Source organism: Argiope bruennichi, chromosome 1 (genome assembly GCF_947563725.1).
Source record: "Argiope bruennichi chromosome 1, qqArgBrue1.1, whole genome shotgun sequence".
Classification (NCBI taxonomy): domain Eukaryota; kingdom Metazoa; phylum Arthropoda; class Arachnida; order Araneae; family Araneidae; genus Argiope; species Argiope bruennichi.
This window is the reverse complement of record NC_079151.1, coordinates 30,163,715-30,703,883: the sequence shown is the minus strand read 5'-3', so window position 1 is coordinate 30,703,883 and position 540,169 is coordinate 30,163,715. Positions and strand designations below refer to the sequence as shown.

The window sequence follows — 540,169 nt, the reverse complement described above, 5'->3', positions numbered from 1 at the left end:
ACTGTTTACTTTGCAGTATACATAGTATAGAGAAAGTATTGTAATTAACAAAAAATTGGAACTCGAGATTTTGACGAATCTCCAAATATTAAATCTCTTTAAGATCGAAAAACACATTTCTGAAATGATGCCTGCCAATCTGTCTATGACAAAGATAACTCAAAAAGGGTTTGAGCTAGGTGGATGAAATTTGGTATATAACCAAATTTGTGGTTTTCCATTAAGTTTTGTGGGCCACGGTGACCTGGTGGTAAGTTCTCGGCTCATGAGCCGTAAGGTTTCAGGTTCAAAACCCGATTCCACCGAAGAACAGCCGTGTAAGGGGGTCTGTTGCACGTTAAATCCGCCAGGGTCGAACGTCCTCTCGCTGGTGTGGTGTGGAGAGGGTCAGCTCAGGTGTCATTCTCATCATCTGACCACGGTTCGGAATTATGAGGTCCGTCCCAAAATAGGCCTAATATTGTATATAGACGTTAATATAACTAAACTAAACTAAACTATATTTTGTATGAAATACATTTGCAAGAAGTTTGACTGTCTGATTGTTCGAATCCATTTAAATTCGATATCTACGAAACGCTAAGAGCTAGGTATATAAAATTTGGTACACTAATACTAATCTAATTTTGAACCAAATGTATCAAAAGGGTGACCATATTTCTGCCTGTAAACACAATAATTCGGTATCAATAAAATAAGATAGATGAAATTCGGTATATTGTCTTTTGACTACAACTGTAACTCCGTGTCAAATTTTGATACCAATCGTCTGGGAAAATGGCACCCAAAAGATTCAGTCAATTCTAATTCAGTCTAAAATTGAATTTCTTTTTATTATCTAGAAAACTATCACAATGAATAGTTTCCATAACATTGTAATGAATCATCACCTAAGAGTGAAGAATGACTTTCAGTTTTTAAGCTGGGAAGTAAGATTGCGTCATTTCATATTTAATGACTGAATTTGCTTAAGTAAATTTTGCTTAAAATTATAAAGCAATTTTATTAATTTACACCCTTTTACTAGTTTCTCTTTGCAAACAAATTTCCATTTCACCCTCAAAATAGGCTTAAAAGTCAAAGATGGTTTCGGTGGGTAAATTCCTTACTTTGTCTTGCCCAACAGCCATTCGGTGATAGCAATGGCCATAGATATGGGGAAATGAGAAAGCATTATGTTCTGTCTATTCACCCTTTTTGATAATTTTTTCTACGTTTTCTACATTTTACACGAAAGTAATGGCATTGAAATAACTCGCAAAAACAGTATAGGAAATATGTAATTTGCACTGATGTTTATTTTGAAAGTTTTTTACTCAAAGGATAGTTTCTATCTCTATTAATAACGAAGGAGAATGTATGTGCCTGCGTTTTTTTTTTTTTTTTTTTCTATAGACGAATGGATCTAGAACTACAGAATTTTGTACAAATATATTTTGAAGAGTAAGAATGTGCACTTTGGTGAGCCTTATTTGAAACTTTAATTAAATGTAAATTAATTAAAAATCAAAAATGTATTAATTAAATTTAAATTCATTAAAAATCAGAAATTTTACATTTTTCTTAGAAAACTCCATAAATATGATAACACAAATTTTTTTTGACAATAATGAAAAATTTAAAATATTGCCTTTTTGACGTTAGCAATTTAGTTGCAGTTCAATCTTGGATTTTTACAATTATTTAATATATATATATATATATATATATATATATATATATATATATATATATATATATATATATATATATATATATATATATATATTCATAATTGTCGGCTGTAAATTTCATTACTGTCATGTTATTTAGCTCGCTCTCATTGCACCGCCAAATATTTAATCATGTGTTTTCTTCCATTGTTGAAAGCTTAGAACAAAAGATTCTATTTTTTATCTGTGCAATTTATATGAGGAATCAGAAAGTGAAGTTACATAACAACAAAAGACAAGAAGCAATTAGAAAAATTAAAATTTTTGTTATTGGTATGATACTTTGGGATTGTACTCTATGACGACTGATTAGATCACAGTAATTAGTACAAGGCTGCAAGTTATTTTAATAACAAAGTTTTAATTTCTCACCCATTTGATGGCTTAAAAGATTTTGTTGAAGAACATCAAGGAGAGCATAGGAAATTAAATTCAAATTAATTGTATAATCCCAGCGATAATAATAATAACAATAAATAGAGCAGAGCAAGTCGACAATGAAGATAAATCTGAGAAACCAAATCTCTGAAAAATATCTCTTTCCTGAATAAAATAAAATAATCAAATTTAACTGCAGCGCTTAGAACCAAAAGAATAATTTGAAAAGCATGATAATCATATGCATGGAATTCACAACAAAGCGCATTCCGATTCAATGTTAATTTCGAATTATCATAAAAATGTCGTAAAAGGCCTTCGCAAAATGCGGTGGTGGCAAAAGCACTTTTCATCTTTTTTTGAGACTGCAATTTATTTCTTTTATGCATAAGCAGCAGTGGGAAAAAAACAAACAAACTAGTGTTTGCTCTTTTGTTTCGGAACAAACCTCTGAACAAATATTCAGTATCCCTTCTGTTTGAATTAACCATATTGATTACTGCAGGCAAACATCGAAAAAAACTTTCCCAATTCTAAAATCTCACAAGTTAACACAAATTTCTGATTTAATGCTGTTTCTAATACAATTATACCAGCATAGCCATTATTTAAAAATGGAATTAGAAAAATAGGAAAGTTGGGTAAAACTAATTATAGTCACCGAGTTATAATTTTTTGATGCGGAAATTATCTTAAGCAAATGTTGAATATTCATGATTCAGTTATTTGAATAGTATTTTTGATTTCTTTCAATTTTATTTTAAAAGGCAGATAACATTATTACAAATTAGTTGCGGAGGAAGATGGCTTTTTTTTTGTAATACATTTTTTTGGTTCATAATTTATGATATGCTAAACAGAATTAACACTTGCGCTTATTAAATAAGTAGTAGCTTTACTGTTCAGCGTATTTCCTAAACGATGATTCAAATAGAGGAAAATATTTGTTGAGTAATTGATTAACTTAATATTATTAGAATCATTCTTTATTCAGAGCTATTTTTTCATTAAAAAAGAAAACTTAGTTTTGCTTAAAATTAATCCAGTTAGTTTATTTAATGCCTAAACCTATTTCATTACTAGCTGCCTTTGGCAACCATTTGGCTTGTCGGGATTAATGGCTGCTAAATGCTGGCGTAGGGGTAGTGCGCCTTCCCCGTGATTTGGGCGTCCTGGGTTCGAGTCTCGGTTCGGGCATGGGTGTTCTTCATCTGTGTTCTATCTGTGAGGTGTGTGAATGTGCCCCTCTGTAAAAAGGGGTTGTGCAAGCGAATGTGTGAGTTTTATCTTCATATGAGCTAGAAGTCAGACTTCTGCCCTCGGGTGCTCAGGGGTCTTTACCCTCAAAAGCTACTACACCCCCTTTCTGTGGTAACGCGGACACGACATCATCATCATCATCAATGGCTGCTAAATATTACAATTAAATATTTATTATAACTTAGTGTTTATAATTTTCTCAGCAAAATACTTTTTTAAATCAAAATTCATTAGATATATTATTTAAGAATATCACACCGTTCTTTTCATTATATTATGCATTTCTCAATTTTTATTTTTACCTTTTTATGTATCTAATTACATCACAGAAAAAAGCTGAAGATTTAAAAATGGACGCGTTTTATAAATTTTTCACCATTGCTTGATGCTGAAATTAAACCTAATTATAAATTTAACAAAATCTCAATTTTTTAAAAACGTGCTTTATACTAAAACTTACTCATCATGAAAAACCAGCCGGAATGGTCTCCACCAAACTTTCTCACATACTCTTTAGTCAAAAGTGTTAATTCCAGAAAACGCTTTGCATGGCATTGGCATATAATAGTTACGAAATATTAACCTTTGGCGTGAATTTAGCATTTTCACTGAATTTATAGTGTGATAAAATTTGAATTTTTTGAAGGTTCTTCCTCACAGATTGAAACAAAAATTTGACACAAAACTATACTTGCAGTCAGCCCAATCCAAATTCTATAAATTTAAGTCATTGTGTTTTATGTTATAGTATTTACATGTTTCTGAAAGTAAAGACCAAAACACGTCAACCCCTTGTTGGATTTGGCACAAAATTTCATGTCTACGCTAGAGATGTTAAATCTAAATACCTAATTTTATCTATCTAGCTCTCTACATGTTAACTCATAATCGAACAATGGCATTATTTCTTCTGTTTCTCGGTGAACGTGATATCTTAAAAAAGCTTTGAGCTAATGAAGGAATTGTAGTGTATAACCTTTACACCAAATTGGTTGATTTCTACCAAATTTTGAGCAAACTCCGCTCGGAGGAAGTCTGTCTGTACGGTTGTTCAAACATAATTTAAAACGATAACTACGAAATGAGGAGATCTAGATAGACAAAGTTCGATACATGGAATTATCATCTATAGTCTATAGATATCTTTCAAATTTTGAGCCAAATCGAACAAAGAGTTGACCGTCTGTTGGTCCGTACTTTCAGAAGCATGTAAATACGATAATTCAAAAACACATTGACTTTAAATATATCGAGATTGGTGTGTGATTTTATGACTGCAACGGTAGCTTTGTGCCAAATTTTTATTTCAAAGAGTAAGCCAAAACGTGTTTAAAATACAAATTCGATCTTCTGATACTATTAACCGCATGCCAAGGATTATTCGCCCAAAACTTCGCCAAAGATGATACGATAGATTTAATAAAAATATTAAATTCACCCCAAAGGTTAATATTTTGTAACTATTATATGCCAGTGCCATGCAAGGCGTTTTCTGCCTTATTAAAGATCCACATTCTTTAACACGTTTAACAATAATAACACTTTTTTTAGAGTATGGGGAATAGTTTTGGGGAAACAAAGTGGGAATAGAAAATGACTTAGCTTAACCCTTTAAAGGGCCATTTTTTTTCTAGTCATATTATGTTAAAATATTTTTAGGCTTGAAATTAGAATAAGAAACGGGATTCATTTAGCTTATTAGATAAATTCAATTTGATTCATTAATTCATTTGGTTCATTAATAATGAAGTAACAAATCAAGACACATCATTTTGTGTGAGATAAAGAACTGAAGACTCTAAGTTTCTGTCTTTCTAAAAAAATTTGTCAGAACTGATGCCGACCTACATAATTTCATACAAAGATTGATAAATTTGGTGGGAAGCATACTTCCCACGGCCCTATAAAGGGTTAAAGTATCAAGTTTTGATTCAAATATCGATTCTCTCTTGAAGGAAAATAATAAAAAAAATCGGTTTTTATTGCACTATTTTATATGCATAGTTAGAAGGACTTAATTTCTAGTTTAGATAAGAGATAATCCGCAAAAAAAAAAAAAAAAAAAAAAAAAAAAAACCTATTGTCTTAGAGAAATGAAATTTAGCCAAATCCTTCGTCTATGTGACATATTTATTTGATTAAAGTTTCCGTATGTTAAGCTATGCATGTTTTGAAGCTATTTTGGATGAACCAAGTAATTATGAACCGTGACCAGATGACGAGGTACGACATCATTACCGATTCTCCTTCTGAGCTCTTCGAACTATATCAGCGTAAAGAACGTTTGGTTCTTGATAACGCTAATCAAGTCATTATAGATGTTTCTTGGAATTGAGCCTTGGTCGTATTGGAAAACAGCTACGATCAAGATCCTTTAATACCGAAACTGAAAATCTACTATATGACAAAATATCAAATTTTTCTCTAAAACAAATTTAATCAGCAGTTGATCAAATGAATAACTACACAATAGTATTTTTTAATTAAAACCTCTGTAAAAAATACTATATTTCTAAAAGAGTCATTTGACAAAAACATTTAATTTAATTACCTATTTCTGAGATAGGTGACAATAATTTAGATATGAATCTCGTTATTTAATAATAATGAAATCAATAGAAGGTTACAAATAATTTTATTTGTTTTTACTTTCTCATGTAAAATATATTTAAAGATAAAATATTGTAATCATAAAAAAAAGTCTATCTCGAGATTATTATGATCTTATTATTTTAGATATTCACGATATCCAACCAAGCGAGAGTAGAATCGCTGAAACTTTCTTGCATAATTCTTAATAAATATGTTATCACTTATCCTTCTTGAGTAAAAACTGATTACCTTGAGGAAAATCGTTAATGTCGCGATACTTAGATTTTTATTGTCAGAGCCCCGCACGTGAGCGTTTTATGATTCCTAATGTGGTGAAAAAAACGTGTGTGCATTTTAAAAACCTTTTTGTTGAAGCCAAAAGAGCTACAATTGAAGTATAAAAAAAAATCAAATCTCATTTATTTAAGACATTGAGTTTTTGAGTTATCATTTTTATATGCATGTAAGTGAATGGATTGACAGACAGACAACGTTTTGACGGATTTTGGTTCAAAATTCGGTATGAATCTATAGATGCTAAAGACGTATACCACATTTTACCCTTCCAGCTCTTTATGTTTTATAATTATTTTGAACTCAAACAGAGCGCAAAATTCATGCGATGGATTTGATTTAAAATGTCTGAATGATAGAAGTCTTCAAATTTAATTTAAAGATCCTATACCAAATTTCATTCGTCTAGTTCAAAGCATTTTTAAATTATGCAGTTAACAGACGCTGTGGCAGACAAACATGATTCCAAAAGTATGTTTTTCGGAGTCAGTGAGGACCGAAACGTGCAGATTTGTCAAAACCTCGAATTCGAGGTATTATTCATGATTATAGCATTTTTTTTTCTGCATACGAGAAAGTAAAAGTAAAATAATAATAATAATAATAACTCTTCAATCTTTTAAAATTATGACAGGTTGTTCATATTTCTAAAATTTCATAATTTCTTATAAAAAATGAGGACAACTTCAAATTAAGCAGATAAACATTTTATCGAACAAATATCTGAATAGTTAGATTTATAATTGAAGTAAATACAATTAAATTGCTTCCTAACTTCAAATAGGAAAACAATCAATCATGATTATCAAAAATTAGGATTTTTACTAAGAAATTAATTTTATTTTTACTTTTAAAATCTTCCATTAGTTGTAGAAATTTCTTTTCCCTTTCTCTTTTTCCCCCTAGATATTTTGATTGCAGAATTCTCGATTTATTTCAAAATGTACTACATACTTTCCATTTCCCATTTCTACGTATATTCAAATCATTTTCTTCCTCTTTATCTCATTACATAGCTTATCTGCAGTTGAATAACTTGATTTGACTGTATCCTCACGTACTTCGAAATGAAGTTACGACGACATTTCTGTAGAATTTCGAATAATTTATTATTATTTTTTTCCTTCACGAGCCTCAAGCAATCTTTCGATTTTTTTTTCTTCTTTTCCCATCCATCTTAGGCCCAACACAACAATTAGATTTCGAAGAAATAATAGATTTATTTTTTGCCCCCAAGAAAAAACATTTTTTCCTCGTTTTTATTTTTATATATATAAAAAAATCAGCGTTTTCTCTTCTGATAATTAGATTCTCTTCCGCAATGTCACCGCTTTGTGCTTCTTCGTAAGTTCCATTACGGAAATGGATCTGGATGCGTTGTCGAATGAAGTTTTTGCCTCGTCGGAAAAGAGCGGGAATTTCTAGTTCGCTCTAAATTTGAATAATTATATCGCATTTTTAAAAATGGTTTAATTAGGCAATAAATAATTTAATGGTTGGAGTGACATTCCTGAGAAAGATGACGCTTAATTAAAACTCAGATTTTTTTTTTTTAAATCCGATATTTTATAACAGTTTTGACAGTAAATGAGATCTCATTAAACATCAAATATCATTGTTAAGAAAAGATAACAAGTAATTGAAAGAGATTTTTACTTTCTCGTATACGTAGTATAGAGAAAGTATTGTAATCGATAGTAATCAACAAAAGATTCAAACTCGAGATATTGAAAAAAAAAAAAAAAAAAAAGCCACGTTTTAGACTTCCTTGAGTTCGAAAAATATATTTTTGCAAGATGTCTGTCTCTGCAGTTTTGTGTCGAATTTGGCGAAAGCTCATCTAAAACAGAAATTCGATTTTCAGATACTCTTAACCGCCTGCCGGGATGAATGACCAAGGATTATACATTAGATTGAATAAAAAGGGTATATTCTAGCCAAAGGTTAATATTCCATAATTATTGCACGCCAGTGCAATGAATAACATAGTTCGCTGAGTTTAGTTTAGTTTAGTTACATTAAATTCCCATTGTAAAGCAACACTAGGGCTATTTTGGGACGGACCTCGTCATTTTGAACCGTGTCAGATGACGAAGACGACACCCGAGCTGGTACCCCCCTCTCCGCACCACACCACACCACCGGGAGGACGTTTGGCTCTGACAGATATAATGTGCAACAGACCCCCTTACAAGACGATTCTTCGGTGGAATCGGGTCTCGAATCGGCAACCTTACGGTTCACGAGCCGAGACCTTACCACCAGGCCACCGCGGCCCCATTGTTCGCTGGGATAGCATTTTCATTAGAGAATATGCTAGAACGTTTTGAGGAGACAACCTTTTCTTTTTTTTCACTTTTTGCTTCCTCGTTTGAGAATTATTCAAAGAGAAAGTAATTATAATCATTCAAACTCGTGTGTTTAATAAATCCCTTCGGTTCAGACATCCTTCATTTTGGTAATCGTATCTTTGCAATTATGTATGTATTTCTGTGAATATGATTTTGAATTATCATATTCACAGACATGCTAGACAGATGGAATTTGGCATGCTGTCTTTACATGAAGTATTGTAAATTTCTATCAAATTTTGATCGAAATCCATTCACAGGAAATCTATCTGTCCAAGTATAAAGTTTCATAATAACAAAACCCCAAAGAGTTGGATGAGTAAAATTTGATGCTGAAATTTAGCATCTGAAGTGTACATTTTTATTAAATTTTGAACTAAAACCATCAAGGGATTGACCGTCTGTTAATTTATACTTTTCGCAGGAATGTAAACGTCATAACTGAAAAATGTTACGACTTTGAAACCGATAGTAAAAGAACCAAATTAAATTGAAGCCAAAAATAAAAATCTGAACACTCGATGGGTTTATGTTCTCGTCTAGGGAAAAAAAGGGGTAGCACCTTTATTATCGGATGGTCGCAATATTTATTACTCAAACCTGCATTGCATGGTGTGGCAATTTGATTACTCTCATTTATTTCCATTTAAAAGTTTCACATGACTGTTCCAAGGAGCAAACATGAGTGTTTTAAAATCCTTTTTCAAATGCTTTCTGAAAACATTTGTAAAAAAGACCAAAATTAGAAATATATATTAAGTTAACAGCCAAAGAATCAAAAAGAAAGATTAAATGAATCCGGCCCGAAGACTTTCTCAAGGGTCACCCTCATCAAGTTTGATGACGATGCATTATGACGAAACGTGGTAGGCGGATATAGCTTTAAACGTGGATAAATTAAATTTTAGTTTAGTTTAACGAAATGCATCTACAATAGCACGTTTTAACCTCAAGTAGTTTTCTTCAGAATTGTACTTTCAATTTGTAAGTATTTTGGCTTGTGTTTATATTACTTTTTTGGTTCTATTTTCATGTATCTTGTGGTTTGATTTGATGTGGTCTTATTTGGATTGTTTTTTGCTGGTGTTTTTACTTGTTTTAATCTTGTGATACTAATTTATCTCCAAAACCTCAATTTTCTGGGATTTTCGGGTCACGAGGGGTCAGTTTGTTGGACGAAAGTCAGACCCCTCACAGAAAAAATCCCTGGTCTGAATCCTTGCCTGAGGGTGACCCTTGAGAAAGTCTTCGGGCCGGATTCATTTAATCTTTCTTTTTGATTCTTTGGCTGTTAACTTAATATTTATTTCTAATTTTGGTTAAGTTCATTTGTGTTTTAGTTGTAGCAGCATTAGCGCTCTCTAAATACAATGCATATTTTATATTTAATTATATAGATTCAGAAAAATTATATAGGTGTTTTTGCACATTGTTTATTTATGGATTGATAGTTTCTTATTCGTAAAAAAGACCGATTTATGGAAAGAACGGTACTGGAATTAGATTTAAACTGGAAACTTAAAGAAATACCGAGATGGCTATCGTGTGAAAAGTTCTATCATTAAAAATGTTATTAAGATATATATATATATATTTTGCATTGTAAAAATATATATAGGTTACCAGCTGGAGTAGTCTCACCAAAACTTTCTCGCAGGATCTCTTATAAACTTATCATGTCAAAAAAGTAGTCTTTTCAAAATTTTCTCGCATGATCTCAAATAAACTTATCATGTCAAATAAGTAGTCTTTCCAAAATTTTCTCGCATGATCTCTAATAAACTTATGTCAAAAAAGTAGTCCAATCGACACTTTCTCGCATGATCTCTAATAAACTTATCATGTCTAAAAAGTAGTCCATTCAAAACTTTCTCGCATGATCTCTAATAAACTTATCATGCCAAAGAATGCCTAGCATAGCACTGGCATTTAATAATTACTAAATACCAACTTTTGCCATGAATTTAGCATTTTTACTGAATCTATCGTGTCATTCTTGGAGAGTTATTTGGCGATAAATCCCTGGCATGGGTTTAATAGTATTAAAAAAAAAATCTAATTTGGGTTTAATCTAATTTGTGTTAGTGTTTTAACTCATCAATTTTTATACATTGAAGTTATTCCATTTTTAATTTATCGCATTTAGATGCCTCTGAATCTATAGACCTACAGATAATCAACCCTTTGTTGGATTTGGCTCAAAATTTGAAAAGTTGTCTAGATTATAGTTGTTATTTCCGTGTATCGAGTTTTATCTAACGTTCTCTCTTCGTTCTGTAGTTATCGTGTTAAATTATATGCAAATAGTCAGACCGATGCACTTCTTATGAACAAATATTATTCTTAACTTGATAGAAATCTGCAAATTTGTTGTAAAGGCCGTATACGAAATTTCAGCCGTCTAGCTCAAAGCGTTTTTGAGTTATCTTTGTCACAAAGAGAGAGACGGACATTTTCCAAAAACGTGTGTTTCGAATTCAGGCAGTCTGAAACGTGGAGAATAGTCACAATCTCGAACTCTTGACGATTACTATACTTTCTCTATATTACTTATACGAAAAAATAAAAAAGGGAAATCATTTTTATTACATAATTGTTATAATATGATTTCTGCCTACTATGATATTGTTTAAGTCATAACGTAGGTATATGGCATGATTTAACTTTAAAAAAATTATTTTAACTTTAAAACTTTAAAAGAATTAAAAAATCGTTCATTCTATAACTAAGATCTTAATATTTGTTAATAAAGATTACATTAAAAATAACACAAAAACCTGGCATTGTAAATTGTGAAGTGGGAAAGGGGCAATATAACTTGTATTGTTTATGGGCTACCTACACTGTTGAATCTAAGTCTGCTATTGCTGCCACCACTATTTTAAAATTTCCCTACGATGGTTGCTTGCCTCATGAAGTTCTTCAAATAATTACCAGGCCAGGATGGAAAGAATCAAAGCGATACTCATCCAGTTTTCCACAAATTCATTACCATCAGATAGCCGCTACTGTTGGCTCAACACGTCGTAGGAGCCAAGCTCCTTCCAAAACTGCCATAAACGGCAAGACACGGTTCGCAAGAAACTGCCTATCCTGCCGTTATTAAATGCCAGTCCTTTTGATAATAAATAAGAAATATTACGGACAGGCATCGCTTTATCGTCGATTGCATGCGATTTCGAGGAGCCTTCTCGTAAAAATCTGCAACACACCCCTTCCAGAGGGATTGTTCCGCAGCCAATGGACGCACGCGCCTCGATTCACGAATGTGTTCCGACCCTAGGTGGGTTCTGGAAGGGAGGGCTAAAAGATTTATGAAAGCGCACTAAAGTTTAAGCGTAGGGGGAGGGTTGTTCTGAGAAGGAATGGATGCTCTTAACTCAAGTGGGTAGTTCATCAAGAGATGTGAAGGAGGAAGGACGCATGGCTTCCTTGTTTATTTATTTTATGAAGCATGCAGATTGTGATGGGTGTACTTTTTAAAAACTTACATTATTTAGAGATTCGATCACCAGATTTTGATGAATTCCTGCGATTATTTTCCTAGAGTTTTAAAAACACACCTCTATTTGTGCTGTCTGTCTATCAATCTTCTTACGAACGCGTTAACTTAAGAAATACAAGTTAGATAAATGAAATTTGCTATGCGATTTTGCTACCAAAAATTATAGATAAGCCTCTCAACCTCACTTCTGAAGTGCTCCCCCGGTGGGAGTCAGCATAGGGCTAATTCAAGCTCAGGAAAAACATATGAAAAGTGCCGAGTAAAATTAATTTTGAAATACAGGGTGCAGCAGGAAAAAAATTACAATACAATTTAGTGTAAGATAACATGCAGTTAAGTGTGCGAAAGCGTGTTCATTTGCTTTTGTTATTTGACAGTTGTACAGTTTCCAATTAGAGGAAATACCCTCATGTAAATAAAAAATAAATGCGTGTAAACTTATTTTATGCAATGAAAAAAAAAAAAAATCGAAGCAGAACATCTTAAAAAAAAAATAAATGAAAATCTAACACTAAAACTAATTTTGAATTTCAATTACTTTTTATTTCACATGCGCGTTGACATAAAGGAACTGATATAAAATACAGAAGAAAAAAAAAATAGACACCAGTTTAATTAAGATGGAAAACATCTTAAATGTGGGTTGCATCGAGCTTTAAAAACAAGATTCATTCAATTTTTTTTTTTTTTTTTCAAAAACTCAGATTAAAAAAAGGGAGAGACCAGAATTACCCTAGAATGGAAGACTAGGATGCATTTTCGAGGACAAATTCCTTTTTACTACAGCGATTAAAGTACTAAAATAAAGTGGAGGGGGGCGGGCGGAGAGGGAGAGGTATGAAATCAGTTTCCGACGTGGGGGGTAAAACGACTCTGCTACGAAGGAATAAAACGACGTACGTTATGGGGTGGGAGGCGTTAACGAGTTTTTCCACCTTTAAACTGAGTTCCATCGATTGAGCAGCCGATAATTGAAAGCGTCAGGAACAGACCGTAACCACATGCAACCATAGCGAGCCACCAACAGCTTGTTTTATTTATTTTTCTTGACTTCCTTTTTTTTCCATTCCCCCCTTTTCCCGGCGAGTACAAGCGAATCCGCGAACGTGACAATTCGCCGCCAACCCCCTCTATCCTCCTTGGAGCAGTACCATATCGTTTGGCATGGTACGCCTCTGCATTTTCATCAGTGAAAGCGGTTCGTCTTTTTTTATGGTAATTTTTCCATTTTCTTTTTTTCCCCCTTCTTCTTCAGCGAGTCCTAATTGAAACCTGATAATCGGATTTTCTGTCGGATTTGCTCATTATAGAATTTTTGCTCCAACCGCTTGTGGATTTTCGTCGAATGCATTCCAAGTTTATTTTTTTCATTTGAACGATGCGATCACGGAAATGTAAAGTGTCTCGAACGAGATTCGAAACTTTTGACAGGGTGGTCAATAGTTTTGATGGCAAAGGGATCAAGAAATTAATAACTCCTTCTTTCTTGTCTTTTATTTTAAGAACTCCCGCTAGGAAATGATGCGAAGCAGTGTGCTTTCGGTTCTTGATTAGATTCAATTGATTTGGAGAGATGGATTGTTCTTGGAATTAGTTAATTTACATTCGTGATGAGGAAGAGCACCTTTTTATAATTAAATTTTCATTCTTGCTCGTATTCAATGGGTAGGTTTTACAGAATTGATTTCAAGACGACCCATTGAATAACTGACATTTGACGTCATTCAATGGGTTACATTCAATATTATTCAATTAATATTTGATTTTATTTAATTTTCATTTTGAAAGCCCTAACGGATAAGTTCTTACATTCTAGTATACGAAATTCATGAAGAGCAAATACTGTAATCTTCAAAAAATCTGAATTGAGGTTTTAACAAATATATATATTTTTAGACCTTCCATTGATCAAAAAAATGTCGGTTTGTGAAAACGACAACTCAAAAACATTTTCATCTAGGCAGATGAAGTTGGTTATATAGTTGTGGTGAAAGCTTATAATCCAGTTAACAACTACGCTACGCGAGCAATTGCTTTTGCATTGTGGTCATGTTACTGGGCTGCAAACCATAAGGTCCCAAGTTCTATCCTCGCCCATACCAATTCGCCACATAGTAATAACACCAAATTTGTAAATGCTAATGAAACTTTGAACAAAACACATTCAGAAAAAGTCTATCTGTCTATCCGAAAGCAGGTAATTTGACATTAAAAATGAAGACCCACCAGTTAAAATTTCGTATACAAATTTAGCATCTAAAGTATAGATTTGTAAAAAAATTTGAATAAAATCTTAAGGGTCTACTGTTTGTCGGTCCATACACAAAAACATAACGAAATAGAAAATTCGAACTCTGGAAGTAAAAACTGAGCACTCGTGGCGTTTACGACTTATTTAAAAGTTCAAAATATACTTTCAGAGAGACAGTATCTTCTGGTATTTTTACTCCTTTGTATAGAAAATTAGAAGTCAGAGAACTGCAATTGTCAAATATTTGATGAATCACGATGTATTAGATTTCTCTGAATCAATATATATATATACGAGTTCAAAAGATAGTTCAAAGTTGTAGAGTGTTTATTAAATTAATAAAAAGACCTTCGTAATTTTATGATCTGACGAGGTGAGAGGTCGAACTTTCTGGAAATTTAGCCTTCTTTCAAGAACTATTTTCGCCAACCATAAAGTCAATGTATTTTTAAAACATGCATTTGGTGCCAAATTTCGTCGCCACTTTTCTCAATTTGTATTCTCAATTTTCTTGATTATTATCCAGTTTAGATAATTTTCTCTGGCTTAATTTGCAAAATTCTTTTATAACTGAAAATAAGTAGTAGATGGAAGAAAGTGGAAATTAGAATTTGTTTATAGCTAGTTCTTGTAAATGTAACAGTAATCAGCGGAATAATACAAATAATGACTCTCAATACGATCATAAGGATTCTGGATTTAAAACTGATGACGGAATCGGAACATAACAAGACTTTTGAAATTAAATGTATCTTTATATTAAGTAAATATTTCTTATTAGTACATTTCTGATTAAATATTCGCGAAGAGAAATGTACTTGAGTTGAGTATACCACCCCTCAAACGTAATATATGCAAAAAAAAAAAAAAAAAAAAAAAAAAAAAAAGAAAAAAAAAAGAAAAAGAGAGAGATGTTGGAGTAAGAGGATTTGGATATCATAGTCATATTCAGTTGATGCAAAAATTTTAGTGAGATAGAAGTCGGAAGTGCAATAATTGAAATTTTTTATGCCATCAACAGCCAACTAGCATTAAAATGCGCTGCGAAAAGAGACTGGTTTTGAATTCTAAAAAAATAATCCTGTCAAAATTTCTTGTCAGAAAATTCGAACATGAGAATTTAACTAACCTACAGGATTCGGAATCATGCCTGTCTGCTGTATGATTGTCTGTCTGTGAGCACGTTAACTCAGAAACGCTTAGAGCTAGAAGAATGAGTTGAATATGGAGTTTGTGGTGTGCGAGGATAGAACCTGGGACCTTGTGCTTCGCAGCCCAGTAACATGACCACAATACAAAAGCAATTGCTCGTGTAGCGTAGCTGTTAACTGGTTTATAAGCTTTTCACCACAGATGGTGCGAACCACAAGTTAAAACCAAATTGTAGATTTCTATCAATTTTTAACGCCATCCATTCGGAGGGAGTCTGTTCGGTTATTCAAAAATAAATGAATATGATAACTACAAAAAACTACTTTGTTATACAGGTTTAAATCCTTATGGAATTTTGAATCAAAATTGTTAAGGAAGTGATTGTTTGTTGGTCTGAACTTCCACATGCAAGTAAACGCAATAAGACAGAAATATAATGACTTCAATGGTATGTGATTCTATGACTATAATTATAGTTCTGTCTCAAATTTCGTTTTTTCGAAAAAAAAAAAAAAAAAAAAGACTCAAAATACAGATTCTATTTCCTGCCACTTGTATATTTACCAGGTGCCAGCGATTCATCTCTGAAAGTCGCGCGATGCCGAAGTCCTGGCATAGGGGTAGCACTTCCTCACAGTGATCTGGGCGTCCCGGGTTCGAGTCCCGGTTTGAACATGGTTGTTCTTCCGTTGTTTTATCTGTGAGATGTGTGAATGTGTCCTCCTGTAAAAAGGAGTTGTGCTAGCGAATGAGTGGTGCGTGAGTAGCAAAGTCGTAACTCTTTGCCCTAGTTGGAGCTACTATAAAAACAAGAGACGCTCCCCCTCAGGCTTAAATCGGCTGTCTTCGAACAGTCCGTGGCAAGTGCCATAAGAAACAACAACAAGTCGCGCGATAGAATCACATCAATTTCGTAACTACTGTTCACCAAATGGCATATGGTTAATAATACACAAGTTTTATATGAATAATACATTTAAACTACAAAGCACACAACTCTCATTTGGAGGAACTCTGAAAATAATAATAAGAGTACTTGTGGCATTCATTGCCTTATTTAACCGCTTAACTGCTTTGCCCGAGTGCCATACGTGCATCGATTTATCGAATTTTGATAGTTGTAAGCAAAAAATAAACCATTCATAACGATTATAATTCGATATTAAAATTACTTCGAATACATAGATAAGTCAAGTATTCAATGGATTTCCATTTGAAACAAAATAAGAAAATATTCCCAAAATAGAGGATGTCACCTTATTAGAGAGTATGCGAGAAAGATTTAAGGAAACCACTCCTGCTGATTTATAATGTCATTAACCCTCTAAGGGTTCCACACGTATTTCGACGTAGCCCCATAGATGTCTTTAAAGTGCACCGCACGGATTTTAACGTAGGGTAACGAACGATGCAGATTCGTTTTGCACTGAAAATCACGTAGGGGTGTTACTGCACCGCAGATGGTGTCGACGTATTTTAACGTATTTCTTTCCCCCTACCAGTTTCGACATCTTGATGAATTGGAGGGGAGACAACACAATGAAGTTTTACGGCCATTTAAGGAAGTCACAGGATCTGAGAGTCCGAAGATTCCTTTAGGCATAGGGCATTGTGATGGTGCCGGCGTTATGGAGGAATGAGGGGTGAAAAAGGAAAGGGCTCGCCCAAGAAAAGAGGAACAGGAATTTTTAACCAATTGTGTCTCCCATAATGGCTCTATGTGAACTTAAATTTAAATTGCATTTTGTCTCAATAGTTTTTGTTTGATATCGATAGGGATAGGATTTCTTTGATCTAAGCGTTGCCTCAAAGTTCCATTGAGTTATTTTTTTCTTAATGCAATTTTATGCTTACTTGTGATTAAACATCACATTGAAGTACTAGCAACTCGAAAGGGATATATTTGAAAAATTGCCATCAATATATAGTTAAAATATTAAATATATTTTTCATTCTTAGTTCAACTGTTATTATGATTCAAATTTATATTTTTATGCTAATCTATACCTCCAATTATTTTTCACGAAGTAAACAGATGCAAATGAATTTTGCGTTTTTAAGCAGTCTAAATTTCACAGAATATAATAAAATATATTATTATATTGTTTCTCTTATCTTGTAAAAATTTGGAATAATGTGTCATTTTTTATAATGCGACTCCTTTTCAAAGTTTTTTTTAAAGAACTGAATAGAATAATTTCATTCAAATTCATAAAAGAAACAAAAACATTTTTTTAAGAATTATGTCTATTCAGAAAATTATTAATATTTAGTCTTAATATACCTTGATGTAGATGAAAGCAAATAGTAAAATAAATTTAATTCAGGGTTTGATTTATTTTGTTAGGAATATTAAGAAACGAATCGCATTGTAAAAGTCTTAACATTGTAAACTATCTGAAGATATTTTTTCAACAGTTTATCAAAGAAGATATATTTCTTAGATAAAATTATAGATCTCTAAAACACTTCTAAAAAAATAAGTAGGTAGTTCAAAAATTCTGTTCTTATTTTACAAGTCTTTGAAGCAGTATTTTTTTTTTTTTTTTGTAGATAAGTTAATGAGCATTCTTCAATATAGAATAAAATCTGAGTGGATAAATGAGATAACTTTTGGTGAATCTTGTGCTAAGTGCAGAATGAGTTTTAACTATACGTTTTTAAGGATGTTCTAATACAAAATGGTGCAGATAAATTCCTGAATGGTGCATGGATAATAAATTATTTTTGAATATTCTAAAGCTTAGCATTCATAGTTATACCTTGAAATCACAACCTGCTATTTTCTCCTATCAAATAAATGACTTTGCATTACTTTATTCAGATTTTGTTACTGATGCTGGTGTTACTTATGGAAGAAAACTTCATAAACTGCACACTAATGCAGGATCGACCTTAAAGGTTGTTGGGCCCAAACAGGAAAACAATTATTATTATTAAAAGCAATCCAAAGTTTACAATCAAGGTAAAGATCAATGGTAGCATCAGCATTCTTACTTTTTCCTATTCATCTGCTTATGCAGTGTAGCGCTATCCATATTTCTTAGCACATTTTGAATAGAATCAAGTATGAATTTGGTGCGTCTTCCTATCCTTTCAGACTGGAGTAAAAATTCGACACATTCGCAATAACGATATCAAACCAACTCACCAAACTTCATTTATCTATATTGTATGTGTGCGTGTGATTTCAAATAATTATTTAAACACTCATGTGTAATAAATCCTTTGTCAGAATACATTTAAAAAAATTAATACAAATCTACATTTTGATAAAATTGCATGATACATTTAATTTATCTCGATGCTTCCGTTTTGGGATATCATGAACATGCATACATGACTTTTACATACAGATTTCTCATCAGTCAGTTTATCTAATATTTGAAGATAAAATTACATATAAATTAATTACAATTAATTATAGAAAGGTTGCTATATGTTGATTTACGATAAAGAAAGAAATCGTTTCTCAAATTCTTTGACTGGAATGATTCCTAGTGAATGCTCAGCCTTTTTAACCTAAGCTATTGAAAGGGGAGGTTAAAAAAAGTTAATAAAGGGTTTTAAAGGGTTGAAAAAAGGGATTAAGTCATATCCAGTATGCTATATTAAACTGAAATTTGAGAAACAATTGTTTATTTTTTAAACCAATTATATAAATAATATTGTCAATCATATATTAATTTTCCTTTTATATGAGGGCTAATGACTATTGATATATCATCAATGATCACCTATCATATATATATATATATATATATTCAGTTGATACGTCTATGGCGGAATTACTTCCAAAACCTTTTGGTATTCTACTTGCCCCAGTCATTCGACCAAATCTGTCAATTTATATTTCATAATAAAACCATTGGCCATTAGATATATCATCAATGATCGTCTGCTCTATATAATTTTTCAATTTCGAAAGAAGAAAAAAACGCCTTTTTTTAATGTATTTTCATTTTGAAATAAATAAATTCTTTCTTTCCACTATTTGACTGCATGATTCATCAACAATTCAATCAAGTTTATTAATTTTTTCTACCGCTTGGAGATATATTTGATAAATTATAAAAATAAAGTATCAAGCGTTGTGGATGAGTACAATTTGTTTCAAACATTTTTTTTTTTTTTTTTTTTTTGTAACCATGTTTCTTTGCGCGCTGGGGAACGTGAATACAGAATTTCTGCGAAACATGCGAATAACTTTGTATAATAAATTTTACGAAAATCAGTTCTGTGATACTTGAAGTTTATAAATATTTTACTGAAGCAGATATGTATTGTAATGCTTAAAACTAGTTAAATGAATATTATAATTCGGTATAACTATACTGCATAATATTTTAATTATTCTAATAATTTATATATTAAAAATTTTCTGTTCTTTATATAATATATATTATAAAGTGACAAAAGAAAGCGACAGGAATTTGAGGTTGAGTTTTGAGGTTGAAATGGATTTCTCTTCATGATTCCTCTATGAGCTTATACTGCGGCCATGAATTTATACTTTTGTTTCTTTTGCTTGGCTCCTTTTTAGTATTGGTTTCTATATATGTATTTCCTCTTTAAAAAATTAAAATTACAGAATTTGTGTATTTTAGTAATGCGTTTATTATTCTTGTTGTCACGTGAAGTATTTCCTTTTAAAATATTTTCATTCTATTACTTTTTTTAATGGATTTTGCTGTTGAATTCTGTTCATAATTGTCCTTATTGTGAGGATATGGAAACAACGCAAGAATAAGCAACACATTGAAAATATTTAAAAAGTATATCAACTTTTTTTTATTGAAATGGCTGTTATTTAATTATATAAAGTTTTTATAAAGTAAAATGCGTTTTCCTGTATTAAATCCAACATCCTACACAACTGTGAAAAAGATTTCAATTTTTGGTTAGTTCTTTTGGAAGTTATCAAGAAGTACAGTAAGTAAAATGTTCTGTTGAGTAAAATGTTGAGTTGAGTAAAATGTTCGGTCTGTAGAAAAACGGCGGCCCAAACTCATAGCGACACGGGTGGCATTTGAATCCGTATAGTGTGAGACGAGCCTTAGGGCCACACGGATGGTTAATCGCGAGATGGTCTTTCTGATTTAAAGGGGGGGGGGATCCATAAATCAATGGAATAGCTTACAAATTAGAAAGTAACTGCTTTATAAAGGCTTTTTTTTTATCAAGATTTAATTTGATAAGTTTGTGAAATTAAGTCAGTAGATGTAATCGTTTAAACACTATTATTAATTTTCGACAAAAAATATGATTAAAAACTAAAATCAACTTTTGATAATAATATGACGTGATGTTCTAAGACTGGGCATATTTTGTAAGTATCAAATTTCGAGAATCTGTGAATTATTCTTTTCAATAACGAAATACAAAGAGTGATTATTTAGTTATGGTAAAAGATAGCTTCATACTTAATGAACTAAGGTATGCGATTAATATATTCCTTCTAATATTGAATGTGTTTATTTACTAAATGCGATCTTCAGATTTATTTTGAATTGCTCTGAATAATCATATCATAAATCACCATAGCACTCATGACATAAATCATCATAAAACAGATTTCAAAACAAACATCATAATATTGATTTATTTAGAGGAAATAACAGGAGATGTAAATGTTATTTATGATTTCCAGGTATGTTAATTGTTGTAATATAATTTAGAATACGGTTTATTAAGTTATAATCAAAATAAGAAGTGTTTACGTCCTACGCGTAACTACTAAACCTTTTTTTACTAATTAAAAAAAAAAAGAAAGAAAAGAAAAAAACTTTATTTTTGTGTATTTCAAAACCGATTCAAGGCTACTGTCAATGATTCTGGATACAAGGCTACTTTCATAAATGAAAGTAATTGCTTACACCGGTAATTACTTCAAAATAAGGAACCAGTTACCTCTTACGCTGGTTTTCTAGAGTTTTCACACTATGCTGTCAAATATTTGTAAAATTTATACATCCCAATTTCACTGAAATACGAATATCACTATTTCTTCACTAAATCCATTTACTTATATAGTTTGATATTTTTACAATGTCTATGGAGGTAATCAGCAAAAGTAAAAACTTTTCTAGTAAGCAATTAAAACTTCCAAACTTTGTTTCAAATACAGTTCTAAGACATAAAATTTCTTAATTCAATTGTGGAATTGTTGCGGTTCCTACCAAAGCAAGACGCTTATTCTTTTATTGAATCCATCGTCATGAATTATTGTTAAAAAAAATGTTTTCGGTGATTGTTATCTTCACTCCTAGCGATCATTAGAAAGAGAAAGAAAATGGAATGTTGCAAAGATACGTTAATGCAACATATGCTTTACAAGTTTAATTTTACATATTTAAATCATCAATTACTTTTCCACAGTAAATTTTATAAAAATATGTAAGCACAATTGAAACTTTTGTCATTTAAATTTTTTTTTGATAAAACTAGCAGAAATAGCAATGAATAAATAGTGTTTTCTTTTTTAGAATGCACGAAAATTAGAAAATTATTACGTCCATTGTATTTTTTTAAAGAACATCATAAATGTATCGAAATTTACGAGGAATGAAATACTCCTGTATAATATTTTAAAAGAATCATTTGTTTGTTCCTTTGAATATTTTTGAAGATAGCAATTTCCTTGAATATGCACACAAAATAGTGAAAAAGGTGGGGAAAAAATAGCAAAAAAAAAGTCGATAATTTTAATAAATTTCTAAAACATTTTAAAATCAATAGAACAGTCTATAATTTCAAAAATAAATTTTAAATAAGGTCAATTAATCTGCATTTACCCTGATATATTTGATGAGGTTTTAATTGAAATTTTCATTATTTTGAAACATTTAAAAGCGAATATGCCATTATTTTTCAATAAAAAAATGTTTAAAAAAAGTATTGAACTTTAAAAAAATTGATGTGATATATTTTAGAGCCTGGGTCATTAATACATAAATAGCAAATCATATGGCTCTAGATTTGTATATTTTTTAAGCTACTCAATCAATTTGCTGATTTGCATATTTTATTATAATAGAAGATAATGCTATTTTAATGATAAATCGGTTTTATATTGTTATTTATACACATCTGATTGACATAACTATTTGTGATTAGTCCTAATTTTAGACAAATGCTATTCAAATATTGATTACTCAGTAAAAAATATTACAATGATTTATTTGAAAGAATAATAAAGGAATATGAATGGAATTTGAATCCTCATTAATTACTTATTTTATATATATATATATATATATATATATATATATATATATATATATATATATATATATAGTGAGACCGATGAGAGTTTCTGTGCTTAAAATACCTAGCAAAAATTAAGAGAAAACCCTTCTGTTTATATTTGCTCTGTACAACTTTTTACAGAGCGATATTATCTACTATCGGGGTTAAAAAGCAACAAAACTGGATCCCCATACACTATTCCTAGAAACCATCTGACTTTTCTAGCCATAAACGAAAGCTATAAGATCTGCCATGAATGAGCGGTAATTTGCGCATACCCCAGGGTTTGTAGACCACCCGTGAAGAAGAAGAGGGGAAAGAAAAAAGTGCTCGCGCTTGCTGTACATTTCTTTAGGAAAACCGAAACGATTGTGAGAGAGAATACTAGTCAAGTTTAGTTCCCTTTTTAGAAGTTTCAGACGTAGAATGAAAACGCTCAGAGGGTTAATATAATGAGTTTATCTACATAAAAATAAAAATATTCATTGCTAAGTATTATCATTTGTTTGTGAAAGCATTTATTTGAATTCCTTCTTCAATATTTCTGTAATAATTACGTATCATTGAAATGAAATGTTCTCCTATATTGATAGAAGTCATTAAACCGAGTATGAAAACCAAACGCTTTTCGTATTCGTAACGAAAAAGTATTTAACAATAACAAGTAACGAAGTTGGATGCTGATAAAATTTTATAGCTGTTGGAAAACGAATTTAAGCAGTTAAACAAAAGCCTTCTAAATAAGACTTAAACTAATGAAATTAAAAATGGAACTAAAAGAAGATATCATATTTCTCTATAAGGCTGACGCATCCAATGAACGCATTCACAGTTTGGCACTTAATCATGATTACGCTGAGGGATTCCTTTTTATCTGCTCACGCGATGCACAGCCATTGCCATTCAGTTATTCCCAATACCTGGCCAAACAATCTCCATCTCTCATTGCTAAGCCTCATTCATTTATTTACGCAGTTTCAGCTTGTTTAAACAACAATCCGTGAACTTCTAATGATGGCAGTTAGCGCGGAGTAGAACAAGTCGTAATTAATTAATTTTCGGGAGTACCTTTGTATGTGTTTTGTAATTGACTTATTACCTGGAGGAATGGAGGAACGCAAAGCTCAGGGCAAAACCGAAGGGATTGCTCGCTCTCATTATCTTCAGCTGCGAAATCAACCTTTCCTTTCAGCCGCTGTAATTAACTGCTGCGTGGTGCATTCTCTTATTGTTGACTGCGCAGAGCTTGATAAGGCGTATAAAAGACCTCCGTCTGTTTATCGGAACGGAATCTCGATTTCCTGTCGTGCAAGATAAGCTAAAGGGTGGTCCCTGCAAAGTGATTTTGTAATGTTTAATAGCTTTGCAAGAATTAATCAGATGAATTAAAATTTACATAAGGTGTGTAGCTTAGATTTGGGGAATAAAACTCTTTTACAATAATGATTAGACCGTAAGGAGCAATTTGTTCGCTAATGCTTTTGTTTATTATCCTGAGGCCAAGGTATTGCGAGTTTGATTACAATCTTACAACACACACACACACACACACACACACACACACACACACACACACACACACACACACACACACACACACACACACACACACACACACACACACACACACACACACACACACACACACACGCACACACACACACACAATCTTAATCTAATTTAAATCCTAATTAATTTATCCTATTTAGCCCATATTAACATCATTCTAAAACGTTCCCTTCTTTGCAATTTATTGCAATTATTTAATTAATTTTAACATGCGCACAAGAAAACTGATGACTTCAGCATTTTCTCACGCTCCGAGCGAAAGGATAAAAATCCTTAATTCTTAAAACATTCTTTTAAAGATATCTAAGATTCCCTTTATTAAGTCTACACGTGTTCAAGAAATCCCTATCAAAATCTCATAGTAAAATCACTGAAGGGAAAAATTGGTCATGTTGTAGGCGTACGAATCGCTTATCGTTCCTTTCCTGCACAAATTATGCCTCCCGAATGAAATACATCTAAGTTAAATTTTAAAAGTTTCTTCTTTTCGGCTACGCATCTACAGAATTATGTTATATAGCTTTTTTTTGTAAGTTCAATGTAAAAAGTATTATATCACACTAGCCGCATCTCACATACAAAAAAGGGAATTGATGAAAATTACATTTAAATTAACTTCGAAACGTTGACTAAAACCGGAGAAAAATCTTGTGATAATGAAAGTGATGTAATTCTAAAGCCAATTTCTTTTTGTTTAAATATAATAATTGTGCAGTGATTTTGTTCAGAATTTATGGCGGAAAAAAAAACTGAAATCTCCCCCCCCCATTTCAACGCCTAAGAGCGGCGCAGAAACATTTTAATAGTGCAAGTAATTTTTTTGCCTGCCTTTTTTGAACTTTTTTGAATTTTTTTGAACATGCCTGATAAATATCGTTTCAATCCCTCAAGGGGTATTGAATTGTATAAAATTCAAACAAAGAAGAAAGCAAGTAAGCAATTATATATATATATATATATATATATATATATATATATATATATATATATATATATATATATATATATATTGTTGTTGTTGTCGTGTCCATGGAAATGCAAAAATTAAGGAAAGAAAGTCTTAGATATTATCAAAGGTCCGGAGGACCACGGCCACCAGCTTTGGTGCTTCAGGACTGTAAAGGGTCTCCCGAAGTGATCCATCAGCGGTAACAAGTCAAGTTTTAAGATAACTACTATAATAGATGGGCACTCGAAGATGTTTCTCGGTGTGAGCAGAGTTTCCGGGCAGTTGTTGAATATAGGTTTTTGTCCCATCAGTGAAATAACAATCAGTGATTAAAGGCTTCCTAGAGGGAATGATTTATAAGTCTACATCTGGCCATCGCGTTCGCATCTGCAAATGTGATGGTGGAACTAAGTTGGACAAGATTTCGTGTCTCTTTGTCCAAAGTATCCGCACACTCATTATCCTCGATGTTTACATGTGCGGGTATCCATTGCAGGACACAAGACTTCCTTTTACAATGCGGTTGATTAAGTCATTTATAGTAGAGGTGATGTTTGTGTCTCCGTTTCCAATGGCCTTAGAGGCCATTGGAAACGGAGTCTGAGAAAATAACCAACCCCTCAGCAAGGTGCATAGCTTGAGAATTAGGTAAAAAAGGGTTTCTTTGATTGTCAAAAGTTTGCTGGTGAAGTTGGAAGCAATCCATACCTCGGGGGAACTTCTAATCTCTAGAGGGTGAGTCCGCAGGTGGCGGATAGGGGGATGTCTCTCCAATGGTTTGCCATTGGGTGGTAGGAGGGAAATAAAATACCTTCCGCAGACCAACAGGTAGAAGTCCAATCTCTCTGAGGCAATGACAAACCTCTTTCTATGGATAGTGCAATAAATGTTACCACATCCGGGGTAGTTGACGAGCCAGGAGCTGCAGTCCGGGGCACTCGCTAGAAATATGTTACAAGGACCTTGAATATTTTGCAATTGAACATATATTATATTAGATTTACAGTATAATGCTTGAACTCTCATATAATGCTAATGCATATATTCTGTTGCTCAAACTTATGAAAAAATTTCATTCTCGGTCAATTATATCCAGAATCACATCATGCATAACGTTACCGAAAATCTCCGAAATATGACCTTGAATTTTACGAGGAATAGTTCAATAATTATAGTAATCAAACGGCGCTTTATTTTACCGAAAAGTATGAATGTGCACGCAACAAAACGTTAGCCGAAATGTAAACAGAATCAACACCTGTAATAAACAGAAGCATACGACTAACAAAACGGTAAGAAATAACCGTAACAGCCCAAAGTGCTCAAACAGAACTCGTAGGAGAGATAATTCGTTCAACTATTCACGCCTCTCGAATTATCTTTTATTCTAAACTGACAAATTCTCAGCTTTGTCACTCGTCTTTTTATAGCTTCTGAGACAGAGTACAAAAAATTCTAGAAGCATTATTGTAACTCATTCCAATTATTCTAACAATGGAGCTATCACGAAGACTCTTGTAATTTCTGGAATCTTCGATTTTATCACAAAAATCGCCAAATGATCGCCAAGGCCGAGCATTCATTCAGCATCCACCAAAAGATTTTTCTTAATCAGAAGATTAATTGCTCTGGGAAGTAATATTGCAGATCGTAACAATATTTAAAGATATGAGGATATTAAAACTATACATATAGCAGCTATAATATATATAATAAGATTTCCTAAATATAAATCATCCCAAAGTGATCTAAAATGGAATATTATAGATTTAAAAATAGCTTAATAATGAGTATATATATTTTCCCCTCGTATATAACGTAATACTTGCCAGTTCAAATCATTTCAAAGTTATTCTAATTATCGTGTCCAAGATAATATGGATCATGTTGGTGGAAAATTCTCTGGTGCCTTAACGGTCGAGTTTAAATCATAATAAGGAGTCTTTTATTTAATTACATTTTGTCTCCTTCTAAGAAAAGTATTAACAGTTTTGAAACATCCTGTATGCGCTATTTTATGTATTTGATGATTTTATAAAACAATGTATATGTTCATTACGTTAATGAAATACATTGTATTGAAAAAACGAAAAGCAGGTGTTTTTTTGTTTTTATAGGTATCATCTTCTACAATGCTCCATTCCTCTTTCTGTCATAGATCCCATCCCCACACACTTACAATACATTCATTAATTTTTAATTAACAACCAAAATATTCACTAGAAATAATTTATATGGCAGAACAACGTTTACCGGGTCAGCTAGTATATATATATATATATATATATATATATGATCAGTGCAGAAATTTTTCTAATGTCATGAGAACCATTGCAATAGGTAGTCTTCCTATAAGGAATCTACCTAAAATGCTTTTAATGGCAGACTCAATATTTATTGCATTAAATACAACAAGATATAGAATATTATATAGAAGATGATGATATTTCTAATAAATATTACTAAACATAATTTCAAATATGAGTAAAATTTACTATTGACATCCCCTAAAAATCAATGGTTTCCGCATTTAGTGACTTGCTTTGCATTTAACATCCCTTACAAGCCCATATAACACGCCTTTAATATTAGTAGAGAAAAAAAAGGAAATGTTATTAAAAGGCTTAATTTCAGAGCATTCCAATTATATGCTGTTGTTGAAGTGTGAAGTCCGTCATGTATCTATTATGGCTATTTACTTTTTGAAATAATTAGATACTCAGTGAAATAGATGATCAATTATTTAAGAAATAACTAGTGATTTTGTGAAACAAATTATGCATGCTGATAACATAAAAAGTTAAAATATTAGGTTAAAATTATAACAAGAGATATTTAACCAAATCTCTATTTGTAATTTAGACACACTGATGTGGGAATGCTTAAATATTTAAGATACCTTCTACTTGTTTTGGAAAATTTCAAGATGCAGTCGTTTTCCCGTATTATGGGTAAAACGAAACTGAAAACTGCTATTGTGATGATGCAACTAGATAAGAATATACACACATTTAATTCAAAATTAATTTTGCGGATGCTTCAAGTGGAATAATTCTTCAAGCGAAAGCAAAGTTTTTAGTTGAAATCACAGTTCAAAGACAAAGGAATGCTTAACAAGTCTGGAAAGTACAGATTCCACAATGCGAACACTATTTCCTGAATTCCAAAATCCCTTTGAACCCCGGCAGTCTATCATTCTCTGAACAGATGATAATAGCTTTGCAGAGCGAAAGAACGAATTGTTTCCAGCTCTGACAAAAGGGAAGTATTGAGGGGTGGGAAAGATGAAGCCGCAAACGTTCCCCCACTTTATGTATCGTTTGTGAGTTTTATTCGAAATAAGCAACTGCCTCTGACATTCCTCCTCCCCTTTGGCGGTTGTGGTTAAAGAGAAAGCTACTCTATTAATAGAGGCGGAGGAAATATGGACGAAATAAAGGATCGTTTGGTGTTCTCTTTTAATACGTCCCCTCCTCCCTCCCAGATAGATGTCGCAGACGATCTTTTGGTCGAGAGCCAGGCTACGTAGAAACGTGACTATTTCGAGAACGCTTACATTCATGACGTGTCTCCGGGATGAAAGTAAAGGGTTCGTCACTCATGTGGGCATGATTGCTGTTTATAGTGATACAATATTGCAATATAGACCCTAGGGGGAAACTTGAGATTTCACTTTAATCGCAGTCAGCAATGTCTAATCATAGAAAATGAAATTTAAAATAGGCTTAGGATGATAATACCGATGAAAAGTTTCGACATCGCTTGGTATGAAAAGACGTATTTTCAAGACTTTGAAATTGCTTCAGATTGATTGTTAGGAGCATCAAGTTAGAGCTTTATGGAAGCAAACATACAAGGGACAATCATTTCAGAATATTCATTTTGAGATAACGGGAGTTTTCGAAAAGTATTGAAATATTAATGTATTATAGTTTAAATGAAACTTTTAGATATAGCTTCGTATGAAAAGGCAGAATCTTAGGACTTCAAAATGATTTCAATTTAATTGCTATAGAGGTTAGACACCAAGTTAGAGCTTTAGAGATGCAATTACGTAGTAGAAAATCACATCCAGAATATGCATTTCGTAACATGACCATTTTAGAAAAGCAGAAAAATTTTCAGTTGCTGTATAGTCATAAAATCAATCATTGCATTATAAATACTCTAATGCAGATGATTGGAGTGACAAATTGCACACGATAAGCATAATTTTCAAAAAGTAATAAAAGATATCAGTAAACTGTTACTTAATTTTCAATAAAATAGTCCAATAAGTGTTCATCTATAGCCATATGTGTATCATTATTAAACTGTCCTGAAATGCAGTTGAACAGTTAATAGATTAATGCGAGCATTAATCTATTTCGGATAAAATTAGACTATTAATTTATATTAAATCCTTTGATAATATTTGCATTGTGTATATAGAGACAACCAGTTTGAAGAATTTTCATGTATTTTGCAGATATCGGAAAACTTATTATTTTTTTATTACAAATACGTTTTTATAAATATAAATCATCTCTGTATTTATTATTATCTATATTAAATATTTTAATGATATATGTAGATGGTGGGTTAGCCATTCAGGCACAATAAGCAAGTCTGAGCTAACTGAATTTATTTTTTATAAACGTATATATATATATATATATATATATATACAAAAGTATTAGAATCAAGTTAATAGGAAAAACAAAAATCAAATAAAAATTAAACCAAAAAAATTATTAAAAAAATATTAAAAAAAGAAGAATCCGGCCTGAAGACTTTTTCAAGGGTCACCCTCAGGCAGGGATTCAAATAAAGGGATTTTTTCTGTGAGGACATACAGACATAAGTCTAATAATGATTCCTCGTGACCCGAAAATCCCCTGAAATTATGCTCAAGAGATATACCATTTTAACAGAAAGGAAATACAAAATAACAAATTAGAAAAAAATAACCACAAAGTAAAAATACAATAAAAACAATAACAATAAAAACAAAAACAGCATTAAAATTAAAATTAAAAACGAAAAGGCCAGAACATACCATCCAACAGTCCAAGGAAACTTTAAACAATCGATTGTGATTTCCTGTTTTTAAAAAGGTTAACGGTAAATTATGTAAACAGAGGTAGGCACCCAGCGCCATCTATTGAGTGATCCAATATGCAAGTAAAGTTCTATTTTTATTTAAGCCAAAGGATTAATCCCAAACCATACCTTGTTTAATTAAAAAATTGACATTACAGTAATTTCTAGGAAAATCAGGAAAGTTGTATAGCCATAATATCTATGAAGCCAATTCATTTTGCGGTATTTTGATATCTTAAGTAGGTATCTGAAAAAATTATTTTTTTAATCATAAATACGTTTTTACACATATTATTCGGGATTTTTATTAATAAAAAATTTATTTATAAGTATAAATAATGCAAAAAGAACCTCCTATGAACGTTAAACTTTTTTTTAATGTTTAATCCAATTAATTGTTTATCATCTTTTAAACTGAAGTTTACTTAATAAAACGTTTCTTCATTAAACCAAAAATATGGTAGGGAAATTGTTTTATTTATTAATTATTAAATTGTTTAGAATTATCAGAAGTAATATGAAAATAGTTCTGAAGCAAATTCGAATTGCTGGAGTTCACTGTAGGCTCAGCAACTCTGATCATTTACTAGAATTTTTAAAAAGCACGCTGATGTAAATCTGTAATTTTGAAAAAGAATTGTTACAAACAGTATAAAAGCGTATTTTATAAATCAAATTGGAAGACATAAGTAAGGCTCAAAACGGTCCTAAAAGTATAATTGTTAATTTAAAAAAACAAAAAAACTTGGAAACATAGTTAAAAGCATAACAAATAAATAAATGCAACAACTACAGAATCGAAATTTAAAAAAATCAATTAATTTCTTTTTACTTTATATTTTTCTCTTCACATTTTTCATTGAATAACTTATTTTATTTACTTTTACTATCGTTGAAAAATCAAGGCGGAAATTGTTTCCAAGTGAGCCAAAGGATTTCAGATTTAATAAAATAAATTGTTAGCTGAAAAGCCATTTAATGAATATTTTTTAATTCAATAAATGCTAAATTGAAGAAATTAACTGAAACCAATAAAATTGCGTAAGAAGTAAACTTGATATCTGAGTTGTAATTATTATCAATAATTGCAGTAATTATTTCAGAAGATGGAAGTTGACTGGTCTCCACTGGAAAGGTCTGAGCATACATTGAACAGAACATATGAAAGAGATAAAAATAACATTTTTCAAGATTTGACAATTTGAGGGAATCAGAAAAATGAATTTATACCTAAAAATTTAATGAAATTAAAGTTGCAAATATCGTCGGCAGTACTAGCAAGGACGATTTTAAAAACAATTATGCATCCTACAATATTTAAATGAGCGTCTTTAAAAAGATAAATATTTACACTTAAAACTGGCAAATAAAATACTTTTTTGCAATAATTATTTCAGATTAAAGACGAGCAAAAGTACTAAAGTTTGACACATATTTTGATTATTTAATTAAATGTTTTAAGAAATAACTAACTAAAAAAAATAAATACTGAAATATCATAGTTACCTAGTAGTGGAGCACAGAATGACATATGCAAATTTCATATCGTAAATGTTTAGCAATGTAAAAGTATTTGTTGAGGAAATCATCAAGACATAGTTTCACAAATTATTTAATTTTAACAATCATTAATCCCGACGAACCAGTTAGTCGCCAAAGGAAGCAAGTTTATAATATAATATAATTTTTTTTCCATAATTTTTCAAGAATATTTAAGGATTTTGTTTGCGACAAATACTGGTCCTGTACAGTATTTAGCTTCGGCGCAACGGTATTACGATTCTTCATTTTTTTGGTAAACAATTATTTTGATTTTTTTAAAATACATTTATGGAAACATGTTTATCAGATCTCTAATCTTTTACTCAAGATTTGGTTTTATAAATATCATGAAATCTTGTAAACATTTTTTTTTCAAATTTTTTGTGAATTATCGTCTTACAATGGAACCAAAATTTTAGTTACATAATAGATTATTTGACTATAAATTTCTGAAAAAATATTAAAATATGGAGGTAATATATAAATAATAATATATATTCGGAAGCATATAACTTTGAGAATATTAATACATCAAGAAGAGAGTAGAAATTCTATCACAAAATTTTATCTTTACAAACATAATATTTACTCATATGAAGGTAAGTTTAATTATATTTTCATTTTATTTGGAAACAACCCGGTAACTACTTTTGGATGGATTTTGAACCACGGTCATATAACGAGGATGAATTTGAACGGGTAACCCTTCATGAAATTTCCTCTGCTTACACAGGAAAACGTTTGACTTTGAGGTATTTAACCGTCACAAGTTTCACTTACAATGTTGCTCTTTGATGGAATCAGGTTACGAATCCAGAACCCCAGGCCTCGAAACTGAAATCTTTCTAACCATTTATTAAGGCTTTCTTTACGTTGTTGAAATAAGTCAACTAAAATAAAAGAGTGAAAAAAAAAATCCAGATTTTTTTATGTGAATTACAAAGAGTATTTTCTTTTTGAATTGTACATGTAAATTTTTACTAAAAACGAAATTTTTGGATACAGCTTTTTTTTCTCTCTTACTAAGCTGTTTTAATTACTGTACCTATTTACCTGAGAAAACTGCTGACATAAACAATATTTCTGACACTTAAAAATTTTTTTTCAGAATTAAAAAAAAAGTCTAAGCCTCCCTCCTTTTACATATAAGAGAATACAACCAACGCATGTTCTTCTCAAATTAAAGTGCCTTATTAACTTTATCTTTAAATTAAGTACAGAAACATTCGAAACAGCTGAATAATCAATATCTTCTGTAGATTTTTCAGTTACTGCTAATGTTAAACACGAGCAATTTAATTTTATTACCGAAATCTCCCCTTCTGTCTCGAGAAGTATTAGAAATATCCATTAATTCTTCCTTTTAAAATGAAATCTCACGATCCTATTATGCAAATGGTTTTCATTTCTGTAATCACGGCTCAGTGTTCGGTGCAATTAGGGAATGCGAGGCTTGGCAAATCTTTTCGTCGAAGATTGCATCCTGGGTAGAGCGCTTCGGCTTATTTAAAAAGAATTTTGGCGTTAATATTCATCTGCTAATAGCAAATGATGAGACATCGCTGATATGAGTAGATAAATGAAACCGTGTGATGAGAGCAGATGAGTAAATATTAGAATGTTTTAATTTGAAATTAAATGAACAATATGAGGAAATTTTAAATTATTAACGTTTTGTGACATCCGAGAAGAAAAGGCGTGACATTTTCATGTAATAAATATTGCAGGCAATAAATATCACGTAAAAGTCTTAACAGTTTAGACTGTTTGATTTTGAAATTTTCTTCGATTTGTCTCTAATTTGAATTTAATGCCCAGAATTATTTCTTTTCTTATATATAAATCAGGAATTCATTGTGTTAGGAATCTTTATCACTTCTCTGCGCACTTAGTTTCGTAGTAAGGAAGAGAGGTTTACATATAGCTTTAATGGATGGAGCCAATGCCCTCCGCCTTGTCGACCATTTGGCGAACTGACAAATGTGGCGATATGGCGATATAGGTAACAAAAATAAAGGACCTAGAATATTCAAGAGTCTTAGCGATAGCTCTATTAGGACTCGAATTCTGCTTTTATTCTAAAAGATTTCTTGTCCCTTAACAAAAACTATAAAAATCCGAAAGACAAAGTTAAAAGTCAGTTAACTCTTTCTAGGGCCGTGGGAAGTATGCTTCCCACCAAATTTATCAATCTTTGTATGAAATGATGTAGGTTGGCATAAGTTCTGACAATTTTTTTTAGTAAGTCAGAAACTTAGAAGCTTCAGTTCTTTTTCTCAGACAAAATGATGTGTCTTGATTTGTTACTTAATTATTAATTAACCAAATTAATTAATGAATCAAATTAAATTTATCTAATAAGCTAAATGAATTCCTTTCCTTATTCAAATTTCAAGTCTAAAAATATTTTAACATAATATGACTAGAAAAAAATGGCCCTTTAAAGGGTTTATTTGATGCAATGCTTCAACATTCTTTTGATCATCTTCTGATCTATTCATTTTATTATGGCCAAATCCGTCCGATGGGTATATTGCGGAAAGTCCAATCGGCTCAATAAGGAATAACCTCTCTTTATTCTGTACAAATACACGAAACACAGGTAATGAAACACTGATGAAACATATACGAAATAGCACTTTTTCAAGACACAATCAGTAAATCGTTTTTAAATAGCCGCAACAGCAAACAGCATTCAGTAAGAACTCTCTGGAGATCAACACGACAATGACAGAATTCACTAAACTACTCATATAGCGACGAGACTGATTTGCACGGATTTTTATAGTCTCCGTGACAGGGCAAAGAAGTTTCTAGAAGGATACCGTATCCTCACTTCTAAGCGAGAATATTGTCAAAAATTTTAGAGTTTTAGACATTTCGTGCTTTTTTTCGTCAAGTAGGCGCCATATTTGTCGCCAAGGTTGGGTGGTGGTTATGGATTTGGTATCCTTTCAGTAACCATTAAAATATCTGCGAAACTATCCTTATTAACATGGAACTAATTGCGCTTAGAAGGAATATTAGATTCGTTACAATGTATTATTTTTAGTGATTTTTCCTTTGCACTTTGATTTCATCAGACGTATATTGTAAATTATTTCCCGCATTTCTGAAATATATTTCTATCATGACTTCGAGATTAAATGCAATATGCATTCATTACATTTGATATCTTTTTCATAGTTCAGTGACTGGTAAGAATCAAATTACACCTTAGGACAGTTATATAAATGTAGTTACAAAGAATACAATTTTTAACTTTAAAGAATTGAAATATATCTATGGTTTACAACAGACAAATATTACTTCACAAGACGAGAATTAATAATTCGTCCACTAAAAGTACTATCATAGCTGGAATACCATACATTTTTTATCATAAGCAAACATGCTAAATTTACAAAAAAAAAAAAAAAAAAAAAAATCAGTTTAATGTTTGGTAAGAATAGTATCAGCGCAAAGTCATCAGATATGAGATACAGTTCCGTCTGAATTGACAAGTCATGACCAACCCAATTTTAAACAAAAATATAAAACCAACGAAAGGTATATAAATTGCTTGTAAAAATTTAAAAAGGCATTTATAGAAAAATTTAACCATTTAGCTAGTGTATTCTGATGATAAAGTAAAAATGCATTAAAGATAATTTCTACTAATAATAAAGATGAATGTGTGTGTGTGTGTGTGTGTGTGTGTTTTGGCGCTCTACAGACCGGATCGTCTGACCTACAGCTACCAAATTTCGAACATATATACCTGGCAAGTAGGAAATATACAACTAAGAGAAATTTTTTCCGAAATTTTAATTAAATTAAAAGTTAAGCTGAAGTTGAGTGTTTTCTTGTAATAACTTCCGAAAATATTATTGCACGAAAATAAATTCTACACTGTTTCAAAATTTGAAAAATTATCTCTTAAATAACGCAATTTAATAATCGTACACATTGTTTGCTACATTTGACAATTGAAAAAAATCTTTGTTTCCCAAATTTCCAACAATAGATTAATTGTTGTCTTGCAATTCAAACTGTTTCGTTATTTTATTAAATATCTCAATTGTGTGATTTCTTCCATTGTTGAGAGCTAAATTAGAAGAAATCTGTTTAATATCTGAGTAGTTTGCAAGACAAATTATGAAGTGAAGTTACAATTTAGCGAAATTTAGAAAAAAGTTGAAATAGATATATATGTTCTTGATGGCGCTATGATGCTGTGGAACTGTTTTCAATAGAAGGTGACATAATGAAGATAACTGAAGTAAGACAAATATAAAAATTGAATAATTTTATTAAAGATTGATATAGTAAAATGTTAAAGTTTGATATTAAAATAAAACGATTTTAATATCAAACAATTTAGCGGAATCATGGACATAGAATTATATTTAAATGATTTATCTGAAATCCAATATAACCGATATTTGTAGTGAATCGGCTGGTATGTCTGAAAACCAGACGATAAAATCATTTTAATATAAAATGATAAATATAAAATAAATTGATTTTATTATCAAATAATTTAGCGGAATCATGGACATAGAATTATATTTAAATGATTGATCTAAAATCCAATATAACCGATATCTGTAGTGAATCGGCTGGTATGTCTGAAAACCAGACGATAAAATGATTTTAATATAAAATGATAAATATAAAATAAATTGATTTTATTATCAAATAATTTAGCGGAATCATGGACATAGAATTATATTTAAATGATTGATCTGAAATCCAATATAACCGATATCTGTAGTGAATCGGCTGGTATGTCTGAAAACCAGATGATAAAATGATTTTAATATAAAATGATAAATATAAAATAAATTGATTTTATTATCAAATAATTTAGAGGAATCATGGACATAGAATTATATTTAAATGATTGATCTGAAATCCAATATAACCGATATCTGTAGTGAATCGGCTGGTATGTCTGAAAACCAGATGATAAAATGATTTTAATATAAAATGATAAATATAAAATAAATTGATTTTATTATCAAATAATTTAGCGGAATCATGGACATAGAATTATATTTAAATGATTGATCTGAAATCCAATATAACCGATATCTGTAGTGAATCGGCTGGTATGTCTGAAAACCAGATGATAAAATGATTTTAATATAAAATGATAAATATAAAATAAATTGATTTTATTATCAAATAATTTAGCGGAGTCATGGGCATAGAATTATATTTAAATGATTGATCTAAAATCCAATATAACCGATATCTGTAGTGAATCGGCTGGTATGTCTGAAAACCAGACGATAAAATGATTTTAATATAAAATGATAAATATAAAATAAATTGATTTTATTATCAAATAATTTAGCGGAATCATGGGCATAGAATTATATTTAAATGATTGATCTAAAATCCAATATAACCGATATCTGTAGTGAATCGGCTGGTATGTCTGAAAACCAGACGATAAAATGATTTTAATATAAAATGATAAATATAAAATAAATTGATTTTATTATCAAATAATTTAGCGGAGTCATGGGCATAGAAATATATTTAAATGATTGATCTGAAATCCAATATAACCGATATCTGTAGTGAATCGGCTGGTATGTCTGAAAACCAGACGATAAAATGATTTTAATATAAAAAGATAAATATAAAATAAATTGATTTTATTATCAAATAATTTAGCAGAATCATGGACATAGAATTATATTTAAATGATTGATCTGAAATCCAATATAACCGATATCTGTAGTGAATCGGCTGGTATGTCTGAAAACCAGATGATAAAATGATTTTAATATAAAATGATAAATATAAAATAAATTGATTTTATTATCAAATAATTTAGCGGAATCATGGACATAGAATTATATTTAAATGATTGATCTGAAATCCAATATAACCGATATCTGTAGTGAATCGGCTGGTATGTCTGAAAACCAGATGATAAAATGATTTTAATATAAAATGATAAATATAAAATAAATTGATTTTATTATCAAATAATTTAGCGGAATCATGGACATAGAATTATATTTAAATGATTGATCTGAAATCCAATATAACCGATATCTGTAGTGAATCGGCTGGTATGTCTGAAAACCAGACGATAAAATGATTTTAATATAAAATGATAAATATAAAATAAATTGATTTTATTATCAAATAATTTAGCGGAATCATGGACATAGAATTATATTTAAATGATTGATCTGAAATCCAATATAACCGATATCTGTAGTGAATCGGCTGGTATGTCTGAAAACCAGATGATAAAATGATTTTAATATAAAATGATAAATATAAAATAAATTGATTTTATTATCAAATAATTTAGCGGAGTCATGGGCATAGAATTATATTTAAATGATTGATCTAAAATCCAATATAACCGATATCTGTAGTGAATCGGCTGGTATGTCTGAAAACCAGACGATAAAATGATTTTAATATAAAATGATAAATATAAAATAAATTGATTTTATTATCAAATAATTTAGCGGAATCATGGGCATAGAATTATATTTAAATGATTGATCTAAAATCCAATATAACCGATATCTGTAGTGAATCGGCTGGTATGTCTGAAAACCAGACGATAAAATGATTTTAATATAAAATGATAAATATAAAATAAATTGATTTTATTATCAAATAATTTAGCGGAGTCATGGGCATAGAATTATATTTAAATGATTGATCTGAAATCCAATATAACCGATATCTGTAGTGAATCGGCTGGTATGTCTGAAAACCAGATGATAAAATGATTTTAATATAAAATGATAAATATAAAATAAATTGATTTTATTATCAAATAATTTAGCGGAATCATGGACATAGAATTATATTTAAATGATTGATCTCAAATCCAATATAACCGATATCTGTAGTGAATCGGCTGGTATGTCTGAAAACCAGACGATAAAATGATTTTAATATAAAATGATAAATATAAAATAAATTGATTTTATTATCAAATAATTTAGCGGAATCATGGACATAGAATTATATTTAAATGATTGATCTGAAATCCAATATAACCAATATCTGTAGTGAATCGGCTGGTATGTCTGAAAACCAGATGATAAAATGATTTTAATATAAAATGATAAATATAAAATAAATTGATTTTATTATCAAATAATTTAGCGGAATCATGGACATAGAATTATATTTAAATGATTGATCTGAAATCCAATATAACCGATATCTGTAGTGAATCGGCTGGTATGTCTGAAAACCAGACGATAAAATGATTTTAATATAAAATGATAAATATAAAATAAATTGATTTTATTATCAAATAATTTAGCGGAATCATGGACATAGAATTATATTTAAATGATTGATCTGAAATCCAATATAACCGATATCTGTAGTGAATCGGCTGGTATGTCTGAAAACCAGATGATAAAATGATTTTAATATAAAATGATAAATATAAAATAAATTGATTTTATTATCAAATAATTTAGCGGAGTCATGGGCATAGAATTTTATTTAAATGATTGATCTAAAATCCAATATAACCGATATCTGTAGTGAATCGGCTGGTATGTCTGAAAACCAGACGATAAAATGATTTTAATATAAAATGATAAATATAAAATAAATTGATTTTATTATCAAATAATTTAGCGGAATCATGGGCATAGAATTATATTTAAATGATTGATCTAAAATCCAATATAACCGATATCTGTAGTGAATCGGCTGGTATGTCTGAAAACCAGATGATAAAATGATTTTAATATAAAATGATAAATATAAAATAAATTGATTTTATTATCAAATAATTTAGCGGAGTCATGGGCATAGAATTATATTTAAATGATTGATCTGAAATCCAATATAACCGATATCTGTAGTGAATCGGCTGGTATGTCTGAAAACCAGATGATAAAATGATTTTAATATAAAATGATAAATATAAAATAAATTGATTTTATTATCAAATAATTTAGCGGAATCATGGACATAGAATTATATTTAAATGATTGATCTGAAATCCAATATAACCGATATCTGTAGTGAATCGGCTGGTATGTCTGAAAACCAGATGATAAAATGATTTTAATATAAAATGATAAATATAAAATAAATTGATTTTATTATCAAATAATTTAGCGGAGTCATGGGCATAGAATTATATTTAAATGATTGATCTGAAATCCAATATAACCGATATCTGTAGTGAATCGGCTGGTATGTCTGAAAACCAGACGATAAAATGATTTTAATATAAAATGATAAATATAAAATAAATTGATTTTATTATCAAATAATTTAGCGGAATCATGGACATAGAATTATATTTAAATGATTGATCTGAAATCCAATATAACCGATATCTGTAGTGAATCGGCTGGTCTTCCTGAATCAACTCGAGATTAAAGTTGTTAACTACGTCGAAAAGTCGATTTTTTTTTGAAAAAATTATGAATTTTTTATTTGATATTCTTAATGTTTGAGTAGGTTTATGAAGCTGTTTGAATTTTGTTTCTAAGTCTATTTTTTAGGAAATTGCGTTGATTTTTATATTCGCATTTAAATACATTTTAATGCTATTTTTCTTTTTCAAATTCTGAACTTAATAAATTAAAATCGAATGCATATTTTTTTGTTCAAATTTGGTATAGATTATATTTTCTGTATTTCCTGTACTATAGGATAAGTAATTTGTTCATTTAGAAAGATATTATAATTTTAATGTTTCACAAGGTGAAAAAAATTGAAATTTTCATGTTATTTATAAGTTGAAATCTAATATTTAAAAAATGGATAGAAATACAGCTTATTTATTAGTTCAGGAACTAAATAATATATTTTGAAAGCTATCTGTAAAGTTTTAAGCATATCATCTACACTAGAAGATTTTTGCTTTATACTTCTTTTTAGCGAAAATAATAATAATAATAATAAAAAAAACTGCCATTTTTCTATTTTTTTAAAAAAAATTTTGATACTTAACTGGTATATTTTGATTTCCAAGGTGTTTTTTCAATCTTCTTTTTATGCAAATATTCAAATATATAACCGTTTTCGAACGTTTTTCAAGAAATTCAGTCAGCACGTACTCACATACCGGAGATTAAATAAAGATAACTCATTTAAAATATGGGCTATTTGCCATGAGGGTTTAAGTCGGGAAATTTAGAACGTAGTAGAATTTTTATTTATGAGAGAGATAAGAAGTAACGACAACTTGATTGACATTAGTTAAATAAATAATTCATATTCCAGTTAATTTATGAGATTTGACAAGAACAATTTACGTAAAAAAATGTATGATTATAAATATAAATAAAAAAGAAAGTTTCAGAACTCAATTACTTTTTTTTTTAAATGCTGACACATTTAAAGAGACTAAAGTCATCCCAAACACGTGCAAAAGTCTGGAAAGATAAACAACGTAAGAGAGGGATATAAATTAAAAATAGTATTTTAAAGATTTCTCCGCCTTAACTGAGAGGATCGTTTCTTGCGTATTAAGGTTTATTTCAATTGGAATTCTTTATTCAATTTCCAGGTACCTTTCTATTATTCTTGAATGTTTTAAAAGCGATGGTCGATGTAAAACATTGGAACATCATTTGTTCGATGAAAGCATTGTGATAAATGACGCTGTAGTCACATGACAAACGTAATGTTTACGCTATATCACTGCTTATTCTTTTCCGCTCTGAAGCGACGTTAGAGCTTTACATTCTCTTGTGAAGTGCACAATGGATTACAAAATTGACAAAAAGCATTTAGCATAAATCACGTCATTAGCTGTGCCAAAATTAAATGTCCTGTGATGAAATAACCCGTTCCACCCTCCTATTCTTTTGTATGTGGCAAAATTAAATATCCTGCGATGATATTAAAATTTCCTCAAAAGAACGATGTGACATCTTACATCTTCGCAGGCATTAAATGCAAAGTTTTGTACCAAAAAAAAAGCGAAAACTTTTAGCAAAATTGCACTTTCCAATAGTTGCACAGAGATCTTGTTTCAGAAGAATAGAATTTAACAGATATAAATTTTTCCGATATCGTGTAAGAATTTTACTACTTCAGACCGAAACTTCTTTTCAATGGCTTGTATTGGAAGTAGAATTTAACCCTTGAATTCTAACTTTTTTGAAGGACAGCGCATTGATTTTACGTTAGGCAGATTTTGCGTTTCAAGTTAAAAAAAAGTATAACAGTCGGACAAGCTGAAGAAATCAAATTTTGATTTTAACTTGGACCAGAATCGTTTTTAAATTCTATGAATGTATTCTATCTAAGCCGGGAAATGCCATGAAATATTTTAATTTTCACAGTTAATTTCTTAACTATAAAATATATAATTCTCTACAAAAACTGGGTTTGCGCTTTCGATGTATCTTCCGATTGTAGTATTCTCAATAACTGAATGCTCCTAATTGCAATCCTCAATAATTTATTCCTGAATAATAATAATAATAATTTCAATAATAATAACAATAATAATTTCCTGAAATCAAAAATCTGCCCATTTGTTTGTTTAATATTGTTACAAAATTTTTCCTACTACAAATACCGCCACTCAATTGTAATAACTCAGTGCATTTAATTGCTAGTGCAGCAGCTTTCTTGCTGTCTAATTCTCTAGTTTTTCTTTACCTGTCGGCGACTCCGACCACTCTCGCACACACAACTTCCGCCGATACACACCCTTCCCTGCAGATTCAGATTGCCTGTCTTTTATAGTTCCGGGAGGCGGGGCTGGAATCTTCAGACCAATTAGGGCGTACCTGGCTGTATCTCGGGTCTTAGTGGATGGATCGTGAAAGTTCTCGAACTTTCCAGTAGTATCCATTTAGTCGCCAAACTCGCCAAATTCGTCGCTAAGTCGCCAAATGGTCGCCAAGCTCTCAGGTCATTTACGCGGCAGCTGCTCAGCACAGATCTTACAACGGTCTTTCCCACGATGGCACTATTCAAGCCGGGCAGCAAAATTACAGAATTGTAACAATATCGTTTGAAGCTTTTTGTAATGCTGATTTGTTTATTACAGTCTGAAGGCTGAAACATTTTTTAAAATTATTTTTTAAAGTTGCATTTTCATTCTTTGACTATTTTTATACTTTACTTTGTAATTGTTAAAAGTTGAATTATTATGCTTACTTTTCCAATCGAAAATTTCGTTGATTACCAAAAATGATGAAAAAACTCCAATAAAATCGCGAATATTAAACGGAAAATGAATCAATAAATAACACATATCATGGTTAGCCGACAGGCAATCGTGTAAGCTTACAGCGTATACAAACGATAGACTGATCTGAAGTCTAAAATCAAGTTTGTATCATATCGTCTTGAAGCGTGCAACTGATCCTTTTAAACTTTGTCATATATGAAGTATAGAGAAAGTATTGTAAAAAAAATTCAAAATTTGACTCATCTTCAAGTTCTAGACCACCCTGAGTTTGAAAAACCCATTTTTGGTATTAAGTCTGTCAATGACAATGATAACACAAAAATAATTTGAGCTGGCGGTTGAAATTTGATTTACACAAAATTTATAGATTTCTGTCACATTCTGAGCAAAAATTCATTTAGAGGAAGTCTGTCTGTCCGGCTTCTCGAATATAAGTTAACATGAAAGCTACAAAATGAAAAAAGCTACACGAATAAAATTCGGTACATAGATTTAATATGTACAGTGTAAACACGTATTTAATTTTGAGTCAAATTCAACAAAGAGTCCGTCTGAAAGTCTGTATTTCCAGTAGGATGTAAACGAGAAAACTCAAATACGTAATGACTTAAATATATAAAACTTGGTACGTAAATTTGGAATTATAATTGTAATTTTGTGTCAAATTTTTGTTTTAGTCTGCTGGGGAAAAATATTTGTAAAATATAAATTCGATTTTTGGATAGTATTAACCATATGCCAGGGATTGATCGCCAAAATACTCGCCAAGGCTCACACGATAGATTCAATAAAGATGCTAAATTCACGCTACATATTAATGTTTTGTGAATATTGTACACCAATGCCATGCAAGGCGTTCGATGGAAAAACATCTTTATTAGAATGTGCGAGAAAGTTTTAGGAAGACCACTACCGCTGATTTTTCAATTCCATCCATATTGCATCTTCATTTTCTCAATATTTTTCTTTCTTATTTTTTTATTTTATCTCATAGGATCTTTATGCGTTTTGGTTTCGCTTTTTATTGTCTCGACCGAAACATATTCCATTTATTGAATATTCCTTTTCTTTCATTAAAGGTCACTTATCAGAAAAAAGATTTGCAGATAATTTTCTAAAATGCCATTCAGATGAAACATTTTACAATAAAGTATCGATTGTTGCTAATTAAAATATTATATGCAAAAGACGATGAATGCTGCACATTTTCATAGGATGCATTTTCGAAGCTTTCTATGCGTCAAAAATTGTACATAAAACACAAGTCGTTCTATGCTGGAATTATTCTAAACATAGTGAGTTATGAGACAGTAATGTAAAAAACACCCCACTGGTTTGTTTTTCTTGATGGTGATGATAATGCATGGACTGATGACATTCTTCATGACATTCTGGTGAAAGCTTATAAGCCAGTTAACAGCTACGCTATACTGAGAATTGCTTTTGTCTTGTGGTCTTGTTACTGGGCTGCGAACCACAAGGTCTCAGGTTCTATCATCGCTCATTACAATTAACTACATTGGTGACCTCGGACGATGAACCTTCAACCTTCTCATAGATGTTGTGGCTCCACCTACCCGCGGCATAAAGTCGTCAGACCCATTTGACGCAGTAACACAAAAAGGCCGAAGCAATACAAAGCCGCCAGATTCACACTTGGCGCAACAGCAACCACTCACCCACAAAAAAAAATCAAAAAAAATCGCCATAACGCTTGGCGCTTCTCAAATGCTCAAATGGGAACAGGCACATTAAAACTCAATAGCTAATAATACATCACCACTCAACAGCCATATCGTTTGTCTCGCCTCCGATTCACTGGAGGATGAGTCTGCGGTGAAAGTTTATAAGCCATTTATAAGCTACGAAACACGAGCAGTTCCTTTTGTCTTGTGGTCTTGTTACTGGGCTGCGAACCACAAGGTCCGAGGTTCTATTCTCGTTCATTTCAATCCGCTACAACAGCATGACATTGATCATGATGTCAATGATTTACACCCTCTTCCTAAAAAAATAAAAATTCTGAAAAATATTTTAAAAAAACATCATAGATATAGTAATATTTGATAATAACCAATAATGTACCTGGTAACGGAATTTGAAAATTTATGCTATTTATGGGGGAAGCAAAATTTTTTTTAAATGCTTTTTCTTGACAAATATTTTTTACAGATATGTCAATTTCTGAGATAAAATGAAAGCCACTATTTATAGGCATGAATTGAAATAAATCATCAGATAGAAGTTTAATAAGGTTACATCGAATGATTCATAATTTTATCACAATAAGAGGCTAAATTCAACATTTTGAGAGTTCGGAAAACCGACTAAATATACTGTCATATCCTAGAATTTTCAGACTTTGAGAATAATATGGATCGACTTTAAGGGTGAAAGGTTATTTAAGAACAATTTTAATTAAGGTATCCCAATACGTTGAAAAGAAGATTTTCAATGAAATCTCCGAATTTTATTTTACTATTTAAAAATGATCCTCCAAGATTTTAGATTCTAAAATCGTCTATATTTTATATAAAATAGGTCGTCTGTATTAATATATATAAAATAGAACTATCTATACAAAAGTTTTGCAAATGCACAACAGATAGATACGAAACTAGAAATTACGATATTTTAAACCGGAGGTTAATGATTCATTCTAATTAATTATCTAAAATTCTTAGAAAATAGTATTTGAAATCTTTATATAAACTCTCTAAAGTATGGAAACGCATTTGTTTCTAGTATATTTATATGGACCAATTTGCTAGAGAATGTTTTTAATGCATTTTGTTTTAAGAATAAGCATTTTACTATAATTAGTTTACAAAAAATGTCATATCTCATAAACAACGCAATAAAATTTAATGAAATTCATTTAAAATGCGCGCTTTAGAATCATTTGAGCATACAATAGATCTCATAATTTAATGTAATTTCATGGAGTTATTTGCATTCATTTTCAATTCAAAATGTAGAGAAAATTAGACAAAAAATCGTTCGGGGAAAAATAAACTTCAATTTCGAATACTCAGGAAATAATTATTTACTTTTATTTTTGGACCAAATAGTCCAAGACATAATTTTTATCTTTTGGTACATTACATTCTAGGTAATATGATATATATATATATATATATATATATATATGGAATAAAAATTAAATTGGTCCCTTATTTCGTTAATTATGCTGTTTTTATTATTCATGGACAGATGATAATATATACATTTATATGTATATTTCTTCTAATTATTATTTTCAAGGCTTTTTCAGTTTTTTGGTATTGTAAATATTCTTTATATATTTTTTTAAAAAAATTGTCTCTGAATCTTATTACCAATATTAATTTAAACAAAAAGTACTTGAAATATTGGCAATGAAACTTTAGATGTGTCAGGTTATTAAAAAAAATTGTATCTTTATTTTCCTTCAGAGTCATTGTTCCTATTTATTTAAAAATATTTAGGAAATACAACATTTATTGAACATGATAAATGCTTTAATGCGTTTTTCCATATTTCAGAGAGTCAGCTACAACAAACAACACATGCACGATAATTTTAAATGTTTAAAACCAAATAGTTTCAACGTATTCACCGAGTGATAAAAATATACTTTCTTCGTATTCTTCCTTTAAAAAAATCTGTTTCCTTAATTGGATACACACTTAGATTATGAATAAATAAATAACTTTTCAACGATTCCTTAAAAAAACAAGAAAAAAAAGGAAAAGAAATATTTTGCATGTTTGGCAAACACTCGTTAGAATACGAATATATTTCTGTTTTCATTCGAAAGACAGTAGAAAAAAAAAGAATATTTTTATGTTTTTCTTATGTGTTCTTTTTGCCCCGAATACAAATAGAAACTAATCAATTATTCTGAAGAGGGTGAGTTTAAAGAAGGAAAAACTCGAAATAAATTGGAAAACAAAGAAAAGAATAAATAAGGTTTGTTTCTCTCGAAAAGCAGTGTCGAACGAGGAAGAGCGATCATCAGAAGAAGCAACTGCCCTCGAAATTAATCTAATTTCGAACCACGAGAAATTTTTCGGTGGCTGTTTTTTGAACACCAAGTAATTCTTAGAATTGCGCGAATGTCTTCTGAAGTAGAGATAGAGACAGATGAGGTGGAGATGGTTTGGTTCAATTGTTCGCTTCTACTTTATTCAGAAAGAAGACTTGTTGTGAAATGTGTTTTTTGTGGGTCATTATTTCATTCGAATTGAGAATGCTTCTGACATAATTGGAATTTTTATGTTAGATAAATTGGTAATAAGTTCACATTTTTTTATTATTAAACTTTTTATTTCCAAAAAAGAAATAGGCATGTTTGGAAGTATGGGTAAATTCTGGAAATTTTTTGATATTGTTTATTATACAGGAAGTTCCTTCAGCTTGTTTAAGGAAAATTTCGCACCTAATACAAAAGAATTTAGAATGAAACTACATGTTTTTCGATTATAATTTAAAACTACACGATAACTATATAACTACGATTATAATTTTAAAAAATAATCGAATAAAGCACATGTATAATGCCACTATATGTGTGATGGAATCCTAGTTAGCAATAGTGAGATTTAAACACTTGTATGCATTCTATTTTGATGATATTACGTTATAAAACCCAGTACGAGTAGCCATTCTACAGCTAGTACATGCATATTTTGATTATCATTTTGACTAAGTTTTTACGTAACCATGATTTTATAAACCTGATCCTTTGTTTCTGAATCTAATAAAATATAACTGTAACCATTGTTGTCAATTACGACTAATCCGTTTGTCTTTTTTTTTTTATTTTCTTGTATACATAGTATATTAAAAGTATAGGAATCGTAAAAAAAAATCGAATTCGAGATTTTACGAACCTCCTCTCTTTAGACCTCCTTGAGCTTGAAAAGTGCATTTTTGGAAAATACTCGTTTGTTTGTACGTCTGTGCCAAAAATAACTCAAAAACGCTTTGATCTAAACGGATGAAATTTGGTATACTGTCTTTTTGCCAAATTTGTAGACTTCTGTCAGATTTTGAGCAAAACCCACTGAGAGGAAATTTGTCTGTCTGGTTATTCGAATATAATTTAACAGGATAACTACAAAACGAAGATAATTACATAGATAAAATTCGATGCACAGAATTAACAGGCATAGTCTAGACACCTATCAAATTTTAAGACGAATCCAATAAGGGATTGACAGTCTGTCGGTGTGTACTTTTAGAAACATATAAATGTAGTAACTCAAAGACGCAATGAACTGAAATATATCAAATTTAATATGTGATGCTGTGGCTCTGTGGTTTTGTGTCAATTTTTAAAAAAATCGGTTGGCAAAAACACGTTTAACAGACAAATTCGCTTTTTGAAAACTATTAACCATATTCCAAGGATTTATCGAGCATTGGTGGCCTGGTGGTAAGGTCTCGGCTTGTGAGCCGTAGGGTTTCAGGTTCGAGACGCCATTTCACCGAAGAACCGACGTGTAAGGAGGTCTGCTGCGCGATAAATTCTTCAGGGCTAAACGTCCTCCCGTTGGTGTGGTGTGGAGAGGGAGTACCAGCTCAGGTGTTGTTCTCGTCATCTGACCGCGGTTCAAAATGACGAGGTTCGTCTCAAAATAGTCCTAGTGTTGCTTTAAACGGGACGTTAATAGAACTAAACTAAACCAAGGATTTATCGCCAAATAACTCGCCAAGGAGGGCAGGATAGATTCAGTAAAAATTTTAAATTCCTTCAAAGATTAATATTTCGTAATTATTGTGTGCTAATTCTATGCAAGGTGTTCTCTAGGATAATATATTTATTAGAAAGTATGCGAGAAAGTTTTGACGAGACCACTCACACTGGTTAAATTATATCATTTTCTTCTTTCATGTAGTTACGAATCGTTTACCCTCCCCCATCTTCAACGGTCCATAAAGAAAGAAAAGAGTAGAGAAAAAAAAATAAATTTATCATCATAAATTAAGTTCAAATGTTGTTATTTTTTCTGATATCGCCGTGAGGATTCAAGTTGTCATATCGGTGGATTATGTTTCAGATCTTCTCTTAGAAGAAAGTTGCCGCGATTGATGTGGGGTGGAGCTTAATAAATTCTTTGAATTTTCTTTTAAGCAAACAATATGGAGCAGGAATTACTAAACACTCTCTTCCAAAGTCGTGCTGACAACAGACCACCTGTTTCTTTTTACTTTTCTCTTTAAGCATAGACATAGTATTGTAATCGTCAAAAATTTAGAACTCGTGATTTTGACAAATTTTCACTTCAATTTGAAAAACACATTCTAGTTTTACGTTTGTCTGTCTGTATGTAAAGATAAGTCAAAGAGATAAACTAAATCGCTTTGAGCTAGACTGAGGAAATTTGGTATAGAGTCGTTACTCCAAATTTGTAAATTTCTATCAAATTTTGAGCGAATCCATTCAAAAGAAGTCTGCCCGTCCGAATAAAAGTTAACAAGATAGTTACAAAATGAAAAGAATTATATGGATAATATTTAGTCCCCAGATTTAACATCTAAAGTTTAGATATCATTAAAACTGAACCACATCTCTTAAGGGATTGGCTTGTGGTGGTAGCTTCATAAGCCAGTTAACAGCGTCGGGATGAGGGTGATGGCTTTTGTCTAGTGGTTATGTTACGTGGCTACTAACCCTAACGTAACGGGTTCTGTCCTCGGGAATGTAATCTCCACAGACTTTCTGTCAATTTGTACTTTCATAAGCATGTAAATGCGTTAACTGAAAAAAGCAATGACAGAAATATATGAAATTTCGTTTATGGATTTGTGATTACATTTGTAGTTCTGAGTCAAATTTTAATTTAATAGATCAGAAATAATGCTTCTAAAACACACGAACATGCTTCTAAATTCGACTTTTGAGTATCAAGTGCTATACATCAAAGATTACATGATAGATTTAGTGAAAATGTTAAATTTATGCTAAAAATGAATATTTTGTAATTGTTGTTCCACAATGCCATGCAAAGAGTTCGTGACTTTACCCAGGGTCCACTATTTTATGCAAGAGGGAGGGGCTAATTCTGATAAAAAAACATTCCTTACACAACTATTGATGAAACACTGCATATATGCTTTGACTTCCTAAGATTGGTTTATCAATTTCTCATAGCAATAGATTATTAAGGAGAACCTCTTGTGATATATTACCACAAATAAGCCAGAGAGCTAAACGTCAAAAGGTTGACTGTACTTAACATGTAAACACAATGAACCAAAAAATGCCATGACGCCAAATTTATGATCTATGAGTGCAGTTGTAATTCGGCGCCGAATTTAAATTCTCATCAGTGAAAAAAATAAATATATAAAGGCGTCACAAACACATATCTGGTTTTCCGATGCTTGTGTATTAATCGCAACTCTGCGCTTATTCGTCCCCCCCTCCACTCCATCAAAAACAATCTTCAAAAATCTCAGGCCTCTTTCGCATCTTTTGTTTGACAATGGCATGCAAGTAGCACACAAGTACCGGTTTTCTTTACTATAATACGAAGCACACAAATGTAATGTGTAAGACTGAAAAAAAAAAATGGTGTTCATGGCCTTGCACAAGATCCAGAATTTTATATGGGAGCGTGGAGAGGGATAACGCCTTCATTAGGGAGTATGCTAGGAAATTTCGATGTAACCATTCCTGCTGGTTTCAAATGTAGTTAATATGATATGATCTATTACAATTAATTAAAACTCAATATTCAAGATGTAACTCATACAAGGTCTTGTAGTGGTAGCTTCATAAGCCAGTTAAAACCCTCCGTACACGAGTGACAACTTTTGTCTAGTGGTTATGTTACGCGGCTATAAACAATAACGTTGCGAGTTCGGTCTTTCGCAACTCAACCACGACATTGGTCACCACGTCATGGTGACCCATGAGCCAGACTACGCAATCTTCGTGCAGCTATTGTGGCGTCCTCTACCCGCAGGAAAAATAAAAATAAATCACGTAATAAAAAAATAATAATAAAGTCAAGCGCACTTGACGCAACAGCCACCATCACCACTTAACAGCAACAAATATCGTTCGTCTCATCACCGACTCACTGGTGCCGGCGTCCTGGCATAGGGGTAACACGTCTTCCCCGTGATCTGGGCGTACTGGGTTCGAGTCCCGGTTTGGGCATGGTTGTTTTATCTGTGAGATGTGTGAATGTGCCCTCCTGTAAAAAGGGGTTGTGAAAGCGAATGAGTGATGCGTGAGTTTCGTGAAGTCGTACTTTTGGCGCTACTAAAAAAAAAAAAAAAAAAAAAACCGAGAGACGCTGCTCCACCGGCTTAAAATCGCTGTCTTCGTAACAGCGGGCTTCTCCATGGCAAGTGCCATAAGAAACAACCACCGACTCACTGGTGGGGGAGTATTGTGGTGGTAGCTTCATAAGTCAGTTAACAACTTCCAGATACGAGTGATCACTTTTGTCTAATGGTTATGTTACGCGGCTGCGAACCCTAACGTTGCGAGTTCTGTCCTTGGCAGCTCAACCCCGACAGTCTGAATCTTTTTCTTTTATTTCTATGAGCGGAGAATTTTATGATTGAGGCCCCTAGTGATAAAAGCAGACTTGTAAAGAAACATTTTTTGTAGACAAGGTACGATAAGTATGCGTAATATTAATGAAACAATCAACTTATTTAAAAAATTACACTATAATCTAGATTTTGTCAGTTTTTTTAAGAGTATATTTTGTATAAAATTCCAGAAGAAACTACCGAAAAATGCACGTAAATACATAAGAATTATCAAATATTTTGCATTAGATGTCCAAAAAACATGCATGAGATTTTCTAAAAAATTCAAATATAATTTTTCAAAAAATTGATATGAATTAATTTATCTTGAATTCCTTCGAAATACTGCATTTATTGAAACATATACTTCCCCCTTTTTCCGCTAGTTAAGTCTAACAAGCTTCGAATACATGAAACTTTTAAACGTTTTTAAAAATCATTTCAGCAGCATATTCGTCAGATAAAAAAAATATTTACCTAGTGTTTTCTTAACTAAAAAATACATCTTTAATTGGATGTGCATTTGGAATATGAACAAATAAATAAATAAATTTACACTGATTCTTTAAAATAGTAGCGGAAGAATTTTCTTCATGTTTAGCAAACCTCGTTAGAACAAGAATATATTTCTTTTTCTTGTAAGAAGTAAGAGAAAGAAGAATATATTCTGTTTTTATTAGGTGTTCTTTCTGTCTCGAATACCAATAGAAACTAATCAATTATTTTGAAGTGGCGGAGTTTAAAGAAGGAAAATTCGAAATAAATTGGAAGACAAAGAAGAAAAGGATAAACAAGGTTTTTGTTGAAAAGTAGTGCTGAGTGAGGAAGAGCGATCATCAGAAGAAACAACTGCCCTCGAAATTAATTTAATTTCGAACCACGAGACATTCTTCGAAGGCTGATTTTCGAATGCGGAGTAATTCTTAGAAGTGCGCGAGTGTCTTTTGGAATAGAAAGACAGGCTGAATGAAAGGAGTTAAGCTGTTCTCTTTTAGAAGTAAGCTTATTCAAAAACAGAATAAATGTGTTTTTTTCATTGATTATTTTGTTTAAATTGAGAATAACTCTTGAAAATTTCAAATTTTAGCAAAAGATTGCTAATTATAGCATTTGTGTTTTAGGTTTACTTGATTTGAAACAAATATACGAATTTTTATTATTCATTTCCATTTTTTTTATATTCATAATTTGTGAAGATAAATAATTGTAATAGATATATATTTTGACGAATTACGACGTTTCTGATCTAACTCAACTGGGCAGACGCTCATTTTTACATCCTCGTGTACAAAATATAGAGAGAGTATCATAATCGTCAAAAGAATTCGAACTCGAGATTTTGTGAATCTCCAGTCTTTAGACTCCGCCTCCTGAGTTCGAAAAACGCATTCTAAAAAATGTACTTCTTTCTATTTGTGACAAAGCTAACTCAAAAACGTTTTCAGGTAGACAGATGAAATTTGGTATATGGTATTAACACTAAATTTGTACATTTCTATCATATCTTGAGAAAAATCCATTCAGAGGTCCGGCCGTTCGAGTATAAGTTAACACAATAGCTACAAACGGAAGAGAGCAAGACAGATAAAATTCGTTACAGCGAATTAACATATGTCACATCTATCAAATTTTGGGCCAGATCCAGGTTTGGTAGGTCTCTTCTGGTCTGTATTTACATACATGTCTAAAACACAGATTAGGTTTTGGGATACTATTAATCGCATGCTAAGAATTAATTGCCAAAAAATCGCCAAGGATCACATGATAGATTCAATAAAAATGGTAAATTCACGGCCAAGCTTAGTACTTCGTAATAATTGTATGCCAATGGCGCCAATTGTATGCCAATTGTACGTTAGGCATTCTCTGACATGACAAGTTTATTAGAGACCATGCGAGAAAGTTTTGGGGAGACTGCTGCAACTGGTTTTGAATTATTTCAATCTGTCGTTCTGTTTATGTCTGTGAATATAAGTCAAAAATGCTTTGAAGTAGCTGGATGAAATTTGGCATGTAGTCTTGAAACAGAATTTATACTATTTTATCAAATTTTGATCGAATTCTATTCACAGGTAGTTAGCCTATTCTATTGCCAATAAACACGTTAGCTACAAAAATTGAATAAATTTTTGTATGCTCTTTTGACATTTAGAGTATAGATCTATTTCTATTATACCAAATTTGTTCAAAAGTTGATATATATTTGATAATATATTCGAATGTCTTTGAAATCGATAACTAAAAAACGCAATGACTTAGTTAAATAAAATTTGGGACGTGATTTTATTATTAAATTTTTTATTTCTGCGCCAAATTTTGGTTTAAGCCTGGCGGAAGAAGGCGTTCAAATGTATACTAGCTTTTCTTCAATGCATTCCGAAATAGAAAATGGTTATGTAAAGAACTCTGGAATTAAAAACGTGAACGCTTGGGCGTCTATGACCTTTTCTCTTTCACCAACAGTAACCTCGCATTCCTTCATCCAAGGCCAACGTCCACTATTAAGTAAATATACTGTGACTTCAAACATAAGCAATGCTAAAGATACTTTTACACATCGAACAATTTTAATGGATTGGATTTTAGGATAAATTTCATCGTGCATGATTTATTGTATTTAAATCTTTTTTGCATTAAGTCTTTCAGACTGCTGAAGCTGAAAAAGTGTTCCCCATCCTTCCCGATAAGTATACTGAAATAAAGGCATCATTTGCATGTTGTTTCGTAGCTTCCAGTGATCACATTTTAATTTCTTTGTCAAGTCTATGTAATAAATGTCATTTTTCTAATCCATTATGTTCCTGGGTTATATAAATATGCAAAAGATTAGACAAACAGGTTAGCACTCCATTCTTTGATGAACTAATTCCAAACTTTATTATGGATATACTGTCTCTAAATGGACTTGCATGCATTTCAGATGTATTGAACTTGTGCAAGAGTGTACGGATTTTATTGGCTCACTTGATCTTTCAAGTATTCACACAGACAAAAAAAAAATCACAAGAATAATGAAATATAGCGAATAAAGGAGTCAATCCATTCCTGTTGATGTATGGCTGCGATTATATAGAGGACCGACACAATTATCAAAGCGTGTATTCTGAAAAGCAAATACTGCGAGACTACGATGATACCTGGCGCCATCTTTCATAAAGCATTGTGTGTAATTAGAGGCATTGAATATTGCCCCAAATTCATACAGAAGATAGGGCCGCAGTGGTTTGACGGTAAGGTTTCGGGTTCGAGACTCGATTTCACCGATTCCGAAAGAACCGACGTGTAAGCGAGTTTGGTGTAAATTAAATCCGTGGAGTTCAATGTCATTCCACTAGTGTGGTGTGGAAGTTTGGAGAGGGGGTGCCAGCTCAGGTATCATTCTCGTCATCTGACGCCATCAAAATTACGAGGTTCGTTCCAAAATAGTCCTAATGTTGCTTTAAAACGGGGCGTTAACATAATTAAATCAAATCGATCTCGCTGCGATCAATCTTTAATAAGATGTTGGAGAATATTTTTCTTTGATAGACAGTACTAACATTGAGAAATTTATGCCCGTATTTTGCTTAGAGAGATTGTAAGCTTTGTCAATGTATTTGTAATATTGCTTCACCTCACAGTTCATTTCTCGATAAGGAAAATAGTTTTACAGGTAGCTCTAACGGTTGCTGAATGAAGCCGGTTTTTTGAATCTTAAAACGTTAAACATGTATAATTTTTTTGCAGTTCTGTATGATGAATCATTTTTTTCTTATTAAAGCAAATGAATATTATGAGTGATATCGAGTCATTTGAGTTTTCTAGCTTCTTTGTATTCCTACAACTTTAAAGCATTTTTTTAATCATTTTGATTATATTGATCATTTGGATGTAGTAATCGCTTTGATTTGTACCCAAAGGGATCACTACAAGTCACTATAACTGTATAAAAGATAAATATAAAACAGCATTTCATACTTACATTATTCAAGGAAAAAAGTCAATTTAGTAACTTTTTAATACTATAACTTTTATATAATAATGGAATGCTATTTGTAATTTGTGATATATGTAATGAAAACATTCTACGAGACAAAATACTCTATAAGATAAAGTTGCTGGACCTAAAAGTGTCAAATTTGATATGGTGTTATGTCTTGAATTACAAACATTCCCTATGAAAGGGTTTTTAACTTATTAACCATTTGACAATATATTTATTTTAGTTTCACTTTTTTATTGTACTAACTTTGTGAAATTACATGTTTTTTAATTATGATTTATAATTTATTCCTTTTTTATTATGACTTTATTATTATGTTTGTACCTAACACACACTCGGTTTTTATGAATTATAATAATTAAGTAAATGTAATTCCACAGAAAGGAGTATGAATAATTAGTCTTGATAAAATGTTAATAAAGTCGCCACATTCGTTTATAATTCAAAGAATCTGCGCTTTTTTTTCCAGATTTCTTCACTTGGTTAGTAATAGACTTGATTAATAATATAATAATATTAATAATATACACTAAATCTGCCAGTGCCTGTCCTCATCCTAATCTAGAGTTCTGAAATCGAGCTTATTACTAATTGTTGAATGGCAACAGTCAAACAAAACATCATATGGATTTTAGAATGCTCCGCTCATTAAACATGTTTATAGCTGTACTGAATCAAACGCTTCGCTTAGTTAATTAAAGGAGCTGCAAAATATTATTAGAAGTGCTCTGGAGATAGTTCGTCATTTCACCAAAGAGGGCATTCAATCAGAAGAAAGGAGATATAAAAGAATTCAAGAAATAAGCTTCAAGCAAAAAGTTCAGTTAAGCTCAAAAATAGGCTTAAACGTTTCCAGATAAGTAATCATGGTAAGACTTAAGATTAATGTACGGTTTCTTGCCAAGTACATCAAAATCGCGCAGTCGTCCGAAAACTCTCTAAAAGTCTGCAATTCTTCGTGAATATCAGAAATGCTAACAAACGGCTTTTAAAATTGCAATTAAGTCTTGTCACAATTATATTTAATAAGAAATAGCTCAAACATTTTTCAGTTTTGGTTCCCATCTTAAGTTTAGTCGTAATCACTAAGAATTGCCTATGGAAGTTGATAATCTAATCTTCCAAAGCAATTATATTATATATTTTTTTTTATTAAAATAGTTATCTTTTTAACGTTGAAGTGAAGATTAGTGTGCCAATGGCAAGACGAGTTGAAGATGTGTGTACAATGGTTGAGTTGTACATAAACTACAACTATTTTATGAAAAATGTTAAATTAAAAATAATAAAAAAAACATCGATTAAAGATTTTAATTTTGTTCTTTAAAAAGAAAACAAAAGAAGAACAATAAAAGAACAAAATTAAAGATTTTAATTTTGTTCTTTATTATAATTAAAAGTTTTTTTACAACTAATAAGACACTGCAATTTTATTTTAATATGAATACGAACAGAAAATATTTATTCTTTTGCATTTTTTAATTGTCAATATGCGCTTTAAAAAATCGTCTGAATTCTTACATTACGAAATCGTCTGCATTCTCACTTTAAAAGTCAGCTGCCATGGAATTCTTCGCAATTCTCGTAATTATTTTGGTGATCTAACGGTTGGTTCCCTTGATAACTTGTTATGTCGGCAATTTTGCAAGAATGGATGTGGAGTAAATGGGATGGAAGACAGTATTTCGAACCTGCAGAATGGATGATGGGTGAGTGGAATATATTTTTTTACGAGTTGATGAAGTTATTCTTGTTTGAAATTTTGTATGGAGAGTGGTTTGATTGCTTCTAAATTTGTAAATCCGGTGTATGGTGAGAATATGAAATTGATTGATTTGGATGACAGAATCGATGGAAAGATCTGGTGTTGCAGAAAGAAAGGATTGAATCCTCACCATATCCCTTCATTCTTTCTTTTCTATTGGTTATGTACTGTTTCTGTTATCCACACAGTCTTTATGTTCAATGTGCTAGTGAAGCTACTAGGTTCCCGCTCCCGCTGTAGCGAAACCGTTGGATGTTTTTTTTAAGTTAAAAAATTCTACCGAAGGACTATGTAGAAGAAACCGGGTAGTTTGAAAAAACAATACTTATCAGTAAAAAAATCATAATTATATAGCGGAAGTGGTAACCATAACTGTTCCGCAGCAGTGTTTGTTTACTTTGTTTGCTATTTTTATTGGTGACTTGGCATTCTTAGAGCAGCAAGGGGCACACTAAAATTCACTTTTACCGTTTTTAATAATATCAATTTCATTTTCATACAAGTTTTCCTTTAACTTTAATAATATTTTTGATTTAGTTTGACACTATCAGAAACAATGTTTGGGTGAACCAGAGCTTAACCCCCTTCTTCTCCAAGTTGCGATAACGCGCCAAAGCTGGAAACCTCCAGACTGGCAAACCTATTATTTTTCGCCTTTATTATGCTCTATGATTGAACATTTGCTCCCTCGCTTTTGAACATTTCGCAAAACACGGAGCAAGACCGTTGTTGGCAAGTTGGCGGTTTTTGAAAATTGCGCCAAGCAGGGGATTAAACTCCGGTCGTACCCAACGTTTTTATGGGATTCAAATTCGCCATCCAAACATTCAAGTATGGGCTTTTACCAAACATTAAATCCTTGGTATGCTTTTCATTTCCGCTTTTATTTGTAAATTTCAGTAAACTATTTTAATTGAATTCATGTGTTTTAGTCTTGTTTAAATTGTTAGATATGATTTTTTAAAGAAATGCATCCCATATTAATAATTTAGCAATCTAAAAAGTCAATAATCTAGGCTAACAAACTGGACGCCAAAGGCGGCTAGTTATAAGAAAGACAACTGAAAAAGTAATCCCAAATTATTCCTTCAGAAATGCCTAAACATATATAAACACGATATCGCAAAAAAGTGTTGCCATCGTTAAAAAAATGTAGAATTAAGCTAAAAATGCAGACTACATAAATCATAAAGCTAGTTGTAGCGTGTTACTACATGTTAAAAAACAGAGGCGAAATATGTTATCTTGTAATTATTTGGAGAAATAAATTTCCATCCATTTCGTATTCGCAAACATTGCCGCGCAAACGTAACGACCCAGCTTTTACTATGTCTCTTCTTCCCTTTTGTCGAATGCTCCGAATATGTAATGACTCGTTTTGGAATAGATAACGAATCTCGTTAACGAACGCGGTCGCCTCATTTAACGATCAATGCTAAAAATGCGAAGCAGGGGATGGAATTTTTCTATTTTTTCTGCTCATATTATCTAAACTGCGAAATCTATTAGTGCAATAAACGTGCATATTTTCCCAAATCATTTGTAGTAACCACCGAGGAGGATGCAGATCTGCAGACGACATTTTTACAACGCCCCTTTTTCTGATATGAAAACGTTCGGAGCTGGCAATATTTCATTCTTGGCCATCACCGAGAGAATAAAAACTGGATAAGTATATATTCTTCGTTCTTTCATGGCACCCCATTGTGATTTACGTCGATGGTAGTTTCGAAAGTACACGAATGAACATACCCACAATGCTTTTTTTGTAATTTTAGAACATTCTTTTGTGCTGGAAGACTTCCCTTATTATTATTCGAACTTTCATCAAGTCGATTCTTTTCTTTTTTGTATGCTTCTATTATATGCACAAGCAGAATATATATATATATATATATATTTTCTGTTGTGTTGTTTGCAAACTTAGTAATAAAGGTTATTGCGGGGGCGGTTTTTTTTTTTTACACTGGAGAAAATATCATTTTAATTACATACAAAAAAGAAAAGAAATTTCCAAAAAGGTTGAAAAACGGGTCATACTTGCTAATTTAGATAAATAAATTAATCCGCTGAAAATGGAGATATTTTTGTAACAAACTGTTTGTAAACAAACCATTTGAAATTCACAAACCCATACATGGCTTGGCAACGAATATTTACATGCCTTATATTTTGCCTTTTTAAATCATATTTTGAAACATTTGGTTATAAATTAACTAAATCCATTTCTTTAAGAATTTTTGATGTAACCTTCACTATTTATAATTAATTTATATATTTTATTTATAATATTATATTACAGTATTTATAAAATTATATTATATTACATATATGTAAACATAATTTTGTATATGCGTGGCCTATATAAAGATACTTTTGAAATTTATTTGATTTATTTTACATGGGATGCATATTGAAGCGATAAGACAATGCTTCAGTCTGCATCGTGACACAAGCGCAAAAGAGAGAGAAATTTTCCCTTCAGCGGTTTTGTTACGAGATTCTGACAGGGATTTCTTTGCCACGTGTAGATTTAGGCAAAGGGATCATTGGTATCTTTTACAAAGTGCATAGTATTAAGGTTTTTTTTATCCTTTTGCTCCCGGCTTGGGAACCACCGAGTCAACAATTTCATAAAGCGCGTTTTAAAAATAATTAAATAAAAAGCGAGAATTGAATCAGGAAATAAGAAAACATTCAAAACATTCACAATTCATCAAAACAAATATGGGCTAATTAAAAAAAAATTAGGAAATTAATTAGGATTTAAATTAAGCTGAAAGATTCAATACACAAAAAATTTTGAGTTTCATTGTTTATGTTGCAATTTATTTTGTGTTATTTTTCTTTAGTGAACATGTTGAAGTAATTATATTTTTTAAACTACATATTATAACGACTCTTTAATACAATTTTCCTTCAATGTTAGTTATGGTAGAAAATATAAATTTTAAATATTCTTAACGGAGAATATGCCACGCAATCCCTGACTGTGGCGAAAAAATTGTCAGTCATTTGTTGACTTTCGCGACAAAACTAAAAATTATGAAAAATATAAGAATCATACCTATCTCTAAAGAATTTCTGGACGAATTTCTTGTTATGTCACGCTTTTTTTGAAGATTATATAAGCTTAAGGTATTCAAACGAACGAATCGTTCATTGAAGTGTCACTCGCTATGCAACTAGGTCTGCAGACGCCAGTCGTTTTGCTGCATCTTAATGAATCATTTTTTTTGTCTGCTTGCGTCACTAATCTCTACTAGTGCTGTTCTTTGTGTACAACAAGGTTTTGTTTTTGATACCTACACTGAATGTGTATTGGAATATTTGCTTAATAAAGAGTATCATTATCCTGGATGTTGGATTGCACTGCCATATATCAAGTGCACGATTTCCAGTTGATGTACGACGAATAATTACATTATTAATACAATATATACAATACTTTCTTTATTAACCCTTTAAAGGGCCATTTTTTTCTAGGTAAATTTAATTTGATTCATTAATTAATTTGGTTAATTAATAATTGAGTAACAAATCAAGACACATAATTTTGTGTGAGAAAAAGAACTGAAGCATCTAAGTTTCTGACTTACTAAAAAAATGTGTTAGAACTTAAGCCAACCAACATAATTTCATACAAAGATTGATACATTTGGTGGGAAGCATACTTTCCACGGTCCTAGAAAGAGTTAATATAATTTTAGTCCTCTTAAATTTGAATTACGTGGTAAGAAAGACGAGAAGTGATGATTCTGAAATTATGTTTAACTTATTTAATTTTATTTCCTAATTATAAGAGAATCATTTGGATTGTTAGAATATTCAGAGTTGGTCTAATTTGACTTGTATAGACACTTTTTTAAAGAATGAATGGTGTATATGTAGTAATTTAATTAAAGTTATGCATGTGTTTAATTTATTTTTTAAAATGAACTAATGGGATGGGTAAATCTTTACACTTAAAATACTACTATACGCAGTATGATATACTTCAAATTTTCAAATTCATAACTCATAATTATTATATGACTTCATTTTAATAACTCATAATTACCTAGTAAAATCTGAAGACACGTTTCCGCCTTTCTTTTTCCACCTATAGTATTATTCAATGATAATCAAATTCGCCGCCAAATTCATAGTCTACAACAAAAATCTTGGAGACTCAACAAACGAAACAGTATATCATAAAATTATTTAAAAATTTCGTAGTTTTGTGTTTTTAACTCTTAATGATGCATAATTATTAATAATAGATCACAATATTTGCCAGTAACTAACAATATTGAGGTGCCGTTTCAGAATAAAACCACACACAAATAGAAGTACTCGAGACTTAATGTTGTTCATATTCTAAGACACATTCAGTTGAAACATTTTGCAGATCCAATTTGGCTTGTTAATGCTCGAAAATTGACATGTCATTATTTCCATATTTGGAAGCGAATCCAGTGACTTAGGTGACAAAAACGAACATTTAGATACTATTGGAATGTTGGTGGTATCTTGTTTAAGATCAAAGATACAATAACCTTCCAAAATTTTTTTTTTTACACTGTCACGGAAAACAGAAAAAGACGAAAGGTGGACTGAAGAATGCCGGTTGAATTGAGCTCAAGCGAATAATCGAGCAAAGTTTTCTTTGATGATAAATTAACTGAGAATCCTTTCTGAACATTTTGAGCGCTCACGATCGGTTGTTTGTTACCGATTTGCTACTTCTGTGTTTACCGCAAGTGTTGTTCTTGTGTACGCTTCGATTGTGTATTTGCTACAGTGAATTCGTGCTTTCATGTAGAATAAAAGCTTTTTCATCCGTTATTGAGTTTTTTGACCTCTTTCATATTACATACGGAGAGATTTGGAGATTTCTGTAGCGACATTAATATGAACATTGATTCTTGTTCTTTTTCATACTATATTTCCAAAATAAGAGTACATTTCTATAACGCTATTTAGACTGGAAGAAATGTTCTAGTATGATGTTAGTTTCTCTTTAGCCTTTGATGGTTTAGCAAAAAAATGTACCATCTTGTGGAAAGATACGAACAAGTCAAGTTAAGAACATTCCTGTAGGTAAACACTATTTTTATCTTTCATACCACCAGAATTTCTTTTGTAAATATTTATTTCCTTTCTGAAATTTTTCTTCCTTCCTGAAATATCATTTTCAAGTCACATCGGGCAAATATTTATATGTAAGCCTTTCAAGACATTCCTTTGCTCGAATTTGGGCTCAAATATGTTAACCTATCGGCAAATGTCAGCAAAAATTTAGTTTAAAACGGTATACATTTTACTGTCAAAAACTACATTATTTATTCAAAATTCAATAAACTTCAGAGGCTATCTTTTTATAGAAACGTTGCGTGTTTTTCGCTAAATGTCTATGCCCTAGCACCAGTTATAGTTTATTTGATCTGACATTTTAGGTAACATGTTAGGAAAAATTCCTACTCCATGTAAGGTAATGTTGTGCTTTTACTAAATATTTTACAACTTTATTAAAAAATAAGATGCCACAAAAATATTTTCGGGTGAACTTTCAAAGCGTTATTAATAGTTAATTTTCTTCAGTTGATGACATATTATAAGAAAATGAAACTAAAATGTATTATGGAAATTCCCTCCGTTGAGTAAAAGGTGAAAATTCCATTAAATACATTAACGGACAACAATGCTTTATTCTATCAGAAAGCATGAAAATACAGACAGCAAAACACAGTCGACGCGCAAATAAAAAAGGCATTGCAGAAATAAATCAACAAAATACAAGTAGAAAATCATCATTTACTAACCACAACAGTACATAGTGCTTAGAGAGAGAATTCGCAAGTGATCAACATTACAAAGAGAAAATTCATCTGTCTACGGCTTCTTATGCGTGTGCCTCTACTTTTACAGCTCCCAAGACAGAACATTGAAATATCTAGAAGACTTTACGAGTTCCGAATCCCTATAATCGCTAAGATTTGTTAATGTCGGAGAATTTAAATTTTTTTTCACCAAAGGCTCCAAATTCGTCACTAAAGTGCCAAATGGTCACCAGGCTTGTCACCAAGGCTTGACTTCTTTGAAACACTATACCTCACCTGCCAGAGCTATATTAACTTTATATTACTGCGTAAATGCGCAGGTTCTTTATGCTTTTATGATATTCGTAACAATTTCATAAAAGTGTAAAAAAATTCATCCAAGGTTCGTTCAATAAATTCAAAACTGATTTTCTTCCATAATTCAGAATTCTGAGAAAGACAGCAATCATTTTGGTAGTTTATGATACTGATCAGGAATTATATCCTTCTAAAAATAAATATAACGATATAAATTACGAGAAAAATATGTATATCTTTATAAAAAGTGAATTCAATTCAAGCGATTCAAAATACGTATGTTTAATAATACTGCGCCTACTATTCAATATAATAAATACTCCGACTTAGGGAACTCGAGATCCTGCAGTTTCTTATTTTCTCTTCATTACTCATATTTCCCATTTTAAAATGTGATACGAATGCGAAATCCACAAGCTAAAACAAACGTAAAAATAGACAAATTTGTCCATTCTTCTTTCAAAACGAGTTGGGAACAATGCCGGAAATTAATTAAATCCCTAATTCAATTAGAAGAAATTGTTAACCCTTTGACTTACGAATTTATAGCTTTTATAGCTCCCAAGACAGAACATTGAACACTATTAGGTAACACTTCCTATTTGGAATTAATTATTATTTTAACTTCTGTAATAATCTAAGGCGATCTGAGATATTGAAGCGTTTTTAAGTGATTATTGCATTTTAAATTACTTAAAACTTTTCTTACTTGTAGATTTTAAATTAAAAATTTAGTAATTGCATAGAATCGTAATTCAGACTCGTCATTGTATGCGAAGGGGTTAATTTAGGTAAACAATACGACTAGGAAATTGATAGCAATTATACCAAGAATTATTAAACTCACATAGCAAATAGTGCAACAGCCTGTTGAGCTGACATTTGATGAGTGAACAAAACGCTGTGTTTATTTTCAGATACGGAATTTCACAGATTCATTTTCGCTCTATGAGACGTTGATTATATCAAAAGGGTGAAATGAAAGATGGTGGAATGGATGTTTGCTTTTACAAGGCATATATCGATACAGTAAACGTCAAATATTAGCTGAATTACGTGACTCAACAATCAAAATTGGACGATAATGCTACATCATAATAACAGTCATATATGAAAGATAAATAAACAAGTTTCGAATTAAAATAAAACAATAAGGTTCAAAATGACCAATGGGAAAAGAGAATTGATAGAAACAGTATTTGATGTAATAGAGGTCAAAGAATAACAAAGAATCCAAAAGTTTGCTTATCACTGTCATTGCGTTCCACCATTGTGAGAGGAAAAATTGTCCAAAAGCGATATCTTGAAACGGACAACACCTCAAATACAAATACACACACACAAAAAAAAGAATAATCGTAGGCTTGATTAAAGAATTAGGCACAATTAATTAAAAATATACACAATAAATGATAAGACAAAAGCAAATGGTACAAATTTTTTGCCTATAACTGCCAAATCGTGCCAAACAGTAGAAAGTCGCCAAATACAGCTAAATGCTAAACTCGCCAAATCACTGAAGAATACAGTTCGATTATCATATCAGGCAATTTATCATCATTAAAAATTACAAAAGTATGGAAAAAGGATAATTAAAGATAACATGATTAAAAGGATAGTTAAAAATAAAAAAAAGGATTATTGTAGACTTGTTTAAAGGCTTCGGCTCAATAAATTGAATAAATATTTACAATAAATGGTATACCAAAAGAAAACGATACAAATTTTTCGCCTGTATCTGCCAAATCGTGCTAAACAGTTGAAACTCGCCAAATCGCCTAAAAATACAATTAGATTACCATATTAGGGAATTTATCGTCATTAAAAATTTCAGTTTGACGATTGTACTGTAATCCTTAATTTAAACAATAAACAGTGACGTATAAAGTATTACAACCGCATGGTAAGGAAAAAAAATGTAACATAAATTTGCCATGAAGAAATTTATTATGGGACAAAAAAATCTCTAATTCATCAGACGAGTTAGATTTTATGAGCGAAGTATTATTTAAACAATTCCTTTTTATGATACATTTTTGCAATACATTTTGTCGAAATTCTATACGAAAAATCTATGAAATTGTATTTCCTGTTTAATAGTATCTTAGGAAAACATCAGCATGGCATGGAAAAACCATCTCCATGCCCATGCGCATTACTGCAGTCTTTCCTGTCTGATTCGCACGCACTACCACATCGGTTCTAGGCTGGAATATTATTTTTAGAGTCATAAATATCCAAATATTTCCTCTTAACGGTTCGTCAAATTATTTTATACGTCGCGGGAAATGGTACTTGTTACAATTATTTCGGAATAACTGCTGTCATTTGCACCGCGAGTTATCGCGTAGAGTTGATCTTTTAGTGGTATTTTAAATTGAAAAGACCTCAAAATTAATTTAGATACTGGAAAATGTTGAGCAGTAATTAATGAAATGTTTCTCTAGGGCTGCTGTGAAACATCGATAAGGATGGCAGACACTTTTTAAAAACTTTTATATTCCTGTGCTGGAAACAAACTAAAATCTAGAAATTCTAATAAATTGAGCTCCTGGTTTCTTTTAAAGAGAAAATGATTAACTTTCTAACTAAATAGGAGTTTTTGAGAATTTATTTAATTTTTTAAATAAAGATTTTTCCAAAAATTTCTTTAATAATTTATGAAAATTTAGAAAATAAAATTATGTTTTACCATTTCACATTATAAAAGGAATATTAATTTATGGAATTAATCATTGTATTTTGAATTTGGGATAACTTAGCAGAATTCTTCCATGAATTTTTGCATTGATTTTCATACAAGGATTTCAATTATCAAATTGCTTGTTTTATTTTACCAAAAACTATGGATTAACATTAACAAAGTTAACTGAATGTATTCAGAATTACATAACTCGAATGAGTATTGCTCTCTTCCCCTTATCATTGTTATTATAGTGTTACAGGCCTGTGAAGGTGCTTCCCAGCACGGTTAGTGTATCACTGGAAAGGCCGATTTACAATTATCTATATTGGATGCTGCTCGGGTGCCGAGCCAGTAATCCCAGAGCTTGGCTACCATTTGGCGACTTTGGCAACAAAATAGATAATGCTGGAAACTTCGAGAATTTTAACGATCCATCCAATAGGAACTGAGGTACGCCTGATTGGCCCAGAAAGTTCTCGCCCCCCCCTCCTGGGAATTATAAAATGACAGCAGTCTCAAGTTGTAGGGAATCATAGTCGGAGTCAAGTATCAAGCCTTCGAGAGGATAGCAAAGCAACGGCGGAGTACCAGCTTTGTGTGGAGCCCAAGCTATTGCTGAACTGAACTGTGTGCCGAGTCCTGTTATCTGTTGTGGAATCAGCGTCTTGTCGTGTGTGGAGTAGCCAGTCGTGTGGTAGTGAGTCGGCAGTTGGATAAAGCTAAAGCGAGGAGATAATGGAGAATTTCAGCCGTTTGGAGTAGACCGTAGAGCGAAGCTCCGAGGACCCCTCTCCTGCTGAATTTTGCCTGGCCGCTTTGTGTGCTTTTGGGCTGTTGCTTGTGTTGTAGTGTGCTGCTGTGTACGTCTCGGTAGTTGTTGTCTTTGTATTAGTTGTCTATGTGTTAATATCTTCGTGTTCAATCAACGTCGTCGTTGTTTTCTACTGAGGCCTGCTGATTGTGTTTTCAAACCATACACCCACTACAAGCGAACCCACTCACCTTCACGGACTTAGTAGAAGTAGTGAGGTGAAGTAATCTGTAACAATAGTAATTATACCTTATTACAATTTAGATGCTTTTCAGCAATAACTGTGGAAATTATACTTCATTACTTAATGATGAAAGTTATGCGTTTTTTATGATTTTTACCATTAAAATGCTTTTAATAATAACTATAATAACATGCATATAATTAAATACACTTATTTTCTGTATGAATAGATGAATAAGTAAATGTAATTAGTAAAAATAGATACTATTACTTTATTCAGCGTGCATAACATAAGAGTGTTTTAAAATATTATTCTCTTATATGTAGTTTCATAGAATAATGAAGAAAGATCAAGGATATCGAATTTTTCAAGGATATTTCTTTCCTTTGGTTGATTTGAAACAATAATTTGATAAACATTTGCAGTTTTGAGGTAAGGCTGACAATTGATCCCAATTTCATTGATTTAGTTAGTTTTGCGTTTGACTTTTATTTTGATATATTCTCGAGCAGTCTTTCTTTTCGGATTCACGGAAGTTTGACACGAGAACAGTAAAAGGGAGTTGTATGAGTAAACCGAAATGAAATCAAAAATTTATATGAAACGAGGACTGGCCCCAAATACTTTGGCGATATCATAATGCAGCCGTTAATATGGTTGCTAATTAAGGAAGAGCAAACGTCACTGATCCTCTTTTTAAATCTATAATATTAGAGTTTGATTTGAATACATGAGGAATGATATCTAATTTCATTCTCCTTAATATTTGTGCTCTTCCTTAAACTTTCTCGCATTCCCCCTAACACTGTTATCCCCACCCTTATAAAATCATGGAACTTTTGTAAAGTCACGAATGGCTTGCATGGTATTTGAGATCAATAATTACAATATATTGATAGTTGATATCAATTTTGCACTTTTACTGAATCTGTGGTGTAATCCTTGCTGATTGTTTTGGCCTGACATATGGTTAACAATAAACGAAAATCAAATTTAGGTTCTACATGATTTTTTTTACAACTCATGGACACCAAAATTTGACACAGAAATACAATAATAGTTATGAAATCACTTACCAATTTTCATATATTTAAGTTTTAGCACTTTTGAGTTATCGCGTCATTATCAATATTTATTATTTTGAGTAATTCAGTTTGAATTGAGTTTATATGCTTGAGAAAATTCAGACCGACAGACGTTTAGTGGATTTGGTTAAAATTATATAAGTATATACATATTAGACATTAAATCTGTTTACCAGATTTTATTATAGTTCCCGGGGGGGGGCACCTCGAAATGAGGATGAGATGCTTCCGGCATGGTGATTGGATCTCGCCACCCTGGAGGGGTACACTAATGGACAATGGACTGACTCCTCCCATCGATGACGGGAGGTACTTCCTTCGGGGAGGATTGTACCGTGGCCGGTGATGGCCCTTAGGACTCAACCATAGTTCCCGCCAATGTTGCTGTTGCGGCGGTTCGGCCATTCAGTTTTATGGTTTAAATCCGTGTGCCTTCGTGGCGGGTCGGGAAGTTAGATGGCTGACTTACCAGATTTTATTCGTCTACTTCTCTTCATGTTGTAGTTATCAGATTAAGTTGTATTAGAACAGACGAATAGACGTACTTTTGGATGATTTTGCTTAAAAGTTGACAGAAATCGACACATTTGATATAAAGATCATATCTCACATTTTGTCCGTCTATCACACAGCGTTTTTGAGTTAACCTATTCTCAGATCGACCGATCAACCGATGGACAGAAGGACAGACTCATTGCCAAAAATGTAACTCTCGTACTCTGGAAGATCTGAAATGTGAAAATTCGTCAAAAATCTCAAGTTATATTTTTAGTTTCAATACTTTCTTTATATTTCGTATTGGAGAAAGTAAAACTTTGTAACATTATAATGTTTCGAGCTTGATTTCTTTGTTTTGTTTTCATCTAGTTTAATTGCATACTGTGCATAATCATTTTTATATTATGCAATTTGCCTGATGAAACCAGCCTAAAAACTTTATCATGTTAAAAAACGCATAGTTCTACAGTACGTTAAAACTTAACAATAAATTTAAAAAAAAGTAATATTTATTTTCGCATCATCGAAAGAGAGTTATTAAAATATTCATACTTATCATTAACTGTCTTTCCATTTTGTTAAATAAGATTACATAAAAGAAAAGCAGTGCTACTAATTTCAATTCAAAAATAAGAATGAAGAATTTATTAAAATTAAATATTTGCTCGAAAATTAAATTGGATTTCAGAAAATTTAATCTTTTTGAATTATGAAAAGTTTTTAGGGTGACATATGCTCCAAAGTTTGCGAGAAAAGCGTTTAAAGCTCGATTCATTCTTATTTGATTAAATATTTTTATTAAATTTTGTTATACGCTTTCTTACTTATTCCTAATACACATGGTGAAAGTAATACGGTTTATCACGTGACCGTTTCATCATAACAAAACTATTTCTTTTAGAGGGCGCTGACAAACTAGCAGTGTGAAACTGGAATTGAAAGCAGAGCCGTAAATTGAAGCCTTCTAATAATAACTTTCTGTTCTGTGATGTGTATCCCAACTTTTTATTGTGGAAGAATTAAGAATATTCAGCATTTTTATTTGATGGCTCCATTTAATGTATTATGAAAATTGCAGTTCACCCATTAACTCAAGAATTAACCGAGAAAGCTCTTCGGAAGGACAGAAAAGGTAAGCAATTGTAAATATAATTTGAACATTACTGAAGCTTATTCTAATGTAAATAGAAAGTCAATTCTAAAATTTGTCACTTTTGAATCTAATAGTAAACTTTTTCAGCACGAAACTTATAAACATTATATCAGTTTTTATATCTTTATATTTATGGCAACTATTATTTATTATCTGTTTTACGCTTCTTTTGAAGGAACTGAATTTGCCTGCAGAGCATTTTATCTTTCGTTCGTACGAAGTTTAACAGCATTATATTTTGTTCTGTACACATATACAGACACTGCATCCATTTACAGAATTGATTCGGCTGTTGCATTTTGAAGAAATAAAATTTTTACGAAAAGCTTTTAAGTAATTTTTTGATATTCGGCTTTTTAAAAATTTTTATGTAAATTCTTATAGGCAATGCTATTAATAATAACTTCGCTATAATAATTTCACATGTTACATAAGGAGGAATTTGATTTAGCAATTATATGAACAAATACTCGTCAAACAATTACAACTTCTGCGACGCATTTGAAGGAGTTATTAAAAGATATTTTATATGAGAAGATTAATTAGGTCGTGCCTCTATTAGGGGGGGGGGGTACAGATCAAGTTTTGAAGGTGTCATTACTGAAAGACACCTTCCGATTGTCATTACCGAATGACATTGACAGTGTACAGATACATTGTCAATGCAGCGAATGATCCTAATTCTCTTCAAAGGTGTTTATTCATAAAAAAATATTATAGATATTAATGAATATTAGTACATTATAAAAGAATATTAGTAAATGTACTACTTTATAATTAATATAGAAAGAGATTTCTATATATTTATACATAAGCCAGAGATTATAAGTAAAAAGTAAAAATATCAATATACAGCAAATAAATCGTTTGTTTATTGAGCAAATCTGCGGAATGAATGGATTCTTAACGTAATTGTTGTCAAAAAACATATTTTTCCTTAACGTTTGAAGGGGAAAAACACATGACATTTTTCTTGCATAAATGATACAGTATCTTTTTGCTTTGATTAGGATTAGGCGACTTTGGAATGTATTTGCCTTTAAGCATTGATATTTATAAAAATATTCTCCCGATAAACCAATAACAATATAAACCAATTCACAATATATATTTAAAATATTCTTAAATCCGATATCAGAAAATGAAAACTGCAAAATGTTATGATACGCATTTTAGAAGAGCTGATTTGATCCTAAGTAAATATTTATGACGATTAATATACTTTGTCTGTGCGAGTATCTTCCCGTATTTTTCAAAAATATTGGTGAATAAAGAAATTTAACACCGTATTTTTTAAAATCAAATGTGTGATTTATCTCATTTTGTTATGAATCATCCCAATGGATATTAAAAGAAATGGGACGAAAGGGATGGGATTTACTTTTTTGAACCAGTAATGGAATTTTTGTTAATTTCTTTTGTGGATAAATTATTGTCAAAAATTAATTATTGTATGGTCAATTTAAAATAATTTAAGCAGGGTTACTAGGAATATCAGTGTTATTTCATTCAGTAACAGAAATGAATATCCATTAATAGTATACTAAAAATATAACACCGATCTTATAATCAAAAATACTTGTATGAAGTTTAGTTTTCTCTAATCCTCCAATCCTGGGAAATTTTTCTTTTTCTGAAAATTTTAAGGTGCTATTTAGATGCAATATTATAATGATATTGTCAATAAAATTGTATAGAAATTTATGGATGGAATTTCTTCTTACTCGAACCAACAGCATGGCATTTGAGTTTCCTTATGAATTTTATAGAGAAGAGATTGCCTTACAGGAAATATTGAGCTGGTGTTGCTACCATGCTGTCCAAGACGCATCTCAAACTCTGTCCCATTGCTTCTGGTTTCCTGCGACATTATACTCATCGTAACCCACCTCCATAAAAAGAGGTTCGACACGTCAACGGTGAAAGATACCTAACCAATAACCATGTAATTTTCGCCTTCCTGATGTCATTTCGAACCTTAGAAGACAAAAGAATAAATCCAATTTCATTTCGAGGCTTTTCGTATACAAGTGAATTGGTTTAGCAGTCACACGACAAATATAATTGCCCGTGTCAATTAAAATATAACTGTATGTTGTCTTAACCTTTGAATTAGTAACGAGCCATTTTTTTCTTGCTCTTTAAATGCGTGTAGATTTGAAAAATGCACGTGAAGGCACGGGGTTTGTATCATACGAGTGCCATTAAGAAAAATATTACTTACAAATGAAGACTTAGAAATGAAAATTATGGTTATTGTAGATAAGCAATGAATTGTGTGGTTTTTGCATGATAACAAAGATTCGGTGAGAGCGCGCCCAGGTGTCCATCATGTAATGTTGATTTTACAGACGTGCATATCTTAATCGAGTGCCCCACATTAAAGACTTATCGTATGATCTACTTTAATTCATCATCACTTAACATACGGGAATTAATGGGAGAATCTCCTCATAGGTATATTTTTAACTTTTTAAAGATTATTGTTTTCTATAATTTTGTTTTTTCCCCCTATATTTTAATTGTTTTGCTTGACTTCTGAAGTTTGGATTACTGCTGTTTTAATGAATTATTTTTTATTGCAAATATATTTAAGCTTTTAATTCCTCAGTATCAGTTGAAACCATGATTGTAGCTTATTTTTGGTTCTTGTGCCACTAAACATAAATGAATCAACCAGGTAAAGAAGATTTGATTTCCACAGACCCGAGCCCAGAATAATTTTGTCTTCTTCCCCAATCAAACCCTTCTCCAAGAAGTGTTAACTTCATCCAAATTCCTGAACTCGTATTCCTCATTAAATACTCAATTTTTCATTATCGTATTGTATATAGTTATTTTGTTTATTGTATGTAAATTTTAACACTTTTTTCTTAATAAATCCTCCCACATATATCCATTCAAATGACAGGGAATCCTAGAGATCACAAGTTCGGGGATATTCTGTGGCGAAAAGAAAGATAAGCAGTGAAGATAAAGTTGCAATAACAGATCATAAGATTTTTGAATTTGTAGAGCAGAAAAAAAAAGTGGTAATGTGGATGAGTATAATAGAAACTCATTTTTTTCAGATGTTTCAATCGAATTCATGATAAATAATACAACTTGGTTCATAACATCTAATTCAATAAAAAGAATCATTTTTTTCACATTCCTTATTTGCAAACTTTTATAAATAAAAAATTTAATGATACATCTTCGTTATGAAGTGAAATTTTCAAGCATTCTCAAAAGTAATCAAGCTATCTTATCTAATTAATTTTAATTGAATTTAAAGAATTTTTTTAAATTTAAATTTCTCATATTAAAAGTGCAACAACAAAAATAACTTTAAAGAAGATTATGAAGAACAAAAAAGATATTTTGTAAAAATGTAGTATTGATATTATAGTATGCCAGCAGGTTTAAAATATAATCCTATTTTAATTATGGTTTTCCTATCTTTGATACTTCAAACAGCTAAGGAATTTATTCACAAGAGATCCATGCATTAAAAAAGTAATTGTATTAATCTCACGGGGAAAAATATCCAGTCGCTGTTTTGAATAAAAGTAATGCTCTTGTTTTACTCTGCAATAATTAACTTTTAAATTAATAACAATGCATGAATAAAGAACATAGAAAACATTTGCAAGTCTCAGAATTCATATATTTTAGTAAAGAAATTGTATGGAAAATTAATTCAAAAAGATTTATATGCAAAGAGCAAAAGACCAACCAATGTCATGGGAAATAAAGCAATTTAGCTTCCATATTTATTCGGAGAATTTTCTTTAAAATGTTAGAAATTTGCGAAATGTTTTATATTAAAAACTAATTAATCCTATATTGTTTGGAGATTTATATTAGCTTCATTATTATTCTCGCCATTTTCAATTAATTTTCTATAATGTAATAATTTATTGATAAAATTATTTGTTTGTAAAACATTTTTAATGAAATAGTGTTTTAATGAAGGAAAATTAATATTTTAAATTAATGATTCAAATCTTCCAATTTGAATGTTAATTTTTTTTTCTCCCATGTTTGTAATTTCTAAACATTTTTGCAACTTCTATTAAAATATATAGAAATTTCGCATTGATATCTTAAAGTATGAAGAATGAAGGCAGGGGTATAAATAATAGATGAAATTAACTTATTTTATATATTAAAATTTGTTGTTGCTGTTGTTTCTTATGTCACAGACAAGCCCGCTGACGAAGTCATCGATTTTAAACCGAGAGAGCGTCTCTTGTTTTACAGTAGCGCCATATAGGGCTAAGAGTACGTCTTAGCTATTCATGCGTCACAATCCTTTTTACGGGGCAGACCTCATTTATACATTTCATTCATTCACACACACACACACACACACACACACACACACACACACACACACACACACACACACACACACACACACACACACACACACTCTCTTGCACAACCCCTTTTGACAGGGAGTCTCATTCACACATATCACAGATAGAACACAAGGTAGAAAACAACCCTGCCCGAATCGGGACTCGAACCCGAAACAGCCAGATTACGGAGAAGACATATTAAAATTTTTTACTGGGGAAAGAAGACAGAATGGAATAAGTTCAAGTGACATAAAAGTTCCATGATAAACGGAAAAAATTTAAAGGGTCTTATTAAGCGGATATTAAAATGTCATTTAGCATCTATTTGCATCTTATTTTAAATGCGCAGCAACCTCACGTTCTTTTTACTTTCTGGTATACGCAGCATGCAAAGAAAAAGGACTGTCATTGTCAGCTGCTATCTTAAATTTCCAAGACAAAAGCGATTTTCTAGACTTGAGAAAATTATTTTTACTCTTTAAAACTCAAAAACCATTAAAGATATTAAGTTGGCAATAGTAATTTATTCATCATTAAATTTATATTTAATTTTATTGTTTAAAAATGCCTATCATAATTCAAGTATTAGGTGAAAGCGAATTTAGTTTTACTTTACTTTTACTTTACGTGAATACTGTAAATTAAAACTAGTTGCAAATCGTTAATAATTTTTATTAACTATTTAAAATTATTAAATAATTAAAAAAAAAACTCAACGGGAATTGAAACCCTCACTTTATGAATACGAAACCAGAAACTTGATGACTGCGCTGTTCGGCAACTCAACAACGGTGACAACTTACTGGAATACAAGTCATACCGAAACTTGAAGGCCATTATCAGGAAATTGGCTGACTATATTGCTCTTTGATATTTTTATGAAGGAATCTTCTAAAGGCATCCTACTATGGTACTAAATCTCATTCCTAACTGAATTTTCCAACTTGCTGCTTCAATCTTGTTAGATAAATGAAATTTAATGTGATCTTGTTATCGTAGTTGTAGTTCGGTTCCTGTATTCTGTATTCAACAGAGTAACAAAGAGCATCTAAAATGCGTATTTAGTATTTTTTAATATTATAAAACACAATTTTCATTCTAGTGAATCTAAACAAAAAAAAAAAAAAAAAAAAATGAACATTTGTGGTGCCTGTTTTTTACCTAATTACCAGTTTTATGCGAGTGAGAGGGAAGCGATAACATGATTTTTGGAGAGTATGCGAGAAAATTTCGAGGAGAGTACTTCTACAGCTTATTAGAAAATATACCAAAAAGTCGATGAGAGAACTTCTGTGATTTATTTATAATGATCCTGCTTTATTTAACGATTTTTAGATTATGCCAAGGCAGCCAAGCTCCATTATACGTATGATGTTACGATAGTAGCATTCCACGAATTACTTGATGCCTTTCAGATTACGCCAAACTTGTCAATGTCAAGTTGCAAATCGCCAAATCGGCGGCAGTTTGTATTTTTGGGGAAATTTATCGTGGTTGCCGTAAAGATTAAACTACAGGGGGGCTTAAAATGAATATTACAACTTTTCAGTAAACAACTTTGCAAAAGCAAAGTATCATCAGTACGACCGGAGTTTAACCCCCTGCTTGGCGCAATTTTCAAAAATCGCCAACTCGCAAACAACGGTCTTGCGCCGTGTTTTGCAAAATGTTCAAAAGCGAGGGAGCAGATGTCCAATCATAGTGCATAATAAAGGCGAAAGATAATAGGTTTGCCAGTCTGGAGGTTGCTAGCTTTGGCGCATTATCGCAACTTGGCGAAGAAGGGGGTTAAACTCCGGATCACCCGTATCATCTTGTTATTCATTAAAAATTACAATTAGCAGTTGAAAATTTTAACATTTTTACAGTTGTTCATTATAAGCCCGAACGTTTTCAAGATAAGTTAATTCATCCCATACTCTTTCAGCATCTCGTATGTGATGCTTTGGAAGGCTGCAGACAAGCATATCTTAAGTTTATCAAAGTCAGTTTATAATTGCCATGTAGCGGGGGAAAAAACCTCTGTTTGATGTATCCCCAGAAAGAAAAATCAAGTATCGCCATACCCGCATGTCTGCATCCTTTCAAAATTTCACACTAGGCACGCAGAAAAATTGCGGCAGGAGTGTTACCATATTATTTCGATATCCTTCGTGTTTCTGGAAGGGCTCAAATTGAAAAATTATAACTATGTTGAATTTAAACTTTCAGTTATTATTTTTGATTTCTACGAACAACAAGGCTGTAATTTGTTTTCTTTTAACAGACCTGCGAAATTGGAATATTTACTTATAATCACCATGGAGTACAACTGACCGAATTTTGAAATAAAATCCTTTACTTTTTTCTAATCGTATCTAACCGAGTTTGTTGATAAGATGTAATGTAAGATATAACTAATGTAAATTAAGCATAAATTTCTAAAAAAGATTTTTTTAATTTGGAACATTAGAAGCTTATATAAATTTATCCTTAGTAGCGAAAATAATGAAATGATTGGAACTTCATATTTTAGTGAAAAAGAATGGGGAAAAAATCACCAACAACTGCCCTAGTTATCGACCAGTAAGAAACAATTTTCAACATTCTTGCATTTCAGTGCATACACGTAGCGATACATTTTTCCTATGCATTTTTTTGTATTTACTTTTCTGATATTTCTCATCTTTTATTTAGACACATTAGACGCCAAGATGAATTATCTTATACAAATTAATCTAATGATTAAAGCCGCATATTTCATAGCCAAAAAGCGTGGAAAAAAATTCCCTTTTCTATCACCAATAAAATGGCTGATAAACAGTTACTTATTGCCGAAATAATCTCTTCAAATAAATGTCAGAGTAAGAAATTATCAAATAAAAACTATCTAAAATAAACGAAAGTGATGATGTAAGCCTTTATTTACGGGTTGTGATCTGAATCCTAATTTTAATCAAGGTAGCTTTGCGAAGGAGTAACACGAAAAGAATTCCCTCAAAATAATCGTAATTAATCTTATTAAATAATTAGCCTGATTTACGGAACACATTCCCCATGAATAATTCATTCCTTAGTGTTTTTGAATAAAGGAATTTCAGAAAGAAAAAAAAATGTCTGATGTAAGAGATTGAAAGGGTAAAAGATGATGGAAATATGTAGTTGATTTATTTCTATGCTTCATTTTTACTTTTTTGTATATGAAGTGGGCACAAAGAAGGTATAATAATCTTCAAAGAAATTCGAACCCGAAAATTCGACGAATCTCCAAGTTTCAGACCTCCCAGGGCTTGAAGAATACAGTTTTGGAATTATGTCTATCAGGAAACGCGGTAATTAAAACGCTTTAAGATTGGCAAATGAAATTTGGTACATAGTCTCTGCTCCAATTGGGTAGTTTTCTATAAAAAGTTCTTAGACTAGTTTGTCGGTCCTTTTGTCCGAATGTAAGTTAACCAATAATTACAAAACGAACAGAGGTAAATGAATAAACTATTGTTCACAAATTTAATATCCAAAGTATAAATATGTATCAAATTTGAAACCAAATATGTCAATGGAAATGATTTAAATATGTGAAATTTAGTACGAGATCTTCAATAATAATTCAGTATCAAATTTTGAGTTTAATAGGTTGGTAAAAAGGCATTCAAAATACATATTTGGTTTTAATGATACTTGTGTATTAACCACATTCTAAAGATCAATAGCTGAAAAAACTCCTAAAAGCGTTCCAATAAGCTATTTCGTAACTGGTATTTGTTAATGGCGTACATGTTAAAAAAAATCAAATGTGCATACATTTGAGAGTATGCTGGAAAGTTTTGGAGAAATTATTACTGTTTTTATTTGTGTATACCAAAACACTTTTTTTGAGATACCACGTAGAATATATTAAGTTTTATAAGTTCTGAATATTTTTTATTTTTCAACGAAATAATTTCTTAAGTGTGGAAGATGAAAAAATCTAAACATCATTCCTAGTATCTGAGCTACTATTTAAAGTGAATAGAAAAATTACCCATTTTTTTATATGCGTAATAAACTATGTGATCAATACACATAATGAACTGTTTGTTTGCTTGCTCACAAAATTCTGTAAGTAATCAATCAAAAAATTAATACTTCAGATTCTGTTTGTTGTTCCATTCGTCTAAAATGAAACTTAATCTCTGCTATTCAGATAAAGAAAAATATTGCAAGCTTGCCAGAACCTGAGATTTATCTCATCTGAATTTGATGATGGTTTTTTAATAAGATAGCAAAACTTCTTGTACTATTATAAGCTTCCACAGACAATTTTTAGGTATTTCAATTACGAAGTTCATTTATAGAGCTTATTTTATCTGTTTTAATGTTATTCATTACAGCATTTTAATTTTGATTTGATTTTACTAAAAAACGGATACTTATGCACAAACTTCACAAAAACGACATATATTATCGATACCAGTACAAAATGAAATTAGTTCTATTGTTAAAATATCGCTAAAACTACAGATTGTCCAAAAATTCCTGGACCCATTTAAAAATTATATAAAGAAATTATCAATATTTAATATTTTTTGATACTATATATTATTAATATAGTACTACAAGCTATTATTACTATTTTTTGCTTTATTCGATTTGGAAGAACGCGTCTAAAGCCTCCGGATAGTTTGAACGGCATGCCAGGGATTAATCGCCAAAAAAACTCGCAGAGACCATATGATAGGTTCAGTAAACACACACACACACACACACACACACACACACACACACACACACACACACACACACACACACACACACACACACACACACACACTGTTAGTAGAAATTAGAACTCATTTTTTTCCCCATCATAAACGAGAATCCTCAATTTCATTATTGAATCTAATATAATAAGAAAAATGTTATTAAAATTAAAAATTAAGGTTAATTAATATTGTTACAAAATCAGCAGTGTGTCAAAAAAACTTACTTGTTTTCTCTGAAATAAGTGTTTCCTACTCCTTGGAAAAAATGTTGGATTTTGGGCTTGATCATTAACGCAATGATTAATGCAATCTTTATTTTTTTCGGAGTCTTGCAGATAAGCATTTTATGTTTTGTAGTTAAGGCAAGAAATCCAAAATGAATTTCTCCTTAATTCCAACTTGCAGAAATTAAAATTTGATAAAAAAAAAACTGCGATTTTAGAACAAGATCACGTACCAATGTTTAAGTTGCAACGCATTTCAGTAATTTTCTTTATATGCCAGCGAAAATGCAAGCCAATAAACTGTCAACCCATTGGCAGATTTGGTTTTAAAACTAATACATATATGGACTCAATTTACGGTTACAGATCTACTCTTTATGCATTAAATCAAAACACCACGTATTACCCATCTAGCTTTTTACATTTTGTAATTATCGCCTTTATCTGGACAATCAGATACATAGACAGCTTAAGAATTGATTTCGTTCGAAATTTGACAGAAATTTACAAATTTGATGTAAAGATTATATGCTAAATTGCATACGTCGGTTTACGTGTCAGTGTTCACCGATTGATTGATAGATAGATGGATGGATAGATATGTCACAGTCAATGTGTATAATCGCTTTTTATCAATACTAATTGGACATTATTAATAACTAAATCGGTTTGTATTAATGATGACCAGTTAGTGTTAATAATAACCGATTATTCACATTGACCGTAACAGATATATTTCCAAATGTGTTTTTCGGATCCAAAGCAAACTTGAATCTAGATATTCAAAATTTAAAGTTCTAGTTTTTTAACGGTTATAATACTTAATATATGCGGTAGTAGAAAGATAGCAAAATAAAAGGCAACAATAATAAATTTTTTTAAAAAAAAGGGCAGCAGTTTACTTGAGAATAAACTAACAATTTCAACATGAGCACGAAGAAGACATTCATATCTTAATATATCATATTACAGTTTGGTTGATAGTATGACTTTTTTATCAACTTAAATTGAGAAATTTTTTCTATAAATATCAATAAATCTTCCTAAATAAAGATTTAATAAATATTTAATGTTTCTTGTGTTTCTAGAAGATTCAGAGATTTTAAAATTCTTTATTCTTCAGTAAAATAAAAAAATTAAAATTCCACAAAACTCTTAATTTTTGCAAAGTACAAAAAAATGCAATTAAATTTCTTGCAGACAATAATTTCTTTTATTTTAAAATTTTACTAACTACATATTTTGATTCTCAAATAAAAAGAACATTTCCTGACATCGATAATAACAGCAATGATAATACAGTCTACACTTATTAAACTGAAAAATAATTGGCTGAATTTTTTTGATAAAAATAATTTTTTTTTGTATTTTGCAAATCAATGTGAAAAAACTGAGTTGTTTTAACGAGATGTACAGAAAATTTAGGATTTCTGTTTAGTGGCAGATTTTTGATTTGACAGTTGCTTAGGACTGACTAGCTGAGGGGAATCTCAGGTTGGTTAATTAAAAGATTTTATTAGCTTTGTTGTCAAATTTGTTAGAAATTCAAATGTTTTTAAATTATAAAATATTAAGACTGCTAACTATGTAGACATTAAATTTATTACAATTATTGCATCTAATGTAAGAATTTTTCAATGATATATTGAAATATTAATAATTCATTCACTAGTTAGGTTATATACAGTACCGCCCTAGAGGTACTGTAAAATAAATTAATTCATTAACGTTTAAAATTTTTAATTTATTTATGAATAATTATTAGCTTATTAATTATAGTTTTTAATTATGATGAATGAGATCTTTAAGTAACAATGGTGGTTGATTTTTCGGACAATTTTATTATTTTTCTTTGATGTATATATTAAAACTAAAAAAATAACATATCTTCAGAATAATTTTTATGTTAAAAATTTTGTGAAGTAAAACATTGATTAAATTGACTATATTTAAATATAAAAATAGATTGGCCTTTTATTAAAATAAGTCTTAAAATGTCCATTGCCGAAGACCATAATGCTTAAATTAACCACTGATTCTTCCCATTTTTATAATGCAGAGCTATACCATTCATCTAAATCTCATTAATTTCTTCAAAAATATTTTTTAATATAATAAAAAATTTTTATGTCATCTGAGTAAAAGTTTTGAGATTTTTTTAAATAAGACTGATTTTTTTAAATCTGAAACTTAGCCGTGAAGTGCAAATAAAATTTAATATTACATTAAAAAAAAGTGCCATTTGTTCTGGCATTCAACGAGAGTCATTAAAAAGTGGCAACGAGAAATAGTTAAAAACTTTATGCTAATCATAAAGCCGATAATGAAACTCTGACGTCATTCTTGACGTCACAGATGGGATGTTGCTATCAGTGACGTCACTCTCCGAAATATGTTGAGGCATTTCATTAAAATCGCATCTGCTTGGCGATATTAAGCAGAAATGGTTTTTCATATATCCTTAATAATATTACGTTAAATTTAGACTGTAAGCTTTTTTTTCATAAGAAACTCCACTAATTGTTAAATTTGGTATCAACTAAAACTAACTGAATTACAAGAAATCGTTATTACTAATGTTATTTTCAGATACGGAATATTTCGAATTTATATTTTCACTGACAGAAAATTAAAAATAATTAGAATGATTTATATTTGTTATCGTCAATGTCTGAAATGCCGGCATTCTATAGAATATCTACATATTTTATGGAATGGCTAACGTTTTTAGGCTAAGTATGCAATATAAGAATTATTATAACAAATGTTATTTAGACAAAGTATGAAAAAAGGCTGTTGATGAGGCTTTTATTAAAATTCGTTCGTTTCTAACAAATGTTATTTTGAAGAAATAACGATATTAATGCAATTAAAAAGCTGTTAGTGAAAGTATGTAGAAAATTAAAGTTTTATAAAACAAAATTTGTTTTTTCCTAATTAAAGAAAATCAAATAAACCCACATTAATTTTATTTCTTATTAGCCACCTTTGACAAATTATTTCTTACTAGCCACCTTTGATAAACAGCTGGCTCGGTGTTATTAATAATCAGTAGAATTTTCAATTAAGTTTTTTTTATGTAACTGGGTATTTATGGATTCCCCAGCATAATATTTTAAGCTTAAAAGTTTGATAATCATATGAATCATATTACACAGTATGAAATATTTAACTGTCATATCAATCATATGATTAGATGGAGTGGATATCCTGTATGTATGAAACCACGTTTGCGTTAAATGACATAATGGAATTAATAATAAAGACAATTTTAAAGTAACCGAAATCTTGTTCTTGCATTTATTTTTTAGAAAATATCTTGTTTCATATAATTCTTCATATAGACATATGATAAAAACTGTACTTTTCTTTGTTTAGTTTGCAGTAAGAATTAACTTAATTTTTTGTGTTTTTGTCAGTGTAATTGCGATACAAGAATAAAAGTTAAAATTCTTTTTATGCATGAATAATCCAGGCATCCTGTAGGCTAATTTTTTATTTTTATTTTGTGGGAAATAAATTGTTGGAAAATATTTTTAAATATTTTAAAATTAATTAATAATGGAAATTAAATTTATATGCTAAAAAACTGGTATCATTGAAAATATAATTTTTTTAATTTTAAAGTGATGAAAAACTAGTTTTTATACTGTAATATTTCCGAAAGCAATAGCCTCAAAATTTCAGAATTTCGTTTAAGGCTTAATTAAAATCTTTTCATTAAAAATCCCTTCATTAGCACTCTCCAAATTATTTAACTGCCAAATTTTGTAGCTTTAGATTAAATGGCTTAGCCCGAAAGGCATCAACACTTGCTCAAACTCACATAAACATTAATCTTTATTATAAGGTACAATATTTATTATAAGGTACAACTAAGGTATTTAAAGGTACAACTGTTCGGAGATGTATTTTATACTATGCCTGTTTCATTTGATTTTATAGAATGTCTAGGAAATGTGTGAAATATGAAAGGTATCACACTTTTCCCACCAGTTGAAGGCATTCTTCAGAATTTCTAGTCATTTTATAGAATGATGGATTTCAAACTTTGCTCATATTATAGTGATTATAAGTTATTCATAGCCCCTCAGGGGCTCACCTACTATAGGTGAGTACTGGTGTCCCAATCCCGAGGTACCCAGGGATCTATACTCCCTTTATGTTTCCACTCCCCTACGCCTTCTGCTATTTGCTTAATTTTTTTCCTTCCCTCGACGTCAAGCGAGGGAGCTCTCCTGTCGCAGCTCTATTTGCTTCTTGCTTCTCATGGACAGCCAAAACCCCACGTGTTTGCCGTGCGTGGCGACCCATTAGAAAGACGGGTGGTGCACTGTGGTCCACTGTGCATCAATCGGCTGGTAGCTAGTCACCTGAGTGGCTAGTCTGCTAGGGATCAAGCAAAGGCGTTACTCCTTGGGCTTGGCGTTAAGGATGGTCACTGTCCCCGGGGGTAACTCCCAGCGTATAGGTACCGGCTAGCACCAAGGCAAGTGCCGAGGCTGGGAATGGCCAAAGCCGGTGGCTGCCTTCCCTTGTTGGGCTCCGTGGTGGGCGGTGCCGTCGGGCTTGAAATTTCATCAATATCGTATGGGCAAATGCAAATCTGCTCCCTTCAGTGGGCAACAAAATGTTTCTACCTTTCCAACAGTACCTAATTTTCCAACCTTTTTCATTATCAAAAGATCATCTGCTACTAATGATACATTTCATTCTGTCTCTCCGTTTCTTGTTGAAAGATGTATAACTGGCAATATTGGTGAAGTTAAAAGTACTAAAAAACTTCGATCTGGCGATTTGCTGGTCGAAGTACAATCTCGTAAACAATCTGTACAAATTATGAAATTAAAATCCTTCGAAAATATACCAATTATTGTTTCTCCACATTCTTCACTGAATTCCTCCAAAGGTGTCATTTCCTGTGGGGAGCTATTTAATGAACCGATAGATGAAATAACTAAAGAGTTGAAAGGACAAGGGGTTAGCCATGTACGGCGTATATCTATACGGAGAGATGGCCAGCTCCTAAATACCAAACATCTGGTTCTTACTTTTAGTTTCAACAAATTACCCGAGTACATTAAGGCGGGGTACATGCGCCTGTTGGTTCGACCATATATACCGAATCCGCTTCGTTGTTTTAAGTGCCAACGGTTCGGACATTCAAGAACTTCTTGCCGAGGGACATCAACTTGCGCCTGCTGTGCAGAAGAAGGTCATGATAGTTCGGAATGCACATCTAGGGAGAAATGCTTTAATTGTCAAGGTACACATACTTCCTTTTCTCGAAACTGTCCAGCATGGCAGTTAGAAAAGGAAATAATTAGTACAAAAATTAAAAAACAAATTTCTTACTCCGAAGCTCGTAAACTTGTAAAATCTCAAACTCCTGTATCTGGAACCAGCTACTCTTTCTATGATCAAAAAACCACCTGCAACTGATCGTATTCAAAACAAAAGAAACCATATACTTATTGATAATAGTCCCGAGTCCGCTATTGTAACGTCATTGACAGTAGATCTCAATAGTAATAATGTTAATCAGCCAACTGGTCATGAACATGAAACGCTTCATGTCCCATCTAATGAAATGTCACAGGACCTGAATAAATTTAAAACTGTCACTTACAAGAAAAAATATAAAAAAGATCACAAGCAAAATTCTGAAAATACAGGGTGTTTATAAAGTCCCGGACCCATTTTGATGTTTAATAACTCATAAAATAATAAAGATAGATTTAAATTAATAACATAAATGGTTAAATAGACTCAAAAAGTTTCATGACCCTTGTCAATGAACTTCCACGTGTGCCCCCTTCGTCGCACGGAGAATATCAAGTCGATAGTCAATTTCACGCCAGGTAGCGACAAGCATGTCGGCATCCACAGAGCCATTTGCGCACATTATGGCGATTAACAATGCCAGAAACATGAAAGGATGCTTCATCGGAGAACATTATGCTCTTCAGAAAATCAGTGGCATCTTCTACCCTCCTTAGCATATCTGTTGCAAAGGCCATCCTCCTAGGCCTATCGTTCGGTTCCAAAACTTGAACAATTTGAACTTTGTATGCATGCAGTTTTAATTTTTTCTTAATAACCTTGTACACCGTCGAAATTGGCATATCCAATTCTGTTGCCGCTGATCTCACAGATATTCTAGGATTGTGTAAAAATGTCTCTCTGACACGCTCAACATCAAAATCACTTGTGCAAGGACGTCTGGAACGTTTCTTATCTTCGATACTTCCAATTTCTAGAAAATTCTTTTTCCACCGCAAGGTGCTGTTTTTGGATGGAGAATCTTTGGTAAATTCTTCTGAAATTTCTCTGTGCTTGCACTATCGATTTCATTTCTATGAACCACCATAAAATCTGTGCTTTCTCTTGTGGTGTATGCATTCTCCTTAATATCCGGTCGAATAAAACATCACATACAAAAGTACTACATAGAACAAACACATCAAAAGTAAACATAACATTGCAATAGTTGACAAAAACAAAAGAGAAAAATGCAATTAATAAGCAGACAATATTTATAAAAGTACAGATATTTAGACTGGAAAATGAAATTATCAGAAATTAACCACACGCGCAGACGATATTTACAAAAGTAAAAATATTCAAACCTGAAAAGGAAAATATATGAGTTATTTCATCAATAAATGTCATAAGTGTGTTTATATCTTTATTATTTTATGAGTTATTAAACATCAAAATGGGCCCGGGACTTTATAAACACCCTGTATATCATATTCTAAATTCTGGAAGACTTCACCTCGTCAAGTCTCCCAACCTACGCCAGCCTCAATTTTGAGCTCTTCCATTAATTCTAAATCAGCAGATAAAATGGATGAAACCAAATCCGAGCTTGAAATCATGACTACAAATAAACCCAACCCAAACACTGACAGTGAAATAGAATCGGATACTGCAATAGAATACAACCCTCATGAAACAATTGACGAAACACCACTTGCTGCGGAACCTTCTACCGATTCCACCACAGTTGATAAAACTGTTTTTAAACGAAGTCCCCAAGAATGTCAAGTTAAATGGATTAATCTTAAAAATTTTTACAGTGAAACTTCAAGTACCCCTATACATAGCAAATACTTGAAAAAACACCGAATCAAAAGATTGCAATGATTTTTTCTTTTCACTTCGTTTTGTAATTTATTGTACCTTTTTTTTTATGCTCTGGGAGATGCATTTTCACCTTTTTAAATTTCATCGATATTTTAATCTTTTAACATTTTTGGAAAAATTTTCTATACGGGATGTAATTCGCATTTTTATAAACGCTGATACTATTCATTATTGGATGTCTTTCTTTTTATCACTAGAAATTATAAATTTAAACTGACTGAATTATACGTGACATTTTTAATACCATTTGTTTGGCGCAGTATAGCCATATTTGGCTCTTGCACCATTAAATCTCAAAATACCAATACCAATAAGTTATTCATATAGCATAAGTATATGCATTATTGAATAAAGAATTTTACGAAGTGTCATAACGTAAATATTTCAGTTCTTATTTTCACTGATAAATTGGATAAACGCCTTTTTAAATTTAAAATATAAATAATTAAAATTAAATAAAATGAAATAATTGGACTGAAGTTTAAATAATTTTATTTTATGAATGTTTTATTAAGTAAGAACGTTTTAATTGAGAATTAAAAAAAAAATGTTGGATACATATGGGCAGAAAAATGTAAAGGGGATTCGAACCTCTGGAACGTCGTAGCATTATGTTTTAGGATCGATTGCTTTGTCTTTGTATTATTTTTCTAAAATTTACATACAGCAGCGACGTGTTGTATAATAATTACGCACGTGAGCACAACCACCTAAAAATTCTGATTTTAACATGGGTATTCATAAAATTGTCATCTAGTTAGCTTGCTTTATGTTTAAAGCAATGTAATAAGTAAGTTAATTGCCAACATCTCATATTCTATTTACTGATTGTGTCGGTTATGCCTTAAACCTATTTACTTAGCTGCCTTTGTCTGAACTTTTCATTGCATCAATCAGCTCTCCATGGTCTAACATAATATACTCTTTAAAAATGATGACGATTGATGATTAAATATGAAAGACGTTATGGTCCTTGCTTTTCTCGTACTATATAGATTACTAAAGCATACTAAGCAGATATTCTTTACTTGAATCCCCTCCCCCCGGGGGTCACTTTGAAATGAGGATGAGAGGCTTCTGACATGGTGGTTGGATCTCGCCACCCTGGAGGGTGCATAAATAGGTGGGGGTCTGGCTCCTTCCCTCGATGACGGAACGTACTTCCTTCGGGAAGGGTTGTACCGTGACCAGTGATGGCCCTTAGGACTCAATCACAGTTCCCGCCGATGTTGCTGTTGCGGCTGTCTGGTCATTCAGTATTTATTATCCGTGTGCCTTCGGGTGGCTGAAAAAATCTAGAACTGAAAAGAATTTCCAGTTATTTAAGAAGTTTCGATTTTATTCGCTCAAAATGCCGCGTCTTCAGATATTGCTACAGATTCATTTATTAACAGTTTATCTGATTTTCTCACAAAAGCTTACAAAATAAAAAGACGACATAAATTAAATGACTATAAAAAGGAAAATTTAGATTTGCATATAAATCGCCCTTCTCAACAGTGTTTGGAAGAAAATAATTAGAAGAAATACTTTTAGAATATAAAGTAGGTGGTCTAATTCGCTTTAAATCCATTGCTTAAAAATAAAATACGTATCTCAGCCGTTCACCTTTTCAAATCTATGTTCATATTCGAGCCGTTTTGCAAGATATTTAAATTTTAATATGCTTCATTTGTTTGAAAAATGTGGTGAAAAGGGCTGATTTCAAGTTGAAAATATACTTATCTCTATTAAGTAAATAATATTTGAGGCGTTGAATAATATCAGTTATCAACTTTTACAGCACATGAAAAAATAAATACTTAATTAGCAGCACATGTTAAAAATAAAATAATGTAATCATTTATGGAACGATTATAGTGTGAAATAAATAATATCGAAATTTGTGTTAAATGATATTTAGTAAGAATGTATCATCTCTGCATAATTTCATAAATATTGTTTTAGTTCTTTACAAGTGATGACAAATATTCAAAAAGGTATAACAGCTATACAAAATATAATAAAAACGAGCGGAAGTCCTGTTTATCTTTTAGGAGTTCATTGATGATATATAAGTAGCATTTAAAACTGTAATGCTGTTACATCTTATAACAGTTAATGTTATTTGCAAGATAATTATAAAATTTTATTCACAATAGTAAAACCAAAATCGAATTAAATACAATAAAAACGTAGCGATTTAATACAGCATAGAACTTTTAAAGTGATAAAAATAAGATACAATTTGCAGTTCTAGAAAGATAAATATCTCGAACAATTAATATTTGAACTCCGAAAAAGCGGCAAATCATTGTTCTTGAAATTATTCCACTATTGTTTTGAACATCCTAAAGAGACACTTTAAAGCAGATTCAGCGAAATCTATGAAATGAGACATCTCAGACTATAATGAGTTATTTCAAAGAGGTAATACGGCTTTGGAGAGTTTTCGCTCGATCAGATATTTCTTCCTAATCACTCAAAGACAAATATAAAAACTTTTAAATAATTCTAAGTGTACTCTTTTGATAAAATTTCTCATTTTGAAAGAGAAATGAGGCGAAATTCAAGAGCCTAACTCGTTTAAATCTGAAGACGACATTTCCTCTTTCAGAATTATTGATGTGAAATAATGGAGAATAATTCTTATTTTCTGGAAGAGCTTCCTGGAATATTTCAAAGGAGGTTTCGGATTGTAACTTCAGTTTGTTGCAGTTATTGTAGTGTTTGTATTTATGTTGAATTATTGGAGCTTAGTTTAAATATTTTAATGTCATAGCTCATACAATTTATACAGTAGACTGAACGGTAGTTTAAAGCAGATAGGCTAACTTTATATATAATAGAAAGAAAGGCAGTTTAGTATAGATTAGCAGACAATAAATATATTTTACTGTGAAATTTATAAAGCCCAAGTTAGCAAATAAAACATAATGCCTCGATTTCTTTAGAGAATAAACATTTAAACTCCAGAATAGATTTCTTCAAATTTTGCTGACAATTACTATGAAGTATAAGGAAAGTTTTAGCGAATGTTTCGTGAAAATAATTAGTTTATCTTTTTACGAATTACAGTTAATTTTTTCAAGTTAAAATCAAGTTTATAGTTAATTTTCGTTATCAAATATAAACTGTTTCTAAAATCCAAGATTCTTTTTCAATAAATTTGATTTAAAATAGCAAACATATAGGAAAGTCATTTGAATAAGATATATTTTCCCATACTGATACTTAAAAAAATTATTTTTAACTTGAAAATTGTTTTTGCCACTTAATTTTACTTAAAAATTTATAGTAATAAAAAAAAATCTAATCAATTGACTTAATTTTATTAGTTGATTCTAACAACCGGTGGAGATTATAATTTAATTGTTGGAAATGTTTGGCAACATATTCCAAGAAAGTAAACATATTTAATTCGCCTTCTTAATATACATAATATAATAAAATTTTGTGTCAGTCTTTCAAATTATGGTCAAAATCGTTTGGAATATCGTCTAAGGTTTCATTAAGATTAAAAATGCAGAAACAATCTTGCGATTGAAAGAGCCCGCGATGATCAATTTAACTTTATCACCACTGCATCTAGAATCCTGCAGATTTCCAATTTGCGGAAATGAGCAAACATGGGGTGAAAAAGAGAATCGTGTTCTTTTTGAGAGAGTATTAAATGAACGATTTACGATTTACTGTTGTGCCTTCTTGAGAAGTTAGAATGTAATAGTTTTACAAGTGAAGAAGACTATTACAAACTCAAAGAAAAGACTGCATTGCTGCTTTACGATATATAATATAGCGCCAAAGGGCAAATCGTGATTATAGAAAGAGCACAAATAGAGGAATGAATCAGAAATATTTATAAAGAGAATAAATAGTAGTAGAATGAAATACAAAAAAATTAATAACAAAACACAATAGCAATAACAGTAACAAGAAACAATGTACCTCATAAACGGAGAATGTTAAAAACATTTCGTAAACTTAGATTCAGGAAAATTCAAGTTAAAGTCCATATGCAATTGCAAAATGCCTGGATTAGAGTTAAAAAAAATCTAAATAGGAAAATATATACATAAAACGCAGTCTTGCCTAAAAGAGTTTTTGAAAATGTCACTGTCTCGTTGTCCAGTTACAGTTATCACAATAAAGTCAGCCACTGTCCACTTAAGGAATTAACATGTCGTTCACACCTGGGGGATTCCGCTGAAGGAATATGTTACAAGCCTCACTATAATGATTCCCAAAGATCTGAGGTTCAAATTATGATGCAGATTTATTTTTAGTATCGGATTATATAAATCTGGATTATTGCTTCTCCTGAACAACGTTCATGTTAACATATGTACAGAGAGACAGACGTTACAGTTGGAACGATTTGGAACCAAAATTAGCATTTGTCCACAGTTGCATTAAAATTCGTCTCATAACTTGTTACGGTTTTCCATTTTGACGTTGACGTACGCAGAAACAGACCATATGAAATGTAATTGATTCATAAATTGATTTACTCTCGAGTATGACACACTTTACATTTTTGATAAAATCATAAGTCAAACATCAGCATGAATACGAATCATGATGAACATAATATGAAAAGAGAGGGAGAAATTGCTCCTTAATGGCTTTTTTTGAAATTTCGAGGGACGATGTGTCTTGGTGGTAAGGTCTCGTTTTGGAACTGGAGGGTTCCGAGTTCGATACCCGATTCCACCAAAGAACCGTCGTGTGGGTGGCTCTGGTGCACGTTATCAGTCGAGGACAAATATTCTTCCGCTGGTGAAGTCAGCTCAGATGTTGCCCTCGTCGTCTGACCACGATTCAAAATGACGAGGATGCATCCCAGAATTTTCCTAATGTTACTCTAAAACGGGACAGTAATAAAACTAAATTAAACTAAACTAAACTAAACATCTTGAAAATTCAATAAAAATCTACAATTAAAATAAAAATAAACGAAAAATCCCGCACTCAAGAAAATATAAAACTGCGAGATTCCTTGAAATTTCGTGGTTGTTTATTCTTTATTTCTTTGATTACAATATTTTATTTTTATAAATGGAACAGAAAAAAAAATGGTTTTATTTGGAGTGTGAAATGAAATGTTTGAAAAGTAAAAAATAGTTTCATCTGAATAATGATTTCTTGAAATCTTTGATCTGATTGTTCTTAAATCTTAAGTTAAATCGCAAGTCCTTCATCGGATGCTGATACATTAAGTGGATTTTAATTTTCAAGTTACATACATTTATGACATAAAAATTTATGTTTAGTTCCGCTCCTTAAATATTTTGTCATTGTTCATTAGTTTCTTTTATTACCAGAATATTAATTACAGAACAATATTGGCAAAATACTATTTTCCAATAGGTTTCGGCTTCCTTTTTAATATTTTCTTCATTTCTCATTATTAGCATATCATAATATTGTTATATGCTAATAATGAGAAATGAAATAATTTGAACATTTATCAGTTCTTTTTAAGTTTTTTTTACACTTCATTGCCAATCCATACACTTTAAGATAATCTAAGATATTATAAACTTCTGGCAATAACTAAATTATTTGTTTAAACCTAATTCTTTTTTCTTTTTAAGCCTTTAATCTATTTAACTTAGTCTATATATAAAATTGGTGTTGAAGTATACATTCTTATGAGTAATATAGTCTTTAATTAATTTTTATATTTTACCGGAATATTAATCATATTTTCATGTTGCCATTCTGATTGCAGTTTCTTTTATATTATGTTTTGCATTTCTTTGTCTCCAGATATATCTGTCACGGATGACTTTTCATCTCGTTTCGTCCAAGAACTTAAAAAGAATGACTACAAAATTTGAATGTAATTGAGTACAATCGGAGAACATTGGTCGAGAAATAGCGTTGGAAGCTTTCGGAATTTATTTTTCTTTACCTGTCATTTCCCAAAGCTACAAACTTAGTTACGCAATCGGATTGCCAAGAGTATTTTTTTTTCGCATTTCTCTTCAAATGTAGCAACTTTACTTCAAGAGATTTGGCATCATTTCATACAGTAATGATGTCACCATGAAGAACTACAGAAATTGAATAAACAAAGCACCGTTCAAAACCAGAATTCGCAAGAATAACTTTATTTTTCAGCGTTTTTTTTTCTAATTTTTTTTTCATCATGCAATTTTTTTTCTGAATGCAATCCTTTCTGCTTCCCAAGCTAATTCTGCTCTTCCCAAGCTCTGCTTCTAACGCCTGATTCCAAAACATTTGCTCACACAGCGAAGAAACCCACCAAACTATGACGTCACTCGTTTACGTCACCATCATTGGACAGACAAGAAGGAACAACTTATCTCTCCGTAGCAGCTGGGATGTGACAAATCCAATGCATGGACAGGATTAATTTCAGCCGCACGTTTTGAATAATACGTCCTAGGTCATTAGAGTCGTCGGAAACGGGATTTTAATCCCCAAAAGTAATAAAATTCCTCTTTAGAGCGTGCGGGGGATGCCAAAACGCGAGCGAGTGGGCTGCTTTAATGTAAACAGAAGAGCGGTCCTCCCCTGTTTAGGTGCCACATCTAAATAAACACGAGGTAGAAAGTAAATTAGGAAGCGCTTTCATTCAATTGCTCTCCTCCACAGTTGGCGGGATGGATTTTTACCTGTGTCGGCCCCTACTCCTGCCCACGAACGGTAAAGCTCTTTTATTCTCTTATCTCTCAACATCGAAACTTGTTAGTCTGGTTTCGCTCAAGTCATGACTTGCAACTTCATGATCAATAGTCCAATTAATTCTCCTAATCAAAACAGCAAGTCTGGGACAGGCTGAGATTATAATTGTAAGAGGAATGGCAAAAATGAATTGGATGCAGCTGCTTGTTTGGCGTAAGTTCAAAAACAATGGCGACCAAAATGGGCGATTGCGACTTCTGGGTGATTGCTTTTTGATTATAGTAACCCTATTCAACGATATTGCAATTTTCAATTTTAGACATTTCAGGGGAAGAAAAAAACTTTTGAAATGTTTTTATTTGTGTTCTAGAAATTAAAATTTGAATTCAAAAGCATCGATTCAAACTCCAGGTTGTGAAAAAATGCGACGGCTTCCTATGTGTTTGTTTGCGTGAGTTGTTTGTGATAGTATGACGGTCGCATTTATTGACTTATTTTATTTTAAATTAAAATCGTTCCTTTAAAAATTGAATTAAAGTGAGAGATTAGTACTTGTGATATTTATTGTGGTTAACATTTTTATGATATTAATTTTAGCGACATGTGCTGTTTTGTCTTCCATACTTTCAATAAATTTTCTAATTTATAATAAGCTCATGAAAAGGACACTTAATTAATGATAGAGCTTCATGTTTTGTTTAAATATATTTCGGTATTTATAATTATAGAATAATTCAACTATATTTCTCTTCATTAACAGATGACGCTTTTGATGTAGAAAACAAAATTTTATTAGAATAAATCCGTTAACTAATTACTAATATCAAAAAATATTAAAATATATTGATCAAGAACTATACAAATATTCAAATTTCTAGCACTTCTGGATTTGATTGAAAATCGGATTACAAGATTCTACTTTTGCAAAATAATATAAAAATTTAAATGAAAGTGTATATAAAAAAAAGTCCATAAAGATGTGGTGGCAACTACGCAATCAGTACGAACTATCATTTTATAGATCTCCATATAGATTGCTATCTGTGTTTAAGTATAAGTAATTTGACACACTAAATAGAATATGCTGTAATCTGTTATACAACGAACTAAAAATAATTCAATAATAAATTTCGAAAAATGTAGTATTGAAAAATTTTCTGAAATACTTTGTAAAGATAGCTTAAAAAATAGCAATGATAGATAAAAAGTAAACTTTGGAAGTGGTTCTGATTTCCATTATCGAATTTACATCTATAATATATCGTAAATAATTTATTAATTTTGTTTTATTATACCGTCTATTTTTAATTTAAATTGCGCTTGCAATAATTGTGTGCGAATCATTAAATCCCCCAAACAGTAAGTGATGTCACATCGCAATCCTGTAATGTTGCTGAATATCCAGGATTACGACAACATATGACGTAGTCTGAAGAGTGGATTTCATTGATTTGTTTGTCCTTGAATTTGGTTGCATCTATATTACGTTGCCGCTCATTTTACTAGATTGTATAAAATTCTCCCAGTTATTTCATATATGAAATTATAAAACTATAATTTTTTAAAAATATTGATGGGAAAATTGAATTTCGGAGCATTAAGCTATAAAGATAAAAAAAATTTAAGCATCGAATTAAGACAAATTCTATAATTATTAATAATCAAAAAGAAATTTTTGGGAAAATGGTTTACAGGTTTCAAAACTTTATTCCGAAGATTGAAATTTCGAAAGAAAAAAAATGGCTACGACAGGAATAAAACCCTCATCATTGTTGCCATAATCTAAGAGAAAGCTATTTGCATCTCTATGAATGATTTTGTACAAGGTATCAAGCTGATATTTGTCGAAACTAAGCTATTTGTGTCAACTGTTATTTGATCGATTTCGGTTGTATCTGATATTTATTTTTAATTTGTTGCACAAAATATCGTTTATAATGCAATAAGTAATTTTAGAACACTGCAGATCTATCACTATAATGTTTTCCAAAACCATATCGTTTATATTCCATAACCACAAAATAAACGTTAGAGTTTTTTTCCCATTGCTTAATTGGCTGATGTTTGTGATAGATAAATTTATCAATATTTTTTTAACCGTCGGTACTGTTATGATGCTCCAAAATAATCTGTATGAAACGGTACAGAAATAGCTATTATTACTTATTAATGAATGGCAACAGTCAAATGCTGACAAATCTCTAGACGAACTTTTCCGACTATTCCAGTGAACGTTTTTACAACAGCATTTTATTCAAAGTTTTCTAATGAATGAAGCTGCAAAATGTTATTAGAAATACTTTAGATAGAGCCCGTCCATTAATTTTTTTTTCACTCACTAGGAAGAAGATATAAATACTCTCTAAATAAAGTTTAAAGCGCGAAAGTAGGACTTACTATTACCAGATGAGAAATAACTACGGTTTCGCGACGGAAATTCATATCTTCCAAAACTTTTCTCCTAAAAATGATTTTTGTCCTCAACTTAAAATTTAAAAAATTACCAATTTAATGCTATAAATTTTAGTGCGGTGCATTTTTTATTTTGATAATTTATTTTTATTTTATGATTTTGATAATTTATTTTTATTTTATGATTTTGATAATTAATTTATTTTTGATAATTTTTTTACTATCTTGTATATGTAGTCAAGAAATCGAACTAGTTGTCAACGAATCTCCATTTTTTAGATCTTCTTGAGTCCGCAAAATACATTTTTGGAAAATGTCTGTGTGCATGTGACAAAGATAACTGAAAAAAAGTTTTGATCTAGATGGTTGAAATTTTGTATACGGTTCTTTACATCAAATTTGCCGATTTGTATCAAACTGTAAGTAAAATCCGTTCAGAGGAAATCTGTAAATCCATCTGTTCATATATAAGTTAACAAGGGAATTAGAGAGCTGGATTAGAAAAAATTCGGTGCACAGATTTAACATTTATAATGTAGACACCTGTCAAATTTTGAGACAAATCCAACAAGAGGTTGACCATCTGTCGATCTATATTTTCAGAAAAATATAAACGTGATGATCAAAAATGCAATGATATAAATGTGTCAAATTTAGTACGGTATTTCTTGACTTCAAGTGCACTTTTATATCAAATTTTGTTTTCAGTCGGGTGAGAAAAACGTGTGATTGTTATGCGCGAGGATAGAACCTGGGACCTTGTGGTTCGCAGCCGAGTAACAAGACCACAAGACAAAAGTAATTGCCCGTGTAGCGTAGCTGTTAACTGGCTTATAAGCTTTCACCACACGTGCCTGGGATACAAATTTGGTTTTCGGATATTATTAACCTCATGCCATGGATTAATCGCCAAATAACTCGCCAATGATGAGACGATAGATTCAGTAAAAATGATGCATTCATGCCAAAAGTTATTATTTCGTAACTATTTAACACCAATGCCATGTAAGGCGTTCTCTGGAATGACAAGTTTATTAGAGAGTATGCAAAAAAAATTATATGGAGACCACTCGCGCTGATTTTAATTAATATACAGTTTTCTACACTTAATTTTTGTATGCGAAATTCAAATGAGTCCTTCAAAACATTTGATCTTTTATTTCGTAGTATATGCAATATTTAATTTGCTAGCGTTATAATTTGCTTTTTATTAATTCAATTAAATTGGTTTTTGGATCTTATCTAAAAATAGATGAATTTAAAAAATATATATCGCATATTAAAATTTAATTCACTAAATAATCAATCTAGTCAAACAAGCTATTCGCCATAGGCGGCTACATATAAAATTCACCAAAATTCTCTCTTACAAAAGGAAGTTAAATTTTTTTAGAGCTTTTTTGAATGATTATTTCTTAGTATTATTCATCTTTTCTGGTCAAAACAATTTTTTTTTTTTACATAATTTGTTTGAGACCTTTTTTATAAGTTTTTTTCTCATAGTTTCGACAATTTTTTGTGCATTTTTTATTTAACTCGATTTGTTTTATACTTGTTAAAATAATTATAATCGTTTATATAATCATTCCTGATGTGTTGAACCTTTGAAATGTTATACAGTTGTTTGTTCACATTGACTATAAATCTCTTTAATTTTCTTAGAATTTAACTATCTGTTAATTCATTTATTAATTAAATTTATGTGTGTCGAAATCTGGTCACTAATTCAAAAAAAAAGACTTAAAGGGCATTTAGTGTTTATAACAAGGAATTATAAATTAAAAATTGAAAAAATATTTTTAAATTTCTATTTTTTAGTACGCTAATAAAATGTTATCTTCATATAGTTTTGATCAAATTGAAATTAAACTGTTTAAATAATTAAACTATTAACTATTAAATTAACTAATTAAATTGCTTAAACAATTTCGATAATTATTTTTAGATGCTGTACGTTTCAAGAACCAAAAATACCTTTTTAAAATCATTTTTAGCAAAAAAAAACTTGTTCTCGCATATTTCTCTCTTGAACTCATTTACACTTTATAATTAGCTGCAAAATAGCTCGGGAAATAGTTTTTTTCTCATTATAGGTTGGTAATTTTTAATATTTGATTTTTCTCGTATGTAGAAAAAACGAATATAGGCATAAAATTTCATGAAAGAGCATTGTCATAATAGTAAAATTAATTCTTATTTTTAAGAGCTTCGTATGAAAGTATTCATTAATGAAATTTCTTACAACAATGGAAGAATTTTCATTAATGAGAAAAGAGGTAGTATCCATTAATTCACTAAACTAAATTTGATTTCCTTTCAGCTGATTTAAAATTTGGTTTTCATGAAATTGTGAAACATCTTTTGCATATTTTTAATTAAAGGATTGTCAAATTGGAATCTTAATTAAAAACTTATTGGCAAACTTTAAAATAAAATATAAAAATACGAGTTCATACGGAATACTAATTTTTAATTAGAAAAGCTAAATTTATTATTTTGAGGCAAAATATTCTCATCAATAATTCAGCTAAAAAGTTTATTCTTTTTCAAAAAAAAAAAGTTTCTTTACGCTAAAGACAAATGAATTCAAAATAAAGTATATTTTTAGAATTTTTAATAAAGAACCATTCTTTAATCTGGTGTGACATTGTGTTAAATTTGTAATTTTGATGAACAGATGATAAAATCTTTGGAAATTCTGTTGTTTATAAACCTAATTTTATTTTCGAAATAAAGGGGTGGATGCTTTAATTTACTGTTTTAATTTTTGCATAAATGGTTATTTATTTGTGAATACATTTACCACATTATGTTTCGTGAGTTATATTCCAAGAAAATATTAACATAATAGTTCTTTCTATTCATTTAGAGCATAGTTGAAAGAATCATTGCTAATAAAACGGATATTTATATGCCAGTTTCGAAACATATTTGCTACTATTTTTTATAAATCGAGAAGTGTTTTTCTTTTTAACTGTTTAATTCGTTAGTTAAGGCTCCAAATGCACATTTCCATCCTTCCATTATGTTTCTTATATTCTATTGTGAAGTTTGTTACGAAAAGAAATTAATTGTTCGGTTGACAGTTTTTACTCAATTTTTCAAGAACTTTTTTTGAAACAGAAATAAAAACGATGGACATAGAAACACAGTATTCAACTCTCATAATTAGAAAAAAATCATATTGGCAAGTTGGAAATAGGAGTCGATTCTTCATTGTTTACAAATTCTTTTCAATCTTTCGACAGAAAGAATGGAATATTGCCTATTTAAGCAACTTCATGTAGTGATTTTATTGCCATCATACAATTCAACATTTATTTCAAAATAATATTACACTTGCAAATATAAGAAAAATAAAATACAAGTTTGTTACAGAGTTTGTTTTTGATAAACTTTGATTTTTTTAAAGCAAATACCGAAAGAATGAATTAGCTTGCAAGAAATAAGTCTACCATTAGCAGTTTAAACATACTTGAAGAAAATTTAATTTGCACTTATTCTTTCTTTTATCAAATGAAGAGAATAAAATTTTATGATAAAACTCAAACTATAAATTTTAATTTTTAACTGTATTGAGGAGTCTTAATTGTCTTTTTAATTGAGGTAGTATCTGTTATATTTTTGAATAATTCTATTATAAAATTAAACGGAATACATCGTCAGTGTTCTTTATATAATTGAATTAAGGCCATTGACAATTTTTTATATCCTTAGTAAAGTGTCAGGCATCAGACTAGAGAACCGCTATATTAACAAAAGCAAAAAATCAACGAAGTTCCTTTGAAAAAAGCATTTGCATAACAAAATTTGTTTATTACATGAAATGTACAAAATTATTCACATAATTATCTACAAGTAACAATAATACAATTTAAAATCTGAGCCTTGGCGAGATAATTGACATCCGGTTAGTTTATTGATCATTATAAATGCGAGTTTAATGATGAGCTTTTTCTGCTTGACTTAAGATTAATATCTGTTCGCTAGTGTTGAACTTTACGGGTCAATTTTTTACCAAATAAAATTTTGATAATTTTTCATTGCGATCTTAAAAATCGTTCTTTTCTTTATCTTGTCGACTTCCAAGATGAGGAACTTTTGGCGAATTTCGGAAAGATTGGCACAAGTTTGATGTTCTTGAGGGGAAACCTTACATTAATTTTAATATAAAGTTACTGCTCTTTAATTCATATTTAAAGAAACATACATGTGTCAAATTTCAGATGTCTTGTTCAGATGGTTAAGGAGATTCAGCCTTCAGATACCAAATTTCATATGACTAGTTCAAAAGGTTTTGAGTTATGTTGAAACATGCATACATAATATACTAAAAATGTGCTTTTTGGTCTGAAGGCGGTCTAAAATGTGGAGATTGGGCAAATTTTTCGAGTTTTTTAACGACTACAATACTTTGTACGAAAAAGTACTAATGAAGCACGTAGTTCTCAATCATATCTCCATTACGATTTCTTTCCTTTTCAAACTCTTACATCAATATTTTTTCTTTCTGAAATTACTTTGTTCGGAAACAAGAACAAACGCTAAAAAATGAATTATTCATGAGGAATGTGTTCCGTAAATGAGGTTAATTATTTAATGTGATTAATTACGGTTATTTTGAGGAAATAATTTTTGTTTGTTCCTTCTTAATGCTAGCTTGATTGAAATTACAATTCAGATAAAGATCATCACTTTCGTTTATTTTAGATTTTTTTTTATTTGAGAATTTCTTATTCTGACATTTAAGAGATTATTTCCTCAACAATTAACCGTTAATCAATGATTTTATTGATGACAAAAGAACGGAGTTTTTTTCATGCTTTTTGACTATGAAATATGAAGCTTGAATCCTTAGATTATTTCCGATAAGATAATTCATCCTGACTTCCAATGAAATATCGGAAAGAAAAAAAAAATGCATAGAAAAAAAGTACCACTGCTCTGCTCTCTGAATAGCAGGGATGTTGAAAATTATTTCTTATTGGTCAATAACTTGGACAACATATGGATTTCATTTTTTGCGCCAGAAAAAAATCGGATCAAATCTGCATATTGCAATCAACTATCCTAATTGTTTCGCTACAAGAAGCAATAGTCAACATTCCTGTATTTTCATGAATTCGTATGTGTCATTTCCACCTAAAGCAATTTGTTGTTTATGAACTTATTTTATAATGAGTCTTACTGATATGATAGGTCTGATTTTTTAAAAATATTTCCCATAAGAATAATAAGAAATATTTTTCCTCCCCAAATAAAATACCACTACTTCAAGTATATTTAAGTCAAATTTCTAGTCATTCTAATTAGTGGTTTTTAATTTACAGTGATTTAAAACATCGGCTTTAATTATAGTCCTTCTATTTAACTCTTTCTACAACTTTGATTAAGAATTTTGAATATAAATGAGCAGAGAAAAATCGAATGCTTTACAGACGAGAAAGAGTTGTATGAAAACTACGTGATTAATATTGAAAGAGGGAGAGGTAGAAAGTAATTTCGTGGTACAAATATATGGAAAAGTTGAAATATCTGTATGATATTTCTGAATGCAGTTTATATTAATGCTTTCTGAGAATACTGCAAACAAGTAAGCTGAATAAATGAATTCATTTATTAATTTCAGTTATTCAAAAATTCTGCATAATTAATATCGGTTCTGTTTCGCATTCTTGCAAAGTTTACTTGTGAAGCCACTTGTAGGCCGCGCCGTTAGTTTAAGAGTTCTTTTTGTTTAGAGTGTATAACCAGCTCAGCTCATCAAGAGGAAACACGACATATGTTATCCTATTCTACTTATCCTTTTAATATCGCACTTCTGCAAAACTCAGGTTATGTTTTGCGCATTAACGAATATCTGTCATTGCACTCCTACAAACAGATGCTTTTAGAAATCGGTGAATATTTTATGTAAACAATAAAATGTAATCTTTAAAGCAAATATGATTTTATTACATTACCACATACAAGGACTTTCAGATTATTCTAGTAATAAAGAAATTATAATGGGATGCAGCATATTCAATTATCGCAACAGGTACAAGATTTAAATATATGAAAGCCCATTTTTTTTGGCAATAGTAATGTTAATATACTAAATTTATTGCAAGTTTAGGAGTTGTGGTGAATAGCATATAAGCCAGTTAACAACTACGCTACACGAGCATATGCTTTTGTATCGTGGTCATGTTACTGGGCTGCGAACCACAAGGTCCCAGGTTCTATCCTCGCGCATCGCAAAATCCCTTAAGTTGGTGACCTCGGATGATGAACCTTCAACCTTCGTACAGCTGTTGTGACGCCATCTACTCGCAACCAAAGTCGCCAGACTCACTTGACGCAGCAACCACTCATTCACACACACTCGCCATAACGCTTGGCTCTACTCAACTGGGTACAGGCACATTAGACAACAGCTAAATACATCACCACTCAACGCCATTTCGTTCGTCTCGCCTCCGACTCACTGGAGGGAAAGTTTGTGGTGAATAGCATATAAGCCAATTAACAACTACGCTACACGAGCATATGCTTTTGTATCGTGGTCATGTTACTGGGCTGCGAAAGACAGGGTCCAAGATTCTATCCTCGAGCAGCACAATCCGCTACAGAGTTATTAAAACAATGAGTTTTGAGAATTAAATGCAAAGACTAATGTAATTTAGTTTTAAATTATTAGAATGTTCCTGAGACAGATTTTCCAGAGACGTTTTTTTTTGATATTTAATAACGAATTTTTTCGTTGTTGTGCCAGCAATATAATAATTAAAAATATCAATACTTTTCCTGATTACCGTGCTGTTGAATTAAAAAAAATATCAATTCGAAGTATTTTTTGTGTGTGTCCATGTAATTATTATAAATGACATAAAATTCACCACTTATTAAAAGAAAAAAACAGAGTATCGGCATTTAAATGATTTTTTTCAATTTTTCCATTTTATTAAATTCAGCATTTATTAAAAGAAAAATAATTTAGCTTTCAAATGATTTTTTTTTCAATTTTTTTCAATTTTTGAATGGAATACTTGCCATTTGATTCCGTTTTATGATATGCACAGGTCCCTCCAAGACGCCCGATTCGGCTACAGAGTATCATTTGGATTGTCTTTTTTTCATGCGTAATTATTTAACTTCTCACACATGAGTCGTTGTTGGCCATGAAAGGTGATGTAATAGTTCCGAGAAAGATTTGCGGCCCATTTACAAGCCGGTGTCTCAGAAATCCCCTGGCTTTGTTCTGTCTGGAAGAGAAGATTGATTTAATTCGCATGGCACAGTGCCCATTCTCGAATTTAGGAAGGGTCTTTCCAAAAACGAAACAAACTCACAAAAATACAAACATGTAAGAACTTGGCAGTTATTAGTCATTATTGGGCTGTTATATGGTGGGAAAGTTTTCCAAACATACATTTTGGGATGTAGTTGACATCATAAAACGTTTTTGTTTGTCAAGTTTTGCGTCCGCAATTATTGTGGAATGAATTTGAGTAAGGTGATCTGTGTCTGGGGAGAAGGTGGTTATCTTTCTGCATATTTCAGTTATTGTATTTGCATGGGAAAGGCAGGCATAATTTCAAGATTTAAAAAAATAAATTCAGATCAGGTAAGTTAATATATCTCAAAGTATTCTGAATTTCTAAAATTTTTCCTGGAAAGAGCATTATTAAAATATGGGGGCCGTGATGACTTGGTAATAAATGTTCCAGATCCAATTCTATCGAAGAACCGTCCTTTAAGCGGGTATGTTGCACGTTCAATCAGTTGGGGCCCAAAATCATCCCGTTGGTGTGATGCGGAAGTTTGGAGAGGGAGATCCTAGCTCAGGTACCGTTTTCGTCATCTGACCGCTATTCAAAATTATGATGTCCGTCCCAAAATAGCCCTAGTGTTGTTTTAAAACGGTACATTAATATAACTAAACTAAACAAAACATTTTTAAAATATTGGAGATGAAATTAAATGAGTCTCAGTGAAAAGTATTTTTACTGTGTTTCAATAAAACCTTCGATGAATTATGAGAAACAAATGAATGCTTTTAAAAGTTTATTTTAGAAATTATAAAATCATGAACAATTTAAAAGCATTTTTTGATGAAAGTATTATTTTAATGCGATCGTCATTCTATTTTAGTGTTTAATTAATTGTTCTTTTTTATTAATATTATGGATTCTTGAAATTCATTTGTCACAAATTCATTTCATTCAATTAATATGGAAATTATTGAATAAAAAGAATGATTTAGATCTTAATGAATGATAATAAAACTTTGAAAATATTAAAATAATGTGTTGTCATCGAGAACACAAAATTGTGGGGAATCTTGATTTCTGGCATATTAGATAGTGAAAGAAAAATCGATTACAAAACTTATTCCATCGTGCAAACTTGTAAAAAATTAAAACATTTAAAAACATCAAATTTGGCATTTGAAAGAGACTTTAAATTATAAAAATTGAAAGATGGTATTGCCAGTCTTTACCGTCTCAAAATACCATTTTGAAGTTCTCCATTAACGGAAGTATTACACCGGCAATCGAAGAACGGAATGCCACAAAATAACCAGAATGGAAAAATCGTAAGGATTATTTTATTAACAAAGCAAATAACATTAAGAATAACTTTGTTATCAGAATACTTGAAAATAATCTTATTATCAAAGTATGTTGTAACGACGTTTAATCAGACACCGTAATAATGAGAGTAACTTTGTAACCAAATGAAGTGATAATGAGGTTAGCTTTGTAATTAAAGTGATAATGAGGTTAATCAAAGAAGGCGATCAGCAGTATTCAAGGCGACACATAATAACCTCAAATTTCCCTAGCTTATTTAAATTTAAAAATGGTTAGTTATTAATTCATTTAATTTATAAGAAATTGAATATCAGTTAATTATTAATAAAACGTGCCGATATATGAAATCAATGTGAAGAGAATTGAAATCTATTAGTTATTACAGTGTGGAAAGTTTAAAGTCAAGCGAGTCATTTATTTGCTAATGAATATATTATAAATGCCCTCTGTTTTTATTAAGAAGTTAATGGAAGTAGCCTCGCTGAATCTTTCTTGAATACATTCTATTAAGATAGTATAATCTCTATACGTTAATTGTTTTACCTCAGCAAGTCCTGAACCCCCCCCAAATGCTCAGATTTTTATTTTCAAAGTATAGTAAAGAAAACCGAGTTTGTGATTTGGCGCCTTCTGATCAACTGAAATATAATTCTACAGAAATACAATTTTCGGAACAGTATCGCATGCCTAAATTAATTTATCTATGTTATTGCCGTTTTGAATTATCGCATGTAATTGTACAGACCGATAGATGATTATCTCTTTGATGGATTTGGTTCAAAATTGATACAAATCTTCAAATATAATCTGAGTATCAAAATTTATCTGTCTAGTTTTTTGTGATTTGTGGTTATAAAAAAAATGGACAGTCAGAAAAAAAATATCCTGTGAATAGATTTAATTCAAAAATTGATAGGCGATTACATATTATTTTTAAAACCATTTAAAAATTCATAATTCTATTTCAGAGGTTTTCAAAGTTATCATTCTCATTTACATGCAGACGTAATCCAAAAAATGTATTTTTCGGACTCGAACATGAAATTCGAGAGCCGAGAAACATATTAATTAAAATTTTCAGGCCGAATTTTAATTTTTTCCCCTATAATTACAGTACTTTCTCTTTGTATAAGAAAACGTAAAAAGATAAAGAAAATCTGCTAGAATGATTTTGATTAATTGATAAAAATCATTGTGTATTATTGTAAATGAAATTCATGCTAGAAAGTAAGATTTTATAAAAATCCCTAGCTTTTACCCACCACTTCGTACGCGTGGAAATAGATTGGAATTTAGAGCATCAATGGCTTTATCTTTTGTTGTTCCTGCGCATGCGTGAAATTTCAACGCCAATTGGGACAACACAAATGTATGAATTTTCTACGCCAGTTGGGGTAACGCAATATTGATTATAAATTTTTAATTTCCTTTATTCTGTTTTATTTTAATTCAAAAGTACTTCAGAATGAATCCGAAAGTTCTATAAATTATCAGTGTTTAATTTTAAATGTATCGAAAACACACACACACACACACAAAAAAAATAAACAGAATCGTTTGAAATAATAGTTATAATCATGTTAAGCCTAATCTCATTGGCGTGGGAAAAAAAACAACCCCTCTGAAGCTTTACTCATTTGGCGAGTTTTGGCAGATTTTTGGCAGGAAAATTAGTTTTTAATTAATAAACAATTAACCACTTAATTAAACGAAATAAATAGTAGCTATGTCCTATTCCAGCCTATAATCTATCTCTCAGCTAAATGTCATCCAATTTTGTTCAGCCGTTCTGGCGTGATTGACTAACAAACATCCATACATCCTTTCACATTTATAATAGTAGTATAGATTATGTATTATTGTAAATGAAATTCATGCTAGAAAGTAAGAATTTATAAAAAAAATCATTATGTATTATTGTAAATGAAATTCATGCTAGAAAGTAAGAATTTATAAAAAAAAATCATTATGTATTATTGTAAATGAAATTCATGCTAGAAAGTAAGAATTTATAAAAAAATCATTATGTATTATTGTAAATGAAATTCCTGCTAGAAAGTAAGAATTTATAAAAAAAATCATTATGTATTATTGTAAATGAAATTCCTGCTAGAAAGTAAGAATTTATAAAAAAAATCATTATGTATTATTGTAAATGAAATTCATGCTAGAAAGTAAGAATTTATAAAAAAAATCATTATGTATTATTGTAAATGAAATTCATGCTAGAAAGTAAGAATTTATAAAAAAAATCATTATGTATTATTGTAAATGAAATTCATGCTAGAAAGTAAGAATTTATAAAAAAAATCATTATGTATTATTGTAAATGAAATTCATGCTAGAAAGTAAGAATTTATAAAAAAAATCATTATGTATTATTGTAAATGAAATTCATGCTAGAAACTAAGAATACATGAAAGTTTTAAAGTACACTTCCTAAATATTTCTTAAAGCTATTAGTTGCTTCAAAAATTAAATATTTTTTCTTTATTTTCTGCAAAACAATGGAAAGCAAAATATCGTCTCAGGAAATATGTACTAGCGATTATTTTATCGAAATTCTTTCATTTCGGCGCCTGTTTGCACATCGTTAAGACGATCAATATTCATCCCCTCATCAAAGTATGGTTAATTAATTATTTAAACCCCAAAGTAAAGAATGTTGAATTTTAAGAGGATAACTTGTTCCTACGAACTGAGGGTTGTCTAATAGCTCTTCAGAAACAGTTTATTCTACTTTATTTTAGTTAATTAATTTATCACCTTGTTTGCAAATTTTGCAGCTCTCCAATTTTTTGGAATGAGGGATAGTAGAAAATAATCTTTCTGTTTATTTGTCGGAGATTATAGAAAGCGTTTCAACTCTTTCCATGATTATCATCGATTTCAATTTAAACCGTCTGCATTTTAAGTGAGATGCATTGGATTTTGAACGTTAATTAATTTTCAAATACAGTTGAAGTGAATAGCCAATTAATCTTTTATTAATTAGTGTTTAATTACCAATGAAGGCTTGTGGGTTAAGAGTGAACATCTTTTCGATCAGCGAGAACTGACTTTAGCTACTATAAAAATAATTAGTTCGAAAAATTTGCTAGGAACAATTTTTTTGGTCTTTCTGATACTAATAATCGAAGAACCTTAATTAAATTAGTACTGTATTTTCGAAGGTATAGAAATTAATGATACTGATAACGTTTTCAATGAATAGTCTAAAACTACCGAGTCAACTCTGAGCATGTACTTTAAAACAAACGAATTAAAAACGATTAGAAAATAATTTAACATAGAACTGTCCTTATTTGAAAAGTGATGGAAATCTTTTTCAGCGCATGCGTATTAAGGATTGATTTTAAATTTTCTATTTCTGTATTCATAGGGACAGTTTTCTCATTAGCAAAATTTCGGACTACAGTGTGGATATTTTAAATGATCTCCGACTCTACAAAATTAAATACTGTCTGTTATGAGATGAAAATACCCCACCCTTTTGCGCATGCTCCAAGGTGTGTCGATTTTACCAAAATAGGGGTGAAATGAAAGACGGATGAAGAGCTGTTTACATTGATTTAGCAACAATATAAATCCCATTTATCAGAACAGTTATATGGTGTAGCAATCTCAGATAATCCACAAAATTGAACTAGTCATTTGAGCCATGCAAGTCCATAACTGCACCGAATAAACATTCATTTTATATTGTTTAATTAGGAAAAAGCAGAACTTTTAGAAGTAGAAACTCATCGAAATAAAATTTCAAATTAATTCGGCGATAAATAGAATGATCAAATTAGCAAATTGTCTTAATATGCTGAACAGTTTAATAGAATCTAAAACGGTAAAAAGATGGCCATATGGGGTACCTGTCAAGTAACAGCGACTCGAAAACACAGAATGGGAATTGTTTATTCTATAACTATGCTGATGAATTACATGGAACACAAGCACAAGAAATTTTAATTCATGAAAAAATGAGTAGTGCCTGAGCAGATATCTATAATGCATTCATTATCAAAGAATTCCCCCTTTGCTTAACATAATGTTTATCTTAGTATTATGATGAAAAGTTGCATTTGAAGCATTTACGTGATTAAAAGCATTCTAAAATTAACGGTAAAAGTATTTACTGCTTCCAAATACTGAGATAAATTTAGGAAGTGTTCAAGACCCATCCTTTCATTTTACTTTTTAAATTATCTGCTATCGGTGTAAGACGAAATGAATTATTATTATATGCTCATATTTATATTAATTCCAGATTAATCAAATTTCAAACTCGTGTTATACGATAGTTTTCTTTAAATCATTTAATATTACTGTCTTTCTTATTGTAGGATTAAGAATTCGATTCAATTTTTGACATATTAAATTCTCATATGAATTTCCGATTTTCGAATATTTATATAAATGCAAATGAATTGCAATAAATTCGAATGAAATTACAATAAATTCAAAGAAATTGCTAGATTTTAGTAATTTTTAAGTTACAATGTTTTCTTTATGATGCTGTTTTATATTATGTAAGTTATATAAATTGAATAAAAATATTTCTGCATTCACAATGAATTCCTTCATTTTAAATTCAAAGAAAGCTTCGCTACATTCGCCAGTTATATTAACCCATTCGTTATTAAGCACCCAGGAGAAAAATCTATCATCACAACCCAGAAGTTTCGTTATTTAAATATATTACAAACTGTAAAGTAAATGAATTCATTCGGAATGGGAAAACGTAATATAAACGTAAATATATTTAACGTAACATAATATATTTCTATCGTAAAATATATGCTATTTTACTTGTATCACTTTTTGAAACCTAAATATTTACACAGCCCAGTTGGTAGACTTGTAATTATTTTGTACATTTCGTAGTACATTGCACTGAATATATTTGATTTACAAATGATATTTATATAGTACTATTTATGATATTCATTACTATATGTTTATGATATTCATCGTACATGAAATTTCTTCATGAAATAAATAAATAATAATAATAATTTAAAAAAAATGGAAAATCCTTATACATTATCAAAGATAATTTCTCTTGCTAGTCTCCAACTGAGGAACACGTTAGTTTAAAATTAAGATATCCCGTTTTTATTGTACAAAAATCTCCAGATGCTATAATTTAAAGGATTTAGATATAAAGAGAAAGGCGCTCAATGTTTCCGCTTGAAAACACTCGGAAAACTGCCAGGTGAGAAGTATGTGTTGATTTTGTTCAGTGCGTTAGTGCAAAATCTTGCTGTAATGTCCATTTTCTTTATGAGATACATTCCTTTAGGATATATCGGGACATCCTGGCAATAAATGTATAAAACGTAACTAGTATTGTAACATTCCACATTGAATATCATTCCTTGATGGTTGAATTTCAAAGCATTGTTCCACTGATTGACATTACAATCCTAACCATAAAAGAAATTTTGCTCAGTGTTTTACAGTTCAATTTCACGGTATCTAAGATTATCGGATAATCGAGATCATTTTTAGTATTATAATACTGTTCAGCATTTTTCTGCCTTATTGGTTCGACAGTTTCGTGTTTTCTTTTTGTAATTTGTTTTTTGCTGTGTATTTAGTTTTGCTTTAGTGATATGACATTAGCCGAAGATGTAGATATATAACTGTATTATGATTTGTATGTTTCTGTGACTCATACTCTCTTTGGTTGGTATTTATTGCAGAGCATTGTATTTGTAGCTTTACACAAATATTTTTCAATTTGTCCCTTTTATGCAAATTAAGTTGAAATGGCCTGAACTAAGTCAATTTTTACAACTATTAGTATAGAATATTCGATTTGTCATTCTGTAGATGAATACAAAAAAAAGGGGGGGGGGCATTTATTTACTTAAAGATTTAGCCCGCAGAAAATCTGCCGAACGGAAAATTAACCATTATTTTTTTGGCTTGCATCTTTAATTTAATTGCAAATTTTTGCCTTGAAAGCAAAATCGTCCACATTTGTAGTAAGTTATCATCAACAGAAAAGGCGAGATTAATAGTGTTATGAAAAATCCATTAGATGGGTATACGGCGAGAAGGTCCAAAAATTCAAATTGTTCATAATGCTTTATTTCTCAAGAAATCATAAAAACTCATGTACAAAAAACACATTTAAAGCATACGCAAAAATGAGTATTTATAAAAATAAGAAAAACACAGAAGCAGACAGCTGATCTCTTATTAAATAACAACGCAATAAAAAATGCTCAGCATAAAATAAATGGAGAGTTCACTTCACGATCAGCATTCCAGCAAGAGAATTCACTTGGCTATCTATTTACTCGCTTTCAATTCATACAGGTTCTCTAGCAGAACAAAAATCTTTTAGAGCAATCGCCGGATCCCGTGTCTTTATAGAGAGATAGCCTTAATTCATGTACTTTCGAGAATCTTTATTTCTACCTACAAAGTCCCCAAGGTCAGGAGTCATTGATTTGACATCCATTCAGCAGCTTTAAAACTTTTTTTCTTACTCTGAGACTTACTGCGGAGGAAAGCAATATTACTGATTCATAACAATAAGTTCACCAAGAGATTAAAATTCTTATTTTTCGGAATATTACTTATTTAGTATCCATCTTTCAATAACCATATACTGTTAATTAGTAACGCATATATTGCATTTTATTCTTTCTTCAATTTTTAGGGTAAATATTTTGTATATAAAAATTAAAAAAAGGTTACTGTTTTAGTAACATAAAAAAAAAATAGGCAGCTAAATTAGGCGGCTTCAAAAGCGGTAAATTTAGGTGGCGAGATATACTAACAATGATCAAAACTCATAATGAATACTCCACACATATTAGTGACGTCTGATTTTTAAAAAAATCAGGATTCCACATATGATACTGGTTGTGATATATCATATGAAAAGAATTGAATCTTTATAAATTATATCTGTAGAACTAATGCCCATCTGCATTTCAAACACAATTTTCGTTTAAGCAGCTGTAATACAGATACATAGTGCTAAAGATATCATTGAAGTCTCTGGAATTCCCGAAACTATTTGGCTTATTCGTTACCGTTTATTTGGTTAATCCTACTATAGTATATATTGCTGCTCAAAATTAAATAATTATCTACAAAATTATGTCCATTGGTTAAAGTTTTCCCCCGATGTCGAGTGTCGCAACTACTTATGCTAATTACTCGCAAATAAATTCAAATTGGAGCTTCTGTGCATAGCTGGGCACCCGAAATATTCAAATGAGGCATCTGACAGTCTGTTACACTTTGAGTGTACATTTGGTTGTGTAGTATTGTTTGAATTTAATGTTTCAGAGAGTGATCAAATTTCACAAGATATGTATTAAATGAAGCGGTAAGCCTGATGGTAAAGTGGTACATATAAGAAAAGAAAGGTTTCAGTTGTAGATAATTCTTATCTAATTTAATACATATAATGAGTAATCGGAACAAATAATTCAAGTAATCGAAAAATAAAATTGTAGTATAAATGTAAATACATTTATTAGTTAAGAATTTAGTCTGTAATATAAATATATAGTTATGTCTCAGATATGAGACAGGCAACTGCCAGATTAGTGGAAGCTTACTTAAACCAGCGGGAGTGGTATCGTCAAATTTTTCGCATACTCTCTAATAAAGATGTTATCGCAGTGAACGCCTTGGAGGCATTGGCGTACAGTAATTACCAAAAATTAAAATTTGGCGTGAATGTTGCAGTTTTATTGAATCTGCCATGTAATCTTTGGCGAATGTTTTGGCGATGATTCTTGGACAACGGTCAAAAGTACACAAAAATTGAATTTGGGTTTCATACGCGTTCCTCTTAATTTATTAAAACGAAAATTAGACTTAAACTACTCTGGAAGTAGCAAAATTATGTTTGAAATTTAATATGTTTAAATCATTGCGTTTTAGTTATCAAGTTTGTTTTTGAAAGTACAAATCAACAAACGATCCATCCTCTTGCTGGATTTGGCTCAAAATGCAGTTGGCGACTACAGTAAAGATGCCAAATATGTGTATCGAACTTTATCTACTCATCTCTCTTCTTTTTGTAGTTATCGTGTTAACGTATGCTCGAACAGCCGGTCTGACAGACTTCCTCTGACCGGAGTTTGCTCAAAATTTGCTAGAAATCTACAAATTTGGTAAAAACAAATTTGTAGTCTACCTCCCTGTATACCAAATTTTGTCCGTCAAGCTCAAAGGGCTTTTGAGTTATCTTTGTCACAGGCAGACAGACGGATATTTCGCAAAAATATGCTTTTCGAATTCAGAGAGGTCTTAAAAACATGAAGATTCACCAAAATCTCGATTTCGAATTTTTTGACGAGTATTATACTTTCTCTATATTTCCTATCTGAGAAAGTAGCATAACAATCATAGGAAAACATACTCTGTTACTTCCTCTTATGTATAATATACGGCCGCGGTGGCCTGGTGGTAAAGTCTCAGCTTATGAGCCGTAAGGTGTCAGTTTCGAGACCGGATTCCACCGAAGAACCGTCGTGTAAGGTTGTCTGGCGCACGTTAAATCCGTCATGCCAAACGTCCTACCGCTGGTGTGGTGTGGTGTGGCGTGGAGAGGGGGGTGCCAGCTCGGGTGTCGACCTCGTCATCTGACCACGGTTCAAAATGACGAGGTCCGTCCCAAAAATAGCCCTAGTGTGGCTTTACAACGGGACGTTAATATAACTAAGCTATGCATAATATACAAAAAAAAAAAAAAATCAGACGAGAAACTGAATGAGAATGTATTGTAATCTTCAAAATTTCGACCTCAAGATTTTGTAGAATTTTCACTTTTCAGACATTTTGAATCCGGAAATAACATTTTTTGAACTATGCCTGCTCTTCTGTCTGCCTTTGATCTTAACTCAAAAAAAAAAAAAAAAAAAAAAAACCCTCCTGATTGACGAAGGAAATTTAGTATGTGATCTTTGTATCAACTTTATAGATAATTTAGTATGTGATTTCTAGTACATTTTTTTACAAAATCCATTCCCAGAAATCATCCGTTTGAATTCAAGCGAATAAGATAATTTTAAATGTAAAGAACAAGATCTATAAAATTTGGTACATAGATTTATCATCTATATTATTGATACGTTTCACATTTAGATCCAAATCCTTTAAGAGTTTTAACGTATCTTGACTCAATATTTTCTCGTGCATGCAAGCACTACGACTCAAAATGGCAACATAGATAATTAGATATGTGATATTGTTATTGAAACTGTAGTTTTGTCACATTTTAATTTCAATCGGTGGAAAACCGGCGTTCAAAATGTTTACTTCAAATATTAAAAATATTAGAATTTCGTGGCACTCAGTGCCTTATCCAGAACTTTTGTGCCTACTTTTTCTAATTTTTATGCGAGGAAAGGATTAAAACATCTTTATTAGGAAATATGTGAGAAAGTTTTGGGATAATCATTCTCCCTGATAATCACAAAATGTACAATTATATAATATAAAAGATTATATAATAAATATTACAAAATCTGAGTAGCAAACTATTGCTTATTTCTTGTAAAAGCTGTTGAAAACATCATACATTTCATTTGTTTTTTTTTCTCTCCCTCTATTCAGTCGGCCCTCTAAAAACATCGCATTTCTGGAAAGCTAGATTGATCAGGTGCCAGATTTTGGAGAGATCGTTGCTTATACGACTTAATTCCACTATGTTGTGTAGATATGTAAGACAGGGATTTAAAGATGGAACTAAATATGACTTTTTTTAATGATTAAATATTAGAAATTAAATATAAAGGGATTAGTGGAACCTGAAAAAAAATTGTTTCGTCTTTAATGAAAATCTGAGTTCCAATATAGTAAAAATAACTTTTAATTCAAGTATTTATTTTAAAAGTCACAGATTGATTTATCGTACGGGATCACAGTTTAAATACTTTTTTATATGTTGGTTCGAATGCGATGTCTTTTCTGATTTCTTTACTTCAAGGTGCATATTACAATGGAAAATTTACAATTTTTTCATCTTTTTATGCAAATAAAGATGTATAATTAATCGCAATTGTTATGCTGTCTATGAGTGGACCGCCCCTCGAATTTTTTTTATAGTTACCTATATAGGTAGTTAATCATAACTTCGGAAATAAGTGAATCAATAAGGAAGAAAATCAAGTTATTTGCCCTACCTATTCGATCTAAAATCCGTTTTTATCTATAATTTTTGGTGTCGCAATCTTATGTCAAATTTCAGAAATTTTACTAGTGAGTTATCATTCTCACATATACAAGGGCAAACAAATAGATTCATCATCAAATTTAGCCCAATATTAGACCGAAATATGCATTTTAAGTTGTAGGATAATGTATTACAATTATTCCATGTTTAATTGCTTTTTGCATTTCCGAGCTGTCTCGCTCATATATTCATAAATAGAGACAATTAACTTACTGATTGATTTTTTGTTTAAAATTTCATATATATTTTTAGAATCTGTAATACTGTTTCCAATGGAATGAAAGATTTGCACGGATATTTAATCTATGATAAATTAACGCCATATCAATAATCCCATCCATCTCGATTATTTGGCAACTTATCGACAAATCTGGCGACTTAGGGGATAAAATATTTCTAAAAATTGCAATAATTATGGTTTCTCCCGATTAGGTACCGAGATCTGAGGATTCTTCTTGAAAAATCCATGCTTTGTCAGTAAACCGATATAAAAGCAGGAGACGGATGCTGTTTGCGAATCTAACTCTTAATTTGTTGATTTCGAATGCTATTTTACTGCTGATATTACTTAATAGGCAATTGACTGTTTAGCGGTGGTTTATGTTGTTGGTATCTGTAAATGCTGTTTTATGTGTACATCAGGGTGCTGGTGTATACATAACTCGAAACATAGATATACGGAGCTAAAATATATCTATGTTTCGAGTTTCTTTTGCGGATTAAAGAATCGATTTTTTTACGTTTTGAACTTATTTCAACTTAAACTCATCAGACCTTTTCCGAAACAATATCTGAAATTTTATCAGTATACCGATAAAACTGCTTCTAAAAGACACAGAACTCGCCTATTCTAGGTCGTTTGCGTTACAATGCCTGTGCCCACGATCGACAAGATTCTGCAGAGATATTTTAGAGCGTTAAGATCACATATAAGCTTTCCTCTTTCAACTTTGTTTCATTTCCGAGTTGTTAACTTTAAAGATGGATATAATTCGAAAATATAAAATTTTCTGACTTGAGAAGATCTAAAAAATGGAGATACATCTGTGTCCGCGATATTCTGAAGATTACAAAGCATTCTCTTTTAAAAAGTAGCAAAAAAACAAAACAAAAAAAACCACTCCCATTATTTTCCTGGTTTCGATTCCTTGGACCCATCAATAAATTGTTTTCTTTGGCAGTCATATAACCTTGTTAACTACCAAAGACGAAAGAAGTACAAAAATGCCGTTCTAGACAAGAAGAAATACTCTTCATTCTCCTCCTTTTCTTTAATCAAATCAATCGAATGTCGGTTGCAGCTTCCTTTATTGAATTTGTTTCCATTCTAGCTTTCTTTTCATTCCAAAGATTCTCCTTCCCTTCCCGGGTCCTTCTTTGCCTGGACTCGTTCAGAGCAGGGCCCCGCGGCTTCCGGAAAGAAGGATTCATTTCCTCATTCTCTTAAAGAGAATTTCTTCACCATTGTTGCAAAATGCCCGCGTTCTTTGTTTGGCGGGAAAAGTGGATTGTGTTTGGAATTTTTGAAAATGAAACAGTTGCCAAATTGCCTCCTTGGAATGAGTGTAAAGTGGTTTTCATGCAATAAAAGCTTGCCCGTTAAAGTTAATTACATTTCGCAAACGTGGAAGACAAAAGCTGTATGTGGATTTAATTTTCCTTCTGGTATTCCTGGTGTTCACGCACTTTCACTTTTAATTAGTTTCGGAATTATAGAAAATTATTCTTTAATAGAGAATTTTTAAATTAGCTCTCGAGATTTTTAATTTTCGTTGTCAGTAACTCAAATACTTGATAATTTAGCAGTCGCTGAATCAGATTTTAATAATTATCTTCCAATTTGCAAAAAGTTTATTTAAGGCGCCTGTTTTCTCTCAAATACTGAAGAAAATTTTTTCTTTGAATAAATAGGAATTAAAAGCCATTTATGTTTGCAATTTGAAAAAAAATATTCAAAATATATACCCTCTAATGAGAAGTTATTTAAATAAACTGAAATTTTGTTCTAATGGTAAGAAACTCGTTTGTCTACTTGTTGTTCGAAAAATATCTAAAAAAAGATTATTTTTAGGTACTTCATTTCTCTCAAATACTTAGTTTTTTCGAATAAGTAGAAATTTAAAAAATATTTGTCTGTTCTAAGAATGAATCGCAGAAATGGAACTCGGTTTGTTGCTGTTACTGAAAATTTATTTCGTATAAATAATTTTCTTCACTTTTTTTTTCAAATAGGTCTCATAGATTCAATGCAAGTCGAAATTTTTAAAGCAATGCTGAAAAGTTTATTTTTTTTAATATTACAAAATAATTATTTGTAAAGAATACATATTTTCAAGAGTTATATTTATTATAAATAAAGATTGTCAGTAACAGGCAGGATTATAAAATTCTTAGGTAATTTTTTTAGATTTTTTCACTACAGTATATCCATGATGGCGGAACTTTTAGGATTCCCTGTTAGTTGAATGGATTTACGAGGAAAGATTTATAGAAGAAAGAATTGAAGATAACATGCAATGCACAATGCATCATCGCTGTAACCACTTATACAACTGCAAACCAGCGGGAATTGTTGCCCCGAAACTTTCTCGCATAATATCTAATAAAGGTGTTATGTTGCTTGGCATTGGCGTGTAATAGTTACTAAATATCAACCTTAGCATTTAGCATGTTACTAATACCAACCTACGAATTTAGCATTTAATTCGAATCTATTATGTGATCCTTTGAGAGTTTTCTTACCGAATTTTTGTTTAAGGCGAGTTTTTCCCCATCCATTAAAATCAAAATTTTATATATAACTTCAATTGTACTCACAATCACATGCCGCGTTGGATATGTTTAAGTCGCTGCATTTTTGAGTCAACACATTTATATGCTCCTGAAGATACAGACCTGACAACAGTTCCACCCCTTGTTGGATTTGACTGAAAATGTATAGGTGTTTACAATATAGGTGTCTCGTTTTGTACTTATCATATTAATTTATATTCGTACAAATGGACAAATTGACTTCCCCTGAATAGATTTTACACAGAATTTGATCGAAATCTATTTATTACGTGCAAAGAACATATACGAAATTTTATACGTATAGCTCAAAGTGTTTTCAGTTGTCTTTATTACTGACAGACAGATAGACGTCTTCTAAAAATGGGTTTTTCCAATTTAGGAGATCTAAAACGTGGGAATTCGACGAAATCTCGAAGTTTTTGACGATTACAGTACCTCCTCTGAACTTCGTATACGAGAAAGAATTTCCAGCCCGATTTTTACTGTTTCTCGCCTCCCATACTGAATTTTGGAATAGTCTTTACACTAAATATGTAATTTTCTATCAATTCTGGAAGGAAATTTATTCAAAGGATGTTATTCTGTCTGGCTGTCTAAGTAAAATAAAAAAGCACAAAGAAATTTAGACGGTTAAATTTTGATATTCAGGTTTTGCATCCATATTTGAATATCCGCCTCGAATTTTGAAAAAAATAAATCAAGGAACGGATCGTCTATCGATTTGTATATGTGTATGCATGTAAACGCGATAAATCACGATGACAATAACATAAACTAAATTAGGTATGCGTTATTGTTTCTAAAATTGTTAATAAAATAACATTTTTAATAGAAGTTTAATGAAACCTATATTATAATTAAACTAGAACATATTTTAATTTTTTCCATGACCTCGATGAATCGCATTTATTTGTATGTATCTCTAATATTAATAAAGACGAAAGAAGTGTCTGTGTTTTCTTCAGACCAGAACGTTTGATCTGGAACTTAAATTTGGGACATCTATACTTTGGGGGGGTGGAAATATGTTCTTAGGAACGATTTTTTTAAAAATTTTAATTAACTAAGCGAACTTTTGACGCTTTTTTCCAAAAATAAAAAATGTTACAGTAGAAAAATGATTTTTACAGTGTCTTAAAATTCGAAAAAATTTATCTTTTTAATGATATCAAATTTTTTGCCATAAAGTTTTTCTATTTTTGATAAATTTTTAAAAAATATTTTATTGCATTTTACAGCAATATATTTCATTGTTGAAGTGGAACTCGATCCGTTTGTATTATTTCTACAAATATTAGTTTAAATTTTTTTTAAATTTTTTTTTTTTTTTTTTTTTTACTTCGAGTAGGTTTACAAAAGGATGCTTTTAACAAATTTTTTGAGATTTTGTTATACTCAATTTTAAGGTTTAACATCGCAATCTAGCAATGGTGGGCAATTTTAAAATGTTTTTATTTAAAAATATTGTTGATTTTTTTTTTCTGTGAAATAATTAGATGTATAAAGAGGTAAACATAAAATTAGGGAAATGCATAACACAATGGATAGAATGGAATAAGACTTTTGAAATGATGTAAGTTAGATCTTCATCGAAAATTCAAGTTTAAAAATATTTTGTTGAGGAAAGAATTAAAATTTTGCCCAACTATTAATTACGGCGAATGAGCTGATAGCCATAGATGGCTAATCATTTCTGACTGTACATTTTAATGATTTAAGTCTGTTCAATATATTTTAACAGGATTAAAGATATAATTTATTTTTTTAAATCTAATTTATACAAAAATTATTGATTATTTAGCAAAAATGGAGTTTTACAATGGACATCGTTGAAAAATCTGTATTCTACAAGACTGAAAAAAAAATTCGGAATCTGTGTTTAGATGTCATTGCCGGGAATTTAGAATCGGGGCATTAATAAGATTCGTTGGAACCAGCATAACTCTGATTGCAAATCCTGATATAATTACGTGGTTCATATCCTCCAACATAAACACACTGAATGAAATGTAAAAAAAAAGTTAGATGGAAAAACAAATATAAAGTATCTTTCCGGATACTATTTTTAGAGTTGGGTGATGTATGTGAAAAAAATGCTTGTAAAGAGCTGTTTCGCGTACTATCAAAAGAGATATGAATTTTGCCTGACCTAATAATAGACCTAAATGCATTCCGGCTTGTTTTGAATCAAAAGTCTAACAAGTCGGGAGTTCTGCCAGTTTCCACCACCACTAGAAACTGGATCAAAAATTGCCTGCGGGATGTTTACACGGAGCCATCAAAAGTTAGGTGGGGAATAAATGACATTTTCGCCGCTGTCAGCTCCAAGGGAAGACATCTTGAAAATAAATCCTTTATTTTTTTTACCATTTTCTTTGCCAAAACAAATACAATCATCGATGTCTTACATTCGTTTAATGAAATTCAAGTCTTATAGTGAAAGATGGAGGGGCTCATTAAAGAACCGGGGAAAAACCGTTTTTCTGATAAATCTTTCCACTTGCAATACAGTTACAGGAACAGAAAAGGTCACCTGCTCCAGCTCTTAATAACAACTGTGATGGCACTTGACTGAGTTGATTGACGACTCTTGCATATGATGTGGCGTATGTTCCATTCCAACAAATGGTCGACTCGTTAATCAAATTCAAAATATAAAATCAAGATTTATTTTTTCTGACAAAAAAAGATAGTATTTTTATAACTGAAAGCGCAAATAATTTCAGAGCAGTTGACAAATCGCATTATTTTTTATAGAAGAAAAAATTTTGTTATTTATTTTGTTAAAAAATGAATAGTTCATGTATAGTATTATTTTGTTTTAGGAGTTAAACAGACTTTTTGTGCAACTTATTTTTTAATTTCAACATTCAATTTTTTGTGACTTAGAGTTATTATTATTTTTTTTTGAAAACCGATAACTTTAGCTCAAACTCCAATTTAATTGCTCTCTGAAAGAGAATAATATTTTTTATCTAACTTTTGCTAAATCATTGACAGGTTAACCAATGTATTGTGATTCCGAAAATTGTGCTTCGCGACACATTACGGAACCATTACTTTTTCATTAAAGAGAAGCGAGGTAGAATTTTTAGTATTTGTAAAACCCGGAGAATTTTAATTCTATTTACTCTTTCATAGTTCGTCGAAATAATATGCCATATAATGGGAAATATCGCAAAATATAATCAGTGAAGAAAAGGAAATGAGAGTAAATATGTTCAGTTAAATTCCTGAATTTGAAAAAATATGTAGTAAAGATTCATTTGTTCCATTGACTATTTTAATTATTGAAAAAGTTAATTAACCCTTTGGGATCCTTTGACGTATCGGAACGTTTCGTATTTGTTCAAATTTATGTTTCATTTTTTTTTTTTTTTTTTTTTTTTTTTTGTAATTCTTATTAGCTGAAGGTATCTCAATATCATGCAGCAGTATATATTCCAAATAATAAGATATAAGCTTCTTACGTAAAAGCTACTGACTTCAGATTTTAAAAAAATTAAATGCGTTTCAAATACAAAAGTCGTTTCAAATAAATGTGTAATCAAAGGGTAAAAAAGGTTTTTTAAAGATATAATATACAGTTTTTAATTTTTATCTAAACTATACAAAAACTAACAAACTTTAAAAAAAATCCTGCTATCTATACTATATATATATACATAATATAAATATATGTATATAAATATATGTAAATAAGTGTGTGTGTGTGTGGAATCAGCTAGTACATTGATTTTTATAACAACATTTCTACTAATTCACGGTTGTGAACATGAATAAAAAAATACTTTGAGTCAGACAGATGAAATTTGGCTTTTGGACATTCTCCTAAATTTATAAAATTCTATTAAACATTCTACAAAATCTCATAAGAGGAAATGTGTCTGTACAAATATAAGGTTTTAAAACGAAAAGAGCTAAATGGAAAAAAAATTGATATACAAATTTAACATCTTAATTCTAGATAGTTTTCAAATTTGAAACCAAATCAATCATGTAGACCTCATTACTCAAAAACGCAAGCATTTAAATATATGAAATTTAGCATGTGATTCTTCGATTACATTTGTAGGCCTATGTCAAATTTTGATTCCAACTGGCCGGAAAAAAGACGAATAAGATGCATATTCGACTTTTTGGTACTTGTGTATAAACGCCAGTAATTAATCGCCAAGTATTGCATTCCAGATTCAATTAAAAAAAATCCTAGATTCATTTAAAGATTTATATTTCGTAACTATTATTCACTTATTCATTGTATGAAATTCAGGGCTTTACTTTAAGCAAGCGGAGGGAGAAGCGGCTTTTTCTGAAGAGTATGAGAGAATGTTTTGTTGGTCGTCATGTATTGAAAGCAGACACTTCAATAATTTTTTATTTCATATCTGACAGCAAAACTGTAATAGGGTTGAGCTATTTTAATTCACAAGGAAAAAGTATTATTGCAGAAACAGTAAAAATAAGATTTTTTTTTTAAATAGGGAATAACATATTTATGAAAGAAAACAAAGATTCAAATAATTTCTAAATATGTAAGAAAAATATGTTCATTAATTTATTTTTCTATAAACATACAGGGTGTTTATTTAGTCCCGGATCCATTTTGATGTTTAATAACTCATAAAATAATATAGATAGATTAAAATTAATAACATAAATGGTTAAATAGACTCAAAAAGTTTCATGACCCTTGTCAATGAACTTCCACGTGTGCTCCCTTCCTAGTGGAGGATCTTTTTGGTAAATTCTTCTGAAATTTCTCTGTGCTTGCATTATCGATTTCGTTTCTATGAACCACCATAAAATCTGTGCTTTCTCTTGTGGTGCATACATTCTTCTTAATATTCGCTCGAATAAAACATCACATACAAAAGTACTACATAAAACAAACACATAAAAAGTAAACATAACATTGCAGTAGTTGCCAAAAACAAAAGAGAGAAAAATGCAATTAATAAGCAGACGATATTTAGAAAGGTACAGATATTTAGACTTGAAAATGAAATTATCTGAAATTAACCAAACGCGCAAACGATATTTACAAAAGTAAAAATATTCAAACCTGAAAAGGAAAATATATGAGTTATTCCATCAATAAATGCCATAAGTTTGTTTATATCTTTATTATTTTATGAGTTATTAAACATCAAAATGAGTCCGGGACTTTATAAACACCCTGTATTTCATATAGATAAATGTTAAATTGTGCACTAATAAATCGCGATTGCTCTAAAAATTAATATAACTATACCAAACACTACCAAAACTTCAAATCTAGATCACGATTGTTGCTAAACAGTTTAAATTGAAAAGTAAATATTTAGTTTTAAGATGTTTAAGCGTTGCAACCAGTTTAGTAATCTAAAAAAAATCGAAGCGTTTTTAATTTCCATTTGCTTAAAACATTTTTAATTTTTTCCATTAATTTTTGTGTTGAATAATTATAAAGGTAACTCAAGCTTTCCCATTTAACAACTTTATTAAAGACTGCTTAAAAAGAAAATAAGAACTTGATTTAATTTGGATATTTTTCCACAGAGTTGACTGAACAAAATTAATATTTACGATAGTAATCTAATGAGTTTTCTTACTTAAAAAGAATAAAACACTACTAAGGAGGTGTAGTATTTTGATTCAATGCGGCGTCGCGCAACGGAAAATTTTTTCGCTATATAAGTACCGATATATCCAGTCAAAATTGTTAAACAGTGTGGACTACCGCCAGAAACCAAACAGCTAATAAACGCTTTTTATTTTTAATGTAACATCTGTTACTGACAAGCATGTAACAGTATGCACTTTTTAATCTCATCCTAAAAATTAACTGGATGAACACTCCTTTTTGAAGACAATTTTTAGAACGTCATTTCGATCCCCCCTTTCCTTCCTTTTTCTGTCATCGGCAGCCGGAAAAAACAGACGTTCCCATCGGTGTAGTCACCCGAGAAGAATTACTTGTCCCTGTCAACGAAGAGATTATTCCAGATTTTTCACTGTCCTTCTTGTTCTTACTTGTTCTTTTGGAACGTTGGGATGACTCTAACGAACGGCGACTTCGCCCTGTCGGACCCGGATCGTTAGGCGAGAAATTCTCTGGCAGACGATACTGCTTGAAATTTTCGTCTGCCAAAAGATCTCCTTCGTATTTTATTTATAACCTTCTTTTTCTTTCGCGATCTGTCTCTGCCACATTCGAAGCGCCACTTCCATCAAACGATATTTTTATTCAAAAGAATTTTATTTTTCCCTCGCGCTTTTTCTTTTATTTGAAAAGGCTTTAAATGAACTGGTGGTTAGAATGAATATGTTTCGAGAATTATTTCAATTCGCTTGATAGTTTGAATGAAAGATTTTAATTGCTTTTTCGAAACCTTTTTGTTTCAAATGAAACAGCAATTTTCTTGTTGAATCTAGAACTTCTTAATGACACAAATTTTTGAATTTATTCAAAAAATAATTTAATTATTATGTTTGAATTTTTTCCCTTTTGAAAAAGCAATTAAACATTTCTTCCTAATACTGAGGCGTGATTATTTTATTCTTTGAGATCTGTCTCTATACCCATATCAACATTATTTCCATCAAATGATATTTTTATTCAAACAAATTTCCTTTTAGCAACCCATTTTTTTATTGGAATGGCTTTGAAAGCATTTTTAGTTAGAATGAGTAAAAATAGTATTTACATTTTGAAATCTATTTTTGTATTCATTTGAAAGATAACTTGTAATTGCTTTTTCGAACGATTGTTTTTCTGTGAATCAAAACGAAAATTAATAATTTTTTTCCACAGCGAGTTGTTTCTTGAATTCTATTACTGATAATATAAATTAAATTTGGAATCTTTATTCGAAATTTAATCTTTTCTTATTATATTTATATACACTTTTTCTGTTTATTGATTCTTTCTATCAATTGTTTTATACGATCTCAATTTAAATAAGGCATTTTTGTATGCAATTTTATCATGTTTATATAAAATATATTTGAGCTCAAAACTAATTTTAGAGTATGGAGAATTAGATATCTTAGAAAATTGCTCTGCATAACATGAAAAAAATTCTAAGTAATTGATTTCAATCTCGCATTCATTAATGCTGCAAATCTTCTATTCTTGGAATTTTTTTAATGATTTGTAATTTGATCTTTAATGTAGTTTGACTTTTTTTCCCTCACTCGATGGTCAATTGAAGTGAAAAAAAAAGTAAATAAAGTTTTAAAAGCAGAATAGTAAATGAATGAGACACATTTGGGCTGCACATCGAATAGCACTGCACTAGACTAGAGGACATCAATTTACTTCTCTACTTGACTAAATGACGCATCGGAAGATGAAAAATCATGTGGTATGCCGATTGAGAGTGCTAAGTTGTTGCAACCGCTGCTGTTATCTATATCTATACTTATAATAAAGCTCAATGTGTGTGTGTGTGTGTGTGTGTGTGTGTGTGTGTGTTGGCGCTCTACAGGCCAGGTCATTTGACATACAGCTATCAAATTTGGTACATGTATACCTTAGAGGTCGGGAATGTGCACCTGGGGTCCCTTTTTTTGAAATTTTAATTACTAATTAAAAACTAACTTTCCCGCCAAAAAAATCTTCCATTTTCCCCACCGCCAACTTTTCCGCCAAAAAAATCTTCCATTTTCTCCACCGCCAAATGAGCAAGTCTTCAGTTTTTTTTTCTCCCAACAGTAATGAGGCTAGGGTTAATATTTTTCGGCGGATTATTTCAAACGATTCTGTTTATTTTCTTAATGTTTGATGCATTTAAAATTAAACACTGTTAATTAATCCATGTTTCAGATTCATTCTGAAGTACTTTTGAATTAAAATAACACAGAATAAAGGAAATTAAAAATGTATAATCTGCATAGCGTTACCCCAACTGGCGTATAAAAATTCACGCATTTGCGTTGGCATAACTGGCGAAGAAAATTCACGCATGCGTATTGTATTCTGATTGTTGTCATGACAACCGTTATCAAAGGATGATTTAAATTATTTTTAGGTTAGTTGCATGCTTTTGTAAGTAAATTGTATTTATGTTAGTTATATATATTTTTGTATATGTTTATAGTTTTAAGTACATCGTTTTTTAAGTAGTTTTTAAAACCTGTTTTCGACCGATTATTTTAAACGATTCATTTTATTTTCTTAAAGTTTGATGCATTTAAAATGAAACATTGTTAATGAATCGATCTGTTCATGATGAATCTGAGAAAATTTTGTTGACAAATTCTTGAAATATTACATAACTTAAGAAAGATATTCTTTAGTGCCCATAAAGTTTAAACGCTCAGTGACTCTATTATCAGTAATCATATTATTAAAAAAAATGCTTTGTTTCAGTAAAAAATATTATTATATTAATTGCAGTTTAGTCATTTCCATTTCAATTTTAAGCATAAATTCTACCGGAACTAACAGAAAATTAGAGAGATACATATTATGGCTGAAGGACTTTATTTTTTTATGAGTGAATTACATGACTATCAAAATTTGAAGCTTTAAAATATTTGATGAAGAAGCTGTTAAAGTAGGAATTACATAAAATATTTAATAATTAAAATTTTAACGAGCATTAAGATGGGCGAACCGGCTGGTCGCCAAAGGCGGCTAGTTTTAAATATCAGCCAGACCGAGCTTTGCTCGGCAGTTTTTTTGTAAAATCATGTTTTTTCGGAGGAATTCTTCAGATACGAATCACATACTTATTATATATGAATATTTTCCTATCTTGTCTATATATGAACTGGTCATTTAAATAAAAAAAAAATCATGAATGCACTTAGTTTAACATGTTAGTTGAAACCATCTGCTGCATGACAGTATTCAATTTACAGTTTATCTATCATTATTTATGTTTTTGAACTTGCATTCAGTTTATGATGGAATCGGATCCGAGTTGTCGCTATATGACATTGTCAGCCTAAGAGCAAATAGAAACAGGTTCGAATATTTAGTTATAAAAAAAATGTTTTTTGTATAAAATCGCGTTTTTTTAGGAAAGACATCTATATGGAAAACTCGCCAAACAAAAATATAAAATCTAAATACACAGGTAAAAAAAAGTAAAGCAAGAAGCATGAATCGAACTTAGGACCCTCAACACAGTGCCATTCAGGTTGTTTTTACCACTATACTGCGCTGCCGCACTTCGAAGCGAAAATTAAATATACTTATTCTAATAATTATAAAAATTTTCTGTACTTGTAAAATCGTGTTTTTACAGGTAGAACACCTATACAAATATACTTAAAAAGCAAAACCTTATCTAATCATAAAATTTGATTTAAATCGTTTGAGTCTTTTCCGAGATGCACGAAATAAATCAATTTATTTATAATAATTGCTTATTTAAAGTTATAATATAATTGCCTTTTTGTTTTTACTTTTATATTTTTCAACTCTGAAAGTTCGATAACCAACACAATTTTTTTTTAAATAAGCAATAAAAACCAAAAAATAAAGTAATAAAAGACGGATAATATATGAACAAGTGAGAGAAACACAATTTAGGCTTCCACAATGAGCAGCCCTAAAAGGTCATAATCATCCACTGCGCAGAGCGTTTGATGAATCGGGAGATGAAAAGGAACACTTTCTTCTTTCGAAAATAATTCTTTCTCTATCGTTTTCCCCTGAGTCTTGGTTTTATCACATAATAATTATAAAATAAACGAATGTATAAAGTTTCGATATAATTTTAAATGTTGCTACAACATGGGGAATATAAAGCCACAGACTAGTATCCGTTAATTTAAATTTTACTACAGTTCAAATTGTCTTGGAAAAAACGCTTAATGATTTATACCATTTTCGCTTTAATGGCGAATCTGTTTAGGATGCATTTATACATTGTCACTGTTATATTAAGATGCGTTTCGTCAAATAAGCAAATTATTTTATTGATGCAAAATATTTACACTAGTTAGTTACAGCCACTCTCGAATAATTGTATGCGATATATTGTTATTAGTTTGTAGTGAAAAGCTTATAAGCCAGTTAACAGCTACCCTACACGAGCAATTGCTTTTGTGTTGTGGTCATGTTACTCGGCTTCAAACCACAAGGTCCCAGGTTCTATCCTCGCTCATCGCAATCCGCCACAAATTCTTGTCGTAAAATGTATACATGGTTCAAGTAGTTGTATCAAAATAAGTAGAATTGCAGCAATTTGAATTACACGCAGTGGTTTTTGCTATTTGACATTTGGATATAGCATTGCTGACGATGCTGTAAATCATTCTGAATACATACTTAAATGGACAAAAATGTATTTCAAAATGCAACAGTTGTCTATAAATATCATGGATGTTGAAATATTGTTTTTTTAAACGTGGAATAATTTTTTAACAACTAATTGGGGAGTTGTGAATTTTTAATGAGGCTTTAAGTAGCTTTCAAGTTACGTTCTAAAGTAAAATTAATCACCTCATTTTTCGGATCCACATCTAAAGCATCAGATTTTCTAATTAGAGCTTCTCCTGTTGATCATTAGCACCTTTTAGTTAATTTCTTAAAGTTTCTGGAGTATATTATTAAATTGAATAAATAAAAGGAAGCTAATTATAACGAAGTTCAGTTTTTTTAGAATTTAACAATTCTGCCTTTCCTTTTAATTTTGAACTTAGAAAAAGATTGCGCCTGTTAATTTTGAGAGGGAAAGAGTTCTTTAAATTCACACTCGCATACAAAATAAAAATGGCGATGAAATGTTATACCATAACTGATATTTATATGTTTGCATTATTTTAATTTGGTGTAAAGAATTTTGAACGATGTTTTGTAAGACAGGGAACTAAGTTCCAAGAAATTTATTGTTCGAGGAAAATGATAAGAATACGAGAAAGAGGGACATATCTCCTCAGAAATAATCCCCATCATCATCTGTTTCATACAACCAACTTAGTTTTAATTTTCGGCAAGTTAGGAAAGGGGTTTAAAGATGGGAAATGTGTGGTCATAATTTTGGCATTTGCTGAAATGTTCAGTCTTCTCTTGTTCAAGTAATTCTACTGAGATATGAATAGATAAATCAGTGATAGAACAATTCGGACGCTGCAGAAGATTGTCCAGATGCTTCCAACGCAGTTCTGAATTTTTGCAAAACTACGTTCTAGCGACTTGTAATCTTACGGATTTGGTCATAAATCTATCGTCTACCCACTGTACTACACCCCCACCTGTGGACGTCGGTCAGGTGCTTCCTGCAAATTGTCGGTAAAATGAACAGATATTAAAGAACCCCTGGACACAAGAAGAGAGGGGAAAGAAATGTGCCATAATCGAGGCAGGCATAGATCGTCGGAACGAGTAGAGCTTTCAAAATATGCGACCCAGTGCTATCTTGGAGTTAAAAATGTCCTTATGGTTCATAAGCGATTTCCTTTTTTTTGCTTCAAGACTTCGTTTACATCGTACAAATAAACACACTACATTTCAGCAATAATTTAGCTGTCCACTGAGAAGCAGACCGTAGAGGATTATCCCATGGTAATTAGATAATTATGCATCTGATGGTCTGATTTGTCTTGGCACCAGCAAGCACCTGCTGGATTATAGAGGGAAATGTCTGTACTGAGCCCCACTATTTATTGCAGATGATCATGTGATTGAAAAGTGATCGTTTTTCTTCGTTTCCAACTACGATCGATACATCTGATTGCTCTTTTTCGTCACGAGTCAAACTTTTGATATTTTTTCGATGTCCAAAGATCTTTTCACTCGAGTCTGGGAATTACCCAGATGTTATCGAAGATTTCTTACAGCCGAAATTGATGGTTGATCTTCGACAAATCGAACCATTTCCTCTTCGTTTATTTCACTTTGTTTTCTAGCTGTCACCCGTTTTTGGTACGATTCATCTTCGTAATTGAAACTTTTGAATCGGGATTCGATTGTTTTGGCATTGCGGTAGACGGAATTTATGAGGACCAAGCCCTGGAAGCGCTATATTTGAATTTCCAATAGAACGAAATGCTGATTCAAGTTTTAGATTTTTCAACTGACATTTTACTTGACCTGTATGAAAGATGCTTTGGTACTTGACCTGTACCAAAAGATGCAATCATCGGAAAAAAATTTCATAATATAAGAAAAAAAATGAATTTCTTAAGCGATATTTACGGAAATACAGAAACGAAGGAATATAAATACGGAAATGAAGCGGCATTTCAGAAAAATGCAGTTTGTCTGATATCATCCTTCATTTCTGGTGAGAACTTTGTTTCTCACCTTATATACAATATGAAGAATCATCATTTATATCTTTTGTTAGAAGGATCAGTTGCTTTGATGAAAAATACAGGTGCGGATTTATAAAGTTTTTAAGTGATGAAATGAATGTCTGATTCACATTCAGCAGTTTCATTACATTCTCATTTTTACTTTCTAGTATAGGAAGCATACAGAGAGAATTGTAAAAAGAAAAATTCCGCATTAGACGAATATCTACTTTTAAATATCCTTGAATTAAAAACAAAACACATTTTTATTATATTTATCTGTGTAAACACACTAAAAATTTGATTTAGACAGATGTGGTCCTTGCATCAAATTTACTGATTTCTGTCAATTTTTGAACTAAATTAATTTGCAAGAAATTTGTCTGTCCGAGAGCCACTAAATGCAATAATAAGAAAAAGCAAAGGCATGCATTCTTGGTCTTTCATAGCTTTCACGAGCCTTCAGGCCTTGCTTGATGTCTGTAATGTTTTTGCTGGTGGTAAGATAATAAACCTTCATAAGAGAGCATATCCGAAACTTTTGGGACATTCCTTGTGGCGGTTTCACCCCATTTTCTCCAAAACTTATACATACGAAGCGTTTTACGTTCAACTTCGTAATAAAGTGATTGGCTTTAACAATTGTGAACTGCGTGATCGTCGTGCATGCAGGTATTTCACAATTCTTTTCTATTAGATTGATATATCGGGAAATCAATTGGTGGGCATTTTAATATAACATTCAGGCTTTCTTAATTCACTCGGTTTTAATCGCAATAAAGTGTACCTTTCTTTTTATTTAAAATTTTAGTTTTTCAAGAATATTTTGCAGAATATAACCCACAGGATAGAAAACTAAACTCGGTGGCATGACAGCCCATGTAGTCAAGGCATACAGTGCCCATATCTGCTTTTTTGACAGAGGCTTCTGGGTTGTAATGTATATGTCCCGGTTATGTGGTCAGCCTAACGCAGAAGCCCAGTGTTTAGTTTCCAATCGTACTTGGTCCTCATTTTATAGACCGACTGAAGGGATGAAAGGCCGAGTCGACCTTGCAAGTCCGAGGATCGAACCTCGGACCTGTGCGTTGGGATCGCAAAGCGGTACCGCTAAACAAACGGGCTTCTCTCATAGGATAGAGGACTTGTATAAAATATTAAATTTGTTATTCATCTAAATATTTTTTGACATCAGAACATTTCACCTCTTTTAGAGCGTGATAAATTTTTTAACAGCTCAATAAATTCTTCTATGTGCTAAGGAACATGTACACCAAATTTTGTTCGAACTCGACTAAGAGTGTGAACTTGGATAAAGTGCATAACGTAAACAAAGGGAATTTCAATTTAATACAATATAAATACTAATTATGAACATTTAAACATCTTTTTCGTACTAAGAACCTTAATTCTAGTAAGAAAAAAAATTGCATTCTTTTTTATGAAATCAAAATTTTTTAAGCAATGTTATTAGAACGATATTTGATCTTAAATTTAAAGCCATTAGAGAAAAATATCGTTTTCGTATTGCTTTAAAAAAGGGAAGGGGTGCTTCCATTTAATATTATTCTTTTAGGTCTAATGGACTAGAAGAAAATATTTTCCTTCATCCTTTATTAACAGCATCGTCAAAATAATTCCTCCGAAGCAAATGAACGATCTTCGAATACTGTATCTCACTTGCGCAATCTTCCCCCGTCGCAGCTGGAGTATTTTCCTTTTTGTTCATAGTTGGAAAGACTACTTTTGTCATTTCTTTTGTGTGATAACGAAATAAAGGACGATATGTAAGCTAATCTTTCTTTTCGAAAGCATCCCTAGGGCTGCCATTTTGGTCATTGTCCTCGTAAATAGATGACTGTCGTCCACTTATAAATGGACTTCGATTAGATATTTGGACAATACACTATTTCTTTTTTGGTTATGAAAGTCGCGACCTTTCTGTGATGTAGGAAAAACCGGACATTGTATTTGGTATGTAACATTTTTATAGCAGTCAATTGAACTGTGTATTTTCTGTTGAAGAATTTCGTATCATAAACTTTGTCTTTACAAGAGCAAACAGAGTCATAGTAATTTGTGGTACAGGTTTCGAATCCGGTTGGTCAGGGAGCTCAAGATCCGATTCCATGCCAAATCCACTGATTTAAGCATACACCGCAGATCCCATGCTTACAGGCCTACGCAGGTCCCAAGCTTACAGCATATAAACTGTCATCGAATAAGCATTCTTCCCTTTGATACGTATGGTGCAGATATTTCAAGGAAGAAGGTGGCCTGCTGATCATGATGTTATGTTTTTACTTTCTCGTCTACGAAGTAGAGTGGGAGAATTGTAATCGTCAAAAATTTAGAACTTGAGATTATGTTGAATCTTCACTTTCTGACCTCCACGAGTTCGAAAAACACATTTTTGACATCATATTTGCGAACACGAGCATATTTGCTTTGAACTAGACTCATGAAGTTTGGTATTTTGAATTGCGACCAGAAAAAACTCCTCTCGGCAAGCTGGAAGACAAAGGCAGATTTCTTTACATCTAAGTTACTTTTTGGCAACATAAATACTTGATATCAGAAACAGTCAAAACTAGGTTGTGAAAATCAATTTTTAAGATATTACAGTTATCGAAGAACTTAGGTAAAAAAGTTGTTCGTCTTAATGAGGTACTAATATGGCTAAGTTGATTTATTTTTCTATGTTCAATATTAAGAAAGTTGCAACAAAATTAAAATTTCACCCACCCCACCATTTCCATCCCCTTTCATCTAGATGGGCCATTTGCGAACTCGTCTGAGATTTTTACATTTCTAACAACATATTTCAAGTCAATAAAAATCCAAATAAAATTACTAGTTACTCCATTTACAAGATAACATAGACAAAGCGTTAAACGCATTATATTAATTTTGAATGGAGGGTCGTTTTGGATTCTAAGGATCATGATCGATGAATAACTGAAATTTTCTCGAAATCTTGTCATGATAACCATTGCAACAGGTAGTCTTCCTCTAGGAATCTGCCTAAAAATGATTGCAAAATAAGAATTCTAAAGAATGCATAGTTCAAGGAATAACTTAGTTGTGTACATTTTTTTTTTAAAACTAGAGGTTCATTAGTGGACAATTAAATATATAATGGAAACGTCAAAGCATTAATCTACAGCAAAAATAGTTATTTTTTTAATAAGATTTGTAACTGCCAAATTTTATTTTCAGAATTGTAAAAACATCTTTTTAAGCCTTTCATCACAAAGGAATAATGTCCCTTTCAGTTTACGAAGGACACCAAACATTTTTTCACACTCTCCAAACAGGAAGATAAAATTAGAGTCGTACTGATCCCTGTTACAAAATTTCATTTTTGAAGCTTCAAGAAATCGGCATTTTCTCTCATCTTCCTAAAAATAAGTCTTTCCATCTGTTCACAAATTCCGCCGGCTATATTTTCCCACCAACTTTTTTTTAAACAAATAGTGGATACAGATCTCAACACACATGCACGAAAAAAAAATGGTGGAAAAGAGTAAATAAAAGAAAATAAGAAATGAAGTTCCTAAATTCGTTCCAAAATATCTTGAAGATTGAATGCGTCCTTTTTTTTTTTTTTTAAACATGACGTCCAACTAACTCTTTTGACAAGAGTTAAATTAGCCCTATAGTCTGTATTTACGGTCTCGTAAATTCTGCATCTCTTGTCCCTGCAAATTTGAAGTTCCTCGTCAGACTTTAGAGTGCTTGTTTACTGTTTTTAACTTTACGGTTACTCTCCCAAATCTCCTTGCTACGTCTATCTCAAAGAGATTACTGGACGGATTTTTTCGGCTTTTTGCTTCCATTTTCTTGGAAGTTCTTATCGATATTTCATCATTATCCTTTTTTTTCTTTTATTGTTTGTGTTTCCCGTAATATTAGCTTATAAATTTCTGGAAAAACGAAACTACCATTTTAGGGATAAAGATGAAGAAAGTATATCTGTCATGGTATATTTTTTTAGTTTGTCTAACCAAATCATGCAGTCTTTTTTTTTTTGATGATGCTTTTGATAGAGCGAATGCATTGTTGTTTTTGGGATTGAATTCTTTATATATATGAAGATTAAACTAAATAACAAGCTTTAAGCATAAAAGAAGGAAAAATGTTTAGAATGAAATGGAATGGAAAATCTAGTGAATGGTAGAATCTAAAATTTTACTTCCGAAAACTATTAAGGATTCTTGTTTAGAAAAAGATCAAGGGGAAAGATAAGTAAAAAAAAGAAATAATTTAAGTTATTTATTGAAAGGATGGATGTTTTTCTTGTATGTAAGTAATCCGATATTTTCTGGTAAGTCTAAACGAAACAAAATAAGCCTATTGTGTGTTTTGTTTCGTTTATACTTGGAATCACGCTATTCCATTTGTTCAAAAAATTTTTGAATATCAAATAATTTCTGAAATTTTCAATATTTAATTGAAAATTTCAGTAACAACTAATCCTATAGAATCAACTGGTGACGAAAGGTGACTAGCCCATTTATAACTAAGTCGCGTTTGGTCACCAGTTGATTCTCTAGGATTAGTTTATTCTGAAATTTGCAATTAAATATTTAACTTGGTTTTAATGACTTCGCAACGAACTGCTTTTAAGCTTCAAATAGTGATAGCTATATAACTCATATTATTTTAGAAACTTTACATCGTTATGCTTATTGTGGAATACATCTTTTTAATTTTCTGTCGTCTTCTCTAAAATCTGAACTTTATTTTCAAGAACGAAGGTATTTAAATTTCAATTAATACCAAAGTTTACTTGGTGGAAATGAACATTTTTATTTAAAATATGAAAGTCCATTCAGTAATCAAATTTAACGTGCTCTTTAAAATATTTTTCAAAACTTGTAAATCTATGAAAAAACTCGGAGGTTTATTTATTAAAATTTCTCTGATTAAAAAACAACAACCGTTGAACTAAAATAAGAAAACAATTTTTTAAACAATAAGAAAACTAACGTATTTATATGCATCCAATTATACATAACTTAAAAAAATGTATAAGTTTAAAAATTGCACTTAAAACATTTCATTATTGCTTACTTGTAAAGTTAATCCTTCACTGCAAGTAAGACAAATTGTAAAAATTATATTAAAAGTATGCTTTAAATAGGAATTTAATCAGTATGAAAAAATAAGTCGTAACTAACGTCATGGATGAACACAGACTTGAATGAATGAAATTTGGTATGTTATATTTTTACTAAATTATTATTAATTATGGTTTTAGTCAGTTGATAAATTTGGATCCAAAATACGCTCTTGGTTTCCCCTCATTAATTTTCACTGAAATAAAATTCTGAGTACTCGTGGCGATACGGTCTATCCGACGGCACGTAATTTTTATGCCATAGGAAAAATTAATAATGCTATCAAAACTATAGAAACTAAAATCTGCAATGACATGTAAAACAAATTGCTCTGTTTGGATGTATGCCGTGCCAAACAGATTGCTACGTTGTGGTCTATAACAAATCTCATAACTCAACAACAACAAAATGTGCAGATGATATTTAATTCCAGCTGCTATTTAATCAGGAATTAACTTTAAAAAAATTTGAATGTAATTTTTTATTGGATAATTGAATTTTTCTATACCAACGATAAACTGCTGTTTTTAAATAAATTTTGATTTTTTTTTGTTTTAATGTCTACATCTACTAGCATTATATCTATCTCAATCTCTCCCTATTTCATGCTTACTCTGTTGGATTCGTCCTCAGTCATTCGTGAAATTTCCATCGTCTTGGACAGAAACCGGATCTGACGTTGGGGATTCCAAAAGATTCCCTTAAACACCAATCCACGCGATGCTAATGCCTTGCCTGTTTCGCAGACCAATGAATTTCGCCAAGAGTTTGAGTCAGGAATTATCCTCGGAACATATAACTGCTTAAAACAACGCTCCTTGCCACAAGACATGAATTAAGTTTAATTCTAACTTTTCATTTCTTCCAACCAGGAAGTGGAAAAACCGAAAGGATAATTTTATCCGTTTTATGCTACGTCGCCTGCATTTCAAAAAATTAGTTGAACGATAAACATAGATTTTTCTAAAGTGTCAGGAAAGAATTTTCTTACTTAACTCATTTCAAACTTTGCTTTTCTATCCCACAGTATTGTTCACATCATACATTGTTTGAGATTTTAAAGCGGTAGATATAGAGAGCTCTGACGTCAGAATTTTCTTACCACAAAGAGACATGACGTCACGTTTGTTAGCTGTGACGTCCGATTTTCATCGGTGCAGACTCTCGTTAAAAGTTCTTTGGTGAAAGCTTTTCTTTGAAATCATAAGGTAAAAATTGATTTATAAATTTAAACAAAAGAAAATCCATTTTATATTTAAAGGTGGAAATTTAACAATGTTGATTTTATTTTACTTACTGATTTATTTTAATCCGTATATTCAAACAATAAACTTATTTCAATTATTCACACCCGGATCAAATTAATGGAATTTTAACAATCTGGCTCTAATAATGCTTTTTACTTTCACATATATTTAGTTTAACCCTTTCTAAGGCCGTGGGAAGTATGCTTCCCACCAAATTTATCAATCTTTGTATGAATTTATGTAGGTTGACATCAGTTCTGACACATTTTTTTAGAAAGACAGATATTTAGATGCTTCAGTTCTTTATCTCACACAAAATGATGTCTTGGTTTGTCACTTAATTATTAATTAACCAAATTAATTAATGAATCAAATTAAATTTATCTAATAAGCTAAATGAATCCCTTTTCTTATTCTAATTTCAAGCCTAAAAATATTTTAACATAATATGACTAGAAAAAAATAGCCCTTTTAAAGGGTTAAAGTATAGTAATCGTCAAAAAAATTCGAACTCGTGCTTTTAATGAATCTCCAAGTTCTAGATCACCCTGAATTCGAAAAAAACATTTTTGGAAAACGTCCATCTGTCTGTCTGTAACTAAGATAACTCAAAAACGTTCAAATCTAGATGGACGAAATTTGGTGTACGATTTTTAAACTTCTATCAAATTTTGAGCAAATTTCCTTCTGTGGATGTGTTTGTACATCTGTTCGAATATAATTTAACACGATAACTACAAAACGAAGAGAGCTAGATAGATAAAATTCGATACACAGAATTTTCATCTGTAGTCTATAGATACCTTTCAAATTTTGAGACAAATCCAACAAGGATTTGACCATCTGTCTGTCTGTATTTTCAGAAACACGTAAACGCGATAACTCAAACACAATAACTTAAATATATGAAATTCGTATGGGAATTTTGTGACTACCATTGTTATTCTGCATGAAATTTTTGTGTCAATCGGTTGGAAAAAATTGTCTATAGCACAAATTGGATTTGCGGATACTATTGCCTTCATGTCGGGGATTAATCGCCAAATAACTCGCCAAGGATTATTAGATTCACTAAAATTTCTAAATTCACGCCAGAAGTTAATATTTCGTAATTATTGTCGCTAAGGCTCTATCTGGGATAACAGCTTTATTGGAGAGGATGCTAGAAAGTTTTAGAGAGACAACTCCTGCTGGGTTTTCCTGAATTTTTGTAAAAATTAAACTGGCTAATGCTACATGAATTAAGCAATATCCCATTGACACAAATCGCATTATAACAATTTTGCCTTATTGGAGAATTTGCGAGAAAGTTTTAAGGAGACCATTCTCACTGGCTTAAACTTCAAATTATTTTTCAGCGCATGTTTTAAAAGGTTTATTTAATCGTGGTCATATAACAACTAGATATTTTTTCACGACAGAATAATAAACAATAAGACTTGTGAAGAAATGGAACAAAACTTAAGTTGGTATAATAACTATAACAAGTTTGCTTTTAGCATTTTTTGTTTGCTAACACTTAACGTTTTAATACTTCGTAATGCTTCTTAAAATCTTTTCTTAACCCGAAATGTTAGTTATAAAATATCATAGAAATTTCTCTTTGAGGCAAGTGAACTATAGAAGAAAAAAATAGCTATACAATTTCAAATAAAAGGCTCAAATGTTAAAAAAAAAAATGTTTCAAATGTTCATTATACTTAAATCATATAAACTACAAGTTTTCTCTTTCGCTAAAGCTGAAAATGGCAAAACAAAATGGGGAAAAAGGACGCGAATATGGTTTTAAATCATCTCTTCTTCTCTACCGATTCACTCGCTTCACTTCTGAATCCATCCGAATCCGCGACGGATAAGCGAAACAGGTGGAACTGATTCTTTTTAGAGGAGAAAAACAAGCATAATAAGAAAAGCGGGTATCTTTCAGGAGGGGAAAAAGGTAAAAAGCACTCGACTTTAAAATTGCCCCTTCGACGACACAGCTGGGGTTTGAAAGAAACTTTTATTTTCCCTGTTAGTTATCAAAAAGATTTTTCTCTGGAGGCATGGTTTTCGTCGAAAAATAAATGCTTCTTGAAACAATTTCCTGCATAGATTCTAAAGAATCAATTAAATTGATGTCGAAATCATGTGAGCAGCATACCTGAGCGTGATGATTAGAAAAATTATCTTGAATCTGTGCATGAAGGGTGTTCTATAATTCTGTTATAAACTCAGCATGGGCGAGTTCCTAAATCTCAAAGGATGAAAAAGGCCTGAAAGAATCGTGTCTCTTTGTAAGAGCGAATTTAGATTGTTGTGGGCCTTTGTGCTCAACGTAAAGAGGGCCATCGGAAAGCATCATACATATAAGTTTTGACTTGTCTGTTTGGACATTTCGTAATAAGGCAATTCCGCATTTTTTTTAATCGTAGCAACTATATTTTTATTATTACTTTATAAATGTTCCATTGTTTAATTAGTTAATTATTCACTTTAATCACCATTTTATAAACGTTTCTGGGAAATGGTTTATTTCCTTAGGCTTTGAAATTTTTTTGATGCATTTTTATTTTCTATTTTTTCTTGAACCAGTATTTTCTGTCTTTTTACCATCAATATTTCTATCAAGAATAAAAAAAAAATAATAAGGTTACCATTCTTTTGATTGTCATTATTTTCTAAGTTTTGACATTTTATAATATGGTAATTTCGTATTATTTTAGTCATAGTAATTGTATTTTTATTGTAACGAAATGGTCTTTATAAAAGCTCCATTGTTTAATTAGTTAATTATTTACTTTAACAGCGTCACCGTTTTTTAAAGGATTTTGGATCTTGTTCTATTTTCTTGAAGCTTTGTAAACGTTTTTTGATTCCTTTTTTATTATTTTCCATCTCTTCATTAACGTATTTTCTGACTTCTATCATAAATATTTCTTTCAATAACCAAACACATAAGCTTTGCATTCTTTTTGTCATTATTTTCAAGTTTCGTTTGATTTTGAGCTATTTCTTTCACTTTGATGGATATCGCTTTATTTCTTGAGAGATATAATCTATACTTATAATAAAGCTCAAAGTGTGTGTGTATGTGTGTGTTGGCACTCTACAGGCCAGGTCATTTGACATACAGCTACCAAATTTGGTACATGTATACCTTAGAGGTCGGGAATGTGCACCTGGGGTCCCTTTTTTTTGGAATTTTAATTATTAATTAAAAACTAACTTTCCCGCCAAAAAAATCTTCCATTTTCCCCACCGCCAAATTTTCCGCCAAAATAATCTTCCATTTTCGCCACTGCCAAATGAGTAAGGCCCCAGTTATTTTTTTCTCCCAACAGTAATGAGGCTAGGGTTAATATTTTCCTGCGGATTATTTCAAACGATTCTGTTTATTTTCTTAATGTTTGATGCATTTAAAATTAAACATTGTTAATCAATCCATGTTTCAGATTCATTCTGAAGTACTTTTGAATTAAAATAACACAGAATAAAGGAAATTAAAGATGTATAATCTGCCTAGCGTTACCCCAACTGGCGTAGAAAAATTCACGCATTTGCGTTACCTAACTGGCGAAGAAAATTCACGCATGCGCATTGTTCTGATTGTTGTCATGACAACCACTATCAACGGATGATTTAAATTATTTTTAGGTTAGTTGTCTGCTTTTGTAAGTAAATTGTATTTATGTTAGTTATATATTTTTTTGTATATGCTTATAGTTTTAAGTACATCGTTTTTTAAGTAGTTTTTTTTAAACCTGTTTTAGACCGATTATTTTAAACGATTCATTTTATTTTCTTAGTGTTTGATGCATTTAAAATGAAAAATTGTTAATGAATCGATCTGTTTATGATGAATCTGAGAAAATTTTGGTGACAAATTCTTGAGATTACATAAATTAAGAAAGATATTCTTTAGTGCCCATAAAGTTTAAACACTCAGTGACTCTATTATCAGTAATCATATTATTAAAAAAAATGCTTTGTTTCAGTAAAAAATATTATATTAATTGCAGATTAATCATTTACACTTTAAATTAAAGCATAAATTCTACGAGGGGTAACAGAAAATTAGAGAGATACATATCACATTACGACTGAAGGCCTTTATAATATTAAGAGTGAATTATATGACTATCAAAATTTGAAGTTTTAAAATATTTTGCTGAAGAATCTATTAAAGTTGGAATTGCATAAAATATTTAATGATTAAAATTTTAACGAACATTAAGATTGGCGAACCGGCTGGTCGCCAAAGGCGGCTAGTTAAAAATAAAATGCAAAATATTTTTTAATTAATCGTAATCAATTAAATTTTTATAATTGCACTGACTTATAATTTAAATTACAAAAATGTCAGGGAAACAAACAATGGATTAAAACATTCACAAATATTACGAAAAAAATTAAACCATTTTTCTAAAAGATTTAAAGAGTTCCTAATATAAATTTGATTCTAATAAAAATAAATGATTTATTTTGAAAACTAAAGAAGATATGTTTTCTAATTTTTAAAATTTATCTATGATCAAAATACAATGTTATTAATTTTTGGAACATTATAATTAATGATAAAATAATTAAAACTTTCAGTTTATTACTTGATAAATCTGTTTCTAAAATATCGTTATCATTTGTTTTTGATAAAATTAAAATGTTTATTCTAAAAAGTCAATTGCGTGTTTCATTCACATGACTTTCATATTTGTTGTTTTGTTTTTATAATTTGTCTTGAGTCTTTAATGATTTAAAAATCAAAATCAAAAGCGGTTTGTATTAAAAAAAAAAAAATTCAAAAACTCATACATATTTTTTAAATAGCGAGTTTTGACTTAACGGTCAGAAGATGATTCTTAAAGAAATATTTACCGTATACAAAATTTAAATTTTTAATAGATCAAAGAAGATATTTTTTTTATTTGATCGATAAATGAAATTGGAAAATACCAAATCCCTTTTAAGTGCATATTTTTTTATTTAATAAACAATGGAAACATAATATTTTAGCGAATTGAGTCAATAGTTTGTAATATAAATTCTCCACTTCACTTTATTTTAAAATTGCCTTGACACTTTTAACTGAATGTTTGTTAGAAAATTCTCAGAATTGTTAATCTAAAGAAACATATGAAACGAATTCAGTACTTTATTTTCAACTTAATTTCTTAATAATTTTCCCAGTAAATTTCAAGGCAATAGAGTAATCTATTGTTGGAAATTAGACAAAGTATTTTGTTTTTGTCACGATTCAAGAAAAGCTTGCACAAATGTTAAATTGGTATCATTAAACAGACATATTTTTTAAATCTTAAAATGGTGTAAAAGTCGTTTACAATAATAATGTCCTCCCCCCCCCTCCTCCCGTTCCACACACCCTTCTATTGTTAGTAGAAATATTGCAGTTAAACTCAAGTTATAATGTTGTTAGACTCGTTTCAAAACTAGAGTACTTTATTTCTAACTATATAAAATAAAATGGCTTGGATCTTCAGATAAAGGTTTTGAAAAATTCCTTGTTCATGGTCTAGGATTTTTCCTTCCATTCTATTCTTATTTATGATAGAGCTACATTTACTTGCATGATAGTTACTTTTCTTATTGTTATTATTACCCTTTAATAAAGAGAATATATTTTACAAGTAGAAGGAAGCGGTGTAATTCTAAGGATTAATTTTTTGAAACAATGAATAAAAAAAGAGCATTAAAAAAACTCAATCCGGAGGTCTTTAAAAAACTTTTTCGTCGTTTTTTTTATAAAAATTTCCTTTGTTTTCTTTCATTTGATTTGTACCATTTAAATTTTTTTCTTTCATACTCTTATGTGTGTTTGTGTGTATATATGTATATATATATAATATAATAATGTGTATTGAAATTATTTTTGAGAATTCTTAATCTTTGCTAAGACCGATTGCTAATTGTAGAAAATGCATAAAACTTTATTCTAACATAAAACTTTATTTCTTAAAATTGAGATGTTTAGAAGGAAATAGTGTTTTGTTTAAAAGTATTTTCCGAAAATAGTTTTTTAAAATTGTCATAAATTAAGTAATTTTAAACTTTAATATTTAAATCTTTCTTAATCTTTGCAAATTTTTCTTTTCCTTTTTGTTGGAGGGAAAGTGTTTGAATTTTTTTAGATTTCATATTTTCGTTTCATAAAACATATTTTCCATCTTGTTTTTTAAACTTTAAATATGACACTATGTATTTTATCTTCTCATTTAATCAAATTTTTATACTAAAACTTCAATAAATAAAAAATTAAATAAGTGCAATTTACTATTTTATACTTTGTTGAATATTAAACTTTCAGGATCTTTCATAAAGAAAAATATGTGCTATTTTTTTCATTTTTCTGAAAGAAAAATAACATTTTATAATATGTAAAAGTAAAACTTTTTTCTAAGTTTTACGAGAGTTATAAAACGCACTTTTATTTTTATTCAGCTATTAAGTATGCAGACCCTTCAAAAATAAAAAGTTATCTTTTAAATTTTTAAAAAGTTTTATGATAGTTAAATAAAAAACTTCTTTATTTTTATTCATTCATCTTTTATGCAAAATGACTGAGAGCAAAATGAAGTAGCCGAAATGGTGCTCAAGAATTTTTCATACAAATCATGAACGGACTTCATTTCTGTTAAGATAAATGATAATATATTTTTTGCCTTTTAATTTCAACATTTGCTTGTAGCTTAATGGTACATTATTTAGTTCCATATAAGCCATTTGATACGTACGGATGTACGTACAATTCAAGAAATATACAGGAAAGTCAATGATATTATGCACTCAGATTTTAAGAGGTCGCATTCAGGTGGTAAATTTAACTGCGCATGGCATTTTACACCTTTTGCATCTTATTTTATAATCTACTAGCCGCCTTGGCGAACCGGCTGGTCGCCAAATCTTAATGATCGTTAAAATTTTAATAATTAAATATTTTATGCAATTCCAACTTTAATAGATTCTTCAGCAAAATATTTTAAAACTTCAAATTTTGATAATCATATAATTCACTCATAATATTATAAAGGCCTTCAGTCATAACGTGATATGTATCTCTCTAATTTTCTGTTACCCCTCATAGAATTTATGCTTTAAATTAAAGTGTAAAGGATTAATCTGCAATTAATATAATAATATTTTTTACTGAAACAAAGCATTTTTTTTAATAATATGATTACTGATAATAGAGTCACTGAGCGTTTAAACTTTATGGGCACTAAAGAATATCTTTCTTAATTTATATAATATCTCAAGAATTTGTCAACAAAATTTTCTCAGATTCATCATGAACGGATCGATTCATTAACAATGTTTCATTTTAAATGCATCAAACACTAAGAAAATAAAATGAATCGTTTAAAATAATCGGTCGAAAACCGGTTTAAAAAAACTACTTAAAAAACGATGTACTTAAAACTATAAGCATATATCAAAAAATATATAACATAAATACAATTACAAAAGCATGCAATTAGACTAAAAATAATTTAAATCATTGAAAACAGGTTAAAAAAACTACTTAAAAAACGATGTACTTAAAACTATAAGCATATACAAAAAATATATAACTAACATAAATACAATTTACTTACAAAAGCATAAAACTAACCTAAAAGTAATTTAAATCGTCCGTTGATAATGGTTGCCATGCCAACAATCAGAACACAGTGCGCATGCGTGAATTTTCTTCTCGTTTTACGGTAACGCAAATGCGTGAATTTTTCTACGCCAGTTGGGGTAACGCTATGCAGATTATACATTTTTAATTTCCTTTATTCTGTGTTATTTTAATTCAAAAGTACTTCAGAATGAATCTGAAACATGGATTAATTAACAATGTTTAATTTTAAATGCATAAAACATTAAGAAAATAAAGAGAATCGTTTGAAATAATCAGCCGAAAAATCTTAACCCTAGCCTCATTACTGTTGGAAGAAAAAAAGAACTAAAGTCTAAATCATTTGGCGTTGGGGAAAATGGAAGATTATTTTGGCGGAAAAGTTGGCGGTGGGGAAAATGGAAGATTTTTTTGGCGGGAAAGTTAGTTTTTAATTAATAATTAAAATTCTAATTAAAATTTCAAAAAAAGGGACCCCAGGTGCACATTCCCGACCTCTAAGGTATACATGTACCAAATGTGGTAGCTGTATGTCAAATGACCTGGCCTGTAGAGCGCCAACACACACACACACACACACACACACACACACACACACACACACACACACACACACACACACACACACACACACACACACACACACACATTGAGCTTTATTATAAGTATAGATGACATTACGTTCTTGTTTAAATTCCTTATAGAATTATCTATTGAAGGTCACGTTGGCATGGTGGTATTTAAAAAAAAAACAGAACTTCTTATAGTTGTCAGATTATTCCTAATTAATCTAGAACAACAATAAAAAAATGTTGTTCCTCAAATAAAGTAAAATAGCACCACGCGCGCGAATAAAAATAAAGAATTAATAAATAAATTTATTCATAAATTTAAATAAATAATAAATAAACTTTTATTTGTTCGGTAAAATTTTTTTATCTCAATCATTTACGCTTTTTTAGTCTGTAATTTTTAATCATTATAATTATCGTAGAATCAAGAAATAAGTTTTTTCGCTAGTTTATAAATATGTGGAACATTCCCACTGAATTTAAAATTTAATCAATTTAATTTAATCAATCAATTTAATTAAGTTTTAAAAATATTTAAGTTGTGAAGTATCATCATCATGTACAAAGTATATAAAGTTAATTCTACGCAAAATTTGCTGTCAGTCAGTCAGGAAAGAGATGCTGGAATTACAAATTCGATTTTGAGGTATTTGTGTATTTACCGCATTCAATAGATTAATCATTAAAAAAATTGCCAAGAATGAAACGATAGATACATTAAAAAGTGGAGATTCATATATATATATATATATATATATATATAATATTTGCAAAAAAATATTTGGAATTTGACTAGTTTGTGAAAAATTGGACTGCGCCCGCGGGCTTTTTATTAGTGACTGAAGATCATTAACACAATTTGGGATTAAAAACCATGTTTACACTAATTTATTTGCAGAGAGATTAATAAGAGATAAAAAAAGATATATTGAATTTTTTAATTAGCTTGTAAATCAATACATTTTTTTTTTTAATATTAACATACTTCAACATGAGCACTGTTGATTTCTTGGAGAATATCAAACCAGTTTTCGATTTTTCTCTACGCGTTGTTAAGCAATTGTGGAATCGAAGTTGCTTTTACTGTAGCTATTCGATTCCTTAAATTTTCGACGCTACGAATCTTTGAGATATAAATTAGTGTTGCGTTAATATCAGGTTATGCTGTATCAAGTGCAAGTACTCTATTATACCTGATAATTTTTTTGCCTGATGCAGATGGTAAATGATTTTCTCGGCGGAGAGAAATCGGCTACTCTCTGGGTATTGGTTATTACATTTGCGCCGATATTGGCTGTTATTGATACAAATACAACTCTATCTTGGATTTACGCTTCTTCGGAAGAGGTATTGATGAGACATTTTTTTGTTTGGTTTTAGACAGTGATTGACTAGTGGGTAAAAAGAGGAAAGGGGAGGCTCTGCTGATATTGTTATTGTATAGACATATTGACTTAATATTTTGTGTCATATTGATATACTTTTACTCAAATGAAAGCAAATGTAGTTAAGAAAATTACAAATCTGTATCTATCGAGTTCACGTATAAATAGCCTCTGAACGAATTTTGGAAAATTCATTTCCTATAACCAAAGAATGCACATCGTTTTCTCATTGCTTGGTGCAGTTTTGTCTTCAAACATTCAAGTTTTCTTGCTGCAATTTATTAAAATGGGAACATGCAAAATTTCTTGGGGTAACAATTAAATCAATACGAACAATTTTCTCATATTTTTCAAAATTACACTTCAATTTAATTTTATTAGCAGGGGAATAATTTATTAACACTCCGTATAATGGCTCTCAAATAAAATTGTTAAATTTTTAGTTAAAATTTCATTGAAACTGAAAGCAAATACATGTTTATCAATCTGACCAAAGCAAATATTTTTTCTTCAAAGTGGAACAAATTTTGCCAGTAGGAATCTCCTGGCAATAATATAATACGAATCCAAAACACCTATTTCTGGTCTCTATAATTTCACAACAAAAAAAAAATTCGAACATTGGAAACCGAATTGTTCTTTTATCCGTTTCATCCAATGTCGGGCGGCAAATGTCGGAACATTACAAAACCCTTCCACCACCACCTTCTCTGTTTTTTTTTTTCATCCTTTTGCTTCATTCTTGCGAAACAAATGCATGCCTAGAAAACTGGAGTGACTTCTCTACAAAACTTTACCCCTGCAGATGACAAAGGGTGGGGGTGGCTTGAGGGGGTGGATGAAGTGGCAAATAAAAATCGCATGCCTTGTTATTCTTGCTTAAGTCATAAGTTATTGCCGGAAAACATTTTCTGTTTCCAACTTCATTCCTCTCCCTACCCCCCCCCCTTTATATATATTCTTTTTCTTTCTCCGTTGGATGCATCGTTTAACTGCACTACACTGCTTGCTTACTTTCTTTGCGTGCATCTAGGGGTGGGAGATTCGTAGAGGGTGGGTGACAGGAGGGACCCATTAGGCGGAAAAGGGGGGAGACAATCTGTAACGAAGCGTTCATTTTCTCGCTTGGGTGACTTCCGGCGCAGAGGCGGAAGAAAAGTGTTCGTTCGGAAAACCTCGGGTTTCTCTCATGAGCACGAAAGTTCTGGCGGTGGCGTGGTTTAGGGTGGGAGAGTGAGGTGGGTTTCACCAGTGGTTGGTTCGGAAGTAGAAAAACATGAGCTTAGGATCTCGATGGTAATACTGCTTTATTGTTGGAGTTAGTAAAATTCTATTTTAAATTGAATGATGACGTATTTACATCTTGGTGATTGAAATGATCAGAAATTTAGCGTAATTATACTAATTTCAAAGTGGTTTTATGCTTAATAACACGTGTTAATACTTGTATTTCAGAAATGTAATTCATTGTTTATAATTAAAAGAATATCATACGAAATTGTTTAAAAAGACATTCCTTTCGCAAGTTTTGTGAGTTTGAAAAATCGAATTTCATTCATTCTTTTTTTTTTTATAAAAAAATAAAACGATGATTTTGAGGAATTTTATTTCTATTCGGATTAAAATTCTTTATACAGCAGAGTATTTGGTTCCTGATTTTAGAAAATCAAATATAAAATTAAAACGCAAGGTTTCTTTGATTTAGTAATGAATATTCTGTTTAATATGCATTACAGCTATTCTGCATGATAATTATTGTAAACTATTTTCTCATACTATTAATAAATTCTTATTCACTTCTTTCTAAGATTTATATTTCTCCTATAGATTAGAGTTAAAATTTTGAGATGTATTGGCCAGTAATTTATCTTATACCGCATGAGATCGAGAATCTATTTAAAATGTTTTCAATTTGAAAATCTTTATGCAATAAATGCATATTTTAAATAGTCGATCAACCGATAAAAGAGTAAAACGAAAAAAATCTGGAAGAAAGTAAACGGCCCTGGAACAAAAACAACCATTACATTATCGAAGAACTGTATATTGATCAACATATGGATCTTTAGAGATCTTTTTAAAAGTTGATAAAGCCTCGTTGCTGAAGAGTACTCATTTTTATTTGCTACATACAAGTGTTTTTTTATTTGTTTTGAATCTTGCACTCTATTGAATCGCTTTCTTTTTTTTCTGGTTTTTTTTTTTTTTGCTTTTATTGTAATTTGTTTTTCAGTGGTGTTTTATTCAATCGAGAAATTTTGTATAGGATAATTAATATCAATTTTTAACTTCTATACCTCCTTTAATTGCATAAATTTTAACAGATATTTAATGAAGCAGTTGACCTTAAATTAAAAATGCTATTTTCATATTTTTAAGGTATATAACTACATTCAGTGTGAATGTTATGAAAAAATGCTATAAAATACTTATATTTGCGTATTATGTAAAAATTTAAAATTATTTTCTTTACTGTGTTATAAAACACATTATTCCCATGAGGGAAAATAAAACTCTCAGCTTTCATGGCTGTCATCACGACCTAGGATAATGTCAATAATTTTAAATAGGGAGGGGGGGGGGAGGCAATAACGCTTTTAATACAGAGTATGTGAGAAAGTGGGGAAGATATCATTCCAAATGGTTTTTATTTCGCTAGGTTTTTAAAAAAACACGTCATTTTTTTCTTCGAATTTGGGGAGAAAGTTCCAGATTTTCTTTATTATCTTAATCTCTTATGTTTTTTATTTTTCACTAATATGAAGATAATTTTCCTACTCCCTGGCACTAACAAGTTTTTTGCCTCACACTGTCTTTTGGAATTGTAATTTCAAATGGTAAGTGTTCTGCTTTCTTATTTAAATAGTTTTGGTTCTTTTTTCATGGTCTTTTGTTGTTTGATTTGCTGTGTTTTTAATTGGATTAATAAATTTGGAAATGATTTTACTTGTTATTGTATAATTTTCTTTAATTTTGTGATACTAATTTTATCTCCAAAACCTCAATTTCCTGAGATTCTCGGGTCACGAGGGGTCAGTTTGTTGGACGAAAGTCAGACCCCTCACAGAAAAAATCCCTGGTTTGAATCCTTGCCTGAGAGTGACCCTTGAGAAAGTCTTCAGGCCGAATTCATTATATCTTTCTTTTTGATTCTTTGGCTTTAAACATAATATTTATTTCTAATAAGTATTCTAATTTGGTTAAGTTCATTTGTGTTTTAGTTGTAGTAACATTAGCGCTCTCTAAATACAATGTATATTTTATTATATAGATTCAGAACATTTTATATTAGGTGAATTTTTATATTGATTGTTTTGGATTGATAGTTTCTTTCCTACTCCCTGGTGTATACACATATGGCATGTTAGGTACCTCACTTTAAACCTATGGAATCGCACCTTTATTATAGAGTAGGCGAGAAAATTTTGCGAAGACCAATCTCGCTGATTTTATTTCGATGTAGTCTTCCAACACCCAAAAATTGAATGTTCATTTTCCCTCAAATTTGGGGGGAAAATTCTAGATTTTCTTTATTATCTTAATCCCTAATGTTTTGTACTTTTCGCCATTACGAAAATAATTTTCGTTAGCTCTCTAGGATATACATATACCACATGTTGAGGACCTCACTTTAAACCTATGTTCATCATGTGAAGGAAAGCGAGCGAGTTAGCAACTTGTTGAACTGCACTCTTTAAGAAGACTGAAATCGATAGCAAAATAAGATTAAAACTTCTCAACTCATTTGGCACCCACGCACTTTTCCTCTCTCTTTTTTTTTCTTCCTCACTTTGCTTTAGGTCGGCACGGCACTAAAACCCATTAGCCGCCTCTGTCTGCCCGGAAAAACAACTTTTCTGTAGGAAAATAACTCCTTGTCAGTGAGAGTTTCCGCTCTCTCTAGAGAATCTGCGGAGAGAGGGTTAAGAAGAGAGAGGAAGAACAAAAAAAGAGGTAAAAATCAGAAGGTTCATTATTCAAACTGGGGGCGGAGGGTTGTCAATTAAATCTTTCTTGGAGAGTGGAGTAATGGAGCGGCTTTTCCACCAATCAGAGGAGTTCAGGGCAAATTGAGATGAATGGGGAGACGTGTCGAGTATCCCCAAATCCTAAGTTGTAAAGCACAAATGTAGAGGATACTTTTCTTTTTATTTAAGGGTTTTGCAAGTGATATAGCAAACTAAAAGAAGAAAAGTGTTAAAGTTACGTAGAAAAGTAATCACAGAAAAATCTTTGTTTAGCTAAATTTTATTGTATAGATTCATACTGAATCTTATAATGGGTGGTAAGAATACCTTGGTGCAGTTTTACGACAAACATGATTAACCAATTAACAGTTTCGATCTCTTTGGAAGATGCGTATCTAAATTGTTATAAATATAATAAATAATTAATATATATTATTAAACGATTATTATATAAATACAATAATGGTCATTGAATAAACTCGTCATAACACAAATGTTGTACTTTTTCCACTAAGAGTATACTCGTCCAAAACGGTTAACCGGTTAAGCTCTTCCACTACAATGACGACCTAGACTCATCCTGAACTTCTAATGATAAATTATATATTGATGAGTTATATTTTCTTCACACAATTAGAAGAAAGCTGATGTGTCTAAAAATGCACTAAATTTGTACCTGATTGGAACATTAAAAGAAAATCATTGCTTTCCCTTTATCGTTTTATATTGTGTAGTAGGTAGCTGTCATTGATCAGTTAACTACGAATTTATTTTTAAAAATCTCTCATGCGGTGCAGGCCGCGGTGGTAAGGTCTCGGCTTGTGAGCAGAAGAGTTTTAGGTTCGAGATCCGATTCCACCAACGAACCGTCATGTAAGGGGGCCTGTTGCACGTTAAATCCGTCATGCCAAACGTTCTCCCGCTGGTGTGGTGTGGAGAGGGGGTGTCAGCTTAGGTGTCGTCCTGGTCATCTAACGTCGGTTCGAAATTGCGAGTCCGTCCCAAAAATAGCCCTAGTGTTGCTTTTCAACGGGACGTTAATGAAACTAAATTAAAACCCTCATGCGGTGCATACCCAAAATTAAACGATGATGTGTATATATGGTCGGATGCTAGACAAATGGTTGCCTAGTAAAATTTTCAAAAATATCATAGCAAAGCAAACGAGAAATCTTTTTTATTAAAAAAAAAATACATCGACTGCACAGAAATGAAGATTTGGATTGACACACATACATGTCAAACATAATTAACTGGCTAAATGGTTCTTTATATCAAGTGTTTTCAGGATTATACCAAAGCGCGAGTGAATTAATTCTTATGCATCTTTTTCCAATAGCATCGCTACCTTTTGTTGTCGGGTTCAAATTCTGCTGAGATAAGGCACACATAATCTAATGTTGAGCTAGCCAACCCAGGTTTCAGAAATATTATTACGAATCGTATAGCTTTCCTGTTTTGTGATTTATAATAAAGAGAAATATGCAACGATGATTAAAGTCAATGGTCCTTCCACCCCATCTTAGTGATAATTTGTATCGCCAAGCCGTTCAATGAAGGTTCTGAAAAATAGAAAAATCACATTCCAGTTTCTATTAGGAATCGAAATATGGAAATAAAATTATTGAGAATTTTATGATGCCACACCATAATAAGAGATTAAAAAAATGCTCAAACAAGAAATCATTTTCTATTTGGAGAATTGATTGCAAAAATAATGTGCTGGTTGTGTTTTTGCTACCTGTACTCCGTATTTCTGGAAATATTTGTCGAATAAGCGTCGCTTTCCATTATTCAGCATGTCGGACTTTTACTAAAACGGCCGTGGTAGCTAGATGGTAAGATCTCGACTTCGGGACCAGAGGGTTCTAGGTTCAAGACTCGAATCCACTAAAGAGTCGCTGTGTACATTTGTTGTACATTAAATCTGTTGGGGTTAAATGTCCTTCCGCTGGTATGAACGTTTAAAGGGGAGAATTTCAATTAAGGTGTCAGCCTCGTCATCTAACTGCAGCTCAAAATTTTGAGATCCGTTACAAAAGGACCCTAATGTTGCTATAAAATTGCTGCGTTAATTTAATTCAAGTCACACTATATTAAACAGTATAGTTTCCGTACCAATATAATATGTTGATTCCAATCCATATCGAAACGGTTCAGTCGTGTCTCGCATTTTGTTACTTTTCTTTACTATACTCGTAAACATTTATATTATTGAACGTTTGATATATTAGGCTAATTAACTAAGTACAAAACATTCCCCGAGGTGACTCAAATTTTGAAGATTTTATAACAAATTTAAGATGGAATACTAAATTGTGTATTTTCTGTGTTTTATACCCCGAATTGAAGAAAACGAGCCAAGTCGGAGGAAAAAAATATCTCAAGTTTCCTTGACATTGACCTACAATAATGAAAGGCGCAATGGCAATTCCCAAAATTCCATGCTGCTTTTTTTTCCTTTCTTCAGTCATAAAGGACAAAGGGTCATGCGAGAGACTGCAGAAAGATGAAATATCCCTTATCTCTTAATTTTTGTCCTTAAGCGATTGCATCTCCCGGAATAAAAGTCTTTTATACCATTTCGGTAATTTTCTTTCTATAATTGCTTGTAATGAGAATGTAATGGATATTCTTTGATAAAAATGCCAATTATAACGATCTTAAACTATTTAAGTATCTGAAAATTTGGAATTAGTAAGCACTCCAGCTGAAGTTTCTCGCTAAAACCGTTTCTCGCTAAAACCAAAGTTATTTTCTAGCTTCTGCGAAATATTTATTAAATGTCAGAATATCGATTCTTTTTGGATTCCATTATCTTTAGTTTTTTTTTAAAATTAGTTTTTAAGCTTCATGTAGTTTATTTAATATCATTACGTGTCAATTATCTTCATCAGCATGATTATACGAGCATTATCATTATTACATATTAAATTAGGTTAATACTTTTTAGATAATTTATGATGAAACTGGTTTTACCTAAACTATTAGATTACATTTCTAAATTAACTATTACCATTTTTTGTTAAAAAAAATATTTGCATGTCGCATTCATATACCCTAGCCGCTTGTGGCGACCAGTTTGTTCGATGAGTTTGTATTGTCTTTTTAGGCTGTTAAATGATTAATATGCGATGTATTTAAAAAAAATTATCTTATTTAATATGACAGTAAAATATGAATAATTGAATCGGTTTATTGCAAATTAAAGAACATACATATTATGAAATAAAAACGGAAGACAATTTTTCAGAGGAATTACTGGTTGGTAATAACTCAGGATTGAATGTTTTGGTGGATGAATAGGAACTCCATCATAGCATTTAAAAACATTATCACATTTAGTGTATCAAGTTAAATTAAAAATACTATCAAAATTTAGGGGAAAATTCTAGGAAACGAAAATTGATATCATTAAAAAGGTGATTTATAAGATAATACAATTCTTAAAAATAAGCTGACAGATGATTTATGTAAGATAATTATTGTGGAAGATATGAACATCAATTTCAATAGCAAGTCATATTAATACCCATCTGGCAATAGCGCTCGATTAAAATTTTTGTTAGGAACCTATTTCTTGATTTCTTTTATATTTTTTCCCTCCTATTCGAATTCATTCTCTCTTACTTAATCTCATCATGTGACTGTCTGCGTTTTTAGTTATTTTTTGTGGATGTATATACGGATGGCTATAACGAATAAATTTCTGTTGACGATTTTTGTCCAAAATTTGGCAGAATTCTACAGTTTTGGTGCAAATACAATATACCAACTTTCATAGGTCATATCTTTGAATTTTTGAATTATCTTATTCAAAATCAATGAGACCTTATGCCAAAACTGTTAAAAAAACTCAATTAAATCTTATATATAAATTACGAGGTTCTTTTTTTAAGGATTTTAATACTTCCTCCTTTCGTTCTTCGTATGTGACAAATTAAAAATCAAATACGTAGAAAGTTTGACTTAAAAATTACTTGTTTCTAAATTAAATATTGCTTTAATCAGGATCGTCAAAAAGGGAGGAATAAAACGTTCTTTGGGAAAGACAAAAAGCTTTAGCTCATTAAAGATTTTATCAAATATAATCTTCCATTTTAAGAGTAATTAAATTAAAAAGAACGTTCTCCAGATTAAGTGAAGAAAAATATTATCAATTAATTTTCAAATGTTATTTTTCTAAATACAGGTTAAAATTTTGACCTATTCTTTACTAATTATAAATAAAATAATCTCGACAGTAACAAGAAAATTTTTTATAAGTGCCTAGAAATTTGTTCCTACGTGCGTTGTTTGTGGATGCCAAAAAGCTTGTTGGACGACAAAAAAGGACTTAAACGCTTTAATTTGGCAGTGTTTACAACCAAAAAAAGTGCTAATTGCACCTTCAACGCATAAACAATCCTTTTAATTAAAATAAGGAAACAAAGCTCAAGTAATTGAGCTGCCGTCGTTTATCTTAAATACGGATCTATGGTAATCTATCAAAATCATCTTTTATCTGAGTAAAAAAATCTCTAACAATTCTTAAAGGAAGCGATGGCGTGGATTTAAATAGGAAAGAAAAATATCTGGAAGTGCTGCATAAAAATATGGGAGATAATTTTCGTGTTTTTTCTGGGACTCCGTAATGTGCGAACTTCAGTTGTTGATTTAAATAAATTTCTTTGGAACGTAGCCGAGGATGGTGATAAGAAGTGAAAAAAAATAGTCGAAATTTTCAGCTGCAAAGTAAAGAAGCACCCCTTTAAAATTTTTCATTAGCTTCCAGCAAACAGTATTAAGTTTTTCATAATTTTTATATTTTCACGCAGTTATGTATGGAATATATTGAAGAATATGAAACGGAAAGAATATTTTAAGGCAGATAAAGTAAGTACACTATGGAATAAATAAAATAAAGTTCGTTCACTTTTTTGCATGAAAAAAAGTTTATATGTGGAAAATTACAATAGACGATTTGGAAGCTAAGAATTAGATTTAAAAAAAAATAATTCGTAAATGAATGAAGATATTTGACATTTGTACAGAAAAGATAGAAATTGGATATTTTTTGGTACGAAAACGATGTCGAATGCATAGGAAGAATAAAAAAGAAATAATTTTTTTTATTGCTACGGGAGAGATGACGTATGTCTGGAAAGAATAGAAATGATAAAAAAATTTTTTGTTACAATAAAGATGCACAAATAATGAAATTATATTTTTATATCATGTAATCGAAGATTTTTTTGTAGTCTAATTTAGAAGGCAAACCATCACTTGATGGAGTGATGCCTTACATAGAACAAGATAATAATTAGAATAATGGTCTGAAAATGTTCCATATGTGCTTGCTATTCATAAAATGCATGTGGTAAAATAATGAGCAGATAGATTACATTTCCAGCTGCATTAAGGATGCTTTCTAATGGCATGACAAAGCATGGCCAACAAAGTAATACTGATGCAAAAAAGAATTGCTTTTTGTTTGCAGCTAAGTTTCTGAATGGAAAGCGACGCAACTTCTCTTCTTATGCGGAGTATCCATCTTAATCTTCAGAACCATCTTTTAGTTAAAATTTAAAAACTATCGATTAATTACATTAATTAATTCTATCATCAACGCGAAAGATAATTTCAATCCTTTTTTTTTTCCAAAAGATCTTTTTATTTTTATTTCTTTGAGAATTATTGAATTTTTTTTTCCTGTTTGAAGACGAAATATATTGTGTTTAATAATTAAAACTTTTAATTTAGAATGTTATCGTAAGAAATTAATTTTTTGCTTATTATCTTAATTGATTCCAGTATCTACTATTCGAGCCTTTTAAGTACTTTTTATAATCCCGAATGAATTATCAATCTTTTATCATGCAATTACCCATTCAACGAAGCACAATAATACTGAAATTGTAGGCCCGGTCATGTACTTGATATTTTAGTTCATTAGATTCAGAGCGCACTATACAGCTTATTGTAGTTTGGTTCAAAATGTTCGTTGAACGTTCGTTGTTCAAATTGCGTTTGAGTGGTTTTACTTGTTGTACTGTGTGAAAATACTGTGAATTTATCGCTGTGTAACTCAAACAATATCTCAGCTTTTATCTTTATGGTTTGCTTTTACTTATCCACTCTAAATTTAACATTGATTTAGCATAATCATCATGTTTACTGAGGTCCGTCCTTCTTAATTTATCGCATACGAAGTAAACGAAAAGAAAATATAATAATAATCAACTTCGAGATTTTGACAAATTTCTTTGAGTTCAAAAATTACCCTTTTTGAAATAATTTGATCTCTCTCTTGGTGACAATAACATTCAGAATCACTTTCAGCTAGACGAATGAAATTGGGTGTATAAGCGCTTTACATCAACTTTATAGATTCTTACGAAATTTTGAACGAAATCCATTTAGAAAAAGTGTGTCTATGTTCAAATGAATACGACCGTTGAAAAACATAATTGCTTGTATAAATGAAATCTAGTTCACAGTATCATCTAATGCTTAGATACATTTCGAAATTTGAACCAAATCTGTCAACATGTCATCTGTCGATCTGTGCCCTTGAATATATGTCAACATATAAAGTCAAGCATGCGGAAATTTAAATGAATTTTGGTATGGAATTTTGTTACCAAAATTGCTAAATTTGCGACAAATTTTGCCTTTTTGTCGTCTGAAGAAAAGGACATGCAAAATTCATTCTCATTTTTTGCTGTTATATGTGAAGTACAATATCTTCATTGCGGGACGTAGTTAATAAAAATCTGAACTTTCATGGCCTTGCTAAAAATTCATAATTCTTTGCGGGGGAAAGAAGTGGGTAATCCTTTATAAAGGTAGCATGCGAGAAATTTTGGGCAGATCTCTTCCACCGATTTAATAAACAAACCTTATGTTTTTACATATATGCACTGGAAACACTGAAAATATATTTTATTTATCATCCTGCGCTTACTACCTGATATTCTTTTACTGAGTTTCGCACCAAATGTCGAAATTTTCACATCGTCTTTGTTCCAAAAGAAGACATTTGGATCATTTTTATCTTTTATCGGAGCCATAAATCATACAAAATGTCACACTCGATCAAACATCTTTTTAAACGCTACGGTTTTATATCCGATTTCCTAAGTTTAAAAAAAATCATCAGACAAAAGGGGGAAAAAATGGAACTCATTTTTTGCCCATTAGAAGATTGATTTTCAGCTGTTGCGGTTTTTCTAACGCAGGGAAAAAAAATAATCTCTCTCAAGGTAATTAGGGATTTCATTTACACTCACGGTGAGCTTTTTTTCTTTCTCTATACCTTTTAAATTTCAATGGCGGTTGTTTGCTGCGTAAAAGTCCGGTACTAAGTAGCGGTTCACACTTCGGTTTTATATTCCACCAAACGGTTCCCCCCCTTTTTTTTTTATTTCGCCTTCGTACCCCCTTGTCATTTTCGCATTAACGCTGGACTTTTTTTTCTTCCTCTTTGGTCTTTATATTGGAGACGGATTAAATATTCCGATGAAGCTTATTATTTTCAACATTTTGTTTGCCAGCCGCTTTCTCTTTCCGGCTCAAAGTAAATATTGTATAGAAGAGAAGAAGTTAGATGAGAAAAAAGACTTCTGGAGATAAGTCTTTCACAGCATTGTTCTTTTAAGATGCATCAGGATCTTAGTAAATATTGTTTATCGGATTTGGTTCAAGTATCTTCGTGAATTCTTAAGTGCTGTAAGAGTGGACCGCGCTATTGATACTGAAGATATTTCTTTATAGTCAGTTTTTTTGTCAGTTTCAGTAGGAGTGGTTTGTTTTACTAACAAGTGAAAATAAATTGTACCAGACCGTAAAATTTATATAAATGCGTAATTTACGTAAGTGTTTTTTTCATTTATGCTATATACTTTTTAGAATAATTACAAATATGTAATAAAATTGTCCAAGTTATTAAAATTTATTCTTTAAATTCAATTTTTAACACGTTTAATGCCATGCTAATTTCACATATCTTGCAAGTCTGGTCAAAATGATTGTTTTTTACATTACTGCGTTGAATATTCTAGTAAAATATTAATTACAATTGATAAGTTAATTTGTATAATCATTCGTAATGTATTTATTTTACTGAGATCACAGGCAATCCTCATGGTCCTGAAGTGCCATGTTTTATATATTATGTTTTGTTTGTTCTTTATTGCATTAATTGCTTCAACATTTTAGTAGCGATGATAATATCTGAAAAATTAAAAAACGTTGAAAATTTACTCAAATTATGCATTTCTAGAAATCTTGGCCTCGCCATTCACAGGCGATCTCGTGGCGCTACGAACAAACTCAATGCCAGTACCGGTGATCTCCATGGCATTCAAAGTATTGAAGAGACATTTAATTTCAGGGTGGCGCGTACTTCTGGCTTTCCCATTCTCCTCAGGGTATGATTTCTGCAACTTTAATTATCAAATGTTAACTTCAGTATTACTTTAAAATTACACACTTAAACAAATAATTTCCCAGCTTTATTTCAAGAAGTTCCCCTCTCAAACCTGTATTAAAGTCTAAACGCATTCCAAAGTTTTTTTTTCTTCTGCATTGCTGTTGTAAACATGGGGTTCTATTTGGAAATTTAAAAGCTTTTTAACACATTGAGCTTTTAAAAGCTCTAAAAACTGAACATTTTGAGTGGTAATAAAAACAAGTTATGATTTGATGTTAATTTTCTTCTGCTTATTTGCCGAAATAAAACTTGATATACAGTTATACAACTACAATAAAGCTGTTTTTAAGGCTTCTTATTACTGTCATTTTATCACTATTCCGATTTATTCCTGCTTGAAATGACAAAGCACTGTAATGATAAATTTCATTTATCCACTGCAAAGATTCTATTATGTCGTTTATCTCTTACTAAAAGTAATAGTTTTCCTTCTTATTTTATCTTTACTCTCTAATAAGATAAACGCGTTTATTAAAAACGGGAGTGATAACATATTTTTCCTACCTATCATCTCTTGACATGCAACAAAATTGGAATGATCTATGTTGTTTTCCAACAAAAGAAGTGTCTCAAAGGTGAAGCAAATTTTACAGACAAGGTCGGCACATTTTATTCATTGCCGGCATTGTTATTTCTAATTAGTAAGCCGTTGCATTGCAGCCTTTAAGAAACATCACGCAATAGCTTTCCAAAATTGGTTCAAACATAGAAAATAACCTAAAATTCTCTCCGTTTATAGGCTAAACTTTCTTTTTTTTCATACAGCGAATATATTTTCTTTAACTGAGCTCGCATTTTCATTCTAAGAACATTTGTAAGTGGTAATGAGTGTCTTTTTGAACTGTTAATACTTGCATTATCAAAAAATTCTTGACCTCCTTCCGTATTATTCCCAATATTCATTAGCAATTTATCTAGTATACTCAAAATACCAGTCCCATCTTAACAAACTAAAAAAAAAATAGTTCAATGAAATATCATTTCGGAATTATATTTTAAAGCTAAGAACATTAAAGATTTCAGCTCCGTTTTGCGAGTTGCGTTAACCTAGTGATAAAGTTATGCGGCTTCAGGATGTTCCAGATTCGGAACCGAATTTCACAGAACCACCGTGTAAGCCAGGTATGGTGCACGTCTAATCCGTCGGGGCAAAGTACCCTCCAGCTGATGTAGTGCGGCAGTTTGGTGAGTTCAGATATCATCCTTGTCATCTAACCTCAGTTCAAAATTACGAGGTCCATGCCAAAATAGCTCTAATATAAAACGGGACGCTAATTAAACACTTGATATCTTGTGTCATTTCATGTAGGGGACTTTTAGAAACTTTTGATTGCAAAGGTTATGCATGTTGTCTTTATAATATTTATGATAAATATCCAATGGTTTTTCCAAGACCCTTGAACCATTGCCTGTTGATACTTCCTCCAGCTATTATCTATTGCTTTACATCGTCTATGTATAAAATATATGATGTTAAAATAATAGTGACAAAATGCGGCAATGACTCCAGATTTGTATACTTTTAAGATTATAGGGATTATTACGAATTGCAATTCCATAGCAAATTTGTAATTTTATCGATGAAATATATTAACTAACCCCTTCTTCTCAGTTCCTTTCTTAATTTTTTTTTCAATTTTTCGAAGGGAAATTACCACAAAATCAAAATGAAATCTACAATGTGAACATATGCTTGAGAAAGTGAAGACGTCGTCACTTAATATCTTGAAACTAAGGAAATAGGTTCAAACTGTTATCGCTGTGCATAAACAACATCATACAAAATATTTAAAATTAAGAAAAATGGCAAAAAAGCTGCATTTTACAGTGACTTTTTTTCCCCAGACTGATAAATTCAGTTAATTTTACAGCAACATCAATTTTTTTTAATGAGACAAATATCGACTTCTAAATGACGCAAAAAAACGTTTTTAGAAAGAAAAATGTGCGAATTAAAAGATTTTTGCAAAAGGTTTTGGTCTTCTCAGTCGAAAAATGCCATTTTCAAAGTAGGCTGCCACTTTAAGTATCGATCAAATCTCTTAACAAAGCCTAGTTGCTATATTCTTTAGCACTTTTTATACTCGATCCTCTTCTTTAAAAAGCCAGTGTGCTGGTTTCTTGAAATTTTTTTCGCCATCAAAGAAAAGAAGCCAAATTTCGCCAACACTGTAGAAAATATTTCAAACGACGGAAACGTCTATTTCTGTCCTTTCACCAACTGATTTAAACTACTGAAGAATGATTTTTCTTGTAAAAGGTTATTCTGAAGACCCTGCCTCCCATTCCTTGCTTCTCTTGTCCGAGTATTATTGAGGATATTTGATGGATGGTCATTTCTGCACGTTATTTACTGCTCTTGATGGATGGTTTGGACCGACAAATAAATCCCACGTCTTTTTCAGATGTTAACGAAAATTCCGAGCTTTTCGTGACATTTTTTGATGGATCCTCTTTTGCAGAGCGTGAGGCAGCGCCATGAGTTCGATAGAACAACAAGAAATGAGGGGGAATGGGAATTACTTAATAAAGATTTTGTCAATACCTGAATAAAGTGATTCCTAGGAGAAAAATTTATGGACTCTTACCCATTGTTGAAGAAATAACTCTCATTATTTGGTAATGATTTCTTGCAGAAAATACACAGTGGTTGAAAAATGGGTGTTTTCTTAGAATCTGTCTCTTAAAGGCTGGAATAGACGCTAAACTATAGAATTATTTTCGGCATATGGTTTGTCAGTAGGGGTTTTAATCGGTCTGATCCTCGAGAGCCATTATTTAAACATTGAAAGTCTTCATCAATCTATCAAAACAATAATCGAGAAAATAATTAACAGTAATTAAGAATATATATTATAGTTAATATTGCATATGCATATTCTTAATTATCGTCAATAATTACCCAAGTAAAATGTCTAAGTTAATTAACAAACTTCTCTGTAGTTAAGAGATAAAGGAAAACAAACAGAAAACAAGCTCGATTATAAGAATAAAATCACAACGACCGATGGATAGATGATATAGTACATTGTATAGCAATACCAAACAACAAAAGATCTATATTTAAAATACTATAAATTAACTGAAATGAACTGAAAGACAAAACAGAGAGGCAGCAGGAGCACCAAAAATAGACATTTACGGACTGTAGATGAATAAAATTGCAACAGTATCCGAACAGGAGAATGGAAGTAATCCAGCAGTTTAGTAGAAGTACAATCGAAAAAACACTATCATTCAACTTCTGGAATATCTCTCGTTGTTGAACTAATCTATATGCTTTTTATCCGCTCTGTAAATAATTTTATTCTCCTGCCCTATTGTATCGTCGAGTTTGTAATGGCTCTATTTATTACTTTCTGATATACGAAGTATAGAGAAATTACTGGAATCATCAAATCCTTCATACTCGAGATTTCAATAAATATGTTTTTGACATCTCCGAATTCGAAAAATGCATTATTGGCATTATGTCTATCTGTCTGGGACAAAGATTACACAAAATAGCTTTGAGCTAGATAGATAAATTTTAGTATAGGATCTTTGAGTCAAATTCGTAGATTTCTATCAAATTTTGAGCAAATTTGGAGGAAGTCTGTCTGTCCGTTCGAATATAAGTTAATACGATAACTACAAAACGAAGAGAACTAGATAGATAAAATTCAGCACACAGATTTATTATCTATCATATAGACACCTATCATTTTCTGAGGAAAATTCAGCAAGAGGTTGATCGTCTGTCAGTCTGCTCTTTACTCTCACGCAACTTAAAATATTTAAATATAACGATCGTACATTAACAGATAATTCAACCCAAAATAAGTCGACATAAACATTTAATATTTACTTTTAATTTACATTTAACACATTTAAATATAACGATCGTAGATTAACAGAGGTAACGCTACTGCGTGTATCAAATCTTTTGAACCCAAGTTCATCAACAAAGTAGAGTTGAGTTGTCACACAACTTCTAAGTTCAATAAATAAAATATTTTAAGTTGCACGTGAATTTATTTTTGCTTCTTCGTTACATCACAAATCAATTGGGAAAAACGCGTCTAAAACACAAATTCGATTTCCGGGTACTATTAGTCGAATTTCAAGGATTAATCGCCAAAAAAACTCGCCAAGAATCGTATTATAGATTCAGTAAAAATTCAAGCCAAAATTTACTATTTCGTGACTATTGTAAGCCAAAGCCATGCAGGGCATTCTCTGGGATAACACTTTATTGGAGAATATGCGAGAAAGTTTTGAGAAGACACTTCCGCCAGTTTAATCTGAAATGCCATCTCATGGGGAACTTTCTGATTAATTTATACAGTATGAGTTCTACAAACCTTACTCATATTTTAAAGCATTCTTCCCTTTTTTTTTAATCGTATACAATGCATTCTTATCTCTAAATCTTCGGGGGGGGGTGAATTGTTTTCTGGTTCTTTACATAAAAGATGAGGTCGTAGAAGATAAAGCGTGTTCCTTATATTGAAACACAAATTCTACACATCATGATTTTATTGTAACATGAGTAACAATATAAGGCATATACATTGCATGGCAGAAGCAGTACTACTAAGTAGGAGGCGACTTCAACCAAAAACTTTCAGTGTTTTGTGACTATTATCTAATTAGTTCACATTTCATATTTCAATAGATTTTCATTCATATAAGTTTCAAGTAAACCACTCCCGCCGGTCTTTTCCTGGTCCAGAAAATTTTGAAATATTAGAAACCAAGCAAAATAATTAATTGAATTTTTTTTATGATTTCGATATGATCTTTCGTGAATGATCTTTTATTTTAAAACATACAGATTGCTGCTATAAGATTACATGTTTACTCTGTCTTTTTCAATTTATTGCTTTTCTTATATTTCTACACCAACAAGACTAATACAGGCTACCTAATCAAAATATTAAAAATATTTTTTTATTGAATGCGTCTTTTAATCTGTTGGTTAATCTATAAAATATATTCCTTGTAAAAAAAATGAAAGTATGATTTATTCTACTAAACCAGATTGAACTGTTATATCTTTGATTCGAAAAAAAAAATCGTTTTATCTAATACAGTGAATCTGTGACACACATTTATTATTTATAGCAGCCAAACCAATAAATTTACTTTTCTTATTTATTTCACCTGATAATAAAATCCATATTACGTTTCTCTAAGATAAATGCATTATGATTCACTGGGTTTGCATCCAATGCACTGACCACTGTCCGACCCCATAACCATCCGTTGAAATAGCCTTGACAAGCAGCTTGCTGCGAAGTCAGCAGCTTAACAAGAAGTGAAAACAAAAGTCCCGTAAAATATGAGTGAGTCGTTGACACCCTTTCGCCCTGCCGATAGATCTCTTCAGGGACGATCATAAATCCAGGGGACGGGTCAAGCGTTTCGACTCTTTCGAATCTGGGAGGGGGGGGGTGATAGGAAAAAAGGATGGGACAAAGAGTTCGAAATCTTTCAAGAAAGATTTTTTTTTTATGGACCAAAAACAAAATTGATGTTTACCCATTTATTTTTGTCGATTTATTATAGGAGAATGGATTCGATCCTGAGAAGAATCTTTTTTTATTTTATTCTTTTAAATTTTTTGTGTAATTGTGAGTGCATCGGATTACTAAATTTTAGGTTTTAAATCTAAAATTGAATGAAAGTATTAAATAATTAAAAAAAAACTTGGATAATGCTGTTAGTTTCAGCATCCCTAGACTACCAGTTTTTGATGATTTTACCTCGCTAAAGAGGTGAGAGCAGAATCATGAGCGTATTTCTGGAATTTTTCGTTGTTATTTGACCTTCATTTTCGTACCATTAGATATTCTTTCCTTCAGTTTTTCTTCCACGTGAATATGAGAGTTTTCTCGCTTCTGACCTTACTATGAAACAACATTGAGTGTTAATTGCTTATATATTTAGGTATATAATTGCTTATATATTTAGTGACAAAAAAGCTTTCAGGAGTGGCACAATGAATAGGTTATATAACATCATTAAATGTAACTGAGGTTATCTACAGTTGTTTATTTTACAATGTTATTGAAAATAATGCAATAACAAATAAAAAAAGTGTTTTAACATAAATTATTTTGTTAAAAAGTGAAAACTCTCATATTTTAAAAACAGAAATCGTCCATTTATTTATCAGAATTTAATGTTTACTCTCCCAGACATAGTAAATAAAAATCGTTCTGAAGTATTTTATTGTGATTTAGAATCTTTTCCCAAAATATCATGAGTTATCTGCAATTTTTTCGCTTTCTAAATGTACGAATAATCCGAATTCACTTTATTGTTAAATTTAAACATCTCCTCATTTCATCTTCCCTTTCACCCCTATTATGATGAAATAAACGCATCCTGACGCATGCACTAAAACACGCACGGTTTTCGAATCCTAAAGGCAATACGCTACAATATCTCAAGTGTGGTTTGTTTTCATAAGAATTGAAACTACAATAAATTTTCAAGTAGGATGCGTTATCTTATTAAAAGGTTAGGTAAATTCGTAAGTAAAAGGGTTAAGGAAAGTTACAAAAATTATTTACCAGAAGATGTGCCCTTCTAAACTGCTGGATACGTCTAATAATTCACTACTAATAATTCTACTACTAATAATAATTCTACTACTGCTAGATACGTCTAATAATTCACTACTAATAATTCTACTACTGCTAGATACGTCTAATAATTCACTACTAATAATTCTACTACTGCTAGATACGTCTAATAATTCACTACTAATAATTCTACTACTGCTAGATACGTCTAATAATTCACTACTAATAATTCTACTACTGCTAGATACGTCTAATAATTCACTACTAATAATTCTACTACTGCTAGATACGTCTAATAATTCAAAAATTAGTTATCATCAAATCGATTAATCAAATAAAAATTTGATTCCCTACTAATAGCACTACCTTATAGCGAATTTTAAAAATTTACTTTCAATATTTTCTAATATTCATAATGATGAATTAGAAATTAATGTATTACAAAAACGAAAATTAAAATAAAAGGGTTTTACTATTTTTAGAATAAAAAAATAACTTTTTAAAACCGTTTTTATTAAATTTATTCCAAAAAGTCATATAAATTATATAGCATTTTTTATTGTAAATTTTCCTTTATAACTTTTTAAAATAAATGGTTTGAGGATGAAATCTTCCAATGACAAATTCACTTTTAAATAATTTTTAATATTACAAAATTTTTGTTACTATTTCAATATATTCCAACAATTCCGGAATTCAAGCAAATTTTATTAAATAAAATAATTTCAACACCATTACTTTACCTTTACTGCATTAAATTTAATTTTGCACGTCTCAGCAACAGTCATTACTAAGAGTCTGAGGGCTTAAAGTTGATGATGAAATTACTACCGTCAGTTATGAAAATATAACTCGAAGTCTCGGAAAAGAGTGTTTAAATGAAATGAAGAAATGAGTCTTAGTTACGAAAATGATGATGATGAAGAGAGTGCAAAATAACTTCTTTAGCAGATGTTTTCGAGAGCGTTGACTTTAATATAAAGAAGAGGGCAATTATGGGAATGAATTATAGCCTAAGTTTTGGGAAGAGATTACAGGGAATATATTTTATGGGGAAAAATATCATAAAAATTTCTTGCAAAATTTATGAAATTTGTTATAGATTAGGGGAGGCATTAGCATTTTCAAATAGTTTATTGCAAAATCATGGGGAGTTATTATGAAGTTAACTGAAATTAATGTATTTTTTTGAAATTTTAATTATTTCTTTTATATTTCTTTACTTAATTGCGCAATTCCTTAATCCGTAATTGGAGACAAGAATTTCCTCACTCGGCCAGAGACATGGAGTTAAATTTATATAATATTGTCTTTTGTAAACAGCATTGGGATTTATTTTGGAAACCCAATACATTCGGGAAATCTGGAAAAATATTAAAAATGTTAATATTAAATGCTGGGAAGATGTTATAAGAAAAACCTAAACAATCTATTAATGAGTATTTATTTCGCTTAGATTTTACGGAATTACACTAATGTTAATAACTGTTAGAATTTAATAAACAAAAATAAAGAATACAATATTTTAAAATAATTTTTTAAGAATATTTCTTTATTCTTTTTGCATAATTTAAATTAAAAGCAGTTCCAGAGGCGTGGAGTTGACAATTCCGTAAATAACAGCAAAGAATTTGAAAAAGAATAACGCGGTTATACACTCGTATTAATAATTAGACTTTTGCCAACATTCTGCAATAAAAACCACTTGAGGGTAGTGAGGAGATGAATGTATTCAAAGACCAAAAAAAAAAAAAGCCCCACGTGATAATCAGAGCTAATGAACAATGCAGTGTCATTTTGACTTTCGTCCCCAGTTACGGATTAATAAAAAATCTTGTAGGATAAATAAATTAAAACTTATAAGTTTAACCCTTTCTAGGGCCGTGGGAAGTATGCTTCCCACCAAATTTATCAATCTTTGTATGAAATTATGTAGGTTGATATAAGTTCTAACAAATTTTTTTAGTAAGTCACAAACTTAGATGCTTCAGTTCTTTATCTCAGACAAAATGATGCGTCTTGATCTGTTACTTAATTATTAATTAACCAAATTAATAAATCAAATTAAATTTATCTAATAAGCTAAATGAATACCTTTTCTTATTCTAATTTCAAGCCTAAAAATATTTTAACATAATATGACTAGAAAAAAATGGCCCTTTAAAGGGTTAAATAAAATTTATTGTATTATACTGAAGGTCATTCTACATGAAAAAACAATCTCTTGAAAAAAATAAATTTTCGAACAATCGAGCTTGATCGAATTTTATATGAGTATAATTATCAAAAAATCATTTTGTAACAAAACTCGAAAGTCAAATTTCCCCCTCAAAGTGTCGAGTCTTTAAACTATTGGAAGACTTCGCCCTCCATGATCTTTATAAAATCTATTTACTTTAAGTTAGAGCGAGGTATCAATTTTATATTATGTGTATTTGATTATGAAGAATTCATGAAAGCAAAACATTCAAACTGTTTTATGAAGATAAAAAACAAAATTTTCTAGAATTGTAAGAAAAATTCAAAACGAGCAAAAGTTTTCCTAGTTCTCCCTTGGAGGCTACATTACGATGCGATGTACGTGAGAAATTGGAATTTCCGTGACTTGTATATTTGTTACATTTGGTGTTTATTTTTATTGCCATGGAGCTAGCTGAAAAATATTTAGTAAGTGAACTAGTCTTTTAAAAGAAAAGATATCCTGTTCAGCTTTTATGCTTTAAAATAAATTTATTTGTTGAATATATAGGAAATTTTAATGTTCATTTAACTCAATTCATTACTTTAATCACTTAATCAGTGTGTGTAAAAATTTAAACAAGATTGCTGTTCAGGTGTCTCTTTGTTACCTAATCGATAGTTCAAAATTGCGAGATCCGATCTGAAACAACTCTAGCATTGTTTTAAAATGAAACGTGATTTAATTAAAATAAACAACTTGTTATTTAATTAATTTATTGTTCGGTCCTATTTAAGCTTATCCGAAATTAAATAGAAAAATCCTATTAACGTGCAAACAACACCACAAGAAATTATGTGACTAAATTATTGCAAGCATCTGATATCCTATTATCTGGCATATCTTAAGACATTTTGTGCATAAAAATTATTTGAGGCATATATTTTTGCAATTTTTTGAAATTAAACGCTAGTAATAAAATCTAATAACAAATAAAAATTTCTGTTTAAATTTTATAATTCAAATTATGTTTTATTTAATCAAGTATTCATAATTTCAAATAAGTCGTTAAATGTTTGATTTCAAATCCGTATATATAATAATCCATTGTCGTTTGTAATGACAGGCGGAGTTAAAAATATCGCCGCCCTATTGTTCTATCCCATAACGGGATGTCAAATCTTCATTACTGTTTTAAAAATCCAGTACTTGAGATTGCGTTTTTCGCAATCTATAAATCTGTGAAAGTAAACATGAAAATTATGTAAGATTAAAAATTAGTTATTTTGTTATAAATTTCCTACATTGGTTATTTTTCTTTGCTGGATAACAGTAAAGATTAATGAGCTGAGTTCTGCAATTGAAGGGTTTGCAGCTAAAAGAATGTAGCTCCAACCTAGGGGAATTTGGAGTTACATGTGCTATCATGTGGTAAAATAAAAACTTTAGTGCCAGAAGGATGTAGATCCAATCGGTAGTTCTCGCGTTACTCAAGAGATGGAGCTGTTTGTCTCATTAGTTTGTTGCAATATAGAGGTAGCTCCTGGTGCTACCGTCATTTCTCCTACTGATCATACCTTCAGAAACGCTGAAAAACGGGCAAGGAAAGTAAAGACTTTGTACCGTGTGAGTATACTGGTATCATAGAGAAGACAAGTGGAAAGTTTGTTGTTACTAAAGTTATCTAAGGAATGATTTTCAACTTCGTTGACCTATTAAAAGGTTTATTTCTGAAAACTCCTTGCATCATTTCTAATGGTAACAAGCATTTTGTAAAGAAATATAGAGTGTTTACTTATGAAAAAGGAAACCATATACCATAGGAAACATTTAGAGAGAATGTTGGACTATTCTGTAACAAGACTGTAAGAATATTCAACATTCAAAACATTACTCCATTAATGGTAAACAAGATTCAGCCATCTTACTCCCTCTCGCTCCCACTTAAGAGCCCAAAATATAAAGACGTAATGGGATTAGCTCGCAAATACGTCCCACGAAATGATAATGCAGTTCTACAATGGCCTACAACCAGACGACGCAACAGATGAGCCTGACGTTACAGAGGGGAGTGTAATGACTAATGCGAATATAATTTTTTTAAAACCAAGTATGTATATTTTGTTAGTTTACTATAATATTATTAATTATTTAAAGTAAACTGCATTTTTACTGTGAAATATTTTTCGCCGATGTAGACAGACTACCCATTTGGTTGCAAGAGAGTGGTAGCTCCAACATTCCAACATGTGCCACGTCATCTAGAAAATATATTTTTGAGTGAAAATACTGTCGTAATATGTCAGAACAATTAATAAGATTGATCAAAAGGAAAATCTTCACAAAATTTAGAATTTTTAAAGGTTTTTATGGTTTTCTGGGAGCTTGAATAATTAGAGCTGCTTCCATTTTACAGCAAACCCTTCAATTTTTATTATTTTATATTTATGCCGATTCATAATATTCTCACTTGAGTTAGAAGCTATTGTTTATATTTCCTTTCAGTATTATTTATATTATGTAGTCAGCATAACATTTTTTTCTGTTTGAAACCGATTTTAATTATTTATTTTCCTTTGTGCCCGTGGACCTTAACGAAGATAGTAGGTCGCATTCTAAAAAAGCAAAACTTTTAAGGTAGCCGACTACGTTCGAAGCAATATTTTTGAAAAATTGGATTTTTTAAAAACTATTTATGGTTTTTAGATGTATTGTCAATTATAAACACTATATATACAAAAAAATTATTTGGAAATATAATATATTTTGAGAAATAGGAAAATTTGTAGTAAATTTTAATGAAATTTAACCTAAACGGCTAACACTCTACACAAAATTGTAATGCAGCTATCCTATTTTTCTTTGTACACAAGTTATAGAATATAATGATGAATGAAATGAACCAAAATCTAAGAAACATTTTGAGATGCAGAGAAATTATGGGTAAAAATGTACGTATATATACATTTTTTCCATAAATTTACAACAATTTTTCTAAAAACACCTATAAATAAAAAAGTATTTCACCAAAAATAAAACTTTTGGTTCATTTCATTGCCCACAGTATTTAAAACACACGCTGAAATTTTTATGTAAATACCTCTATTGCTTTTTGAGATATCATGTTAACGGTGGAAAATTTTTATAAAAATTAAAGTTTAAGAAAATTGAAGTTAAAGAAATATTTTAGCTAAAAAATTGTTTAAAATTATCCTGGATGATAGATCAGACCCTTCTTTTCCTAGAAAATACTATTTTGGAAAGAGGAAAGCCTGAACTACAAGAAATAATAATAAAAGAAGAATTAGCCAATGTAGTCGAAAACCAGTGTTTTTAACGTAGTCGGACCCCTTAATGTATTTATTTATTTAGGTCTAAAGTGCATAAAAAATTATATATATTTATTTTTTAAGTATTTCAACAATGTTCGTGAACTTTTTTCACCTCAACTTTCATTAGTTAATCTCTGATGGCCATATTCGATATATTTTTAACAGCGCCTCTAGACTGGAACAGCTTCTAGTTTAATATAAAACTGTTCCATAGAATGGACAATGTTCATTGGACATTGTGTTCGAACTACGGTTCAGAGATATCGCACTTCGAGTTGGATATAGGAGCAATCCATCTTATTTATTGGCACTTAAAGAGCAAGGAACTTTTGTCGTAAAAAGAGCAATGCATCGTAAAAACAATTGTCCAACAACCAGGTAGAGAAATTTGACGTCCAAGTTACGCGCGACTTTAAAAGATTTTATAAGTTACTGAAGAAGATAAATCACTCGATCTGACCTATCATTTGATAAAAAAAGAATTAAAAAAATCTCATTAAAGTATTCAGATAGGTTGGTGCAGATGGCACCTCTGATTTATTTGAAACTAGACGCCTTTGGCGACCAGCCGGTTCGCCAATCTTAATGCTCGTTAAAATTTTAATAATGAAATATTTTATGTAATTCCTATTTTAATAGCTTCTTCATCAAAAAATTTTAAACCTTCAAATTTTGATAGTCATATAATTCATTCATAATATTATAAAGGCCTTCAGTCATAACACAATATGTATCTCTCTAATTTTTTGTTAGCTCCCGTAGAATTTATGCTTTAAATGAAAGTGGAAATGTTAAATTGCAATTAATATAAGAGCATTTTTCACTGAACCTAAGCACTTTTTATAATATGAGTACTGAATACAGAGTCGCTGAGTATTTAAACCTTATGGGCACTAAATAATATCTTTAATTTATGTAATTTCTCAAGAAGTTTTCTAAAAAATTTTCTCAGATTCATCATGAACAGATCAATTAATTAACAATGTTTAGTTTTAAATACATGAAACTCTAATAAAATAAACAGAATCGTTTGAAATAATCGGTCGGAAACATGTTAAGCCTTCAAAACCAAGTCCTTATCTGTTGAAAATAGAGTTGTCAACAATCAGAACACAATGCGCATTCGTGAATTTTCAACGCCAATTATGGTAACGGAAATGCCTATTCTATGCCAGTTGGGATAACGCTATGCAGATCAGAAATTTTTAATTTCCTTTATTCTGCTTTATTTTAATTCAAAAGAACTTTAGAGTGAATCTGGAAGATCGATTAATTAAAATGTTTAATTTTAAATGCATCAAACACTAAGAAAATAAACAGAATCGTTTGAAATATTCGGCCGAAAATAAGTCAAGCCTATCCTTGTTAGCGTGGGGAAAAAAAGCTGAAATTTTTGGCTAGAAAGTTAGTTTTTAATTAATAATTAAAATTCCAATTAAAATTTTTTTTAAAAAAAGGGACCCCAGGTGTACATTCCCGACCTCCAAGGCATGCGTGTACCAAATTTGGTAGCTGTAGATAGAATGACCTGGCCTGTAGAGAGCGCACACACACACACACACACACACACACACACACACACACACACACACACACACACACACACACACACACACACACACACACGTTGAGCTTTATATAAATATAGATAATTTTGAAAAATACGTGTGCAAAATAGCTAGCAGTTCAAACTGTTATATTAATTTTTTTGATGAATGAAATATACAAGATTTCTGAAATATTTATTTCAATTACATCTTGTTTCGCGTCTTAGTATTTGTTATATCGACATAGTTCCAATTCTGAAAATTGTTACTTTTAAAATTTAAATATTTTTAATTAACTATTTTTCCTTTTCTTATATACCAGTACTCAGCAAACTCATTAGTAAACAGAGTCAATTATCAACAGTCCAACGACTGAAATCTCTTTAAAGGCCCGTATTTTGTAGAACTTAAATTATGTAGATTGGTATATTGTTATTCACTAAATTAACGAACTCTTACTAAGAAAGATCACAATTTGATCCGTGGCTCGCGAGCCGTGGTTTACCTACCACTGTTTGAAGTTTGTACAAAGAGACAGTATTTAAATGTAATAAATTTCAATATTGGAGAGTTTGACGAGCCTCCCCATTCAGTCCGAAAATTATGTTTTTGTAAAATTGTACAATAAATCGTATAATACAATAAACAGATCATGTGTCTTAATTATTATCACATGATTAACTCTAAATTGGGTAAAATTCTAGATGGGCCCACCTCTTGGCGACTTATTTGAAATCTCGCCAAGTTGACTACTAATTGAATATTTATTATTTTTCAATTAAAAAACGATACTTGAAGGCCAGAAATAATAATAAATATAATAAAAAATAAATATAATAAATAAATAAATAAAAATTAAAAAAATATACTAAAAAATAAATAAAATAAAAAAAATCCTTCTAGGTTGATTATTAATATAATAATAAATAAAATAAAATAATTAATAAATAAAAATAAGAATAAATAAAAATAAGAGTAAAAAATAAATAAAATAAAAATAATATATAAAATAAATATAATATAAAATGAATAAATTAAAAATAAATATAAAAAATTCCGTCTAGGTTGCCACGTTGGCGACGTTATCGCCACTTGTTTGGCGAGAATTCAAAAAGACGCCAAGAGGTGGGCTGTGCTAGGATCCACCCCTAAATTGTATTTATACGATGACTCAAAAATATTTAGGGATAGGCGATGAATAATTTGGTCTTCATATCAAACTCGTAGATTTCTGCTAAATTTCGAATGAAAGCCAATTCTGTTGGGTTTTTTTACAGGAATGCAAGCTGGTATGATATCTACAAAATGTAAAAAGCTAGAAAAAATATTTAGTGCACAGATTTAGCTTTTAAATTATAGATACTTATCATATATATTAGTCAGACTTTGTATGACTTAAATGAAGAAAAAAATGGGATGAAAAAAGAATAAGATATGGAATTATTTACGAAAACGGATATTTCCATGGTGCCTCTTGCAATTGCTTTATATTTGCTCATATATTATTAACAAATAATTATAAACCATACATAAATAGTATTGTACATCTATAACACACATAATATTATGTTATGACAATAATATTCAAATTCGCATTATTAGTTATTGAAGACGATGCCCCACATTTACATTTTATGGGGATGTCATAATTGAAGTAATTGTTCTCACTTGGTTACTTTTTTATGTCTATTCAAAGCAGTTTCCGCATTTTCGTGTAAAATTTAATTTTAATTCAATTAAGGGAATTTTTGATAGTTCTTTTATCTATAATATGATGCCACATTTGGATTTCAAATAGTGTTAATGTTTTATTGAAAGATTGGCGCTTACTATTATCTGTTTCCAAAAAGATGTACCTCAGAATTAGAGTAACCAAGTTCGAAATTGACGATTTTCAATTTATTACATACCGTAAAAATTTCACTTCTTGAAAGATTAACTTTTATTATTTACTAGGGTTGTAAAGAACATAAATCCTAATAGACAAAAATATTCTTTTTTTTTTATAAAGTTATTATAGTTTCTTGAAAAATGGGTATGATACTATTTAAGTTCATCTAGTTTCGAAGTATAGTTTCAAAATAAAAAAAAATAAATTCTGAGGTGGTCTTCGCACAATTTTTCGGCATACTCTTTGCTAAAATTATTATAGCCCTTCTCCTCGTATAAAGCTTTTGAAGCTTACACAAAGCCATGAAGTCACGAGGACTGATTTTTATTTTCAGTATCTCGCGCATAAATGTTTTGACTTCCCATTATACGGAAGAAAATTCAAGCATGCATTTTGAAAGCAATTTCTTCCCAACAGATTAAAAATTTCATTCATTTAGCTTAAAGTATTTTTGATTTATGTTTTACAGATAGAAATAATTCTAAAAATTCATTTTTTTTTACCCGGAAGGTAGGAAACATAAAAATTTAACAAAATCTTAAGATTGAATTTTTTCACGACTAAAATACGTAGTTCTAATTTTCTCCAATACAAAGACAATCGCATGATCAAAGTTTTGTTATATAAATAAATTATAATTGATTGAAGGTGAATAAATTATCTGTAATAAGAGCTGTCAGATACTACATAACATTTTTTGAAGACAGAAACAAAATTTAAAGCCATACTATTTACACAGCAATCTTTTATAGGCAAATTTCCTGTCTAAAATGTCATACAGTATATCCAGAAGATATAATTTGAGATCCGAGATGCCAAGCCCTAAAATGAACAATTTCGGATCAATTTAAAGGAGAATGTTTTTATGAAGCAATACTCTTACTTAAGTTCACGATTTATTGCTGAATGTTATTAAAGTTCCAACGATAAATATTAGCCTTAGAGGTGATTATATACATGTTTTACTTGGAGGTTCGAAATTGGAGAATGTCTGAATTCTCCAGCAAATGTCAACATATATCAACTGCATTCCTGAAGGATAGAATATTTGTTACATTTTTACGAAGCGTAGTGAAAAGAGAAATATTTTATTTATATGAATCACGGAGAAAATATTTTAATCGAATTCGAAATAATTTGAATTTGAAATTTTGATGAATCTTCGTTGCGAACGTCTATGATTCGAGAAAACACATTTTTGGCATTATGTCTGTCTGTGAACATAATTCAAAAACGTATTAAGAATGCGGATGAAATCTGGTATATGCACTTTAGATGGAATGCTAGATTTTTTTAAAAATCAAATTTTGAACGAAATCCATTAGAAGGAAGTCTGCCTGGCCTTTCAAATACAAGTGAATTGGGAAACTATAAAATTTCAGGGGATAAATAAAATTTGGGACATAGGTTTTCAATCTAAAATGTAAATTCCTCTCAAATTTTTATCAAAGGATTGAACTTTTGTCCGTCTGTACATTCGCATTGCATGTAAACGCAGTAACTTATCATGGCAATGAAATTTTGTATGAGATATGATTGCAATTGTAGTTCCATGATTAATTTTGATTTCAGTCAGTCAGAGAAAAAAAACCCGTCCAAAATATATATTCGCCCGATAGATTCAGTAAAAATATTAGACCCACGCAAAATACCTAAATTTCGTAACTAGTATTGCCAGTGCCATGCAAGCTTTTGCGGCTATCCAAAGACCGCAATTTTATGCATGGAGCGGGATACCACTTTATTGGAGAGTGTGCAAGAAAGTTTCAGGAAAACCTCTAACGCTGGTTATACATTCGGACCATCAGCGGCGTATATCGACAAGCAAATGTCAGCTCTGGTGGGAGTATTGGGGAGTGTGCAAGAAAGTTTCAGGAAAACCCCTAACGCTGGTTATACATTCGGACCATCAGCGGCGTATATCGACAAGCAAATGTAAGCTCTGGTGGGAGTATTGGGGAGTGTGCAAGAAAGTTTCAGGAAAACCTCTAACGCTGGTTATACATTCGGACCATCAGCGGCGTATATCGACAAGCAAATGTCAGCTCTGGTGGGAGTATTGGGGAGTGTGCAAGAAAGTTTCAGGAAGAGCTCTAACGCTGGTTATACATTCGGACCATCAGCGGCGTATATCGACAAGCAAATGTCAGCTCTAGTGGGAGTATTGGAGAGTGTGCAAGAAAGTTTAAGGAAAACCTCTAACGCTGGTTATACATTCGGACCATCAGCGGCGTATATCGACAAGCAAATGTCAGCTCTGGTGGGAGTATTGGAGAGTGTGCAAAAAAGTTTCAGGAAAACCTCTAACGCTGGTTATACATTCGGACCATCAGCGGCGTATATCGACAAGCAAATGTCAGCTCTGGTGGGAGTATTGGGGAGTGTGCAAGAAAGTTTCAGGAAGAGCTCTAACGCTGGTTATACATTCGGACCATCAGCGGCGTATATCGACAAGCAAATGTCAGCTCTGGTGGGAGTATTGGAGAGTGTGCAAGAAAGTTTCAGGAAGACCACTAACGCTGGTTATACATTCATATCATCAGTGGCTTATATCGACAAGAAAATATAAGCTCTAGTGGGAGCTGAAACCAAAAATCAGTAGGATAGTCAGATGGATGAAAAAAATGCCTAGTGTAGTTTAATTTAGTCCAGTCTAGTCTAATTTATAGTTTCATTGAGTAAAGTTGTTTCAAAAAATAAGTTTGATTGTAAAACATTAATGATTTTTGATTAGTGTTACTTTCTTTTCTCATTAAGAACGTACTGTTTTAGGTTCAATATTTTATTTACTTTTACTTTATCTTTTCTTATTTTGAGATATATCGTAGTGTATGTTAGTAATAAAACCGATTTAATGAGTAACATTTTTATCTTAACGAAATCAGAACAGTTTTATTAAGCATTACTATGAGTGCATGTTGAATGATGATATTTGCTGGAATTAAGGCATTTCACATTAACATAAACATATCTGTTCTTTCTCAGCGACGTAGTGACATTCGAATTTCTACCCGAATTATTCCCAAAACGAAATCGGGAAAAATAAATCTCAGCCGAGTTCTTGGAGGAGCCTGACGTTTAATCCAGTTTTCTAAGTAAAGCAAAGTAATTAGAGATATTTAGCGAGGACCTTCCATCAAAAGGATCGGGACACTCTTTTTTCGAAATAATTTCCCTCTAAGAATCATAACTTTTGTCGTTCCGTTACCGAGCGATCTTAAATGGAGCCTAAATGAGATTAATGAACTTTAAGAAGTTTCTAAGTACGGCAAAGAAGCTGCTTTAGAAAATTTTTGAAAGAACCTTCTCTATTTCCCCGCAGACTTTGAATTATTGATACGTACAAGAGAAAAATGGCTCGCTGGTGGGTCTCGTCTTTCGTCGTAATTAGTTGATTAATGAGATTTTGAGGATTAAGTTAGATCTGTAAAAAAATTATTTAATTCAAGAATAATAATTTGGCTTTTGTGTCTTGTGATAAACAATATTATCGGAAATATGAGGATATTTTATTATTAAATTAGAAACATTTACGTCCATATGGTTAGGAACTTGCAATACTGTTTCTCTGCGCATTTACTCTCATAATAAGAAAGGAAGATTTACAGATATCTCTAAGGAAAGCTGAATGAATACCGGGACAATGTCCTCCGGTCTTGACGATCAATTGGCGATTTGGCTACGAATTGGCGACAAAAATATTAAGTCAAGTGAATTCTCTTTTTCAATTTGCTGATCGTGAAGATTCCTATCTTAATGTTACTGTGGTAAGCTGTTATTTAATTAAGATTTAATTAAGATTACATGTATATTTATTACTGCAAATGCTTTCTTTGGACACGTTTCGGCTGATTTTTGCTTCCAGTGTTTAGGGTATTTCTTGTGGAATATCGAGTTTGTTAGACATATCATCCTATTATACCTACTTGACAAATTTTTCAGAACAATAAAAATATTTTTAAATATTATTTATTATATTATATTTTTTTTTCTTTTGCGGCATTAATTTTATAAAAGCTAAATTAATTGCTAAAATTAAAGTAAGTGACTAAGTTGAAAGTCGATTTTCGGCGGAAACATGGAATAAGTTTTTAATATTTTTTTTAAAAAATTTGATATTCATAATTTCTGCATAGTTTTTGCCATGCCGCTTGAATGTTATTTCTACGCAATTCTCTTTAGCAATGCTGCATTCATTTTTTATTTGCATAATTTATATTCTAATGTTGTATTAATTATTAAGTACTATTTCTCATATTCTAAATTTTTGTAAAATCTTCTTTCAAAAAACCCCCTTAAATTAAAATCTAATGCTTATTTTTTATTGATAATTTGTGTAATAATTTCAGAATATGTTTTCTGTTCCTGAGATACAGAAAAAGCAAATTAAAAGGAGTTGACATTTAATTTAATGCAACAAAACCCCCGAAAATTTTATTTATCAGTGAATGTAAAACCTCATAATTTAAAGTCTGGATAAAAATGCAGCTCATATCAGAAATCAGGTAATATATTACTGAAGTTAATAAGCAAAATTTTGAACAAATTTTTTTTAAAGCTCCTAAACTGGAAAGCTCTACTTATCTTTCTTTTAGCAAAAAAGAAAGAAAATGGATTTTTTTTTCCAATGCTCATAACACTTTTAGCGCTTAACTGATATATTTTTATTACACTGCTATTTTTTAATCATTTTTATCAAAAATTGAAAAGCATTAGTATTTAATAACATTTTTCAAAAACTTCATCTCTAACATAGTTATGTGCATTAATTTTATAAATAATCATAGTCTATTATTAGCAATAATTAAAGTTTATTTATTTGCTCGAAATTGTGCACTACAGAAAAATCCAGTAACAGTCTCATATTAAAATATGTATACGAAAACTTGCACAAATGTAAATAAAAGCAATAAAAAATGACGAACATCGAATCGGAAAATAAAAAAGCCAAAAACATTTATGTCATGGAGCTAACTAAGCATTAAAGCGTTAAAAACATTGAATCGTAACTTTTCACGACTCATTTTACATGATTTTTTGATTCCTAAATTTTTAGCATTTTAACTATTTCATTCAGATTAATGATTGTACTCGAAAAATTGGTATTTCAATTTTTATTCCCCCCCCCAGCCCTATTATTCTTAACTTTCTTCTTTTCCAGGCACAGACTTTGAAGCCTGCATTGAGTAGCCAACTTAACAACGTAATTTAATAAAATTGCTGTTATTTGTCCTTTTTATGTAAAAGTCCAATTCTCCTGGACTATTTACTAAACTAAGATATCATTTTATGTCTAAAGTAATCGATATTCAAGAGATAAGAAAGCGAACAAAAGATACTTTATTTAATTTGTAATCAAATTATGATTTAATCTGATTTGTCATACAAGGTAAAATAATTCAAATCTTAATATTTCATTAATGCTTTTGATAAAACAATTTCCTTAGCTAAGAGAACATGTTACCTTAATTATTCAAAACATTTTATTTGATAATGCAAAATCTAAATATCCTGCATGAATATAAAAATCCTTCTTAAACTGAAGTTTAATAACTCAAATTTTATCCCAGCTTCTTATTATTCAACTGAAATTAAATTTTTTTTCAGCAGAGAGTTCTTTATGTCCAAGCGTTAAAGATTATGTTCCCATTTATTAAGTTAGAAGTACTCAGAATGATCTTTATCGTCGTCTCGAATTAAATTAAATTAGATATTAAAGGAGAAATCTTCGATTAAAAACAAGCTATGGATAGTAATGCTAAAGCAGATTGATTTTGGCAGCTAAAAACTGATTAGCCATTTTTTTAAAGAGGGATTCAGGATACGATCTCTAATGATTGTCTAGCAAATGTCCCGCCTATTTAACTTTTACTGGAAACAATAGGTAATTGTCCCTTTTTGAAGATTTCACGCTGTTAACGTAGCATAATAAATGTATTTTTTTTATAAGTTTTAATATACTGAAATAAAGTGAATAAAATAGAATTTGATTAAAGAGCTCTTTTTTTCAGATGAAGAAGTTTCTAAAGTAGTCTCACGAGTGATAATATAATTGAAACAATTTAATGTTACATTAATTTAATAATTCTGCGTGCTGAACATTAAAACAAAAAATCCTGTTTTTCTTTATTCGACAAAAAATATTAAATTGAATTTTTTTTCTAATTGCTCTAAAAACTGTTATAGAGTTGAAAATATAGTTAAAAATATTTATAATTCTACGTTAATTTAATGAATAATTATGACAAGTTTTCCAAGAAACATTTATCTGTCAAATGAATGTTTCCTCTATTTTTAGCAAAAAAAAATTATTCTAGTAATTTCATAATATAAATGGAATGATTAGAAAATTTACTGAACTTATGACAAGTTGACTCCAGAAGATTAATCTTGGGCTAGTTCGTAAAAAAGAGTTCAAAAAATAAAAATGGTTGAAATTTTGAATTTTTCATAATTTTCTTACTTTGATGGCACAAAGTCCAGACTAACTGTCTGCGCATCATATCATCCATTGTTCGTAATGCATCTTTTTTTGTAGCTACAATAGCTTACAAGTGATGAGTTGAAAAATGATTTTTCAACCCTTACTACAACTGTTTTTTACTGTCGTTCAAAAAAATAAGTTATGGAAATCATATATCTATTATAATCTCGTAATTTTCTTTACCTTAATTTAGTTTCATTGCTTTGATATTAAGTGTAACTTCTTCAAACTAGTAATCAGTCGGGTTGAGGAATGCTTTCATAACTTTTATATTGATAAATTTGCATAGATTCAAAATGCATTGAATGCCATCGCTCTATCGTTATGTTCTGCAGCATTTTCGACTGTAGAACATGATTTGATTAAGTCATGTATTGACAATTCATTGAAAACAAAACATTTAGTTGCTTGTAATTAACTGAATTTTATTTGGTAGTAAATTATGACTATCCACTCCCATGAGTTCAAAGAAATCAGAGTGCAGATGGGTTTATCAAACCAGCGGAAGTGGTTTCATCAAAATTATCTCCCAAACTTTCCAATAAACTTGTCATACCAGAGAACGCCTTGCATGGCATTTGCGTACAATAGTTATAATTTTTGGCATAAATTTTTCTTTTTTTCTGAACCTATCTTGTCAGCCTTGGCGAGTTAGTTGGCGATTAATGACTTGATGTTAACAGCATCCAAAAATCGAATGAGCCCTTTAGACATGTTTTTCTCAACCTATTGGAAGAAATATTTGGCATAAAAATAGACTTGTAGCCACAAAATCCCGCACCAAATTTGATATATTTAAGTCATTGTTTATTTGAATGATCCCGTTTGCATGTTTCTAAAACTACCTACAGACAGTGAATCCATAGTTGGATTTGGCTCAAAATCTAACAGGTGTCAACATTATACATGCTAAATCTGTGTATTAAATTTTATCTGTCTAGAGTACTTCGTTTTACAATTATCGTGTTAGATTATATTCGAACAGCGAGATAGACGGACATTCTCTGAACAAATTTTACTCAAAATTTGTTAGAAAAAATCAAACTCAAAATTTGAAAAATTTGCAGATAAGACCATTCATCAAATATCAACCGTCTAGCTTAAAGAGTTTTTGAGTTATCATTATCACAGACAGACGGATATTTTCCAAAAACTGTTTTTCCAGCTCATGGAGGTCGAAAACGTAAAAATTCGTCTAAACCTCGAGTTTGAATTTTTTGACGAATGCTATACTTTCTCTTATAAAGAGAAAGTAAATAATCAATAAAAAGATTTTAAGGTATAAATAGTCCTAAATTAAAAAAAAAATAAACAAAGTGCTTTTAAGATGTAAATAGTCCTAAATTAAAAAAAAATAAAATAAACAAAAGTGGTTTTAAGATGTAAATAGTCCTAAATTAAAAAAAAAATAAAATAAACAAAAGTGGTTTTAAGATGTAAATAGTCCTAAATTAAAAAAAAAATAAACAAAAGTGGTTTTAAGATGTAAATAGTCCTAAATTAAAAAAAAAATAAACAAAAGTGGTTTTAAGATGTAAATAGTCCTAAATTAAAAAAAAAATAAACAAAAGTGGTTTTAAGATGTAAATAGTCCTAAATTAAAAAAAAATAAAATAAACAAAAGTGGTTTTAAGATGTAAATAGTCCTAAATTAAAAAAAAAATAAAATAAACAAAAGTGGTTTTAAGATGTAAATAGTCCTAAATTAAAAAAAAATAAAATAAACAAAAGTGGTTTTAAGATGTAAATAGTCCTAAATTAAAAAAAAATAAAATAAACAAAAGTGGTTTTAAGATGTAAATAGTCCTAAATTAAAAAAAAAATAAAATAAACAAAAGTGGTTTTAAGATGTAAATAGTCCTAAATTAAAAAAAAAATAAAATAAACAAAAGTGGTTTTAAGATGTAAATAGTCCTAAATTAAAAAAAAATAAAATAAACAAAAGTGGTTTTAAGATGTAAATAGTCCTAAATTAAAAAAAAAATAAAATAAACAAAAGTGGTTTTAAGATGTAAATAGTCCTAAATTAAAAAAAAATAAATAAACAAAAGTGGTTTTAAGATGTAAATAGTCCTAAATTAAAAAAAAATAAAATAAACAAAAGTGGTTTTAAGATGTAAATAGTCCTAAATTAAAAAAAAAATAAAATAAACAAAAGTGGTTTTAAGATGTAAATAGTCCTAAATTAAAAAAAAAAAAAATAAACAAAAGTGGTTTTAAGATGTAAATAGTCCTAAATTAAAAAAAAATAAAATAAACAAAAGTGGTTTTAAGATGTAAATAGTCCTAAATTAAAAAAAAAATAAAATAAACAAAAGTGGTTTTAAGATGTAAATAGTCCTAAATTAAAAAAAAATAAAATAAACAAAAGTGGTTTTAAGATGTAAATAGTCCTAAATTAAAAAAAAATAAAATAAACAAAAGTGGTTTTAAGATGTAAATAGTCCTAAATTAAAAAAAAATAAAATAAACAAAAGTGGTTTTAAGATGTAAATAGTCCTAAATTAAAAAAAAATAAAATAAACAAAAGTGGTTTTAAGATGTAAATAGTCCTAAATTAAAAAAAAAATAAAATAAACAAAAGTGGTTTTAAGATGTAAATAGTCCTAAATTAAAAAAAAAAATAAAATAAACAAAAGTGGTTTTAAGATGTAAATAGTCCTAAATTAAAAAAAAATCAACAAAAATGGTTTTAAGATGTAAATAGTCCTAAATTAAAAAAACACTTTTCTCACTATGTGTAAAATCAAAAACTTATCAATTGACAAATTAATGATTACTATGGTTTCTAAATGAGCAATATAAGTCTGCAATTAATATAACTAAAATTGATTTGAATTTTTGGATAAGATCATATATAATTGCAATGAAAATAACTACTTAATTCATGTATCAGTTGTTAGTATCAGGTGTAATCAGAAAACAGAAGAACGTTCTACATTTTGTAGAATGCTTTCTATGCTTATGTAAAATTTCAGAAATTTTTATGCGAATGCTGAAAAATATATTAACTCTTAATTGGCACGATCTTTTGTAAATTTTACATACACTACTCGATGCTAAAAATATATTTGGTACGCCTGACAGTTTAGTTTTATTCTGTATTTATCAGTCAATATTATCAGAGAGTTTACATTCTGTACTTCATTTCTTTACAATAAGCGAACAAATTTGAAATTCTTTTGTAAGTTAAGCGGAATGGAATTGTCATATTTGAAGCATTATATCTTTGGTTTGGTTTGTATATTTCATTGAAATACCGTACATAAATATGTAACTTAGGTCATAGTAACGATCTGTTGCTGATTCAGTCTTTTGATTTTTTTTTTATTGAAATGATTTGATTGAATCACTTTAAAACGATGCTCTTAATCAAAAGTATCAAATATTTTAAAAACAAAACATAGTTTGAATATGATTATAATTTTGAACAACTATTTGTTTATATGCTATGTAACTTATCCGGTCAAAAATTTTTAAAAAGTTGGGCTTAGGACAATGATGTTCTTTAAAATTTCATAATCTTTTATATACGGACGAGAAATGGCATTTGTAAACAATGGCAATGGGAAACAAAATAGTAAATTGAAGTTAAAATATATAAAGTTTAGAACAAAATGAACAAAAAAATCTGAAATAACTAAAATATCTTATCTTATTATTTATTTCTAAAAATCCTTAGTTAATCCAACATAGAAACCAATAATTTGTTTCCAAAAAAAAAAAAAAAAAACACTTCGCAGAAAGAGTTATTGAATATTCAAAAGATTTTCTATTCAAAAGGAACAATTTCAGAGAGAATAGAAATTGTTTGACTTACAAAACAAAAGAATAAGCCACTGGAAGATTTCAAATATTTGTACGATCAAATTTAAAAATGAAAACGAAAATATATAATTCCTATGCTGAATAAAAGAACAAAATACTTGAAGACAACATTGGAACTTGTTTACGTTGTCATATTTAAACAGTGGCACAAAATTTTGCGTCTAATTATTTGTAGATTCCATAGTCTCATCTTTTGAAAAATATAGCCTTCGGGAATTTCCATCTGTAGCACACCAATCATGTGAGCGAAAAGTTGGTTTTCTTTATCCCAATTGCATACTCTTGCGACGTAACATCATGGAAGTATCGCCTTCAACTCCACATGCCAAGCAATCCTTTTCATATCGCAGTGATTAATTACTGTTCTGGGGTAATAAATTACCCGAAGTAGACGTATTAATCAAATGAGAAGCGTTTAGTCAGTCAACGGGACCTCGGATATTACTTGAACGATCTTATTTCACACTCTAGCGGGACGCTGAGTAATGATCTATTTTGATTAATAAACATTCACGAACCTAAAGGGATGTTTAAAGGAGCCCTGTGTCCATTTGGGAGTGATTTGGTTCAATTTAGAGATCAACACCTGTTATGCAATTTAATTTGAACTTTTGGTTAAGAAAAAAGTGCTTTAAGCGAGATTACATATTCCAAGAGATTCGTTCATTTGATTTAATAATTCAACTTTGGAAGTTGTGTCGTTGTTTCTTATGGCACTTGCCATGGACAAGCCCGTTGTTACGAAGACAGCGATTTTAAGCCGGTGGGGGAGCGCCAACTAGAGCCAAGAGTACGACTTTGCTACTCACGCATCACTCATTCGCTTGCACAACCCTTTTTTACAGGAGGGCACATTAACACATCTCACAGATAAAACAACGGAAGAACAACCATGCCCAAACCGAACACAGGACGCCCAGTTCACGGGGAAGAAGCTCTACCCCTATGCCAGGACGCCGACAGTTGTGTTGTAAGGCCTTCGGGTGTTGAGTCCGGCCGCAGAGCTAAATACTGACATGCGGCTTTCTTTTGCGAATGGTTAATTTAATTATAGTGGCTAAATTATCGGATGTTTTTCTTTCTGTTGCCCGATTATATTCAGTACTGTAGCATATATAATTTCCGTCAATATGCTGTTTATTTCAAGAACCCCAGACGATCGATTTTCAGCGATTTTTTTTCCAGTGTTGATGCGCAGTGATTTCCGAAGTTTTTTGTTAGGCCATGATCTTTGTTCAGTTGCTTTCATTTTTATCTTTTCACTCGCCATATTGAACCCTGCTATTTTAATTAGACACTGTGTACACATTGCTTATATGAATAGTTAAATTTTGTCGATTATTCATCACCTTATTTGCTGCACCTCTGCTATGGCAGTTAATAAAGCTAAAAATCGGAGTTTCTTTACCACCAGAGAAAAATAAATGCAAATGTATCTCTACGCATTTTCCATCTCTTGTCCGTTTTAGCAAAATCAACATTTCTGGCTCATGCGCAAAATCGCGAAGGATTTCCATATCTGAAAATACATTATAATAACAGCATGAGGGTTTTGTAGAAATTAATGTAAATGCCAAAATTTATATTCTTTGTGTAAAAATAAGATACTTTAAAAAAAGGATAATATAGTGTTGAGGAAATAATTTTCCGATATTTGATAGCATTTGAAGCTAAAAGTGAAGATGGATGTGGTGAAACTTATAAGCCATACAACAACTTCCGGACTGAAGTGTACACTTTTGTCTAGTGGTCTTGTTACTCGGCTACAAAGCGCAAGTTTGGTCCTCACCCAACACCAATCTTCATTGGTGACCCTGGCTCTGAACTAACAAACGCAACCTTCAACCAACCTTCGTACAGCTGTTGTGGCGCCATATATCCGCAGCAAAAGTCGTCAGACTGACTTGACGCAAAAGCAACCACTCACCCACACACGCTCGCCATAATGCTTGGCGCTCAAATGGGTACAGGCGCATTAGACTTAACTGTTTTATTGTTTGGAATAAGATTTATCCTTTTCACTCGTGATCAGATGGCAGATCGTTGGTTCATAGCTAATGATTATGAAACCGCCAAGAGTAGATTAACGTGACCACACAATTAATAGATTTGTAAAGGATCAAGACTAAAAATTGTCCCATCAAAGTGAAATCTTATTGTAAGGACTATCGGACGACGATCTTTAGAATCTTTTATAAAGTATTATTAATATTAAAAACTAGACATCTGCATTAACATAACCAAAATCATACAACTAACTGATCTGGATGGAATGAAGACTGTAACTGTAAAAATTGTTCCACCAGAGTGAAATCTTATTGAAAGGAATATCAGACGCTCACCTTTAGAATTTCCTATTAAGCATCATTTATAAGTTATATTAAAAACTAGTTATCTGCTTAAAAGTTAAAAATCTTCCATCCATAAATACCTTTTTAAAAAGGGGATCAAGTAATCATCCTCCATGAATGATTATCATCATTTATACAGCCTCCGCAAGAATGAATCAAGCGTAAGGCATTCCATCCGTTAATTAAATTCCGGTAAGTTACGAGAAAAATGCATTTATGAGTATAGTGTAACAGCCTCGATTCGTCTTGCAGCCAAAGGAGAAAACAACGCGCATTCATTAAACAAAAGGAAGGGCATTTTAAAATTAATTACGATATCGGGAGCAGATTTCTGACATGCATCATTAAATGCAACGGAAGATTCGCGTGCAGTGTTCGAAGCCGCTTTAATTATTAAACAGAATAGTTTGTCTTTCAAACAACTAATGACATGTTGGCTCGCGGACTTCTTTTTCGAAGTTGATGGGATTGCTTACGGATCAGACAATGGAAGTACCTGCTGGGAAAAGATTTGGTCACATTTTTTTTCCTTCGAGAAAGGGAAGTTTATAATCAGTTTAAATGTTAATGAATGATTCAAAAGAGAAACTGGAATGAAGGGATCAGTGTTTCTGTCTTTCTTATCTCATAAAGTGTCGTATTGTGGAAGATAAAGACTCGAGATATATTTTTAGGTTTGAACTGAATGAGCTTTTAGCTGCGTAGGATGATTAAGTAATAAATCATACAGGATTCGTAATGATTTTTTTTTATTCATTTGTTTGTGTAGAAAAGTTCTTACTCTTTTTTTTTCTTCAGAAAAGGAATGTTAATAATCAGTTGCAGCGTGTAAATCTATATATATATCTGCTGTCCCTTGTAAAATATTATATTGTAAGATATGAGAATTAAAAGATTTTTGGGTTTAAAGTCGATAAGGTTTTAGAAATATGTGATAGTTAAAATAATATATCATAAAAGATTCATTATAATTTCTTCATTTATTTGTTTGTTCGGAAAATTCTTGCTATATTTTTTTTAACTTTCACGTAAGGAAAATGTGTAGCTACTATCAGCATGTAATGTATGATTTAAAAGGGTAATATAAATGAGGATAGTTGTATATTTGCCTTTAATATCTCTTATAAGTGTTGTATTATGAGAAAAAAGGAGTAGAGATATTTTAAATTAAAAATATTTTATACATTTTAAATCAAATATTTTTAACTTACTTGTTTGCATATGTCTTTAAAAAAACTGGTGAAATTTTAGATAGTCAGTTGAATTATTTTTTCAGAAAATTCACTTTTATTCCTATCTATCTCCTTAAAAAAAGATTGTCTAAAATGCCTATAAGTACTACTCTGTATGTTTGAGCTCTCGAATTGGAAAAAAGAAAAAAAAAATTCTCAGTCTAAAAGTGTTGTTTTATGATTTCAGTTTAGTTTAGTTAGATTAACGTCCCGTTTTAAAGCAACACAAAGTCTATTTTGGGACGGGCCTCGTAATTTTGAACCTCGGTCAGATGACGAGGACGACACCTGACCTGGCACCCCTCTCCACACCACACCACACCAGCGGCTTATGATTTCATATCGCTTCATAGTAGACGATTTTCAAAAAAGAAACGAAGTTTAAAAATCTGAATAATTTGCCCTTACACTTTTCGATTTTAATTATTATCAAGTCGCAAAAAAAAAAAAAAATGAAAAACAGTTGATTCATGTACTACTTGTTCTTTCTTGACGTCCATCTACATCGTGACACAAGCCCAAAAGAGAGAGAAATTTATCCTTTCACTGATTTGAAATTTTGTTTGGGATTTCTTTTCCACGGAAGACAAGGAAATCTTAGGTATCTTTGAAAAAAGATGAGTCGGTGTTATGGATTCTTATCTCTTCGCTCTCGGCGTGGGAACCAACGGAGTTAATTATTTTGTAAAGTGCGTGTTAGAAATTGTTAAATAAAAAAGTGGGAATTGGATTATGAAATATTAGAACATTTTAGAATAAAGTAAGTCTTAACTAAATTAAAATAAAACTTAGGAGATTAATTAGGATGTAAATTATACATTTAATAGTACTCGACAACAAATATATTCCTTCAACAACAGGAGGGACACGTTTCTTCTACTGCAAACTTGTATTAAATGTATTAAGAACTTGTATTTGCATTTGTCAAATTTTAAACGAAATCTAAATGTTTTCTGACAGCAAGTGAATATAACAGTTAAAAAACGCAATGAACCTAAATAGATAAAATTTGGTGCACAGTTTTAGCTTCTTAAGTGTAGATATTTATTAAACTTTAATTTCAAATACGTAAAAGGAATGACCGTCTGTCAGCCTGTGTATTTGCAAGTATATTAATACATTGATTAAAAATGCAGTTATTTAAATAAATAAATGAAATTCGATATGTGTTCTTCAGTTTGTAATAGTTGTTCTCTGTCAATGTTTGGTTTCACTCGCTGGGAAAAAAGTAAAGAATTCGAATTTGGATTTCTTTGCTAACTAAACAAAAACAAAACAAAACAAACTAAACAAAATCTAAGAGTTATAAATGTGGCATTACACAATTTCCATGATTTTATTTGGTTATTAAAGAGTATATGATAAAGTTTTGAGGTGAAAATTCCTTTTAGTGTCACAAGTAAATGTTAACATGATTTTTTTCTTAGCATTTTAACGTAACGTTTTATAACATTTCTTTCTTATTATTATTTAAAGTCAGTATTTTCTGTACTGAATTATGTTTTGTTTGATTTATACCAACCACAAAATCTACTATAGTTTGTACTCTATTTACACCATCAAAACTTTCCATTTTATTAAGAATTCACTCGGTCTTTTGTAACACCCTGCAGCACGTCATACGGCGCCTATAAGAATGAAATCGAAAGGGTTTTTATTGATAATCAAATTCGCCATCTTTTTTCTCTTTCGCAAAGTTTTTATTGACATTTCCGCTGGACAAAAGAAAGGGAGGGAAACAGAAAGAAGAGGAAGATGATGAGGGCGACAAGAAAAGTCTCTCACATCGATTTCTTCAGGTAGTTGGACTGAATATGTTTTTTATCCTCAGAACGAAATGAGTTGGCTCTTTATTGCGCCACTTCCATTTGGCTTTCCGTTTTATTTGAAGCGTCGTAGCTTTTAGCTTTCAGATGCTTCTCAAAACAAATAAACACTTTCGCCGACTGTCTTTCTTCCTATTCTCGGATGAACTTTTTTTTTTTCATCTGAGAGGATCGGATTTTTCCTCTTCTTTCTTTATTTTTTTTGAGCTCTCATAGTAAAACTGGATAAATAAATAACTATATAAAAAGTCTCGGAAAATTTTACGAGTTGGTAGAGTAAAAGCTGTATTTTTATTAACTCGGTATCGAATCCTAAATAACTGTTATTTCTGAACTCTTAAGTTCTAATGTTGGGAAAAGATAGTAAGATCTTCGGAAACGTTTGGATCCAGATTTGAGATCTGATTTCACCGAAAGACCAACCTATAAGTGAGCCTGTTGTACTCGAAATGAATTGGAGCAATTGGTGGTGGCATAGGCATAGGGGCATAGTCGGTCCTGGCATAGGGGTAGCGAGTCTTCTCCATGATCTGGGCGTCTCGGGTTCGAGTCTGGTTGTTCTTCATCTGTGTTCCATCTATGAAGTGTGTGAATGTGTGCCCCTATAAAAAGGGGTTGTGCAAGCGAATGTGACGTATGTATAGCTAAGACGTACTCCTGGTCCTAGATGGCGCTATTGAAAACAAGAGACGCTCTCTTGTTTCCATAAGAACAAGAACAACAGAAGTTTTAAAAAGAGGGTACCGGCACAGATATCATCCTCGTTATCTAACTGATGTTTATAATTACGAGGCCCATCCCAAAATAGTCCTAATATTGCTTTAAAACTGCATATTAATATAATTAAAACTGAAAAAGCCTCCATTAAATTCATAATGGTTAGACAAATGTCTCGTTTTAGAGTGCAAAGGAGTTACTGTGTAACTGTTTTCTTAATTTTAGGGTGATTTCGGTGGACGATAATATTAGTCAGAACTTCTTCGTCCCACTAGAAGTAAGATATTTTACGTGGGGTATCTCAGATATGGCGATGAGAAGTTTCTAGCGTGCAGGTGGTTCTCTGGCAGTTTTAATAACGTTGTGGGGTTGGAAAACTCCTACCGTTGATGGGACACGCCTACTACAATAGGGGTTGTTCCGCAGATGGTGATAACTTTTAGAACTCAAACATAGATCTTCCGCCAATGTTGTCACGGCTACCAGATAATTCAATTATTTCGCCTGCTTTAGGGAGGGCAGGAGTTGCTAGTTTTCGGTTATTTTCGATATTATGCATGAATCCGATGTACAAAATGAGCCTGGTAAAATCGGATTTCAAATAGGGAATCCTAGGTCTTGAAGTGATATTTAGCAATTAATGACTGAGACTGCATTTGATCTCTTTTAGTTAAGTTTATGCTAGTTTAGTTACATTAATGTGTTTTATTAGTTACATTTCCTATTTCTGAATAACACGAAAGATTTCGTAACTTTTAAACAAGCCAAATGGTGAGGGCAACAGCTGAAGTACTTTTTCTTGCCATGCCAGCTGGAAGGCATTTGACTTCCCATTGCCATTGTTTACAAATGCCATTTCTCGTATATAAGGCCGCGGTGGCCTGGTGGTAAAGTCTCGGCTTCTGAACCGGAGGGTTTCAGGTTCGGGACCAGATTCCACCGAAGAACCGTCGTGTAAGGGGGTCTGTTGCACGTTAAATCCGTCCTGACCAAACGTCCTCCCGCTGGTGTGGTGTGGTGTGGTGTGGAGAGGGGGGTGCCAGCTCATGTGTCGTCCTCGTCATCTGACCATGGTTCAAAATTACGAGGTCCGTCCCAAAATAGCCCAAGTGTTGCTTCAAACGGGACGTTAATATAACTAAACAAACTAAACAAACAATCCAGGGAAGCCGACTTGTAGATGTATACGATTGTTTTAGTGCGGAATTCAAATTTCCTTGCTTTGTACCAAATAAATTCTTTAACTTAAAGCAATATTGAAATCCAACAATGAAGTAACCAATGGTAGCTCTCCTCGAAAATTTTCCTAATCTTCACTAAAAATTGAGCCTTGATTGAACCTTGGGATTGAACGTGAACGCCACGTGTGCTCCGAGTTTTATTTTCAGAGTCCCACCTATGAGTGTTTCGTGCTTCATAGTGTAAGGAAGAAAATCTATCATACACTTTTGACGTCTTTTTGTGGATCAGTTGAAACCATTTGTTGACTATGACTACAATATTAATAATAAGTTTTCAAAACTTCATTTAAGTTATTTCGCTTTTGAATCATCGCATTTAAGGAATGCGAGTAAAGAATGGTAGAAATCAACAATTTGGTGGGTTTAGTTTAGAATTTAATGTGAATCTACATTTCTAAATGCTGCAACTTTTTTTTTCATAATATTATCTATATGAACTATGTTGTTATCGAGTTCACTTGAATCCGGATAGCCTGGCAGACAGACTGTTTCTGAATGAATTTTAGGGCAGCGGTGGCCTGGTGGTAAGGGCTCGGTTTCGGAACAGGAAGGTTTCAGGTTCGTGACCCGATTCCACAGAAGAACTGTCATGTAAGGGGGTCTGTTGTACGTTAAATCCGTCATGACCAAACGTCCTCTCGCTGGTGTGGTGTGGTGTGGTGTGGAGAGAGGGTTGGGGAGCTCAGGTGTCGTCCTCGTCATCTGACTGAGGTTTAAAATTATGAGGTTGGTCCCAAAATAGCCCTAGTGTTACTTTAAAAAACGGGACGTTAATATAACTAAACTAAACTAAACCCGAATTAATTTTCTTCAGAATTTGATAGAAATCTTCAAGATTAGCGTCAGGTCCATGTACTTCATTTCATTCATCTGATTCAAATTTTTTTTTTTAGTTATTGTACTTAAAAAAACAAACGGGAAGATATAAATCCAAAACTGAGTTTTTCTAACTTAATAATACTTAAAATACGAAGGGTTGTTTAAATCTTGCGATCGAAACTTCTGATGATAACATTACTTTTTTTTTTTGGTGTAATGCATATTAAAGTTCATAATACGAAGAAAAAAATGCGAGAAATTCATAAACCTTTAATCTTTTACGTCATTTTTTTACACTGGGGGGGGGGGTAAAAAAGCAATTTTTTATAATGTGATAAACATGAAAATTACATAGTAGTTCTCTAAGTAGCCTGAAAGAAAGTTAGTTTTCTAGTGCCATGTTTCTAAAGGGTGATCTAATAAATATTTCTCGATTTATCTGGTGATATCCCAGTATTTTCTCTTTTGTCACTTACGGCATTTAGCTCGTGTTATGCCCAAACTAAGAACATTCATTGTGTCGCTTGTTTAATAGTCACAGTTGCACATTTTGAAGGAGGGGAAAAGGTGTGACGTTACAGCATGGCATAAGGTAACATGTAATTAATGTTACAGTAGATGTGAAATGACGTGTTTATGACGTTATACAAACATCATTATGCCACCCTTATTATGATCAGTAACAAGTATGATCAGTAACAAAAGATATATTATTGTTAAAAACGCAATAATTATTTTTGTATGATTTATATCTTATTAACCCCTTAATTATCTCTCACATGCCTCATACAGACTTCGAATTATCCTTTCTGAGGTGTTTAAGCTGAAATTAAAGCGTTTGAAGATGCCATAGAATTCGATGCAAAAATGATACGCAAACCATAAATAAGGCTTTCTATGGTTTTTAATTGATTATTTTTAATTTAATGGTATTTAATTAGTAACAATGCAAATACTCGAACTAGAAATGAAATGTGGGAAATTACATGAAATGAAAGTCCAATAACATCATAGCTTGTCGTTACAGCTTTCACCTTCAAGTTCAGGAGCATGCGCATTACTGCAATTTTTACTGCGATGCTCCATTTGTGTTTTTTAAGAGCTTCCCAAGCTGAAAAACCTCCAGCGACAAATAATTCTTGTGACTTCCATGAATACAGAGGCGCAGATCACTTTCGACAAAAAAAAAAGATTCCGTGAGTAAAAATGTTTTCTTTGAGTAAATTGACTCACTTTTTTAAAAGCTAAAATGTTTATTCTTTGAAAGGATTTTCGAATTATCGTGTTACGAAATTCTTTTTACTTTCTTAAAATGTAGAACTCTTTCTTTCGCTCCCCCCCCCCCTCAAACTAGAAACGAAAGATGGAATACAAACAACTCGAAGTGCAATCGAAAATGGTGTAAGTACAAATTACCTGAACTAGATAATCTTCGATATAGTTGTTGCTGTCTAACAAGATAGAATTTAATCCAGTAAATAAACAGACAAAGTGATGATTCTTTCAGTAAGCAAATAAATGAAAATTCTAAACAGTTTTGACATTTTTTTTGATATTATTTTATAATGAAACGGAAATTTTCCTTTCAAAAATAGCTTATGTTTATCCAGTATTAAAATAAAATATTTCATAACAAATTAAATCTAATTTTAGATATGCTTACTTTTGACTATCTATTAAAAAAATGTCAAACTAAATTTCGAAATCAATAGAATTAACTCTCAAATGTCATTTTAGATTTAAGCCTTATTCGTTTGCAGCGTTTTCGAATTGAAACAAATACTTATGTAAAAAAAGCCCATTTCTGCTTTTATTCAAGAATTTTATAACAAGATAATTCGTTTAAGCTAATTATAACCCACGAATTTTTAATTTATGTTTTTAGTCTCACGATGATTAATAAATTTTGTGGAGATTTAGCGTTGTTTGATTCTCTACTTAAAGCAACATGACTTATGTTGTGATTTTCAACTGCAGGTTTCCAAATCTCCAAAATTTTATAATAGTAAAATATTATTTCGTACTTATTAATGAGGCATTTTTACTTTCTCCTATACGTAGTAAAGAGAAAATATAGTAATCGTCAAAAAGAAAAAGAAAAAAAAAAAAAATCATACTCGACATTTTGACGAATCTTCGTTTTCGACGTCTTTGAGTTCGAAAAACACATTTTTGCAAAATATCTGTCTTTCACAAATATAATTTAAAACCGCTTTGAACTAAACGGAGGAAATTTCTTATACACTCTGTACATCGGAGTTTTGGATTTCTATCAAATTTTGTGTAAAATCCCCTCAGTGGAAGTCTGTCTGTCCGGCTGTTCAAATATAATTTAACACAATAACTACAAAACAAAGAGAGCTAGATAGATAAAATTCTGTACACAGAATTAACATCTATAATCTAGACGCCTCTCAAATTTTGAACCAGATCCAAGGCAGGATTGTCCGTCTGTCTGTATTTTCAGAAACATGTAAACGCGATAACTCAAAAACACAATGATTTAAATACACTAAATATATTATGGGATTTTGTGACAGTACAGTTTTGTGTAAAATTTTTGTTGGTAAAAGCACGTCTAAAACAAAAATTGGGTTTTCGTATACTATTAACCTTATGCCAGAAATTGATTGCCAAATCACTCACCGAGGATTATGCGATAGTTTCTGTAAAAATCCTGTAACTCAGCCGAAGGTTCATATTTCGTAATTATCGTATGCCAATGATATGCAAGACATGCTATTCTATTCGCAAGGAAATTGTAATGTAAATATTTTTCTTAATTGTATGAATATAATAGAATTTATTTTACAATTGTGGGAATTTAACAAAGCTCTCTCTTTCTATATATATATATATATATATATATATATATATATATATATATATATATATATATATATATATATATATATAAATTAAAAACTAACTTTCCCGCCAAATGAGTAAGGCTGCAGTTTTTTTTCCCATGCTAAAATGGCTAGGCTTAAGATTTTTCGGCCGATTATTTCAAACGATTCTGTTTATTTTCTTAATGTTTGATGCATTTAAAATTAAACATTGTTAATCAATCGATCTTTCAAATTCATTCTGAAGTACTTTTGAAATAAAATAAAACAGAATAAAGGAAATTAAAAAATTCTGATCTGCATAGCGTTACCCCAACTGGCGTAGAAAAATTCACGCATTTGCGTTAACGTAACTGCCGTTGAAAATTCACGCATGCTCATTGCGTTCTGATTGTTGTGACTGATTGCGGACTTGATTTAAATTATTTTTAGGTTAGTTACATGCTTTTGTAATTAAATTGTATTTATGTTATATATTTTTTGTATATGCTTATAGTTTTAAGCAAATCGTTTTTTAAGTAGTTTTTTTTAACCTGTTTTCAACCGATTATTTTAAACGATTCGTTTTATTTTCTTAGTGTTTGATGCATTTAAAATGAAACATTGTTAATGAATCGATCTGATCATGATGAATCTAAGAAAATTTTGTTGACAAATTCTTGAAATATTACACAAATTAAGAAAGGTATTCTTTAATGCTCATAAAGTTTAAACGCTCAGTGACTGTTTTCAGTAATCATATTACAAAAAAATACTTGGTTTCAGTAAAAAATATTATTATATTAATTGCAGATTAATCCTTTCCACTTTAATTCAAAGTATAAATTCTACGGGAGCTAAAAGAAAATGACAGAAATACATATTATGTTATGACTGAAGGCGTTTATAATATTATGAGTGAATTATATGACTATTAAAATTTGAAGTTTTAAAATATTTTGATAAAGAAGCTATTAAAATAGGATTTGCATAAAATATTTTATTATTAATTTTAATGAACATTAAGATTGGTGAACCGGCTGGTCGCCAAAGGCTGCTAGTATAATATACACCAACTTATACAATTCACTTATTCACATATTTATACTTGATTTAAAATAGAAGTTTGCTGGATTTTTTTTCTATACATATGACTTATTCATGAAATGCAAAGCATAGGTTTGACATGAATGAATGAGTGGAATTTAAGCATTTATATTTTCGAAACATATTAAATATAATATGTTAATCCATGCATGAAAAAAAAAAGTTTTTTTTTTTAGTTAAAAAGTTAAAAATTACAAGATCCTAGGAAAGTAGTAAATTTTAAATTGATGGTAGACTTTTCAACCAGAAATTAAATAAAATCAAAGAAACGCTCCTCTTTTTCCAAAGAACTTGAGGAAGTCTGGTCAGTAAATATCTCTTCTCAGGTAACAAGTTCTGTTCCTTAGCAAAAGAATTCTATGTTCCGTTCCTAATTGCAAGCTTCCGGCCACGGTGGTTTAGAAACTAGAAAGAACATAATGTCGTTAACACCCACCAAATGACCAGAAACATTCCAGTTGTCTCCTCTTTTATTGAAGGTGCTCTTCCCCTCAACTGCCCAAACCCCGAACTTTCTTTAGAAGTAGAGTCACAACTTTGTTAATTCTTAGAAATCAGCAATAAAAGACAGAGAAAAAAAAACTTGAAGCCTCTACAAGATTGCTTCTTTTTATAGATTTAATGTGGAAATATTACAGTGTATACATTTTAATAATTATTGTCCAAAAACACTAGGAACATTAGTATGTCTCCCTATACACTATTCATTGTATAGGGAAACATACTGTTACAAATCTGTAATTTTGCTATCCGGCACGAATAGTGTCATCCTGGAAAAACCGTTAAAACCTTTGTAAGATCTGTATTGTGCGTGCTGAGCTTGGTGACCTTTTGGCGACTTGGCGATGAATTTGACGAGTTTAGCGACTAAATGGATAATACCGGAAAGTTCGAGAAGTTTCACGATCCATCCAGTAATAACCGATATACACCGAGGTACGCCCTGATTGGTCTGAAAATTCCAGCCCCGTTTCCCGGAGCTATAAAAGACGGGCACTCGGAAACTGCAGTGAAAAAGTGGTGTGTATCGTCAGAAGTCGTGTGTGAGAGGAGTCGGAGTCGCCGACACGTAGAGAAACTGGAGGATTAGACAGCAAGAAAGTTGCTGAACTATAGAGATTAAATGCGTTACGTTATTATGATTGATCGACGGTATTTTGTTGTAGAAATTTTTTTGTAACAATACTAATAATCTATAATTGTCCACCGTCATCTATAATGCTGGGAGAAATTAAAATATTCCCACTTTTTGGAGATCTACGTCATTTTCGAATGGAAAAACCCAACTGCGATTTTGACATATAGCAACGGAGACATTTTTTTATGTTTAAATAATTTAATTTATCAATGCACGAATAATGAATAAAATTTTCGTAATTTTCGCATTTTATTTGCATTTTTCTTTTGCTGGATTGTTGCTAGAAAGGTTAAGGAATTGAAATCTATATTTATTTTATATTTATGCTGATTCATTATATTCTTCTTTCATGGGCCAAATTGAAAATTATTGCTAGTAATTTCTTTTACCATTACTGTTTATTTCATATATGACATAATAAACCTTTTTATTTCTGTTAGTGAATCACTGTTTGCTTTTCATCGATTTTAACAATTTTGTTTTGAGTATTCATGTACATTATGGTATGAGAGAGGATCTTACTACAACGAAATTAAACTTTTGTTGTTACTATATATCACATCTAAAATGTACTAAACATTATAATTTTTTAATTACTTTTTTTTAATTTTTAAGCCCTTTACCAGAGGGTGTAAGATTGATTTTCTACTACAACTTTTGTTAGTTAATCTGTGACAATCCTATTCTAGTTATTTTTAACAAGATAATAACTCGTCTAGACGGGCACTCCTTCGAACTACAATAAAACCTACTTGTTAGGTGTGATGTATGAGACTTGCTATCACAGTCAACAATGAAAGAAACATTTTTGATTATTATTTAATTTAAACCAACTGGAGTGATCTCTCTGAAATGTTCGGCATATTTCCTGATAAAGATGTTATCCTCTTCTTACACCAGTATGAAAATAGTAAATTATTATGAGAAAGTGCTTTAATGTCACGAGTGCTCAGATTTTTATTTTTAGTCAAGCATATAAGTATTTTGTGCTTCATAAGAAAATGAAGAAAACCAAGTGTATATTTTGAAAGCCATTTTTTTTCAGCGAATTGAAACCGAAATTTGACACAGAATTACAATTTAAGTAGCAAGATCACTTGCTAAATTTCTTTCTTTTATGCCGTTGCGTTTCTGCGTTACCAAATTCACTTACGTGAAAGCGCAGAGCGATAAAGAAATTTGATAGATGCGCTTCAAAATTTGAAAGATTTTAAGAGATGAAAAATAACGCAAGATAAGACTGACTACTGATTTGATTGATTTGATCTGTACTTTAAATCCTAAATATGTGCTCCTATGTTCTTAATATCAGTCGTTACACTGCTGAGTTATTGCGGCAACATGTATGTGGACAACATGTATGGTATCGATAATAAACGGTGAATCCCTTGAAGGATATATTTAATATGAAACTACAATGCAAGGGGTAAATCAATGTACCAAAATTTATTCAACTGGCAACTGTAGCATAATTAAATTAATAAACACCTTGATTTGTAATTACCGTGTTTAATTATTTATATTCGGACAGCAAGATACTTTCTGTGAAAGAGTTTCTCCCGAATATCGATAGAAATCTACAGATTTGGTGTAATTACAATTCAGAAAAGTCTCTTGTTACGGAGCAACTTTCCATTGAATGTTAATTGAAAAGTCGAACTATCTCGATATCATATAACTATGCTTCAATCAACAAGAAAACAAAAGTAACTAAGCACACTCAAATAACGAAACAATACATGTAGAAACTAATGGCACACAAACAGCAAATCGTTATTAAATAACGGATATTAACAGTTCAAAGCGATGGACATTAACACTCCATCGAGAGAATTCACTTCCCGTGAATGCGCCTATATTTATATTGCTTCCATGAAAGGATGCGGAAGGTTCTAAAAAAAGAGAACTGCTATTTTGGCTTCTGATAGAGGTATCACCAAAAGTCGTGTATTTTCGAGAATCTTCATTTTTATTACTAAATGGTCGCCAAGCTTTGGCCTTCTATCTATTAAATTATCTGTAAACCTCTCTTTCTTACCATGAGACTAACTGTGCAGGGAAGCAATATTACAGATTCGTAATAATATGCTTTACTACGAATCATCTTAATTTATGTTTTTTCTGTCAGGTAGAGTGTTATTTCAGATAGACTATACTAATCTTTCATTAAAGATATAATTCCACTCTTCTGTATAGCTTCGATTTTTTTTACGAGTACTATCAAAGAGAATATATGATTCCTTACGATAGTCGAACTAATCAGTTATATATATTCGCTTGCTTTATTTCATCCATTTAATATGAAATCATAATTTCGGCTTTCTAATTTTCATGAGTCCCAGAGGATTTCTCCTGAATTTATGACAAATAAATAAAACCGCGCATTAAGTTTACAGAATTATGTATATGCATATCCTTTCTGCCCAGATTTTAATTTGATTATTTATCTAATGGGAGAATTATTTATCTCGTTGCCTTAATTCATGGCCGAATCTTAATCTCAATTTAAGTAAAAGTTATTTAGCTTTTATGTATGAATATAGAATTCGCAAAATTTCCTAAATAAGGGATGGATTTCAGGCAAGTTGTGTATACATTTTTGTTAATCTTCAGGGCAAGAGACAAAAATAACGCCAATCTTTCAAAGTGTAAGAAATTAAATATTTTGTTAATTATAAATTAACAGAAACTTTGTAGTTTTAGTGCAGTCACTTTAAAGGAAATTATCTTGCCTTAAATATTTTAATAGCACTTTTAAATTTAGAATTTTGATTTTTCGTTATTACCAAATTCTTTTCTATGCAATTTTTTTTCTTTAATTATTAATTTTTTAAAAATATAACAGATTTTGAAATACGGAAATAGTGGGCTAATAAATTCTGTTTCTCTCTTTTATTTCATTTCTCTCAGAAATTTAGTAGTTATTTAACTTTGTCAAAGTAGTTAGTTATTTTATGGTTCCAAAAAGAACTGCAAGGAAGGAAAAAAAGAAGAGAATTAATATATCATTTAGATCCAACAGGAAATCAATCAAGTGGTATAGTGTAATCATAAGAAATTACTCGAACCGCACGAAAATTTTGAATGTGGAAATGCCGCTCCATCATAGATAGAGCTATAGTTGATCCTTAAGAGCTATCACCGGCTACGGCACAACTTCTCCCGTAGGAGGTACATCTCATTATTGGTGCATGGTAGCCGACCCTATACCATTTCTATATAAATCAGGGAGGCTACAACTAGAAACCATACTAGAAAATTCTTATCCTCATATCGGAGATGTGCCCGGAGGGATATGGTGTAATGTAATAAGATTTGTCTAAACAAAATTAAAAACTACAGAATTAAAGCAGATATAAATGCGTTTAATTTCGAGCAAAGCTGGGTTAATCAACTTGTATAATGTACAATTCATTTCTCATATCTTCCTCTTGGCGTATAGTATCAATTAAAAGGGGGAGAAAAGCTCTGAATGAAGTGTCGCCCTCATCTTCTGATCGTGATTCATAATTGCGAGATCCGAAATACTCTCATGTTTCTTCACAAAATCAACTTAAAACAACTGAAGTATTTTTGTCTGGTCAAATCATGATAATCTATATTTTTCTTCTTATTTTGTTTTAATATTATTCATTTAATCCTTTAAAGGGCCATTTTTTTTCCTAGTCATATTATGTTAAAATATTTTTAGGCTTGAAACTAGAATAAGGAAAGGAATTCATTTAGCTTATTAGATAAATTTAATTTGATTAATTAATTAATTTGGTTAATTAATAATGAAGTAACAAACCAAGACACATCATTTTGTGTGAGATAAAGAACTGAAGCATTTAAGTTTCTGTCTTTCTAAAAAAATGAGTCAGAACTTATGCCAACCTACATAAATTCATACAAAGATTGATAAATTTGGTGGGAAGCATACTTCCCGCGGCCCTAGAAAGGGTTAATTGCTCATACAATGAATCCAAAATACTGCCTTGCCTAAATTAAAAATCACTATCCAAATTAAGAATTTTTTTCAAGAAGTGTTATTTTCCTTAAATGCTATTGATTCCATATTTATTTTATTCAAACTATGATGATGAAAATAAACTTATTGATTGTAAAATAAAAGAATAGCTAACTCTTTAGCTCAATAGTAAATTAAGGAATCAAATAAATGTTTTTTTAATCATCAAATATTGGAGACAATTCATGACATTAATATACGAACATATTTATCCTTTAGAAATTTATCGGGAAATCTGTTCACTCTTTATCCAATCTATTTTAATTTGCACCTTCTTAATTAAAGATAGATTTATCTCCAAGTGTTTCCATCTCTGGCTTGAATGTTATTGGTCGAGTGGCAAATTTTCTGGAACTAGAAAGTTTAATTTTTCAAAGCTTCTTGAATTATTAGAAATTTATTTTGGTTATAAGATTTTTATCAAAATAAACAGATTAATTTGAAAATAAAAAGGCAGCTGTTTAACTTTGTAGTTTCAAGATCCAGCTCATTAATTAGATAGATGCTCTGTCACTTTAAATAATACCTCTTTTTTCGCGGTGTGGGTTAACGCTTGCCAGCTTCTCAGCTGCGAAATGGAAAGCATATTTCGAGGGTGGACCGAAGAACTAACTGTAGGTGAGACAGGCAGAAAAGGGGCGACAGCAGCGCCGCGCCGCACCGCATGGACCCAAGAGTCGTCTGTAGTTCTGTGAGTGAGCGAGATCCTTGTCTGTCGGACAGACGCATCTCCGGTAAGTCGCTCTCGCTTTGTTGCCATCTCAATTCTAACTTAAAGCGCTCTGTTCTGCAAACGATATTTTAGGTTAGAGAAGAAATATCGAACAGTTGGAATGGGTTGTTCGGGGGGGACGGTTCATTTGATTTTGGGAGTTCTGTTTTTCGATTCGACTGTTAAATTGAATTGAACGAATGTCATGTCGAAATGAATATTATTCTGTATTTGAGAATGCTTTATTTATTAAGTGAAATATTTTTTTCAAGATCATTGTTTACGAAAATATTGAATTTTTTCCTCTACTGACTTATTAAAAATGACTGGGTTATTGATGTTTTATTTTGTCTATCCGGAATATCAGTTTAAAAGAAATCGCGTTTCTATTAGGTGAAAAATATTAAACCGATTGATTGTTACCCTTTAAATAAGTCATGTTATTATAAATTATTAAAAAATTACAAAATAGATTTTGAAATGTTTTTTTCTCCATCTGATAAAAAGGGCTTCTATGTGATTTTTTTTTATTTGATTAGATCAGAAATTTTAATCAAAAATGAATATAATTAAATATTTATATTTAAATGGTAATAAAATATTTGGTTATTGAAAAATTATTTAATAAATGTAATTATTGAAACTTTGACATTATGTTACATGTAATTATTGAAAAATTATGTTTTGAGTGAAAGTATATTCAATTATTGTATAATTCAACGGAATATGGTATAATTAATAACGAAACCTATTTCTTTGAATTATAAATATTCTTTTTTTACGGCATTGAATAATATACAATAATTAAGATGGTATTTTCTTGATAAAATTTTTAAATTTGTGCTGTATTTTTCTTCAAAATAGTGTGAAAAACGACTTTTTAATCGAATAGAAGCATATTTCGGATTTTATTTAATGCGCAGAGTTTTGAATCCGTATATTATTTTAAAATGTAATTTTTATTGAAGGAAAAATTGTACTTGATCCTAATAAAGGAACTTACGGATTTTAATTATTTGTTCAAAATAATTAAAGATGTCTATCATGAGTAATACGAAAAATTGATTTCGTTTAAATTGACCTTAATCTGCCGGTGAAGTGCTTAAATATTTTTTGATCAAATAATGTATTATGATTAATACCAAATTAATTGACATCTTTATTTTTTTTACCAAGGATATTTATTTTTGTTTATAAATCGTTTTGATATTATTAATTTATATCTATTAAATTCAATTTGTATATATTTCTTGTAATTTAAAATTTTTGCAGATTTAGATTGAGTTGCTTGAAACAATTTGAAATGAGTTATAAAATAGTCAAATGGACACTTGATAAATTTCCTAAAATAAATTAGTGTGTGTTTATTTTTTTCAACATATATACTTTGTATTTAAATTTTAACGATAGTTAAAACATTACTACTTTTCGATATGATATATTTAACATATTACATTCTATTTATTGTCGTTCTATTTTAAATTTTTACTTCATATTTGTTAAAAACATTATAAATTATTAATGCCTTTAAATTTATTGAAATATAAAATTAATAAAATATACATTCATTTATTTCGCAATTATATGAAATCGTTTAAAAACTAGTTTTAATTTGAAATCAATTTCTATTCCACGTTAAAAGGATTTAAAATTATTAAGTACATAGGTTTTATATAATTAGGAAAATACTACTTGAATAATTATTAAAAAGACGTGTGAAGTTAAATTATAAAGTCAGTCCAATGTTAGTTTTCAGTTACGTATTTACTTTAAATTAATTATTTAAGACATATTTTTCAATTTATTAAAGTATCTAATTTATTCATTTAAAAGAATAATCATTAAGAATTTTTTAGGTTAAGAAGTTTTTAATTAGATTAAATTCTTTTGATCTAATAACGACATAAAATTTTTTTAAAAAAATATTTTGATGAAATTTATTTCAATAATTTCGAATAAAAGTTTTTGATCTGTTTCTTTTCATAAATATTTTTCTTAATTACTTCAATAATATTTTTTTTTTCAATTAAGCTCTGCATTTCTACGATAGAAAGATTTTTCTTATCTAATTAAATAATTATTCTAATTTTGAAATATTTTCTTTTTTTAAATATAAGAAAATATTTAATATAGGTCGTTCCAAAATTTTCTTTTCAAAATTTGTAGATGAAATATTAAGACTGAAAAAAAAGCAATGAAAGCGAAAACGATATTTTAAACGCATAAACAAAGAATCATGTGAAGAAGAGATTTTTCAGAATAAATATTTTTCGTTAGTTCATTGTTTCATTAAGTAGTTATTGATAAATGAATTTGTTTTAAGAAAAGAATATTATATTTACCTTTTTTTTCAAGTATACACAAAACATAAAAAGTTGATGTGTTAAGAATAGATCACTGTTTAGTTATTTGTCAAGCTTAATGTAAGAGATGAAATAATAGAAAATATAATTATCTGTGAGCTTAATCAAGGCGTTGGACATTATAAATTACTTCATAATTTTTTACTTATATATATACACCTATTATGAAGTAATTTATAAAGATAATATCGAATGTAATTCATAATTATGAAATTGTTTAGAATTATTTTTGTGAAATTTAAGGAAACAGACGAGTTTTAGAGAATTCTCGAACAAAAGTTGCACAAATATTTATAAAGGATCTTTGAAAAATTCTTAAACGAAATTGTGGCCCGATAAATAATTGTAAATTTAAATGAAAAACGTTTTCATTGATGGAAAAAAATACTAACATTGATTTTCATCCCGCATTCTTCTAGCAGCTTAAGTAATATACGCGACCCATTTCGATATTATATCCAACAACAAGACCGGATATTTTTTTGTGAAACTCCATTTTTTCCTTTAGTAAACAATATTTCCTTTGTACCGTTTGTAAAGTATCTCTTCGAATTATTTTCCCTATATTAAAGCAGAAAGTTATCAACTCATGTTCTTTATTACAGTTTATTGATTCATTTATATTGTCTTCATTGCTATGTGCCAAATGACATGAAAATTTTGCAACAAGGTTTTGGATATATATTAAAGTTTGTATGTAATGAAACGTTTGCTTGAACTCTAATGAATGATCTTTCTACTTAGTGGTTAATACTTAGATACATTCAGTTTTCGCACCAGAATTCATCACTTAGTAGCAAGTATTCTAAATAGTTTCGGTAGAATAAATATAACAAACCGCAAAAGTTGCCTTTGAGGCTCATTGTGGTCTTTGTCTTTTTTTTTATTTATTACTTAATAATATTAATAAATGGCAGAAACACAGACTACGATTATCTTTTATGCATACATAAAATGTATTACTATGATTTTCTAATTGACTGAATTACCTTAATATATTCGTATATATTTATTTATATAATAAATATATATATTTAGTATAGTATTTTAATAAATATATTCTATTTTAAAAGAAAAAAAGAATTGAAAATTAGCAGCTCACTTTCAATTGAGCACACAGCAGTCAAGTGCGACACTAGTTTGATTCGTATATAAGTCTAATTGGCAATAATTCAATAATTCATACCATTTTATAAGTGTCCTATGCACTGCGCAATCTTTAGACTAGGTGATAACCTTATCACTGATGATCAGTTTTCCTTGCTAGTGGATAAATCACTTCCCCTGGCAAAAGATTTACAGATGCGCGTGCCCAAACAATCCAATATAATACACATCAAGGCCACACAAAATATAAAATACTTTATAAAAACCGGGAAAAAAAAGATTTATATTTTCTAAATGAATTAATTTTCAACCTAAGACTGTACTCCTGCAAATTGTACTCGAAGAAGTTCGCGAACAACATTTTTATTTCTGTGATAATAGCCTGCCAATGCTTGCAGCATGTCGTTGGCGATTTTCTGACTGGTTCATTTCGATATGTATGGCACGTCTTTCCAGTGCAAGTATTTAATAAAAGAACTACACAGATTTGTAAAATGCTTTACTTAATTTTATAAACAATACGTTGAAATATTTGCTAATGATGTCTATATATGATCTCTGTAATTTCCACAACACTTAAGCCAAACGATTATCAACTATTTATTTCCCATTTATCATTACTGATAAACGTTCTTCTCTGAAATTGTGTGAGATACATTAAGATTGGCATCAAATGAGTCAATATCAAATGAAGAGGACGGTTTTTGAGTCTGCATTATACTTTTAGATACTTATATAAGTATATACTTATATGCTTATTGATATACTTATATCATCCATGATATAAGACGGATCTTTCACAAGTTATTTTTTCAAAATCGCAATCATTCGATTTCGAAGTAATAGCATTACCTACAATCGTCCCTTTTCCTTGATTTAGGTTCGCGAAGTGCTAATGGTAAAATCTTAATTTTGAACCTCAAAGTAGAGTTATTTAAACCCTATGGCACAAGAAATATGTCATTTTGTAGGATGTTGGATTATGAAGAATCGATTGCATGCTTAGATGTCATTCTCTCTAAATGAGCATTATATAAAATCATTCAAAATCAAGAATTATTCCAAAAGAGTTTTCGCTAAATATATTATTTTTATCTAAGTAATTTAATCTTTGATCAGATGACGTCCATTGATAGAAAGAAAATTTTCAAGGTTTCTAAGTATTAGGAAAAAATAAAAAGCAAATACTGAAAAGATAATGAAGATTTTCTTTTTAGTTATTTTAGGTTTGATGTAATTTTATATGAAAAAATACAGGTGAATTTTTTTCTTTCTCTTTCAAGATCCATTTATTTGCTTAGCTACGATCCGAAATCTCCTTCTATTTCTTTACCGTCTTCCTCTTTTTCTCCCCATTTCGAAGTTAGAGAAATTCTTCTTTTTATATTTTCTCGCCGCTGCTTTACTTATGCATTGGATTTTGTTTTTGATCTTTTTTTTAAAAACTAGGATTTATACCCTTGAATAAGTTTTTTCGACCATGCGTCAAGTGGATTCGATATAAAACAGCCGCAAGAAATCGATAATTTGTGTTTACTCATTTCAGTTGTTTATTTATAAACAATTGAAGATAAAATCCTTTTTAAAATTTCGTAAACTTATAAAATCTTTTTCAAATATTAATTTGAATTTTATTAGAAAATTCTCACGCATTAATAGAAGCGAAATTATTTTGAGATTTAAATCATTAGATCGAAATTTTCTTTTTAATTTTAAAATATACAATTTTTTAGAACACAATTTTCTTTTTACATTTTAAAATGAAATTTATTAAATTATACTTTGATTCTACGCGTATATATATATAAGAAATGGTACAAATTTTGATTGGATTATTTTATGCTGCAAAAATAAATTAAAAAAAATTCAGCTAACAAAGGATTTAATATTAATCGTATTATTGACGAAGTTGTGACATAAATTTTCCGCTTTAGTTTTTTTAGGATTTTAATTCCATAATTGAATTTATATTGTCACATGATATATATTAAGCGTACTATGCAAAATATAAAATACATTGCAATTTTTTTCGAGAAAAAAAATTAATTTTGTTCGAAAAAAGAATATGACGCTGATCAAGTAAATGTTATGTCATGAGAATTCAATAACAATATAAATTCTGTTTAGAATTCTACATCTTCGTACTTTGCAATTGAAATGTGATATAAATATTCAGAATTTTTCATACACCAACAATATTTGTAAGACAATTTTACGGATTCGATATTGCAGAAAATTCAAATATAAAAATATTATAAGAAATTCCTTAAATTCCCTTTAATAAAAATTGTTTTCTATATATATACTCCTTTTGTTATATGAACATATAATGACTTTATTCATCACAAAAATAAAATATTTTCTTTATACTTATATTTATCTTAAAACTTATTTTCATGTAAGATATAGCATATATATATGGGCTATGAATAAATATTTTCTCTAATTCTTTCGGTTTATCGTCTGTTTCATGAAACTGGAAGCAGTTTCGATAAATGTTATGATTTAAATTTATATTCATTCTAGAATAGTTTTATATTTCAACGTTGAGCTGAACTTCTAGTATTTGGTATGCTATATCTTATGAAAATTTATTTCTGAATTCAACAGGTTATTACTGTTTTCGAGGAAGTGTAAATAGATATAAGCGACGTAGCTTTTATTCCTACCGATGGGGATTTTGAAATTTACAAAAGCGTAAAGCACTACTACCTGTGGTTCTTGGCTCCATTTTGTGACTTTCTCATTTTACCTAACTTTTTGGAATCTTATGTCCTGATCGGAATAGAAAGAATGCTTAGGCTAGACTAAATTAAAAATGTGCGAGTAAAATTTAGGTCATGTTTTAATTCTTTATTAATCTAAAGCTAAATTCTTAAATGCGAAGCATTTTTGTAAAAATTATTTGGGGGTCTAATTAAAAAGGGAAAAAAAAAATACTTCGGGCGAAAGTAGGATAGGCAAAAACAATTCGGAGAGATGCAGCAGTTGTTTTCAGAATTGACTGTTATTACAGTTTCATACAACATTAAGAAAATAAATATTAAAAATAAATTATAGTTTTCCAGTTATTTGATGCATTTAAATTTACAAATTTATATGCAATAAATAAGAATTTAGAATATATGAAATTTAAGAATAAATATTAGAAAATGCAATATTTAAAAAATATATACATACTTGAATATATGAATAATATTTGTATTTTTAAATTTAGAAAGCGAATAGAAATAATGATATAAACATTAATTAAATCAGTCAGTAAGAAAGGTGAAGATATTTTAAAGCAATTATTTCATGAAACTTAAAAGTAATATCAGTAATTTTTAATCTTTTATCTTTGTACGATACTTGTTGCAAAATGTCATGCCAGTGCAAATTCTTTGGCTCTTATTTGAACCAACTACATCCGATTGTAATCATTGGCCAATTTATATTGTTTGAGCTCATTGAAGACATGGAAATCACAAGGGGACAGATGTGGACTTTATGTCCAGGTGGTTCAGGATTTCTTCTTTGGATTTATGAAAGCTTTCCTTTTTTACATGGGATGTGTGTGAACCTCTAGAATGTTTATTGGAACATTTCGATTTCATTATCTTCCCAAGCTTTGTTGATGTTCCACTGTGCCTCTGAGCAATAACCGTACTCTTTGCTGCAGAAACTCGTAAGAGGAACGATCGAAGAAGCATTCCGTGCCTGTAGTAGCGTGGGCGTTCTTGAACTTTGCAGAAGAGGACTCTTTGTGTGCATATATGTATATCCTGTGAAGACTTTCTCCGCTTTGATTCGATATGAAAAGGGTGGCACCAACTTTCGTTGTTGGTAACCAGTCCGTAGAGAAACAGAAGTCGTTTTAACGTCGTTCCTTCCGACGTTTTAATGTTGCAATATATTTTATTTCCTTAAGTATTTGTTGGTTGCATCTATTAAAATAATAATTATTGTAAGATTTTAAAGATAATAAAAAATGCAAAGAAATATAAATAAAATAGGGAAAAGTAAATAATAAGATAATGTTAAAATAATAAATGTAATAGATTGAAAAATAAGATATATTTAGAAATAACACGATTTCGATTATTAGATTGATATATTGCTATAGTAGAATTTCCAGTATATTTTATACAATATTATTGATCGTCATTTTCCCATTCCTATGCTCTACTAACTGCAAACTTCCCATACTTTTATAACTATTCGGAAATAATTATTCATACATTAGTTTATAATTAGGAACATTCATCTATGAACATATATCGTTTTCTTTTATAACTCTTTGGAAACATCACGTTCATGTTTCTATATTTGAGGTCTATGGCTCATTAACCCTTGACAAAGAGTTCTTGAATTTCAACTCTCCCCTAGTAGCAGACATATGCTGTACAATATTGTATAATAATGAGCAATATTCGCAATTCTGATATTGTTACATAATATTGTAAAACAATACTGCAGATGACTTATATAAAAATATCGACTTATATCGTGTGATGCATATATCTCGTCGCCTGTTATTCCGGTCCAACGCACCACTTTCGAAAATATTTTTATGCTGTACCTCAAGTACATCCTTTTTAACCAAAAACTCTTTTTTCGCTATGAACGTTATCTTCAACTTGAGTATTAATTCATTTCGAAGTTGTTCGTTATTATTTGTAAATATTTACTATATTTAATAATAAATATTTTGTTTCTGCATAAACATTCCTTTTGGCTGATATAAAAATCTCTTGCGAAAAGAATTGTCGTTACCATTAAAATGATAATAATAAATCAGCGCGCCAAGGAAGAATTTTCTCGCCAATTTCCTAAAAAGTAGCATATATTTAATAGAATAACATCTTGCTGTTGTAATTGTAAATACATCTCATCGTTATTAGGGAGCTCTATATCCTAGACTAAAATTCACCAGCTAAGGCATTTCCCTTTGGAAAACAGGCGTCGAATATCTGCCCGACTATCTGGCGCGTTGGACTATTTAAGCTCATTTGAATAATTGTTGGTTTATTTTGAAACACAGATGTTTCTAATGCAGTTTGGTCCTCGGTTAAGATAACTTCTGAATATTTAAAATTTAACAGAAGAGGAAAGAATCTTAATTGCATTCTCCAAGGATAATGTTAGTGGATTTAGCTTGAATTAATGAATAATGTTAATTAATGAAGAAAGATTAAATACAGGAGTTTTACTATTTTATAAAGTGAGTACAAATTACAAGTAGTACAGTAATGAATAATTTAAAAATTGATTTTTGTTGCATGAACACACACACACACACACACACACACACACACACACACACACACACACACACACACACACACACACACACACACACACACACACACACACACACACACACACACACACACACACACACAACAACAACCATTTGCAGAAAAACCAGATACTAAAGAAAATCCGACCATTTTGGTAAAAAATGCTTTTTTTTTTACTTCTGTATCTTTCCAAATCCACTTCCCACTTCCCTCTAAGTATATTAGTAAAACCTTTTAAGGTTTAAAATATACTTTATCTGTTGCAAAACCAAATTGGAAATAGAATTACGAATCAAAAAATGGCTTAAAATTGTAACATTTTGTCATTTTTCAGCGTTTTTTCAGATAATACAAAAAAGGTTATGTCTTTTTTTGTGTATATTGATTTTTTGTCTTTTTATGTGTATTTCTTTTATCTTAATAAATACTCCCACGTATATCTTTTCAACCGACAGGGAATCCTAGAGATTCCAAGTTCGGGGATATTCTGTGGCGAAAGAAAGAAAGTTGAAACAAAATTGAACAATTAAAACTAAAATTTAATAAAAAATTGCAATTTTAGCAATAAGATCAATTACTGAATTTTATGTAGATCTGCTTCAAAATGGATGGATACCCTTCAAATTGCGGATCTGAATTTTGAATATTAAATCTATTTCATATTTTATAGATTATGCGTTTTATGTTTTGTAGCTATTGTGTTCACATCTATTCGAATAGCCAGGTAGGTAAGATATATATGGGAATGAATTTCATTAAAAATTTTAAAAAAAAATCTACAAATTTGGCATAAAAATATTTATTAAATTACGCTCGTCTATCCCAAAACGTTTTTTAGTTAATGTGTTTATAGAAAAACAGACATAATTCCTGCAATGTGTTTTTCTAACTCAAGGATGGTTTGAAACGTGGAGTTTAAGGATTATAATACTTTCTTTCTCTTTTCAAACTTCATTTGCCGGAAAGTAAAAATTGCCCCTTTGTACATAGCGTAGTGAAAGCTTATAAGCCAGTTAACAGCTACGCTACACGAGCAATTGCTTTTGTATTGTGGTCATGTTATGGGCTGCGAACCACAAGGTCCCAGGTTCTATTCTCGCGCATTCCAACTCGCCACAATAGTTATTAATGGAATAAGTGTTCTCCGATATATTAATTTGTCTGGCAAAAGTTTTACTGAATCTAAGTTTTCACTCAGAATCTAAAAATCCACTCAGAGGAAGTGATATTCTTTCATCTTATAGAACAACTTAGTTTCTTAATATATGATTTGATTCTTGTTGATATAAATTGAATTTTTGCAGATTTACAAAATAAAACACAATGAACGGGTATTGCCTGTACCTTTTAAATACCGAATTTTAAAGATTAGGAAAAATATAATCGTCAAAAAAATCAAATTCGGAATTTCGGAGAATCCTCACAAGGCTGCAGTGGCCTGGTGGTAAGGTCTCGGCTTGTGAGCCGTAGGGTTTCAGGTTCGGGACCCGATTCCACCGAAGAACCGTCGTGTAAGGGGGTCTGTTGCACGTTAAATCCGTCAGGCCAAACGTCCTCCCGCTGGTGTGGTGTGGTGTGGCGTGGCGAGGCGTGGAGAGGGGGTTGCCAACTCAGATGTCGTCCTCGTCATCTGACCGCTGTTCAAAATGACGAGGTCCGTCCGAAAATAGCCCTAGTGTTGCTTTACAACGAGATGTTAATATAACTAAACTAAACTAAACAAACTCGGAGAATCCCCACGTGTTAAACTTCTCAGAATTTGGAAAAGGCATTCTCAAAAGTTTGTCTGTCTGTGAAATTTTTGTCATTCACGTCAAATTTTGTATGAAACGAATTCTCTCGAAATTTGTCTGTCTGTCCATTCTAATACAAATGAACATGGTGAATATAAAATATACCAGGATAAAATTTGGTGCACAGAATTAGCATTTAAAATGTAGATCTGCATTTTAAATGAGTTGGCCGTCTCTATGTGTCAGTAATTTCTCATGCTTGTAAATTTGATAGCTCAACGCAATAACTTAAATAAATTCAACATGTCATTTTGTTACTGAAATTGTAATTCTGTGTCGAATATTGGTTCCTATGGGTCCATAAATGGGGGTTCAAAATGAATATTCGACTTAATTTATCATATAATGAAACTGGGAAATGGGAAATCTTAAAATTAAAATCCAAACATTCACCTTCTTGACCTTGCACAGAGTTCGTAATTTTATAAGATGAAGCATGGAGGGTAATACCTTTATTAGAGAAAGTTTCCGGGAGAATATTCCCACTGACTTATATCTTTCATCAATATAGTTGAATTGAATATAGAGTATCATTAATATAGTTTTAACGTTCATTATTAAAAGCACACAGAATTAAATGGAATAAATGAGATTTATCGAAGTCCTATAAACAAAGCTCACTATAATAAAGATTGCTTTATATAGTTCATCATAATGGGAGTTTAACTGAATATAGAATATCTTCACTATTATTTGCCGATTCACGTTCGTTCCATCAATCAAGAATACCACGTGATTCATCCACTGGACTATTTAGATCGTTCCCATTGTGGCTTGTGCTAGAATCATAGATTCCTCGGGAGAACATTTCTGTATTGGGCAGAAGGTGCGCTCTAGATATCGAGCAATAATTCATTTGAAGTCAGATATATCACTATAATGAGGTGTCTTTTGGCTTCTGGTTTCATGTGAGGCTTCATTGTATATTTTAAGGTAAAGTGAAGCATATACGGCAATGGACATGGATATGTTTGAATAATTTCAAAACTTCTCCATGGTATTATAAATTAGTTATACTGTAGTATTGGTTCCCTGAGCAACTAGTCTCGTAGTAGAGAAGAATTACCGATATTTTTAATGGATGCTGAATCAGTGATCCCGGACGTATATGGTAAATTTGGCAACTGTTTGACGTCTTGGCAACAGATTTGGCTATAAAAATGAAGGTTCTTGAAACTACAAGAATTATGATGCTATCTCTATTTGGAGCTGATATCGGGGATTTCTCTAGAAAATTCTATACACCTGTCAAAAGGAGAAATGTGTGAGATGCATACGCACGCGTTAGTTTATCTCTGTCGAATGTTCATCTGAGTTCGAATTCTCTAACTGTGCTGTTTCTGTTGTTTTAATAACAATCGCTGCGTGTGTTGTTGATTTCTACAAATACATCTGTGTATACATTTCATCTGTATTTTGCTGCCTATGCTCTTTGTTTTCTTGTAGAATAAAAGCATCTGTATTAGTTGTCGAGTTCACTGAATATCTAACCGTTTATACCCACCGTACGATTTCGTTGACAATACCATATTTTGATATTATTCATTTATCTTGTATTCTTATTCATAACTTAAAAAAAAATTATGTTTTGAATGCTTTCGATTTAGATATCATTCAATATTTTTATTACTTTTTATATATTTTTAAATATTTGATTGTGTATTGTTTACAAAATTTGTGTATTGTTTCAATGAAATTTAAACTGATTTGCTGTTTATACATATATTTGCTGTTTCTCTTTTAATTTTAAGCACAACGGAATAAAGATTCTTCTTATTTTTTTTATATTCTATGACAATATTGTTACAAATTTTACTTTCTTTTTTAGTTTATAGATTTTTTTAACGAAATCTGCAAACTTAGCTCTTTTAAGATATTGAATGTATTGGGAGACATATCCAATGACTCAAAAATTATGACTGCTTTCTATAATTTTTTTTATTTGTATGTTTTAATTCAGCAAACATACAGATAAAAACGTACGTCAAATTCTCTGCACTATTCCAACATTGAAATCAAATGTAGGAGCGAAGAACAAGAAATTTGTTGGTACTGGCAATATGAAATTAATTGCTAAATGATACATTGTTTATATATTGACCGAATTCATTTGGAACATTCATTTAGACATTAAACAGAATAGAGATGTAATTCTACTAAAATAATACCGGATAAGTATCTGTCAGAATTTAAAATTTGAAATTCTTGGCTTTCATAATATTATGCTTTTAAATTTCTGCTCTGGCAAATCATGATATGAAATAAATTAAAAAGCAACTGATATTTCCGGAACATGTCAGTTATTAGCATCGATTAATATGTACTAATTAATCATAACAAAGCAGTATGTATATAGCTACAAAATTAATGTTACCGCACACAAAATGAAAGAAATTTCTGATCAGATTTTATTTATTTATTTATTTTGTGTGCCAAAAAAGGGGAGTATTGGTTACACTAACATATGATTCCGAATTTAATATAGAGTAACTATACAAACTATCAAGAATATTTTACTAACTACGAAAATTTACTTTGATTTCTTTTGTGTGTGTGATTGCCATAATATTAAACAGAGTTGTTTAAACAAAGGAAGAAATAAATGAATGATTAAACATTTTTCTCTGACATTTTTTTCAGAAAAACATTTATAATTTTTACCAGTTCATTCGTTACTTGTTTATTTTTACATCCCCCAAATTTTCTTGGCGATTCTCAGAATACGCCAAGACTTTTATGGTAATAAATTTACTTGGCTATTTTCAGAATACGCCAACATTTTAAACATAATGAGTTTAATAAGTGATTTCATTAAATATCATTTAAGGTTAGAATTATTCTATAAACAGCAGCAACTATAAAAATAAACTTTATTATTTATATTATTTATTTTTTATATGAAATTTGTTTTCATTCAACTGCGTATTCGAAGAATTCTATAGATTGGTCGTCAATTAGTATTCTGTTGGTCAGTTGTGTCAGTCTGTAACGTAGATCTTTATTATATTATTATAGAATTTAATATAAATAATGATTTCATTTATTGTTATTAAATTATCGTACTGTTCTTAATTTAACGTCCCTCTACAGACTATATCTAAATAATGATTATAATTTTCTTTAAATCCAAAAAGTGTTTTAAAAGAAAGCCTTATCTTTATTCCAAACATTTATCGCCGCATTCATTCTTTTGTTAATTTCTAAATGGCCATTTCGGTGTCCATTGAAGTGGAGCAACTATTTACACCTTTCTACTAATAGGCAGTGAAAACAAAAAAGTCACACCCATTTTTTCCTCCTCATTAGATAATTACCGAAATGTTTGTTGAAGCACTGTATAATTTTGGAAATCTATTACCCTAAGATAATTAAAAAAAAGTGCCTGATTGCAAAGATAGTAATTAGAATGAGCGTTCTAATGTGTCTCCTTTAATTAACAGTTTCTAAAACAAATATTTTACGTATGCTTTCTAGCTTAGGATAGAATATCTTTTTAAATGATATGGATGGACAGAAAGATTAGATTTAACTTTTTTTCAGGAGGAAATTGTTTCGCTTAATTTGACTTACAATTAAATTACATTGCATTCCAAGTATACATAAAAACCCACATTCTTGTTAAACCTTTAGAAATGAAAGGGAATAGTGAAAAAAAAATGATTTTCTTTCTTTCTGTAACAATTTAATGGTTAATTTTTTCAATTAATAAAATGAAATATCCAACACTTAAATTGAATTAAAAAAAATCGAATATCAAGCCTTAAAAAAATGGCGCTTATTTTTTTATTCTTCAAAAGAAAAAATAGAAATACAGCTAGTTCTGCATCGTTATAAAACTACAGAGAAATCTAAGTGAAAGATTTAAATCTGTAGCCAAGCATTACAGTTTCCTATTTTATTCTGTCCACAAAAAGTCGAATTTATTTTAGTTCAGAAATACATCGTATTCGAAAAACTCAGAAATGAAAATTGAGTTTCGGCTAAGGTAAGACTGAGTTCGGAAGCATATTACTATCGTTTGCTTTTCGAATAGAAATGAAAATAGAATCATCTCTGCAACTAAACAGGATTTTCCTTTCTTCATTGGGAACTCGGAAAAAGTGATTTAAAAACGAAACTGCAGTAATCAATAATAGCGGTAGAATTCATTCTTTTGTAGTATTCGGAGATATGACTTTACAGTTATTATTTTTTTTTTAAAATTTCAGTTGGTCTGTTGCCAGATACAAAGAAGACTATCCTTTTCTTTTCCTTCTCAGACGATAATTTTTATAGAAAGATCTGGTGATATTTTCTTTTCAAGCAACTTACAAAGCAACTTAAAAGATCTTAAATCTTGCTGGTAATTTAAGTAATTTGCATGTTAAAAAGTCGAATAATTCGAGTCGAGTCGAAAGGGGAATTTTTCAATTTTTGTGAAATATCGTGCCTAAATTTTCCGATTTTAGAAAAGAAATAATATATTTAAAAATAAAAAAGATGTAGTTTGTCCCTATAAATTAAAATACTTGTATAATTTATGATTCATTCAATTCTTCGCAAGTCAAGATTGTGATAAAAAAGAATATTATTAATTAAAAAAGATCAGGAGAAACTACAAAGATAATATAAATTATATTGTTTTTAAAGCATATTCAGGTATCCTATTGAGTGCAAAATGAGTTTTTGTTAAATAACTGTTTATGACAAATAAAATGGACCGCGGTAGTCTTTATACATTATGCTGTCATTATTATTATTTTATTACTTACTATCACAACAATTTAATTGATATAAAAGAACGAATAATATTAACTAAAAATAAAATAAATTAAAATGATTTACAGTTTGAACTATTTATATTAATAACTGATAACTTTCCTTTTTTTAAATTAGATTCATAAAGAAATACAAACTTGGATTTAAATTTCTTAATGTAAATTATCAAAAATATTACACGAATGCTTGGAAAATAACCTTTTAGTTGAAGCGTGTACAAACATATAGAGAAGATTCATTTATAACTAAAATAATTAAAATTAATAATTGTAAAAATTAAATTTTAATAGGTTAGGTGTCAAATTATTGAAAATTAAAATAGAATTAATTTTAAAATATATAAAAATATGATGTAAAAATATGCGCATTGCTTTTTATATGCAATTCAATTGAAATAATATTAATTGGAGAGTCGTATTTATTCAAAAACTTTCAACTTTAAATATTTTTCTGGGTTACTACAGGCGTATATAATAGTTTGAGAGCCAATAAAACTGTTTAACTTTAAAGTGGTTTATTTAAATAAAGGTGCTCCGTTCTTAAAGTTAGTTTTATATTAATATTTAATATATTAAACATTATTTAATTTAAAAAGTTAATTTAAAATATTAAAGAAATCGTCGTAATTCGATGTGCTGTTTAGTTTTAATCATATTTATTTTTGTTTCGCTTTGTAAATAATTTTTCTTATTTGAAATTCATTTCACTTTCTTTAAATAAAAGATGAAGTTCCTTTCTTTAAAGAAGGTCAAAATATTTCTTTCGTAAGTTGATATATTTAATCTGTTATCGATTACCTTTTGCAAAATTTCGCGCTATCTACGTCAGAACGAATGTTTCAGTTTGTTATTGATTCTATTATATATTTTTTTTTCAGTTTTAGTTTACTCAACGACCGAATGAATTTTCATGCTTAGTTGCTTTGAATATGATTTTTTACTTCTATCGCCGTGTTTATAAATTTACAAAAGCTTATTCCATGATTTTTAGAAGCAACGTTGCTTTTTGTCTGGAAAACTTGTCTGATTTAAAATTCATTACTTTTTTGGATAGAATCTCGTGATTTTTAATCATGACAATTCCGCATGACAAACAACTTTGTTTGCATAATAAATTGCTGACCAAAGCAGTCTTAGATTTTTCTAACAAAAACAAATAATTTTATTATATTCTATGTGGTGAATTTATATTGAAAACAAAAGTATTATTTTCTAATAAAAGAATCCAGAATAATGCTTAAACTTCATCTTGTTGTATTGTTTTTATAGGAAGGCTTTATTGCTTAGAATGCATTAAATGACAAGTAACTATAATACGACTTAATAAAATGAACATGCTATGCAATTATTAAAATAAACGCATTGTCTTGTAACATTTTTACCATCCGAGCTTTTAGTTATTCATTTTGCTGCACCAAATGGCTAGATTTTTAAAAGAACAGTTTTATCACATACAATATTCAGAGGCAGATTTTTTTTTTCTCACTTTGTGTTTACGAGCGGCATTATAGTTAAAAGACTAATATGAAGTCTGCAATATTAGATTATAAGCACTAATTAACCATGCCAGTAAGTTGTATGATAATGAGAACATAAAGTGTTTATGGTGAATATAAAAATGGTCCCGATGAAAGGAGCCGCGGAATTAGTTATTCGAAACTTGATTATTAGATTACCATGCGAGAAAAAATATGGAAATTAGATTGCTAGGCGGGAAAGTGAGAAAGTTTGAATAATAACTTTAGAAATTTCTATACTAAAGCTAAAATTTTTTTCATTTATTTTCACAAAATTTGCATTTTATTCTGAATTTAAATAGTGCAAAAAACCTGCATTGAATAAATTTGTGATTATATTTTTTACCGAATAAATCTTTTAAAAGTGTTAATCTTTTTTATTTTCTCAGATACAAAGAATGCACAAAGAAAATGTTGTAATCCTCAAAAAATTCTATCTCGAAATTTTGATAATTTCCATGATTCAAACTTCCTTGAATCCATAAAAAAAATCATTTTTGGATATATGTACGCCTTTTAATTATTTTAAGATAAGACAGAAAATTTGATATGCGGCCTTTCTGTCCATTTTGTTGATATCTGTCAAATTTTTGACTGAATATTCTGTCCGAATAGAAGTGGACACAATTCCAGTAGGTGAAGAGCTAGATAGATAAAATTTAGTACACAAATTTAGTATTTAAATTGTAAATCTTTATCAAACATGAAATGAAATCCGTTAGATCGACAGACTGTCGGTTTGTACCTTTGCATAATGTAAACATGACAGAAATGCCACGACTTAAATAAACAAAATTTGAGACTGCAATTGCATTTATTTGTCAAATTTCCATTTCACTAAGTCGAAAACTTTCGTCCAAATTGTACAATATATTTCGTTTTCTTTTATATAGATGCATTGGTTTCCTTTTCTAAACCAAAATAATTAAATCATAAATTTATGCCAAAATAAACTGAATCTGAACAATTCGATGTACAAAGCAGAAAGCTTAAGCATTAAAATGGCTGTAGGAAACACTGCAAATACCTATCTGGATTGGTAGTCTGTCGTGTTTGACAGCCATCCTCAACTCTAAACACACCAAAGCTTGATCTGACAGATTCAATCTTTCTTCGTTGTATTTCAATAAGCACATATATTTACAATGGCTAAAGGCCCACGTCAGGGACTTGGACAATGAATGTTACAGATCAACTAGCAAAACAAGCCGTAATAATAATAACAGGCATTCATTTCCCTTCCTAAATCTCAAATTCTGTCCTATTGTGTTTCTGCTGGTCCTACTTCAAATCTCAAATTCTGCTTTAAACATTTGCCAAGAGAAATGGAACGGCAAGGAAACCAGCAGAAGCACATATGAAAAAAGCAAGTAAGTTGGAGTAGAGAAAATGCCTGTTTTTTTCAGGACCCGGTCCCTTCCCCTCATACCTTCTGCTTTTCAGTCACCGAACAAAAGATAACCATCGCCTGTGGTGAAAAAAGTTACCCACTGCACTACGCAACAAATAATGCACAACTTATTCCAAAATTCTAGGACCCCTTATTCCAAACTCCTTCAAAAGAAAATTTACTGCAAGGGTTTAAAAATAATTTATCAAATACCAGACTAACAAAATTTTTTATCTTTATACAATTTAATATGAGTTATGGATTATTGAGTATTTTGTTAATTTTTTATGTTAGAATTTTAAAAGCATGCTTAACTTATTTCAATTCTGGGTATGTCAGTGTAAATTATTGCATTTTTATTATGGACTAACCGCCTTTGGCGACCAGCCTGTTCGCCATTCTTAATGTTCGTTAAAATTTTAATAATTAAATATTTTATGCAATTCCTACTTTAATAGTTTTTTCATCAAAATATTTTAAAACTTCAGTCATATAATTCACTCATAATATAATAATCGGTTGAAAACAGGTTAAAAAAACTACTTAAAAAACGATTTACTTAAAACTATAAGCATATACAAAAGATATATAACTAACATAAATACAATTTAATTACAAAAGCATACAACTAACCTAAAAATAATTTAAATCACGTCCACATCCGTTGATAATAGTTATTAACAATCAGAACACAATGCGCATGCGTGAATTTTCAACACCAGTTACGGTAACGCAAATGCGTGAATGCCAAATACGGTAACGGTATGCAGATTAGACATTTTTAATTTCCTTTATTATGTTTTAATTCAAAAATACTTCAGAATACATCTGAAATATCGATTTATTAACAATGTTTAATTTTAAATGCATCAAACATTAAGAAAATAAACAGAATCGTTTGAAATAATCGACCCAAAAATATTAAGCCTAGCCTCATTAGCGTGGGGAAAAAATTGAAGCCTTACTCATTTGGCGGTGGGGAAAATGAAAAGATTTTTTTGGCGGTAAAGTTAGTTTTTAATTAATAATTAAAACTATAATTAAAAATTCAAAAAAAGGGACCCCAGGTGCACATTCCCAACCTCCAAGGTATACATGTGTCAAATTTGGTAGCTGTAGGTCAAACGGTCTGGCCTGTGGAGTGCCAACACGCACACGCACACACAAATTGAGCGTTATATAAGTATAGATGATCTTTGTAAACAACATTACATTTTTTGAGGATTATACGAATTAAACTGTCTTCCAAATTTGCCACTCATCTCATACTTGATAGGGCATCCAGGATAGCGAAGAACAATAGATATACGATTAAGCAATTACTTACATCTTACTTAGATTTAGAAGATATTACAGAAATATTCTACAGATATGTTACTTTGATAGCCCAAATTCTGGCAAATATGGATATTCTCCGGTGAATACCGACACATGCCAAACACGATGATTAAATACTGAATAATTGCTGAATATCATTATTTCGCACTTACGTTAGCAAATGGCGATATTTAGCTTACAGACAGACTTATTTATGACAACAAATTAAACTGTTGTGACACTTTTAATCGCACAAGTATCCCTGGCTTTTACAACTGCATTTAGTTATGAAACGGTTCTTTTTTGCTGTGATAACTTATCTAGATTTATCTTTTAAATTAGTAATAACTACTTTAAGTGTTTGCAATATATAAGATTGTATGCCTTAGTTACATAAATACTGACTGTATGCTAAAGTCCGTTTACATTCTGTTGAAAATGTATTAATATTTTATTTTATTTATTTGTTTATTTTAGAATGGCAACGTTATTTAAGAAATATTTTTTGCTGTCTCATTTTGTAGATGGCAACTTGTAGATCAATCCCAAGATGGAATAAACAAAGTTTGAATTTTTTACCGGTGGGATATCGTTTTTCTATTTTAATATAAAAAGCGAAAGAAAACGGTGTTTTTTCTTAGGCAGCTTTAACATTTTTTGGCGTCCGCGACAGGATTTTCTCGAAACAAAATAAATCAAGATGTTTCAAGCAATAAAAGGTTTTAAAAAAGAAGATCTGAAATACGTTGCGTCTGAAATTGGAGAAGACGTATCAGAAAATATTACGATAGTTGGATTAAAAAATCTTATTTTAAAAAGTTGTGAATATAAGAATGATCCAGAATTCGTTCAAGAACTTTTAAGTAATGTTATTTCGGAAAGGAAATTAAAAGAAGAAACCGAAAAAGAAGATAAAAGATTGCAGCTTGAAGCTGAAAAGGAAGATAGAAGATTGCAGCTTGAAGCTGAAAAGGAAGATAGAAGATTGCAGCTTGAAGCTGAAAAGGAAGATAGAAGATTGCAGCTTGAAATTGAAAAAGAAATAGAATTGGCAAGAATACAATCTCAAAATAGAGGTCAGTCATTTTCTGCTAATTCTACTGCTGATTTAAATAATTATAAGAGAAAGTTTACACTGCCTAGATTAGAATTTAGACAATTTGGCGACGATATTAAAGATTGGCTCCCATTTTGGAGTCAATTTGAGCAAATACATAAAGATGAGGATATCGCACCAGAAGACAAATTTCAGTACCTAGTTCAAGCAACAATTTCTGGTTCTCGTGCTAGAGAGGTTGTTGAAAGTTTTCCGCCAACTGGCGCCAACTATCAAAAGGCTATTGATTGTTTAAAATCGCGTTTTGGTAGAGAAGATATTTTAGTGGAAGTATATGTGAGAGAATTATTAAAATTAATTATTTCTGTGCAAACAAAAGAAACATTTTCATTAACTTCTTTGTATGATAAGCTTGAATCATATTTACGAGCATTAGAAACATTAGGTGTAACCACAGATAAATGTGCATCCATTTTGTATCCTATGGTTGAATCGTGTTTCCCAGCTGAATTTTTAAAGGCTTGGAATCGTAGTAATATTTCCAGTATTAACTCTGACGCGAAAGGAAGATTGGATAATTTGATGCAATTTTTGAAAACGGAAGTTGAAGGAGAAGAAAGAATATGTTTGGCTGTAGCCGGTTTCGGTTTAGGAAAGGGCCAAGAATACAGACCTTTGAAAAAGAAACAATATAGCTCGGAGAATTTGAGAAATAAAGTACCTACAGCTATAGGTTTGTTAACGACTGCTGCAGATAAAGATGTAAAGAAATCTTGCGTTTTTTGCGGTGGTAAACATTCAAGTTCAGATTGCTTTACGGCTCAAAAAATGACTCTATCGGAAAGACAAAAAATAGTCAAGGAAAAACGATGCTGCTTTGCATGTTTATCGCCATTTCACGCAGTTAAAAGATGCCGAGCAGTTTTAAAATGCCTGATATGTTCTAAAAAACATTTTCCTATAATGTGTGATGTGCTTGATTCGCAAAAGATGTCTGTAGAGGGAAAAGAAGATAAACCCGCACTAGATGTTAATATGGCTAATTTTAATAAACACAGCCCTAAGATATTTCTTCAAACTCTCAAAGCTAAACTGGTATCGGATAATAAACAGAAAATTGTGAGGTTACTTTTTGATTCTGCATCACATAAATCTTACATTTTGAAAAGTGTAGCTGAAGAAATGAATTATACACCCGTTCGATGTGAAAAATTGGTACATTCTCTTTTTGGTGGCGTTATCACTAATGAATTTAAACATAATTGTTATAAAGTAAAATTGAGAAATTTGATTGGAAATTTCGGCTGTAATTTTGAAGTTCTGGATCAATCTATCATTTGTGACAATATTAGACCGGTTTTTAAAGGTCCCTGGATAAAAGAATTAGAGGAAAATCAGATTAATCTAACTGATATTAGCGATACTTGTGAAGGCATTGATATTCTAATTGGAGCTGACGTTATGGGGAAGATGTTAACTGGCAAAAGAAAAGTCTTATCTTCAGGTCTTGTCGCTGTAGAAACTTTCTTAGGATGGACCTTAATGGGTAAGGTACCACAGGAAGAATCTTCGGAAGAAAACCTGGCTTTAACAGTGCTGTCCTTATTTGTAAATGAAGCTGAAATCACAAATTTATGGAAATTAGATTCAATCGGAATCAATGATCCTGTTGAGAAAAAATCTAAGGACGAGATTGATCTTCGGACCAAGGAGCATTTTCTAGAAACGGTAACAATTAATAAAGATGGTCGATATGAGGTTTGTTTACCATGGTCTGATGATAAGTCACCTTTGCCCGACAACTTGGATTTGGCGAGGAAAAGGCTCGACTACACTACCTCAAAACTTATAGCTATGAATATGTATGAGAAATATGAAAATATTCTTCTAAATTGGTTAGATGAAGACATAATAGAGGAAGTTCCTACCAACGAAATGAACTCTTATGGTAATTATTTACCTCACCGTGCAGTGATAAAACTAAGCAGCAGCACTACTCCAATTCATCCGGTGTTTGACGCTTCAGCGAGATTAGCAAATTATCTATCTTTGAATCAGTGCTTGGAATGTGGTCCACAATGGATGAAAAATGCTTTTGAATTTCAAAACATTATGGGTTCCACCAACCATGATTGGAATGAAGAAGAGATTAGAAAGGAAAAGTCTAAGACGACTTTTATATTATCAAATAATGAAGCCTGTGGTGTTGCAAACTGGTACTACAGATATTTTTCGAACTATGATAGAATAGTTCGTCTTGTTGCATGGATCCTCCGCTTCATGAACAACTGCAAAAATATAACTGAGAAGAAGCATGGTGAATTAACCGCTACAGAATTTCAGGAAGCAGAAATGAAGGTTTTATTTATGATACAGAATGAGTCTTTTCTCCCAGAAGAAGAAAAGAGATTAAAAACCCTACAAGTATTTAAAGACGATCTTGGCATCATCCGTTTGAAAACTAAAATTATTTATCGCAAGGACAGTGAAGATTTTCTTAAACCTATTGTTCTTCCTCCGAAGCATGAAGTGGTAAAGCGGTTAATCTATAATGCTCACGTTAAGAACTGTCATGCTGGAGTCCAGATACTATTGAATGCACTTAGAGAAAAGTACTGGATCCTAAATGGAAGAAAAGCGGTGAAACATGTGGTGGCCAATTGCATTACGTGTAAAAGATATAGCTCAAAGAACATAGAAGTTATAAGTCCCCCCCTTCCAGAAAATAGAGTAAAGGATGCTGCGGTGTTTCAGATAACTGGCGTTGATATGGCTGGACCTTTATTCCTTAAAGACAAGAAGAGCTGGGTTCTGATTTTTACTTGTGCAGTGTACAGAGCAGTTCATTTCGAGCTTGTTACTGCTGCATCGACTGATGTTTTTTTAATGGCCTTTAGGAGATTTGTTTCTCGCAGAGGAAGATGCACAACAATATACTGCGATAATGGCTCCAATTTTGTTGGAGCAGCCAACTATTTAAAACAACTGGATTGGAACCGCATCCAAAAATATGGAGCAATAAACTCTATTGGCTGGAAGTTTAATCCTCCAACTGCTGCCTGGTGGGGCGGATGGTGGGAGAGATTAATTAGAATTTTAAAAGATCTTTTGAAGAAAGTGTTAGGACAGGCACGTCTCAATTATGAGGAGATGATAACGGTTTTGGCAGACTGCGAGCGTGTAATCAACTCAAGACCTCTAACTTACATTTGCGAAGAGGAAGCTATAAAACCAATTTCTCCATCGATGTTCATACAAGATGTGCATGAATGCAATCTTCCTGATATAGATGCTGTAGAGCAAAATTCTGTGAGCAATAGATTCAAATACAGACAAGCAGTGCTTAAAGACTTAAGAAATCGCTTCAGATCTGAGTATTTGGGTGCTCTCATACAGCGGAGAAATAAAAAATCAAGAAAATGTACAGTTACTGTTGGTGACATTGTTATGGTGGGAGCAGATAATAAAAAGAGACTTGTCTGGCCTTTAGGTCGTATCACAGAAATCATACCAGGTAAAGATGGACATGTACGACTTGTTCGAGTGCAAACTTCACAGCAGAATTTCCTGCGACCAATTCAAAGAATATATCCATTAGAGTTAACATCCTCTGATGACTTCTCCACTTCGATGACACCAGATGATTTGAATAAGTCAAATGACATCACCAAAACTTCTGACAGTACTTCTGGCAACGAGATGAAATTTAGTAGAGCCGGAAGAAGAATTAAATTGCCAGAGAGACTGAACTTGTGATTTATTTTGTTTTTGATTGGACATTTTCCCATTAATTTTCATTTTTATATTTAAATATTAATTGAAAATTTGTAAAACGTTGCCATTTATTGAATCTCTTAACTGTGTTTAACTAATAGTATTATATTTTGATTATTATTTATAATCAAAAGGTGGGAGGATGTTGAAAATGTATTAATATTTTATTTTATTTATTTGTTTATTTTAGAATGGCAACGTTATTTAAGAAATATTTTTTGCTGTCTCATTTTGTAGATGGCAACTTGTAGATCAATCCCAAGATGGAATAAACAAAGTTTGAATTTTTTTACCGGTGGGATATCGTTTTTCTATTTTAATATAAAAAGCGAAAGAAAACGGTGTTTTTTCTTAGGCAGCTTTAACACATTCTTTTCTTATTTAGAATATACGATTTATTCTACGTTCAATAATTTATTTTCATGTGCTGTAAATTAAACATTCTAATATTTTAATATATATTATATGATTTAATAATAATGACTTAAAAGTTGCAGTTTTGTCTTAAGGTATCTGAAATATTTCTTTAACATTCATCATCAGTGTCGACATACACCGAGAAATATTTGAATTTATAAAAGAACTCCCCAAATATTCCGTTTCTCATCGATGTTTGTAATATCCACTATTGATCTTTTACAACAACGAATATACTACATAGTTAAAGTAATTCAATATATTGTCTCTATCACCTCAGAATGTTGTACATAAAAAGCTATACAGATGTACATGCTGTACTTTATTTTATTGAATTTTAATGCAACAATTTGAAAACAGCTGGTGGCATACAGTATACAGCAATTTTAAAGTAAATGTAGCTAGGCTATGTAAATGTTTTGCGTTAATAAAATGATTTGCCAAATTTCGCATAGGGTATTTTGATACAACGTTACGATATGTGTACAGTGATTACTGTATGTCAAGGTTATGTAAAAGATGCTGCTATTTTAATGATTTAAATGCTGATCTAAAATAATTATATTTTATTTTTTAATTAAAATTATACGCTAACGTAAAGCTCTGTCAAGATGGAAGAGGCATATCCATTGAAATGCGCTCAATGTTGAAAACAATTCTCTGAAACGAATCTGTTCGTGTTAGACGGTAATATCATAGAGACTGCAAAACATACTATTATTTATTTTCACAAAATATTAAAAGCAAATAATATAAAAAGCAAAATTAAGGCTGTAATCAAATATGTTATTTCAAAAAATTTATATTTGTGACAAAAATGAGTATTGTTTATAGATTATTTTTTAGTTTTTGAGAATAATGAGAATAAGAAATTAAATTATGCAAAGTTAATAATAACTCTTGCTTAAGTGATTGCTTTTTAATAAAAAGTAACTGCTTTTTTGTGCCTGGGGGATTTTTGAATGTAGCAGTGCTGTTCGACTATAGAACTATAAGGTTACAAAGATCTAAGACCTTGAAAAACAAAGATATTTAATTAATTTCTCATTAAAATTCAATGAATTTCCAGCACTAATAAAGAAATATTTTAACGGAAACATGTGAATTATAGAAATAAACCATTTCACCATCTTAATTATGAAAATATTCCATTTCTCTACTTGTATTTAAATATTTAAGCAGAATCGTCTGGTTCTTACTACGTCAACAAACGAATATTGCGACGTCAACGTTCTCTTCGTATAGGAATAAAAAAATGATCAAGGTATGCAAAAAAATCGAGCCTGGCAGAAATTTTTGTTCCGCGTTGTCACTGCCTGGCCATTTTCCAAGTGACGCAGCGGACAAATGGAGTGATGAAGACAAAGCAGTCATAATTATGACTCTAAATATAAATCCAGTAGCGAACAAAGTGTCGACCCCGTTGCTGCCGGGTTTAATACCGATACGGGCAGTTCCCCGGAGAGGCACCGCAATCAAGTAAGTACACTCTGACCATTTTTTTGTGACTGCAGATGAAACGAAGTATACTTCTGTTGCCTAGTTCCAGCTGCTGCTGTTGAATTTTTCTGTAGCTCGGATGTATGTGTTTGTTTACATTGAATTGAAACTGCACATGGCTTGTTATCGCATAACAGTCAGCTTTGAGTGAGACAGTGGGGCGTTTTTTTTTGAAGTCGGGTAGAAGCGTAACCCGTCTCAAGCGATGAATGCATTTTTTTTTTTTTAGTTACTGTAAAGTTATTCAATGAGTGATTTGATTTAAATAAAATATCAGAAAATATTTATTTCTGGACATTTTATTTTAATCAAATTTAAGTTAATCTAATTAACACATTTTATCTAAATTAAATTTAATCTCATTATAACCAGTTTTATTTAAATCAAATTTAATTTAATCTAATTATAACCCGTTTTATTGAAATCAAATTTAATTTAATCCAATCAACACATTTTATTTAAATCATTTGATTTTGATTTAAATCAAATGAAAGGGGGTTACAATGAACGAATTATAATGCTTTAATTTAACATCATACTAATCGATATGAATTAGCTTAAGTAATTTTAATAAAAAATAAATAGTCATATTGTGTTAGTCTTATAAATTAGTTGAATTTGATTAAGTAATGATATTTTTAAAATATTCAAAGCAAAACTTTTTAGACCTTCTATGCAAATTTATAGTGGTGGGAAGCCAACTTGCTTTTGATTTAAATAAAATATCTATAAATGTTCATTGCAACATCAAAATCATACAATCTTTAACAAAAATACTTTTTTACTATTTAAAAAAATTGGGAAATTAATCAACTGCTGTATAAAGTAGTTAGAATTTCCTCCTCATTTATTAATTTACTGAATTAAACCTAAGCAAAATATATAATAAGTCCATTGCAATTACTCGCCACTAATGTGTTAATGACTTGTCCCACGTTATCCCATTTGAGAACATTTTTAAATACATTTTCAATGGAAATACTTTTTTTTACTTAGTTAATTTTTAATGCAATTAAAATAAAACAAATTGATTTTGATTTGTGCGGATACTTCGTATTATAAAATTAAAATCATTGCCATCTGTCATCTGTGCCTTTTTATTCTAGTTATTTTTAAATGTAATTTACAATTCTTTCAGTTACAAAAAACAAAATCTTCATTATAAGCATATGAAGATCTTCTTATATATATTGCATTTAAAGGTAGTAAATAAAAGTGTTGATTTTGCTTTTTATAAAATTTTGATTTAAAACTGAATTCAACTTTTTTTTACTTTGGATTTGTTTTGTTTCAGTTATAAAAGTAGAAAAGACATATATATTTTCTTTTTTATATGCATGAATTTAACGTTTTAAATTGCTTTTCTTATTCGCTTACTATGATGAATATATATTAATTTATCTTAACATGTTTCGTTCATTTTTAAAGTATTTATTTAATACATTATTGTCTTCGTTATATTTCCCTGTGATTTTGCCTCCAGCTTTAAAAAAGAACTAGTGATTTCATTTCTGATTTAAATAAATAATCTTCTATAACTTTAGCTGATAGTTCTTTTTTCCATATTGTAATCGCATAATATTGCTTGACGCTGATGTAGAAATCAATAAGATTAGAAAATTACAAAAGTGTCTTACGGTTGTTCTTTTCATCGCATTCATTCGTTTTGTAGCTGTAATTCCCTGTGGAGTTAAGTATTTTACATTATTTAAAAAGAATAATAATATTTTTAAATAAGTTTCAAAACATGTTACATAATGCATATTTATATATTTTACAGAATTCCAATAACTAAACTAAATATGGAACATTTGGTTAGGCTTTTTGTTATTGAAACAGTATTCTACTTTCGTGATTTTATTTTCTTGCGTTGTTTCGATAAATTTCTATATCTTATTATTCATTTAGTGAATACAAAAAAATAAAAGTTTATTAGATAAAGATATTAATATTCCTTTCGTTTTTTTTAATGTTTTGTTATTATTAACGCCCAACGAACATGAAAGGTGCTTTTAACGAACATCTTAATATATTGTGTTATTTCAAGAAGCTATGTGAAGTGAAAAATTATTTATAAATTTAGTATTTTACACTTTATTATTCTATAATTGTTGAATATTTCAACGATTAATTTCTTGGCAGGAGAAATTATTTTTTACACATTTGGACTTAAATTTCTGAAATAATGTCTCAATAATAATCGGCTTTTTTATTTTTGTACATTCAGTCATGATCCTATTAAAATTTAGTTATTAATTTCTAAGGGGAATTATATTCATTGATTTCTTTGAATAATTTTACGATAGTAAAATAGAAAATAATATTGAAGTTGCGAAAAGCTGAAGCAAATCTATATTATAAATTTTTCTTCAAAAACACTAGGTAGAATTTAGAAAAATTATTTAGCATCTTAACTGTGTAGGAGACAGCTCAAAGTACAAAAGAACTCGTGAGTGATCGTTTCAGCGAATTATGTAAGCAAAGTGTGTTAGGATTACATAACATGTCTACGAGAATGGGAAGAGAGTTTGGATAAAATCCAAAGAAAAAAAGAAAAGTCAGACAAAGAAATAGTTAACCATAAAAAATGTTTAAGAAAAAAAAAAGCAGGAAGAGTTAAAGAAAGAAATATTTTTCTGTGACTATTCTTTTCATACTAATTCACCTACATTGGTCATATTAAGAAGACCCTATTCTGTGCAAGTAAAAGTTGGAAAGACGAATTCTTTAAAACTAACTTTCAAAAGAATTTAAACCAGATCATCTTTTTTTAACTTTAGCTATTTGAAAATGAGCATGAAACTAGTTGATCTAGGGCATTTCAGTTTAGACTGGTTTAAAAAAAAATGGGGATAGAGAGACTGTGTAGACAAATGAAACTTTATCGTCTGTTTACATTATATGCACAGTATATTAAATGTACTATTTATTTGACATTTTATTGTATATATTTTATTGATATCTGATATCCTTTTTAATAGTTATCTCCTTCCTCATGATCAATTAATTCTCTGAAACAAACAAGTGAGCTAGTTCTCCTAGGTGTTGAACTGAATTGAATTAAGTATGCCATAAAAGCTGGACAAGAGATTTAAATTTTTCTTACAGTTATCTTTTGTAGCTTAGCTGTAAAAAAATCAAATTTATTTAAGCATAATTATATGATCTATTTACTTTTGCGATCTATTTGCTTATATACAAACTCTGGTACATTCTTGATGGTTGGTAGGTAGAATTTGAGAAGCGCTTTATTTGATCATATAGTACCAAAAAGAATTGGTAGGAATTAACAATTTCATATAAAGGATAATGCTATGTATTTATATTGAAAAAAATCATTGTAAGATAAAATTACTTATAAAAGAGAGGTTATGGGACAAAAATCGGAACACTTTTGAAGGAATGTTCAACATGTTTCCCCCTATTTAGTCCTTGTTGTCAAAAATTGCCCAGCAATATTGTTACAATATCTTTAAGAAGTAGTACGTCATCCAAAATATCGAATCATATGGAGATATCGTGTAAACTCTTGTGTTAATAGAGATGGTCTCCTTATAATCTCAAACTTCGTGAATTTTCCGTGTCTAATAGTACTTGTTTTTGTCCTTTTGTGAACACCGCTCGTTCACGGATTACAGAATTGTGAAAAGGAAACTAAATTAAAAGAATTCAGATGCCAAGAAAACAATGGGATGCTGTTAGTTTTTTTACTATTTATTATATAATTTTTTGTGTATTTTTTATATTTCGCAATATTTTGTGCAGTGAACGTAAGTTGCTGTTTAAACGCAATTTCTAAAATATCTTACTCTAATACGGCAATCCTGATTTATCGGTCTTGTCTACTGTATTCTGACATCTGCCTGTATTAAGAGTTTACTACATTGATTAATACTTGTTTATAAAACTTAACCCATTCACACCCAAATTAATATAATGCATAAATTTAAATTGATTTCTTTTATACGGTGTTTAAAACACAAAGATAAAAATATCTGACCTAAAAATAAATTTCAGAGGAAGGAAATAAAAAATAACATTGAAAAATCGACAGAAAATCATTAAATAACATTTTTGGATATGTATTAAAAGGCAATTCCGATATTACAAAAAAAAAAGATTACTTCCGATTTTTCAAACATTATATTAAAATTAAATCACATGAAAAAAATTAAAAATGAAGTCAATCTGGCTCCAGAACTTGGCTAATCGATGATGTATTCAGTTAATATTAATTTGTTAAGTAAAGGAAAAATAACAATAACTATAGGATGAAATGGGTTAAACCATAGAAGTGAAAATAATATAATTGCCTCTGTAGTAGAAGGCTGGCCATTAATCGACTAAATTAATAATTCTATTATCAGTAAAACTTTGGAACTGTCTTAGCTGATCTAGAACATCTGATCTCTTTGCATATTATTTAAAACATAATAATATTCAAATATATTAATTTCAATATATTAGATACATAAAATTTCTGCCATTTCCAAGACTATAGTGGGTCGATACCTCGATCAGTTTTAATTATATTGTTGTCGACTTGTGATGTTATGAGTCAGAACTCGTAACTTCTGCTAACCGAATTACTACTCTGCAGCTCCTGAATTCTCTGTCAAATGCTGGAATGTGCACGCAATTGTCCAGAGTCGCTTAACTCGTAGGTCTTGACAGTTGGTATAGCCTATTTGGCGAGGTCTCGTGGCATTCGCTTAATCCACAGTCGTCCATTATAGTGTCTAGACCAAATCGCATTGGGCGTATTTGAGATCAACTGTAGCTGCAAACTGGACCGAATCATCTCATTCCCAGCAGCCTATCTATCCACTGTTCATGGAATGACAATTCCAATAGAAAGCAATCTGCCTAAAAGGGTATTCAGGACACGAATGTTTGTGCAAATATAGGCTGTCTATGGTAAACAGATATTCTATATATGTTCGGTCGTGTCGTGTTATTTTTGGAAATAACCGAAGTATTCCCTAAATCTGTTTTTGGAATGATCTGGGGAGATTTTGAAAATATTAAATTCTTGAGATTATATTTTGTGAAGAATATTTTTCTATCAATGTTTTGGGATTTCAGTGGGAAAATATGTATTTTTGAAACATAGACTGAGAGAGATTTTGAGTGTGGGACTTCTTAAAAATAAAAAAAAGACTTTTTTTGCTAAATACTATCCTAACATTTTTGTTAAATATTATTTCAAATAAATCTCTTATAAAATTTAGTTAATCATTTAATATGAAATAACCATGAAAGAAAGTTTATATATATGTTATGATATTTTAAACTTTAATTTCAATTTAATTAATTTCCAAGGTTTTATCTCAATTTAGCTCATAGTAACTTCATTCTAAAATATTCTCTTATTTCGTGATCCAATTCCACTTTCTCTACTTAATTAATTCAAGATTAGCTTTGTATGATTGCTGAATCGGCTAAAAGCCTAACTTTCCCACACTCCGCATGAAGGGACAAAATACCGCTGACGAGACAAATTCTTTTTTAAAAGATCCCTTTGTTTCCTTTACCTCGTCGACGCGTGTAGCGAAAATCCCTATCGAAATCTCATTATATATTAGAACTATGAAGAAATATTTTCCCTATCAAAATCTCAGGTTATATAAGACCAGGGATAAAATGTTCAAGTGCTTTTTCCTCATTCCTTTCTGTGTCGTTCTATATTGTGTGTTGCTCGTCGCTTCTATTGTAAATAATGCGTGCTTCTCCAAGATGAAATAAAACGACGTCACGATATCGAAAGTCTCTTCACTGTTTTGGAAACTGCATTCTGCTTCACATAAAATAATGCTTATATATTTACGTAATTATGTATATAATTGTATTATAATCGTAAATACGTATATAATATATAATGATAGTTTAAAATCTAATTTAAACTTGGTTAATTTTCTAATTTTTAACTTTATTTAGCCCATATTAACTTCATTTTAAAATGTTCTCTTATTTCCTGATTCCATTCCACCTTTTTTATTTAATTAATACAACGGAAACTCTGTAATAATGCTGAAATCAGCAGTTCTCACGCTCCGAGTGAAGGGATAAAAATTTTCAAGCCAAGCACATTCTTTTAAAAAATCTGATTTTCTTACCTAACTCGACACGTGTGAAGAAATCCCTATCAAAATCTCACGGTATATAATCACGGGGATAAATCTTTAATTCGTTTTTTCTCTTTTCGCTCTTATGTTTTGTGTTGATGTGTTCGTCGCTTCTGCTTTTACATAAATTATGCCTCCCGGGATGGAATAAAAACGAAGTTTAAAATTCGAAAATGTTTTCTGTCCTCGGCCACGATTCTGCTTAAAAATTATGTTCACAAAATTATATATAATATAAAGTATTATTATATATATATATTTGCTTAAAAATATTTTGATTAATATTTGATAGGACGTTTCAAAGATTACGAACCATTACATCAAAAATTCTGCATTAATTTCTAAAAAGCATAACAATAAAAAGATTTTACAGAATTAATTGCTGTTTTAAACACAGAAAGATAAAATTATTGAAATAAATATTTAAATGGTTCTACATAATTCATTAAATTTTAATAGAAACGTTTTTTTTTAATTTATTTTTTTCAGGTTCCTAGTAATAAAATGGGTTAAAATATGTTTAAAACAATCATTAATGCAAAAAAAAAAGAAATATATATATATTCTTTTCTTTCTTCTTTTTTTTTCATACCTAGGAAGTAAATTTTATTTATGCGTAATATTAACAATTAGAATAACTTTTCAAAAAAAGAAAGAAAGAAAGAAAAATGAACTCAGTTGCTTCTACAAATACACACTTGATGTTAAACTATTAAGCCTATTTTAATTCAATCTGTCTATTTTCAACTACGCTCCATCCTTGAAAATTAATTAAATTTATAACATTTGCTATGTGTGCTGGAAACAATAAAATGACTCAAATATAGAATTCCCTTTTCATAGATTAAAATAATGCGAAATTAAATTAAAATGATAATTTCAAGAAAGTACTTCGCATTAACCAGTAAAGAAAAAAAAAAGAATCCAAATATAGATCTGTCGGAACTTAACTAACAATCGAAAACTTTCAAGGTAATTTTATGCGCTTTTTTACCGTGGCAGGTAAGGGATAGTTTGAATTCTACGGCTTTGTTCTCAAGACAGAAAAAGACTCCGAGAGATAAACGTGAGCGTTAGTCCGAAAAGTTCTCGTTTCTCCTCTGACAAGATAGTTTTCTAATTGTTTCCGAGTTAGCTCCAACGATTGTCAAGTAGTACTTAGCCGAACAGGATTACTTGGAACCTAATCCCTTTGACAACGTCCGATTTTTCTCAAGAAAGAACTGACATCCATCACATCCATCAACCGAGGAACACAGGAACCGTGCTTTCCTAAAGACTTTTCTATGTTCAAAGAAAGTTATAGAATTCTTAGTTCTTCCGTTATTTTTGACTTTTCACTTAAATCTTCGTAAACGTCTGCATGATGTAATGAATGAAGGGTGTAAAAAATTTCAGCTTTCTTTTTGCAGTTGCTTTCATTTACAGTATTGCACTTAATTTTCTAATTTTATTTTATATGTATATAGTATATATTGTGAAAGGAGGGAATTAACATGTAGCAGCCAAATCCCAAGATATAATTGCGGAAATCATATGCTGCAATTTGACGCAATGATCTTTCCCTTCTTGCTAGAAGTGCATTGGATTCCACAATTAGTTTTATATTGCACATGTAATATTTATTTTTTGAATATGTTACTTTGCCTTTTTGTAGTTACGAAACCCATTATCCCATATATTCTAATAATACTTAAAACTACTGCTTTAATGAAATGCTTATATCTGGTATATGTCATATTTTCCAGCTGTTGTTAAACTAAACGCTCTAATATAATATATCGATGTGTAGTTTTAACGACAGGCATTAGATGGCGCCGAAGGTGAAAATTATTTTAAAATAAATTGTTTGAGTTAATTAAACTTTCTCTTTTTTGGAGTAATTGTGGTTAACTTATTTAATAAACCAAAAAAACACATTTCCTTAGTTGTTTTGCTCTTTTGTTTTTAATATTAATTGTTAATTGTTTTTATCTAATTAGATAGAACATTTTGTTTCGGAAGTTTGCTGTCTTACTGCTTCAATTAACAATCCATAAAATACAAAGTGCTTCTAGAAAATGCGAAATTTCTATTTCAAATTCAAGTAGAATACAACGATTTAATGCCAAATTATGAATCTGAGAAGTGATAATTCAATACTAGTATGACGCTCATCCCGACGATTAAGGAGTTAAATAGTTGTTAGTAAACTAATTTAGGATACAAAAGGTTAAGCCCCGCTTTTATCTTAGTACCAGACCTACCTAAGCTGTCGTAGTGAAAGATCTGTTGCTTTTTGAATTTATTTCTGTAAATTTTAATGAAGTTTATTGACACCAAATATTTACGAATTTATGAAGTTAAATTATCACCGATTTTTGAATTTCACTTCATGAGAAGTTCTTGTGTGATATGGTTTCTAGATAACGACAAAATACTGGCGCACGTTCCAAATTAAATGTTTAAATGTTGGTGAATTAGATTTTTAACAGGAATATGCGAGTTCATAGAGAGCGGTATGAAGATTGAGATTAGCGGTGTGGAATTTTTCGAAAAGCACAATTTTGAGATTAAATTGAGCATCTTATATAATTTGCATAAATTCATAAGAGCTACAAATAAAAGCAGATTTTTCGACAGTTCTTCCCTGTCCTTTGTGTGTAAGTTATAATCGCGAGTTCGCAAATTGTACAGACTAAGTCTATGGCAAAGAATACCAACGTGCTCTGATTGGTTTAAGCCTTGGCATCTTTTTGGCAATGTTTTGCACTCATAATAGTGTAGTTTTCGCTTATTTGGCTCAAACCTTGTACTTTCATTAGTTTTATGGAAGATACGAGTGAATAGCAACACGATCCAATTCTCATTAATATAATTGTTTTCTCTAAATATTACTAATAATACTACTAATACTAATTAATAATAATAATAAATATTACTAATAATACAAGTAACTAATGTTGTTTATGCACAGAAGTATAAAAACTATTTGAAAGTAGTTATTCAACATATGATGCAGCAATTAAATAATTCTTATTTTTTTATGATTTTCGTGCCTTTATTAGATTCTTTATGCAGTCATTGAAACTTGTTGTTGAACGTTTGTTATTTTCCCATCACCAACATATGGGGAGATGATTACTTAATGCCCAAAACGTATAAATATGTAAGCTTTAACGGAAAATGTGATTTCGTAGCTAATTTTTTTAGTTACATCAAAATAATATTAAGAAGAAACAAACAAAAAATAATTTTAATAAATTGTAATTTTTATATCTCCTGAATTTAGGTTTCAGGATTTGATCTTTTCTACTGTATATGTGTTCCAAATTAATATTACATGTAAACTATAAAAAATAGGGGGGGGGGATAAATTCACATATTTTATTTATTTTTATAAAAATATATTTCGGTATGGCATCTTTTTGGCAAAACATTGCCAAAAAGATGCCAAGGCTTAAACCAATCAGAGCACGTCGGTATCCTTTGCCATAGACTTAGTCTGTACAATTTGCGAACTCGCGTAAGTTATAATCCAGAAACATACTTATCCTTTCATAAATATCATGTTCAACATACACACACGAGATCTAATTTGTTAATAAATTACTGTGGTTTGGAAATTATAAAAGTCCATGCGAGTTATACATATGATCCTAAACTGTGCTCTGAATCCAGTCAAAGGTTTGAAATGACGATTGATTTATTTGACTAGGAGGAATGTTTTCAGTCCACTTTCTTGTATATGTAGACAGTCCAATTTCTTTTTTACTCTTTTTCTACTCTCTTCTGGATACTTGTTTTTTTTAAGCTCTCCAGGTTTATTTGGAGATTTTTAGATCATTCCAAGATCACCAGGTTTCGTTATGCACAAGATGTCAAGATGGTTGCCTTCAAGGGTTTACTTGGCGATTTTTAGGCACTAGGATTTCCAAGATAATGAATTTACCTGACGTATTTCAGATTACATCAAGATTACTACCAAGTAACATTACGCATAAGATGTCAAGATTTCGCCAAGATGATATCCTTAATGTGCTTACTTGGAAATTTTCAAGCTCTGAGATTGACAAGATTGTGGGTTTATGTATTGTTAATGTATGTTATGTTATGTTAATGTATTTTATTTAGTTTTGATAGAAATATCAGATTTGGTGTTATAACTATATACTAAGTTTCATCCATTTAGCGTTGTCTTTTCGAGTTTACAACCATACGTGATTCCAAATATATGTTTTTCGGATTCAGGGTGGTCTGGAACATAGAATTAGCCAAAAGCTCGAGGTCAAAGTATTTGAAGATTATAATACTGTATTTTTATATACGTCGTATACGAGAAAAAAAAAGAAAGACATCAACTGCTGCAGTGAAAAACTGCATGTGTGACACTGTGGCAAAACAAATTGTCTGTGTAACATTGTGACGGATTGTTTTAAAGGCGGTCGTTACATTCTTGGCTGAGCTTTTGATTCGCTCCAAACATAAACAAATAAATAAACAGAATCGTGAGGGTTGTATAATGGGGACCCGAACTTCACCCGTAAGATAAATGAGGAAGCCAAACTCTCACCTGGTAGCTTAATGAGAGAGTCTCTCTCAGAACAGATTCCAAACTGAAAATGAAGTCATTGTTAAAGCTCTATATTTTGTTAAGTGAAAGATTGAATATCAAATTGGATTACTGACAAAAGTTGATTTTTGTAGGAGAGTACATCTCATGTTTTATCACACTATTTACATTTGCCAGAGATTTCATTTACAGAAGGTAGCCTGGAAATTCTTGAATGAACTTCAAGGGTTTATTTGTTAAACACTTTCAGCGCTACCAACCGATTTCAGAAAGAGGATTGACGTATGAAAACACAAGGTAACATTTACAAAATATATAAAAACGCGAAATATATATGTAATATAATTTATTAAAAATAACGGATTTATATACAAACATATCAAAAATATAAATGTAGATGAATGGCAAGGAGAAAATATTCAGAATAGTTAAGAAATGTAATAGACAAAATTGATGTTGCTAAAACTAACTAAATTAAACAATGGGAGTGTCACCTCAAAATTTTCTCGCATAATCTCCGATAAAGGTGTTACGTCTCGCATGGCATTGGCGTACAATAGCTACGAAATATTAACTTTTTGCCTGAATTTAGCATTTGTTCTAAATTTGTCTTGTCATCCTTGGCAAGTTATTTGGCTGTTAATCCCTGGCATGTGTTGTTGATATCCAAAATTCGGAATTTTTTTAAAAATATTGTTACGAAATTTCCGGGGTTCATTTGGATAGTGGAAGTTATATGGTGTGGAGAACGCTCAATCAGCAGGCGGCAGTAGAAAATAAAACAACGACGTTTATTTACACGAAGACACACAAGACAGCACAAAGACGACAACTATATACAGCACAGAAGCCGATTATCTTCAGCCGAGACGTGCAGCATACATTAGCGCACAGCTTATTTCAGCACTAGCTTCACTCCATCGTTGGTCCACTTTTCTCTGAAAGGCCAGTTCTTTACCGTCGATCCCGACTACTCTTCGACTCCACTGGTCACGACTTCTCAATTCACCACGACTCCCCGGCAGCTGCAGCTCCTTTTATAGGTCTCAGGAGGTGGGGCTAGAAGCCTCTCAACCAATCAGGAACGCTTGAGGCATATCTCGGTTCCTACTGGACAGATCGGGAAAATTCTCGATGTTTCGGGTATAATCTATTTTGGCGCCAAAGTCGCCAAATTCGTCGCCAAATGTTCGCCAAGTTTGTCGCCAAGCTCTGGGACTTCCTATGGAATCCACTATGCTGGGAAGCCGCATCACAGATTCGTAACAATATGTTTTTCTCAACCGATTGAAATAAAAATGTGGCACAAAACTTACTTTGTAGTCACAATACCAAATTTGAAATATTTGTCATTTTTTTAAATATCGTGTTTACATGTTTCTAAATGTACAGATCAAAAGACAGTCAACCACTGGCTGGATTTGGCACGAAATTTTACAGGTGTCTACAATATAAATGTTAATTACGTGTGCCAAATTTTATCTATCTCACTTCCTTTTGTAATTATCTTGTTAATTTATATTCGTAAAACCAGATAGACGTACTTCTTTTAAATAGATTTTATTCAAAATTTGATAGAAATATGCAAATTTAGTATAAAGACCATATACCAAATTTCAACCGTCTAACTGAAAAACTTTTTTGAGTCATCTCTTATCACAGACAGACAGAGAGACAAATGGACATTTTCTAAAAGTGTGCTGTTAGAGATCTGAGTGGTCTATAACGTGGTGAGTTGCCAAAATTTCTATTTCAAATTTTTTGACGATTTCTATACTTTCTTTTTACTACGTAAACGAGAAAATAAAAATGAGTAAAACATATCAAACTAGTACTTCAATGAGTCGGAAAATTATAGCTATAATAAATAATAGAATTATAAACGAAAATTAAAAAATAAATTTGATTAATTAAGTGCATTAAAAATAACAATGAATACTTTTAAAATTCATACCCTAGAAATATAATAAAATGCAATAAAATATTCTTGAATTACAGAGTTAAGAGTTGATAAAAGCCTTAAACACTAAAGGTTAGACGAGAGAAATTTCAACGCAGTGTACCTATCCAATATCAGGACATCGCCGTTTCTGAGTATTAACCCAGGAGTTACTAAGAACGTATAAAAATGGTCATAATACATCTATAATTGTTCTTTTCCTATTATATCTATTATCTATTCTCCAAAGTATTGATTCTATAGTTATATCCAAAATATGTACTACCAATTTTTTCCAAGTTAAGCAATTATTTCATCAAACCTTTGCACTACAAATTTATTTCAAATAAGTCAATTTTTTCATCAAACCTTTGCACTACAAATTTATTTCAAATGAAATCAATTTTTTCATCAAACCTTTGCACTACAAATTTATTTCAAATAAGTCAATTTTTTCATCAAACCTTTGCACTACAAATTTATTTCAAATGAAGTCAATTTTTTCATCAAACCTTTGCACTACAAATTTATTTCAAATAAGTCAATTTTTTCATCAAACCTTTGCACTACAAATTTATTTCAAATAAGTCAATTTTTTCTTCAAACCTTTGCACTACAAATTTAATTCAAATTCAGTCAATTTTTTCATCAAACCTTTGCACTACAAATTTATTTCAAATTCAGTCAATTTTTTCATCAAACCTTTGCACTACAAATTTATTTCAAATTCAGTCAATTTTTTCATCAAACCTTTGCACTACAAATTTATTTCAAATAAGTCAATTTTTTCTTCAAACCTTTGCACTACAAATTTATTTCAAATTAAGTCAATTTTTTTCATCAAACCTTTGCACTACAAATTTATTTCAAATTCAGTCAATTTTTTCATCAAACCTTTGCACTACAAATTTATTTCAAATAAGTCAATTTTTTCATCAAACCTTTGCACTACAAATTTATTTCAAATTAAGTCAATTTTTTCCATCAAACCTTTGGGACTACATGATAAGATAACATAAAAATACTTTAATAAGCTACCATCTCCATTGTTTCATCAAAATCTGTCCAACCTGTCTATCTGAGAAATGTATTTTTGATACATCAGGAGCCAAAACCAATTTCCATCGTGAATTTTCCTTCCAAAAACTTCAACGAAAGCAGACTAAATTCTGGCGTTGAGAAAAGGAATCTGTTCCAAGAGATTAATCTGTCTAACGATAAATAAATAAAAGCTACTGTTTTTCTATTCCTTTTTTTTAAATTGTGTCATTTCGGTTTTCAAATTAGCTTCAAAGATAATCAGAAGAAGAGAAAAGCGAGCTCGTTCATCCATCAACGCTCAAACGAGCGCTGCGTTCAAGAAATCCCATCCTGGGGGTGCGTTCTTTTGCTGAATCTCTTTAAACACTAATAATCCTCCCTTAGGAACGTTCGCCAGCCTGAATCTTTAAGACTACTAAATGAGAATGAATTTTTTTTGTCATCAGGAAAATGGGCTAAGATAATCATTTTGATGCTGTGTTTATACTTTTTTTTTTTTTTTGCGGCTCATATGAGATCTAGCCAGCTGTCAGAAATAGTTTTTATTAACTAAAATAGTGAGAAATCACCCTAGTATATTAAAGCACTTCTGTAATGTAAAAATTAATACAAAAGGCTTAACTGCACGAAACGGGTGAGTGTTATACTTTTATCGCTTTGCAGGCACTTTCATTAAAGGTGAATAATTTTAAATTTTTTATCACCATAATTTAGATCTTTGAGATTAATTTTAAAGCTTTAAAAGACCTTTTAATTTCTTCAGTTCTTCAAGGATTTGTTCAACCAAATGGATGGCTTTAAATCATAGCAACTTTTTCGCGTTTTCCATAAAAGTTTTAATTGCACGGTCCTATTAATGTCTATTGCAGAGTTTTGTTTTGTTTTGATCCTAAAATGAATGCCATTCCACTCCTCTTATTTTCATAATAATTATTCGAACAACTTTCGATATTTAAATACAGTCCGAGCCAAATGTTCTCTATATGCAGAACTGAACTTTGCTAATACTGAATTGTTGGAACAGAATTGTTAGTTTCTTCTGTGGAAATTCTACTTTAGAAATTGAATTGTTAGCGAAAGATCAAGGCTTTATAATATATGAAAAACATTTCATTGCTAATTTGTTAAAGGCTTTTAATTATATATTTTTTTAATCTAATGATGTAAGATAAGCGCAGGAAAAACGAATATATATATTCAATTTCTTTTTTGCAAAATAAATGTAGAATGTACAGAAATGTGAAAAGAGTCAAATAAGTGAGGAAACGGTTAATACCAAGAGACATATATTTCCTGCCCGAGGTAAAAAATGAGCTATGAGAAGTTTATATATATTCTCTTTTGTTATTTGTGAGTATATCTTTTCTTGTTTTGTGCTGTATGCGCTTATTTCATTGCTATTTTGCGCTTCATAGCTTAATAAATAAGCTTTAGTTGAAGGGTAAAGAGAACTACTCAACTTATGTAAGTTGACTATATAGAACTGAATAGAAGCGAAGGATGGTTTCAGAAACAAGAAGTATTTTTCTTTTTTATTATATTTTTTTGAAGTCTTCTTCAAGCCCTTTTAAATATACAGAGATATAAACTTTATAAATTTAATATAAATTTTAAAAACTATCAATAAAATTAAAAACAAAATTTCCTTAAACGTAATCTAGATAGAAAATATTTCTTTTGAATATTTTATTTCAACTCCAGGTGGTTTTTAAAATTTATATGCTCGGAATGTGACGAATATTTAAGTTAATCAGAATGTCCATTTGTGTTTCACTAGATAATTCCTCAATTGTTTGAGGTAATCGTATACTTCCGATTAAAAGATTGCTTTAAATGACATAAAAAATTATATTTTTTATTGTTAGTGGCAATAGATATACGCTAGAAGAAATTACGTAATCTAAATTTTTATATGGTTCCCCTGTCCTATTAGTCAAAGTCTGTAAAATGTTCTAGTATTTTTAACAGAAAAAAAATGTGCATTCTTCTGCGGACAAAACTCACCGAATTGTGAAACTTTGAATATCATTACAGGCCTTTCAAGAGCCTCAAAGCAGATCTGCCAATTAACATATGACGTCTTCTCGAGGTGATCGTTGATTGATTTAAAATTATGAAGTTCAAAACCTTTTAGCTCGGATATTTTTTTTTATCGTAGAAGAAGGATTTCGTTTTTTTAAAAATATTTATTATCACGGGGTATTTATTATAACTGAATCTGAAAATCAATTCGGGAATAGCGTAAAAATTAAATCTTTGCAATTTTTCTAGATGTGCATTTACTGACTAAAAAAACATTGATTCTTTATGTCATTTGAAGTATTTTTCCAATTGTAAGTGTAAAATTATCCTAATAGATAAGAAATTATCTATTAAATCATAATTAAGATGAACACCTATATGCAATAAGAACATTTTAAATAACCTAAATGAATTTCTTATTTCTGAAAAAGTGAAAAAGAATGGAACATATATACTTTACTCTCTAAGAAAAGCAAATAAATACGCTTGTTAACATAATAAGACTTAAAGGTGATCCAACTCATCAAAATAAACACATTTGTTTAAAAACATTTTATGCTGCTAGGTTCAAAAGAGGACACTCCATCAAAATATGTTTAAAATACTCTACAGATGTGAGTCACTGGCAGAGTGGAACTGCTACTGCCAAAAATAAATGCTTGAATTTAAAGACTATTGAAGAAGAAGTATTTTCGGTTCTGTCTGTTTTTCCGGAAAACTATTGTAAAAGGGGGGAATGTTTAGAAAAAGAATTGATTTCGTTTCTTTAAAAAAATTTCATAGCTTTTGTCAAGAATAACGATTCATTTATATCATATCTTAAAGTAATAATTCTCACGTTTTAACCCTTTCTAGGGCCGTGGGAAGTATGCTTCCCACCAAATTTATCAATCTTTGTATGAAATTATGCAGGTTGGCATAAGTTCTGACAAATTTTTTTAGTAAGTCAGAAACTTAGATGCTTCAGTTCTTTATCTCACACAAAATGATGCGTCTTGATTTGATACTTCATTATTAATTAACCAAATTAATTAATGAATCTAGTTAAATTTATCTAATAAGCTAAATGAATCCCTTTTCTTATTCTAATTTCAAGCCTAAAAATATTTTAATGTAATAAGACTAGAAAAAAAATGGCCCTTTAAAGGGTTAAAATTGAAATATGTGAAAACAGGAATCATTCAATGGCACAGTAATATTACTGAAATAACTGTGTATATGCTCGAAAAGCATGTTTATTTGGTAAATTCTGGACAGTTCTTATATTGAAATAGTTTCCCCCTATACATCCCCAATCAGTCAAATCCCCTCTCCATTTTCTTACTAGATCTATGTTCTCAAAATTAAATGGCGCGATGCATTTAATACATACCACATAATGCCATTATTTATTTATTTAATTAAAAAATTGTGTTAAGCAAACATGAATTAATTATTTCAGAAAAATGAAGCATCTGTTTATTTGTTTTATATGAAACTTTGCTGAAAATCATTCGCAATTTTCAAAGACTGTAAATGTTTTAGTAATTATAATTACAAATGCAGTTCATATCTTACAAGAAATGTTCTTAACCTGAAATTCAAAAGGAATTTTTCCAATCCAGTAAATTGTTTTTTTAATTCGAATTTTTCATTTATTCCTATTTCTATTAGATTGCAAGATTTTTCCCCATCTTACCTAATTATATTATTCATTTTATTACTTCCAAGGAATTTTTTTTCTCTTTATGATATATTCTTCGATATTATAAAAGTTAATAATTTGAAATGCTACTTCTGTTCTCTGCAAATAGTAATTTTCTATTCTCAAAATTGATTCTGCAATTAGTTATTATTGTAAAATTGACAAATTATAATTTTGTTTATTTACTTTATAATAAATAATTTCTTCTATGAATATATCATTTTTTCTCACGACATTATTTTGGAAATTAATATTAGTTGTTGCTCACAAAATTTGCAGCAATAGGTTTGAGAATAAACAGATACTCAGACAAATTCTTTTATATTTTGATTTACGCCTTATATAAATTGATATATTATATTCAAATTTATTCAACATTTTTTGGAATGTTGATTGTATTTTTAATTCATTATTTCCTCATTGAATTTCTTTGGTCCTATAAACACACTTCTTAATATAAAATATATTCTGAAGTAGATATACAGAAAAAAGAAATGTAATTCCTCAGCATTATTGCTGTAACTAGTGATGATTTATTGTTGTACAGTCAAACGGTCACCCTGAACATAATCAGATGGTCTCCTCTGTATTAGCGAGACAGTAAGCTAGGAATGTAAAACATCTGGACCATGATTGATCTCTTAATGCATCACTCAACTCCTTTGCTACTGCAAAATAATATAGGGCAGAGTATAGATAAATAAATAAAGCTATGAGGTATTCGCTTCCAAAACTGAATTTACAAGAAATCATGCAACTGCGAATTGTCTAACTGGATTTCCTCAAATTGGTATTTTTATACAAATATTCTTCTGAAAGTGGCCTGAAATATGATGTACTTCCATGTATATAATCTTGAGTTCTATTTGCGCTATTTATTATAGAATGGCATTTACAGCACATAAAGGCACAAAGATAAAGTATGCAAAACATTTATCATTTGAGAACATGATATTGTTTTGGTTTGAGGTTTTTGAAGCCTCAAAATGCGTAGGCAACAAAGTGGTGATCGCTTTTGAGGCATCAATTTTTCGTTTTTAGGGTTATTAGAAAATAATACAGAAGATTGTCACATTTGGCAATTTATCGCCAACTAAAGTTACAACTTTGTGCGAATTATGACCAATGGGTGACGCAGTGAGAAGAGGAAAGTAGAAAGCAGAGAAAAGAGGCTTTTAGAATACCTTTTGAGTTTATATAATTTTAAAAATTAATTTTCTAAAACAGCGTTTTGGTTTCGACACGCGTCAGAGTTACCAAGGAAAAATAAAGATCCTCAAAGTTTAGAACGCGGAAAAATTGAAATTAGTACACTCGTGCTTTATAATATAATGTTATAATATAATATAATGTCCTAAAATTCATGCAAGATTTGAATTTGTCACATTCGTGCAGTTAAGTGTACGGAACTCTATTAAATAAAGCCACGTGACAGCTGAAAGTTTAGAGTTACTAAAAATGGAGTGTTACACGAAGGAACAATGTGTTTTCATTGTTGAACGATATTTCAAAAACAATGAATCTGGTGGACACAGTTTGAAAATTTGAGAATTAGTCCCCCAGATCGTGTGATTTAACACCATTGAAGTTCTTCTTGTGGAGTTGTTGGCATAGACCTTCGTCTTCAAATAAGCTCGCACGCACGCGTACATTGAAGGAGGAAATTCCACGCTGCATCAACGAAATTCAGCCACATTTATGCAATATGGTCATGAAAAATTTCGAAACAGACGTGTATGTGCCAGCAATGCTGTGAAGACCATTTGCGCTATGTGTTATTCCATACATAATCCTATCCTATGTACTTTACGATTCGATGAAAATGTAACAGTTTAAATAATAAAATATACTCTTTTTATTTAATTCAAATCTTGCGTTAACACGTTGTTCTATCGTGCAACATTACATTTTTATTAAGCCTAAACTATCAGCGGTCAACCCTAAATTATCAACGATTTTTTAAATAGGGTTGTCAACACTTTACTGCAAAAATCATGGCAAATTCAAATCTTGCTTTAATTTTGGGAATTTATAAGATTTCGGTGCTTATCCACGTTCTCAAAATCTAGTAACTGTAACTTTGACTATCTTAAATTTCTTGTTTAAAGCCCAACTTTATTAGCCTTGTAGCGGATTTGCGATGCGCGAGGATAGAACCTAGGACCTTCTGGTTCGCAGCCGAGTAACATGACAACAATACAAAAGCGATTGCCCGTGTAGCTTAGCTGTTAACTGGCTTATAAGCTTTCCAGCCTCATTGAAATTGCTGAGCTGGTAATTTGTTACTTTTACTTTCAAACGAGGGTAATTGTTACTTCCACATAAAATTTGTTGTTGTACTCTACATTTTCCTTTTCTCTAGCTTCTCTCTTCACTGGCAAACACGCGCAATGTATCTCATTAAAATCGACAATGGAGTGGATAACTTAATTTACCATTTATGAATTTAAAATGGATCTCATTTGTAACAGCATATGAAGACAATAATAAATTTATTTCATGGATTTTGAGATCTTTTTGGAGTTTCGACTGATTTACATCTTCTCTTATACATGAAATAAGAAACGACGAAAACATTAAAGAAACCCACGTAACTCGAACTCGACATAAACAACCCTCAGGAAAGTAATTTCTAAAATAAATATATATGTTGGAATGTTTCGGTGCATTTATTCCGTGTCACGTCGGAACTTTCAATGGATATTTGTTTTGTCCGTTCTCGATTTAAATTCGCCACTTTCATGAATTCAAAAACTCAAGAGGGTTGCCTTTAACTCCACGTTTCGAGTTAAGATAAACGCTCGAGTATTCTAAGCACGCAACGTCGAGTCGCATCTTGCTTAGCAACAACACCCGCTAGCTTGACTCTGATCAGAATTCAGGCGACAGTTTCGCGTGGTTTTTCTTCCCGTATTCCTGCTGTTTTTTCGTAATTGAGGGGCTTTATTCTCGCCAATTCTCTCGAAGAATGAGGGAATAATGTTGCCTTCCGCAGAATTGCCTTTCTTTGGAAGAACGTTACAGAACTCGTAAATCAGGACAGTTTAGTTTATTCGAGTGATAAAAGCTTAAAAGGCAAGACCTTTCCTAGAATTTCAAAGTTTTAAATAATTAATATCACTTTTGATGTTATCCTGATACTTAACTTGTTTTAAAGTGTGATATTTTTTAAAGAATGCATCTTTTCTTGTTCCAATAATTCTTTTATATTTTACTGAGAATTATTTTTCATTTTTATTTAAAACTTTTTATGCTTGTGAAGATAATATTTTGTAATAGTTTTTCGATGGCGCTCGATGTAAGAAAAGAATTCGGAATATTTATGTGTTCGAGACAGATTATGTGTTCTCGATAGATGATACAGATTTTTAAATACTTTATTACCAATTAATAGAATAATTAACATTGATTCCTTATAATGGACGCCTAACCAACCTTGAAAGGAAGGGAGTTCAATTACGGGGATGATAAGATGTTGTTTAAACAATCAGGTTTCGATTCCATGGTGAGTACAGAACTTTGTGGGATTGAGTTACCTCCATTCCGATGACGTAACGTACCTGCTGAGTGAAAGGTAGGTGTTTAGGCAGTTCAGTAATGTGTCTAATGCCTGCATAAATTATGATGTTTAAGTGATATATACTGCCCAGTAAGTTCTGGCAGGCCTGGAGGAAACTTTCTCGTGGCTATGATAAGTGCCATTTGGTTGCGAAAGTGAGGAAAAAAAATGATTAAAAGACTCTGTAGTATTCAAAGGAATTAGAAGTTATATTAAAGGCTAAAAAGCAGAAAACACAAAATTGCAACAAAATTTTTTCATTATTTAAAAAAAATAACTTTATTAGTTAATTAAAAAATAATTGTATTTTGAAATAAGAAAAGGTAAAAAAAAAAAAAAAAAACATATAGGAAGGAAATTCATAGGATTTCACATTTTGAATAATTTATATTCAATTCTATATTCAAATTTTCTATTCAATGAATTCTATTCTATAAACAATTCTATATTCAAATTCTATGTTGAATTCAAACACAAAATGTTATAAGAAAAAAAATTCCGAAACATTTTTAAAAAAATAAAATGTAAATGAAATTATATTTACTTGTTTATTTATATTTATACTTAACGCATTTATAAATTTATTTTGACTCTTATTTTTAAAAATAATATCACATTCAACATTTTAGTATGCTGATAAATTTTTCCTGAGAAAACAAATTTCATTTTTTTCTAGAGACAGCATATTAAAAAGGTGCAATAAAGCAGATGACGAAAATTAGAGAATAATTATCCCTCAGTATTATCATTCGGATTAAAAACATACTGAATAAATAGATGAAAAAACGTTTAAAAAATCTTTTTTGATTTTATTATTTCGAAATTTTTCTGCCTTTTGGGCGTTCCATTTTAATATTTATGTTCATTTAAGGAATAGAATCATTCAGATTGAAAATCGTTAAATAAGATTATTTTATGCAATTGAAAAATAAAGTCTTTCTTTTTCGGTCTTTGAAATTGATTAAATGCACTTTGATCAAAATTTAAAAGTTTGAAGAAAATTAATGAAAAAAAAATAAATAAATAAAAGTGCCAAACGATTTATTGGCAACAATATATAAAAATATTTCACTTCAGGAAATTACTGAAGATTCACGTGCTTTAGTTCTTTGGGAGTATTTTATTTTTGATAAAATAGAATGATTTTGTTTGTTTTTTCCTTACTTCATCATTTGAAATAATACAAATTGTTTTTCAAAATTGCATTTCCTTTAAAACAATATCATTTGATCAAGAAATATTAGGTGCTTGATGCATTTTGATAATTTTTTTCACTTTAAACAGGCATTTATTGAGAAAAATTGATACAATATGTATCAAACAAAATATTTTTCATCATTTTCTACAACTTTTTCCCATTTTCATCTAATAAATCTTGCAATTGATTCTCTTCGATTTTTTTTGATTCTCCAGGTCGTTCTTTAACATTTACAGCGAAATTTCCACTCTTAAATCGTTAAAATCAAAACCGGCAATTGGGATATGACGAAGCAGCATCACCATAAGTTTCTAAAAGTGTCTTATGGATTTCGGGCAGCAGATTTCTTCAAAAAAAAAAAAAAAAAAAAAAAAAAGCAATGAATGTCGAAAATGCAATTTGGGGCATTCCATGATTAGGGTCTTAATACACTGATAACACAATAATATTAATTGTAAAACTTCCAAAATGATAATAAGCAGTAAATTGGTAAAACCCAAAACCATTGTAATTTATAAAACTTCTATAGATAGTTCGCATGTTTACCAATAGATGTCGCTGCTTAAAATACATGCAAGCACCTAATATTAATAAAATATTGCTTTCTTCAGAGCAATATTTGGTCTGTTTTCCCTAAAATGCTATGTAAATGTGGATGAAGTGCTAAAGAAATAATTTAGGGTGTTTCTTGCACAAGCCTGGAAATAAATAAGCCTCTTTGAAAATATTTGGTGACAAAAAAGGCGTTAAGTTTCTTTCTAAAATCGTTTACTGCATTTTAAGTGGTCCGTTAAGCAAAAAATACATTAGCAGCTAATAAGTTCCTTCGCAGATAGAAAAAATAGCTTTATAAAGTGAAATTATGCACCCGATATGGTTTATTTTCTTCTTTGAAACTGCCTCACAAAATGCTTGCATCTCCCATTTGCGACTTATATTTCGTTTAATTATAAAATTTCTTTTAGTCGTGATATCAATATGGAGCAAGAAAGAAAAGGGGATTCAAATTATTTTTTCTTCTTTATAGTAACATGAAATTAAAGTTTTCCTTATAATGGGTTTAAAAGTTTGAACTGCTTATTTTTTACAGATAATTTTCAAATAATTACAATTTTAATGTTAATACTTTTCACAGATAAAAAAATGAAATAAAACAATAAATAAAACTTCAATTTTTAGTCAAAAATAAAATGAAATTACGATTCTTTAAGCTTAATTCATCTAACTTTAAAAAGATTATTTTTAAAAAATTATTCTTAATTATAGCAACTATTACGTGTGCATAAAAATTACATTATCTTGTTATGTGCATGTGAATTAATGCATTCCTTAAAAGAATTAAAAATATTGTTGTAAAGTATACTTAAAAATATTTGGAAAATATCAACTCTTTCATCAAATTAAGCAGAGGACCAAATAGCAGTAAATGGATAATAATTAAATTAATTATTAATTCGGTTAATATTTCCTGACTTGACTTGCGTCAGACGATAATTTGAAAAATAATTAAAACAAGTCATAAAATCGCGTTTGATTATATAATTAATAGATAAATAATTTAATAATATTATTACTTAATCTGAGTAATACAGAATTTAATTAGAACTAAATGAAGAAAATTGCTAGAGGAATATGGCGAATTCTTTTATGTTTTGAAACATATATTATTCTATTTCATTGCTCTCTAATCCTTAGTGAATAAATATGGAATGAAATATAAACAAGTATGAAAACTATATTCGGTTTAAATTTAATCTTCATAAAATAGTCTTCGAAATGAAATGTATATTAAACGAAAAAAAAGAACTATAAATAAATAAGTGAAGAATCTTGATTCAATCTCTTAATTTTACAGCGAATTATCAACGGAATTCTTTTTATTCTTTTTTTAGAAAGGGAAGGAAATAGTTACATGAAAAGAATTCTTTCAATTAAAAGTGAAATGGCATAAAGCATGCAATTAATTAACGTCATTTTGAAATGTCGTGAAATCTTACAGGAGCCTGCCTTATTTTTGGATAATTGAAGATAATTTTCAACATCTCTTAATCGCTAAATACAGAGATATTAATTAAATTAAAAGAATTCTTTTAATTAATTTAGTAAAATTAATTAATAGCGGAGCACATTTAATTAGATACGAAAGAAAAGCAGGAATTTGGAGAAATGCCTAAAACAGGAATTATAGTTTTTGATCTGCGTATTTGAAAGAAAAAGTTATGCCCTTAAAAAATATAATTTTTATAAATAAGATATTAAACCACTTATTTTTTATTTATTAATTAAGATATGTAAATTCTAATTAAATCGGGGTTTCTTTGCATTGGATGGAGAATCGTCTGAAAAATATTATATTCTTATTAAAATTCTTTATGGGTTCGAACTTTGAAGCGTGCCTTCAGTCTGGAAGTTCATAATGCAATTAATATGAATAAATTTGAAAAAAACAAATTTTAACTATTTTATTTTTGAGAAATCTCTAAAAAGATACAAAAATTAAATTAAATAAAAGAAAATATATATAGGGTGTTCATTAATTATTGTCGGTGTTTCCGTACCTCATAACTTTCGAATAAAAAATATTAGGCAAAAACGTATTCGTAAATTACAACTCAAAGAATTTCATTAATGATATTAAAGTGTAAAGCTTGCACAATTTACACTTTGTAGGCATTCGGCTGAAGGCGATTATGTATTCGTAAATTGCAACTCAAAGAATTTTATTAATGATATTAAAAAGATTAATGAATTTGCACATGGCTGCCCTTCGTGGCTCGTAACACATCGAGACGAAATTCGATTTCCCTCCATGTGTTCTTCAGCATTTGTGGGGTAACATTTTGGATCGCAGTAACAATTCTACGCTTCAGTTTATCAGGGGAGGGCACAGGGATCTTGTACTCAATGTTCTTGACAAATCCCCATAGAAAGAAGTCCAGTGGTGTTATATCTGGTGATCTCGGAGGCCCTGGGATTGGTCCACTTCTTCGCATTGTTGTCACGTAAAATTCTTTGAGTTGTAATTTACGAATACATAATCGCCTTCTGCTGAATGCCTACAGAGTGCAAATTGTGCAAGCTTTACACTTTAATATCATTAATAAAATTCTTTCAGTTGTAATTTACGAATACGTAATCGGTTTTTGCGTAATATTTTTTATTCGAAAGTTATAAGGTACAGAAACCTCGACAATAATTTGGAAGAAGTCACTAATAGTTTAAAACAATGGCTCTGAGCATTTGGGGCAGATGAATGAACTTGCTATATAAATGAACAAATTAATAATGCAATATGCGTCAAATTTGAACAGAGATCTAATATTCTTTGAGCCTTCGCAAAAAGCTATATAAATATTTTTATCGAAAAAAAAGTAGAAATTTGATTTAAATGAGCTTTATTTTTAAAACTGAGAATCATTAGGAGTAATACAATAACACGATTTAATTTTTTAAATATTAAATTTGCTATTCAGTAAAAAAAAATAAATATACTATTCAGCATTTTTATGCTTAAAAATAAGGTATTTATAGCCCCATTGAGACTAATATGATGCCTTCTTGTCACCAAATTATTAATCTAATCTCAAAGATGAAAGTCCCGTGGATTAATACCTGGTAATCAGGTGGCCAATATAATGAAGTAATATAAGGATTGATGCAGACAGATATTTCAACCCCGTTCTGGTTTTAAATTATTGAAAATTGCTTCTGAGAAAAGCAGATTCCTAAATACAAATTTTTAATAAATATATAATCTTCACATGAATATAAAAGATGCGTATATATATAATATATAATGCATTTTTCTAATCCTGTCGGCTAAATAATATGTACCATATTTTTGGTTGAAGCAGAGTGCAGGTTGAAGACATAGACGAGACGTTGTATTTTTAATTCCGTTTTATTCTTTCTCTGGAGGCAAATATTACAAGAAGGCGCGTGCGGCACAAAAGCAGAAGTAAGAAAGAAGCAAAAAGGGCCGAAACAAATGATCACTAGCCTTATATAACATAGGATTTCCGGCTACGTGCCGATGGAATGACTTTTGACAAGGTATCAAATGAAGTGTCATTTTCATTTGATACGTAGTACTGATGGCGCATAGTTTTACAGAAGAATTAATTAAACCGAAAGTGGAATTAGATCTCGAAATAAGAGAATATTTTTAGAATGAAGTTACTGTGGGCTAAATTAAGATAAAGTTTTGGAAATTAATTTGGATTAAATTAAGAGTTTAAAATATCATTACATATATATATAAACATTGGAAGAGATATTAAGAAATTTTCTTACTTTCTCTCATGTTAGGGTTCTTTGCGCATCTAGTTACAATTATGAAGTCATTTCACTTCAATTCGTAACTAAAATAAAATTCACATTTTAACTTAATTTATTTCTAGCAATTAATTAATTTAATTGAACCTGCGTTCATTATTTCGAGTGAATTTGATTCATGTCAGACGAATTTTGAAATTTATGTGAAATTATTTTGCTTTAAAGTTTTAAGAGAAATGAAACATAGATACGATGAAGTAAATTAATTGATAAATAATTAGTTATAAATTATTAATTTGGTAGTAATAAATGGATTAAATCTATAATTAATATTTCTAGTGAATTGTATTCCGCGTAAATTCAATTTTAAATAACTAACATGCTTAAAAATTGACTAACATAACCGGTCTTTTCAGATGTTTATAATTTTTATGCGAAAAAGGATTCCAATTGGATAATATGGTTATTAAGGAATATGTAAGAATTTTTCTGGGACATCACTTCCGCTGGTTGAAGTATCATATTCATAACAGTTATTTTTTGTCGGATTGGATGCAAAATATGATGCACGTTCATAATTCTAAAAAAAGTTTATTTGTTTAATTTTATTCATCTAACTGTTTGCGCTATATGTTTTTCTTTGCAAGCGGATACGCAGAAAAACATACCCATTTCATGTAAATTTCATGTAAAATTTTATTAAAATAACTTTAGTTTTAGTACAAAGACAGCACCTCAGATTTTACTTGATTAACTCCTTCATTGCATCTTTTAGGGATTAGGGGTAGAGTGCTATAATCTTTCTGAAAGAAGAAATAAAAGTAACCAGTAGGAGTGGTTTCTCCAAAATTTTCTCGCTCTTTAATAAATCTAATACTTCTCTGATTGAATCCAATATATGCAGTTGCTTATTATTTACTTATGCCATTGATGAATAATAGTTACGAAAGAGCTTATTAGAGTGCGATATTTGGCGATAAATCACCGAGATGCGGTTGATACATAGATATCAGAAAACCGAATGCGTATTTTTGACGCTTTTTTTTTACCCTACTGATTAAAATCAAAATTGAACACAGAATTAAAATTATAGTCATAAAACCACATACTAAATTTGATATATTTGTCATTTTAGTTTTGAATTATCACGTTTTGCATGCATGTTGTTGTTGTTGTTGACAAAGTCAGCGATTTTAAGCCGAGAGAGCGTCTCTTGTTTTAGTAGCGCCAACTAGGGCTAAGAGTAAGTCTTAGCTATTCACGCGTCACATTCGCTTGCACAACCCCTTTTTACAGGGGGGCACATTCATACTCCTTACAGATAGAACAGATGAAGAACACCCATGCCTGAACCGGGACTCGAACCCGAGACGCCCAGAACACAGGGAAGATAATGCTGCCTATGCCAGGATGCCAGCTTGCATGCACGTTAAGTACAAACTGACAGACGTTCAACTCTTTGACGAATTTGGTTTCAAATTTTATGCAATTCTAAATTTTAGATGATTAATCTAATCCCTCTTCGTTTTGTAGTTATAGCGCTAAATTGCATTCGGACTGTCATACAGATAAATTTCCTCTAAAAAGATTTTTTTTCCCAAAAATTTGATAAAAATCTATACATTTGGAATAGGGATCATATATTATTGCTTCTGTCTAGCTCAGAGTGTTTTTGTGTGATCGCATTCATAAATAAATTCCAAAAATGTGTTTTTTATACTCTGGAAGATCTGAAACGTGGTTCTTCGATTTCTATGTTTTCAAATATTGAATTCAAATTTTTAACGGTTATGGTACATCCTTTTTTCAAACTAATACAAGAAATTAAAAAAAAAGGGGTGTCTCGATGTCAGGAAAATGTAATTTCCCAAATTCTTATTAACTGTATATGACAGTTCCATATTTTCTTTATTTAAACTTCAATCGAGCAAAGGTAAAAAAAAAAAAAACATGTGACGTCTTAAAACAGCAGTTGCAGTTAGTTGTAGGTGATATCGCCTGTGTTGACTCCACAGTCATAAGTATCTTAGACGCAAACAGAGGAAGAGGAGAAATGTAAGACACCCCGGAAAGACCTCATACATTAAAAAGGCGAGAAAAGCGAAAACAAGTTTGGTTCTCAAACTGTTTTTAAGAAATAAATCCTTTGTGTAGTCAAAATATCCTTGAGCAAACAGTCCAAAGGGCTCATTTGTTACGACTAGTGTCACTGGTTAAGTAATGCAAGCGATAATATGATAAGGAAATGCTATTACAATAAGAGATACATTTGCTTATTTTAAAACAGTTGAGTCACATCGTGTGCAAATTTCTGTGCAAAAGCCTTGTTTTAATGGCAGAGAGCCATCGTTTCCCGAAACGGTTTCTCTCACTCTTCCAAGAATTTATTTGTACAACAAATCAGATAGTTTTCCTAAAAACATTTTCTTTAGTTTCTAGTTAATGAAACAAATATATTAAAATATCGGTATTAGAAAAAGGGTATTACACTATTATAGCATAATGATGTTATATTTATTCGCTTTTCATTACCAGCTTGTACGTCCAGGTTATTGACTTTTTAACGATTTTTTTTGATTAATAGGAAATGCATTTCTTTTAAAAAATTCCCTTTGTTATTTAACGCTACAACCGGATTGAACGTAGAAAGTCGTATTTCCATTACTATTCTAAAATTGGCAGAAACGTAATAAATCGTTTTTTGAAAATTGTCCTAAGATCGTCTGCGATGTAAAAATTATTAGTGCTTTCTCCTTCTATGATAATGGCCATTTTATGAAATGTGACTGAAGGACATGCGTACACTGGAATCGGTTTACTTCAAATTCAAAAGTATATATATAAAGAAATAAAAGCAGAAACAAATTAAAGAGTTAAAGATGGGCAAAAGAATGTCATTAAATGCTTTGATGGACTTATTCGAATTCCTTTGTAACATTTAAAATCATTGTTATAGATTGTGTATTTCTGTAGTAGATTATAGATTGAATTAAAAATATTTTTAAATGAAGGGCAGGGAGATTTCACGGACATAAAATCGAAATCATTAAAAAGTCATTTTTTGAGTCTTAGAATAATATAAAGACCATTTTTGTAAGATAATTGTTTTGAAAGATATGAACATCAATTTTCGTAAGCAAGTCATAGTGATTATTCGATTTTACATGTTTTTGCAACCATTAAACTTTCTGTTTAAAGCTCATATCTTGATTTCTTTTAGATCTTTCTTCCTTCGACTTAATGTACATTTTTGGTGAAAATACAAACTCTTTTCATAACGTTTCTAATAATATTTTGCTGCTCCATTTACTATCTAAACGAGGCATTGAATTCAGTGAAGTTGTGAAAATGTCCAATGAAGAGGTCTGAAATTCGTACGATGGTTTGTTTACTTAGAACAATAAGTAATAAGAGCAATTTCTGTGCCACGTATGGTATTGATTTGTATATATAATATAATATTACGAAGGTAACAGAAAGATATTACACTACTATGCTATATTTGTTATGTTGTACAATGTTGTGATAATATTGTAGAATACCCGATGGTATACTATATTAGGCAAACCTTGTTGATACTGCTATGTGCAGTGGTTGCAGGGTGGTCGGCTGTACAAAAGAAGTTGAACTATGTTAGGATATACAATGCATATATAAATAAAGTTCCGTTTTTCAGACTTGCCTACAAAAATAACCATTTATCATATAAAAGCTTTGTGGATGATTTCGATTGGGATGAACATTCAGCATTTAAAATAATTCGTCCAAATATGGTCGCCAGAAGGTATGTTACTGTTCAAACCTTCAGTCTACTTGTAATTTTTTTTTCCCCTAATGGTGCAGTAGCTGTTGTAAAACCTATAAACAGTCATGGAGTAGGGATTGCAATACCGGACCAAAATTTCAATACCGGTATTCGGTATTTTTTTAGATCTTGATACCGGTTTTAATACCGGTATTAGAAATTTTAGAAAAAGAAAGAAAACAAGATGTTTCTTTGTTTTATTTGTCAGTTTTATAAGAGAGTGTAATATCACAAAAAATAATATGGAATAAATTATAACAGTATATAAAGAATCACAAAAAAGTAAAGGAACAACTTATTTATTTAAATCACAAAAAAAGTGTAAATATATCGATTCAGTCTGTGGTACTATTACAAATTTTTGAAATGTGATCTTAAAAAACATAATACATCAGTTGCACTGTTATTAAAGCTGAAAAGTAATTTTGTGTAAAAATTACCAGCTGTCGAAAAAGCTCTTTTGGATAGTGATTTGTGCCGTTCTTTCATGATTGCAATATGAAATTTATCGTTGCATTAGCTGTTAATAAATTAAAATCTCTCCGACATAATGCCTCTATAGTCAGTTTTATTGGAAGTAGAGCTGATATAGTTCTGGATATTAAGACGAATTCACTGTCTGAAAAAATTAATTTGCAGATTTAAGTCGATTATTGCTTTTTGGATAGGATTTCTAAATTTCAAAAACCGTTCCATCATTAGGAGTAAACTGTTCCAACGTGTCTTAGAATATATTATTAACATGTATTCTGTTTTATTTTCAGTTAGTATATATTTTTTAATATGGCATTTTTTGTAGGGGAAAGTTTAAATATCTTAACAATTTTTGGAACTTTATAAATTATAGGAAGCAATTCTTGATGGCTTAATATTTCATCCTTATTAGCAATATCTTCTTCAACAACTGCATTGTCATTATATTTATTGTCAATATCACTCTCACTCTTACTCTCTTCAATGTCGGAATCCGAAGTTTCTATATCAACAGCATTTGGATTCTTCTGTTCTTTCTTTCTTTATTTTTTTGGTATAATACATCTATTACTCCAAATTGAATTCCATGAGCATAGCACAATTGCTGATTTGCACCAATCAACTTTCCAAATTTTTTCATAACTGTTGTTCCATTAGTCGTTATAGATACAATATCTTCTTTCAGGGATAATCCATGTTTCGCTAATTTAGATTTAAGCAATTAATTAAGCCATTAATTAGATAATTAATTTCGCCAGTTGGGGAAACATAAAAACAAAAACGTATACTATTTTGCTATGTTGGCGATCCTTGAACATATAGTGGAGACAATTTAAAAAATTTATAGTAAATACCGAAAAACCGGTATTTAAACTTGTAAATACCGGTATTATGAAATTGTAAAATGGCTCAAAATACCGGTATTCGGTATCCCGGTATACCGGTATTGCAATCCCTAGTCATGGAGTTACTGTTAGTATATTTGTCACACAAAATGGCTGTTTTGCAAAGTTTTATATTTTTCTGATCAATGGCCACGGCTTTAAATGTATCCGCGTAGAACTTTTATAACTTATATTATTTGTTTTCTTCATGGTATTCGACAAGGAACGTCGAATACCATGAAATTAAAATCGAAATTAAATTGAATTAATAATTTTGAATTAGTTTCTGGAACTTAATAATGGATATTTTTTCATGCAAAACAAACTTGATAAATGCTGCCTTCATTATCTACAACAGTTACATAATAATTTTAAATTTATTGATTTCTTATAATAAATTTAAAAGGCTATCTTGTTTGGGCTTTCTTAATTAATTTTGATATATGAGATGTGATGACTTTGTTACTTTTAATAATATTTGTTGAAATAACACGGCTAAATAGTGCTATCATATTTCAAGAACTGTGATTTTTGAGCACGAAATCCTAAGAAGGCAAATATTTTCAAAGAGAATAATCACAGAAAACAAAACAAGATTCGATATATTCCATTAATGCAAAAATCACAAGAAGAATAGTGTATTCGAAGGAGAAGTTAATATGGGAACAAATTCGATATATTATATTAATATGAAAATAACATTCCATCTTAAAATTAATAGGTAAAAATATATAAATTCAGCAAAAAAGTATTTTAATGTTTTTTATTTAAGGCCTTAGATGTTTCAGTGAAATAAATTTTGTTATTGATTCAGAGTATAAATTTACTATGACATATCTGTAAATTTAAATTTATTATTTTTTTATTTTTAAGTTTCCAGGAATTTTTTAAAATAACTATTGACATAAAGATCGTATACTTTCCCCTTACAATTTGCGATGGACAGTTTCGTATTAGAACTTTGAACTCAAAAGAATGAATTTCTCAAACTAAAATCTAAAGCAACCAATTACTGTAAAGTCTATATAGAGTTAACAAGGAATTCCAGAGTTTCTTGGAATTAGCTCGAGCTAAGCTTTTCTGTGACGTTTCACATCGGGGAAGTGGTATAGCAAAAGAAAATACATGCTGGCTGAGGATTAACAGAACATCAACGTTCTATAAGTAGCTGCTACATCTCTCTGGATTAAAACAAAAAGAAAACAAAGAAACTAGCGCCATTAAAGATAAGACACTGAATGAAAAACCAATTAGATTCTTAATTAAAAGTTGGACTTTCCATTGTTCTAGGACATCAAAGAGCTAAAATAAAAAGATAAGCATAAAATTGGCAAGATCAGACAAATAGCATTTGAGAGTTGCCCCTTTTTTCAATGGCAAGCTATACAAAAAGAATTTAGGTGGCATATCTTGCCAGCATATAAAAGACTAACCTCTAATATCAAGAGAAGGATAACAAACAGAACTAAAAATAAATGTTCATTTTCTCGCGCTTTGTCAAAGAGTATAATTAACCCTTCGCCATTTGGAAAGGAGTCAAAATATTTGTCGATTTGTTTTTGTTGTTGGTAGTATCTCTTTTGGCCAACTGCAAGTGTCATGACGTCACTGTGTTGTAACAATCTCTCTGGCAAGGCTGCATGAAAGTACAAAGAGTGGTTCCGGGATTATGCCTTCCTTCGTTTAATTCTATTTCGATTGTTTTAATGCTAACAAAAGGGAAAAACTTAAAATAAAAATACGAGAAGTTTGAGTTGTGGATTCTTTTATCGCTTGTTTTCATCAAATCGATTATTGCTTTAGTCCATTTACAACTGTTGACAAATATACAGGACAAATAATTTTATTTCGGTGCGTTTGACGATAAAATCATCTCGGTGAATAAAAATCAATTTTCAGTTAATTTGGAAATTCCAGGTTTTAATAAGAAGTAATAAAATGCTTTTAAAGATTAGTTTTTTTATATATATATTTGAACCACCACTAATGAATGTCAATAGCACACTAAGCTCTAATGAGAGAAGAAACAAAATGCCGAGAATACACAACTAAATAGGTTAAAGTTACAGTTTAAATTATTGCAATAAATAAGATTGCATAATTAATCATACAATTTTCGTGAATGTTTGTTAGTTTTCTTCTTTTATATAATTTAGAATGTATTGTTCGTTTTAGATTCGACAGCATATTCTTATATACTATTATTTAAGCTTTCTCTTATTTTGATGTATATCATAGTTTATTTCAGTTTTAACATATAATTTCAAAGTCTTACATTTTTTACATCTTAATGTAAAAACAGCATTTTCACTTCGACTTTTACCGATGCAAGTGAGAAATATCGATATTTAACAAAAAAAAAAATGATATTTTACTGACATATTTGTCATATGTCGATTTTTACCTGAAGATATCGACATTTACCATTTCGCCTGTTCCCGATAATATATATATTGATGAAATCATTCTCAGTAACGTAATGATATCCGAAAATCAGTTGAATCCTTCTCAGAACCTAAGCAAGAAATAGTGATATTTATCAAATATTTCGAATAAATTCCAAGTCATTTTGAAAGGCTGGTATTCACTTGAAAATATCGACATTTTCCAGATACCAGTCTTTCATAGTAACATAAGACTTTTGGAGATATATTATATTTATGAAATTATAAATAACAGTTTTTACTTTTTCAAATAGGAAGTATACTGAAGTGTGGTAATAGAAAATATCATCTAAAAAGGCATAGGTCAATATTTTGATTAAACTTCTCGTATTAAACCTCGAGAGATGTTTGTCATTATGTCTGTCCGTCTGGGAGCATGCTAAATAGGAAGATGAATGAAATTTTCGACGATTATGAGTAATTTAATATTTGTTTATATGTACAAGTAAAGTCAGAAATGCAATGTTCTACTTGGATGAAATTCTTCATCATGATATTACCAGAATCGCAGTATCAAATTCTGATGGATTTAATGGTTAGAATTTGGTCTCTATCCTTTGCTCAACTATCTGAATATTTATCCATGTCTGTTGACCTCATTAACTCAAATCCGTAATTAGTTAACTAAGTGAAATTTAGTATGTGGCCTTGCCATCAAAACTTTAGATTTTTTATTTCCGGTTCGTTTATTTAAAAGTGGGTATAATAAAAAATATATTTAATTCTTTTTACTATGAAATTAAATGTAAAGCCCCGAGAAAGTGCGTATAAAAATAAAGTGAACATTCCTAATATTTTTTATATTGATTTGCAATTCTTTTTCGAATAAAAATGTGGACCACCAGATTTTTGCTTTGATTTGGTATTAAGATTTACAATTGGAACATTTGTCCTGCATTTGATGCTGATATTAGTCATGAATTGAAATATTTAAGCTTCAAATGAAAGATCTTTGAATTTAAATTCTGCTGCTAATTGGCTAATGAAGACAGCGAAGAAGCTTCACTATTGGATTAAAAAATTTCACATCGGTTAAGCAAGTAATTAGTTACTTTAAATGAGCTTGTAAAACAATAGTTTTGTGAAGAAAGGATTGAAATTCTCTTTCAATTCCTTCTTAGTTAAATAATCATTCTACTTTAAATATTGGCTGTGGCTGTCTTCTGTGTGTGGGGGAGGTGGGGTAGAGAATGGAGGATCAATTATTAGCAGCTCTATATTTATTGTACTGTCGCCTTTAACTATATAATAAATCGATGAAAATACGTTAATTGGAGAATGTATGCAGTATAATTATTCAGTATAAATGCAGTATAAATTTTATATTGATGTGATAATATATTGAAATTTCGCTCAAAATTAAAAAAAAAATCTTAACAAATTTGGAAATTCAGAGAAATAATAGAATATCTCGTTCGGACAATTTTCTTAGATAAACGAAAACAAATGTTATTTTTTATTGACTAAATATAGGAATAAATTTGTATTGGCCAAACATTTTCAAATTTTTTGATTTATTTATATAAATAAATTATACTTGCTAAATTTTTTTAAATGTCAGATGTCTAATATTCTTCTCAAACAATTTCTTTCATCGCTTTGCCTAAGGGTAAAATGTTGAAAAGATCTAATATAGCTTCGATTAAATATTTATTGCACTAAACAAGGAAATATTTTTGACGCCTAATATTATTATAGGTCAAAGGTTACGCCGAATATAAACTCATGTTAAGTATAATTTATTGACCATTATATACAAATCAAAATTTGTCGTATGCCATTGTGTAATTTCAGAAGGTTTAAATATTAAATTCTGATAGAAGTAAATTCAAGTCTTTGCTTGTCTAGAACGTATTTGAAAGCTAGATAATTTTTTTTTTGTTAGAGATATGAATTCCTTCGCTTTTTTGTCTATTTAAAAAATTTCGTTTACTATATATAAAAAAATTAAGATATTTTCTACAAATAAGTACAGAAGCGCTTCCATGTATTTTATTTCCATAAATCAAAAATCTGTATACATTGAATTTTTTTTAATAACCTTGTATTTTCATTTAAAAACCGTTTCTATGCTTGTTCAATAAATAGAAATTTTGTTCCAAATATTTTCACATAGAAATAATCATTCTACAGTAGCTAAAACATATGACGGAATGACACAACACGCATGATTGTTTTTCACAAAAGTATGCCAGGCCGCGGTGTCCTGGTGGTAAGGTCTCAGTTTTGGGAACTTAGGTTTCAGGTTCGAGACCCAATTCCACCAAAGAACCGACGTGTATAAGAGTCTGGTGCTCATAAAATCTGTAGGAGCCAAATGTCCTCGGGTGGTGTGGAAATTTGGAGAAGGAGGTGCCAGCTCATGTGTCGTCCCTGTCATCTGACCGCGGTTCAAAATTACGAGTTCCGTATCTAAATAAAACCAGTGTTGCTTTAAAAGAAATGTCATTAAAAACTAAACTAAAAATCATCCTCCAACCCCAACAATTGCACTGATTTCCAATTTTTTCTTGTTTCTTATGAAATCTTATAAAGTTTATATATTTCGTCAGCAATCACCTGTCTCTCACCAACTGCTTCTTTGGGAGAAATCCCCAAAATAGTCCCAGTGTTGCTTTAAAACGGAACGTTAATCTAACTAAACAAAATTCACAAAAGTATGCAGAAAAGTTTGATTGATTCTGTATCACTTTTTTTCGCTTTAATTTTCAAATCTAATACGTAAGGGTTTAATTGTATTAGCCAGCTTTTAACAGAACTAGCGGAATTAATTCCCTGAAACGTTCTTGTGTATTTCCAAATAATTCGACTTTGTGTTGTTAATCGCATATTATTGGCTGTTAATAATTACGAAAGAGTTTATTAGTGAGCCATCTATCCGAATTCATTTCTGGAATGCGGTTAATAATTGTTGGAATCCTAAATACTCAGTGTTTATTTAGGATACATTTTTCTCTGCCAATTGAAACCAAAATTTGACACAGGACTGTTGTAGTCTTAAAGTCCCATACTAAATGTCTCTCATTCAAGCCATTGCATTTTTGGGATACCGTGTTTATCGTCTTGTGGAAGGACAGACCCAAAGAGATCAATTACTTGACGAATATGATTTGTTTATTTTACAGATATTTGCATTTCAAATCTTACATGTTTATTAAGATTTTGCTTATCTCGTCCTATTTGTTTTCGACCTATTTTTGCATTTCGTTTTTTTAAAATTTATATCTGTGTTGGTAACATTATAAGCCAGTTAACAACTTCCGGAGAAGAGTGTACACTTTTGTCTAGTGGTTATGTTATTCGGCTATGAACCCTAACGTTGCGAGTTCGAACCTCAACCTGCACATTGGTGACCCTGGTTCTGAACAATCGCATCCTTCATTCAGCTGTCGTGGCTCCATCTACCGGCAGCAACCACTCACACACGCTCGCCGTCGCCCGCCATAACACTTGGCACGATTACAACGTTCGTCGCTCGCCATAACTGGCGCGATAAACTCTACCGACTCACTGGTGGGGGACTGTTGTGGTGGTAACATTATAAGCCAGTTAACAACTTCCGGAGAAGAGTGTACACTTTTGTCTAGTGGCTTTGTTACTCGGCTACGACCCCTAACGTTCGAACCTCAACCTGCACATATCCAAAAAATGCAGCAGATTGACTTCCTATGAATGGATTTCGTCACAAATTCAATAGAAACCTATAAATCTGGCGTAAAGACCATATGCAATTTCATTCGTCAGGTCCAGAGTGGTTTTGAGGCATCGGGTTCACAAACAGATAGATAGATAGTTCCAGAAATGCGTTTTTAGATTCAAGGAAGTTTAAAACGTGGATTTCGTCAGAATTTCGATGAGTGCCATGACCATATGAGAATCTTATGATGATTACGATACTGTAAAAAGTTTTTCGATTACGATATTCTAATCTGCTATTTTTTCACGTTTCTTTTGTATATGAAAAAATAAAAGTGTGTTACTCGTTTTAAATAGAAATAATTCCTATTTAATATTATATATATAATATAAAGTAACGGAAAAATCTTCTTATAGTTGACTTTTCAAAGTACTGTTTAATTTCGATTTTGACGGTACATGTCATTTCACTTCATTGAGGGAAAGGAGAGAAAAAAATCATCAACATACGACCATAAAATTGTCTGAACATTCATTATAGGTTCATACAAAGTAAATAAAATTTTCAAGAATCGCCAAGAGTGTTATCGCAGTTAGCGGTACTAGTCTTCAACCACGGTTCACTGATACTTCTAATGTCCAAATTGTACAGTACCTGATAGACTCATAATTGTCTGAAGCATTGAAAATTGGGTATTTCTTCTAGATTCCAAACACTCTTTGTATAAATATTTCAGATGAAAATAGTAACGGTTCAATTTAAAAGTCGTCCAGTTCTTTTTTATAGTCACCACCAAAATTGCGGAGTTTCCATCCTTGTATTGTCAATGTTGTTCCGGATAAGATATATTAGCTTTGAATTTGGGTATTTCACATATAAAAGTCGAGTTTTGATGTCCTATTATTTGCGGTATATATATTCTTTATTCTGTTTTTGGACAATTTATCCTATGTCAGTCAAGATATTTGATCAAATAAGGATGAATTACAACAAACATTTTTTTTTCAAGTATGCACATGATTTGTAATAGAAGTGAACTATGGTCAACAAAAACTTAGATTCTAGTGAATTTGCCTTTTAGAAGCTGACATTTATTAAAAATATCTATCAATAATATCCTTCCTTTGTTGCCAAGGAAACTGAATAATAATCTCCTTTCAAACGATTCAGCTTACGAGCGTTTAATACGCTAATTAATCGTTCAAAAATATAAATAAATTTGGCTATTAGTTAGCGATACTTATAAACGGAACGGATATCATTGTGGAAATAACATTAAGCTCAGAATGCAATTAAACTGTCTCGTCTGCATTGATTTTCGTTGAGAGTAAGAAGATAGAAAATATATAACAATTACGAAAAGTAAAACGTTTTTTGATATTACCTCCCAGATGAATAGAGACGGTTGCAAATGATTTCGAAGTGGATAGATATAGCTCTTCCTATCTGCTTCGGAATTAATTCCCTAAATTCATTTTTTTTTACATTGATGCTAGTTTTAACTGAAATAACTTTATTTTCTGAAACATTGAGTAAAATATTGTCACGGAATTTCCGGGGTTCGTTTGGATAGTCGGAGTTATATGGTGTGGAGAACGCTCAATCAGCAGGCGGCAGTAGATAAAGAAACAACGACGTTTATTTACACGAAGACACACAGGACAGCACAAAAACGACAACTATATGCAGCATAGAAGACGATTATCTTCAGCCGAGACGTGCAGCATACAACAGTATACACAGCAGCTCGACTCCGTCGCTGCTCCGCTTATCTCTGGAAGACCAGTTCTTCACCGTCGCTACCGACTACAACTCTCCGATCTGGTTCACGACGACCCAATTCACGATTGCCCGACAGCTGCGGGTGCTTCCTTTTATAGGTCTCAGAAGGCGGGGCTAGAAGCCTCTCAACCAATTAGGAACGTTCGAGGCGTATCTCCATTCCTACTGGACGGGTCGGGAAAATTCTCGATGTTTCGGGTATAATCTATTTTGGCGCCAAATTCGTCGCAAAATGGTGGCAAAGTTTGTCGCCAAGCTCCAGGACCTCCTATGGAACCAACTATGCTGGGAACCAGCATGGCAAGTTCGTAACAATATATACATATAGGAATTTTTTTTTCTCTTCTCAAATTCCTAAACTTTTATACCGGTTTTTAACTGTTAAAGCAATTTTGATACAATTCACTCAATTTTTATTCCCAATGTATGCCTAAATGTTTTCAGTCAAATGTTACCGAATATCTTGGGATTTCGAAAATATAATTCGAAATTTTCCGATTAAAATTATGCTAATTTATCACCATCTGACCTTTTTACCTCATACACTTTAATGACGTCTCTGATTCGTTTATCGATTTATTTAATTTTTAGAGCTTAAATTTGAAATAATATTAAATGAAAGAATTACATCATTTTAAAAGCAAAAAATTATTTGGCAAAGCTTTAATATTTCGAATGATTTTTATGTTAGTGTAGGGATTGAAAAAAAAAATGTCTCAAATATGATGTGTAATCTAATTAAGAGGTAAAATAAATTTGTAAGCGAAAAGATTAAAAACTAGCTCAATTTAATAAATTAACTTTGTCATTGTTGCTTCGCTATATTTCATTAAAAATCTGTATAATTAATAAATTTTGTTGAACAGACTAATTAGGTGTGGTGAAGTTCTAAGCGATTTTTATTTACTTTCTAAGGGAGATCAATTCAATTCAATTTAATTACATGGTTACACGGAACACTAATTATTTTTAGTGAGAGTATTAAATTGCTCTGTGAATTAATAATTAATTTGGCAGTTTTGAATTATTTAAAATACTCTAAATGCTTATTGTATTGCTTTACTCTGTATTTATTAAATAATAAAGGATTATGCATTCTGGATTCAACATTGTTAAAAAAATATAAAATTGATTTGACTTGAAAAAGTTAAATCTAAGTTTTATCAAGAAAAGTGGTAAAATACAAATTGCTCTGGATAAAAAATATATAGGAATAATGGGTTGAATCGAGAGAGCCATGCGTGAATAATTAATCGTGTTAGAATTATAACTTTCCCTTGTAACTTCTCCAGGATTGGGGCCGCGGTGGCCTGGTGGTAAGGTCTCGGCTTCGGAACCGGAGGGTTTCAGGTTCGTGACCCGATTCCACCGAAGAACCGTCGTGTAAGGGGGTCTGTTGTAGAGATGCATAATCCACGATTTTTTGAATAACAAATAATATTGCCATTGTTATTTTTAAATATGCGTTCCAAATATCTGTTATTTCAATCATATTATTAATTAAAAATTATTACTTAATATTAAATATAAAATTTATTAATTGTAATTAATACTTAATTTACTAATTTAATTAACGTGTGATTGAATTAATTTATCTGTTTCAGCTTACTTCTTAAATTTTTTTTTTCTCAAAACTATTTATTTAATTTATTTATTAGGGTGAACCATTTTCTTGAAAAGACGAGTTAAAAATATATGCCATTTCTTTAAAATGTTTACTTTAGTCCTATATTCTACCAATAGATGGCGCCAGCAGTAAACAGAGTACATGTAATCAAAGTCAATCATGTCACGAGCAATAAAAAATGATCTGTATGGAATAGTGCATCATCAAATACGAATATCGGTCACTCCCGTAAAGTGTAGCGGTGACTTCGCACGAAGCCTCGCACTTTCCGGTGAAATCACCGCTGAGATAAATTTCAGTGATATGCAATTCAATGATACGATACGATAATTCCAATAACCGGTCCGTTCACTTTTCAATCCAATCACAGATTTCTTTCGAGAGCTTCCATTGGACAGATCGTATCGTCACCGCTCCGGCAAATTTCAGTGATATCGTATCGATTGTTAGTTTCTATCGTGATCCAAAACCTGTAATCGAAATATCACCAGTAAGATCGTATCAAGGATTTGAATCACACCCCTCTTTGAAAAGTATTGATCACTTGTATTTGTGACTTTTTGATATTGGTTACGTAATAACCGCTCTGAAAATATTCGTCATTCCTAGTCTGTTGCACGTTAAATCCGTCATGACCAAACGTCCTCCCACTGGTGTGGTGTGGAGAGGGGGGTGTCAGCTCAGGGGTCGTCCTCATCATCTGACCCCGGTTCAAAATGACGAGGTCCGCCCCAAAATAGCCCTAGTGTTGCTTCAAACGAGACGTTAATATAATCAAACTATTCTCCAGGATTTTTTTTTGCTCAAGTTTACTATGAAGATCGATTTTATCGCAATAACACGCTTACTGTGAAGCACAATGTGTATGCTATTGACTGCTCTCTCAGATATTCGTATCTCATAGCGTTAACGATTTGATTGCTTGGAGGTTCATTAGAATGAGGGTTTATCAATACAAATCTGCTGTTTGGATAAATGGAGATCTATGTGACAATTTATTTAATTACACTCGAAATTATATATTTGGAATAAAATCGATTGTCCCTTTTCAAAGCAACTAGTGATTTCCATATGGAATTTCTTTTACAAAGCACATTAACTTACAAATTTATCATCTGTTATATAAATTTTTTTTCACATTTTTACGGAAATCTCCAATAGATGTAGGATACAAGATTTCCACTAACGCGATGCGATAGCGGATAACGTTGTTTTATTCTGCTGGAAAATTCAAAACACTCTTTGTAAAACACAACCGAAACAGTCACAAAGATAGTATTTGCAGAAATCAGCAACAACTAATAGATAGCAAATCACTCATTAAATATCAGCTTAGTACAACAACCTCAGCATGAAACGATTGGAGAATTCGCTTCGCGAACAAAACTCCTGGTAGAGAATTGATTTCTCCTGCAATCACATTACATTTGTAGATACAATAGAGTATGTAACTTTCTAGAAGGATATACGCATCTCAGCTGCAAATAAAACCATCGCAATAATATATTTTTTGGAATCCTTATTTTTGTCTCCAAATTCTTAGCTAAATCGCCAGGTGGTCTCCTAGGCCGGAGACTAATTGCGCAAGAAAACGTTATTATAGTTTTTGCAACAATATGTAATTTTTGTGTTTTTATTATATTATTTTCGTCAAGGCACTCTCTACTCCAACAGAAATAAATTGTCAAAACATACCCACTCATGCGTACTAATATACTTCAAAAATATTTATGTTATTCAGTAACATTTTACTTAAAATTCCAGCAGTTTTGAAACGCATGAATTAATTCGCCCGGAGCTGAAAGCTATTAAGCAAAGATGGCGAAAGTGAATGCTTGTATAAATAAACTAATTCTCCCTGAGTGGACCTTCCCGCTTAACGAAGGGAGGAAATGGAATAAATAATTAAGAATTCCAAAGTTCCAGTTAACCGAGAAATTATTAGACAAATTAAGCGAGGAAACGCTAGAGTAAATAGGAATAGATAAATAAGATTTAAAATTCATAAGCTGCCAAATGTATTTTCCAGTGCTCAGTTTTTGGAGTACTAAAATATCTGAAGATGTGTGATTTGGATTTTTAATTATCATATTATTAATGAATTTTCCCCATGACTTAGTATTTTATTAATATTCTGCTACTTATTGAAATGATGCTTTCTAAATTTTCTCATTTAAATTAGCCTTACTCGTATAGATTGCAGATACGAAAATTTATTCTTTCAAATTATGTTGCGCATTAAGATGCCAAGAAATTATAAAGTTCCGTTTTAATAATTTTCTTAAAAGCTTTTTACACGAGTTTTTTTTTGAGTTGCCAAACAAAAAGATTAAGTTATGCCAAGAAACTCTAATCTCCTTTAAATTTGAACTTCATTTTTAATTAATGGTAAAATGCAAGTAATTTTGCTATTTATTCTTATATGAATTGTATGTTTTTATATGAAATTTTTAGCTGTCCTCCAAGCTTTCATACCACATTAACAAATTGCGTATAGGTTTTGAAAAGGAATAGCGAATATTATTAGAAATAGGACAATATGTTAAATCCTTATCGTTGTCAATTCTTTCTATGGCATCCCTGTGGATTAAAATGGTTATTAGGAGAATAGTAATCATCTATGCAGTTGGCGTAAAAGCGAATTTTCTCTATATTTATTTATATTAAAAATGATAGTTTCTTTCGGCGTATGTTGGCGCTCTACCTGCTAGAACGTTATATATAGAGCTATCAAGTTTAGCACATATAAACTCTGGATGGAAAACTGCACTGAATTTTTAAAATTCTAATTAATTAAAAATTAAAGTAATTTTTAACACTTTTCCTCTCTGTAATGTCCGAAAATATTAAAATACATAAATAATTTTTGCATCATCCAAAAATTCCCAAAATTATCCTCTCAATGATGCCAATTTTGTAATATATAAATTAAATTTGTATTTTTTTATCAATTTTTAAAAACATATTTTCCACCAAATTATTTCCTTCATAACAAAAGCAAATTTTGAACTGCACGAGGAAGTTATGCGCATATAGGAAAACTAAGCTTTTATCAATGTCTTGCCACCACGCTGATAACAGCTCTAATCAAAATATTTAGTTAATTCTAAATGGAAACTATGTATATGCAATGATATTTTTAACTCAAATTTCAATTTAATTCATTTTCAAGAGTTTATCGTAATTTAGCCCATAGTAACTTCATTCTAAAATATTCTCTTATTTCGTGATCCAATTCCACTGTCTCTACTTAATTAATTCAAGAGAAGATTTGTTAAACTGCTGAATCAGCTAAAAGTCTAACTTTCTCACACTCCGCGTGAAGAGACAAAATACCGCTGACAATACAAATTCTTTTTTAAAATCTCCCTGTGTTTCTCCTACCTCTTCAACGCTTGTAACGAAAATCCCTCTCGAAATCTTAATAATATATTAGCATTCCGAAGAAATATTTTCCCTATCAATTTCTCTGGTTATATAAGACCAGGAATAAAATGTCCAAGATCTTTTTCTTCATTCTTTTTCTGTGTCGTTCTGTGTGCTCATCGCTTGTACATATGCCTGCTTCTTCAAAATGAAATAAAACGACGTCACGAAACTAAAAATATCTTCACTGTCTTCAAACTGCATTCTGCTTCACAACAAATAATGTTACATATATATATATAATATAATACATTTGTGATGATATTTTTAAATTTAATTTAAACTTAATTAATTTTCTAATTTTTTCTTAAATTAACCCATATTAACTTCATTCTAAAATGACCTCTTATTTCCTGATCCAATTCCACCCTTTTTATTTAATGAATGCTACAAGAGCTCTGTAAAACTGCTTTAATCAGCATTTTCACACTGCAAGTGAAAGGATAGAAATCTGTCAAACTACGCAAATTCTTTTAAAAGATATCTATATTTATCCTAAATCTACACGTGTCAAAGAATCCCTGTCAGAATTTCATAGTATAAATTTACTGGGGAAATATATTTCGGCCTCTTTCACTTTTTTGCATTTGTATCGTGATATGAACGGATGTCCGTTTCGTTCTCACTTCTTGTACATAAATTATGCCTCCTGGAACAAAATATAGCGGAGTTTAAAATTTCAATAGTTTCTTCTCTCCCTTTGGCAACGAAACTGCTTTTTTGAAATATCTTCTCTTGTTCTTTATTTGTATATTATTATGAAATAACACATTTTTACAATGCAAAAAGAATTATAATTTTTTAAATACTGAACAGTAACGGTTAATCGAGTTCTTGTCGAATAATATTTTTTCCCCGAAGGTCCATTCTTTTTTTCGGTATCTCCGAAACCAGAGCATCCGCATCGTCCCTGGTTCAACAGGAGAGAAAAACCGATCGATAAGCTACATCTCGATTTCGAGGGGGTGTCGGCTTTGGCGTGGGCGTTCATTCAGAATGCGAGGAACGTAGCCTTAAATAGAGAGATAAATAGAGGCCTTCCGATACATACCTCACAACTATCTCACCCCGGAACAACTTCTTATTTAAGGGAAGGAAAAGGGTGATTCAATTTCATCGCAACTCAGATGCTCGCAGATTGAAGGGATTGGCGATGGAATTGTTTTCTGAGAATACAAATATATTTTAATATTTGATTTGTAGGAAACGAACGTTTGTTTTGCCGCCAGAAACCGTTCCGCCAAAGAGAGATTTTGGAGATTTAAGGTTATGGATGCGTGATGAAAGACCGAATGAATATTCAACGTCTTTGCTGGGAATTTTGTTCCGTAGATTGGTTTTGCGAAAGTTATTGAATATTTATGTTTTATATATATATATGTTATTTATTTTTTTTCTCGTGTGAGGAATATATTTCGAGGAAATACAATATTCGAGATTTAAAAGAATTTACTCATTTGAGTCTTTACTAAATTAAACAAATATCGCTGGTTAAAATTATGGCTGTTTGTTCGTTATTTGCATCTGTACGATATCACCGTTTATACTGTTATAAATTTAAGTATTCAGACATGAAATATGGATTTGGTTTGGATGTTATTTTGTACAATGCCTTAATAAAAATACTGCACAAATCAATATTAGACTGAATATGTCAGTGGAAAGAGGTACTATTCCTGTACATAATATGAAAGTTTATTTTTCACTGCACATTAGAATTGAAGAATGATACGCCACATTTAAAAAGTTATTTTATCATGCACGTTTTTATTTACATTTAGTGAAATTATTCACACATTCAATCATTAAGCTTATTTACCTGCGAGTTGGGCCAAACATGTTAGAAACGAAACGTTTATGTTATTGTTGTTTCTTATGGCACTTGCCATGGACAAGCCCGCTGTTACTAAGGCAGCGATTTTAAGCCGGTAGGGGAGCGTCTCTTGTTTTTATAGTAGCGCCAACTGGGGCCAAGAGTACGACTTTGCTACTCACGCATCACTCATTCGCTTGCACAACCCCTTTTTACAGGAGGGCTCATTCACACATCTCACAGATAGAACAACGGAAGAACAACCATACCCAAATCTGGACTCGAATCCAGGATGCCCAGATCACAGGGAAGACGCCCTACCCCTATGCCAATACGCCTGCCGAAACGTTAATTTTTATCGTTGCAGGCAAGCCCAAAGAAAAACTATTATACTCATTTTTTCGTTATTATTTTTATTTACGCCCATGTTGCCATTTTATTTCTCGAAAATATCAAATACTTTTATTTATTTGCATGTAATTTATGTGTCTTCAGTTAAAAATAAGTTAAAAAAATATTATGGTAAAATGAAAAATTAACTGGTGTCCTATCCGTTGATTTTCTCATGCATTTTTTAACGCATAAGAAACGTTTTAAGCTTCACTGGCAAGTGAATAATATATACAAATATGCACCTTTTACCATGTATGAATATGCAATGTGCAAAGAATAAAGCTGCAAATGAAGTAAATTTGTTTCTCTCTCCGTTAGTTGGACTCAAAATCAGACACAGATATATAGTGTCTCTGAAAAGACCACGTGCAAAATTCCCTTTGTCTAAACCATTGCATTTTTATTTTCTCGTATACGAAGTATATAAAGAGAAGACATTGTAATAATCAAGAATTAACTCGAGATTTTGATAAATCTTCATATTTTAGAAAACTCAAAATCCTCAAAATACTTTTTCAGAATTTGGGCTGTCGGTTTCGTGACTTTATTTGGCATCTCATAAGTGGTACAGTTTGATGGATCAGCATTTTTCAATCGATAGCTAACTGAATTTTAGGGATCTTTTATTACCTTCCTTCAACTTAGAAGGCCAGATATTTTCTTATTGATTTAAACTATACATAAGAACTTTGAAGTAGCAAATTTGGACAAAATAAAATCCCAAAACATTAAATTGCGGACCACTTTCAAGAATGATGAGATTTTGGTACATCAAACATTTAAAAAAAATACAACATTTTAAATTAATAGAAATTTTATACAAAATAATAATAATAAAAAAATAATAAAACTTTTTAACATAATCTAAATTTTATTTAATCAGAGGAAACATTTTTTTGTTGTTGTGTTGTTTCTTATGGCACTTGTCATGTACAAGTCCGCTGTTATGAAAACAGCGATTTAAGCCGGTGAGGGGGCGTCTCTTGTTTTTTTAGTAGCGCCAACTAGGGCCAAGCGTACGACTTTGCTACTCACGCATCACTTATTTGCCTGCACAGCCCCTTTTTACAGTGGGGCACATTCACACATCTCACCGATAGAACAACGGAAGAACAACTCTGCCCAAACCGGGACTCGAAGCCAGGACGCTCAGATCACGTGGAAGACGCGCTACCCCTATGCCAGGACGCCGGCAACATTTTTTTTTAAATGATAAGGCAGCGTATAAAATTTAGAAAAAGTAATTAATCAGTTATGTTATTAGAATAATGCTACAAAATGAAAATGATATTTGAATTTGAATTAACAAGGCTAAATACACGGCTTCTAAATTCAATGAAAATGTAACAAATATGCAAAATCCTTTAGAGCCTTATACAAGCAAGTGCAGATAATAAATTCAATGAATTTATACATTTAACTTCTCTGCAAGTACTAAGAAAACACTTCGAGGCCTCTAGGGGATCTTCTTAAATCTGCGAAGCCCCTAGACATTTGATCACTTTGCTTAACCATCTGGTCTTATTAAATTTCTACATATTTACAAAATTAAATATTTTTTTTGTGAAATTTCGTTTGTCAAAATAGTAATTTTTATATAATATTATTCGATTTTCTTAACAGATATAATTGCGTCTGCCTTATTCACATCATCAAGATATGTATAGAATGTATAGACCTTTGCACAGCTAGACTTAAATAACAACTTTTTATGAAAGGAAAGGGGAAAGAATGTGAGGAGATAAAATTCCATTTTTCTGAAGGGAAAATTTTTTTTTTCTTTAGTTCGAAAGAATGAGGTACTGAGTTTACAGATTATAATTCATTTCCTGTTAAAAATACTTTTTTGTATTGAATAATGTGTTTAAAAATGTTGTAGTTTTAGTTTAAAAATGCAAAAAAATTAATACCTTGCAACGTCAGGGAAAAAGTATTTCATTCTGAGGCAAGAAAAATAATAAGGGTACAAAACAAAAGTCTTTTTCTGCACGCAGAATTATCTTGAAAAAGCTATATTCGAATAAAAAATAGTACTTCAGTTTATTAAAAAAAGTTTTTATTTTATTTTAAGAAGCTCCTTTTTCATTCCTGTCTAACATAATTTAAATACTTCTTTAAATCCTGCACATGAATATTTTAAAAAAGTTCTGTGATCGGTGGACATTTAAACATTAGGAATTTCTTTCTCATTACTCTATTCTCCATGCATTGATCCTTCTGATTACCATTTATTTCCTCCGTCCTAAAGTTTTCACTCGATTTATTTCGAAGAATTGACCAATCAAGAGGTTATCAGGAATTCCCTCACTCAATTCTTTCTTTGGGAAATCAGAAGAGTTCCATTACAGTTAAATTTGCTTGCAGTTTAAATGGTAATTTAAATCTGATGAAAATAATAGTCTTTAGATAGATGATTATATAGATGGATTTATATCGAGTGCTTCTCTAAATTCTGTACTCTAGTGAGCGCAAAGTTATTTCAAAATCGAACAATTTCCAAATTTTATCTTTTTAAAAATTTCAATAAATTTTTCTTTGGGGGAAAAAAAGAACCAATATAAAGAGTTTTAAGAACATGGATATTATTTTTTTCATAAAGAACATTTGTGTAAATCAACTCGAATAACAAACGAAATTACTGGAATGCTGAGATATGACTTTCTCGTATTCTCATTTGTTCGTTTATTGCTTCTAAGCTAGGTGAAGAAAATAGCTTATGATTTTAGGATAGAAAACGGAGTTAGAAGCACAAGGTACGATTGCTACAGGAGGCATTTAGTCACTGAATTATATAAAGAATATACAAAATTAAACTGTGCAGTTTTAGTGCAGTGCAAATTTAATGGGATACATATCGATAATTGTAGAAGAACACGGTTGAATGAAGGGCATTAATACATGTCATGGACAGCTTGACAGGTGCAATTTCGTTTCGGACGCAGAAGATCAAGAGCTAACATTAAAAATGCTCAAAGTATACAGGTAACCGAGAATTCTTGGACATATTGCAAAATTATATTAACGATATATTTTCGACGCTACATATTACTAACAAAGCTCATAAATTCACATAAGTGTTATTCCTGAAAATCCGATAGATGGCGTTATGCATAGTCTGATGATGATTTAATGAGAAAATTTCATTTAGCATACGTATTATGCTATTTTCAAAAATAACTCCCATATATGTATTTTATTTTGAGGCTATAGAAATATTGTATATATCAGATGCCTTGCAGCAATTTGCAAGTTTTAAAGCAGCTTGTCACAGCTACTATTCAATCCATAATTCCTCAGTCACTTGGCAAATCGGTAACGTGAAATATACAATGCGTTTGAAAGGAGTCTAAGATTTATTAACTTTAGTTCTAGTGAAAGTGATATTTTATTTTTATCCTTTATAGTTTTTTTTTCTTAATTTGTGTAAAATTTCTCAAAAATCTTGATTTAAGAATTTGCCTCCCGAAGCGATGTGCTTGCTTTGTATGAACCATTAGTTATGTAACTGTGTGATTTTACTATCGAGATTTTTCATACCATTAAACTCGTGTTCCCGGTGTATCTTTTTCTTTTATTTAATTCATTGACAAAACACTTCTTGTAGCAGTTGTTCTTTGAGTTCCTCACTCCATTCTGTATTGTAAAAATGTCTTTTTCTGTATGTCTGTTTTACACTTAAATTTTTATTAAAACATTTTTTGAATCATTTTATGGATTTCTTAACTTTTTTCAAAGAATGAAATCTTGTTCTACTGTGTGAAATCAACAAATTTGGCAGTTCAGATGGGAAACTTAGTTCTTACTACTATGCTTCTATCTCTTCTGATAACAAAAATGTAAGTGTAAAAGTGTTCTACAGAACAGACTATTACATCTAAAGTTACTAATTTTGAACAAGATCCACTTCGGAAAGTTTGAAATGTACTCTTTGAGCCAATTTTTAAAGATTTCTCTTTAAATTTGAATTAATTAAAAATCAAGTAAAATTTTGGCATTTGCCGCCATAACTTTTTGTCTGATTTCAAATATTTCTTAAAATTATTATAACCATATTTTATCTTAATAAATTTGATTATTTAAGTGACATATAAATCGCTTTCTTCGTTAGTTAAAAAAAGTCGCTGAAATCGTTTTCATTGTTAATTAAACAAGTATTAAAAATGCATCTATTTTTAAGCATTGTTGTGATTTCATTCCGTATATATATATATATATATATATATATATATATATATATATATATATATATATATATATATAGAAAGATGTAAACAGAAAGTTAGGGTAACTTATTGTATATTGAACAGAATGTTGAATAGCTTTAAAATGGTATAAATTCTATGTTTATCATAATTTTGAAGTTTAAAATTGTTTTTCTAATGAAACCATTAAGGCCAAGTTATAAAAAATATTTAATTGAAATTTTATCAGCCATTAACCCCAGCGAGCCATCTGATTATGAAAGGTGGCTCAGTAATAATAAAATACATAGTCTCATTACTATATAAATGTCAGCTTATCAACTAAAACCAAATAAAACGATGCTTCCTGTCAAAATAAAGATAAACAGTAGTTCGAAAAAAAACTCTTTAGCTATTATCACTGTAAAGCATACCGAATTAAAGACAAAATATGATAAAGCATCCAGAAGAACAGTAATCCCCGGCCGTACAGCGAAGATCAACTATTGTATTTCATCTCATGCGTGTCCTGGACACCTTTAAGTTGTCCTTACAAAGTTGCATTTATTTAAAGCCGCTTCTCTTTGAACTGATAGCAGTTCTTTGAAGCAGCTGGCGAGATCTCATTATAGATAGATGTCGGCCTCTTTCGCCGAGGCAAAAGGATATCGCCCGGCATCGATCCGGGAAGCCACTAACAATAAATTCCATTGCAGCCTGCATCGGGACTTATTCCCGTTAGAAAACGCAGTAAGAACGTTTTCTAATAAAGCAGTCCGACTTCTGATACGTATGTAGAATATGCTACTGTATTTTCTTCCTTTTTATGCGTTAGTTTTTATTTTCTGGTTCGTTGAGATGTAGTCTAACCATTTGAGTTGTGTTCTTTCTTTGAAAAGATTTCTAAACGATAAGTTTTGTTTGGGATTCTAAAATATTTCTTTCTTCGAACGAAAAAGCTTAGTGACGGTTTGATTTTAAAGTGCATATGCATTCCGGCGTTGTATATCATTACGACTTTTTCTTCGATTATTTTGATCCATTCTGTAATTAATTAATTAATTTACTTGCTTACTACATTTCATAATAAAACAATTTGTTTTTGTTTTTGTATTAAAATAGATTTATAAAAGGATTTAATTAACTGATGTTACGATATTTTCATTAGCTAATTTAAAAATAACATCGAAAATTAGAAATTGGAAACCATTTTCTAGCATTCTTTATATACATTTCTATAGGTTTACGCAAATTTCGTTGATAAGAAAAGTACATCCTAAGGTATATCCTTAGTTGTTGTTTCTTATAGCACTTGCCATGGACAAGCCCGCTTTTACGAAGACAGCGAATTAAGCCGGTGGGGGAGCGTCTCTTGTTTTTTTAGTAGCGCCAACTAGGGCCAAGAGTACAACTTTGCTACTCACGCATCACTCATTCGCTTGCACAACCCCTTTTTACAAGAGGGCGCATTCACAGATAGAGCAACGGAAGAACAACCATGCCCAAACAGGGACTCGAACCCAGGACGCCCAGATCACGGGGAAGACGCGCTATCCCTACGCCAGGACGCCGGCATATCCTTAGTTTGGTAATATTTGGAACGTATTCATTTTGGCGTTCTTATAATCAAACAAATAATAAAGAATCCATTATATTTTAATATCGGTAAAGGTGTGCAAGCAATACCTTAACCTAGCCAGAGGCCTTGCGAGAAACTTGATAGGGCTGCCGAAGAGCAACACACTTAGCACGAAGGAAAGAACGGCATTTGATAATACTGAACATTTGCAAACAACAAAGAGCCCTCTAGAGAAAAAGCATATTGGTACAAAAAAGAATAGAAAAAATAATTATATTTTACGTTACATATTAAATTGTGAAACTTAAAATACATTAAATGTACGTTAACTTTTTCCATTGCGAGAGAACTAAAAACAAGAACTTTGACAAAATGTCCTTAATAGAATATTTAATGAGTGGAATTTTTATAAGTTCTTCGACGTAAAGAGACATCCAATTTCTTGGAAATTGAGTCTGTATCTTCGCCCTAATGTACAGGCTTTAATCACGTGTAAAAAAATAAAACTATGTGATAGCATTTTTCATATTTCAGAATGATTCAAAACTTTGAATGGAAACGTCAGTTTGAAAATCTAGCCAATCTAATCTGTACTTTCAATAAAGTCTATTCTAATCGTGCCTCAGTTGCTGATTTTTAAGCCTTTACAGATAGGCATTATTCTCGATTGGAAAAGCGCTTTAAATTGATAATACAGTACACTCCCGATTATCCGCGGAATTGGGTGGCGCGGCCGCCGCGGATAACAAAAATCGCGGATAATCCGAAAAAAGCTGAAAACGGGTATAGCAAAAAAGAAAACAGTCATTCCAACTTTGAAAAATCGTTTTATGTACAATAAAACGTAAAATGAACAGCAGGAACTGTTTAACTAACGCTTAATATTTCAGTATATCACTCAAAACTAACCTAAAATGCATTTTGTTAATGAAAACAGAAAAGTGCTTTGTATTTACGAGAGGCGTCAAGGATACACAGAAAAATGAATACATATGTGCTGTTTTAATACTGTATTGTATTATGTCATTACAAAAGCATAACTGTAAAACTGCACCTTTTTGAAAAAATCAGTCAAAAAAAAAAAAAAAAAAAAACTTTGTGCGGATAATCCGCACCGCGGATAATTCGCCCGCGGATAATCGGGAGTCTACTGTATTTTATATTGTAAGAGTCTGTGTTATTGCAAATACTGTGATTATTATTTTTTTTTATCCAATTCTATTTGTTATATTCAGTAAAATTTCTCGACTTAACATATAAACTAACTGTTCTTTGGCTACCAAAAAATGACCAAATTATAAAGCTTGAGCTTTATTATTTTAGACCAATTAAAGTCCACTTCGGAGAAATACTATGTTTTGATGGATCTTCTTCGAGACAGGTTTTGAAGTAAACTAACATAGTGATATTGGAAATTCCATAACTCTTGCAGAATCAGCTGCAGAATTATGGAAATATGTTTTGTTTAAACTGTCAGTGAGTCGAGATTATTTATCTGTATATGAGTGATAATACTTGGAGTCTGAATAAATTTTAGATTTCATAATTTGTTCGTTAGTACATTTAGTGACTCAATCCAAGATAACTTTTATCAGTTGAATCATTATCACGTAATTTTCCATTGACAAAATTAGATGTAATTTATATCATGTATTAATTGCTTAATGTGTTTGAAATTCATTTAACTTTATTTGTGGCTTTAAAATTAAAGTTTTAAGCTATTTATGGGGTAGGTGTAGCATTTTTCATTAAGATATTTTGATAACATTCTTTGCAGCACTGCTCATTTTTGAGTTGACAAACCACTACTTCTAACGCAACCTTTGCACTCTGAAAAATAATTCGAAGGATAATTATTCACTTAATGCAACGAATTGTATATTGTTTGAAAAATAAATATACATAATTTCTTTAAGTGGAATTTCCTCGAAAATTGAATCTACATCTTCTTACTTGTTTATAAATATTTTTAACAATCAAAATTTTAAAAAAATAAGTTAAACATTAAAACGATGCACCTTCTTTAATTGTTCCTAAGAGGATATATTCGAGTACAAAAAGTTAAAGAAGTAAAATCTTGACATCGAAGCTTCAAATATGCTCCTCATCTTCCCTAGTCAATAGTCAGAAAGTTGTCCACAATGCAAGACCGATCCTATTCCTATGCAACGAAATTAAGCACAAAAATATGCCATATTGTATAAGTATACGAGAAAAACTCGCAATTACGATATTATTATTATTTTCAAATATCTATGTAAAATTACGAATTTTAGAACTGAGCGATTGCTAGTAGTTTTACTAACGCTTTATCAATAGATTGAAAATGCATCTCTGCAATTCAAACAATTTTTTTATTATTTAAAACTCTTTAAGGCAGTGGTTGCTAAGCACTTTTGAAATCACCATGACAGTATTCTCAAGAATTTTGAATAAAAGGTTTAAAGTTTGGAAGATATATCCCGTTTTAATAACGTTCGCATATAGCCATAATCGATAAAATGCTTGAAAGTTACAAAGCACTTTCCGATAGTCTCGCCACATTAAAGCGCCCGCCTGACCCCCCCCCCCTGATCCCGCATTAGCGGCCCGACGTCGAAGAAGAAAAGATGTTATCAGGATCACTTTTAAACATCACAAAAACCGGATGTGTGCCGCTCCTAAGCGATGCATGGGCGGTAATTACATTTCGCTGATGAAAAAGGCAGGGGCGTGCTCGCACAAAAGGATAACGTTGCTGTAATTAGCGGCCAGGGCCTTCGGTGTGTATTTTTCAAATCCTGATTGCATTTGCATCAGATGCCTGGGCTCTTGTGCCCTTTTTTCACCCAAGAGACATGTAACGGTTTATCTACTACAGAAAGGTGAGGTTCTTTTTTTTTGTTGTTGTTAATTTTATTCTCCATTTTAATCTTCGAATACATTATTTTCTGTTCGAATTTGTTGCGGTCGTAATATTTTTTACAGCCATAACAATCCGTAGAAAAATAAAATCTCTCTCCTCATTCTCCTGATATCGCGATAGTTTGGTGGTAAGGTCTCGGCTTCGGAACTGGAGGGTTTCAGTTTCGGGACCCGATTCCAGCGAAGAACCGTCTTGTAAGCGGGTCTGGTGCACGTTAAATCCGTCGGGGCCAAGCATCCTCCCGCTTGCGCAGTATGGAAGTTTGAAGAAGGAGGTGCCAGCTCATGTGCCGTCCTTGTTATCTGACCGCGGCTTAAAATGACGAGTTCCCTCTCTAAATAAAACTAGTATTGTTTTAAAAGAAATGTCATTATAACTAAACTAAAATTCATCCTCCAACTCCAACAATTGTACTGATTTCCAATTTTTCTTCTTCCTTATGAAATCTTACAAAATTTAGATATTTCGTCAACAATCACCTGTCTCTCACCAACTAATTATTTTGGGAGAAATCTTTAAAGCATTACTCTGTATAAACTATATAAGATTTCAAGCAGGAGACAGTTCCACCAGTCCCAATTATTGTACCGATTTCATCAACTTTTTCTTCATTTGAAAGTCCATGGCCTTAAGTTGCGTCATTAGTGGTCATCTGCCTCCCTCCATCCTTCATTTTCGAGAAATATCGCAAAATATAATCTTAATACAGCACTAACCTGCATTGCTGAATCGATTGCGTCTGTGTTCTTGCTTAAGTAATCAACCAGAATACTCTGTGTTTACTGTACAATTATGATTTAAACTAATACTTTCATTTGTGTATTAATATGTAGTTCATTCAAGCTGATTGGCAATACGAAAGTAATGCTATTAACATAAGCGTTCCCCAAAAGTGACTACCAATTAATATTTTTGCAGGAAAGAGTTAAAAGTGTAGAGAAATCAATATTTAGAACAGTATAAACAAATTCAATAACTATAAATGAATATATTTTCTTGGGACTTTGCGTAATTAAGTAAATGTATTAATTAAAAATGACATGCGGATGAATGCATAATAAAAGAATGCTTGACATTCTCATGTTAAAATATTTATAAATATAACGCTTTTTTTCTCCAAGCTTCTTGGAATAATTCGAATCTAATATTATTTTACTAGCAAAACTCCAATTTAATCAGTTAACGGTTTTTGAAGAGCATACTCATCAAGGAAAGAGTACAACAATTTGTGTTATGACAAGTTTATTCGTCAGGAGTAATAAGTAGTGACGATTTGCAGTTTGAATTACAATTTTAGTAAAAACTCGAACATATTCATCAATTTCAAGATGTTTAAAATATTTTGAGGCTAAGTCGAAATCAAAGGAACTAATAAAAGATTATTAATAATTATTATAAAATAGTTTTTCTTAAATATATCGCTGTGTTATATTAGTCATTCCGGAGGCAATTAGGCAATCATAAATTATTTTAGACTATTCAATAAGTGGCGCGCCTGGTAATAAAAACCGGGATGAGGATCTTTTTGTATCCTTTTTACATGTTTTCAAGAGGAGGTATTTTTTTTATGGTTGGAATTCAAAAAATATATGTTAGTTTAGACAAATAAATAAATATAAATGAAAATTAATTGTTAATTATTTAATAAATAATTAAAATAAAAAATAAAGTCATGTCATTACAATTTTTTTTTGCTGGGATTGAATGGTTGGTAGAGCGTTGGATTCGCGTCCCTTAGGCTGCGAATTCGAACCGAAAATTCCCCGCGTGCTTGGTGGCTGACGCTCGTATAAATATGTCGTGGTCACAAAATCCTCCATGATAAGAGTAATACCACTGGGGGTACTGGATCAGGGGGGATCGTTCTCTGATTCAGGTCTAAATTACGATCTGGGGATGAGTGAATGAAGTCCGCCCCGTAAAAATGGTTGTGACGTGTGTGTAGCTAAGTCGTTCACTTGGCACTAGATGGCGCTACTATAAAAACAAGAGACGCTCCCCCAGCGGCTTAAAATCGCTGTCTTCGTAACAGCGGGCTTGTCCATGACAAGTGCTATAAGAAACAACAACAAAATAATTTTATATTAAACATGCTCTGTGTTTGACTAGTATACTCATCATCTCTAAATTTTTGGGATATAATTTAGATACACATTTTCCGAAGAGGTCACAGCAGTTTAACTGGCTAAAAGCCTGCCAAATCTTTATCCGATATAAAATAGAAAATCTTTGCAGGAACACCACAAAGAAGCGACAATATTCCCATTTATTGGCGGTTTGGCCACCGCCAACAGAATAGTTTAACAGAAAGTCTTATATAGCCGCAAATGGAATGCGAAAGTATGCGGGAAACAAATTTGTTTTGTGAACCTTCCAACTCGAAAATTGCGGCTACAGCTGTGCATTTCTGTGGTATTTATTCTATTGTATTTCTTACCACAAATGCAATTTAGCGGCAGCTGCATCGTATGACTACATGTTTCAGTCCGTAAAAATACTAAAATAATACGGAATTAACTTTATCCCATGTAATCTTATTTCTTTTTAATTTCTAAACTAGCATTCTTGCATTCATCTTCAAGCAAAACATTTATCTATAATTTTTTTTTTTTTTTTTTGAAAATAAGAGTATAGTTTAAATTTTATTTTGTATGGTATATATTGTTAAGAATTATGCTTAAAATATTAAAAAAATAATTGAATACAAATTATAGCGCAAAACAATAAATATCAATTAAAAGATAATTTTTAAATTTTAACGATTTTAAAATTACTTTTTTTACTGTAATATTTTTTGGTGTTATCCTGGTTTTGTTTACACCGAAAAAAAAAGCCTGAATTTTTAAAATTAAAAAAAGAAAAATCGTGAATTCCCATCTTTCAAAGTATATTACCAAATTTGGTATTTTGAAGTCAAGCGATCTAGACTCTACAGCACCAATACACACACACACATAATCAAACATAAGCACACAATCATCTTTTTATAAGCAAAAATAAAGAAGGAATATATTTTCATTACAAAGAGTCAAAACACGTGGATTTTAAATAGTGAAGTCAATTTTTAGAATTGTGTAAACATAAAACAGTCATGCATGTTTATGAAATTTTTCAAGTATTGTTTTTTATTTTGTCTAAAATACTACTTAGTTCCGAATTACACTCTAAAATACTAATTTTTTCAAAAATGCGATCAAAATTACTATGATCACAGATGTTTTTCGTAATAATGCTAATAAAAATTATAGTTATACTAAATAGATGGGACATAACACGGGAATAAATATTTCGTTTAAACTGTAGCAAAGTGGGAAAGAAGAGTTATTCCGAATTATAATAACTTTTCATGAAGTATAACATTAAGCAGTTACAAATACAGAATATACTAAAGAAATATGATTCGTCATTAAAAATTTCGACCTCGAGATCTTGACAAACCTCCACGTTTCATAGATACACGAGTTCAAAAAACGTGCTTTTGGAATTAAGACTCTCTATCCGTGAATATGATAATTCAAAAATGTTGCAATGATGATGTCGTGTCCGCGTTACCACGGAAAGGGGGTGCAGTAGCTTCTGATGGTAAAGACCCCTGAGCACCCGAGTTTAGAAGTCTGACTTCTAGCTCATATGAAGATGAAACTCACACATTCACTTGCACAACCCCTTTTTACAGGGGGACACATTCACACACCTCACAGATAGAACACAGATGAAGAACAACCATTCCCGAACCGGGATTCGAACCCGGGACGCCCAGATCACGGGGAAGATGCGCTACCCCTATGCAAGGACGCCGGCCAAAAAATACAATGAATTAGAAAAATGAAATTTGGCATGAAAAATCGCACAAAATTTGGGAGAATCTTTGCATCTAGATTTCTCCCAAATTTTGTGCGAAATTGATTCTTGGGAAGTTTGGCTGCCTTGAATGCATGCGAGCCGCCAACTAATCATGAAATATAAAGTACTAGGTGGATTAAATTTCATAAAAAAATTTTTGCATCTAATCTGTATCAACTTCTGCAGCCAATTTATTATGGTGTTAACCGCTTATTAGTCTGAATATTTATTTACGTGCAAGTAAACGCAATAACAGGTAAACGCAACCATTTAGATAAATAACGTTTGTTATGGGATTTTGTTATTAAAATTCTTGTTATAAATCAAATTCTATTTTAATTGGTTAAAAAATAAATCCAAAATCTATTCTCGATTTTTTTCACTGTATTATAAAACACAAAAGGCTTATAAGTGGGAACTTTGAAAATAAAAGTTGGAACGTCCTTGCCAAGGATCAAAATTTTTATACGAAGTGAAAGAAGAGAAAACATCTTTATTAAGGAATATATGAGAAACTTTTGGTACATTGTGGCCATCATTTTTCAGCTAGAAAAAGACAGAAAATGCCCAACGCGGTATTTTTATCTCCCCATTATATTTTATGGTTACGTTGAGATCGTAGACATACTGTATGCGCTAAAATTTGTAAAATTGATTTTAGATCATAACTATGAATTATTCAAAAAAAATATGTGAAACTTTCCCAAATTTTTCAAAGCCCTTTTTGTATGAGACTTCAGACGGTCGCTCATCTATAAAAGCTATCCCCTTTGAGGCAGGAGACTTTCCCCAGAGTAACATATACGCAATAACTAAATTTATCGGCGCGAGACACTCGATACTCGTTCTAAAAGATATCGGTTTTCAATAACGATTTTAAACGATTCACGTTTAAAGTTTATGGTAGGGGGGACGCATCGAAAACCTTTAAGAACACCCCTTTTTATTCCCCCCTTACAAGCACTCGTTTGCATTAGCCCTTGTCTTTTAGATAGAAAATAATTTATTTTTCAAATATTTATTTGCATTTAGAATGGATACCATGCAGCTAGTAAGTTGTCATTACTCGACCCGAAGTTTATAATTTAGAAATTGAATGACAGACGCAAAGTGGTCGAAATCCATTTATTATTTTTTTTCCCTCAGAAAATGCCAATAAAATAAGCAACCGAAACCATACATCAATTGCTGAAAATTTTCTGTTCGTTCCATTTTTAAATATGCTGCTAGAGTAAATATATCGGAGATAAAAATTTTAAAAGCTTGTTAATAATTACAAATCTTTGAGGTTATTTCATAAATTTTACTATTATTATTTAATATCGTCATTTGTCAGAAGAGCTGGAGAAGTGCTACTCTTAAGTTTTTAAGCGACTTAATTAATTTTTTTAATCAGACACAATAGCAGTCCTTTTCAAATCATGACTCCTTCCAATAAATTGTGGATTTCTGAATTATTAACACCTTGCACTCGGAAATATAATCCGATGCTTAATTATTAACCAAATATAAGGACTTGCTTATTGTCCCGAAAAATAAGTATAATTGTTTTAAATTGAATTTCCTCGAAAAATGTATCTGCATTTCTATCAATCAAAATTTGAAAAATAAATAAATGAAACGTCAAAAACAATGCACCGTCTTGAATGATGCCTGACAGAAGAAATAAGGATGTAAAGGGTTAACATCAAAATTTTATTTAATTTATTCATATGTGTTTACTTTTTTAATGAATGAAATGTTATTTTTAATGGTAAAATAAAATTTATTTTATTCAGATGTGTTTTACTGTTTTAAGAGCTGTCTTTATGATAAAATAATTCATAGATAATAAGTTTTCTTCAGTTTGTTCCGAAATTTCCGGGGTTTGTTTGGATAGTGGGAGTTATATGGTGTGGAGAACACTCATTCAGCAGGCGGCAGTAGAAAATAAAACAACGACGTTTATTTACACGAAGACACACAGGGCAGCACAAAGACGACAACTATATACAGCACACAATTATCTTCAGCCGAGACGTGCAGACAACAGCACACAACAGACTCTAATGCAGACAGTAGCTCACAACTTAATTCAGCACTCACTTGACTCCGTCGCTGCTACTCTAATCTCTGGAAGGCCAGTTCTTGCTGTCGATTCCGACTACTCTTCGACTCCACTGGTCCACGACTCCAATTCACGACGACCCGGCAGCGGCAGGACTGTTTCTTTTTATAGGCATTAGGAGGCGGGGTTAGAAGCCTCTCAACCAATCAGGAACGTTCGAGGCGTAACTCGGTTCCTACTGGACGGATCGGGAAAATTCTCGATGTTTCGGGTATAATCTATTTTGGCGCCAAAGCCGCCAAATTCGTCGCCAAGTTTTTCGCCAAGCTCCGGAACCCTCCGACGCGACACCGGACTCCGACCAATACCGATGACTGTAAAAACTTCTTTCCGATGGTGGAACCAACTATGCTGGGAAGCAGCATTACAGATTCGTAACAAGGTTTTGTCATATTAGACATCATTCATGGCTTCAGACATTATTCCAGTATTCAATAAATGTTTCAGTAAAAACTGAGTACCTGAAGCTATAGAATAAATCTTTTTAAACGGTCTATTGCTGCATTGACAATGCCTTTTTGCTTATCATACTTAGAAATTTTTTTTTTAGCAGAAATGGCTATAAAAACTTTCCTGTTTCATTTTTTCGAATCTTATTCTTTTTTCCCGTTTTATTAAAAATATATTAAATGAATTTAATATTTTTGACTTTAAAATCGGTACATTTATCCTCACACTTATTTAAATCACACATTTGAAAGCTTTAATTACTCCATTAATTGTTTAATTCTTTGAGATTAACGTCTTCATTTTAAAGATAAATTTTATTTATGGGGAAAAAAATTCGGAAAACATTGCATAATTCGAGCATTAAACATTTAATATGGAATATGGCCCGGATAGACAGAATCCAGCAGGAGAGGTGATCATGGGAGCTTCGCTCTACCGTCTCTCCAACGGCTGAATTTCTCGCTGTCTCTTTTCGCTTTAAGGTGGGTTCAGACGAGGCTTATTATTGCGCGCAATAGAAGGTCACGCCTACTTCAGGAAAATCACGTGACTGCAACGGGACAGTGGCAAATGGTTGTCCCGTCGGGACAACTATTAGCCATTGTCCCATCAACGTTGTCTCAACTGTTCACACGGGGACAATGCAGGGACAACAGCAGAGAGACAACAATTGCGCGCAACTGTTAGCCTCGTGTGAACCCACCTTTAGGTACCGATTCACTAATTTTCGCAACTGGCTACTCCAGACACATAACTTGATGCTGCCTCCACAGTAGACAACATGATTCAGCACACAGATGTTCAGTACTCGCTCCACAAAAAGCTGGTAATTCGACGCTGCTTCGCTATCCTTTCGAAGACTCGTTACTTGTTGGCGATTCCGACTACTCACCCGATGACCCAACAGTTTGAGAGTGCCTGCCTTTTATAGTTCCGGGAGGCGGGACTCTTGGCTGCAAACCAATCTTGCAAACCAATCACAGCGTATCTGGGTGTATCTCGGTTCCTAGTGGATGGATCGTAAAAATTCTCAAACTTTTCAATATTATCCATTTTATCGCCAAAGTCACCAAATTCATCGCCAAATGGTCGCCAAGCTCCGATGTCATTGAAGCGGCACCCGCTCAGCATGCACAGGACAGATCGTACTACGGTCTTTCTTACGATAGCACTATTCGTGTTGGGAAGCCAAAACTACAAGTTTGCAACAATATGTATAACATTCATTTTTTAAATTCTAAGCCTTTGTTTGTGTATTGGAATTATAAAAATTCAAGAACTCGTTACTCTAAAAGGATGGAATATGATGTGGGGCTTCTCAAATTTGTACAATTGTATGCCTTTCTGTGTATATGTGAATATAATAATTCAAGTACTCGGCACTCTAGGGCAAAGGAATTTCAGTACTTAAACTGAACGTCTGTATGTAACTTTGAACAAAATCCTCAAAATTATTAAGCCTCAAAATAATTTTGAGGATTACAAAATTGTTTTGACAAAATCCTCAAAATTATTAAGCGTGAGTTTCTCCATTATGATATGAAAGAAAACAAGATATCACCAGATTTGTAAAAATAATTTACTAACTTTTCACTTCAAACTACAAAATGTAAGGAAAAAAACTTAACACACTTAATTGTAAGCAACAATAAATGCCAACTTTATGTACAAATAAAAAAGATGGAAAGTTAAAAAACACACACACACATTTGTGTTAATTTGAAGATAGAATGATATATATAATGTGATAACAATTCCAACATAAAATCTAAGGAAATATTCTTAAGGTATTCCACTTGAAAGAGAGAAAACAATGAATAAAAGCATCCTATTTCAGCAAAACTGACATGTAGTTCGTTTACTATGTGATAAAAGTAGAAATAGGACAAATTTTCCATTCCAGACTATGTCAGTCAATGACTTTGACATATGTTTTCAGCTAAAAAAAAGATGTTTTTTGAGTTAGAAAACTGAAGCAATGTGGCCATGACAAAGTCAAAGAAGAAAAAATCTCAAGTGCTATGTTTCGAAAAATGAATAAACTGCAGTCCAACTTCCATCTGACACCATCCGGATGCGAATGGCATTTCGAACTCATAAAAACTCAAATGCGACCAGGAAAATAAAAATAAAATAAATAAATAAATAAAAAAATTCCGAATGAAGGAATTTAAAAAAATAATAAAAGAAGAAAAGACAAAACGGTAAACGGCGTAAAATCGTTCGGGGAAAAAAAAAAACTTTACCGGAATATTCCCGAAAAAGCCGAAAGAAAAAAAAAATATGAATCAAACAGTTCAATTGTCGAAAGGGGAGAAATACATAAGAAAATAAGAAACACGAAAATGGTGACGTCATCCAACTGTTAACAAAATCCCTCCCCTCTCATCCCCCCCACCGCGTGACTTCTGGAAAAATCATGCGAGATTGAAAATATATTCCGGAAACCGATTTTTCTCTCTTTTTCTTCCTCTTCTCGGACGTCAAACCGGCAGACGATTTCCAACTCGAAGAGGCTGGGAAGGGGAAGGAAGAGATGGAAAGGAATGGAACTTTCCCGAAAGCAACTCCATCCTTTGTTGTTACCCGAAAGGCCATTTTCCGCTTCCTCGGTCTTTAATAAACCTTGCTCTCTTCTATCGCCACCACCACCACCCTCACGCAAACACAAAGAAGAAGGTTTGCTCCATAATGGCAGGAAAAATGCAGACGATGTCTTCTCCAGGCAGAATCGCCACCTCCCACCAACCCTTCCTTTTCCGGATGTGCAATGTTTTACCTCCAGGCAGAAATATTCTGTCAGACACCGGGAATGCTGGTTACGGCTCAATCTGTTAACTTCTGGAATCTGGCAACCATGCCAGAAAAGGAAGGGGCTGGCAGGAGCGAAAGGGACACATTGTTCCCGAAAACACTTGTCACGTGGTTGTGATGGGGCTGGCGAGTGCAGTAGAGGAGCTTGTAAGCAGTAATTAACATTCCGAGCAATTGGAAGTGGGCAAATAGCGAAGGACTGGCTTTCAGGAAACCGCAAAATCCACCCCCGTCTTCTTGCCACCCTCCAGTGTTTGCTCGTAATTTAGCGGCGCCCTTTCATATAAAGGGATGAGTATCAGATGGTGCGAAGGCGAATTCGGAAATTCCTTTGTTCCCTCTGCGTCTTGTGCGTTTTGGAATATTTATGTAAAGAGCTATTCCAGCCAATCGCTACATTCCTTACTAAATGAGTCGTAACTGTAATGGTGTGGAGTGAAATATTTGTGCTTTGGAATATTGCCACTTGTTTTCTCTCTTCTTGCCACCTGCACCGAAAGTTTTACAAAATCAATTTTTTCAAGCTGATAAGCAAGTGTCTTTTGGAAGCTTTAGCAGAAGAAGGGTTGTTAAAACCCACAAAATATGGAATTGCTGAACCTAGGATAAGGTTTTTCTGTAGTTAATTGTTTTTTCAAATTTTCACAAATGCTACATTTGAAAATATATAAGATGCTCCATTTGACTTTCCCGTAAACTCCCGGGGGGCACCTCGAAAGGAGGATGAGATGCTTCTGGCATGGTGGTTGGATCTTTCCACCCTGGAAGGTACACAAAAAGGTGGGGGATCTGACTCCTCCCATCGATGACGGGACGTACTTCCTTCGGGAAGGGTTGTACCGTGGCTGGTGATGGCCCTTAGGACTCAACCACAATTTCGTCCAATGTTGCTGTTGCGGCGATCCGGTCATTCAGTTTTATGGTTTAAATCCGTGTGCTTTCGTGGCGGGTTGGAGAGTCTGATGGATGACTTCACTTTCCCGTATGTGTTTTCGTTCATTCAGAGAGAAAAAAGAAATCAGCATCGTAAAAATGATTGATATCAAGATTTTGATGGGTATGTGTGTTTCAGATCACCTATAAGTCATGAAAAACATTTTTAGAATGATTTCTGTGAATATATGCATTTTTTTTTTATAATTTAGTCTTTATAGAAAGATCAATATTAAATTGCTTAAAATCTATCTGTAAGAAAGCTGTTAGTCGATTCGTATAGAAAAATTGCACTTCAAAAATTCAAATGAAATTTCGTGTGTTATTTTATTATTCAATTTATAGAATAATCTGAAATTTTGATAGAAGTCCGTCAAGAATGGAATCGTCAATCCATTTGCATGTAAGAAAATGCAATAATAAATGCAATAAGAAGATCATAAAATTTATTAAGAGATCTTGATACCAAAATTTTGGAGTTGTATCGTATTTTTCATCTATTCTATCAATGAGAAGAGATCCAAAATAGATTCTCGAACCTCTTCTCCAATCTACGAAGCTAAAGACAAAACTCTCTATATTTAGTACGTACAAGAAAAAGACGTGGGAGATCACACCCTCTAGCTGTTTTGTATTGGTGAGTTTATTTTATTCGTAGCTTCTTTTTATAGTTGGTGACAAATTAAACTGGCAGTACGTAGGAGTTTACAAGTTGCTGTTGAATGAAGTGATATCTTTTATATGAGGTTTAAATGTAAAAAAGGAGTATAGAAAACAAAGCAAATATAATTTTAAATATAAACATTTATTACAAAGAATATCTATTATAATTGTTTCAAGTTCAATTCTGTTCAAGTAAGGAGAAACTTCGAATTTTAACAAATGTATGTATTCTAGCGCCTTAAAAATAAAAAATTGATAAGGGAAACTAAGCAAATATATTTTTAAATATAGACATGCATAAGATAACCATGAGACAACTATAATAAATATTCTTCATACTAAGAATATCTATTATAATTGTTTCAAATTTAATTCTGTTCAAATAAAGTGTGAGTTAACAGAATGTTGACAATTGTCTAGACTAGACTGGTATTGTCTCCTCATTTCTGTTAAATTCTAGGCGACTTACGTTGCAAGAATATAAATTAGGTTTGAGGAATCACCTTGTTAGAGAAAGTTCTATGTGATTACAGTTACAGGACAGTTGTTTGTATATCATCAATTCAATTTTTTAAGATTTGAAGCCCTGCTGCTTCTTTAAACCAATTAGCAAAATGTGTAATTATATCCTGAAAAAGAAAATTCGTTTGATTACAATTTACTTTAATATTTTTATTACAATAATTTAAAGGTGTAGTGATTTTATTGTTGTTGTTGTTGTCGAAAATTTGTTCAGATGGGCACACCACATTAATTGAACTTTTAAATCGATGGGATTATTATGAGGAATTGAAGGAATGATTTAGAAAACTAGTATAACCAATAAGTCTTTATAAATTGAAAGTGGAAATAGCCAAAGCAAAGCAAAAAGAAACCATTAAAGATGTTAAATGACCATTTAAAAATAACAAAAATTAAATCTATACAGTTATGTATCATAGGTGAGGAAACAAAGAAAAAATAGTGCAATATAAAATAATATCATATTTTGATTTAAATACGGTACATTGATGTAAATGCAAAAAATTTGCAAATACTTTTGTTCTAATTTCACTTAAAGAAATCAGTGGATTTAGAAATCAACTTCCCTAATCGAATCAATGATATAATTTTTACTTTTTTTTTGTTAGTGAAATATAGAAGAAATATTGTAATCGTCATAGCAACTGAACTCGAGATTTTGACGAATCACACTTTTGTTTCAAACCTTCCTTAATTCTATAAACACATTTATGCATTATGTCCTTCTGTCTGTTTGAATTAGAACGGATGAAATTTAGTGCACTGGCTCAAGAGTAAATTTTAAGGAACATTTTGAAAGAAATCCTCTCACAGTCATTCTGATTCTTTAGGAACAACCAGAAGTTGCAGTGAGCCATGTCTAGAGAATGGGGAATTTAATGAATCACTTATTAATGATATTAGAATAATTTAATTAATTTTTAAGTCAGAAAATTATTATCCAAAATTGGTCAGACATGTTTTAAATATGTAAAAATAGTCTGATTTCAATTCGACTGAGTGTTTTAAATTGATGAATTGGAATTTAATAATTCCAGATTCATTGGTCTTTTCTAAAATTTTTGCATAATAATATATCAAAGATTGGATACAATAATATATCAAAGATAGGTCGACAAGCATATAAAAGAAACATCCAGAAGGGAAAACTAATGGATCTGGAATTATTAAATTTGACTTAAAGTAATTTGGGTAGTAAGTTCTTATTAAAAAGCTTTAGTAAATCTTTTATTTATTAATTATTTAATTAAGTATTAATTTTTTTCTTTTCAATAACTTTATAACATATTATCACGAAATAAATTGACGCCATTTTAGTAATTTTTAAAAAAAGTTTTTCAGTGGCATTCATTTTATTTTAGTGCAATATTTTCCTTATCTTAAAAGAGTTAGCAAAAATATTTTTTGTTTATTTTATTGCACCATTTTCCATTGCTTTATTTATTATATTTATATGTACGTCCGTTACGACGGTAATGGATGGTTTTTTTCCTTGTGTGTACATTGTCAATGTTAAATTAAATATAATATTAAAGCCAAACAGTCAGTTTTAATTCATAATCATGATCCGGATCTTCCTTTATCGTCGTTACAATAAAGAAAATACGGAGTTGGGTTAGTTTGTTATCATTTTTTTTTCTCTGTGTTCTAACTTTCGGAAAAAAAGTCATAATTTGGAGAAAAAAATGCCTTGAATTTCAGAAATTTTATAGAGAACTTTTTATGATAGTAAATGCCCTATAACTGCTTGAGAGCGTTTTATACTTCTCACTGATTAAATGATTTTACAATTCTTATCACTAATGATTTTTGGAAATTTTATAAATTTGCTGCTTAATTTTTTTAATTATTTGTACTATGAGTAGTTATCATAAGTTAATATGGGTAGATTTTTTGTGCAGAAACTCAAAATAAAATTTAAAACAACATATAATACTCGATAAATTAATAAGGACATGAAAAAATGCTGCATATGGAAAGTTTTTAAAAAAACTCAGAGGAAGAGATCTCAACAAAACTATCTCACATACTCTTTATTAAAGGTTTTATCCCAGGGAACGCCTTAGGCTCACAATAATAACCTTTCGTGGGAATTTAGCATCTTCACTGAATCTATCGTGTGACCCTTGGCGAAGATTTTGGCGATGAATACCTGATTTGGGCTTAATAATATCCGCAAATTGAATTTTTGATTTAGACACGTTTTTCACTGCTAATTGAAATGAAAATTTAACACAGTACTGCAATTGTAGTCATAAAACCATATACCAAATTTGATATATTTTACCCATTGCAGTTTTGAATTATCTACATTTACATATTTCTGAAAGGAGAAACAGCAGACGGACAAACCCTTATTAAATTTGGCTCAAAATTTGATAGGTGTCTAGACTAAAGAAGTTTATACTTTGTATCGTAATGTATCCATTTAACTATCTTAGTTTATAGTTTTTATGTTAATATATATTCAAATATATTTCCTTTGAAGGATTTTTCTCAAAATTCGATAGAAATCTTCAAATTTAATGTAAAGATCGTATACCAAATTTAATTCGTCAAGCTGAAATTGTTTTGAGTATTTTTGTCGCGGACAGACAAGCGTAATGCCAATAATGTTCTTCATAATCAGGAAGGTCTAAAATAATTTAGTTAATTTTTTCTATTACAATACTTTCTTTATACTTCGTACAAGGGAAAGTAAAATAAATAAAATAATAATGAGAGCTCACAGACGAAACATTTTATCCTGACAGTGTTAATTTGGCTCAATTGAAAAGCTTTAACTTTGAAGAATTGATACCAAAACGCCGAAAGAAGTCTACTTTAAATTAAATACCCATAATTATCCAAGATGTATTAAAGTTTTAAGACTACCTATCAGAGATCTAATTTGTTAGTTAAGCACTAAGCGTCCCACTGAGCTACTTCCCATCTGATTTATTTCATCATTTGTTCCTACCATCTTTCTAGCAGTTGGCGGAGATTGTGCCAACGAGATGGTAAATAAGGCGCGTGATTTAACACCATCCATTTGGCGCAACTTTTGAATCGAGGAGATTCAAAACACGAATTGTCTGGCACTCGACTCAAACAATTATTTAAATCATGACGTAACTTGTCGAGATTTTTTTTTAATCTTTCAGACAGTAGGAGAAGGAGAGCATTGTGCTGTGGATGGTTCCAGAATCAATCTCGTTCCCTCGTTCCGAAACGCCAGAAGTTGGCGAGTAATACTTCTTCCCTCTTTCTAAATTTAAAGATCCACCCCAACATTTGTTCATAAAAATCAAGATGATAAGTATGGCGCCGAATCACTCCCAGCCCTCCTGCTGCAAGATTTCTAAGAATGCTGCCGGTGCTTTTGTGTAGTATTAAATTGGCGCAATTACATCTGAGCACCAACCATGTTAATGTCATCTGTCCAAAAATCCATGTACCTTAGAACAATGCATTTAAAAAAAATACACGACGGATTTCAGAAGGTCGGTGACTTTTTAATTGGTATATTTAAAATTATTTCACTCACGATAATTGTGCTTTGTGTAGTGATATTTTTAATTGTTTGAATTTAATTGAGAATTCCAAATAACATATCAAATATTCTACCTTTATCTTATATTTTTACTTTCTCGTAATCGAAGTATAGAGGAAGTATGGCAACCGTCAAAAATTTGAAACTCGAGATTTTCCCTGTTTTAGGCCTCTCTGAGTTCGAAAAGCACATTTTCGAAAAATGTCCGTCTGTCTGTCTGTCTGTGATCATACTGCTGACTCTCCGATCCGCCCGAAGGCACACGGATAAAATAATTGAATGACCGGACCGTCGCAACATTGGCGGAAACTATGGTTGAGTCCTAAGATCCATTACAGACCACGGTGCAACACTTCCCGAAGGAAGTATGTCCCGTCATCGACGGGAGAAGGCAGATCCTCCACCTTTTTGTGTACCTTCCAGTGTGGCGAGATCCAACCACCATACCGGAAGCATCTCATCCTCATTTCGAGGTGCCCCCTCGAGGATTGTCTGTCTGTGATAAAGAACTCAAGAAAATTTGATCTGGACGGATGAAATTCGGTATGGGGGCTTCAGATCATATTTGTAGATTTCTATTAAAATGTGAGCAAAATTCGATCAGAGAAAATCAGTCCGACTGTTCTAAGAAAAGTGAAAGCGATAACTAGAAAACGAAGAAAGCTAAACGAATAAAATTCAGTACAAAGATTTAAAATTTGTAGTGTAGAACCTATCACATTTTGAGCCAAATCTTACAACATGTTGAATATTTGTTGGTTTATACTTCTAGAAACAAGTAAACGCGATAATTCAAAATTTCAGTGCATTAAATATATGAAATTTGTCACGTGATTTTGTGACTACAAATGTAGCTCTGTGGAAAATGCAATTAAAATTGCAAAAAACATTTACAGAAAACAAAATTGCATTTACAGAAAATGTATAAACCAATAAAATACAGCCAAATAATTTTCTTTGGCAGAAATATACAGAAAAAAAAATTAAGATTAATTATTTACTAGGAAGATCTTTGATAATATTAATCCTTTACGAATCAGTTCGCTTTTTCAATGTGTTAAAATAATTCGTTTTGTAAATAATCCGGTATGTAATAAACCCGTGTAATATATCTTCTTCTCCCTGTACATCATCATCCAACTTTTCGAATGGTTACGTATTCATCCATCTCTGTCTATCTCTTCTTTTGTAACCTCTCTCAGTTCTTTTTATGCAAATTTTTTTTTCCATCGCATTACCCACTTTCCTCTGAGACAATTAAAATGATTGTTGTCTCTCACTGGATAAATGAGAAGTGTTACTGGGACTTCTCGGAAAAGTCTAGAATATTCCGAAAGTTTATTTTAAAGCGATAGGAGCATTGAATTGTTTCAAAAATGGATTTGAATAATGGTTTCTTTTAATGCTTCGTAAATTTTGTGAGATCCTTAAACTGAAATAGCATTTGAAATTCAAACCATCGTAGAATATTATTATTTTAATGAATTATACATTTAAAAGGGAAGTAGAATTTTGTGACTTAAGTATATGATCACTTGAAAGTAAGTATATGACATATGCTATATTTACAATGCGATAACCATTTACATTAATAATCAGCAACATAGCTCAAGTTTTATTCTTCATATTAATTAATACGAATGTGAAATCTTATTAGTTATCAGAAGTACTACGATTGAAATTTATTAATAGAAAATGTTTTTTATTCATTTGCTTTCTTTTGCATTCATTCATTTGCATATATATATATATGCAAAGAAAATATTATATTTAAAAACACACATTATTAAATCAAATGAGATCTTTTCTTGATTGTAGAAAAAATTCTGATTGAACATCTGTAGGTTACGAGTTGTAAATAGTTCAGATGCAGATTGTATAACAGTTATAGTTTTATTTGAAAATGTGGGTTGGGCGAAAAGAACTTTTCAAATTTTTTTTCATTGTAATTATAAAAAAATAAAAGAAAGTTGACATTTCGAAATTTATGTTGCGAAATTAAAAAAAATAAGTTGATCCTCCACTTCTAATGTATTAATTAAAAAATATTGTTCTGTTGATAAGTGCAAAGAGAGTATATTTTTCAGGAATTTCTTTTACGATAAATGCGAAGAAACTCGTTACGTTTTATACCAAAATTTACAAAATGAAGAACTTCGGTATGGATTTTGTTAATGCTTCGAAAGTTTGCTTGCCATTTCTCGGTGTGCTATGTCTCCATATTTTTTTTGCAGTTAGCGTAAGTTAGTTATTGATTATTGAGTTGAGCTATTAAAATTGATCAAAATAAAGTAATTTCAAAAACTTTTTCTTTGGTGAAATGAAAACCAAAATAAACGCTAACATTTAAAAATATTTATGAAGGAAATCATAAAAATAAAATAATTTTCATGTCTTGTAACTTTTTTGAAATTCAGATACTTGTAACAATAAAAATATTGATAAGCGGAGAGGAATTTTTTCAGAATTTCTATAATAATGAACATTTACTTTTATAATAAAGCACATAAAATGAAAGAAAACTTTCATCAACAAAATCCATACGGATGTTTTGTTTGCTATTTTTCTGTGTATTGTGGCTTCATAATTTTTTTCAGTTAGTCGAAATTGAGTAATTGATCATTGAATTAACTTATTAAAATTAAAGTTGATTGGTTAAAAGAAAAAAAAAATCAATTTTTTTTTCTTTGTTGATAAAAAAAACGAAATAAACACTGACATTTAAAAATATTTACGAGTGAAATAAAAAAAAAATATTCTTCACTTCTTAGAATTTTTTGAAATACAGACACTTGTACAGATAAAGAAGAATTTCTAACTGATGAACGCGGAGCCACTTTTCAGGAATTTCTATTATACTTAAATAAAGAAATTCGTTACTTTTTATGGCAAAAATATTTAAAATGAAAAACCTTCGAAGCATCAGTGAAATCCGTCCGGAAGTTTGCTTGCTGCTTGTGTACATATTACAACTCAATAATTTTCTGAAGTTAGTTGAAAAACATTATTGAAATGGAGTTCAGTTTCGCTGTTTTTTTTTTAATCTTTCGCTGTTCCCGCACATTTTAGATCATTCTTTAAATAAATAAACAATTTTTAAGTACTTCGAGTGTTCTCATAAAAAGGGTGGATTTCTCAAGAGCCCCCGAGTGTACTTATTTATGTTTGCGAAAAACCTTTTTTATTCTCTTTTAAGATTTAGTAAAAATTGACGTAAAGTCCTGTATTTGCTTCCAGATAATCTTCTTTTCTTTTTATATGCAGGACTTTGGAAGCCATTTTTTTAAAAGCGTTCCTTTCTTTTCGTTCCTTTTCAAAATCTTTTTCTTCCAATTGTGCTTATATTCTTTTTTGGAGAGATTATTTTTTTAAAAGCATATTTGCTTTTTAACACTTGAAGGCACCTGGTAAATTAATTAGCCTTACCCCGATCTTATTAAAAAGCGTTGGAGCTTATCAGCTGACTAGAACTCGCTGTTAAATATTAAGATAAATTGTTATTTCGAAAATATGAGTGAAATAAAAGACTTTGGTAAATTTTGTTTCTTTTTTAAAATTGATTTAATGTTGGTGTAAACTTTATAAAAGATGAAAAAGTATTTTTTTTTGGTTTAATTAAAAAACAAACATTTAAAATAAGTGTGTCGTCAGGAACTGAAGTGAACCATATCATTTTAAAACCTAAATTTAAAATTCACATATTTTGAATTCTCACTTTTAATATAAGACAAATAAAATTCTTTCTTTCTAGTTTCTTTCTTTTCTAGTTTCTAGAAAAAATGTGTTTTCTTTTCAATATGTAATCACCTCAATTTAACAATTTTTTTTTTATTGATTCACCTTTTTCTTCAATATCTCAAAAAACTGGTATAAAATAAACTATTAGTAATTTGTCCATGTCTTGAAACTAAATAATAAAAAGAATCCTTTAAAGAATTTCAACGAGTGTTGCAGAACCATACTGGCCTCCAAAAGTTAAGAAACAATGTTTTACAAGCTCACCATTAAAAAATAGCAATAATATTAAAATTCATAGTTTATATGCATGATAGTAACGATCTAAAAACTTATTTTAAAGAACTGAATATATATAGTGGTAAAAAATGTGAAAAAATCTAACCTTTATAATTTCGTGCATGATTGTTTATCTTCAATTATCATTGGTTGTTTCGTTGTTAACATTCAGGAAAGTCTAACAATGTATAGGGAAAGTGGTGGCGGTTTGTCAGATGGGTGGAAGTGTGGTTGTCACAAGCGGATGCTGCTAGACGTTTCAATGTTTGTTATAGTGTGATCAAATGACTATGGAATAAGTTTCAATCCAAGGAATCAGTGTCTAGAAGACACATTTCAGGCCGACCACGAGTTACTATTACTTGCGAGAGATTATTATTTAGATCTTTCGATCCCAAAGAGGAGAAACGCTATTGTGCCTCATATTTTGGCAGATCATTATGTGATAACAGGGACACGAATTTTTGCTACTATAGTGCGAAGACGCACGTAGGTCTGTGTGTAGGACGGTCAATTTTTGTGTTTACTCTTGAATTCAGGACATAGAGCTGCTCAGGACAAGATAATACATCTCATGGATCAGCCAGCAATGAACTTCTGTATTCTTCAAAGATGAATCCAGGTTCACTCGGTAGAGTGTATCAGGTCGACAAATGAACTGGAGGGAACAACGCACCAGATGCATAATCCAACATTGTTGAAAGTCACAGTTACAGAGGTGTTGGAAGAATGGTTTGGGCAAGGATATTTTTCGCTGGTCACATTGACCGGGATGTATTCAGTGGAGGAACTTTGAACGATGTGGACATTGAGACACGATGCTGGATCCATATGTCCGTCCATATGCAATTGGACGGACATATGGACTTTCTTCTGATGGATGAAAGTGCGTTGTCCAATCGAGATTGGTTTATTGAATACTATCTTGTGGGTCTGGGTATGGAGAGAATAAAATGACCAACTCGATCTCTAGACCTTAACCCGATAGAAAATCTTTAGGATTAAGATTGGGAGATTGCTGCTTTAAGTTCTCTTCCAAAGTAGTTAGATGAGTTCATTATCCAGTGTTCGATCTTCGCTTCCAATTTAGGTGTTCGACAACTTAATCTTCAAGATTAAAAGTGCCGCCAATTCGTTTCGACTAGGGGTGGAAACATTCTTAACAGAACCCATTTTTTAAAATGTTTCTCCAGCATTTTCCCACATAAGACTGTAATGTACTGTTTCCCAAAGGAATAGAGTTCTTTGCAATAGTGCTTCTTTTTTTTCATAAATCATGTATGCGTTGAATATGAAAAAATTTCTACGTTGCATTCATTAAAGAATTGTTTAGTGCACATTTCCTCTAAATTTCTTATTTCTATGCTCATTCATTCTCAAAAGACTGCTTGTACTTGAACATTGGGAGGACAGTGTATAACAACTTAACAAATAACTAAATATGCACTGATAATAAAAGAGAATGGGATTATTTTGGCGCTCTACAAAATAGACTAATAGACTTAGTGGTGAAAACGTGGAGTACATGCATTTTAGAGGGTGAAAAGATGCATTTTTGGTCTAGTTTTTGAAATTTAAATTATAATTTTAATTAATTAAAGAATTTAAGCCATATTTTTTCTCTATAATATCCAACAATACTATAGAACAAAGATTAATTTTATATAACTTCTAAATTTACAAAATACCTTTTTATTCATATAAAATATTTTATAGTATAATTTTTCTTAAAATTTTGATTATTTTGAAAAATACTTTTTTTACATAATTTGTACTTGAAAATTTATAATTGCTGTGAAATTCAAATTGTTTTTTCTGTTTCATCAAATATTTAATTCCGTGAATTATTTTTGCATCCTCAGAAATTAAGAGAGAAAGATGCTGTTTTGTATCTCTGAACTACAGGAACTTTAATAAACATATGTTTCATACACTTAGTTTTCTTTCTTTCTTTTTTTTTTCATAAAAAGTCAGGAAGTTAAGTTGCAAAAGAGACAAAAACAATGTTCATTTTGGAGAAACATTTCCCAGACAGTTTAATGGTATTATGGGGCTTAACTCTATAAGAAGTCTAATTTACACAATAAACAAAACAAATTTAAGGCATTTAAAATAACAGAATTCTAATGTCTAACATAATTTGAAGCTAACATTTTATTTTAAAGATAATTCTGAGTTTTGGGTAAAAGATATAATTGAAATTAAACACAAACCTGTATTCCTGGCGAACTAGCTGATCGCTCAAGACGAGTAGCGAATAACGTAGAATGTAATAAAGAAACCTCTATTAAGTATATGATCTCGAATCATTCTTTTATGATTTTTATCTAAAATTGGAAACTTCGATTTTCAAATGTTATATATTTAACTAAAACTTTCAAAATGTCATAGTTTCTTTTTTATTCTAATTAACCTTACATATATGCTGATCATAAAATAACTTGGCAATATGTATGTCAATTTTCACCTATTTCAAGAATTGATTTATGTGGAAGCAAGATATAGCTATTTTAATGTATTCGTTCGAAAGTGAAAAGACCGAAATTGACATCTAGAAATGACAGATACAACGACTTTATCCCATTTGATTATTTCAAAATTAAGATCCATTTCATGATTTCTAATTGATTATCGGTGATCGGTGGAAAAATACTGTTTCTAAGGTATCCTTTAGAAAAATAAAAAAAGAAAAGGATAGTATAAAAGCATAAGTGCATGGAGCTTCAAATGGATAATTGAAATTGTAGCAATTGCATTACTTTATCTTCTCTTTCGGATAATAGACAGCGATATCTAATTAGGTACGCATCCCATAGTGCACTGCGATTGTAAATAATGGGAAGAGATGCTGCTCTAGTCAGAGGTGAGCGCGTTAATGTCTTGTCTTGTCTTCGTGTTTTGTGTTTGTTTTGTGGGAAATTTGATCATTAAAGATATGCTCCTGAAAACATGGATCATCTTGCTTCCATTATACGAATTATAATGATCTTCATTTCACCACAAAATTTTATTTTTCGTATATAGAAAAATTATAACAAGAAGTAACAGTTGACTTCATATGGGCTGATTAATTATTAACAAATAATCAAATTCTTTCGTAGTAATAGAATAAACTCGACAAATAGACTTGAATGAACAGAGAAAGGAGATTTTCGATCTCATGATGATCTCACTGACACAATGGATCTTTATGATTTGCATATATCTTAGACTCAATAAATTTCCCAACAAGATTTTTGCAAATAAAACAAATACCAGATTTAGAAATAAAAATTTTTCATCAGAAATTTTGTTATGGCCACACTTTCAACATCTCCACATACTGACTTTAAGTCACCCTATTTGATAACTCGAAAGATATATCTTCAGCGTCAGATTCCATTTCAAAATAGATTCTCTGAGCTCTCACAATCTATGCTCAAACATATCAGTAAGAAATGTTTTCCACAAACAGGGGATGTTTTCTCGGTCGAAATGGCCTTGCCGATTGGAAATAAGCAGCTTTAAAAAATCTTTCCCATTCGTGTTTGTTGACGCGCGGAGGCATCGTCCATCAGTCTTCCTCCCTTCCTTGGCCGTCCTCCAGCTCCCTGCCTCTTTCTATCTCTGAAATAAAAGTGAAATGGCCACGATAACACCTCTACTTTCGTCTGCAGAGTGATTGAGACAACTGTTGTAGGTAGGGTTCACAGCCTCCAGTGCCAGACGTGCTAACAAATGGGACGCTTGGCTCGAGCACGGAGTGACTCAAAAACTTTTTGGAAATTCCGCGGGGAATTGATACTGTTTGTGGGTGCAGTGGGTCAGACTGGAGACATCCTTGTGATGACTAACCTGAAAGAATCTGGTTGTGTTCGGCGTAGTTTAGACATACCTCTATTCAAGATACACGCCAACCAAACTGATATGTGCAGTTCATTAAGTACAATAGAAAACGTGCGAAAACAGAGAATTTCTAACAAAAATAACTGCTGAAAATTTCAGAATTTTCTTGTAAAATATTTATGTGAGTTATCTGGCTAGTAATATCAACCAAATTTCGCTGCAATATGTGCATTAATCATTTTGTTCTGTTTCAAAAATTAGTCAGCATTATGTTTTGCTTATGCTGCGTTTTGAAAATCTCACGTAATTCCTTCCTTCAGATTGACGAAACCCAAAATATTTTTCCTTGTATAAACCATACATTGTATATATATATATATATATATATATATATATATATATATATATATATATATATATATATATATATATATATATATATATATATATATATATATATATATATATAATATGGTTTATACAAGCAGAATTTTTAAATATTTTTATTCTTCATAATTTCAATAAAATAGTCCAAATTTGATCTTTTTTCAGTATTTCTTGCCCAAAGCATGGCCAGCATGGTGTAACGCGTATTGAATAGCAAAGCGGGAAGCACAAAAAAAAAAGATCATGAGGAAATATTCGGAGCTTATATAGTTTTAAAAAACGATTTACCGAACGCAGCGCTTTAATGATATAAGAAAAATAATAGCCTGCGCTGCTTAGGAGATAAAGTTACAACGGAAACAGGGTTCAAGCAATCAGGAAATTAATTATTTCGCGTAGATTATATATGTGTTGTGGCTTATCCCACCTGGTCGACAGTAACATCAAACCAGGTCCATGAGTCCGAACGCCTTCAAACAATGAAGCACAGCCTCAGGAATCCAGAACAGCTGGCTTTTATTGAAACCGATACAGGCTAAAATGTGGGCAGGAGCAGCTTCAGTCGCATTGCATTTTGGACACAGAAGATAAACTTTGTTGTCCATCACATGACGTTGTACACGAGTGTGTCCACTTCGAAATCGAGCCAGGGTTGTCTGATCGCGTCTGTTGCCAACCCTAATTAAAACAGCACCAGGGCGACTTCCCACATACCATTCATGCACGGGGGCCCTCCTCCAAGAAAAGCAAATATCCTGACCCAAGTGGCGATTTCTGAAAAAGTAAGGCTGCCACCATGGAGATTATATATATATATTCGTTTTTGAAAGTACCACGGAAGGATATAATTTAAAAAAAATTAGTAAATTAGGAAAATTATGGCAATTTATTTTAGTAACAAATCCTGAAAAATAAAGCGTTTTAATTATCTTACTGCACTCTAAAGCTATTTTATACAATGTTATTATATGGATAATGTCACATACTTATTGTGCCTTGACCAATGATAGATGGCCGGGAATGTTATGATCTGATGAATAAACCAATATAAAAATTCTAGGCGGATTTTCTAAGATGAGGTTTAGAAGGACATATTTACAAATTTAGTACTTTAAAATCGTAAACTTTGTATTTTGGTGGAATGAAGAGTGGTGCAGTGGAAGCAAGAGGGAACATTTCTTTAATGATCACATTTCACACAAAACAAACACAAAACACGAAGACAAGACAAGAAATTAACTCGCGCACACCTTAACAGAACAACATCTCATCTCATTATTTACAATCGCAATGCACTATGGGATGCGTGCCTAATCAGGCATTTCTATCTATTATCCAGAAGAGAAGCTAGAGTAATGCAACTGCTACATTATAGTTTTTCATTTCAATCATGTTAGATTACCCTAAGATATTTTACAATGTCTTAACAGTTAGTTCTTTCGCACTATTAACATTCTAAATAAATTCGAAAATGAATAGAAAATCACTTTTTTGTTTTTATTTCCCAGTTTTTCAATTTAAAAATATACTATTAGAATTATTTTTAATGCTTAAACTATTTTCATTTAGATGTTTCATCTTTTTCTTCAACCTCTCAACTTTTGTTGAAAACGCACTCAAATGCAGATTTGATAAAATTCTAATGGTAATTATATTATATCTATATAATGTACTATAGCGCATCTATAAAGCCAATTATTACAATATATGTAACAATACATTGTATTCTACAATATCCGTTACAATATATTATATAATTAATGTATTGTAAACATTCATTAGTAATGTATTATATAATATGTGCAATACATTATAATAGGCTTTTGTACAAATATAATGTACAAATAAAACTATTTATAAAATGCCTTTTGTAAATTTGTTCAAAATATTCTTGTAATTCCCCCCCCCCCTCTCCTTAAATGTCAACTAAGTTTCCTTGTGATATGTGCATCATTTATTTGGTTCATTTTTAAAATCTAGACATGATCAAATTTTGGGGAACCTGCAATTTAAAGATAATCGCTAAGGTTCTTCGGTTTGACGAAATCCGGAATATTTTTATTTCTCTGAAAAACATATCGAGTTTAGACTTTAAATAAAGGAGAAGATGAGTTTTGGTTGAGCATCCTGCGAAGAAAATGATGATATATTGGTCACCCTATGCGAAAATTTCCGAACAGAAATTTATGGAAAAAGTTCCAGTCAAAGAATAAGCAGTTAAAAGTCAAACACATTATTATTGCGAATACATTCAAAACTAATCCACAGTAACTTTTCCACTGAGCAACTTTTTACTGCCCAGCTGTGCTCGGTATAATGTTATGCTATCCATTCCGAATAAACTTTGCAGAAAAGAGTTTCCGAAGATACGCCATAACTCTCCCCGACCCCAACGAAACAGCATTTGTTGAACGGAAAAATACCTCCTCCCCCCTCCTAGAAGCAGAGCTTCTGCGGCGCGGTGCAGGCAGCCAGCGGTGTTCGTGCCAGGAGTCCGGGATCACGAGAGCGCTCTCACCTGAAGGTAAAGCGAGCTTGACAGATGTTTCGAGTTTTCTGTTTCTTTCTTCCGCGCCATGAACTCCGATTCCTTGGCGATAAACTGCCGTCGCTTGGCGTGTGAGGAAAAGCTTTTTCTTCTTTCCTAACTTTCTTGAGAAAGGATCGGTGTCCTTGTGTGCGAGGAATGCTGCACGAGTCTTGGATTGATATTTATTGTGAAACTAGCATTTCGAAGTAAAGATATCTATATCTTAATAGACTTTGTTTTTCCTTTGGCTTCGCATTTGTAATTTTTCTTGTGGCGGATTTAGTTATTTTGCGTACATAGACTATACCTATTATGAAACTCTTCTTTTAATAATTGGTCAGTTTAGTTTCGTATTTCGGCACATTTTTTTTAACTTAATCAGCTAATTAAAGATTTATTTTAGATTAAATTTTCATGTTAGTAGTATTGTTGAAAGTATATGTTTTTATTTACTTATTTTTTTAAATATGTATATTATGGAAAAGAGACTAAGATAATAAAATTCTTTAAAAATTATTTATAATTATTAATTTATGATTTTCTTACTTACGATTAAGAACAATTAATTATGATAAATTCTTGCTAAATAGTAAATTAAACATTATTTTTAGTAGCCTGTTAAGAAGAATATAATTTAAATAGTTAAAGAATTATTATTATTGAAATATATGACTTGAGTCCAATAAAAATTATTTGAATTATTAAAATCTTTATTTAAATATAATGTCCATATATTCGTAATCTTAATGTAACTCAAAAAATTTTATTCTTTACAAATTTATTTATTCGCGCATCAAACAAATAAATTAAAAATTAATTTATGATATCCTTATTTACAAATAAAAACAATTAATTATGATAAGTTGTAGCTAAATAATAATAAACAAATAATTAATATTTTAAAGAACCTGTCAAGTGGAATATAATTTAAGTAGTTATCGAATTATTAATATTGCAGTATATATTCATAAAATAATAATTATTTGTATTTAAATAGTGATTTTAATAATTCAAAGTCCCCTTTTCCTGTAATTTTAATATAACTAAAAAAATGGTATTCCTTACAAATTTATTTATTTCACAGCTAGGCTAATAATTTTTTATCAATTTGCCTATGGTCCTTATCCATCCGATAGTTCTAGGCAGTTGCCTAATCTCTGAATCTATCTTACTTTAAGTGTATTTATTTTTGAAATTTTTTGTGGGAGGGAAGACTGTCTTTGCAGCATTACGATTAATTTTCATTTATAAAAGGTGTCCCAAAATTAATTCAAGATTTAAATTTGCCACCATTCGCGCAGTAAAGTGTTGGCAACCCTATTAAAAAATCCATTTGACAATTGATAGTTTAGGGTTACTAAAAATGGAGCGTTATACGAGAGAACAATGTGTTTTCATTGTTGAACAGTATTTCAAAACCTGGCTGCAACTTTTCGAAACTTTGAGAATCAGCCCCCTAGATCGTGTTATTTAACGTCATTTGATTTCTTTTTATGGGGTTATTTGAAGTCAAAGATCTATGCGAACAAGCCCACAAGAAAGCGTACATTGAAGGAGGAAATTTGTGGTGAAAGCGTATAAGCCAGTTAACAGCTACGCAACACTTTGCTTTTGTATTGTGGTCATGTTACTGGGCTGCGAACCACAAGGACCCAGGTTCTATCCTCGCTCATCACAATCCGCCACAAATTCAACGTTGCATCAACGAAATTCAGCCACATTTATTAAAAATGGTCATGGAAAATTTTGACAAAAGAGTGCGCATGCGCCGGCAAAGCCGTGAAAGCCATTTGTCCTGCGTGTTATTCCATACATAATCCTATCCCGTGCACTTAACTACTGAATAAAAATATAACAATTTAAAGAAAAAAAAACTGCGTTTTTTATTTAATTCAAATCTAGCGTTAACACGTTGTTCTATCGTGTAGCGCTCCGTTTTAACTAAACCTAAATTATCATCTGTCAAATGGTTTTTTAATTAAGATGCAACACTTCACTGCACGAGTGGTGGCAGATTCAGATCTTGCGTTAATTTTCAGACGCCCTTTACACTAATATACTAAATAATATCGGCAGCAATGTGTTTGACTATATGTCGTGAATTAACAATTAATTTATTTGGAAATTAAAAAGGTTTTTGTTTCTCAGTACAACGATAAATTAATTTAATCGATAAAAAATTTACATCTCGAAATTTTTGATGAATTTCTACGTTTCAGACTTTACTGAGTCGAAAATTTAATAACGCTATGAGCTAGACGATTGATGACGTACATATGATGACATCACATCTCAACTGATGTGATAATAATACTCTTTTTTCACACGATGAGGGTTTTATGTGGTCATATTTTCTGCAGATTGTCTGATAAATTGTAAGAAACGCGAGATTGATATTTGCCCTCATAAAGTGAAAGTCCATTTTAAAACCAACGTTATGAAAGTCTATCCAATAATGGCAAAAAAACCTGTAATAATTCATCTAAAGAAAGAATAACTAGCGGATATTTTGATAAAGAGGGTCCAAAAAGAAAAGAAGGGATTTTTTGCATAAACCGAATTCCCGCAGGGCATGTGGTTTTTTAAAAAAAATCTGTCAAAAAGGTTTTTGTAGAAAGAACAAGAGATGTTAGTGAGGCAAAAATCGGCGAAAGTAATCACATCCTTTTGGAGTGTAAACTCTGGAAAAGTAAGAGGAGTGAATTTGGATTTAATCTTAACTTTCCGCTCAGAATTCTTATCAGGACACCATCAATTAGGACTTTTTTGAAATTGTTTTCACAAACTTTTAACCATAGAACTAATTTTTAAAAAATGAATCTGCTATATTCTTTCTAAACCACTTACCTTTATTTTATTTTGTGCAGTGTTTTTTTTTATATTTTATTTCATTTTCTGTAAATTGCGTCTTTCTTTCACGTTTGATAGGACAGATCTTTGCGTTACTGATTTCATTTGGCAGATAAATACTTCTTTGGATGCTGAATAAGAAGATATTTTAAAATTTTAATTAGTTTATATTAATGAAAATTAATTGAAATATTGACGTTTTCCTCCGCTGTATGAAATATTATAACACATAAGCCTTTTTAGCATCACTTTAAAATTCAATGATTGGGTTTTCAAAGATAACAATTTCATTTCCTTTCAATTTATTTTTAAAGTTTTGTTCTTAAAGTAATTTAATTTAATTTCTTTTCTTTAAAATATTTCATAGTTATTTTCAAACACAATTTATAGTAATTATTTTCATTTCTGCAATAATATTAAAACCAATTTTTTTGTATCAAATCTTTGAATCGTTTCCTTTAACTTTCCTTTGACATAAACTTTAAAGTAAATTCCTAACTTTGCTTGCTATTTTTAGGTTAGCTTTAACTCTCTAGATTGCGTCAAGAAAAATTGTTACATTTGGAATGCAACGGCTGATTCGATCAATCTGATTCGAACGGCTAAATCAAATCTAGAAACATTGAAGTGCTACGATGATTCGGAATAAAAATTCAAATCTTCTATACATTTTTTTTGAGGAATATGTGAAGACTGTCTTTTTTTCAAGCTTCTAGAGACCATTAAAAATACAGTGTTGAAAATTAAATAAATCTAATGCCAAAAGTGTAATAACAATTACTTTATAGCATAATATCCGTGAACATTCTGGCATTTTTCATATCGATAGATCAGGTTTTAGATCCCATGTTTGAAAAAAGTTGGTGATCTGAATTGGGTCTTAATATTCCTTTGTAGTTCATTAATCTGGAATTTCCTTGAATTTTCTTTTGAGAAAAAAAAGTATGGATTAGGAATGTCAATCGATTCACCCTACCAAATGACAATTTTGGATTATGTCTGAAGATTCGGCCAGCTACTTGCCTGGGATTCCAGCATCCTACATTTCATGTGAATCACTTGATGAACTCATGAAACAAGATCGTTCATGGTGAGAAACAGTCTAGATTTTACTCCCCCCCCCCTGCCTTCATGGAGAATGAGACTTAGAGACGAGTGATTTTCAACTGTTGCCTGAATTGAGTAGGGTTAGGTTATTTAAATCATAATTCCAAACTAATGAGATAATTCCAACAATAAGGCTTGTTAAGAATTCAGTTAACAACATGATCTTCCTGGGCGGAGCTAGCTGCCAATCATGTATCACTTGGTCTTCCTGTTGTTGTTTAGTATATTTTTTTCCCAGCAGAAGCGAACTGGACCCCTGTACAAGGGGGAGTGTGATCTCTGCTCTCTCTCTTTCTCTCCCGAGAAATTTTATGTGTTGTTCTCTAGGCCTACTACACTATGGCGTATTCATGTGCTCTTTGTTGTTACTACCAATAAACCCCATAAAAGACAACATGTGTCTTCAAGCCATTTCACCCAGGACGCAATCTTTACTATCAAATAAATTATTGCGTAAACAAGAAACACAACGATAATTTATTTACAAGGCTCCTCTCACATCGATGATGTCAATGTTTTTCGAAGAAGGAATCGGAAACCTAATCCACTGATGTGAAAAGCACTTGAATCCCCCTTCCGATTATGTCGAAACGTAACCATTATTGTATATAATGTTTATGTTATAAATTCCTTTTATTATCTACTCTGGTCTTTGTTTTATGGTCAATCGCAGTTACAAGAAAAAAAAATCCCTGTACAAAATGTCTCCTTATTAATCAGACTATTTAGTTTCCTCTGTATTATTTGCTTAAACTGCGATGACTTTTGCAGTGACCTCTTATTCTAAGAGTACGACATGAATAGTTTCCTTTCAATAATGTTCTGCCTTTTCTCTCTGCATCTGTTTACACTTTTGGGCTTCATAGAAACATTCGAAAAGAAATGGCATCCATTCAAGTGACTTAAATGTACATGTCATTTAATAAGTTGCATCTCTGAGTATCATATTTTTCTGCAACCACTTATCCTTCCTCATTATGCAAGTTTAATAATGTATTTGAAAATAAAAGGTTAAACGATCCGTATGAATTTTATCATGTGAGTTTATATTGATTGTATTCTGGCAATTTTTGTGAAAGCAACCGACAAAAAAAAAAAAAAAAAAAAAAAACAATATTTTCAACAAATAAAATGAAAACTAGTTTTTTTGTTTTGTTTGTGATAGAACTATATTTTCTCTGTTTTAGCTGTTATAAAAGCTGTGGTAACATATAATAATTGTATTTTCATATAATAGTTATATAATATCGAATGCTTACTTAACTTACTTATTCACAATACTCTTATATAGATCTACGCATGTGTTGATAAATATGCTTTATGGACTAAATTTTTAGTGTATTTTAAAATGAAAAATGTTTTTAAAAAATAGATATTGTTTTAAAATTCCATCACGCAAAAATTATTCAAAATATTCAACAGTGACAACGGCATAACATAGCGCAAAATATTATTAATTTTGAAGTTTTAACATTTTTGTCTATCTAGTTTTAACATTCTGGTCTACCTGGTTTTAACATTTTGTCACGTATATGTGAAATTTGTTTTTCTTTCTTTATCAAGTTTTGCTATGTTTTGAAATAATTTTTTTTTCTTTTTGAATAAAGCTTTAAAAAGTCTAACCCCTTTATTTTTGTACCTACAGATGTGACCTTGATGCCAGTTTTCTAGTTTGAAAGGATAATTTTAAATTATAGCTCTCGGGTTTTCTCTTCGTTTTGTGTGAGTTTCTCTTTTTAACAATTGTAGCACATATATTTCAATTCCTAAGAGCCTTACTAAAAGCTGAATTGCCGCATGTTTCTCAATCGCTATGTTCATTTGATTGTTGTCAAGTGTTTTCTGTTTCTGAGCTTCGTTATTTCTCTTACTTAAGTCAATGACCCCATAGGGAAACAACCTTTCTTCGCTATACATTGTAAGGATAAAAGGATAGGATAAGTAAGAATAAATCTTATTTACATTATTGATACAGAATGGTTTATCAGTTGTTGTTTTTTTACGATAAGAACACTATGGTGGTGAGGTGTCTATGGCAGAGAGGTGAGGTGACAACCGGCGTGAGATGTGTCTCTGAAATTTCCTCACATTCGTAATGAAAATATTATTCCTCCTCCCATGCCCGACTCACATTTTTGGGCGAGGGCAAGGCCGAAAACTTTCTTAATACTCATATATTTATTTTCAGTGTTTGGCACATGAGCATTTTATACCGTCGCATTGTACATAAAAGCGAATATATATCCTAGATGATGCAATTTTGACTGCTAAAATTCAGAATTTGACTCAGAACTGCAGTTTTAGTAACGAGATTATATATTGTAATGATTTGGAGATAGCGAGGACCGAACTCGCAACGTTTGGGTTCGTTGCCGAGTAACTTGACCACTAGACAAAAGTGATCACTCCTGTATAGAGGCTGTTATCTGGCTTATAAAGCTTCACCACAATATCAAATTGTATTTGTGGTTGAATTTTAGAGTTTTAGTTTTTACATGAATGCGGAAATACAGACCAACATTTGTTTAAACCCTTGAGGGTTTTGTCTGAATGTTTATCCTGATTTACACTTTAGATAATAATTCAATGTATCAAATGCATCAAAATTTATGCTCCTAGCTCTTTATATTTAGTGGATTCACTTCATTTTGGAATTTAACACACACACACACACACACACACACACACACACACACACACACACACACACACACACACACACACACACACACACATATATATATATATATATATATATATATATATATATATATATATATATATATATATATATATATATATATATATAAAATATAAAGTACATATCAAATTTCTTCCATTTAGTTCAAACCGTTTTTGAATTATCGTATTCATAGACAGATAGACGTACTCTAATTATGTCTTCAGACAGCATGTATGACAGATTAAAAATATGCCTTCTGAACTCGTGAAATGTAGAGATTCGTCAAAATCTCAAGTTCGAATTGCTTGCAGATAATAGTAATTTCTCTTAGTATATTTCGTATACGAGAAAGCCAAAAAGTATTTTATAAGGCATGTTTAAATTGCAAAGTATTGTGGCGGATGTTATGAGCGAGGATCGAACCTGAGATCTTGTGGTTCGCAGCCCCGAGTAACAAGACCACAATACAAAAGCAATTGCTCGTGTAGCATAGCTGTTAACTGGCTTATAAGCTTTCACCACAGTATATGTATTTTTTTAAAAATCTTCTACACTTGTAGTTTTCTTTAACGAGTCTCAGTTATTGACTTTCATTAATTGATTTGTTACAAAACTTTTAAACTCAGTTATATTTGCTGGATTCTATAATTTGATAAATATAACGAAGAAACGGAAAAAAAAGGACTCCGACTTCATCAAATGTTTCCTATTGTAATTTTAAAACTTTTTACTATAGTTATTTAGTTGATTTGATTTAGTCAGTCCAGACCATCATGTGCATTGTGCATCATCATTTAATTCAACTGGGCACATGATGATCTCATGTTGCTTTCTATACAGAACAACATAAGCATCAGGTGGAAAATACTTGAAGGGTTGTACTAACTGTAACTGCCGTGGGTAAACACCCTACTGGTTATTAGGGGAAAGTCTAGCAATCTCAGTGGAGAACAGAATGAAACAGCAAATAATAATTATTCCTGAAAGGGGTCTATTGCATCTCCATTATTATGAACCGTCAGTACTATTAAGTAGATGTAGCTGCTTTCTAACAGGCTTTATTTGAATGAAATAATATTGTTATATCTGATTCTAGATTAGATATCAAGTGCTGTTCGTGTTACTGGAAGTGTATAAAATCGCTGACTGGGGGTGGAAGAGAATTTCTTGAGAAAAAGAAATGGTTGGGTGTCATGTCTAGGTCTAATTGGATAAACTTGTTTCCATTAATGAGAATCTACAGTGCGACGACCCCGATTGGACGTTTTTTTTATTAAATCATATTATTAATTCAGACACAAATACTACTTATTTAGTATCAATTTATTTAATTGTGATTAAAATATTTATTTTGAAATTTAGCTGTAAATATATGCAAATAACACTCAGTTACCCTGATTCATGTTCATTGTGGGTACAATATTTGAGAATTTTTTCTCAAGTATACTGAATACATTTATTTCCTAGTAAAATACTATGGTATAGAAAAAAATTTTACGGTATTTCTTGTCTTTCTGTGAACAAAGCTCTGTTTTCATCTGTTTAATCGATCACCTTCTGTATCTAAGTTCGACGCTTTACAATTTATATCCCAAAGAGAAGATTTATCGAACAAAACTCAACTTTTTATTTTTTAGGAGTTCATTTTTCAAGTAGTGCCTTAACGTAATGAAAGGCCTATTGGCAGACCGTTCCATGTGGACCTGCACAAAAACGCCGCGAAAAATATCGTTACAATCTGATGAAAATCCCTCTCCTTCATGATCTAACGACTTGGATAGAGGGGGTGGAGGGTCTTCTCCTATCGTTTGGAGTGCCTGCACCCGACAGTCATTAGGCGCTTCCGCCAAACGATAGAGATACGAGGCGAGTGCCCATTTACTTATCGCCCAGGGGGGCTTTCTGCAATCGGAAGGTTTTTTTGCGCTCCAGTTATTTTGAGAGAAACTCTTCGCGTGAATCCTATCGCTTCTTACCTCGCATCGCAACTTTTCATGGGAAAAAAAAGTTTTTTTTTAGTTGCAGCCTGCCAATAAATGAGATCGGCTTGAAGCCTTTTGAAGACTGATCATTGATAACACGGCAAGCTTTCGATGTATTTCGATTTTTTGATGGCTTTTCTTTTCTTCATAAGATTGCAAATATGGTAGTGTCGATAATGCTGTTGCTTTGTAGTGTTAAAGTCACCTTTCGTTCAAGGCTTGATACGGTTATTTGCTGTTTCAACATTGCGGTCAGTTATCGTGTTATATGTTTTCCTTATACGGACTTGGATTTATGCCAGTAGGCTATTTTTTTCACTCATAGCTTTTCTCTAACAAAGACATTTCCGTGCCTGAAGATGAAATTGTCGATGCTCTTATACGAAACAGTAAAAAAAAAAAAAAATTCTCGTGTGGCTGAAAATTAAAAACAAAAGCTCTCATCTTATGGAAAAATAATTCTCAGACTCAAATTAAAATACCAACCCGCTTTGATGAATTGATTTTAAATCTTTTACTTAGCTTACTGTTGCATATGACAAATACTTGAAAGTAAAAATTGAATGATAAGATAAATACGATCTTGTTTCCTGTTTCAAATGATAGGGGCAATTTTTGTTTTTAACTCTGACTTAATGTTTTCTCGCTGACTTTTTTGAATTTTTGAACCATTCCAATTTCTTTTTGCTGTTTAAATATTATTATTACTTTAAATTAAAATTTTTTTTTTTCAGATTTATGCATTGCTGGAAAGTATTTCTTAATATTTAATCATACTGATTTATATTTCACCTTTTATGTATGTGTTTGAATTTGAAGATTATTTTTTTATTATTTTTTTATTTTTTTATTTATGAAAATGTTTGCCGTTACTGTGCCAAATACTTTGCACCATAAGCCTAAAATTTTATTCTCATGAAACCCCATCAACTAAGCTTAATTATAATAATCAAAGATAGTTGATAAACCCGAGTAAGCTACGCCATGTATCACTACATTACATTAAATACTAATTTGCTGTAGATAAGTAAGTATTTGTCAGATGTATCGTTTAATAATTCTTAATATTTTGGAAAGTTTTTTTAATAATACGTACATAATAATACATATATATAAATAAAACATAATATTTGCCTTAGTTAACTACACATTTTGCCCTTCTCTCTCCTCCAAAGAGTGAATGCCCTCCTAGAAACATTATTCATATTTTTAAGGCATCCATATTATTTATCAGGAAGCCATTTTTCGACATCTTCGCAATTGTTGCTAGGACAGGGTGTGAGACATCAAAGTGGTTATCTGAAGAAGCCAAGTCAGGAGTACTTTGGGGGAAGGGCAGCTCTAATGCATGTTTAAATTGTAAAGTATTGTGGCGGATGTTATGAGCGAGGATCGAACCTGAGATCTTGTGGTTCGCAGCCGAGTAACAAGACCACAATACAAAAGCAATTGCTCGTGTAGCATAGCTGTTAACTGGCTCGTGTAGCATAGCTGTTAACTAAGACATTTTTCACTGTGTATTATGAGGTGTAGCTATGGACAGTAAAAAAAAAATCTTCTTATCCCCATGACGGCCAAACCCAAGCTCCTGCTCTTCCTAATTTCTACATTTATTTATTTGTATATTTAATAAAGTAGAAAGAAAAAAATCAATTCTTCGAAGTTACAAATATAAATTTTATTCATTTCTGTGAAATGGTATCTTTTCAAAAAGTGAATTGTTCTTACCTGCTTCGAAGAAAAATAGTTCTGTTGTATACAAATAGAAATGTAAGGGTATTGCTGAGTATCCTTTTACCTCAATCGGTCATTTCGTCTGCCAAAGTATTGGTTTTCTGCTCTTCAGACGAGCCTAGTCACGCCTCACTGAGGTGTGGCCGCTCTGTTGTTTCTTTTCCTACACCCCCCCTTTTTTTTTACTTTCATCTTTGACCTAAAATAGAAGGTAAATCGATAAAAAAAAGTCTCCCTGATTGCTTTCATGAGATCGAAACAGAAAAAGTTCAGTCTATGTTGTCAGTTTAAAGCACTAAAGGAAATTTATACGGTTTTCTGACTTCTGAATAGTCTTTCTCAATGTCGACTAAAGCCAAAGAGCAAATAAAAAGTGGAAAATATCTTCTTTAGAATACAAATAGATTACATGGCTTAGAATAGCAGTGAATTTTAAGGATATCCATTTATTATGAAAGCTTTAATTTTCTTTTTAAATGATGAAGTCAAGTTTTAACTTCGAAAGAGCAGGTAAGATTTAAATAACTAAAAGAATTTTCATGGGGAAATAATGTTCGACAAAATGCAAAATAGTGCTTCTCATTGATTAAACCTTTACTTATGTAATTTAAAAAATGGTACCATAGCGACTGTGATTGGTTAAATCTTCACTCTTGTGTTTTTAATACAACTAAGTGAACAGTTCTCTAGCTTTGTAAAAACTGCGACAGAAAATTGCTCTTTTGTAGTTTCTGGATTGAGAATTCTTTGTCTTTAGTGAATAGATTATACAGAATTATTGTTATTGTTCACTAAATCCATTTAGTAATTTATTCGGTTTTCTGTTTCCTCAATTTCAACTAAAACCAAAAAGCTAATAAAACGGTCGATAATGTCTTCTTTAGAATATAAATAGCTTGCATGACTTAGAATAAAAGAGAATTTCGCGGATATCTATTTAATCTGAAAGCTTTATTTATTTATTTATTATTAATATTTTTAAATCATGATTTACTTCCAATGGAACAGGTATAATTTAAAGAACTGAAAGAATTTTCATGGAGAACAATTTTCGACAAAATTCCATGACTTTTCAAAATGGTTAAATCTTTTCTCATGTATTTTCAATAAGTGTATACCATAGCGACTGTGATTGGTTGGATCTTCATTATTGTATTTTTAATACGGCTTTGTGAGCAACACTTTAGCTTTTTAGATAGAGCGATAGTAGACAGCTCTTTTAAAGATTTCTGGGTCGAAAATTTTCTGTTCATTTGTAAATAGATAACGCAGAATTATTTTTTGCCTTCTAATTTCATTTAGTAGACAAAGAATGTTCTAGTAAAAAGAAGATAAATAGTCTCTTTCAATATTTATCGAAAGAAGATAAATATTGAAACAGACTAGTGTATCTAGGCTAAATGGTGTCTATAGTATGGTTAATAATATCTCTAATAAATTTACTGACTTTGACATAATTCAAATATTTTTCCCTTCGTTCTATTCACGCCTCTCTCAGGGAATCGATATATTACTTTTTGCTATCGTTCTATGACTCTGCAAAGAATTGATTCTTGAATTTCAGAGGCTGGAATTTATCCATTGTTAAGGTAAATCTTTTTTTATTTCTATTATTAAATAGTGAATTCTTTTTGAAAAACGCCTCATGTTGTAGAGAAATAAAAACTAAAAGTTTTTTTTTTTTTTGCATATTTGTAACCAGTTAAAGCTTAAACCAATTCAATACTGGAAACCTAACCTTATATTTAGAAGAATTAAGAGTAATCCTATCGACAGCTCTCCTTACATCATCCAAAGATACAAATTTATTAAGATTTGTTTGATGTATATTTAGTCAGTTTAGTTATAAAGTTTTATATTTCCAAAAAATTTCTTTGCTTTGCTAACAAATTCATAATACTGTGCTTGAGAATATTGCTTGAAAACAATCCTTCCTTTTTGAGCTGAAATAATTTGTATACATATTCCATTCTACGCTTCACAGTGACATGTTCTAAATCCTTGATTTGTAAAACTTCGACAAATTTTATTGATCAAAATCATCAGCCGCATTTTTTCTCCAATATCTCTTCTAAGCACCTATTGAATTTATTGAGGTTTTGCTTCATATAGTGCATAAATTTGCAACGCACCATTCTTTGTGTTAACTGTTCATTTTCCATTATGTTTCAACTTGTTTTATAATAAAGCAAATGCATTTAATAAGCGCATTCAAGATATCTGATATTAAAACAAATTGAACGGTTGGAAGTATCAGAATAAGAAATTCGAAAAAGATTAGCTTCAAGTCATGCAATGCAAAATTTTTATTGCAATACTTCTAGAGAAAAAAAAAGCATTTAATTCTTTTAAAGATATACTCCATTGCTAAATATCCTAGAAATGTCGCCAAGTACTGGCTTCTATGTAGTGAAATGCAGAATCTTTTCTTCATGAAGAATATCCTTGTGTTTATAAAATTCCAAAGATTTAATTATTTAAATGTACACGAACTCGTTCCATGTATTTCTTTCTACGCATTGTGTTTCCGCTGTCTTCCCAACGAATGTCAGAAAGAACTGCCGTCCGCACTGTCTCATTCTTTACATCTGCTTCATTTCACTAATTCTGGTTATTTTGAGAGAGAAAGGTTACTTGAGGTTTGTACTTTAGGAATTTGTTTTGAGATAAACCAGATTTTACATCCAAATAAGAATAAATTTCAGATTAATTCTGTAACACTTTTAAAATTTCTTTTTTCTATGATTCTTCTTTACCAACGATTCCTTCAGAGAGGACAAGAAAATATGTATCCAAACACAGGTGAATTTTTAAAGAAATGAATAAGTTATTCAAATGAAGCAGATACTTCTGAGGACAAATAGAATTCTACTTATCTATCAAGTGTATCTCAAATTTTGATTCCATCTGTTTCATTTATACCCCTTTTTATTAAGTCCTATTTGAATTCGAAGAAGACACTTCCTATTAAGTCCTATGCAGAACAAGAGACAAATAGTGCAGAGGAAACAAAAAACACAACTGAAAACACGACACAAGCTGTTATATTTGTACCAAAATAACCACAATCGTTCTAGGTACACATATTTGTAGCATAAATAATAAAAGCAAATAGGTTTTGTTTTACATATTCGTTGTAGATGATTAGGAAAAATCAATTAGCAAATAAGAAATAGAAAAGGAAAAAAAAACCCCACGAGAATTTGAATTTCATGTGTGGACACCATTGACAACTTCTGGACGTCTTTGTTTTCCCCCGATCGACCAAATGCAAAGTATGTCATAGAACTAAAATTAAAGTCACAGAATCACGTACCAGATTTCATTTATCAATTCACTTTTAATTATCACATTTATATGCAGGAGAAAGTATAACACGACAAATAAGTCCATTTCAGAGACGGATATGGTTCCCTATTTGATACGGATGTGCACTTTAGATGATACATTCGGTTACCAAATCTTATCCATCTAGCTGTTTTCATTTGTAATTATTTCGTAATTGGACAGCCAAACAGATAAATTTCCCCGAATAGATTTCGTTGAAAGTTATTGAAATCTTAGCTTAGTTCTAATACGTCCAAAAGTTGTCAATGGTGACCACACATGAAATTCAAATTCTCGTAGGGTTTTCTTTTCTTCTATTTCTAATCTAAGCTTAGTTAAGTTTAGTTATATTAACGTCCCGTTTTAAAGCAACACTATGGATATTTTTGGGACGGACCTCGTCATTTTGAACCACTGTCAGATAACGAGGGCGACACCTGAGCTAGCACCCTCCGGTTCCAAAACCGAGACCTTCCCACCAGGCTACCGTGGCCCCTATTGAAATCTATAAGTGCGTGTATAAGATTTCATCCGACAAAACGTATTTGAGTTATTACCTTCTTAGACAGACATAATTCCAAAAATATGTGTTTTTCGGAAGTAAAGAAGTTTGAAATGTAGGAATTTATCAAAATCTCGAGTTCAGAGTTTTTCACTATTATAGTATAGTATTTACTGTTTGTTTACCTCGTACACGAGGAAGTAATGAATAAATAAATTTAAAAAAACACTTCAGCGGGAGTTTCCAAAACTTTCTCCCATGGACTCTAATAAATTTGTCATGCAAGAAAACGCCTTCAATGGCATTGGCGTACAATAGTTACGAAATGTTAACTTTTGGCGGGAATTTAGCAATATTACTGAATCTATCGTGCCATCTTTGGTGAGCTATTTAGCGATTAATCCCTGGATTGCGTAATACTATCCAAAAATTAAATTTGTGTTTTTAATATATTCTGCTCAACCGATTGAAACAAAAATTTGGCGCAAAAGTAGTCTGCACTTGTAGTCACGAGATCCCATACCAAATTTGTCATCGCTTTTTTGAATTATCACATATGCATGTTTCCGAAAATAAAACCTACAGGTAGTCAACCCGTAGTTGGATATACCTCAAAATTTGACTGATGTCTAGATTTTAAATTTCTGAACCTAATTTTATTTATCTATCGATTTCAGCTTTGTAATTATTGAGTTATATTCGAACAGCCGGACAACTGGACTTCCTCTGAATAGATTTTGCTCAAAATTTGATAGAAATCAGGAATTTTTTGTAAAGACCATATACTAAATTTCAGTCGTTTAGATCAAACCTTTTTTGAGTTATATTTGTCAGACAGACGGTCATTTTCTAAAAATATGTTTTTCGAAATCAGGGACGTCAAAAACTTGAAGATTCGTCAAAATCTCGAGTTCGAATTTTTTGACGATTGCTATGCTTTTTTCTTACTACGTATATAAGAAAGTTAAAAAAAAAAAAAAAAAATGAATGACAAAATAACGAAGTTCTTCCAAAACTAATTTCCTTGCAGATTGGAAATAAGACACTAATTAAATTAAATTAAATAGAATCGACATTTATATGTAAAAAATGAATGATTACTAATTTTTTGACAGTTACGAACTACATTCCTAATAGTGATTCTCCGCCAAACACTACCAACAGTACTCTCAATATTAAGAATACTAATCCAAAACAAACATATCCGCTTCTCAATCAATGAGCTTTTGATGCGTTTCCAAGAAAAACGAAAAGTACAACCTCTCTAACTGTCACCGAAAGAAACAAGGAGGAAGAAGTGTACGAAAGGTGCATCCGAAGAGAAAATATCCAGTTCGTTTTCCCCTTAACTATTGTCACAACAACTTGGCAGACGATCTCCGTCTACTCTCCCATCCACCCTTATCTGCGGAGGCGTGTGATTTTCCACAGCTTTTCTTCCTTTTCTTTTCTTTTTTTATTTATTTCTTCAGAAGAGCCCCCCACGCAGAAGAATCGATCTTCTGGTCTTCCCCTTCTGTTCTTGACTTTGAGGAGGAATTAAGGATTCATTTCGCTAGGGTTTGAATCTTTGAAAGGGAAGCAAATGAAGTTCCTTCTGCTCGAGGTTATGCTGATTCGGTTGCGCTAATGCTCTTAACTGCCGGTTCTTGAATGTGGAATTTCTTCCGATTGCCCCCGAGGGAAATGGGGCAGCAAGAATTCTTTACTTGTTTTCTCTCTGTGCTAAATCCGTAGAGCAGCATTTGTGCTGTTGGAATTGCTAATGTAGAAGTGAAATGAAATGGAATAAACATGAAACTGTGTTGAAGGGACATGCACTTTTTCTTTTTGCTAGAAAAAAATATGTGTAAATTTCCTGGTAATCGGATTAACTAGGTATTTTCTGGAATAACCTCTTTCCATTGTCCCTCTTTTTTTATAGTGTCCTTGAATCAAGACGAGACAAAAATACAGGATTTAGGACGGATGTTAACAAAGTTTAATAAGATGGAAAGTATGTTGAATATTATTAATAAGTTTTCTGTTCATTATTACATTGAAATTTTGTATTCATGAAATTTCCTACATTTTCTTGTTTTCATCACGCAAGGTTGGGACAAAAATTAAGAATTAAGTTTATTAATATAAATTATGTTTTGGTTATTATCACAATTCTGTGATGTTTACTTTCGCGTTTAATGTTATATTTTAGTTAGTATATATGAAATTTATAAAATTAACTGTCGATTCTGTCTGGATTGAAGCCGATGAGAACAACTGATTTCCTTTAGAGAGATTTCATTGTGCGCAGATCCTGGACAAAGTTATGTCTAAAGAGATAAAAATGTTGAAAATCATAACTGAAGTCAAATCTGAACACCTTTTCTAATGTTAAAAATCTCCCGATTATAGAAATTAAACACAAACATCGATTTAATACCCAATTCGGTGAAATCCTTTCTCGAGAAGAAAATATCGTAGCATTTTTGATATTAAAAATATTTATGGCTATTAAAATGCAAAAACTAACTCTTACTATTGATTTCCATACTCTCAGGAATTCAATTAAAAGCTAAAAACTTTTTTTCAATAAATAATGTACTGAAATATACGAGCAATATGAATGTCATTAAAAACCATTATGTAATTTTATTTTCCTGTTAAATTTATGAATGCACCCAATGTTCAATAAATTATATCCTTGCTTTATTTTCCTACACTGGTCTTATTATATATAGATATGTTTTATGATCTATAAGTATATGGATATGGATTTTTTACTTTATATAGATATTATCTATAGATACGCCACATAGATATTGTCAATAGATTTTTGTGCTATATAGATATTCTAGATCGATTTTTTAAGCTATAAAGATCTGTATAGATATTCTAGATAGATTTTTTGCACCATATAGGTATTTTCGATATATGTTTTATACTATATAAATATTGTAGAGAGAATTTTTTAAAGGTATATAGATATTGTAGGTAGAGTTTTTACGTTATATAGATTTTATAGATAAATTTTCCCATACAGATATTGAAGACAGAGTTTTTAAGTTCTATAGATATTATAGATAAATTTTACCATCATATACATAGTGCAGATAGAGTTATTCTACGTTATATAGATATTATAGATGTATTTTTTACGTTATATTGCGTTATATAGATATTATAGATGTATTTTTTACGTTATATTGCGTTATATAGATATTATAGATGTATTTTTTACGTTATATTGCGTTATATAGATATTATAGATGTATTTTTTACGTTATATTGATATTTAAGATAGATTTTTTTAAGCTATACAAATATTTTAGTATAGATTATTTTACTTAATATATATATTGTAGATAGATTTTTTAACGCTATCTATATATACTAGATATATTTATTTTACACTACTGGTAAAACATTCTTACCGGTACTTAAAGAGTAGGACTTCATACTTCTACTATGAAGGTAATTTATAGCTCATTTAATCATCCAGTTAACAATTTCACGTCCGTTTACTTTTCTTATCCCTTGAAGTGTGATGAGTAGATTAATTACTAGGAAGGATAGGTTAGAGCATATGCTTTAGGTGAGATCGTAAAGAACCACAAGTATTACCCACCTTTTTTTTTATTTTTTCAAACCTTTAACCTGCTTATTATTATCATTACTATTTTTATTATGAAAGCTTGAAATTTTTTTTGTTTTGTTTTAAATCCATATTAAAATAATTTATTGTCATTGAGTATAGAATTGTATTATCCTGTACATAGAATTTCGAAATTCTAGTACATTAGGAAATAAGTGAAAAATCTATTACAAAATTCTCCCCTTACAAACATTAAAAAGTTAAATAAAACACTGTAATCTTATCTTAAGCTGATGCTTTGTGATACTTTATTCATCTGGTTTCAAAGTTTTTAATGATGATCTTTTTCCCTGCAGGTGTCGAGGCAGCACCTCCAGCCCCAGCAGTGTCAGCAGCATCAGCCATGACGCGCGTGGGCAATCATACTAACAGCAGCGACCCCCAGTCGGTGCAGAGTCGTGTGTTCGTGGGCAATCTCAATACGTACGTGGTGGGCAAGGAGGAGGTGGAACGCATCTTCAGTCGCTATGGACGTCTCATCGGAATCTCCATGCATAAAGGGTACGCCTTCGTGCAGTACACAGACACTTGGGATGCCAGGAATGCCGTCGTGGGGGAAGACGGACGAACAGTGGCAGGTCAACTACTTGGTGAGTAGGTTCATGGCATATTGCTGTAACCCTTCCTATCATAATGGTTACCAGTTTTTGATTTTCAATTAATATTTTTTGGATACGCATTGTTAAAATTGATTGTTGAAAACAATTGTTGAGTGATTAACAAGGGGGTTTGGAATACAAAACCAAACAATAAGAACATGAAAGATAAATACAACGTATGATTTCTAGATGGGTTGCTGTGACAGCGAAGCTACCTGCCGTTATGCGGATTGATTTTTCTGCCTGTGCTGACTAATGACCAAAGCGAAGAATGATGGATGCTATGGAGTAAAATAAATTAAAATAGTTTGGTCAGACCAATTTTTTGAGTCAAAAGTGACTAAGAGGGGATTAATATTATGCCCCGACACCGTTCATTTTTTGATCAATCATTATTGGTGACCGGAGATGAAATAATCATGTTGCGGATTTGTAATATCATTCACAGTCATGTTAATCCAAGGTAGGGGTGATAATTTTAATGAAATTCTTAATGATTACCAGGCGGATCACCTCCCTCTCCCATCTTTATGGCAATTCGCGACTGGACAAGAAAAATAAAGGTTCTGAAAAAATGCAAGAATTATGCCCTACCTCTCAGAAGAACTGAGATCTGAAGATTCTTCTTGCAAATTTCGTGTAATTCTATACTTTATCGGAAAATTTTGGAAACTCGAGTCTTACACGAGTGAATTTTCTCTAGAATTTTGTTCCTCCTGATAAATTAGTAAAGCGCCTAGTTCTATCGATAGTGCTCTTACTATTATTTCATTAATAATTTTCGAATAGCTTATATTATTAATTTTTCAAGTATTGTTCTTTACGTAAATCTTGATTGTGTTTCCTTATTACCTAAGATTCATATTTTCTGGAATATCCTTGTTCTCCTTTGTCCAACTTTTTGGACTTCATTCTCAGTACATACATCGTATGATTTTTTTTTCATTATATTATATCCCATTCAACATTTACCTTCGTTACTGCCTGTCTATGTTTGTTTCAGCGAAAAAATTACATTTTAAAGCGATGGTATCTGTCATGTGTTTAACTGACATCTGGGAACACTTGAAATTCTGGCTGCAAAAAAGAGGCAATAACTATGTACAAGAACACTTCAACATCATTGCTTAGACTCAGCTTATTGGAAATAATTTGTTTTATTTTAAGGAATTGAAAACTATTCAACAGGGGAATCAAACATATCTTCTTGGAGTAAATGTTCCTTGAGTTCCACACTAGTTAGTGTCATTTCATTCATCACACATCATCTTGCAGTATCTATTTTATGTTATGTTATATACTTCATTATCACGGTGTTCACTATTGTTTAATTTACAATTACATGCTTCTTAGAAAAAAGCAGTCATTAGTTGAGCTTAGATCTTTTAAAATCATTTAATTGTTATTGTAAATCATGCTCTGCATGTATCTAATAAAGTATTTTATATTATAAAAGAATTTATAACAGATTGTACTGTGGATTTTGAATAGCATTAAGAAATTATTGCATCGAACAAAAATTTTCATCTTTGTATTATCCATATTTCATATTCTTTTTACATTTTCTTATGATATCAATGTCCCATATTGTAGAAAAATTTTTAAATTTGCCTTCTTTTTGTCTAAATGTGCATAATTTTTCTTCAATTTCTTAATTTAGATGGTAATAGAAGCTTAAAGTGAATATTTCCATTTGAAATATATTATTATTGATCCGAATGTCAAGCATTTTTTAAAAAATCTTCGTTTGTATTTCGGTTAAGATTAAGTAAAAAATTGTATTCTTTAAGGATTTTTAAACTAAATGCATATTGGGTATTTTTTATTTTTTCATTAATTTATGAATACTATTATATTTCTTTGTTAAAACAAATTTCAAATTATGAGTGAACCGCTTAGGTGCCTTTGTGTTCTGTAATTTGCTGATTAGTTTTAGTTCAAAAGTTAATAGACACCAAATGCTCAATATTTCATTTCTGATAGATTCCAACGTTCTGAACGAGCCGAAATAAGGCGTCGAGTTGTAAGAATTTTTTGTCTCCCCCGGTTTAGAACCAAAGACATGACTGTTTATCATACTGTTTATAAGAATATCATCCTTATTACTTACCATTTCAAAATAAATTCCATTATCGATTCACAACCGTTATTATTTTCGATTAGATCAGCGAAATACCAATAAAATATAAATAAGACATTTCCAACAAAGTTATTATTTGGTAAATGGAATAGTTGAATATTGTTTGTAAACAGGCAAGGAATTGAAAAAAAAATATGTGTAAAAATTTAATCGACAAATAGTTTCGAACAAATAAGATTATGAACTGAACAACATAATCCCATATGATTAAATAAACACCCTTTTAAATTAGTTTCTATATGAATAAAGTTTCATTTGAACCTTACTTTCGAAATAAAAGAAATAACAGCAATTTCCTGGTAAATGTCGATAAACACTGCGACTTTTGTTTGAAAAGATCTCCAATACATGGGAGTCCATTGCATACCATTCCATCGTATGAGATTAAATGTTCAGTACTCTGAGAAAAACTGGGTATTGCGAGATCTATTTAATCTTTTATTCTCTTCAGTGATTTGGTGCATTTTGTAGCCTTACACATTACATATCGAGATCTCGTTTTTTAATAAATGAGAAATTTCGTCTCATATTTCTATAAATTTTTAATTAAATCAACATGTTAAAGATTTATTCCATTTCAATGCCTTATTTTTGTAACTTTGTTAATATATAAATATGCTTATTTTTTTAGTTTATATACCATGAAAGAAAAAAAATGACTAAAGTAGTGAAACACTTAAAAAATTAATCGCAGTTATTATTAATTATGATCGTAATTATTAATTAAAATATTAATTATTACAGTATATTTTAGGGAAAAATAAATTTCATCCAAAGATAACATAGAAAATTATTATTTTACTGGGGGTTTCAAATAGAATATAATATAAATAGTTCAATAAATAATTAATAGGCCAATATATTATTAATAAATAAATATTTATACTTTATTATACATGACAATGATTTTAATAATCCATTGCAAATACAAATTGTAATTTTAATGGCTGATAGTTTATAGTCTTTAAAAAATAAAAATCTGAAATGAAAATTAAAGTTAAAATAAGAATAAAAGTTAAAAATTTAAATTACAAATTAAAACTCTAATTTATCAAGATTTATTTAATAAAGCTAAACACGACTTTTAAAGGACCTGCTTGCAGCCTTACCTTAGCACAGCGACTTTAGGCAATAAATGAAAATTCGTCAATATCAGTGGATGAAGATTACGATCATCCTGAATAACTCTAGTGTGGCTTTTATAATGTGTCTTAACACATCAAATATAATGTAATCTAAATTCTAAATATTTCTTAATTTCATTATCTAATAACATTTATATATATCTATCAATAATAAATATGAATGTGTGTGTGTTGGCTAGATCGCTTGTGAAAGAGTTACCCAATTTGGCACTACATAATTTGGAGTATGGGGATGTGTGATATTTATTATATTTTTCACTAATTACAGTTAAAGATATGTTTTATATTATTTTAGAAACATTTCTTTATTTAGAACCAAGCGATAGCGAAAAAATTTCAAACTGAGTTCATTTTCACACTACAACTCTTTTTTTGTGATTAATTGTATGTATAAATATAGGGATAAAAATTAAGGAAATGCATAACACAATGAATAAAACTGTGTTTTCAAAAGGTAACTAAAATAGTATATATATATATATATATATATATATATATATATATATATATATATATATATATATATATATATATAATATATCAAAACTTGAAGTTTAAACATATTTTTCAGAAGAATCCATTAAGACAAAGTTTCACAAAATATTTAATTAAAATTTTTAGCAATCTTATTCCCAGTGAACTAATCTTCCAGTGCTTTTAGCCATATAATAAAATTTTTATATGATTTTGAAAATTCAAAGAAAAAGAATTCGCATATTTTATGTTCAATAAGTCCCTTACAAAAGCTATCAACATTGTCGCAATTATAATTGTGATATGTGATTGATTCATTACTTTTATTTAATTAAACTGAGAAATAACAAAAGACAAATCCTTTTAAAGCATACAACTAAAGTTATTAATCTTGATTTCCAACAGAATATATCCTTTTTAAAAAACCATTCAAATCACGAAATGCCTTTCATTTTCGCCTTTGTTTCCCCAAAATATTTTTTTTTCAAAATAATAAAATAAAGGAACAAAATATGTATCACACCACAACAAAAGTAATTTATGTTCATTACCAGATAAAAGGAGATTTATATAACTATTTGTCAAATCTAAGTTTTAGACCCGACATAACAGATTTCGAGCTAGTCGTGTTTATCTACCATTATTTTGATTTCACTCAGACTCTCATCCGTAAGATTTCCACCCCTCCCCTGCTTTTTCCTATTCCAGACAACGCAGCAGCGGAAATAGATTAGTCTAGCACATCCTCCGAGAAAGTCTCATTTATAAAGATGGAACTTATCTGATTTTTTCCCCCTGTTGTCTGTTTTCTTTTATTCCCTTATTTATTTTTAATGAAAGCTTTTCTGATTTCTTATCTATCTTGTGTACGGAAGTGTAAAAAGGGGCGGGGAGAAGAAGAATGCGCCCCGATAACGTTTTTAAAAGAAATAGTTGGATGATAAATTTAAAAACAGGAAGGTTTCTCTAGCTTTTTTTTTAAGTTTTTTTTTTTTTTTATTGAAGCCTGTGAAATTGAATTTTTGCTCGCAGCCTTCATCTGTCGTCGCCAAAGTTACTGAAGAGAAATAAATGTCTCTTTTAAACATTTTAAACCTGATAAAATCGCTGAAATTTCATTGATTGTGATGTAGTTGTATTTATTATTCGGTTGATGAGAATTGAATGTGTTCCGCTGGCAACAGAGAGACAATTCAGTTCTAACTTCGGATGTTTGTTTTTTATTTTTTTCTACGCACTGAAAAAAAATAATGTTTGAGAATACGCACTTCAAAAAGTTTTCGAGAATATAAACTACAAAAAAAAATCCATTTACAATAGTGCATTATAAAAGAAATATATAGGGTGTTCATTAATTATTGTCGGGGTTTCCGTACCTCATAACTTTCGAATAAAAAATATTACGCAAAAACCGATTACGTATTCGTAAATTACAACTCAAATAATTTTATTAATGATATTAAAGTGTAAAGCTTGCACAATTTGTACTTTGTAGGCATTCAGCTGAAGGCGATTATGTATTCGTACATTCGCTGAACAAATTTTGACTCGAATTGAGGATGATGAAGATTACTTTCGGAAATGGTTCTTCAGTGACGAATCCACTTTTCCTGTGTCAGAAAAAGTGAATAAACATAACTGTAGAATATGGGGCCCGGAGAACCCGCATGATTATCATGTCAAAATTTGTTCAGCGAATTTACGAATACATAATCGCCCTCCGCTGAATGCCTACAAAGTGCAAATTGTGCAAGCTTTACACTTTAATATCATTAATAAAATTCTTTGAGTTGTAATTTACGAATACGTAATTGGTTTTTGCGTAATATTTTTTATTCGAAAGTTATGAGGTACGGAAACCCCGACAATAATTAATGAACACCCTATACAAAATAATAAAAAAACCCCACAAAATACAAAAATACAAAATAATACAAATTACAAAATAATACAAAAATACAAAATACAAAATAATGCAAGAATACAAAATGAATAAACACAAAAAGTCAAAATAAATAAAAGTCACACAAGAAACACGCATAAATAACAGATACAAATTTAAAAAGAAAAATCACATGATGTTTACTCGTAGCAGAACACTATAACACTAACAAGAGAATACACTACGTAATTATAAGTTTAAAATTAGCAGCCATTTGATTTAAAACATTAAAAAACTTTCAAACAAAAAATGTGAAAAGTCTTCAATATATTTTTTAAAAACATTTTTATAATTTCTTTAAAGAAAAATAGAATTCGCCTGTCCCGTTAATCGGAATAGACCTTTATGTGTTCCAGAAGCGATGACACACAATATTCACTTTAAAACTTATATGTAAGCTAAAATAAATTATAAATTTTTTGTAAGATTTAAACGATAAATAATTTCAAAATTTAGAAGAATTCAGCTCATTAATTTTTTAATTTTTTTTTCTTAATAGGAATAATACATATACTTTAAAGCTAAAATGTAATGTTTATAAGTTATTATGCAATAGCAATCTCGCCAAATCCTTGTCAAATATATCAAAATATAGAGAAAAAAATACTTCAAAATGTTTTTATTGCTGTAAATTATTGCTCAGCCACCCAAAACATACTGTTACGAATCTGTGGTGCGGCTTCCCAGCATAGTGGGTTCCATAGGAGGTCCCAGAGCTTGGCGACAAACTTTACGACCATTTGGCGACTTTGGCGCCAAAATAGATTATACCCGAAACATCGAGAATTTCCCCTCTCCTTCCAGTAGGAACCGAGATATGCCTCGAACGTTCCTGATTGGTTGGGAGGTTTCTAGCCCCGCCTCCTGAGACCTATAAAAGGAGCAGCCTGCAGCTGCCGGGTCTTCGTGAACCAGCAGTAGTCGAGAGTAGTCGGAATCGACGATAAGGAACTGGCCTTCCAGAGATAAGCGGAGCAGCAACAGAGTGAAGCTAGTGCTGAACTAAGCTGTGCGCTACTGTCTGCAGTAGAGTCTTGTTATATGCTGCTGTTGTTGCTGCACGTCTCGGCTGAAGATAATCGTCTTCTGTGCTGTATATAGTTGTCGTCTTTGTGCTGTCCTGTGTGTCTTCGTGTAAATAAACGTCGTTGTTTTATTTTCTACTGCCGCCTGGTGATTGAGCGTTCTTCACACCATATAACTCCCACTATCCAAACGAGCCCCGGAAATTTCGGAGCAATACCATTATATCAAGCATCAGTAAAACAGATAGAATAATAACATGTGTTGAAAAAAGAGAATTTCTTATATATAAAAAATATATGATACTGAAGAACTAAGCTTGTGGCGGTAAAATTTCTTTTCTTTACGAATTTAGTTAGATAGGTACTTTTCGTTGATCTTTTTTTCGGGTGAATTTTTCTTAAAATAACACAAATATTGTTCTGAAAATTTTACTAGAATCCCCTCCTGTATAATATATGCTTTAAAGGAAGTGCAACAATATCGTACAGAAGTTTAAAAAATTTAGTTTAGTTTTTTTTTTTTTTTTTTTTTTTTTTTCAAAATTTCCAGTTTTGAATTTTTAATGCTTGACAACTGAATTTGCAGTCTTTTAATAATTATAAGCTTCATATTTAATATTTTCTTCTTAAATAAATAATCTTTTAATTATTAAACTTCATCAATTTTACTATTTTCTATCTCCCTCTCCCACATTGAGTCAAATATTTGCCAGAATAAAATAAAAGTTAACGCTAAAACTTGTCAAGTTAATCTAGACTATTAAACATGATTTTATTTGGCATCTAAAAATTATTATAAACGCTTATAAAACTACCTTCTGCGTAGAGGGTTTGACCTTGTCTTTGAGCATTTCTAATTTTTTAAATTTTGATTTAAAAAAAAGTATTATTTTAGAATATTTAACTGTTTTAGAAGAATCACCTACCGAATTTTTCTATGAAATAATTAGAAATACTTTAAAATGCACAGAAAAGTAAAATAATAAAACGATTTAAATAACGTAATTACTTATTTTAAGCCTCTTTAACTATTTACCAATTTAAATGAAATCAAAAATACCTAAAAATGAAATTTGTAAAAAATGAACTGAATGTCTAAATTTATATTTAATAAAAATGTTTTGATTTAAGGTTTTAATTTATTCATTTGTAGCACACATTACAGCTAGTTTTTTCCCTCCCGGAATTTCAGCCGTGTTACTCATGATAACAATAGTTAGCGGTATTGATAAACTGGTATTCTGAATTTCCAACCTTTTGTACCATCCATAATCCATATTCTATAGAAAAGGAAATCTTTGGAAATAGATGATTGGAATGATGATTGCTAGTCATGGATTGAAGATATGAGTTTGAGAATTATGGTCATTGGTCAATAGAAACTTCAAGAAAAATTCTTGGAAATCATTAGTTTGTGGTATTATGGATCCACAGTGGCAGAATTAGAACCTGCAACTATTCTGAACAAATTCTTTGCAAGAGTGATCATTCCAAGTTCCATTACTTCGAGCAGTGAAAATTACTTATAGTCATACTGAGAAAGGAAGGATTATAGAGAGTGCTTTATTCTGTGGACAATAATCTTTAATAAAAATGTCTTAGTCATTTGAAAGATTTATTAAATAAGCACAAAAATTTAATAACTCATGAATTAAATATTAATATCTTAAAATATTTCATTATTTTAAGTTGTAAACAATGTTTATTGAACGATAAGGTTTAATTCATCTACAACTTTGAAGCAGAAATAACTTCGTAGATCTTATTAAATGTCGCTTAAGAATGCGAGATAGAGCATAAAATGAAACTGTTTAAATTTACTTCAATATTCATTCAATATATCTTTCAAACATTTATATTAATTGACATATCATATATTTATTAAGAAACTTACAATTATGAGGTGAAATTGTAACGCTATCCATATTGCAACATTAGAAAAAAAATCGTAATAAAGATTTTTAAGGCTATACTTTTGTTAATTTAATTAACTTTTACATATTTATTATTATTGAATTAATTCATTCACATTAATGAATAAAATTTTAAATGATGAGATAGTGTACTGTCATCGAGAATACATAAATATACTAATTTTCAAAAGTCTGTCATGTCAGGAAGTAAGTGAAAAATCTAATGTAAAATTCTCTACTTACAAGTGCTGAACACGCAATTAAATTAATTAAAAGTGCATAAAAACCGAATTAAATTTTTGAGGTGAGCCATGACAAAAGCTCTGATACGAAAATCACTGATGAATGATCAGATTAGAAAACCAAGGATGAAAGATCTGATAAAGGTTTGCTATATTCACGGTGATTTCAAAGAAAGAATTTTCTTTTTGGCTAGGCTGAGCTGTTGTGATACTTTTTAAGGTTCTTATTTTGAAAACATTTTCCATTAAAAGCGTATTCATTCTTTTTTGGGAACTAAAACTTGTACTATTATATGCAGCGATAAGTGGGGATTTTCCGACTGAGTAGTTGCCAAAGGCTGGATTAAATGAGGGTCTATGCAACCAGTAGGTAGTTTAAAAAGATATTTGCAAAAGTAGTAAATCGCTATGATGAATGATGTGATAAGAAAATTTTAGTGTATTCAAGATGATTTCAATGGAGTATTTTCGTTTTTGGCTAGGTTGCGCTATTTTGTTACTATATTTTGCAAAGTTCTTATTTTGGGAATATTGGTTAAATTATTTTCAATTATATTTATAACTAAACCTTCTACTATTTGCAACGATCAGTGTCAAACTTCCGACTAAGCAACAGTTCGGCTGATGGGGGGGGGAAGGCATGATAGTTATTATTAGTCTAATAACAAAGTGAATAAATTTATAAAAAAAATACAAACTTTATCAAATAGTACGAAATTTTTTTTTTAATACTTGGTCAAATATAATTGACTAGATTCTTATCTGCTTCATTGAGTTATTAAAGTGTTCTCAATCACTGAACGATTGCTTAACCCTTTAAAGGGCCATTTTTTTCTAGTCATATTATGTTAAAAAATTTTTAGACTTGAAATTAGAATAGAAAGGGGATTTATTTAGCTTATTAGATAACTTTAATTTGATTCATTAATTAATTTGGTTAATTTATAATTAAGTAACACATCAAGACACATCATTTTGATTGAGATAAAGAACTGAAGCATCTAAGTTTCTGACTTACTAAAAAAATGTGTCAGAACTTATGCCAACCTACATAATTTCATACAAAGATTGATAAATTTGGTTGGAAGCATACTTCCCACGGCTCTAGAAAGAGTTAATATTATTGCATACAAACATGGATGTTACACAATAAAGATCATAGTAAATAAATAAAAACATATGAATTTTCACAAAGTGTTAAAAAAGTTAACCTAAAATGAAAGATATACTATTAATATATATATATATATATATATATATATATATATGTATATATATATATATAATATGCTGAAATTCGAGACTGAATTGATTGTTAGGATAAATTATTAAAATGATAATGTGCACTGCCTGGGTCTGGAAAATAGCTGAATCTGGCCCTGATAATAGCTCAAAAGAATTTAAGTTCAACATTTTAGGCTAATAAAAGCCATTCGGTATTTATTTATGTTACTTTGTATTCATTTATGTTACAGCCTGTATATATTTCTGTTATTTATTTCCAGTGTATTTGCATTTATTACGCTTTTTTATTTACAAATTTATTTGCACACTTTCATCTTCTTTTATTATTGTACAGTTGGTTTCCTTGGAAACCGAGTATTCTTCTTTATAAAAATAGAACGCAATATATAGCGGAATATTCGTTTTCAGAATAAGCTAATTTTATGCATTCTCATAAATTTAAGGATACTATATGATAGTACAAACATAAATTGTAAGAATATAGCTGTATAAGAATGTAAAGTATGTTATTATTTGAAGTATAAGAATAAGTTAAAGTACTTTACTATAAGAATATGGCAAAATGGGCATAAGAAATGTAATGACTCATTGAGAATAGTTCCGACATTTTTCATAATGCAAAATACCTCAAACAAATGCCGGCGTCCTGACATACGGGTAGCGCATCTTCCCCGTGATCTGGGCGTCCCTGGTTCGAATCCCGGTTCGGGCATGGTTGTTCTTCATCTGTGTTCTATCTGTGAGGTGTGTGAATGTGCCTCCCCCTGTAAAAAGGGGTTGTGCAAGTGAATGTGTATGTGTCATCTTCATATGAGCTAGAAGGCAGACTTCTGCCCTCGGGTGCTCAGGAGTCTTTACCCTCAGAAGCTACTGCACCCCCTTTCTGTGGTAACGCGGACACGACATCATCATGATCATCACCTCAAACAATTGCAGAATAGTAGCAGTCTCAATCGAGAGTCATGACAAAATCAACTCACTGCACAGAAGAGACTACAGGAAATTTTAGAGGTATCATAAATGCCAATGCATTGCCAAATATTGCTTTTGTACCAATAAATCCTTCACTCCAACCGTCAATGTTACCTACCTTATTGGAGATTTCAAATATTTTGCTTTGGTAGCAACTGACTGAACTTATGGAGGTTCATTTACAATGAAAGCAATCTTTGCACAACTTTATCTACACTCTTAAATGAAACAGTGCTCTTTTTATACTATTACAGAATTAATTAAACTTTCATGAGGTAATATAAATGAATAATGTTTTCTCTTAAATGCTCAGAGTAGAATTTCGTAATCCATCATTCCATTTCTACTGATTTTAGTAATGAATTTAAAAAAAACCCTGGAAAATGAAAAAATTATTTATGATTCCTCATATCATTAAGTAAGTCATTAAGTTTGTTTAAAAATTACGTTTGTATTCTTATATGGTAATGTATAATTCTTTAATCATACAGCAATTACGCATTCGAGCATTGAACAATTGTTTCTCTAATTTATAAATAAGAATCAAAGCTTCCAGAGAAGCTGTAATTTGATACAAAAATTACATATACATATCTTAAATAGTCTATGAATTCTTAATTGAGACAAAATATCTAGATAACAAATAGTTTTCTAGATAAATTTTGATTTTTAATATCATAGCTTTATTTAAAACTATGGATAACTGCATCGAGGGTTTTTTTCAGATGTTTTTTATTAAGGTATTAGAATAAGAACATTTAAAAACACGGCTTCATATTACTATTATTAATATAGATTCTAAGCCATATTTTCATTCATTTATTAAAATTACTGAAAAATTACTTTTTCACTGTTTTGTTTACAAAAATGAAATATTGTGAAACATTGGAGTTGAATTTTGGATACACAACTACCCGTACCTAAACTTGAAAGTAAAAATATTTCATTTTGATATAACATCTAGCTTAATATTAAATGCACAACTTATATATCTGGGTAAAAATACAATCTTTGCACAAAAGGTCTAGTTGGTGTCGCTCATGGGATTTGTCCCATTTGGAAAGAAAGTTAAAATATCCCGTTTCTAGTTATAAGTTTTATTCTCTCTCCCCTTTTGAAAACTCTCATCCTGTGGGAGACCTCTATGAACTCCCAGGTCGCAATCCTTATCTCTTAAAGAAGATCGGTTCAGCAGTTGCCATACTTTTGAAGATAATTAACAATCGATCACCCAATGCGCCAAAGGAATTTGGCTGTCTTCCGTTTATCTCCCGTCCTTTACTCAAAATGCATATAAGTTTCCTGTATATTTAGTTGGATGTTCAGCCTTGATGGCAACCGAAAGTCATAATATTTAAATGGATTTTGTGGTACTGATGAATCTTAACGTTTTATAAGTGCAAGAAACATTATTATTATTATGTTTGTCATTGTGACTATTTCTGGGGAGGGGGGGGTATGTCTATGAACACGCTTACTTAATAATAAAACTAACTTTATGAATTATATTTAGCATGTAGTCTAAATATCAAAATTATAGATTGGTGAAATGCTTTTGGTTACCATATTTTCCTAAATATAACAAAGCTAAGCTCAAAATTCGTTAGTGTGCATTTTCCATTCATGTCATTTTTCATAATATAATAATACAATATTCCACATCCATATGAACACGTATTTGTTTGTTGCAACGTTTTTTTTTTTCTGTCTGGTCTTCTTCTCCTTACAATGATTCAAAACTATAAAGTCTGCCCAAAATAATCAATGAATTTCAAGATATAGCTTTAAGCCGAGAAATAATAAAATCTTACTTTATTTTTCTTTTGATATTTATGCTTATTATATATCGAGTAGGCTCTTAAGCGAATTGCTTTGACAATGAAAGGTTTCAATAACCAACTCCATTAAAGGTCTGATATCCATACAGTGTATGTATATACTAAATCTATCGAGATATAATATCCTATGGCGTAGAAGTTTGAAGATGATACTGTCTGTAGTCTTCCTTTTCTATCTGTGTATTAGGATTGTGATGTTTGTCTCAAAATTTATCTTAGTGTATTGCTTTAAAATTGGACCATAATCTGACTAAACTGCTAACTAATGCTGTTTAAATTATTTTATATAGCCAAATAAAAAATGAAATCCTAATTCTCTGCCGTTGTTTTGTTTAAATCTTCAGATTATTTCTTCTAATATTGACGTTATTTGTTAGTACACAGTTGAAAAGAGTTTTATCAATAAATAGAGAGCTTTGCCTTCTGCGCGCTTTCGCTATCAAACCACGATGTTATTTGATATTGTACGCAATGTTCTTTACTTCAAGTCAGCAAGTTTTTAAACTGCATTGGCCATTTTTTCAATGCTTGAAGATTAAACATTTTATGATGAGATTATGACATTCCGGTCAGTCAACTTCCAATTCAAAACTCAAAGCTCCACAATGAAAACATTCTTTCCTTATATCTACAATATCTAAATATTGAATCAGTTTTTCAAATTTTGCTGCAGACTTCATCTTCGCTGGAAGCCTCATCACTATTTAAAAAAAAACAATGCAGAGTTAACACGTGTATTTCTTAGTTATTCAGACAATTGTTTGTCAAGAACCGAAAAAGCTCCATTATTCCAAAAAGGTAGACAAACTGGAAAGTTATTAATCAGTGTTGCCACAAACGGTATGTCTAAAAGTAAAATCAACAAATAATATTGTTTTAAACTCGTTTGCTGCTCATTTGGTGTTAATTAAAGCTTTACTTTTTTCTCTTTTTGTGTCACTATTTCACCGTCATGTGCAATATAAATACTTTCTATGACGTAATAATAATTTTTTATTAAATATCTCAATCAATATTGGCAAAACTAACCTCATAAGTCATGGATCAAGTGATTCACTATCTACCAGTCACTAAGCGAATAAAGTGTAATGTTTACATAAAAATTTTTGTGTGTAATAGATAGACAATCTAAATGTTTATAAAGAAACGGTCTCTTATTAATGACTATGTTTTCACTCAAAATGAAATCATTTTTTTTTCTGGCAGAAATTAAATAAATAAAAATAAAAATTGCATGAACGCAAGCAAGGTCGCGTCCAGGAAAGTTAACAGGCCACAAACAGAAACCGAACACCTCGTAACAACACCCATCAAATTTTATGATCATATTGGTTAGCTGAAAGTGGAGGGAAATGGATGGCACCCCATGGGAGTGTTAAAGTATTAAGTGGGTAGTTGGCATGTAGTGGACCATTATTTCCAGTCACTAGATTTAGCTGGCACACCTCGCTTTAACTAACAAGTTCGGGTTCTGCTTATCATTAGGTTGCGTTGGAGAAAAAGCGTGATTTAGTACTATAATAATAAATAGCGAATTATATAATTATCTCTTAGACTCATCTAGTTAATTTTATAAATTATTTTATGTAAAATTCGAAAAGGATTCGATTGCGAGGAAGTAAAAAATCTTTATTACTCCTTTTTGAAAGTGGCTTTTTAGCTTGATTTAACTGACAATCGTTAAAATATATGTTGAAAAGCTTTATGATGATTGGATCGATAAACATTTTAAAAGGAAGTACACATTTTTGAATTAATTACTAAAAGCCAAGAATACTAAACAATCTTAGAAAATTCATGATTAATAATCATAATGTATAATACAGTAGAACTTCAAGTATTCGGATTAAAAAGGACTAAATCCAATCCGGATAATCAACTCTCTGGATAATTAGATAATGTCAAAAGTAATTATATATATAAAAAAAATAAAAGAAATTTAAACCTATAGCCTGAAACGTCGTAATAGGATGATAATTTAGGGTTTATTAGTCTGTTTTGCTCTTGTGTTTTCTTATTCTTGTCTATTGCACTTATTATTGTTATTTTTCTATTTTGTTATTTTTAAAAAAATTACTCTTAGTTATAGCTAAAATATTTTGCATATAAAAAATGTGTTTAATATCATCACAATGCATGAATATGTGTGTAAAAATGCAGTTACAAAAAACAATAAAAAAATTTGAAAAAAAAAAAACCACTTACAAATATTTTGAAAATTTTATTTAAATTAGATATGAAAGTTATGGAGAAACGAGATGGGTATTATTAAAAGTCTAATTAGTTTCTTGAAGATGTTTTTTGTATAATTATGTGTTCCAAAGTTGGTGAGGAATAAATTAAAAATTAGTTTAATTTCTTTTTCAAATTAAAATTTTAAATAAATCCTTTTATTGAGAACAGCTTCTACTCAAAAAATAACTACTTATCAAATTTAATAGTGCTTAGTTCCATTTGCTCTGTAGAACGTTTTATTCGATTTTCGAATAGCATCTGAGTATCAAATTTTATATTTGCTTAGATTATGTTTTGCCGAGACTTTTCATGAGCTTACAATGAAACAACAATAAGATAATTATAATTAATGACTTACAAAAATCTTGACAGCGTATTTAGGAAGATGAAAAACAAGGTTAGTCATCAATGTTCACAGCAAATAGACAAATCGCCATTTTCAATGAAAATATAAAGTCCTCTTCAAAAAATTATTACCGATCAACATCTATGTAATTAGGCAAGAAATAAGAAAACTTGATATAAGGAAGTTGTAACATTCACCGTTTCCCAGTAATGATAAGACATTTACAGCCAGCTGTGTCGACGCTGTTAAATACTAAACTCCTCGAGATAGCCAATGGTGGATCTTTTCACCTGGGTGGTCTCGCATCTGTTCATTAGCGACTACAGGGAAAGATCACATGAGGAATTCCTCGTTCAAGAGGTATTGATCGTACCTTTAAAGAGAAAGGGGTGTACAAACATCTGGATGCTAAATGTATCTCATTGTGAAAGGACTATGATAACTCCGTGTTCCAGAATAATCAGTTGTGAAAGGTGCATCACACAAAGGACCTTCCCACGACCGGCTGGCTCCGCTGAGAGTGCATATTGCTGAACCCCGATTGGCTGAAAGAGAGCTCAAATGACCAATGTAAATTAAGAGGCGGAGATTTTTTAGGAAGAGAAGAAACGAATTGCAGGCGGACTGTTGGACTACGCTCACGAGTTCGAAGTCCGAGAACCAACTGAGTTTCAAGAAAGCCTTCGACTTTGACTGTTGTATCTCTTATTTCAGGTGTAAATAACTATTTATTTAACCAAGATTAGAACAAGTTGTTCTTTTGAATATATAGGGCTGTAAAATAAAGAATTGTTTGGAAATTCTGCTTCGTTATTTGATCAGTCTAGATCAAGACATTACAAATTGCCAGTCGTGGGGATTCCAGCATGATAATTCGGTAGATCGCATGCCTAGTGTCAAATTATTTGCCAAAACATTGTAGTCCGATAATTTTATAGTTATACTATTAGTAATATCATTCCTTATGACTTTTAACTTTTTTCCTGGAAAAATTTGTCTAAAAGTAACGATTCGCAAGTTCCGTAAAAGTGCAGCGAGGGTGTGAAATTCACCTGTATATCTTTGTATAAAAGTTGGCAAAAATATATAAAGAGAAATATATTTTTAAATTTATATAAAATATTAAATTTATATATAATATATTAAATTTATTTATATTTAAAATATATAAATAATAAAGAAATTCATCTAGATATTTTTGTATAAAAGTTGGCAGAAATATATAGTTATATATAAATCTTACTCTGAATCAAATACCAAGCAAATATGTTCTATATACACTCACTGTTCAATATTAAAATTAGTTCTGAAAATTATTTAAAATTATGATATCTGTAAGAATTAAAATATGCTTTTCTTTCAAAGTTTCATGTTAATTAAAACTAACTCTATAATATATGATTCCGTCTTGACTTTGAAATTATCCACATTTTAAATTTGTTAAAGCAATAATTATACATACATTATTTATGTAAGGAAGAACTTCTGTCGGGTAAAACATTACTCGTTCTCAACTTAAGAAATATAGTTATTCGCAAAGAAATATATCCAGATATGGCAAGATGTCTGATAATTCATCTCTAATTTAATATATTCTTAAAGTAAGTTCGGCTAGACTTTAATGTTTTATGTTCAGTATCGGAATTTACCTCCAGACACAAATTGGGTGAATTTTTTTTATTGAGACATTACTAAGAATTATCATTGCATGTCTAGACTAATAAATTTGAATTGATTTGCATGTTAGGATAGTAGGAAGATGAAGATCTTAATAAAGAAGTTAATACTAATGACTTCAACAAGAAAGAAGTGAAAAGGCAGAAGTGATTTAATATTCAGCTTTGAAAATAAAATTATTATTGGATATCTGTTTCTGTATTACAGTATGTGATGGGCTGTCTTTAATAATTATATTCTTAAGGGCAAATGCGTAAAGATGTTATGGTTGAATCTTTTATGAAATTGATAATTTTCTGACATTTCTTGAGTACCAGGGCCTATGAACTTCTCATCGACTTGAATGCTTTTAGAAATCTGGCGAAGGCCTGAGAAAAGTAGCTTATAAAGTTACTATGGTTTAAATATAAAAGACGTGGAGATTTTAGTTAGTAGCAGTTTAATGGTTGGATTTAATGAATTTTATGATTATACTTGTAAACTTTATAATAAGGCTATAAAGTCTTTAAAACTTTTAGGTCACTTTTTGTATGTTTATTTATAAGGAGAATGATCATTTGGCGTTTGGATAGGGTAAGAATATTGCGTCATCGTAGGATTAAAAGGGGGGGGGAGTGGCAGTTCATGATCGGATTTTAGCGATATGTTATTCTAATGAAGAAATTTAGCGAAAACTTCAGCTGCTTTAATTTTAAATTTCTGGAAATGGTGAATCCCTATATTATTGCTTATTTATCGTGATGAATAATCATCTGAATTTTGTTGTTTTTCGCATTTCGCTATGGCTTGATATTTACTGAAATATAGATTAATAATATATATTAAAAATATTGAGCTCGTAAATATTAATCGTGTACAACGAGGAAGATTCTTGGGTAATCAATTCTTCGAGTTTCCAATTTCCATTTCAATTGCTTCTTAAAAATTTTGTGAAATCAGATTCTTCTGATTCAATAGGTAGATACCTTCTCGAGTGTAATTATTAAGCTCTAAAAACAAAATTGTTGAAGTGATTTTTGCTAGTTACTAAGAGTTGAAACCTTTCGAATTACAAAATACAATCAAGACGAATTACAAAATACAATCGAATTACAAGACAATCAAGTCACCGCCTCTCTTCCTTGAAAGGGAAACACACATAAGTATGATGGATCAACGATGACTCTGATGCATTTTAATTGTGTACCTAATGATAATTTTCACAACAATAAAAAAAATCACCAGGAAGGTAAAAAATAATATGCATACTATGCCATCACACTAAATCAATAAATATTTAATTAATTATTTACGAATTTTTTGGTTATATCCATTATTTATTCATTTGAAATTATGTTTTGAACTAATATAAGTGCTATTAGGGGACTGACTTCTCCATTTTGTTTAAATTAAATGATAAACATTACAGACGAACTTCCACCAGAGATCCACCTTCAGAGTGATATTTTGGTTCTGTTGACCCACGAGATTAGATTTAATATATACTAGAACGATATACATGGAACACAGTTTCATATTTCTCTGCTTGTTTGACAGTTGTAGAAGTGAAGGAAAATTAACATACATGAAAGACCGTTCCATATACAAAAAGCAATGAAAGTTTTTTTAGCAATCGAGAAGATGTAAAATTATCAAGTTACAAGAGATGATGGCCAGTATTTCTGTATTTGTAACCTTGACCATTTTTTAATATTTGGGTGGATGTGATACAATCCAGGTACACGAATTCATACTTATATTGCCTTATGTTTATTATCATAATGGTTGTGCAGATGTGGGATAATATCCAACTTAATGGATTTACAGTGGAATAATCTGGAACAGGGGATTCTCTAATCTCCGATCCAAAATTTCACCACTAGGTCCCCCCCAGTGCCACAAATACTTGAAATAAAATAATTCTTATGCCTGTTATCATAATGGTAGAGTAGATGTGGAATTATCTCCAACTCAATGGATCTAAACTGGAATGATCTGGAACAGAGGATTCTCTAATCTCCTATCCAAGATTCCACCACAAGGTCACCCCAGTGCCACAAATACTTGAAATAATTCTTATGCCTGTTATCATAATGGTAGAGTAGATGTGGAATAATCTCTAACTCGATGGATCTACAGTGGAATAATATGGAACAGGTGATCTCCGAATCTCCTAGCCAAGGTTCCAACACAAGATCACCGCAGAGTCTCCAGACATTTAAAATAAAATAATGATTTATTATTATTTAATTATAAACTATTTTTAAATATACAAATGCAGTTACTTGGTATAATTCGATGTTCTGTAATAGATTACTTTCTCATAAATGGCATATCTTTTTTTAAATTCTAATATTATTGTCCTAATATAACTTTTTACAAGATGAAAGTTCAAGATACTAATACATTTAATAAAAAATCTTTTTAAAAGTGCTCACTTGTTTGTGCTCTAAAAAGCATTATTTTATTTGAATTATGTCTCCATTTTTATTTTTAATTTGTAATTCGCTGTAATAATTATTATGGAATCTTGAAATGACTTCACGTTAATTGCATTGCCATCTACTAATATAGAATCAAAATTATATTTATCAATGAACTTATAATTACATTCTGAGAACATTGAGAAATTGTATTATCATCCAGAATATGCATGTGTATTAAATTAAATTTCAAATGTTTAGTACATTAAAAAGTGAAAAAAAATGATTAAATGTGCTATTTTATAATCATGAAGTAAAGCAAATTAAATAAATATTTTTTGAAAAGAATATAAATAATATGAAGTAACTAATGGAATAGAAGTCAATATAAATAAATCACTTAAGATATTATTTTCTAGAATAACATTTAGATTTCTTTTAAAATTATTATATTTAGAGGATACTAAAATAATATTTCTCTTCAGTAAAGTATTTTCTCTAGAAGAAATGCAAAATAAAATATAGAAATGAGAATTTAATTTTCTAGAGAGCATCTTCAAAAATGGGCGAAATCCTTCCGCAAATATAGAAAAATAATTTTGTCTGCATTTTTCCGTCGTCCTAAACTGTCGTGTCTGGTATTATGCAATTAAAGTATGATATTTGATAAAAATGGAAATGCTCAAAAGGAACGAGTGTTTAACTAAGTTTATCTTCTTGTTTCATGATTGGATTCTCTGTTTAAATAAACATTGCGTCACTTTTATTTAAAGATCAGCATACGACGATGTGAGCTTTAATTTAATAGAATCGTGTTTTTCTTTAGAATTAAATATTTATTTGATATATTATTACATTTACGGAGTTATAGTTTTATTTGCAATATAAATAATATTAGCATGGAAGCATGTAAATTTTGATTTTTTTTCCCCGAATGGAGGCATTGTAATAAGATAATTTAATGAAAGAGTTTGAAGACATAGAGGTTATTTTTATAATGTTCTCATATATTTTTATGTTCTTGCAAACTTAGCATTGTTTTTCTTATAATTCATTCTGTCTTTCCAATATAGAAAAAAAGTGAGTCTAATTACCCTTTTGAAAATAAATTTTATACAAATACTTCATTGAAAGTGATTTTCTTTTACAATATTTGCTCCAATTTTCAGAAAAGAAGTGTATAATCTTCTATTATACTAATATCTGAGTAGGTTAAGTCATAGATTGGCCGAAGAACAAAATAACGTTCAAACAAGAAACAGCCAAATTGGCCGTTTAAGGTCAGTTTTTAACATCGAATTAATCCAGCTGACTATGGGGATTCTCTCTTTTCCCTCATTTAAGGCAGATCATTTTTATAAAGCAATGCCTCACAAATGGCATGATGGCACGCTTTCCCATTCCGTATGTTTAACCCATCCATTTTGTATTAACTACCAGCTTCACAAAGACTGCTTCATTCCAATTTCTTCGTCAGCATCTTGCTAATCCTCACATATGCCAAGTTTCTTCTATCTATGTTTCGCTACTGTTAAACGCCCATTAGGATAGAGTTATAGAAATTGGTTTGACCTTAACTTGGATGGAAGCCTTCCATCACTGCAGTTCTGTTCTGTTTCCCATTTCACTATCAATTTTAGGATGGAATGGTTATGTATCTTGGATTGTTGATAAACGACTGGTTTTGTCGAAATATAAATTTGAAGCAGTTTTTTCCTTGTTCTACAGAAAAGCAATTTGTTTCTCTGTATATTTAAACAAAATTAACACTACTACCTCAAATGCATCTTTATCTTGCAAAGTTAATTTGACTATCCAAACAGCCTCATTTTAAAGAGTCTTTGACTCATGAGCTTGGTAAAATATATTAGACCAAGTGGGAATGAAGCCTCCATCAAGATCAGTTAATATATTGTGGAATAATTACAAATTTACTCTTGTATCGCAATCCATATGTTGCTGATGAATCAAGAGCTAAATTTGGTTTTTACTGACTATTGTTAGATACCACCATTAGTGTTCTACTGTTTAGCTAAAAAAAATTGAAATTTATTTTATTGCATTTTATTTACTTTTCCACTTGTCACCAAATGGTCACCGAGATCGAGAATTATTAGCTTGGCATCCAATCTGTGAGAAAGTGATACGGAAGCGAATTTGTAAAATTCACTTCCATATCATGAAATTAGCGGCTCAAGCAAAAACTCTTACAAATTCGTTGCAATATGATGCTCAACGCTTATTTTGTGGAAAATGGCATAATTCATTTTTTCCCCTGAAAAACACATAAAGCTTCAGAATTGTTTGAATGTAGTAATATTGGAACTAGTTCGGCTTTTAAGTATTTATATATTTTATCATTTAATTTTAATTAATTTATAAACATTTGATGTTTTTAATTACATATTTTTTTTTCACTCCTAACCGGATTAGTTTGTAATAAAAATATCTGGAGAAAAAAAACACCTCTCGTGTAAACTCGAAAAAAAAATCTGCAGTCCGTAAGATTTAAGACACCTGTATCTCCGATAAGAGAACATTGAAAGACGAATACGAATTCCAGACCAATTCATAAAACAAAAACTATTTTTACAAAAAGTAAAGCCAGCTAATAACGAAACATAAAATGGCCAATTCATTTCTATTAAGCAGAACGACATTAAGAAACCGTAAAGGAATAAACTCAGTAGTCTTTCTCTTCACATTAACTAGCTTAAATGGTTATCCATTAATCACCACCTGATTTCAAAAACAACATCATCGGGTAAAACTCATTCCCGTAGAAAATAATAATAACCCAAACTACGAGATCCTTAAAGTGTGTCGATAAGAGAGGCTTACCGCGAATCAGGATTTTCACAAACTATTAGGCTCGCTTTAAGCATTGCCACTTCGAGTATCAGAATCGAAATCCTTTCCGGATTTTCACTTAATTGGAAAACGGAATTTCCCATTTCACGGTGAGTTCGCTTTACTATCTGGCAGCAGTTTCTTATTAGTGTGGATGACGCGAGCTGGATTGGGAGTGACGCCTGTTAATTATTCAGCTCTTTTCACGGGTGATTTGGAGTGGACAGTGAGTCCAATCGAACGATCTTTTCCAGATAATCAGTACAGGATAGTTCGCTTTTCAGAACGCCCACTTGCAATCCGATTGGTTTAGTGAGAGTCGCTGCGTTCATGCTGGTCTTTTCGTTTTATTATTTATTGTCTGAATTGTTTGGACCAATCAAAAGTAGGTGCAGTCGATTTTTCACTCACTTGTGATGTACTAGACATCAGGAAATTGATCACAGCTGTATACCGAATTGATTGATGATGACAATATAATATTTAAAAAAAATCTTGAATATAATTTTAAGTTAATCGATAAATTTTGACTCCATATGTATGATTGGATTGTCTGTTTTTGTATTACGGATATTTAACCCTTTCGGGGTGGGAGGCCTCTATCCTAGACGCACACGCGAAAGGAATCATCCCACAGAAACTTTGAAAAAGAAATCACAAAAAATAAAGTTTAAGTCCTAACGTCATCATTTTTCCTATTTTTTTAGGTTATTAGTCGTTTATTAATAATACGAGCACATTCTTCCTCTGACTTATCGCGTTTTTTTACATAATAAACCGAAATCAAAGCTTTCCGTAATAAAAAGAGAAGTGCGCGAAATATGTCCGAAACTACTCAATACAACAGAACTGACTGTAAAACCCAAAAAGACTATTTATGGTTATACAGTAATAACAACAACAACAACAACAAAAAGGAATTCGGAGAGAGATCAGAAACACGAATTATTCTATCAAGTGGAAAGTTACATAACCCACCTCTGTATGTGTACATTACTCTTATCCCCCCCCCCCCCAACTGCTGATGAGTAAAATACCAAAGGCTGAATATGAGCAAACTGAAGGTCAGGATATTATATCTATTTCAAAAGTAATGGACACAGGAAGCCATCAAATGCCATTTGAAAACTATTCCAGTTTAAAATGCACATATGCATCACCGTCTCATAAGTTCCATTTCCAGAAATGCATGGGTGGTATGACCGGCTGTTAGAGGCGTTCACTGGTGATGCATAAATGACACGCCCGTCGCGAAAGGGTTTTAATGAGACTTTTGTAGGATGACATGATAACAAGGAATTTTGTAGTTACATATGTATAAGACAAATAAATGAAGAATTGATTAATAATAAAAAGAAATATTATAAATGATCAGTTTATTTCAAAATGATTTGTGGATTTTTTTTTCAAATTAAAATGTGTTTCCCTTCTGTTATAACTAATGTAACAAATATTAATTTTTTTTTCAAAAACTGAAGAGTGAAGGCTAGATGCCTATGGGCACATAATGGAAATAAAAAATCGAAGTCATTTCAAAACCTTCAACAAATTTTGTTTTCCACTAAAAATACACATCCATTCCTTTCGATATTTTATACATTCAGCATTTTTTTTCCGACAATTTAGAACGAGCACTTCATATATCTTCTCTACCCCCTTTCAAAAAATATCTTTCCATAAACTACATCTTCCATCACCCATAACCTGCCTTTCCGAGGAGCGGCGGATATCTAAATGAAATATGACAATGTCCCACCCAGGATGAAATAGCCTTAAGAAAGCATAACTTTGTTTAGATCGTACTTTTTCCACTCCCCATCTCGTAACTCACGCGGGTCACCGTGATTTGCTACGTCGGCCATTTTTCCGGGAATTGCTCACTTAGAACAGGCTTATTTATCGACGACCATTTGGTCTTAAGTGACTCGTTGAGACGGGAGGGGGTCGTTAGTTTCGTCGAGCAAGACAATTTCAAGCTTCATCGATGAGAATAGTTTGTTCGAAATCATCGCAACTGCCCCCCTCTGGCCTCCTTCTTTCCTACACTCACTACCATACTTCTTTGGAATCACTTTGTGATGATGTCCCTCACTTTATAGGTGTGTCTTCACGACTTATTACGCTTATAGCACTACATCAGCAGCACCCGAAGTCTGTGCTCTGTAGAAACTGTGATGTGTCTCTCTTAGTAATTTTTAGAATTAACTCGGCAGACATTCTTTTTACAGATATTTTTTAGATAATAGGCCGTGACATTAATTGTCAGTCTTACCATCTTTATTACTTCTGATTCGGAATGGGTTTTGTTAACTTAGCAGATCAGTCTTTACTTTTGGATCGTTTCCTAAATAAACTTTGTTTTGTTGTATTTCTGTGCTATAGAATTTCGTAATAGTTCAACATTAAAGCCGAAGTTGTTTCAGGTACAACGATAATGAATTATTATAGTGACAAATAACATTTTTTTTGTTTATCGACTGGTGCACTACCAACTTTCTACAATAATAGTGGTACAGTTGGCTGATCTGAATTAAGTTTATGATCTTATACAAGATATCAAAATATGGGAAGCATTAGATAAGGAATCTAACAGCAATCATTCATATTCGATGTGTATTTTTACCAGATTTGAGCTATAGAATTTCGTAATAATTCAAACTTAAAGCCGAAATTGCAAGGGGTAAAGCAATCATTCATATATTGGCAAATAATATTTTCATCTTCATTTTTACCGAGGCACCATTAATCTTCTTCAATAATAATGGCAAAGCTAGTTGGCCTGAATTAGGATCTCAAAATCTCATACAAAATATCACAAGATGGAAAATATTAGATGAGGAATCGGCTAACAATCATTCATATTCGATTTTTTTCACTAGATTTGGACCTATTATAATAAAATATATGAAACTTGCATCATGTGAATATATTAATTTATCTTCCTACAATATTTACTATTTTCAGTCTTATTTATCCCTTTAATAATCAAATACCCCAGCTTAAAAAATTCAAAATATTGCTTTTCATTGCAATTTTATAGATAAAATTTAGAAGTATATTTTTTGTAAATATTCAAACTTGTTCTCTAAAATTTTTTTAATAAAGTAGTTCGGAGTGCGGTACTTAATCTAGCTTACTAAACTGGTGGGGAAACCTGTTGGTTATAGCTTCCGGGGATGCGAGTTGACGTAGTGGGATGCATTTTATCTGTATCAGTACATTAGTAAAATCAGTGAAGCCTTCATTTTTGTTGGTTTGAGCGTTTTCACAGATAATTGTTAACAACATATACTGATAGTAACTCTAGATCCTAAATGAGAAATTCAAACAAATTGGTCAATCAAAAAGTACTCCAGTCTGATTCTGAATGGATTATGATGGCTTCGCTGATTAATCTATTCTTTTGGATAGCTTTCCTACTATTTCCACCTTCGATGCTTTTTAAACTATAGAATTTCACTATTCAAACACTTTGCTGGACCTTACTGATTGAGTGACAAGACTTTAATAAGCTCAGAATTGTATCAGTTGTGACGATATTTGTCCTTACAAAATGCGGTACATTCTAAAAGACTCATTGTGCTGCAGTAGTACTACTTAATATTACCATATGCTTCATTTCAATAAGTCACTTTTTTTGGACATTTTTCATCACCATATTAGTGATCTGTGGCATCTCCTCAATTTATAAATTATTACTCTTAATTGCTATTCACTTTTTTAAATTTAAATATTATTATTTTTTTTGTCTTTGAATGGAATTTAATGATTACAAAAAGATAAAAAAGCCTTAGAATTGCTAAGTCAAACGATTTCTATGTTGTAAGGAGAGCAGTTTTTCCAGGTATATGAATAATTAAAATGGGAAGCGCAAGGGAATTGATATAAAGGCAAATAATTTAGTGAAGCTAGTTTTAGAAAAATATTATTTTAACAAGTAAATAAAATGTCACCCTTAAATTTCAGAATATGTTAACATTTTTGATTAAGTTGGATAACACCTCGTTTTGAAATTGTATTAGAGTTATTTTGGGAAAGATATTTTATTGAATTTTAAACTTGAACTGTTTATCTTCTTTTGAAACTTTCATACCGGACCTACAGGAGGACAGTAAATGTAGACAGAATTAACTCGCTGAAGGCTTGTAAACACGGCGAATCTTTAGTGAAGTCACTTTTTAACCGAGATCCTTTCATCTAAAAGCCGAGATGCTGCCTCAATAAGCACACAAGTCGAAAAATAACACAAAATTTATTTTTATATTAGTTTTTCAATGCATTAAAATTCATCGAAAGACGGTAGCATATATTAGCAAAGTTTTCTAGAAGCTATTAAAATTGTCATATAAATAAATATTGAGCGTTAAAAATCGTTTAAATTTCTGTACCTACGGTAGACGACAAACAATTCTTAAAACATGTCATACTTATCGACTAAATATCCATTAGCATAAAATAATCGTTTTTCTTGGAACTATTTTCTTTAAAATTTAAGGTTATTTTTTATATTATTAAGCGATACTTCCGACGAGTTCCTCCCATTCCTTCTAAAGATAGTTGGCTCCCAAGATGATAAAGTCCAATATTTGAAACTATTCCGAATAATCTAAAATCCGATGTTTGAATTTATTCCTTGCTATATAAAGAAAAAAAAAACATATAATCTTGTATAATCTCACGCATTCTTCACAAAATCCTTTACCCAGGAAGCGCCCCATTGAAGTGAAAAAAGCGAAAACGGCCGCATCTGCCAGGGCGTGGGCGAGCGAAGAATCGATTGGGACCGAACATCCCCAGGGAGGGGCAGAAGACATGTGCGGAGGAGCCGCTAACGACGATTCCATGACTTCGTGCGCCCCATGCTAATGCACGCGCCCCTGGGCCTTAACGAGTGCTCTCTTTTGGTGACCTCGCTTAGCCAGGGCCGGGGCGTCCTTGGCCCTTATTTTACTTCACGGCGTCTGAAGGACCTAAAGGAAGGATTTTGGTATGCGGAAAGAATGAGGAGGGAAAAAAAAGAGAATCATTTACATAATGTTCTGGTCGTCCCTGAAGGAATTTCATATAGTGAAGTCTTTTATGAACAGAAGAGTATAGTTTAGTTCACATGTCCTTTGAATGGACAACCATTTTTTACTAGCAGTGTTGTCCGCTTCATAAAACTTTATAAAGAAAACTTGAAGTCGCGACGTGAACCAGAACTTATCTGAAGGGTTTTAACCGGATAAATATGTGATGTTGCATTTTTTTTTTCAAAAGTTTGAGCTCAATTTTTTTTTTTAGTATGATACAGAAACGTTTTACTTAGAGTTTCTAGAAAAAAAGAAACTTTTAGATTTTCTAACGTTTTTCTTACAGTTCCTGATTTGTGATATACATAGCGCCTTAAACAGTTAATAGGTCTATAATATATGTAAAGACGATATAAAAAAATAATATATTTAATTCTTTAAATATTATGGCCTTGTTTCTTGTTCTGTCTGGTTCGAAGTGGATTCAGGTTGGGGGTCTATAAAATTCTTAAAAGGTTTAATGGATTCTATTTAATTCTTGTATTGAATTTTAATGTTTATAACTTACTTAACTTTACAAAAGTATTACTTTAAAATGAAAATAAAAGCGGTCATTTAAATGCATGATACTTTGATACATGTAATATGCCTGGGCATGATGGCCATGAACATAAAATATTTAAGATTTTATAATAATTCATAATAATTAATTTATTTTTTTAATTGATTTTGATAACATTTATAAGTTGTATGAATGATTTTTCAAATGATATATTCAAAAGTTAAAAGTTATTTCAAATTATTTCATATCGAGGAAAATCCAAACACTCCGCATCCTCACAAATACAATGTTTACATTTTTTCGTGCAAAAATAACGTAATAAAGTCTGTCTTCTCTCCGCAGATTTCTCTATTGCTTTGGAAGGCAGTTGACTAAAAATTATGTAATTAAATAATAAAAAGATAAATGCGAAATTTACATGTTAGTAGAAGTTCAAAATAGAATAAACGAAAAATACTTTGTGTACAAGATATTCGAGAAATATCTCAGATGGAACGTGTGGTGAAAGCTTATAAGCCAGTTAACAACTACGCTGCCCGAGCAATTGCTTTTGTATCCTGGTCATGTTACTGGACTGCGAACCACAAGGTCCCAGGTTCTATCCTCGCTCATACCAATTCACCACATTAGTGACCCGGGACCTTATGTGTTCAAATCACGTCCGGGTCACTGTTATGTGTTCACTACGGTTCGGGTCTATCCTCGCTCATACCAATTCGCCACAAACATCTACAAAACCATTGGGGGTAATAATCTGTAAGCTTTCTCGCATACCCTCTAATAAAAGTGTTAGTCCCTCAGCCTGAAAATAGTGGGCATTCATTCAATAAAATAGTACCACAAGTGCTCAAATATTTATTTTCAGGATTCCATGAATAATGATTTATGATTTATGAATTTATGAATTTATGATTCTTGTTATAGTAAAGAAAACCGAATATGCCTTTTTAACGACTTTTTGGAACCGATTGAAAATAAAAATAATACATAACTATAATTTTACAAATAAGATTAAATACTAAATTTCATCCATCTTGATTAAAGCATTTTTGAGTTATCGTATTACAGACAAACATAATTCCAGAAATATATTTTTTCGAACTCGGGAATATTTCAGGCCCTAACATTCGACAAAATCTCGAATTCGAATCTTTTGACGATTACTATATTATCTTTTTTTATACTTCGTATATACGAAAGTAAAAATCATTAAAATGATGTATAAGTTTATATAAACATATACAATTTTTTCTGACTAATAAAGTATCAATTTTTTTCAATGAAGTTAACGCTAAATAGATGAGATAGCTGATTTTATCTTTCTTGTTTCGCAATAATTTCACCACAAGATTTACTGCAACCTGTTACGTGGCTTATCGAATGGAAATCTGTAACATAAATTTTTGACTACATACAATTGAAATTTCCTTTCATTAAGGCGGACGTTTGAACTAAAACTCAATGATCGCCAACATTGTCGATTCTCTAATGTTTCTGAGAACCTGGTTGGAAGTCTATTCCTTATTTAATGTTTTGTGCTAGACTAATGTGGCACACATTGAATGTTCTAAAAAAGACTATTGAATGCAATAAACCTTAAGTGGATATTTTTAAAAAGAACGTAAGACACTTAATGAAACTTTTGTAATTTTACCTTTTAAAAGGCCATTTTTTCTAGTCATGGCATGTTAAAATATTTTTAAGACTGAAATTGGCTGAAAAAGCAATTCATTTAGCTTATTAGATAAATTTAATTTAATTAGTTAATTAATTTGGTTAATTAATAATTTAGTAACAAATCAAGACACACCATTTAGTTTGAGATAAGCAACTAAAGCATCTAAGTTTGTCTTATTGAAAAAATTATCAAAACTTATGCCAGCCTACATAACTTAATACACAGATTGATGAATAGGGAAGCATACTTCCCATGGCTCTAGACAGGGTTAAAAATAATTTCATAAAACATTCTTTAAATCCATAGATTCGGTTAGGCGGTTTCGGGTACTAGGTATGTTTTATTTAATGAAAAAAAGTACGATTTTGATATTAAAAAATGAAATAAACTATATATATATGAGAAAATATTCAGAAGTGATGTAAAAATATTAATTTTCAAAAATTGTCTTGGCGGTGAAATGAAAAAATGGCGCTGAAATGATTTTTTAAATATTCTGCTGAATGATATTAAGAATCCAATCTTTATATCTAATATTAATTCAGAGTAAAGAGTTTTATCTTTAATTTAATAGAATCCTCCAAAGTGGATCCTCAAAGGAATTATTCGGAAGTTAATTACATGCCAGAGCTTATTCAAATCGAATTCTTCCAAAAAATGCACGCAAAGTATTAGAAAAAATTGTTCGATAATTCGATATTTCTGGATACGAATTATAATTAAACGTAGAGATGATAGCGTAGTAAAAATAAAACGACATATAAAAATAGGCTGATTTAAATTAGTTTTACTTCTTAATAATTATCAAAAATGTCTGACAGTTTTTTTAATGAAAATTATTGATATTACGAAATAAATAATTCCAATTTTTCCATCGATACTGAAGGATAAAACAAATCTTGGCTATCTAAAAATTAGTTTTTACGTAAATAGTCATATCTGCAAATCATAAAGTATTACTTATGCAATCGAATTAGAATCTGTCTTGTGTTCTGATACCAAAATTCAAATTTATCTGTGGAATATTTTCCCAATTTCAGCATTTCAAAATTTTTGTCATTGTGAGGTATATAAGTCTGTCGTGAAAGTTAACAAATTTTGCATGATAATGAATTTGTATGAAAAATGAAATAATTATAATGTTACTTCAGAATACAAATTAAAAAAAAAACTATGCTTAACTATTCTCAAGCTTAGCTTACATTTCCCTTCATAATTTTAACTTAAAAAAAAACGCCTCCAAAATTTTAGAGATAAATAATATTACCACTAATAAAGATGATTGTGTGTATGTTCGCTTTGCAAAGTAGTCTGTTGTAAGAAATACAGTCTCTGCTACTAATAAAAATGAATATGTGGGTTTCTGTGAGTGTGTTGATGCTTTAGTTGACAGACTGTTTGACCTACCAATTTTATATTTTGATTACATACAAACTTTATAGAGTGGAAATGTGCACCTCTGAGCCAACGATGGAAATTTAATTGAAAATTTAATTTATTCAGAAGTAAAAAAAAATTCGATGTTTAGAACACAAAATATTACAATATCATCCTTATTTTATTACAAAACTAGCCGCCTTTGGCGACTAGCCGGTTCACCAATCTTAATGTTCGTTAAAATTTTAATAATTAAATATTTTATGCAATTCCAACTTTAATAGATTCTTCAGCAAAAGATTTTAAAACTTCAAATTTTGATAGTCATATAATTCACTCATAATATTATAAAGGCCTTCAGTCATAACATGATATGTATCTCTCTAATTCTGTTACCCCTCGTAGAATTTATGCTTTAAATTAAAGTGTAAAGGATTAATCTGCAATTAATGTAATAATATTTTTTTACTGAAACAAAGCATTTTTTTAATAATATGATTACTGATAATAGAGTCACCGAGCGTTTAAACTTTATGGGCACTAAAGAATATCTTTCTTAATTTATGTAATATCTCAAGAATTTGTCAACAAAATTTTCTCAGATTCATCATGAACGGATCGATTCATTAACAATGTTTCATTTTAAATGCATCAAGCACTAAGAAAATAAAATGAATCGTTTAAAAAAACTACTTAAAGGACGATGTACTTAAAACTATAAGCATATACAAATATATATATATATATATATATATATATATATATATATATATATATATATATATATATATATATATATATATATATATATATATATATATATATATATATAACTAACATAAATACAATTTAATTACAAAAGCATGCAACTCACCTAAAAATAATTTAAATCATTGAAAACAGGTTAAAAAAAACTACTTAAAAAACGATGTACTTAAAACTATAAGCATATACAAAAAATATATAACTAACATAAATACAATTTACTTACAAAAGCATACAACTAACCTAAAAGTAATTTAAATCGTCCGTTGATAATGGTTGCCATGCCAACAATCAGAACGCAGTGCGCATGCGTAAATTTTCTTCGCCTTTTACGGTAACGCAAATGCGTGAATTTTTCTACGCCAGTTGGGGTAACGCTATGCAGATTAGACATTTTTAATTTCCTTTCATCTGTGTTATTTTAATTCAAAAGTACTTCAGAATGAATCTGAAACATGGATTAATTAACAATGTTTAATTTTAAATGCATAAAACATTAAGAAAATAAACAGAATCGTTTGAAATAATCCGCCGTAAAATGTTAACCCTAGCCTTATTACTGTTGGGAGAAAAAAAAAAACTAAAGTCTTACTCATTTGGCGGTGGTGAAAATGGAAGATTTTTTTGGCGGAAAAGTTGGCGGTAGGGAAAATGGAAGATTTTTTTGGCGGGAAAGTTAGTATTTAATTAATAATTAAAATTTCAAAAAAAGGGACCCCAGGTGCACATTCCCGACCTCTAAGGTATACATGTACCAAATTTGGTAGCTTTATGTCAAATGACCTGGCCTGTAGAGCGCCAACACACACACACACACACATTGAGCTTTATTATAAGTATAGATGAATAAAAGTGTTGAAATTAAGAACTGATAAATCAAGCAATAACGACACGTTTGTAAAGTGTGCTCTTTTCTAAATACTACTTTTTTTCCCTATGCTGTATAAACAGGCAAGAAAATTCTTAGTAAAATGAAAAGAACCGTGAAGACTTATAAAACAGTATGCCCATCGGAAATTTGGAATTTAAAATTATTTTACTGAGAACGCTATTAAAATAAAATTAGTTGCACAAAATAATTAATTGAAATTTTATCAGCCCTTAATCAAAATGAGCCAAATGTCCACCAGAGATATTGATATTTTAAAGTATTTGTTATGTTCAGTTTTGTAAATAATTAAACATAACAAGTATAATAATTTGTATAAATGCTCTTCTTTATTTTTTTTCAGTAAAAGTTTTCCTTAAATTGCTTTTAAAATTTCGATATGATAAAGAAAAATAATTTAGATTTAGAAACATTTATTTAAGAAAACTTCAGACAAACTTCTGTCTTTGTTATTCAATTCAAAATTATTGCATTATGGATAGAACTTTTATTGATTTTCATTTCTTTTCAATATCATTATATGCAAGTAAGTCTGATAAAGCTTTTTTTATGGAAAGGGAGAACCCTTTAGGTGAGTTAAAGCAAATTCTTCAGTTGGTTTTGTTTCTACTTCTCGGCATTCTAAAGGATTTTATGGTGCACTGGTTTCGGTCATAGGTTTTTGTATTTTGGTGTCAACCTGTCACTTTCGTTTAAAATCTTTTACTGCGTTGCTTCGCGGATTTTGAACATCCAGTTATAAAAAAACATTGTTAAATTTAAATAAATGAATTAGATAAACTTTAGTTTTTATTGCAGAATTAGAGTGTATTTTGAAATAATGATATTGCCATAAACTGGCTGACATTTTTTTTTTTATGGAATAGAATCAGTTCTAATGATGTCACAACCACATGCAGTTGAAGTCATTTAATTGAAAACCAAGATTCGCGTAAATTAATTGGATAGTTTTAATTCCAGAAATCCAATGTTTGTTTTATATATTTTTATAGTTTTCGTGTGAAATTTCGTATTACCTGAAATAATTTCTTTAAATGCGTCAAATTAGTATACATATCAAACTTATTTTTTAGCTTCTCTTTGTTAAAAAACTATCAACTTTCAGTTTCATCTGCCTTCCATGATTTTTATTGTGAAATATATCAAAAACAGATTGTTAACGGCAGAATTAAAACATTTCCTTTTAACCTTAGCTCATTAAAGCAAGTTCTTATTTGTTGAGAATACTCTGCGTGACTCCTACCTCTCCCCACCCTCATTGTGAAATGTGATCGCCTTTAAACGAGAAAAGAGAAACTTTTTTTCCTCTTTTCACCTTCAAAAGATTAAAAGTAACCGATCTTTAAAACACTCTTTTTTGTTGTTGAGGAATTTATATCGGATATTTAATTGCGTCAGCTTCGAAAAAGCACTAATGATGCGATGGATGGGAAATAATTTAATATCGTCTGCTCAGGAATTATCGTTTAATTTTAGAAACTGGAAGCAGTATTTTTTTTCCACTTCAATCAATTGTATTCGGTCGCTTCTTTTTTGAAATTAAAAAAAAAGCTTTTTTTTTTCCCCTTTGCTTTTTGTTTTAATTCAAATAGCTCATAAACGTTTTCTGTCTATTTAATGCAGGGCTTTTATTTAAAAGATCCCTCATCTATATTAAATGAAGTATTTAATATTTTTAAAGGCTGTTAAATTGCATGATATTGATAATTTATCAAATGATTCCACCTTTATTTTAATTTTAAAGTGTCATAAATGAAATGCGTTGCTTAAATTCGATTTTATAATGACGCATATTAAAAAAGGAAGCCAAGTAATAAAAAGTAAAAAAAAATTGATGAGAAATTAATTATTATTATTTAATTTCAGAAATTCTTCGGTGACATTTTTTTTTATAAATTATTACTGCGATTTGTTCCGATTCTCTTTTTTCATTTCATTCTTTAAGGAATGCAATTTAAGTTCTTGAGAAGATATAGACTGAGGATTATTTAATAAAATTTGATTAAAAAACTATCCTGGCTAAATAAAAAAGATAAGAGGAAAATCAAAATCAAAACTATGATAATAGCAATTTCAGACTTTAAATAATTTTTTTCCTCCAATTTAAAAAAAAGCTAACAAAACGAAACAAAAAAAGAACATTGTATTTAACTAAAAATATTTATAACTTCTTTTCAATAGGATTTGCCTTTTTTAATTTAAAATTTGTTTTGCATTGCATATTTAATACGTTTATTTCTGTTATGTTTTATAAAAGTTTCTTATATAAATTTTTAACTTTCTTACTTCATAGTTTTGAAAGAAATATTTTTTTGATTCGAAGATTCTTTTTCACCTAGTTTGTAGAAATCTAAAATAATAATAATATTTTATATTTTTGGTACAAAAAATTATTTTGTTAATAATATATATATTTATTTTATAAAAAAGAAATTTGAAAAAATTATGTTATTTTCATTGTCCTTGAGAAAATTTCTACATATGTTAGAAATTCTACACTATTAAAAGCATCTCAAATTATAGTTGAATTTTGCAAAATCAGGATGTACTGAAACAAACATCTAAAACAGCTAAAAAACAGTTAGTTAATTTTTAACTGTAATTTTACAAAGTATTGAACTACAATATCTTAACAGATGTGATGAAACAACTGAGAAAAAAAATATTATATAAAGTCTTGATTTATAAAAAATAAATGAAACAATAAACTTATCATACTACAAATCTGAATGTTTTCTTCGAAGAAAAGTATCACTTGTGGTATCGTTATTAAGTTCCCTTATTTCAAAATAATTTAATTTTAATAATCTGAAGAAAAATTGCTTGAAAATAAAAGTAATATTATTGAAAAAATATATTTAAAATTTTTAAATTAGTGTAATTTTTGGGGGGAATAGCTTTTCCCGCTGTTCGAAACAAGTCTTCTCCGAAAAAAATGCAAAATATTGATAATTTTCTAATAATCTGAAGAAAGTTGTTGTTTCCAAACAATTGTTTCACTTCCTTTCAAAAACTTTACTTTTATTTGAGTAAATGGCTTACGAAGGTTTTTAGATATCTTTAAGTCACCTTTGCTTAAAACAAATGAAAACTTTAGCAAATTTTGTATTAAAATATAACAGAAATTAAAAAATAATAATATTAGAGTAGTTTAAAGTTAATATTAATTTTAATGTGTTAAAATTTTGAAACAGCTATTAATCATAATGGAACAAAATATTTTGCTGAAATGGAAATTGATTTTATTGGAATGGTAAATTTTTGAATTTTAAGATGATTTCAAAATATCTATTTTAGATAAATTTTTATAAAATACAAAATTTTGATTAATTTTTAATTAATTGAATATTTAATTAATTTTTGATTTTTGAAACGTTTACAATATTTGTACTGTCATCGTAAATAATATGTGCACAAAATTTGGTTGAATTAGGAGCAGATACGGAACATACATATATATATTTTTTTAATTATTTTTTTGGTTTAATTTTTATTTGACTTTTGTTTTTTCTATTAACTTGATTCTAATACTTCTGTATATATATACATAGATATAGTACATAGACTTTTATTTATAATGATATAAAGATCCTTAATTTTCTTCCAATTCCGATCTTTTATTGGGTGTAAAAACCACTTACCAATTTTATTTGAAAATTAATTTCACATTTCTCAAATTGAAATTTAAATATTAATTAAAGCAAAATAAATATTATTTCATTTCAAAGTCTTATTAATCGAATTTTAGTGCAATGTTTTAATTTCAAGGACATCTTGAAAATGTTTTGGTTTACAACCATCAAACAATAATCACTTATAAAACTTCTTACACGATTTTGCTGAGATTAATCCAGCTTTCAGAAATACTTTTTAAAAAATGATTTAAATAATTAATCTAAGAATTTTTTTTTAGTTTGAATTATTATTTTTTTTTTCAATTAAGTTAATGATTTCTTTCATATGACTCAGAAATGAATTAAGACACAAAATAAGAAGTAATCATATAAAAATATCAATGCATACTTCCATTCGTTAATTTTATATTAAAACTTTTTATTAATATCTCCTGAGTTTTTAACTTTAAAGAGCTTATATTCAAAGTTACATATATCTATATAGAAAAATTTTCTTTAACTTAATCAAAATATTGTGATAGAAAAAGATAATCGATTGCTAATCTAAAATACCAAAAGCATGGGGTTATGATAAGACTTAATTTCATAAACTTGATCACATCAGCTTTTGCTTTGAAAGAATGCGTTATAATTCTCAAAAAATAGTATTATTTTAAAAAATAAATCTACTTATATAATACATTAACGTTTTTGATACAGAAGTCGGCCTTCATGTGGACATTGCAGAATATTTCATTGAACACTTTGAAAACCGCACTAATTTTAACCCTTCTCTTAGCTAATTAATGAAACTGTAAAGTACTATTAAAAATGCTCAATAAAGGGTTCGCATTGTCATCAAAACTTCCATTAAGTCAGAGGAAAGAAAGGCAAACAAATAATTCTAGTGTCAAACAAAAAACTTAATCCAGCGCGAAACTGGGCTTAACCATCACCAGATAGGTAATCGCATGCATAAAAAAAGCATAAAACTCTTATTTATATATAAAGCATAACTCTATGCTGCTAACTAACTGTTAACAGAACAGAACGCCGTCTCATACCCCCGTATCCGTGATCATTCTGGTCACTGAACGGTTTGGTAGGCATGTTACGGGAATTTTATTTAATTAACAAAATATTTACAGTAGGAAAACGAAACAAAAATAACTATTTACAAAATTTACAATTATATAAGAAATTATATTGTGATGAGACCGTTTACATAATTTTTCAACTTAGAAATATAATTTGTAGTAATTAACTTAGAAATATAATGCAGATTGAGAGATAAAATTTGTAAAAATATAGATATAATCTGTGGTCACTTATTTTTAATGTTATAGTAGATCAGGATGCAGTTAAAAAAATCAGATGGAAAATGATTTGAGAAATGGAAATGAAGACAATCTCTGTTTGATTGAAATGTGTGACAGGAGACTGCAGTGCTTGTTTTTTCCCTTAGTCTTTTTTGGTATGAGACTTGATGTTGAGTGCTATGGAGGCGAGAATAGGTCTCTATTTCCACTTATAAATTTAATTATGCTGTGGATTTTTTGCCTGGAAAGGAAGTTGTTGGCGACTCTTTTCCACCATTCCTGTTCATGGCTTGGTGATGGTTTTTTCATATGCCAGGAGATTGTAAGGATGCATTCTGTAGCATAATGAAGTGCGGTGCCAATCCCACCACAACTGCATTGGTCACTCTCAGACAGATTGAACCTTTTGAGGTAGGCAGGAAAAGGGCCGTGTTCTGAGGTTAACTGTTAACAGCATATTTTATGGAAAATACTGTTATTTCTTAAAATATGCTATTAACTGGGTTTTACTTGAGCAGTAAGACTTGATTCCATTCGTATGTGTTGCTCAAATTAAATAAATCGATAAAATTTTCATTGATATATCCAGTATTGATAGTTTTAACAGCCAGAAAAAGTCAATGATCGTTAAAGCGGCTAGTATCAGTATGAAACATAATTTATTTAAACTACAGCTCACATTTTACAAATATTGTTATATTTTGTATTATATTAAAGTAAAATATAACTGTACTGTAAACGCTAAAAAATTCTTGTTGGTAAAAAAATTGTTTCTTTAAAATTAGTTTTTTTTTTTATTTTTTTACTATTATTGTTATGCTTCGCGTTTCGCTGCTATATGCGTAACATAACACTTTAATCCTTTTATATTCTGTTTTTTTTTTACTTTAATACACAAAAATATAGTTCTCTTTCGCTTCCTTTATTTCATAACTTCCTTCGGCATTTCATGCAGAAGAAGAAGGAAAACACACAAACAAAAAAACAAAAACATTGTAGGAATATTTGTAAGATCACATGACTTCCAATCAAACGATACCTCTTTGAGCCATGAAAGAACAGCCTTCTTTCGCCGAGTGTTAGTCTCTTTAAAGAAGCGTCCCTTAAATTCAGACTCGAACAAAATGGAACGAGAGTGTTCGGAAGATCCACTTAGGGGGTTGTGCTGGAGATCAAAAGACCTCCTTTTCGAATCTAATCCCGTTAGTGGGTTCCATCAAACTAGGGGCAAAAGTTGAGGTCTTTCTTTCGTTTTCGCCAGTGGATGCTCTTTCTTTGTTTTGAAGGAGTTACAGTTACAAAAAGGTTTTGCTTCACTTAAAAGAAAACATCGACTTGGTGTTAAGCAAAAAGGGCTTATCTTTTTATGTCTTGAAATTCTTTGTGTTGCAAATTGTTGAATAATTTAATTTGTCATTTCTTAAAGACTGACTTGGTTTGCTCTGTTTATAAGTGCCAGAAATCGAGATTAATTTTTATATTGATAATATAATTCGAAAGAGGATTTATTTAGAAGAATATAGAAATCCAAAATCAGTCATAAAGAAAATATAAGCATTTGATGATGCTTTTTAAAGTTGAGTGAAATGCTTATGCTAAAACGCTTTATTGAAACTTGCAAATCTTATAATTTTTTTCCCGATCATTAGTGAAGCTGTTGAATCAGCAAATATAGAGATTTCCCACCCGAAAATTCTTAAACCAGAATAGGGATTTTAATTTCTTTTTCTGTTTACAATTGACCTGATGATTTTTCGGTGGGCATATGGCATGAGAAGTCCAGTATGCTAACTAATAGAAAATGACAATTTATGCTATGAATATTCCAAGAAAAAAAATCGGAATACAGGTGACAAAAACACATGTAAAATATAGGCAAAGAATAGCACTTGTAGGCATTGACAAAGCACTAGAAATAACAAATCGCCAACTAAGTAAACAACGCAGCACGACAGCGATAAGCATTAAAACAGCTGAAGATCTCGCTCTGCGAACGTCAATCTAAAGAGAGAATTTCACTTATTTGGCTCTTTTTGTCTTCTTTTCGTTTATACAGATTTTCCTGACATGGTACAAATTTTCTAAAAGAATCCCAAAATCTCGGAATTTTATAGAAAGATCGCCAATCTATCTATAGTTTCAGGAACTTTCATTTTTGTCACCAATGTTGGCCATCACTGACCTGGAAAAATTCAGCATCGATTAAAAATAACTTTTTTTTCCTATGAGATTGACTGTGCAGTGAAATATTATTAGAGGTTTGTAACACTTTACTTCCCATTGATTCATGTCGGTTTGTTTTTAATATTTAAACATAAATCTTGGAACGAAAGTATCTAAACTTTTAATATAAATAACCTTCTTCCTCCTCCCAAACTCATCTAAAGACTCACCATCCATTTTTCATTCAATAGCCAGAAGAACTAGCTACATTTGGTTTTAGAGCCTTAAATGGCCTTCGGGGGAAAGATCACTTCAGAAAAATATAAAAAAAATTAACATTGTCTTTAAGGCTTTAAGCAAAATGATTTCTTATATTTTTACAACAACTGCGGAATTATTTTGAGATGTTTTTACTCAACGTCAACTTTATATTAAATTGGTATAAATATATGTTTTTCCTCACGATAAAAGTATTAATTTTGAAACAGTATATGGAATTTTGGCAGTGATTTATTTTCCGTTTAGTTCGATTATGAATTAAAGTTTGCTTTTTTTAAAGTCTGAGTTTTTTTATTATTCTATCTTTAATAAAATCCTGGTCTTTATTTTATAAATTGAAAAACTTAATCAAGTGTATTTGCAGTTCTTCGTTATATAATCTAGAAGACAAGAATTTGCAGATCAAAGACATCTATTTTTAAAAATTTTAAATAAACTTTTATTTATTAATTAATAATTGTTAAAATGTTGGCGTCTTTTGTTGATAATTTCAGGTAATATTATCATTAAAAAATAACGCTATTTTGTAGAAGTTATCAACAAAAAGCACCAATATTTTGATAAATTTTAATGAACTAAAATTTTAATCAAAATTTCTGGAAGATAAAAAAATTTCAAGGGGATATTCCCACCGAATGAAATATACCTGTGCAAATTTTGGTCAAGATCAAAGGTAGCTAATTTTAAAATAAGTTAAGAAGTATAATCTTCAAGTCGATTTATGTAATCCAAAAAAAAAAAAAATTGAGTATTTTTTTTTTCAAACAATGGGAAGTAAATCAAGAATATAACCGGGATAGCCTGGTTGGTAGGGCGTTGGATTCCCGTCCCTTGGGTTGCGAGTTCCAACCCCACATCTCGAAGACTCTCATTGTGTGTGGTGGCTGGTACACGTATAAATCTGGCGTGGTCACAAAGACCTCCATGTCGAGAGTAATACCACTGGAGGTATTGGATCAGGGGTGATCGTTCTCTGATTTAGGTCTAAATTAAGATTTGTGGATGAATGAATGAAATGCATGAATGAAGTCCTCCCCGTAAAAAGGATTGTGACGTGTGTGTAGCTAAGTCGTACTCTTGGCCCTAGATGGAGCTACTGAAAAACAAAAGACGCATCCTTGGCTAAAAATCACTGACTTCTAAAGTCAGTGGGCTTGTCTATGACATATGCCATTAGAAACAACAACAATAAATCAAAAACATGTATTGGAAATAACAATGCCGCATAATATCAGCTTGTAGAATAAAGGATGATATTCCTAAAGGAAAATACACGAAAAAACTCTTCTCAAATCTCATGTATTCATGCACCCCCTTCAACCGCATTGCTTTTTCTAACAGCCGCTCTCAAGAAACTTTACTTGTGGAATATTTCTCCCAGCGCTGGTCAAACCATAAGAAAGGAAAACAAGATTATGCAGCGGGCACCATTCCAAGAATATACTAGGTTATCGTTTGGGAATCTCAATGGTAGAGAAAGGCTATAACGCAAACGACTTTGAAATCCAAACGTGCGAAAGTTCTTTTTTCAAAGATGAACCAGTTTTTTTCTAGTCTAGCTCTTTCCTTCGCTTCTTCCTCTCTAGTGTCCGAGAGAAACAAATCTGCTGTTCGTGAGGGTGGTAGAACATGTATTTTTGATAAACGGCCTTTCCTTTCGGGCGGAAAAAAATCGTCTGGCAAAGAGGAATATTTTATTTTACACAGACGACTCTCTGTTGTTCTCCCTTTTTGCCCATCATTCCGTAGTAAGAGTAGCATAAGAATACAGAATGCATTTTGGAGAACACCGAGAAATTATTGAGCCGTAAGTGAGATATATTCTTGCAGATTTCACTTCAGAACTAAAGGCTTCCAGTTTATATTATTGCCTGCTATATGATATATTTAAATGAAATAGTGTTTGCTGGAATAAAATATGATGTGAAAGATTACGTTCCAACAAAGAACAAATCTGTAGACAATCCATTATTTCAAAATTATGAGGGTCGTTTCTTTGAACTTTCTCGCATGCATAGTATAGAGAAAGTATTGTTACGAATCTGTAATGCTGCTTTCCAGCATAGTTGGTTCCACCATCGGAAAGAATGTTTTACAGTCATCTGTATTGGACGGTGTGTCACGTCGGAGGTTCCAGAGCTTGGAGACAAACTTGGCGACCTCTCAACCAAAATAGATTATACCCGAAACATCGAGAATTTTCCCGATTCATCCAGTAGGAACCGAGATACGCCTCGAACGTTCCTGATTGGTTGAGAGGCTTCTAGCCCCGCCTCCTGAAACCTATAAAAGGAAGCAGCCGCAGCTGCCAGAGTAGTCGTAATCGGAAGCGACAAAGAAGGGTAGTCGGAATCGACGGTGAGGAACTGGTCTTCCAGGGATTAGCGGAGCAGCGACGGAGTCAAGCTAGTGCTGAGCTACGCTGTGCGCTACTGTCTGCAGTAGAGTCTTGTTGTATGCTGCACGTCTCGGCTGAAGATAATCGTCTTCTGTGCTGTATATAGTTGTCGTCTTTGTGATGTCCTGTGTGTCTTCGTGTAATCAAACGTCATTGTTTTTTTTCTACTGCCGCCTGCTGATCTCCACACCATATAACGTTCTCCACACCATATAACTCCCACTATCCAAACGAACTCCGGAAATTTCGTAACAGTATAGTAATCGTGAAAGAAATCGAACTCGAAATTTTGACGAATCTCCACGTATTAGACCGATAAACATATTTTTAGAAAATATTCATTCATCTATTACATAGAGAGCTTAGAACTGCTTTGAGCTAAATGGACGACATTTGGTATACGGTCTTTACACCAAATTTGCAGACTTATATCAAATGTTCATCAAATTCCGTTTGGTGTAGGTTGATCTGTCCGGCTGTTCGAATATAAGTTAGCACGATAACTACCAAACGAAAAGAGTTAGATAGATGAAATTTGGTACATAGATTTAACATCTATGGTGTAGATGATACCTGTTAATTATTGAGTCAATTCAATCTATAGGTTGGATGTCTATTGGTGTGCACTTTTAGAAAAAAAGTAAAACGCGATTCATTCAAAAACGCAATGACTTAAATGTATCAATTTGATATGGGAGTTAGGCCGCGGTGGCCTGGTGGTAAGTTCTCGGCTTCGGAACCGGAGAGTTTCAGGTTCGAGACCTTTTTCCACCGAAGAACCGTCGTGTAAGGGGGGGTCTGTTGCACGTTAAATCCGTCCTGACCAAACATCCTCCCGTTGGTGTGGTGTGGAGAGGGGGATGTCAGCTCAGGTGTCGTCCTCGTCATCTGACCTCGGTTCAAAGTTACGAGGTCCGTCCCAAAATAGCCCTGGTGTTGCTTCAAACGGGACGTTAATATAACTAAACTAAACTTGATATGGGAGTTTGTGACCACATGTGCAGTTTTGCGCCAAATTTTTGTTTCAATCGATTGAGAAAAGCATGTCTAAAGTGCAAATTCGATTGTTAACAGGATGCTTGAGATTAATCGCCAAAATACTCGCCAAGGATGACATACTTCCTCGCATATCAGTAAAAAGGCTAAATTCTTGACAAAGGTCAATATTTCGTAACTATTGTACGCTAATGTTATGCAAGGCGCTCTCTGGGATTACAGGTTTATTAGAGAATATGCGAGTAAGTTTTAAGGAGACCACTCGTATTCGTGCAGACATACAGTCTTTCAATCCAAGAGCTTCTTACCAAACTCTTGATTGAAATCTTTAGTTGCGGCATGAATGCCACATTTTAACTCTCGCTATTTTTGTATCAATGTTTTCTCTTTTAACACGTAACATGATATCAAATATGGTTATTGCAAATTCAGGGTGATATGAAACGTGAAGAATCGTCAAAATCTTGATTTCGAATTCCATATTGATTACAATATTTACCGTTTTTATATATCATACACAACGCCGTCTCATGCCCCCGTATCCGTGACCATTCTGGTCACTGAACGGTTTGGTGGGCATGTTACGGGAATTTTATTTAATTAACAGAATATTTACAGTAGGGAAACGAAACAAAAATAATTATATACAGAATTTACAATTATATAAGAAATTATATCATGATGAGACCGTTTACATAATTTTTCAACTTAGAAATATAATTTGTAGTAATAAGAAATATAGTGCTGAGAGATAAAATGTGTAAAAATATACATATAATCTGTGTTCATTTTTTTTTTGATAAAGTAGATCAGGATGCAGTTAAAAAAAATCAGACGGAGAATAATTTGAGAAATGGAAGTGAAGACAATCTCTGATTGATTGAGATGTGTGGCAGGAGACTGCGGTGCTTGTTTTTTCACTTAGTCTTTTTTGGTATGAGACTTGATGTTGAGAGCTATGGAGGCAAGAATAGGACTCTATTTTCACTTTTAAATTTGATTATACTGTGGATTTTTTACCTGGAAAGGAGGTTGTTGGCGACTCTTTTCAGCCATTCCTGTTCATGACTTGGTGATGGTTTTTTGATATGCCAGGCGATTGTAAGGAGGCATTCTGTAGCATAATGAAGTGCGGTGTCTGTCCCACCACAACTGCACTGGTCACTCTCAGACATATATATATATATATTACAGAAAGAAAATAAATAAATAAATAAATAAATTAAAAGAATACTTTGTATCATGATCATTAAAGAGTGACCTAAATATAGTGAAATATCGTAAACCGTTCCCCAAATGGAATAGTAGGATATTGTTTCGAAATTCCACCTCCCCTCACTGGCAATGCCGTATCATTACACTTCCATTAAAATCAATCAGTGTCCGGAACCAGAGGTCCGGAAAGAGACATGGATAAATTGGAAATGCGATTTCGAATCAATAGAATCGGGAATTTAAATGCAGCGAAGGGTTGAATTGTGGCCGGTGCTCCCAAAGCGTCCATCAAGGGGTCGCAACTGAATAATGTTCCATTAATAAAGATCGTTGTGTTCCAAAAGCGTTCAATGCGCACTTTTCACGAGAATGTATAGTGTACGCAACCCCTCCTTAATGGAGTTTTAACGCTGGACATCTCCTAAGATTTATGATGTCTGATTTAAGAGTTTGATGGCCCCTAAATCTAAACTAGCGCCGACTCTTTCGACATCTCAATTCTGAAAACTAAATCTTCTGAAACGAAAGTGTGTTTTTAAACTTGATGAAACCGATGAAAAACGGGCTGGAAAGTCGAAATTCTTTGACAGTTTAAAAGCACGTAAAAGTACTAAGTAGCGTTTTATATTGTCCAGTTTAATTCTTTTTATTTTTTATCAGCAATTATTTAATTCAATTTCTATATCTTTATACAAGGTTTGGTGAATATAAATCCAGAGAAGAAGTAAAACGTTTTTAATCAATTAAAATAACTTAAATACAAAGGTAGGTGACAACTTTGAAAAGCACATTTTTTTGAGGAACTATGATTTTTTTTAATGTAATATTCTTAATATTTAAACACATTTCTTTATAAAATTGTTAGACTTTTTCTTTCTAAATCTATTCTTTGAGAAGTTATACTGATTTTTTCATATTTGCATTTACACACGTTTTAATATTGTTTGACATCTTTAGATGCTAATATTCAAATATAGAATATGATAGAATATTCTTACGAAAAAAGTCGTAAGTTAAATCTAATGCATATTTTTTGTACAAATTTAGTAAAATAATTTCTCAATATGTTCTGCAGTTCCTGAACTAGAGAATAAGTAATCTGTTCATTTAGAAATATTTTAGGATTGTTTTAATGCTTCACAGTGTGAAAAAAATTAAAAATTTCACATTTTTTATCCGTCGAACGCCAATATTTAAAGAATAGATAGAATTAAAGCTTAATTTTTAGTTCAGGATCTAGATAATATATTCCTTAAGCTATTCGCAAAATTTTAAGCAAATCATTGGACAAACCACTAAACTAAAAGACTTTTGCTTTATACCTATTTTTAGTCAATAAAAAAGCCTCTTTTTTGTATTTTCAAAACACTTTTGGCATATAACTGGTATATTTTGGTTTCATTGATGTTTTTAACATCTTTTTTATACACATATTCCAAAATATAGCAGTTTTCAAAAAATCCATCCCGTTCGTTGTCGACAGGTATTAATTTCTGTCTTCAGCTCTTTTCCTTGCCACCGTATCTAAATTCTACTGGTGTTATTCTTGAGAATAAGACCAATCAAATCATTGAGAATAACATCAGAAAAATATTGAGATTACAAAGAAAGATGGACCAAAGCGATACTTATGAATGGCTTCAGAATATAAAGGATTGTTTATTTACTGATATTTTATTGATTTATTAAAATCCCGTATTAAAACAATAGAGAGATTATTTAAAAACAGAACTTGTAATTTTTAACATTGGCCATAGAAGAGGGCAACTTCCGCCGGCAATTTAAGGTCTTTAACTCGCTTACAATCAAGCCACCGCATTCCTTATATACATAAATTGAAGACCATGAAAAAAAAAAGGAAGATGAACACGGATTCAATCCTCTTTATGTATTCTTAACATGGGTTATTAGAAAACTGGTACACTTATATGCTCTTGAGCAACGAATTGTTTTCCACGGTTAGTCATGGCTTTTGAAATATCACCTGTTTCTCCTGCAATGAAACATAAATGTAATCCAGCATTTCCATAAAATCTTCAAGGAAGAAAAATGCTTCGAATCATCAAATCAGTATAAGATGCCCCATTTCCTATTTGTTACTAGTCTTTGGGTCATGAATTAGACTGCATATCCTATGCAAAATAGGATTAAAATTATTACATAATATTAATAAGCAATAAAAATATAAATATTTGAGGAGTTTTTTAAGAAATTGCTAAGATATTTTACGGTTAATTAATTAAGACTTCAGATATTCATTTTTTTCTTCGAACAGATTTTTATCAATTTATTAAAATACTTTACATAATTATATGTTATCCACTTTTTTAAATGTTCAGTTGTTGTTTTTAATTTTCAGGAAAATAATAAGCTGTAATTAATTGTGTTTTTTTAAATGTAAAAATCTGTTGCATTCTTTAAAAATATTTTGAAAATATTCTTGCCAAAAAGTAACTTTATTTTAACCAATAATATAAATATATTGGTTCATACCTTTTGGAATTAGTGCAATAAACTGAAGTATTTTTATTAAAGTAAGATAATTTTATAAATCAAAAGAAAAATTCTTCAAGAAAGTTCTTGATGTGAATTTTTTAATTCTGTTAGAAAATTCTTGGTATGGATTCTTCAGAATTTTGTAAAGTAAATTAATGATATTAGTTCTTTAAAACTTTAAAGACATCCCTATTATGAATTCTTCAATAATTAAAAAAGCGTTATTAATTATGCCCTTTTTGGAAGACATAATTTAAGAATTTAAATTTCTTTTGCAGAAAAGATGTTGGTTTAACTCCTTAACTATTCAATGCCATTGTTAACTTTCTGCTGAGAAGAAAGAAAATAAGCCTCGGTAGAATTCGTATTTTTCCTTTCATGAAAGAAATAACCGTTTAACTCTCTTCTGGAAAGTTCGTGACACACATCAAATACCAAATATTCGATATTCCTGTTTCCCATCACACAGGCCAAAAAGTCTAAAGACCAGGGATGGAAAAGAAGGGGGGGGGGGTCTTTCCAGACGCTGGAGATGAAGGGAAAAAACTGAAATCAGCAAAAGAACGACATTTCAAAAGAGGATTTCGTCTGAAACGAATTAAGGGCTGATTAGGAGACGTTCTTTGAGAAACGAGCCCCTGAATTCCAATTCCCCCCCCCCCACCTTCCCCTCTCATCTCACCTGTAGCACAGAAATCGACTTCTGTGGCGAATCGTATTAAAAGAAAAATAAGCCGAAAAAAAAAGCACGAGAGAATCCTGAATTCGAATCGAAGTGATGTGAAGAATGTTCTAGTGCCCTTTTGGCAGACGATAGTGGGAGCGGAAGCAGACGAACTCCGTTCTTTTGGCGAGTGGAAGTAAATAAATAGTTGGTGGAATCTTTTAGAAGTTTTCAATAGAGGTATTTAGAATTTTTTTTGGGTGCGGAAGCTTAAGTTGATGTTTAAAGCCCAGGAAAATGCAGCTCTGCAGCACTAGGGAAGAAGATATTTGAAATTCAACAGATAACAAGTTTCAAAAAGCGCAAATCCGAACAAATCGTAGCAGAGAGTCAGAGAGTGAATACACTGCTAAGCTCTCTAAATGTGTTTGAGAATTTTGAAGTGTATGCACAGTATGTGGTGATTTTAAGAATCCAAATCATTTTAAAGACTATGTTTACTATCTCAATAGCTATAAAATTTCATGGAGATTTATCTGCCCTGAAAACATATTAAATATATGGGTGTATGATTTTTATACTGTTGTAATGGTAGAATTTGTATTTTTAATTCAGTTATAAACTTATGCTTTAATCCTTTCTGTCAATATGAATTCATTACGTTCTTCGCGTTATAAATTTAAATAATATGTAAGGTGTTTCTAGAGTGAAATTTAACGCGTGTTTTCTCGACTGAAAGTAACACAATTGTAATTTCAGCCTTTGTTACGGTTGCCGTCTTAGAGGCATGTTATGATCTTTAACCCCTTAATCATCAAGCCCGAATGATATACCACATCGAATTTTCGTTCACAAACTTATAAAGGGAAATTAAATCATTCAACCGGCGTTCTGGCATAGGGGTAGCACGTCTTCCCTGTGATCTGGTCGTCAAGGGTTCGAGTCCCGGTTCGGTGTTCTTCTTCTGTGTTCGATCTGCGAGGTGTGTGAATATGTCCCTCCCCCCCCTTTAAAAAGGAGTTGTGAAAGCGAATGTGATGCATTAAGTAGCTAAGTCGTACTCTTGGCCTTAGTTGGCGCCACTGAAGAAACAAGAGACGCTCACTCTGCTTAAATCGCTGACAGATAACTGTCAGCGGGCTTGTAAAGTGCCGTAAGTCACAACACACAAATAATTCTGAAACGCTGCAACTCGATGCAACGCTGCAATCTTTAAGACAGCACATTCCTGAAACGGAAGGTGTCATCTAAGTAAATAATTTAAAAAGAAATCAGTTAAGGGGCAAAAGTAATAAATATTATAGGTATCAGCGAAACAGCGTCTTGAATTCGGTTATTTATTTACATATAATTGAGCATTATGTTTTTAATGAGTAAAAAATAATGCTTTAATGCGTGATGTAGCATATTTTCACTCATAGTGTTACAGAATTTTGTATTCCATTCTCTTTAATTCTCATAAGTAATAATGTATAAAATTCTGCTCAAAATCTCAATACTTCATTTTTAAAATTGAGGTGACAGTTGTGAGTTATTTTAAATATCTTCACAACATGTTTGTAACTTCTTTAAAGAGGATGGCTTGTCAAGGTGATTTGAAGATATGAATCTATATAGGCTTAGGTTCAAAAATCCTAATAAAACAAAAATTTTCTTGCCAAAAGAATCTACAATTCTTAACTATCCTAAAAGTGTGGGCATGAATTTAACATGGACTCAGCGTAAAATCTTCAGATATTTTTTTCATATTTAAGAGGTTTAAAAAAAAACAACCCTCTTAAGTTTTAAATGATAAAATTCTACTCTAAATAACATTTCTGTTTTATTTAATGTTATTTTAGCTTATTTTCTGAAAATTGTGCAGTGTAAATCTGGGACATTTAATTGTTATGTAAGAGAAAGTAATTCAAAATAACTGTTTAATAAAGATTTTGTTTACAAGGGCGATATTTAATATAAACAGGTAGAGATTGAAAAATATTTTTTAAAATGTTTGTCTTATGATGCTTTGGATTGTTAAAATTTAAAATTGTTCGTCTTTTTAGATTTTATTATAATTTCTTAAAGTGATTAGAAAACATAACTAACGAAAGTGTTATAAACATTTAGAAATAACCGACCTTTCATTAATGCCTTTGCTTGTGAATTGAGAAGTAGCTGACATTTAGCTAAAAACTATTATCTAAGTGCCATCATGAAAAATTATTTTATCAGTTTTCATGCTAATTCTTTAAAGGCCTGTAAAAATTTCCCAAATATCAGTTCCATACCATGATGAATTAAATGAATTTGAATTTTTCATTCGTATTTCTTTCTCGTAATTTTAAATTAAGAGTTACGTCATCAATCTTAAACTTTTGAGAAATGTTCTACTTCAGAAAACTATCCTAGCGCAGAAAGAATACAGAAGAATTTTAATTTTGAAAGGAAAATAGTTACTTTTCGTTTGAAATTCTTATTCTGTTTCTCTCAAAATTCCTTTTAAGATTAAAATAAATTCCCATTCAGATAACGGCTTCTGAAGTCTCTGAGGAGAATAACTAAAAACGAATCTTATCAGCTTTATAAACAATCCTGGTGATTTCTGGCGTTATTTTGTTCCAAAGAAAGTTTCTTCCACTCCCGTTGGCAGCGATCCAGACTGCAGACGATAATCCTTATCGAAGAATGAACGCTAATGTTCCGCTAATAGGAGGCACAACATTCTCCAATCTGTGAAAGGTTTTACTTCATTTTTCTTTAGTTTCCCTTCATTTTTATTTTGACCTGCTTTAAAGAGAGAAAAGTTGCTTTTCATGACTAGGAGGAAAGCAACTCTTTAATCTTCTCCGGATGATTGGATAGGAAATTTATATATGCGGTGGATTTTTTATGACCGAAATTAAAACTCGAGGAGCCATTTTGAAACTATTAGTGCAGCTGTTAGTAAAATAAGGCGTAAAAATAAATGGTGATCGAATAAAATAAGCAAACTCGACACAAATATTTAAATATATATGACCCGAAAGGAAAATAAAAATGTGTATTATATATTACGCTTTTCTAAAATTAAAAATTAGCTGGCGGAATTGTTATTTCGGAATGAATTATTAAAATAATTGTTTATTAATTTAATTAAATGGTAATTTAACGCTAAGATAAATTATTATGCGAGTAATCATAAAAGAAATGAAATGCATTGTTTCAGTAGGTTTTCTTTTTAATTTAAGAGTACCTTTTGATTGAATTTTCACATAACGAAATCTTTTTAATTTCAAGAAGTGAAATGTTATGTTTTGTTTTATAAATATTTGTGTTTTTAATTTATTTTTATCAAATCATTTAATTTCGCTTTCCTTCGCTATTATTGCTAATATAAGTAATTTGTTTGATATAAGCTCGATTTCTCATGGCAATTTGATTAAACAATTTCGAAAACGAATGAAAAATTATTTGTTTAATGCTTTTGAGATTAAGCATTTATATTTCTTGTTTAATTAATTACAAAGAGAGAAATCGTGCAATGGGAATTTCTATTGTTTGCTTTTTTACTATATGATATATACTTTATACGAAGAATATAGAGACAAAGTATTATAAAAAGTATTTAAAAAAATTGGAATTCCAGATTTTGACAAATCTCTACCTTTTAGATCCCTCTTATATCCAAAAATGATATTACTAGAATTATGTCTATTTATCTGCGAACAAGATAACACAAAACTACTTTGAGCTGGACGAATGAACTTTGGTATCTAGTCATTACATCAAATTCGTAGATTTCTCTTACTATTTAAACAATATTTATTCAAAGGAATTTTTTTTTCCAAATACAATGCTATAACTGTAAAAAGGAGAGGGATATATGTGTAAAATTAAGTACACTGATTTAAAACCTAAAGTTTATATATATATATACAAATTCAGAATTAGAATCCCTCAAGCGGTCGATCGAGTGTTGTTTTGTATCTTTTCAGTATGTAAACGTGATACCGGAAAATGTAATGGCTTAAATGTAAAAAAACAGAAAGTGACCGTGTGATTATAATCGTACTTCCGTATCAAATTTTGATTCCAGTTGTCAGAAAAAGGTGTTAAAAATACACATTTGGTGTACTGGTATTTGTGCATTTACCCTTTCCTAGATATTAATGTCAAAAATTATACGCTAATAAACTTTTTCATAATTATTGTTCGGCAATGGCAGTAAACTAAGTTTATTTATTAAAGGGTATGCGAGAAAGTTTCGGAGAGACCACTTCCACTGGTTATAATACATTTTTCAAAGTCTATTAAATTCAATATGATAAATAAATAAGTTTACAATAATTTATTGCAACTTTTTATAAACTAGACAGCGACTGTCGCCTTATGAATCCACGAAATACCATTTCTGCGTTGGCACAAAAACAAACAAGATAGGAGATAGGTCTTAAGCATTAAAGTATTTCGAGTATAGATTCTGGATATCAGTAAAATAAACAATTTCTGAGTAAGAGTATAAGATTTAGAAACAACTGTATTATATTAAATTATTTTTCTTCTATAATCTTTTTTCTTAAAGACAGCAGCTTAAATAATTAAAATCATTATAAATGAATAATTTTTCGAAACATTTTTCAATAAAATTGGAAGTCAACTTTAAAAAAATCTATTTTTAATATTTTTGCAATATTTATTTGTTTATCATATGTCCATTTAAAAAGGAAAGTTTCACCCTTTCCATTGTTATCTATACTTATAATAAAGCTCAATGTGTGTGTGTGTGTGTGTTGGCGCTCTGCAGGCCAGGTCATTTGACATACAGCTATCAAATTTTGTACATGTATACCTTAGAGGTCGGGAGTGTGCACCTGGGGTCCCTTTTTAAATTTTAATTAGAATTTTAATTATTAATTAAAAACTAACTTTCACGCCAAAAAAATCTTCCATTTTCCCCACCGCCAACTTTTTCGCCAAAAAAATCTTCCATTTCCCCAAACGCCAAATGAGTAAGGCTTCAGGGTTTTTTTTATCCTAACAGTAATGAGGCTAGAGTTAACGTTTTTCGGCGCATTATTTCATACGATTCTGTTTATTTTCTTAATGTTTTATGCATTTAAAATTAAACATTGTTAATTAATCCATGTTTCAGATTCATTCTGAAGTACTTTTGAATTAAAATAACACAGAATAAAGGAAATTAAAAATGTATAATCTGCATAGCATTACCCCAACTGGCGTAGAAAAATTCACGCATTTGCGTTACCTAACTGGCGAAGAAAATTCACGCATGCGCATTGTTCTGATTGTTATCATGACAACCACTATCAACGGATGATTTAAATTATTTTTAGGTTAGTTGCATGCTTTTGTAAGTAAATTGTATTTATGTTATATATTTTTTGTATATGCTTATAGTTTTAAGTACATCGTTTTTTAAGTAGTTTTTTTTTAACCTGTTTTCAATGATTGAAATTATTTTTAGGTTAGTTGCATGCTTTTGTAATTAAATTGTATTTATGTTATATATTTTTTGTATATGCTTATAGTTTTAAGTACATCGTTTTTTAAGTACTTTTTTTAAACCTGTTTTAGACCGATTATTTTAAACGATTCATTTTATTTTCTTAGTGTTTGATGCATTTAAAATGAAACACTGTTAATGAATCGATCTGTTCATGATGAATCTGAGAAAATTTTGTTGACAAATTCTTAAGATATTACATAAATTAAGAAAGATATTCTTTAGTGCCCATAAAGTTTAAACGCTCAGTGACTTTATTATCAGTAATCATATTATTAAAAAAAATGCTTTGTTTCAGTGAAAAAATATTATTATATTAATTGCAGATTAATCATTTACACTTTAATTTAAAGCATAAATTCTACGAGGGGTAACAGAAAATTAGAGAGATGCATATCACGTTATGACTGAAGGCCTTTATAATATTATGAGTGAATTATATGACTATCAAAATTTGAAGTTTTAAAATATTTTGCTGAAGAATCTATTAAAGTTGGAATTGCATAAAATATTTAATTATTAAAATTTTAACGAACATTAAGATTGGCGAACCGGCTGGTCGCCAAAGGCGGCTAGTATATAATAAAATCAAAAACTAAACATCTTATTGAATGTTTTGAAACTTTTGTTGAAAATGTATTAATATTTTATTTTATTTATTTGTTTATTTTAGAATGTCAACGTTATTTAAGAAATATTTTTTGCTGTCTCATTTTGTAGATGGCAACTTGTAGATTAATCCCAAGATGGAATAAACAAAGTTTGAATTTTTTTACCGGTGGGATATCGTTTTTCTATTTTAATATAAAAAGCGAAAGAAAACGGTGTTTTTCTTAGGCAGCTTTAACAACTTTTACTTCAGAAAAATGTTCCTCAAAAAAAGTCTAAAAGTCTAGTTCCTCAAAACGTCTTCATTTTCAATCTCAGTAACAGATATTTAATCCGAAAGCTTCCTTATAAACGTGTTTACGAGAGAAAGTTCCTCTTTTAGGTTCCATTTCCTTCTTAAGAATCCTTTTTCTAATACCGAAATTGATCCATTAATACAGAAAGAGAACTCTATCGCATTTCCCTCGTACATGAAAAAAAAAGCACCAGAGAGAAACGGAGAATAATGACAACAACAAAAAGTAAAGTTGAGAGCCAAGTAACATTCCATTTCTTGGACAGCGCAGACCGACTTATCTGGCTTCTGAAGGGCTGAGTACCCTCGTAACCCTTCTTGACCGTTTTTTCGTCTGAAAACCGAGAAATATGATTGGGATTCAATCTCTTCTCGACAAAGAGGTAAATAGGAAATGGCTTCTTCGAGACAGCACTGCAAATCTCAGGATTTCCGAACAGAAATTGGATTTTTTTGGGCTTCGTTTCGTTCCGGATTTGTCCATGTTGTCGATATTAAATTGGGAGTGTGACAATAGATTCTTAATTTGAGGCAAAATGTTATGTGTAAAATAATGAAAACCAGAACAGCTTTTTGACTCTATCTTATATTTTTTTACAAACGTATCTACTTATATACATAATTGAAAATGATTTTTTAATGTTATGAATACAATTATTTGATTGGCTAATATTAATCCTATAAAACCAGTGGAAGTGGTCTCTCCCAAATCATTTCCCATACTCTCTAATAAACTTGTCATGCCTGAAAATGCATTGCATGGCATTAGCAAATCATAGTTACGAAATATCAACTTTACATACATTTAGCATTTTTATTCTATCATCTTTGGCGATTAACCCCTGGCATGAGATTAATAGTATCCGAAAATCGATTTTGTGTTTCAGGTACGTTTTATTTAATGGATTGAAATAAAAATTTGACACAAAACTGCCCTTATAATCAAAAATCCACAAACCAAATTTAATATGTTTAAGTAATTGTGCTTTTGAATTATTTCTGTTATAGATTTCTGAAAGTACAGACCGATAGACAGTCAATTCCGTATGAATTTGAATGGAACTTTGACTGCTGACGGCTCAATAAATATAAAATCTGTGTACCGAATTTTATCTATTTAGCTTTCTTCGGGTTGTAATTTTGTGTTTATTTATATTCGAACAGTCGGACTTCCTCTCAACAGATTTTATTCAAAATTCCAACCGTCGAGCTTAAAGCCTTTTTGAATTATCTTTGGCACAGACAGACAGACATTTTTCAGAAATGTGACTTTTGAACTCATTGAATTCTAAAACGTGTTGATTCGTCAAAATCTCGTGTTCTAATTTTGTGACAATTACTATACTCTCTATATATTACGTATACGAGAAAATTAAAAAAAATGAAAATTTGTTTGTTTTCCAATAATTGTTTGCTTATCCAAATAAATTTTTAATTTTGAAAATTTTATATTTTCATCCATGATTTCGGAAATATTTTGAACGAATACACAACCGTTTAGATTTTAAAATACCAAAAAAAAAATCTTTTCATGCCACTCATTAGTTGTCTTAATTTTATCTAATTTCGATATATAAATTTTTTCTTCTCACGATAGCATCCATAGAAATTAATTTTTTTTTCTTTAAACGATTTGGCAACATCTGTGAAAATAAAAGGAGTTGCCAAAAGAGTATTTAACATTGTTTTGTGCTTCTTAAAAACATTTTCTTCTTAATTCTTTTTTTATTTAGCTTATTCATTTTTTTCACTTCTTGTTTTAGTATTGATTATAATGCTTAACTTGTAGTAAACAATTATAAAATTTTACAGTTTACATATAAATGTATTATTGTCATTTGTACCTTAAAGGCAGATAAATAAATTTTATTATTAAAATATATGTAAAAGTTCGATTTACTCTGAAATTAATCATAGTTATTGAAAAGTCAATAAATGTAAAAAAAGTTTGTTTGATTTCAAAGTAAATTAAAGTAAAGAGCAAATTTTATTTTGAAAAAAATAAATTCTTTTCGTTGATAGATATCGCGCTCATATAGAAGTAAAAAAAAATCCCCCCCAAATGATTATATTTCAGATTCATGAGATCCAAAACATGTTCATTTGTCTAAACCTAAAAGTTGAATGTTTAAACGGTAGCAATATTTTCTGTGTTTGAGAAAAAAGATTATTTGAAACCAAAAACACATCCCAGATGAGAATAATTTCATTTATTTCATCATGATATTCGTATAATAATAACGGAAAAATTCGGAGGAATATTATATTTTGTTTTCATGTATTTTAATGTTACTTTATAATTATATTTCCTATTGAAATGATTCACTTTCGCACTTAAGAAGCTAAATTGAAGAAAATGAGATATTATTTTTGTGTTATTCTGATAAAAAATATTTACTTATTTTAGATATATTTTACTTATCTTAACTTGCATCTTAAAGTGTTATTAAGCAAATTAAACACTCACCAAAATTCTTCTCTGTACAAAATAATCTGTAATTTGTTTTAATAAGTATTAGTTTTAATTCATTCTATTGTGCTCTAATCAATTTCCAAAAAATTTCTAGTTATCATATATATTTTATGAGATAAGCAAAATGAATTTATTTTTTAATCAATTTCAATCTCAAGTATACTTTATTATTACGTGAAAAAATTATCTTTTAAGATAATTTGACCTTCATAATAAAATTAATAAAGTAATTTTTATTCATAATAATGAACAAAATTAAAATTAACTGGTGTCCATTAATTAATTAATTAATGGACACCAAGGGTAATTCATTAAAAATGAGTCTAGTCTTTATAAAACATTTCTAAGACTTTGGAAAATGTCCTTATCATCAAATTCATCAATTTTCAAAAGTTCATTTTAAGCGTTTCCTCTTTAATATTTCTAAATAATTTTAAAATTAATAAAAAAATAAATTGTTTGATTATAATTCATAGTTTAACAATCAAATTAATTTCCAAATTATTATTATTATTTTGAAATAGCAATCAGCACTGCTTAACACTGGAAAAAAAAGTGGGTACATGTTCTCGATAAAATTTTCGACGATATAATAACCTTGAAAGCTTAAACTTTTAGGTGAAGGCATAATGAAGTGTCCCGATTTGTTAATTAATTAATGTTTAATAAAATTAATCTATTAATAATTAATCAAATTATCTAACAATTTTATTTTATTTATAAGTTAAATTAATTTCTTTTTTTAAATGATCTCAATCCTATGTACGTTTTAATTTGCCATTACTTATAAAAAATTGTACCTATAAATGGATAAATATTTAATGTAATAATTTTGGTTTTATCAATAAATGTATAGATATCCACTCCATTCAATTTCCTTCCTTTACATTGACATATATATTGGTATTTTCGAAATAATTATTGCTAATCCAATCTGAAAAGAAGTAGATTTCGTACATTTGATAGTAAAATATGCTTCATATAAATAAGACCTAATAAATTATTCCTTATTCCCATTATATGCCTTTTATTCTGTCTGCAGAATATATTTCTATTATCCTTAGGGGTGTTGCGAAGAAGTCCTCCTTCTCTTCGCACCTAAATCTAATTTGCTATCCATCCGAAGATGAGATGAATGTCGGAGGGGTGGACCACAAGGCTAGCACCAGGGATGGCTCGCCGCATAAAGGAATCAAAAATCTCGTTTTCCAAATGACCTGCCCAAAACCAATCCTGCCGGACTGGCCCACCTCATTCAATTCCCTGCCCATTAGTCGTGCTCCAGAACTCGTTTGCCGCTATTCTGATGGAATAAGACCCCTCCCCCCCCTTACCATTCTGGAAAGCAACGCAGCTCCATCTCTCCTCCCCGATATATATGTCCTTTCCTTAATTGAATCGTTTGCCCGCAGACGTGATGTGTTACAGCTCTTTCGGATGGAAGATTCGTTTCTGTGTCTTAAGAATTAGAAATGATATAAAAAAATGACATTGCACAGACCGCCTTTTGTCACAGAGTGACGAAGGTTCTTTTTATCTGAGGGGAACAGGTGGTACGTGTCTTTTGAGATCTAGTCACCGTGAGTGGATTCTTGTGATTTTGTTTTCCAGTTCTCTAAGAATATCCAGCAAGATTGTTTACTATAGGATTATACTTCTTTTTTTTTGTTGTTGTTGTTGTTGCTTTATCACTGAAATTAGGTGGTAAACCTTCCAAGTATGATTACTTGGTAGACTAAGCTTTATCCTAGTTATATATACTTCAGTGTTTTTGAGTTTTTGATTATTTCTCTGGATAAAATAAAAAAAAAGTAGAAGATTCACGTATGTTCTCCAATGAATTTCTAGCATACTTTCGCAAAAGAGTATTTCTTATAGTCGATGGTAAAAAAAGTAAAAATTATTTTGTAAAAAATAATAACAATATTTTTGTGTAAGTGATATGTAGTCACAAATTTTCAAATTATATCAACAATAATTGTCTAAATTTATTTAAAATAGGCTTTTTTTCTGAAAGTTTTTTACTACTTTTTTATTACGTAATTTCATGTTTTCTACGAACTTTGGAATTTACTTCAGGAAACAAAATTATATATTAAATTTAAAAAGGGTCATGCATATTCTAGACTACATAAATAATCTATATAATTAGTAAGAATATATTATTAGGCATGTGCATTCATGTTGATAGCAGTGATTTTCTTTTTATTTCAATTATTTAGAAATATTTTTTATAATTAGATACGATAATTTTCAAATGAATAAACGAATTCAATATTTTTATTTGATTTCATGGCAACGGGCGAGTAAATTAACATAATTTCTAAAAATGTTTACGATATTTCTTTGCACGTGAATGACAATACTGATATAAATAAATAAAATAATGGAAAATCTTTTTTCTTTGAACGTGCATGACAAGAATCCAATGAAACTTATTGGTAAATATGGTTTTTACTCATTGTGGCTTCATAATATAGTACATGCATGTTGGAAGATTTTTTCCTTCATTTGACGGATTTAGTTAGAAATCAAAGTGTGTCTACAAATTTTGTAGTTTCGTCAGATATTAAATTCCTTTAAATAGTTCATTGAATGCTTGAGATGTTGTGTCACCCATTCAAAAATAATTCAAATGTAAAAAAAAAGAGTAAAACTTCGGCCTAAAGAGTACTATTAGGCCTAATACTTTTATTTATTTATTTTTGATGTTGTGGAACAGGGAAATGTCAGATTGATTGATAAAATTTGGAAATTTGTTGCCATAACTAATCATGTATGTATGTATGTATGCCTTGCTACTAAACCTATCACGTTAAAAATAATCCAATTTGATATTATAAGAAATATCAATATTTTTTGAAGGCACAAATAGTGTGATACAAAACGATAATAAGAACTTCGAAATGTTGGCATTGAACTTTATTTGCTGGAATATAAAGAATTAGATATATATTTATACTTTCCAAGTCACTTAGCATGTATGCGTATGCAAAATGTTTGAATAGCTTGTCCTTTAACAGTTATTTAAATTCTGATTTTTCAAATTTTTTTTTTAAGTATTAGCTGTTTACCGGCGCCACTTTTGGACCCTTTTTTTTATGATTACAATTATTGTTCTGTATCGAATTTTGGTTTCAAAATAGTAACGTTTCCTTACTCATCCAAACGTGACTTTCTAGTGGATATTCCAACAAACGGCTGGCCTCCTATTCTACGTCTACCTGAGTGATCATTTTATATCCAGTTCAATCTTAACAATCACCCGGTTCAGTCATGTTGATTGTGTAGAAATAAATACAAGAACTCATCATATTCTGGATTATTATATTATTTACAGTAGCGGATTAAAATATAAAACATAAAAGTGAATCAAGTATCTCGTTCATGGCAAACCACACCACCTTCGCTCGTCGTCCCTCGTCCTTATCTGTCTAGTCCCTTCCTGTTCGTCTCTCTCCTGGTTTTCACCCCCTCGGATACCACGTGACCTTTCCCCTCCTGTCTGGTTTTGCAAACTTCGTCGTTGGGAGCGGAGGAGTGGGTCTTACAAAAATTTAGGGAGAAAACGTCTCTAAAACAAACCTTTATTGGAAAGTATGCGAGATATATTTAGAGGGACTATTCCCTCTAGTGTAATAAAAGCATTCCAGTTGTTTATCGTTCAATATATCACTTTAATGTGTTCTTTCGTAAACTATTGTTTGCCAATTGCATGCCCTTCATGATGTATAAGTACATTTCTTACAGTCTGCGGGAAAGCTTCGGGAAGACCACTTCTGTTGGTTTTCTACGATTCATTGCTAACTAGGAAGTTATGGGTTTTTAATTTTCTTGTATATGTAGTAAAAGTATAGTAATAGTAAAAAAAAAAAATTAGAACGAGATTTTGACGAATTTTCCCGTTTTGGACCTCACTGAGTTCGAAAGACACATTTTTAGAAAATGTCCGCGTGTCTGTCTGTCTACAACAAAAATAACTTCAAATCACATTCAGATATACATTTAAAATTTGGTATACGATCTTTACCCCAAATTTGCAGATTTCTATCCAATTTTGGGTAAAATCTGTTCAGAGGAAATCCATCTACGCGGCTGTTGGAATATAATTTCATACGATAACTACAAAACGAAGAGAGCTAGATAGATAAGATTCTGTATACACATTTAACATCTATAGTATAGACGTATCAAATTTTGAGCCAAATCCACCAATGGGATGACTGTCTGTTGGTCTGTGCTTTCAGAAACATGTAAACTCGATACCTCTAAAGCGCAGCGCAATGACTCAAATATATCAAATTTGTGATAGAATTTTGTGACCTTAAGTACTGTTTTGTGTCAAATCTTTGTTCCAACCGGTTGAGAAAAACGTGTCTAAAACACAAATTCGATTCTTAGATACTATTAATGCGTGGCAGTTGTTAATCGCCAAAAACTCCCCAAGTATCCCACTATAGCTTCAGTAAACATGCTAAATTCTCGCCGGAAAGTAAATATTCCTTAATCATTGTATGTCGACGCCATAGTAAGCACTCTCTGATATGTCAAGTTTATTAGAAAAATACGGAAGGCTTTGAGGAGAAAACTCCCGCTGGTTTATTCGGTGCAACTGTTATGAAAAATGCATTATATATTTGTGGCAAATGTTTTAAATAATCCTTTTATACATTATTCATTATTATTCATAAACAAAGCTGAAGAATAAAATTATCTTATTATTTTCACTGAATGTGATTTCCTTGCTTATAAATGAAAATTTATTATGTAGGAAATAATAAGATAATAAATTTCCATTGTTTAGAATGAGGCCAATTTGCGTTTAACTCGATTTATATAGTACATGATAAAGATTTATTTCTCATTATTGCTCAAGCAAACACAGAAAAAAAAAGAGTCTTTATTTCAAAATATTGCAGTTAATCTTAAGATATAAAATTGTTGGACTCCATCCAAAACCAATGGGTTGCTTAGTTTTTAACTTTAGAAAATAAAATGGCTCAGATCTTTGGATAAGAGAGAAAAATCCCCTGTTCATGGTCTGTAATTTTTCTAAAAAGCAACGGAAAAAGGTTTCCGGTTCCGTTTTCGTTCTTATTTATGGTTGAGCCCCAATTACTCGCATGATAGCGATTTTTCTTATAGTTATTATTTCTTTTTTAGTAGAAAGAAGAGAGTATTTTACATCGAAAGAAAGAAAAAAAAATTTTATCCTAAGGATTAATTTCTGGAGAGAAAGAATAAAGAAATGTTTTTAAAAAAGCCCTCATATATCTTTTTTAAAAACAGTCTTCCTTATTTTTTTTTAATATTCTGTTACGCTTTCCGATGTAACTCGTATAATTTAAAGTCGCTTTTTATTGATAGTTTTTTAGGCGTTTCTTCTTTTGTTGCATATTTCGAAATTATTCCATTCAGTAAAACAAATTACTTTAAAACAGAAAATGCATTTATCTTTCCTTATGTTAAAATTGGGATCTACATTTAATAGGAAATAGTAAATATTCCTAAATACTGAATTGACAAAAATAATTTGTTAATTGTTAATTTTAATAAAATGAATTATTTAGAGCATCTACTTTTCTATTTTTCGCTAATTGCTTCTGTTTCCTTTTTTTCCCCTATCGCTTTTATTCAAAAGAAATCTTTAGAATGTTTTCAAAACATTGTTTCATTAATTTCATTAAACATTGTTTTTCTTACATTTTTCTTATTTTCTTCAGTTTCTCATTATGTGCCATTTTACACTATTTAATTAAATTTTTCATTCAACAATTCAGTAAATGAGAAATTCAAGAAAGTCTTTTAGATACTTTTTTTCAGTTTCTAAACTTTCAAGGAAGTTGTTGAACAAGTTTACTTTGACTAAAAGAATAATTCTATTATTCAATTTTAGTACAAAGAAAGTCTTATAAAATAAAGTAACATTGTATAAGCTGGAGTAACAGTAAGTCAATACTTTTATTGTTTTCAAGTGCAATCTAAAATAAATTATAAAAGATATCAGAGCATCGGTATTTATTAATACATTAGCTGATAGTACCTGGCCTGAAAATATTTGCATGCCTTATGTTGATGAAAAACTAAAAATTTAATTAGATATCACGATTACATCTTTTTATTTTATAATATTTGTGAACAAATTTTAAAGCAGTACAATATTATTTAGATATTTTTTTTACTTCAAATTTTTGATTATTTCAAATTAGATTTTAACTGTATTTTTGTAATCTTATACTTTGTAACTATACCGCACAAAAAAATGTGATTTATTGTTAAATTTTTATAAAATTTATATTTTTGGAAATTAAAAATTTAAAAAATATCTTAAGCATTTTAATTATAGATATTTTTTATAAAGTGGTTTTTTTCCAAATGTCTCATAATACACACATAAAACTGGGTATTGTTTTCCTTTTCTGTGGATATTTAATTTTTTAATCATGAAACACAAAAAATTCTTAAAAGGGTATTCATTTTGGCTTTGATATTTTTTTAAATAAATTATTACATATTTTAGAGTTAATTCTGTGCACACATCTATAAAACATGTATTCAAAACATTCATCTAATTTTCCCGTCGTTATTTAAATTATTAAAAAATCCTTAAGGTTTAAAAAAATAGCATATGAACAAAACTACAATATAGAGAAACATCAATTTAAATTTTTCAATCCTCTAATAACATAATATAAAATTCTATAGAATATTCTGTAACTTTTAAAAAGATGATTAACTTAAATTAACAACATAAAAAAAACTGTAGGAATATATAGAAATAAAATATTTTATTTTCTTAATGAATGTATTAAAGTATATGCATTCAAACATACTTTTTAACGCTATATAAAGTTCTTCGTTCTATTTTGAACCATTCATTATCTGTTACGCTATACTAAGTTACTATTTACAGAGAATTATATCAGAAAAAGGAAGCAGATCGACTTACGAGAATTGGGAAATGAGAGTACAGTAAATCGACAAAGTATAAGATCTTATTGTCACTATCATCATTTTCAATCAATTGTTTAAGATGTACGTACACACTAGAAGATTTTTTTTTTAAATTTTAACTTTAAAAATCCAGTTTTTTCACAGTAGGTCATTAATATATGTTTAAACTCATTTCAGTGAGAAAAACCATATTACACTCATTATTAATTAATTAATTAATATTTAGTGAGCTACTTAGCCTATTTTTTAAACATGATATCTTAAATTCTAATTTGTACAGACACACAATTCTAGTTGGAAATTGTGCCTAATATGAGTCTTCATGTTGTCTGCCTCAATCAAGTTATAAAAATATACAGTTTTTTTTAAACAATTTTTTCATCAACGATGAATAGAAAAAGCGAGATTTTTTCTGTCATTTTAACTTTTAAATAGCTATTAAAAATTTATTTCTATAAATATAACTTTGATTGAGGCACAAAACATTTCTTATTTCATACAGAGTATTTTGATATATAAATGACTGTATTTGGTTCATTTCTTGTTGAGTTATGATTGTTTGAATGAAGCAACGTAGTGGAAAAATATCATTCTTCATAAAATGAGTTTTAAAAACACCGTAACTAGAGTTTTTAATGAAAGCACCTCAAGAAAACTAATTATAACTCGAGAAATATTTCGAATATTGACAACATCTTGGTATCGACTGAAAGCTAAAGGATCAGAGAACATTATTAAGCAATAAAAAATATTCGATATTTTGAACGATTTTTGAAATTTCAAGTGTGTACATACACCTTAAATAATCGTAAAGATTACGGTCGCAGGGGCATGGAGAGGCATTATGTCACTATCAGAAAGAAATATAGTGGTTAAAAAAAGAAAATTGCCTGGAAAGTTTAAATGTTATATATTTTTGAGCCATTGAATGTTTGGATACTTACAAAAAGAAAAAAAAAATTAATGAAAGAAAATTAAGGAATGGTGATGTTTTTTAATCAAATTCTGAACTAATACACTTACTATTAATAAATGCCTTCTTCGATTCAGTATTGCTACATAGTCTAATTATGAATTTTGTGTACATGTGGTTGGATCTATATCACAGATACTTTTCTATTGTCCACAATTCCGTGATCCACGATATCACCCTTTTAAAGAAATTCCATACTTGAATCCCTTTGACCTCGATGCTTCTGTTAAATGTCTTCTAAAACTGACAAGAATAGCAGGTTGAAATTGAACATTTCTTTCTGTACCATACTCTCTTCTAGTTTAAATTCTCTACCTCTTTGTCTAGTTGTCAATTGCCACATAAACATTTTTTTTCTCTTAAACTCTGGTTATATCATTCATTTCTTGCTGTAGCATTGGCAGTGGTACAGTGCTTGTGCTTATAGCAAAAATTATAAATTTGTTCAACAAATAAACATAATTAGTAATTAATGAAATGTTTAATGAATCATCATGAAAATTTCGCTAAAACTTTCCTTATGCAACATAATAGAGTGCGTGCCTAATAAAGATCCCAAATTTGCAGGTTATCAAAAGAAAACAGAAACAAATACAACATTTTTTTGTTCATTGAAATTCAATAGTAACCATTGAAAGTTTAGATTCAACAAAAGAAAGGTTATATATGATATTTTAAAGTTATGTAGGTATACCTTCTATAATCATTCAAATATCTTCGAAGCAAAGGCACATCATCCACAAGTTTGGAAGAAAACACCACAAGAGACAAGGCATCTCACGACCCCATTCTTATTCCTTAGTAGCATAGTGCAGTATAATCCCAGCTTTACGAAGACACCTCCAAGTGGACATCCAGTGGCACGGAGGTGTTCATTAGGATGCGTGGGACGTCGCGGGTTCGTCAGCGTGATATGCAAGGTTCCTCGTAATTATCTAATACCCTTTAAGGGTGACACGTCGTCCCTCACCCGGTGTGAGAAGGATGCGGCTGTTGGTCATTGATCAACGCGAGTCAAGACCCTTAATTCTTAGCTTCAACGGCTTTGACAGGCCGCCTTTGGACAGCATGCCAAGTCACGTATTAACCGACCCTGAGATACTTCCACAAGTTGGCTGAAGGTCTCAGCTTTCATAATAGACGTTAGCTATAAGACAAATATTTGACTTTGTTTTCTGTATGATTTAATATAATCTAGCCCTTGGTGTGGGAATATGCATAAAAGCCTTTACTGCTAAAGAGCTTTATGTTTTAAATTAGTTTCAACGGCTAAGTTTGGCTTGAGATTAATAAAAAGAACTGGAATAAATAATAGTAATTTTTATATCAGCATTGTTTTAACTTGATCCGTGTATCTGTATACATATGTTTCAGTAAAAAATATCATTAAATGAAAAATAAACAATAATTTATGATTGTGCATTCGGTGTTTGAGTGAATGTTATCGTTCAGAAAGTTATTTATAAAAGTTTAATTAATTTTTTTTACGTTTCAGTATAAAAAAACACGTAGAAGCAACTTTTTAAATTGCAGTCGCCTTTTGAATTGTTGGAAAAGTAATGAACTAAATACTATACTTTTAAAATTGGATTAGATCGAATTCTAATAGCTTTGGAATCATTCTTAATAAAAATGTGATTAGAATAAAAAATGTTTGCTAAATCTGTAAGATTAGTTTGACTCTCAACACACAATGAAAAACGAGGGTAAAAGAAAAGAAGTTATTTATATAAGAGAAAATTAATAACAACTCATTCTTTATACCCATGTTTTTTCTGTTCAAGCTGCATTGCCCATGGTAGTTGCATAGGTGTTGTCATTATTTTCAATGAAAGTTCCCCACTGGGAAATATTGATAGTCCTTATATAAATTTTCAATGTCTATAAGTATGCACCATAGATCATCTTTTAAATTTGAATCCTGTGTTACCGTTACCAATTTGATACCTATTTTAAGTGAAGACCATAATAAGTGAAAATAAATATTAGTATTGTAAATAATAGACGAGCTATTTAATGTATGCATAAAATGCGAATATTATACTTACAGTCATTTAATATATATTTTGTTTACCATTTTATGTCAATTTTGAATATCAAAAGAGTAAATATCTGAAAGGCTAAATGATCTGCCGAATAATCCGGCCAATAACCTAACACAGATATTTTTTTTATCAAAATTATACTGAACAGGATATTAAATATTGGTTATAAAGTAAATTTTAAATACAGAAACAATCCATTTCTGTCATAAATATTTTAAAATATTGACAAAAAATGAAGTTGCTATTTTTAAGCTATGTATTATAATTATATCTTTATCTATATATAAATTTTGCGACACAAGTTCCTTACGTGATTAGCTATATCTCTTTTCTATCATATTACTTCTACATATCATATCATTTCTACATATTGCATAATGTTTTTAATAAATATACTTTTTTTATTTGTCATATACATAAAATACAAGAAAGAAAGTATTATAATTGTCAAAAAAAATCTGACTATCAATTTTTGATGAATCTCCAAGTTTCAGAGTTTTTCTCCAACAGATTGAAAATTATTATTATTATTATTATCTTGGAATAATGTCTGTTAGTTTGTGACGTAATAATAAGAAAAGCAGTAAGTAACAAGAAAGAAATTTTCTGCATATTAATTTGTCGATTTTCCTCTAATTCTGGACGACATTTCGACTTAAGGAATTCTGACTGTGCTTTCACCCGTGAAAATGACGATTTAGAAACACCACAAATATTAAGGAAGAAATTAAACATAAATTTTCATCAAAATTGTAAACCTGTATCAAATTTTAATTTCAATCCGGTTGACTTTATGTCAGTCTGTGTGCTTTGAGTATGAAAAAGTAACAATTAAAAATGCAACGATTTAAACAAATGACATTTGATATGTAGTGTTCTCATTAACATTGCAGATATGTATCAAAATTCGGTACAACGAAGACACCCAATAGTTCATATTCAGCTAATTTCATTGTACTATGAAGTTCAAAATGCGTTGTTTTATTATTAGTACACAGGAAAATTAAGAGGAAACCACATCTGATGGTATACCAAAAGTCTCAATTTATGAGTTAGAACTACCAGATACTTCAATTATTAAGCTAGTCTTTTATTTTCTACCCATAACAATTACCTAAAGAACCAGGCGAGGGCTCACGATATTAAAATACTCATTTTGTTTATATGTAAATCTTTTCCGACATCATCTCGGATTCGTTTCACTAAATATGGAAACAGTTCTGAAGCGCGTTTATCCTGGAAACGAGAATGAAGCGGTCGCTTCTAGAAGGCAGTTATTTTTACACCCAAATTCAGCTCGAGTTATTTTTAATTAAAACTGTTATCGCCCGGTTTCCTTCTAATAGATCCACATTAGCTTACCTGTAACCGGCAAACAGCAAATGGAACCGGTAGTTCGGCGAATTCGCGGCATATTCCTAATGTACTCCTTGCAGTTTTGTCAACGCTGGAAATGCCAGGGGAATAAATGGGGCCCCTTTCCTATCCGCATATTAATTACCTATTAAGGCACCGATAATAATCTGGAAAAGGGCACAGCTGAGCCGACGGAAATAGGGAAAACCCCAAACTGTTTCGGGCATTCTACGACGATAATTAACAATGATGACTCCCTTTTACTCCCCTCCCTCAAATAACGGAATGTTTGTTTATGTTCGAAATTCAAGTTGTGTTAGCCCCTATGTTAACTATTTAATAATATGTAACCTCCGAAAATAATGTCCATTACTTTCAGAGATTCAAATCTTTTCGACTGATTTAAACATGGCCCTGTTATTAATTTTATTTGGTAACTTAATTAAAATTATAAATAAATAAAATTTCAGAATATTAGATATCTGACTATGTCTGTAAATATATTTTCACTGAAAACAAAGATTAATGCTGGGAAAGTACAGACCATTTTGGATAGAGAAATACGTATTCTGTAAAACCTTCTACCTTACATAGTGATTGCTCTCACAGGAAAACAAAGATGACTTTACTGATTCATCTTTTCAGTTGGTTTTTACTGAGTTAATTGCCTTGCTATAAAAAAGAATATAATTGATTTTTTTTAAAGTTAGCAAATAATTCTTTATCCATTCTTGCATTTCTGTAATTCAGATTATTTAGAAATTTTATTTGCTCTGTGTAAACATTTTTAAAGCTTTAAAACTTTTAGATTAAATGAATAAATCTTGATACTTTCTTGACGTAGCATTAGCTCAAATAATATTGAAGATTGCATTTGTACGATTTATATATTTTTGAGATCTTTGTAAACACAAAAGAAGAACAAGAAAGAATAAATGAATGAATAATATTATTATAAATGACGAATATAATGATAAATTTACTGACATCCTAAATTATATTTAGTATTTAATTTCTAAATAACATTTTTTTTTTAATAATTAAAAAATATAAAAGCAACTCCGAATAATTTTTGCGTAGCATTCTTGCGTAAAGTTTATCTTAATAAATATCTAATTTTATCTTAATAAATATCTAATATTATATTAATAAATAACTAAGATTATCTTAATAAATATCTAATATTATCTTAATAAATATCTAATATTATCTTAACAAACATCATCTATAATTTAAAGGAAAGAACAAACTTATAACGTATAACCGCATAAATCAGAATAAGTTACGAAAAAAAAAAGAGTATGCCATTTTTAAAATTTCCTTTATTATAAATAAATCAAGTAATGATTGCAGGGATCCAAAACGTGAAATTATGCTTGCACTCATGTTTTTTTTTAAATATTAGAGCCTCTAGATTAAATTGTCTTTTTGATGTTTATATATATATATATATATATATATATATATATATATATATATATATATATATATATATATATATAGTTTCATGTTCAAATTTTGAAACATCAGCCTAGTTTTAGAATGGTGTTAAATATCGGTAAAGTGGATGAAGGAATTTCTACGGTCATATTTGTGAAGTGTTAAGACTAATTATTCATACAAAATGAAATTTTTATTTTTGATTGAAGTTATTTTCTTAAATATGAATTATTCAAAGCGAAACCATTATAATTGTCCAAAAATTCGATCTAGCAATTTTGAAGAATATCAAAAAATTTCGTTTTAGAAATTTTTTTTGGAAGTATTTCTATGATAAATATTATTCAGAAACGGAGCAAAGTAGAAGAAGGAAATATTGTAGGTGATCTTCACAAAATCGCTATAGATGTGCATAGAATTTTAAATGAATTTTTAATTGATTCTACCGAATCTGTAACTTAAAAAACATAAAAAAAACTAATTGAAAGCCATTTCAAAGCAATAGACTTGTGCTCTAATTTTGGAATGGATAAATATCAGGAAAGATATCAAAAATGTCTTTTTCGTTATCCCTCATTACACGAGAAAGTTAAAAAAAAAAAAAAAGAAACACAACAACATGATGTGAAAGTACACTGGAATATTGAGGGTAAAACAATTTTATTGATTTTTTAATGTAATGAGAAGTATCGTTTCGTGTGTTTCATTATATTTATTATAATTATTGGCTTTATTTTCTGTTAATTTCAATGGAAAAAATTTGGAGCTCGGTTATGAATCATCGAAGGTTGTTAATCAGTGTGTTTTATATTTTACTTAAAAATCTCTTTCTTACATTTTTATTCTCGATTAAAAATTAAGATTTTATAGATAATATCATGGGCATTAACATAATTTTATCTCGTTATCATTTTTTAACTCAAGCAATTACTGTATATAAATGGCTACATTTATTTTTCTAAACTTTCAATGAAAAAAAAAATACGAGAATGCGCATTATATTTGCCATTTTATTTCGGAATTCATGATTTCATTATTTTTGCAATATATTTACATATATATATATATTTATAGAAAATCGCAGGATCTATAAAATTTACACGTAAGATATAAAATTTACGTAATGATATATCCTTAAATACTCGCATAATTTTATTCCTAATCCATTAAATTTTAAAGTCCGAAAATAGTATTTCTAACGAATGGATGTTTGGGAATATCTGAAACTACCTTTTCACTAGAATAAAATGCTCATTACTGGAAAACACAAAGCATTTTAGGCTTATAAATATTTATTCTGTAAAACTTTCTACTTTGCAAAACTATTATTCATGCTAGAGTATCATGAAAACATTCTTTATTCTTCTGTTATTATTCTTATTATTCGGGTATTATTCTTTGGCTATTCTGCTAGCAGATAAAGGCGAAAACAGCTATTGTCCATTTTGTTTTTAAAATGCCTCATATTGTTCTATTTGATATGCAGTTTCAAAACGCAAATGAGAATCGCATGTATAAACAAGTGGTAAAAGAAATAAAGGCACTGATTTTTTAGGAGATTTCCAAAAGTTAGATATGCAATTATTTTTATGACTTGTAATATCTGACTACGTTCGGGAAAAATTAAAAAAAGGCTTAAAAAGTTTTTACTTCTACAGTTTCTGCTTAAAACAGTTTGAAAAACATCTATTAAACGAAAATGTATCGTTAAAGGGGGGGGGGAGTATTTTGAAATTCGAAGGAACATTGTTTTTTAAGGAAATGAAAGAAGGGGAAAGGGGGAGAACTATAAAGTAAATACCATTTTGTTTAGAAATTTATGAAAAGATTTGTTAAAAACATTTTCACATGAATTAAGAATCGTGTTATCTAAACTAAGAAATAATTCAAATGATTTTTAGACAGTCTTTTATGTTATTTATCTGTCCAATTCTAGTATTACATGTTCAGATAAATAACATAATCATTTTTTTCATACTTTAAGAGATTACAAATAAAATAATTGTGAAATCTTTTTAAGTGGACAAACTGCTTGTTCAGCAGTTTGGGAACAATTACAAGTTTTAATTAAAATTATGCTTTTCAATTTAATTTACGAGATTTTTCGGAGTTCGTACTAAAATTTGGAGTTCGAGAAAATGGGACTTAAAAATATATATGCATAGCATTTAAACATAATCTATGCAAATATAAAAAGAATGCTATTTCTCAAAAAATAAGCGCTGACGCATCACTCTAAATTATTTAATCAAGAAAATTGTTTAGATATTAAGAATACCGGGTAAAAAATATTCAATATATATTTTGTAAATCAACAATTTAATGCAATCTGTACTTTAAAGAACATAAGGGTTAGACTTAAATATCAATCAAATTTTAAGAAATTTAATTTAATTCAATACAATTCATAAAATTTATCTGCTACAAATTGTTTATAAAAATAAACAAATATGATGAGAAAGCATAATTTTATTCAAAATTCAAACTGAAATTCTTAATTACAAACAGCTTATAAGTTAGGCAAATGAAATCATTGTATTTGTTCCATAATATGAGTATTATTGAAACTACAATTCTGAACAAAATAACTTCTTCGAGTCTCACTGGATGCCGTTATAGTTGTGTAAAGTTAGAGAGATCATGAAAAGAATTCGTTTGGTGTTATTTTCACCTTTTATTTCAATATGTTTCAAACCATCAGGCTGAATTGAATATGATGTTTTAATTATTAAATATGATAGTTATGTAGCGAAAAGGCAATAATATTTCTTATAAGGTAATCTTCAGTTTTCAAGAAACCATGGGATATAATGTCTGAAAAATTGCACGTCAAGTAAGAGTATATTGCCATTGAAGGAAATATCAATGCCGAATTACAACATAAATAGGACTAGTTACTTACGTTCTTGCTGCTTTATTTTTGAATCAAATTTAGACGATCGCTTTTTGAACACTTCAGAATATTCGGTGAAGAATTAAGCTCTCTTATGGCTATTATCAGCTTTGCAATGAGTTTTATCGTGGCAGGTTGAAGCACATAACAAAACTGTTATTTCTTGCGAATCGCTCTCCATTACTTCGAAGAATTAAGCTCTCTTATGGCTATTATCAGCTTTGCAATGAGTTTATTGTGGCAGGTTGAAGCACATAACAAAACTGTTATTTCTTGCGAATCGCTCTCCATTACTTCGAAGAATTAAGCTCTCTTATGGCTATTATCAGCTTTGCAATGAGTTTATCGTGGCAGGTTGAGGCACATAACAAAACTGTTATTTCTTGCGAATCCATTACTTCTTTCCCCTTTTCTCTTTCCCCATCCATCTCAGCAAATGCACTCGCCTGCCTCGAAGATTAGCCAATTTTTCTTGAGACTGTAAGATTAAAGTTATTTTATATGTTTTAAATAAAGTTTCGTTGTGGTAGAGTATGGCCTCATTGCTGTTGGGTGAGATTTGCAGTCGTAGAAATATGATTCTCTGGAGTATTCTTATTGAGTCTGAGAAATCGCGCTAAGCTGGATTTATACACTCAATACAGAAATATTTTATGGATTGAGTGTATAAATCCATGGATCTCTGAATTTATACAGAAATGTCTTGTATAGTAGTCCTATATGATTTTGAAATCTTCTTGCATTATAAATTCTCCATATTAATATAATAAAGTTAATTCATTGTATTAAACTCCTATACTAGGTCTATTTTAAAATTTAGAATCTTGATTAGTAATCGTAAAAATTCATTTGAATATAATATATATTTTAAGGGCAAATTATTCAAAAGATATAGCATTCTTTTTAATGAAAAATACAGATTATAACTAACATGAAATTTACTCTGTATTGTATTTTCGTTCTTGAAGTTTTACATATTCAAATAAAATATTTTTTTGAAGTGTTAATCAGTGTTTTTAATATGCCTTTATGTAAACCAAATGTTCAAATAGTTACCTCCAGTAGAAAGAACAATTGGTAAATATAAGGAAATTCATTTTCTATATATAAAAAAAAATCTGTATTTTTTTTCATAGTTATAATTTTTTCAACTTCTAATATAATTTTAATTACTGTCAGCAGTGTGCTATTTCAGTGTATTTTTAATTTTAATGTATACATGCACGCAATTTTATATTGCCATTTATTTTAATCTAAGTCTAAATGGCAAAAACTACTTAGAACATAACTGCAAAAGTTTGCAAATTTATATGTCGAATATAAAAGTTTTTATATCTTAATATTTAAAAAAAAAATTAAGAGAAATGATGCAGGTAGGAAAAAGCAACATATGGTTGTAAATTACAACTTTGCATAGAAAATAAAGTGGAAATGTTTTACTTGGACTTAGCCAGTTAAATTTACGATCGCAGGTTTTCTAAAATTCCTTAGCTTTCATATAATAGTTTGCAAAAAATATTCCCCAAACAATTTCATTCTAGCCTTGTTTACTAAATTATCCCTTAAAATAAATGCAGAATTTTCGCTCGTCTAGAAAGATTCTTCTCCAAACCTTAAAATTTTCCTAATTTTATGATGTCTAATAAAGTCCCCACATTATACTTTCTTCTGCCATATATTTAACTCATCTCTACCTGAAGTTATATCCCAAAACTTAAAAGCATAAAGTAAACAAATAAAAATTCTTAAATAAGTAATTCAATTCAGTAACGAAACCAGCTAAGCAATAAATTTCTGTTTGGGGTTGAGTTCCCGTCAACTATTTCCCTTGTAACGAACTTTAATTAAATGGTGCCGCTGCAGCACTATTAGAAAAGTTGGCGCCATTAGCGGGTTCTTGGAGCATGCAGAACAATGATCATTATGCAAACTTCTTAATTAATGTCCAGGGTGTTAACCACTTTGCACTTCCGGGGATCGGTGGGAGAATAAGTTGATAACCGACACTCGTTAAAATGTTTAACCTCATCTTCGACCCCTGCGTAGGTTGCGGTTTCGGTTGTCAACTTGCTTAGTCTCGAAGATTAATGAGGACTTGGAGATGACCACCTGTTTAAATCGAAGATAATATGCTTGATATTCTGATGGATAAACCTCCGAAATGCTTTGCATGAAGGTAAAGGGCTGATCCATTCTCCACTCACAATAGCTGTACATCATACAGAGATAAAATCGAAGAGTTAAAATAAGGCATTTCAAATAGGATAGAAGGTGAATAGAGTCTAAGATATTCTATAAGCTTTTTCAATTTTAAATACATTTCTGGAGTTTGGGATTTGTAAGTTGCTTTGAGCTTTTAAAAGTGGAATAATATTTTTACTTTAAACTGTGGGGATATTATCTTTAAATTTTAGGGAGTATATGTACAGTTCGTAAAGACAAATGTTTAATTTGAAAGCGCAAATTCGAAATTAACTTTTTAAACTATATGTTAAAGAAATATGTGGGTTAGTGCTAGTTTCAATTACCTAACCTACAAATTTGCCTGCCTAATTTAAAATATGCTAGAGCTAAGAAAACAAGGTTTAAGTTAAAGAAAATTTAATTACAACATATTTACAAGACTTTGTACAATTGCGAGATTAGTGAAAAAACGCTTAAAGATTCAGTCAGAATCGTTCCGGTCGCGGCAGCGTTTTTTGTTTTTCTTTTTTCTCTTCTTGCTTCGCGAGCTTAAGCGTGTAGAGAGCGTGCGCATGAGACTGAAGGAGTCGTTAATTTGCATACTTGCCGAGATCAAAAATAACCACAAAGCGGCACTGTCAATTTGATTTGAACCTCGTGGCAAATGTCAGTTTTTAGTTGCACGTTGTAGCACCGCTACAAATATATCTACATGAAAAATTTAGCCTACAGTTTTTGGATCTTATGGTATGTGTTTTCTTAGAAGGTAACTAAAGTAAGGAAAGGATGCAGGGGTGGGTTATAACTTCTGTAAGATTTATTTTTCGTTTTGAAGCTAGATACGTGAGGGCTATTTTTGGACGAAACTGGCGATTTCGAATGGCTTTCATAAGACCAGAGTGGCGTCTAATGCTTCGAATGAATTTAACTACATTAGTCTAGAGGATATTTTGAAGATTTAAGATCTCAAGGCAATTATTATCTAGTCTGGCAATCACAACGTACATATATTTGAAGAAAGAATTTTTTAAAAAAAACATAAACTAAGGAATACACTTTTTCCAAATGCTTTTCTCACTGATATAGAGAAAGGAAACATCTCTTATTAAACAAATGATAATAAAGTGATATTAAAAATTAAAATTCAATATAATTTTAATGATTAATAACTAAATTCAACTTTGCAGAAACCTTACTTTCAAATATACATATTCGTTAAGTGTCATTAATGACATCGTTTCTTTTCTTACTTAATAATATTCATCATATTCACATCTTAACCGTAAGATTTCATTTTTTTTTCTATAAGAACAAGAGAAATTTAAAAGAATTCTTATCTGTACTATCAATAAGTATATTATATAAGAACATTATGAACATTTTTATTACTACTAATTTATTCATTAATTATTATTTGCTTTATATAGTTCACAGATTTTCTAACGATAGCAATATTAAATATTGTTATATGTAATAATATGCAAGAGGAATTACGAAGTATTTTTTATTGATGTATTGGTCTTTATTAGCACATCTCCATTTCGTGGTATTTCTTGATTTTTGAAGTTGTTGGGTAATCACAAACTTCATTGATTTCTTATTATTTAAAATTCATATATATATTTATTTAAAAAATATGTAAGGCTAATGTAAAAATAATTTTTTATGAATTAGAAAATATTTTCCCTTTGAATTGCAGCTGAGTTGCAAGATCGACATTTCATTTTGGAACTAAATGAGATGAATAAATATGTCATGATATAAATGTTTGGATTATTTACCAGGTATTTATTTATTCGCTTACAAATTTGTAAAATAGTTATACAAAGCCTCACCAGATGCCGCTATGAATGCATGCAATGAGAGAGTACTGTAAGGAAATTTTTAACGTCATTTCCATCCATTTTCAATATATTTTCAAACTGTCCTATTGGCATGAACGTTTAAATTTTATTTAAAAAATTCATATTTTTGAAGAGAAAATGCATCTATATTCTTCAACATTAAAAAAAAAAGATTTAACCCTCTAAAGCAATGGTAAACGCTTTGATACGAGGATTTGTTTCTTTAAACAAATAATTTCCTTTGTGTAAAATAATTTTGTAATGCTACCTTCAAAGACTCAAAAATGATTCCAATTCGAATTTGATCAAACTCAACCTATTCATTTAAGTTAATGTTCATCTCATTGTTATGTTATAAGAACAGATTCTAAATATTAATTTCTTCCTCGAATATATCTTAATCTAACTGCATAGTCAATCGACTTGTTGATTCGCTGGATTAATGGTTGCTAAAAATTTCAAATAAATATCTGTAGTGATTTGATCTTAATTACTTCTCAACAAAATATTTCTGTATTTCTAGTTTTGGTAGGCCTATAATTTATACTATTTTAGAAGCCTTATACCGTTTGGTACATTGTACTATGCATTTCCCTAATTATCTATCTTTATAAATTCATTTATGTCACAGGAAAGAGCGGCAAAATTTTAAAATGGGAGCATTTTAATCTTTACACACCATTGCTTGGTTCTAAAATTAAACTTTAATTGTAAATACAACAAAATTTTATTGAAAATTTATCTTATACTGAAACTTTCTCAATTATGAGAAATTAAGCTGAATCTTCATACCCTGATTATCAAAAATAGAAAAAAAAATAAATCCAGGATGAAATATTAGTAAAATAATCTTTTAATAATTTTAAAAATTGATTAAAATAAAGAGAAATCGTATAGCAAAAAAATGATATTATTGAAAAGATTTTTTTTTAATTTAATGATACTGTAAAAATTATTTTTGTTCTATAATATTTTCAAAAATTATTGCGGAAAAATTCGAAATTTGCTTAGTTTCCAATTAAGTAAATTTCTTATTAAAGTTTCAAAAACATAAGTCTACACGTTAGATGTTAAATCTGCACATCAAGTTTTCTCTAATTAGCTCTCTTCGTTTTACAGTATCAGGTAACCTGAAGTCAGACACTTCAAAAAGTATTTTATATAAAATTTGATTGAAATTTACTAAATTCTATTATTGATTATTATATTATTGATTTTAAGTCCGATTCAAAATTCCATTCATCCTGTTCAAAGAAATTAGGAGTTCTCGTTTTCAGAAATAAACAAGCATAATTCCAAAAATAGAGTCTTTGTATTCAGGGTGATCTGAAAGTTGGAAATTCGTCGCAATCTTGCTTTCGAATTTTTGTGCAATTGCAATACTGTTGTTATTGTTGTTGTTTCTAATGGCATTTGTCATAGACAAGCCCACTGACTTTAGAAGTCAGTGATTTTAAGCCAAGGATGCGTCTCTTGTTTTTTCAGTAGCGGCATCTAGGGCCAAGAGTACGACTTAGCTACACACACGACACAACCCTTTTTACGAGGCGGACTTCTTTCATGCATTTCATTCACTCACCCACAGATCGTAATTTAGACCTGAATAAGAGAATGATCACCCCTGATCCAGTACTCCCAGTGGTATTACTTTTGACATGGAGGACTTTGTGACCAGGACAAATTTATACGTGCACCAGACACTACACACACGGAAAGTCTTCGGCCGGAGAAATTATAATACTTCTTACTCATATGAAAAAGGGAAAATACAAAACTATTCATAATTAACTTTGAATTCTAATCACAGTTTTTCTGCGAATTTTAATGGTCATTTTATTTCTGTATATGTTTTCTCAAATTTCAATGACTTTAAAAATTATTTTAATATATTTTTTAACCATATTTTTCATCATTTTAATTGCTACATTTATAATTATTATTAATGCTAGTATAAAATTTAAAATTACTTACTCCAAGGTTGGTATAAAATTTTAAATTTCTTCAAGGTTGGTAAAAATTTAGAAATACTCCAAGGTTGATTTAAAATTCTTTTTTATACCATGTATGGAAACCTTTTTTTTTTTTTTCAAATTCAAACTTGGTAAAAAAATAAAAAAAGACTCCAAAATACATGGAAACATTTCTTTTACCATGCATGGAAGCGACAAAAATTATTTATCTGTTACGTTGAATACATTTTGATGCAATTGTCAATCCTTTTCGGGAAAGGGATGCGATGAAGACAGACGAATCGATTGATAAATCAATTCATATCGGTAACGAATCGATTCGTTTTATCGTTATCTATCGTCATTTTTCCAATCATGTAAAATTCTGGAAGGGTACCTGTGCTCAAGTTATTTTGTGACCTACTGTGCAAGTGCAGTTGTACTGATATTAAGAGTAGAGTTTTAAAACATTAGACAAATCGAATCTAAAACATTATCTTCATACCTTTTTTTTTTTGAATTTGAATGAAGTGGATCAGTTAGTTATAATTGGCCAAAGAAATGAAGATAACTCATTTCTACTCTAAGAATGGGATCTCATAACCCTTTATTATTATCTCTTGGAGTTCTGTAGATCCAATGAACTAAATCATAAAGATTTGCATGTAAAAGGTCGGTGATATAATTAAAAGACACGCATAGATCACAAAGACCTCCATTCTAAAGACGTGCCCTCCTCATTGAGGGGTAGAAACCGACCCCGTCATCGAGCCGAATAAATTGTGCCCTCTCCCCACTTTGTCTAATTAGCTCAAGTCAGTGACGATTAATTACCTTCGGTATTTCTTCTAAAGTCCGAGGCCCCTTTCTGAGGGAGCTATTAATTATCCTCGAGGAGTGGTTGCGGCGGGAAAAAGGGCATTTCTTTTCTTCATTAGTATTGGGAATGTCTGTGTTCTGGGGTTGAGTTGTTTAGGGTAAACTAGAACAAAATGATGCTGAAGCCGTGTATTTGTTTAAGCAAAAAAATAATTAATGGTTTATTTTTTATCTGTAAACACTTTCAGCGGATTTGTAAAACTTTGGATTGTTTAGTAAAGAAGTTGAATTAGATTAGCATTTTATTAACACTAATTGTTAAGACGCTTCATTTTCTCTTAGACGGCGTGCTCTGTTTTAGAAGTGACTCTTAGCCTTGGTTCATTTGAAAGTCTACAATCATACTTCATACTTTTATAAATTCTACGCGATTTATTATGAAACCAAAAAAATCTATGAATGACATACTTTTATAAATTGTAGAAAATATAATTTAATACAGTATTCCGAGCAGGTAAATGAGATAAAGATTAAATAACATTAAGACTCTTTTGCAGTCTTATTTGAGTGATAATAATGTGAATCCTTTTACATATATTTATACAAAGATATTTGTATATGAAATGAATTTGTATCGAAAATGATGAAATGTATTGTTTTTCTGCTTTAATTATAGGAGCCACAAAAATCAATATTTATTTTTATTATATTCTGAACTTTTTTTATTTAATCATCCAAAATTAACCCTTTCTAGGGCCGTGGGAAGTATGCTTCCCACCAAATTTATCAATCTTTGTATGAAATTATGTAGGTTGGCATAAGTTCTGACACATTTTTTTAGTGAGTCAGGAACTTAGATGTTTTAGTTCTTTATCTCAGACAAAATGATGTGTCTTGATTTGTTACTTAATTATTAATTAACCAAATTAATTAATTATAAAATTAAATTTATCTAATAAGCTAAATGAATCCCTTTTCTTATTCTAATTTCTAGCCTAAAAATATTTTAACATAATATGACTAGAAAAAAATGGCCCTTTAAAGGGTTAAAGAGGATTAATTTCTTACAAAAACCGAAATTCAATTCACTCCTTATGTATCTAGACTGGATTGATTTAGCAAAATTTATTTTTTAAACCATTCGTAAGTTAAAAATCAAATAAGTGAATCAATATTAGAAACTTTGCATAATTTTGAAGGTTTCAAAAATTTAAATAGCACAATTTTAATGATTCAATAACTAGATTGTTTTAAATTGAAAGGAAATATCTCCATTTTATATTATTCTTTATTTAGTTTCGTAAATTTCTAAAAAGATTTTGAAATAACGGGACATAGTATCATTAGAATGCAAATTATAAAATAAATAAAGCTGTTAAATATAATGTTATTATGATATTGATAATGGAGTTACGAATTCCTTTTGTTTATGCTGCATTTGTGTTTTCGATTGTGCATTTTGGACATATTTTTGGCCACAGCGTGAACCCAAAATTTGACAAATAATTACAATTTTAATAAAAAAGATAACATTCTAAATTTTATTTCTCAAATTCTTTAAGTTATCGTGTTTTACAAGCATACGAAGTACAGACTGATTGACGATTAGCTCCTAGACAGATTTGACTCAAAGTTTGATATGTATCTGCATGTTAGATGCTAAATTTGTGTTCCAAATTTCATTCATATAGATCTTTATGTTTTGTTGTTATCGCATTCAGTTTTTCGTTGGCAGCCAGATTTCCTTTGAATGGATATATTTCAAAATTTGATAAAAGTCGAAAAATTTAATGTAAAGATACTATGCCAAAGTTCACTCTTCTAGCTCAACTCATTATTGAGTTATCGTGTTCATAGGCATAAATCCAAAAATGTGTTTATTAGACTCAGGTAGATCGAAAATATAGAAATTTGTCAAAATATCACGGTCATATTTTTTTTGACGGTTACAATATTATTTTCTTGTATAATTCGTACAGGAGAAAGTACGAAAATCATTTTATGATATTAATTCATCATAACGTAAGAAGACTAAATATAATATATAAAAGTATGTCTGACTCTTGAATCAAAGTAGAGAATTTTTCATATTAAAATTTATTATTAAATCAAAGATTGATTAAGTTAAAAGATCAAAATCACTTGTACACACTTAAGTCTTCAAGCGGGGATAAAGAATTGGACTACTTTTTAAAGAATTTTCTAACATCTTTTTTAAACTTTTTGTACTCGCAAAATTAATAATTATTTACCCAATACAAGAACTTGTTTATAGCTTCTAAAAAAATATATATCATTATTTGAATTTGAATTTTCCGAAAATGAATTTTTCATCTTTTTACCACTCTATCAGTATTTTTAACAATTTAAAAAAAAAGTCAAAACAATCCAATTTCTTGCTTTGTGCCTGAGGATAGAGATCTGAGTGCAAAGTATTAGACTAGATTTATATTACGCATCCTCCAATCAAAAAAAATAAGATTATAATAATTTATTTCGCTGGTTTCACCTGTCTTGTCTTCATCTGGTTCCGTTACATTTTGTACTCAATGATTTTTTACATCATGTTAATTACCGAAAAAAATCTCAATGTAAAATAAAAAAATTCATGCCAATAAAAGCGGTGTGAAAATTCAGCTTTTGCAGTTTTGTGCAAAATGGACAATTAAAAAAAAACCTATCATTGGCAAAAGCACGCAACTCAAAGATTTGATGCGATAGTGATATTGGTTTGAATTTCTTTCAACTGTCAAAAAAAATGATATTACAAAATGTGTTGAAATTTAATTTTCAAAAATTTATTAAAATTGAAGATATTATTACACAAAATAAAATCGGTATTACTGAAGAGTTGTTTTTGAATATTAAAGAAGTGAAAAAATAGTTTTTTGAGTGATAATACATATAAAAGATGTCGAGGAAAAACGATAATATTTAAATTTTTAATTAATTGAAAATTTAATTAAAATTTTGGAAAAAGACTTTTTTATGGATTTTTTACAATCTAAGAAAGATTTAAAGTGTATGACTAAATCCGGTATAATGTTTTAAAAAATGATATAAAATAATATTAGAATTTTTCCATAAAATTAAAAAAAATTTTAAAAAGTAAAATTGTTATATCAGGTAAACGCAAAAAGTGTTTAAATAATCAGAAAAATATTTTCTCTTAATAGTCTTATAAAGCAAAAACCTTCTTATTTAGAAATTTGTTAAAATATTTATTAAAAATATTGTAGGTAACATAAGAAAAATATTATCTTGTTTTTGAAATAAAAAAAAGTCGTATTTCTATTAAGGTTTTAAATATTGATAATTCGACTGATAAATAAAATAACTTTTTTTAATTTTTTACGTATTATGATGTATCACAATAATTATAAATTCTTTTTAAACACATTTCGTATATTATATTTCAAGAACTACAGAACATATTGTACAGCATTTGAGCAAAAATAGTGATTAAAATCTAATTTCACAAAAACATTTTAAATTTAGAGAAAATAGCATTTCAAGATGTAAAATAGAATTTCTCCGAAACGTCCTCGCATACTCCTTAATAAAGGTGATGTTCTTTTTGCCCATTCCACAGTAAATTGTTGACCTTGGGCAAGACCGTGTACGCCATGAGTACTTAGATTTTTAATTTCCAATGTCTATTCTATAAAAGTTGTGTGTTTTATAGTATAGTAATTGCCACTGTCAATAAATAGTTACGAAAGAACTTATTATCTTGCTGCCTTTGATCATCTATCGCTGGAATGGTATTAATACACAAGTACCAGAAAAGGGATTATGTATTTGGGACGACTTTTTCCCCAACCAGTTAAAACAGAAATTTAATACAGAACTCCATTGTAGACACAAAATTCTATACCAAATTCCATTGATTTAAGTGATTGTGTTTTTTGAGTTATCGTATGAGTTACATGTATGTGAAAGTACAGATCTGAAGATGAACAACCTTTTGAACAGATGTGGTTCTACACATTAATCTACTCTAATCTACACATTAGATACTAAATGTATATACTAAAATTTATGTAGCTATTTTCTTTTTGAAGTTATACCATGTTAACCTGTTTCCGGATTCTTGGACAGATTTACTGTGAATGAAATTTGTTTAAAACTTTAATAGAAATCTGCATAGTAGTATTAAGACTATATGCAAGCAATACCCCGACCTAACTATAGACCATGTGGGAAATTTGATGGGGTCATCTAAGGGCAACCCCAACAAGCACAAAGGAATAAACGGCACTTGATGACATTGGACACTTGCAAGCAAAAAAGAACCCTCTAGAAAAATTGCATATTGGTCCAGAAAAAAAAAAGAACAGAAAAAAACATTACATTTTACATGAACCTTTAACATTAGGAAAAAGCTAAAGACGAGAGCTTTGACAAAGTGTCTTGATAGAAGATTTAATGACTGAAACTTTTAAGAATTCTTCGACGTCCAGGAATATTCTGTTTTTCGATCAACCGACTCTATGATCTCTCCATAATGTACAGGTTTTCATCATGTGATTTATAGAGCCTTTCTCGGTACAATAATGGCAAGTGAAACTTTCATCAAAGAAACGGTTTTGATATAGAGAAAATACACCATATCCAGTGTATACTTGGTTAAGATAAAATTCATTCTCAACTCGGTTAAAAGAAACGTTTTTAAAATGTTAACAGGAGCTCTTATCTTGATATAATTTTTCCCTCTCTCTCGCCAATTCTCAATTATTAATTTTTTAATCTCATTTCTGAGTTGGATTTTGGACTCGCAAAAAGATATTTCTTTATATATTAAGACTATATACCACATTTCATTCGTCTAGCTTAAAGTATTTCTTTTTCTTGATTCATCTTATTTATAGATAGGGAGACATAATTTCAAAAATATGAGCTCAAGGAGCTATGAAAGGAGAAAATTCGTCAAAACTTCTAATTCAAATTTTCGGACGACTATACTTTATTTCTCTTTTTATTCTTCATTTACGAAAAAGTAAAATTTAATAAGAGACGAGCGTAGGAACAAAAGTGAACTATTTAAAAAAAAACAGTTCAAAAACCTTTAGTGTTAGTTTGACTATAGGTTCTTATGTTATATTATATTCAGACTTATTATAAATAACACATAACCCTAAAAATATAAAGATATAAAAGAGAAAGTTTCCAGAAGGTTTTTGCAAGGTATAAAACTCTTCTAAGCACCAGCGACGAGGAAGAAAATTTCAAATCGAAATACAATCGTATGCTCTCCTAAGAACTCTCCGCAACAGTTTACTCCATAATACAGTGTGCAGCGTGAACCGATACTCCCACACCTGTTTGAAATAGGAATCCATGGAATGGAATATTCCTTCCAAAAAACATCAACTTCAGGGTATTGGGATCCCAAGAAAAGAACGAAATGAACATCATTTCGCATTTCGGAAAGAGCAGAGGAAAGTGTAGAACGAAGAGAGTGGGAGAGATGCGACACATTTTCTAGTACCCTCCTAACCGTCTGTCCTCCCCCCACAGAACTAAAACAAATATTTTCTCTCACACTGGAAACTTGTTCCTCCCTTGAAGCAGGCAAGTCGACAGCTGCCATTTAGAACGGAGTTTCTCGGATGAATATTCTTCGAGATGATGGGGAGGGTGGAAGAGAAGTGAAGAAGAAGAAGCAGACGATATTTTTGCGGAGGTTCTTCGTTATTCGGATAGTGGGGAGGGAAAAATCTCAGCAGCAACTTGACACAGACACCTCATCGGCGGTGACAGCACGGAAAGAGAAATTCGCTGCTGAAGAATATATAAATATGCAGATGAAATGTTACTTGAATTATAAGTAGGTCATTTTTGAACGGTGAGATGATTTTTCAACTCTCCCTGTTTCTATAAATGGAATTGCAAAATCTTATTTACCAAACAGGAATTGAATTCATTCCTTTTAGCGTTCCTGGATTCTAGTTTGCATACGTCGCGATTCTTATTTTTATTACACAACTCATCGGAATATTGATATTTTTTGGAATAATATTTCTATTTTAAACATCCTGCTTCCATCCTTCGGTGGCAGAAATAGGATGGCGGCATTTCTTCAAGTTCCGATGGGACTAAGTTATAGGGAGTGATAGCATCGAAGCTCGCTTGTATACTTTTTAATAAAGATATTATACCCTTTTTCACAGTAAAAAATTGAGGATCTAGGGCAAGGCCAAGAGCAATTAAGTTCTATTAACAACTTCATTGTAAAAGTGACATAACTTCCAATTTTTAAGGCTGTAGATTTAAGTTTTGCAACACCATTTCAAGTGAAGATCATAATTATTGTTATCTATAGGGAGCAGTTCCCTGAAACTTTCTAACACTTTGTTGTGTTGTTGAACATCCCCAATAACAGCAGAAAAATATCAAGTCTATGAAATTGTGCACCCTGAAGAAATCCAATTCTAACTATGGATTTACAATAATATCCTGCCTGGAGAGGCGCAGATAAGTAAGATTATTATCAAGTGAAACCTCTTCCTTAAAACACTTGGGCAGACATAGAATCCTCAGAATATTTCATAGTTCTAAGGTGCCCACTGAGAAAGTGAATAAGAGTAATCTGATCCTGCCTTCTACAATCAGGAGTCAGGGACACCTTGGATGACTATTCTTATACCAGTAATGTTCTGGTGGGACAAGCCAAGTGGTTTTGTTTTGGACTTTAGCACTCGAGAAAATGCCCATCTAAGTAAGAGTTTTAGTAGGCACAAAGGCATCACTAGCTTCTGCTTTAGCGATGGTATCCAAAATCACATTCTCCTAGATACCATCATGTGAGAGTATCCATTATAGATGGATCTAAGGAGACATGAAAAGGCAGTTAAGGTTTTTGATGAATTAAAAGAGATTTCCCTCATTCTTCCCGCATAAAATTGTGGTTCTTTAAAAGGGGGTGAACGTCACAAGTGCTTAGATTTCTACTGTCAGAGTTTCGCGGATAAGCCTTTTATGTTTGGAATTATAATAAGGAAATCCAGTCCTTGTGCATCAATTGTCTGCCATTGTTTATCAATGGCTGTGTGTAGTAAAACTACACAAAGTCTCCACTCCCTCGAAAAATATGGGGAATGACAAAGTTTAAGCCTCAAGACAAAATGTGTATTACATGTAACAAAAAAAAAGTGAGCATAATGCATCAATTCCTTACATGTCGTGGCTCCACGGCGGAAGAGTATTTGTTTCAAAAATAGAAGATCATGGATTCGAGTCCTTATTTTATTAATTCCTTTCCGTATATTCCGGTTTTAGTCTAGGTAAAATTCGACGAAGGCAAGCAACTTTTCGTTTTCGTTTTTAAGGAATGCAGAGATGAGGAACGCAGAATGAGTTCAAGGCTTAAAAATTGCTCTTTTCTCTTCATTGTGGTTCAGAATTAAAGAATTCATAAAATGACCATTGCGAGATTCCAAGAAGTTACATGAATCTTATTTAATTAAACGGAAACAAATATTCGTATACTCATAATAAAAATAGATATGTCCATTGTAAGAAATCAAGAGACTAATGGGTAAAAAATTTCATGAAATATTCTTTAAGTATTTTATAAATCAGTAATAATGCCTGTATTATCGTATCTTTTGAAAAGAAATCACGTATTCATGGGACCAATTAAGCTTTATTTGTATTTAAAATTCGGTTTTATCTTTCAGAGTTATAATGTACTTTATACTCATTTAACAATTATTATCATTTTTAAATAGTTAAATTGTTTTTTCTCAGATAAACGCTATTCTTTTATGTGTTCATCCATTTTTTAATCATTATTCTATCATAACTATAATAATAAATCCTACTGTAAATTTAAATCAATATTCAGTAAGAAAAATTCAATTTGTAATGTATTAAAAATGAAATAAAACAACGATAAATGGATTATTATTTTTGAATCCTTTACTACTACTAAATATTTTAATTAATGATGATTTAACATCTTAATCGCCATGTCCTATCCTTATATGATATTGAATTATCGCTTTTAAAATGTATACCTGACATTAAATCTTTCTAAAACGACATAATCCGACATAAAAATCACATATAATCCATTAACACCTCAGGTATTCTATAAATGTTTTATTGTATCAGTAAGACAACATATTAACGAAATAGAAGATGAAATAAAATTTGAAAATTAAACGCAGCAAAATAGTTAAGGTTCCAACTAGGTTTGGAAACAAATTTAAAAAAAAAGATACATAAATATATTTTTTATGCCAAAAAATGAAAACAGATTTCAAAGGTCAATATTAGATGGAAAAAATACACGCATTGTCTTTAGTTTTATAAAAAAAAAAGAAAAAACTATTTATTTAATGAAAATTTAACAAAACTTCCAATGTTAGAGAAAACAGAGTAAGTTAAAATATAATAGAAATATTTCATTTTTATTTCACCTATATATAGCTCAAATTACATAAAATGTAACAGACTGCAAAATAGCAAAATAAAAATTATTTTAATAAATAAATATTTTATGAGCATTTGAAGTTGCCGTTAATGATTTTTTCTCAAATTTTTAAATTATCTGTAAAATATGTCTAAATGAAGCTACTTTAAAATCCGTGATATATCACACCCTCAAAGATATTGGATACATACATATCAAATTTCATGAAATTTTATTCATCAGATTTTGAGATATCCTGTTTTCTGTGAATCAATCACAGTGAAATATTCATTCCTCAGAAAATGCGTTTATCTATCGTACTTGTAAATTAGTTCGTCCAAATGCGCTAGAAACAAATGTAGTTTTCACGCTTTTTTAAATGAAATGACAAAAATAAACAAACTATGATTGAGAAAGTAGAGATATAATATAAATATATCAAATATTATTTTGGAGAATTTTTTGGTAAAAATAAAATAAATCGCTCATTTTTGGTTAAATATACCAAAAATGTACCATACCATGTACCAAAATATACCATACTCATTTGGTTATATATTAAATAAATTTCGATTTCATTTTTATTTGTTGAGTATTATTGAAACTACTCTATATATAGTTCTATCTTACATATAATACAAACAATCTAAAATTCTAAAACAATCTTCATAGATTCTAAAACAAGGTATGTTTTAGAATCTATGAAGTTTGGACTTTATTTTCAGATCATAAAATAAATTTTAAAATTTTCTGGTAAAGTCATCTTTTCAACCTAGTCGTCTGCCTTAAAAGGGTAAGACAAAAATTTTCTTCTTAATATGTTAGTGTTAGGAAGGCATGACAGACTTTTATTTCTTCAATTTGTGTTAAACAGTTTATCATGAAAGATTAAAACGAATTAAATGGTATGTCGTGAGATAATTCATTTTTATACAGTTAAGAATGTGGTGTGGAAGAAGTCACAAATTAATCAAAATAATGCATTCCAGGAAAGAATAATCAAATAAAATTAATGTAATGCACGTACAAATCTCATTAATATTCAACCCTCAAACTAAAGTAGTTAAACCTCAGCTTTTAAAAGTTTCATCCGAAGCCTAGCGACGCATCCTTTCAAGTCGAGGTTTACAGCGGCAATTAAGCAACGAACTGAAGTGAACTATAAACAGATATTCGATCGAAGTAACTTGATTTCAATGGGGTTCGAAAGAGAAGATTCAAATTCCTCCAACTAAATAAGTGGAAAATTGAAGGACGTGTTTCGGAATGAACTTTGTGAATTGGAAAGAAAGTGGGCGGAATGTTTTTTTCTTCTTCTTTCTTTTCTGTGCATTTGAGTAAATAGGACGTTCAAAGATTTAATTTACTTTCTCTTGCTCAGAAGAAATGGTTCTGGAAAATTTAAATTTCCTTTGAACGGTTGTAGGAGCTGATTTAAATATCAATAAAGGATTTACATTGTCAACGATTCGAACATTCAAAACGATTTGAAAGATTTGAGTAACATTTTGTGAGTTTTATAAAGTGAGTTGACATTTCAGCTCACGCAGACAATAATTTGATATTGTAGATGTCTTCAAAAATACTTTTTTTTGAAAGGGACAAGTTACACTGTACTAAAAGGACATAAAGTTTTTCATTATGAGAGAAATAGTCTATTTAGTGTAGTTTCGATTTTTAAAACGTATATAGAACATATTTTACATCAGACGATTGTCAGCTTTGAGATTTTTAATAATGAAAAACGCAATTGAGAAAAAGTGAACGCACCATTAATTCTTTCGTAGCAAAATATTTAAAAATTATTATTATTTTTTTTTTTTACCACAGCTATATAAAACATATCTTATGATATCCCAGAAACATATGTAAAATCTCTGTAAAACGCCAGAGCATGTACACACACATACACACACATTATTATTTTTATTACAGATATTTGGTTCTTAATAATCAACTAACATTAATTGCTCTAAAATAAAAGCTGTGAAATGCCAAAACGAAAAATTAAAATAATCATAATAAGCATTTAAAATAATTGAACAAATCGAAACAAAAAATATATAAAATTGAATTCTTCTATCTCAAATTTTATGTGAGAACACTATTATTTTTTGTCATTATTTCTATTATTATTATCATTACAATATATATATAATATGCACCTTTCGATACCTCTCCTCGCTGTTTCGTGTTGAGTCCTGTTTTCTTCTTTGTGCTTATTCAGGCGATAACTTTTTACAACCCTGCCTTTTATTGGTCAGACAGGAGAATCGAGTACATGGCGGATATTCGCTTCAAGTTGTAACTTTTTGTTGCCGATAAGTCGCCAAACGTGACAACCTTCTTCATCATTTTTAATTACCCTAAAAGTGAAATATTAATGCTTCAAAAGCGAAAAATCGCAAATTTTCTGCCCGAGAATTTTGAGGCTTCAAAAGCCCAAAACGAAAACAACATCATATTGTCACATGATAATAAAATAGTTATTATAACGAAATACAAATCCTCTTCCTTGTCTATGATCTCGTTCCTATGTAAGCTTTTATTTTTCAAAGCTTAAATTAAAGAAATAGTATTTTTTTATAATAGATAGTTTGAGATATATATGCAGAGAAAAGGGCATAATAAATAAGAAAATAGTAAAGTAAGTAAGAATTCTATAAACAGTCCCTGAAAAATACGAAAAGCTCGTAGCAGTATTTAATAATAATGAGAAGTCTAATGAAAATAATTATTTTCCGAAGAAATTACTCTTTAGCTAAGTAAATAAGAATTTTATATACAGCCACTGAAAAATATGAAAAGCTCGTAGCTGTATTAAATAATAAAGTGAAATCTAATGAAAATAATTATTTTCGAAAGAAATTACTATTTAGCAAAGTAAATAATAATTCTATAAACAGCCACTAAAAAATATGAAAATCTCGTAGCATTATTAAATAACAAAGGGAAATCTAATGAAAATAATTATATTCGAAAGAAATTATTCATTACTTTCATTGCGTGTTAAAATCAAACATGCGTGATAAAAAAGCAAATTATATTAAACATTCTGTCAAAATTGCAGTAAGTTGTATTTTCTTCTTTTTAAGATCAAACAATTTTTGTTTCAAAGCAAGTTTGAATTACTTTTCTAAAGCAATTCAGTATCGAGATTGTATTTTTCATTAAAATACGTAAATCGCTATTGCATTCTGTCTTTAAAATTGTTAATTACCGTGAGTTCTAATTTTCTACTTTAAAAAAAAGCATATAAATTAAAAGCTTACGATTCTGCATTTTATTAAAAACTCCAGTCCACTTTTCTTGAAGTAGTTGCGAATTTTTCTTTTTCCTCTCTCCAGATGTAAAAAAAAAAAAAAAAAAAAAAGATCTTACTTTATTTACTCGTACCAAAAGAAATATATTTACCCAAAAAGGACGCAAAAAATGTCGACTTGCCTTTTTCCAGATGATGGTAATAGGCGACATCTTTTTCCATTTTTTTCTTCTTTTGTCGACGTTGCCAACTCATGCAAATAAATCAATACTCCGTATCGTCTACGAGTCGCATATGTCGGCCAGGAAAATGCTTGCAATCAAGAATCACAAATCTCTCTCTCTGTAGCGTAATATGTTTGAGTTCCCGAGGGCACGCTGCGAGAAAAAAAAATAACAGAAAGAATTAATAATAATAAAAACAACTTTCCCGAAATCCTCCACATGTTATGACATTTTTTTTTTCGTTCGAAACTCCGAGTTTTGCCATTTTTTTATTTTTTATATTTTTTAACTTTTCATTGAAAAGAAAACGTTCTACCAGATGCTTGAGCCTTAATTAAATGCACGCGCTCTTATCGTCGATCGAGTGCTCTAGGGGAGGTGGAAACAAGGGTGTAGTAGAAAAAAAATTATAAAAAAAAGGAAAAAAGAAATCCGCTACACCGTTCATTAGTTAGAATTTTTTTTATTTAATATTTTATTACTTCACACGTTTTTCGCTTACGAAGTTCTTTTGATAAAAAAAATACATCTCCATATATTAGGTGGTAAGAGGGTCTGTCAGAAAAATGTTTCAATTACCTTGTTCGAATACTTTATTGGTGTTGTCAGTGTTCGATTTTATTCGTGCAATTTTTTCTTTGTGGTTTAGTGTCCACAAGAGACTACTCAATATTTGAAAAATTTAGCAAGCGTTCATTTTTTTTTTAATGTACATTTTTTAAGTGTCTTATTGTATTGAATATTAATCTCTGATATATAACCATAAATTTTAACCATTTATTCTGAAAAAAATTTGCTTATTTTTAATCTTATTGTTTTAATCTCTATTTCTTTCTTTCAATTTTTTCCTCTTCTTTTCTCTCTTTTTTCGATATGTTAAGGCTTGTAATTTTAAATTCACCATCATTGTTTTTTTTAATCTTTCTAATTTCTTTAATTTAGAAAAAAATGACAACAACAGTCGTGTTGAGTGTAAAGCATCTAAGCATCTACGGTGATTAGTTAATTTATACAGTTAGAAAACAAATAGGATTTTGTGAATGTTGTATTATTGTTATTATTGTTCATTTTATAGTTAATGTTACTTAAGCGTATATGTACGATTCTTTATGCAGAATTGAACCAACTGTCCAGAATGTGTTGTAAAACAGACTGCTTTTAATGTAATAATTAAATATGAGATATTACAACAGATACAATTATATATTTCATATGTTTTGTTGACTCTGAATTTCGTAAATTCTTCAAAATATTCTATAAAAAATCAACGTTATTTTAAATAGCCGTCATTAATAACTTCATTAGTTTGTTTAACTTAAGTCCTAAGTTCTAAGCTAGCATCAGCTTGCTTATAAAGATTTGTCATTTTGTAATCTAATTTTAATTTTAAGACCCTGTTTCATGCATTTAGAATTATTGAAATCTTGGAATAATTTTGACTTTGTGCGCAACTCCAACTGAAACTGCACCTCTTTAGATGAAACAAAACCTCAATCCTTCTAGCTAGGCTTTTTAAATCTCGATGCAGTTAAACCAGTTCATTCAAAACTCTATGAATAAAACTGCCTTTGTAAAATAGCCAAAATTGAATTTCAGTAATTGATTTAGAATTCCCAAATCGTCAGTATGAGATATTCTATATTATTTCAATCGATTACTCGTTAAAATGCATGTAACAAAACATTAGTTAAAATAATACATGAATCGAAAAGTAATAACATTTTTACGATCTGGATCACGATGTTTCTCTTCATGTTTCAGCTATTAAACAATATTCTATTTTTATATAGTTTCTAGAGATAAAAAATTTATACTAAAATACCTTAATAAACAAATATAGTTCTTATTTAAATTCTATGCATTCATCATACGCATTTGATGTTAATGCTTTCCGCATGTAAATTTCTCAAATATTTTGTTTGAGAATATTGTTATGAACCTGTGATGCATAGTTGGTTCCATAGGAGGTCCCAGAGCTTGGCGACAAACTTGGCGACGAATTTGGAGACTTTGGCTACAAAATAGATTATACCCGAAACATCGAGAATTTTCATGATCCGTCCAGTAGGAACCGAGTTACGCCTCGAACGTTCCTGATTGGTTGAGAGGTTCCTAGCCCCGCCTCCTGAGACCTATAAAAGGAGCTGCAGCTGCCGGGGAGTGGAAGAATAGTTGGGATCGACGGTGGAGAGTAGTCGGAATCGACGGTAAAGAACTGGCCTTTCAGAGATTAGCGGAGCAGCGACGGAGTCAATCTAGTGCTAAACTAAGCTGTGCGCTACTGTCTGCAGTAGAGTCCTGTTATATGCTGCTGTGTATGCTGTTGTTGCTGCACGACTCGGCTGAAGATAATCGTCTTTTGTGCTGTATATAGTTGTCGTCTTTGTGCTGTACTGTGTGTCTTCGTATAAATTCGGGTCGTTGTTTTATTTTCTACTGCCGCCTGGTGATTGAGCGTTCTTCACACCATATAACCCCCACTATCCAAACGAACCCGGAAATTTCGTAATAATATCATTATTTGAATAAGACATTCTATTCATTGGATGTCTAAAAAGAAAGAGGGAATTATACCATTATCCAGGAACATAAATCAGCCTGCATAATAAATATAGACTTAGATTCTCACCGTACACCTTCTTATCTTACCAGTATCTTAAGATAAGCTAAAACATTTTTATTGGTAGTATTTCTATAATATTCTGTAACCTTTTCTGCAATATTGCATCTGTAAATATCAGATATGAACCATCAATTAATGTGCAAAATCCTACAACATTACCAACATTGATCAATATTCTAACAAAGTTTCATGACAGAAAATATCTGGAAAAAATCTTCCCATACTGTTATCATCTCAAGAACATTTTTTTTTATATATATAAAGAAACTCCTGTTTCGTATCTATTTTTATTCGACATTCTATTGAAGCTAGACTTTGCATCGTGGTGATGGATGACCGTTTTCCCCAAGTTTCGACAGAATTCACCCTTTATATTAGAAAATGATTTTCATAGGGAATTGCGTGTGAAATATTAGTTTTTTCACGCCGTCTTTGTTCTGACCGTAATGTGTATCGAAAAAAAAAAATCCTCTTTATGTCGTGGGGTGTGTGCAACGATGTTGCTGCCGTTCTTTTTATACTTCCCATCCCTATTTTTTAAATAGATTTTTCGTGCCAAGAGAGGAAAGGAATCAAGCTAACAAAATTTCTGTTTTATATTTATCTATAGGGCATTTTTAAAGTAATTTGCAATATTTATTAATTAATTGACGATATTTTATGACAGAAAATAATGGGCATAATTTTTCGATACTTTAACCATCCCCAAAGTACAATTTAGTAAGTAAAATTTGTCTATGTTGAAACTATCATCTTTTTCATTCTCTATTCTTTGCTGTGGAAAACATAGTTTTTTGAGTTTTGTTTCTGCGGTCATTCTTTGCAAAGTCATATTCATTTTTATATGTGTGTAACTTACATTTTATTATTATTTTCTTAAGTGCTTGCATGTATTTTGGTCATTTTTTTTACTTTAAAAAAGCTTCTATTAAAAAAATGGCACATTATTGTCTTCTAATTTTTTTGGTTCTCCTGACCGTATTGACATCGAAATCTCTATTCTTAAATCGTTGAAACCAAAACCGACAATTCGGATATGATGAAGCAGCAACACCATAAGTTTCTAATAGTGTTCTGATGTGCTTCGGCACCAGATTTCTTCAAATCAAACAAAAAAAACAATGGACGTCGAAAATACAGTTTGGAGGGTTCCATGATTGGGGTCTTTATACACTGAATAACTCAACAATACTAAATGGAAAACTTTCAAAATGACAACAATAAATAGCAAATTAGTAAAACCCAAAACCATTGTTGTTTATATAGATACTTCGCATGTTTACCAATAGATGTCGCTGATAAACCTTTAGATGCTATTTTTTCATTTTCTAAAATCTAGTATACTTTTCTTACAAAAAAAGAAAAAAAAACTCATAAATTAAATACAATGCTTGTTTTTTTTAATTTATTTATCTAATAAGTTTTTTTTATTATATTCTGTAGTTGTTGACCTGTATAATAAGTAATTTGTTACTTTGAAAAGATTGATGTAAAAGATTACGTTTAAAAGATTTGCGGAATTTTTTCAATTACTGACAGTTGTTTTAATACTCGTATTGCGAAAAAATATGAAAATTATAAATTAATTATTAATATCACCCCAATATTTTAAGATAACAATATGGCTTATTTCTTGGTCTAGGAAAGGCAATATATTTTTTGAGGTATATGTAAAATTTTAAACAAATCATTTTAAATTATGAAACAAGTAGTTTTGCTTTATATCTCTTTGTAATATAATATAAATATTTATTCCAATTTTCAAAACACTTTTGCCTTATTTATATTTTTCTTCATAGGGGTTTTTAAACTGTTTTAAGCAAAAATCCAAAAATATATTTGTAAAAAAATATTTTTCATTAAATTTATCACGAATTTCTTTACATAAGGAACTCTTATTCTGTATTTATCTTTTTTTATTCGGCTGTGCATGTCTATGATGGATGACCTCTTTTCCCAAGTTTCTGAAGAATGAACCTTATTGTATTCGAAAATGATTTTCAACGGCAAATGCGTGTGAAATAATAGTTCTTTTATTCGGACATTGTTCTAACCATACTGCGTATCGAAAAAAATCTTTTTATATCGCATTATTTTATATTTTTTTTTATTATTGTTCTTTTTTTAACATACTATCTTTATTTTTTAAGAAGAATTTTTTGTGCTAAAAAAATAATCAAATTAGTAAAATTTCTGTTTTGTAGTTATATTTATTGTTTTTTTGGTAATTTTTGTATGTTTGTTTTTAGAACTTTTTTGCACACTTTTGTGATTTTTTGTCTTTTTTGCCTTTTTTTCCCGCTCTTTTTGGCATGGCAGACGTGAACATGGTCTCGGAGCCCAAACCTCACCAAGTGAACAGGAAAAGATCCCTCTTCAGCCCTACTACGTGAGTATCACCCTTCTATTTTTTTTCATATATTTTCGTCTTTAACAATCTTCTCTATAACCTTAATCATGTCTAATGTGAAATCTCTCTCTAAATATCCTTATCCTTATCAACGAAAAAGATAGTAGAAATTGACAAAATTTCTTTACTTAAAGAGGTAGTTAGTATTTTTTTAAAAACAATGTTTGCCTGGTATTCATTAGAGTAGAAATATCCCGTCACTTAAACAACTGACTTCAATTAAACAAGTTTCATATCAAAAATCACATCTAAAATTTTCGTTTTCTAATTATTGTCTCCTTTCTTAATCCAAAATAAATATTTTACGTTTATAGTTGATAACAATTTTGCGGTTAAAATGATCCTATTAGACGATTTGAAAGTTTTAAATAGTACGCAAAGGGTGAATAAAATGTATATTTAAATAGATGCCTGTAGTAGATAGAATTAGTTGCCTATTTGCACTCATGGTTTCTCCATAATATGGTGTACTTAAAGGGCAGAATTAATATAAGGACATTTATGAACGTCAGAACTCGTTCAATTGCAGTTTACTTAATAGCAAAACTCGTTCAGTTTCTATAGTAGATATGGACTCTGGAGTTCACAAACGAACAACAGCCAGTCTTACTGTTTCTAATGATACGACAGCAAGTCTTTCTGTATTATGACGTTTACTGTTTTAAAGTGAATTTTTATCATCGATAAAATTATTTACCGATATTTCTATAAAAATTTTGAAATATCTAATAACAGATACAATTTCTCGTGTTTGGCGCTATTATTGGTTTGTAAATAGGTGCTAGAACTTGGTACTCAGTACATTGGGATGAGTTAAGCCATCATTATCGTCCGGCAATACGCATTCTCTCTTGTGTCGGTTACTGCAAATCCACAAGCGAATTACCAATTAGCATACAAAAAATTGGCTCAGAAATTATTCAGTTATCAGTGGCCTGAATATCCGTGAACAAATACTCATTCAATCAATGCATTGGGATGAATTAAGTCACCATTACCTTTCGGCAATACGAGTTCTCTCTTGTACCAATCACTACAAATACACCAAATGATTACCAATTGGCACACAAAAAATAGGCTCAAAAATTATTCAGTTATCAGTGGCCTGAATATTCGTGAACAAATACTCATTCACTCAATACTTTGGGATGAATTAAGTCAACGTTACTGTTCGACATTACAAGTGCTCTCGTATATCGATCAGTGCAAATCCGCCAGCAGATTACCAGTTAACACAAAAATAACAGCTTTAGTAATTATTCAATTATCAGTGTCACCCTCATTTGCAAACGAAGCTTCATCCGTTAGAGCTTCATTCGCTAGAATATTTCCTAATTGCATTGTGCTATGTTTCTGATACAAGTGTCTTGTCACAGCGAAAGTGTTAATAGCCATCGAGTTAACGGCACTATAATTATATAAGTGAAATTCTAGTAAGTTATTTTACTTTGCTAAAACTTAAAACTATCTCATAATTGTGATGCAAAGTATTTTTGTGGCACGATTTTTAAATCCCATAAGCAAGATATTATATTAAAAATAATAAATAAATTATCTTTTGCAATAATTCCTTTACTACAAACTAATAAATTATGAAACATCATTTCACAAATAGAATGTAGCATGTCTTAATAATACATGCATAGAGCATTCTTTTCTGCATGAAAAAGAGTAGTGATTATAATGTCTGCAAATATAGTAATTTAGTTTTTAACATAACTCTAATAAACGAAACTTGCATTACTATAAATTATTAATTTGAAAGTGGAATTAAAGTATTAAAAGGTGCTATTTTTAATTCAAAGAATCGCTATCCTTATAAGTGACCGTTTGTTGTTTACATTATAATGCTCTTTATTTAATAAAATGTTCATTTTAATTTTTAAAATTTCAACATATTCTCAATTTAATCATTATTAGTTATTATTCTAAATGTTATATTAGAATTAATAAAATATTCTAAATGAAGTATTAGTATTATTATTATATTAGTAAATTATTCTAAATGAAGATTTTTATTTTGAATGTATATAAGAACATATTATAATAACAAACTAATAGTTGCAACTCCATTCAATTATTTTTTTTTTAAATCTATGCCGTTTTGCATTTTTGAATTAATTTCTATAATAGTGGGATTTCATTTCAAGATAAATCATATTTTTACACTGTTACATTAAATATTAGCCTGATTGTTAATCCAAAATAACAAATTAATTTTTTGTGGAAAAAGATGAAGATGTTTTATCATAAACTTAAAATTTAATCTAGATGTTTCGAATTCATATTTTGAGATAAATTATAAATTCATTTTAACAATTGAGGTACTATATATATAGCTTCTTACAAAATTTTAATTGTTATGTGACATTATTATTGTGTCCTAAAAATTAATGCCTCACTTTTAAAAAGTACCTTGATATCATATAGTTTCTTACTGTTTTATTTTTACTAACCGCCTTTTGAAAACAACTAATGCGCTGGACGTATAGCTTTCTTTACATATTTTATGCATAATTTAATGTTTATAATTCACGCAAGGAATTACTTTGAAACATCAAATTCTGATCAAACATCGAATCCATGTTATTTTAATAGCGTTACAACCCTTCTTTTCATTGTGCATATGGATGATTCAAACAGTGTCAAGTTCCAGTGCTATTTAAAACGTAATAGCTCAATCTATTTTCTTATTAGCGCAATTTTATAATATTCTTTTTTTGTTCCTTATCTGTACTATAGATATTAATATGAATCTTCCTTAACTTCCAAGAATGAAAGAAAAGCATACAATTAAATATTTTACGAAGTAATGAAAACGGATTGAATTTTCATCATAAAGTGAAAACGACGGATAAAAATTATCCAAAAAATATTTTTAGCCAGCAAGAAGGGTCTCCCAAAACTTTCACGATTTATGAAATATAACCTTTGGTGTGAATATAGCATTTTTATTTAATCCATCATGAGCTCCTTGGCGAGTTTTTTGGCGATTAATCCCTGTCATGCTATTAATAGTTCCCGGAAATCGAATTTGTGTTTTAGAAGCGTTTTTTCCAACCGACTAAAACAAAAATTTAACATAGAACTACACTTGAAGTCAGAATCAGATATCAAATGTGATACATTTAAGCCATTGCGTTTTTGCTTTGTCGTGTATACATGTTTCTGCAAATGCAGTCCGGCACATAATCGACCGCTTGTTGGATTTGGCTCATAAACAATACGGATGTTAATTTATATATAGAATTTTATTTATGTAACTCTCTTTGTTTTGTAGTTATCATATTAACTTATTTTCGAATAGCCGGACAGACAGACATCCTTTGAATGAATTTAGTTCAAAATTTTGTAGAAAACTAGAAATTTAGTGTAAAGATCGTATACAAAATTTCATATGCTTGCCTTAAAGAGTTTTTGAGTTATTTTTGTTACAAACAGACATTTTTCAAAAATATATTTCTCTAGCTAAGAGAGGTCTAAAAGACATATATTCGTCAAAATTTCAAGTCTTTTTTTTTTTTTTTGATGATTACTCTATAATTTGTATACAAAAAAAAACCTACCAAAATTCAGGAAAAAAATTGCATGATGATATTGAGAAGATGTGTTTTGTTTAAATTTTGAAATGAGGCAAAAATTACAGTTATGCAACGATATTGTCGGTAGTTATTTCAGACAAACATCAAAATTTAGCTTAATTTTTAAATTTATTGAAAGTCTAGTTAAAATTTCAAAAAATTGCTCTGAAGTGGCACATTTTTTACATTTCAAAATATATTAGTGTCAAATTTGGCAGTTCCTGATCAAATCGTCCTTCATTGTTAGTAAAAATGGGCGATTTCTCATTTTTTTTTCAAATTTTTAACAACTGCACTATTAGCATTTTATCGTGTAAATTCTTTTATGTTAAGTTATTATATAGTATGAGAAGTAATAAGTTCATATGCAAGAAAATTCTGATTAGACAAAATTATCCGAAGTGACGTTTTATAACTTTTCTTTACAAAGAGTCTTTTTCTTTACAATTGACTTTATTGCATCAATCAGATATCTCTTTTATTTGGAGACTTTTGCACTGTTTAATTATAAAAACTTTTCTATTCTTGCCAAAAAATTGCATGATGATATTGAGCAGATGTGTTTTGTTTAAATTTTAGACTTAAACTTCTTATTTTTAAAAATTTTACTTCTAAAATTTATTTCCTATATTAATTTAAAAGTAAGAATTTTTTAAAAAAGAAAAATTGCAATATATTCAGAAAAAAATTCCTAGTTGTTGATGTATCGTAGTAAATTTAATATTCCCGGAAAAATTTTACGAAGCATTTCCGCTTTTTTTTACGTTGGAGAAAGCAATGCAGAACAAATATGAACCTGGAATTTAAAAAAAAAATATTTCCAATAACCAAATGTGGAGGAACACGTACGAACTGAACCGATAGAAAAAAAAACCTATTCCACATTTTTGTTTATCAGCATCTCAAAAAGAATCCATTCTCCGTTTCATCATTCAGTGACGTTGGCCTCTAAATCGATGGGGCGTCCTCCCGAGTCGAAGGTGCGCCCCATTGTTTGTAAATAAATCCACCCGCGTGATGTCTAAAGGATGAGCCTCAAAGTGCAGCCCTAGCCTCACTCCAGTTTTTTTTAGACTCGATCGACGGATGGGATCGATGCAAGGGCAATCGATTCTTGCAGGGGCGTCCTTTTGGATGTTGTTGTTTCGTGCGAAGCTCCCTAGAAAAGTTCTCATAATTTAGAGGAGATGAGAGTGCTTACTCGTCTCCAGCTGTTCAAAAAGATTTAAAGAATCTCAATGATTTATGGGGTTGAATACTGAACCGATCAATTGATTCAGGGTTCTGAAACGCGTTCAATGTGCCTTACAGTTAGAACGGCCAGTGGAAAAAAAGTTCTGCGTTATAAAAAATGGCGCATTAAATATTAATAAATGTTTTATGTTAGACGCATGAAATGGAAAGTAATATCATAAATAATGTTTTAAATTCTGAAAATATTCTATAATCACAATTTATATAGATTTCTTTATTATATTTTGTATATGTTGACTGTAATTATTACAGAAACCGTAGGAATTAGCGAAATAGAAACAGGAAATATTTTAATTGCTTATAATATTTTTTTTTGTTCAAAATTATCGTGTATACAAATTTTACATCATATAAAGATAAAATTTAAAATTTGTATGTTTGAAAAAAATTTTTAAGAAATGGAAAAAATGTTTAAAAAAACCACAGAAGTATCGAAGTCCTCTGAGTAGGCTAATTTAAATACTTAAATTCTTTCAAAGAATACGCCGAATACGTTGAAGTTAAATAGAATTTTGCAGAATTTATATTGTTACTTTGTCGTATACGAAATACGATGAAATTATTGTAACCGGCAAAAAATTTGGAACTCAAGATTTTGACGAATCTCCAGGTTTTAGACCTTCCAGAATTCGAAAAACATATTTTTGTAAAATGTCTGTCTGTAGCAAAGATAACTCAAAAATAGTCAAGATTTATGGTTCATATCACTTATGATCTCGTTAATGATAGCAATTTGAAACTATTTTTATTATTACGTATTAATCACTCCTTGAAGAAATCTCCTCATAAAAAAGAAATACGGGATTTTGAAATCCATCATAAATCTACGAAAAGATCTCATATCTCTTTCGATAATAAATCTAATCATTAGCAGGTAGGGTAACATTAGAATCTAAATGAGAATTACTAACTTTGCTCTCCTTCGGAAAGTGAACCGTTAATGATTTCCTTTTATAAATCTTCACCAAAACGTTCGCGGAAGTAAAAGCATCATTTCGTACTCTTCTGCTCATATATCTTTATATACCACTAAAGACAATGTATTTAAGAGGAAATGCAAATGTTAAGAACTATTTATGGAAGTTTATTCGTTTCTGTATGTTCAACTAACTTCGAAATACTCAATCAAATAATTTTTGTTAACGAAATATAATTTTGTTGAGCATAGCAAAAGACTAAAGAAACATTTAACTCTTAAGAACATAGGATTGAACGTTTAGAACACTGAATCGTAATGAATGGTAACTGGCTAGAAAAGGTAGAGGCTTCTATATTTCCCTAGTGGTGTAGAGTGCATGAGCTTAGTTCACTTCGCCCGCACAAAGCGCTGTTGCCACAACTGTAGCTTCCCTAGTGGTGTAGAGTGCATGAGCTTAGTTCACTGCGCCCGCACAAAGCGCTGTTGCCACAACTGTAGCTTCCCTAGTGGTGTAGAGTGCATGAGCTTAGTTCACTGCGCCCGCACAAAGCGCTGTTGAAACAACTGTAGCTTCCCTAGTGGTGTAGAGTGCATGAGCTTAGTTCACTGCGCCCGCACAAAGCGCTGTTGAAACAACTGTAGCTTCCCTAGTGGTGTAGAGTGCATGAGCTTAGTTCACTGCGCCCGCACAAAGCGCTGTTGCCACAACTGTAGCATCTGTAATGAAATAATAAAAGCAAGCTATTTCTATGTATTTCAAAGATAAATTGTGAATAAAAAGGCTATTTATTTTTTTACAGTTTATAATTTCAAAAAAAAAATCGCAACAATTCATTATAATTAATTAAATATTTCCTGAAAAAACATTAATGCCAATTTCAAAAATCTAGAAATGGTTGTTGGAATAATGCAGTCACCTCCCCACCCCCGAGGCTATTAACGTTTCTTTTAAGACTACGACCTTCTGCCGAATAAGGAAAAATGACTCGGCCCAAAACTACTTTTCTTCAACATTTCCTGTCTCTGTAAAAAAGTAAAGAAATAGATCTTTCGGAAACCCATCAGGAAACAAAAAGTGGCAAGAGTTAGAAGGACTTAATCGCTGTTCCTGAAATCACCCGGCGAACGAGCCACGGGAGAGCTCCTCTCGGTTTCGGGAGTCGTAAAAGTGGTTCCACCACACTACTTCCCAACACCATTTTGGAGAAAGAAGAAACATTAGAACCTGTCCCATTCTCAACTTTGATTTCACTTGCAATCTGACTGGTTTCGCAAGCTTTATGAGCAATCACGCGTATTAAGCATGTACTGGATTTAGTATTTGGCTGTTATCCGCTTTTTTGTTACATGTATAGTATCTATCCATCAGGTGATCCTCAATATGTTAATATTATTGTTTCTTAATGCTAAGTGATGGTGGTAATGCAATTATAAAAATCAGTTTCATGTCACAGCTTAAATAATAATCAAAGGAATAATCTTGTATTAGAATAAGTGTCTGCTAGTAATAATAATAACTTATTTGCTAGATTTTTCACTGTTGAAAATATTAATTATTTCAGTAAGTAATGCTGGTTTAAATCGTAGTAAAGATTCGAGATACAATCCTTGATTATATTTCTGAATTCATGTTGATGTTTCTGGTGGATATCCCTTTAATTTTATTCTCCATCTTAGTGTTTTCGAAATCTTGAAAATTTATAAACCAATAATTGAAAAAGATTTTCTAAAAAAGGACACATTTTCTTGATTTAATTAACCAGTTACGATATTTATAGCAATTTTGTAGTTATTCACCCTATTTATTTTCCGCTTGTGTGGTATGGAAGTTTGGAGAGGGGATGCAAGCTCAAGTGTCGCACTTTTCCTCTGACCGCTGTTTAAAATTGCCAGGTCCGTCCCAAAATAGCTCTAGTGTTGCTTTAATACGGGATGTTAATATAACTAAACCATCCTACTAGTGTTTTGAGGCAATTCCAATTGAAAATGCTGTACTGGATTAAATATTTTATGACTGTTTGTTTTAGTTTTGCTCATATATATGTCTGTCTATCAAGGGTTCTTCCAAATATTAAATGTACCATGTTTGCTAACAAGTAATGATGGTCGTATAATTATAAAAATCAGTGGCCTGGTGGAGCTTAATGAATAATCAAAAGTCTTGCATTCAGTTAAATATCCTTTGATATGATTTGTATTACGGTACTTATGCTATCATCCTTGTTGTGGCTGTTCAAAACCTTATTAGTTTAGAAATGCCAGATTCAGTACATTTTTTTTCATTACAAGGCATCTTTTAATTCTATTGGATTTGTATATCCGTTATCGTGTAATGACAAATGGGAATTTCTTTATACCAGGCATAAAAGTAGTTCTTTAGCTTTCAAAGGTTTTTAAAAACGCCGTCTTGAAAAATTTAAAGACACATTAAAACTATATCAGATATATATTCATATGGAATTTCATTATAATTGCTACCAGAGTTGTTGAAAATGGAGGATTTCTGCATTACATGGAGGATAAGCCAACCTAAGCTTGTCATTCGAGGCTTTGTAGCTCATCCTTAGCGGTGAATCCTGAACCATCTCAACTATCTTATTCCCCTCGAATGGACTGGATATGATAAATCCTCTATTAATTTCTAGAGTTATTATAATTGAAAGATTTGTTAGCATGAATTTAAATCACTAATCCAGCCGTTATCTGCTTCGTTCTATTGAAAAAAGTTTTACAGATCACCTTATTATTACTGAGATTACGGGGTTTTTTTATTAAGGGGCTATTAATAAGTTGATTGAGAACCAAATAAAATCATTATTCTTCACAAAATGTGTTTACAAATCAAAATAATGTTTAATTGTGAATATAGAGAGTGTCCCCAAATTAATGCAAGACTGAATTTGCCGCCATTCGTGCAGTAAAGTGTTCGTTATGTAAGGATTATGTTGGTTATGTAAGGAGTTATACATAGAGAAAATGGTTTCCATGGTTTTGCTGGCACATATTGTTTCGAATCTCTCTTAGTCGAAATTTTCCATGACTGTTTTGCATAAATGTAGCTAAATTTCGTTGATGCACTCGTACTTATGGGCATATTAGCATAGACCTATTACTTTAAATAACCCCATATTAAGAAATCCAATGGTGTTAAATCCCACGATCAAGGGAACCAATTCTGAAATTCTCGAACTGTGGCAGACAGACTTCCATTATTTTTGAAATATTGTTCAACAATGAAAACATGTTGTTCTATCATGCTTTCTTTTTACTCACCCTGAACTATCAGCTGTGAAATGTTTTTTAATACGTTTGCCAATTCTTTACTGCACGAATGGTGGCAATTCAAATCTTGCGTTAATTTTGCGACACCCTTTATATATTATATCTTAATATATATAAATTACGTGTCACGTTGTTTGTCCGCGATGGACTCCTTAACTAATTAACCGATTTTAATCAAATTTGCACACCGTGTGCAGTTTGATCTAACTTAAAAGATAGGATAGCCCTTTTTTTGAATTTTTAATTAGAATTTTAATTATTAATTAAAAACTAACTTTCCCGCCAAAAAAATCTTTTCATTTTCCCCACCGCCAAATGAGTACGGCTTCAGTTTTTTTTCTCCCAACAGTCATGAGACTAGGCTTAAAATTTTTCGGCTGATTATTTGAAACGATTCTATTTATTTTCTTAATGTTTGATGCATTTAAAATTAAACATTGTTAATTAATCGATCTTTCAGATTCATTCTGAAGTACTTTTGAATTAAAATAAAACAAAATAAAGGAAATTAAAAATGTCTAATCTGCATAGCGTTACCCCAACTGGCATAGAAAAACTCACGCATTTGCATTACCGTAACTGGCGTTAAAAATTCACGCATGCGCATTGTGTTCTAATTGTAGACATGACAACCACTATCAACGGATGATTTAAATTATTTTTAGGTTACTTGCATGTTTTTGTAATTAAATTGTTTTTATGTTATACGCTGTATTTTTGTATACGCTTATAGTTTTAAGTACATCGTTTTATATTTTTTTAACCTTTTTTCAAGCGATTATTTTAAACGATTCGTTTTATTTTCTTAGTGTTTGATGCATTTAAAATTAAACATTGTTAATTAATCGTTCTGGTCATAATGAATCTGAGAATATTTTGTTGACAAATTCTTGAAATATTACATAAATTAGGAAAGATATTCTTTAGTGCCCATAAAGTTTAAACGCTCAGTGACTGTTTTCAGTAATTATATTACAAAAAAATACTTTGTTTCAGTAAAAAATATTATTATATTAATTGCAGATTAATCCTTTCCACTTTAATTTATAGTATAAATTCTACGGAAACTAACAGAAAATTAGAGAGATATATATTATGTTATGACTGAAGTGGTTTATAATATTATGAGAGAATTATATGACTATCAAAATTTGAAGTTTTAAAATATTTTGATGAAGAAGCTATTAATATAGGAATTGCATAAAATATTTAATTATTAAAATTTTAACGAACATTAAGATTGGCGAACCGGCTGGTCGCCAAAGGCGGCTAGTATATATATATATATATATATATATATATATATATATATATATAAAGAGAGAGAGAGAAAGAGAACGAATAATTTAATTGAAATGTAGTTACATGAGTGGTGCACAAACTGCTGTCGAAATATTTTGAATTAATAATTTAAAATAATGGATATAATTTAAATAATATTTTTATTATAGTATAGTAGATTAAAGTAATAGTACAATTTTTAGAGCATTGTTATCAAGTTCGAAGCTGATTATGAGAAAATTTGGATATACAGTTATAGTTTCAATCATCGAATTAATATTATTTTTTTAAATGATGGTGAAATAATTTATTTTCTTCTGTTCCTATAAAAGTTTGCTCATTAGTGAGTTGTATCATTAAAAAAGCAAACTGTCTAATTTGAACAACATGAAAATACAAAGGAAAACGCTCATCTAATCTTCATATGACCTTAAGTACATAGGTTATTTTGAATCAAACTTGTTAGGACGACAAACAGTTGAAAATGCATTTTCAATTAAGGGAAAGATTTTTTCTATTGGGCAATTTATTGTATGTTTGGATAGCATGTATCTGACTGATCAACCACAAGATATGTCTAATTGCTTAACATTTGCAGAGTCATATAACATTTGCCTTATTATGTCGTCATATGTTGGTGTAGTAGTCGGGAAGATAGAGAAAACTGAATATTTTATCAAAAATTTACTAGCAACTATGTGTAATTTAATATTAAAAAAATAATAATAACGGAGATCAAAACGACTTCAAAATGTGGAGAATTTATACAGTTATAAAAAGTCTCGATGAAACAAAATTTGTCAAGTGCTTGCATAACTTTCATAATTTACTTTTGTTCTTCAAAATTTTGTTAGTACTTCTCTGAACATTTCTCCAAAAAGGAGCTTAAAGAAAGGAGTAAACAAATCAGAAAGAATTGCCTAAAACAAGACTCCAAGCAAGATATTTGAGTTATTATTGTTTATTTAAAGAAATGTAATTACAAATTAAATAATTATAGTTTAATTTCAAGTATCCAGAGCAAATTAATGAAATTAGGCCGCTCCCATTGCATAAAGATTTCTATCTGACGCTTTCTCGCTAATTTTCCAATTACACTTTTCTGCTACACAAAATTGTGGAACTTGGGCAAGGCCTGAAATATATTACATAAAATTGGGAAACGATAGTTAAAAAATATAAATATTTGGCGTAAATCTAGATTTTCATTGAATCTATTGTGAGAATATATATTTTTGACTTTTTTTGTCCGCCGATTGACTCAAAAATTGAACACAAAATTACAGTTATAATCACAAGATAATATGCTGAATTTCATTGATTTCAATCCTTGCGTACATGAGTGAATGCGTTTACATGCATTGAAAAGTACAGACCGACAGACAGTAAACAGTTTGGTTGATTTAGTTCAATGGGTGATAATATATTTTATATGCTAAACCTATTTACCATATTTTGTTTACTTAGCTGTTTGCGTTTTGTTGCGTTAAGACTCGAACAGTCAGAACAGAAACTTCCCGCGAATGGATTTCATTCAGACTTTGATAGAAATCTTAATTTACGACTTATATCAAATTTCAGCAGTCTAACTCAAAGCGGTTTTGAATTATCGTGTTCATAGAAGTACAGACATAATGCCAAAAAACGTTTTTCGGATTCAGAAAGGTGTGAAACGTGGAGAATCGTCAAAATCTCGAGTACAAATTTTTCAATGTTTACAATACTTATTCTATACTTCATGTAAGAGAAAGTAAAAAGTGTGTATGTGCTTTCGCTGTACTAGACAGATTTTTAAACATGGGAACATTGACATAATATATTGGATACTACGTTGCGCAGATGTGCTCCATTGTAACATTATCACATCATGCACATATATGTGACAAGCATTTTCATCATCATAGTATCGTATCGACATTCTTTTATGGGATTTGATGTTGTGACCTGTAGGGAAACACTTTTTAACAGTACATTTTGTAGGCAGTAACTTAGATGAGTGCCACGTTCACTCATTTCTAAGCGAAATGGGGGGGGGGAAACAGTTTTACGAAATAATACATCACACACCATATTTGATGTCAAATGAAAGCGAATTAAAAAAAAAATATTGCGCCCTATTGAGAAATATTATAAACATGATTGGTATGCAGCATATATAATTTGAAGTTTAGAACTGAGCAAAATGATTATTTTGAAATTTTAATTACTTAAAATTAAGCAAAAAAATTTTTTTGTGTTTATAATTGATATCTTCTGGAATTATTATAGCAAAAAAAATTATTTTTTACTTTTTAAACTTAATTTTTTTAATGTTATCACATTAATTGTCACCTATTTTTTTCATTAATTTTAAGAAAATTTCGAAAGGATTTCTTTTGCATATATAAAAACACAGTTTCTAATTGTAGCAATGAAATACCACTTTCATTGTTTCAACAAATATTTGATTGCTTTTTTTTCTTTTCCATCGTTGGATGTTAGATAACTTAATGGATTTTAACTTTCAAAATGACGTTCATGTGACTATTAAACAAAATATATAAAAGGATACTAAAAAATACATGTTAGATTTGCCTCTCAATTTGAAGTTTAAAATTATTTTGATAAAAGTATGAATAATTATGAATATCAAATTTTAAAAAAATAAAGAAATTCAGTTAAAATTAAATTCAGTATTCCCAGCAAACAAGTATGAGGCCGAAGGCGGCTAGTCAGGAATAAATCAATGATAGTTTAAAAAAGAATTATGTTAATGAATACCATTTTTGAATGTAATATGTTCGTTCTGGCATCATAACTTTCCTATTCCTTACTTCATAAAATTATTTCTAGAAAAACACTGAATACCCGTATCGAAAGTCTCATTTCGTTCGTTTAAATTGGAAAGAACTCTTCCCGTAGTTTCGGCGTAGCAATTCCTCTGAGGGGCAAAATATCTCGGCACCAACATTTTTTTCTCAGACGGAGTCGTCCTTAGGGGAAGAATGGATAACCATAAAAATCAAAATGACCTTCGATATTTCTGAAAGTTTTGGGCAGAAAGTTATCGCGGCAAACATACGGAAAATACTTGAATAAATTTTTAAACTCGGCCAACTATTTATATTTTTATCGTTACCCTAAGTCCTTTCCTATCAAAAGAGTTCCTCGTTGAAGAGTTTTGGCGCGTATCGTAAATTGGAACTCATTCCAAAATGAGTTGAACTTTGCTATTAGCCCTTGGGCAGTCGTTTTGGACTAACTATCTAGAGGGAGTGATAGTTGAGATAGGAATCGTAAAGATTGCGATTCGTTATAGTAGAAACTTCTTTTTGGAATCCCTATGAATACATATGATAGATTTATTCAAAGATTTTGCAATTTGCATATCTTTATAGAGTGTTGAAATAACGTTGAGTCATATACATCCTTTCAGAATGTCTTATATATTTAAAATAATATTCCAATTAAAAAACAATAATTATTTGAAGTGTTTTTCAAGTGATTTTTATCATTATATGAATTAAAATAACAATAAGCATTTTGATTGTTACACATTCTTTAATTAGGTGAACTTTGCACTTCAAAAAGTGATAAAATGTATCATTATACATATATGAGTGTAAAGATTCCTTTTAGAGGTTTGGGAATCTCAAAAATATAGTCAAGGTTTTGTTATAATATTCAAAAATTAATCATATTTTTTTGCTGTTGTATGTTTTTTTCACGGTAGTTATTATTCAACAAATATGTGACATCCTTCAGAATGGCGAGTCGAAATTGGCGCAGTCGTGAAAAGGCTCAAAATAGCTCAAGAGGTAAAGTTTGTATAAAATGTAAAAAAAAAAAAGCATATTCATTTATACTAAGAAATAAATTCAAATATCATTTCAAAATTCAGATTTTAATTGTGAACCAAGTTAAAATGGAAAAATGGTAGTTGCGTATAATTATTGCTCGTTTCCAATATACGATGTTAGACTGAAATTACATATATAAATCATCTTTCCTTTTTGTATTTACAAAATTTCCAATATATAGACTTCAAAAAGTTTCAATTAAATGCTTATTAACATATTTCAAAGTTTAGTGTTTATATACCAAAAATAAGTTGGCATATAAGAATTAGAGGTAAAAGACTACATGTTTATGAGGTCAAAACGGTGCCGCCTCGTGATTTGATTTCGAGTCCGAAGATTTTCAGTTTCGAAACCCATTTTCACCTGCCATTTGAGTGGGTTTCCGGTTTACTAAATTCCAAACGTTCTTCTGTTAGTATGGCGTGAATGCTTGGTCAGAGGTATAAAGGCTGGTCTTAAAAACACATTTTTGAATTAAGTATGACTGACACAATAGCTCAAATCCTATTTTGAGCTGAATGAATGAAATTTAGGAAGAAATCTTTACATTAAATTTGTAAATTTCTCTCAAATCCGGGATGAAATCTATTTCAGAGCAAGAATTTTTGTTTCTTTGTCTGAGAGCAAGTGAATAGGATGATTTTAAAGCATCAAAAGATGGATTGATAAAATTTGGTACACAGTTTTAAGATCAAAAGGGTAGATACGAATCAGATTAAGAATTATATTTATCAAAATACTTCACCGCCTGTTGGTTTGTTCAGTTTCACCTGATAACTCATAATAATTAAAATAAATAATCGCTTTACAAAAATTATATTTATTCATTAAATTTTGATCCACATAGGCCAGCAAAAATTCTTACTTATTTTTCCCCATTTACGTCTTTAACAATAAAATTTATGCGTATGGCTCTGAAAAAAGAAAGATAAACACTCATAGCATTCAAGCAGCTTTTAGAGAGAGAGAGAAACAAAATACCGCAAGAGTCGGTATTTTGTTTTTATTGTATACTATTTTCGAAAAGATGTGTAAATGAACAATCTGCGCAATTTATAGGAGACTATAAAAACTGGAAATCGCTGTCAAATGTAATTCAAGATCATAACCGTTCTATTGACCACTTTAATTCGTTTATTGTTTGGAAAGAATTACTAAAACGATTAAATTTATGTTCGATTATTGATAAAACAAATCAAGTTACTATAAATAAAGAAACAGGAAGACTTAACTTTTTCAAAGAATGCGATTGGTTCTTATGTTAGTATGTAATAATCTTCCACTTCGAAGATCCCAAGAAATAATAGGAACTCCTAATAATGGATTTTTTTTTAATTTAATCGAATTATTAACTAAATACGATTCTGTGCCAATGTATCATATACACAGAATAAAAAAATTCGAAAAATAGAATTGTGCATCATTTAACACATAGATCACAAGAACAAATTATTTCTGCTTTAGGAAATGAATTAATAAAATTAAAGACGGTATAAAAGCATCCGCGTATTATAGTATCTAAATGTACTCCTGATATTTCCCATAAGGACACATTTCAGTCATTCTTAGGTGTACACATTTTGAAGAAAAACATTAATTATAAGTGAGCCATTTACAGGATTTATAGAAATAACTGATATGACTGGAGAAGGACTAGAAAAAAATTCTATTGAAAAGATTAAGTAAGCTTGATTAAGATATCATGAATTGTAGAGACCAGTCATACGACAATAGTGACTACCTGAAAAGAAAATATAAGGTGTACAATTTAGAATAATTGCTCTGAACCCTAATGCAATTTATATGCCTTCTCAATTGCATTCTTTTAATTTATTAATTTATGATGCCACTTCCATTAACTTATATTGTAATTTTTTTTGGATATTGCAACATTTATATTGCTTATTTTTTGCAACTACAAAAAGCGGGGAAATTCTACAAAAACATTACTCTTAAACCATTATGTGACACTCGTTGGGAAGCCAAAACAGATTCGGTAAAAAACTGTGTATACACAGTTTGAACAAATTTGTAATGTCCTAAAAGAATTTATTGATGCAAATACCACTTCCGAAGCTAAAAGTCTGAGAGATTCAATACCATAAGTGCCATTTATTTTATGTTTAATAATATGGTTTGCAGTATTGTCCAAATTTATCAATATCAATAAATTATTTCGATCAAAAGCAATTGTTCTTGATTGATTTAATTTTAGATAATAAAATTAAAACTGAGTCCAAAATTTAATACATTTTTAGGCGAAGCGAAAGTGATAGTGTGTAATTTGAATATTTCGGAACATTTTTCTGAAAAAGAAAAAGATTATATTCCGAAATAGCAAGATAGCAAACAAGATTGAGTAATTTAGATGCTATTTTTTAAAAGTATAATTGATACCGTTATTGCACAAATAGATAACAGATTTAAGAATATTTCAAATTAATTCAAATTTTTCTAAATTAATTATTTCGATCTTTAAAGAGAGTGCTGAGTACTCTTTCACCTAATTAAAAATTAATAAAGAATTGCTTTCGATAAAGCATGGTGTACAGAGAGCTTAAATGTGCTTGCTATATTAAGCATCAAAAAGGAAATTGAAAAAAAGAATTGTAATCGGAAAAAAAATAATATTTCCGAAATAATTAATAGCAAAAATAAAATCACGCACTAAATAAATTTGCAATAGTAATATATGTTGTACCGTTTTTTTTTACTTCACAAAAAAATTAGATTCCCAAATACCTTCTTGCACCCGGGCCCCTTTATAGAGAAGACCGGCTCTGGTCGTTGATGGTTGCTTGCCCACCGCAAGCTTCCATTTAAAAAAGAAAGGTTTCAAAACACTCAATGTACATTCTCTGTAGAGAAAATATCATCAGAGAATCTCAATCTTAACTACTACATTGATTATAAAAATATTTATTTCCTTAGGAAGCTCGTTTTCCATAGATACATTCTCAATGGATGACTATCTTCTGCCACCCGCTACTTTCTAGCGAATCTGATGATTACCTTTTCACTGCGTTTCTTTATGGCAATAAAACATCATAATGTCCTACCACGGCCTGGGTAACCGATTTCGAAAACTTTTCTTTCATATAAAAACTTTTGTAGCCTAAATACATCATCAGTAACCGACTTCTTTCCAGTCCCACTAATTTCTAGAAATATCACCAAATATAGCTTTGACAGAATCATCAACTTCATCAACTGGAGCTATTACACGGATTAATGTTGCCACGTTTCAAATATAGAGAATGAGTTAGAATATTTATTTACTATACAGATAAAATTAAAAATATTTTTTTCATTGTTATAAGATATAGTTAATCGAAATTCGATTTCATGACTAAATTAATATTGTTAGTATGGTTGGCATGCAACTTGTTACGAAATGTTAGGCGTATTATGAATTAAATTCCTTGAAACCATTTCAAAGGTCTTACAATCGATTTAAAAATTTCGATTAATCTTTTTCATATTCATACTGTTATTGAGTTTTCAAATATATTTTTATCGACAGTTCTTTTTACTTCAAAAAATATTTCACAGATGCCTCCAAAAACTGAGCTAAGTTTCTCAAATTTATATATCTCCGAATGTCAGGAAAATACTTTTGGGGCACGATGATATTTTTTCTTCAAATTCTATCAAAATGCTGATGTACTGCATTTTTGAAACAAAAATATGACAAGGAAGCGAGAAAGAGATGGGATATGAAATTCCACACCTGAGGTCTTGCGTGACTGAAATATTACAGAATCACGTGACGCAGACAAACCTTTTACATACAAGATTCTTTTTATCTCTATGCAATATTTTTTTCAATATTTTTTTAGAGAAACAAAGAATTCTATAAATAATAATAATAGCAATAAAAAGATTTGTTTTGAACTAATCAGTAAATATGAATTCAGATCTTTTACTTTTTTACAACAAAACACTACAGGGTTTTTTAGCTGTTTTACTTTCTTGCATACGAAGTATACAAATGTGAAAATATTGAAATATTTGAAAAAATTCGAACTCGGTAGTACTTTGACGAATTTCCACATTTCAAACTTCCCTGAGTCCAAAAGATAGATTTTTGGAGCTAACCGCCTTTGGCGACAAGCTTGTTCGTCCAGAAGATTGACTTTTTAAATTATTATTATGGAATAGTTAAGTCATAGTAATTTTTCATCCTGCCACGGTTAAACATATTTTAGCGCTTGTTAAGCTTTCTATTTGACGCTTATTTCTTTTGCATCTTGTTTTCGCTGACTTGATGGAATACTAGTTCTCCCCAAAGCATTTCTAATAATATTTTTCAATTCCATTAATTAGCGAAACATTCAACTAAGCTCAACTGTAAAAGCATTCAATGAAAAAGTCCAAAACTTTCGTGTAGATATTTGTTTATATTTCATTGTTACTTTCAGCAATAAGTAATTAAAGCGATTTCTGCATTGCGTACAATAGCGTTTTAAATAGATATAGATTATGGGTATCGAAACGACAATTCAAAAAAGATTTCAGTTAGACAGATGAAATTTGGTACGAGGTCTTTACTTAAAATTTGAAAAATTCATATCATATTTCATCAAATTTTGAGTAATGTTCCTTCCATATTTGATCACATTTTGAATGAAAGCCATTCAGAGAATATCTGGCTGCCTACATATAAATGAATGTGAAAACGACTAAATATGAAGAGCCAATCTTGGCTATAAATTTTGGCGCTCTGAATTAATATTTAAAGTGTTGTTCCGTATCAAATTTCGAAATAAATCCATTCAATTGGTGGACTCTGTATACCTGTACATATATAATATAAAAAAAAAAAAACGCAACAATGCAGGTACTTGAAACTTGATATATAATGCGTTTATTTAAATATTTATTTTTTTATGCCAAATTCTGAATTTAGGTGGATGAAATAAAGACGCCCAAAACGCATAATGATCTATGTAGTGCACAATGTTTATAAATGGAGTTGAAAATAAAAATGTGGAAACTTGTGACTTTCATGGTCTTTACCAATATCTACAAGTTTTAGAGGGGGTATTGGAGGAGGATAAATTTATTTGGTAGTATTTGAGAAAGTTTTGGTGGTGGGGATTTCTCCCATTGATTTTAAATTAACTAGCGTTATAATTTTAATGAAATCAACTAATTATTTATCCCAAAATGTGTGACTTGAAGAGGAAAATTCTTTGCTAAAGAAATATTAATTAAGCTATGTAGAGTTTTAGATAATTAATTAATTATGATTAATACAACTTTTCATTGTAGTTTATTGCATTTATTTAAATAAATCAATATCATTTTATTTTTTATTTTTTTGCAATTTGGAAATTTTTTTTCAGTTTCATCAGTGAAATATACATTCTACAGTTAATTAACATAAAATATCTATGTGTTATGAATTCCTAAAATTTTAGGAATATTACACAAGAAGAGAAATATATTTTTAAATAATAAACAATTGTTATGTTCTCTTAATCAGAAATACGATTTACAAAAAACAATTCCTGATTCTAAAAACCTGGAATAAAATAAATTTTTTCTCAATATTTTCATTTTTATACCTATATATTTTTTTTAATTCAATAAATAATTGTAATTTTTTTTTTTTGAATTTTTGTGGAATCTTCTTTTGTTATTTCTACATTCCCTTTCAGAAAGTGCATTTAATAAGTAGAAAATCACGATCTTATTGTCATATCGATTTCATGGTTTCAGTGTCGAAGAATCATTTGGTCAAAACCATACGCCACTGAGCGTGTAAGAGACTACTGCCAAATTCGAACCAACTAAAAAATTTTAACTTACATTGGTACAGAAGTAATTTTAACAATAAAAATAATATTTTTTCTGTAATTTATTTATCTACAAAATAATATAAATAAATTTTAACAAAATACTTTTTTTAAATAATAAAATATTAGTATATTACATCTTGTGTCACTTGCCCAATTAATGAAACCGTTGAAAGAGCCCAGAGCGGACAGCTTATTCCTTTCATCACAATGAAAGTAAAAATAGTTTTTGATTTGCAAATTCACACCAGCTTATAAGGCATGAATTTAAATGTGAATTTCTATGCTTTTCTCGTTTTTTATTTTTTGTCACTTTTCAAAGAAGCGTAGCCTTTGTTTTCGTTCTTTTTGAACCAACACTTGATGTCTTTATTATGGCTTTATCTCTATAAATTTTTTTACAATTCCCATTTATGAACTGCTATAGTTGATTTTGAAACAATAGGACCAATGGGTTATTTAATTTGTCCTGAGTGATCGGTAGCTATTATTCCTTCAATGTGAACAAATATTCTACTGACTAAATTTTTTAATAGAATTATTACAGTGAATTATAACCAAAACAGTTTTATCTCTAATGTATAAAAACAAATATTACTACTCATTTTAAAATATTAAACATAAAAGCATAAGGGCTATAAAATTTTTGTTAAAGTATTTCATTGTAAATATTTAAATAAGAATAAATATTCTCTCACTTTAGCACACTTACTTTCATTAAAAATTGTTTTCACAAACTATATTTTTAATTATGTAAAGCATAAAAATTTTGAGAAAAATCATTCAAATGCCATCCTTTTCATCTGATTGGGACTGAAAATTATTATATTTATTGGAGGGTAACTGCCATGTAATATCAAATAGTAGGAGTTACGCAATTAAATGCTTTCAATGAGTATACACGGAAATCCAAATCTTCATTTTGGCGCGGTCAATATTTAATTTTTTATCTAATACAAATGAAATCTCATTCATTTTATTATGATATTTTTGCAAAATTTATTATGCAGCCATTTGCATAACGATCTATGTGCGCATGCGCCATCGTTTCACTTTAAATGGAAGACATGAGGGGCTTTAAAAAATAAATTACCCTGTTAACTGGTAAATATAACTAAACCCTACAACTATTGTATGCACAGAACTGTATTCCCTTGACCATCATATATTTCGGGTTCGAAAAACGTTGATATGATCAAAAATGTAGAAAAAACTCCAAAAATTCCCACGAGAAAATGAGCCTTGTTTATGCTGTTATTAACTGCGATTGATAAATCAGGCTTCGCCAACCCCTCTACTTAAAAAGTAGTTTCGGAGCCACTTAAAATATTCATTCCCAATGGAGAAAATGGCTTCAACAGTCCATTAACCAAACTTCACGGGATGGTCATTCCGAAGGATAATCGCACTTTCCCAGCTTTGGGGGGCAGTTATCGTCTCCGCGCGCGTGAATTACAATCCAAATGACGCTCCGCAGTCACGGCTATAGCATCTGTTTCTGATGACTCTTCGGTTCGATCCAGCCTTTAGTTTCTGGAGGAAGGAACAGCTGCGATAACCACGCATGCTCACTAAGATGCTTTTGAAATTTCCTTCGAAGTTGTTTTTAATTATACGCTAAGAAAGACTTCGGGTGCGCATATCTTTGAAGTTGAAATTCTTAACTTTTTCTTGATATCTGATGAATGATTTCGTTGTAAGATATTGCTTGCATGAAGTCAAGTCTGGTTAAACCCATCAGGTATAGTTATTTACAGTAAAACATTTCTGAGGGAAAGACTTATGGTGGAACATGATGACACGGAAGATAGCACCTCCAAAAGCTAATGCCATTACTTAGATCTTAGAATCATTCAGTTTCCTGGTCGATTGAATGGATATAGAATAGATGAAGCAAGAGATGATTTAAGAGTCAATTTAAGAAACAAAAGTTTATAATACTAAAAGATAAGAATATAAAAACAAAAATGTTAAGCAGGTATAAAATATAAGCACAAAAGAAATGCTTATGTTAATACCGATTTTTTCCAATGAATGCCAAAAAATTTATAGCCATTTGGTGTGTGTCCAAAATATTTACCAATAGTTGCCATTATTTCTTTTTTACACCGGCAAATATCGATGAACGATGAACGTTGACAAAAAATATTCTTCTTACATTAAGACAAGAATGTAATTTTTTAACTCATATTTTATGCATAAAAGCATATTATGATATATAGGGTGTTCATTAATTATTGTCGGGGTTTTCGTACCTTATAACTTTCGAATAAAAAATATTACGCAAAAACCGATTACGTATTCGTAAATTACAACTCAAAGAATTTTATTAATGATATTAAAATGTAAAGCTTGCACAATTTGCACTTTGTAGGCATTCAGCTGAAGGCGATTATGTATTCGTAAATTCGCTGAACAAATTTTGACTTTTGATAACCGTGTGGGTTCTTCGAGCCCCATATTCTACAGTTATGTTTATTCACTTTTTCTGACACATGAAAAGTGGATTCGCCACTGAAGAACCATTTCCGAAGGTAATTTTCATCATCCTCAATTCGAGTCAAAATTTGTTCAGCGAATTTACGAATACATAATCGCCTTCAGCTGAATGTCTACAAAGTGCAAATTGTGCAAGCTTTACATTTTAATATCATTAATAAAATTCTTTGAGTTGTAATTTACGAATACGTAATCGGTTTTTGCGTAATATTTTTTATTCGAAAGTTATGAGGTACGGAAACTCCGACAATAATTAATGAACACCCTATATATCAAAATAGGCGAAAGTGAAAAAAAAATTGTAGAATGTGAAAAGAAAATAATACTAATAATAAACTTTCACAAAATGTATGCGATTAATGTTATATGATCTGATTTATTGCAACTAATTAAATTGTTTTGTGCGCCTATTTCGTTCTATGTTCCCAATTCTTGCTTGAGGTCTCGCCAGAACTTATCTGTACTTTGTACTATATATATTTATGAATATATAACCAAAAATATAAGCATTATGTAATTAAAACCTATTATTGAAACAATCTAAAATTAAAATTATTTCGGAATCGAAACTAAAAATTATTTCTGAATCAAACTAAAAACTAAAAAAAGAACAGAAAAAGTACCATTGCATTTAAAAAGCGCAAATGCAGCTACTACTAAAACATAGATGAATTTAGACAATTAGTAATAAAAACCAAGTTAATAGGGAAAAAAGTATCAAAATTAAACAAAATAAAATAAGAATCCGGCCGGAAGACTTTCTCAAGGGTCACCCACAGGCAGGGATTCAAAATTAGGGATTTTTTCTGTGAGGAATACAGACTTAAATTGTCCAACAATATTGACTTCTCGTGGCCCGAAAATCCCCTGAAATTAGGCTTAAGATATACACCATTTTTACAGAAAAGAAACAAAACAATAAATTAAAAGAATACGACCCACTAATAAGCAAAAATACAATAACATAAAATAACCATATAATAACTGTCATAACGAATTATGAAAACAAAAAGGAAGGAACAGACCAGCCGCAGACAAAAAAATTTTTAACATAAGCTGACCCATTTTTGTTGCCCGTGCCCTAAACTGTTTTTGTTAACGTCATTCAATGTAAAAGTAATTGGAGGGTTTCAGCGCCATCTATTGAATTAGTTAATATGCAACGAAAGGTCTATTTTTATTTTAGGTAAAGGATTAGTTCCAAATCATCTCTTTTTTAATTAAAAAATTAATATTGCATTAGTTTATGGGAAATTCATTATTAGTTAAATTTTTAATGAGATTATTTGTTTCTTCAATATAAGAAATTTTGTTATTACAAACTCTTTTAATTCTGTTAAATTGTGAGAAAATTAGATTTTTGAAAAATTTAGAGTTTAGATTAGAATGATAATTACTAAGTTTCGTTATTTTAAAGTTGAATTCATTCCTTTTATCGTAGATACCAACTATTGTTTTATCATTAACTATTTCCATTTTTAAATCCAGAAAGGTAGCCTCAAGTGGATTTTTATTTGTTTCTGTTAGAATTAAATCTTTTGGATAGAAATTAGTCACAATATTGGTACTATCTAAGTTTATCAAAAGTAAGTCATCAATATACCTCCACCCGTTTATTAAATTATATTAATTTATTTTATTTCTCATAGTAATGTGTGAAAATATTAGCTAAAGCACTTGAGAAAGCTGTTCCCATTGGAATGCCCTTTACTTGTTTACAAAAATTGATTGCATTAAACGTGTAATTTTCAGTAATATTAAAATTGCATAATAGCGAGAAAGTTGTTTTCAAACATTATAAATAATTAAATAACACATGGACACATTTATAAAAATTACTGTCTCATTTTAAACTGAAAGAAATTTTCCAAATGTGCATAATACAATACTGCTCGCCATATTCTAAAACACGCATCTTCTTGCGATGAACTGGTACAAAACTCTCATTTTGTCTCTTGTTCGATATTTCTTAACCGAGATAGCCTGGTTGATAGGGCGTTGGATTCGCATCTCTTGGGTTGTGAGTTCAGTCGTATCAAGTTTATGTTTTCTAATCAATTCCCACCGACCGAAGAATCTCCATGTACATGGTGGTTGGTGCAAGTATAAATCTGTCGTAGACACAAGATCTTCTACTCGAGACAATACCACTGGGGATACTGGATCAGAGGTGCTCGTTCTCTGATTCGGGTCTAAATTACGATCTGTGAATGAAATGTATGAATGAAGTCCGCCCCGTGAAAAGAGCTATGACGCACGAGTAGCTTAGACGTAAGACTAAGCTCTTGGCCTTAGTAAGCGCTACTGAAACAAGAGACGCTAAAACTCAACTTAAAATCTTGTCTATGGCAAATGCCATAGCCAAAAAACAATAACAACAACGATATTTCTTAAATATGATGTTCTCTTACTGGCTTCGTTTGTTCACAATAAATAGTTTCATTTATTTTACTTGCATTTTTTTATATGACTCTTAGAGTGGATTCACCAAAATTAAAATCGTTATTAACAGCTATGGCTCTTTTTTTATCTGACAGTCTATTTATTATTACAATTTTAGTTTCTAATGCAATTGTCTTTGTTTTTGACTTTTTTATTTTGGCTATAATTAACCATATTAAGGTAGAACTTATGTCTAAAAATAAAGTAAAAATCATAAAAATTTATCTCAGTAGGAAACAATTAATTTACTTTCAATCTTACTATAAAATGAATCTTTAGCGGTAAGAAAACATACACAAACGCACTTCTAATATTCATATTTAACTGATGTTACTATCTATCTAATATTTTGCGCTTATTGGGAATTTTCTGACGCAATCCGTACTTGCATTATGTGACATATAATGTATATATGTATACTGATAGAACACATTAGATTGGTGTTATAATCTCAACATCATTGCCATTCATATACCGCATTAAAAAATCTCACAAAAGAAATCACATAGAAAAGGACCGTACAAAATTAGGTCTGGCTCCAATATTTAATACTCATAGAAATCTGGCAGAAAGAGATAGAAATGTTAAATTGGCTGAAACTGTCATCTCAGTGCAGTTAGTAAGCTCGGATTCAAATATGAATAGGACACTTGAGTCGGAAAATTTAAGGCGGAAGTCTTCAGGCTCGACAACGAATGAAACCTATTTATGTTTGGGGGATACAACAAACGTAAGCGATATTGCCAGCGCAGATATGAATGAAAGCCAAAGGAATAATTTCTCCCAAAGTTCCTCGCATCCTCTCTTAGTAAAATTGTTATCCCAGATAACGCTTTGCTTAGCACTGACGTAAAAAAGTAACGAAATATGAACTTTTGAAGTGAGGTGAGCATTTTCACTTAATCTATCGGCGTGCAATCCTTGGCGAGTTATTTGGCGATTAATCCCTGCCATGATGTTAATAGTATTCGAAAATCCCATATGCGTTTTAGATGCGTTTTTTCTAACCGATTGCAAACAAAAATTTGGCAGAGAACTACACTTTCAATCACAATTAGATGTCAAATGTGATATATTTAAGTCATTTTATTTTTGAGTTAACGTATACTTAAATCTGCTTGTGGGGTTCAAGTTTTGATTGGTGCCGACGCTATAAACAAATAGTGATCTTCGATTTGTATTATCGTTCTAACTAATATGTGAAGAGCCGGACAGAACAGACTTCCTCTGAATGTATTTTGTTCATATTTTAATAGAAATCCATAAATTGGGCGTAAAGATTGTATACTGAATTTCATTCGTCAAAGCTCAAAGCATTTATCTTTGTCGCAGACAGACAGATGGATGAACGTCTCCCAACAATGCGTTTTTTGAACACACAAAGATGCAAAATGTGGCAATTGGTCAAAATCCCAAGTTCGAATTTTTTTTTACGATACTTTTTCTATACTACTTATAGGCAAAAGTAAAAATATACTTTCTTTATACAATGTCAATAGAAACGCGCATTTTAACAATTCTTTTATCGTTAAAGAAACACTTAGAGCGAACAAACATTAATAATTGATTTACAACACATCCCTCTCAAGATTAACTTTGGATATTTTCATACAATCGCAAAATCTGTATTTCTGGGCATGCGCAGCTTTTACTCCGCTTGCAGCTCTAGTCGTTAGCGGCTTTATCTGTCTTCCTTTGTTCTGCTGGGCGGGAAATGCCGCTGAGGGAGAACAAAGGCACTGGCCACGTGCCTTCCTCCTCCGGACGTAATGGTGCGCGTGACACCCGGTCGTAACGACCCGGAACGGATTGTGGGGCCCGATTTATCTGCCGGACTGGAAACTCCTGCCCGGACCAGCTACCAAAGTACGGAAGGGTCCGGCAACTCGATTACAGATGGGCACTTAATGGATCACGAGAGCTCTTCTCCAACAAGTGATCCTATTGTCGAGTTTGGTACAGCCATTTTCTATCCAGTAAATCTGCTGGTAATTTTGAAGGATATTATTATCCTTGTTAAGAGTTGGGAGCAATCTTGTGTTATGAAAGTTGTGGTGCAATAATTTCTGGTTCAAAAACTAATATTATCCTTTTGAATTTGGTAATTTAATTTTTCTTGGTTATTATTCACGATTGCAAATTAGCGTACAGACTTCCATCATTGCGTGTTTTGAAAGGAAAAAATTCATAAATTATAGATTTTTTTTGTTAATTGTGTTATGTTATCAGCATAATGTTATTATAATATCTGTTTATTACATAAGTTTCCATTATTTATGTTATTATTTTTCAGTAATGTAACTACTCAAAATCCATGTTGTTGTGTTGTTGTTTCTTAGGGCACTTGCCACGGACAAGCCCGCTATTCAAATACACCCGATGTAAGCCTCGGGGGGATCGCCTCTTGTTTTTATCGTAGATTTGGCCAACTTGGGCCAAGACTACGACTAGACTACTCACGCATCACTCATTCGCTTGCACAACCCTTTTTTACAGGAGGGCACATTCACACATCTCACAGATAGAACAGGAAAAACAACCATGCCCAAACCGGGACTCGAACCCGGGTCGCCTAGATCACGGAGAAGATGCGCTACCCCTATGCGAGGACGCCGGCTACTCAAAATCCATAATCATAATAACTAATTTAAATATGATACAAATTTAAACAACAATTCTTTTCCTTATTATGGTACAAATGTACAACTCGAGTTAAATTTTCCTAGCATATTGAAATTTGATAAGGAAAATGAACCAAAAGGCAACTAATGCTAGATGCCAAGTCCACTTTGTTTTCCTCTATTCATTAGTATCCACATATTTGCTTCTTCAATACCTGCTTCCACGGCATTGAGCGAATCTATAATGTGGTAATTTTTTTTAACAAAATAACTTTTCATCATACTTGCAATGAGAGAGAGTTTTCAACAATTTATAATGAAGTATTATTTATTATTGATAATTCATATAATAATAATATATACCAACAATATAATTCATATAATTAAGATATACATCCATAAAATTGTTTTACATACAAATGCAAGTCTTGAGTGCAGTGGAATGATTGATGTTATTGTTGAAATCTACCTCTTTCGCGGTAATAATCTAAAGTTCCGTCCATAAAATTTCCATTTCAGTTTCAGCGGTGTTGGAATTCTCATATCATGAGATTCACATTCTATCCTTTTTGCCTGATCCACCCATACTCATTCGACCTCGGCAGCATTCGATTATCCATTTCCAGTGACCTTCTGTAATGGCATAAAAGGCCCAGCAATGTTGTTATGATCAGTGTCAGTCTTTGCATTATAAATGACCCATCTCGAGTTCAACTGGTCACATTTTAGTCCTTTTCATCTCTATTCTCGAAAAGAGGAGAAATAAACCACCCAATTTGTCTCAAATGAGGGAGGGGCACCTTCTGTAACGTCATTTTCTCATGTTCCTCAATGGGTAATATCAGTTTTTCCATTTGGTTCATTCCGAAGTAAACATCATAGAATGATTGAATACCAATCACTATAAATAACCCCACTTACTTTGGTCTTTAACCTATTATTTCGTCGTATACAGTATTGAAAAAAAAATTCGAACTCGAGATTTTGATGCATCTTTGCTTTTCAGACTTCCTTGTCTCAGAAGTGCATATTTTAGGAATTAATACCGTTCTTTATATTAATGTCTGTCTGTCTGCGAACATGATTACTCAAAAACGCTTTGTGCTAGACGATGAAGTTTGGTATATGATCTTAACAAGAAATGTCTAAAATTCTACCAAATTTTGAGACAAATCCATTCAGAGGAAGTTTATCGATCGATGGTCCGAGTTTAAGCGGTGAAGGTAACTACAAAACGCAGAGATAAATAGATAACATTTGATACATATTGTTACGTAACTTCCACTACTAAGTCCGTAAAGTCAATGGGTTCGCTTGTTGTGGGTGTATGATGTAACACAAACAGCAAGCCTCAATAGCAAATGAAGACTTTTATTAACACAAAGGTACGAAAACACAGACGACAAAACACAACCGAGGTGTACACAAGCAATACACAGCAGCACACTTAAAACAAACAGCAAATAGTAATCGGTAGTAACAAGTAAACAACAACTACAGCACACAAAGCGGAAGGACAGAACTGAGCAGGAGGAAGGTATCTACTCTCTATGGTCTCTCCAAACGCCAGCAATAGTAACAATATATTTGGCACCTATAATATAAATCCGTATCAAATTTGGAACTAAATTCAGCTAGTATTTGACATCTATTGTTCCGTACTTTCTCATGCATGGAAACGCACGAATGCAATGACTTAAATAAATGAAATTTGGTGCGCGTTGTTGTGACTGGTTTGTCATTCTGTCAAATTTTGGATTGAATCGGTCGGAAAAAAGAGTTTAAAATAAGTATTCGGTTTTCTGGTATTTGTATATTAGTTGTGTGTCAGAAGAGGATTTCCAACGGTCGAACTCTGGATTCATAACCAAGATAGGTCTTTAGTAACTATTGTTTGTCAATGACTTGCAGTTAATTACAATTATTATTTCATAACATTAAGGAGCACACGCTTCTCTTGATTGAAAATAAAAATCTGAAAACTCTCGGGGTTCATGGCCTTAGCTAAGCTCCACAATTTTATGCCAGAGGAGGAGGATATATATTTTTTTCTTTAAATCCACTAATTCTGGCAAAGCGTTTAAAGATATTTTTCGGCAAAGTTTGAATATTTCAAAAAACAATGATCTAAAATTGTTATACACCTATCTATGTAATATCTATTTCTATCTATTGTATATATAGTCAAGTAATATTCCAAAGATTCTATTCAATTTTTAAAAAAATTAATGTTTTCCGAATTTTTTTAAAAAGTATTTATTAATAATTAAATTATTTTATTTATCTATGTAAATTTTTTTATCTGTATTTCTATATATGTAATATATTTCTATCTATGTAAAATTCCAAAGATTTCGCTCAATTAAAAAAAATTAAAAACATTTTTCAAATTTTTAAAAAAAATTTATTAATTAATAATTAAGCTATACTTATTCGCTGACGCATTTTACGGATTTTATTCTATATTTATCTTATCTTAATTTCTCCCTTCAAATTTATGGACTTTCATTAAAACGCGGAAACCTGAAGTTTCCACTTTTTTAGCCCCCTCCTCCCATCCTCTCCTATATGGTAGTAAGTCAGTCATCTGACTCTCCGACCCGCCACGAAGGCACGCGGATTTAAACCATAAAATTGAATGACCGGACCGCCGCAACAGTAACACTATCGGGAACTGTGGTTGAGTCCTAATGGCCACCACCGGCCATGGTACAACCCTCCCCGAAGGAAGTACGTCCCGTCATCGACGGGAGGAGTCAGATCCCGCACCTATTTGTCTACCCTCCAGGATGGCGAGATCCAACCACCATGCCGGAAGCATCTCATCCTCATTTCAAGGTGCCCCCCCGGGGATTTATATGGTAGTAAATATATGATGACTTGTTTTGAGCAGCCAACCAAACAAATTAAAACAACAACAAAAAATTTCATGTAAAAATTTTATTTTTACATGACAGCATACAATTCGATTAATTTCTATTTAGAGTAACTCTTGTGATTTCAAAGTTGTTCTCAGAACTGCAAAAGATAAAATTTACGTATAAAAGTATTCGGTAATAAATAGGTAATTTAAAAAAAAATAAATGTTAAAAGATTTTTATAATGTATTTAATCTAGTGTCATCTTTCAATGCCTTAATTTTTATCACTGTCTTTCTAAGACAAATAAACCAAAGTTTAGTTTTTGCATATTAAATTCGAGATTATCAAATGCAGAATTTACATTTTGGGACAAGATCATTCAATTATAAAAACAGCGCATTTTTATTTCATTTAGTTAATAAATCTTCGTTCTTATCTGCTTAAACATTTACCTAAATGCTTAAGAAAAGCACTTAATTTATTAAGCATTTAATTGTTTTTATGTCAGGTCATGCTAAGTGTATTTTTATTTTCAAAATTGCGACTTAAGTTTAAATTTGCTACCATTTATTTTTAATAAATAACATGGTTTTTATTGTTTGTAATCTATTAATGAGACTTATTAACGATATTGCTAACAAAGAATTTTTATGAAAGAATTAGTATAGGGAGAGAGGAAGCAAAATCTCATCATTTCGAAAATTAAAGAATTTGAAAACAATAAAAACGATGCTTAAATATAATAACAAATTTGTTGTAAATTTTTCCAATAAATTTCCAAAAGTGAGTGTGTGATTTTTTTTTCAAAATACCTAAAAAACATTTCACGTTTCCTCTACATCCTTCTATTCTTTTTCTATGAAAAATTTTGCAGTTACAGTTACTTAGAAAAAAGAAGCGCAAAAGAGTTATTTCAGCATTATTTCTCATTCTTAATGGCATCTGCATTTGACAAGTCACTCTTCACAAATGAAAAACGGCAGCATCGATGACCTCTTAAAAGAAGAAATAAATCTTTACGAAATGACATAACGGCATAGTTATATCATCCCTTTCAATTTCAGAACAATAGACTTACAGAATGATGCTACTTTAACGTGATTAATAAGCAACTGTACGTAACATATACGATTACTAACAAAAAAAGTTAAGAAGTGCACGATTTAATAACGATTATTGCGTTTCTTTTTTCGTAATATAAGTTAACATGAATCATTCATTATATTTAATAGATATCAGATTATTTCTATGCATTTTATGATCTTCCAAATTGTCCTGAACCTTCTATTTTTCTATCTCCAATTCGAGGAATATATATATATTGTAATCACCGAGTATGTATGCATTGAAAGAGATATCTATTGTAACCACGAAGAATATATATTGTAATCACATAAAATTTAGATCTCTAGATTTTAATAAATCTATATATTTTATACTTCCGCTCTTTTGAAAGCACAATTAGGATATTGGAAGTTATATATCTCTCTGGCGATGTCCACGGCCATATCCACGAAGGCGGCAGTTTAGGAAAAAGATAAGGTATTCGTTTCAGAGCTGAAGAGCTTCAATTTCGAAACCCGATTCCGCTAAATATCTGCATCACATGCGGATGTGGTACGTATTAAATCCGACGTCGTGTCCAAACATCTTCCCGTTTAATGTGGTGGGGAAGTTAGGTTAGGAGGATACCAACTCAGGTATAGCTCTTCTCATTTGCTGAGGTCTGTTCAGAAATGGCCCTCATGTTACTTCAAAACAGGCAATAATCCAAATAAACTAACACTAAAACAGTTCTCGTAACGTCCCATTTAAAAGCTACACAATTTTAAGCGGATGCTCCGAATGTGTGCTATTATGATATAACAACAATGACATTTGAATCACACTTTGTTATATGTCATGCTTTTATTATAAGACACATGAATTCATTTCTATCTTAAATCTTCCATGTTAGAGCTGTGGGAAAATATTTAGACTTAACATATTCCAAATCCATGTATAAATGGATTCTTCGGTTCTATGGGATTTCGAATACATGTTTTGTTGATCTTAAAATCCAGGCTTGAACAGTAGGTCAAATATATTGATAAAAAACTTCTTTGTCGGCTGATTTTTGTAAATATGTTTGCAAAACCAAGAATGGGTTGTTTACCTTTTTAAGCAGGCATATTAATACTAAAAAAGTGCTTTATACAATTAAGTAATTTTAAGCAATTACCGCTATCTAAAAGCAACAATAAGGCTGTATTTTCCTTGAAAATAAAAAAAATAGGAAGAAAATTTTCGTTAAATTGCAGAAAAAAAAAGTGTCTTTTTTTTCTTTTTTTTTAAACGTAATAACTGAGCAAGTTCACTTCCTTTGATAACGTTGGCAGCTTCCAAATTAATCCATTTCAAATGAAATACTGTGAAGCATGTTCAATAGTCTCATTTATGTTTTATATTTGACTGTCTTAATCTTCTGAATTTACTTCTTGTGTCTTCATTTCATTGGGAGGCTCAGTCCGAACGCTTTTATTGCTTGTAATGGTAAATGAAGTGAAGGAACGAATGGAGAATGGTAGGAAATGAAACAATGTCGAAGATAATACGGATGGATTGCTGTACAGAAACACATTTTTTTTTCCCTTTTCGGTGTATTTGAAGTCTTTATGCCTAGGACGTCTGCAGAGCTTTAAGTTTTCTTCTATATTGAATTCAGATTTCTTTTTCTTTTTCCAGTTGTTTATAATAAATGTTAGTTATTTCTATTGTTAAATCTCCTCAATCTACTGTAGGTGAGCTAGGGTATCCCAACCCCAAGGATCCGAGGGAACTTTTCTCCCTTCCAGTTTACCCTTTTCTTGGCTTTCTGTTTGATCTTTGTATCTCCAGACGGCAAGCGAGGAAGCTCTCCATGAGAGGCTGCTGCCGCTCTGTTTGCTTCTGGCAAAACCAAATGGACAACCAAAAATGTCACATGTTTGGTCGTACTTTGAGACCCTTTAGAAGGGTGGTACACTGTTAATTCTCGATGTTTCAATTCGGCTGGTAGCGTAGTCTCTTCAGTTGCTAACCAGGTAAGAATCAGACGAAAAATTCATTCTCTGAGGCTTGGCGTTATGGGAGATCAACGTTTCTAGAGGTGTCTCTGAATGTATAGATCTTGGTCAGCACTAAGGTAAGCAACGGGGTTAGGAATATCCAGAGCCAGTGGCCGCCTTCCCTTGTTGTACTCCGTTGAGAGTGGCATCGTCGGGAACCGAATACTTTTGTTTCTTTGCATGGGTACCAACGCTTTGTATCAACGAAAGGACCTTTGGCCCTTATGGATATAGTGTACACCAGGCTTTCTAAATGGGCGGCTTTTTGTTGGATTTGGGTTTTGAACCTTTAAGACTTGAAATCAGAGCCTTACTGCTAAGGCATCACGATCCCATAATAGTTTGTAACTCGCGTTGCTATTAGAATTATCATATATACAGATCACAAAGAACATACTCGAGTAATATAAATCAAACGCCACCCATCTTATTAAAATACACAACAATGGCACATTCATATCTAAAGTCCTTCGAAATCATTTGGGAACGATCTGGCAGTCATCTTGCTTACTTTATTGAAATTATTTTTAAGCTGCCCTATAAATCACACTGAGAGAAAAAAAAGACAGGTCTGGGTACCAAGTCCTGCAATTAAATGGCATTTTTAATTTTATTTTTGAGATATCTTTGATCTTGGTCTCACTCTGTATCTCAAGAACAGAACAAACAGGCACAGAAAAACATCCACTCCTTGGCACATAACTTTTTGTTAATGTCATCCCGATTGTTTCTAGTGTCAAGAGTTGACAGAAGCCTGGGTCGCTGCAAGGCGTATAATAGCCTTCCGGAAATTTGAACACTGTCCAAAATCCGTCATCTTTTTACTCCCATTATTATCGGCGATTAAAAGACAACGACGGAAAAGCATTTCGCTTTGTTCATTGTCTCCGTGTGGGCTGATGTTTTTCGATCTCATTTTCTCAGTTGTTGATACATTATAAAAGGTGGTTTTGTGTCTTCCGCGTTCTGCCTGTGGCACGCTTCCAAAGTGGGGTGAGTTGCCAACTCCTTCCATCAGCAGGGAAGCATGTGGTGTGTCATGTCAAGGAAAGAAATGATGAATATTTATAACAGGTGGTGGAGAGAGTCTTCGTTGACAAGAGAGCCTTATAAAATTGCGCCTGTCACATTTGATATAGCAAGGAACAAGTTTTAAAAGTATCCAGAATGTCTGAAAATAATCACCTCGATTTCAATTGCTAATAATTTTTAATTTCTTATACTACAGCCGGTTCTGCTCATCTTTCAACGTTGGATGCTTGATAGTTTATAGCATCATGTAGAGTGACTTCTAACAACGAAATTCCAATTTCAAGCAACAAACATCTGCGCAGATACTTAATATTTGAAAATTATGTTTGTTTCGCTTTTTACACTCTATTCAAAGGCTCGAAAATCTGGGGTATGTGGGTAACCTTTATGTGGGTAAATGGCTAAACTTCCGTGAATCATTTTGTCGCCATTAATAAGATAAATAAGCGCGTATTCTTTCTCCTTTTTACTTTCACGTATACGTAATATGCCAGAAAGTAAAAAGGAAAAAGAATACAAAATAGAAAGAATCTCGTTGTCAAACAATTCGACCACGAGATTTTGCCGAATCGTCACGTCTCCCCTGAGTTCAAAAAATAAATTTTTGAAAAAAGTGCTTCCATCTGTCTCTTTGTGACAAAGATAATTCAAAATAGATTTGAACAAGATGATTGAAATTTGATATACGGTCCCTTCACACAAATTTGCAGATTTCTGACAAATTTTGAGTGAAATTGGTTTAGAAAAAGTCCGCCTGTCCGGCTGTTCAAAAAGGAATTAACACAATTACTACAAAACGAAGAGAGCTAGGTACACAGATTTAACATCTATACACTTGTTAAATTTTGAGCAAAATCCAATTACGGGTTGACATTCTATCGGTCTGTAATTTCAAAAATATGATAAGAATGCGATAACTTAAAAATGCAATGACTTAAATAAATCAAATTTGATATGAAAATTTGTGACTACAAGTATCAAATCTTTGTTTCAATTGATTTAGAAAAACGTGTTTAAAACAAAAATTCTATTCTGAATATTATTAACACATGCCAAGGATTAATTTCCAAATAACTCGCCAAATATCAGTACGATAAATTCAGTGAAAATGCCAACTTCACGCCAAAAGTTAATATTTCGTGCCTGTTGTATACTAGTGATATGTAAGGCATTTTCTGGCATGGCAAAATTTTTAGATAGTATACGAGGAAGTTTCGAGGAAATCACTCCCTCTACCTTATATTAACTAATTCCAACAAGACAAAACTATACTGTGTCATAACTACTGCAATTGCCTCTTCCACTATTAACCCCTTACCTGCCGAGGATAACTTGCGAGATTCGGTCCCCAGTGCAACGTATTTATATACGTATAAAGTTGCAAGACGTACATATACGCCCGTGGCAGGCAAGGGGTTAACAGACCCTATCAAACCTTTAAACTTTGGATAAAGTTTGATTGGATCAAATATTCAACATTCACCATGCCGCATTCACCATGACATGGCATGGCGCAATTCATGACGTAGCCATGCTCTCTGCAATTGACGAATCATTTTTCACATACGTTTCGATTCATTTTGTAGCGCAGACTTTGTTAGCATCATATTCTCGCTTATATGAAGTTAGCGTGGATAAACCGTGTGTTAACTAAAGTCACTCACTAATCTGAATTCGAGACTTTATTCAAGGAACTAAACCTTACATCTTTTTTTATCCACAAGACGAGATGACTCGAATCTGCCAGATTTAGAAGAACATACTAGAACATACGAGAAATAGCAGAATGTAAATCAATAACAAAACAATTTAAAATTTGTTTGCCTGGTTTCAACTACAAAGTTGCGAATTATTGCTTTCAGTTCATAGCATTCTACCACTGAGCCATTCAGTCCGCGCCAAGTTAGAACAAGTTTCGTTACAATATTTTGGAAGTTTACATAATGTATTTTATTTTCTCGTTTTAAAACAATAAGAGGACTATGGCACTGAGCTTGTGATTTTAATCTTGGTCAGATGTCAAGGACAACATCTAAGCCAGCACCTAATCTCCAAATTTCCCCACTGTATAAAAGGAAGGACGATTGACTTTGAACATTGGATTTAAAGTTGATAAAATGCAGATGCCTTTTAAATTTAGGGTAGAAGCTAATCTATCTGGCTAAAATGTTTTTGAATTATTGTGTTTACTGACAAACAAATACGATTCCAAAAATGTGTTTTTCAGGCTCATAAAGTTTAAAATATAGAGATTCGTCAAAAAAATCTTAAAATGGAAAGATCAATGAGTACAATATTTTTTTGAGTTTACTTCCTATACAAAAAAGGAATTTATTCAGACTGATGAAGTTAATAAAAATGTCATTCACCAGAATCTAATAGTCAAAAATTTTGATTGTTACAATGCTTTAAGCCTTATATCGAAGAAATGAAAAGAAAGAATGCCTAGTCTTCGTTTCTTCGACAGAAACGAGAAAGTCTGGTTTTATGTCAGAGAAGCACAATCATTTTTGAGTTTTCTCTTCAGTGACAGACTTATGGGGAAATTTAAGAGAAATTCGGTGAAGAAACTCCCAGTTTCTTTCAAACAGTATTTTCGTACTTCTTAATAAATATTCAGTATACTTCGATAAAAGTGTTCCATATTCATTTCTTATTCATTTAACTCTGTTATTCTCTATCCTATAAATATGCACAAAAAAAGAAATTCCCGCCGAAACCTTTCACTAAAACGAGGGAAGAAAACCAAATGTGTCCATTCTTCCGGCGTTTTTTGGCTTAAAATCCCGTCTGTTTACGCCAAAGAAAGAATCGCTGGATAGATTCTCTCGCTCCGGAAAAATTCTTTTGCGCCTTGGTTTCCTTTCCCTTTCTCGAATTGAATAAAAAAATCGTTCCTTTTTTTCCCCCGAAATCCTTTTGTCTCTGCTTCATGGTTTGATTCTCTCCCCCTTTTTTTTGACCGACGCATTAAGGGGTTTGATTCCTCCCGTGAGAAAACTCGATATGAAATAAAATGGTGTTCGTTGGCGGGAAATACGGCGGGGAATTTTCATTCATTTCTTTTCTCTCTCTTTCGCTTTGTAGGCTTTCGTTATTTCTGAAAAATGGAACAGGGGATGTGAGAGTGTTTTGGGGAAGGAAGTGAAACTGGATGTTCGTTATTGTGGGTGGGGGAATCGTAAAAACGGAGAAGTCTCGGAGGAAAATACAAATATTGTCCGATGACAAAGATTTTTTTTTTTCTTGGTTTTCTGACTTTGGAATTAATAGATAGTTTCAGATGTTGTATAATTCTTTTTTAAGAATTAAAAATATTATCATGAAAAATTATGCTTTTAAATTATTATCAGACGCTTGGCGCCGTTACGTTTTAAAATCGATGCAGTGCAGTGCGATAACTTTTTTTTTTTTTTTTTTTTTTTTACATTTAACAAAAAATGAAATGAAAAGAGGAAAATACTTTCACTTATTTCACTTCCTTTTTGTTAATTTTATTATTCACTTCTATTTTATTAATAGGACAATATGTTTAGGCTTGCATTCTTTCTATAAATTTGCTTGTTGCGAAATTCGGTATGCATTGAATATAATTGATATCCCATGCAAGCCAAATGAAGGAAGTCTAAAATATTATATTGTCATCTTTCTGAATAAATGTACAAGTTTCCTTTAATTTTTAATAAATATTTTAAATCTTTATTGATATAGTATTCTCTTAACTCTTTGGGGCCACTTGGGTTAAAAACTGCTACATCTCTTGCCTGGGGCTGGGATAGCCTGGTTGGTAGGGCGTTGGATTCGCATCCATTGGAGTTCGAACCCCGCAGGCAGAAGACTCTCCGTGTACACGGTGGTTGGTACACGTATCAATCTGTCGTAGCCACAAAGTCTTCCAAGTCGAGACAACACCACTAGGGGTACTAGATCAGAGGTGATCGTTCTCTGATTCAGGTCTAAATTACGATCTGTGGTTTAGTGAATGAAATGTATGAATGAAGTCCACCCCGTGAAAAGGGCTGTGACGCATGACTGGATAAGGCGTACTCTTGGTCCTAGATGGCGCTACTGAAACAAGAGATACTAAAACTCGGCTTAAAATTGCTGACTTCGTCAGCGGGCTTGTCTATAACAAGTGCCATAAGCAAGAACAACAACAACATCTCTTGCTTAACTTCTTATGCATGGTGGGATATTTCTTGACCTTCCTCAAAAAGTTGAAGCTTCTCATAATCGTAGTGTTTAATATTTTATTCAAAAATTTTCATTCAGTTGACAATGCTATGCACCAAAGATAAATGCATAAATAAGTGAAAAAATTTATACAAATCAAAACGCATCAGTAAGTTGTGTGTATTACCGTGATTAAGGTTGGCGCATTGTATGATACAGTAAAGTTTTTTTTTTATTTTAAAACATAAGGTTTTTATTTTCTTAAAAACCGTGTACTTCAAAGAATTAAGAAGACTGATCAATGCTAAAAAATAGAATTAGTTCTAGAATAATTAGTGTCCTGTAATTGTTGCTTAAAAGATTAAAAGCTTCCTTGTCGAATAAGTTTCACATAAGTTGATAATATTTTTGAGATGCAACTTTTTACTTGCTTCAACACATGCTTCAAGAATCTTCAGATAATTTTTTTGACAAATTTTACTTTCTAGTATATGAAATATACAAAGAGAAAGTACTGTAATCTTCCAAAAATTTTCGAACTTATGACGAACCACTACTTTATAGAAAATGACATATTTGAAATTGTATCTATCTTTGTGTCAATACATTTAATTAAAAATTCTCAAGTTATAGAAATAAAACTCTGTATGTCTTCAATGTAAAATTTATATGTTTTAATTATATGTTAATCATAATTCGCTCAGAAAAAAATTGTGTGTCTGGCTTTCCGAATGTAATCGAGCATGAAAAATACAAAACGAAAAGACATACATGGATTTAATTTCGAATAAAGTTTTATCATTTAAAATTTAAATTAAAATATGCTTTAAATCAAATTCAATAGTGCTGATAGTCTGTCGGTATGTGCTTTCACATATATGTAAACGCTATAGCTGAAAATATAACTGTCATAAACGAAACTTAGAATGTAACCTTGTATCTACAAATGTAAATCCATGTTAGTGAAAAGCGTTCAAAATGTATATTCATTTCTGTACTATTTAGTATAAAACTGTAAATTGTAAGACTATGAAAATAAAAATCTGAGCACTCGAGGCGCCCACGACTTTGCCTAATTAATGTTCCCAATTTGTATGTAGGGTCAGATAACTCCGTCATTTCTTAGTATGCGAAAATTTTTCACTGTGAAAGCAGTGATACATTGTTTATCAAGAAATGCTACAAATTCTTTTTTTCATCATTTTTAAGATTCTTCCTTTTTCCACTTGAATCGTGAACAGCTCTTAAACAAGTGTCCATTGCTTGTCTTGGCGACAGGGAAAGGCCTCTTATTAAATGCTGTTCAGCTCAAGGGTCTCACGTGACTTGTCTATCTATTTTTAAAAGAATTTCACTCGCACGGAGATTAATGTCTTCGTCCCACTCTGTATGCAAGGCATATCAGAGCTGACAGCAGCCTAGATAAGCTGGAAGACATCCAATCCACCTGTCTTTCTGATCTAAATTAGATGAACGAATTGGCTAATTTTTTGCCGTATATCATAAGTAATTTTTTTTTCATATGCAAATGTTCAAATAAGTGTGTGCTTATTTGCGATATTTTCTGGATATTTTAACTCGATAATTCTCAACCTATTAAGGAGGCAACATATTTGTCCTATCGAATTGTGTTTTGAAGTATAATAGTAACTTTATTGATTTAGTTTTTTGAGTTTATTAATAAGTATTAATAATTAAGTTTTTGACACTCGAATATGTTATCGAACAAAGAGGCCGAGGGAGGATTTGAAAACTTCAAACAAAATTATTGAAATTTTCACATTCAAATAAAAAGTTATTTATTTAAGAGAAAAAGCTTTATGTATTTAAAGGACCAATAAAATTAGTTGTCTAATGCTATGACAACTTAATTAGGTCAGGAGCAAATTTTGTAAAAAAAAAAGGCAAATTTAAAAATAGATTTTTATTTTATTTTTAAAATTTAAACGAAATTTTTCAAATTTTTCTTAATTGCAAGATGCACGGACAGAAGTTTACATTAATATCTGCATCTTATTTCAGAATTAATTGTGTGACACATATGGATACATGGTGGTTGCTTTTTTGGATATTCAATTCATTAACTTCAAAGTATAAAATTACTTTTATGCTCTCTTTTTTTCACATTTTGATACTTTTTATGACATTTCAACAGCATTGATCAGTAACGAAAGTGGTGAAACGGGTAACGACAAACCATTAAGATAAATTAAAAGTGTTGATGACTGTAAAAAAAACTGAGAAACAAGCGACAGTAACTTTAAATATAAACCAATGGAAATATTTTCCTGTCACTTTTTCTTGTAAATTGCCAAAATATGATAGTTTTATGCTTACTTTTGTTCTATAGGGAAAAAATCGAATGTTTGTCCTAGAGTAATGCCTTTTCGGGCAGAAGGAGTCGCTCGAAAATTTGAGAAACTCTGTTTTCTGTGTGACGGCCGCTTATCAAAATTCACTTGAATTATTCTTATCATTTTTATTTTCTCGTAAAGTATTGTTATCATCAAATATTCGAATTCAAATTTTCACGATTATCCATATTTCAGACCATTTTAACTCCGAGCACGATAACTCATAAAAATGTTTAGGCACACTAATGATATCTGTTCTCTAGACTCGAAATCAACTTTCTTAATTTTTGTCAAATTTCAAACAAAATTCATTCAAAAAAAATCTGGCTGATCAAATACAAATTTACATGATAACTATAAAATGGAAAGAGATAATTGATTATAATTTAGTACAAAGATCTAGCATCTGAAATGCAGATTCTTGTCAAATTTTGAAATGAATCTATCTGTTTGACAATCTGATTTTCTGTACTTTCCCATGTATTGTTCCATTGCAGGGGAAAGCTTCGAAAATTCATTCTCTGTTTTCTTAGCTGTACTAAGAAATACGAAATGTCTATGTGCGGGAATCAATTAACCATACACGTGGTTTTCGCGACCTTGCCTAAGTCCACACTATTATACAGAAGCTGAGGGGAAGGGGGTAGTATCTTCATTAAAGAATACGAGAGAAAGTTTCGAGCAGATCACCCCATCTTATTTTTACTACTAGAGCGTATACTGGATTTCAAAATGCACTTGACGTGTCATATCTGATGCTATGATCACATGAGTTTGAATTAAGTGATGTTTACTATAATATTCTTATACTCAGTATCTGAAAATTGAAGATATTTCTTTTTTAATCATTGCAGATTCGTGAACGTGAATCGTGGTGTCCCTCCCTTGAAGCGAGCGAGGACGGATCTGCTGGGCCCCCGACCTTCGCTGCCCAGATTCACGGACAAGGAACAGGCATCCATCGACGCCCTCTACAACAATGGTGAGTAACAAAATATGGCTATACATGCCTTACAGAGAAGGCATTTATCTCTTCTTTAAATGAGAGATATTGAATTCTGTCGAAAATTCTGCAATATTTTTGGAAGATTATCTTTACTAATGTTAGAACTTTTAAAGAGTAGACTTCCTATTATAATTTTTCTGGTGATATGTCTTAGGGAAACGCTCTTTAGAATTTTCCAAAACTCAACAGATTCCCCCGTTAAAAATTTATGTTTAAAGTTTTGCTTATGTCATTTGATGAATATAGTAATTAGAGTAGTTTATTCTACTTCTATTGGAGGGGAATATATTTTTTGTACAAGAGGATGGGGATCATAGAAGGATCATTCGAGCTGAAAAGGAGGGGAAATAGCGGAGGTTGAGGCTTAAAATATCCATTTCCCCGTAACTGTCTTTCAGTTGATGGCAGAAAAAACAATTGTCTTTTTATTGAAAACATTTTGAAAAAGCAGTTGCTTTAAAGTTATAAATTGAAAAATTATTTTCAGCCCATGATTTCATGCATTTTTACCTATAAATGAGACACCATTTTGTTGAAAAATTCTCATCAGTTGCACTCATAATAGGATAGTACTAATTCATTTAAACTAGAAATTCGGGGTATAAAAAAATTCAACTCTGTGATTACTTAACCGCCCTGATGCGATCGCGTAATTCTACACTAATACGTCTTTTTGAGATGCAGGGTATAAAGCTGCTTATCTTCTTGGGAGATAAATGTCTGCTTTTCGTGCTTGACAAAGTTTTTGTTTGTCGGATAGCTTCAAGTGAAAACCAACAAAAGTACGTTTGTACTAATGTAAACTTTTAAAATAAGAATTTAAAATGATTTTTTTCAGTAATTTGTTTATTTATTAAAATTTTTATTGATTCGAATATAAGTTAAAGTGTAAGAATACCATAGATAAATTTTAGGAAATAAATTTAAACAGATACTTGAGAATAGAAACTTAAAATCAGTTTTACTCATATATCACTGAATCATATAAATATTTAATTAATTAATATTTTAGTTTAATATTTTAATTTTTTAATTAATAATATAATATTATTATTTATTATTTAATATTTTAATATTTTAATTAATTAATATTTTAATTTAATATTTTAATTAATTATCAATATCAATCAAATCACTAATATATCAATTTTGTTTTCACTGAATAACAAAACTTTTCGTCATTCAGTGCAATTTTTTTATTGCAATCTTTCGAAATAACTTTAAGGCCCCGTTTCGTCTTTTCTTTTTATAATGTTCCGTTACAGACAGTTAAACTCATATTTCAGACAGTGCTCTTTAAACGGATTATTTCCTCGCTAGAATCTATCAGAAATATTGGCATCACTTGCATTCAAACTGCAACCATTTTGTAAAGAGGGCGAGACAGAATCAATATTGGTTGAAATAACACGCCAGTGACAAACTTTATCTGCAACTGAGCCATTTTTCCGGGAGTGGTGACTCTTTGGGAACTAATTATTCCAATATCTCTCGTACCGTTAACAAATATTTGCATACCTAGTAACTATACACACCTAACCTAATTGAATTGCAATAGCCCGTTGAGGCGCAACTTCCAGGGCGAAAATTAACTTAATTCTTCAACCGTGCACGGCCGCGGTATCTGAAACTTTTCAGGCACATAGCATATCAACACGCCTGGAGCGAAGTCCCTGTCTCCAGCCTATCTGTCTCAAGTATGCCATTTATTAATTAATGCATCATATTAATGAAACTTGTTAAAAGCAAGAAAGTTTTATACTGGTTGTTTTATTTAGTTTTCTAATTTATTCTTTATATTGTTTCTTTTTACTTTTTCGCGTACACCGCATTATGTATTGCAATATTATTGTAATCGCCTAAGACTTTGAAGTTCAGATTTATATGTATTTTTAGGTATTAGACTTCCTAGAGTCAAAAAGACCCATTTTTACTTTCTAGTATATGTACAATTAAGAAAGTACATGAACCGTAAAAAAATAACGAATCTCTATATTTTTGGCCTTTCTGGCATCCAAAAAGCACATTTTTGGAAAATGTGTCCATCTTTTTGTCTGTCTGTGACGAAGATAACTCAAAAACGTTTTGAGCTAGATCTATCTAAAAATTTAAAAACCTTTCAAACCAATGCAAGAACAGCGTTCGCTTGAAATCTTATCAAATCGCGTGTTGATGTTCCCGGGCGAAATCAAAGTGTTGCCAAATGGCGATTAATAAATTCGGCCTGATTTTGCGTCCACGTAATATATATATATATATATATATATATATATATATATATATATATATATATATATATATATATATATAGATTATTATAATATGAATATCGAAGTGTAGCCAGTTTAATAGATTAGAAAATTTGCAAAATATCCACGTCATTTGTAATATAAAGAAAAATGCATATATTTATCTGGCATTCTGTCCCAAAAATTACTTTTAAACGGCTAACAATAAAAACATGCAATTTGCACTTGTCTTTCTGCGATCCATTTCTACCAGTTTCAATTTTCAAAAGCAGTTATTTCTTAAAAATTAAAAAAATATATACATTTTATGTGTTTTAAAAGTTTTGCTATTATAAAATACATTAATTATTTATTACGTCAGATAAATTACATCGCAAATAAGCACTTTAATTGCAAACAAATTAAATTGCAAATGCAGCATTTATAGAATTCTGACAAACAGCCAACTGTTATCAAATTACATTACAAATACAAAATTTTAATAAAATAATATCAAAAATACAACATCATTATCAATGCTAAATAATAAAATAAAAAAAATATTACATTTTTCTTTATTGTCGTGAACTATAATAATAACCAACTGATGTAATAAATACTCTTAAAATATTCATTTAAACTGATTTATTTAGTTGTTAATTATAATAATAATTATTATTAATGATAATCCATCAATCCCATTTATTATAACATCACCATTTCTCTAATTCAGCAATTTATAATCATAACAAATCAGTGACTGAAAGAAATTATAGTGATGTATATTGTAAAATATATATTCACTAATTATGTATTCCAGTTTATTAGAGAAACAAATATAAACATTTAACAAATTAGTTAGAATTTATATTATTATTTTATCAAGCCTATAACTTTTGACTTGACTAGCATCGGCACTAAAAGGCATGCCCCATGTTTGAAAGGAGAACATTTATTTCAGATTATGTACCGTTGGTCTCAAGCGTTGCAAATCTGCATACTATATCCGTTTCTCTATCTACGCACAGAATAGTCTGAATTAAACATTTGCATACTGGCTCAACTTTATGGAAGGAATTACCAATGCATACATTATGTATTACATTATACATCAAAAGCTTTTGTCATTCATATTCAGTATGGAGAAAATTTATATTCAGGCGTTTAAATTTTGAATTCGCTAGACTTGGGAAAATGCATTTTATGTGTTTGGAGATACCATCTAGGGCATTATTAAAGTAAAGCGATGCCGTTTTGGGGTAGTTAAAGCAAACATACAATTAAACTCTTTGGGCATCGATACAGTAACCATAATTGACATAATTACATTTCGATATACAAGAAAAATTCTCTAAAATTTTTCGTACACCAGAAATTTAGTAAAGGATTTTGGTCGAGATTATAGTTTCTAAAATATTAATAAGTTATGAAACATTTTCTGACATTGAAGGTTGGTTATATATTTGAAAGAAGGGGGGGGGAGGGAAGAGATCAATAATTCATGATGTATTTATCAACCATTTATTAAGTTTTTTGAAAAGAAATAAGCATTCAATAGAGATGTTTTTCATTCTTTCCTATCGAACTTACCTCGACAGAAGTCAAGTTCGTGTGAATTCAAAGTTGCAGGTATCTGATTAGGTATTCGTGCTTCGAATATTTCCTAACTGCAACAATATCGTAAAATTTTTTGTAATAATAATAGGGGTAATATTATATATAATTAGAAGAAGTGCATTGATTCTTTAATTACATTTTTTATAATATATGAACATTTTATTTGGATGTCATTCACATTATTTTAACCATATTAAAGAAAAACTATCTTCTGAAACTGTATTCTCATGTTTTAAAATTTTTCTTTGGTTTATCTTCTTATCGTGCGTTAAATTGTGTGTTAAATTGGCCCAATTTAGTAGGCCAATCTACACAAATAACTGGGTATTTAGAAAACGAAAATTGGCTCTGTGAATTAAAAGAAAGTTGCCTGAGAGGGAATGAATTGTCTAATTGATAATTATCCTTCTAATGATCAATAATGTTAATAGGACATAAATTTCTTAATAGAAATTAAGTGCTCTTGAAAGCTTCTTTTTAGCTCCTTGAAAAGTCAGTTACACACTGCAACTGACATTGGATGTATTTTTGTCCATTACACTTGCATCTTAAAGGATTTTTGATTGCATGTTTCGATTGTTGGCAACCGTTTTGAAGTTGAAAAATTCCTCTCTGCAAGCTAGAAAGTAAAGGTAGATTTTTTACATCTGAGCTACTATTTTGAAACATAAATTGTTGATATTTGACAAAGTCAAAATTAGAGTGTGAAAATCACTTTTCGGTCCCTAACTTCTAAAATATTGCAGTTATAGAGAAACTTTAAATACTGAAGTTGTTCGTCTTAATAAAGCGCTAATGTGGCTAATTGGATATTTTTCTATCTTCAATATAACAAAATTTATAGAACAATTAAAATTCCCACCCACCACAACGATTTCCTTCCTCTTTGAGTTAGATGGGCCATTTACGAACTTGTTCGATGTTAGATTTTTACATTTTTAACAACATACTCCAAGACAGTTAAAATCCAAACAGAATTACTATCCGTTGTTCGTTTCGCTATATGTATGTATGTATGTATATAACCCTGAAATTTAGTCAGGAGAATTACTTAATAGATAGTCTTCCTAAAGGAATCTACCTAATTGCACATTTAGAAAATAAAAGTTAGTTCGGGTAATTACTAGAAATTAGTTGCCTGATAGGCAATGAAATATCTAAGTGGCAATTATTGTTCCAATGGCCAATAGTGTCAATAGAGCATAGATATTTTAAAAGCAATCAAATGGTATTAAAACTTTCTTTTAGCTGCTCACAAAGTCAGTTATACACTGTAACTTACACTGGATGCATGTTTCTCTTGCTGCCATCTCTTTTAAAGTTAAAAATTTCAAACCGCTTACTGTTTCTCACAATTTTGATTTTTAAAAAATCTTTAAAAAAATTCAATGAAATATTGATACCGTATGACAAATCCTCCACAATGAACCTAATCGAATTTCAGAAAGGTTTTTTTATAGTCTCTTCCTAATGAATATGCATTGTAAATAGCTGTTGATACATCATAAACAGTCACTTTGAAGACATTTGATGAAAATGTAACTATGACATCTACCTCATAATATTAAATTTACTTTATGACGATTGAGTATGTTTCTCCCGATCTACCCCCATCACCCCTCTGACATTCAGAGAAGTGAAGAGGTACCTTTTCGCGTTCTCACATTGCCTAGTGGTCACGTGCAAAATGCTTTTCGATACTCCGTGGACCGCGATGCCTCGATTACTGCCAAGTTAGGAAAGGCGCAGTTAGGTTAATAGGAAATATCGATCAGGTGTCCCCACGTGCGTGGGCGGAGACACTACCTTTCCTCGGGTTTAGGGAATGAAAGGCTAATCGTTAAATTGTTGCCGCCGATTTGCTTCTTCATTTGCCATAGTGCCCTCGTTTTCAATTCGGTTGCTGCCCACAAGATGTTTTAAATTATCCGCCCACCTTAAAACCCATTTTTGATAGAAAATTGCAATTTTTTTTATTAAAAAAATATTTTATCTGAAAGTCTGTTCTTTCATTTTCTCAATTTATTGTTTTCTGTTTAGGATAATTAGAAACGAAATTAAAGGCATTTAAATATGACAGCTGAATATGGAAGTATAAGCAATTCTATAAATAAACATATTTCATTATTTTTATTTAGATTATTTAAAAAATATTGTTTTTTCTTATTTTCCTTTTTTCCGCCATATATTTGATATTGCTATAAAATATTTTCAGTATGAATTCCGCAGTTTTTTAAGACATTTTTAAGACGTTAAATAATTCTGAATCACTAAAGCGCCTTTGATTTTCCACTCTTGATGTTAGAATAAACGCATGGAAATACATTTAAAATCGTACTTATGAAAAATGTAAAATTATAACTGGATCTTCAGGTTAATTAACGTACATAATCAAATGAAAAAAAATATTGACGAAATATCTAATATATCTGCTGGTACCATTTGAGTAGCAAATAACAATACATACCAATTAAAGTTGATATAAAAGAAAAAGAAAAAAATATCTGAAACATAAAATTAAAAAAAATGAATAATTTTTAAGATAAAGAAGATTGCCTACAGATCTAGGAAGATTTTAAAAATATCTTTTTCTTTATCTCCTTAAAAATTGAAAATACTTTAAATCCATTTCTCCTTAAATGAGATGAAATGAAATAAAAATTTTTGAAATGGAAAAAAAGAAATGAGAAAATGAAATTTTCCCCCCAAAACTTTTAATTTCCCCAACTTAGTTAATAAAATACGATTTAAATATCAGCCTGAAGTTTGATGTTCATTTGGTTTATATTACATTTTCATAAATTTGGTAATGCAGATTTTTTGCGAAAAAAAAAATTCCAAACAAAAACTATGATTTTACACTAAAGCTCTTGTAATTTGAAAATGATTTTGAATTATTCCTGAACTTATGCTTCTAGCCAATATACTATATACGTATATCAAAGGATATACGATCTCGGTCGTTATTTTTTTATTAGGAATGTTTCAAAAAAAACTGAGGGAAAAATGTATCAAGATTTTTCAAATATTTTTAAAAATTAAATTATGTTGCTTGTTTCTTATGGCACTTAGACAAATCCGCTGTTACAAAGACAGCGATTTAAGCCGATAGGGGGCACGTCTCTATTATAAATTAAATTATAAAATATTTTTGTACGATTTATTATGTTTTTGCATAAATATCATATGAAAACTTAAAAAAAATGTAACTTAAAATGTAGTAATTTAAGAAAGATGACTCTAAGCGTAATGAATTATCTTAAACTGCATTTCATTAGAGTCATTATATACCAGAATATATTTAAGTCTTCTTTGATTTAAAAGAAAATACATGTTTTTTAACTTTTCTGTAAAAAAAGGCATGAAAAGAGAAAGTATTATAATTGTCAGCAGACTCGAACTCGAGATTTTGACAAATCTCTTCGTTTCGTATCTCCATGAGTCCGAAAATCTCCTTTTATGAATTTATTTGCCCCTGAACAAGATAATCCAAAAACATTTAATTAAAAGAATATAATATGATATGTTGTATCTGTAATAAATTTATAAATTTCTATCAAATTTTGAACGAAATTCATTCACAGAAAGTCTGATCTGTAATAAATTTATAAATTTCTATCAAAATTTGAACGAAATTCATTCACAGAGAGTCTGATATGTAATAAATTTATAAATTTCTATCAAATTTTGAACGAAGTTCATTCACAGAGAGTCTGATATGTAATAAATTTATAAATTTCTATCAAAATTTGAACGAAATTCATTCACAGAGAGTCTGATCTGTAATAAATTTATAAATTTCTATCAAATTTTGAACGAAATTCATTCACAGAAAGTCTAATCTGTAATAAATTTATAAATTTCTATCAAAATTTGAACGAAATTCATTCACAGAGAGTCTGATCTGTAATAAATTTATAAATTTCTATCAAATTTTGAACGAAGTTCATTCACAGAGAGTCTGATCTGTAATAAATTTATAAATTTCTATCAAATTTTGAACGAAATTCTTTCACAGAGAATCTGGCTGTCTGAATGCCTTTCTGAGTACAACGGAACACAATAACTGCAAAACGTAAACAGCCAGATGGATACAATTTGGTACATAGAATTAAATTCTAAAACATAGAGGTTTATCAAATTTTGAGCCAATTGCACCAAACTCTTGATCAATTATCGTTCTGTGTGTCGCTTGCATGTAAACGCAATAATTCAAAAATTCAGAGACGTAGATAAATAAAATTTAGTATGATAGCGTTTTACTGTGATACCAGTTCTTTGTCAAATTTTAGTTTCAATCGGAAGACAAAAAGACATCCACAAAGTATACTCGCTTTTCTACAATTTACTGAAAAGCACTCATTCCTCATATTCCGAAGTCAGAAAACAAACAATTGAATACTCGTAGCATTCAAGGCTTTGTTCAATGTCGGTAAATTTATACTTGATGAGGAAGGATGATGATGTCGCGTCCGCGTTACCACAGAAAGGGGGGTGCAGTAGCTTCTGAGGGTAAAGACCCCTGAGCACCCGAGGGCAGAAGTCTGACTTCTAGCTCATTTGAAGATGAAACTAACACATTCGCTTGCACAACCCCTTTTTACAGGGGGGCACATTCACACACCTCACAGATAGAACACAGATGAAGAACAACCATGCCCGAACCGGGATTCGAACCTGGGACGCCCAGATCACGGGGAAGATGCGCTACCCCTATGCAAGGACGACGGCATGAGGAAGAATAATACATTTATTAGGTAGAAGGGGGGGATTTTGAGAGACTACACCCACTAGCTTTCTATTCAAATGGTTTTCGCCATTTGTATGTGTTCCCGCAAAAGAGCGAAAATTAACTTATCAGCAGATTGGACAAGTTAGATAGATCCATTAAAATACGGGAAATTGTTTTATTGCTCACAAAAGCGTTACTTTGCTCATCATCCTCTGGGACATCATTTGAAAATGAAATAAAATATTTGCTCGAACAAAGACAATGATTTTGCACGCTTAAATTAATATTCAGGTAACAGAATGATTGCATATTATTGATTGAAAATGTGTTATGTTTTTTTATCTATATATAGCAATGCAGCTTTATAGAATTAGCAAACTATAATTAAAATACAGTAACAAACATTAAAAAAGAATAGTATTTATTTACATTTTAATTTGGTATAATAATCTGTATCTTGGAAGTGAAAAAATAATAGGCCGTGATGAAATACAAAGCATTTATTTATTTTTCTCATAATAGCGTATCATTTATTTTTCATATTTTTTATTTATTATATTTTCTCATATTTGTTGTTTAATACAGTCTAAAGATTGGTAATACTTGGAATTCCAAATTCTTTTGCTTTTTGTGATAAGTAAAGAAATTTTAGGAAACGAATGGAAAAGGAGAAAATAGATGATGGACGTTATTTGTTTATTTTTATGGCCATTGGGTCTACTTGCTCATTTTCAAATTGTGGCAAGATCGCCCACTTTCGATCACTTGTCAATATTATCTCACCAGGTTTTTCTCAATAAATCCTCATGATGAATATGGTGAAATTATAAATCTTATTTTTGACATTTAACTTATTTTTAGAGAAAAGAATATTTTCTCTCCTTCTGTATTTTATAATAATATAGTAAAGTTTTTTTTATTTATTTTTTAAAAATATATAAGACGTTTTTATTTCATTTATTTAAAAAATTACCTAATCCAATTCTTTAACACTCAGTCCTTAATTATAATAAGCTGACATTTTTGAGCTTACAGAATAATTTTCAACTAATTTGAATAGTATGTGTTTGACTTCATAATTTTATTTTAAGAAATGCAATTAATTTCTGAGAAATAAAAGTTTATGAAAAGCTTTATTATTAATACAGGTGTGTGTATGCGTGTGTGTGCCTGTTTTATAGAACTATTATAAATTTCTTACGTTTCTGTGCATTATTATAAGAATACCGATTTTTCCTGGTATTTTTGTCTGAATTAGTAAAAAGGTTTCATCCAATGTTAAAAACTGCCCCCGCCTTACCATCTGTAACATTGCTTCTATGCGCAGTTAATATCCTGGTAAGAAAGAGAGTTTTACAGATAACTCTGATGGATACTGCATCAATGCAAACATAACGGCTATTTTGACGATTTGGCGATGAATTTGGTGATTTTAGTGACAAAAATGGAGGACACAGAAAATTCGAGAATTCTGTTTCCGACTTTGTCCAAGAAATTCGATCTCCTATCACACGAGTAATAAAAGAAAGCGGAGTCAATAGTTGAAACGAGAGAGGTAGTAATTGAGCAAAGTTTCTCTTTGAAATGCTGATCTCAAATGATCTTTGCATTGTTGTAGTTGTTTAACAGATATTTGCTATATGTGTGCTGGTACTGAATGCAAATACTGTTCTTGTGTACGCTTCGGCTATATTTTTCTATTGAGTATTCTTATTTCCGGGTAGAATAAAACCACATAATTTCGTCACCACAATTTCATGTAAAATAAAGCGTAAATTTTTCACTGAAAACAACGGAATTCTTAATTCAATATATCATTAATTTTAAAATTTTTGAAACAAGATTCGATTATTATTAATATAAATTAAAATAAAATTTGTTAGATAGATACTTTTTCTTTCTTATTAATATTATGAGTAATTTCTGGCAGCAAAAATAAAACTGAAATAATCAGTGGAATTTTTTAAGTATTTTTGAAATTATTCGTTCATGTTTCAAAATTTCTTATTAAAATTTAATTTCGCCTTTTTACGCATACAGAAAATTTTTTGAACATCCAAGTTTAATTGCAAATGTTTAATACAAGAACATATTTTTAAAACACCCTGAACTTCACAATATTTAAACCTTTGTAACATCAGACAACAAACATTCAGTGTTCCAAATTTTATACATATTTCTTGGTCTATTCGTCTATAGAAGAATCCTTAAATAGAAATTTGACAAATGCGTGCTCTACTGAATGTGTAAAAGTAAGAAGAGGATAATGTTTGCTGATCTTTACTGTACACATGCAGCTTTACTCAAAAATATAAGTATATTCGACTGGATCTTAAAAGCTAAAAGCTGCTTATTGATTCACTTCTTAAACCTGCGAGCAAGTCTTCATTCGATAATGAATTCCATAAAGTAAATGGGAAAAAATAGTTGGCAGTACACTTTGACTTTCTGGTCTATTTACTACTGTATAAGAATTTCACTTTGAACCTGTGATCAAAACTTATTTTGGTTGCAATGCAATCAGACTGTCTAGATATGTATCAACACCTTCATGTTTTTGAAAAGTCTGTTTAAATTTAATTTTCTAGAAAATAATATTTCTCTCTAGCTATTTTATTATTACTTACTGATTATTGTAATCTTGTTATTTTTTGCAATCAATTATAAAAAAAAATTATTTTTATACCATTTCAAAATCTGTTGAAGTTTCTGTTTAAAAATGCACATTATACAGTGTAAAGATAATGCTATAAAATATATGATTTAATTCTACAGAACAAACTTGCACACAAATAAATGCTTTTAAAATTTTGGGGGAAATGATAAAGTACTTGCAAAAATAATTATAATATTTAAAAATTTTTAATTCCTTTCAATGTGGATGTTATTAGATGTTTGTAAAACGTGTTTCCTCCAAAAAAGATTATAAATTTTAAAAAATGATGCAGTTTTGTGCAAAGGAAGAACAATGGAATAAAATACTTTCGGGAGATATAAATTAAAATGGCACATTTCCATATTTTTATTATAAATATAATTAATATGGAAATATTATACTTTGTTTTTTTAGCAACATCGATATCTATTAATGTGAAAAAAAATATTGCGTACATAATAAATAGTTTGTTGTAGAATAAGCAGGTAACTGCTTAACTCAACAATTAACCATACATCTTGCTGAAAGCAGCTTGGATGCATGTTAATAAGGATTTGTAATATTATGTCCCCACGTAGTTAATGTCATCGTAAAGAAGATAAGTTTTACATATATTTTAATGTGTAAACATGCCAACCATTCAAATACTGAATGGTTAGCATATGACCTTCCGGCTTTGGTGATAAATTTGGCAACCATTTGGCTGCAAAAATGAATGTTCCAGGAAAGAACCGGAATTTGGCGGTAACTCGATTAGGAGCAAAGATGCAAATTTAACGATATCTTGTGGAAACTTATTTGCTCTGTTATGAAAATTATAAAAACCGAAATTGCTGAAGTTAGTCAGTCAGAAGGTGGAAGCAGTCATTATCCGTTGTATCGTGATTCATTGTTTGCTACGTGTACTATCTTGCGTCTTCTTCTTCCATGTGTTGTTACCTGTGTTTCATCTTTTCGTGTAAAGTATTGTTATCCGTTATTTTGCCTGTTGGACTTTTCACCACACATCAACAGGACCGATTTTTTCCGCTACATTATCATTATTGTGTGTCGTGTTTTGAGTTTACCTTTGCAGAACAGTAAAGTTTATTGAATCATTTTTACATATTTCTGTTTGATTAATTAGACTCAAGTATTTTTACAAATCTATATTTATTATACATAGATTGGTATTCAGCTCTCACTGTCTAGTTTTTTCTGCTTTTGGTTCGCATACATTAAAATGGATAATTTATCAATCGCCGAAATAAAAAAAAAATGCATACATATCAGCATATTATGAATGTTCTTTATAAAATTTAACCATCTTCTTTGTTAATTTTGTGAGTTATTGCCTACTTGTACTCACAAATAAACTGTCATTATCCTACAGATCCGACTGAGCTGTCATAAAAGCTGATATTGATCTTCATTTTCAGAGATATAATAGTATTTCAAATCCGATTCATATAACTGACTGTGTATCTGAGTTACCCAGGATGTACAGAATGTTGCACTATATTGTACATTATTATATTACTCAATATTGTACAATATTGTTTCATATCATACAATATATGTGTACTGCTGGGGTGTCGTATTCATATATATTCGAATTAGCAAACAAAAAGATTTTAGCACGCAGATTTTCGTAGAAAATTTACCATTCTTTTATCTGACTTGACAATTTTTGATTTACCATGTTTGATGACAAATCAACGCACCAAATAATAATTTTTTTTTTCTATTTAGGAAAATCTAAAACTATTCCAATTTTTGACGAATGTAAAATTTTTTCTTTGTGTTTCTTCTATACCAAAAATGCAGGTATTTTCATTTTCTTAAACAAAATAGGTTATATTTTAGCACACCAGCAATCCGTATACTCATAGCAAAAAATGTGTTTTTATGTTGGTATCGACGCCACATTTCATAAATAACTCAAAACTCCCACGGTTACTCCATAAATCAACAGCTCAATAAGAGGTATATAAAAAAGATACGATCCATTTTCTACGTACAAATTCTCAATACAGCTACTGGAAAAATGAAGTCGATATAAATTGCTCGGGAAGTGGGACAATGTCCGTATTAAACAAGTGGCTTATCGTAAGAATTCCCCCTCTTTGCCATTGATAAACACCAGCTTTCCTTTGAGCTAAGATTTCTCTGAATTATGAATGATCACCTCCAGAGTCCCGAACAGGGGAGGGAGGGGGTCATTGCCGATGCCCCCATCTTACCAACGATTAATGACCACTGTAATCGATTTACATAAAATCGATTCTGACAGCGCTGCTTCTTCCTAGAAAGGGTGTCTTTTCTCAAGCGAGTAGATATCCGAGAAGAGGCTAACGATAAATATGAAGTTTGGGAGAAGAAGAAGAAATAAAAAAGAGGTATTTTTTGAGCAAGTATTTTTTTTTCTTACGGGACAGTATTGAAATTGAATACGATAAATAGTTTGGAAGAAGGAAGTTGTGTGATGTGAGGATACATTTCAAGTTTTCTTTTTCATGATATGGTTCATATATCACGATGCATTGCTTGAACGATTCATGAGTTATGAGTTTGGAAAGGAAAAAAAGAAACTTCTAGAAGTGAATAGGTATATTTTTATGTTTTATTTCTCCCGATTGGTGATTATGGCTTTAGAAAACAATGAAAACCATTCATTTATTTTGTTTTTACAAAAGATACGCTTTCTTTCTATGCATATTAAACATTATGACATATCGAAGAGTTAGATATAATAGATATAGTAATATGCAGTAAGTATGCATCTATTTTACGTCATAAACACTTTGATTAATAAGTTTAAACATTTCTATTAACTGTTATTTTCACTCTTTTGCATTATTTTATGACGATAACCGGTGGTTTTCCCATTAAATTGATATATGAGAGGCATCATTTGTGTAAGTGAAAAATTGATTCGTGAATACATAATCGCAGATGCCGAGTTTCTTTTTTGGTCGAAGGAACTGCTGTCTCTAAAACTTAGAAATAGTAAACAAAATGTTTTAATATATGAGGTGTTTTTGTATTATTTAATAATAATTAAAAAAATTATTAACATTTAAATTTTAAAGATTATTTAATAATATTTCATAGAAAAGAACTAAAATATTCTCAATATTCTTCTTGCATCTGAAATTGAAAGAGATACTGATCTCTGTTTCAGTAATAGGCTCATAACATCTTTGATGCCTTTAACTGAATTATAATGAGACCAATCTCAAATAAATTAAATGGATAATCTTAAATTAGTTTTAATTTCAAAATATTTTTTTCATTTGCCCTGTGTGTTTGCATATACACAAAAGCATGAGTGCATGAAATAACAAAAAATTAATTCTTATTATATAATTTTTTTCTGTAATTGTTTTGCATTTATTAAAATCTCTAAAGTTACGCAGTTATTTTTAGAAATTGTTGAAAAGCAAGTTGTCACATTACTTTCTTTAAAATTTAAACTAACAACTTAACAATCCTTTTAAGAGAATTATTCGAACAGAATTAGACATCAAAGTATATTAAATAATTTACTACATAATGGAAATATCAAATTAAGCAGAGTGCCCAAATGTAATGTGTTATAACAAAATCGTTGTTGTTGTTGCTAATCTCCATGGTCTGACTTAGTCAGACCAAATCCAAAAATCCGTTGACAAGAAGAAAGTCAAAAACGAGGGAGGGAGAAGAATAAATTTCTCCCCCAAGAAGTCCTAAACAGTCCAGAATATGTTCAGCAGAGCCCGGATGCTGGCAGCATTTCGGGCAAAGAGGGTAAAATTTTTCACCCTGAGAAAAGAAAAGACATTTAAGGTGGCCACTGGCAAGGCGCGACAGGCAAGTGTTGGTTTTTCTATCCCAAGGAAGAATTAAGGACTGGCCCGGCTTATTGGCTCTATACCAATCATGAGTAGGGGGAACCATCCAATTCTTCTTATTTAGAAATTTCGCCTGAGAGAACAGTTCTAAGTATGTGAGCTCAGCAGAAGATGAAGTCGCGAGGCTGCTTCCTTTCTTTGCACGCCTGTCTGCTATTTCGTTACCAAGTAGAACCACATGAGATGGGATCCACTGGAAATGAATATCATGTTGAAGTGAAATCAGCTTCAACTTCTGAAGAATAGACAAACTTGCTTTATCTCAAACATAGGTCCAATTGTTAAGGTGTTCCATTGAGCTGCGGCTATCAGTAAGAATCCAAAGATTCTTATAATTATTTTCGGGTAAAATGGTCTTAAGTCCCTCTAACAAAATCGTAAAATTTAACATTGAAAACTGAAGAATACAAAAAGGAGCTAAATAATCTTTTACTTAGATAATTTTCTTTGTCGATCATGAGACAGGTTAACAAGTTTAATGATAAAAGCAATACAATTTAAAAAAAATTATACATACTATGTTAGGCTATTTACTTAGGAGAGAAGATAATTTTTTTAGATTCATTTCATACGAAAACTTTTTTTTCCAGCAATGGTTTCCAATGCCTCTTACAAAAAAACTGCTTCTAATACTTACTTTATCATTCATAGATTTAACAAATTTTTAAGATATTTTTATTTATGTGAAAACGAAGCTCATTGAGTTTAGGGAAACTTAGGAAATGGTTTTTAAATTCTTGCATCACCTTTAATGTCATCACCTGAATGAAAGTTGAAATATTTTTCACAGTAATAATCGAACTAAGTGAATGCTGCATGTTTTGATTTATGCTCTCACAGTAGTTTTATTTTAAAAGGTTCACTACTTTACTTAGTTTCAAATATATTTTGAACTCTCATTCCTCGTCTTTTTTTATAGACATTTCAAATTTTTTCTATTCCCTTTCTAAATAGACTTTATTTTTATTTTCTTATAGACCTTATATTTACAATATGACTGAAAAAAGGAGGAGCCGGTTTAGAAATTGACTTTCATATGAAAGACATAGAAACATACAAAATAGCCTTGGATAGAGGAAAATTCAAAGTTTTATTTTAAGTATTCGGAAATTCCTGTTCAAGCGGCGCTGATATTTGCCCACGAAAAAATGTTTTGATTTCTACATTACGCAAAGAGTGATTTGATTGTTAGAATTCAATGTATTTCGTTGTAAGTTAAAAAAATCTGTCTTCTCCTAAACAGAATTAGAGTTGATAATAAGAAATTCGTAAAAGATGTTTGCATCTGCAAACGGAAAAAAGCATTCGTTATACTCACACGCCATGTGAAAATATTGAGTGTATTCAGCTTTTTTAATTTACTTAACTTTAGAAAACATAGCTTTATTCGTAAGGGTGCGTAAAACTATCTGCAACTCTTCAAAATCTGCTAGATCGAATTGTTACAGATGTGATTCAATAACCAGAAAGCAGCTGCTTCACGTGTGATAAATTTGGACTTTCGATTCGATGTTTCTCAAATTACAAATAAAACATATTGAATTCATAAAATAAAAATGTGAACTTTTCACTGGCCAATAAGGTATTGTATGTGTCTCTATCTATGCAACATTAAGAGTAAATGTAGCCGGCTTCCTGGCATAGGGGTAACGCGTCTTCCCCGTGATCTAAGCGTCCCGGGTTCGAGTCCCGGTTTGGCCATGGTTGTTCTTCCGTTGTTCTATCTGTGAGATATGTGAATGTACCCTCATGTTAAAAGGGGTTGTGCAAGCGAATGAGTGATGCGTGAGTAGCTAAGTCGTACTCTTGGCTCTAGTTAGCGCTACTATAAAAACAAGAGACGCTCCCCCTCCGGCTTAAAATCGTTGTCTTCGAACAGCGGGCTTGTTCATGGCAAATGCCATAAGAAACAACAACAACAGAGTAAATATCTCCAATATGCTTATAGTTATTCCATGTAATAGACATTGTATTATCTTTTGTAGACCTTGTTACTTATCGTTATATTTTATAATTTTATATAACAGACCTTAATAACTCTTTATATTCTCTTGATTAATTCTCTTATTCTTATTTATTTCTCTTCTTGATAAGTATTATTTTATGTTTCAGCGTACTTAGATAAATTAAAATCATTAGAAACAATTGCCGACGATTAGAAACATTGGTACCAATGTTTCTATAAATGGTGGCTTTATAATTGTTGGATCATAGGTCAAGACCCTTAGGACTATAGACCTCAAACAATGTGCCAGTCCTACTATCATATAACTGTCCCATGCCAAAGGTATTGGTAATTTAGAAGTAGCGGTTTCAAGGCGGAGGAATGTAAAATATTTTAATTTAGAAATTCTAGGTAACTGGGTACTCCTGCACTTAATTCCCCAAACTTTAGTTTCCATTTGAATCAAATCAGATTTTGAAATATGACAACTGAGTCTCTTCTACAGCAACCATGATAGTGACGAAATAACCTAGATATATTCGACATATTGACTGTTATTACGATATGTTTGGCATTGAACGTATTAATGAATACACTAAGATATAGAATTAAGAGGTTTATTTCGTCATTGTTGACTTAATTCAATTCAACAGGCAGTAAAAACTGATACAATGTTCGTACAATATTCTTGGAGCAATTTATTTTCATAGATCATATCCAGATTTTTTTTTTTTGGGGGGGGGGGGTTATGTAATATTTTGTATTTAAGAATAATAAATTGTAAGAATAATAAAATGTTATTTTAAATATAATTTATCTGTTTAATTATTGCTGATTTCATTTTATTGAATCTTATACAATACAAAAATTTGAAGAAAGCAATTTGGAGAGATTTTTAGCATCCACCCACCCCCTTTTTTTTGTATTTTTCGTCTGCTATGTAGAATGTAGAATCTATCTTTCTGCAGTAAAAGTTTTCAAGAGACTTCTGAAGTGAAGAGAAAAAGAGACGCTACTTGTAACTTTCTTCCCAGTAAATGCCAGTGAATTGTTGAAAAAAAGTAGAGGTTTCTATAAAAGGATTTTTTTTCAGTGCAAATTTTTTTCTACTTATTGATGTAAAAAGCAGAAAATGAGTATAGTAAGTGACTATTTAGAAAGATTATAACCAGATTGTATTGAGAATACTCCATAATGCAATAATTATTAACCATTAAACTCCTGGAATATAAATGAATGCTTATTTTCAAAGCTAATTCGAAGCAGAACAGATCTATTTTGAAACGGTTCTCTTGTTTTTGAAACATGGCCAATGATTACTACCTCCCTTTCCAAACTTTCTCTCTGGCCTATTATAAAGACTTTTGAGGAAAAACCTCATATTTAATATGCATTAGTTCCTCTTATTCATGGCGTGGGGAATTGAACATATGGCGCAAAACACATGATAAAAATTTGAATTTTCAAATAAAATTTATTTAATCATATCATAATTTTAGAATAAAATATATTTAATCATAGAATTATATTATAATCAGCGACTCCTTAATTTGAATTTCGTGTAAAAAATAATATTTTCATTAAACAAGGAAACTAAAAAGATATAGTAAAAGATTGGATCTTCTTGAGCAACCTGCTTCATTCTTCGGTTAGCTAAAAGTCTTTTTCTCTGGTGAGTTCGCTGAATCGATAATCCAATACATATTCTAACAGAATCATGTAAATGAACAGAAAAATCAATGACTGCTTAGCCTCTCAAAGAACACATCGCCAGTTTTACGACTAAATCGTTCACTGTGCCGAAATATGAATATCATCAAAAGAGTCAGTTCAGAGAGATGAAAAGCTTTTCAAGTTGAGTATATTTGGCTTTGGTATCTATCTTATCAAGACAAAATAAATTCTCTATTATTTATTTTCCCCTTCATTTTAGACTTGCCTCATTCCAGATGATCAGGACATTTTTTTTTTTTTTAGTTTTTAATAGCAAATGAGTTTAAAGAATTGCAAATTTACATAGGATCATAGATTAAAATGTTAATTCTGTTATGCTTTATGTGGCACGTAAAAACTTTAAATTAATAAACCCTACCTAATGCAAGATCAAATAATGAATTTTTTCTATATACCACTGAAGAGAAATGCAGGACAATCTCAATGCCTTTCCCCAATTACTAATATATATATATATATATATATATATATATATATATATATATATATATATATATATATATATATATATATATATTATGAAACCAGTGGATGGTCTCTCTAAAACTTTCTCACAGACTCTCTAATAAGTTTTTCATGCCAGAGAACGCCTTAAATGACATTGGCGTCCAGCAGTTACAAAATATTAACTTTTGGTGTGAACTTTTTTTATTGAATCTACCGAATCATCCATGGCGATTTTTTTTGACGATTACACCTTGCCATGCGGTTAATAACCTCCGAAAATAAAATTTGGACTTCAGACACATTTTTCTCAATAGATTGAAGATTTTACACAAAACTTCACATGTAATCACAAACTCCCATTCCTAATTTAATATAATTAAATCATTACGTTTTTGAATTATTGTGTTAACATATTTCTGAAAGTACAGACCGACAGACAATCAACCTTTTGTTGGTTTTGTCTTAACTTTTGACAGATTCTATACTACAGATGTTAAATCTGTGTGACGAAACATATACAGTGAAAGTCAAAAGAAAGTAAACACCAACTTTTCATGTATAAAATGCTTTATTTCAAATGCATTATTGACTTATAATGTAAAACAAATACTTAAAATTAAATGTTCATTTAATTAGAATTTAACAGCTTATAAATGTTAAGCTAAAACAAAATACAAAAAGAAATAGCTCAATTTAAACAAATGTCTAGCCAACTTTCTGAGTCAAAAAAAAGTAAACAGATAACTCTGATAGCAAAATAGAATGAAAAAAATTAGCAATTAATACTTTGTTTACTTTCCTTTAGATTTTATTACAGCTTTTAACCTTCTAGGCATAGATGCTACCAATTTTTTCGTCAGTTCGATCGGGATTTTCTGCCATTCTTCCAAGATAGTTTTTTTCAATTCTTCTTTATTTGAAACCGTTCTTTGGCGTACTTTTTAATCTAAATATGCCCATAAATGTTCAATGGGGTTGAGGTCTGGAGACTGCGGAGGATGGTCTAAAGTCTTGGGTGTCCGATATAGTAACCATTCTTTTACAATTTTAGATGTGTGTTTTGGATCGTTGTCATGCTGGAAGATCCAAGTTCGTGACAGTCCTAATTTCTCAACACTGGGGCCAACATTTTCTTTTAAAATATTTAAGTAGCCTTTTTTATCCATCGTAGATTCGATAAATACCAAATTTCCGACCCCTGCTGCCGCCATACATCCCCGGACCATAATAGAGCCACCCCCATGTTTAATTGTTTTAACTGTACATTTATCATCAAATTCTTCGTTCTTCGATCGCCATATTTTCGACTGCTTTTTAGGGGCCAAAATTTCAAATTTTTTTTCATCACTAAATAAAATATTATTCCAAAAATTTAAATCATTTTTTTCGTACTTCCTAGCAAAATTCAGGCGCTTATTTTGATTTGTTTTCGATATGAATGGCTTTTTACGCGGTATCCTACCATGTAACCCATGATCATTAAGAGTTCTTCTTATAGTACTTGCGCTTACTGATTTTCCTGATGTCTGAGATACATTTTGCGCTATCTTTACAGCACTTTCAGCTGGATTTTGTTTTATCTCTCGTACTACAGTTCTAACTTCTGCATCAGTAAGTCTTCTTGGTCTTCCTGTTCTTTCAAAATCCTTAATCTGCTTATACTTCGTATATTTGTCAATGATTTTTTTGACCGTGCAATGATTCCTTTGGACAATTTGTCCTATTTCACGTAATGATTTTCCGTTTTTCTTCAAATTTATTATTATTTTTCTCGTTTCTAGTGATGTTTGTTTCCCCATATCCAGTTTTCTAAAAATGTTCCAGAAAATTTCAGAAATTAACAGAAGAGCGAAATGTACATCAAGAATTCACTTTTGTTTAAGATTCTGTGAAAAAAAAGTGGTGGCACTTACAAAATTGATAACGTTATAGTGAAAGACTTGTCAGTGTTTACTTTTTTTTGACGCTCAAAAATGGGTGTATTTTTTGATTAAGCGGCTTATTTCTTCTTGTAATTACAATTTGTTTAATATTTATAACGATTTAAATATTTTAATATTAATTATTTAACTATGCAATATTAATTTATGTTACAAGTCAATAATATATTTGCTATATATTGTTTCACACATGAAAAATTAGTGTTTACTTTTTTTTGACTCGCACTGTATATGTAACCCTTTTCGTTTTGTGGTTATCATGTTACTTTATATTCGAACAGTTGTGCACACTGACTTCCTCTGAACAGATTTCCCTCAAAATTTGATAGAAATCTGCAATTTTGGTGTAAAGACTGTATAAAAAATTCCAAATGTATAGCTAAAAGCGTTTTTTAGTTATCTTTGTCACAGACAGAGAGGCAGGCAGACGGATATTTTCTAAAAATTTGTTTTTCAGCAGGACGAGGAGACTCTAAAACGTGGAGATTCGTAAAAATGTCGAGTTCGAATTTCTTTTACTTTCTCTATAATACTTATACGAGAAAGTAAAAAACTGTTTTATTTTGACATAGGGTTTTTCAATATATTGTAAAGACGATTATAATTTTTTAATAAAACCACTTGCGTCAGTAATATTCAGTGTTAACAATCTTGGTAATTCTTACAATGTAAAAATTCAGTATTCCAATTCTCGATATGTATTGTATCTCATCTCGGTTGTAGATATAGCGTTTGGAAACCTAACTCGTATCTGTATGAATATCTTCAGCTGATATTGCAAACACTCTATTCTTTGTTTAACTCCGAAACTGGCAATGAGAAACAATGATTGGTTTTAATTCGTGGAATTAAAAAGCACTTGTAACTTTTTTCCTTCTTTGGCGCCATTTTGGTAACAGTCCAATTTAAAAATTATTATTTCTGTTAGGCTATATTATGGGCTAAATTAAAATAAATTAACGAACACGAATATTCTATTTTTAAAATCTTACTATGAAATTTTTTGCATATGTCATTTTATTCAATGGTTCTTTCATAATAGAGTTTTGTAATTGGGGAATATTTAATGACTTCTCTGTATATTCTTAGGTCTAATCAGAACACGATATCGGAAATCAATGAATAACAAGGTTAAATTTCTAAGAAATAATACATTATTATTTGAATTCGAATTATATTAAAAAGTAAAAATTTTACATTTCATTACACTCGCTGCATTCCCAATTTCAGAGCCATATGGTTCTTTTCTAGAATGAATGCGGAAAAGTGACAAATCATTAAAATAAAAAAGAATTAAGATTTAAAAAGCGTTTCGATAACTAAAAGAAATGCATGATTCTAATTATTGACTATAAAAATGAAACAACACACAAAAATCACAGTAAACTACTGAAAATAAACCATGACAGTACTAGAAAATTATTTTTTTAATAACACTTAACTTGTCTGTAATAAATGTTATCAATCAATTGCGTTCAATTTGCTGATGCTATAATTTCAAAAATGATCAAACACAAGAGAATTCTCTCCAAATATCTGCCATCTCCATTAAAGTTAAGGTAAAAACGAAGTACGAAATAATCAGGATTGGAGGTCCTGCACATCAATCACTGATGGAATTTTTGCGCATTCTTGGCTGATAAATGCGAATCGTGGAATTTTGTCGATATACCGCATCTTCCAAATAGGAAGAAATCGTGATGATTAAAATTCCGGAGTATGGCGGTCAAACTTTATCCTTGCTGTGGTGAATTAGAAGTCAACTAAAATGTAGTTTCCAATCATTCCAGGAAAATGAAAACATAATCATTTCGATAAATCGTTGCCCAACCTTGCATATAAATTAAGCTATTACGAATAAATCGTCTGAGACCATAAAGATGGTCGCAAAAAAAGATAAGATTTTAGTGTACCAACTTAGGTCAATATCCATTTTGATTAATTCAACAATCTCTAAAATAATAAATAAAGTCATGCCTTTTTTTTAATATAATTGTCCATTCATTTCCTATTTTTCATAAAATCCACAAAGAGTGATTCAAAACTGTTTTAAAATGATTTAGAGTTTTCTAAGTCACCTGTTGAGCATCTGATGATATATTAAAGCCTGCTTACTTTAAAATTAATAATTTTAATTCATTGATTGCTTAATAAAATCTCCCGATTGATTATATTACCACTAAGCACCTTAATAATAAAATTAAATAAACTTTTGAAAATTGTTATCATCACTCATTCATTTTTATTAACACTAGAATTAAGGTATGAGTTAATACTATCGTAAATGCGAATTTGTACTTTAGGCGCATTTTTCTCAATTGATTGAAACAAAAACTTAACGAAAAATACACTTGTAGTCACAAGATCCCATACCAAATTTGATAAATTTAAGTCACTGCGTTTTTGTATCATTGCGTTTACTTATTTTTAAAAGTACCGACCGACAAATAGTCCATCCGTTGGTAAATTTAGCTCAAAACTTTACAAGAGTTACGAAATGTTAATTTTTGGCATGAATTTAGCATTTTTACTAAATCTCTCTTGTCATCTTTGGTCAGCTATTTGGCGATTAATCTCTGGCATGCGGTTAATGGTACGGAAAATTGAATACAATTAACATGCTTCATAGAATTGCTTTGGACGCGTTTTTCTCGTCCGATTGAAACAAAAATTTGGCACAAAACTGCATTTGTAACCACAAAATCCCATACCAAATTTGATATATTTAAACTACTGCGTTTTTGAATTATCGCGTATAATTATTTCTGAAAGTGATGCTTCTTTGATAGCGAATCTTATCTGTCTAATTCTCATCGTTTTGTAACTATCGTAACAACTTGGAACAGCCAAACAGACAGACAGTTTATTCAAGATTCGATAGAAATCTACAGATTTGGTGTAAAGACTGTATGACAGATTTCAATCGTCTAGCTCAAAGAGATTTAAATTATCTTTGTCATAGACAGACAGGCAGACGTGCATTTCAAAAAATGTGTTTTTCGAACTCAGGATGGTCTAAAACGGGGAGATTCATGAAGGTCTTATATTTTCTCTTCATTCCCAAAGATCCCCCCCCCTCTTTTTTTGTTTAAAAGTGTACAGTTAATTCGACGACTGTTATTTTACTCTTACGGAGACTTCCACAATTTACTTTTAAGCATTAATAAGAACAAATTTAAATAATGTCGTAAAAAGAAATAAAATCGTGTCCTATGAGAAAGAGAATGTGTCAACGCAATTTTTTTACTAACATGTGCTTGATTAAAATTGAAGTAATCTAAAGATTTCTTGAATTACTATTAATTCAATTCATAGCTATAAATTGTTTGCTACCACTGTTAGTAAATGGAATGTATACGTAAGCAAAAAACAGTTTTATAAATCTTATAATTTCAATACCTTTATTGTTGAAGCATAAGATGAGATTATATTTTATCTGTTAATGTCGTATTAACAAGGATTTTAAACTTACATGCGAATTTTTTTTCCTCACAATGTAAACAAGCAGTTTATTAGAATGATACTAATTGGTGGAAATCCGAGAAAAAGTTAGCTTTCATTGATTGTAATTAGAATGTACAAATATGTCAAATTCTCATCGTATCTGCCTAGTCTTACCCTGGTATAATCTCATCTCCTTCTTTGTTATTCGACGCGTTGTAATATCACAAGAAAATTAACAACAAATTTTCATTACTACCACAACATTAACTGCAACATATCTACTAAGTTAAAGTTTATCCTCTTCTTTATTGATGACCTCCAGCTGACAAAGGTTATTCCATTCATTGTCTTCCGCAGCATGTGAATTCACCATTTGTGTTGGAATCAATAAACTGCATCCTAATATGGATCCGTATCAATCAAAATGTCAGCATCGACTAAACAAATCCTTTTGGTCAAAATCATATGATTGAGCGGCGGCAAGGGAACGAGATTGCACAAAAGATCTCATTTATTCAATCACTCAAGTAAGGCCGAAACTTCGTCCCCAGGGAGACACTTGTCGATACTCGGCCTTCTTGTGCCTAATGAGGCGACCGCTAACGAAGTCCCGCACCATGGATGCAGAACAAAGAATCTCGTTAGCACCTTCTTTCCTAACCACTAAGAATAGAATCTACCCACGATCCTCGGCCCCTGGGGAGGGTTTATCTTGAACCATTGTTCCCTCAGGTTGTTTCTTCTTACTTGGAAGTTCTTGTCAAAACTTCGCTGCTCTCTAAAAGTTTGGGAGAAAATTATCGGGTGGAGACCTAATCCATTTTCTGGGAAATATCTTCTGCAGGGCCCATGCCAGAACATATGGGGGGAGGGAGGGGGCTATTAGTTGGAGGACTCTGGGGGGTGAGGGCGTGCTGAAGTACTTTTTTTTCTCGATTTTGTAACAGAAAACGTAGGGCATCGTGGGGTGATGTAAAAAATAAATAGCAACAAATTTATGAAATTGTTGCTCATTATTTTTCATAGAAATGTGAAATCCTTTTTGGAGATAAATAAGTTTTGCTTGTTTAGTATGAAGATAACCCTGGAAAGTACGTGGACGGGTTTTTCCCCCCTTTAGTTTTGGTATATTGTGCAACTCTAATTGCAATAAAATTATTCTTCCGTGTTCACGAATTCTTTTAATTGTGGTCGCTAATTTGCGCTTCGCATAATTATTTTCAGTTTTGAAAATATTTTTGAAGGGAATATTTTATTATCGCTAGTTCATAGTTCCTATTTTTATAATCGCGTTATCATTTCTTTTCTAATTTTTGAATAAATTTATCGTTTATAAATGCATACTATGTAAAAAAAAATTATTAATTTGAAAGTCATTGAATTAAAAGGTTTATTTTGAACATATATTTTAAAACTAATTAATTTTTTTTACCGCTCACATTATTGGTGATTGCCTAAAAGTCATAGGATAAGACTTGGAGGAAATAAAATAATTTTTCCACCTTTAAGATAAGTATTGATAAAGTAAATTAAAATTTCCTTGGAGCCCGAATATTGAATAACCGTAATTAGCTTCACCTTTTTTCAAATTTCAGCATTACATCTGTTTCATATCTCATTAAAAAATTGCTAAAAATAGTTGAGTTACTTATAAAGGAAAAATCTAGATCAAACAACGCTGTGAGGTTGATTTGTGCAAAAAAAGAATACTTCATTGATAATGTAAATCCTATTCATTTGATTTAGAAAAAGATTTCTTTTATGAAAGAAAATTCTTCAAGGGATTTACTTTTTTTAATTCTTTTTATTAGATAATATTTGCTTAAAAATAATGTTTTGCTTTTAATATTCATTCATTGGAATTATAATAGCTATACTGACTGTTATCAAATAATTTTTTTTCCATTATATTGCATGACATATTTGAAATAAGTTTAATTTTTAATTTAGAGTTTTTAACACGTTAGCTTCCACGACTCACACCTATGGTTCATATGACCTTTTAGGTTACTCTTTTTTTCTTTTTTTGTCGTCTCTTAACTGTATTTGAGAAGGTGTCATCTAATTCTTTCTAATTCTAATATCATCTAACGACTTTTTAACTAAAGTCGTTGTGAATCACTGGTAATTCAAGCTGAAGCCACTGTGTTAATCTGGTTCATTATTTCGCATGCAATTTAGTTTCCCAGTCTCAATCAACCTAGTCCTACCAAATTCTTTAGATTAATAACTGTTGAAATATATATTTTCAAAATTATTATTTGGTTGTTATTCTAACCTAAATTAAGTTTATGCAAAACATTTCAGTGACATGTTCTATACAATAAATATCATTTTTTTTTAATTTTTTGGCTGGATAAACTATACATATGAACTCAAAAGTTGTGTAACAGTATAATTATATTGAAATCGTGTTTTGTTTTGAAAATATTTGAAACTTTTTGAAAAAGAGCATCTTTATAAAATGATCAATAAAATAATTTCAATAAAAAAGCAAAGGACTGGCCAATGAACAGGTCGTTACTATAACTTCTAAACTACATATTTACTATGTACGGTATTTCATTATAATGTAAAAACCAAACCAAAAATATAATGATTCAAATATAGCAATTCTGTTCCGTTCAACTTACAGATGAATTTAATATTTGTTCGCTTATTATAAAGAATGGAAGCACAGAATGCACAATTTCTAATACATGTAATATTGTATATATAATGAAACTAAAGTGTCAGGCGCACCAGATACATTTTTACCGCTGCGTGGTGTATGTAAAATTCCAAAATCCCCAAATGGAGACCATGACAGCTAACCGGTTAATATATCTTCTTTCTGATTCAATGATGTTTTTGTGTAGAATCAAGACTGCATCTCTCCGTTACTAAATGATATTCAATAGCTTTCATTTGCTTTTTTTGGTTTATCAATTTTTGTATTTTATCATATTCTGCAAAAATACTAAATCGATTAAAATTTCAGCTTTCAATAGCAATTTCTCTATTAGTTGATTTATGAATTACTCAAAAGGCCTATATTTCACTCTGTAATCAATACGGTTGCAGTTACTAGAAAGTTCACATACTGCATGCATTGATGACGGTAGATTTAACTGCCTACTGTTAGCAGCATATGCAGAAAGGCCATTCTGTGGATGGAAGGTTTCGCTGTGCGTGCCCAATAGGAGTTCCATGAAAATATTCCACGTGACTAGTTTTCATATCATCCACATATCTACGGATTGTGCCTTCCTAGACATCTTTAAAATTACTCCGATTGTTTGTTAATGGATACAGTTAATTAAGAGTTCTAAATTCCTACAGACTCATGTTAAGATCTCGATACATGAAATATTAGAGATTGTAAACGAAGCATGCATATCCAGAATTTAAACTGGCATCTTTTAGTAATTTGATCATATTGAACATTCATCGTCGTGACAATAGTTTCTCAATAGTTGAATTTCTGTTAGAAGATTTTCATGGCAATTATACACTGTATGACTAATATCCTTTGGAAAATCATAACGTTCTCTCAGGATATTGTCGTAATTAGGATTGGTATGATTTGTTGCGACTCCAATTATTGCAACGTTTTAGAAATATATATATTTATACTTACAATTTAACTAAAGAAATTAAACATTCGATTTTTACTATGAGCTTCACCGAAGCAGTGCGCGAGAGAGTTCCGAAGAGAAGGAGAGATAATAGCTTTTTTAGAAGCATACCCGAATGATGAGCGGCGCGGTAATTACGTCACAGACAACATTGACGAAGCCTGCAGTTTACAGATATTTGATATGATTTATGATAAATACATATAATTTATGATAGATATATATGATTTATGATAGGCATTCACTACAATATTTTTACAAATGATGACAATTATATGTATTTTTTTTTAATACTGATGTTCTTTGGCTGAGTATGTGACAGATATTTTGGAACATATCTCGTAATTTTAAACTTTGATCAGATCACGAAAACAGCATCTGAACCGATATTTCATCTGTCCAAATGTATTATCACACTAGTTGATAAATATTTAATCCCTATAGATTTAACCCTCTGCATTCGGTTGGCCTCTTTCAGTCACCATTCAAGACGGTGCATCATTCTGACATTTATTTATTTTAATTTTGATCGTTAAAAAATATCTACGGAGTGATAAGAAGATGTAGATTGATTTTTCGGCAAAATTCAACCTAAAAAAATTATATACATATATTTTTCGGAGTAATAAATAAGTCCCTGTATTAGGTGAATAATTATGCATCGAATTACTTCTCCGAAAGCAAAGGGTCAACTTGCATTTGGATTATGTATGACTGGGCAATCTAGTGTTGATTAAGTGACCTCCGGTCTTTATCCCGAGAATTTATAACACTGTGATCTAAAAATGTATGGATTGCTTTTTCAAAATGGACTCTGAATCAAGGCCTAAAATGACTTATTTTCCCAAATTCTTAATTGCCTTAATAAATAGAATTATTTTTAAACTAGTTTAAAGCATTATATAAGCATTCCATTTGCATTATATTTGCAAAAAAACGCAAAGCAAAAAAAAAACTATTTGCCCTCTAGAAATGAATTTATTCTATTCTTAAACTGAGAAATAATATAACAACATCTTAGAAGTAAATTACATTAAATGCCAAGCTCGTTGCAACGTAATCCTAATCAATGTTTTCCACTTCGTATAATCTGTCACTTCTCCTTAAGTTAATTTAAAATCCCAGCAACGATGGGAATTTATGAAACTAGATATTTACCGAACCACTTGATACTCCCCGATGTTGCCCTTAATTGCCAATTCCACTTTCATTTTCGCCAGTGTCCTTCTTTCGGACTGTTCGAAGTATCTCCCTTGCTATTTGCGTTGTTTATTAGTCCACTCCCTGTTGTGCGGCATATTTGTCTTCCTGATTAGAGCATCGCGAACTGGGAAATAGACTACAATAAATACATTTCAGTCATTCTTCATACCACTGCTGAATCTCCAGATAGTTGTCACGCCACTTCTTGAGCGCAAATTGTTATCAATAGTTTAGAGGGAATTGAAAGTGATTGCATGGTCAGTTGTATCTAAAATATGTAAAATTTATTTCCTTTTAAATGATTTGCTCAAGATATTTCGCTTATTCTGGAGTGTCAAAAGTGTTTTAAGATTTTTACGAAGGAAAGGATAACGAAAATTGCTTAGTGATTTTGTCTGTCTTGAAACGGACTTTAGAATATTATTTTTTATTCTTTAAGCACCATGGCAGTTATAGTTGATCCATATTAAACTTCATGTTATGTCTGTGTCAGTAACTGGTGATTGTATCTTTCGTGCATGCCGCATCAGTCACTGTTGACTGATAAAATAATTTTCGTTCAGGCTGCATTAGTCATTGTAAATTGACTATATACATTTTAAAATTATATTCTCTTAATACATTTTAATTTGGATATCACAAAATAATAAACTGTAGTCGTATCACAACTTTACGTTGATGTCTGATTGTCAGCGTATCAAACGAGTTATAAGGAAAGGACCAAAATTACAGCTGGCGCTTAACGTGTTAAATTCATTTTGAATCCGAAAATCACTTGTTAGTTAGGTTTAATAAAATACGAAATTTGCTGAAAATTTCGTAAAAATACAAGGTTATTTAAAACTATTTTATCAATTACAAATAGAAAGACTGTATACAACTTTCTTGTAACCAACGTTAGAAAAAAAATATGTACACAATACAAAAGATTGATACAATACAAAATACAAAAGTTTTGTTTGAGTGCAACTTCTCGGTACTTATTGTTACGAACCTGTGATGCTGCTTCCCAGCATGGTTGGTTCCATAGGAGGTCCCAGAGCTTGGCGACAAACTTGGCGATCATTTGGCGACTTGGCGAAGAATTTGGCGACTTTGGCGCCAAAATAGATTATACCCGAAACATCGAGAATTTTTCCGACCCGTCCAGTAGGAACCGAGTTACGCCTCGAACGTTCCTGATTGGTTGAGATGCTTCTAGCCCCGCCTCATGAGACCTATAAAAGGAGCTGCAGCTGCCGGGGAGGAATAGTGAACCAGAGTCGTCGTCGTGGACCAGTGGAGTCGAAGAGTCGTCGGAAGCGACGGTAAAGAACTGGTCTTCCAGAGAAAAGCGGAGCAGAGACGGAGTGAAGCTAGTGCTGAACTAAGCTGTATGCTACTGTCTACCGTAGAATCTGTTGTAAGCTGCACGTCTCGGCTGAAGATAATCGTCTTCTGTGCTGTATATAGTTGTCGTCTTTGTGCTGCCCTGTGTGTCTTCGGGTAAATAAACGTCGTTGTTTTATTTTCTACTGCCGCCTGGTGATTGAGCGTTCTTCACACCATATAATTTCCACTATCCAAACGAACCCCGGAAATTTTGCAACATTAATAATTAAAAGTGAAGGATTGGCGATTCGTTGGTGAAAACAAACAACATAGTGAAGAACATAAAACGATATGGTGAAGAATTTGATTTTGGTGCAACATTTGGTGAGTTTTGGCTCTTTCGTCATTAATTAATAAATACTAACTTTTCTTGCTCACCCGGGGAACCTCCTTGCGCTGTCCATTTCGCGCCAGATAACTCGAAGCATGTCTCAAATCATACCTTCTGCTTGAACGAGGGTGCATTTTATACTCTCATATGTATTCTGCATGTTTTCATTTAAATCTGCCCAACAGTGAGTGAATTTGCTGAGACAGTAATAGAAATCTTCCCACTCAAATACTAAATATCTTCATAAGATATTAGCCCCACATTGAAAAAAGAATTTCATCTAAATAATCTCATAATCATAGAGACAAATGACAGCTCCGATTAGAAATTTTTCAGGCCTTATTACAACTAAATGAAAGAAGAGTACAGAAAAAAAAACTTGTTTCAAGTGTAATTAACACATTGCTCATAATAACAGGCTTCTTGCGCAAATTCAGCTTTTCCACTCATTCTTTATGTATTAGTTCCAATGAATTAAACGACATTTCTCACCTTCTGTTAAAATGCATGAAGTATTCAGCCTACAAAGTTATGCTCTGGTTAAAATTTAAAATCGTTCAATTCAATTTTTCATTTCCATTTCTATTGCCTCAAGCTTTTGTCAACAAATATCATCCAATCATCTTCGTTCAAACTCTGATGCAATTTGACATTTGTTAAATGCAACCTTCAGGCATTCAGAGGAAAATAGTTTTTATTACTATATGAATCTCATATTGTTTACTTCATTCAAGTTCAAATACACAAAGGGAATGAGACATGATAACGAAGGGGATTGTCGTATGTATATAGTTTATGTGACCGAGAAAAATCATTCGGTGCAATTATTATGTAGGTAAACAACACTTTAAGTTTCTTTTTGAATTATGCTACCATTCTTTCTTCTTTTCAAACGTTTTCAAAGAAAGTATGGATGATTCTAACCAATATATTTTTTTGAATAACACTGTATAAAATTATCTATCCAGTCCAAGCTTGTTTCATCTTATATGCAATTTTTTGAACCACACTCTATAAAACTATCGATCCTATCCTGACTTGTTTCATCGCAGAAGCAAGTTTTTGAATAATACTGTATAAAATTATTGATCCAATCTTGACATGTGTCATCGTCAATGGAATTTTTGGAATAAAAACGTATAAAATTATCGATCCACTCCCGATATCTTCCAGTGTCGAACATTGAATAGCATTGTATAAAATTATCGATCCAATCCCAGCTTATTTGATCGACAATGCACTTTTTTAGAAAACCCGATGCCTATATAAATGGTGCAATTATATGGGGCAATTTAACTGAATTGAAAATAAATTTATAGCTCATCATTTCTTTATTTATTTAATAAAGAAATATCTTACAAGTCTCGAGATAATAAATAGACTATCCACGGAGGGTAAAAAAAGCCATCCTTCCCTTGATTTGAAAATAAACTAGACCAAACTTCTGTTTCTTCATTAGAATATTTAACTTAAGAGAATATCTTGCATTTCATCTCCTGTACAAGAAAGGTTAAATTGCCCTTCCTCAATGTACAGATTATAATGAACAACTTTAATCTAGCATCCTTTCTATTGTGTTGTATTTATTTAGTATACTTTGTTAAAATGCATGAATCACTTTGAAAAAGATCTGAATATTTAGATTTTAAAAAGCCTTTCTTATAAAAGCAATAGAAATTATTATGTTTAATTTATTTTATGCATATAAGGAAAAGTTAGAACTAAACTATGTATTTGTATTTTAAATCATTTGTATTTTTTGACATTTTTGGACATTGATTTCGAGTTAATAATTATAGTTAAGAAGTTTCAAAAGAAAATAAATAAACTGGATTTCTTAAAGACATTTGATTCCTTATTTTGCTCATGTACTTCTATATTATATGGCTTTAATGAAGGAGAAAGCTAATTATTTGCAATAAATTTTATTTAAAAAATTTTTAAAGATTATTAATTTTATTTATTTTTTGAACAAACTAACAATAAAACATTTTTCTTCCTTAAAAAATTTTATATGGAAATATTATAGCTGAAATAATATTCTTCATGAAACTTCATATGAAAAAAATCGTTTCTTTTGCTGCAATTTATTTAATCGAGTCTCATTTTCTAAACTATTTCCTTAATTTTATTTTTCATGTAATAGAAAAACACAAAAAAAGGCAGCAGTGCATGCAATTGCTTGTATCCACATTATTTTTATTCTTAAATTCGTTTTCACTAATAGAAAGTTCTAACTTGTAATAAAACTTCGAAAGGAATAAGAATTTGATTCTTTCATAGACAAGACAAATTAAAATTATAATATAATAAGGTAAAATACATTTTTATTAAACAAGAATTTAAGTTTATACTTGCGAAAAAATACTTCCATTTAAAATAATCATAACATAGGAATTTTATAGGTAAAAGAACTTATGAAATGTTGGCGTCATTCATCACTAAGTTAACGGCGCAAACGTACTGTCACTAAACTATGGTGAATTTTGCTAAGATTTGGTGTGTAGGCGATAGAATTTGGCGAGTTTTATCGTGTCTTCCACTAATAGAAAAATATTGTAAAGTAAAGCATTCAATATTGCAATTGTTAACTGTAAAAAAATAAAGAATAAAATTTCGATAAATAAGATTAATTTCAACTGTCAAGCTGGAATAATACTTTTATCAATTTTCTACTTTGAAATTTTACGTTACATACATTTTCGTTAAGTAAAAAGGGAAAAAAACTGAGGGGAATTCTTTCAATTCTTAAAATCGTTTGGGAATGAACTGTCTGGATGTTCAATACTATGAGTTTAACATCACTTTCTGTAAACTGATGACTCTGACATTTAGTAAAAAGAAATGTCATTTTTTGTGATAAAGGGTCTGGATATATTTTATAGCCTATAACGACTCAGAATTTTGATGATAAAATTGTCTGCAGATCCAATGTTTTAATATGAGATATAAAACCTTGAATTTTAGTTCCAAATAACCATCTTACAGATAGAAATATTTTTTTCGTTATAAAAATGTCAGCTTTTACGAGAAAAACAGAGTTCTTACTTTTGCTATAAATTCTGTATCGTTTCGAAAATATTAGAGATCATGTAAGTGAAGAAGTGAAAAGCGAAAGATTTTTAAAATTCAAGTCATAATATCTTTTAAGGCAGTAAATTTGTATTTTGGATTAAATGCGAAATCATCTTATGGTGCATGTAATGTAACATCAAATGCCACATTGTATTTCATACAGTTTTTGAGCGAAATTCTTTACTTTTAAGTAAAATATTTTTTAACTGTTTCAGAGCAAAATTTTAAGACGAAAAACCTAAGTAAATGCAATGTAAAATCAAATATTTTTTTTTTTAAATTCCGCTTGATTATTATATATTATTTTATTCATGAAGAAAAGAATTTTTGTTGGGATCTTATAATCTCTTTTATTTGCTTCTTAATGTTCTACAAATTAGAAATTTCGTGTGACTCAGTGAATTCTCGATGACAATACTTTTTTCATACCTTCAAACTTAATTTTGAGTAAATGGATTAATTTAAATACGTTTTGATTCTGTACTATTAGCGTCATCCTGAAATAAATTTGATAAAAACCGATTTCAGTTATTTCTTTCATCAACTATTTATAATAATTAATTACGTATTAAAGACTATAAAGTAATTAAAATAGAAGAAATTTATATTTTTAGTAATTAATAAAAGAATGTTTTTAAATTCTATTTTGGTGTAATACTTTTATATATTATTCTAAATTACCATTTGTTTGTTATAACCCATATCCTCAGTTTTTACTTAAAACTATATTGTTATTCTACCAAATATCAACTCAGATTTGAAGAACGATTCGATGTGAGTCCAAGCTAAAATTCAAAATGTTTATAATTTTACTCGACATTGTATAATAATGATAGCGAAATGGCGTATAAATGACAGAATTTACATTTTTATGATCTTACTGAAATTGTAGGAAAAAAAACGCAACTCATTTCTGATCATTGGGACCATTAAAAGTAGTCGTTTCTATTATTTCCTCTGCCTTTTTCCAACTCTCCTAAACTATTCTCTTTGGATTTATGTTTAATTATGTTGTACATATTTATATTTTTATTTGTATTTATTTAATTATTTTGTTGTGTTTCTAATATCGGATTTCCGAAAATAAATCGTTTTCAAGCTATTATTTAATTTTTGTCCCCCTTATAAATAAATTATGATCTGCAATGGTGGTGCTAAATAATTAAGAACAAATTTTGAAATTGGGGTTATAGGTTTTTTTAAGGCCTTTAACATAATTGCTTAATTCATAAGCTGATTTGCCACTACTGTTTTGAATGAAAGATGATACATTTGTTTTGTTTGTATAATTAAAAATATTTTGCTTATTTCTATTTCTTTGAGTCATTTTCCTTATATTTCTTTCTTCCTAGGAGAGCCAGATATCCTGATTTGTGGGAACTGCAAAGAGGTGTTCCCCGGAATACACAAGCTCATCGAGCATAAAAAACAAAGCTGCAAACTACGTTTCACCTGCAGATGTCAACACACATCCAGTCCTCCTGGTGAGTCTTCACACATTACCAGAATTTACAGCCTAGTCAAATCAATCAATTTTAATGGCTATATGTGCATATGTATGCTTCACATGTCTTCTTATGCAACTGTGCTGAATTCAGTCAAATTTTGCACACTTATTATTTAACACATGAGAAGATATTATCATGAACTTTTCAAAGTGTAAAAGCTAATAAAATATTCAAGAAATTAGAAATCAAACAAAACTTTGCCGTTTTTTAGTTGTAATATCAGAATAAATTTTCTGAGAAGAAATATTTCTATAAGAGTCTTCTGATTTTTTGTATGCAAAATTTTATTTTTTTAAATAATACACATTTTAATCCCTTGCAATTTCCTTCAAATTTTCATTATTTTTTCGACATTTAATAATTATTTTGTTGATGCAAATGATTTTGAAATGAAGATATTTGTTGATATTCTTTTTCTATACTTTGAAATCCTCTACTTTTATTCTTTGATATATTCGTTTTATTTTTATTTATTTATTTATTATTTTTATTTTATATATATATATATATATATATATTTGGGGATCTTTTATTGACTTGAATATGCAATAATGAAAAAATTATGAAATAATTGTAACAATACTTTTTATTATTAGCGAACAAGAATACAAATGAAAAACTATTGCCAGAACACATGAGCAGAATTCTAAAAGAATTAATTATTTCTGGTATTTGGAAAGTCTTCTGGTTCTACCGATAATCTCATTTTAATTAATAAACATTTCAGATGATAAAAAGATTTCGCAAATTTTATATTTTTTACAAAAGCAGTTTTTATATAATCTAGTAGACATGAAATTATTTAAATGCTGAATAACGCTGAATATATCAAGGTGTATGCTGAATTAAAGCCTTTAGATTGAAATTATTAATGGATAAGTAGTTCTATTAAATTTAGTTTCCGTGTTAAAGGTGACACCTGGTATTGAATTTGAATATATATTGATTCCAAGATTTCTTAATATTTATAATAATAAATTTGAAATAAAAGACTATACAATATAAAATAAAAATTTTACCTTTTTATGTTCTATCAGAACTGTTTTTAAAAATTATTTTTATTTACCCCGAGTTACTTTATGCTCACAAAAAAGGAATTTGGGTATCACTCTTTCATTTATTTCCTGACATTTTACTGTTTTAAAATAAGTGTATGTTTTCGATGATAATACATTACATTAATTTTTACTTATTAATTTTAAGTTAATAGATTCATTTATTGAATTCTAATATGACATCAGTGATGATATTTGATATTAAATTAGAAATAAGAGGCATTTTCAATCCACAATAAATTATAGTATAAATTATTTATTAAAGACTCAAAAGTTTTTTTTAATATTTTTGTTTTGACTTATTTTATTACATTACACAAATACATGCAGGAATTAATTGAAATACATTATGCATTTCAGGAGCCCCAGCAATGCCGGTGTGCGCCCAGTGCCAGTCACGACAAAACACGTGGTGGGATTTAGTGCAGCACTTTCAGGTTGCACACAACGCGCTTCTTTATGTCAAGGAAGATGAACTCACAGTAAGCACTTTGAAATCGCATTTTATGGAAAAGTATTATTGTAAGAAAACATTGAGATTTTAGCAAGTAAATTGTTTCAGATTGCGTTGAAGAAGACTTTGAATCATTTTCTAATTTTTAATGTTAAATTTCTTAGAATTAGGCTTAGTAATATTTGTGTGTTAGGATTTTATTCCATAAAATATTTCTATCTTTTAATAAAAAAACTGTTTTCTTTTAATAAAAAAAACTGTTTTTGTCTTTTAATAATGTAAAAACTGTTTTTCTATTGATCGATTGATTTTATGTTGAATTAAATTTTCGTAAGAATTATAGCTTAATATTTTGCGGAACAAATTTAATTATATCGTAATTTATATAAATATAGCTGTAAAAACTGTTTGAAAATGTTGCATTATGGATAAAATTCATTTCCATTTATTTAGTTTACAAACATTCAGAACTTCGAGAAAAGAAATGAACTACTTAGAATTTTAAAGAACTGACTGGAATTAAATCTTGAATCTCTATAATAACTAAGAAAAATTTTAACAAAACAAATTTTAACAAAAAAATGAATCAACTTATAAATATAAATAAAATCGTTAATACACATTTGAAAATTTCCATTCTATATTGCATTATCAGCATAACTCTTTGACATTTTCGAATAATATTTGGAACTCAAGAAATTAAGCCTTCTTTCCATGCTTAAAATATCATCCACGTTAGCGCGTCTGTTCATTTTACAGCAATAACATTCGAAGACTGAACACTTTCCAAATTAAACCGGTAGATTAATATTGATTACTAAAACTTCGACTTCAGAAATAATTGCAGACGATTAAAATATTTATAGTCTGAAGATACCGAAATTGAGCGAGCAGTGTTGAAGCCGTTGATGACTTCAGGATTCTCTCGGCCAAAACGAACGATTCTTAACGAATATCTTCCCGGGGTAAATAACACGTTAACTGAGTTCCGAGATGTTCGTAATGACAAGCGGGCTCTAACGACGAATACTGTTAGATAGAACAGACTGGTCGATACAGATTTGGCAAGATCGTTACGGATATTTGGATCGCATCGTGATAGATGTTATCGGTGGTAATCACCATTGTTCATTAGGGAGTTGTTGTCCATATTGGATAACGATGTTCACGGTGCGAGGATTATTATTCGCTATTGTATCTGGGTTCTGGGCTACCGAGGAGGCTGAAGCGTGTTTCTGACAGATATGAATATTGCTTTATTTGGAAAATCTTTCGTCGATAATTTCTGAAGTTTGAGAAATAGTTTCTATCTCGTGCTGAAGTTTTCTGGTAATTAAATTTGCAATCCCTAAGGCTTACATTTTATTCACTCTTATTAAATTACTATCATTCTGTTAGGTTTAACTTTTTATTGATTGAGTATATGTTAAGTTAGTTATATATTATAGAAGATGGGAATGTAATAGAACAGATAAAATGCATCATGAACAATCAAATTTTTATTCTATTTTTAATCTTTTACCATAAGAATAAACATTTGTAATCTAATAAGATTTTTTTAATCCGTTTTAAATAATTAATACATGAATAGAAGTCTTGAAGAATGAATGAAAGTTTTTCCAACTGAACAGATTTTCTTATAAGAAAAACTAGCTTTAAAATTTTCTTTTCATTTGCATTCATTATACCTTTGTCAGTAAAATCATTCCAATCCGGGAATTTTATTGAGGTTACGTTTATATTTTTGTTGTCCCCACAGAAATTTTTTTTCTTTTCTAAACATAGAAATTGGAATAAAAGAAGTTCTTAATTGCATGAACTTAATTTCTCATAAAATATCTTACGTACATATCTGGATTTTTCTTCTAATCTGATATTTGTACAATATATTTGTATCAGAGTTTCTAATAATCTGATATTTGTACAATATATTTGTATCAGAGTTTCTAATAATCTGATATTTGTACAAAATAATAGTGTTCTTAGAAATTATTACTATATAAAACAATTTGATTAAAATGTAGCAATAGTAACGCTACGCAACATTTTTCTCATTTCTTTCTTTTTTTTTTTCTTTTTTTTTTTTACTAGAATCTTTTGAAACATAACTGATTCACCCGAAATACTGATTGCGTTTTATTTCATTGAAATCAATATCTTCTACATGATTTAATAATCACTCTATTCTCTTTAAAAGACTTTTAAATATCAAATTTTGCTATACATTTAAGCTGAGTTGTTCGAATAGTTTTATTGTGTTTATGAACATTCTAAATTAAATCAAATCCCATTATAAAATTAGAATTGCAATTATAAGGTAACCTATCTCCAAATTAAATGTTATTTTTCGTGAAAATGAAATTCATAGAACTCGAAAATATAGGGCCAATTACAATAATTGGGAACGAGTTATATAGACTTTATTATTTTCTTTATGCTATGGAATTAATTTATGCGAGTCTATGTAAGGCTTATTAAATAATGCTTTTTTTTCAAATTTATTTATTAATAACAAGTATTAACTACATAAGTGTTCATAATTATTCCATTATGCTCCCATTTTATGTGAGAAACTGTGGAGTAATGAAAAATGCTTTTTCGGAATTTTTTTAATTGTTGCTGAAATAAAGATGAGAATATATTGCTTATCTTTCCAAGACAAATAGATTTCTGTTTAAGTTATATTTTTAATTGATATTTTAAAACTTTGATAAAATACGCAAATAAGCTGTGTTGAGCCATTTTTAAAATATGTGCAGTTTCAAAATAATTTCAGCAAAACATGATTTTGTACAAGTTAAAATTTAATCACTTCTATTCCAAATTCAAATTTCATGATAAAAAAAAAATTACAAAAATGCGTAGATTAATGAGTAGAACGATGCAGAACTGAGCGAGCCACTAAAAACAATTTGTATAAAATATTTATTTGAAATTTTGGGAATCATCAATTCCGGCGAAACAGTTAGAGTTTTCATGCCAATCAAAATTTCAAATGATATTACTAAGGAAACCATTAAGAGCAATCTATTTCAAATATTTAATTTAAAATTTTTGCAGTTATCGATTTATCGGAATGGATGATCGCAAAAATATGGTCTCCAAAATCGGCTAGTACTTATTATTTCCTAAGAACCTAAGAAACGTTTTAATTCACGATCAAACATTATACATAACGAATATTTCTTCTTCTATTAGGAAAGTTCCAACATGAAAGGAGAGGAGGAAGGTTCCACCTGTTCTAATTGCAGCACTTCCGATTCCAGAAATGGCACGAGTCTCACCCAGGATTGCTGGGAAGAACAGAGAGATGTTGCCACAGAGGTATGACAAATGTTTCATTTATATATGATACCTAACTCATCAGAATATGATTTGTAAAGAACTAGAGTTTCATAAGTAGAATATGTTGAAATGATTTCCATATCCTATCATTTCTACAAGTAATTTGATTTTTATTCAGGTACATTTATCTCAAATCAGTCGATTAATTAATCTGTATTGTTAGGGCAATAGGTTGCGGTGCCTCTTTGACTGGGATTTGTTGATTTAAAAGATTATAAAGCAATAAATGTTATATTTCATTTCATACGAACTTTCTTTTATGCACTTTATAGTTCTCCAAATGCTTTCAGACTCTTATATAAAATCCTCAAAGCGAACTATGCAGTTATTAATTATATGAATTCCATAATAAAAGCCCAGATTGCAAAAGATATAGTTTTGATTACAAATTGTAGGTTATTTTATGAAATCTGCGAGTGTACTATAACTTAATAAACAAAACAAAAGCAATAATCTGATTCAATTTAACATCTTAAATTGCTTTTTTTAAACAAATGGAAATTTTGGCAAATGTTTTTTTTAATACCTTTTGAGGAGTTGATGATGATGATGTCGTGTCCTCGTTACCACGGAAAGGAGGTGCAGTAGCTTCGGAGGGTAAAGACCCCTGAGCACCCGAGGACAGAAGTCTGATTTCTAGCTCATATGAAGATGAAACTCACACATTCGCTTGCACAATCCCTTTTTACAGGGGGGCACATTCACACACCTCACAGATAGAACACAGATGAAGAACAACCATGCCTGAACCGGGATTCGAACCCGGGAAGATCAGAACACGGGGAAGATGCGCTACCCCTATGCAAGAACGCCGGCTTTTGAGGAGTTTAACTCGTAATAACAATTTTGGAGCAAATATGAATATGATGAGTCACATTCTCTGAAATAAAAACTGACCAAACATAAACAACCCAAGATAAACTGGTGGAATAAAAATTGATTGGCCTGTGTGTACTGTGCAAGTTTGTGTCATGTCTTAGCAGTTTTATGTGTCAATTAATCATATGCAAGTCATTATTTTTCATGCAGGTATATTAGGATTAAGTAATAAGTATCATTTATAAGTTGACCAATTTTGCGAATATAAAAAATTCCAGTTGAAAGTTTTTTTTCTCCGTTTATCACAATTATCCTTATAAAAATTCTTACGAAAATTATCCTTATAAAGATCTTTCACTAAACCTAATGAATCAATTAAACTTAGCTTTATAAACAAAGGAGGCAAGATGATTCGATCTTATCCGACTGATGTACGCGAAACAGAAAATTCTAAAGAAAACATATTATTTTAGGTCTATTATACCATATTAAGGTCTAAAACCATATTATAGATAGGTCACCTTTTCTTATCCAATGATATTATTTGGTTCTACTATCCCACTCGTACATGATGGTTCAAAAGGCAAAGTTTTTTTACGGGTGTAATTAACTATTTATAAGTATACTTAAATTACCCATTGATTTTCCCCACGATCAAAGCTTGTATATTATTTACATATTCGTAACATGATTTTCCGCGATCAAAGATTATAGTATGTTATTTACATATTCATCACAGGAATTACCACTATCAAAGCTTATAATATGTTATTTACATATTCATCACAGGATCCCAGCTTATAGTATGTTATTTACATATTCATGACAGGATTTTCCACTATCAAGACTTATAGTATATTATTTACATATTCATCGCAGGATTTTGTGTGGGAGAACAAATAATAACATATTTCATCTTTTTTTAATACTATTCTTCTTTTGGATGATCTTGATCTTTAATGTATAATTAAGCAATGTGCTAAATCGTAAAAAGAAGAGCTGTCGGAGGAAAATCTATTTTCATATTTCAAAATCAATGTTTCAAATATAAACAAAATCAGTTTTAAAGAATTCCATAGCCAATACATAAAAAAAATTATTATTATCTACAGTAATAAAGTTTTGCCCAATAATATGTTCCAAAATTATTGAGTACTGAATAAATTTTTACTTAATTAAAAATCTAGTTTAAACGCACTTACAACAAAGAAGTAATTGTAAACCCCAAAACGCCAGCTCTATGAACAATGAGAGAGAGAACAATTTTCGCGCGTTTTGAATTATTTGTGCAGCACGCTTGATGTATTGCACAATTTATGATTAATATGCCAATCCCTAAGTATTACCATATTAACCCTTTGCGCTTGGAAAATAATTCGATGCATATTTATTCACTTAAGACAAGGACTTGTTCGTTGCTCCGAAAAATAAATATGTATATAATTGTTTTAATTTATATTTTTCCGAATTATTTTCCACGTCTTCTTACCATTTTGTAGATATTTTTAACAATTGAAATTAAAAAATAATCATCTAAAACGTCAAAATGATGCACCGTCTTAAATGGTGAGTAAGAGTCACCATAAAATTAATCTAACATTCATATTTCATGCTATGACTTTTTATTCTTAACAAATTAAATCATGTTGTTAGAGTCTCAAATGTGATTTTTATTCCTTCCAGGCGGACATTCGAAACGACGAAGAGGAAAGTCGACAGCACCAGACACCCCCTGCAGAAGACAAATCCGTGGACACCACGGACCTAAAAGCATCTTTGGGATGATTTCTCTAAGCATCAAAGGGTCTCCCGGCGATCGGCTATGGAAGCCTCCTGAGCCCTTTTGGAACAATGCCATCTCAGGAACAAAAGAACGGGAACACGCGCATACACTCTTGGAATATTCCAGATGAACGATCTCTTTTGTGACATTGGTGAAGATCAGTGGGAAAATGTATTCCATAGTGATGTGCCTGCAGCGCTGCTGCAAGATCGCTGGAAAACTCATTTCCCCAGCGATCTCTGTGAAAGCACTGCTGCAGAATCTCCTGAAACGATGGAGTACAAAAATCGCAGGGGTCATCCATTCCCCAAGGTGACGAGAGGCTTCCCCAGCTGAGGTTCGCCACAGGAAGGACAATGTCCACCATCATGTGTATATCTCTCTATTTTTGGATTCTCCTCACCCTCTTGTAGCTCCGGGAAGAGTGTCTTCTGGTCGTTCTCTCATCTCTGTAGGTGTCCTTCGACACATCTTTCGTGCCCCTGCCCTGTCCTCGAAACTTCTGGAGAAACTTTTAGTCACTCTTCGATGAAAGCTTAAAGCTAATGCTCAATTAATTCAAATACAAAACTCCGTTTAAGATTCTGTCTAAACTGATAGAAACTTATTCAAAAACATAAAGGATAATTTTCACCAACTTTTGAAATTAATGTCCCCTAAGTCAACGAAGAGTTCTTTAATATAAAAAAAAAAATTGCAAACATATATTTATCAAATCCGCGAGTAAAAATTACTCATTTAGTGCTCTTGTATACTTAAATTAAATTAGTTTGGAATAAAAAATTGAAATACTAATTGAAAATACTGTAATAAAAAAACTTCTCATTGTAAAGATGAAGTCTTGCTTAAATTAGGATCAAATATACATGTAAATATTTTGTCATGATAGATTTATTGCAAGAAAACATATTCTATTTCGGATATGTTATATGCTGTTCTTGTAAAATTATATATTGATGAGTTTAGAATTGCAGACAATTACATTGCTTATTGTCATCAAAAATGTAGTTAAAATTTGAACAAAAGAGATACGTTCTTAATAGTAAAAATTTTTTATAAATTATAAAGAGCTAAAATTTATATTAGACCAAGATACCATTTATTTTTTATTAATCTGATAGTTTGGAAATTTTGGTAGATGTTTTATGTGAGAGTCCTATCTATCCATCAAAATGCATTTACTGAAAACATGTTTTCTCTGGAATTCGTAAGTTTCAGAAAACTTCACACGATGGGCTTATTGAAATATTAGCAATTTTCTAAAGACACTGACAAAAAAAATGTATGTACTTTATTTTGATGCTTTAATGTATATGTTACTTATCAAGTTTGAGCGACAGAGGCTTTGCAAGAAAGATGCGAGCGACCGATAGCAATTCTATGTCAACAGAAATAAATCCATGTCTTTGTCTTTTAGAACCTATGTGTATACAGCGGATGTTGAGTGTGGGGGCCACTTGGTACATCTGTGTTAAATATTGCTAAACTCTCTGGAATTTGAAAAAGATTTTCGCAAACTCAACCTCCGCTCGTGGCTGTTGTCCGTTGTGGTTGAGGTCACTGTGTTTCGAGGGCTTTAGTTCTGCTTTGGAACCATTCTTTCGCCCTAAGTACAATTTTTCTTTAAAAAATGCTTTAAATTTCTTTTATTAAAATATTATTATATGTTTATGAATATATTATTATTTCAAATATTCTCTAGATTTACAGATTTTTAATACTATATTATGGAAACCATTGACTTAAATAACACTAGTAAAAAATAGAAATAAAAAGAGATAACACAACTTGCTCTAAGTATAGTATCATATGTTATTTAGCAATCGATTTTCAAAGTTTTAACTTTATAATTTCATTGTAAAAATCTGTAATTTCAATTTAGTTGAATCAAAACACTATTTTTCAAAAATACATCTCAAGGGAGATTGTAAAATTAAGCGAACCAAAATCCAAAACAATGGAGACTATTAATTATTACCAGCTATTAGAAAAGATTAAGTATTTAGTGAAAGATTCTGAGAATATTATTTTTTGAGCCATTACTTACTCTCTAAATTACTTATATCTGCCTTTACTTAATTGAGCCATTATTTATTTTATTAACATCTAACGCTACAATTAAGTTCTTTTAATTATTGTCAAGAGCGCATCAAATGAGACAAATGCTGCATGAAAGAAAGCGCATGATAGGAAATTTTTGCATCATGCAGATATAAGAAAGATGGAAAATAAGAAGATTATTTTTATTGAAGGAAATGCATTGATTTAAATCTTATTCGGATTATAATCTAACTTAAGAAGTATTACTAAGCAAATAGTAAAGATGTACTGAAATAAATTTTGATTTAAAAAACTGAAATGTGAGTGATTTTAGTATTGTTAAGGTTTTAAAAAAAGGATCAAAATAGAGGTTCTTTATTCTTTGGCGAACAGTCAAGATTAAGTGCTGCTTTTTGCCTCTCTTTTCTAAGCAGCTTAAGATTTCTAAGGGAAAAATCCTCTTTGAGAAAGCATCTGCCTTCCTCATAAAACTCTATCTAGTCCAGTAATCGAGACAAATGGCCGCCAATAAGCCAAATGCTATGGCCTCTGGTAAGAGTTACGCATTTGGACGATGGACATTGGCTAAAGCTTTTTACAGGTGAAATCTGGCTTAAATGGCTCTTCTAGAAGAAATTTAACCTTTAAAGCTTCCATCGTTTTGGTATCTCTTCTTAACTACGAAACAAAGAAAATGGATTTTTTTTGTTTTTATGGAAACTGTAGAGAAAATAGAATTTTCTGGATTTGCTTTGATTTGTAAGACTCATCTAAAGCAGCAGCACAATATTTTTTTAAAAAAATAGGGATAATATATAATGCCTATGTACTATTAGGTCATTAAAACTTCCCTTGAATCTGTAATAAATTAGTTTTTAGAATTAAATGCTATGATATGAAAACGTATTTAAATACCCATTTGATAAAATAAAATATTCTTTATATCAATAAGAAAATTAATATAAAGAAGATTTAATAAATAATTCACTTGAAATTGAATAATGCTTTATAAAAAAAGTCTTTCTAATATTCTTGAATATAAATTTTAATTCAGTTCTTCAATTTAAAACATTAAAATGATAGAATTCGTGAATAATAATGGGGAGAAGTAATTAAATAATAGAATTTTTTTAATCAGAAAGTTTATATTTTGAAATTCATCAAATGGGATTTTTGTTTAGAAATTTCTAGAATGGAACATTATTTCATCTAGAAATTATTTCTTAAATTTCATGAATAAAATTTTTAAAATTCAAACCTGTGGAACCTGCAAAAGAAGATTTTTTATTAGTAATTCTAATTAATAAATTAGATTATTAATTATTAGATTATAATAAATTAGATTAGTAATAATTAATTATCAGATTATTATTGATAAATTAATTTATTAGCCATTCTAATTAGATAAACAAATTTTATTTCAAAAAATTTCTATATAAAAGTAATTTCAAGACTTAAGCTCATTATAAACAAATTGCTTGATGATGATTTAATGTTCTTAAAATGGCGTCTAGGATCGAGAGAAAAGTTCCAAAGCTGTTTTCGTAAAAGCCCAGACATGAAGAATGTGTGACCTTCCCTTTCGCATTTAATCTCTCTTCTTCCTCCACATATCTTTTTCTGAGTGTCTTTTTAAACGAATTCCTCACCGTTTCTGTCGAACACCCCATGTGTAAGGGGGGTGCTCCGACGAAGAAAATGGGAGAAGAATTCTTCTTTGTGGTTTCCAGCAGATTTTCTTAGCACAGTTCTCAAGTCGAGGAAGAAGGTCTAACTCACCAAATATTATTTTAATAGTCAGATGAATATTTTGGAATGCTGGAAATTATTTTTCATTGTTATTAATCGTCTGCATTTTTTCCTCTCTGTGAAAAAATAAATGAATAAAAGGACGAAGATCGTTGTACATTGGATATACAAATATTATATATGTATACATACAAACTATTCAGTGTTGAAAAGAGATATAATTATTCTACGTGAAAACCTTAGCTGTTGTTGATGAAAAAAATAATAAAGATATGAATCCCTCATTCTTCTTAGAAGTAGTTCGTAGAATTTCTCTCATGTTCTAATGGACAGAGACGTGATATCTAAATGTTGTCATCCCATATTTGATGTGGTTTCTCAACTCGATTCAGCTTATTTCTTGAACGTTTAATAAATAAATCATCAAACATATTCAAAAGGATTGAGAGGAAAAGCAACCGAGAAACTTTAGATTTTTATTATATAGATAAATCTCTATGATTGGACAGTATTTTTATATAATAATTTTTTTAAAAAAATCTTATCTAACTCATGAAAGAATCATGGCATGAATTTTTAGTCTAATAATAAGCTATACGGAGCAGAAAATTGGATTTTATGATAAGGGTTATTGCAAGAAAACAAAACAAGATGTCATTATTTTTGTCTGTGTGTCACAATATTAAGGATTTTGAAGCTGTAAATATGCATCCCTTCCAACTTATATTATTACATTAATCATTTAAATATTAAGTCAAACTTTTATCATTATTTAAAAATTGAGTAGACCACTTTTTTTATGATCTAAAATTAAAATGGTAAAATATATTTAAGTCTGAAGAAATAACGAAATCCTTCTATGGAAGAATTTTTTTAAAAAGTGGTATAATTTCTTAAAATCTGGAATTTGTAAAAAATGACCTACCTTACTTACATTTTAAATCTTGTATGATATTTTAATCAACAAAATTGGACGTAATTTTCCATATAAATCAATAAAAAGATAGTCTTGATTAGCAAATATGATGAAATATTTAAAATGTCATAATTCGTAAATATAACACAATTAAAAATAAACGATGACTATAAATGTATTTACTATAATGTCGGAGGTGATTTTTTTAATTATATTATCAAATCATCCTGAAGCAAATGTTTACATTCTATAAATAACATCATTTATTCTACTAAAATTACCTTTGCCATCATTATTACTAGTTCGATTAAGTTCCGTTCGAATGAAGGTCAAAGATCCTTCCTTTCGTCGCCCTCTATCGCACCAGGAGTAGCATTCCAATCCTTTAAAGGAATACGTCAGCAAAATTTTAAGTGATGAAACGATCCACGATCCTTTAAGTGATGAAACGATCCTTCTTAAACGAAGCGTCAGCAGTTTGAGTAGTATCAGTAAGTATTCATAATCATTGTCTGTAAGATGTAAGCAGAATCGAGTTCAGAGCCTTTCCTCCCCTCCCGGTGTCAAGTAACCCTTTACACTCGGTGTACTACTTCTGAAAGTGTTCTGTGTCATGGCACACTTCGTCTCTATGCAAAAAAAAAATAAAGAAATTTATTCTAAACGGTAAAAAAAAAAGAATAAAAGCAAATTAGCAAATATACGTTATTTTTATTGTGTCTCCCGCTCGGAGATTGTTTTTATTTTTTTATACTGTATGTCTGTTGCCTTATTGCGTCTTCTTTCATCATCTCAGTAGCGACTAATAAAGAGAATGTTAGTTTTTAGTGGTCGTACGGAGATGACGCCCCTCTTCTTGCTTGTAATGAGTCACTTGATTCAAAATCACAACAGAACCACACATTAATGTGTAAAAATATTCTGTATAATTAATAAGTATCCCCAATAATGATTCGCCAGTTCAGACACTAGATAACAAAGATACAAACAATGTTACAATAAATATGATTAATCTGTATATTATGTATAATTACTAGTGATTACTCATAAACATCATTAAACTGGGTAAATATGATAAGTTATTGAATATTAATCAAATGTATCTGTTTATTTAAAAAGTCCCCTACTTGGTGATTATATGTAATAAACTAGTGATTATTTGTAATCACTTTTTTAGAAAACTGCAATTTTGAAGAGTCACCGCTATTAACACATAATCACCAGCTTATAGCATTTACCGTAGCGTACATCTTTGAACTACTGGGTTGTTTTGAAAGTAATTTCGTTTTTTTTTTATGAAAATAAAAGACGATTTTCTTACAGTGAATAAATCTTTTATTTAATTACATATTGTCCATTCTACTTCCTCACCTTTTGCCATCTTTCTGGCAGAATCATGATTCCACACTCATAAAATGTTCGTTCTTTGCTGGCAAAAAACTGATCCAGGCGATTTTGAACTCCTCATTTGAAGTAAACTTTTTATCGTCTAAAACATTTTATAGAGACCGGAACAAATAATACTCAGAAGTTACCAGATCTGGAGAATATGGTGGTTGTGGCAGTGTATTTCATCTAAGCTGTAAAAGCTTTTGGCGAGTTATCAAACTTGTATGAGGTCTCGCATTATCTTGGTAAACCTCTGCACTTTTCCTATTGATCAATTCTGGCCTTTTTTATTTAAGTGAATCATTCAATTTGTCCAGCTGATGACAGTACACTTCAGAATGAATCATTGTTGTCCGGTAGAAACTTAAAAAAAAACTATTCCTTTGAAATCGCACCAAACAGATAGCATCACTTTTTTTAATGAATATCGGCTTTCGAAGTGTTTTGAACTGGTTCAACTTTTTTTACACCTTGGCCTCTTGCGTTTGACATTGTAGATAACTCATTTCTCGTCCCCACTGATGATCGCTTCAAAAATGGATCACTTTCTTGACGTTTTGAGAAGCAAGTCACAGATGTCATTGCGATGGCATAAATTTATTTCCATAAGAACATAATTAGGGAAACCATTTGTCGAACTTTGAAGTTATACCTAGGCGTTTCAAATGGTTATGAACGATCAGATTCGTTAAATTTAATCTCACAGCGTTGTTATTCGCCGGTTTGCCTCAGTTAATGCCTTTATTGTGTATTCATCAGTTACGAATGGCCTCTCAGAACATGGTGCATATTCAGCATCAAAATTGGCGGATCAAAATTTTGCAAACCAGTTTTGGTACTGGCCATCTGCCAGTGTATCTTATCCATACACATCGGATCATTTTTGTTTTCTTGCTTGAACATCATTTTTACTTTTTGATAGAAAAACAAGTATATACTCCAAAAATGGTAATTTTCACTCACATTTAAGATAACACTGCAATATGAAAAGAGACTAATTTACTATGATACCTATCAACTAAAAGATAATTTTTAAGAATTAAGTCAAATAAGAGTTTTATTCAATTAACAACGTCTTTTCTTTAATTTTATTTTGTCTTAACTATGTTATAACAACTTAATTGACCATACTTGAATTCTTACTCATTTTCATCGTGTTCTGTGATTTTGTTTGTATAGACTGCACGAGGTATAGTATGTAAATTTCGAAGATTGGCGTCATCTTCCGAATCGACCAAATCATTGAAATTTTCTTCGAGACAGCAATAAGTGACGGAGATTCTCTATTTTGCATTGGATTGTACTATTTTTGGACGTTTTCTGTTCCTTGCACAAACACACACTCTGATGTTATCTCTTAGCTGTGTGTCGACAAAACATCTTTCTGTAAATGTTTCAATAAAGGAATCTCCTCGCACTCCCTCTTTTCTGTTTATCTCACTTCACTTTAAACATTTCTGAACGCGTCCACACTCAATTTCAGATTGTTTTCACTTAGTTTTAATCTATATAGTAATATTAAGACCAATGAAGTTTGTTACTTTCTCTTCTCTTTTCAAATATAACACAAATGCAAAATTGAAAAACAAACTATTGTCAGTTCGCTTTCAGAAATGGTCAGAAGAAAACAAAGACAAAACTGATCATTTCGCTTATATAACAGAAGTTGTCAGTTTTATTAGAAGCATGTTTGGAAATTAATGGATATTAATGTCATTAACAATAATGAAGTCACACAGCAAATAGTAGACTTTAAATAAGCTCTGTGAATATAAATGAGCTCAAAGCCCTGCTTGAGGAAATCACCGGTATAAAAGACGATATTCAGACCCAGATTCATTAAAATAAATAAATAAATAAAGTGACGAAAAGCCTAAACTGAATAAAGATTAGAAATTTTAAAAACAGTAAATGCGGAAAATATACTAGCTACACGGCAAAAAATTATATTATGGAGAGTGAACACAAAGTCTTGACCTGATTACATAGCATTAGCATGAAATAACTTTCTTATGATATCAAGACACAATTTTTGGCATTATATACTACTCATTCTCGGATTCCAAAACCTTCCGCACTTTTGCGCATGCATCAGGATGCGTTTATTTAGTCAAAATAGGGGGGAGAGGAAAGATGAAAGGAGGAGATGTTTACATTTAATAATATGGTGAAATCATATTGGACTCGAAATTTAGGAGGTGTAAAAACTGCGGATATCTCGTAATATTGTCGGCAAAAGATAGTAATTCACAATAAAATACTTCAAAATAGTTTTTGTTTACTGTAAGGGTCTAAATATTAAATTATGTTAAATAAATTGAGGATTTCTGTTCGATTTTTTTAAACTTTTTTTATTTGTTATTGAATTTTTTACTAACAATTTGAGAACTAGCCATATAAGCAATCAATACACAATTTTGAATTAAAATAGTATGGATAGAAAGGACACAACAATAATATATAGGTGGGAAAAAACTTAACACTTTGGATACACATTTATTTTTTAAAAAATTTGCACTTGAAGCATATTTAATTTTGTGAGCAAGTAAGAGCAGTAAATTTTATACAAGAATTAATTTATTTCGTATTATTCATTATACATTCTCCTACATAATATTGAAATAACTTTAGGAAGTGAGTATTACAAAATACTTTTAAAACAATCTCTGGTTATAATAAATAACAAATTATTGATAATTTAGTTAAATCTCATCTCAGTTTTATTGAAGTGTCAGAACGTCATACGCGTTTTTGCCCAAACAAATGCTTGACATACTGATACATCAATTGTAACCAACTAGGTTAACTAGAAAGTATTTAATGGAAAATATTGTTACAACTCTGTAATTTTGCTATCCGGCACGAATAGTGTCATCGTGGGAAAAACCGTTAAAACCGTTGTAAGATCTGTCCTGTGCGTGCTGAGTTTGGCGACCGTTTGGCGACTAAATGGATAATATTGGAAAGTTCGAGAACTTTCACGATCCATCCACTAAGAAATGAGATACACCCAGATAGGTCTGGAAGATTCTAGCCCCACCTCCTGGAACTATAAAAGACAGGCACTCTGAAAGTCGTGTGTGAGAGTAGTCGGAGTCGCCGACAAGTAAGAGATTAGAGGATTAGACAGCAAGCAAGCTGTTGAACTAGTGATTAAATACGCTGCGTTATTACGATTGATTGGCGGTATTTGTAGAAAAATTTTGTAACAATATTATATAATCAAGGTCAAAGAATGACGAAGAATTCAGGAAAAGCACTCAAGCTTCCATGTCTCACTCCTTAGTGAGGTAGAATCGTCTTAAAGTAGTAGTTTTGGGATATGGAAACTAACAGTAGTCTTGTTTTTATATTTGTTTATCATTGAACAATTGCCACATCAAATACATAAAAGTGCAGGAAATTTTAATTTTTGACATACAATAAATTTTTTAAATCTAGTCGAAACTTTGTGTTCACTTCGCGCATTAGTTTGTAACGAAAAAGAGAAATTTAGAATTAGTCCTCGAACGAATTTATTTAATTTTATGATACCATCAACATTCAAATAATTCCATTTTACACTAAAATTTTTTATGACATTATATTTAAGGATATATACTTATTTTTATTAGAAACTTTTCGTTTAATCTGCCATTTTCTTATCATTTGTCCTGAAATTAAGAAATTATAATGCATACACTGCAAAATGAAATACTTTATTATATTTAATTAATTTTATATAATTAAGCTGAATTAGTTACGTTACATAATAACTTGCATTACCCTAAAGCTCACATAAAGAAACATAATTACGAAATTGCACAAAACAAAAGCTATTTTGAAATTGGCTAAAAAACTTTAAAACTTTAACAATGAAATGTAGTTCTGAAACATAGAATATGAAACTGAACATTCTAAATACAGTAATTAAACTTAGGATAAGAAACATAATTCTGAAACTTAATATATAAATGGAATCTAAAATAAAAAATATAATTATAAGGCTAAATTTAAGTTTTATTTAAAGTATTTATAAGAATTAATTAACGCAATTAAATTAATTAAGATTCTTACTTTCAAAAGCAGAATAAGATGAAAAACTGATTTCAATCCCATAAAAAAATTGAGCTCATATTTAATAACAAATATAACCTTCTATCATTTGGTAATTAATATAATACTTTACAATAAATTATTAATATATGGAATTATTAATTTACTGCAAATTCATTTCACGAGTTAATAAATTAAATAAATACTTTAAATAAATAATACATTAATAACGGTACTTTAAGACCACATATTAGTTATTAGTCCACTTAGAACTAATAAACAATTTCGAATTAGTGGCACTATCCTGAAGAAATCACATAATTGTTTTGTCTGCTATTACAAGAAAAACAATCCTAATTGCGTTTTGTTTCTTCAAAAAGTTTTTTAAAACATCTTGGATTAATTTCCTTTCCAAGGAATACAAGTTTGAATTTTCTTCATAATTTTCAAATAAATTTCGGAATAATTTGAAATAAATCGAAACAATAATCTGAATCTGACTAGTAGAATATATATACAGGATGTTTCAGAATAACATATTCAAACTTCTCATAGAACATAACATTTCTTAATGAAAAAGTAAAACTATCTACAAACACATCATTGGAAAATTCACTGTTGCCATTTAGGGTACAAATGAAGCAACAAATGCATGTAGGTTAGTGAAAACTATTCATTTTATGAACGAAGGCTTTCAAATGACACAGAAGAAATAATGTTTACAGTATAGATATCTTTCCGAATCGACAACTCAACGGGACGCCCATGACTGTTCTAACATTCTTTAAATACCATGTATAAGCGTTTTAGAACATCATATTTAAATTGTTTCGAGACGCATATTGCTGAAACCACATTGTAGGATGTCCGCGATTTTCATCGAAACGTTTTGGGAAATTTCGTCTAGAAATAATCTGTAACTTCCTGCGCCGAAGCAAGAGGATTAGATCATTTAGGTGGTTCCTGGCAATTTCCGATCATCCACTTACTGTAAGTGTTCACATGACATGGGGAATAGCCAACGTCGTAGAATTAAATGGCGGTTTCCTTTTTTTCGTGATTACAGAACTTAATTCTGTCTTTTTAGAAGTCTTACCCTTTCCAAAGATTAATCCATGCTGTATTGAAGTACTTTATATTTATAAAATGATAGAATAAATTCCAAGAGTTGGTCAGTTACGCAGAAAGAAATCATTTTTACAATACAATATGGGATTATAAGCTCAAACAAAAACTTCAATAGGCATTTTGTTATTGAATTACAGCGTGGTTAAGCTAAGACTTAACCTATATGTCAGATCGGCTTTCATACATGAAGACACTTAAAAGACAGGAAGAAAATTTATGTGAGATAATAAAATGCTTTGCATTTATGTAACTGCTGTATTCTCAGATTTTAATTTCTGCCTAATGCTTTTAATCCACACTGCAGGTTCCGTAACAGTGCCATTTATGATTTTTATTATGAAAATTATGTTACAATAAAAAATATTTTAGTTCGTTAAAAAAGTTCGTTGGAAATTTGTGAATTTTTTTTTTCGTTATAATTGTTATTTGTGAGCTCTAGTGTCATTTATCAAACCATTTTTGAATGCATATCTTGAAATACCTCCATAACTTTAATTCCATTTTATTAAACAGTATGAATTGTCAGATCTTGCTATATCGACATAGTTTTTACAATCATTCTGTAGTTGACTGACAAAGAATTTCTGCATCCGTTGCTTTTCCAGTATGTGGCCCCATGTTTTAATTAAAAACTACTTGCTTCTGTATGTACAGTTACCATGACTCCTTGAATTAAGAATTTACTTAATTTCCTAATTAGAATACGCATCCTATTTGAGACATTTATTATTATTTTAATTTTTTGTTATGATATAGCACATATCACTTATTCTCCAAAGCGCCCGAAGGCACACGGCTAAAGAAAACTGAAAGACCGGACCGCCGCAACAGTAACTCTTCTGTGTACAACCGACAACCCCGCCACCGCTGAACGTAGCAGTATCGACAATCACAACAAAAACACTAGCGGGAACTGTGGTTGAGTCCTAAGGGCCATCACCGGTCACGGTACAACCCTTCCCTAGGGAAGTACATCCCATCACCGATGGAAGAAGCCAGATTCCCCACCTTTTTGTGTACCCTCCAGGGTGGCGAGATCCAACCTCCATACCGGAAGCATCTCATCCTCGTTCCCCACTGGGGGTCTTCTGTACTGATACAAGGACTTTTGAGATATTGAAGTGTTTTGAAGGGAATTTTGCAATTTAAATTATTTATAGTTTCATTTAATTGCAGCTTTAGAGTTAACAATTCAGGGATTCTATGTATGAGTCAGACTCGTTGTTATATGCGAAGGGATTGAAGTTTATAATTTAATCAGAAACTTCTTATAGATATAAATATGTAAACATAATTTTGCATTTAGGCGGACAGAAAGAAGAAATATTCGAAATTTACTTCATTTTTTTTTTTTTTTTTTTTTTTTTTTACACAGAGTGATAATTTGAACAGGGGTAGGCGATGATAAATGGTCATAGAGACGTCTGTTGGCATCACGATATAAGAGAAAAGTGAAAGAAAATTTTCCCTTCAATAATTTTACTATGAGATTCTGATAATGATTTTTTTTTGTCACATGTCGATTTAGAGTAGGGAATCTTAGGTATTTTTTAAAAATGTGTGCATGCGTTAAGTATTTTTATCTCTTCGTTCCTGGCGTTGGAATTATGAAGTCGGCAATTTTGTTCAGCGCGTTTTAGAAATAATTAAATAAAAAAGTGGAAATTGGTTGAGGAAATAAGAGAACATTCCAGAACGAAGATAACATGGGCCAATTTAAAATATAAACTAAGAAAATAATTAGGTTTTAAATTAGGAAATATAATTATATATGCATATACAGAATATCTGTTAAAATAAATCTATCTTCATTTTAACTTCTTAGAAATAGCAATTAAAATTGTACATATATTAAAATACTTTGAAGAAGTTACGCGTTATCCATGAAAGCGTATAAATTTTTCATAGTGACAAAGCCAAGAAGTAACATGTGATTCTGAAGAACATTTTTTGAGTAGTAGCATCGATTTTACTTAAAACGAAAAAAAAGAAAGAAAGAAAGAAACAGTATGATTGTGAATGCATATGGGAGAGCATAATATGCAAATCCTTATCAATGCTACTTCTGGAAATGCGTTAGAATGAAGGTTTTAAACCTAGTGATTTACTAAAAATTTGAAACGAAATTAAAATTATAAACGTCGAATGGCGCCACCGCTATTTATAATGGCCTCAAGACGGCCAAAACTGTTCGGGAGATACCATATTTTCTCATCCAATCAGCTGCAGACGGTAATCAGTATCTTAATTGGTCATTTATATGCGAATCGAAAAGGACGGCACTTCATTCCATTAGCGTTCCTACGATCGACGAAATTGCAAAGAGATCGGTCTGCTGTGAATTTACCATCTCGCCTACTCCTCATCCCACTAGTCGGGTTTAGGTAAGTTAATTTGGATCTGTTAGAAGCACAGAGGAAACCAGTTTTAATTAAAGATAACCCATAGTAATTTTGGAAAATAAAAATTATCAGCATCTCGGACCTAATGATCTGTGTTTGTTTGGAGAGGATAGTATCCCAGGAATCGTACACGTAGTTACTGAAACGAATCCCAGTTGATGAAAGAGTCAATTTGACCTAATATAAATGGGTTATTTTAATTTAAAACGCATTCGTCTGGTTTTAAAATTAACAGTAATTGTGTAAAATATTCACAGCTAAGTAACCCATGAATGCTGAATTATTACTGAGAATCAGAATTATACGTTTCTGATATTTCAAAAAAATTTATATGCTTATATGCATTTAGTAGCTGTCCGTTAAAATATTTTGTTGTATGTTTTTTTTTAAATAATAAGTCAGATTATGAAGCCAGTGCTAGATAACAAAATCAGTTAGTAACTTTATTTTATAAAGGAGGCATCTAATTATATGTAATACAATTTAAGCCAATCAAAATGCAAGAATATAAAAATGTTGGATATCTCTAGATTTTTTTGTAATGGAGAAGTGTTCAAAGTTTAAAATAATGATAATTAACCCTTTGCATGCCTATCTCGACTAGGTTGGATGGATTTGGATGAAAATTCGCATTTTTATTTTTTGGTGTTTCAAAAAATAGGTAGGTTTTCGTTTCGTGTGATATCTTTATTTTGCTTCTGTATGAATTAGAAGTCAAGTTATAGTAAACAATTGGCATGTAAGTGATGCTTATTTAAAAACTTTTTAAATGCATTTTCTGAAGAACGAATTTTTTCATAATTCTCCTGTAGGAGTATCGTCATATCTCAAAAAATAATCACGATATCTAAATGAAATTTATAACTGATACTCTTTATGTTACGAAGAATGTAATGAACTATAAATTTGACATTGAATGTTCTAGAAGTAGATTTAGTATGGTTTAATATAAATATTGTAGAAAAAAATCCGAAAATTCATAGATAATTTCATATATTACACACACACACACACATTTCATTTTTGAATATAATAGTTACACTCTAAGATATATTACGCATGTAATGTTCCAAAGAAAAATGAAATTTGCATCAAAATATGCTCTTTTTTAAAAGCTACATATATATTTAAATAATTTCCCTTTTATTCATTATTATATCCTTTTATTAAGAAAAGAATATCATATAAAGACTAAAATACTTTTTTTTTTGAAAATTCCCCTTCGAACCTAATAAGATACCTCAACGGCAAAAACTTTCATATTATGTGTTCTCAATTATAACAAATCTATATAAATTTAATTTTTAGCATCCTAAGCACTAAAAAGAATCCTTACAAAATAAAATGCACAATTGTGCATCTTATTATCTTTTGGAGTACAGAGAATAAAATGAGTTTGCTTGTCCAGTTATCGAAAAAAGATTAAAATATTTGACATCATTTGAATAATGTGGATATAACGTCTGGAATTGTCTTAACATCCGATTTTGCAAACAAAAAATTTGTGGCCATTTATTTAAATATTTTTCCTTATTCTTCAAATTCGTAATGAAATCTTAGATTAAAATCGATGTGGAGTAACTTAATTTAAAAGACGAATGTCATTAAGTTTGGAAACTTGAAATCTAGTTTGGGCAATGCTGGGATATGACAACTTCTCATATTTTCATTATACCAAAAATTCCGTGACATCTTAGTACTGACAGGATCGCTGCTATGATTATGACCGTCATTCATATCCAGGTAATTAGATGATCCCTTTTCCATCATCTCTTATCTGTAATAATAGAAAAGATCATCTAATTAGATAGTAGGAGTGAAATATAAGCGTCAAAGGTTGTCAGAGGCATACAATGCATTGAATAAATCAGATCTTTCGTATTACAGTTCTTTATCTGGTTAGATATTTCTATTTCAGATACAGATGATCGGCAAATATTGGATGAATTATAAATAAAGACGTTTTAAATTATTGTAAATGGTTTTAAATCACAGACAAGCAATTTTGCTCTTGATGGAATTATTCAAAAATGTAATGAGTCACATACGAAAATTGCTTTTGTTATGTTTATCGTATTCACGAATATTCGAAAAGTCAAGTTTAATTTAGTTTAATTCTGTTAAAGTCACATTTTGAAGCAATCTAAAGCTATTTGGGGATGATATTTTCCGCATTTAATGAATCCAAAAATTTTCATTTTTCAAAACATTTCCAAAATCTGATGTAAATCTACTAGAAAGCAGTAATATCATATGATAAATTTTAGATATCTGGCTTGCTGTTTTTTTTTAGTTATAATACTCAAATCCACATGAACAAACACAACAAACTTAAAGAATTTCCGGATTTTTTTAAAATTTGATATAAATTTACGATTTTGGATTAAAAAATTGTGTTAGAAATTTCTTTTGTTTTTAATGACATAGAAACATAATTTTTTTTAAAAAAATCAGAATTTGGAAGGTTTTTATCGTAAATTTTATATACCTCATGAGGCTTATTTATTAGATGTGCAGTGTATATTCACTTTATATATTTGGTATGCGAAAGACTAAAAAGAAACTGGACATTATAATACTACAGAAAACATTCGAATATTTATACAAAAAAATATCAACAGTTTAGTTTAGTTTTATTAACGCTCTGTTTGAAAGCAACACATGGAGAATTTTGGGAAATTCCCCATGAAAGCAACACATGGGTAATAGAACGTAAAGTTGAACCCCGGTCAAATGAAAAGGATGACACTTGAGCTGATACACCTCTCCCCAAATTTCCACCTCCCACCAACTGAAGGACACCACGTTAAATTTGGCCCACGATGTAGATGTTAACGTGCCTCAGATTTGCATACAAAATTATCTTTTGTGGAATCGATTTCAAAACTAGAGTTTGCTGACCTCTAAGTCGAGACCTTACCATTAAACCACCGCTTCCTAACAAAATTATCTAGAGAGAGATTATCTAATTGGAAAGTATATTATCCAAAATCTCTCATTTAATACTTAGAGGCTTTTATGTTATTTTTAAACAACATGCCTGATTTCCTCTTCTAAGATATTATGATATTTAGACTGAATTTCTAATGCCTCTTCTTGCCAATAACACACATACTGAAAATATGATCAAATATAATTGTAATATTAATGCTCATGGAACAAAAAAAAACGTTTAACTGATATTTTTTTCTACATTTATGACTACAAATTTCTTTCATTTTGTTTGTATGATTGATAATACCATATGTTTTTCTGCACTGTTGAATTAAAAGTAGAAACTTGAGAATTGTGAAATGCCAGTTTTCATTTTTATCATTTTTTACAATTTTTTTATCGTGTTGTCGATTGAAATAAGTTATATTTAAAACAAAATTGAATTCTTTTTAAACATCCACCGTACCCATAATTTTTTCGAAAAATAAAAAACAAAAAAATTTAACTCCTTTTTTTTAAAAAAAAGGAGCTTAAGGATTAAATAAATTATGAAAGAGCAAGTCTCATCATAAATTTTTGAAATTTAAAGAAAAAATTCGTAGAAGGAAAAAAAAGCATATACCTTAGTGATAAAGAAATATCTCATTAGAAATGCTAAGGTTTTGCTTCAAATAAATGCAAAAAAAAAATTCCGTGCTCAAATGAATGGGAAAAGAGATTTTCAAAGCTGGTAAAAATATTTGCAGAGATCAAATTAAATCAAAACCATGGTACTTTTATACAAAAGTTATGCAGGGAAAAATTTTAAAAAGAGCTTATTATGAAAATGAAGAACAATGAAGCAAGATAAAGATTTTATAAAGAAAAAAAATTGATGCTGAAAATCTCCAAATAGCCAATTAAAGAGGCTTAAAGGACTTCTACAGATAAGAATTCTGCATAAAAATCATACGGTTTAACGCATACGAAAACTTATTTATAATTTTTTACATATTTAACATCTGATATTTTGATTAATACAAACATGCATTAATATAGTTTAGATTCCAGTAAATTTCATCAGCTTGGCTTACAGAAATGTGTGATCAAAATCTCATTGTGTCACCAAAATCAACACAATAGAGCCACATCAGATATATCTGATAGTCCATATCTTGTGTTTGGTTTAGTTTTATTAGTGCCTCATTTGAAAGCAACTCAAGTGTTAACCCATCTCTTCGAAATTCAGCTCTAGTTCATAAATTATTTCAGATATCTTTTATTATGTGGTGTATTAATAGTTTGAAGTACTTGCAAAAAGTATATAAAAATACAACACTGATAAAAAGTTCAGTGTATTCACATACAAGGGCCGCAAAATTTTTTGCAAAGTTGTTTCTTTGTGTTTGGGCAAAGTCACTTTTCAATAGAATTGGGGTTGCAAATAAAAAGGGCGACTGAGGCTCATTTAGTGCTGAATTCGGTAAAAGAAAATGACACAACAGATAAAATAAAAAAACCATATTTATTAGATTACAATTAAAGGATGGTGCCACAATATATTTGCGCTAATAACATAATAATGGGTGAAAAGACCTCGTACATGGACGAGGTCTTTTCTCCAATTTTTTTTTAATATTCCTAAATTTTGTTGACACAGTTTTCTAGTAAATCTATCGAGCTGATATAAAAATATCAACATATGTTAATCTTCATGCAATTATTTTTTCACCGAAAATTTATATTCTACAGAATTTATATTATTAAAATCGCAGACTAAGAACCCCCTGTTGAGGTCATCGCCTTTTCACAATAGATCTCATGTATTATTGTAAAACTGCCTTGTGTTCTGTAGTAACTGTATTCTTTTAAATTTGTAAACGACAGTTTCGAACACAGAGTATCATTTTAAACAAAATATAGAGTTGGGAAAAAGGTTATAGTTGACTACTTTTTAATGCTTGTCAAAAGTCGATAATTTGCAGAGGTAGACTATAGTTCAATAATCATTACACCAATTTCATTTAAAAACAATATATTTAAGCTTTAAAACATAACCTGTACGTAGTTATAATTACAAAGATATTTTGTATAAGTATTTGAAAGAATGCATAGTTTTATCGATAAAAATATTCAATATCAATATTTTTGACAGATATGACTCCAACATTTGAAACTTTGTTCCTTTAAGTGCTCAACATTCAACTAAGAATTGAGTATCTTTCTAATTATGTATAACATTTTTGATGAAATCGAAAAAAGACTTTTGTTAACTTCTATTGAACATCTACAAATTAATTAAACAAATTAAAACATATTTTAGCTATCAGTAGTAAAACGAGCAGGAGTTCTCTTCCCAAAACTTTCTTTCATGATTTCTAATAAACTTGTCATGCCAGAGAACGCCTTACTCGACATTGGCTTACAATAGTTAAGAAATATTAACTTTTGGCGTGAATTTAGCATTTTTACTGAATCTAACTTGTTATCCTTGGCGATTAATCCCTTACATGGCGATAATCCCTTACTTGGCGATTAATTGTATCCAAAATTCGAATTTGTGTTTTAGACACGTTTTTCTCTACTAAATGAAACAAAGATGTAACACAAAATTGCACTTGTAGTCGAATATCCCCATACTTAATTTGAATTATTTAAGATTTTGAATTATCGGTTTTACTTATTTCTGAAAGTACAGACGGTCGACCCGTCGATGGATTTGACTCAAAATTTGACAGATGCTTACACTATGGATATTAAATCTGTACTGAATTTTATATATCTAGCTCTCTTCGTTTTGTAATTATTGTATTAACTTATATTCGAACAGCCGGAATATACTTTGAACAGATTTTATTCAAAATTCGATACAAATCTGTAAATTCGGTGTAAAGATCATATACCAAATACCAATCGTCTAATTCAAATCATTTTTGAGTTATCTTTGTCATATATAGACAGACGGACATTTTACAAACTCGGGGAGGACTAAAATATGGAGATTTGTCAAAATATTGAATTCGAATTTTTCACGATTACTATACTTTCTCTATACTACGTGTACTAGGAAATAATGATGTACAAATCATTAGTTTCATTAATTTATCAAATCATTAGTTTCAGCATCAGAAAGTTTTTTAATTTGATAAATTAATGAAACTAATGATTTGTATATTGTAGAATACTAATGTTTGTATTTGTAGAACATCAAAACACAAGAGAAAGAAAGATGGAATTAATTTTAAATTTTAAACACATTACCTACATAAATTTTCTTTTTGTTTAACGTAAATGAAAGAGAATTATTATTGAAAAAAAAGGAAAAAGTCAACAATTGATAATTCCAAAGATTAATCAGTAATCTAAGTAAATTTGAATAAAATAAATAGCGAAAGAAAAATAAAGTTCCAAAATGTGAACCTTCTACTAATGGAATATCTTATCAGCTTTTCACGAGGGCAAAAGAGCTGTCTAAAATTTCAGATTCAGACTTCATTTATAAAAAGAGACATAATTTTTTCTTCGCTTTTTCATTAAGTTGCGCTTTTGTTTAAAATTATATGGCAGATATTTGCCTTGTAACTTTCAGACGGAAATTCGAAAAACCGTTCAAAAAGGAGAGATAAAAAAGAATGAAATTCTGTTCCACCATTTTTCAGGAAAAGAAAGCAGAAATTCAGAGAAGAGAAAAAAAAATAGTTTCGCTGTTCTGAAAATATGCAGAGGTGATTTTTGAACTCTCATACATAAAGTTTTCCTCGGGCGTTCTTTCGGCTTCTTTTTCATTACATTTTTTAATATTTTTTTTTTTCTTTTCCATTGACTGTTCTTTCTTTTATTCATTGGCGCGTAAATGTTTTTTCTTTGTTCTTGCACTCGCTGCGTTCATTTACACTATTTCCCTTCTTTTTTTCAATTGTTCTTTTTACTACTTTTGCCATTATAATCTGTCTCCTCTCAATTTTCGCATTGAAAATAGATTTCTTCTTTCAAATGGACTTTTGAATAGCATTTTTTTTAAATATTACTTTTATGTTTTTTTAAAGCAATTCTATATTATTTTTTTTAGTGAAAATCTGCATCTTGTCGTTTTCTGTTTACTTCGACATATTTATCTTGCGATCTCGATTAATAGCTCTTTTTTTTTTTTCTGTTTGTAATTTGTTTTGTTTTCAAAGTTTTAATCCCAAAATCTCTTCCTTGCGCTTCTTAAATTACTTTTCGACCATGATTCTTTTCAATTTGCTTCTGCTTTGTTTGCTATCAAGTTTATGTTGTACAGCTTAATTGAAAGCAACTGCAACCATAAATCAACATTTTTTTTTCATGTGTGTACTTCATGTAATAAGGCGTCTTTTTCTTGCTTTTGTTCATATTTATGAAAAGTGTTGAAGATAGACCCATCAAAAAGGTATTTTTGTCGCTTCATTTACATATATTAATAGCATGGCATTAGAAGCTTTCTTCCAATTTTCATTTTGCTAAATACATACAATTAAAAAATGAATTAAAGCATTTTTACCATGGAAATTTTCATTTTATTTTATATAAAACTTTAAAATTTGCAATTGATAATTTTCTCTGTTGTCTTGAAAATAATCTATTCACTCAGGGTCAGCTTGAAATAAAAAAAATAAAACAAGATTGAAAATTGTCACGTAAAAACCACAGATAACAGCGTATTATTTTACATATAAAATATCTACTCAATAGTTTTGTACTTTCAACTTATGCTCTTTGAATGAAATCCATGCTATAACCAAAATAAAAGGTAGTGGGAAAGGGTATTAAATATGATATTGCTTTTTATTCTGCATAAGCTACAAATTGGCTTTGAAATTAAATAAAACAAAGTTATAGAAAATTGTAGTTAATGGTAAATTGTATCTTGAATGCTTTTTAACATATATTCTAGAAATATTCTTAAAATTATTTTTTTCTGAAATTTTGATTGCATTTATAAAGTTATTAGTGAAAAGAGTAGATTTTGGCTATAAGAGTAATTAAATAATTAAGGAGAAAATTTTAGAAGCAAGAATCCTGTTAATTTTAAAGTGACATGGTGCATGTAGCCAAATCCATGAGATTTCTATAGAGACATTACCTCTTTAGAAACAGCGACAGTAATCTTCCCAAAACTCTATTAAATCTCTCATGTCAGAGAACTCCTTACATGGCACTGGTGAACAATAGTTACGAAATATTTACTTTTATCGTGAATTTAGCATTTTTATTAATCTATCGTTATCGTTGGCGAGTTATTTGGCGATTAATGCGTTCACAATGTACAAAACACAAATTTGTTTTAGACCGACACCTTTTTCTCAATCGATTGAAATAAAAATTTGACTTAAAACGGCCCTCACTGTAGTCACAAAATCCCATATTAAATTTGATATATTTAAGTCATTAGGTTTTTAAATTATTGCTTTTACTTATTTCTGAAAGTACAGATTTGAGAAAGTCAACCGTGGCTGGATTTGACTCGAAATTTGGCAGGTATATACACTATACATGTTAAATCTGTGCACCAAATCTTATCTATCTATGTCTCTTCGTTTTATAGCTATCATGTTAACTTATATACGAATAGTCGGACAGACTTCCTTTGAACACATGTTATTCCAATTTTGATAGAAGTCTATACCAAAGACCATATACAAAATTTCATCCACCTAGCTCAAAGCGTTTTCATCTTTGTCACAGGTATAAAAATGTAGTCAGTCAACGGTTGGTAGGACCATTTATAAAAATCCAAGAATAAACTATTAATAACAATACACAGTATCATAACTGAATTACTTTGAAGGAAGTTCAATAGATATTTTTAAAGAATATTTTATCATTTGCAAATAATGCACTCGATCATTTCTTATTTCGATATTTATTTTTACACCGTAAGCTAAATACAATAAACATCCTTATATTTGCTTCCTGTAAAAAGTAATTAATGGTGGAGATATGATTTTCTAAGAAGATATGCAATAATAAGATTACTTTCACGTCATTAAGCAAATAACAATAACCTTCCATTTACACCCATTTTGGCAATAATATAATTAAAAGTTAATTAATCCAATAATACATTTCCATTAATTAAGAAAGCATTATAATCCATGTGTTGAGAAGTTTTTTCCATTAATAAGTTTCTCTTTGCTCTAACGCTGATTTAATTACAGACGATAAAATAATTGTTACAGATTACTTCTAACTTTAAAGACTAATGAATAAAATATACATTTGCTTTGTCTTTTACTTATCAAACCCAATGCTAATTAAGTTATTAAAAGAAATCGATAAAAAATAATTCCTCAAAAATTCAATTTAATGCCGTGTTTACACATAACCAGTTATAAGACGGCTAGTAGGCAACGCATCCTCTGAAAAATGCTGTTTGATCGATGAAAAGTAATTGTCCGGACGGGACAACTGCAAGCCGCTGTAATGTATTTTTTCTTACTGAGCATGCATTTGTAGAATTTGGCGGATTTTTTGGCGTGAAAAAAATGGATCACTTATCATAGATTAATTCCAATATTTTTTGCTCTTTGTTCTTTATGATGCCAGAATGTTTTTTTTTTTTCCTTCATTTTATTTGCCACTGCTTTTCTAGTTTTACAAATTTAAGTATATTAATCTTTTTTTTTTATTTTATCATATTTCTTTGTGTAAATGTCCAGCATTTTAATACGATACGCATTGAAAAAAGAATGCAGGGACGCCAAAGCGGTAATTTATAGCTAAGAGTGGAATGCTTGAATCTATCTTATAAAATTGTGGCAAATACAAATCTGTCCCTTTCTATGCATACGCTGCCCACTTGCCGTAAGTGGCCGAGTGTAAATTCGGTGTAAATCCGGCATAAAATTAAGAAGCTATTTAAATGAAATAAGAGTTAAATTGTTTTTAATCACACTAATGTTTTATAGCTAAACTAATCACTTAACATTAATTCGTTTATTAAATACAGTAATCTAACAACTTAATTTTTTTGTGATTGAATAATTATTCATGTTATAAAATACGGCGTGAATAATCATAATTACTCGTAATTATACATTAAGATAGTCAAATATTAAGTGACACGAAAAAATCATTTGGAATAATATTTTAATGGTCTAATAAAATTTTTAGATTCAAAGTATACGAAATTAACTTTTATTCCATTACTTGAATGAATCCTTTCTTTCTTTATTTATTTGTTGTTCGAGTCTTTTTTTTAACCTTCTATTTTGTCAATAACAATATTTCATTATTGGCTAGACGTTATGAAAAAAATAATTACCAATTTTTTTAATCATAAAAAAATAATCATTGTCGAAAGTCTAAGGAAAAATAAGAACTGGTGATTATAAAATCCGATATAATCCCCCTTTCTTAATTTATTTTCCTTAATTACTTTCGAAATTAAACTTTGTAAAAAAAACCATGGTTTAATCTACGGAATATATAATATGGAAGTAAATTGCTTCATCAAAATAAGAAGAGCAGAAAAATCTGAAATGTATGTTTAAAGATGGTGTTTCTTCATCTTTTTCTCCGTTGACTGACTTTAAAAATTGGAAGAAAAAAAAAGAAGTATTTTGAATGTGATTATTATTTATTTTCGCAAAGATGATTTTCAACATATGAGAAGTTTTTAAGTTTCGTAAGGTTGGAATTGTTTGGATAAAAATCATTACTTACTGTTACCCCTTTTGTTGCCGATATATTATTTTGGAATTTAACCGATATATATATGGAATTATTTATAGTTTGATTTGTTATATTATTTGCAACAATGCTCTATTTCATTGTAAAGGAATGTAAACCTACTTAATCTATACTTATAATAAAACTCAGTGTGTGTGTGTGTGTGTTTGCGCTCTACAGGCCAGACCGTTCGACCTACAGCTTCCTAATTTGGTACGTGTACTTTGGAGGCCGGACGAAATGTGCACCTCGGAACGATTTATTTGAATTTTTAATTAGAATTTTAATTAAAAATTAAACAAAATTTTGAGATAGATCGAATGAAAATGCTCAAGAATCGTTCATAAGAAGATCCAGTCGTAATGAACGAGATAGGGTAAATGTTTATGCGCAGCGAGCATTATAGTTTCCCAGCATTTTTCTATAGTTTCCGAACTACAGGAGCATAGTCGTGGAACTGTGTAAGGATTCTGTTCTTTTTGCCCGGCACGTTACTGGGGAAAAGAAGTAAATTCAAGCGGCAAATGCACGAAATGTTGTCATGATAAAAAAAAAAAATGTTTTGTAACACCTGTTGAATTAACCGGAAATATTGAAAGACGTGCTGATTAGTGATTCAATCGAAGGAAGAAACTATCGGATGCACATAAGAGAATATAATTCTGCTTTAGCTTTTGCTTCCATTTGAGCTCAAATTAAATGCATTTTTAACATTCAAGATTCAGAAAGATATTATTTGCGTTTGTCACTTTTAAGAAAATTGGGGGCTGTAAGTTATGAGGATTTAAAAACTGTTGATGAAATTGTATGCAATACTTTTCAGCATGCATGTCAAATGCTAAAAAAAAAAAAAAAAAAAAGTACTTTTCTCACAATTTTTCAAATTTGGGAACTATACCGTAGAAACAGAATTAAAAGCAGAATAATTATTATTTACAAAAAAAATTTAGGGAAAGAGTGGCTTGCAGCCTGCACAATCAACGGCAGAAAACAGAAAAAGAAGAAACAGAGAATATGTCCTGAAATAAGTTGACAATTAGAAATTGAAACCTGGAATCATGATATATTTCTGACTTTTTATTGGAATAAATTGAATCTGAATATATCTGTTGGTAGACTAAAGTGGTTTAGTAGATGGCGAGCGAGCGAAGCGATCCGAAAGGAACTGCATTAGCAGTTCCTGGGGATTGCCCAGCATAAGCGAGCAGGGGGCGGAGCCTCCTAGTATTATATAAATTACGAACATTTTTCTGCAGTGCACATACAACTTCAATGCCGAACGACTCTGCTTTCAATTTTCATATTTAGAAAAAGCACATGGTTGGTTTCAGTAAAAAATATTTTTATATTAATTGCAATTTAACATTTCCACTCTAATTTAACGTTGAAGTTTTTTGGCCGCTGACAGAAAATTAAAGACAGAGATAAGCAGTACAATGACCATAAATGTTTAAGGCCTACATAATAATATAAGTGAATAATATTACTATCAAAATCTGAAGCTTAAAAGTATTTTGCAATAAAGCTATTAAGAGCGAAAGTTACTTAAAATATTTAATTGAAAATTTTAGCGATCATTAGTACTGAAGAACCCAAACGGCTAATTTGTAAGCTTTTAAGAATAGAAATACATGTATTAAATGGTCTAAATTAAGTAAATCATCATATTATACGTAACTTGAGTCTAAAAACGCTCTAATAAATGACTAGATCCTCTGCTCTGTGAATCATATTTAACAAAATATTCTTCAGATGCAAATATTTTATATAAAAAGAATTGCATTCTAATCAACTAAATCAGTCTCTAAAACTGACTGGTTTATGAATATTTGAATGTCACTATTCAATAAAAACAGCTGATAGTAGGCCACTTCAACGACCAGCTCAAAGATGATACCCCAATCAGCGTTTAGGATTTCTCAGGATTGACTGATTGACCTAAGATTATGAAAATATTCATTGTTCTAAACTATTCTATTCAAAATTTCTTAAATCGACCATATTTGATAGCAGAAGGCAGTAACATTCATTTACTAATTTAAAAGTTACAGTGTCAAGAATATTTCGTAGAATATGATACCTTGAGACCAAAGGATTGTATAAAATTCAGATTTTATAATTTTTTAAAGTATATTTATAGATCAAAACAAAATAAAATATTGTTATTAACGAAATTTAAACCCGTTTGAAAGTAAAACTAAAAACTGAATTTTATGATGAATCTGGAAAATTTTTGTGGAATATTTCTTATATTTTATATAAATTATGAAAATAATTATGTAGTGAACGTAAGACTTAAATACTGATCGATTCTAGTTTCGGTATTCATTAAAAAAATTACGTACTTTCAATAAAATATGTTTTTATATTGATTGCAGTTGAATCATTTCCACTTTAATTTAAAGTTGAAATTTTACCGAAGCTGACAGAAAATTAGAGAGATAGTGCATTATGGTTTAAGATTTTTTTAATAGTATGAGTAAATTGTATGACTATCAAAATTTGAAGTTTAAAAATATTTTGATGAAGAAGCTATTAAAGACAAGTTACATAAAATATTTAATTGAAAAGTTTAATGAGCAATTAGATCGGCGAACCGACTGGTCGCCAAAGGCGGCTAGTTGTTTAATAAAATCACTGTATTATCCCTTCCTCCATTGCCCACATTAAGGTAAAAAAAGGTTGCTTACTTTTGGTACTAACTCCAAAATTTCACCTTCGCAGTTTATTCTATAATTCACGGTACTCTGTGACAAGCTAGTTAGGGGGCCGTGGTGGCCTAGTGGTAAGGTCTCGGCTTGTGAACGGTAGTGTTTCAGGTTCGAGACCCCATTCCACCGAAAAACCGCCATGTAAGGAGGCCTGTCGCACTATAAATCCGTCAGGGCCAAACTTCCTCCCTTTGGTGTGGTGTGGAGAGGGGGGTGCCAGCTCAGGTGTCGTCCTCGTTATCTGACTGCGATTCAAAATGACGAGGTCTGTCCCAAAATAGCCCTAGTGTTGCTTTAAAACGGAACGTTAATATAACTAAACTAAAACTAAAAGTGACAAGCTGGTTAGCTGGAAATATTAGATTGTTTTATTCCAATCAAGACACTCGTACATAATTCTGTAAAACTGGTTTCTTTGATAAAAGATTTAGAAATTTAAGTAATTTTTATTTTATGTTGGCTTACTCTTTCTCTACCCGCTGTGAGCAGGAGAACGTTTTAATAAAGCCGAGATAAATATCAAATTTACTTTGAAATGGTCACTGTCTGTAGACAATGCTTCTTTATACTAATATATGGGCAAAATGTGTGTTTCAAAATTGGCAAAAACGTTGATATTTCACTATAAAAAATGCACAGTATAAAATCTTTAATAATATCGTGTATCTCTTCTCTGAACCCGCAGATACGCTGTTACTTTAAGATGATAAGGGATTTGCCATTCAAAGCTTGACCAGAAATATTTATTTATCTCAGAGCCTCCACAAATGTTCAGTCTTTTGAGAACATTTTAATTATAAGTAATATTTTAATTTATTTTGTTCCGACCTGAATGGTTTGCAACTCAAACGGATTTTGTGACTCACGATTTTCAATTGGACAAAAAAAATCGCATATCAACATCTTTGTACTGTTACTTTCTCGTATACGTAGCATAGAGAAAGTATTGTAAATGTCCAAAAATTCGAATCCGATATTTTGACAAATTTCCTCGTTTTAGACCTCCGTGAATTTGGAAATTGTCCGTCTGTCTGGGACAAAGGTAACTCAAAAACGCTTTGAGCTAAACGGGTGATGCACGGCCTTTACACCAAATCCGCAAATTTCTATCAAATTTTGAGGAAAATGTATGCAGTGGAAGTCCGTCTGTTCCGGCTGCTTGTATATACGTTAACACGATAATTACAAAACAAAGTGATCTAGATAAATAAAATTCAGTGCACTGATTTAACATCTATAGTGTAGGCAAATGCCAAATTTTGAGGCAAATCCAACTAAGGGCTGTCCGTCTGTCGGTCTGTACTTTCAGAAACGTATATACGCAATAACTAAAAAGCGCATTGACTTAAATATATGAAATTTGATATGGGAATATTTGACTACAATTGCAGTTTTGTTTCAAATTTTTGTTTTAATCGGTCAGGAAAATCCGTCTAAAACACAAATTCGATTTTCGTATATTATTGACAGCATGCCAGGAATGAATCGCCAAATAACTCGCCAAGAAGTTTAGCATTTTTACTGAATATCATGCCGGCGTCCTGGCATAAGGGTAGCGCGTCTTCCCCGTGATCTGGGCGTCCCGGGTTCGAGTCCCGGTTTGGGCATGGTTGTTCTTCTGTTGTTCTATCTGTGAGATGTGTGAATGTGCCCTCCTGTAAAAAGGGGTTGTGCAAGCGAATGAGTGATGCGTGAGTGGCAAAGTCGTACTCTTGGCCTTAGTTGGCGCTGCTATAAAAAATAAGAGACGTTCCCCCTCAGGCTTAAATCGCTGTCTTCGTAACAGCGGGCTTGTCAGTGGCAAGTGCCATAAGAAACAAACAAACAAACTGAATATCATAAATTTAAGTCAAGGTTAACATTTCACAACTATTTTAAGCCAATGCTCTGCAAGGCCTTTTCGGGATAACTTAGACTCAAGACTTCATTAAAGAATGTGGGAGAAAGCTTCAGTGAGACCATTCCAGTTGGTTTAAAAAAATGAGTGTTTTACTTAATATGCGATTTTAATCAATAAAACACTTTTTACTTCCAACCATTTCTTGTTTTATTCCTTGATTTTATAGTTTTTTTTTTTTTTAATTTATTAGGAATAAAATTATTGACATGTTCTGAACTTTAAGCTTCGGCGTGTTTATTCCATAATAGATCTTGCGCCAGTATAATATCTGCTTCTTCAATAAAAAAAATTTTTTAGACAATGCTTTAAGATGAATGCTTGCAATGTATCCTGCTTCATTTGCTGAAACCGCGCGTTTTCAGTCTATAAAAAGTGCTCAATGGCTCTATTTTTTTTCACAAGTAAGAAATGTCGACAGTTATTGACAATATTTAATCAGGCTATTACATCATAAAGAAGAACAAAAATTCTTGAACTGCTAGTGATAGTGATTTTTCTGGAGACTTGCCAATCAGCAACTCAGCAAATTCTTAGTTTATGTGAATTCATCTTAGTTTAGGTGAATTCATCAAAATTTTCATTGTATTTTATTTACGCCAGGAAATGCTGAGGCAGTGCCTCATCATTCAACCAGGAAAAATATTGATATATTATTACTTTCAAGGGGAAACTGAGAACATATATCTTGAGCAATAATCATTCTTCACTTTTTAGCAAGGCAAAAATAAACTCAAAATTCTTTATTATTTCGTATTTAAAAAAAATAGATGTTGTCAGATGTCTATAAGCTGATATGATGATGACTATTTTTAGTTGCATGTGGAAAGCACATCAAATCTAAGTTTTCTGTATTTGAAATGATTTCCTCAAATGAGCAAACGATTGTATTTTCTTTGTAAAGTACGCGTGAAAATAGCAATTCTTTTTTTTACTTATCTAGGCTCTTTTTTTCATCCTTTAAATTCTAAATGAACTTATTTAGCATGTAGAGACGGACAACAGACAGACGCACAAACATGTTTTCTCCTTTATTACTAATAGAGATAGAGGTGTGGCGGATTTAATTGAGCGAGGATAGAACCTGGGACCTTGTGGTTCGCAGTCGAGTAACATGACCACAGAACAAAAGCAATTGCTCAGGTAGCGTAATTGTTAACTGGCTTATAAGCTTTCACTACAGCGGTATACAAATGTTGCAATATAACCTTTTAAAATTGCATAATTTATCCTTATTTTCTCTCTCGCCTATGTTGTATAGAGAAACTATTGTAATCGTCAAAATATTTGAGATTTTGACGAATCTCCACATTTTAGATCTCCCTGTAGTACAAAAGACACATTTTTAAGAAATGTCCATCTGTTACAAAGATAAAAATGAGCTTAGCTCAAATGCGCTTTGAGCTAAGCTGATGAAATTTGGCATGCTGTCTTCAAACCAAATTTGTAGATTTCTATCAAATTGTGAGTAAAAGCTGTCTGTCCGACTGTTTGAATAGAAGTTAGCACTATAACTACAAAATGAAGAGAACTACATAAATAAAATTCGATGCACAGTTAATATCTATAATGTATATACTTATTAAATTTTGAATGAAATCCAACAATGGATTGACTATCTGTTGTTCTCTCTAGTCAGAAACAAGAAAAATCGATAGCTCGAAAACGTACTGACTTAACTATATCAAATATAGTATGGGATTTTGTGACTATAAGTGTAATTTTGGGTGAAATTTTTGCTGAATAGGATGTGAAAACGTGTCTAAAACACAAATTCCATTTTCAGATACTGTTAATCGCATGTCAAGAATAACGCAATAGATTCAGTAAAAATGATAAATTCACATTATAGGGTAATATTTTCAAACTATGATTCGTCAAGGCCATATAAGACGTTCTCTGGGGTATGCGAGAAAATGTGGAGAAGGTTTCGTCTGAAATATTTGAGGTTCGTGCCATATTTAAATATTTTTAATTTTTCTCTACATCCATTTACATGTCCTATTCTTCTAAATATTTTTTCTGCTCTATGTCATGCATTTCTTTTTCTATTTAAAAGGGGGTTTTATAATAATATTTATGATAATGCTCGCTTCAAGTACAAAGCTTTTTGAAATGAAGCATTCGACATTTCATTTTAGTATTGCTTTCCAATTTGGAATTGATATCCTTGGTTTCTCCTAATTTCCTAATTGATATAAACTGATGAGTGAAATTTCAGTTGTATGTCCTTTAAAAAATTAATTAATTATATATTTGTTTTTTAAAACCAATTAACAAAAAGAGCACTTCTATTTTACACATTATCTTAAATGTTTATCTTTAAATGAATTTTGTTAGGTTTTAAATTTGAAGCAAATGTTTTTAAGATTTTACTTCAGATGAAGCAAATAGTAAAATGTAATCTAATGTGCATCCATTTCTAAATTCTGTTAGTATATTTTTATTATTTATATACTGATTCTTAATTTTCTTTCCAGTTTTAAGCATTGTTCTCTAAATTCAGTCAGATGATATTTTTATTCTCTAAATTTTTTTGAAAACTAATATAAATTTATAAAATACATTCAGTACACACTTGTTTTATGACCATGTTTCATATCAGCTAATATGCAGTTATAACGGTTGAATTTTGCTTCATTTCTACTTTTGAATTAAAGCGTCTTCAATTATGGGGATGCATGAGCAGAGAATTTGAAAAGGAATAAAATCGTAAACTTATACCAGAAAAATGGTTAACATATTCTAAAATTTTTAATACTTTCCTTAAGGAAATTTAAATACGAATTACAGTATAAGGGAAATAACATAAAAGCCGCATTCTTGACGAACAAGCTAGTCGCCAAGATGATAAATGTAAAATATAAAACTAGTAGGAATAGTGTCCCCGAAATTTTCTCGAATCATCATTATCTGCACGCTAGCATAAACATTTTGGAATAGACCATAAATTT

The 540,169-nt window shown here is 30.6% G+C and overlaps 1 protein-coding gene across 9 annotated transcripts; it reads left to right on the top strand.

Annotated features, from left to right (window-relative positions):
- Positions 1 to 69,730: 69,730 nt before the first annotated feature.
- LOC129964467 (uncharacterized) lies at positions 69,731 to 511,310 on the top strand. 9 transcript variants are annotated; one of them, XM_056079101.1, is made up of 9 exons: positions 69,731 to 69,837; positions 324,698 to 324,769; positions 326,704 to 326,997; positions 423,046 to 423,115; positions 465,016 to 465,143; positions 500,732 to 500,863; positions 502,303 to 502,424; positions 505,595 to 505,720; positions 508,244 to 511,310. In XM_056079101.1, exons 1-9 carry the CDS (start codon positions 69,771 to 69,773, stop codon positions 508,343 to 508,345), a joined length of 1,113 nt encoding a protein of 370 aa, XP_055935076.1. In that variant the 5' UTR covers positions 69,731 to 69,770; the 3' UTR covers positions 508,346 to 511,310. The 9 variants fall into 9 exon arrangements, with proteins under 9 accessions (XP_055935076.1, XP_055935080.1, XP_055935081.1 ...); XM_056079106.1 differs by lacking the exon at positions 69,731 to 69,837 and adding an exon at positions 92,920 to 92,952; XM_056079107.1 differs by lacking the exon at positions 69,731 to 69,837 and adding an exon at positions 201,351 to 201,371.
- The last annotated feature ends 28,859 nt before the right edge of the window (positions 511,311 to 540,169 follow it).

Excerpts from the sequence above, each read along its gene's own strand:
- LOC129964467 (XM_056079101.1), top strand. The coding sequence starts at position 69,771 with ATGAAAATTGCAGTTCACCCATTAACTCAAGAATTAACCGAGAAAGCT. Across the intron at positions 326,998-423,045 it reads AGTGGCAGGTCAACTACTTG|ACGTGAACATGGTCTCGGAG; the intron begins GTGAGTAGGTTC and ends TTGGCATGGCAG. Across the intron at positions 465,144-500,731 it reads CGACGCCCTCTACAACAATG|GAGAGCCAGATATCCTGATT; the intron begins GTGAGTAACAAA and ends CTTTCTTCCTAG.